This window comes from Pongo abelii, chromosome 16 (assembly GCF_028885655.2).
Source record: "Pongo abelii isolate AG06213 chromosome 16, NHGRI_mPonAbe1-v2.0_pri, whole genome shotgun sequence".
NCBI lineage: Eukaryota > Metazoa > Chordata > Mammalia > Primates > Hominidae > Pongo > Pongo abelii.
Window position 1 is genome coordinate 101,661,423 of NC_072001.2, and position 576,716 is coordinate 102,238,138.

Sequence of the window (576,716 nt, forward strand, 5' to 3'; positions counted from 1 at the left end):
CATGATATAGGAAAAGGAATTGGAACCTCAGAGCCAGACAGGGCCCAAATTCTGGCATCTCCAGTTACTAGTTGCATGACCTAAACCCATCCCCTCCCCAGCTTTGATTCACCCTCTTGTCAAACGGAGATCACATCCTCTTCTATTGTTATAAAGCAAGGTAGGCGAAAGAGTTCACCTCACCAAACCGCTTTTCCTTAGGTGTCTGAAGCATTCCAGTAATTTCTAGAAAGTTCCTCCACCTGCTTCAAACATTGCTCTGGGATTACAATGAAGTATGAAAAGGCTGTGTAATATTTTCATTGTCAACAAGACAATGGAAAGTGTTCTGTAACACTCCGTTTCTCCCTGGGAGATCCCCGTCCAAACCATCTTTCTGCTCTGGTTTGCACAGAAATGTCTGTCTTTCACAGCTTGAGATGTGCCCATCCAGTGAGTATTTACTTTTCACACCACATTTCCTCATGACCATCCCCTTTTCTATCAGGCAGTTAAGCTGACCACAGCTTTCCTCGCTCTGCCCTCCCAACATAGTGGGCACGCATCAGTGCCGGATTCAGACACATAACAGGACCTCTGACAAGATTTTTTAAACTTTGTGTCTTGCCTAAGACTTCTTAAAGAAGCCAAACCTTTTTATCTGATTTTTTAAATCTATAAGTAAGCAAAACAATCCTTTTGAAAAAGTTAGCATGACTTTTTCACAGTACAGGACAGAGAGACCTGGTCGTCACCTGTTACCTTGGATGGATGGGCTGTGGCAACTAAGAGTGAGTGGTGCCTTCAGAAGGATTTTGAGGCCGCAGCCAAATTCAGCAAGGAGGAATCTACTTAAGGAATTAAACTATATACCCTGGCTTAAGAAACTTACAATTTAAAGGAAGACACAGAATCGAGTCAAATCAGACCCAGGCTGTGTGGTATGATGTAGTAGGAACGTCCGGCAGGGACTGGTGGAGCGCGAAGTTGAGCTTGCAGTCCCTCTCCACCTGCCTCAGCACAGAGATCAGCAGGAGGTACCAAAGCAGTGCACAGATCCTCCAGAGGTCACAAGTCTGTGGCACGTGTTGCTTATCCAACCCACATGTAGAGCAGCTATAATGTGCAAAAGACATATTACATCCAATCAAGGAATCAAACCAGACCCTGGCTTAAGAAACTTACAGTTTAGAGGAAGACACAGAATAGAGTCAAATGAGACCCAGGCTATGTGCTGTGGGAGGGCCAGAAGGGAGAAGAAGGTCATTTGGACTGAGGGATGAGACAGTCTCCAATGGCAACTGACCTAACCAGGTGGGAAGAATGAGTCAGGCCAAAGTAAGGGGAGAAGGCCATGCCAGGTGAGGGAGGTGACAGAGATGTAGAGATGTGACAGGCAAGGACAGGAACTGCAGCATGCCAGAGCCACCAGCATTCAGAGTGGTGAGAAGGCAGGAGGAGGCCCGTCAGGAAGGCTATGAGGGCCAAACTCTGGACAGCTACTATGCTTCAGAAAAGGATAGGAACATGATCCAGTTACTGCTTTAAAATAATAACACTGACCACCACAGCACTCATCAAGCACCTGGTGCAATGCCAAGGGCACACGCAGTATCTCATTTTTTTTGCCTTTATTATTTTTAATTGACACTTTATAATTGCACATATTTATGGGGTACATGCAATATTTTGATACATATACACAACATGTAATGATCAAATCAGGGTAATTAACATACTTATCACCTCAAACATTTATTCCTTCTTTGTGTTGGAGACATTCAAAATCCATTCTTCTAGCTATTTGAAAACATAGAATAAATTGTTGCTAACTGGAGTCACCCTGCAGTGCTATGGAACCCTAGAACGTTATTTTTCCTATTGACCTGCACTTTGCATCCATTCGCTAGGCCCTCCCTTTCATCCCCCAACAGCCTTCCCTGCATGTAGTAACCACTATTCTACTCGCTACTTGTATGAGCTCAACTACTTTAGCTTCTACATATGAGTGAGAACATGTGGTACTTATCCTTCTGTTTTGGCTTTTTTCACATTTCGACATAATGTCCTCCAAGCTCATCTATGTTGCTGCAAATTACAGAATTTTGTTCTTTTTTATGTCTAAATAGTATTCCATTGCATATACATTGTCTTTATCCATTCATCTGCTGATAGACACTTAAGTCGATTCCATATCTTAGCCATTGTGAATGCTACAGTAAATATGGGAGTGCAGATATTTCTTCAACATACTGATTTTATTTCCTTTGGATATATACCCAGAAGTGGGATTGCTGGACCATATAGTAGTTCTATTTTTAGATTTTTGAAGAGCCCCCATACTGTTCTCCATAATGGCTGTACTACTTTACATTCTCATCAACAGCATACAAACATTCCCCTTTCTCCACAACCTCATAGCATATGTTATTTTTTGTCTTTTTCATAATAACCATTCTTACTGGGGTGAGGTGATAGCTCACTGTGGCTTTGATTTGCATTTCACTGATGCTTTGTCGTGTTGAGCATTTTTTCGTATATCTATTGGCCATTTGTATGTCTTCTTTTAAGAGATTTGTATTCAGCTCATTTGCCCATTTTTTAATTGGATTATTTGGTTTTTTTGCTGTTGAATTATTTGAGCCCCTTGTATATTCTGGATGTTAATCTCTTGTCAGATGAATAGTTTCCAAATATTTTATTTGATTCTGCAAGTTGTCTCTTCATTCTGTTGTTTATTTTTCTGTGCAGAAGATTTTTAGTTCAATATAATCTCACTTGCCTTATTTTGATTGTTTCCTGTGCTTTTGAGATCTTCTCCATAAAATATCTGCTCAGAGCAATGTCCTGAAGCATTTCCTCTATGCTGTCTTCTACTATTAATAGTTTCATAGTTCCAGGTCTTACATTTAAGTTTTTAATCTATTTTGAGTTGAATTTTGTATATGGTGACAAATAGGGGGACTAGTTTCATTCTTCCGCATATAAATATCCAGTTGTCCGAGCACCATTTACTAAAGAGACTGTCCTTTCCCCCAATGAATGTTCTTGGTACATTTTTCAAAAATTAACTGTCTGTAAGTATATCAGTTTATTTCTGGGTTCTCTATTCTGTTCCATTGGTCTACATGTCTGCTTTTATGCCAGTACCACGTTGTTTGGGTTACTACACCTTTGTAGTATATATTGAAGTCCAGTAGTTTGATGCCTCCAGCTTTGTTCTTTTTGCTCAGTATTGCTTTGGCTATTCGAAGTCATTAGTAGTTCCAAATTAATTTTAGAATTTTTTTCTATTTCTGTGAAGAATGCCATTGGTATTTTGATAAGAAGTACACTGAATCTATAGATTGCTTTTGGTAGTATGGTCATTTTCACAATATTAATTTATCCAACTTGTGCACAGAGAATGTCTATTTTTTGTGTATCCTCTTCAATTTTTTCATCAGTATTTTATATTTTCCCTTGTGGAGCTCTTTGACCTCCTTGGTTAAATTTATTCCTAGTTTGTGTGTGTGTCTGTATGTGTGTGTGTGTCTGTTGTAAATGGATTTCCTTTCTTGATTTCTTTTTCCACTAGTTTGTCGTGGATGTATTGAAATACTACTGATTTTTTATGTTGATTTTTGTATCCTGCAACTTTACTGAATTGGTTTATCAGTTCTAAGGGCTTTTTTGGTGAAGCTTTCATGGTTTTCTATATATAAGATCATGCCATCTGCAAACAGGCACAATTTGACTTCCTCCTTTCCAACTTAGATGACCTTTCTTTCTTTCTTTTGAATAGTTGCTATAGCTAGGTCTTCTAGTACCATGTTGAATAAAAGTGTTAAAAGAGGGCATCTTTATCTTACTCCAGATCTTAGAGGTAAAGCTTTCAAATTTTCCACGTTCAGTATGACGTTGGTTAGGGGTTTGTCATATATGGGCTTTATTGTGTTGAGGTAGGTTCCTATTATACCTAACTTGAGAGCTTTATCATGACACAATGTTGAATTTTGTCCAATACTTCTTCTGTGTCTATTGAGGTGCTAATATGGTTTTTATCCTTGATTCCACTGATGTGTCACATTTATTGATTTGCATATGTTGAACCGTCTTTGCATCCGGGAGATAAATCCTACTTGATCATGGTGAACAACAATTTAATGCATTGTTGAATTGGTTTGCTAATATTTTGTTGAGAACATGTGCAATTATGTTCATCAAGGATATTGGCCTATAGTTTCCCTTTTTTGTTGTTGTGTCTTTGACTAGTTATGATATCAGGGTAATTCTGATCTCATAGAATGAGTTTGGAAAAATTTCCTCCTCTTTAATTTTCTGAAAGAGCTTGAGAAGAATTTGTATTAGTTATTCCTTAAATGTTTGGTAGAATTCAGCAGTGAAGCCATCAGGTCCTGGGCTCTTCTTTGGTGACAGACTTTTTATTACTGATTCAATCTCATTACTCACCTATCAATAATAACTTTGATAGGTCTCTTTAAGTTTTCTCTTTCTTATTTGGTTCAATCTTGGTAGATTCTATGTGTCCAGAAATATATATATATTGCTGCTAGCTTTTCAAATTTGTTGTAAAGTTGTTTGTAATATTCTCTAATGATCTTGTGTATTTCTGTGGTATCAATTGTAATTGTCTCTTTTCATTTCTGATTTTATTTATTTGGATATTTTTTTCTTGGTCTTTTATTTTTTTATTTTTTTATTTTTTTATTTTTTGAGATGGAGTCTCGCTCTGTCGCCCAGGCTGGAGTGCAGTGGCGCGATCTCGGCTCACTGCAAGCTCCGCCTCCCAGGTTCACGCCATTCTCCTGCCTCAGCCTCCCGAGTAGCTGGGACCACAGGTGCCCGCCACCACGCCCGGCTAATTTTTTTGTATTTTTAGTAGACATGGGGTTTCACTGTGTTATCCAGGATGGTCTCAATCTCCTAACCTCGTGATCCGCCCGTCTTGGCCTCCCAAAGTGCTGAGATTACAGGCGTGAGCCACCGCGCCTGGCCTTTTTGTCTTGTTTATCTGTTAAAAAAAAAAAAAAAAAAAATTAACTTATTTGTTGATCTTTTATATTTTACTTAGTCTCAATTTATTTTATTTCTGCTCTACTCTTTATTATTTCTTTTCTCCTACTTATTTTGAGTTTGTTTTGTTCTTGCTTTTCTAGTTCCTTGAGATGCATTGTTAGGTTATTTGAAATATTTTTACTTTTTTGATGTAGGTGTTTATTGCTATAAACTTCCCTCTTAGAATTGCTTTTGCTATCTCCCAAAGGTTTTGGTATGTTGTGTTTCTATTTTCATTTGTTTCAATAAACTTTAAAATTTCCTTCATAGTTTCTTCATTGACTCCTTGGTCATTTGAGAGCATGATGCTTAATTTCCATGTATTTATACTATTTCTAATGTACCTCTTGCTATTAATTTCCAGTTTTATTCCACTGCGGTCAGAAAAGATACTTGATATGATTTCAATTCTTTTAAATTTGTTTAGACTTTTTTTGTGGCCTAACGTGTGGTCTATCCTGGAGAATGTTCCATGTGCTGATGAAAAGAATGTGTATTCTGCAGCTGTTGGATGAAATATTCTATAAATGTCTGCTAAGTCTATTTGGTCTAAAGTGCAATTTAAATCTAATGTTTCTTTGTTGATTTTCCGTCTAAATGATCTGTCCAGTGCTGACAGTTTGGTGTTGAAGCACCCACCTATTATTGTATTATAGCATATATCTCCCTTTAGATCTAACAATATTTGCTTCATATATCTGGGTGTTCTGGTGTTGGATGAATATAGATTTATTATTTTTATATCCTATTGCTGAAGTAACCAATTTATCATTATATTATGACTTTCTTAATATCTTTTTACCATTTTTAAAAGTCTATTTAATCTTCGCATAGCTATTCCTGCTTGCTTTTGGTTTCTGTTTGCATGAAATATCTTTTTTCATCTCTTCAGTTTCAGTCTATATGTGTCTTTACAGGTAAAGTGAGTTTCTTGTGGGTACCATATAGTGGAGTCATGTTTTTTATCCATTAAGCCAGTCTATATCTTTTACATGGAGAATTTAATCTGCTTACATTCAAGATTATTATGGATAGGTGAGGACTTATTCCTGTCATTTTGTTAATTGTTTCCTGGTTGTTTTGTATGTAATTTGTTCCTTTCTTCCTCTCTTACTGTTTATAATTGTAGTTTGATGGTTTCCCATAGTGATAAGATTTTATTCTTTTGCCTTTCTCTTTTGTGAATCTGTTCTCCCAGTGAGTTTTATATTTTTGTGTGTTTTCATGATAGTGATTATCATCTTTTTGCCTCCAGATATAGGACTCCTTGGGCCTTTTTTGTAATGTCAATCTAGTGGTGACATTGCAAAGTTTTTCTTGTCTGGGAAAGACTCACTTTTTGCTTGTCCAGAAAAGACTTTATTTCTCCCTTATTTCTGAAGCATTCTTGATGACAATTTTTTTTTCTTGCAGCATTTTGAATACATTATTCCATTCTCTCCTGGCCTATAAGGTTTCTGTGGAGAAATCTGCTGTTAGCCTAATGAGAATTCCATCACATATGACTTGACACTTTTCTCTTGCTGTTTTTGGAATTATCTCTTTGTCTTTGACTTTTGATAATCTGACTATAATATGCCTCAGGGAGGGACTTTTGTGGCTGAATCTATCTGAGGATCTTTGTGCTTTCTAAATCTGGATGTTCATATCTCTCCCCAGACTTGGGAACTTTAGGTTTTCTATGCCTTTTCCCTTCTCTTTTCCCAGAATTCTCATAATATGAATATTTGCTCTCTTACTTATGTGTCATAAGTCTTGTAGGATTTCATCACTCTTTTTCATTCTTATATCCTTTTTTTCCTCTGACTGAATAATTTCAAATGACTTATCTTCAAGTTCAGAGATTTCTTCTTCTGCTTGATCAAGGCTGCTGTTGACGCTCTCTGTCATATTTTTTATTTCATTCACTAAATTCTTCAGTGGTAATATTTATGTTTGGTCCTTTTTAATGATTCCTATCTCTGTTGAATTTCTCATTCATATTGTGAATTGTTTTCCTTATTTTGTTGAATTATATTGTATTTTATTTTATCTTTTTTAGTTTCCTTAAGATCATTATTTTGAATTCCCTTTCTGGTAACTCATTAATTTCCCTTTCACTGGTTTCTGTTACTATAGAGTTATTGTGTTCCTTTGGTGATATCAAATTTCCTTGCTTTTCCACATGTCTTATGTTCCTATGTCAATGTCTATGCATCTGATGGAAGAATCACCTCTTTCAAGCTTTCTAGAGTAGATTTTGTAGACAAAGTCTTTCACTTGCAGTTGCATTTTAATGCACCAGTTGGGAAGGGTGTCGTGACTCTTCCCAGATAGGCACAATATTATAGTCTCCATGCAGGTTCTTTATTTGTGCACAACATCAGGAATAACTGTGGGTGCCACAGTGGCCTAGGCTATAGAAGTTTGTGACAGCAGCAGCAGAGGTGTAGGTTGCTAATGTCCTCAGTGTCAAGGGATTTGGGGGTCCTCCTAGGCTCATCTTCCCTACAGTGTGGAGACTCAGCCAAGGGGATCCCTCCTGATGTCAGGTCTGACATGACCTACAAGTAGCTGCAGTGGTGCTAGGTTCCAGATTCAGGTGTTTAAAGCAACTGTGGAGCCAACATCCTAGGCTCAGGGTCTCACGAACCTATTTTGGTACTCGGGTCTTGGGATACAGGTTCACTTTCTGTGGCAGAGTTGGTTGAAGGTTGCCCACAAAGCCAGGATCTGTGAGTCTGAGGCATCTTCTAGCAGCTCTGGCCCACAAGGTTGCATTGTAGCTGTGATTCCTACCCACAGGAGTTAGGGCACAGAACTGGCCCAACTCCAGGGAAGAAGAGATGCTCTAAGGTTTGGGCCTGGGGAGCAAGGTACAGCTGCAATTTGGGAACCTCAGCCAACAGAGTTCAGAGGCAACTTGGGTCCCACAGGATAAGGCACCATGCAGTAGTGACTCTAGACACTGGGATGGTGAGCCTCACCAGTATTCCAGACTTTATGAGACCAGGTGCAGAAGCAACAAGTACCCCAGGAGGCAGCAAAGCTGTAACTCCACTCCCCAAGGAGAAGGCTGTCTCAGCAGCTCAGACTCTAGGAATCTAGTTCAGCTTCAGGAAAGCAGGATACTAGAGTTATTTGGCCAGTAAAAAAGGGTGTCTGAGCTCAGTCACTGCTCTGTTTCCCTGGGACATGGGATACTACATCAGCTCAGCCCTGGGATGTGTAGCTGCTCAGCTCAGCAAATGCTCTAATTCCCCACAGGGCAATGTACCACTTCAGCTTAGGTCTGGGGGGTGTGACTGTTCTGGGTGCCCAGGCACTGTTTCCCTGGGATGCAGGGCATCATCTCAGCTTAGGTATAGGATGTGTGACCACTCTGGATAACAAAGATATCATTTCCTGATGTAGGGTGCTGCTTCAAATTAGGCACTTGTAGGCATGGCTGCTCTGGGCAGCCAAGGTACTATTTTCCCAGGAAGCAGGATACTGCTTAAGCTCCAGCCCAAGGAGGTGGAGCTGGTGGTAGGTGGAGCCACTTCACCTCTACTTGGCCCCATGGGGATGGGTGTAACAGCTGCTGGCAACTTCGCTTGGGGATGTCAGGCCATCAGGCTGGGGTGGTTCTGTGGCAGCTTAACCTCAGAGATGAAGGGAAGCTGTGGCTACTCAACCCCAGAGCCAGACATACCCAAGCCATCTTTCCAATTCCAAAATAAGAGAACGCAGTAGCCATGCAAGGCATAGGGGCAGGGCACAATAGTGGCTCCTACCCTGCGGGGAGCATAGCTGTGTAGACTCCAGGCAGACCTTTCAGCTGGGCTTAGTGCCTGTGAGGGCTGCGGGAGATCCCAGCAGTGATGTCTGTAGGTGTGATGGGGTGAGGTCCAAGGTGGTAATGGGGTTTTCTAGGATCCTCTTGCTTACTTCCTTACCGTAGGAAAAAGCTCCTCCTGGTTCCCAGATTATCCCAGTTGGGAAACGAAGTGGTGGAAGCCCATCATTCCATTCTCTATGTGGCCATCCCGAGTTTCTGTGCTCACCAGGGTTTCTCTTAAACCTCTGATACACTTTGGCACTCTCTCTCTCAGTTATTTTCATTAACAGGTAGTTGTTTATTTGTTGTTCTGGTTGTCTTTGTAGGGGGTCAAGCACTAGGGGCTTTTAGTCAGCTATCTTGCTGAATTCACACCAAGTTCTCCAGTATCTCATTTACTGGTTACTATAGCTAATTCCATTTTTCAGGTGAGGCTCGGAGGGTTAAGAAACCTGCTCAAGGGCTGGGCATGGTGGCTCACGCCTGTAATCCCAGCACTCTGGGAGGCCAAGGCAGGCAGATCACTTGAGGTCGGGAGTTTGAAACCAGCCTAACCAACATGGTGAAAGCCCGTCTCTACTAACAATACACAAATTAGCCAGGCATGGTGGCGGGTGCCTGAAATTCCAGCTACTCGGGTGGCTGAGGCATGAGAATCACTTGAACCCGGGAGGTGGAGGTTACAGTGAGCCGAGATCGTGCCACTGCACTCCAGCCTGGGTAACAGAGCAAGACTCCACCTCAAAAAAAAAAAAGAAAAAAAGAAAAAGAAACCTGTTCAAGGTTGTGTGCCTAGAAATAGCAGCTCTGGAATTGGATGTGAACCTGGGTGGGTCTCACTGGCTCCAAAGCCCCTGTTCTAAGCAGTATGCCCCAAATGAAGAATGGACAAAAGACAAGAGGGCAGAGCTGCGCCAGACCTAGGCAGAGGCCAGCAGAAAGAGAAAGGAAAGGGATAGACGAGGAGAGGACAAACCAAGGCACTGTGCTGAGAAAGGAGAGGCCAGCCAGGGAAGACCTTAGCAGGGTGAATGCCTCTTGCCTGTGTAATACTATAATGGTGGATACATGTCATTATTCATTTGCCCAAACCTGTAGAATGTACAACACCAAGAGTGAACTCTAATGTAAACGATGGGCTCTGGGTGATAATGATGTGGCAATGTAGGTTCATCAGTTGCAACAAATGTCCCAGTCTGGTGGGAGATGCTGACCACACAGGAGGCTCTGCATGTGTTGGGGAAGGGGGCGTATAGGAAATCTCTGTACCTTCCTCAGCCTGAAACTGTGAAACCTAAAGCTGTGACCCTGAAACTGGTCTAAAAAGATAAAGTCTTAAAAGGGAAAAAAAAAAAAGAAGTTTCACACTGACTGAGGGTGGAGACTGGATTAGGATGGGGGCGAGGCTGGAGGAAGAGAAAACAATGGGAAGCCATAGAGATGCAGCCAGGAGGTGAGGAGAGATGGGCTGCAGCAATCATGCCGACTGGGACGGAGGTGCTGGGGAAGACATATGGGCTGGGAGTGGACTCGTCTGCAGCAGAAGGAAGGGGGTAGCAGCCGGGCACGGTGGCTCACGCCTGTAATGCCAGCACTTTGGGAGGCAGGGGCAGGTGGATCACCTGAGGTCAGGAGTTCAAGACCAGCCTGGTCAACATGGAGAAACCCTGTCTCTACTAAAAATACAAAATTAGCCAGGCGTGGTGGCACATGCCTGTAATCCCAGCTACTTGGGAAGGCTGAGGCAGGAGAATCGCTTGAACCCAGGAGGCAGAGGTTGTGGTGAGCCGAGATCGCATGACTGCACTCCAGCCTGGGCAACAAGAGCAAAACTCTATCTCAAAAAAAAAAAAAAGAAGGAGGTAGCAGTGAGGGCAGCCAGCCCTCAAGCTTCAGCAGAAGGTTGCAGGTGCCTTAACTAGGAGGAAGCAAAGAGGAGGAAGAGGAGGAAAGTGCGGGCTGCAGTTTCCAAATGCCTGATAGAGATGGCAAAGCGAGCCTGGCCAGCAGGCAGCTGGATACATAGCCGGGAGCTGAGAAGAGAGAGAAGAAGGATCCATGTCCCATGACATCACAGACACCAAGGAGGGACCCATTCCACTCACACACATTTTATCTCCTCAAACTACCTGCAAATTGTTCATGTCTGACCCCTGGTCTGGAAGGGGCTTCAAGTGCCCCTTCCTGCCCCTTTTTGCTCCCTCATCCATTGCTCTCCTGGAGTCTAAGTCGCCACTGCCCCGTTACAAATCCAAGAAATATGTAGTTCCACAAAAAAAGAACACAGTTAAACCAAAGTGACAGGCCATCTTCTCAAAAGCAAAACACACGTAGGAAAAAAAAATGCTGAAAAGTTCTGGCAGAGGACAGCACATAAACACATTCCAAGGCATTGCACGACTTTTATGCAACATTGAACTGGCCAATAGTATAAGAGGAGGGGAAAATACGCAAGTCGACATAGCAACTGTCACATCGCATTACTCAGGCTACCACTTCCATACAGATGTCTTCCTTAAAGACAAACACTTCCCCAGATGCCCCATGAACTTCAGCGCCTCTTTGCCACAGAGAAGGAAACATCTGGTTTGCAGTAGATTTGCATCAGCCTCCCTGTGTTTCTCAGGCCTTTCTTGCCTTAAGCAATTTTGTTTTCATGAGTCTAGATTCTAACCAGAGGAAGATGGAGCAAGGTGGGGTGCCTGGATCCAGAGGTATAGCTGAACTGCAAGGTTTTGGGGACAAAAAGAAACCCACGCTAAAGCTGTACATCTAGGAAAGGAGTCTTAAAATCACCGGCTGGACCAAGGCAGGTTTGGCACATTTCTCGGGTTTGGGGGAAGCAAAGAGAGATGCAGACAGCCCCCCAAATGTGGTGGTAAAACCTTCAGTGTGTCTCCGAGAAGCAACCCACCCCCACCACACCAAGCCCAAGGCTCCGTCCTTGACACTCGAAATATTTTCCATGGAGCGTCCCTGTTTTCCAAATACCATTAGTCCCTTGGTAAGAAAGTGGGATGCTGTTTTCCCCTATATTTAAATCCAACTCACAGTAAGTGCCATCAAGAGGGAAATCCCAAACTCTAGCCAACATGCGCTTCCAAAACATTTTGCTGCCCTTGTGAATAGCCAGCCCTTCAATTGGCACCTTTTAGGGCCCAACGAAAACAAATCTCTCTGTTCCTAGCACGGGGCTCCTTTAGGTTGTATGAGAAGTGGCTTGGGTCACTACTCAACCTGGGGGCCACCTAACGCCGGCCAAACATCCATGGCCACATGGGCACCTTAGCTGCCCAGAGATGCAGGTATTTAAATAGAGCCTGAGTTTCTGGCCAGAGCTCTTTTCCCTCAAACTGTCAAACCTACTTCTGCGGGGCTCTGCCAATGTGGAGGGTGGGATTTGACCTGCCTCAGACTGACGTTTCCCTTTGCATGATCCAGAAAGAAAGCACAGACTAAAATATAAAGATGCTATGTCCACACGCTCATGGCAGGCATGTTTACAGGGTGCCTGCTAACCATGTGGTCCCTGAAGCAGGCTCCGGGAAGTCTCCACTCTGCATCCTTTGTGTTCATGAGTCTGCGGGGCCATCACACTTCAAAGCCAGAAAAATTGCAATTACAGCTCCATACGCCAAAACCCAGACTTCACTGGGTCAGCAAGCCTCTCCCTATCTCCCACCACCCCAGTTGTTTTTCATTTTTTTCACTAGATATACACAAACTGCCCTTATCCTGCTAGTCAGCGCTGCACTGAACCCATCCATCCCCCCAGAGTGCCCAGCCCCTCTCTTCAAGGCCCACCAGCAGGGAGCGGGAGCTGCTCTAGCTGGGCCCCCTTCTGGGAGTCTCAAATTCACAACCCCCACCCACTTCCAGCCCTCAATCCCTGACCCATCCCCGAAATCCGGGCAGCCCGCACAGCAGAGAGGAGCAGCCCAGACAGGACCTCCTGGACCCAAAGAAGTTCCCTGAGGTTCCCTCCCGACCACCACCTGCCCCCGGCACAGCCCAGAGAGGGTCTGGCCACAGCCCCACCATGTCGCAATCTCCCGGCCCAGGACAGCCATTCGGAAGGCAGGCTACACCAAGGCTCTGGTTTCAGCTGAATGTTTGCCTTGGCCCCTGCTGTCCCTGTAGGCTATAACGGGCATGCTTTTCCAGGAAAAAATCATCATTTTTTGATTCTCTGCTTGTTTTTCTCCGGGTGCACATGCTGTGCAATCACCAAAAACTGTAAATCAATTAGCAGCCATTTGAAGGGTTAGTGCTATGCTTGGTCACAAAACGTCCTGGGAGTTGGCTGGAGGGATAGATGTTCTAATCAGAGAAGTCAACAACTGCAAACACTATTGCTTCAGCCTTCCTTCTCCCTCAGTGTCTTGATTTCTGTTTCTTAGCCCAGCTGCCTCCCCATCCCACATCTCCCCCATGCAGAGACCTAACTAATATTTAGCAAACACCCTCTGGGGATGCTGGCCACCCAACAGAGCCCAGATCTAAGTGGCAGGACCGCTCCCTTCAGAAAGGTTATAATCTACCAAAGAAGGTCAACCACAGGCAATGACCGGGGTGAGGAATAGCAACAGGTGATAACTGCAAGGTGCTACGCCCCACAACGTAGACACGCCTAGAGCACAGGTTCCCACCCAGGTGGAGGATCCAGGCCCAGACTCCTCCTCTAGCTGCCAAATCTTACTTCCCCCTGCTTTTGCTGTTCCCCAGACCCTTCAGATGGGAGCTCAGGTTGACCTTGCCCTGTGCTTTTTCTCCTAGATAACTGAGCATGGCTGGTACCACCACCTACCCACACTGAAACCTTCCTCACCATTGCTTTCAATCCACTCCATGTGTCTCCAACCTGTGCCCCCTGCCAGGCAAGCCCCCAGCGTCTCTACCCAGGTTGCCAGCAGCCTCCCCAAGATTCACTTGGGTGTCCTTCCTTCCAATCATGGGTAGGGCATTTTGCCAAGGGCTGAAGATACAGAGCCAGGATCCCCATCCCCACCCCATCCTCCAAAACATCACTAGGCTTCTTTGGAAATCTGCGCTTCCTTTCAGTGCTCCTTCAGCATGCCCCCCATGCAGCCGAGGGCTGACAGCAAGCAGGGAGGGCCTGCTGCTGCAGGTCCACAGCCCCTAGTGCTGGGGACAGAGCCAGCCTCTGTGAGAGCCAAGCGCGGGCACCACCACTGAGTCTGGACGCCAGGAGGCAGAGCCAGAGGTCCTGAGGAAATGGGCAGTGGGCGGTGGACAACTTATCTGGCTTCACACCCCCATACCAGCCAGACTGCCACTTCCCTGCCAAGAACCAGGGAGGGCTCCCAACTGCTTCCAGCAATACCCAAGAGCCTCCTTACTCCAAAACCTTCTGTAGCACTGTGGCATCATATCTTTGTCATTTTACTCAATTATAATTTTTTTTCCTTTTTCTAAAACATTTGATTACAAAAGTTTTCAAACATTTGTTACAGTGGACACCCACACACTCACTACCTAAATTCTACCGTGAATATTTTATCATCCTTACCTGTCTGCCTATCTATCTATACCTCTCCTATCATAGGTTTAATTTTAATTTTGGGGTCTTTACTCTTTAGTCTGTACATGCTGAAGCTAATCTGTTGTGAATTCCTTTTGCCGCAGAGGTTTCCAGAAACTTAAATCATGAGTAGAAAGAAATTTTATATTCATTTTTATATTATGGGTGTGGATTTTAATTTTATCTCATTTGGTTTTTTTACATGTAATTCCTCAATCCGTTTGGAGTTTATTTGGGTTGTTGTATAAGGCAAGGGTCTTGCCTTTGTTTGTTTCCCAAACAGCTGCATTTGACTGCATATCAATTACAGTTTGCCATTTTTAATCAGCCTCTGGAACATTCTTTGCCTTGCCCTCTGATCATCTGACCTCTGGGCTTCATATGAAAAAAAATATATAAAATAAAAGTTGTCAGAAAGAGAGCTGATAAGAGGAAATCTTACAAGACAAATCAGCAAGTTTCCTGACAAGGACAACAGGAAGACTCCATCTATAACTAAAGGTGTGGCCCAGAAGCTTGCAGAAAAGAGGCCCATTCAGAAAGGGTCAGATGTTACGAAGGTGTTACAGTGGGGGATGGACAAAGGTGCCTGTAACTGAGTACAGAGCCCCAGGCCTGGCACAATCCTTAAAGAATAAGGTGGGGAAGACCAGAGCGCTGAGTAAGCTCAGGCAGGCTGGGAAACTGCTCGCGAAAACAGGGTGAGGGGCCTGGGTAGGCTGGCTAGACACGGAGAGAAGCTTGAGGAAGAACACACGTTGGCCAGATGCTCTAATGGTCACAGAGGACCATCTTCACTGGAAAGCCAACTGGTCCCCAAATTAGGAATGGCTTAGAAACTGGAAATAGTGGATTGGAGTATAAGGCAAGGGTCTTGCCTTTGTTTTTCTTTTGTTGTTGTTTGTTTGTTTTTGTTTTTGTTTTTTTATTATTATTATACTTTAAGTTCTAGGGTACATGTGCACAACGTGCAGGTTTGTTACATAGGTATACATGTGCCATGTTGGTGTGCTGCACCCATTAACTCGTCATTTACATTAGGTATATCTCCTAATGCTACCCCTCCCCCCTCCCCCCACCCCACAACAGGCCCCGGTGTGTGATGTTCCCCACCCTGTGTCCAAGTGTTCTCATTGTTCAATTCCCACCTGTGAGTGAGAACATGCGGTATCTGGTCTTCTGTCCTTGTGATAGTTTGCTCAGAATGATGGTTTCCAGCTTCATCCATATCCCTACAAAGGACATGAACTCATCCTTTTTTATGTCTTGTCTTTATTTCCCAAACAGCTGCATTTGACTTCATATCAATTACAATTTGCCATTTTTAATCAGCCTCTGGGACATTCTTTTAGAGATTTGCTCCTTTTAGAGATGCTCAAGTCTCTAGACCCAGTGAATTCACATCCCAAGGAGCAGAACCTATGAATGTGATGCTGAAGTTGAAATCCGCTCTCCATAATTATACAATGACAGGAACGGCCAAAAAGACCAAACATGAACCAATGCTGCCCCAGTGCGTAGGGGGATAACATCAGCCTTAGTATTAATGCCTGGTTCTCCCAGCATCCCCTCCTGACAAAGGTCTAGAGTGAATTGTGAAAGATGGTCTATAAGGACCAAGAAAAGAAAGACTAGACTTAAAATCAGTGTGAATTCCCCAAAACCAGATGACACAAAACTGGCCTCACCTCCTTTTCTCAGAGTGTTCCCAGACTAGTGTTAGGAGAACAACTAAACATAAGCCATCTCAGTTTCAGCACCCAGGTTTCCCTCCACTCTAAATTTCAAGCATTCATTTCATAAAGTCTCTTGAAATCTTTTTGTGGATGAGCCAGCAATGTGTGCTAAACAATGGGTTGAGTGTGTTTTTAAAGGTATAATAATTGCATGAATAATGATCAGCATTTTTTTAGGCACTTGGATTACAAATAAAGAAAGCACACCATCAGGGCTGGGCATGGTGGTTCATGCCTATAGTCCTGGCACTTTGAGAGGCCAAAGTGGGAGGATCATTTGAGGCCAGGAGTTCAAGATCAACCTGGGCAATATAGGGAGACCTTGTCTCTACAAAAAAAAAAAAAAAAAAAAAAAAATTCAATTAGCCAGGCGTGATAGTGTACACATGTATCGTCCCAGTTACTCAGAAGGCTAAAGCTAGAGGATTGCTTGAGCTTAGGAGTTCAAGGTTACAGTAAGCTATGAGCTCCATAGCCTGGACAACAGAGTGAGATCTGATTAAAAAAAAAAAAAAATGAATGCATGCCTTCAACGGACACAAGCTATACAGTCAGAAGAAAGACCTAATATAACTGGATGGAAGGACCCACTCTTTAAACACAATGAAATAATAGACCCAAGTAAAACATAATCAGAAAACACAGGCATAAATCTTCATGACCTTGGATTAAGTAATGGTTTCTTAGATATGACACCAAAAGCAAACACAACAACAAAAAAATAGATAAAGTGGACATCATAAAAATTAAAAACATTTATGTGGCACATATACACCAGGGAATACTATGCAGCCATAAAAAGGGATGAGTTCATGTCCTTTGTAGGGACATGGATGAAGCTGGAAACCATCATTCTGAGCAAACTATCACAAGGACAGAAAACCAAACACCGCATGCTCCCACTTATAGGTGGGAATTGGACAATGAGAACACTGGGACACAGTGTGGGGAACACCACACACCAGGGCCTGTCGTGGGGTTGGGGAAGGGGGGAGGGATAGCATTAGGAGATATACCTAAAGTAAATGATGAGTTAACGGGTGCAGCACACCAACATGGCACATGTATACATATGTAACAAACCTGCACATTGTGCACATGTACCCTAGAACTTAAAGTATAATTTAAAAAAAATTAAAAATGTTTGTGCTTCAAATGATACCACCAACAAAGTGAAAAGACAACCCACAGAATGGGAGAAAAATTTTGCAAATCATATAGCTGATAAAGAATTTGTACCCAGAATATATAAAGACTAGATTTTAAATCTCACAACTCAATACTAAAAAGACAAATAACCCGATTTTAAAATAGCAAAAAATAGGAATAGACAGTTCCTTAAAGAAGATATACAAATGGCCAATAAACACATGAAAAGATATTCATATCATTAATCATTGGGGAAATGCAAATCAAACCCACACCCAGAGACACCACGTCACACCCACTAGAATGGCTATTGATTTATTGCCAATAATAAGTGTTGGCAAGGATATAGAAAAATCAGAATCCTCAAACATTGTTGAAGGAAACATAAAATGTTGCAGTGGCTTTGGAAAACAGTACAGATCCTCAAAAGGTTAAACATAATTACAATATGATTCAGCAATTAATCCCACGCCTGGGCTCCCAAGAAAAATGAGAACATATCCCCAACGCAAAAACTTGTACACAAATTTTCACAGTGGCATTATTCATAGCCCAAAAATGGAAATAATAGAAGTGTCCATCAACTGATGAATGGGTAAACAAATGTGATGTATCTGCATAGTAGAATATTGTTCAGCCCTAAAAATGAAGGAAGTACTGAAACATGCTCTAACATGGATGATTCTTGAACACATTATGCTATGTGAAAGAAGTCAGGCACAAAAGGGCATATATTGTATGATTCCATTCATAAGAAATGTCCAGAATAGGCAAATCCATAGAGAAAGTAGATTAGTGGCTGCCTGGGGCTGGGGAGGGTAGAAGGATCGTGATAGATAAAGGGAGTGGGGTTTGTTTTAGGGGTAAGGAAAATGTTCTGAAACTGATTGTGATAATGGATGCACAACTCTGTGTATGCTAAAAAACATGAACTATGAACCTTAAATAGAGGAATTATATGGTATGTGAATTGTATCTCAATAAAGCTGTTATTTATATATAGTGGAATAAAGATAAGTTCCTATCTTTAGGTTTGAAACATCAACTACACAAACTTTGAAAGAGAGTCATGTCTTAATAACAAGTTCATGTGAAAAGCCCAGGGCCAGGCACGCAGGTGGTGAGTGAATTGTCAGGTAAAGGTGAGTCAAACTTGGGCAGGAAATGCCCAGGTAAACTGAGGCTAACTTTGTGGAAGCAAAATGTCCGTCCAAGAAGAGTGAACACTTCACCATCCACCACTCTAGTCTCACGGTTCTCTAGACAAGCACTTCGCAGCCCCTGCAGTGTGCCTGCAAATCACCTGGGGATCTTGTTAAAGCCCAAGTTCTGACTCTAGGTCTGGGGTGGGGCTCGAGATCCTGCATTTATTTATTTCTTTCTTTTTTTTTTTTTTTTTTTTTTTTTTGAGACAGAGTCTTTCTCTTGTTGCCCAGGCTGGAGTTCTTGGCTCACTGCAACTTCTGCCTCCTGGGTTCAAACGATTCTCCTGTCTCAGCCTCCCGAGTAGCTGGGATTACAGGCACCCGCTACCACGCCTGGCTAATTTTTGTATTTTTTTAGTAGAGTCGGGGTTTCACCATGTTGGTCAGGCTGGACTTGAACTCCTGACCTCAGGTGATCCACCCACCTCGGCCTCCCAAAGTGCTGGGATTATAGGCGTGAGCCTCGGCACCCAGCTGAGATCCTGTATTTCTAACCAGCTCCCTGGTGATGCCTTGCTGCTGGGCACAGGCCACACTACCAAGTCGCAAGGCAGGAAAATAAGGCTCAGAGACACTCAGGAACTTCACCAGGACCACCCACTCCTAAGGGTCAGAGCCAGGATCTGAACCCAGGACTAACTTACTACAAAACCCAGGTGCTTCCCACAATGGCACCCATGACACAAGTTCTGATGTCGTGCTAAAAGAAGCCTAGGCCCGAAAGAGGGACCCAGGATGTGACAAGCTCTGTAGACTGTATCCCAGGAGAAGCAATTGGAGACTGAGAGATGTGTGATCTGGTGGAGGGGAGGACTTTGAAAATACGGCACACCTGAGTGGAGAAGCCACACCCACCTACCTGTATGACCCCACGCGAGGCACAAGGCCAATGGAGAGGCATATGGCCCTATCAGTTTGGGCTCCTCATGAAGAATGTTCTAACAATCAGAGCTATCCCAGAATAGAACAGGCTCCTGGGGGTGCAGAGGCCCAGACCACAGGCCAGTGCCTCCCAGAAAACACCTTCGTGATTTTGACACATCTGGACACCACCTGTCCTCTTATTAGCCCTGCCATAAATGAGGCATCATTTGCTATAATTATAAAAATACCTTACAAAGAAAAAACATAGCATTCCAGCTAAGGGTACTCAGCTAGGAGGCCTACGGTCTTTTTTCAAAAATAAAAATAAAAAAGGAGATTAAAAAGTGTTAGTCAAGCACTAAAGGCATATTGGCAGGAGGCAAAAATGTTTTCCTCAAAATATTGAAAATTAAAACCCAAAAGATCATCCTTTTTCTCCGTCTGAAATTCAGCCGCACCTCCTCAAAATCATCTTGGAAAACACTGGAGCTAATGACCTCAACACCCTTTCAAACCATGAGTTTCCAGACCCCTGCATTCCTTCTCGAAAGTGAAATAGCCCTAGTTTCCTCAAGCGTTGCTCAAAAGGTTTCAAGTCCTCTCATCCATCATCCCCATTACTCTCCATGGATAAGTGCTGTTTGCTTCAGTCACAGCCTGAGCAGCACCAAAGAAAACTAAGCTATAACTGAGCTGGACCTATCATTCCATTAGTGCCACATCGCACCTGCCTTAAGGCTTACCTGATGAGAGCCACTGTCTCTTAACCCAGGGGGCATCGAGACACATCCGCTCCAGCCCATCCCTGATCAGTTGGGGCTTTTGGATGGACTGCATGACATTTGTACAAGGAGGCAGTTTGGATCAGTATAAGGAACAACTTTCTGACAATTAATAAGAATCCAAGAAGAGGCTGGGCGCAGTGGCTTAGGCCTGTAATCCCAGTACTTTGGGAGGCTGAGGTGAGTGGATCACTTGAGGTCAGAAGTTTGAGACCAGCCTGGCCAACACGGTGAAACCCCATCTGTACTAAAAATTAGCTGGGTGTGGTGGCACACGCCTGTAATCCCAGGTACTTGGGAGGCTGAGGCAGGAGAATAGCTTGAACCTGGGAGGCAGAGGTTGCAGTGAGCCGAGATTGTGCCACTGCACTCCAGCCTGGGTAACAGAGCAAAACTCCATCTCAAAAAAAATAATAATAATAATAATCCAAGAATAGTAGCTCAAAAACAGACTATGATTGTCCCTGGGGAAGTCCCCAAGCAAAATCTGCCAGGGTGGTGATTCCAACTGCCAAACTTTCACCAGAAGCTAACAAACAGGCCCCCCACTCTGAAATCCAAACTTCTCTAGCACAACACACAAAGACAGAGGAGGAACAAGCCAGGGAGCACTTCCCGGAGGAGCCCGGGAGTCCTGCAGATTTCATGCCTAGGCTCTGCCCTGGGATGGTCCAATGCATCAGATTTCCTGCCATAAATAATTTCGTTCTCACAACTGTCTTGTGAAGTAGGCAAGCTGTTTCCATTTTGCAAACGATGAAACTGATGCTCAAAGAGGTTAAATAACTTATCCCTTCTGCCAGTCAGCTGGCAGAGCCAGGATTCCAAGTCAGCTCCATCTGACGTCAAAGTCCATGTTCATCCTATTATGCTGCACAGGACACAGGAAGAAACGAGAAAAGCTGAAGGTCATCATCTGATGTCAGTCTTGAAGAGTAGGATGAGTGGTTTTGATTTTACACGGAAGATCAGAAAAAGGCCCCAACTTTTTTGATGAGAGAAGTTTTTTTAATATTTGTAAACGTTTGAGATCCACTAATAATTAACAAATGAGAATAACAAAACAAGCGGAAATAAATGAAGTAACAAATAAGGAGACATAAGTGAAAGCTGAAGTCCTTACAAAGGCACAGGAGCAACCTAGGAAAGGAGGTTCCTGGCAGACTTCAGCCATGTCCCCTCAAAGAATATAAACCAGCCTCTGTCCAGAGAAGCATCCAGAAAGAGCCCGCCAGGAGCCACAGGAACAAGGGCACCTGCTCTCACCCCTGCTCTATGGAAAGTGCAGTCACAGTTTCTTAAAGGGGAAAGGTGGAAAGCTTCATTACTTACATCGTAACAGCAGACTGCCACCACGAAGGATAACCACTTGCCACAGGGGAATTCACAATTCCAGGATGTTTTTCATTTGCTTGTGGAGTTATCGGAAGTGACTGTGATGGATTCAGCCACCTTATCAATAATTAACTCATACCCAGGGCTTATCATACAGCTTCTGATTCCTTTAGCTTCCATTTAAACACACAAACACACAAACATGCACGGCCTTCACAAATAGAACTTCTCCAAGAAAGTGACAAAGGAACTAGTGATAGCATTCTCCACGGTCACAGCTAAGCATAGAGGGGAGGTGACACATTTGTCAAAGCTGTGAAGAGGGTCCCTGATACCATCGGCTGCTGCACAGTCCACATGCTTCAAGCCACAAGACATGCTCTGGAAATGTGCGATGTGTTTGGGAAAGAACTCGTGTCTGCTTCCAAATACCGGATTAAAGAGCGAGAACGTGGGGCTCCAGGAACACCTGAGTGCTTTTTTTGAAAGCATGCAAAATCACAGCCAACACAATTGAGCCCACAGCAGTAGGAAAACATTTCGAAACGTTATTTAAAGTGTTATTATATATAACGAATGGTCCATAGTGAGATGTCTTGGAGCTTATGAATATTTATTATAGTACATTCTTGAAAACAACAAAAAAATTAAGTCCAATACAAATGAGAAACAGATTTATAAGAGTCAGTCATATGTTTACATTATGCAAATTGTAGTTAAAGACCTATAACCAGAATATTGTTAAATGCCTAAAAGGGGGTGGTGGGGCAGCTGATATGTGAGCATTTTCTTAAAATGGGCAAACAATATTCTTAGAGTTTTTGACAATCTGTGCACTGAAGGGTTCATGTGGGTACATCTTGGTACTTTCAGCGACTTGGTGGTAGAGTCACAAATCCAAGGCAATATCAAAGGCCTGAGGTTCTCATAGGCCCTCTGTTCACAACAGCCAAGGCTCCACCAGACGGAGGTAGGAAGCACCCTGAACCTTGACAGAGAGCTCTCACACACATCTCAGCCACCTCCAGCCCTGAAGCAATGAGGCGGCTTTGCCAGCATGCTGAAAACTCCCACACAGCTAGCTAAGCACACTTGAGTTTCACGTTTAGCAAAGACAGAGGCCTTGAGGACGTGCAGAATAGCCTGCCCCAAAGATGTCACCTTGGGCTTTGTGACACACACCATGCGGGGCATCCTCTGAGTACAGGTGCCAGACGGACATGCAGGTGACAGGCAAAGGTCTATGTCTAAGGAAGCTGGAAGCTGAAGGAGGCCCCCATTTGCAGAAATAGTAAAAGATCCATAACCCCAAACTTTCACCAGATACCACATCATCGAAGGAGGGCTGACCAATAGTATTAGTCCGTTTTCATGCTGCTGATAAAGACATACCCGAGACTGAGTAATTTATAAAGAAAAAGAGGTTTAATGGACTCACAGTTCCACATGGTTTGGGAGGCCTCACAATCACGGTAAAAGGCAAAAGGCCTGTCTTACACGGCTGCAGGCAAGAGAGCTTGAGAGCCAACCGAAAGCAGAAACCCCTTACAAAACCATCAGATCAGCCAGGCACGGTGGCTCACGCCTGTAATCCCAGCACTTTGGGAGACCGAGGCGGACAGATAACCTAAGGTCAGGAATTCGAGACCAGCCTAGCCAGCACGGTGAAACCCCGTTTCTACTAAAAATACAAAAATTAGCTGGGCGTGGTGCTACACACCTGTAGTCCCAGCTACTCAAGACGCTGAGGCAGGAGAACCACTTGACCCGGGAGGTGGAAGTTGCAGTGAGCCGAGATTGTGCCACTGCACTCCAGCCTGGGCAACAAGAGCAAAACTCCATCCCCCACAAAAAATAAAAAAAATAAAAAAATAAAACCATCAGATCTTGTGAGACCTATTCACTACCACAAGAACAGTATGGGGGAAACTGCCCTCATGATTCAATTATCTTCTGCCAGGTCCCTCCCACAACACCTGGGAATTATGGGAGCTACAATTCAAGATGAGATTTGGGCAGGGACACAGCCAAACCATGTCACCAATTAAGATGTATTATTATTATTTCTTATTAGGAAAGCAATACTCAGCCATTGTAAGAGATCTGCAAAACACAAGATAAAACATAGGTATAATAGAGGAGAAAATTCCTGCATAGGATTAAAATTAAATTGAGAGCCCTCACTGAAACGAGTTCCTTCACTTCTTCTCAGGGAGGACAGACGGGCTGCACCCCTTCTCTGCTCCCCACCTCACACTGCCCACTGCCATGGCCCCCAGGCCCCTGCCCCAGATGCCATGGAGCCTGGTGGTGCCTCTTCTCCAGAGGACTCACTCCGAGGATCTGAAATCCAGCCACGAATGGTCTCTCCATAACACAGAGGAAGAATGAATGAGTTACAGATTACCTCAACTTCACCACCAGACACAAAACCCCACCCAGTCATCACCTTGCAAAAAAAGTCCCTACCATGCCCTAACTGTGTGGTCTTAGGCCAGTTACTCCACCACTCAGAGGCCGCATGTCCTTGTCTCAATGTAGGAGATGAGAATGGTCCCCTGCCTGCACAGGACTGTGGCAACACTCCAACAAAAGGACCTGACTCAGAACTTGCAATTCTGTGCACTGTTGTTAACAAGAACGGCAACCTCGAAAGCAGCTCTGCAGCCTGCTGCTGTGGGCAACAGGCAGTTCTAGTGTCTTTAACACAAAAACAAATATAGAGGCCGGGCGTGGTGGCTCACACCTGTAATCCTAGCACTTTGGGAGGCCAAGGTGGTCAGGATCATTTGAGCTCAGGAGTTCAAGACCAGCCTAACCAACATGATGAAACCCCATCTCTACTAAAAATACAAAAAAATTAGCCAGGCGTGGTGGCACACCCATAGTCCCAGCTACTCAGGAGGCTGAGGCAGGAGAATCGCTTGGGCCTGGGAGGCAGAGGTTGCAACGAGCCAAGATTGCACCATTGCACTCCAGCCTGGGCAACAGAGCAAGATTATGTCAAAAAACAAAACAAAAAGGCTGGGCACGGTGGCTTACGCCTGTAATCCCAGCACTTTAGGAGGCCAAGGCGGGCAGATCACAGGGTCAGGAGATCAAGACCATCCTGGCTAACACAGTGAAACTCCGTCTCTACTAAAAATACAAAAAATTAGCCGGGCGTGGTAGCAGGTGCCTGTAGTCCCAGCTACTCAGGAGGCTGAGGCAGGAGAATCGCTTGAACCCAGGAGGCGGAGGTTGTAGTGAGCCAAGATCGCACCACTGCACTCCAGCCTAGGTGACACAGCGAGACTCCATCTCAAAAAAAAAACAACAACAAAAAAAAAAAACCCAACAACAATATATATGTCAATAAACAGAAATATGAATGCACTGCTGGATCCCTAAAAGCTGAAAATAAATCAGTTCTGTTTTCATGTCCTTCTAAGTTCAGCCTATGAGCACAACCATCATCTCCTAGGGGTTTGATTCCATCCATTGTATATGATGAAGTCAAGATGCCTGTTTTTTGAAATCCATTAATAACCACCAACCTGTCTTTGTGTCTTGGGGATTAACCAAAACCAGTATCTTATGTTGAGGTTCATCACGGTGCACCGTGCAAAAGCAGACATATGAAGCTTCACGTTTCACCTGAAAAAATAATAAAATAACCGTTTTGTTATTTCATCATAATACAGGCATGGGAATTTACTTAACATTAATTAGCATGGTATGCATTGAAAGAACACTGTTGCACGGAACACAGGCTTAATTTGACAGAACACAGACATCACAAAAAATGGAAACCTTCCCCATGCTGAGCTAAACACAAGGGGAATTTCAAAAACTTCTTCTCCCATCTCCCACCCAGCACACCTTTTCTTCCCCATGTCCACACGTCCATCTATCCATGTGTCAACTAGACACCTACTTGTCGGCCAATCACCATTCGGCTCTCCCTTCCAAATGCTTCCTACCGCAGCAGCTTTCTGGATCCCAATCTGCCCACCGGCCCATCTCTTCTCCCAGGTGGCCACTGTATGGACACAGCCTGGGACGTGCCCGCCTCCACCCGGGATGCCACTCAGGCTGCCTGCTGCCCTGGCTCAGTCCAGCAAGCAGTCTCAAGAAATGCACACCTTTGGCCAGGCGCAGTGGCTCATGCCTGTAATCCCAGGACTTTGGGAGTCAAGGCAGTTGGATCATTTGAGGTCACGAGTTCAAGACCAGGCTGGTCAACATAGTGAAACCCCATCTCTACTACAAATACAAAAATTAGCCGGGCGGTTGTGCCACATGCCTGTAATCCTAGCTACTTGGGAGGCTGAGGCAGGAGAATCGCTTGAGACTGGAAGGCGGAGGTTACGGTGAGCCGAGGTCGTGCCACTGCACTCAAGTCTGGGCAACAGGGTGAGACCCTATCTCAAAAAAAAAAAAAAGAAAGAAAGGAAAAGAAATGTACACATTCTCTGGGCCCTACAGGCCCAGTCTAGGCTCCCTGTCAGCCCTGGGACAGAGAAGCTCAACTCTGGGCACTTGTTTGTTATATGAGACGGAAACCAGTGTCTCTAATACTGAGATTGTCCCAGAGGCTTCTCCCAAGTGCCCACATCCAAAGCCCTCTTTGTGGTCATCAAATGAAAAAGGTCAATGTGCTCTGGCACCAAGTCTGTTTTAAAAACCAAGAACGGTATAAGAAAATTACAAAAGAACACATTGGCTGAGCTAGGCAGGCAGGTTGCTTGTTAAAAGTTGATAGCGGCCAGGCGCGGTGGCTCATGTCTGTAATCCCAACACTTTGGGAGGCCGAGGCGGGCGGATCACCTGAGATCGGCAGTTCAAGACCAGCCTGCCCAATATGGCAAAGTCCCGTCTGTACTGAAAATACAAAAAAAAAATCAGCCGGGCATGGTGGCCAGCGCCTGTAATCCCAGCTGCTCGAGAGGCTGAGGCAGAGGAATCGCTTGAACCTGGGAGGTGGAGGTTGCAGTGAGCCGAGATAGTGCCACTGAACTCCAGCCTGGGTGACAAGAGCAAAACTTTGTTTCAAATAAGTTGACAGCAGGCCTCCACAGTTTCAGAGAACTATTTCTTAACAAATCTAGCAACCTATAAATGTCTTGGTCTTCGGCGACACTTTAATGAAGAGTCCCCAAGCTGGCCCTCCCAAAAGGTTGTGTGCAACATGGTTCATCCACAAGTCAGCTGTTACAGGCCATTAAACCCAACGTTTACAAAGCATTGGATCAACACAGAAAAACAGCTGAGTGCAATGGCTCATGCCTGTAATCCCAGCACTTTGGGAGGCCTCAGTGATCACTTGAGCCCAAGACTTTGAAAGCAACTGGGGCAACATAGTGAGACCCCATCTTTACAGAAAATAAAATATTAGCTGGGCATGGTGGCACATGCCTGTAGTACCAGCTACTCGGGAGGCTGAGGTGGGAGGATCGCTTGAGCCTGAGAGGTGGAGGCTGCAGTGAGCTGTGATCACACCACTTTACTCCAGGCTGGGCAACAGACAGAGACCCTGCCTCAAAAAAAAAAAAAAAAGAAAGAAAGAAAAAAGAAAAAGAAAGGGTGCTTGTTATAAACCACATTGTATTCAAAGAGTAATCTCACCTATGTTTTAAGAAATGCAAAAATACAAAAGTCAAAAGCAAACGCATCAAAATGCTCACAGCAGTTAACTATGGAAGATTTTACTTTCTCCATCCTTTGTAACAGTTCCTAAATATTAAACGACAAGCATGTACTGTTTTATAATCAGAAAAATCGATAACTATTAATATTATTGTATCTTAAATGTGATAGGACAATTTCAAGACTGGAAAAAGAGTTAATTATCAAAAGCAAATATTTTTAGGAGGACCAAAGTGAAATGACATGATGTACGTTCAAACTACTTCCTTATCTTTCTCTTTATTTTGAAAAACTTCTCTGCATTCAAAAAGAAAAGTTAAACCTTCGAAAAGCAATGAGGAGGTCCAATACTATTCCAAATTAGACTATTTCAACATCCTAAATGGCAGGAGATGGCTCCCATTTCTTTCTTTCTTTCTTTCTTTTTTTTTTTTTTTTTTTTTTTTTTGAGATGGTGTCTCCGTCTGTTGCCCAGGCTGGAGCACAGTGGCGCGATTTCAGCTCATTGCAATCTCCACCTTCCATATTCAAGCGATTCCCCTGCCTCAGCCTCCTGAGTAGCTGGGATTACAGGCACGTGCCACCACACCCAGGTAATGTTTTGTATTTTTAGTAGAGCCGAGGTTTCACCATGTTGGCCAGGATCGTCTGGATCTCCTGACCTCGTGATCTGCCCACCTCAGCCTCCCAAACTGCTGGGATTACAGGTGTGAGCCACCGCGCCCGGCCTCCCATTTGTTATTAACTACAAAAATAGTAAAAGAGTAGGAAATCAAATGATTGTTTTCATGAAACTTTCTTTCTTTTTTTTTTTTTGAGACAGAGTCACTCTTGTTGCCCAGGCTGGAGTGCAGTGGTGTGATCTCGGCTCACTGCAGCCTCCACCTCCTGAGTTCCAGTGATTCTCCTGCCTCAGCCTCCCAAGTAGCTGGCATTACAGGCGCCCACCACCACACCTGGCTAAATTTTTTTTAAAATTATTTTTAGTAAAGATGGGGTTTCACCATGTTGGCCAGGCTGGTCTCGAACTCCTGGCCTCAGGTGATCCGCCCACCTCTGCCTCCCAAAATGCTAGGATTACAGGTGTTGAGCCACTGCACCCAGCCAAAATTTCCTTTTTTTAGAAAGGGAAACAGGAAATAGGTGTAAAGTCATTTCACATTTCTATCACATTAAAACAACTTAATTTTAGTAGCTGTCTTTATGTTGTCACTAATAACGCTAAAATTCTTCACTCACTGAGCGTACTACATATTGGGGTGGGGTGAAAGTAATGTAATCCATAAATAAGTGTGAAATAAATGCAGATGATTGAAACTCCATCCTAAAGTACTTCAGGGCTAACTCTTGTAATTCTCCCCACTTCCGAGATGACCTAGCACCCCCACACTCCATGCAACTCTGCCCCTCACCACACTGGCTCACTAAGACAGCCCCTAGCCTTGACCGAGCTTTTGCCTTTTTGGCTTAATAGCCACTAGGGGGCGCTAGAAGCGTGTGAGGAAAGCGACCTCCGTCTGCAGATCAAAAACGTGGAGGCTTTTGATCACCGATGAGCGCTGGATTCTTCAGGGAATGACTGAGAGCTAGCATCTCCAAAATCTCAAGGAAGCCACACAATAAACTGTGCAAGCCATTGTTTTCATTAACTCAGGAACAACTTCAGTGCAAATAAAACCCTGTCTTTCTCAACCAACTTTGCCCGCCAGATAACAATACCTGGTATGAGTGAAACTGTATCCGTATAAAACAAGAAAACTTTGTCTCTTTCAACAGATCAGCCTCAAATCTGAAAGAAAGGTAGCTGACATAGGTATTGACTAAAATTTACATATTCTTTTTACTTACTGCGGGGAGGGAAATAAAGATCTTAAAAGTAACACAATTTTAATATTTCACCCACAATCCTACTGTCCTAACAAATGGTTTTCATTTCTCTCTGTTGCTTTTCAGTCCCTACTCAAAATGCATAGAATTGTATCAGTGCTAAAAATCAAAACTGATATAACTTCATTCCAAATCACAAAGTTTTAGAACTGAATCAAACCTTGGAGACTGAAGACCAACCAATCCCCTCATTTACAAATGGGGAAACCGAGGTAGCTGGGCATAGCACACAGTATCTCACTTAATTCTCATAACCACACTATAAGGTATGTGCTGTTATTGTCCCCAGTCTACAGATGACAATACCAAGACCAGAGAGGTTAAGACACTTGCTCAAGGTCACACAGCTAGTAAGTCAGTGGTAGACATTCACACAGGCTGTCTGGCTCACTGCCTGGCAACTCTGGACTCCAGAATCCCAACGCAGGATTCATTCTGTTTCTGAGGGTGCGCTTATTCTAATACTCACTCCAGAATGTTTTTTTTTTTTTTTAATCTATTATATTCTTTCAATAACATTCTACTCTGTGAATTAGATTTTACAGAGCTCTTCACCAAGGAAGATCACACATACCTTCTCCCCAGTGGGAAGACAGAAAACCTCAGACGGGGCCCCAGCCCCTTCCCTAAGTGAGGCATAGTAAGCCAGAGCTGCTTCCTGATGTGCGTCAGGATCATCTTCCAAAACATCTACTGGATACACGCCTGCTGGGGTGAAAGAGGCAAGAAAGGACATTAGTTTTACTCTTTCGTGAAAGGAAAGTCACTTATTCCTTGAGGAGTTTTTTAAAAAGTGAACACTTGGGCCGGGCACGGTGGCTCATGCCTGTAATCCCAGCACTTTGGGAGGCGGGGGCGGGAGGATCACAAGGTCAGGAGATCGAGACCATCCTGGCTAACACGGTGAAACCCTGTCTCTACTAAAAAAAATACAAAAAAATTAGCCAGGTTTGGTGGCGGGCGCCTGTAGTCCCAGCTACTCAGGAGGCTGAGGCAGGAGAATGGCGTGAACCCAGGAGGCGGAGCTTGCAGTGATAAGAGATCGTGCCACTGCACTCTAGACTGGACAACAGAGCGAGACTTTGTCCCAAAAAAAAAAAAAAAAAGTGAACACTTGCTCTAAAAATTATATTCACCTATTTTTTTAATTTTTTCTTTTTTTTTTTTTTTTTTAGAGACAGGGTCTGGTTATGTTGCCCAGGCTGGACTTGAACTCCTGGGCTCAAGTCATCCTCTCAAGTAGCTGGGACTATAGTCACATTGCACCTTGCCTGGCTCACCTATTTTTTAAAAAAATTAAAACAAACCAAAAAAAAGCAGCCCAGCAGAGGGTACCAAAGAAAATAGAAAGCATTCCTGACGGCAGGGTTGGCCCCAACCCCAAGGAGATGAAGCGTGAGCCCTCTTAGATGGCTGTAGAGTCAGCCTAGAGACCATGCAGACATGCTGGCACCCTGAGCATGAGACTAACAGGATAGAACTTGATAACTTGGTCAAAATCCAGCTTGAGTTATTATTTTGCTAGCTTACATTGGCCGTGCAGGTTCATAAGATTATGCCAATTCTTCTGCTTTAATTGGGCTACTCTTTGTAAGACTCTGTAAGAAGACTGCTAGTATGAATTACAAAACTACATGTCCACACGCAGACGGGCTATCATACATATTAATGTGTTGGTTATTCATCAACTCTTCCTCTGCATCTCTTTCCTCTCACCTTACTTTTGGAGGTAAATTATATCCTTGAATACTCAGATGATGGTTTTGTGTGTGTGACAGGTCTCGTTCTGTTGCCCAGGCTGGAGTACAGTGGTGCGATCTTGGCTCACTGCAACCTCAGCCTCCGGGTTTCAAGCAATTCTCGTCCCGTAGCCTCCCAAGTAGCTGGGACGACAGGCACGCACCACCATGCCTGGCTAGTTTTTGTATTTTTAGTAGAGCCAGGGTTTCACCATGTTGGCCAGGCTGGTCTTGAACTCCTGACCTCAAGTGATCCACCTGCCTCAGCCTCCCAAAGTGCTGGGATTACAGGCGTGAGCCACCACACCTGGCCAGCTAAAACAAATAGATAGCATCCAACTTCAGCTGAGAAGCAGCAGTCGGTTTCCAACTCTGCAGTGACCAAATATTCTGGCTGGCATGTCCCCAAGTGGGGAGGGGGCTGTATCCCCAATCTGTGGACCCCACCTCAGCCTCCAATTCACCTCTGAGCATCCCATAGGAGAAGGAGGCTGCCACAGCAACTGCCGCCTCCTCCTCCGCCTCCTCCTCCTCGTCCTCCCCCTCCTCCTCCTTCTCCTCCCCCTCCTCCTCCTTCTCCTCCCCCTCCTCCTCCTCGTCCTCCCCCTCCTCCTCCTTCTCCTCCCCCTCCTCCTCCCCCTCCCCCTCCTTCTCCTCCTCGTCCTCCCCCTCCTCCTCCTTCTCCTCCCCCTCCTCCTCCACCTCGTCCTCCTCCTCCTCCCCGTCCTCCTCCTCCTCCCCCTCCTCCTCCTCCTCGTCCTCCCCCTCCTCCTCCTTCTCCTCCCCCTCCTCCTCCACCTCGTCCTCCTCCTCCTCCCCGTCCTCCTCCTCCTCCCCCTCCTCCTCTCCCTCCTCCTCCTCCCCCTCCTCCTCCTCCCCCTCCTCCTCCTTCTCCTCCTCCTCCCCCTCCTCCTCCTCCTCCTCCCCCTCCTCCTCTTCCCCCTCCTCCTCCTCCTCCTCGTCCTCCCCCTCCTCCTCCTTCTCCTCCCCCTCCTCCTCTTCCCCCTCCTCCTCCTCCTCGTCCTCCCCCTCCTCCTCCTCGTCATCCCCGTCCTCCCCCTCCTCCCCCTCCTCCTCCCCCTCCTCCTCCTTCTCCTCCTCCTCATCCTCCCCCTCCTCCTCCTCCTCTCCTTCCTCCTCCTCCTCCCCGTCCTCCCCCTCCTCCCCCTCCTCCTCCCCCTCCTCCTCCTTCTCCTCCTCCTCATCCTCCCCCTCCTCCTCCTTCTCCTCCCCCTCCTCCTCCTCCCCTCTTCCTCCTGCCCCTCCCCCTCCTCCCCCTCCTCTTCCTCCCCCTCCTCCTCCCCCTCCTCCTTCTCCCCTCCTCCCCCAAGAAAAGTCTGGACGTAAACACTTGGTGCCCCTTGTGGAACGGCAGCTTCCCCTGCTTGGTTCGGAAGCACCGTTCCCCCTGCCAATCACAATTCTGGAATCAAAGACTGCAATAAGTGGCAAAAGCATGAAGTCTTCAGTCCACCAAGTTTGCCTAGGAAGAATTTCACCGCTGGGAATAGTTCCTGGAGGGAAAGGCTCCTAACTTTGGAGGATGTCAACAGCTTCAGTGGACCAGGAATCAGCCTCTGCAGAAGCCTAACCTCCTTGTCCTCCACTTTCCAGGGTGAGACTGTCATGGGCAAACAGAGTGGTAAATAAACAGCTGAGTAAACACATTCTTCCAGCCCCCTGGCCTGAACCTACAAGACTTCCCTACTCCTTACTGGGCCCTCCAGGTGCACAGCTTAGGAGCCAAATGGATCCGCGATGGCACTCCAGTTCCTTACTCAGGGACCACTCAGATCTGCCATAAAGACCAAACTGAGCCTATACCACCTCTCTCCCATTGTCCTGACATTCATCCCTTAGCTCAGGGCCTCAGCATCTTTTCTTTTTCTTCACACAGGGTCTCACTCTGTCACCCAGGCTGGAGTGCAGTGGTACAATTTCAGCTCACCATAGCCTCAACCTCTCAGGCTCAAGGTCTCCTCCCACCTCAGTCCCCCAGGTAGCTGGGGCCACAGGTGCAAGCCACTATGCCTGGATAATATTTGTTGGTGGTGGTTTGCTTGTTTTTTGTTTTGTTTTTTTTTTTTAGAGATGGGGTTTTGCCATGTTGGCCAGGCTGGTCTCAAACTCTTGGACTCAAGCATTCCACCCACTTCAGCCTCCCAAAATGCTGGGATTAAGAGCTTGAGCCACTGGGCCAGGCCCTCAGCATCTTGTAATAACTATCTGCTCCATCCATCCATCCGCCCTCCCTCCACCACCAATTAAAATAACAACAGCAGCTGATGTCTTTTGGGCTCCAGTTGCCAACAAGATGCTGAGCACTCCACACCCGTGATCTCACTGAATCCTGCTTAACTCATTTACAGAAGAGGAAACTGAGGCCTCTAGAGGATAACGCTTGGCCAGTAAGGGGCAGCACTGGGGCATCAGCCCAGGTCTATCTGATTTCAAAACCTGTGTAAAACATTCAGATGGTGCTACTGACCGGATCAAAACAGCCCCCTTTACCAAGCTCAAATGCCATTTAAAAGTTCCAGGTCAGGACAGGTGTAGTGACTCACGCCTGTAATCACAGCACTTTGGGAGGCCGAGGTGGGTGGATCACCTGAGGTCTGGAGTTCGAGACCAGCCTGACCAACATGGTGAAACCTCATCTCTACTAAAAATACAAAAAGTAGCTGGGCGTGGTGCCAGGTGCCTATAGTCCCAGCTACTCAGGAAGCTGAGGCAGGAGAATCGCTTGAGCCCGGGAGGCAGAGGGTGCAGTGAGTTGAGATCGCCCCACTGCACTCTAGCCTGGGCAACAAGAGTGAAACTGTCTCAAAAAAAAAAAAAAAAAAAAATCCCAGGTCCCTCCCCTGCCGTACCCAGGGTGCCCTATGCCCTCCGCTGCAGAGGTCTCTCTGCCTGTCCATCCTCAAGGCCCACCTCAAATGCAGCCAGCTCTCTCCTGGAGCCCTAAAACACAAGGGCAAGGACTCTGGGGGACACTGAGTCCTGTGTTCAGCCTAGGATAGTATGAGCACATGTGGGCCACACCCTCTGTCTTGCAGGACTCCCTAACTCACACCTCAACTCTGTCTCAGAGCAGTCACTCCCCAACTCACAACAACGAGAGGAGCTGGGGCATGCCGAGTACACACAGCTTCCCTCCCCTCCCCAGCCCACCACGAAGACCCCTTCCTATGCTTTTCCCATACAAAGCATTTAGTCCATTTGGGTGGTTGTTCAACTAAGCTCTCTGTTGAAACTGCTATTCATTTCAACTCACTGGGCAAGTGGCTTCCCACAAGTCTGAAAAAAGATTCACTGAACGTTCAAAGAAATTAAGAAAAACAAACTGGAGAGAGGGCTGCTTCCACCCTGGGGCCTGCATGCATGCTGCATGCTCCTCCCATGGAAACCAACTTCAATAGCTACCTTTCTCAAAACACACCCAGGAACTCCAGCGTTAAGGGGCAAGGAGAGAGCTGACCTTGATTTTTACTGTCTGTCGCTGGCCCCGTGTTCTGGGAAAGATGTTTGTCAGATCTGGACCACCCGTCTCCTACAGCAAGGTTGCAAGTTCAACCGAAGAGCATGATTGACCAGCCCCAAAAAGATGCTGACCTTGGCCCTTTGTGAATTGACCTCCTGCCAGGGGAGTGCTAAGACACTGTGGTCATTTGGATTTGCAGGGAGGGGGGCACCTCACCCAAGGCCATCAGGTCTGAGGCCTGGGTGCTCAGGGTCCTGCCTGATTCTCGCAGGAAGCCTAGGCTTGCTTGGCATCATTTCTGGTCACATGTGATCAGGAGAAATGCAGTGAATGTTTTGCTCCTTCCACACCATGAAATCGTTTCCCCTGCAGGTTATGCTGCAGGGGCTGTCAAACTCCCTCAAAGAACTCAGTGGACTCTGTCCCAGGACACCACTGCCCCAGAGCTCTATCCAGTGCCTGGCCACCCAAGAGGCCACAGGGACAGGTCCCTGGGGGAGTGTTCTCAGCACTGAAGCCGCCAGGATCAGCAGACACAGCCCAGCTCAATGATCCTGAGAGTGGGGGCAGCATCAGGCCCATCTCCGGAGAGCAGGGTCCCGGAGGCCACATAAATTAACCCTCCCAGACCACAGCAAACTGGGGGAGAGCTTAATGCTCATAAAGTAACGTGGCACCCAGAGGCTTGGTTCTCTTTTAAAGATTGAAAGCAGGACGCAGTCCCCTGTGTCCCCAGGAAGAAGAGCCACAGAGCAGGCACCAGGGCCACCTCTCCCAGGCTGTCCCTCAACCCAGCCTGGGTGACTGGTGACAAGGGGCGCCAGACTGAGGCCTGCAGCTCCAACCCACACCAAGGCCGCAGGCTGCCCAGCGTTTTTTGTTCAAATTTGTTCTCTTCCCTGAGGGATACTTCCCTCTCACACGGAGAATGTTTGGGTTGGCTTTCTGGAAAACTGGGCGGGAGTGAAAAATAGCTGCTTAAGACATGAGGGGAGGGGGGATGCAACACTCACTAGGAAGAAAGATTCCCCTCCCCACCCCCGGGAGAAAGAAACCCCCCTCATTACCCAAGAGGAAGACCCCTCCATCTCCATCCCAGGAAGAATGAACACACACACACACACACACACACACAAAACCCTGCCCTGGGAGCAAGGAAGCGCCTCTCCCCCGCTCAGAACCCCCTCACTCCCCGAAAACCCGCAAGGCTGAGCTTTGGGAAGTAAACAAGTCCCGGCGCTTTACGCAGGCGCTGGGGGCCCAGCCAGGCCGCCACACTCGCTTCGCTGGTGACGGGAGGCACAGGCTTCCAGATGTGAAATGCTAACAGGCTGTAATGGCTTGAACTGAACAGGAAATATTTTTCCAAAGCCAAAAGAATGTAATCTTTTCAGTACAATGTAAAATGCTTTTATGAAAAAGGCACACAGTTAAAACGATAATTCACTGCAGACTGTAAAGAAACTGAAACCCCCAGCAAACCCCAAATTTAAGAATTCCCTTTAAGCATATGTTGACGTGGTTACCTTATAAACAAAAATAATGGTACGTCTTAAGGTGTTCTTTAGGGAAAATACTTAAATCATTCAGAATCTTCGTATCAAAGCTTGGGTTCCCAGGGCTGCAGCAATAGAGCGATTCACTCCCTCGGCCACTGCCTGTCGCATCAGCCACGACCACGGCTGGGTCAGCCACTGCTGATCAGTCCAGCAAGGCCTAATGTCCAAGGCCCTTCCTAGCACCTTTTGGTCCTTCCTATGTAAACTGCAAGGCCAACTAATGAAGACCTTGAACGGGATCAAGGTTCTGCAATTAATCATTGATTTAGTATCACTAGCAAAATATTCTCTTCAAAGACTACCTTACCATAAAGGTTAGCAAAATCTTTTCAGTTTAACAAATGTAATTTGTATCATATGGGCCCATTATTTTAAGAAACATTACCGAAGATATTTTACATTTTACTAGCCCCACTCTTAGAAACTTGGACTTTGCCGAAAGCCACTACCTGGCAGTAACTATGAGGCAATGTGTCATGGGAAAAGCTGGCTGAAATCACTTGATTTTTTTTAGTAACGTGGGCTGTCATTCTTCAACTACAGTAAGAACAATTCTTGCTCCAGATAATGTGAACACATTTTTAAGGACACAAAATTATGAAGTAGTATTCAAGTCTTTTTGTTTGTTTGCTTTTTTGAGGCAAGGTCTCACTCTGTTGTCCAGGCCAGAGTGCAGTGGTGCAATCGCAGCTCATTGCAGCCTCCTCCACCTCCCAGGCTCAAACAATCCTCCTGCCTCATTTTTAAATTTTTTTTGTGGAGACAAGGTCTCACTACAGGCTGGTCTCAAACTCCTGGGCTCAAGCGATCCTCCTACCTTGACCTCCCAAAGTGCTGGCTGGGCTTACAGGTGTGTGAGCCATTGCACCTGACCATCAAGTATACACACATATATACATATATATGTAGGCTGGGCTTACAGGTGTGTGAGCCATTGCACCTGACCATCAAGTATACACACATATATACATATATACGTAGGCTGGGCTTACAGGTGTGTGAGCCATTGCACCTGACCATCAAGTATACACACATATATACATATATACGTAGGCTGGGCTTACAGGTGTGTGAGCCATTGCACCTGACCATCAGGTATACACACACATATATACACATATATATACATATATACGTAGGCTGGGCTTACAGGTGTGTGAGCCATTGCACCTGACCATCAGGTATACACATATATATACATATATACGTAGGCTGGGCTTACAGGTGTGAGCCATTGCACCTGACCATCAGGTATACACATATATATATAGACGTACATATATATACACACACATATATACACATATATATACATATATACGTAGGCTGGGCTTACAGGTGTGAGCCATTGCACCTGACCATCAGGTATACACATATATATATAGACGTACATATATATACACACACATATATACACATATATATACATATATACGTAGGCTGGGCTTACAGGTGTGAGACATTGCACCTGACCATCAAGTATACACACACATATATACACATATATATACATATATACGTAGGCTGGGCTTACAGGTGTGAGCCATTGCACCTGACCATCAGGTATACACATATATATAGACGTACATATATATATACACACACATATATACACATATATATACATATATACGTAGGCTGGGCTTACAGGTGTGTGAGCCATTGCACCTGACCATCAGGTATACACATATATATATAGACGTACATATATATACACACACGCATATATACACATATATATACATATATATGTAGGCTGGGCTTACAGGTGTGAGCCATTGCACCTGACCATCAAGTATACACACACATATATACACATATATATACATATATATGTAGGCTGGGCTTACAGGTGTGAGCCATTGCACCTGACCATCAGGTATACACATATATATATAGACGTACATATATATATACACACACATATATACACATATATACATATATACGTAGCCTGGGCTTACAGGTGTGTGAGCCATTGCACCTGACCATCAGGTATACACATATATATACATGTATACATAGACTGGGCTTACAGGTGTGTGAGCCATTGCACCTGACCATCAGGTATACACATATATATATACATGTACATATATATACACACATATATATACACATATATACATATATACGCATATATATATACACACACATATATACACATATATATACATATATACGTAGGCTGGGCTTACAGGTGTGAGCCATTGCACCTGACCATCAAGTATACACATATATATATACGTATATATATATACACACACACACACATATATATACGTATATATACATATATACGTATATATATACACACATATATATACGTATATACATATATACGTATATATATACATGTATATATACACACATATATACGTGTATATATACATGTATATATACACACGTATATACGTGTGTATATATACATGTATATATACACACGTATATACGTATATATATACGTATATATGTATATATATACGTATATTATATATATATTTTTTTGAGACAGAGTTTCACTCTTGTCACCCAGGCTGGAGTGCAGTGGTGCAATCTCAGCTCACTGCAACCTCTGCCTCCCCGGTTCAAGCGATTCTCCTGCCTCAGCCTCCTGAGTAACTGGGATTACAGGTGCCCGCCACCATGCCCAGCTGATTTTTTTGTATTTTTAGTAGAGACAGGATTTCGCCATGTTGGGCAGGCTGGTCTGGAACTCCTGACCTCAACTGATCCACCCACCTCGGCCTCCCAAGGTGCTGGGATTACAGGCATGAGCCACTGCGCCCAGCCTCAAGCCCTATTTTTAAATAATAGTTAAGAATAGATACTGCTTATACAAAACCTTTTTTTATTTTTGTTTTTCTTTATTTTGTCACATAGGTGGTCTGTTTCTTTCTTCACAAATCAATTTTCTTATAAAAGGAATTTATTATAGAAGAAATCCTTATTAAATAAGAAATCTGCCAGAAGTAGGGGGGTTAAATGACTAATTTTGGGCTTAGCAGAGAGCATGAAAACTAGCTTCTAATCAGAAAGAGGACAACATCAGAAAATACAGGAAGCTTGTGGCAAGAGCTCTGCAGGGGTCTGAACCCAGGTGTTCTGCACACCCATGGTAGTGGCGTAGCATCTAAAGAAGAGTTCTAAATGCCACCTCAGTAGCTCAGAATCCAGAACCAGAAATGTAGCAGGGGTCCTGATTTCTAGGAAGGTGTGTGCTTCACAGCACAGTCCAGTCCCCAGAGCTGCGTGTTCTTAAGCTGTATGCTTTAAGAAAACTCAATACTCACAAATGCAAACTTCATTCTGAGCCTCCAAACCTCACCACATGATACTTTAAAACTCAGAGCTACTTTTAACTTAAAGTATGCTTATGTTTAATTTTTTTTTAAGGAGGGCTGTTGGATTCAGTAAGGAATGCCCACAGTTGTGCAAGGCAGTGCCTGGCATTTATTTAATATCAAAGAATCTGAGGTTTTGTGCAGTTATCACTACAACCTCCCTGGTATCACGCTGGCCTTTTCCCAAGCGCATCTTCGGAATGCTAGCTGCACAAGCTATGCTTCAGATATGCTCATGAAAGGGGGTTTCTGAAGTCAGCAAGATTAGAAAAGGGTGGCATGCTGCGCCTATCAGAAATCAAGGACTTTTGGAAATCCTGCAACAACAGAGTTTGCTTAACTCAGCATTTATTTCCCAAACGTATTTAACTAGAGACCCTTTGTCCCAGAACGTTGACAGGTAACAAAACCACCTTGGAGAAGAGTGCTTTGGAATGAAGTCACAGTGGGAGGACCCATCACTGTCAGACAGAAGGCAAACAGGCAAGCACCCGGAGTTCAAGGTCAGAGCATAAGAACTCATGGCCATTTGAGTCATGGTGACAGCAGCGCATCCTTCTACACAGAGGAGGAGAGAACAGAAGGTAAGGCAAATAAACACTTGGATATTTTTGTTGTTTTTTGAAGAGCATCTGATTGCCAAAATATTCTTAGCAAAGAATTTTTTTTTAAGTTGGAAGACAGAATGTAGAATATGTTAGAATTTCTTGAGCAGATGAGCAAAATTGTCAGGGAACGGGGAGGCGCTGCTGGAGGTCTGCAGGTGGTGGCGGTGAAGGTTCTATTACCCAGTAATTGACAGGCAGCCTGTTGCTCTGTTATCACATATTTAGTATTGGACAACTTGCAACTTGTCATTGCCTTGACTGAGAATAAACCACTTTTCCCAAATCTAAGAAGGTAAAATATGCAGATGCCTTTCTGTGCCACCCACACAAAGGTTTATATAATCCTAATTGCTTTTAATAAGAAGGTCTTGTAATCTGAGCATTGGTACCTCTTACTTTTAGGCACTTTTACAAGAAAAAAACTATTTTTTCCCTTTGAATCAATCAAAAGGAGATGAGGTGGGACTAAAACATACTGTTCCTTTTGCATTCAAAGAGGTGTCACGTCTGGGGACCAATGGGTCTCTACATTTGGGACAGACAGGAGGATATAACGCCTCAAATATCTGCTTCCTTTTGAATGGTAACCAAAGACGGGTCCCTGACCTTGACACCGTGCAGGAAGCTCAGGCTTCCCTCGCCGCTGACCATGAGCCACCCCATCCCTGTGGTCATCATGATGTTGCTCTATTTGTCTAACCTTTTCCAGGAAGGAAGAGGGCTTTGGCATATGCACAGGAAAACACGGAAAGCCCGACTCTTCGTATCCTGAATTTAATTGACCAAGAACTTGTAAAAATACCAAATCCCAGTGTCAGTAATAGCACAACACCATGCGGTGGCCTCAAAGCTGGTGGGAAAATGCTGTGGTGGAACAACTGTCCAGCATGGATCCGAAGCCCTAAACCACACAGCACACATGAGAAGAAAAATAACCCCTCGTCACCATAATCCGTTTACCCATTAGTCACAGAATAACATTTCTCAGAACTTACCCCCAAATTGTGTCTATTAATGGGCTTTATAAACTGTCATCCAAAGATCACATCCTTACATGTTCATCTATTACATTTCAAACAATAAAACCTCTGAAAAGGAAAAAAAAAATGTTTTTGTATTTGGCATGCCTAGTTCTGTGCAAGCGATGAGGAGACTTGAAAGCACATTGGTCCTCGTCTGCACAGCCTAGTTCTGGATTAAGTTGGTGCACACTGTCTAAGTACTTAGACTTCAGATATGCTGCACTCGAAAAACATATGGTGTTGAACGTGTTCATCTTGAACTTAGACAATGATTTACTCAGGGAAAATGCAGTCACTTCCAAATAATTGAAAATGCATTAAGATGACTATATTTTTACAAGGGCACTGAACTCATTTGTGTAAAACTGAAAAGTAAATGAGGAAATACATGCAGAATACTAATATTTGTATCAAGGTTGCAATATTGGTACCAATTCAGTTTTAAATTGAAGAAATGGTAAAGGAATATAACATTCTGCCTTCTGCAAATAAACAATATTTCCGAAGTACTTACTGGGAGAAAATGTATGGTATTACAAAATATGGTGATAGGCTATATTAAAATGTACTCTTTTATGCCTGTAATCTCAGCACTTTGGGAGGCCGAGGCAGGCAGATCATGAGGTCAGGAGATCAAGACCATCCTGGCCAACATGGTGAAACGCCGTCTCTAATAAATATACAAAAATTAGCCGGGCATGGTGGCAGGCGCCTATAGTCCCAGCTACTAGGGAGGCTGAGTTAGGAGAATCACTTGAACCTGGGAGGCAGAGGTTGCAGTGAGCTAAGATCACAGAGTGAGACTCTGTCTCCCAAAAAAAAAAAAAAAAAAAGAAAAAAGTGCTCTTTTAAACCTGACATTTGCATAGAGTTTTCTAGTTTACCAAGGGTTTTCACATTTCCTCTCTTGTTTGAAACTTACATCAACCCTATGAAGGCAATGAAGAACGAAGCCCTAACCCCATTTTTCAGGTGTGGAAACAGAAGTTCAAAAACAAGAAGTTATTAGTAATGAGGCTGGGGCTTAAACCCAGGTCTTGAGATTTCTAGCAGAGCCTTCACTGACTCACCTACTTACTAATTTCTATTGTCCTACCCACACACTGTGCAAACGGCACCCAGGGCTCAGCATCGCACTGTTGAAAATACCACTGAACTAACTTTCACACCCACGTTCATAGCAGCATTATTCACCATAGCCCAAAGATAGAAGCAACTCAAGTGTCCATTGATGGGTGAGTGGATAAACAGAATATGGTATACACATACAATGGAATATTATTCAGACTTAAAAAGGAAGGAAATTCTGACGCATGTTACAATATGGATGAACTTTGAGGACATTATGCTAAGTGAAATAAGCCAGTTACGAAAGGACACGTGCTGAATGATTCCACTTATATGAGGTACCTAAAATAGGCAAATTCATAGAAGCAGCAAACAGAAGTTATCAGGGGTTTCGGGGAAGGAAGAGTGGGGAGCTTTTAATGTTTAATGTTTGCAGAGTTTCTGTTTGGGATGATTAAAAAAATCCTGGAGATAGATGGTGATGAAGCTTGCACAACAATGTGAATTTACTTAATGCCAGTTAAAAATGGCTAAGATGGTAAATTTTATGTTATGTATATTTTAACACAATAAGTAAATGTTGGCCGGGCACGGTGGCTTATGACTGTAATCCCAGCACTTTGGGAGGCCAAGGCGGGTGGATCACCTGAGGTCAGGAGTTCGAGACCAGCCTGGCCAACATGGTGAAATCCTGTCTCAACTAAAAATACAAATAATTAGCTGGGCATGGTAGCGAGTGCCTCTAATCCCAGCTACTTGGGAGGCTGAGGCAGGAGAATCACTTGAACCCAGGAGGCAGTGGTTGCAGTGAGCCGAGATCGCGTCATTGCACCCCAGCCTGGGCAACAGGAGCAAAACTCCATCTCAAAATATAAAATAAAATAAAATAGGCCAGGCGCGGTGGTCATGCCTGTAATCCCAGCACTTTGGGAGGCCAAGGTGGGTGGATCACAAGGTCAGGAGATCGAGACCATCCTGGCTAACATGATGAAACCCCATCTCTACTGAAAATACAAAAAATTAGCCAGGTGTGGTGGCACGTGCCTGTAGTCCCAGCTATTCGGGAGGGTAAGGCAGGAGAATTGCTTGAACCTGGGAGGTGGAGGTTGCAGTGAGCCAAGATCACACCACCACACTCCAGCCTGGCAACAGAGTGAGACTCCGTCTCAAAAAAAAAAAAAAAGAACTAACTAAATAAATAAAAAATAAAATGTTAAAAACACTGAATATCTGGCCCCTTCCTTCAAACATTTTGTTTTATATGGAAAAGCGTGACACATTATTATTTTAGATTGTTTTCACGGACGTAAAATACATATAACATGAAGTTTCTCATTTAAACATTTTCAAGTATACAGTTTTGTGGCATTATGTATATTCACACTGTTGTGCAATTATCATCACCACCTAGTTCCAGACCTTCTCATTTTACCAACTGAACTCTGTACTCCCTGTACAGAAGTGATTAACCCTCCCTGGCAACAGCCATCTCACTTTCTAACTCTATCAATATCACTACTCTAGGTACTTCAGATAAGTGGACTCTTACAATATTTGTCTTTTTGCAACTGGTTAGTTTCATGTACCATAATGTCTTCAAGTTTCATCCATGTTGTAGCACATGTCAGAATTTTCTTCCTTTTTAAAGCTGAATAATATTTTTTTCAGATTATTAGGTTTATTGAAACCATCCTCTTTTTATTATATGTATAGACCACGTTTTGTTTATCCATTCGTCTAGCAATGGACACTTGGGTTGTTTCCACCTCCTGGCTATTGTGAAGAAGGCTGCTGTGAACACAGGTGTACAAATATCTGTTCAAGTCCCTGCTTTCAATTATTTTGGCTATATATCCAGAAGCAGGATTGCTGGATCATACAGTAATTCTATGTTTCCTTCTTTGAGGAACTTCTACACTGTTTTCTGCAGCAGTGACACCATTTTACATTTCCATCATCAATGCACAAGGATTCCAATTTCTCCACATCCTCAGCAACACCTGTCATTTTTCATGTTTTTGTTTGGTTATTGTTGTTGTTTTGTTTGTTTATTCTGAGATGGAGTCTTGGTCTGTTGCCCAGGCTGAAGTGCCATGGAGCGATCTTGGGTCACTGCAACCTCCACCTCCTGGGTTCAAGTGATTCTCCTGCCTCAGCCTCCCAAGTAGCTGGAATTACAGGTGCTCACCATGACACCTGGCTAATTTTTTGTATTTTTAGTACAGACGGGGTTTCACCATGTTGGCAGGCTGGTTTCAAACTGCTGACCTCAGGTGATCCTCCCACCTCAGCCTCCCAAAGTGCTGGGATTACAGGCGTGAGCCACCATGCCCAGCCAGTTCTCATGCTTTGTGACTTGCATTTCTCTAATGATTAGTTATGTTGAGCATCTTTTCATAAGCCTATTGGCCATGTGTATATCTTCTTTGAAGACATGTCTATTCAAGGCTGGGCATGGTGGCTCACGCTTGTAATCCCAGAACTTTGGGAGGCCGAGGCAGGCGGTTCACTTGAGGTCAGGAGTTCAAGACCAGCCTGGCCAACATGACGAAACATGGGAGGCAGAGGTTGCAGTGAGCTGAGATCGTGCCACTGCACTCCAGCCTGGACAACAGAACAGGACCTCGAAAGAAAGAAAGAAAGAGAGAGAGAGAGAAAGAAAGAGAAAGAAAGAAAGAAAGAAAGAAAGAGAAAGAAAGAAAGAAAGAAAGAAAGAAAGAAAGAAAGAAAGAAAGAAAGAAAGAAAGAGAAAGAGAAAGAAAGAAAGAACGAAAGGAGGGAGGGGGGGAGAGGGAGGGAGGAGGGAGGGAAAGAAGAAAGAAAAGAAGGAAAGAAGGAAAAGAAAGAAGAAAGATATCTGTTCAAATCCTTTGCCCATGCATTCATAATTTTTAACATCAACTTTGAAAAACTTGCAAGAGGGAGAAAGATATTCATTCAGTAGGGTGTGTGTGTGTGTGCGTGTGTGTGTGTGTGTGTGCTGCTTCCTCTAGAATATATGCAATAGGAAACCAAATCAGAGAATCAGAGTGCCAAGAGTTCAGGCAAGATACAATGACAACTTAGTCTAGTGATGGCATTGAAGATGGCATTGAAGAGAGAGATGGGAGACTTGAGCCAGATTTTGGCAATGGACATGGCAGAACTTGCTGCTAAGCTGCAGATGCAGGGTGAGGGCCAAGCTGACCTTCTCCTTTAACTCTTCCCCTCAATAAAATTCAACTGGCAGCTTCCAAACTGTGACAGACTTAGACTGTTTCCAATGTTACTTTATAAACCTATTAAGATCCTAGCCTTCCCAAAGGGTTAAACTGATGAACACACCAACAGAAGAATGAGATGCACATTACTCTAAAACAACAAATATTTTTAAGGTATTTAAAACTGAGCAAGTATGAAAAGGCAAATGAAATGCCCACAAGAGGATGGCTTTAATATATTAGATTGAAACCTGGAGAAACTCAAAGAATGATACCATGACTCTCCTCAACATTAGGCCACGCAGATGTTTGGACACGAGGGCAAGGGCACCCGCTTCGAGGTCATTCAGACTTGATTTCAAAAATCCCTGAGCATATGATTAAAGAAATTGCCAGGGAAGAATCAGCATAAACTACAGAATTGGACCCATCAAGACCACAGATATTAAAACTATTCCATATAGAAGATAATGATATTAAATAAGTTTCAAGAAATTTAAATAAAGAATTTAAAGGGCCAAGATTTTTCAAATTGCCCAATAAGATTCCAGGGGGAAAGAACTTCTAGAAAGGAATGTCTTTAATAGCCAATAAACTGGAAAATGTGTCTGAAGAAATTACCCAGAATGCAGCACAGATGAACACACAGGTGGAAAACTTGAAAGGCGGGTTAAAAGAAAGGAAGAATAGAATGATAAAGCCCGGCAACTATCTAATTGAGGTTCCAGATGGAGAAATTAGAATGAGGAAGAGTCAAGATTTGAAAAAATAATGCTTGAAATTTTTCCAGAATTAATGAAAAACATCTACCCTAACATTCTGGAATTCCAACCAATCCCCAAAGCAGGGAAAATAAGAGAAAAGTCCCCACTTAAACACACTGTAGTCAAACTGCAAAACAATAAACACAAAAAGATGACTATAAAAAGAGCCAGAAGGGCTGGGTGTGGTGGCTTACGCCTGTAATCCCAACACTTTGGGAGGCTGAGGCGGGTGGATCACCTGAGGTCAGAAGTTCAAGACCAGCCTGACCAATATGGTAAAACCCCATCTCTACTAAAATAACAAAAATTAGCTGGGCATGGTGGCATGCACCTGTAGTCCCAGCTACTCAGGAAGCTGAGGCATGAGAATCGCTTGAACCCAGGAGGCAGAGGTTGCAGTGAGCAGAGATCGTGCCACTGCACTCCAGCCTGGGTGACAGAGAGAGACTCTGTTTAAAAAAAAAAAAAAAAAGCCAGAAGGAAAAGACAGATCCTTTCAAGAGAACGGCAATTAGGGCCAGGCGCCATGGCTCACGCCCGTAATCCCAACACTCTGGGAGGCTGAGGCGGGCAGATCACCTGAGGTCGGCAGTTTGAGACCAGCATTGCCAACATGGTGAAACCCCCCTCTCTACTAAAACTACAAAAATTAGCTGGACATGGTAGCACGTGCCTGTAGTCCCAGCTACCTGGGAGGCTGAGGTGGGAGAATCACTCGAACCCAGGAGGCAAATGTTGCAATGAGCCAAGATCACACCACTGCACTCCAGCCTGGGCGACAGAGCAACACACCGCCTCAAAAAAAAAAAAAAAGAGAGAATGACAATTAGATTGACAGCTGCCTTCTTAAGAGCAACTGTGGAAACCAGGAGACAATGGAGTACTATTTTTTAAAGTGCTAGAAGAAAAATAACTTTCATTCTCCATCTAGCAAAAGTAACTTCCAAGTATGAGGCAAAATAAAGCAATATTTAGAAAAATAAGACCCAAGGGAATTTGCTACCAGAATATCCCCCTAACATCATTTCTAAAGGACGCACATCAGGGAATAGAAAAACGGGCCAGGTGCGGTGGCTCATGCCTATAATCCCAGCACTTTGAGAGGCCAAGGCGGGCAGATCATGAGGTCAGGAGATCGAGACCATCCTGGCTAACACGGTGAAACCCCGTCTCTACTAAAAAATACAAAAAATTAGCCGGGCATGGTGGGCACCTGTAGTCCCAGCTACTCGGGAGGCTGAGGCAGGAGAATGGCTTGAACTCGGGAGGCGGAGCTTGCAGTGAGCCGAGATCGTGCCACTGCACTCCAGCCTGGGCTACAGAGCGAGACTGCGTCTCAAAAAGAAAAACGACTCCCGAAGAAGAGGTGATGGTTGCCATGCACGCATGAGGGCAGACCCCACTGCCACCACCCAGTGAAGCCCTTTGGCAGGCACCCCCCACTGCAGTGTTGTGGCCGGTGGACAATGTCACACATTGGCCCCTGCAGCACAGCAGGTGCTTAACCTTGAGAGGCCAGAGAACAAAGCCATAAGCCTGGTCCCCAAGCCCCCCAGGGTTAGAGCACACAGCCCAGGAGGGCTGATCTGTGCCTTTGGCCCCTGAAATCTTCCAGAAACCAAGCCAGTTGAACTGAACCCAACTTATACCACAGTCAAACCCTTAAGGGCATCAAAGAAGATAAAAGCAAAAAATCCATTGAAAGGACAGCAACTTCAAAGATTAAAGGAAAATCAACCGACACAGAAGAGAGAGAACCAGCAAAAGAACTCTGTAAACTCAAAAAGCCAGTGTCTTCTCACTCCAAATGATCACACTAGTTCACTCTAAACGGTTCTTAACCAGACTGAAATGACAGTCTGATAGGAATGAATCTGGATAGGAATGAAGACCATCAAGATTCAGCAGAAAGTTGAAACCCAATTCAACGAATCTAAGGAATCCAATAAAACAATACAAGAGCCAAAAGATGAAACAGCCATTTTAAGAAATAACCAAGCAGGGCGCGGTGGCTCAGGCCTGTAATCCCAGCACTTTGGGAGGCTGAAGCTGGTGGATCGCTTGAACTCAGGAGTTCGAGACCAGCCTGGGCAACATGGTGAAACCCCATCTCTACAAAAAATACAAAAATTATCTGGGCCTGGTGGTGTGCACCGGCAGTCCCAGCTACTTGGAAGGCTGAAGTAGGAGGATCTCTTCAGCTGGGGAGGCAGAGGTTGCAGTGAGCCAAGATCATGCCACTGCAGTCCAGCCTGGGCAACAGAGCCAGAACTTGTCTCAAAAAAAGAAAGAAGGAAAGAAGGAAGGCAAGGGAAAGGAAAGGGAAGGGAAAGGCAAGGAGAAGGGAAGGGGAAGGGAAGGGAAAGGGAAAGAGAAAGGGAAAGGGAAGGGAAGGGAACGGAAGAGAAGGGAAGGGAAGGGAAGGGAAGGGAAGGGATAGGGAAGGGAGAAAAGAACGAAAAGAAAGATCAGGCTGCTCCCATGAGAGGACAAGAGAACGTGGTCCCTTTAGCGCTGGCCACAGTGGAAGACCAGGCCCCAGCCTCACTTCAGAGGCAGGGACAGCAAGGAGCATGGGACAGGGGGATCCAGTCTATGTTGCATCAAAGTTTTGTTTTGTGTTTTGTTTTTAATTTTCAGATGAATAATTCAGTGGCTATGCCAAGGTTGAAATATTTTTCTGTTTTCAGTAAGATGTGAGAAAAGGAAATGAATTTTAATGAAATGTTTTGGTTTACTTTATCTGAGGCTTCCAGTGTAATGGGATTCCCATGCCCTAAACAGATGTCAGCTGTTTCATCCTCTTGCCTGAAAAAGGCAACAGAGAGCTGGGGGGCTCCCCTGCTCAGCCCTCTTGCACCCGCCTCCCCCATTTCCCAGATGGGCAGGACTACCTGTGAGCGCAGCACTGGGAGAACTTTGAATGTCCCAGACATTCAGAAAACTAAAAGTGCAAGTGATGATTATGATGTCTTCCCAGATGCAGACCAACAGGTCTCCATAGGTGAGAGCAAAGCACCTGTTCCAGGTTCCTGGGGCCTGTGCATCCCTGCCCCGCCAGGAGGCTCAGACTTTGGCAGATGGCCCACGCTCTCTGAGCCAAAGACTCCCAGGAAGAACTTGAGTGTCATAAAATTCTGAAAACAAGATTTAAGGAGAGGTGGAGAAATGTGGCAAGATCTCTAAGGAGAATGCAGAGCTGTCAGGTGGAGGTGATGTCACAGACGTCTGAAAATCTGCCAGAGCATGAGCTAACTTATAGCTGCGGGCTCAGGACATGTTTTTGAGCAGAAGTTTCTGAACTAAGTTGGCAACTAACAGACCACATAAATTCCCTTAAATGGGATTACTGATAGAATTCCTTCTGATTCAGTAAAACACCTGCCCAAAATGAGCTGTCATCAATGGATCCATCAAAGGAACGATGCACTGAGCCCTTCCCAAGTGTTCGTGCAATCGGGGATGAAGAGGCAAAGATAACCAGACCCTGCCTGCAAGGGCTTATGAGAATATGCCTGTTGAGGCAGCGACCCTGCATGACAAACCAAAGAAAACCCAAAGAATGTCTGTAACCGAGTGCTCATTGCCTAGATTCTCAGCTGCCACCATCCCTGGGGTGTCGCCTTGTCTAGAGACCCGAATGAATATCTGAAAAGAAAAAAAGAAGAGTAGTTGTTGAAAGAACACAGCTATAAAAGATTTATGTGGCCACTGGGGTCTCATAATAATTCTCTTTTCATATCCTTTGCCAGTTAAGATTTTCAAATCACATTCTATATCATTGTTCCCCTGGTATGAAAAGGGTGAAGGTCTTTGTCCTGGTTTTACTGGTGATTTAGAGCACTGGGATACCCAATCCCAGCTTCCCAGCAGCAACTATGCTTGGCTTTCCTGTATTGTGAGTGGGTTGTCCAGTGGGCAGAAAACCCAAACAGTGGAGGACTCTAACGAAAGCCACACCAGAGCCTCCCTTGCTCCTTCTAGTTCTCCAACAGGGGAAATGTCCCAAGCCTTCCAAGTGGAATGTGACTGTGTCACCCACCTTCCCAAAGGTGGCCAGCAAAAAGAGAAATGCTATTAGTCAACTTTCAGGGTCCTCTCTGCCCAGCGCTTTGTTTCCAACAGCCTGTAAATTCTGTTTCTACCCTGGATTAGTCCTTCAACCCCACTGCACACGCTGTCTGCTGTGTTCAATATCATCAACCCTCATTACCTAGAGGCCAAGCAGACACCATCGTCCTCCCTTGCGGGTGAGAGGGTGATGGAGGGATCCTCAGGAGCCCAGCAGGAACGATGTCTGTCTCCGCAGGCTTTGCAGAGATCCTGGAATATGCTAATATGGCGGGCAGAGGCAGGTGGGAGAGGCATGTGTAGATCGGGCTCGAAGGAATGGGTCTGGTTAGGAAAAAAGGGATCAACAGAGCAAACGAAGCACCCCAGTGTGTAGACAGCTGCAACTAAGGGATGAATGAATCAATAAAAACCTGTAGGAATGTAACATAATCCAGAAAAACATACCTACCCCTTTCTCTGCCATTAGACAAGCTGATTCTCATTTCCATGAGAGCAACAAACAAGAAAGACTGGACAGAAAAGCTGTGAAAAAATACAATGAGAAGGAAAACTTCCCTGCAAATAGAACAGACTACAAAGCCTTCATAATTAAAACAGTGAGGAAGTGGCCAAGTGTCCTCCAAAAATCCAGAAAGAGATCCAGAGACATACAGAAATGTATCTGGTGTCTCATTTCAGAGGAGGTAAATGTTAACATTTTAAATACATGGTGCTAGGACAAACGGATAACCATCAAAAAGACAGAGCTGGATCCATACCTCACACTGTACATGAGGATAAATTCCAAATGGATTGAAATTTAAACATGACAAATTAAATTTTAACAGTGTAGGAAGAAAACATGAACAAATTTATTTGGAACTTTTGTGTAGAAAGGCCTGTCTATGATTTTAAAGATCCAGAAGCCATATACAAAAAAAAAATTGATTATATAAAAATAAAAAGCTTCTAGGAGGGAAAAATACCATAGCAAAGCCAAAAGATATGTAAATGAGAAAAAAACATTTTCAACTCATACCTTCTTAATATATCAAGACTTCCTAGAAATTGAGAATATGAAAAACCTATAGCCCAAAAGAAAAGAGGCAAAAGATTGGAATAGAGAATTCACAAAAAAGAAATACAAATGGCTCTTTTTTTTTTTTTTTTTGAGACAGTCTCACTAAGGTTGGAGTGCCGTGGCACAATCTCAGCTCACTGCAACCTCCACCTCCTGGGTTCAAGCAATTCTCCCATCTCAACCTCTCGAGTAGCTGGGATTACAGGCGCCCACCACGACACCCAGCTAATTTTTTGTATTTTTAGTAAAGACAGCGTTTCACCATGTTGGCCAGGCTGGTCTCAAACTCCCAGCCTCAGGTGATTCGCCCACCTCAGCCTCCCAAAGTGCTGGGATTACAGGCATGAGCCACTGCACCCGGCCATTTTTTTTTTTTTTTTTTTTGAGAGGGTCTTGCTTTCATGCCCAGGCTGGAGTGCAGTGGCTCCATCATAGCTCACTGTAACCTTGAACTCCTGCGCTCAAGCAATCTTCCTGCCTCAGCCTCCTGAGTAGATAGGACTACAGGTATGCACCACCACACCCAGCTAATTTTTAAAATTGTTTTGTAAAGACAGGGTCTCGTTATGTTGGCCACGCTGGGCTCTTAAATTTATAAAAGATGTTTGATGAAGAAAATGCACATTTAAACTACACAAAGATACCATCTTTTATACAACAGCTTGGAAAAATCCAAAAGTTTCAGAACACCCTACAGGTGTCTGTGGACAAACGTAGCTCATGGAAAGACAAAATGGTTCCATTCTTGTGGAGGGCAATCTGGTACTTAAACGTCTATCAGAATGGCTAATGTACTACTGTTGCCCAGTGATCCCACCTCTGGGAATTCAGTCACAGCTGCACATGGACAAAATTATGCATGAACAAGATCCATCATTGTAACATTATCACAAGGAGGAATATTGGAAACATCTCAAGTGTCCATCAATGGGCCAGCGGTTAAATAAACCTTGTAACATCATGCAACTGTCAGAAAAAATGAATGAGGGGTGTTCTGTATCCTAATAGGGAAAATTCTCCATAGTATAGTCAGGGGGGAAAGCAAGTCTTAGAATAGTATGCTATGTTTTCTGAAAGAAAAGGGAGAGATAAGATTGCATATGCATGTTGGCATGTATTTGCATAAACAACACAAGAATAATACACAGGAAACTAATAAAAGTGGTTGTGGGGACGTGGGATGGAACAGAGTAGCCAGGGGTGGGGCAAGGACTGAGACTTTTGGTCTGCATCTGGTCCTGAAGGGGAATCCAAAGTCTTCCCAGAGGAACCAAGTGGATGAATTAAATTTCAAATTAAAAAAAAAAACAGGGTTGGGCACGGTGGCAGCGGCTCACACCTGTAATCCTAGCACTTTGGGAGGCTGTGGCAGGAGGATCATTTGAGACCAGGAGTTCAACACCAGCCTGGCCTCAAATATCAAATAGTGAGACCTCCGTCTCTACAAAAATAAAGAAATTAACCTGGCGAGGTGGTGAACCTGTAGTCCCAGGTACTTGAGAGGCTGAGAGGGGAGGATCACCTGGGCCCAGGAGTCAGAGGCTGTAGTGAGTTGTAATCACACCACTGCACTCCAGCCTGGGTGACAGAGCAAGACCTTGTCTCTAAAAACAAACAAACAAACAAAACAACAAAAACAACCAAACAAGCAATCAAATTTAAAAAAGAAAAAGTCAATAGGAAGAAATTCAAATGAGAAAGAACTTGCTCTGAATGTCTGCTCCATCCTCCAGATCTTTAGTCTGAGTTCCATCCCTCATTCTGTGAAAACTGAACAAGGAGTTCCAAGTTTGGAGTTGGTGTTTCCTGAGAAGATCAGTTACAGCTGATTTGCAGGTTTAGCATGGCTATTTGTGCAGTCTAAACGTCCAAGCCAGATTTCTACAAGACAGTAAGATTACATCACGACGGCGGGAGCACACATATATGTCTCTCCTATTTCTGATGTTATGTTGTAAATATTTAAAATAAAGCAATCCAGCCGGGCGCGATGTCTCATGCCTGTAATCCCAGCCATTTGGGAGGCCGAGACGAGTGGATCACTTGAGGTCAGGAATTCAAGACCAGCCTGGCCAACATGATGAAATCCCGTCTCTATTAAAAATACAAAAATTAGTCAGACGTGGTGGAGTGCACCCTGTGGTCCCAGCTACTCAGGAGGCTTGCTTGAGAATTGCTTGAGCCCAGGAGGTGGAGGTTGCAGTGAGCAGAGATTGTGCCACTGCACTCCAGCCTAGGCAACAGAGAGAGACTCTGTCTCAAAAAAACAGAAATAAAAATAAATAAATAAATAAATATATAAAAAATAAAAATAAAATAAAGCAATCCTTTATGATGTTTTAAAAGACTGTGAAAAGTGTATTTACAGGGTAGTTCCCGCCATGTTTTCTGAGCGTGTATTGCAGGGAAGGCTCTGCGTCAGACCTCGGGGCCCCCTTGCTCCTGGGAGAACCAGCAAAGTCCCTGTGGGCTGGGTCTTCCCCGGCATGCTGTGCTGTAGCTCAAGCCACTCACCTTCATATTCTGTGCCCTGGCCACGCAGGTCTGTTAATTTCTTGCCTTCACCTCTGCTCTGCTAGATAGTGTTGACGCTGCTGTCTACCTTCCCTCACTATCTGAGAAGGTGACTTCTATTCACACCTCAGGTCTCAGCTGAAGAGCCTCTCTTCACACAAAGCACACCTGTGGTTGCCAGGGGCTGGGGTGGGGGTCCTGGAAAATGACTGCTCAGCGGGACAGAATTTCTTTCTGGGTTGATAAAAATGTTCTGAAATTAGATAGCACTGATGGTTATAAAACTCTGTGAAAATGCTAAAAACCACTGAACTGCAAAACTTTAAGAGGTGAATTTTATGGTATGTAAATAATATTAAATCATTCTTTAAAAATCCCTTCTTAACCGGATGTAATGGCTCACACCTGTGGTCTTAGTTACTTAGGAGGCCGTGGTCGGAGGATTGCTTGAGGCCAGGAGTTCAAGATCAGCCTGGGCAACATAGTAAGATCTCCCATTTCCACCAAAAAAAAAAAAAAAAAAATTAAATTAGCTGGGCATTAGTGGCATGCACCTATAGTCCCAGCTACTCAGGAGGCTGAAGTGGGAGGATCACCTGAGCCCAGGAGTTTGAGGCTGCAGTGAGCTATGATTGCACCACTGCACTCCAGCCTAGGTGACAGAGCCCTGTTTAAAAAAAAAAAAAAAAATCCCTTCTTCAAGGAAGTCCTCCTAGGTACACCTGGACCCTCTACCTCAGAGGACTCTGTGACATCCATTACAGCAGACACCACAATTATAAAGAGTAATGGTGTTACTGGTTACTAAATGCAGTAGGATACTGGGAGTGTGGTAGGAGGGGTACACTGTCAATAACTTAAAAACAAGAATAAAACCAACTAAAAATTGATCTTCTCTTTACCATGCCATGCCCTGGCAGTTCTAAATAACATCAGTGATAAAAGTCACCTCCCCTCCTCAAATATTTTTTGGTTTAAGTTCTAAATAATTGCAGGGACTACTGTTGAGTTTGAGTCATATGCATGTAAGCTTCAAATTAACACATTCTAATTACTTATCCTTTAATAAGCATTATCATTCTACATGTAACTTAATTCAGAAAATTCCTAATTACAGCCAGTCCTCCACAGCTGAACTCAAGCAATAGGGTTTGTTTGTTTGTTTTTGAGATGTTTGTTACTATAACAATGTGGAGTGGCTCAGCTAGCATTTCCAGCCCTGTGATACTATTTATGCCTGCCTTTAAAGTGTAGAATCAAAGTAAACCACTGATAGCACACTGATAATGGAGAAAGAAAACAGAACTTGATGTAGCTCAATTCTCTCACTCTATGTAACTGCATGAGTTTTGTGTTTTAAAATTTGAAACGGTGAAACAGTGAGAAGTACAAGGTGTAATATTTTTGTTTGATGAATGCAAATTTTAGTCCATGCATAAAATATTTGACTAAATTTGACACTTAAGTTTATTCTTTTCTTCTAATTGTTGTTTGTTTTAAACTAAAGGACAAGGCCAGGCACAGTGGCTCACGCCTGTAATCCCAGCACTTTGGGAGGCCAAGGCGGGCGGATCACGAGGTCAGGAGATCAAGACCACCCTGGCTAACATGGTGAAACCCCATCTCTATTAAAAAATACAAAAAATCAGCCGGATGTGGTGGCAGGCGCCTGTAATCCCAGCTACTTAGGAGGCTGAGGCAGTAGAATGGTGTGAACCTGGGAGGCGAAGCTTGCAGTGAGCAGAGATAGTGCCACTGCACTCCAGCCTGGATGACAGAGTGAGACTCTGTCTCAAAAAAAAAAAAAAACTAAAGGACAAATTTAAAAAAATTGTTACAACATTAGTAATTGACTAAACTCTACCTTTTACACAGTTTGGTTTTATTAAAATTCACTTACTAGTTACTGAACAATTATTTACATAAAATAATATTACATGAGACTATAACCAAAATATCAATGTTTAATCTTTAGTAAATATAAAACTGATTAACCGGATTGAGTTTTTCCTTTTTGCAGGATAACTTATTTTTATTTATTTTATTGACAAGATTATGTAAAGATTCAATATAAGGAAATTTCCAGTGTTTGCATTTATTTTCTATTTTTGTTATTAATTTTGTGTTATGATTATTGCTAAAAAATAATTTAAGCACATAGAGATTATTTTCTAACACTCTTTATTAAACTGTAATATTCATGAAGAATATATTAATGAGCTACACACGTGCTTTACTATATTTCTAAATACTCTTAATGTATATCAAACACATAATTAGTATGTATATTTTGAAGAATATTCATATTCATTTAAAATATCTAAAAAATTGTTTAATGCAAGGCTTTGGTAAATTGCTAAGTTTGGTGAATTAATTGTTTGGTGATTTAGCCATTCAGTGATTTGTTTTTTACCCCGTGAGACAGATAGTTTTATCATTACTTCCAAGGGAAAACTGAGGTATAAGGTATGTAAATTATTTGTCCATGGTCAGAAAAACCAGTAAGAAGAGCTATGATCTCAATCAAGATCTTCTAATTCTAGCCATTATGCTATATTGCTTCCTCACATACCTCCCATTAAAACTAAAGTTGACCATGAAATACCATCCAGCTATAACTTCACCAGAAATGCTGCCTCAGTGAGAATGAATAGCCACATGGGACTACAGACCCCCCTCTACACACCTATGAGTCCAGCTAGCACTTCAGCCTAGTCATCAACAATTAGAGATCATAGGGAGGCAACCCATCAAATGCCCATCAAGTGTCCAAAGTGGTTCACTAGGTCCATGTTCTGAGCCAGGTTTTTGATCATGTTAGGTTCATTCCTGCCTCAGGGCCTTTGCACACACTGTTTTGTTGTTGTTGTTGTTTTGGTTGTTTTTGTTTTTCAGATGGAATCTTGCTCTGTCACCCAGGCTGGAGAGCAGTGGCATGATCTCGGCTCACTGCAACCTCCGCCTCCTGGGTTCAACTGATTCTCCTGCCTCAGCCTCCCGAGTAGCTGGGACTACAGGAACACGCCACCATGCCTGGCTAATTTTTGTATTTTTAGTAGAGACAGGGTTTCACCTTATTGGCCAGGCTGGTCTGAAACTCCTGAGCTTGTGATCTGCCCACCTGGGCCTCCCAAAGTGCTGGGATTATAGGTGTGAACCACCGCGCCGGGCCTGTTTTGTTGTTTTGTTTGGGCCTGGCTTTCCCCTCTGGCTTTTGAAATAACTCCTCTTCGTATTACCTCCTCAGAGAGGCTTTCCTTGACTACCATATCTAAAGTTACTCCTCCCAACCACTAACCATTATCCTAGTGCTTTGTATTATTTCTATGCACCATTCATCCATCTATATTTCTTTCTCTCCTTTCCTCTATGTCATATCAGTGACTTGCATAGAATAGATTCCTAATAAGTATTTATTAAGTTATTAAATGAATGAGGCCAGGCACAGTGGCTCATGCCTGTAATCCCAGCACTTTGGGAGGCTGAGGCAGGCAGATCTCTTGATCAGGAGTTGGGATATCAGCCTGGACAACGTGGCGAAAACCTGTCTCTACCAAAAAATACACAAATTAGCTGGATGTGATGGTGTGCACCTGTAGTCCAGCTACTAGGGAGGCTGAGGTGGGAGAATCACTTGAGCTCAGGAGGCGGAGGTTGCAGTGAGCTACAGTGGTGCCACTGTACTCCAGCCTGGATGACAGAGAGAGACCGTGTCTAAAAAAAGAAAAAAAGAAAGAAAAAAAAGCATGAAGAGATTAATCACGGTGCTAAGGATTCTTCTGAGGTCACATCCAGGCTCAGTGGGGCAGAGCACTGAGAAATGAGCCTGTGCTGTCATACGTAGGATGTGGGGAGGGCTGGCGCACCAGCACCTGAGAACCCTGACTTCCATATTATCCATAACAGGGGGACAGGCTAGGGCTTTCCCTCATCAGCACCCAGCAACACACTAGCATCTGTCCATTCACAGGTGGGAGTCTTCAGGAGGGGAAGCAGGTAAGGCACAGGCAGGGCCCTGCCCAGGTGGAGACTGGTTTTGTGTCTGGAGTTTATTCCTTCTGGTGGGTTCCTGGTCTCGCTGACTTCAAAAATGGAGCCTTACGTGGTGAGTGTCACAGCCCTTACAGATGGCACAGACCCAAACAGTGAGCAGCAGCAAGACTTAACGTGAAGAGCAAAAGAACAGATATTCCACAGCGTGCAAGGGGACCCAAGCAGGTTGCCTCTGCTGGCTGGGGGGTAGGGGGAGGGTGGCCAGCTTTTATTCCCTTATCTGTCCCCGCCCATGTCCTGCTGATTGGTCCATTTTACAGAGTGCTGATCTGTCCATTTTACAAACCTCTAGCTACAGAGCTACTATTGGTGTGTTTTTACAGAGCACTGATTGGTGCATTTTATAAACCTCTAGCTAGCTACAGAGCGCCTGTTGGTGCGTTTTACAATCCTCTTGTAGGACATAAAAGTTCTCCAAGTTGCCACCCGACCCAGAAGTCCAGCTGGCTTCACCTCTCAGTTTCGTGTTCTACTCCAATACCATCTGTACACCTTCATGCGGGAATTAGGGATTTGACAGGTGAACAGGTTACTCAATAGCATTCAGAGTTCATAAACTCCAATACCATCTGTACACCTTCATGCGGGAATTAGGGATTTGACAGGTGAACAGGTTACTCAATAGCATTCAGAGTTCATAAACCAAGACTCTACCTGCTTCCCACAGCCTGCGTTCATGGGAAAGAGGCAAGAGAATAAAACCAGCCTCAGCTATATCGGATTCTTTCCTTCCCCTCCCAAGTCATTAACAAAGACTGACACTGTAGTATTTATCAAAAAATCTTGTTCCCTAAGTGGTGATACAGAATAATTATCTCAGCATGCAATCAGCTCAGCGATCTTCTTCAAAGTAATTTGTGGCAAGGATACGCATTTTTAAATAGATTAAATTTTCAAGAGCTTGCCTCTGAAACCTGGTCAGAATGTATTTACAACTCACCTGGTGAGATGATGCATATCTTGAAGCTGGAACTCTCTTTCGTTAGGTCTTGCTTAATTGAATCAAGCAAAGTCATTTTGGGATCGTCCCAAAAGAAAACCTTTTATCTCAAGGCAAATGTGTTTTAACAAGGCCCTAAGGTAAATAAAAGCCAGATTTCCACTCACCGGGGCTCTCTGCTCCTCCTTTCAAAAGCCTACCACTCTACTTCATTTGTTTTTCTTTTAAGTGAGGAAGTTGCTTATGGAGTTAACTGTTGCCAGTGAAAGCAACAAGTTGCCTCTCCCCTCCTCCTCGCCTTTACTGTTAAGAAACACCTTGTTTCCCTCCCTCTTTTCCTTCCTTCTTTTAAAATAAATAAGTTATGCATAGCTGGAGCGTGCATGCAATGCTCAGGCGTGGTCCTGGTATAGCCAATATCGTCATATTCAGCCCTGTTTAATTCCCACTGTCTTGAGCCTAGAATTTACGCTTTTGAAAAATCTTTATTGAATTAATGAAAGCTCAAAGACCACGATTCCGCATTCCCCCAAATCCTAGAGTGCAGTAGGAGCCCATGCAGGGCTTGGGACGGGCTCCTTGCCTCAGCAGCCAGGACAGCCTCTGCATCCGTGACCACCTCCCCGCCCCGCCATCCCCCCATCCCCTGGTGATATCCTTCCAGCGCAGGCTCGGGCTCTGGAGGCGGGGTGGGGCCGGGATTCTGCAGCTGTAACCAACTCCCCCGCTGGGGGCATGGGGCTGGTCCCCGGGGCGCACTCCAGCCTTAGAGAAGTTGTGACAGATAATTGACGTGATCGGGAGGGGCGTCCAGGCAGACCTCATGTGACTTCTAACCAACCCACAAATCTGAAGTGTGGCTTGCGTGGTGAGCCCCCTGCCCGGCACCCGGTGAACAGTTTCTCCCGGACTCTCTGCATCTAGCCCCAAAGAATCTAAGATTCTTTGTCTAGAAAAGTGCCCTTGTCTTCCCTGGCACCCTTCGCGGTGGGTTTCCTTGACTCCGCATAAACTCCCGTTCCAGCCCAAATCAGAGGCGGTCGCAGCAGCCGTTCCTCGTCTCCATCAGCATCTGCGTTGCCATTTCCCCGTCTTGAGCTGTTGCTCATATCAAATGTCACTCGGGGATGACTAAGAGCCGATGTTGATTAGGAGCCTTCAGCGTTACGGTAAAGGAGCTCGTGCAAACTTAGACCCCAGTCATCTGACGGTCACGTGGGCGGGCGTCGCGGCCCAGGCCCCCGCCTCCTCCATCCTCCGTGATTCCGGCATGACACGGTCCTCCGCGAAGGGCAGGCGTTACATAAACCCGGCGAGCTCACACCGTGCGGCGGGGAGCAGCGCGAACGCTCGACCCGGACACCTACCTTTCAGCTCCCGGCCTCTGGGCGGGGCCGCTCCGGAGGCACAAGGAGGCCTGCGCGGCGCCCGAGGTGTCTGGATCCCAAAACAGGACCCCAGGAGTTTCTCACACCCAGGATTGGCCCCTAGTTGTCAATCCAGAAAAGGCATCCTCCGTCCTAGATCCAGCCTGTATTTCACAGAAAGCGTTTCCTCCCCCATCCCCTAAAGCCGGCAGGGGTGGGGCGGAGAGGGGAGGCCTGGGGAGACTGACTCTATTATATAAACTTGTAATTGGCTCCGGCTCCTGCGGCTCGGGCACGGCAGGACGTTTCCAACCAGATGGGTTGTGAGGCCTGGCGGCTTCCTCCTCCTCCTCCCTCCCCCTCCGCGCCCACCCCCTGGCCAGCCAAGCCCCACCCTTCTGCCTTCCCAAGACTACCAGAATTTCCCTGTCTTTCCAGTCCTCCCCTGCACAGGAGATGGCACCCAAAACAGAAATGCATGATGATTTGAAAATGGTATTCCATTGTTAAACGAATGTATTCCCAGTCGGCTAGTCCTGGCTCCAGCTGATTCTTAGAATCAATCACCTCAGTAACTCAAGTGTTCCAAGCTGGGAATCAGTCATCTCAGACCGGCATTCTCAAATGAGCTGGGGGTAGGGGGGTTGTCAAAACTCAGAGCGCTGAGCCCGACGCCCAGAGTTATGTTCGATCGCTCTAGTTTGGGCCCCAGAAATGTGTATTTCTTTCTTTCTTTTTAGAGGCAGGGTCTCCTGTCGCCCAGGCTGGAGTACAGTGGTGGAGTCATGGCTCACTGCAGCCTCCACCTCCTGGGCTCAAGCCATCCTCCTGCCTCGGCCTCCCTCATTATAGACATGAGCCACAACACCCAGCGAGGAAGGTGCATTTCTACAAGTTATCAAGTGATGCTGATACTGTGGAACCACTAGTATACACAAGGGCAGGGTGGTGGTTTATATATTTTTCCTCCCATTAAAAAGGTTTGCAAAACAAATTAATAGTATGAACAGAATGTCAGGAAGACCAGCCTCCTCTCAGGGATTCTCTGGCAGTTTAGAAGTGAGAGGTGACAGTGTGCTGGCAGCCCTCACAGCCATTGCTCGCTCTCGGCGCCTCCTCGGCCTTGGCCCCTACTCTGGCCGCGCTTGAGGAGCCCTTCAGCCCCCTGCTGCACTGTGGGAGCCCCTTTCTGGGCTGGTCAAGGCCGGAGCCGGCTCCCTCAGCTCGCGGGGAGGTTTGGAGCGAAAGGCACAGGCGGGAACCGGGGCTGCGCGCGGTGCTTGCGGGCCAGTGTGAGTTCCGGGTGGGAGTGGAGTCGGCGGGCCGCACGCGGAGAGGCCGGCCAGCCCCGGGCAGCGAGGGGCTTGGCACCTGGGCCAGCAGCTACTGTGCTCAACTTCTCGCCGGGCCTTAGCTGCCTCCCCGCAGGGTAGGGCTCGGGACTTGCAGCCCGCCATGCCTGAGACGCCCCCCGCCTGCCATGGGCTCCTGTGCTGCACGAGCCTCCCTGATGAACACCGCCCCCTGCTCCACGGCGCCCAGTCCCATCGACCACCCAACGGCTGAGGAGTGAGGGCGCACGGCACAGGACTGGCAGGCGGCTCCACCTGTGGCCTCAGTGCAGGATCTACTGGGTGAAGCCAGCTAGGCTCCTGAGTCTGGTGGGGATGGAGAACCTTTATGTCTAGCTAAAGGATTGAAAATACACCAATCGGCACTCTGTATCTAGCTCAAGGTTTGTAAACACACCAATCAGCACCCTGTGTCTAGCCCAGAGTTTGTGAATGCACCAATTGACACTCTGTATCTAGCTACTCTGGTGGGGACTTGGAGAACCTCTGTGTCCACACTCTGTATCTAGCTAACCTACTGGGGACATGGAGAACTTTTGTGTCTAGTTCGGGGATTGTAAATGCACCAATCAGCACCCTGTCAAAATGGACCAATCGGCTCTCCGTCAAAATGGACCAATCAGCGCTCTGTAAAATGGACCAATCGGCTCTCTGTAAAATGGACCAATCAGCAGGATGTGGGTGGGGCCAGATAAGAGAATAAAAGCAGGCGGCCCTAGCCCGCAGTAGCAACCGTTGGCGTGCTTTTCTGTAGTATTGAGAGCGTTTGGTCTTTCGGCCTTTGAAGTAAGCGTCGTTGTTGCTCACTGTTTAGGCCCATGCTGGTTTTATGAGCTGTAACACTCACTGTGAAGATTTGCAGCCTCACTCCTGAAGCCAGTGAGACCACAAACTCACCGGGAGGAACGAGCAACTCGGGACGCGCCGCCTTAAGAGCTGTAACACTCATAGGGAAGGTCTGCAGCTTCACTCCTGATTCAGCAAGATCACGACCCCACCAGAAGAAAGAAACTCGGAACACATCCGAATGTCTGAAGGAACAAACTCCGAATATGCCGCCTATTCTAACACTCAGCGCGAGGGTCCGTGGCTTCGTGCTTGAAGTTAGTAATATGAAGAACCCACCAATTCCAGACACAGAAACACACATTTACAAACAACAAACATGTTCATTATAAATTGTAACGTCTGTCCCTGTGCATGATGAAACAACTCTGCAGGAGCACCTCCAATTAGTAACCAAGGTTAAGACCCTCCAGCAACTTGAAATTGAGCATTTTTATAGCAGCAGGTGACTTCAGAGGCTGGCCAAGCAAAAACTTCATCTAATAGGTGAGAAACAAATGAAGGGCAGCAAGGTCGGTGGGTTTGTGTGGTGAACTGGGAAGGCTGACATTCAGGTAAGCAGGTGTAATCTCTGGATAGGGTCAGACCCCAGCCTCCACCACTAGCTAGCTCTGTAACCACCTTTTCTCCATTTCCTAAGCTGTGAAATGGGATCGAAGTCTATCTCGCTGCAATGTTGTGAAAATTACACGGGATGTATAAAAGAACCACGTCATCAGATCAGGCTTCTGTGTGTGAGATAGTATTGCTATTAAGGATTAAAGCCACTGTGTCCATTAGCAGGACTTCTGATTTCTCATCCGGATTGATTTTTTTTTTTCACTGCTCTAATGAGTAGGGAATGTTTCTTTAAAAGTATATACCTATGGCACTTATGGCTCAAGCTTCTCCAGTGAGAAGCATTTGCTCCTAATTAGTCCAAATAGATGCAGTGTGTTGGACTTCGTGGTGGTTTATGAGGCTGTCGGAAGTAACAATCACAGCCCAAGAACCAGGAGGATTCAAGATGCCACTTTAGAGTTTTTGTGAAATGCGTACCCTGAATGGTGTGACTCAGTCTCTCCTGGTATTTATGTATTAGACGGAGTCCTGCTCTGTCGCCCAGGCTGGAGTGCAGTGGTGCGATCTTGGCTCACTGCAACCTCTGCCTTCTGGATTCAAAGCAGTTCTCCCTGCTTCAGCCTCCCAGGTGGCTGGGATTACAGGCACCCACCACCACGCCCGGCTACTTTTTGTAGTTTTAGTAGAGACAGGGTTTCACCCTGTTGGCCGGGCTGGTCTTGAACTACTGACCTCAGGTAATCCGCCTGCCTCGGCCTCCCAAAGTGCTGGGATGACAGACATGAGCCACCGCGCCTGGCCTCTCCTGGTTTCCAAAACTGGTGTTTTCAAATGTCACAGGCCAGGGACAGATGTTGTATACATTATTACTGCTGCCCCTGAGGGCAAATACCCTGAAAACTAAAGAATCTTTGAAACTTCAGTCTAGAGTTTAATATTGCTCGTTCTGAGGTCTTAAACAGGCGATATTAGTGCTGAAACTGCTTCCTCTGTATTTTCAGGATACAGGCTGTTATTTATACCTTTGCGACCTCTCTTATCAACCCCCTGAGAGACCCCTGCTGCTGGGAAAGTCCCAGGAGTGAAAGAGATGGGGGAGGAAAGGAAAGCAATGGAAGGATCCGGGTGGGTAAACTGGAAATACAGAACCTCCTGGTGTGGCACTGAGCACCATTGTAGGTGCTTGAGTACATAGGTACGTGGCATTCACATTCCCCACAAGAAATGAGATGCTAAATTGCTAATGGCCTCCCAGGGGTTTAGTTCCCTGCTGCTATGCCTTCCATGATTTCATCAGAGTTTAGGCGCATTAAAATATCACAATTTAGGCCCACATGTGAGGCATTCACTCATGCTCCTGACATTGATGCTGAAATCCTGTAAGGAAGAAAAACCTCTTTTCCTTGTAATCCGACTGCAATTGTCAGTGTCAACGGACAATACCAAGTGGGGATCCCTCTTACTCTAAGAAGCAGTGATATCTGTGGCTTTTAAGTTGTTGTAGTGATACACAGAACAAGTTTGGCCTGTTGCTTTTAATTCTCAGGATTTGTGTCTTTTCCACATTTTGTTTTCCATCTCTCCAACCTGACTAATTCAGCCTTCAGTTTTATTTCATAATTGCTCATAATATTTTTAATCTCCACCCCCCCCATCTTTGGTCGAAATGGTCTTTAAGATTTTGAATTTCTACTGTGATTCCCATAACTCTTTGGATTATGAAACCACAGGCATGGTTTTTAAATCCAATCAAGCATACTGAGATGTGCGTGTCTAATGTGTCTTCAAGTAGGTGGCGTCTGTAACTAGGTAGAAATCTATTTTAAATCAATATACTTACTAGTCTGCACATTTATTCTGGGTTTTTTCAAGTTGTCATAGAGCAGTCACTTATTTTGTCTTTTCATCTTCTTGATATTTTCTTTCTGGGTCGGTAAATTTTTAGCATGTCCTTAGGTACCGTAAGAGAAAGATTTTGATTTATCCAACCTTTTACAAATTCAAGAGCATGGCTCGTGCTTCTTGAGATTGCAAGTGAGATTTTGATTGTTTTTCTGACAATTATTGATGTATGTAATATATCCAGACCTGTCGTTTACAGATCTCTCCTAGGAGGCGGAGTTGATATAAAATTGAAATAATTGCTCACTTGGTGCCCTTTCAAAGTTTCAGTGTGATTGTTCCTCCTGGGTTAACGCTTGGGTGTTAAACACCTTCCCTTATCCAGCAAACACACTGAGAACCCATTGTGCCAGCCCCAATTCCTGGTACTGGGCATACAGAGGGAAGTCAGAGAAGGGCCTTTTCTGTGGGAATCTGGTGATGGTGGCAAAATATGGACAGATTTTATCCTTAACGGAGCATGATAGGAAGAAGGGTCAGGGGCTATGGAAGCCAGAAGAGGGACATCTGAACTGCCTCTGGAAGGCCAGAATGGCTTCCCAGTGCAAGCAACACCTGAGCATTACAGAAAAACAAAGAGGCAGACGGAATAGGCCAATCAGTTTAAATGGTGCTTGAGGCCAGGTGTAGTGGCGCATGCCTGTAATCCCAGCACTTTGGGAGACTGAAGCAGGCAGATCACTTGAGGCCAGGAGTTCAAGACCAGCCTGGCCAACAGAGTGAAACCCTTGTCTCTTAAACACACACACACACACACAAATACAAAAATTAGCTGGGTGTGGTGGTGCATGCCTGTAATCCTAGCTGTTCAGGAGGCTGAGGCATGAGAATCACTTGAACCTGGGAGGTGGAAGTTGCAGTGAGCCAAGATTGCACCACCGTACTCCAGTCTGGGCAACAGAGCAAGACTCCATCTCAAAAAAAAAAAAAGCTTGAAAGTACTCTTTAGGTAAGTTAAGATCTTGCTTGTTTACAAATAGCCAAGATCTAAATGAATAATTGCTGAAACAAGGTAGAAGCTAATTTCTTTCACATATAAAGACCAGACGTGATGTTGAGGCTTTCTGGCGTCAGCACATAAGGTCCTGCTATCTTGTTGCACTGCCATGTGTGGCTCCATCTCCACGTCACCTCTTGGTCTAAGATAGTTGCAGGAGCTCCAACTGCAACAGCCTCATTCCAGGCAGCATGAACACAGAAGGGAAGGAAGAGAAGCCCTCGCCTTTTAAGGAGGCCTTTTGATGTGCCATACTTTCCTCATTGACCAAAACACATCACATTGTTGTACATAGCTGCGAGGAAGGCTAGGGTACGAGGTCTTTGACTGCATGGCAAGGTGTCCAGGTATTATAGAAGTCAGCGTCTAGTCAGCGTCTTTACTAAAGAAGAAAGGGAACTACTGGGAAGCGACCAACTGTCTCTGCCCTAGTGATTGAGTGTGGGGAGAAGGCTGCCTGAGCAAGGGAGAGAAGAAAAGCTTATCTTGTTTCACAGAATAGATAAGTAAGTCAATTTGGTTTAGAGTTTGGTTTGCCAAGCGATAAGGCTGGGAAAATAAACAGATGCTGGGTTGTGGGAGGTCCTGTAAAAACTGTGCCCTGCTGGGGAGCTGGAGTTCTATCCTGAGGACCATGGCGAGTGATTGAAGGAGTTTATCATTGAGGTGGAGGGAAAGGCACTGGGAGGTGAGAACAGGCCCATCATTAGGAGGCACTCACAGCCTTTCAAAAGAAACTATGACAGCTTGAACTAGGTGGTGGAATCAGGGATGGGGAGACGTGAGCAGATTCCAGAGATATTAGAGAGGCAGAACTGGTCAGAAGTAGGTGAGATGTAGGTGACACACGTAGGTGTAGAGAGATTAATGATGGCAGACACCCAGGCATCTGGGTGGATGTGACACCATCCATTGCGATAACAGGGATTCTGGAGAAGGTGGGTGGAGAAAGTGAGCGTGGTTTGGCATAGTATCTACACATACAGATTGGGTTGATCCATTTTTTTAGTAGCTTTGATGGGGTATAATTTACTTACCATAAAATACACCCTTTTTAAGTGTACAGTTGGACAACTTTTAGTAACATACAGTTGTGCAACCCTCACCATTACCCAGTGATGGAAGACTTCCACTGTCCCAGAAAGCTCCACTGTGCCTGCCCATTTACAGCCAAGTTCCTCCCACCCTGAGCTCCAAGGAATCACTGATTTGATTTCTGTCAGATCCACCTTTTAAAGTGTAAATTCAATAAAACGATGAGTGTAGTGATTCTTTGACAGGCAAGGTGTGGGGGGTTGTGGAGAGTCATGATCCCCCAGGACAGTGTACAAGAGTCATCCAGGAGGCTTTTTCAGACTGCATATCTGTCCCACGCCCCCTCAAGAGTTGAGTTCCCTTCATCTCCCCCACCCCGCAGAGTAAGCCATTGTTGGATAAGAAGTATTCAAGTTTGCTGGCCTGGCACAGTGGCTCACACCTGTAATCTCAGCACTTCGGGAGGCCGGGGCAGGTGGATCACTTGAGGTCAGGAGTTTAGACCAGCCTGGCTAACATGGTGAAACCCCATCTCTACTAAAAATAGAAAAATTAGCCGAGTATGGTGGCAGGCGCCTGTAATCTCAGCTACTCAGGAGGCTGAGGCAGGAGAATTGCTTGAACCTGGGAGGCAGAGGGTGTAGTGAGCCAAGATCACGCCACTGCACTCCAGCCTGGGTGACAGAGTGAGACTCTGAGGGGGAAAAAAAAAAAAAAAAAAGGTATTCTTTCAAGTTTGTTGGGGCAGACAATGATAGAGAACCTATAAATGTGTTTTTTTGTTTTTTTGTTTTTTTGAGACGGAGTCTCGCTCTTGTTGCCCAGGTTGCAGTGTAATGGCGCGATCTTGACTCACCACAACTTCCGCCACCCAGGTTCAAGCGATTCTCCTGCCTCAACCTCCTGAGTAGCTGGGATTACAGGCATGTGTTATCATGCCCGGCTAATTTTTATAATTTTTTTTTTTTTTTTTTTTTTTTTTTTAGTAGAGACGGGGTTTCTCCATGTTGGTCAGGCTGGTCTCAAACTCCTGACCTCAGGTAATCCGCCTGCCTCGGCCTCCCAAAGTGCTGGGATTACAGTCTTAAGCCACCATGCCCAGCCATGTGTTGGTTTTTAATAACTAGCTTGATAGATACTTCGTTTTACTCTGTTGTTTTCAACTAGACATTGACACTCCTAGAATAGAGCTCAGATTTCTGTTATGTCCCAAATACCAGATGAGATGGTGCTCAAAAGCACACACTATGTAACATGCCACTTTTTGAGGAAGTCTCCTTGATTCCCCCCAGAAAGTATCTCCATATTACCAATTGCACTCCTTGAATGAAGTTTTTCAAATGCAATTCAGCAATTTACAAATCCAAAGGGTGCCCCAGCCTCACTTGATACTATAACCATCTTTTTTGGCTGTGAATAATTCCACATGTAAACACAGATGGAGGATTCTTTTTTAGTGGCAATGCAACTCTGTTGAGTGGTTTGAGGACATACTGGTTTGAATGTCCCTGGTTTTCTCCAGGAAGACTGTTCCATCAGGGACACCTTTTCTTAGTACTTGACTTTGAACTAATAACAGATATCTGAAGTCTCTCAGACTCCTTCTCAATTATCTCTATCTTTAGTAATATCAAGATTTCTTAATTAGTTGCTAAAACCATCAATACTATGAAGCTTAAGATTGCTGTTTTATAGACGAGTATTACATAGGCACTTTTTCCTCTGCTCTCTTGTCTCAAAGCATGAAGGATTCAAAGTGGCTTTTGGGTGGAGACTAGTTCTAACAGGTTTCCATTCTCCAAAAGGACTTTTCTACTGTCTCAGCCTCCCTTGCATAGGTAGGCAAAATGAAAATATTAAGCACCATACAACCCAAAGCTTTAAAAATCATCTTATCAAATACTCCTCAAATTCAACTTTCTTTCTAGCTGGCAGTACTGGTATTGTAAGTCTTTGAAATCAATGCACAACTTCTCCAGGAAAAAAATGGCAAAGAGAGGTTACCAGGCATTTCTTCATCCCACACATATTGAGCATCTACTATGTGCTAGGCCCTGTTCTAAGCACATGGGATACAGCACTGAACAAGACAAGAAAGGTCTCTGCTTCCTGTGGTGGGCATTCTGGTGGGACAAGAAACAATAAGTAGAATGATGTCAAAGTAGTAAAGTAAAGCAGGCAGTGCTGATCAGTGATGTGAGGAGAGTCATCAGAGGCCTTTAGAGGAGGTGGAATTTACACTGCATCCCAGATAAGGGAGTAGCTGAGGTCGGGAGACCATTCCAGACAGAGGGCCTGGTGGAGGAGAGGGCTTGGCATGCTCAAGGCGTTTCCAGGAGGCTGGGGGTCTGCAGAAGAATTATTAGGGTGGGAGGAGACTGGTGTGTAATGGGGGGACCACAGGGCACCATTCAGATAAGCTGGCCTGTAGCCCACAGCAAGACATTTGGATTCTATGGTAAGGGCCATGGAAAGTCACTGGAGGGAGGGGCCTTAAGCAGGCTAGAAGCATGGCGCACTTGGCTGGGTAGGAAGATCACTCTGACTGTGGAGTAAAGGCTGGACTGTAGGTGAGGCAAGAGGAGGCAGGGAGACAGGTTAGGAAGCCATTATATAATGGAGGTGAGAGATGACTATGGCTCTGAATTGGATAATGGTGTGGCAGGCGGAGGGAAGGGGTGGGATTGGGGGCATATTTTGGAGTTGGAGCACTAGGCTGAGATGACATGGTAGGTAAGGAAAGAGAGGAGTCAAACATGGTGACAAGGCTATTGGCTAGACGACAAGACGGCAGGGGTGTTGTTTACCAGGGTGGGGAGGAAAGCGTGGGGGTATGGAGAGTTCTGTTTTGAACATGTGAAGTCTGAGATGTCTAGTTATTCATTCATTCAACTCTCCTAGAATGTACATTCTGTTTCAAACACCAAGCACTCTCACTGGAATCATAAACACAAACAACCCAGAGCCCCTGCCTTTTAGGCGTTCCTAGACTACTAGAGGATGTGGACCTGCAGGAAGAGGGCTGCGATGGTCATAACGGAGGGGTGTCAATGGACCAGACATGCCCACCTGAAGCAGGGCTTAGGGATACTTAGGAGACAGGAGCTTTCTGAGCTGGGTCTTGGGGGATGAGGCCAGTAGCCAAGTTTTCCCATAAGGGAGATTTCCTTTGGGCACTGGAGATGGTGGCTGTTGGGCCATAATCATCCAGCCCCAGAAGGGAGGAACTTACAGAGCAGCAATCAAACCACAGTGACTGTGGACCAAATTGAAATAGTTACACATACCAGATAGCATTGATTAAAAAAAAAAGTACAAATATACTATACTATATTGGCCAAAAATAATAATTTTGAAAAGGAAAACGTATATTCTTTCATTTTTTTTAATTTTTAGACAGGGTCTTACTCTGTCACCCAGGCTGGAGTGTAGTGGTGCTATCATAGCTCACTGCAAACTTGGTCTCCTGGGCTCAAGCGATCCTCCTGCCTCAGTCTCCTGAGTAGCTGAGACTACAGGTGCATGCCACCATGGCCAGCTAATTTTTTTTTTAATTTTTGTAGAGACAGGGTTTCTTTATGTTGCCCAGGCTGGTCTCGAACTTCTGAGCTCAAGCGATCCTTCCGCCTTGGCCTGCCAAAGTGCTGGGATTATAGGCATGAGCCACCGCGTCCAGCCAGAAAAGGTATTTTTCTATGTCTGGAGGTGTCCGTCCATGTAGGGAGATGTAGAGAAGTTAAGGAACTTGCCCAAGGTCACTCAGGTAATAAGTGCCCAGCCAGAATTTTATCCCAGTAGGTCTGGCTCCAATGCCCAGTCTTGCCCCTGCCCCTGTATGTGCAATCATGGGATGATTAGCTGGTGAAAATTAGGACATTTAAGAGCAGTGCGTTCAGCATGATCATGATCCTTTTTATGTTTTTGGGGGGGCACTTCATCACAAACATATTTCACATATATATTCTGTGCATAGAATTTTTCTTTTTTTTTTTTTTTTTTTTTTTTTTGAGACGGAGTCTCCCTCTGTTGCCCAGGCTGGAATACAGTGGCGCGATCTCGGCTCACTGCAAGCTCCACCTCCCGGGTTCATGCCATTCTCCTGCCTCAGCCTCTGGAGTAGCTGGGACTACAGGCGCCCGCCACCACGTCCGGCTAATTTTTTGTATTTTTAGTAGTGATGGGGTTTCACCGTGGTCTCGATCTCCTGACCTTGTGATCTGCCCACCTCGGCTTCCCCAAGTGCTGGATTACAGGCATGAGCCATTGCGCCCGGCCAGAATTTTTCTATTAGGATTTTTTTTTTTTTTTAACTTAAAGGTTACATTTGGGGAGTAGGAATGAGGTTAGAGGAAAAGGAAACTTTAAATGTTATATGTTTCTACTGCTTGGATTTTTTTTAAGTGAGAATGTGTTAATTTGTCATTAAAATCGTAAATTCAGGTCATCCAGGCAGGGCCAGGCCAGCATCCATGTTCCACCTGGCTGACCACCCGTTCCACCTTTGTGGAGTTCTTAGGATCCTGGGTCATTTTCCATCTGGCTGCTGCCCAAGACCACTTCGGGGCATACTTGGGTAGCAAGGACCCTCACTTTGGAGGCTTATCTCTTGTACATTTAGTTCCTGAACCTTCTTACTTTCACCTCACACCAATCTGTTGCCCTCACCTTGGAGCCTGAGGTCTGCAGAGAGGTCATGGAAATCTTTCACTGTTGCCCTGGGAGGAACATTCTCTATTGTCTTGCCCTGAGGGATTGCAGTACAAGCCAGCAATCTTTTAGGAATCGGAAGCCTAGATACTGGACAACCTGGAGTAACTAGAGGGTACAGATAGCCCAAGCGGGGTACCTCCAGGCAGCAATAAAGGGGAAAAGGGGTGATTGGGGTTCAGACATTTCTATATTATTCACCTGACACCATCTCAGTGTGATAAATACCTTAACCATAGATGTGGCAAATAGGTTTTTACCATGAGTGCCAAATATGTTCAATGATTGTTGGCTGCCAGGAGCACTAAATTGAGAAAACTTCTGAGACAGAGTCTGAGCTCTGCAGAGAAAAATGAATTAGTAATTGATTAGTGATAACTGCCATTGGCAAGACCATTGCCATTGCCATAGATGCCTCAAGTATGTGTGCTAGGTAGTTCTCGTCCCAACTTGAGTTCAATCCTGCCTTTGGCTTTTTCCTCAAATGAGATGAGTAATTCAGTCTCCCAGCTGATATGTCTTTCTTCCCCTACACTCATAGCACTTTGTTCATGCTTCTGGAACCACACTTGCCACAGCCTGCCTCGTGCCTGAATTAGTCACACGTGTGTCTGTTTCTCTGGCGCTCACTGTTTCAGAGGGAAGGAATGGTGGACAGGTTTTGCTAGAGGTGACGAAGAATGGGGAGAGAGGTGACAAAGAAGAATGGGGAGAGAGGGGACTGTCTTGAGGATGAGGAAAGGCTTCTGCTGGTCCTCTTGTTTCCAACCCCACTCCCCTCCATGGCATTTTATGGGGAATGGCACACAGGGAATGCTTGTGGGATTGAACTGTGTGGAACTGAATGTTCGTGGGGTCCCTGAGACATGGGCAAAATGGAGAGTCTGGAGGAAGCACAGGAAGAGAAGGGAGAAGCTGTGAAGCGGAAGTGGCCAATGTGTATGAAATATTCATTTCATTTAGTATTATTTACTTATTTATTTTTTGGTTTTGAGACAGGGTCTCTCTCTGTTGCCCAGGCTGGAGTACGGTGATGCAATCAGGACTCACTGCAGCCCCAACCCTCCAGCAATCCTCCCACCTCAGCCTCCCGAGTAGCTGGGACCACAAGTGTGTGCTACTGTGTCTACATTTTTTATTGCTTGTAGAGACCGGGGTCTCCCTATGTTACCCAGGCTGGTCTTGAATTCCTGGGCTCAAGAGATCCTCCAGCCTTAGCCTCCCAAAGTGTTGAGATTACAGGTGTGAGCCACGGTGACTGGCCTCAATTGATTTCCATGGCTGCTGTAACAAGTCACCATAAACTTAGTGGTTTAAAACTCAGATTTCTTATCTTATAATTGTTACAAGATAAGAAATACAACACCCCGGAGCTGTGTTCCATTTGAAAGCTCTAAGAGAGGATCTGTATCTGCCTTCTCCAGCTTCCAGAAGCTACCCACATCCTTTCCATCTTCAGAGCCAATAACAGAGCATCTTCAGATCTCTAGATCTCTAGATTCTCTTCTTTCAACCACTTCTCCCACAGTTAGGGCCCCTTGTGTTTACATTGAGCCCACCAGGATGACCCCAGAGAGTCTCCCTGAATTTCCTTTGCCAGGTAAGGTGGTATATTCGTAGGTACCAGGGATTTGGAATGGACATCTCTGAAGGAGCCACAATTCTGCCTACCACATCTTCAAATAAGCCTACAGATGACTCTGAAGCTGCAGCCGGCGCAGTTGAGGGATGTTTCACGTGACTCAGAATCAGAGCTCCCTCCTGTTGTTTCACAAAGACCAGAGAGGCCCACAGGGCCCCAGGGGCATGACACTACCTTCCTGTCCATCATAGCAGCATTATGGTGGCATAAGTCAAGCTTTGAGGTTTCTATGGGATGCCTTTCAGCTTTTTTTTTTTTAAGCTGGAGTCTCGCTCTTGTTGCCCAGGCTGGAGTGCAATGGCGCCATCTCAGCTCACTGCAACCTCCACCTCCTGGGTTGAAGCGATTTTCCTGCCTCAGCCTCCCTAATAGCTGGGATTACAGGTGTCTGCCACTATGCCCGGCTAATTTTTGTATTTCTAGTAGAGACGTGGTTTTGCCACGTTGGCCAGGCTGGTCTCGAACTCCTGCCTTTCAGCTTCTGCAGCATTATCCAGTCTGGGAACTTCAGCAGGGGCATCCAGCTTCCTTGAGTACCAGCAGGGGCCTTTCTGTGGCCTGAAGACAGTCCCCTCTCTCAGCTCTTCTTTGGGACCTCCGGCAAAATCTGTCCAACAAGCTGAGAGGTTTTCAAGACAGGATCCTCTTCTTCCAGACACACACCCTTACTTTAAGCTTTTAGTGAGGCAAAATTCCCTGAGGTAAATAATGACAAAAGGCCCAATGAGATGCTTGTAAATAGGGTGGAGGAGAGAAAAACACAGAGAAGGAAATATACATTAATACCTCAGAAATGTCTCAGGCCGCACCTTTTGCCCAGTTTTGCCTGGGGCCTGTCTCAGCTCCGTAAATGCCTCATAACAACTCTGCCTGGGGTGTGCTTCCCATGTGGGCCCGGGCCATGGGAACTGATCCTCTCTAAGCCCTGGGCAGGAGGCAGCCCCCCTGGCCACTAGCTGCGATGCTTATAAATGCCCAGGCCAGGATGGGCACGTCAGAGCATCCCTGGGAGCTGGCGCATGTCTACACAGCTGGCAAGGAGGCCTGCCTCGGCGTGAGAAGAGGCCTGTTTATAGTAGAACGCCCAGAAGAATTTATGGAGGGCCGGCTGCTGAAATAGAGTAGTCATTAAGGAGAGGTGGGCAGCCTTTGGAAGCGGGAATATTTAGTAATGACGTGGGCACAAACATTGGTCAGGGAGGGCCTTCCTAGAATGTGCTGTTTTCTGTTTGCTTTGTGGGGGAGGAGGGTCTGCTGCCTTTTTTGGAAAACAGGGATAAAAAGGTGTGGATTTAATGCTTGTGAGAGGCAGAGGAGAGCCTTGAAAACGAAAATCCTTAACTCAGCCCCAGAGGCACAGGTGGGCCCTGGCTGTGACCCTGGGGCTTGCTGTGGGGCTGAGACCTGGGGGAGAAGCCCCCTGAGTGGACAGGCCCTGGAGACCTACCCAAGCAAATCATGCCACCCCAGAGCTAGCTGGGAAAGACTTCTGGGTTTTCCATCTTGTCTGTGCTTCATTTTATCTGCAAAGATAAGCAAGACAAGCTTTTACTCTTTCCCCTTTGTGATTCTTTTTAAAATTCCTAACGCTTTTGAAAGAACATTACCTTAGAATCTAAGGCTTAGATGGATATGTGTTTGTTTTTGTTTGTTTTTTGAGAAAGAGTCTCACTGTTGCCCAGGCTGGGGTGCCATAGCGCGATCTTGGCTCACTGCAACCTCCGCCTCCCAGGTTCAAGCGATTCTTCTGCCTCAGCCTCCTGAGTAGCTGGGACTACAGACATGCGCCACCACGCCCAGCTAATTTTTATATTTTTAGTAGAGACGAGGTTTCACCATATTGACCAGGCTGGTCTCAAACGCCTGACCTCGTGATCCACCCGCCTCCGCCTCCCAAAGTGCTGGGATTACAGGCGTGAGCCACTGCGCCCAGCCCACAAATACATTTTTTTAATGTAAAGATATTTTGTAAATTCAAATGAGCACTTAAAATAATACTGTTTTCCCAGTTTCTCTCTTTTGTTCATAATGGCTCATTTCTTCATTTTGCTGTTTTTGTACCCAACCCATGTGTACATCTTCACTGTTCCTGTGACATTGAGAGAGCAGAGGGCCTGTTCTTGTCCCCACCTGCATCAGCAGGACCTTGCCCCAGGTCTTTTGGCCAGCCTGTACAGCTGAGGGGCCACCCTGTTGCTGACAGCGAAGTACCTGTCATGAGAACAGAAGTCTACGCCGTGGAGATTGTGCGCCAGGGCTCCCAGAGCTGCCTGAGAATGGTGCAAAGAAGGAATGTTAGTCATTGGGAGGCAGCATGGCGTAGTGGTTTATGGCATGGTTTCAGGAGCCAGAATAATCAGTTCCATTCCGGAGCTACCACATATCAGCTGCATAAGGTTGGGACCTGCTCCCTAAGCTTTCTGTTCCCAATGGCCTTATCTACTAAATGGACCTGATAATAACATCTAACCCACAGGGCTGGACTGAGGAGTCAGCGAGTTATTGTTACTAATTGGACCCCAGATCCCAGAAGCAGGACTGGTTAGGCCCAGAGTCTCACAAAATTTTTCATGAAACCCCAGGTTAGTATTTCCCAGTTATGTAACTTCCACGAGTCACTTACTGTCTCTAAGCCCAGTTTTCCTACTTGAGAAAAGAGGATAATAACAGCGTCCTTATGGGAATGAGCGAGGACTGGATAAAATAGCACTTGCCAAATGCTTGGTACGTCGTAGCTACTCGGGACACACCCACTGTCATGGGGACAATCAAAAAAGCTCTTTCCCAACAGATTAGAATGGGCCCACCTAGCTGTCTTTGCAAGCAGCAAACCTCTCCCAAGTGTGAGGTGTGGCAAGAGGCAATCAGCCTGAGCTGGGGCATCAGGGATTCTGCTTCTAGTACATTCTCCAACTGTTTGCATACATGCTCACAAATATGCATGTGAGCACACACACATGAGTGGGGACACCTTGTGCCAGGAAGTCTCAGCCTTTTCTTGGACAATAGGCAATTGCTCTGCAAATTGGTTTCAATATTTTCTATGTGCCAATTACCCATTTTAATTCAAATGGAATCTCCTTGGGCTGCATCACACAATACTGTCCTCTCCAATTTCCCAGGTGAGGAAATGCATTTCCTGGCCAGGCACAGTGGCTCACACCTGTAATCCCAGCACTTTGGGAGGCCAAGGCAGGCAGATCACTTGAGCTCAGGAGTTCAAGACCAGCCTGGCCAACGTGGTGAAACCCCGCCTTTACTTTATTAAAAAAAAAAAAAAAAAAAAAAGCTGGGTGCGGTGACAGGTGCCTGTAATCCTAGCTACTCAGGAGGCTGAGGCAAGAGAATTGCTTGAACCAGGGAGGTGGAGGTTGTAGTAAGCCGAGATTGTGCCACTGCACTCCATCCAGCCTGGGTGACAGAGCAAGACTCTGTCTCAAAAAAAAAAATAAATAAATAAAAAAAAGCATTTCCATGAAACTTTGTTCTTCCTTCAAAAGGTATTTATTTTAAAGGGTTTGGTTTTCTTATTGTGCAGCAATAAGTTGATAAAAAATTTATTTTAATGTAACTGGCTTTTAAGTCATCAAATTTTACCTTTAGCAAACTGTGTTTTTGGTCTGTTACTAACTTGATAATTTAGACATTGTCTGGTTTTAAATGTACTGTCACTATACTAGGATGGATGATTGGCATGGTATATTTTATTCTCTCCAGAGAAATACTGATGCTCTGGAAACAAAAAATTGTTGAACTTTTATGTTTTTTAAAAAGAAAACCGATAGGCTTTTTGGTCACTTGAAAGCTAAAAACAAATTATATTGATATATTTAAACATGCCTGTGAACCATTATTTTCAAGAATGAAAAGTATGAAGAACTGGTATTTCTAAATCATCTTAGTTGAGAGGATAGGAAATCCCAGTCTAAACATAGCCTTGCAAAAGAACGGAGAGAGATGTCAGTGGAGGAGGAGGAAGGCATTCTGCTTGCAGGACACAGTGCCCGCTGTGGCTCCCCTGGGCACAGAGGAACCCTTTCCAGGTCTGGCCTCAAACTTGATGGGCAGGCGGACCCGCGAGTGAATGAAAGTTCCATTCATATGGCTCTTTTCATCCCAGAATCAAAAAAGACTGCTGAGCGCCCAGGTCAATGAGCCGCGGTGTAACCGCAGACGGGCAGCCACCTCTGAGACGAAACACAAACCTAGGTTCTTGCCAGACTATTCCACCAAGGGGATGGGCAGCCACCACACATACCTCCAAGGAGCCATGTGCCACACTCTGTTTCCCTAGATGTGACAAATGTTTTGGCCTGTTAGCATTCAGCTTAGCATTTTTTCCTATCTGCCTGTGTTTGTCTCTAGTCCCACTCGCATTTCCCCAGCCTGCTTGGGGCATTATAACTAGCCCAGCTCAGGTTTTGTTTGTCTGTTGTTTTTTTTTTTTTTTTTTTTAAGAGACGGAGTCTCATTCTGTCGCCCAGGCTGGAGTGCTATGGTGCAATCTCAGCTCACTGCAACCTCTGCCTCCCTGGTTCAAGTGATTCTCCTGCCTCAGCCTCCCGAGTAGCTGGGATTACAGGCCCGTGCCACCATGACTGGCTAATTTTTATATTTTTAATAGAGACAGGGTTTTCACATCATTGGTCAGGCTGGTCTCGAACTCTTGATCGCAGGTGATCCACCTGCCTTGGCCTCCCAAAGTGGTGAGATTACAGGCATGAGCCACCGTGCCTGGCCCTGCTTAGTTCTTAAAACCAAACAGACCGGCTGGGTGCAGTGGCTCACGCCTGTAATCCCAGCACTTTGGGAGGCCGAGGAAGGCAGATCACGAGGTCAGGAGTTCGAGACCAGCCTGGCCAACATGGTGAAACCGTCTCTACTAAAAATACAAAAATTAGCTGGGCGTGGTGGCGCATTCGTGCAATTCCACCTACTCAGGAGGTTGAGGCAGGAGAATTGCTTGAACCCGGGAGACGGAGGTTGCAGTGGGCCAAGATTGTGCCACTGCACTCCAGCCGGGGATACAGAGCGAGACTCCGTCTCAAAAAACAAAAAACAGACCAGGCTCTGAATCCCAGCTGAGTGTCTTAACCAAGAATAATTTAACATATTTATTATCTATGCATTGGAAAGTTTTAATTCTAACATCCCTTCTGGGCCTCAGTTTCCTCATTGGTAAAATCACAGTAGTGCCTGCCATATAGGTTTGTTGTGAGGATTAAATGTGATAACCTGGAGGAGGCACTCAGCACAGAGGTTGGCACCTAGTACATTCTTAATACATACTAGCTATTATTATTTGTATTCTTCTTATCACTGGAATATGTGGGTAGCCTTCCAAGGTTTTAAATGTCTTGCTTTGAAGAACAGCTGTCACTCAATGACAGGCTTCTTGTATAATGTTAAAAAATAAGTTCCACATCATCACAATCCCACAACTTCAGGAGATGATACCTTCTATAAATTTGAACACGATTGGGGTAAAGCGATTTAAAATGTGGAAATGAAATAAATATCAGCTCAATGATCCTACCCAGCCACATGAAAAAGTGGGGAGAGATGGCCTATGTATGGGAGGTTCTATTTAAAATAAATTTTAGTCCTTTTGATCTCCTGCAATTTTTATTTCTCTTTTTAAAGTTTAATTTAAAGTTCCAGGATGCATGTGCAGGTTTGTTACGTGGGCAAATGTGTGCCATGGTGATTTGCTCACCTATCAACCTGTCACCTAAGTATTAAGCCCAGCATGCATTAGCTATTTATCCTGATGCTCTCCCTCCCCTCAGCCCCCAGAACAAGCCCCAGTGTGTGTTGTTCCCCCCCGCATGTCCTTGTGTTCTCACCGTTCATCCCTCACTTATAAATGAGGACATGTGGTGTTTGGTTTAGATTTATATTTCTTTCCTGCTCATTGGAATTCCATCACAGGTGGACAGGTTGGTGCACTGCTTGGTTTTTCTCTCTGCAAGCCTTCAGTTTCCCAGACGCTGACCCCGCATCTGTGTGCTGACTCTTAAGCCACCGACAAACCTAAATCACTTTAAGTCACAAATTAAAAGCATCCAGGCTAAGACATCAGTCAACATTTTAACTGTCACTCAAAGCTCAGACTTCTCCCCTTCAGGCAGCTAAGAACTGGGTGCTCATTTTCTATTCCACGTTTTCTTGTGCACATAGAAAAGGGAAACCATAGCTGTTAATGTGCTGGCTCCACTGGAAGCAGAAGAGTTTTGCATATGGTCAAGTCATGCCTGATTTATATCAGTGACATCAGGTTCTTCAAACTCAAAAACAGTGAACTCTAATAATGTAATGGTTTTCATCTAGTTCATGGTATCAAAGTCAGGTTTTTGGAGGCTCACTCTGTCAACACTGAAACGGCTGATATCAGGGTTTGCCTAGAACAACCCCAGTTTACGTCTGTTGCCCTGACATCCTGTCCTTGTTGGTATCTGTCCTGGGTTTTCCAGTTTTCATGAAGTATTATTAATAATAGTTGCATTAAAACAAGCTAGGATGGGTTTGGGGACCTCCACTTGGTACTTCCAGCTCTTCCCGGTTCTCTACTAGAAGCAAAAAGCATGCACAATAAAGAGGCTCATGCACAATTAACTCCAATGTGAAAACGGAAAGATGAATGAACTCCCTAGTTCTTGCCAGACCCAAAGTAACTCACACCTTCATTTCAGGGATGGCATGTCGGGTGATGGCTAACAGAACAGTTTGCCCACACACAAGCATCTGGGGACAGCTGGCTCCTTTCAGTCTCAAACAGTGGTGAGAGAATAATTGGCGCCGCTGGGCTGACCAGCCGCGTGGTGTACCGGCCAGGCATACCATGGTCTGTGCTGAGTCACAAAGCTGCCAGGCTTCACTCGGCAGAGTTAGGATAATACGGGAAATCATAGGTTAGATGTGAGTGAAATATGTGCAGAAAATAGAAGCTGCAATCCTGCTAACAGGCATTTAGAGAGTCATCTGAAAATCTTTGCTCTGGTGCTGTTGTTACTTATTATATGATATAAATCCACAACTAATTTAATTGGTAATGATTTTTATTTTGTAATAGACCTGCAGCAGCAATGACCCATAAAACAATGTAGGTGCATGTTTAATGAAATATATTAAGTACTACATTTCCATTTCTTAAAAAATTTGATGAAGAATACATAATTTGCACAAGATGTCTGTCAACATTTCTCCCATCAGGGCAGCTGTGACAATTTTACTGACCACATAAAAAACAGAAAACGCACTAACATCTATTACATATAATGCTTGCAATTGCAGACGGGGTTTTATATATTACTCTGGGAAGCATGACTTTTCATTTAGATCAAATGTCTTTCTTCAAATTGAATTTTGCTCATTTTCTATTCCGTGTTTTCTTGTGCACATAGAAAAGGGAAACCATAGCTGTTAATGTGCTGGCTCCACTGGAAGCAGAAGAGTTTTGCATATGGTCAAGTCATGCCTGATTTATATCAGTGACGTCAGGTTCTTCAAACTCAAAAACAGTGAACTCTAATAATGTAATGGTTTTCATCTAGTTCCTGGTATCAAAGTCAGGTTTTTGGAGGCTCACTCTGTCAACACTGAAACAGCTGATATATGGATAATTTTGTAAATCCAGGTAAGAAGTTCTACATTACAGATAAAATTGTTTTTATAGTGATAACAGAATTACCAACTTTAGTGGAGTGCATAATATTGTAGTTAAAACATTGTTAATGCTAAATTAAGAAACTTATGGAGCAGAAATCGATTTAGAAGTGGTTGTGGTACACAGATAATTTATAAATTTTCTTTTTAAAATGGAAGCAGTGGTTATCTGTTTATCTACCTTTTTACGTACCTATTAGTAACTGAACTACAAATTTTTTGCAGCTGAGATGATGGTGAGCACAAAAACATACTTTGGCATGGCAGTATGTCATGTCCTTGGGCTTTTTTTTTCCCCATCTTAGTCATGAATAAGATTATAAACATATTGGAGCCTTTAAAGAAATATTTTATAAACCAACCAAAATATCCTGTAATGGAATTAAACATTTCTGAAAATGAGTCATCCACATGTTGGTTGCATTTTGGTTACATTTTGTTCCAAACAAATTGGTTGGAAATGTTCAATCAAATATTCAAAGAATGAAGCAACCAAAAAAAAAATCAGTTTTTAAGGCTTTTTAGAGAATGGCAATTGCTGAAAACAAAGCTTGAAGTGGGAAAATTATTAAATTTTTTTCTCCACACAAGGAAGGGGAAGGCACAATGAAATACCATTTTCATGCCCACTAAGATGGCTATAATAACAATTAAATAGGAAATAAGGCCAATGTGTGGCTCACGCCTGTAATCCCAACACTTTGGGAGGCCAAGGGAGGTGGATCACTTGAGGCCAGGAGTTTGAGACCAGCCTGGCCAACATGGTGAAACCCTGTCTGTACTAAAAATACAAAAATTAGTGAGGCGTGTAGTCCCAGCTACTCAGGAAACTGAGGCAAGAAAATCGCTTGAATCTGGGAAGCGAAGGTTGCAGTGAGCCAAAATCATGACACTGCACTTCAGCCTGGGTGACAGTGCAAGACTCCATCTCAAAAAAAGAAAGAAAATAAGTGTTGGTGAAGATGTGGGGAAATTGGAATCCTTGTACACTGCTATGAAATAGCAGTGGAATAGAAAATGGTGCAGCTGCTATGGAAAACAGTTCAGCAGTTCCTCAAAAAATTAAAACTAGGATGACCATATGACTTAGCAATTCCACTCCTAAGTAAATAACCCAAATAATTGAAAACAGATCTTCAAATACTGGTACAGGACTATTCATGGCAGCACTATTCACATTAGCCAAAGAGTGTAAATAATTCAAATGTCCATCACTGGATGAATGAATAAACAAAATGTAGTATATCCACGCAATGGAATAGTATTCAACCATGAAAAGGAATAGAGTACTGATATATACCACAGCATGGATAACCTTGAAAACATGTTAAATGAAGGAATCCAGAAACGAGGATCACATATTGTATGATTCCATTTATATGAAGCATCCACAACAGGTAATTTCATAAAGACAGCAGAATAATGGCTGGGCATGGTGACTCACACCTGTAATCCCAGCACTTTGGGAAGCTGAGGCAGGTGGACAACTTGAGGTCACGAGTTCAAGAACAGCCTGACCAACATAAAACCCCATCTCTACTAAAAATACAAAATTAGTTGGGCATGGTGGCACATGCCTGTAATCCCAGTTACTTGGGAGGCTGAGGCAAGAGAATCACTTCAATCCAGGAGGCGGAGGTTGCAGCGAGCCGAGATTGTGCCATTGCACTCCAGCCTGGGCAACAAGAGCGAAACTCCATCTTAAAACAAAGCAGAATAGTGATTGCCAGGAGCTGGGGCTGAGGGTTGGAGAACGGAATCAGGAACGGCTGATCTGCTAAATGGATATAAGGTTTTCTTTTGAGGTAATGAAAATGTTCTAGAACTAGAGAAGATGGTTGTACAACATCGTGAATATAGTAAGTACAACTGAACTGTGTGCTTTACAATGATGAATTTTATTTCAATTTTTAAAAAAGCAAGAGAGGAACTGAACATATTCAACTAAATCATCTGCAAGATTTAAAATTTGGAAATTCTGTAATCATGCTTTGAAATACGTTGATTTATGGAAGGAATATTTGGGTGGGGCTTCTTTTTTTTATTAGATGTTTAGTATTATGTTCAGTCGCAGAATAGAATGTAATTGAAATGCCTAAAATGTGGTGAAACATTTTTTAAAAAACAGGGAAAACATTTAATTAATTGTGTCTTGCACAAATACTTGTCAAGGAAAGGGTATCTGAATGAATCCAAAATGACAATACCTGTGAAAATATGTTGACTAAAATATTTGCACATTTCAAAGACTGAAAAAATAGAATACTCCGTTCAACAGAATTTGCTCTCTGGTTACCATGTACCTCACTCTGCACCTATCAAGAGAGGTTTTTTCTGTTGTTTTGTTTTTAAGAGACGGTCTCTTTCTGTTGCACAGGCTGGAGTAGAGTGGCACCATCGCGGCTCACTGCAGCAAGAGTATATTGTTAAAGTTATTATGGTCTACAGAGAAAACTCAGTTGAAGATGTTACCAATTTCGATTTAATATTCATAATAAATGCATAATAAAATGCATCTTTGAGGGTGGCTACAGCCAATTTTTTAAAAAAAAAAGCTGACTGCATTTTTGCAAAATGTTAGAACAAATAAGGCTAAGAAACTGATAAAAAGTATGTGAATATGCACAAGATTTGTATTCTGCTTATGTATGTTTTTTGTTGTTGTTGTTTTGAGATAGAGTCTCACTCTCACTCAGGCTGGAGTGCAGTGGCACAATCTCGGCTCACTGCAACCTCTGCCTCCCGGGTGTTCAAACAATTCTCCTGCCTCAGCCTCCCAAGTAGCTGGGACTACAGGCATCCACCACCACGCCCAGCTATGCTTATGTTTTTTAATGTTCAGATTAATCACCATAAAGGCATTTCATTTTTCTCTTTAATGTACAGAGATATTTTTATTTTTAAAGAAATGTATTTCAAACATTATTTTTGAATAGGACTATTTTTACAATATAATACAACAGGCTGGGCGCAGTGGCTAACGCCTGTAATCCCAACACTTTGGGAGGCCGAGGCAGGTGGATCATTTGAGGTCAGGAGTTGGAGACCAGCCTGACCAAAATGGTGAAACCCTATCTCTACTGGGGAAAAAAAAAAAAAAAAAAAAAAGTTAGCTGGGTGTGGTGGCGCATCCTTGTAATCCCAGCTGCTTGGGAGGCTGAGGCAGGAAAATTGCTTGAACCTGGGACACGAAGGTTGCAGTGAGCTGAGATTGCACCACTGCACTCCAGCCTGTGCAACAGAGTGAAACTCCGTCTCAAAAAAAAAAAAAATATATATATATATATATATATATATAAAACAAATGATTGTGTAATGTATGTTTTAAAATAACATTTTATTTATGTTTAGTGCCAACTTTCACCCTCAAAAGTATCTAGTTTGGATAATTAATCATATGACTGCCCCAGGGGAGTTGTGGAAGGCAGGGAAGCGGACGTGCCCCACGCCTACCGCTTCTCTTTCCATCCTGTCCTCCCACAATGGCTAAAGAAGGTGAAGGGAGAAGTAAGGGTATTGGAAAGTCCAAACCTGACTGGATGTTTTCAGCTCTCAGGGTCTGGAAGATACTTGAAAATGACTGTCTCGTGGGCACCTTCACAGGCTCTACAAAGATTGTCTTCATTGGGAACCTCCACCGAAGATCCCAGTAAGTTGGCAATGCATAATCTTTGGGGACCACTCCCCACCCGGCTCCCACCACCACCATTCATTTGCTCCGATTCCGGCTGCTGGAGTCATGCCATTCTCCAGGAGTTCTGTGGATCGAGAAGCAGAACTTAACATTAGCCTGGAAATCTCACACCAGAGAGTAAAGAAATGCTCAAAGACCATGTAGTCATGTCAAACAGACACGAGACTTCTCGAGTTCCTGCTGGCCACATTTGGACAATCTGTGCATCAAACTAATAATGAATATGATTGATGAGAACATATTGACTGTTTTTGCTTGTTTGAGACAGAGTCTCTCTCTGTTGCCAAGGCTGGAGTACAGTGGAGCGATTTTGGCTCACTGCAACCTCCACCTCCCGGATTCAAGTGATTCTCCTGTGTCAGCCTCCGGAGTAGCTGGACTACAGACATGCACCACCACGCCTGGCTAATTTTTTGTATTTTTAGTAGAGACAGCGTTTTGCCATGTTGGCCAGGATGGTCTCGAACTCCTGATCTCAAGTGATCCATGCCTCAGCCTCCCAAAGTGGTGGGATGACAGGTGTGAGCCACCGTGCCTGGCCCTGATTAGAACATATCGAATGAATGAATATTCATTAATGAATAAATAGAAAACACTGAGAATGCAGGGGGAAAAAAAGTAGCCCTTCTTTACTGAAAAATGTCATCTGATGAATATACAGGTGTAGAATTAGAAAATTACCATTTTGAACCTTCAGTGTATCAACTGATTCAGGTAAGGGTCTTCTATAGGTGATAAAACCATTAGATGAAAAATTATTGGGGGACTGGATATCTGTATGATGGCAAAGCACTACTCTTTTAAAAAAGATATCTTTGACCAGGTACAGAAGCTCATGCCTGTAATCCCAGAAGCTTGGGTGGCTGATGTGGAAGGATTATATTTGTAATTTTGTACGCTAAAAAAGCAGTTGCTGCTTTTTTTTTTTTTTTTTTTTTTTGAGACCAAGTCTTGCTCTGTTGCCCAGGCTGGAGTGCCATGGTGTGATCTCGGCTCACTGCAACCTCTGCCTCCTGGGTTCAAGCGATTCTGCTGCCTCAGCCTCCCCAGTAGCTGGGATTACAGGCACGCATCACCACGTCCAGCTAATTTTTGTATTTTCAGTAGAGACAAGGTTTCACCATGTTGGCAAGGGTGGCTTCAAACTCCTGATCTCAAGTGATCCACTGGCCTCCGCCTCCCAAAGTGCTGGGATTACAGGCATGAGCCACTGTGCAGCCTAAAAAAGCTTATACAGCTTCAGACCCTACAAAATCTGGGTCCCTTCAGGGATGTCTTACCTGAACCCCAAGATTATTGAGATTATCCTGTGAATGCCCTAAAGGCACCTCCTACTTTTGCTTGGTGGTTGTGACCGTGGCTTATAGTTATACACTCATCATGGCATCTGCTTCCCCTCACACCTTAGCTTCTGAGAGGGCAAGGACCACATCAGGTATTGTTCCCAGTTATATTCCCAGTGCTCAGCACAGTGCCTGGCACATAGTAAATGCTCAATAAATGTTTGTTGAATGAATGCATGAACAAATGAATGAATATATAAACATGCCTTCTCTCTTTATCAGCCTTAAGTAACCTGATACTCTATCGGTCTGATTCTCTGATTGTGTAGTGATTTCTCAATGTCAATAGGTGGCCTAAATTGTGAAGGTGGTAAGGTATTGCCTTGATGTGTTTTCTAGGTATTAGCTTTTTCTATGTATTTATTTTTCAACAGACAGTTGATCATAAACCTTTATTTTATATCTGTAAAGTATTGTGCTGCAGAAGTTTTCCTACTTTGTTACTTAAAAAGAAATAATGTTCTTTTTTGGTCTTCTCAAAATAGTGTGTATTTTCTCCCTCATGTACTAAACTTTCTATGCTTGTATAACTTTTGCTATTAATGTCCATGAAATGCTATCTTCCTATATGAAAATTAGGTACCTTGGAGGAATTCATTCAGAAACCCGAAGGACTCTTAGTGGGTGTGGAGTACCAGGAGCCAGGGTAGTCCCAGCAGTGTCAGGTTAACCAGGAAACCACTCACTAAAATGGGGAGAGAAACTCTTCTCAGGGCAGTTCTGAGGATGGCAGGGAGATGTGTTTGAAAAGTCCTTCCCAGACCATAACGTATGTTGCATTATTATTATTATTTTTTTTTTGAGACAGAGTCTTGCTCTGTTGCCCAGGCTGGAGTGCGATGGTGCTATCTGGGCTCACTGCAACCTCTGCCTCGGGAGTTCGAGTGATTCTCCCACCTCAGTCTCCTGAGTAGCTGGGATTACAGGTGCATGCCACCATGCCTGGCTAATTTTGTATTTTTAGTAGAGATAGGGTTTCGCTATATTGGCCAGGTTGGTCTCGAACTCCTGACCTCAAGTGATCCTCCTGCCTCAGCCTCCCAAAGAGCTAGGATTACAAGCATGAGCCACTGCACCCAGCCCATATGTTGCAAATATTAAGCTGCCCCTTTCTCTCCTCCTCCTCCCTCTCCTCTTTATCACAGTGTTTTACCACGGTTTCAACATTATTAAATAAATAACTTTATACCAATTCAAGGTATTCACAGAAAAAAATCTTGGGGAAAAAACATAATTCTATATATTTATTACTTCTGCAATATTTTAATGAAATCGTATTTTTGTTTAAATGAAATGTTTTCTTCTCTAAAACAAGGCTATGATAATTTTGTATGTACTATAGCCCAGTTTTAAAAATTTTTAAATGGAAAGTTCTTAAGAATGATTTTCCAGAAACAACAGTCCTCTTATTTCAATTCACAGAATCCATTGCCAGTTTATTCTTCAGTAATTTTACATGAAGGGGAGGCTAGGTTTCTTCCAATATCAGTTCATCTTTTGATACCTATTACCATCTTGTGAGCTAAAATATAGAACTATTTTCTCAATGAAAAAGCATCCTTTCATTGAGAATGCTCACAATGGAATATGAATTTCAGCCTTGTCTCAGTGCAAATAACAATAGGGGAGAAATGGGCTGAGTTCGGTGGCTCAAACCTGTAATCCCGGTGCTTTGGGAGACCAAAGCGGGTGGATCACTTGAGGTCAGGACTTAGAGACCAATCTGGCCAACATAGTAAAACCTCATCTCTACTAAAAATACAAAAAATTAGCCGGGTGTGGTGGTGCAGGCCTGTAGTCCCAGCTACTCAGGAGGCTGAGGCATGAGAATCACCTGAACCCTGGAGGCGGAGGTTGCAGTGGGCAGAGATCACACCACTGCCCTCCAGGCTGGGTGGCAGAGCAAGACTCCATCTCAAAAAAAAAAAAAAAAACACAAACCCCATAGGGGAGCAATGTACATATGAATGCATGGAAACAAGGAAGCTTGTTATTAACCCCCTTAATCCTATGTCAACCAGAAAGGGTTTTTCATGTGTTTCTTTCTAAAATTAAAAATAGACTGACTCATCCCTGTAATCCTAGCACTTTGGGAAGCCAAGGTGGAAGGATCAGTTGAGCCTAGGACTTCAAAACCAGCCTGCTCAACATAGAGAGACCCTCATCTCTACAAAAAGAAAAAAATATATGTTTTTTAATTAACTGGGCGTGGTGGCACATGACTAGGTTGCAGCTACCCAGGAGGCTGAGGCAGGAGGATCACTTGAGTCTGGAAGGTCGAGGCTGCAGTGACCTATGATTATACTGCTGTACTCCAGCCTGGGCAACAGAGCAAGATTCTGTCTCAAAAAATAAATAAAATTTGTTTTATTATTATTTTTGAGATGGAGTCTTGCCCTGTTGCCCAGGCTAGAGTGCAGTGGTGCTGTCTTGGCTCACTGCAACCTCTGTCTCCTAGGTTCAAGTGATTCTCCTGCCTCAGCCTCCCGAGTAGCTGAAGATGACAGGCATGCATCACCACGCCCGGCTAATTTTTATATTTTTAGTAGAGATGGAATTTCACCATGTTGGTGAGGCTGGTCTCAAACTCCTGACCTCAGGTGATCTGCCTGCCTCGGCCTCCCAAAGTGCTAGGATTACAGGTGTAAGCCACTGTGCCTGGCCAAAATAAATAAAATTTAAAATTAATATAATAACATGAATTTGACCCAAGATACTTCTGTTCAGCTCCGAGCTTGCTTATGCATTGTTACTCATAAAACCTACCCAGAACTGGGGCCATTGACAGACATCCACTCATACCTAAGATTCCATCACCCTTACTGAAAGCTATCACAGGAATACAAAGGTTCACAGGTACTCTATTTTTATCTGAAACAAGACAAGTAGAGGCTGAGCTGATGCTTCTGCCGATTTACCAGTGACCTCTGTCACCTCACCCTCAGGTTGATCACAGTCAGCTCCAGCAGGAATGTGTATCAGCAGATGGTTCACTACCACAAAGGTCAAGTGTGTTCACTGAAGAAAATTTAGAGAAAACAGAAATGTACAAATCATATAATAAAAATTACTATAACCCTACCCCTGAGAAATAGCCTACTATGAACATTTGTGTGGAAGTTCTTTCAGTATGTTTTCTGAGCATATATGATTTTTTTCATGATTGTCATCAATATGATTTGTAACTTCTCTCATGTAGTATATCATGAGTGGTATTTCATATCATTGGATATATCCTTTCCTTTTCCCTTTCCTTTCCGTTTTTTTTTTTTTTTAAGACAGAGTTTCGCTCTTGTTACCTAGGCTGGAGTGCAATGGCATGATCTCAGCTCACTGCAACCTCCACCTCCTGGGTTCAAGCAGTTCTCCTGCCTCAGCCTCCCGAGTTGCTGGGATCACAGGCATACACCACTACTCCCAGCTAATTTTGTATTTTGAGTAGAGACAGGGTTTCTCCATGTTGGTCAGGCTGGTCTCGAACTCTCAACCTCAGGCAATCCACCCGCCTCGGCCTCCCAAAGTGCTGTGATTACAGGTGCAACTTTTTTTTTTTTTTTTAAACCTGAGAATGAGTCTTGCTGTGTTACCCAGGCTGGAGGCTGGAGCCTGGAGTGCAGCCTTGACCTCCTGGGCTCAAGTGATCCGCCCACCTCAGCCTCTGAAAATGTTGGGATTACAGGCATGTGTCACCAAGCCTAGCCAAAGATATTTTAAAATCATTTTTAGAATATATCTTATGAGGCCGGGCATGGTGGCTCACGCCTGTAATCCCAGCACTTTGGGACGACAAGGTGGCTGGATTGCTTTGAGTTCAGGAGTTTGAAACCAGCCTGGACAACATGGCAAAACTCCATCTCTACAAAAAATACAAAAAAGTAGCCAGGCGTGGTGCTGCGTGCCTGTGGTCCTAGCTACTCAGGAGGCTGAGGTGAGCTGATCGCTTGAGCCTAGGGGGTAATGGCTGCAATGAACTATGATTCTGCCACTGCACTCCAGCCTGGGTGACAGAGCAAGACCCTGTCTCGAATGAATAAGTATCTTCATGGTAGCCATTCTAATGCTTATGCCATAACATACTTGATTCAGTATTTAGTGACATTTGTATACAATTTTGAGGATACCCTTTCCTGTACTCAGAATGCATTCTAAAAGTAGAACTTCTGGGGCAAAGGATAGTCATGTTTTTAAAAGCTTTTGATAAATATCTTTAAACTGCTTTTTAGAGGGCTTCCAATAAGTTGAACCTCAGATGTCCTTGCCAAACTTTGATATTATCATCAAAGCAACAATACGCTTAAAAAAACAATTGGCTGGGCACAGTGGCTTACACCTGTAATCCCAACATTTTGGGAGGCCAAGGCGGATGGATTGTTTGAGCCCAGGAATTCGAGACCAGCCTGGGTAACATAGTGAGACCCCATCTGATATGGTTTGGCTGTGTTCCCACCCAAATCTCATTTTGAATTGTAATCCCCATAATCCCCACATTAGTCTAGGAAGAGACCTGATGGGAGGTGATTGGATCATGGGGTGGTTTCCCCCATGCTGTTCTTGTGATAGTGAGTTCTCACGAGATCTGATGGTTTGCAAGGGGCTCTCCCCCCTTCACTCCTCATTCTTCTCTCTCCAGCCAGTTTGTGAAGAAGGTCCTTGCTTCTCCTTCACCTTCTGTCATGATTGTAAGTTTCCTGAGGCCTCTCCAGCCATGAGGAACAGTGAGTCAGTTAAACCTCTTTCCTTTATAAATTACTCAGTCTGGGGAAGTTATTTATAGCAGTGTGAGAACGGACTAATACACCATCTCTTAAAAAAATAGGTGTGGTGGTATGTGCCTGTAGTCCCAGCCTCTTGGGAGGCTGAGGTGGGAGGATCTCTGAAGCCCAAGAAGTCAAGGCTGCAGTGAGCTGTGATCACACTACTGCACTCCAGTTTAGGTGAGAGAGTGACAAAGTGAGACCCTGTCTCAAAAAAATAATATAACATTAATTATATGTAATTATATGTTTATATTCATCGTTTGCATAGATTTTTTGGCGAGGGAGTTGGGGAGAGGAAGAATCACTTCTCCATGTCTACTAGGGCGAGGAGTTGTCTTTTTGTCTTTCTTATTGAATTGTATGAATAAGCCTAGTTTTTACAAATGACAAATTTCCAGGAAACCAGAATAAGTTACTTGATGATGGTCAGATTATGTTATATTGCACTAATATCATACTCATCTTTTGGATAAAACACTCAACAGGCACAAAAAATATTTTATAATGCCGATCTGCAGCTAAAGTGCCAATCTACTATAAACCTACCCTTGGCATTTCAAATTGGGGGTCCTTGGAGTGGGGTCCAGCCCCCATGCCCTCCTGGAGAGATGCCTTCTGAAGGCCACGCCACCTCCACCTCCAAGGGCACAGCTCCAGTGTGCTACCATATTTCTGTGAGGGCCGCTTCTCTGTGATGGTCTTGGGGAGGGGGCGGGTGTCCTTTTCTGTGTATGGGGCCATGGAGCACATGGTGTCAGGTGGCTGGCCCCGGACACACCTGCTCTCAGGGCAGCCTCGGTCGTCATTTGTGAGAAAAAAGACCTGTAGCCAGGCGCAGTGGCTCACGCATGTAATCCCAGCACTTTGGAAGGCCAAGGCGGGCAGATCACGAGGTCAGGGAATCTAGACCATCCTGGCTAACACGGTGAAACCTTGTCTCTCCTAAAAATACAAAAAATTAGCCGGGCATGGTGGCAGGCGTCTGTAGTCCCAGCTACTCGGGAGGCTGAGGCAGGAGAATGGCGTGAACCCGGGAGGCGGAGCTTGCAGTGAGCCGAGATTGCGCCACTGCACTCCAGCCTGGGTGACAGAGCAAGACTCCATGTCAAAAAAAAAGAAAAAAGATTGGTGGTAGCATCTCACTCATCCGATTGTGGCGAGACACAAATGAGCTAAGATCACTAAAGCACTTTGTGTAACACACATATCTTATCAATTTATAAGGAAAACCAGGAGGAGGTTGCAGTGAGTTGAGATCGCACCACTGCACTCCAGCCTGGGTGACAGAGCAAGACTCCATCTAAAAAAAAAAAAAAATTCTATATATGGAAAACCTTGTGTTTTAGAAACAGCAACCAAAACTAACTTTTCAGGATGACTTAACTAGCTGGTTGCTTTCTGATGACTCAGTTGTGGATTCACATGCACATAATCTCATAGTCGTTTCTTGAATAAAACGTTCACTGAGCACTCAAAGTGATATTATTTCTAATATTTTTCTACAAGCCTGGCAGGAACAGGAGAGCAAGAGAGAAGAGAGGAAAGAGGAAAGTGGGCTAAGATCTGGGCACCACGGAGCACCATTTTGGCACCGTTTGAGTTGGGTAATAGCCCCACCAACCCACCCCAGACAACCCCTGCCACCTCCTCAGAGCAGGATAGTCCTCATGAGCCTGGTCACTAAGTACACACTTTACTCTCTCCTCCTGAAAAGCAGGTATCGTACGGGCGCAAGCCTCTCTTGAGTTCTATCCAATGTTGAGTCTTACCCAACGTGGCAGAGCGGAAGCCACAAGGACAACGTAAATGGAGCCCACATCCCCCGCCAAAATGCTCGCTGCAGCCAGACAGCTGGCCAGGACACTGTTGTCAGTGGAGGGTGTGCGTGTCGCTGAGGATTCCAAGGAATTTGGCTTGTTCTGTGCTCTTCCTCTCCAGCTAAATGAGTTCCACTTGTACCCCGCATTACGGGCTCTGTCGATTAGGCAAAGGGGTGGTATCCCTTCCCGGCACAATTGACAACACTAATAAAAATAGATAACGTATTTTTAAAACCTACAGCAGATTGTCATGGTAATAAATAATTGTATCATGTTGCTGTCATAGCAACGAAGTCTGTGTAACAGACAAATCAAGCCTATATGGAATTTTTCTAAATTTAGGTGTTTGAAAAGAGTTAAAATAGTCTATAGTCATCGGGAGGTGCATTAAGAGAAAACTCCTTAAGCTTCATTGGAGAACATATTTTAGTCATTTTTTAAAAATTTGAATTACTTGTTTTAATATTTCTCCATTCTCTTCAAATGATAAAACTCAACTTTCCTTTTTGTCATATATATGTTTATATATCCGTAAGACCTTTCATAAACAGAAGACTAGAGCTCTCTCTCCCCCTCTGTCTCTCTGTGTATCTCTGTATCTGTCTCACTCTCTCTTTCACTTTCTCATCTTTAAAGTAATTTACAAGGCAGCATATCATAACTCTTGTACTTTCCCTTGGCAGCTAATGACACAATATTAATGGAATAACAAGTTACATTAGCTAAACCACGCCATATCAAATTAATAGCTAGTTTCCATACTCTTTGCTCCATTTTTTGAAAAAGCATTCATTACTGCATGATATCCAATGTGTCATGAAGCACCGTAGACTACCAGAGCAAACTCTGATGATTCTCTGACGCGGTAAACTTTCCTTCCTGATTTCAACTAATGCTATTGAAATGACAAATAAGTGACATTGCCCAAAAAGGAGGGAAGGATTTTTTCACAGATATGTAATTATTGTGCCATTACAAGAAATCTCCGAGTCCAAAATAATTGCATGAAAAAATTCTGCAGTTTCCCGCATGACAAAACAAGACCTATGTCCCTTGATTTTTTTTCTTACATTTGGTTTTGATGAAATAAAAATGTCTCTGTTTTCCTCTGTAAAGATTTCTTCTGAGTCCCCACCAGGAGCTGTTGTACCATAGAAATAGGGTTTAAATCGGAGTTTAGCTACCTATATCAAGGTAACTTGCAGCACGGATGGGCAGTATTTAATTCTTTAAACTACATATAAGTATTATTTAGAAAAAAATTAAAATTGGATTATAAATTTTTAAAGATGGAATAATTAGGTGGGGTGTGGTGGCTCACGCCTGTAATCCCAGCACTTTGGGAGGCTGAGGTGGGTAGATCACCTGAGGTCAGAAGTTTGAGATCAGCCTGGCAAACACGGTGAAACCCCATCTCTACTAAAAATACCAAAAATTTGCCAGGCATAGTGGCGCACACTTTTAACCCCAGCTACTTGGGAGGCTGAGGCAGGAGAATCGCTTGAACCTGGGAGATGGAGGTTGTAGTGAGCCGAGATCGTGCCACTGCACTCCAGCCTGGGTGACAGAGGGAGATTCAGTCTCAAAAAAATAATAATTAAATGTAATAATGTGCAAAGTTAGCTGCTGCTTTCAATTCAAGCCAAGCATTGAATTATATTCAACTTTAATAAGAAAGTAAAATGATGAGATCTTTAAACATCTTCTAGGATGTAAACATCTATGACGTAAAAAATGTAAGCATCAAAGTGAAATGTAAATCAGCGCCTCTAATGTTATTAATTTTTTAATGTGTCCCTTTATAATTTTCATGACTTATTTTTGCGTGATGCACTGTATTAAAAGGTGACTGTCAAAGAGTGAACAGACACTGGCCTTAGGCAGAGAGGGAAGATGATATCACACGTGACAGTATTACTCTATTGGGGGCCACCACTTTTGCTGCCTGGCACCCTGAGCAAGTGGGACTTCGTGGAAAGGGAGACAAACCTTATGTTTCTGTGCCACCCCACAGCCCCTAGCTCTGATCCAAAAACTTGATGGCTGAGTATTAATGCCTGCAGAAGAAACCTGGGAAGGCGTTATAGAGATTACAACTTGCCAAAAAACTAGAACTGAATATATTAATAAGAATAAAGTACGCAGCAAGCCCAGGAAAGGAGGTCCCATCTTGCGGATTCTTCCCCCAGAGCAGATGCCTGCCTGACCGTGGCTGCAGATGTGACCTTTTCTCTTGTCAGCTATATGCAGGCACAAGAGAGAACTCAATGTCTTTGCAGAGAGAAAACTTACTTTGGGGTGGTGCTGAGTTCTTCTCTTCTACTTTTAGAGGATTCCTTTTTCCCCTTACTCTCTGAGGTTTTGTTTGACTTATTTCGTTTTGTTTCGTTTTTAAAAACATTCAAACTTTTGGATAATATTTTACAAGCAAGTCATGTCTTTCAAAGTTGTACACTCATAAAAACTTATCACAAGTGCAAAAAATCCTTCACCAAACACAGAAAGATGCGTGGCTTTGCCATTTTCCTTACTGCAAAAATTGATTTCACAGAATTACAAACCCAGGTATATAGAATGTGAATTTTAATATACACTTCTAAAGACAGAAGAAAAAAGAATAAAATTGTGACCTGAAGAGTAAAATTAATTTGTTGTTTCTAGATGATGTTACTATGGATGATTTTTATTTTCCTCTCTTACATTTTACCCCATTTCTACAACTAACATTTTTATCTGAAAAAAAAAAAAACCTATAAGGGAAATAAAATTCATCTTCATGTGTATCAATTGCCCTAGCAGTTCTGTGATCCCTTCAGCTTTTACAACCTGTGGGTTCAGTTTCCACAATTCCCCATGCCAACTGACAAGAGGTGACAAAGTCATCCTATTTTTTAATTGTTATATTTATTGTTTTAGAACTATCATTAATATGCATTGCATTGCATATGAATTTTTTAAACAGTTTCAAATTGTTTTCACATTAGTTATTTTCTTTTGAGACTACGACATAACTTTACCCGTTTTACAAAAAAGAAGATTGAATCACCTCATACCCAGTTTTTCAGAAGCAGTTTTTATATTGTCTCTTTCTAGGAAATACAAAAGCCACTTAGAGTTGACATTGATTTATAAGTGGTATATGACTATGTGTGTATGTGTGTAAGAGAGAGAGAGAGAGAGAGGTGGCAGCAAATTCATCTTCCTAATTATGTTTTGCTTAGGCAAACATAAAAGTCAGCTTGCATTCTCTGAGCATTCGCCAGCTGGGAAGTGGAGAGTGTTTTGTGATGGTGGAAGTTGCCTTGAGATTCAAACTTGGCCATATTTAAAAACAAACAGGGAAAAATATTTATAGCATGTGACCAAGCACGTGTAGAATGTGTACATGGGTAGCAAGAATTAATATCTTTATTATGTAATGAGCTTAGGCAAATTGATAACAGCAACACTAAGATCTAACAAATAAAACGGGCAATAATTTCTGTTTCTAATATTTTCCATGACTAGGAAAAGAAATATTTCTAGTTGAAAATATAGAAATGTTTGCTCAAACATTGCATTTTTGTTCAACTCTCTAGTAACCAAAGAAATTAAATTTAGACCAAATTGGGGTGAGACACGTTCTAAAATAAGCATTTACAATGTGAAATCAATACACTAATTTTGAAAATTATCCTTTTCAAACACAAATCTGTCAATACTGATCAATATGTATTAAGAGCCATCAAAATGTCCAGAAATTTTATAGTTTTAAGGCAACAGTTATATATATATGTGTGTGTGTGTGTGTGAAAAATGCAAGATGTTTGTGATATATAAGAGAACTATGTAGCAATGTGAAAAAAATATTCCTGATAAAATGTACACTGGAAAAAGGAACACAAAATTGCATGTACCCTATGGTTATAATGACTTAAAAATAACGATGGGCAAACAATAGAAAAGAAAGACATCTGGAAAACAGTGATTGTGAAGGTTATTCTTGTTATTTTCTTTCTTTTCTCAAATAGCGATTGTTGGGATTTTTTTCTCTTTTATTTCTTATTATTTTTTTCTTTTTTTTTTTTTTTTTGAGACGGAGTGTTGCTCTGTAGCCCAGGCTGGAGTGCAATGGCACGATCTCAGCTCACTGCAACCTTCGCCTCCCGGGTTCAAGTGATTCTACTGCCTCAGACTCCGGAGGGAGGAGCTGGGATTATAGGCGCGTGCCACCACGCCCGGCTAATTTTTTTTTTTTTTTTTTTTTTTTTTTTGAGACAAGAGTCTTGCTCTGTCGCCCAGGCTGGATTGCAGTGATGTGACCTCAGCTCACTGCAAGCTCCGCCTCCTGGGTTCATGCCATTCTCCTGCCTCAGCCTCTGGAGTAGCTGGAATTACAGGCACCCGCCACCACGCCCGGCTAATTTTTTGTATTTTTAGTAGAGACGGGGTTTCACTGTGTTAGCCAGGATGGTCTCGATCTCCTGACTTCATGATCCACCCACCTCGGCCTCACAAAGTGTTGGGATGATAGACGTGAGCCACCGCGCCCGGCCATTTCTTATTATCTCTATTCGTCTCTCAATTCTTTGTGTGTTTTGTTGTTGTTGTTTGTTTAGTTTAGTTTTGTTTTTTTTGTTGTCTATCGCCCGGGTTGGAGTGCAGTGGCACCATCTTGGCTCTCTGCAAGCTCCGCCTCCCAGGTTCAAGCAATTCGTGTGCCTCAGCCTCCTGAGTAGCTGGGATTACAGGAGTGCACCACCATGCCCAGCTAATTTTTGTATTTTTAGTAGAGACGGGTTTTCGCCATGCTAGCCAGGGTGGTCTTGAACTCCTGAGCTCAAGTGATCCAACCCACCTCAGTCTCCCAAAATGCTGAGACTACAGGTATGAGCCACCGCGCCTGGCCCCTTTCTCAATTCTTTAATGAAAAAATACAGCCATGGACCATACATACCTGGAAAGCTGGGGGTGGGTCCACGACACCAGCAAAGTGATGGAAAGCAGACCAGTGTCTCCCTCGAGGTCTAAGAATATATAAATGTCATCCTATAAACCAATAGGAACTTGAAATGGTTTTATATGGAATGATGTCTTTTTGTACATGTTTTTATCATCAGGACTACAGAATCTCAGAAATGCCTTTACTCAGTTACTATTTAAGGCCTTTTCTAAAGGGTGATTGTGAGAATAATCTATTTGAACAGAATTTTTCCCTCTTGTGAAACCATACTTCAGAATGGTATTCTCTGAACCACTCCCTCACTCTCTTAACAAGGACCTATGTCATAAATTCCTGCTTGGTTGAGTTCTAGGAAAAGTGTTTTTGTTTTTTGTTTTGTTTTGTTTTGTTTTTTCCAGAGTGGATTAATTTGGAAGCTCTCTTCTTTAAAACAAAAACAAAAACTCTCTTTAGCCTCATCGCCTGGATGAGAACTCTTTTCTGTTACTCTGGGGTTGCCAGGGAGCCACGAGCCAGAGTCTTTGCCTTTTTCACTGTAATCACAGCTTTGCCTATTTGACTGTAATCAATCACGCCACATGTTTCTAGCCTTGGTTTCCTTCAGGTTGTCTGTGTTCTGTGGTTTTGATGCTTTGATGTTTTATCTTGAAGTTCTCTCAGAAGTAGATAGGCACAGAAATTGAAAATAAACAAATGAAGAAAAGAATTTTGTTATAAAAACAGAACATACTGATTGTTTTTATTTGAAGATGCAAACCATCTAAACAAATAGAAAATCAAAGTTTGCCTCTACCCAATCCTGTGCCGGGAAGTAACTCAGTTTGAAGTGTATCTTTTCATATGTGTAATTAGACAAACTTATTTTTTTCTAAGAAAACAAAGACACGTGGAAACGTGTTTTTAACAATGGGTTTAATGTTTTGAACATTTAAACTTTTTCAAAAGTGTATGCTTTTTTGAAACATAGACTGCGACATCCAGGTCGGGCAATTGCTCACAATTCCACGTATGTGAGGCATGCTGAGATTCAGGTGTGTTTTCCAAAAATAGAAGAATTGTGTTTTATGTGGCAGAAGGACTGCAATTTTACATATAGATTAAGAAATCACTTATAAATCCAAATAGTTAATCAAACACCTCTCTGAAGAATCTGAGCCACTTAGCTTTGCAAATTCAGGTGAAAGCTCTGCAGAAACACAAGCGGGGAAGCCCTCGGTTGTTGTTTCTGGGTTTGATTGTTGGGTGTATTGTTTTGATTTTGTCTTTTCCTCTGGTAGGAATGGAACTTTTGTTCTGATAGTTCAGACGTGTGATCAAAAGCAGTGCTTTCCAAAGGCTGCTTCGGATAAGTGTCACCATGGACCCTCTTTTCTGAACAGGAAGCTCTAGGACACCTGGAAAAGATTGGCCAGGCATGGTCTCACGCCTATAATCCCAGCACTTTAGGAGGCTGAGGTGGGCGGATCACCTGAGGTCAGGAGTTTGAGACCAGTCTGGCCAACTTGTGAAACCCTGTCTCTACTAAAAATACAAAAATTAGCCAAGCGTGGTGGTGCATGCCTGTTTTCCCAGCTGCTTGGGGGGCCGAGGCAGGAGAATCGCTTGAACCCAGGAGGCAGAGGTTGCAATGAGCCGAGATCACACCACTGCACTCCAGCCTGGGTGACAAAGCAAGACTCCATCTCAAAAAAAAAAAAAAAAAAAACTTAACTATTTTAGTTGTTGTAGAAGATATAAAGACAGCTGAGACCAGGCGCGGTGGCTCATGCTTGTAATCTCAGCACTTTGGGAGGCCAAGGTGGGCGGATCACTTGAGGACAGAAGTTCAAGACCAGCCTGGCCAACATGGTGAAACCCCGTCTCTACTAAAAATGCAAAACAATTAGCCAGGCGTGGTGGCAGGCGCCTGTAATCCCAGCTACTCAGGAGGCTGAGGCAGGAGAATTGCTTGAGCCCAGGAGGTGGAGGTTGCAGTGAGCTGAGATCACACCATTGCAATCCAGCCTGGGCAACAAGAGCGAAACTCCGTCTCAAAAAAAAAAAAAAGACAGCTGGGATGTGAGATATAATGTCATATCTCACATTATAAAAATTGGAGGCTGGGAGCCACAGCTCATACCTGTAATCTCAGCACTTTGGGAAGCCAGGGCAGGAGGATTGCTCGAGCTCAGGAGTTTGAGACCAGCCTGCGCAGCATAGGGCAATCCTGTTTCTACAAAAAAAAAATTAAAAGTTAGCCAAGTGACATGGCACATGCCAGTAGTCCCACCTACTCAGGAGGCTGAAGTGGGAGAATCGCTTGAGCCCAGGAGGTTGAGGCTGCAGTGAGCCATGATTATGCCACTGCACTCCAGCATGGGCAATGGAATGAGACTCGGTTTAAAAAGAAAACAAAATTGGAGTCAAGTTAAAAAGTATAAAGAAAAAAATTTAAAATTAATATCATAAACATAAAATACCATCAGCAATGAAATGTTTATATAAATATTAGCATACAAAATAGCCTGATTAAAAAAAAGCCTGATTAGAAAAATAGTCTGATTAAAAATATATTTTAGCCTGATTAAAAAAAGTATTAAAGAGAATTTAAAATCAGAATTATTTGTTATTTGCATGGCTTTCTTTTAGATCTAGTATTTATTGGCAGAGACTATGCTTGCAATTTCCCAAAAATGGATAACTATGTCATTACAAATTAATGAAAGTAGAAACAATTGAGATGGAGTTACATTATTTAAATGACTATTGATCCTTTAAAATTATTTTTAATGAAAAGAGACAGTGTAATTCCTGTTAAAATAAGAAATTATACTTAATAGTTAATTTATTCTATCTACAAGCAAGCCGAAAAGTCTACATTACTTACAAAAGACATGTTTCATTTACTTAAAAGGCTACATTTTTTTAAGATGGTTATTAAACATAATAACTTAAAATTTTGTTGGAAGTCTGGCTGGGCATATTGCAGAGGATGACTAAGGAATAGGGTTAGAATACCCTATTTCTTTTTACTGACAGGAAATACACATCCCAAATCAAGAATATTTGTATAAGAAAAAGCAAAAATATTCACTGGAAATATTCATGTGAACACTACACAATTCCCATGTGACAAAGACAATCTCTGTGATGTACCATGTTCGTTTTAGGTGGTGATCAGAAATAGTACCACCCTGCCATGATTTAGAGAAACTTCCTCCAAACCACAAAATCTGAGGGGAAAAGAACTACACAGACACACAGACACACACACACACACACACACACACACATTCTCTCTCTCTCACACACATTCTCTCTCTCTCACACACACACACCCCTTAAAAGCAAAGTTTTCTTTTACGTTCAACTTTAAAAATTTGGCAATTGGTCAGGCACCGTGGCTCATGCCTGTAATCCCAGCACTTTGGGAGGCTGAGGCAGGTGGATCACTTAAGGCCAAGTGTTCAAGACCAGCCTGGCCAACATGGCAAGACCCCCTGTCTCTACTACAAATACAAAAAAATGAGCCAGGGATGACAGTGCACGCCTGTAATCTCAGTCACTCGGGAGGCTGGGGCAGGAGGATCGCTTGAACCCAGGAGGCAGAGGTTGCACTGAGCTGAGATTGTGCCACTGCACTCCAGCTTGTGTGACAGAGAGAAACTCTGTCTCAAAAGAAAAAGAAGTCATGAGGAGATTTCAAAAATATGTTTGATTTTTTAAATTCAGCATATTTTACCTTAAAAGTTGTATTATTTTAGAGTGAATGGTTAAGCAAACAATGGTATATTCACACCTTGGAATAATATTTAGCAATAAAGAGGAAGGAAGTAATGATACCTGCAATGACTTGGATGAATCTCAAGGAAATTATGCTGAGTGAAAACGCCAATCCCAAAAGGTCATATTCTATAGGATTCTATTTCCATATCATTCTTGAAATGACAAAATTATAGAAATGGAGAACAGATTGATGATTGCCAGAAGTAAAGGAGGAAGGGAAGGGTGGGAGAGAAGTCGGGGAGGCTGTAAAAGAACAGTGATGGATGATGGAGCTGAGGTGCTAGAATCTTGAACCTACACATGTGATCAAACTGTAGAGAGCTAAATACACACACAAGTGAGTACAAGTAACAAGGGGGAAATCTGAACAATATCTTGGATTGCATCAATGTTAATAATTTCATTGTGATATTTTATTACAATTTTGCAAGAGGTTACCACTGGAGAAAAGAGTAAAGTGTACACAGGGTTTCTTGGTATTAGTTCTTACAATTGCATATGAATCTACAATTTTTTCAAAACAAAAAGTTTAAATTTTAAAAAGTCACATTGTTTTAGGGTTGTACCTTCTAACTTGAGTTAAAACAACATCTTACCTCTCAGAAGATGAATATAAGATATATATGGCTGGGAAAAAGCAAAAAATGCTCACTTAAAATATTCAAGTGGGCTGGACGTGGTGGCTCATGCCTGTAATCCCAGCAATTTGGGAGGTCGAGGTGGGTAGATCACTTGAGGTCAGGAGTTTGAGACCAGCCTGGCCAACATGGTGAAACAGTCTCCACTAAAAATACAAAAATCAGCCGAACATGGTGACAGGCACCTATAACCCCAGCTAATTGGGAGGCTGAGGCAGGAGAATCGCTTGAACCCAGGAGGGTTCTCCCAGGAGGGAGAAGTTGTAGTGAGCCGAGATCATGCCATTGCACTCTAGCCTGGGTGACAGAGCAAGAGTCCATCTCAAATAAATAAAAAAGTAAAATATTCAAGTGAATATCATCCCCACTGGTCCTGTATCTTTCAGGGATCCTAATGACATATTTAATGGAGCTGAAGGGGCCTTTCACCCTTGGAACAACCCAAATGCTTCTGAACACTTGGAAGCTCCAGGTATGGCCCTGCTTCTCCTGGTCTCAGTAGATGTTCAGAGAAGCTCTTTCAGATTCTCTAGACAAAATTCTGATCTTGTTACCACATATAAAAGCATCAAGCTTCAAAAAGCACATGTTGTCTAAAACATTTTTCTCCTTCTGTATAGACTTCCCTCTTTCCTCAGCTGGTATGTTTAGACTTTTTTTTTCCCCCCCTGAGACAGGGTCTTACCCTGTGGCCCAGGCTGGAGTGCAGTGGTGTGACCAGTAGCTCACCACAGCCTCAAACTCCCTGGCTCAAGTGATCCTCCTCTCTCGGCCTCATGAGGAGCTGGGACTACAGGCGTGTGCCCCCACACTGATTAATTGTCTAATTTTTTTGTAGAAACAGAGTGTTGCTATGTTGCTGTGTTTCCTAGGCTGATCTTGAACTCCTGGCCTCAAGAGATCCTCTCACCTCTGCCTCCCAAATTGCTGGGATTACAGTCAGGAACCACCACACCCAGCCACTGTGTTTACATAGAACCAGAAGAAAAGCTCCCCCCTTCCAAGTGTGTATTTTCCCAATCTTTGGGGTTTTATATGTATAGGAAGCTTGCATTCTAGCTTCATGTCCTCATTCATTGTGGCCACCAGGGGCTGTGTGCCTCCACATCCACCTTGGGTTTCTCTTGCTTCTTCCTTTTTTCCGAAGCCATGGAATAGGTCCAAGAAAACCATTGTCTGGAAAAGCTCAGAGCTGCCCCCTGTTGCGGAGCCCTCAGATCCTCCTTGCTAAGCTTTACAACTACGTTGTGATTCTCCAAACCAGTGGGTCTTTCTGGAGAAGCTGTTAACAACTGCTCTAGAAGGAAATAACTCTTACTGTTTCTAAAGTCAAGTATTTTAGCCATTAACACACGGAATAGTTCTCCTAATTCATCCCTTTCTGTCTCAGAACCTGTCCAACTCTTGGCCCTGGTTTGGTTTTTGCTGTCACTTACCCCTGTTCTTTTCTGCTTTCTCCTGTGTTTGTGTCCCAGATAGCACGCCTGTATCTTTTCCCATTCAAGTCTGTCTAGCCCACATATCTCCTGAGCCACGAACCCAACAGGTCCCTCTGGGAGGATGCCACCTTCTCTCGTCATAGTTGAAGCCCAGGAAACAGGACTGCCTTTTGCTGTTGTTGTATTGGGTGGACCCCTGAAGGAAAGAATTGCCACGATCCTTGTGGAGGAGTTGACACAGGAAATGTTAACGTTCTTACCTGTTTGGAGGAGGCACTGTGTACTCCTTGATAGCAATGCTTAATAGATTGTCTCCCAATAAAGCCAGGGTGAAATAGGATTTACTAATTTACTAATTTCAGGGGGACCATGGTATACGTTATGTAAAATAGTTTTGAAACACTCCCTCCTTTGGTTTGCCTGCAATGATAGTCTTGAAACATTTAAAGAAAATGAATGAGAAACCTCCTTGATGCTAAATACAATGAGGTGGGGAAGGCTCCTGCTCCGCTCTCCAGGAGGTTCCCACGCAGCCCTGTCTGGAGGGAAGGTGTGAAGATGCTCACGGCTCTCTCGGCTCTGTCACCTGCCTGCACATTTGCAGGTCGCATGGTTCCCTCAGAAAGATGACAGTCAACATGAGCCACCCGGAAGTGACAGACACACCATAGTAGGGAACAGGTTAGGCCACCCCCCTCAATTTGGTTCAAAAGACTTCCTTCTCTCCCTGTGTCCCACCCCCCATTGGCCCACCTCGTGGCAAGCTAGCGAGGCAGATGTAGAGAGCCCCAGGTGAGACGAGCGAGGCAGCGGAGGAGCTGCCGCAAGAGCCAGCTGATGCCAGCATCCCCGCTCTACCAGGGCACTAGCTCAAGTCTGCAAGGCCAGTCCCGCTCACCTGACCTACCGCGGCCTGCTCCGCCTCCACAAGCCCCTCCTTAAAGGCTCTCTGACTTCGTTACTCCATTTCCCCACCTCCACTCTCCCTGCCAGCCCCTTGAGCTTCATGAGAAACGGTTGGACAATTGAAAGTTCTATTTGATTTCCCAACTCTGTTTTTAGCTTTTCTGTGCCCACATTATAGAAGAAACAACAGGCCTGGGTGCAGTGGTTCACGCCGGTAATCCCAGCACTTTGGGAGGCTGAGGCGGGTGGATCACGAGGTCAGGAGTTTGAGACCTGCCTGGCCAACATGGTGAAACTGCGTCTCTACTAAAAATACAAAAATTAGCCAGGTGTGGTGGCGGGTGCCTGTAATCCCAGCTACGTGGGAGGCTGAGGCAGGAGAATTGCTTGAACCTGGGAGGCAGGCGTTGCAGTGAGCTGAGATCCCGCCACTGCACTCCAGACTGGGTGATGGAGTGAGACTCCTCTCGGGGAAAACAAAACCAAAACCAAAGGAAGTTAGCCAGGCTCAATCGCTCCTGCACCTGGATCCCTGGCTGCTGGTGGGGTGGAGGTGGGAAAATTGCTTGAGCCCAGGAGTTTGAGTCCAGCCTGGACAACATAGCAAAACCTTGTCTCTAAATAAATGAATAAGTAAATAATAGCGAATTCCTATAAGATTTTGCGCATTTTGTGATGTGAGAGGCACAAACATTGGTCATCCGGGGTTTCGCAGACCTAATTAAAACAATCCGTGTGAAACAAAACATTGGCTTCTAGTCCTGTCAGACCAGTAGCCTCAGTAAAGTCACTCTGCTTTTCTAGATCTCAGTTTCTCCTTTTGGAATACAGGGAAATTGAGACACATTATTTCTGATGTTAGTTTCAAAGCTAACATCATATGGTTCTAGGAAATATATATATGAATTCTTTTGAAGGAGGTTCCTAAAAAATGCAGTGCCATTTTAATAGAATTAGCAAATTTAGGCTGAGTGCAGTGGCTCACGCCTGTAATTCCAGCACTTTGGGAGGTCAAGGCAGATGGATCACCTGAGATCAGGAGTTCAAGACCAGCCTGGCCAACATGGCAAAACCCCGTCTCTACTAAAAAATACAAAAATTAGCTGCACGTGGTGGTGCATGCCTGTAATTCCAGTTATTGGGGAGGCTGAGGCAGGAGAATTGCTTGAACTCGGGAGGTGGAGGTTGCAGTGAGCTAAGATGGAGCCACTGCACTCCAGCCTGGGCAACAGAGCCAGACTCTGTCTCAAAATAATAATAATAAAAAAAGGAATTAGCAAATTTGTATATTTTTTAAAAACTCAAATTAGATTTAAATATTAAGGGTCCTTCTATCAGTATTTATATTCAAGAACTAACAGTTACGAGGTCACATAGGTCAAAGTGACCACAACATGGAATATTGACTGACAAACTGATCTTTTTTTTTTTTTTTTTCTTATTGGAAATGAAGTCTTGCTCTGTCATCCAGGCTGGAGTACAGTGGCGCGATCTTGGATCACTGCAACCTTCACCTCCTGGGTTCAAGCTATCCTCCTGCCCTCTGCCTCCCAAGTAGCTAGGATTACAGGCATGCACCATCATGCCTGGCCAGTTTTTATATGTTAAGTAGAGACAGGGTTTCACCATGTTGGCCAGGCTAGTCTTGAACTCCTAACTCAACCGATTCACCTGCCTTGGCTTCCCAAAGTGCTGGGATTACAGGCGTGAGCCACCACATCCGGTCCAGATCACTTTTAATATTTATTCTCAATTAACTAGGCTTCCAGGTATAAGAGTAACACCCACCCACACCTATCACATCACTATTGTTTCTTTGTTATCGTTTGTTTTTTGAGACAGGGTCTCACACTGTCACCCAGGCTAGAGTACAATGGTGCAATCATAGATCACTGCAGCCTCAAACTCATGGGCTCAGGTGATCCTCCTGCCTCAGCTGCTCAATTAGCTGGGATTATAGGCACATGTCACTGTGCCCGGCTAAATTTTTAGTTTATTTGTTTGTAGAGACAGGGTCTCATTTTTGTTGCTCAGGGCTTCAAGTGACCCTCCCACTGTGGGCTCCTGAAGTGCTGGGATTATAGGCATGAGCCATTAAATCTGGTCTCACATAAATATGATTTTAGGTCTGCCTCTTTGTGATGATGATGACTCTCTAAATATCTAACAATACAAGGCAAAGAAAAACCAAACTGGCCGCAAAATGAGAGTATGAATTGTCAAAAAAAAAAAAAGCTACAAAGGTCAGGCCTGATGAAAAAAATCGCATTATTTTATCACTCTGGAACTGTTTTGGCAAAACCCTCCTACCAAAGACAATAGCTGAGTCACCCTTTGTTCTTACTTAAATTGGTACATGGTTTTCGTTATGGCCTAGATAATTTTGGTTAAATTTTATCTTATGTTTTTGGTATTAAGCTCCAGTTACACTGTTTTTCCCATCATTTGCTATACAATTTGGTTCCTGCTTTCAATGTTTTGTTTGTTTGCGAGAGAATCGCTTGAACCCTGAAGGCAGAGGTTGCAGTGAGCCAAGATCGTGCCACTGCACTCCAGTCTGGGTGACAGAGTAAGACTCTGTCTTCAAAAAAAAAAAAAAAAAGAAATAGCGGCCGATATACTCAAGTAAATTGCCAAGTATAATGGGTCACCAAAAACTTGCTCCATAGTGTCAATACTGAAGGGACTTGGGACTGAGTGAGAAGAGGGCTGTGGGGCACTTGTTGCAAATCCTGTTTGGATAATAATAGGTATTGTTTATTGAGGGCTTACTATACTTCAAAGTTTATACATACCATCTCTTTTAAACTTCACAATAATCTTATGAGATAACGACTATTATTTCTCTGATTCTATAGACCAAGAAGCAACCATAGAGCTGTGCCAAATGGATACATCTACTAAGAGACTAAGGAAGACACAGACCTAGTCAGTCTGGCTCCAAAGCCCAGGCTCATATATATCAATAGTTCTTAAACTACATGGGGTCTCTAGAGGAGGGCCAGGGACCTGGGTCCTTTTGAAAGTTTCTCAGATATGGCTGAGTGTGGTGGCTCACACCTGTAATCCCAACACTTTGGGAGGCCGAGGCAGGCAGCTCATTTGAACCCAGGATTTCCAGTCCAGCCTGGGCAGCATGGAGAAACTGGGCAGCAGTTGCTGGCCAGCATCTCTACCAAAAAAAAATATATATATACAAAAAATTAGCTGGGTGTGGTGGTGCACGACTGTAGTCCCAGCTACTCAGGAGGCTGAGGTGGGAGGGTCACTTCAGTCCAGGGAGTCGAGGCTGCAGTGAGCCATGATCGCACCACTGCAGTCCAGCCTGGGTGACAGAGTAAGACCCCATCTTAAAATAATAGTAATGACAATGATAATAATAATTCCCAGATGCTCCACTGTGCAGCGAGAAAGGAGACCATTGGCTTAGAGGAGCACTTCTTTGACTCCAACGTGCACATGAATTCCTGGGGAATCTTGCTAAAATGCTGACTCTGGCCCGGAAGTGCTGCAAGTTCTGTGATTCTATGGTTCTAATAAACCCTTAGGAGAAGCTCGTGTGGATCCATGGCTATCGTCTGAGGAGCAACTAAGAAATTCTTCCTCTTTAGGGGTTGGGGGGTCATTTTGAAAAAAGTTCTGGGAGTGGTAACCCCCTGCCTCATCTGCAAGCCACCCCTTGGTGGCATCACTTCAAGGGACCCTTGAAAACTCACCGTCAACCAATTTTCCACAAGCAGGTGGTCTCCCTTGCTTCAGGGGGAGGGGAAGTAAAGGAAAGATTAATCTTTCATACTCTGAGCCACAGCAATGCCAACTTGACATGGGTAGAAGTGAAACGAGTGTCACCTTCAGACACCCTCTCTAGCCCCTTCCATCTTCGATGGCTTTAACATCAGCCTGGGCAGCTGCTCACTAGTACCCAGGACTGAAGCAACTCCCTCTGTTCTGGCACTTCAAGGACAAACCTGTACTTTGCAAAGGGACCCTGAGGCCATTCTGGTTTCTTCTGGAGCACCACGATCAGTGCCAGTGGAGGGGGAATAGACGTGCTCCACCCTGGTGCCTGGGAGAAACGGAAAGCTTTTTTCTGAGAAGTGTTGCAACCCTCCTGCTTCTAGCTCCCGCTGCCCTCCAATCGTCCTGTCTCCCAGGGACACACATTGCTGATATCAAATAACTTTTATTGTTTAAAGGTAACTGAATACATTGTGTACAGAAAGATACGGTCATTACCAGATGGACCTAAAATCTACATGTTACACACGGGCACTAAAAGACACATAGAGAAAGTGAGGGTGCCAGAGAATTACATAAGGCTAGGGTAGACGGGGAGTCACGAGGATGGCGAGATGTTTATTGTCATCACGGTATGTGTGTAAAAAAGGAGCTGTGCCGTTTAACTTCAAAGTGGATGTGAAGAGCAGTGTATACATTTGAGAGCTGCTGAGACAAAGCTCAAATGCCAGGAAACTCCAAGCATTTGGCTTCTGCCACTTCCAAAGAGATGTGCGTGTGTGTGTGTGTGTGTGTGTGTGTGTGTGTGTGTGTATTTAAAAGGGAGTGATGAAGAGGGAGCTATTTAAAGGTAATCAGGATGATACAATATTTCCTTTCATTATGTTGCATTGTATCTGGAACGGGATCACATGGTTTCCACATCTTGGCCATGATGCTTGGGCTTTTTCACTTACCAAGAGCAACCATTGAAGTCCCCGGCGAATATGTCCCAGAGGGACCCCAGGAAAGAATGGCACTGCACACTACTCCCACTCTGAAAACTTCTCCAGGTCTTTAAAATGTCCAAACCTGGGTGGGAAGGAGTCTTCTCTCTCCAGAAGTTAAATCTCCAAAACAAATGATTGGTTTGTTTTGTTCTTTGTTTTTGCTGTTGTGTGTTGTGTGAGTTGGAAGGCTCCTGAGCCAGACATGGGAGGGGAACATGCAGCTTGCCACCTCCGTCATTGTTGACACCCAACTGGTTCCTGTCCCACATCTACCACCTCACCAAACCATCATGCATCCCTTGCACATGCAACCCCTCCTTTCTAAAAGCAAACAGCCTGTGTCCACAGCTGCCTTGCTTTGTGGAAGGGCCCGTCAGCCACACCCGGTTTGATCAGTTTTGCTTTCTTAGCACTCCCCACTCCCAAAGAGTGTCTTGGAGCAGAATCTATGACTCACTGGTTTACCAGGAGTTCACAGCCCCGAGTCATTTAAGATCAGAACATCAAGAACAAAGAAAAGCCCCGGGATGCCTTCTAGGAATCTTATGGCATCCAAAAGGAAAAGTGAGGGTTCTCTGGACTCTCTAATAGCCTCATGAAACACCAAACATACATTTTAAAAAACCAGAACATCTTCCATCCACTGCTACATCATGAATCCTCATTAAGATGACACTTTGCTCTGAAAATATTACAGTTGGCATTTTAAGATTTTTTTTAAACTACTTAAATATCTGATGTGTGAAAAACATTGAATTTTACCATTTGTAATTGGAACCAACATTAAGCAGAGTTTGTCAACAAGGTTTGTGTAGAAATGTATATATACAGACTTTTCATGTACATATATAGCATATGTTGGATGAAGAGATTTATGAAAATACACAACATATAATTCCGTAAAGCAATAATTCGTTAGGCAAAAGAAAAAAAAATACATTTCAGGGTAAATTTTAGAAAATTTTTTTAAAAACTTTACATGAGAGTTGACTATGAGAAAGCATTCCCCTCTGGTAGGTCTGATTGTATCATTGGTGTCTTTCCCACTAGACTGTGAGCTCCACAGTCTGCAGAATGGGAATGTGCAATCTGTGTTTTCACTACCAAATCTCTAGCACACTCAGCACAGCACTTGGCACCACAGTAGGATTCTACAAGCATTTGTTGAATTAACTAAGTTATATTTGAATGCTAGGAAAGCCCACTCTTGCATTGAAAGAAAGAAAGAGAGAGAGAGGAAGGAAAGGAAGGAAGGCAGGGAGGGAGGGAGGGAAGGAAGGAAGGAAAGAGGCTTATTACTTTCAAATTGATTTATTTAATTCAACACCTGGGAAAGCAATCTTGTAGCTTGGTATTCCAGCTCTGGTTGTATATGCAAGTCTTAGTCATAGTGGCTGATATTGACGGCTTATCACACATAATAGGTCATCTTACCAGATCCTAACAACACTTTTTTTTTTTTTTTTTTTGAGACTGAGTCTTGCTGTATTGCCCAGGCTGGAGTGCAGTGGAGCAATCTCGGCTCACTGTAACCGCCACCTCCCAGGTTCAAGCAATTCTCCTGCCTCAGTCTCCTGAGTAGCTGGGATTACAGGTGCCTACCACCACGCCTGGCTAATTTTTGTATTTTCAGTAGAGACGGGGTTTCATCATGTTGGCCAGGATGGTCTTGAGCTCCCGACCAAGTAATCCACCCACCTCAGCCTCCCAAAATGCTGGGATTACAGGCATGAACCATTGCGCCCAGCCACAACACCTTTTTAAGTAGATAGAATTACCATCATCACTATGCCCATGTTACAGATGAGGACAGTGACGTTAAATTGTTGCCCAAGGTCACAGAGCCAGCAAGGGGTAGAGAGCCAGGATTCAAACCCAGGTCATCTGGCTCCGTGCCCCAGGCTGAATTGCTGTAGATGCAGTTCTGCAAACCCATTCCTGAGAAAGAATACTTTGTTTATAGGTGATAAAGACAAGCCATCTACTTCTCCAAAATCTTACATTTTAAATTTAAAATTCAAAGCTAGCAAAGCTCCAAATCAGAACCTACTGAACTCAAATCCAAGCTCAGAAGATGTGACTTCCAGCAAATTACTTAACGTCATTGAAGGTTGAAAAAATACCTGTCTCCAAGAGACGATGTGCGGAAATTCTCTGGCTCCTGGTAGGCATGGAACTAATGATCGCTAAGTGCATTTAATGTCCTTGCTAGAGTAAAGAAAGCACTGGGCAAAGCTCATGGCTTCTAGTAGGTCCTCCATGTCTGTTTTCTCCTTCTCCCTTCTTCCATCTTTCGTACACATTGGGAGAAGAGTGTGGATATTATGTCCACATCATTGAGATAAGAGATATTTATCAACAAACAATTGCAGTTGCAACGGGAAAGCAAGACAAGAGCATGGGATGCATGGTTTGTGTGAATGCAGATAGCAGGGATGTGATAGCATACATGCTGGCAAATATTACGTGCCTAAAAGCTGGAGAGCTGCAAAACAAACCATTCCTATTTATAGCTGAGAATAGACAGCCCGCAGGCTGCGCCACCACGTGTTCCTCTTGCTGCTCAGGATGAATGGGGGCTTCAGACCAAGTCCCAAGTTTTTAGTTAACAATCCACACCAAGTTTTAGGTTTAACATTTCCAGGGCCCCTATGTCATGAACTAAATATGTGAAGTTCAAAAAACTGGAATGGAATTTAATTTGCAGTGGGATCAGGACCTTTTGCGAGTAGCTGATTACCTAGGGTGGATACAACGCATACACATGTGCAGGAGAGAGCTTTAAGCATGAGGGCAGAGCTGAGGCCTTCTTAAAAAAAATGGTAAATACAATTCCAAGAACAATCAGGCCTCTATATTTCTTGAGCTGGAGAGAATTGGGCATAGAGGTATGTTTACAAAGACTGAGCTTGCGGAAGAGGTTTTAAAAGACCAAAAAAAAGTTTCAATGGGAAAAGATACCTTCTGCCCTGCCTCCCCCACCTCCTGGTGCTGCTCCTCTCTCAGCTCATGCGCATGTACACACACACACACACACACACAAACACACACATGCTGCTCCTCTCTCAGCTCATGCGCATGTACACACACACACACACACACAAACACACACATGCTGCTCCTCTCTCAGCTCATGCGCATGTACACACACACACACACACACACACACACACACACTGCACTGGCAAGGATTCCATCCCCAAGGTTCCTCGCTCCGGAGGGTGGTCACTCCCCAAAGAATGTGCTCTTTGGGGTTCCCCTGCTAGGGAGCCTCCAGCCCTCTCTCCTGACCCTGCCTGCTCTTTGTCGCTCGCTTTCACTCTCACTTTCTCTTCCTGGAAGCCCTTTCCTGATTTACACTGATAGCCTGAAATCCTATGAATTCAAAGCTGCCACACTGTGCTCATAGCAAACATGTATTACTTAGTTCGTTTTCAATTACAAAGATATTTCCTTGAAAACAATCATTCACAGGAACTTGGCCATGTTTTAAATACGGGAAATAACAAAGTGGCCAAGGAAAGCCTCAGTAAACACGCAGGGAGAGCACGCCAATCAGTCTTCTTATAGACATTTTTGTTTCCTTACAAAAACTTGAACCTTCATAACTTTTCACAGTAGAACACTGAAAGCCAAGAGACACAAATCATTCTAAAATAGTGAGTTAGCCGTACAGAAATTACAGAAAAGTCTAGATAAGTTGAACCGTTGGTTTCACTTTTTCATTTAAAAACACCTTATTGTTAAGAAAGTAAGGCCAAAAAAAAGGAAGAAAGTTAAAAAGCCAAATTGGAAAACAATGGGAAAAAATATTTCAAGAAACTTTTTTTTTTTTTTTTTTTTGAGATGCAGTTTCTCTCTGTCCACCAGGCTAGAGTGCAGTGGTGCAATCTCGGCTCACTGCAACCTCTGCTTCCCAGATTCAAGCAGTTCTCCTGCCTCAGCCTCCCAAGTAGCTGGGACCACAGGTGTACACCACCATGCCTGGGTAATTTTTTTTTTATTTTTACTAGAGACGGGCTTTCACCATGTTGGCCAGGCTGGTCTCGAACTCCTGACCTCAAGTGATCCACCCACCTTGGCCTCCCAAAGTATTGGGATTACAGGCGTGAGCCACCATGCCTAGCCAGATTCTACGTTTGATAAGGGACTAACATCCAGAATACATAAAGAATTCTTTCTGTTTTGTTTGTTTTGTTTTGTTTTTCCCCCAAGGCAGAGTCTTGCTCTGTCTCCCAGGCTGGAGTGCAGTGGCACAGTCATGACTCACCGCAGCCTGGACCTCCTGGGCTCAAGTGATCCTTCGACTTCAGCCTCTCAAGTAACTGGGACTACAGGCATGTGCCACCAAGCCTGCCTAATTTTTATATTGTTTGTAGAGACAAGGTTTCACCATGTTGCCCAGGCTGGTCTCAAACTCCTGGGCTCAAGAGATCCCCCTGCCTTGGCCTCTCAAAGTGCTGGGATTACAGATATAAGCCACTACACCCAGCAGGAATTCATATAGCTCAATAACAAAAAAAAAGACAACCCAATTGTAAAATAAGCAAAAGATTTGATTAGCTATTTCCCCAAAGAAGGTATACAATGACCAATAAGCACAAGAAAAGATGCTTTGCATCAGGAGTCTGCAACCCCTGAGCAGCGGACTGGTACCAGTCCATGTGGCCTGTTAGGAACCCAGCTGCGCAGCAGGAGGTAAGAGGCCAGTGAGCATTACTGCCTGAGCTCTGCCTCCTGTCAGATGAGCTGCAGCGTTAGATTCTCGTAAGAGCATGAACCCTATTGTGAACTGACATGCGAGGGATCTAGGTTGCACACTTCTTATGAGAATCTAGCTAATGCCTGATGATCTGAGATGGAACAATTTCATCCCGAAGCCATGCCACTCCCTCCGTCCCATGTCTGCGGAAAAACTGTCTTCCATGAAACTGGTCCCTGGTGGCAAAAAGGTTGGGGACCACTGCTCTACATCATTAGCCATCAGGGAAATGCAAGTCAAAACCACAGTGAGATACCACGTCACATCCTCTAAGATGGCAATAACAAAAATGACAGATGAAAGCAAGTAGTAGTAAGAATGTGGGAAACTTGGAACCCTCATATGCTGCTGGCGGAAATGTAAAATAGTGCAGCCACTGTGGAAAACAGTGTCACAGTTTCTCAGAATGTTAGACACAGAGCAGCCTTATGACCTGGCACTTCCACCTAAGAGAAATGAAATCTGGCCAGGCGCGGTGGCTCACGCCTATAATCCCAGCACTTTGGGAAGCCAAGGTGGGCAGATCACCTGAGGTCAGGAGTTTGAGACCAGGCTGGCCAACATGGTGAGACCCTCTCTCTACTAAAAATACAAAAATTAGCTGGGTGTAGTGGCACATGCCTGTAATCCCAGCTACTTGGGAGGCTGAGGCAGAAGAATTGTTTGAACCCAGGAGGTGGAGGTTGCGGGGAGCCAAGATGGTGGCATTGCACTCCAGACTGGGCAACAGAGTGAGACTCCATCTCAAAAAAAAAAAAAAAAAAAAAAAAAAAGAGAAATGAAATCTACATCCACAAAAGCTTATACATAAATGTTCATAGCAGCGTTATTTATAATAGTAAAAAAGTGGAAACAAGTGTTTATCAACTATGAATAGATAAAATGTGGTATATCCATATAATGTAATATTATTCTGCCATAAAAAGGAATGAAGTACTGATATATACTACAATGTGGATAAATCTGGAGAACAGTATGCTAAGAGAAAAAAATCATGAATAAAATAGCACATATTATATGATTCTGTTTATATAAAATGTCTAGAATAGGCACATCTATAAAGATAGAAAGTAGATTAATGTTTCTCTAAGGCTAGGGGTGGTGAAGAGTAGGGAACGACTGCTAAAAGGTTTGGGGTTTATTTCTGGGGTGATGAAAATGTTCTAAAATTAGGCTGGGTGCAGTGGTTCACACCTATAATCCTAGCACTTTGGGAGGCTGAGGCGGGTGGATCGCTTGAGGCCAGGAGTTCCAAACCAGCTTTGGCAACATAGTGAGATCCTATCTCTACAAAAAAAAAAAAAAAAAAAAAAAAAAAAAAAACCATAAAAATTAGCTGGCCATGGTAGCACGTACCTGTAGTCCTAGCTGCTCTGGAGGCTGAGGCAGGAGGATCGCTTGAGCCCAGGAGTTCAAAGCCATCGTGAGCTAGGATCAAGCCACTGCACTCCAGCCTGGGTGACAGAGCAAGACCTTGTCTCTAAAAAAAAAGAAAGAAAAGAAAAAACTATGCTTTAAAATTAGATCATGGCGGATGATTGCATAACTCTATGAATATAGAACACCACTGAATTTAACACTTTAAATGGGTGAATTTTATGGTATGTGAATTATATCTTCAGTAAATATATTTAAAATATAAAATTAGTACATAGTTAACATCTCTGTAACTGTGCTAAACACCTTAATTTATCATTTTGTTCATAACACACCATAGCACACCTGTTAGACTATTTCTATCCCTAATGGTAAAAAAAAAAAAAGTTTTGACATTAAATTGGAAAGAAATGACAATGGTTAGGAGTTAAACTTTCCACTTTTGTCAATATAAGCACTAGAACATGTCATCACGCAAAGAACATAATTCATTTACTTCATAGAACAACAAAGGATGTACTTTTCAAAGCCTTTCCTACTGAAGAATGCTAAGCACTTAAAAAAAAAAGTAATTCTTTTGAGAATTAGAAACACCACCTAAGTATTTTTTTCAAAACTTTCAAATAAGCACACCCTAACAATTATTTTATTTTCTCAGGCACTATCTAAATATTTCAAGTGGGGGCTTTTTTGGTGGTATTTCCCACTCCCCAAGCCCTTGTGTGCAGGCAGTGCCTCATAAGTGTTTGTTAAGAAAGTCTGTGCACAAAGTAAATGACATCTGCCTACAGGATAGTGGTCCTGCTGTTTACAGTATTTCCACTGGATACACGAAGAAAATTTGGAATGATTTTCACACATTTTCTCTGAGTGTTAGGCCATGTATTCTCCTGCTCCTTCTGGAGATTCTAGTTCAATACGTGCTCACCCACGAAGCATCTGGGACACACAGGGCATGTGACAAGTGCTTCCCAGGGAACAAAGGTGAGGAAGGTGGCTCCCATCCTTGTGGCACCTTCCATCCACGTGGAGATGAGAAGATCAGCCAACCATGAGCATCACAGAGCAGGGCCTGCCATCAGAGTGGGTGAGCTTCTTGGGGAGCCTGGGTTTGATACAGACCTGGGAGAAGGAGAGAAGGCAGCAGGAGGGAGGAGTGCAGGGAGCAGGAGGGGGTCTTTCCAGACAAGAGGAACATCATGAATAAAACCTGGACCCTGAGAAGAAAAGGACCAACCTGGGAGAAGAGTTTGGGGGAAGGTGGAGATGACTCACGGAAGATGACTCAGGGAAACAACAAAGCCCATTTTCTTTTGTTTCTTTTCTTTTGACAGGGTCTTGCTCTGTCACCAGGCTGGAGTGCAGTGGCGGGATCTCAGCTCACTGCAACCTCCACCTCCTGGGTCAGCCTCCCGAGTAGCTGGGATTACAAGCATGCGCCACCACACCCAGCTAATTTTTGTAGTTTTAGTAGTTTTAGTAGTTTTGTAGTTTTAGTAGTTTTGTAGTTTTTGTAGTTTTGTAGTTTTAGTAGAGACGGGATTTCACCATGTTGGCCAGGATGGTCTCAATCTCCTGACCTCATGATCTGCCTGCCTCGGCCTCCCAAAGTGCTGGGGTTACAGGCGTGAGCACCTGGCCTCAAAGCCCATTTTCAATGCCACTGGATGAGCAGCTCTGCTGGGAAAAAGTGAAGGAGAGGAAGCCAGGAGCACCTGTGGAATACGGATTTGGCAAAATGCCACCCAGGGAAATGAGGACATTGGCTGCTGATTCCAAGGGACTCTCCTCTTCACATGTGTGCTTAGCAGGGTAGATGCAGAAGGCCCTGTGTTAGGGAAGGAGCTCCTGTGTCAGCTGACTCACTTCTTCAGTGATGGTTGGTTCTGCCGTGGGCTGGGACGACCTAGCAACAGTAGCAAAGTCTGAAGTGTTGCACGTATGCTTGCTGTTTTCATGTTGGGTCTCAACAGACTAATAATTTATGGAACTATTTCATCATGGTCCAAAACAGAAGCAGCAACTTCCAAACAGTATTTGTTTGGAAGTTTGGGAAGGACCTGAGAACACAGAAATGGCAGTTAAAACTCAACATAAACCCAGCAGCAGAGGCTTAGAGGCTGCAGGCAGCGGGAATTCCATTTTCTAACAATCCCAGGAAGGACAAGAGTTAGTGGGGAAAATAAAGTTATTGAACAGTGGCCGGGAGCGGTGGTTCATGCCTGTAATTCCAGCATTTCGGGAGGCTGAGGCGGGAGGATCAGAAAGTCAGGAGTTCGAGACCAGCCTGGCCAACATAGTAAAACCCCGTCTCTACTAAAAATATAAAAATTAGCCAGGCATGGTGACGTGTGCCTGTAGTCCCAGCTATTTGGGAGACTGAGGCAGGTGAATTGCTTGAAGCTGGGAAGGGAAGTTGCAGTGAGCCAAGATGGCAACATTGCACTCCAGCCTGGGTGACAGAGCGAGACTCCATCTAAAAAAAAAAAAAAATCGAACAGCTTCTGTTTCTCCTATCTGTTGGCTAGGGCCCCTCCCATGTGGCAGATGGGTAGTTTCTTGTATGTACCTTGACTGCCAGGTGAGCTAGTTGGGGCAGGAAACAACACTGAGGTTCAAATGGTCTCAGGAGGAGATTCCTTCCTCCTCATTCATTTATTCCTGGAGGGAAATCATTTCATCCTCTTGTACTTCAGGGAACTGTCTACAGCTTTTCACAGAGTAGTGGACTAAGGATTTTCTCATCACCAGTGAGAGCAAGCTGAATGAGAAAGTTGAAGATGGGTTGGGAGATGAAAACACACGGGCATATTGCATGGAAGATGCCTGCTCTTCACTCTTAAGATGCATCAGCCTCTCAGTCTACCAGGTAACCCCGACCCTCTCTGCAAGGCCATGTGTTATCTTCTGCTCTTCTAGAGCCTTCCTTGGCACCCTCTCCCACGGCCACCAAGATGGCAGCAGTTCTCTGTGGCACCATGGAATCTCACCCATCCTCCCTCCTACCCTCACTGAGCTCGTTCTGAATCACCAGTCTCTCTCTCTTGGACAGAAGGAGGAGGCTGACCCAGGCATTGTCTGTGTGTCTGTAGCTTCTAGAACTATACCAGCACACGGTAACCCCAGTACATGTTTGCTGAGTGAAAAACCAATGGTCTCTTTGGTATCTGATGGTAAATACAGATGGAAAAGGTCACCACTGACGTCTTTTCTTCTTGCTTTGCCCTCAGTGGAGTCTACCTGGCCAGGGACCTGATCTCTTGACCTTTGAAATGGAGCCAAAAATAAAAACGTTCAGGACTTAGGGATGCCCAAAGATCACCTGATCTAAACTCCTACTTTTATGGATGAGAAAACAGGACTTTCCAGTGCTAACCTCAATTTAACCCGTCCCCGGAGTGCCCAGAACTTGCTGTGAGATCCTGTTATAAATGGGAACAGACAGGGCATTGGATAGGAACAACTCCTACAACTGCAGGAAGTGACATACAGATGATTGGCTCTAGAAGTGGGGGACCTTAGCTCAGGTCCCAGCCCCTCTGTCCTTTGGGCAAATCCAGCAAATTTTCAGCCTCAGTCTCCTCATCTAGAAAATGGACAAGAATCGTTGTTACTATACGGTTTTCATCACAGGACTTTTGTGAAACATTTGATCTGAAGGCTCTTGGAACTCTGTAAACACCTTCTACATGTTAGCTATTTGTTGTTATTCTCCATAAACCCAAGGCTATTTAAGAAGGGAGAAGACATATTGCAGTGTGGCAGTGAATTTTATAAATGCTGAGAGATTCTAAAGATGGGACACCTGAGGATGCCCAAGGTTATTTTATTTTATTTTATTTTATTGAGATGAAGTCTCATTCTGTCACCCAGGCTGGAGTGCAGTGGTGCAATCTCAGCTCACTGCAGCCTCCGCCTCCCAGGTTCAAGCAATCCTCCTGCCTCAGCCTCCCAAGTAGCTAAAATTACAAGCATGTGCCACCATGCCCAGCTGATTTTTGTATTTTTAGTAGAGATGGGGTTTCATCATGTTGGCCAGGCTGGTCTCGAACTCCCGACCTCAAGTGATCCGCCTGCCTTGGCCTCCCGAAGTGCTGGGATTACAGGTGTGAGCCACCATGCCTGGCTTTTTTTTTTTTTTTGGCAGGGTCTCACTGTGCTGCCCAGGCTGACGTACAGTGGTGCAATTTTGGTTCACTGCAGCCTTGGCCTCCCGGGCTCAAGTGATGCTCCCACCTCAGCCTCCTGAGTAGCTGGGACCACAGGCATGCACCATCACACCCCACTAATTTTTGTTTTTTTGTAGAGTCAGGGTTTCTCCATGTTGCCCAGGCTGGTCTCAAACTCCTGGGCTCACGCAATCCACCTGCTTCTGCCTCCCAAACTTCTGGGATTTCAGGTGCATGACACCACACCCAGCCGGGTTAATTTTCAATCGATCCAGCCTGTCCCTCCAGGACAGACGTAGTCCAAGTCAACTGTATGGGGCCAAGTCCTGAAGTCTCTTGTTTACCTTCCTTGGCTGGCATTTTCTGCCCTGCTGTAAAGAGATAGCAAGGCCCCCTTCTGTCATTGTCTTGGGTGATAAATAGGTGAGGAAACGGGTGGTTGTGTGGTCAAAGCCCCAGGACACTAAGGAGACCCTCCACTCCTGTCTTCTTCCCTATTTGGAGAATACACAAAAGCATAGGACCCCAGTCCTGCCACTTGGCACCTGATTCTATATTTTCCCTCATGAATAAACTGCACATCATTTTCACACACACATCATTTATAAATTAGTAGGTTCAATGGCTGAGATGTCTGATGATTTTCCTGGGTTTATTTATATAAGAAGAGAACACTTCTTGATTGATATATATCTATATCTATATATATCTGTATCTATCTATATATATATCTGTTTAGAATGGATTCCTCCCAAATACAAAAGCAATGCATGCTCAATTCATACATTTACTCATTTATCCTCAGATTTATTTGTTATCCTTTGTGTATTAAGAGCTGTCCTAGACACTAGAGAAAGAGTAGTGAGCTAAAGAGACAGAAATCCCTGCCCTCGCTAAGCTTAGGCCTAGTGAACTCTAGATGCAAAAAAATAAAAATTGAGGAAAAACGCAAAACATCCTCTTAATTTCAATTCCTAATGGTTTAGAAATGCCCACTCATTGCTTCTTTTACTTATCTCTTCATTCTGAGATCTTAATCATTTTTAAATAATAAATAATATAGTCCATTCTCGCTACTTCTCTGTATATTTGAAATTTTTGATAAGAAATTTGTTGTTGTTTTTTGAGACAGAGTCCTACTCTGTTGCCCAGGCTGGAGTGCAATGGCATGATCTCAGTTCACTGCAACCTCCACCTCCTGGGTTCAAGCGATTCTCCTGCCTTAGCCTCCTGAGTAACTGGGACTCCAGGCACCTGCCACCACGCCCAGCTAATTTTTGTATTTGTAGTAGAGATGGGTTTTCTCCATGTTGGCCAGGCTTGTCTTGAACTCCTGACCTCAAGTAATCCGCCCACCTCAGCTTCCCAAAGTGCTGGGATTGCAGGTGTGAACCACCACGCCTGGCTTTGATAATAAAAATTTTAAATCTGGGCAATCCAGGCACTTGAGCCCTCTCCACCTGTGTCACCTTTCTAGAGGGAAACAGGTTGCCCTCTCAGTCTCCTGCCTGTTTTTCCAGAATTATTCTGTGGATGTTCAGGCACATTTCTGTGCCAGCTTGGATTCCTATCTGTGAATCCCAAGAGGCTGTGCTCCCTGGACAAGCCCAGCCCACTCAGCCTCACCCCCAGATGAGGAGCCCATGACGGTGGAACACTTCCTCGGGCTTGGGCTGCCTCTGTTCCATCCATTGGCCTGTACCCATGACCTGGGCCAAGGCTGAAAAGGCCTGGGCTCTAGGCAGGATGTGCACCTCCCAGCAACGCTGTGCAGTCCAGGCACAGAACCACGACCTCCTGAGCCCCAGCGTTCACACTGACAAGAGTGGATGATGGTCTCTATCTGGCCTCACAGTGGTCTCTGTGGGGTCAAGTCAGTTGGGACAGCACCTCACAGTCCTACTTGCAGTGCATTCGTATAGTGAAAAACAACCTCAGAGCAGAGGTGCTCCCCTTGGTAGCACATTAGGATCCCCTGGGGAGATAAGAGATACATCTACACAAATGCCAGGTCCCACCTGGACCAGTTAAGTCAGCCACACTGGAGGTGGGGTCAGGCACCACCAGTTTTAAAGCTCCCCAGCTGGCTCCAGCAGGCAGCCAGGCTGTGGACCAGGATTCAGGAGCACGTTGACTCCTGGTAAAGTTTTGCGGAATGAGTCATACAGACAGGAATGCCAATTAAGTTGTGGTATGTGGGCTGTTTTTGCAGTTCTGATTTTGGGAGAGCATGGTCGTTACCAGATTTGTTTTTAAGAGCACAGGTGTTTCATAAAAGTCTGAGAGGACATCCACCAAAGCGTTCCCAGAGGTGATAAATAAGTTAGTGTTCGTGGTTGGGGGGTATGTATTCATGGAGGGGGCACCCTGTGGGTGCTGGCTCTACAGTGGTTTTCAATTTGCTGTACACAGGAGTGTGTATCCAGTGGCACACAGATGATTTGTGCACTTTGCTGCAAGTGTGCTACGCTCTGTTACAGCTTTATTTTATTTTGTTTTTGAGACAGTGTCTTGCTCTGTCACCCAGGCTAGAGTGCAGTGGTGCGATATCAGCTCACTGCAACATCCGCCTCCGGATTCAAGTGATTCTCCCACCTCAGCCTCCCAAGTAGCTGGGAAGATAGGCGTGCAAGCCACCATGCCCGGTTAATTTTTGTATTTTTAGTAGAGATGGGGTTTCACCATGTTGGCCAGGCTGGTCTTGAACTCCTGACTTTAGGTGATCTGCCCACCTTGGCCTCCCAAAGTGCTGGGATTACAGGCATGAGCCACTACGCCCAGCCTGTTGTTAAAGCCTTAAAAGTCACACACACACACACACACACACACACACACACACACACACACACACGCACATTCTGCCACAAAAAGGTTAACAGTAGTTACCCTTCAGGTGATTAGAATTCAAGCAATTTAGGCTTTTTTCCTTTGTACTTTTCAACATTTTCTGAATATTTTTCTGTGAGCAGGTATCATTTCACAAAAATAAAGCATTTATCTAAAAGAAAGTCAATGGAGAAGAGAGAGAGGGCAAAGGAAGAGAAAGGGAGAAGGGGGAGACTTTTTTGTTTTTGAGACAGTTTCGCTGTTGTTGCCCAAGCTGGAGTACAATGGCATGATCTCAGCTCACTGCAATCTCTACCTCCCGGGTTCAAGCAATTCTCCTGCCTCAGCCTCCCAGGTAGCTGGGACTACAGGCATGCGCCACCACGCCCTGCTAATTTTTTGTATTTTTAGTAGAAATGGGGTTTCACCGTGTTAGCCAGGCTGGTCTTGAACTCCTGACCTCAGGTGGCCTCCCAAAGTGCTGGGATTACAGGTGTGAGCCACCACGCTCAGCCTGCGGAGACATTTTATTGCTTATCAGGATAGTTCTGTTCGTGTCTCTTACTTCAGTAAAGCAAATAGTCATGACGTGACTGCTTCCTATTTGAGATCTCTTCCCTAGCAAGTAGTCTATCTACCTTGGTAATGGCTTTTGACCCTCTTCTTGAGCTACCCTCCCAAGTCCAGAGCCCATCTTCAGCTCCCAGCATCCCAGAAATATTGGCTACCTGGGCCCTCTCTGACCTTGGGCAAGGCCTTTGTTGAAGGTTAAGCAAGAACCAGGCATGCTCACCCCAGACACCTACCCAGGGGATGTCGAAAGGGGCTGGGGAACTCCAGGTACAAGCTCCAGCAAGAGAAGTCTATTATGTGTGGACAGACTAACTCCACTGGGTGTCTGCATGAATGCCCCAAAATTCATCCAGCTAGACTAACTGAAAATTCATTTTCCCTCTTGGACTTTATGCTTCTCTCAAAATTTCCCTGCTGGATAGAGAGGGGAAGGAGCAAATGTTATCAGTCCACTAGTGTGATCTGAGAGCATGATAAACACCAACTATCACCCAGTTGTAAAGTTATTCATCCCCTAAATAATTTTATTGGACTCTTATTGGTGACTGTTTTTATTGGACTCTAATTGATGACCTTTTTTTTTGAGACAGGGTCTCACTTTGTCACCCTAGGCTGGAGTGCAATGGTGCCAACACAGCCGACTGCATCCTTGATTTCCTGGGCTCCAGTGATCCTCCTACCTCAACCTCTGGAGTAGCTGGGACTACAGGTGCACCACCAGACTTGGCTGATTATTATTATTATTATTATTATTATTGTTATTTTGGTAGAGACAGGGTTTTTCCATGTTGCCCAGCCTGGTCTCAAACTCCTGACCTCGAGCAATCCACCTGTCTGGGCCTCCCAAAGTGCTGGGATTATAGGCGTGAGCCACCGTGCCCCACCTGTGACCCTTTTATTATTGCTTAGTCAATGGAAGAGGAAGAAAGTGTTATTATCTGCCAATATATCTTGTAAATTCAAAAATAGTATTTAAGTACACTATTGACCATTGCCCTGTAAACAATGAACAGGTCTCTATTTCAAGGAGAATTGTCCACAGCTGTGTCAACAAAGGTTTCATGCTCCCTGTCCACCAGTGGGAGTGCACATGATATTTTGAAAAACAGGTGTAAAATCCCCATTGCTCAGTCTAAGAGTGGTTGTGGATTTCTCCTGCCTCCTTCAGAGCTGGAATCATATCAGGTGGAAATGATCCTGGCTGACATCTCACCAAGCCCCTACTCCGAAGGATGTGATGAGGTGGGCAGAGGAGTGGAACCTGCAGAATGGGAATTTTCTTTTTTTTCCTTTTTTTCTTTTTTCTTTTTGAGACAGAGTCTTGCTCTTGTTGCCCAGGCTGGAGTGCAGTGGCATGATCTCGGCTCACTGCAACCTCTGCCTCCTGGGTTAAAGCGATTCTCCTGCCTCAGCCTCCCAAGTAGCTGGGATTACAGGCATGCGCAACCATGCCCAGCTAATTTTTGTATTTTTAGTAGAAATGGGGTTTCACCATGTTGGCCAAGCTGGTCTCGAACCCCTGACCTCAAGTGATCCTCCCACCTCAGCCTCCCAAAGTGCTGGGATTACAGGTGTGAACCACTGCACCTGGCCAGAATGAGAATTTTCAACTCCCCTTCCCAGCAAAACACATTCTGAGAAATGGAATTCTATGTAGAAGCAGCTTTCTTTTGGAGCATGCCCTGGGTTCCTGGGACTGGAAATAATCATCTCACGGGGCTCTGTCTCCTCCCTTTTGAGTGAGTTCAATGGGAACGATATCAAATGAAGGAAGGACCTGAGTTCAAGTGCAGGCTGTGTGTAACCTTGAGCAAGCTTGAGCCTTGAGACCTTACCTCTGAAATGGATGATAACACACGGGATGATGGTTTTCTCTCAGGGTTCTTGGGAGGCTTCCATGAACTGGGACAAGTGAAAGTACTTTGCAGCCAGTCAGCCACCATGCAGCAAGAGACAGCTTTGCTGCAACCACACTTCACTTCCTGTTTTCACTCTATCTTCCGTTCTCCTTGGAGTCCTGGTCACCAGTTGCATGGCACTCCCCATTGAGGGGGGGCCCAGGGTGAGGATTTACTTTACCAGGCTTGGAGGATAAAGGAGAAGGTGCCAAATCATTTGCTTATTTACATGCTTATTATTTGTGTTGTGACATTACAATGCCAGTTCCTTGAAGACTGTCTGCTGGGTCCATTGCAGTATCATGGCAGCCAGCAATGCCTGGACCTCTTTACCAATATATCAGTTATCAATCTTATATTAACATTATCATTGATATTTATCATCAACTTATTATTATTATTGTTTTGAGATAGAGTCTTACTCTGTTTCCCAGGCTGGAGTGCAGTGGCATGATCTCGGCTCACTGCAACCTCTTCCTCTCTCGTTCAGGCGATTCTCCTGTTTCAACTTCCTGAGTAGCTGGGATTACAGACACCCACCACCACACCCAACTAATTTTTTTCTTTTTCTTTTTTTTTTAGTAGAGAAGGGGTTTCGCCACGTTGGCCAGGCTGCTCTCAAACTCCTGACCTCAGGTGATTCATCTACCTCAGCCTCCCAAAGTGCTGGGATTGCAGGCGTAGGCCACCATGCCCGGCCTCATCAACATATTATTAATTGTATATTATATATTACTTCCATTGTATAATATTATCAATTATATAATAATATACCATCAATATTTTAAATTATAAACTCCCCATCAAGGGGGAGCCCCTGGGAGACAATGGCATAGATGATCCCATGCAAGAAAGAACTTGATGTCAGCTCTGTTGAAAGGGTCACAGCAGGCTGGGCGTGGTGGCTCACGCCTGTAATCCCAGCACTTTGGGAGGCCAAGGTGGGCAGATCACCTGAGGTCAGAAGTTTGAGACCAGCCTAGCCAACGTGAGGACCCCATCTCTACTAAAAAAATACAAAAATTAGCTGGGCGTGGTGGTGGGCACCTGTAATCGCAGCTACTCGGAAGGCTGAGGCAGGAGAACTGCTTGAACTCAGGAGGCGGAGGTTACAGTGAGCCGAGATCATGCCACTGCACTCCAGCCTGGGTGACAGAGCGAGACTCCATCTCAAAAGAAAAAAAAAGAAAGGGTCACAGCACTTTTGAGAAGCGCCACCGGAACATTCAGACTTCAGGCCTTAGTGCTTTACAGTGCCTCAGTGATGTGCCAGCTCAAGCCCTATCAGCCACTGGGGTTGCCCTCCCCCTGGCCATCTGACTAAGCTAGAATACCATGATTTACACATGTCCTCACCAGAACCTAGAAGCTTCCATGACACCTCCAGGAGACTTTCCTTCTTGCTTAATATTTCTTTTTTATGAACTCCAGAGAAACTTTCCATTCTGCATGAAATGTTCAAAGCCTTATTAAAAAAAAAAAAGTATACTGTTCTCAATCCCATGTTGCACAGTTGGATGCATTTCCCCTGAAGGGGAAGCTTCTGAGGGCTGAAAGTTCCATAAGCTCCTTTAGTTGAGGCCCCATTCATAGAGAAAAGAAAGGGTTGACTAGGTGCAGTGGCTCACGCTTGTAATTCCAACACTTTGGGTGGCCGAGGCAGGTGGATCACTTGAGGTCAGGAGTTCAAGACTAGCCTGGCGAACATGATGAAACCCCGTCTCTACTAAAAATACAAAAATTCGGTGGGTGTGGTGGCATGTGCCTGTAATCTCAGCTACTCGGGAGGCTGAGGCAGGAGAATTGCTTGAACCCAGGAGGCTGAGGTTACAGTGAGCCGAGGTTGTGCCACTGCACTCCAGATGGAGCGAGACTCCATCTCAAAAAAAAAAAAAAAAAAGAAAAAAAAGAAACAATTATCTCAGGAAGGTCTGGGAGCCAGGTACATTGTCCAGGCATGCAACTGGGAAGGCATTTTACAGGCCTGGCATGCAGTGAGTGCCCCTCACATTTTAGTTGGATGACTAAACACAGAACATTTGATTTGTTCTTTCCAGAACCTAGAACTCGATAGGAGGCTTATGGAGAGAATCAGAACAAAATAGGAAAAATGGAGTTGAGGTTTGGCCTTGAATATGAGTAGCAGGGAGGCTACCTGCTGGAAAATCAAGGGACAGCAGACCCAGGCCAGAGGCAGAATAAAAAAAAGTGCTGGGCCGGGCGCGGTGGCTCACGCCTGTAATCCCAGCACTTTGGGAGGCCGAGGCGGGCGGATCGCGAGGTCAGGAGATCAAGACCATCCTGGCTAACATGGTGAAACCAAGTCTCTACTAAAAATACAAAAAATTAGCCAGGTGTGGTGGTGGGCACCTGTAGTCCCAGCTACTCGGGAGGCTGAGGCAGGGGAATGGTGTAAACCCAGGAGGTGGAGCTTTCAGTGAGCCGAGATCGTGCCACTGCACTCCAGCCTGGGTGACAGAGCGAGACTCTGTTTCAAAAAAAAAGTGCTGCCAAACTAGAATCTAGGCATCAACTAACCAGGGACTTTGTAACCTGCACTTTGTGAACTCACTCTTTTCTTTCCTTTTTTTTTTTGAGACAGAGTCTCTCTGTCACCCAGGCTGGAGCACGGTGGCATGATCTCAGCTTACTGCAACCTTTGCCTCCTGGGTTCAAGCAATTCTCCTGCCTCAGCCTCCCGAGTAGCTGGGACTGCAGGAACCCACCACCACACTCGGCTAATTTTTTATACTTTTTAGTAGAGACAGGATTTCACCATGTTGGTCAGGCTGGTCTCGAACTCCTGACCTCAAGTGATCCACCCTCCTCAGCTTCCCAAAGTGCTGGAACACACTACAGGCATGAGCCATCGCACCTGGCCTGAGCTCACTCTTTATTTCCATCATCTGTGTCCTTTTTATTTTCTTAATTTTTAAGACAGTCCCTTGTGAAAAAGCCTCCATCCTGTTCCAGCACTTCCAAGGGAAGACAGGGAGAGGTCTGCGCTCAGTGTCTGCAGCCAGATAGACAAAGGAGGCAAAGAAGGGACCCTGGCTTGGGAAGGGCTGTGACCATCCAACCTGTATTTGTGCAGCTTCTCCAGACCCAGGAAGCTCTGTTCTCTCTGTTTTATCCTTACAACTGTGACATAATCAAGGTTGCTGGAGAGAATTTACATAGAACCCCACTGGGATGGAAAAAACTTGAGAGGAGCCAACTAGGACGGCTTTCCCCTCCTGTTAATGCAGACAGCCCCTCGACCAGAACTTTCCAGAGTGGATTTTTGGGGCCAGGGTTCTCTGGGTAGTGGCAGGCGTTTCTCAAAGAGAAGGTTTCAAGGTCAAAGCAGAAAAGCAGTCATTACCACAAGACATTCAGAGCTGCATCCACTTGTAGTCGGATGAATAATAATGATGATCTCTAAAGAGATCAGGCCCTAATCTTTGGAACCACATATGGTAAAGTGGTCTTTGTGCGTGTGATTAAATTAGGGATTGAGAAGAGAGATCATCCTGGATTGTCCAGGCAGACCCTAAATTGCAAGATACTTTATGAGTGGCAGGCTGAGGGAGATTTGGTACGGAGGGGAGGGGAGGAGGCGGAGATGAGCGTGATATGGCCACAAGTCAGGAAATACTGGCAGCCACCAGAGGCTGGAGAAGGCAAAGAAGGGACTCTCCTGGCACCTGGGAGGGGGCGTGGCCCTGTGGACCCTGGCTTTTGGCCTGGCCTGTGTGCTTCAGACTTCTGGCCTCCGGAGCTGTGAGAGAACAAATTTCTGTTGTTTTAAGCCATCGGGTTTGTGGTCTTTTGTTACAGTCCACACAGGAAACAGATATGTTCATTTAAAACTGTAAATTGGCTGGATGTGGTGGCTCATGCCTCTAATCCCAGCACTTTGGGAGGCTGGGGTGGGCAGATCACTTGAGCCCAGGAGTTTGAGACCAGCCCGGGCAACATGACAAAACCCCATCTCTACAAAAATACAAAAATTAGCTGGGTGTGGTGGCGTGTGCCTGTAATCCCAGTTACTCAAGAGTCTGAAGCAGGAGGATTGTTTGAGCCCTGGAGGTCGAGGCTGCAGTGAGCTGTGATGGCGCCTCTGCACTCCAGCCTGGGCAACAGAACAAGACCCTGTCTCAAACAACAACAAAAACCTTGTAAATTTCCTGAAGGTTTGGGACTCTGTCTGATTTGTTTCCTGTTTCATCCTGAGCCCCTAAATAAGACTCGGCTTTGGTAAATGCTCAGTACATATTTATGGAATAAATGTTGGGTGTTCATGGGTCTCCAAGAGGAGGGTAATAATTTGTGGTGCTTCCCAAACTTATTTACCAAAAGAACCCTTTTCCAAAAAACATCTTTTGGTTCAAGGGTTTCTCACTCTGGGAAATAACTGATTTTTGTTGTTGTTGATGCTGCTGCTGAATCTTAGGAAAAATGTAGCGGGAGTTGTTTAAATGGTATATTCTACAGTGCTGGCTTTTTGCCCTTTTTTTTTTTTTTTTTACCCTAGTAACCTGGTTTTTACCCTTGGAATGCTCAGCACTTTACAGTGTCCCATTTTTCTTGGGTGATGGGACATGCTTGTGGCTGCTGATGCTCAGATTGTGAGGCAAAGTATTTATGGGAATGAATGGCTCTGATCACACATTTGTATTAACAAAAATGTGATGCTTTGAAATGTTTAAATGCCACACAGTCATTATTTATATATTGTCCATTTAAAAGGAGAGGCAGTCAGAAATGTCATGCCTGCCCAGCTTCACAGTAATAACACTATTTATTGCAGAGATACAAATTGTCACACTAGCAATATTTAGCAGTGGCATCCAGCTTCCCATCTTCAGCCTGTGCTAGCACTGTGTTTTGTATGTCAACTGCAAATGATCAATTACAGTTCTTCTGAAGGGGGCCACCTTCTTTTCTTCTCCAAGGTGATTGGCGGTGTCTACAAGAATGAGAGAAGCCCTTACTCTCATTGCCTTTGCTAGTGTGTTTATTTTAGGTTTATAAAAGAAAAGTGCACACAGGTATTACTCAGATGTGTAAGATTCTGGAGCCAGAGGGTAGGTGGATGCAATCCTTTTTTTTATTTTTATTTTTGAGATGCAGTCTCTCTCTGTCGCCCAGGCTGGAGTGCAGTGGCACGATCTCGGCTCACTGCAACCTCCGCCTCCCGGGTTCACGCCATTCTCCTGCCTCAGCCTCCCAAGTAGCTGAGACTACAGGCGCCTGCTACCACGCCTGGCTAATTTTTTGTATTTTTAGTAGAGACAGGGTTTCACCGTGTTAGCCAGAATGGTCTTGATCTCCTGACCTCGTGATCTGCCCACCTCCGCCCCCGAAAGTGCTGGGATTACAGGCGTGAGCCACTGCGCCCGGCCGGTGGAATTCTTTCACAGCACACAATAACACATAGCAGTGGGTCCTGCTGAGCCCTGTGCACGTGGTATTTTGAATTTACTCACAAGATGCACTCCTGAGAAGGAGGTCGAGAAACACAGGAACAAGCTGGTGAAAGGTCCGGGCGAAAGGCAGGTAATAGTGGTGGCTGTGTTGAAACAATTTCCAGTCTGTTTTTGTTTTGTTTTGTTTTTTTTAATGGGGTCTGGCTCTGTCGCCCAGGCTGGAGTGCAGTGGCACCATCTCGGCTCACTGCAAACTCCGCTTCCTGAGTTCAAATAATTCTCCTTCCTCAGCCTCCCGAGTAGCTGGGATGACAGGCGTGCACCAACATGCCCGGCTAATTTTTCTATTTTTAGTAGAGACAGGGTTTCACCATGTTGGCCAGGCTGGTCTCCAACTCCTGACCTCAGGTGATCCGCCCGCCTCGGCCTCCCCAAGTGCTGGGAATACAGGCCTGAGCCCCCGTGCCCAGCCTCCAGTCTGTTTAAGAAATATTTTATTGCTTCCCCCCCACCCCGCCCCCCCAAGAAAAGATAACTATATTATAAATTCTAAAAAGTTCTGGAAGAGAGGGTATTACATACCCAGGCAGCAGAAGGTTGCTGAGAAGCAGAAGTATATGTAAATGATTAGTAATGGGAGATCAAACTTCAGAAATCAAAAGATCCCTAAGAGAAGAGAGTTTTTAAAATCTAAGATCATAGGATTCAAAGGATGAAGTAAGTTCTCAAGTATGTCTCCCTTTCTAGAAGTCAAGAAGATTTAGTTCTGTTTTGTTATCAAGGTCAATTACAGTAATGGATACTATCTGTTGTTTCTCAAGATAAATTTGCATTTTCTGCAGGTTCTTTTGGAAAAGTCAGGTCACTTGGAAATAACAATGTTCTGGGTAGATGACTGAGCAAGAATGATAATTCTCTGTTAATACCATCAAGATATCAATTTAAAAAAACAGAAATCTAGAGACTATTTGGTGAATATGTTAATATTGGGAGAGAAAGAAATTAGCCCTTCTTAGGAGTTAGGTTAAAAAAAAAAGAAGAAAGGTAAACACTTTAAAAATAAGTGAAACCTTTATTCAGTACACACCATTAATAGCAGGAAAACCATTAAAGCTCCTGTCCCTTCTAAAAATAACAGCTACAAGAATCACAATGAGAATATAGATGACCTTCATTCTCAAATACAGAGGAATGGGACAGAACAACCACTGAATCTGTTGGAGTTTTAAAACCAAAAAATGTAGTGATCACTTTAAACAGAACCATTTAGAACATTCTAGAAGCAGTAATAAAAGAGAGAGAGAGAGAATACTCCAGAATATTGAATTACTAAAATAAAGAATAACCTGGAAAATCAAGTGTATGATAAAGAAGGATTAACCCTTCCATAGATAACATAAAAGCAAAACCATACAGCCTGGTTTTCCAACCTGGCAGCCAGGGGTAAGAGGCCAATAAATGTTAGCCACTGTTGAAACTATTCTTCCTAAGAAACAATTAAATTATGGCCCCAGCCCATAATTTAAACCATAAGCCAATAAAATTTCCAGAACTGATTAAAGAGGTTAGATTGGAAACTGAAACAGACAGTGGTGAATATATACATTTGATTTTATAGGCATTTAAAGTATTCCACATCTCATTCCAAAAAAGAATCTCAGCTCTATGGGGCAGTTACATAATAGACAAGCTATAAATAAAGAATGAGATCAATCGATATATAAATAAATGAACTCAGCGATAATGAAATCGTCACCAGAGGCTTGGTCCCTTTGACCACTCTCAGCAACTCTCCAGGAGTATCTCAGTGTTTAGGAAAAGATACTGCAGTCAGTGGCAGAGCTAAAACTCTAAACTCCATGCTCCTCCCAGCAAGGGCCCATAAAGTCTGATAACCACGCAACAGCAGCCAGATAGTAATGCTCAAGTTTCCCAGTGGAGAACAGAGAATGCAACCATGTTTTCTAAGTGTTCAGTGTGAAATGAATACAAGTGACTGGCATGATTTTACCTGTTCTATTCATGTTCTTATTTAAAATGTAATCAAGATGGGTGGTTTTCTGCTTTTAAAAAGTGCTTTACTGTAGCAGTTGAGACTGTAAGCTTCCTAAAAGCAATGGAAAACTATATATAGTCTTCCTAAAAAGGACAAAAAAAAAAAGAGATTCTCACAGATTATCTACCAGATTTGATCTCAGAAAATGCTGCAGATACTCCCTGACCATACACTTCCCCACTAAATAGCATTTCCAGAGTCATAGCAATGAATAATCAGCATCAGTTACAGAAAAGTGTAAGAATTATTTAAAACTATTTTACAAGTTATGAGGAATGAAAAAGGAAAAGAGAGGGCAGGTGTAAAGTTAAACATGCAAAATTCTAAATGTCAGATTTTTATGAGAAGTCATTATTATGTATTTAAAAAATACCAATATTTGTTTTGTATTTCTTTTTAGAATTAAGTGAAGTAAAAGAAGCTTAAATATGACCCTTTCCCAAGTGAAGAAACAAAAAAGAAAAATAACAGAAAACAAAATAAAATATGGTTACAATGGTTTAGATACAAAATTACAAGAGCACGCCAATAGATTAAATTTCAATATTTTTTTAAAAAGAGTTTCAGGTTGAATTCGAGAAAAAAATCCAAGAGTATTTTATTTAAAAGAGAAAGAAGATGAGATGTGGAAAGAAAAAAAATAATTGGTTAGGTAAGAAAATATCAATTAAATATATTATGATATCAAAGCAGTATATAAAGCAAAAAGGGTTATGTGTGAGTTTGTGTGACAACAAAAGGCAAAATAATCACTAAAAACAAAAAGTATTAAATTTATATGAACTACAACACATGCAACAAAGTACACAAACAACTTGACCTGCAAGATGAAATTGAGAGAAACAAAATATTAGCAGAAATCCTTATCCCACCATAAAAATTAGACGGATGAATTGGGAAAAAAAAGAAATAAGACTTTGTAAAACTGAAAATCCTTATCCCACCATAAAAATTAGACGGATGAATTGGGAAAAAAAAGAAATAAGACTCTGTAAAACTGAAAATCCTTATCCCACCATAAAAATTAGACGGATGAATTGGGAAAAAAAAGAAATAAGACTTTGTAAAACTGAAAATCCTTATCCCACCATAAAAATTAGACGGATGAATTGGGAAAAAAAAGAAATAAGACTTTGTAAAACTGAAAATCCTTATCCCACCATAAAAATTAGACGGATGAATTGGGAAAAAAAAGAAATAAGACTTTGTAAAACTGAAAATCCTTATCCCACCTTAAAAATTAGACGGATGAATTGGGAAAAAAAAGAAATAAGACTTTGTAAAACTGAAAATCCTTATCCCACCATAAAAATTAGACGGATGAATTAGGGAAAAAAAAGAAATAAGACTTTGTAAAACTGAAAACTACAAGAAAGAAGGCCGAATGAGCAATTTTATGGTGAGAATTTAAAGAGAAAATGCAGAATATATAAAACTTTCAGAGAAAAGAAATGAATGGAACTTTTCAATAAAGGAAAAACACCAATAATTGTATGCACTGTATTATGTGACCTTGCTGCAAAAATGTTAATAGTTTATTTTAAATAAACGAAAAATAACTAAATATCAATGAAACAAAAATTCTATCACCTGGTCAAAGAAATTTAAAATATAACAACAAATCATTTTAAAATATGAAAAATGAAGCTACTATTCAATAAATATTTGAACTTCAAGAAAAGATATATTTAAAGAAAATGTATTGTTTTACATGTTTTATTAATAAAGTAAAATTTAAAAAACTAGAAATACACTTCTAGATACAGGACCAAGCAAAACCCTCAAGACAAAAACACCTACAGCAGTAAACAAATTGATTCTGTGAAATTGTCACAAAACATTCTGCGAAATGCTAAAACAGAGAGCTCTCTTACTTTGAAAAGACAAAAAAATCAAATTCGCTATCAAAATTAATGAGATTAAAAACTCTAGAAAGTTTTGAAAATCAATGAAAAGAGACAAAATCATTAGAGATTATGGTGTCCATTTACAATGGTGATGCACTTAGAAATTTAAATAAGATGGATGATTTTACAAAAGTGAGAGAACATAAAATGGTATCATGAGAGACAGAAATGTGAAAAGGCCGGTTGCTAAGGAAGAACTTAAGAAGGGTAGCCAAGAGGCTGCTTTCCTTGCCACAAGGAATTAGCTGGAAATTTTTTCAAAATTTCAAATAAAAGTTAATTACACCTAATAAAAATTTTTCTTAAGTTAAATAGTTCCCAGTTTATTCTAGCAGGCAAAAATGATTCAGTTCTTAAAAAGTGTAATACTACAAAAGAAATCTGTCTCTAATGAAAATGCTTGTAAGTGTGAAAATATGTGCAAGTAGAATGTGATCCTATTTTTAAAGATTTGTTTACCATATCTTTATGATAGGGTTCATCACTGTAATATGTTTAGTTTAAAAATATAAAGTAATGAATAAAGTACACAAATAAATTCAAGAATAAAATGTTTATGATCTTCCTGATACGATAGTTAAATATTTGATAAAAATTTAATGCTCCTTCCTGTTATAAATTTAAAGACAGAAATAGGAAAATATTTCTTTAACATGATGTAACTTATCAGTCTGTAACAGAGAAACTTTTGAAGGACTCCACTTAAAAACAAGCAAAACAAAGATTTTTTTTTCTTAAAATTATTTAGCATATCATTGGAGATTCTTGTCATCCTAACAGTGCTTCAAAAATGTGCTAGAGAATCAATATTATAAAATAGAAAACAGAATCATTAAGTTGAACCCAAAGAAACTAAGAATTCCCACTAAAATATTAGAAATAAAAGGAGAAGTCAGGAAAGTGTCCAGATAAAAGTGAAATCCACAAAACCCTAAAGCATTTCTACTAAAAACCAGCAAGTAACTGGTAATTGGTTTGGGGCAGTCTCATTCACAGTGCTGACAGAAAATATGTAATAGTTGAGAATGTTCCTGATATGAAATATGCAAACAAAACTAGAAAATGCTAAACTTTAAAAGGAGATGTAAAGAAAGATGAACAAATGCTTTATATTAGGTGATTAAATATAAACAAGAATTTATTTTATCTCAAGGTAATTTTTAGATCTGATTTATTTTTAATCAAATTATAAAAATACTTATAAAATCTAATAGCAAAAGCTATTCCAAATTTATGTCTGAAAAATAAATAGGCATGAATGGCAAATGCAATTTTTAGAGATTTTTCCTTATTATGAAATACCAAAAAGAAAATAAAATGCATGCTCATTGAAAAATTTTAGAAAACACAGAATAGTGTAAATGTGAAAATTAAAATCACCATGGGCTTGGTTTAAATGCAGAAACAAATTAAAGCACAGTAGAAAATGCAGAAGTAGATTGTGGTATGTGAGAAACTGGTGAATCATAAATATTAACAAAGCAAATGGAAAAGTAATAATTACTTAATAAATGCTCTGGGGATACTTAGAAATCAGAATGAAGAAAAAATTAACCTGACCTAGACCTCAAACCCATTACCATAATAAATAGCGGGTAGATTAAATGGTAAACTAATAATAATAGTAATGACAGTAACAATAGAAAAACTAGGAGAAGAATAGAACTATGTATGAAAATAATTTTGATTATTCAAGCAACGGAAAAAGTAGACTGATATAATTAGATTTCTAAAAAATCATATAAGATAATGAAAAATATTTGAAATAAATTATAGGCAACTGTTTAATATCTAAAATTGATTAAGGATTTATACAAATTGATTAGAAGAGAAGCAAATACCAGTGCTCAAGAGACAAATGTTAAAAGCAAAGGGATGGTTTAAACAAAACAAAACACAAATAGGAAACCAACATCTGACAAACCAAACACCTTTTCTAAAATTTAAAGAAATTCAAGTGGAATCACTGTGTTTTCATTTCACACCCATGAAATTAAATGAAAGGAAAGAAAATGATAAAACTCACTGATCGCTGGACTTCGGGGAAAAAGAGGACTCCTATTTTGTTGATGGCAATAAAAATGGGTTCATCTCTTCTGGAAGGAAATGTGATGATCCGTGTCACACACACACATAAAAATTCCACCCAGAAACATTCACCTCTCAGAGTTTATCCTAATGAAATTAGTTTTTTAAAAAAATTATATACAGAGATGCTTATAATGGCATTGTTTAAAATTTCAAACCCTGAAAGCAGTTTAATAGCAATTTAAATATTACAAGAATAGTTGTAAATGTTAAAATCAACTTCCAAAATGGTTATGCAGGGCAGGGAGGGCAACCACCACACTATGGATGATTTTGTTTGATCAAAGAATTATTCTGCTAAAGAAAGTTTAAAATTAACTCCTTTCCAGGACAAAAAGAATTTAAAGATAATTGCAGATACATTGAAAAACACGCAATAAAAAAGTGGAAAAGCAGAACATAAAAGTGCAGGAAAATGTGTAAAATTATGGATAATGGTGGTGTAAAATCCAGTAATATAGGGATAAAAATCAGAAGAAAGGCTTAAAGTAATAGAAATAAACAATTTAATTAAAGAAGGTGAATATTGCTTTTAAATTGGTTCACTAAAAAATGAAATTAAAATCTTAGGCTTAAGAGTAGAAAAAGAAAGGATGAATCCTTAAATTCCAACTAGTGTACGAATAAAGTGCTTTTGGGTATGCATTTTTCAAATCTCAGCAAGACCCCCTACTGGAGTAAGTGGTGGGGGGGCAAAGCAGAAGAAAATTATTTCAGATCTGGGATCTTTACCATTGCCTGGGGATCATTTTCCTTCAGCAGAAAATGCTCAAAGAATTGTGAGTTATTTAAGCAACTTAAAGATAAATCTATTGACTTATTGGTGTTTATAATGTACCCGTGTATGTACTGTTTTTTCTGGTATCAATTAATATAATATTGGGTAAATATCTTTATGATATTTTGTTTAAAAAGTAAAACAAACATATTTCCACCAAAAACAGCACCATTCTTCCACTTATTGATGTTAAGTGTGTGTGTGTGCACGTGTGTGTGTGTGTGTGTGTGTGTGCATGATTCTAGGAACACATGGAGGAGGACAGAGGTCTTTGGGGCCAGTGATTCCTGCTGGCTCAGCCAAAGGAGTTTTTGAGGACAAGGACCATGTGAGTTTCATCTCTATATGACCATAACATAGCCTAATCCAATTTTGCTGCTATATAGATCATTGTTGATAAAAATAACCAAACCTAACAAAAATACTAAAATAATTAGAAAGGAATATAATAAATTAGAATGATGGACTAGACAACAGTAAATTAATCAATAAATATAAGTGAAGTATATGTGTCCTTTAAGAGAATTTATCCTAAACCATTTGCTGTTAAAATGTGTTCTAAGCCTCTTATTATTAAGATGCCATTCAAATTTTCATCCTTAGAGCTTCCACAACATCAGCATACAGTATCTTTATGCATTTTTAATCCCTTACTTCCAAAAGGGCACACAAACCCTTCCTTATATTTTCAGAAAAATTGTTTGAATGAAAGCCCTTTAGTTCTCTCTCAACTATGCACCTTGACCTGATGTCTTAACATCAGAAAAGTTGCAAATCTGACAAAGAGTGGCCACCTTTTTGGAAAATCAGCTTGGGCTATCATGGAGAGCTCTCTGGACATGGGGACAGAAGTCTTTGGTGTGAGCTCCTGCTTTGTCCAGACCTCAGAGTCCTCACATATAAAATGGGGTAATAGGCCGGGCGTGGTGGCTCACGCCTCTAATCCCAGCACTTTGGGAGGCCGAGGCGGGTGGATCGCTTGAGAACAGGAGTTGGAGACCAGGCTGGCTAACATGGCGAAACCCCGTCTCTACTGAAAAAACTAGCCGGGCGTGGTGCCACGTGCCTGTAATCCCAGCTACTCCGGAGGCTGAGACACGAGAATCGCTTGAACCCGGGAGGCAGAGGTTGCAGTGAGCCGAGATTGTGCCGCTGCAGCTGCACTGCAGCCTGGGCGACAGAGCAAGACCGGGTCTCTAAATAAATAAATACATAAAAATAAAATAGAGGTAATAATCGTGCAGTGTATGCACTACCAAGTTTACACATTAGTTCTTAAAAATTTTTTAAAACTAGATAACATATGTAAATGTTAAGGTATTACACAAACACGTTATTCTTTCATAATACCTGAAGACTATATTTCTTATATTTGAGAATCTGAGCACTCTTCAAGAATTGCTCACTCAGTATAAAAGGTACCGTGTTCCAGGCGGTGGGGTTGTCTGTCCATCCCACCCTGCCTCCCTGTCCCCACTCCCAAGCCTGGCCCGCCTACTCATATAAGGCACAGAATTCCAATCTGGTGCATCAGCTGCCCCCACTCCCCATTCACTCCCAGCTTGCCTCCTCCCAGGTCCCAGCATCCTCACCCCTGGCTTCCCGCTTGTTTCAAATGATTTTGTGTCTTTGGCAATCCCCAGGCTCTCCTCAAAGCCTGTTTTAGAAGGAGCTCACCACTCCTGTCCATTTGTGGGTTAAATTTGCACCTATGATGTTCTCCCTCATGGCCCCAGGCTGCTCACCTCTGGCCCACAGCGTTTAATTAGATGGATATTGAGGACTGAATGGGTCTGTACTTGAGGAAGTGCAGAAGTATTTCATGGCAAAGAAATGACAGTAGCAAAAACTAAGAGGCTGGAAAGAGCCGTGCACGCTTCTGCATGGGACTTGGGGAAGGCTTGGATGGCTAAGGATGGCAAATGTAACTTCCTGGGCAAGGTAAATTCTAAGGGCATCTCGGTACAGATAATAGTGTTAGAGAATGGCTCATAATTTGAATGTGACAAATTGCTATTGATTTCTTCCATCCATTTTTAATTTATAAAAGTTCATCTTTTTTCCTTTCTGTACCATCATTGGTCCAATGTCATATTTCTATGGAATTTATTCTGATCAATTTCAGGAACTTTTATAAGATGTAATACTCAGTGAGGATGCAATAAAATCTCATATTTGGCTGCTGAAGTATAAATAACAAAACTTCCTGTGGTACAAATTAATAGTACATATGCATGAAGAGATTTTTTAAAATTCATATTCTTTGATCCAGCAATTTTACTTTAATTTATCCTCAGTAAATTATCAAATACTCATAAAATTTTTGTACAAGGATGGTCACTACAAAATTATTCAAAATTCAGAAAAAATGGAAAACATTTTACATATCCAACAATAGTTGATAGGTTTGAATAAATTAAGGCTCACGGATAAGACTGAATTCTACTGACTGTCACAACGAGTAACAATACAGTGAGAAACGCAGGCTCTGTGTAAACCTGTGTGTGTGTGTGTGTGTGTGTATGTGTATGTGTGTATCTGCATACATCTATACTGATCAGAAGAGGAAACTGCACCACACATTAATCACATGCTATCACTACTTGGTGGAAGAACAGGTGGCTTTAATTTCATTTTACTTTTCAAAGTTTTCCTAGCTTTCTTCAAGGAGTATTTGTTGCTTTATTGGAGGAGGAGTTTGAAGAAATCTCGTTTAAAATTTTTTTGTGGTAAAAGACACATAATATAAATTTTGCCATTTTAGCTATTTTTTAAGTATACAATTCAGTGGCATTAATTATATTCATAATGTTGTTCAACCATCACCACTACTTATTTCTAAACTTTTTCATTTTCCCCCAACAGAAACTCTGGACCCATAAAACAATAACTCCTAATTTCCTCCACCCCCCTACAGTCCTTGATTACCTCTAACCTACCTCTGTCACTATGAATTTGCTTGTTCTAGATATTTTATGTAAGTGTAATCATGCAACAATTTTTCTTTTGTGTCTGGTTTATTACACTTATAAAGTTTTCTACGTTCATCCATGTTATAGCATGTATCAAAATTTTATTTTAAAGGGTGAATCATATTCCATGGTATGAATATACCATATTTTGTTTATCTGTTCATCTGTTGAGGTGCACGTGGGTTTTTTCTACCTTTCAGCTACTGAATAATGCTATGATGAGCATTGATGTATAGGTATCTGAGTTCCTGCTTTTAATTCTTTTGGGCGTATACCTAGGAGTGGAGTTTCTGCATCATATGATAATTCTACAATTAACTTTTTGAGGAAACTGCTGCTTTTCATGAGAAAAATACATATTTTAAATTTCATTGTCATTCAGCTTTCAAGAATATAGTGTAGAAGGGGGCAGGTTGATGTCAGCATCTATCAGTTGTAAAACTGAATGCCTCAAAATGTTCTGTGTTTTACACATGTCCTCACCAGCTAGAAACTTAGGCCAACTTTTAGAAAATGTCAATATAAATTTAATTTATCCAAATATCCGTAAGAGCTATATGTATGCCAAGCATTTCAGGGCTAGAAGCTAAAAGAAACTTTGTGATCAGTAACTCTTTTTGGAATGTTTCAAGTTGCAAAATCACCCCTGAGAAAACCACATCATTTACTTTATTGCAATCTTTTGCCAACACTTAGATCTTTTCCTCACATTTCCACATGCTAAATTTTCAGTTCCAGGCAAACTACAAGTATTTTCATTTAAGAATTGCTTTTTCTCTTTATAATCAGAATGTCACTTTAAAAATTTAGTCTGAAATTCAATACTGTTTAGTTCAAAGAAAATTTTCTTAGGTAACTTGTCAGAAAAGGATGATTGATTGTGTATGGGTTGAATATTTTAAAAATGAGAATTATGGAATTTAATAAAGTATATTGTTTTCTCTTGGGCTTAAGACATCTACAAAGGATCCAATTCAAATATGAAGTTTAAGCTTCCCTAATTTTTTCCAAAAAAATCTTTTTCTTATTAATCTGACAAAAGATGTCTGGCCAACAGTTGTCAGGACAGGGGATATCCTTTTTTTGTCTATTTAAAAATCTCTTGTCTATAAACAGAAGTCTCTATAAATAGGAGAATGGGTCAAATATCCTTAGAGAAACAAGAATCTCTATAAACATCTGAGTTTCAAACTTTTCTAGTTATACCATCTATTTGTATAATCTAAAACCACAGGTACTTAGGCTATATTTAAAAAAAAAAAAAAAAAAAAGGTGACCCAGTGTGTTTTACAGCAGAGTAGACATATTTTTCTAAATGAGCTTATATGGCAAGTGGGGACATATGAGGAGAACATAAAAGTAGAAATTTAATAGGCAAAGGATTCATATCTAGAATGCATAAAGAATTCCTATAAGTCAATAAGAAAAAGACAAACAATTCGGCTTAAAAAAAGACAAAGGGTTGAACTGGTAATACCCAGAAGAGAAAGCTGGCATGGCCAATAAGCATATAAAAATACACTCAGCTTCACTAGCAACTGGGGGAAAGAAAATTAAAACAACCATGAGAAGGCATTTTATATCCATGATATCAGTCAAAATAAAAAGATCTAATGACATCAGGTATTAGTGTGAAAGCAGGGAAATAAGGGCTCTCATCTCTTGGTGGGAGTGTAAATGGTAAAACCACTTAGAAGAGTAATTTGAAAAAAAAAAAAAAAACACTAGAACAGTTGAAAACATGCATCCCCTGTGACCCAGCTATTCCACTGCTTGGCAAACACCCTAGAGAAACTCTTACACGTGTGCTTAAGGAAACAAGTGCAATATCCTTCACTAAAATTGGCAAGTGTATGGGGGAGATACAGTTGGGGCATGCTGCTCAAAACCTATAGAACTTTGTCACCCCAGCACTAACAAAAGCTACAATGTTTTAAAAATTATGACACAAACAGAGTTGGTCCCATGCTGGCATTGTTCCCAGCATCCCAGGTGCCTGTCCTTTGCAGCCTTTAACCCGAGGCTTCTCCTTCCGGGACAGGTAGGTAGAGAACGTTTTCATCAAAATTAAAAATATGGCCCCGGACTGTATTTTTTAAGGTCTGCAGTTTTAATACAAGGAGAAATGCTTCCAATTTCTTTTTTTGTTTGTTTTTGAGACAAGGTCTCGCTCTGTCGCTCAGGCTGGAGTGCAGTGGCGAGATCTCAGCTCACCACAACCTCCACCTACCAGGTTCAAGCAATTCTTCTGCCTCAGTCTCCTGCGTAGCTGGGATTACAGGCGCCCGCCGCCACGGCCAGCTAATTTTTGTATTTTTAGTAGAGACGGGGTTTCACCATCTTAGCCAGACTGGTCTTGAACTCCTGACCTCAAGTGATCCACCTGCCTTAGCCTCCCAAAGTGCTGGGATTACAGGTGTGAGCCACCACGCCTGGCTGAAATGCTTCCAATTTCTTAACGTTATTCTTCTGCACCCACAGCAACACCATATAGCTTAATAGCTCTATGGAAAACATAGTGCTCCTTGAAGTCACTAACCCTGTAACTATTCGCTCTGAAGGAAGACATTTTAGTAGATTTTCAGCTCCAGGTCTTTATTCATTGCTACAACTGTTTTTTTTGTTGTTGTTGTTGTTTGTTTTCTTTTTCTTTTTATTGAGATGGAGTCTCCTCTGTTGCCCAGGCTGGAATGCAGTGGTGCGATCTTGGCTCACTAAAACCTCTGCCTCCCGGGTTTAAGCGATTCTCCTGCCTCAGCCTCTGGAGTAGCTGGAATTACAGGCATCCGCCACCGCGCCCCGCGACTTTTTGTAGTAGAGACGGGGTTTCACCATGTTGGCCGGGATGGTCTCGATCTCCTGATTTCGTGATCCACCCGCCTCGGCCTCCCAAAGTACTGAGATTACAGGCATGAGCAACTGCGCCCGGCCGACTTGCTCTTTTAATTGCTTTAAAACAGTAACATGTTGTGGAAAATCATGTGTAAGCTAACATGACTTCCGTGTTCTAACATCCTCCCCTTATTTACCAATTGTGGGTTAGGTAATTTGTACAAGCAGTAACCCGAGTTGTAATAAAGATGTACATTTCAGCATTGTTTGTTATAGCAAAGAGCTTGGTAGGGAAACTCTGGAAGTCTCTCACTTGGCAGTGGTAAGTAAAACCTGGTATATTCACATCATGGGATAGTATACGATAACTAAGGCAAATAAAACCTGCTGTATTCACATCATGGGATAGTATACGATAACTAAGGCAAATAAAACCTGCTATATTCACATCATGGGATAGTATACGATAACTAAGGCAAATAAAACCTGCTATATTCACATCATGGGATAGTATACGATAACTAAGGCAAATAAAACCTGCTATATTCACATCATGGGATAGTATACGATAACTAAGGCAAATAAAACCTGGTATATTCACATCATGGGATAGTATACGATAACTAAGGCAAATAAAACCTGCTATATTCACATCATGGGATAGTATACGATAACTAAGGCAAATTAAACCTGCTATATTCACATCATGGGATAGTATACGATAACTAAGGCAAATAAAACCTGCTATATTCACATCATGGGATAGTATACGATAACTAAGGCAAATAAAACCTGCTATATTCACATCATGGGATAGTATACGATAACTAAGGCAAATTAAACCTGCTATATTCACATCATGGGATAGTATACGATAACTAAGGCAAATTAAACCTGCTATATTCACATCATGGGATAGTATACGATAACTAAGGCAAATTAAACCTGCTATATTCACATCATGGGATAGTATACGATAACTAAGGCAAATTAAACCTGCTATATTCACATCATGGGATAGTATACGATAACTAAGGCAAATTAAACCTGCTATATTCACATCATGGGATAGTATACGATAACTAAGGCAAATTAAACCTGCTATATTCACATCATGGGATAGTATACGATAACTAAGGCAAATTAAACCTGCTATATTCACATCATGGGATAGTATACGATAACTAAGGCAAATAAAACCTGCTATATTCACATCATGGGATAGTATATGATAACTAAGGCAAATAAGCTAGATCTATGTCTATCAATATAGATTGGTCTTGAAAACATAATATTAAGTTTAAAAAGCAAGGTGCAGAACATGTAAAGTTAAAAAAATATGAAACAATAGTAAGGATTATATGCAGCAAAAATATAAAATGCAAATCAGAAAAATACATACCAAAATGATGATCATAGTTTTCTCTGTAGTGGGCAAGAGGAGGATAAAATCATGGAAAGGAACTTCTATTTTATCTCTAAATTTTATTTCTTTTTTGAGATGGAGTCTCACTCTGTTGCCAGGCTGGACTGCAGTGATCTTGGCTCGCTGCAACCTCCGCCTCCCGGGTTCAAGAGATTCTCCTGCCTCAGCCTCCCGAGTAGTTGGGATTACTGGCGCCCGCCACCATGCCTGGCTAATTTTTTTTTTTTCCTTTGAGAAGGAGTCTCGCTCTGTCGGCAGGCTGGGTGCAGTGGTGCGACCTCGGCTCACGGCAACCTCCGCCTCCTGGGTTCAAGCGATTCTCCCGCCTCAGCCTCCGGAGCAGCTAGGACCACAGGTGCGCGCCACCATGCCCAGCTAATTTTTGTATTTTTAGTACAGACGGGGTTTCACCGTGTTGGCCAGGCTGGTCTCAATCTCTTGACCTCATGATCCGCCTGCCTTGGCCTCCCAAAGTGCTGGGATTACAGGGATGAACCACTGCGCCCGGCCTCTAAATTTTATTTCTTTTAAACCAACAAAATTCAAGGCAAAAATGAGAAAAATGTTTTCATTTGCTAAATCTGGCTCATGGGTAAAGTGTCTCTTCAATACTTTTCTCCTTAATTTTCTGTGTCAAAATTTTTTCCCAATTAAAAAAATAGGAATTTAACTCAGTTTAGTAGACATTTACTGAGTGCCTAGTATGCGCAATCACACCCCTAAGTAACACTGGTGAAAGAAATGACACAAAGTCTGCCTACACATCACTTACAAGGAGTGGAGATAGTAAAGAGGGGTGTGAGAATAGGAAGAAGGAAAAGCTAATTCAACCTCTGGGGAACCAGGGCTGCTCCTCCCTGAAAGACACCAGGCTTTGTAGAGTGAGTGAGTGAACAGCGTTCAGGAAGGAGTTTTTTCTTTGAGGGATGACATGTAGATATAGAAAGGTTTCTTTCTGTTTCTTTCTAATGGAAAATCCAAGAAAATGAAACAAAAGAACCCAGTGATTTCATCATAAATGGCACAAGAAACCCAAATTCCGCTTTTTTTTTTTTTTTTTTTTTTTTGAGGTGGAACTTTGCGCTTATCGCCCAGGCTGGAGTGCAGGGGTGCAATCTCGGCTCACTGCAACCTCCACCTCCTAGGCTCAAGCGATTCTCCCACCTCAGCCTCCTGAGTAGCTGCGACCACAGGCACACACCACAATGCTCAACTAATTTTTGTATCTTTTGTAGAGATGGGGTTTCGTCATATTGCCCAGGCTGGTCTTGAGCTCCTGAGCTCAGGCGATCCACCCGTCTCAGCCTCTCCAAGTGCTGGGATTACAGGTGTGAGCCACCACGCCTGGCCTGAAATGTAATTTAAATAAGACGGAATTTGAGTTCCCCACCCATGGAAAGAAGTTAACTCCACTTTGCTCAATAAATTCATTTTGTAAAACGTATTTTAAAAATGATCACTATGTCTGTGTTTAAGGCAGATTTTTTAACACTGTAATACTGTAAGTTGCATATTTAACACTATAATACTGTAAGTTGCATAAGTTCTTGGGAATTTATGCTCTCCGTTGACTTCAGTTTCCCCATCTATAAAAATGGGTATGAAAATAACGACTATTTCTGTTTGTTAAGGAAATGGAAGTGGTGCGTCGTGCGCAATGTCTGGTTAAGAGCTGGTACTCAACAAAGTTACTTTCCTCTTCTTCTGTAAGAACCTGTTTATAGATAGAGCGAGACTCCGTCTCAAAAAAAAAAAACAAAACCTGTTTATACGAGCAATGTCTACACTGCACTAGTTAGAACAAATATTTCTTATCCATTCATTAATGTACATTCTCTTTTATCACAATTTTTAATTTTAATAATTATTTGTATAATTTTGAAAATAATGAAAGCTACAATCTGTTTAAAGGATTCTGCAGTATAAATCCTTCCCTATTTCTCAGAGTTTTCTTGTAACACAGAGGCAGTGAACACTGGTGTTCAAAGTACATCTGCAAAAGGCCTTAGAGGTCTCTGAACCCTAGAAAGTGTTTGCAAAATTGTGTGTATGAATAGAGACAGATTTTTCCAGGGAGAGGACCCATGACTTTTATTAGATTACACCCACCTTACTCCAACTGCTGCTATAACCTTATATTGTGTGTCTTTTACAATAACTCAGCTTTGCAACTATACAGGAAATTGAAAACCACTTACCCACCTATATGTTAATAAAAAAATTAAGGAGGGGAATTAGAATGGGGTATGAGGAGAAAAGAGAATACATTAACTTAGAAAAGAAAAAGAAAGGAGCATGCTACAGACCAATAACAAGGAAGATGAGGCAGGGCATAGTGGTGCATGCTTGTAATCCCAACGTGGAGGTTACTCAGGAGGCTGGGGTGGGAGGATCACTTGAGCCCCGGAGGTGGAGGCTGCAGTGAGCCATGATCATGCCACTGCACCCCACCCTGAGCAACAGAGTGGGTACCATGGCTCACGCCTCTAACCCCCAAATTTTGGGAGGCTGAGGAGGGAGGATCACTTGAGCCCAGTAGTTTGAGAATAGCCTGGGTAACATGGCAAGATCCTGCATCTGCAGAAAATTAAAAAATTAGCTGGGCATGGTGGTGTGAGCCTATAGTCCCAGCTACTCGGGAGGCTGAGGCAGGAAGATCACTTAAGTTCAGGAGTTCAAGGCTGCAGTGAGCTATGGTCGCGGCACTGCACTCCAGCCTGGGAGACAAAGCAAGACTCCATCTCTAAATGAAAATAAAAGACAAGAAGTGAAAAGAAAATAGAAGTAAACAGCAGCCCAGCGGTGGCATCTAATAAAGTCTTCTTCTCCTCTCTTTTTTCCTACTATCCTAGTTGTAGACCAAGAGGAAATATTCAATGAAAATTCAATGCCTTTATTGTAAATATCAAAATTTGGAGAGTGAGGAAAGTTTTTTTCTTTTCTTCCTCTTCCTCTTCCTCCTCCCCCTCCCCTCCCCCCTCCCCCCCCCCCTTCTTCTTCTTCCTTCTTCTTTTTTTTTTGAGATGGAGTCTTGCTCTGTTGCCCAGGCTGGAGTGCAGTGGCGTGATCTCGGCTCACTGCAAGCTCTGCCTCTTGGGTTCATTCTTCTGCCTCAGCCTCCCGAGTAGCTGGGACTACAGGTGCCCACCACCACACCTGGCTAATTTTTTGTATTTTTAGTAGAGATGGGGTTTCACCGTGTTAGCCAGGATGGTCTTGATCTCCTGACCCCGTGATCCGCCTGCCTCGCCTTGGCCTCCCAAAGTGCTGGGATTACAGGGGTGAGCCACCGTGCCTGGCTTCTTCTTCTTTCTTCTTCTCCTTCTCCTTCTTCTTTTTCTGTAGAGACAAGAGCCTTCCTGTGTTGCTTAGGCTGGTCTTGAACTCCTGGCCTGAAGCAGTCCTCCTGCCTAGGCCTCCCAAAGTGCTGGGATTACAGGCGTGGGCCACCGTGCCACCTGCACATTTCTATCTTTGTGCTCTGAGTGCTGCAGATTTGGGGGAAGCTCTAGCTCTGATGGGAAATGTCCAGACCCCTTTAATTTTCTTCACCCTGTTCCACAGGTCGGCGTCTTTATGCCTTCATACGCCCTTCTCTCTTTGGTCTCTCAAGAGTAACTTGTGCTTTCTACTCTGTGGTCTTTGGAGTTCTGCTTATTCCTCTTCCTGGGGCCAGGAGACTGTTGGCTGTCCTAGTGATCTGATGGAATCAACACCCACTTTTTCTTCTTGGAAGTGGCCGTGGTCACTTTTCCCATGGGCAGGGAAGAGCAGCTTCTGAGGTTACACGGAGCACAAAGGCCACGGAAGTTTCCCCCTAGTCTAGAGGTGGGATCTTAGTGCCTACCAGTAGGTTTTAGCTCCAGAAGGAGAGCCGTGAGTACTCTGCCTGTAGGGAGCCCTAAAACCCCATCCACAGCATGGCAGGACAAGCCAGTCCCCAGCCTCCACTGTCCTGAGGCGTCCCCTCCTCTGCCCTCGCTCTCTGCCTCACTCGTCCCCACCCCACCACATGGTCTCCTCTTAGGGCATCACATAATAGGCAGTGGTTTTCAAACTTTTTAGAAAAAGTGGTGGAATCATTCATTTCAAATTAATTTTTCATCCAAAATCTAATGTATAAAACAGCTTGAAGCCAGGCAGAGCTTGGATGGTGGGATTGGTCATTTCTTTACCTCCTTAACTTCCTTTGACTCCTCCCCAACCCCTTCTTTTGACAACCCCCAGGAGGGGCTATGTAGCACCCCTCAGATTCCAAGGACACCACTGAGGAGCCATTGATGGAAGGAAGCAAAGCAGTCACTGCTGGCTGGGCACGGTGGCTCATGCCTGTAATCCCAGCACTTTGGAAGGCTGAGGCAGGTGGATCACTTGAAGTTAGGGAGTTCAAGACCAGCCTGGCCAACATGGTGAAATCCTGTCTCTACTAAAAACACAAAAATTAGCACACCTGTAGTCCCAGCTACTCGAGACGCTGACGCAGGAGAATCGCTTGAACCCGGGAGGTGGAGGTTACAGTGAGCCAAGACCGCACCATTGCACTCCAGCCTGGACAACACAGTGAGACTCCATCTCAAACAAAACAAAACAAAACAAAAACAGTCACTAGTCACGATTCCTGTCAAAGTTCTTGTTCACAAACAGCAACATCCAACTGTAGGCCCTTGATCAGTACAGGAATTTATTGGAAGACTACACTACTGGATAGCTGAGAATTATAAGGAAGGCTGGGAGAACCAGGCTCAAAAAAAGGGGAAAGGACCATGGGGGACTAGATCAGCTGAGCTCTGGCCATGCAGTTTATGTTCTGTGCTGTTCCAGAGCATCAGTCACTATACTTGTGCAGTGCACAATCTGCACAGCCACCCATGTAAGTTCTGAGCAGGGCCCTTGTGACCCCCTTCAGAGGTACGTGGTGTTCGGATGCTGGGCAGCCCAGAAGGACAGTGTCCTTCCTCCTCCTTTGTGCCAGCTCCTTTATTTATTTCAGCTCCTTTCATCCTCTCCAGAGCCCATCCTAAAATCACTGGGGGACCTCGTTAAAATGCAGATTTGTAGGCTCTCTCCCACACCACCACCTACCTCCCCACCCCCAGGATCCTGTCTGATAAAAAAGTTCTGGGTGGCAGCCTGGGAAGTTCCATTTAACAAGCACCTCAGCTGATTCTGATGTGGGTGGCACAGGAAACACATTCAGAGAAACACTGCCCTGCATGCTAAGCTTTATGATTGCTATTTTATAAAGGGGTAAAGTTTCACTCACCCAAGATCGCATAGCTGGCAATTGAATTCAGACCCTTCTGGCTCCAAAGTGTATGCACTTTTCACCATAGTCAAGACATCTCTATTCATACCGGTTTCTGAAACTTCAGTTTTTTTCCTGTTCCAAATGTCACTTCATATGTTTCTTTAAATTGATTTTATTAAAAATAAAACTGGCCAGGCATGGTGGTTCATGCCTGTAATCTCAGCGTCTTGGGATACTGAGGTGGGTGGATCACTTGAGCCTAGAAGTTCGAGACCAACCTGGGCAAAAGCAAGACCCTGTCTCTTAAAAAAAAAAAAAAATCAGCTGGGCATGGTGATGCATGTCTGTGATCCTAACTACTTGAAAGGCTGAAGTAGGAGGATCGCCTGAGCTGGAGTTTGAGGCTGCAGTGAGCTATGATCGTGCCACTGCACTCCAGCTTGAGCAACAGAGCAAGACACCATCTCAAATAAAAAATAAATAAAAATTGGCCGGGTGCAGTGGCTCATGCCTGTAATCCCAGCACTTTGGGTGGCCGAGGCGGGCGAATCACGAGGTCAGGAGATTGAGGCCATCTTGGCTAACACGGTGAAACCCTGTCTCTACTAAAAATACAAAAAATTAGCCAGGCGTGGTGGTGGGTGGGTGCCTGTAGTCCCAGCTACTCGGGAGGCTGAGGCAGGAGAATGGCGTGAACCCGGGAGACAGAGGTTGCAGTGAGCCAAGATTGTGTCACTGCACTCCAGCCTGGGCAACAGAGCGAGACTCCATCTCAAAAATAAAATAAAATAAATTTTAAAAACCTAGATTTATTTTTTTTAATTTTATTATTTTCATAAATAGAAAACCATTATTACTTGCTATTGGCTATAAATAGGAGGTAACCATAAAAGCAAACTGGCAAACAGTGCAGTGGCTCTTGCCTGTAGTCCGAGCTACTCAGGAGGCTGAGGCAGGAGGATCAGTTGAGGCAAGGAGTTTCAGACCAGTTGCCCAGGCAACTGGTCTTTTTTTTTTTTTTTTAATCTTTTAAAATTAGCCAGGCACAGTGGTGTGCCTGTAGTCCCAGTTACTTGGGAGGCTGAGGTGGGATGATTCCTTGAACCTAGGAGTTCGAGGCTACAGTGAGCTATTTTATTTTTAAAATACAGGGTCTCACTCTGTCACCCAGGCAGTGGTACCATCATAGCTCATTTTAGCCTTGAACTCCTGGGCTCAAGCCGTCCTCCCACCTCAGCCTCCTGAGTAGCTAGGAGTATAGGCCTGAGCCACTTTGTCTGGTTTATTTATTTAGTTTTTTGTTAAGATGGGGTCTTGGTATGTTGCCTAGGCTGGTCTTGAACTCCTGGCCTCACATGATCTTCCTACTTCAGCCTCCCACAATGCTGGGATTACGGGCATGAGCAACAGTGCCTGGCTTGCAGTGTGCTATGATTGTGCCACTGCACTCCAGCCTAGGCGACAGAGCAAGACCTGTTTCTTTTTTTTGAGATGGAGTCTTGCTGTTTCCCAGGCTGGAGCGTAGTGATGCGATCTTGGCTCACTGCAACCTCCACCTCCCGGGTTCAAGAGATTCTCCTGCCTCAGCCTCCTGAGTAGCTGGGATTACAGGTGTGTGCCACCATGCCCAGCTAATTTTTGGATTTTTATTAGAGATGGGGTTTCACTATGTTGGTAAGGCTGGTCTCGAACTCCTGACCTTGTGATCCACCTGCCTCAGCCTCCCAAAGTGCTAGGATTAGAGGCGTGAGCCACCGCGCCCAGCGACCTTATTTCTAAACAAACAAAAAAACAAAGTGAACTGTTAGTGACAGATCCTGACCATTCTGAAAAGAACAGGGCTGAAGTAGTGTAGCCTTCAGACTTGGTTACCCCTAGTCCTACTCCAAACACACACACACACACACACACACACACACACACGGCATTCATGCAGTATACATGAAGCTTTCTTAACCTGAGGCCCAAGTATGGGCTCAGAGGAGGGAACAGTGTTTGTGCTGTTTGATCTATTGGAATGTTTTCCTGAGCTGAGCATCCATTGCCCACATTCGAGTCTCAACGAGGCTCACTACTGAAAAAGGAGAAAAATTGCTGTTTGAAGTGAACGTTTCCAATCTCGCTTTTCTCTTTAGCTTATGTTATGTGATTCTTCCTCCCAGCTAATTTTCTTCAAGGATCCCCTCCAGCTGTGTCCTGGACTTGGTGCTCTTTATCCCTCACAACTGGATTTCAGAGACCTGTTCTGAAGGGACATTTGGCCTGTGTTTCCATGAATGCCACCTGGAAGGGCACAAGACAAGCATGTCCTGGCCCCATAGAGAGGTCTGTGCTGGGAATGGATCATGACATGAAACTTCTTCTCCCTGCAAATGTCTGCTTTGTAAATAGTCTGCACCTTTGGTCTGGATGCTGTAATAAGTTGAAGCATTTCTTAGCAGCATTTATTTTTCTTCTTAAAAAATTATAAATTGAGGCTGGGCACGGTGGCTCACACCTGTAATCCCAGCACTTTGGGAGGCTGAGGCAGAAGGAACACCTGAGGTCAGGAGTTCGAGACCAGCCTGGCCAACATGGTGAAATTCCATCTCTCCCAAAAATACAAAAATCAGCTGGGCGTGGTGCCAGGTGCCTGTAATCCCAGTTTCTTAGGAGGCTGAGACAGGAGAATTGCTTGAACCCGGGAGGCAGAGGTTGTAGTGAGCCGAGATCACACCACTGTACTCCAGCCTGGGCAACAGAGTGAGACTCGATCTCAAAAATAAAAAATACAAATTATAAATTGAACAATGAGTAAATGGATGGCAGATGCTGAGAACCAGGGTTCTCACTAATGGATGAGAGCAAGGGCAAGGGGAAGGAGGCTAGGATGATCCATGTGCTAATGGAGCAGTTGGAAACTTCAGTAGGAACTTCGTTTGGCTTCACAGAGATACAGATGGTTACATATTGAAATATTTTCAGATATGTGTAAATACACAAGTTAGTATGCACAGATGTGTTTCCTTATTTCGTCAGCTGAGAGGACCTAGAAGCAATGACACCCCAGTAGCAACAAGCACACCTGGCAGCTGGCTTTTGGTTTCTGAAAGCATTCTCCAGTTTCCACTGGAACCAGGGCTCCTTGGAGAAGTAACTGATTCTAGGACTGAGGCAGGAGATATATGAGATCAGCCTGGAGTATCTTGTGGTGCCGGAAAGTAAAATTGCTAAAACCAAAACAAAACCCACAATGATGGGGGTATGTCAAGTGGACCCAAGAGGCAACTGAAATTACTCCCAATAGCCAAACCTGGAACAATCTGAGCAACATAATAAATAAAGTATTACTGGGTTAAAACCCAAAATATGAAATAAATATCCACAAGCCTGTACTGATATAAATAAAAAGTTATTATATAAATAAAGGAGGAGAATAGACAAACCTGCTGTGCAGAAGAATTCTAGATAACTTACACAGATACGTTTCCCTTACAGAGGTGGAGCGTAAGTGTGGGATAGGCAGTGACTTTCTTTCAAAGAGTACAACATATAAAGAGAGAGAAAAATAGAGATAACTTTACAGTAGAAAACTTGATGAACTTCACCTCAGGCAGGTGATCAATGTTAACATCATGTTGATAGCATGTACCCTTGTTATGATGTGATGAGAACAGCACTGTACCTCTGGAGTCTTTCTCCCAGAAACACATTATCCAACATGGTGAAACCCTATTTCTACTAAAAATAGAAAAAAAACAATTAGCCAGGCTTGGTGGTGTGTGCCTGTAGTCCCAGCTACTCAGGAGGCTGAGGCAGAAGAATCGCTTGAACCCAGGAGGCGGAGATTGCAGTGAGCCAAGATTGCACCACTGCACTCCAGCCTGGGCAACAGAGTGAGACTGTGTCTCTGAAAACAAAAAAAAACATCATAATAACGATGTCTTAATATTGGTTCATTAGTTGTGACAAATGTCGCATAGCAGTATAAGACGTTAAGAATATGGGGAACTGGGTGTGATTATATGAGACTCTCTGTACTGCGTTTGCAACAGTTCTGTAAATCCAAAACTATTCTCTACTAAAAAGTTTATTTTAAAAAAGACAAAGGAAAAATTTATAAAACAGTTCAAGCCTACAAAAAATACACAAAATAACTTACAGACACACATGTACCCGCCATCTAGGTTTAACAGATATTAATATTTTGGATCATTTGCTTCAGTATCTTTTGTCTTTTAAACAAATAAAAGGTTGTCAATATAGTTAAAACTATTCTCTATTTTTTATCTCTTCCTTCATCCTGAGAGATAATGTCTGACTGACGTTATTATCTCTTCCATGAATATTTTATACTTTTGATACATATGTATGTATCCACTAACAATAATGCTATTGTTTTTGTATTGATAGTTACATAAACAGTAGCATATCATTATTTAACCTTTGCAAATTGCTCTTTCACACCATATTGGCTGTTAAATCTATCTATGTTGATTCACTTAGATCTAGTTCATTCATTTTAACCTCTGTATAGTACTGTATCTATTCTACCGTACAAGTAAAGTACCATTATTCATCCTTCCACTGAGGGACACTTAGATTGTGTCTAGTATTTTACTATTGAAAACAATGTTCCAATTAACATTCTTGTTTGTGTCTCCTGGTGCATATATCAAGAGCTTTTGGGCTATCCTCCTTATGAATGGAGTTGCTGGGTTGTGGAGTGGGTGTATCTTTTAACCTTATGGATATTGCCAAGCTGCTCTCCAAAGTGTATGTACTAATTTATTTTCCCAGGAGCAGTGAATGAGAATGCAATTCTCCCCATTCATCCTTGTGAACAGTTGGTACTGTCTAATTCTTAATTTTGCCAACCAGGTTGCTGAGTACATTTTCATGCTTATTGGACGTTCTGGCTTCTTTTGTGAATTTTATGTTTATAGCTATTGCTATTTTTGTACTGGTTTGCTTATAATGTTCATATGAAGACATATTTAATTTGTTACAAAGGCAACACAAGGTTTTCAGCTATCTTAGCCCAGTGATGTATCAGAGCAGGCTCACACTGTCTTACAAGAGACAACTGTGCACAACTTTTCAGACTTCTGTATCCAGTGACCTTACACTGGTAGCTTAAATTGGCCATGGTGGGAATATTTCTACGAGGGAAATTGGGAAACTACAGATCTTGGCTTTCCCCACCCCATAGTCCATGTTCAGCATCTACCAGCGTACCACTATCTTAACCTCCACCTTGCCCCAAGCATCTCCCACAATATGACTGACTTGAAAATAAATTTTGATCTAAGTTGGCTTTTCAGTCTGTTGGAGCTGGGCCTTGGACCTCTTTCAGGAGCGATTTCATCAGGGTTTCTGTAATATATGATAAATTCAATATCCTTTTGAACTAATGCATCTTCTACTCTGAAGTGGATCACTATTCATTTAAAGCAAAGTGAGGGTCCTTCGGCAGCTCATCAGTCACAGTAATCCAAGCACAGAGTAGAATCCAAGTATCTAGTGATCCTGGAACTGGAAGGGATGGCAAATGTCACCCCCCCACACACCCCCTACCATCTTCTCAATCTTGTTTCTTTGGACAATTTCCACAGCAGGTATCAGTTCAGTCTCTGCATGGACATTCTGATGACAGAGGGATTTCTCCCACATTACAAAACTCTCCAAGCAGAGATTGCAAAATAATACTGACTTTTTGTTTCAATTGGAAAAGAAGAAAAATTCTTTAAAATAAATGAAATCTGTTTTCCTTCCCATTAGTCTAGTTCTGCCCATTGGCATTACCTGGATCAAGTCGAATGACCAATGGGCAGAGCTAGACTAATGGGAAGGAAAACAGATTTGAAAAGTCTAAAGATTTCTTCAGGTATTTGAAACCAGAAATCATATACGACCTCTCTTAATGTCTATATGTCTTAATAATTCCTCGTGGATGTAGGAACCAGCCTTTTCCAGGTTCAGGTCCCTGTGGTCCCTGTTGAGTTCTCTGGTTGATCAATGGTACTCCAAGAACAAATATAAACAACTTGATTCTGCAGCTGATTCTCCAAATTGCAGAGCTGCAGATATCTGCATAACTTAAAAATCACCTTATTTTGTATCCTGTTCATGAGGCCAGAAATAGAGTTTACTGCTAGTAAGGAGCCTGACACAATGATGTTGCGTTTAAAAATGTACTGAAGAAATGTGCAAATATATTCTACAGAATAAGGTTCCACTAGAACTTAATATCCCAAAGAGAATGTTTTGCAGGAACATTCTCAAGTATCAATTGAAGGATCCCTTTTGTGGGTTACCTGTGACCACTTCCCCCTGCCTTGCTGATGTTTCTGTTTGTCTTTCCATACTCACATTCTTAGGAGAAAATATATTGAAATTCAAAACTGCTAAAAAATATTTTATGCTATATTTTAAGAAACGCTGGCTGGGCATGGTGGCTCATGTCTGTTATGTCAGCACTTTGGGATGCCAAGGTGGGTGGATCGCTTGAGCCCAGGAGTTTCAGACCCACCGGGGCAACATAGTGAGACCTTGTCTCTATTAAAAACAAACAAACAAACAAACAAACAGCTGGGTGTGATGGCACACTCCTGTAGTTCCAGCTACTCAGGAGGCTGAGGTGGGAGCCAAGATTGCACCACTGCACTCCAGCACTCCAGCCTGGGTGACAGAGCGAGATCGTCTCAAAAAAAAAGGAAAAGAAAAAAAAACTCTAATGTGTGAAAAATCTGTATTAATAAAACAAATTAGGAAGCGTTTGTTCCCTGAGCCTGGCTGCTGTTGCCTGTGTGTTAGTTTATAGATTTATTAACTACTTCACAGAGAAGGCGAAAGTACAAAATGTACAACTAAAGTATGAGATATCAAGGTACCACTGTCAATTAAAAATCAAAAAAAGAAGTCATATTTTAGAGCGGAAAGGTCAACGTCAACATGATCATTTCATAGAGGAGAAAACAGAGAGGTGAAGCCACTTGCACAGAGTCACACAGCTTTGCAGAGTAGGGCGGGGTAGGGCAGAGGAGTAGCTTGTCTCTTCCTGGCATGCTGCTGATACAACATCTCAGAGCTGATGGCATTAATCAGAGGGAACAGAAATTTTGATTTAACCCCACTTTTCGTGTACATCTATGATGCATTTCAACAACGAAGAAGCATCTTTTGTACTGTCTGCCAGACAGGGATCCTTACTATTGATATGTTTGAAAGTTAATTACATGGAGGAGTGAAGATGGCACACCCATCTCAGAGACTAACCACCGCAAATGACAAGTGAAAAAGACAGAGCCGTTACAGCGATCCTGGTCGGGTTTATTTTCCCAGACTACCATGTGGGGAGTTGAACATACTCACCCTCAGGTCAGGGACAGGCTCGTGACGATGCTCAGGGTAGTGGTGGAGCCCCAGAAGCCTCCACTTTCCATTTTGGACCCACGGAGATCTCCAGGGTGCCTATCACTCTTGGCCCAGGCCTGGGCTTTCCAGGAACTTCCCTGATTGATGTTTTACTGAACGTGGTGCCGCAAGTTAGTCACAGGAAGACATTATCTCAGCTGTCTCTGCGCAAATGCTCTCTGAAACCTCCACATTGCTTTTAAAGCATCATGGAGAAATGTAGCATTTATGCCTTGGGAGCCAGCTATCTATGCAGAGCTAAAATAGAAAATCTTCTCAAGTTGAGTGTAAACAGATCCTCAACAAGACTGAGACTCTTGTTGCTTGTGGCTGTGTGGGGACTGGAATCAGCTACAGCATCACTTGTATTTTTCCTGCCCTTGGGGTGCACTGTGGAGACCATGTGATGCCTTCCAGAGCTAATGCCCCTAAGGAAAGACCTTAGGCAGATACACACTGAAAGTATACACATCTGTAGACAGCTGTGGGCAAGGATGTTGGAGTTTAGCATCTCTACTAACTCACCTAATAGTAAAAATGGGAAGCATTGTGCTAACATTTTTTTTTTTAGAACAGCTGCAACTATCTAAATTATAATACAATCTTAACAATTTAACATTCAGATACAATTATGCAGAATGAAGTGCACCCATCTTAAGTGTACAGTTTGATGTGTTTTTGATAAATGCATATACTAGCATAGCCAACACCCCATCAAGATATAGAGCATTGCCATCACCCAAAAAAGTTCTTTATGCCTCTCTCTAGTCATTTGAAACTTTCCCTCTCTACCCACCCAGGGCAGCCATGATTCTGATTTCTAGCTCTAGATCAATCTTGCCTGTTTTTGAGCTTTACATAAATGAGCTAATACAGTATGTACTCTTTTGGCTTATACATTATGCTTTGGAAACTCATTTATGTTTTTGCATGGATTAGTAGTCCACTCCTTTTTACTGCTAAGCAGATTGCATTGAATGGATATATCATGATTTGTTTATTCATTCTCCTTTTGATTTACATTTGGGTTGTTTTAGTTTTTGCTATTATGAACAAAGCACCTATTGACATTCCCATAGAGGTATTTTTGTGGAATTTTCATTTCTTTTGGGTAAATAACTAGGGGTAGACTTGCTGGATCGTAAGTTAGTTGTATGTTTTACCTTATAAGAAACTGTCAGTTTACATAATGCACTCTTAATGAAGCTTATTACCTGTGAAGTGAGGTCTTTTAAATTTTTTGTTTTTTGATTTTTGTCTTAAATTGCATCGACATTAGATGTGTGGACATTCTTCTGAAATATCTCAAGGATCAGACCTTGATTAACTGTGTTATTTTAGTAGATCTGTAATGCTTCTGAGTTATTTATACAAACAGCTCAAAATCTGAATGACTCCCATTGGAAAACCAGAATGATCTCTTTCATGGATCTCTCCCATATTTTTATTTATCTTCTTTAATGTTTTATACATACAAAAATATGTAGAACATGTGTTAGTTATTAAGCATAATTATAAAATGGAAATTTGTAAATCCGTCACTCAATCCAAGAGTGAACACATTTCCAAATGACAATGGAAACCCATGTGCCTATGGGCTTCTCATCCTCTCCAAAGTAATTCACATCCTTCATTAATTCTTTTGCTAAAACAAAAGCAAAACAAAGGAAAAATATTTATTCTTTTATTATTTAAAGCAAGGGATTTCTATAAAAAAATTTCTATAACTTTTAAAGTTTTCCTTGCTTTTAAGAGCTTTATCAAAATGGTGTTATGCTGTGTGCGTTTTTGATATTTGTATATTTTTACTCAGTGTGTTTCAAAGATCTGCCCATGTTGTGTGGGGCTGTAGTTTATTCACTTTTGCTGCTAATATTCCTTTCTGCGAATATATCACAATATATTGTATTACTTGATACTTGTCAATTGTTAGTTGTGCTGTTTCTCACGTTTGCACTTGATGTATATGATATACATTTTTGGGGGAGTCTGGTACATTTAGCAGAATAATTTGAGATGAAACTGTTATCAACTAAACGGCGTTTTTAAGAAATGAAAACAAGCCATCAGTTTCTGCTCCAAAAGAGGGCGAATCTATAAGATACCTGGGTAAAATGGTATAAAATAAAAAGTGTGGTGCATTGTCAATGTGGGTGTAAAGCAAAGACGCCAATTAATTTTTGTCTACATGATTTTATTTCAAGGTTGAAAAAATAAGTTTGACTTGTGTATGTAGAATATAATCATTGAAGAAATACAAATCACCTCCTTTGTCCATGTGGTCAAGTTAGAGCGTAAAGACAACCTAAATTTTTGTTCCTTTTTTTCCCCTAAATATTAAGCTATATAATGATACATCTCCCACTTCACTGTTTAAAATAACTTAATACGATTGATTTCCTACTACTTCAGGAAAACACAAACATTTAAAAAATTCACAAATAAAAATCATTTTAGTAAAAAAAACACATAAAAACAAATAAATCCTACAACCCCTACAACAACCTGTATGCATTTAAAAATTCTATATACTTCTTTATGTTCTTGGGGACAAATAAACAGGCATATTTATTACTAATACTAAAAATACATTGGGTAGTATTTGAAGATTTTATATTAGCACTAGCCTTTTAAAAATCAGCTCTAAATTTTTGTCTTACAAGCATATATTAACAATTCTGAAATCAAGTATAACGAAATTATATATCAATATTCCTTTCCATTTAACTCCAGAGTGGATCTGCAGGAATCAAGACCAACCTCATGCAGAGAACTTCCTTAAGAAATATTTAAAAATTAGTAGACTGGACTTTAATTCTTCATGTGTAGTGCCTAATTTTTAAATAATACATTTTAAGTTTAAGATTCTAATAAATTTCTTTCACGGTTAAATCTGGGAACATCCAAAACTGAAACTCTTTATTTAAAAATCAAGCTGAATTTCAGTTAAACAAAACCATCTCATCATATGATAACTTTCTTAGGTGAAACAAGGTTTATTTTCTTTCTATACAACTGACTCTGAATTGAGCTAGAAATTTCCAAGGAGGAAAATGATCTAGGAAACAACTTTAGAAAAAAAGGGCTAAGTTTCCGTTATGATAGCTTTTGACTTGTTTTCAGCTCTTAATTTAAAAAATTATTTACGAACGATGGATACACGTTCTAATGCATAAGTATTTTAGAATTAGAGAGTAATAAAAGAAACCTACTACCTTCCTTTCTTACCATCCTACCCGTTTGAGACAACCACTTCTTATCTCGACAATTCACAACTCTTTCATTAGCTATCTTAAACAAATTTATTATTGACATCAATTAGCCTGAGTCATGAAACCGGACCACATTAAGGGCGACACATGGTCCAATCACTGTTTGTAAAAGTCCACGTATTTCAAACTTCTCTCTCCTGCCAATGCTGGGCTGTTTCCCTCTTTGAGGACCTGGTCTCCGCAGCATTTATTCATTAGATGGCAGTCCTAGGGAAGTCTCGCTTTGGGGAAACCTCTCCTCCTGCACATTCAAGAAAACCACCGCGGAGACTTAGGGTCGGTACTGGTTTCCAGTCACTTACGTAGCAAACGAAGCAAGAGGAACGTGCCTGGGAGGACCCAAGACAGGTGCGGGTGGGTTTCCGCAGTAGCCGCTGATCCCGAGGGCATGCGGCGTGTTCCCGGGTCACGACCGCAGCCAAGTGAGGCTTCCCGGCCCCAGCCTCCACCCCCTCCTCGGGGCCCCGGGACCCGGACACGCCCCCCCAGCTTCGGAGCTCCGCAGCGTGCACGCGCCCCGGCCGCTCCCCGCAGCCGCCCACGTGGTGGAGCCCTGAGCCGCGCGAGGCAGCGGAGAGCGCTCAGGGCGGGCCGCGGGTCCGGGAGGCCACGCCAGCGCGACCCAGCCGAGTCGGCCCCCAGCCCGGGCCCCCACATTTCCTCCCCCGGAGGGAGGGAGGTGACTCTCCGCGGGCTGCCCTCCCCGGCGCCCGCCGCGCCCCCTGGCGGCCGCCGCGGGGACGCGCCCGGGGCACGCGGGGCTGCTTGTCTGGGCCCCCCTACCGGGGCGCGGGGCGCGGGGCGCGGGGCCCGCGAGGGGCGGCGGGGTCCTCTCCCCTCGCGCCACTCCGGGCCGAGCCACACGGGCCGCGCCCTTCCCCCTCCGCTCCCCCCGAGCCCCCAAACTCCGGGCTCCACGGTCGCAACGCCGCGGGCACCCCAGCCTGGCGTGAAAGTGCCCGGCGTAGTAGCCTGGGGGGGTGTCCCCTTTCTCCCAGGTGCGCCCCGTCCGCCACGTTCGGGCTTTCCAGTACGCAGCGAAAAAAATGCCGCATGCACGCACTTATTTATTTTGCAACAGCTGCAAGAAACAATGAAGCTTTTCAAGAACCAGGGAAACGCGCTTTCCAGCCGCGCTGTTGTTGTTTTCAATGAACCTCTCCCAGCCCCGCACTCCCCGCCCACCCCTCCCCTGCCCAGCCTTTCCCTGCCTACCCACCCCTGCCCCGCCGAGACCCGGCCGGCGGCGGGGGCATTGTTTTTGGAGTCGGGCGGGAGGGGAGGGCGCGTGCGGGGTGGCCGGCGCAGTGCGGTGGGGGCGGGATCGGGTGGGCACGCGCGCGTGTCTCTGTGTGCGCGCGGGAGGCGGCGGGGCGGGAGATGGGGGCGGTGCCTCGCAGTCTCGCGCCCCACGCCCGGGCTCCGCTCCGGACGTCTTGGGGATCCCGGGCTCCGGTTTTTGGCGCGCGCCCGCCTGGGCCGGGCCCTCGGCGCGCCGCTGCTGCGGCGGTGGCCGCTCGAGTGTGCGAGCGGGCGCGTGTGCGCGGTCCCGGGCGCGCGTGCGCGCGCGAGCCCCCAGTGTGTGGCAGCAGCGGCGGCGGCGCGGCGAGGCTGGGGCTCTTGTTTACCAGCATTAACTCCGCTGAGCGGAAAAAAAAAGGGAAAAAACCCGAGGAGGAGCGAGCGCACCAGGCGAACTCGAGAGAGGCGGGAGAGCGAGAGGGACGCCGCCAGCGAGCCTGCCCGCGGCCGGCGCTCGCAGACCCTCGGCCCCGCTCCCCGGACCCCCCCCCCCGCGCCCTCCACGCCCCTCCCGCGCGGGGGCAGCTCCACGGCGCGCCTCGCCTCAGCTGTGACCTTCAGCGAGCCGGAGCCCCCGCGCAGAGCCGGCGGCGGCGGGCGGGGGCCGGGCGGGGGCCGGCGCGGGGCGGGCGGCGGCGCAGAGCCGGGCGGCGCGGCGGGAGTGCTGAGCGCGGCGCGGCCGGCCCGCCGCTTTGTGTGTGTCCTGGATTTGGGAAGGAGCTCGCCGCGGCGGCGGCGGCGGCGGCGGCGCTGAGGGAGGAGGCGGCGGCGAGCGGAGCCAGGAGGAGGAGGAGGAGGAGGAGGAGGGGGAGCCGCTCATTCATTTTGACTCCGCGTTTCTGCCCCTCGCCGGCCTCGCCTGCGACCCGGACTTCGGGGCGATCTTGCGAACTGCGTCGCGCCCTCCCGCGGCGGAGGCTCGGGCGTCCGGCCGCCTCCCGCGCGGCCAGGGCCGGGCTTGTTTTTCCTCGCCGAGGCAGATTTGGGCTTTGCCCCCTTTCTTTGCAGTTTTCCCCCCCTTCCTGCCTCTCCGGGTTTGAAAATGGAGGCCGACGACGCCGACAGCCCGCCCCGGCGCGCCTCGGGTTCCCGACTCCGCCGAGCCCTGGGCCGCTGCTGCCGGCGCTGAGGGGCCGCCCCGCGCCGCCCGCCCCGTCCGCGCACCCGGAGGGCCCCGGCGGCGCCGCCTTCGGAGTATTGTTTCCTTCGCCCTTGTTTTTGGAGGGGGAGCGAAGACTGAGTTTGAGACTTGTTTCCTTTCATTTCCTTTTTTTCTTTTCTTTTTCTTTTTTTTTTTTTGAGAAAGGGGAATTTCGTCCCAAATAAAAGGAATGAAGTCTGGCTCCGGAGGAGGGTCCCCGACCTCGCTGTGGGGGCTCCTGTTTCTCTCCGCCGCGCTCTCGCTCTGGCCGACGAGTGGAGAAAGTGAGTATGTGCCCGCCGCCCGCGGCCACTGCGGGAACTTTTCCTCCGAGGGGCTGCGCCCTGTTTGCGAAACCCGAGTTGCCACCGTCGCAGCTGTCGGGCCCCCGGGCTCGGGAGCGGCGGGGCGGGGCGCGGGGCGGCTCTGCCGGGAGGGAGGCTGCAGCGGACCCGGGACCCGGGCTCGTTCGTCTGGAGCCCCGCGGGCCCTGGCTCCGCGCATCCCCGCGCGGGAAGGGCCTGAGGGGCTTTCTCTCTCTCCCTCCTGACAGCCGTGTCCCCCGGCTAGGCTCGAGAACTCGGTAGGGAAGTTGGTGCCGGGGCGGGCTCCGCGGTTCCCGGGCCCCATGACCCGCACCTCGCCCCTTCCGGGCGCACGAGCCTCTCCACACACAGCGCTGATCCCCTGCGGTGCGCAGGCAGCAGCGACAGCACCCTGGGCCGCACCGCGTCTCCGCTGCTGGGGCTGACCCGGCAGTGGGGAGCGGGCAGCCGCCCGGCCCGCGGGGTGCGAGTTGCCCTCGAGGGGGGAGGTGCCCTGCGGAGAGGCCCCGAAGCCCCAGGACACGTCTCCAAGCGCTCGGCGCTGCCTCCCGTCGCCCAACGTGCTTTTGCCCCTCGGGCTCCTCGGGTTTCTGGCCTTGCCCGTCACTTTGGCCCGCTCCTCGTTGGGTTACCTGCCCCCGGCGTCCCGGGGCTGGGCGGTGGGGTGAGGGGAAGCGCTCTCTGGGCAGCGCCCCGGGAAGTGCGAGGCCGGGAGTCTTCCTCAGCTTGTCTCTTCCGGGGAGCGCCAGTGGGTCCCCAGTTCAGAGGGCTCTGGGATGGTCTCCCAGTTTCTCCCGGGCCGGGGGGTGGAGGGGTACTAGGGCCGCATCCGAGTGTGCGTTGGTGGGTGTGTGGTCGGAGCCGACGTGCATTCCGACACACGTGCTCGCAGCGCGGGGTGTAGTCGCCGCCTCGCGGGGACACCTAGACGCCCGTCCGTGGCGAGAGGTGTCGTATGCTGTGGTTTCAGCGCCAGGGTCTGCGGCGGCGGGGGGAGGGTGTTGTGTTTTGCGAGCGCGGAGCCCTGGCCTTGGTTTTGTTGTGGTCGGCGTCGTGTCGCCCTCTCTTCTGCCGCCCCGCACTTCCTTTGTACGTAGTTAATAAGCAGTATCGCTCCACATTCGCTATCTTTTGCAATCTGATGGCTTTTGTTTTGGTGGTGTCGGGTGGGGGGACGTAGGGAAGCGCGGGGATGCAGGGAGTGAGAACTCCCCCCGGTGTCTACGGTCGGAGGAGGTGGGGGTTTTATTCTTCTCAAAAAATTGAAAGTGTGGCTTACTGGTACATTCAAGATGGTAGGGTAATTTGAACACGATTAAAAGTTTAAATGTCGCAGAACTGGGACTGGGAACGGTGAGGGCGTGTTGGTGAGTAATGGTTGCCGAGGGTATGCAGGTGGTGCCGATTAACTTTGAAAAAATCACGACTGAGCCTTCAAGAGTGAGGGGGAGAAGTAGGAGGCAGCGGAGGTTGTCTGGCCCCATCACTGGGGCAATTCAGAAAGGCTGTTTCTATAAACAAATCCTTAAACGTCTCGTAAGAAATGAGTCCGCGACGGAACGAGAGCAGATCGTGGTTCGCGTGTTTACTGCCTAGTGGGACGCGGACTGGGGCCGGACCTTCCACAGATCTGGGCTCTCCTGCTCTTTGTTTTCTAAACTTTCAGCGGACTCGATTGGGCGAAAGCCTTCCGGCTCCCTTTACTAAGTCGTTTAGGTGGTGTTTGGGGGGACAAAGGAGAGTTTTTATCTTTAAAAGATAAGTACGGTTTAGAAGACACGGGAGAAATAATCCATTTTATTATGATATGCAGTTGAACTGTATAGCTTCTCTAGTTTTGTGTTTTTAATGTCTGAAATTCAAAATAGCAGGGATGGCCTTCTCCGACGCAGGAGTCGGGCATTTTAAAATAGATTGTTTTTCTTCTGGAGCGTTCTTCTTGAAGGATATTCTTTGTGCAAGACGGCGATTTTTGAGAACACAGGCAGGAGGGGAGGGGGTGTTTTGATGTATGTTTTTACTCCATGATACCAAAGCTTCCCCCAAGGATGCCTTTACAGTGGTTAGTTCCTTGAAACCTGATGGGTGGTCAGAAGGCACCCCAAATCTCGATTATGGTTTGCTGAAGTCTTGACTGACTCAGTACCTGCCCCTCCCTCCATCTCTGAAATGTGGAGGATTAAAAGCTATGCCTGTGAACGGGCGTTCAGTTTTTAGCCAGGAAGGTGCTAGACCACTTAACTCTGATAGAAATAAGCTGCTGAGCCCTATCAGGGAGGGCATTCTTTCAGCTGTTGTCTGGTATAGAAATAAAGACAGGGTGTCGGTTCAGTTGCAGGTATTTTGCTGGCGTATTGAGAGATTAGAGTTTCCTCTTTGAGTGTGATGGCAGTAGAAAGAGTGTTGTTTATCTTAGAAAACTTAGTTTCTGAAGCAGAGGCAGTCATATGGATGTGTTTGTTTTGTATCATCATAATGTGAACAGAGCATCTGAATGAAGGAGGTTCAGAGGTTCTGAGTGATAGCCAGATAATCTGATGGCTATGTTGTTTTTAAAAAGTCAGCATGCACTTTAAATTTATTGTACCCATCTCCTTAAAAGGATTCAGTCATCTTTCTACCCCAGGCATCCTGTTGTCAGAGAAAGGTAGGTATGTGAAATGTTGGTGTTTAAAGAAGTTAGTGTTTTATTATCAGAAGGAGAACCCAGAAAAAGAACTTTTGAAAGAACCTAAACAGCAAATTATAGTTTACATCCTCTAGAGAGACATAGCAAGCAAATGGTGTTTTGTGGAAGGGTGGGGTTTGTGTCAGGATTTGAAACGTAAAAGGTCATAATGTTTGATGTGTCGAAAAGATTAGAAAAGTTCAACTCTAAGAAATATGCTAAGGTTGAATAGATGAAGCTTAAAAATATCACAAAAAGTGAAAGAAGTCAGTCACAAAAGACCATATATCGTATGATCGGGTTTATGTGAAATGTCTAGAATAAGCAAATCCATAGAGGCAGAAAGTAGATGAGTGGTTGCCAGGGGCTGGGGGGTCGATGGAATGGGGAGTGACTGCTAGTGGGCACAGGGTTTCTTTTTGGGGTGATGAAAATTGTTCTAAAATTAGTTTGTGGCGATGGCTGCATAGCTTTGAATATACTTAAAACCATGGGATTATATACTTTAAATCGGGGACTTCAGTGGTATGTGAATTATATCTCAATAAACCCGTTTTTTTTTTTTTTTAAAGAAATGTGCTCAGTTTGAAAATAACTTGTTATGCTACCTTAAATTACATTAAAATTATTACATATATTTGACAGGCTGATGTCTCTCTCTCATTTATGAGTTTTTCAGATCCGTGAGTTGCAGCAATACAACAAACTGATAATTGAAGCTTAGCAGCAGGGATTCAATCCTGTAGTAGAAATGGGCAAGCAGGAAAAAAAAAATCTTGGTTCTATGTAGCTTCAGTTAGGGATTGAGGAGCTGGATTTAAAAAACACAAATGCTGGTGGAAGGCAGATTTTTGACAATAGAAACCTCAGCTGAATCTGAAATGATGGTTTTTTTTTCAAGATAGAGTTTAGGAGCTGAGTCTGAAGGGCTGTTTGTATTTCCAGTTTTATTATGTTTTCCAACAAAGAAAGAAATTGCTGTTTTTAGATGTTTTAAACACTCATTTTTTGATATGCCATATTGACCACAAGTGGTAGTGAGGACTGAGGATGAACAGAACAGTTCATTTTAATGCAGTATTGTTTCTTTTCTTTGCAGTTTTATTTTATTTCTTACATAGTTCCAGGGTCTGAGCAGGAGAAAGAATCTTTAGGATGCAGTAGTTTTAGGATACACTGTTTCAAGTATACAGTGATTTTTATAAAATTAAAATTCCTTACAGAACAAAGGATTTTAAAATGTGGCAAAGGCATTTTTGTTTTGAAACTGTGTGCATTTATCCAGATTTACCTTGGCCTTTCAATAGGAAAAGACCTAGAGAATAATTGTTGTTTACATTTGCTCTTGGTCTTTGTCTAAGGCTTAGTTTACTAATAAAAATGTTTCGTGCTCTTCCTGTTGTTGCAAGATCAGGGCAGTAATGAAAATCAACTGTATCGTTTTCACTTGTTGCCTTAAGAGTTTTTGCCAAGAGGAACCCTCAAGGGACGGTGGTTTCCTTTTGAATCTGGTTTCATTTGTTTTGTGAGAATGTGCTGTAAGAAGCAACTGAATCCAGCCAGCACTTATTGTGCACCTACTGTATGAAAGCTGACCTTGTGCTACTCAGTGCATGAACCTGCAAAGTCTTGCATGAAACCAACTTTCTTGAAATTCAGTTTTTTTTTTCAGACTCAGTATAGGATGCAGTTTTCAAGTAGACAGTAGGCAGCATTTTAAAGGTTCTTTTAAAAATATTTCTGTAGACTTAAGACTCTAGTGTTGTTCATCAGAAGCCTTTACCATATACCGTTTTTGCCTCATTGGTGCTTTCCGTTACATTGGGATGTCACTGTAGACCGTGACATATAGGCGATGTTAACCTATCTTGACTGGTGGCACTGCCTTCTTTATAACATTGGATATGGCAATTGTGATTTAAAAACTGCAGTGTTGTAGTTGCCTTTTTCCAAAAATTAGGAGTCACAGGTGTGTACATGAACGTTGCATGGCATGTTTTGAGTTGTAAGAAAGATGGAACTTATTTCAGAAGTTTTCTGGATTACGTATTGCTTAGTTAGCTTTCTAGAAATCAGGAAGCATTCATAATTTCAGGGCATTTTATAATTTATAAATAACTTGGTGTTTTTAAAAGCGTGAGGGAGTAAGAGTGAGGAGACAAATCCTGAAAGTTTTTGTTTTTTAATTGTAAAGCATACAAGATATATTTCTTTCTAGGTTGTGATTTTCTCCAATTTGTTTTCAAAACTCATTTAAAAATCAGACCTAGTTCATGGAAGAGGTATTTGCGCCTGTGGGCGAACTTGCTTTGAACTGCTTTTCTTAGCCAACTTATGACAGGTGCTGAGTCCAGGAGATGAGCTCTTCTCAATTGTACTAAATATATAATAGTTGCACACATGCTAGGGATATGGTTTCTTGATTTCCAGTCTGAGATGTTCTGAAGGAAAATTCTGAACACTTTAGAGACAACAAAGTGCCTAATGAGTGATGCACTCTGATCCCTCCTGGAAAATGGTATTTGGCATCAGCTTAGCAAAAATAAGTTTTCCAGTTACTTGTAAAGATGTGATGTGGTTTTAAGTGGGGACGGGGGAGGGCAGCAGTCCCAGTGTTTGTGGACATTGAGACCTGTTGACATTTGGGAAGCATAACTGACTTCCACTATTTGAAAAGATTAAAACTTTGATATATGTACACATGCCCTCATGCCTGCACCCCCATCCCCGAGGGTCTGGAAAAGAGTTGATTTGTTCTGAGGAAGGAACATACATTTGGTATATAAAATGGTTAGTAAACAAAGGATCTTTAAAACAAGTTAGATTGTTATCTCAAGAGAAGCATACTTCCTCAGCATGATGTTTTCTTTTGTTAAATTGCTTTGGTTTTATTTGACTCAAAGTATTAACAATACCTTTGATTTTGAGACTTTTGGGCTTTTGAAGACTAAGTTTTTAAATGGTCAGTTTTACTTGTTTGAAAGTCCTAGATACCATTTTTGAAGATTTCTCTCCCTTTTTTTCCACCGATGCCGGCTTTACTTATGTTTTATTAATTTTCAAATCTTAAGGAAAAATTGATATTTCCTTACTTGAACTGAGAAATAGTCGTTTTCCCTCCATCTTTTCTTCCGCAGTAAATACATGTTGAGTACTTACTGGATGCAGTTCTTTAGGTTTAGAAATTATTTGATGCTGTAAAATGTCTTATCATAAGTTTTTAAAGATACCAGTCAAACTATAGATGTTACTGCCATGTTTATTTAAAAAAAAATAAAACGAAACAAACTAGTAAGCAAGCTTAAAATTTTTCTTTTTCCTGCCCTGGACTACAGATTTTTTTCTTTTTTTTTTTTGAGACAGGGTCTCTGGTCACCTGGACTGGAATGCAGTGGTGTGATCACGGCTTGATTCTGCCTTGACCTCCCAGGGTCTAGTGATTCTCCCAAGTAGCTGGGACTACAGGCACACACCACCATGCCTGGTTAATTTTTTGTATTTTTAGTACAGACGAGGTTTTGCTATGTTGCTCAGGTTGGACTCAAGCGACCCACTCACCTCGGCCTCCCGGAGGGCTGGGATCACAGGTGTGAGCCACCGCACCCAGCCTACAAGAATTTGTAAACTCATAGATTGCTCTTCTGTTTTCACTGGACCACAACAGAAAGTTTCTTTTATGGTGAGGAATGGACACCTATGATTGCAATATAAGTTTTTGGGCCTTGTGTCCGTGGAGCTCACTTGGTGGTTGGTGGTCTTGAAGCACTCACATTCTTTGGAGTAGTGGGGCGGCTGGCTAGTCACATGGGGAAGATGTGCACACCTGTGGATGGGGCCATCATACACTGCAGCGATAGCTGGGCCTACCTTACTGCTCACCTGGCTGGGTGCAGCGGCTCACGCCTGTAACCCCAGCACTTTGGGAGGCCAAGGTGGGCAGATCACTTGAGGTCAGGAGTTCAAGACCAGCCTGGCCAACATGGTGAAAATACCAGAATTAACTGGGCGTGGTGGCCCGTGCCTATAATCCCAGCTATGTGGGAGGCTGAGGCAGGAGAATTGCTGAAACCCAGAAGGCAGAGGTTACAGTGAGCCAAGATGATGCCACTGCACTCCGGCCTGGGTGACAGAGCAAGACTCCATCACACACTAAAAGTAAATTGCTCACCTGGTAATAGTCTGGAAAACTTTTTTTTTTTTTTTTTGCATATTTTAAAGACTTTAGAAAGTAGTCTTGCTAATCCAGAAAGTTCTTGCGGGGAGGAGTTTGAAACTTTTGAAACTTTGTTTTATCTCACTCCTCAGTCTTAGCCCACTTAATACCACAGGTCTCTACTTCAGTAAGAGTTACATAATACGAATGCCATTTGTTCAGAATTGTGTATCTCCATCCATCCATCCATCCATCCAAATTCTGCGAGTTTGAAATACATTGTTGTTGCTGTTTTGTATACTTTTGTTCAGCCATTTTCTTTTTAAGATGGCGCTAGCTTTCTCAAACTGGCTTTGGAATTATTTGTCAGTTTAAAAATCAATACCACTTTAAAAATTACTCTTGACATGGGAGACCAAATATATTTTGATAGTTGTTAGAGCATAAATATTTTATAGAGCATAACTTGAAATTTTTTCTGATACATTTTGAATGCTCTCAGCTTGTCCTCTGCTGTAAAAAATATAGTCATGGTTAGTCTCTATAAAGTTGGTTATTGGGAATATATGCTTGATTATGTAAATGAGACATCACCAATTTAAGTCAGCCAAAGTTTAGTCAATAGAACTTTAAAGAACAGAAGTCTAATGGTAATTAGGGAGAGATGAATTTATTTATAGGAGTTTCCCCCAAATTCAAAGTGTCTTAGTGACCTTTGATAACTTCCTGGAAAAAGTAGGAAGCATGGAGAGAAATTCCAGGTAGGAGCCCATGATCCAATTGACTGCATCAGCTTACAAAGTGTTTTCTAAGTCATTAGCTATTAATTCTGTCTAGATTGTAAAATCCCTCTCAGTTGTGTCCACATTTATCTGTGTTGTCCTGTATTTATTCTCTTTACCTAATTTCCCTGAGTGTCATTGTAGTGGGATAATACACAAGCTTACAGACTCAGGACTTTAAAGAGAAGCACAGATTGCCACGAAAACAAATGAACACAGAGACCAGTAGCAGCAGAGGGAGATCTGCTGTTAGGCTTCCCTTAGTTCTGTTGTCTGATTTCTGTGAATAATAACTGCATATGTTAGGTCACAACATGATATCGTGTAGTCATAGGAACTTTTGTTACGGTAGCCTTTCTTGGTCAGGTGATACAATTGGGATTTTCTTTCTCACATGCACTTCAGTAAAATTTTCAGCAACAGAGATTGGCTCAGGATGGAATTTGTTCAATTTCAGTTCTGCAGCCTGTCCTTTTCTGGGGAGACTCGTTAATTGAATGTTCCCTTTCGATCTCACTGAGTCACTTGAAATCGCTCAGATTCACCCCTATTCCTGGCTCTAGCCTGGTCCAGTGCAGACCTGCATTGACTCTACCTGCATGCTGACTTGGCCTCTGAACCAGTTCCTGTACCGTTCCCTTAGTTTGATGGACTTGCCAGCTCCAAATACTCAGAATGTGCCTCTTGTGGTCCTAGAATCAAGTCCAAGGTCCTTAGAATCAAGTAATGAAACAGGTCCTTAGTAATCCTTTGCTGTAGGGATCCACTGTTAGTTCCTGGTACTCCCCAGCGTCTGTGCATTAGCTTGATGGAAAGGAAGCCGTGCTATGCCTGTCTCCAAGTTTTTGCTTCTGCTGTTTCCATAGCTGAGAATGTTTTTCCTCTTCACTATTCTGCTACTTCTCCTTCCATCCTCAATACTGAATAGCAGAAAGTGCCACTTAAGAGCACAGGAAGGTCACCATAGCTTTAGTTTCTCCTTAGCTGCCAATTAGTTCTTTGGTCCTAAAGTTATTAACTTTTCTGAGTCTCAATAGAAATGTGGAGACTTAAAAATATTTGGGGGAGACATTTCTCCTTTTCTCACTAAACAACAGAATGAAAACATTTTCTAACATGGTTAGAAAACCAAAGTCAGAAAAATTGTGAGGAAATAGAATAGGTTTTTAAAATTGAAATAATTTCCAAGTTTCAGGTGGATCTGTAAAACAAGGACAAGATCATAACTTTCAAAAGGCAGCACACTTAAGTCAGGTGATTCCTTTCTCCCATATACCTTTTCTGTGGTTTGAGTAGGTCAGAGATACCATCTTTACATTTCCAAGTCAAATTCCTCCTTCTTGAAGGTTTTTGGGATCCCTAACTTGTATAGATCTACTTCCCCATTACTCCTTTTGAGTTCGTAACCCACGGTTTTGCTGGTTGACAGTGATTTGTCTTGTTGGTTGCTTGTAATTTTATTAGGACCGTGGCGCCAAAGTGGCTGGTTTGAATCTCAGCTCTTCAGTAGCTAAGCTCTCAGGCAAATAATTTAATCTTCTTGTGCCTCAGTTTCCTCAGCTGTGAAATTATAATTTTAATAGAATCTACTTTAAACATTCATAAAAAACAAATTCGTACACATGTCAAGTGCCCAGAATAGAACCTGGCACCTGGTATTAAGCCCTCGGACTTCACCTGCTACTGTTCTTAGGGATGTGACATCCTTGAACAGGATGTTCTTTGGATAGAAATATAAGGCTTACTTGATGTTTGATTGCCCTTGCCATTTAAATATGGTATAGAACCTGGCACATAGGTGCTCAATAAATGTATAATAAAACTTTATTTTGCTAAGGTGCTTATTAACAAGATGGCATGTTGCTTATTAAACAGTTGTGATTTTTTTTTTCAGTAAACGATGGTCATCCCCTGCAGTTTGCCTTCCATTTCAGAGATATGTTTATTACACTTTCTCCCTTAATGTTGTCATTTGTCAATTTCCGCTCACACCTGAGAGGTGTTCAGTGTGCACTTTGCCCATCTCGCCAATGCATAGGCTCCATCTAGTGGCCAGAAGGGAAATTCAGCCTATTCGGTGACTGAATTAATAGTGCCCCAAGGAGGAAGATAGCGTTCCCAACCCACTCTCTGGCTTGCTTCCTGGGGACTGATTACAAGAAAATGTGGATACTACAGGCTTCTGTAGAAATCACTGGGCTACAGTTTTGGATTAAGGTTACTCTACTGTGTCACTGCGAGCTGTCCTGAGAGAATTAGGGTCTTCCTAAATGATGCAGACAAGCGTACTGCAACTCCATGGCAGAGCTGTTACACCTAGTGTGTCTTTTACAGTTAGAGTTTTAAGATAATTTTACAGGACTTTAATAAGTTTAAAGCTCCAAAATATTTATTTTGAGATTAGAGATTTAAAAAAACTACTGATTTCATTTGGAAAAATACAGCAAGATTTACCTTCCATCGCTCTATTTAAATAGGTAGTAACACTTTCATTATTCTCTTATCTCTCCCCTTTGGCTATTCTATGTGGTTAAGATGCTCGCCAGCCAGAAATACTCACAGGGAATAAGAATAAATACATCCAGGGTTGGTGTTAGGTCCCACACCATCTATTTCGTTAGCTAATTTTATGTATTTTGTTTCATGTTTTATTGACATGTCAAAAGCCTTAAACCTGTTTCCCCATGATTGCCTTTTATTATTTTTAATTCGGAAATCTTTGTTTGGCTATCTGAGAGAGAACTTCAGCCTCCCTTCCTCCCAGACATTTTGAACAACTCAGGCTATACTCATTCCTGTCTCTTTGTCTTGGCAGGTGGAAGCCCCTCTGCTTGGAATAGCAAACAATACTACCAGCTTGCCCTCTGGCAAGCTCCTTTAAGAGTTAGCTGTAATTTCATCCTCTCTCTGGCCTTGATTCTGCATGCAGAATGATTGCACTGACTTGAGCTCCTGTGGTCTCTTGCTATACCTCCTATTTGGGCATCTCCCCCATATTGCTTTCCCCCACTATTGGGGAGGGGAATGGTACCTTGGTTATCTTTGAATTCCCAGGAGGTGGCCCAGTGCCTGGTGCATAGGAGGAGCTGAAGAAACAGAAGACTTCTTAAAGGGATATTCCCCGTTCACTTTGAAGCACTTTTTTGTACAGCACATTTATTTTCATCTAATCATTGCACCTCTGCTAGCCAAAACATTTTATCACACCAGTTACTGCTGCATGGAACTTGAAAGTAATAAAATTATCTTTAAAATCATTGTTTCATTAGGCTTTTTTCACATTGAGGTGAATTTAAAAAATTAGAACTCCTGGAAGGGTAATTTGAGTCTGGCCTTGTGTCAAGATCACCTCATCCCTGTGGATGGAGACTTTGTTCCATAAGTTCCCTATAGATGTAATGAATAATTCGTTGGCACCGATTTATGTCTGTAGTGTGCTTTTAAACCCTTGTGGAGCTGGGCGCCTGAGGAGGAAGCATCTGCAGGCTGGACTCGGCTGCCCGGTGGTCTCTGGAGTGGCCTGGTGCAGAGGGCCAGGGTGGCATCTCAGAAAGTTGGGTGGGTACTTACACACCTGCTGACCTTGAGTGATAGGGTGGACCTAGGTCATTTCACAGGCCCTTCCAGCCTTCAGATCTCAAGATACTAGGCAGAGAGAGAGATGGAGATTTGAGGGAGATGTGGTTGGAACCAGCAGAATCCCCACGTATGGAAGTTGGCTTCTATTTTTTGCATTGTTTTCTTGGTGAGGCCAGTAAACTTTTGCCTCACTCCTGGGACAGTAGCAAGGTCTTAAAGGTCTCTCTATCATTTAAGCACCCTCCCCAACCCTGCCGGTTTTGGTTGCTGATGAAGGCCTTTGACAGTCTCCTGGTAGGGCGACGGTGAGGCCAGCTCCCTACCTCTGGACAGAAGAAAGTTTACTTGTCTAGGTTGGTGTAAAGGGGACTCCTGAACTTAATGAACACCTTAGAAATTATCCTTAAAGTCTCCTCTTCGAGGAGTGGGGTGGGATATTTCTTGCAGAAAATGTAAACATAATCATTTGAAGCTGGAATGTTAATTTTCAGGAGTAGCTTGTAAAAAAGCATCTTGTGAAATTGTCATGTGAATGCTGAACTGGGTGGATGTGAACTTACCTGGACAGCCTGGCCTGCCTTTGCTCTGCTCTTCTCCATGGGGTTTGCATATGTGCAGAGCTTCCTTTGAAGCCTCGTCCCCTCAAACAATTCACTGTCTCCCTCTCTCCCACGCATGGAGGCATGTTGGAAAGGGAGCTCCAGGCCTCAGTGTCTCTGCCTGTGATTGGAATAACACTGCTCTAGCAGGGATGCCAGTGAGAATTAGCAATAGATAATGTATCCAAGCTGCCCAGCAAACCTGGCAAATAGAAAGCATCCAATAGATGGATGCTTTTCTCTTTTTTTCTCCTCCTCATGGTAGATGGCCCTGGTGGGCTCTCTCTGGGGCCTCCAGTCCTCCTTCCCCACAACAGCGGGGCTTTGCTGCCAGTTGAATAGGGCCTTTTTTTTTTTTTTTTTTTTTTTTTTGAGACAGAGTCTTGCTCTGTTGCCCAGGCTGGAGTGCAGTGGTGCAATCTCCGCTCACTGCAACCTCTGCCTTACTACAACCTCTTCCTCCCAGGTTCAAACAATTCTTGTGGATCAGCTTCCCAAGAAGCTGGGATTACAGGTGTGTGCCACCACGCCTGGCTAATTTTTTTTTTTCTAGTAGAGACGGGGTTTAGGCATGTTGGTCAGGCTGGTCTCAAACTCCTGGCCTCAAGCAATCCAGCTACCTTGGCCTCCCATAGTGCTGGGATTACAGATGTGAGCCACTGCGTCAGGCCAAGGAGGGTCTTTTTTTGCACATCTACAGTGAAAGGTTTGAACCCGGAAGTCTGAGTCTCAGGTCAGTCGTTGAAACCACTAAGTAACCACCTTGCTTCTCTGTGCCTGAAGAGAATGGGTTTTTAGGTTAACCAGGCCTACTGGTTCAAGGTCATGTCCCTATCTGTGGAGGGGGAGTGGGAGTGGAAGGTGACAGAGTATGGAACTCTGTTTCTGATAGCTAGATTATTTGAGGGCCTCCAGTGGTCTCTGCTCCATGGAAAGCATATGAAAGAATATGATTTTTTTTTTTTTTTCTCAAGGAGCTTGTTGTCTAGTTTGGAAAACTCAACTACTAGTGGAGAGTAACAGACGCTATGAGTTTAGTGCTAAGTTATGGGATGCTGACCGGAGAGAAGTGTGTGGGCTGAAGGCAGTGGGGTCACGGAACTGCAGAATGGCTTGAGAAGCTTTAAGGAGGATGTCTGACTTTAGTGTGCCCTAAATATTTGACTCTCAAGATCCAAGGAGGCAGCTCCCCAGGAGAGGAAGGGACCATGTGTGGTGTGGGTGGCAGTGTGCACTGATGGAGTGGAGAGGGTGTCAGAAATCCGGTGTTTGTGTAGTGGGAAGGAATTGACTGCTGGCTAGAGAATGAGGAGCGCTGAAACCTTTGCACCATTGCAATGGACCTGCTGAGAAGGGTGTTCTGGGGAGGCTGCTCTGGCCTCTTAATGGAGTCAGGATTAGGGGACAGATAGACACCCCGGTGTGAGCCAGTGATGGTATAGATGAGGGAGGGAGGCAGTGAGGACAGGCTCAGGGAGGGAAGTGTTGTCTCTAGACCTGAGACCAGGAAGCAGGAATGGACTGGACAGGTTGTCCCAGCTGAGGGAGGTGACTGGTGAGACGGGGTCCTCGGTGTCAGGGGCTGGGTTGCCAGAGGAGCTGTGGGCTGGGGTCGTTTGTTGAAAGAGCGGTCCCAGTTGATGGAGAGGCAGGACCCGCAAAACAGGTTGGCTGCAGGACTGGGGGCAGTAGCACAGAGCAGCTCCCGAGGAGACACCTGGCACTTTTAAGGCATGGAATGGAGAGAGCTAGGGGAGCACACCTGCAGTGAGGCAATTCACATAGCAGAGTTCTCCGGAAACTGCAGTGTTCAACTTTTTAAAAAAATAGCTGGATGTTAGAAAAGTGGAGGAACTCTCACCTTTATTAGGGTCATCATGGATACCTGGTAGCATCAAGGGCTAGAGTTAAAACCCATGGAGTAATATGCCGTCCTATTGTGTTCCTCTCCTCTAAAAATAAAGGTGAAACTGTTTCAGGTGAGCGTTCTTGTTGTTCATTTGCTGGGGCACTGCTTCCTGACTTTTAAAGGAGTCCAGGCTGGAGACTGACCCCTGCCTTTTTCTGAGTTGGGCCGGCTGGGCCCGAGGCTGGTTCTGGTCTGGGCCAGGCTGATGCAGTGGCCTTGGGCGTCCTGAGGCTGGGAGAGGGCGGTGGCCCCCGCTACCCTGAAGAGCTGGCCAACGTGGCAGGGCTCTTTCCAGTCCTTACCATGCAAGTGAAGAGGAACAGTTTGTTTAAAGAGGGGTGCCAGCTTCACATCCAGGCCTGGGTTTTGCTACTGGTGCTTTTGAACTTGTATTGATTTATGTTTGTAAATTGACTGGACACATTGTGGTTCTTGATGAAAAGCAATTCCCCATCTTTAGCCCACGATTAGTGCCACTCTCTGGGTGCTGCCTGTTCTGCCACTGTAACTGTTTGTTTTCGCTTGACAAATAACATTAAAAAACACAGTAATGCAAGAGACTTTCTGGGAGGGTGATATCATTTGGCCTGTGGGCTTTTGTAATACTTTCCTGCTATTAGGAGAGTGAATTCTGAATTTTCAATCATGTTCACCTGTTGGAACAAGTAGATTTTCAGACGGTCTCTGCTTTTCTCGACTAGAAAGCAGGCCTTCTCCCTTTTCCCCCAATCTTGTTGCATGACACCATTCCCTTCTGAGATGAAGGTTGGAGAATTAGAAGTCTACTGATGGGTTGTACTGGGGGCACGTTATCTACCCTCTCTGCTCTCCTTTCTTCATCTGTCAAATGGAAGATAATGCCACCCATCAGGCCGAGTGTGGTGGCTCATGCCTGTAATCCCAGCACTTTGGGAGGCCGAGGCGAGCGGATCACCTGAACTCAGGAGTTTGAGACCAGCCTGGCTAACATGGTGAAACCCTGTCTCTACTAAAAATATAAAAATTAGCCAGGCATAGTGGCATGCACCTGTAATCCCAGCTACTCAGGAGGCTGAGGCAGGAGAATCACTTGAACCTGGGAGGTGGAGGTTGGAGGTTGGAGGTTGCGGTGAGCCAAGATTGCGCCACTGCACTCCAGCCTGGGCGACAGTGAGACTCCATCTCAAAAAAAAAAAAGTCACCCATCTTGGAGGATCGTTACCAATACTTCATGAGTGAATACATACACATTTCTTAGAACCTAGGGCTTATAAACACTAGGAGTTAGCTGATATTCTTGTTGCTAAGGATAGAGGAAATACACATTAGAAGTTATTTACTTTCCTTAAAAAAAAAAAAAGTACCCTTTGGGTGTGTATTGATTCTGATGTTTTGCTCCTAGCTACGTTTGCCGTTTTTTTTTTTTTATTGCAGAATTAGGAATCAGCTGCTTTTTTTTTTTTTTTTTTTTGGATGGAGTCTCGCTCTGTCACCCAGGCTGGAGTGTGGTGGCACGATCTCGGCTCACTGCAAGCTCCGCCTCCCGGGTTCATGCCATTCTCCTGCCTCAGCCTCCCCAGCAGCTGAGACTACAGGCACCCGCTGCCACACTAATTTTTGTATTTTTAGTAGAGACGGGGTTTCACCGTGTTAGCCAGGATGGTCTTGATCTCCTGACTTTGTGATCTGCCCACCTCGGCCTCCCAGAATGCTGGGATTAAAGGCGTGAGCCACCGAGCCCGGCAGGAACCCAGTTTCATTTTCTGTAAAGAGAGTTTGACAAGCGCTCCATTGGGGATAAGCAGCAGAGCTCCCTCCTTTTCTGTCCCTGTCTCCGTCCTGACTGCATCTGCCTCCGTTGGAAGCATCCTCCTCCAGTAAATGGGTCATTTGGGTTCCAAGGCCCTATTGAGAAGGCTATGGTCATGGATCATTCGCGTTATCAGTGTGAACTGTGGATGTCCCTTCGCCCTTCAGTCTCTTCCTTCTTCAAGGAGAGGGAGGTAATTGGGGGTCACGTGGCCTGGGGAAGAGCCTGGTCACGAGCATGAGGGATGTGAGTGGGACTATGTTTCCAGCCAAAATTTAGGGCACGGGATCTGAAAAACACTTAGATTAAGTATCTGCAACACAAATTACGGTATTTTAAATTGAATGTGGAGAACCCTGAGAACCTGTGCCGTTTGTGCGTGGATGGCTGCTTGCGAGGATGAGCATCCCCAGCTGGAGCGGCCCACAGCTGCCAGAGCAGGAGAAGGCTTCAGTCAGGTGGGAAGCCAGCTGCAGTATGTTGCCTGATGCAGGATGGTGTGAGAAGGAGCTGCTCTCTTGCTCTGCTCCCTGGATCGCACAAAGTCTTCCTAAGACCAGAATTCAAGGTTAGTCCTGTTTAGGCAATTTGGTAGATGGACTTGAATGGTCTTGCTAAGAGAATATTGCCTATGGTGGTATTTGCAAGGAAAACAAAAGTGTTTTGAGCCCAGACTAACCAATTTTAACAATGCTAGTAAGTAAGGATACTGTTTGCTTTTTGTGATGAGAGGTCTCTTAGGAGGAGGGGTCAATTCTTTTGATTGAAAACTTATTACTTGAGGCGAATAGGCACATGAAAAGATGCTGAAAGTCACTAGTCATTGGTGAAATGTAAGTCAAACCCACAATTGGTACTTCATACACATTAGTGTGGCTATTACCAAAAACACCAGATGATAGCAAGCGTAGGCCGGGATATGGAGACGTTGGAACCTTTGTGCCTTACTGGTGAGACTGTAAAATGGCACAGCCATTGTGGAAGATGATCTAGTACTTCCTCAATAAATTCATCATAGAATTGCCATATGATCCAGCAATTCCACTTTGGGGTATATGCCCAAAAGAAGTGAAAGCAGGGGCTCAAACAGATATTTGTGCACCCATGTTCATGGCAGCAAATAATTCAAAATAGCCAAAAAGTGAAAGCAACTCAAGGGTCCATCCATAGATGGGTAGATAAACAAACTGTGGTCTATCCATACAATGGAATATAATTCAGCCTTGAAAAGGAAGGAAATTCTATGACGTGCTACAGTGTCCGTGAACCTTGAAGACACTATGCGAAGTGAAAGAAGCCGGTCACAAAAGGACAAACGGTGCATGATTCTTACCCTTACATGAGATATGTAGAGTAGTCGCATTCATAGAGACAGAAAGTAGAATGGCGAGGGGTGGTGAATAGAGGCTGGGGGGAGGGAGCAATGAGGAATTGATGTTTAATGGGTACAGAGTTTCAGTTTGGGAACATGTAAAAGTTCTAGAGGTGGATGGTTAAGGTGGTTGAGCAACATTGTGAATCAGTGTCAGTGAACTGTACACTTAAGGGTTAAAATGTTAAATTCTTTGTTGTGTATATTTTACCACAATTTTAAAAAGCTTATTTCTCAATTGTTTATGCGAGTATATGTGTGGAATAGTTGGGGAGACAAATTCAAGGAGGACCAGTCCTTGTCCATGGCGGTCCTAGGCACCACGGGATCACTGCGGGGGAACTGTGAGGTCAGGAGAGGCCTTGAAAAAAAACGCAGGATTGAGCTGAGTCAGATGGAATGGGTCTGTTTTCTATATCGAGAGACAGTATTGCAGATAATTTTTTTCTTTCAAGGAAAGCAAGTCAGGAGTCAAACTCTCATGCCACTGTAGTCACAAATGAAATTTATTGCTAATCAGCCATGTGACGTGTAATTGCTTTTTCATTTTCTTATTTTTCCAGAAGAGAGATTTGTTCAGATGTTTGATTCCCTCACTGATTATGATTATACTGGAAGTTTTTCATTTGTTTTCACAGCTCATTTTTTTTTTTTAATTGTAAATGGACTCCCTCATTACGGGGGGGGGAGCCCTTGAAAGAAAGGGATTGACCTCTGCAGGCAAGAATCTGAGCGTCCTAAAAGTAGAAAAGGGCTAGAGGCTTCGCCTTACAGGTGAGGAACCTTGGAGGGACGCGCTACTTGAGACCATGGCACGCATGCTGCATGTCGAAGGCCAGGTCCTCCTGTCCGCCTCTCCAGCAGATACTCTCTGGGGCTGTTTTTTTCTGCTTGGTTGTCATCCTTTGGTTTAACCAGGCGCCAGGGCTCAGGCCTGGACCTGCTGGATTCCAAACAAGACTTCGAGGTGGCCGAGCTTGTCTGGCTTCCAGAGGAGCTTTCTCTGTCCCGCCCAGAGGAGTGGCTCCCCTTGGTCTGGGACCAATGGGAGGAAGCCTGCTGCGGGCAGCTGGTCTGTGCCTGGAAGTTGGACTTGCGTTTTCTCTGGACCTCCAAAGCAAACCCGAATGACCACTCTCATCCTCCCCTTTTGCTTCTTTGTGTATGTGCTTGTTTTGCCTGGTCGTCAGGCAGGAGGTGGTGTCAGATGATGAGAGGTGTTGCTCTTCCCTGCGTTGGTTCTCTTACGGGGCTGTATGGATGTCTTAGCTCAGACTGCTGTGACAAGTTACTATAGACTGAGGGCTAAAACCACAGACTTATGTTTCTCACAGTTCTGGAGGCTGGAAGTCTGAGATCAAGATGCCGACCAAATTTGGTTTCTGTTGAGGGTCCGTTTCTTGGCTTACAGATGACAAATATCTTGTCATGTGACAAATATCTTGTCATGTGTCCTCACAGGATGGAGAGGGCAAGGGGCTCTGGTCTCTTCCTCTTTATGTAAGGGCATTGTTGCCATTATGGGGGCTCTACCCTCAGGACCTCATCTAAACCTGATTACCTCCCTAAGGCCCCACCTTCAGATACCACTGAAGGTATTTGGGGGTTGAGGCTTGAGTATATGAATTTGAGGGGACACAGTCATGCAGTTCATAACAGTGGAGCAGTGTGCCATAGTGAAGGGATCTCAAGACCAGGACTCTCTATGGAAGTTCTTGGCCAGGTCCGAGAGTTGGTTACAGATCATTAAAATGTACATGGAATCCAGTACTTGAAAGTACATGTCTTCAGGATGGCACTGAGCACATTCGCCTCCTTAACCAAATGCCTGAAATGTTTAGTGCACCTTCTGAGCACCCCATTGCTTTCCTTGAAGTGAATGCAGTTTGAGAGGAACTCAATTATTGAGAAATTTTATATGACACCATTTCTCTCATTTTAGGACAAATAAGTTGCTTATTTTAAACTCTGTAGGAGCTACATAGAGGAAGTTGTACTCCAGGAGAGCTTAAATTTCAGTCTTGGAAAACTCTGTTCCATGTAAGTACATTCCTCCTCTCTCCCCTCCTCAGTGAGCACGCACCCATCAGATGTGTGGAATTCAATTAAAAGCAGCTCCTCTTGACCCTCCCCAGGGTCTGTTTTGTAAAGCTGACACCAGCATCAGTGAGTTGGAAGGGGCTGCCACAGAAGACAGACTTACTGCTGCAGCCCACTTCAGAGCCCTCAGTAGTACTTTTTCCTCTTCCAGCAAATCCAGGAGGCTGGGAAGGTGATTGTTAATTGTTTATAAGCATTAACTGTTTACCAGTCATACTTACTTTTTTAAATCTGACCCTGCTATTATGTTGTTTTGTTTCTGTTCACAGCTGAGCTTTAAGCTGGGTAGAATTTCGTGATGAGTCACTCCCATGACTGTAAAATCAGTATCGATCAAGCCTTCCTGTTAATCCTGTGAGCAGTTTAGAGACAGATGAGACAGGCTTATGGTTTCCACCGGCTTGGCTCCCTGTGTGTGCGGGTTGGGCTTCCTGAGAGCCTGGTTAGCCCCTTTTATCTGCTGCTCTGAAACCTGCACAGGGGTATTTAGCATGTACCTTGAAACCTCTGCTGCCTAAAGACAGTGTGCTTAAATGAAGGGTGTATAAACCCATGTGAGGTTTTCTCTTCCCTTTTGTTCCGTGAACTCCACCCCAATTACCTGTTTGAATTTTGCATGCCTGTTATTTTCAGGGAACTAGTGACCCTTTTCTTGCCACCCTGGGCTTTGAATTTAAGGCCAGTGTGCCACCTTTTCTTTGGCTTTGTTAGAACGTTGCCCTCAGGGTCATATGTGCTGGCTGCTATGAATTCTTACTGCTTGATGGACAGAGAAAGGTGAGGGTTAGATATCTGGACAGAGCATGACAGGGCGGGACATTGAGTAGGAACATTGGGACCTTTTGCTTCCAGGCTTGGGCAGTGGGTGAGAAACACTGTCTTCCCATTAGGGCAATGGGTGAAACACTGACTTCCCTCAGTCCTGTGGGCAGCCTTGTCAGGTGGGTGTGGAAGCTGAGGTGTGTCTGCCCCAGGCTGTGCAGTCAGCCCCATGTTCTAGCTTCCTGTGCTGAACCTGGCCCCAGAGGCCGTCTGCCTGGCAAGGGGGCTGCACAAAGCTCGGAGGGGCATTTCTGGAGCTTGGTAGATGCCAGGCCTGCCCCCAGTGCATAAGAGCATGGGCTGAGAGTGCCGCTTGGATTCGGCTACAGTGGGCAGCAGAGTAGGGGTGACTGGTGTTGCTTTTACTCTAGAGCAGAGGAGGCAGATGAGGTAGATCGGGGCCCCAGGGATGCTGAGCTGAGCTGGGTAGAGAGAATTTTGTTTTGTAGGATTTGGAGACAGAGACAAATTTGGAGTGTTTGGATGTTCGGGGACATGCAGGAGGTATGTGAGGTGTGTAAAATGCAGCCCTTGTTTTAAAAAGAGCTTACGTTGTCTCTTGAGAAGATAAGGTGTGCACAGCTGTGGAATGGAACCAGATGCTTTTATGAGTGAGGATAGAGAGAGCACACAGGGAAAGAGCCCTGGAATTGGAGGAAGAGATCATTTTGCCCAGAGGGATCTTGGAGGTCTCCTGGAGGAGGGTGCTTAGATGATCAGAAGGATTATACTAGACTTGATGGGGTGGTCTGGGGATCAGAACTTTAAAAATGTATTTTGGGGCTGGAAGCAAGGCTGGAGAGGAAGGTTTGTTTAAGTTGTAGTGGGGGATGAGGCTGGGGGCAAATCGGGGATGGTTTTCCAGGTCTGTAAAGGCCGGGGTAAGAGGAATGGTTGGTTCTTAAGAGCAAAAAAAATCCCTTACATATTGGTTCTCTTATTTGTGCTAAGTTAAATACATGGGAGGCTACTGGTGTTTATGAAATAACCCTGAGCCTTTTTGGGGAGGTAGTAGTGGATGTCTGTTGGAAGAGATAGAAGACTGGTCCCAGGGGTTCCGGGTGGCACCTTCCTCTCAGGTCATCACTGTGCTTTTGCACATTGCGGTTATATTTGACTACATTTGATTATGGCAGATTCACTTAGAAGGACACTGGAAAAAAGCCTCCCAAATTACAACTGACACAGGAAATGACTTTATTTTCTTCTATTTTTTTCTTTTCTTTTCTCCCCCAATCAACATACATTTTTAAACCTGTCATCTCACATGACCTGCCAATAGAATTGATATGTTTAATTTCTGTAGAAAATAACTGGAAATATTTCACAAGCTCCAGTAGCTTCCTGTTGTAGGGACCCTTAGGACTTTGGAATGAGAAGTTTTCTATTGAGTTGTCATATTTGGAAGGATAAAGGTGCCCTCTTTTCCCTCGATCCACATAGTAGACTCCTGTGTGCGGGCATTTGTTTGGTGTCTCACGTTGATGCAAATGCAGCCATTGCAGAGTGAGCCCTGCTCTGTTACTGGATCTCCATTTGCTCAAAAGAGAGTAGTGTCCTCCTCCAGATCTGCATGTCTGAAAGCATTCATGCAGGTTCATTGCATGGGTCTTTGCATTTTACTTAGACTTAGGAAAAATCAGGTATAGTCTTTCCTGAAAACAAAAGTGACCATTGTTTTTAATCAACTGTAGGGTGTTTGGAGTTGTGAAATATTTAGGGTCCCGAGTCCATTCCAGATTCAACATTGGGAAAGAATGAGAACGCTGAAGCCTGGGGCAGGCTCTGTCTGCAGAAACCATGGGCTGTCACCCCCCTCTCCTTAGCAGCATTGTAAACAAAACCCCATTTGTAAGGAGCGTGTCCCAACTGAGCTTGTAATTATAGGGGCAAGATTTGTGTGGTGGTGGGGGCATGGAGCTGGAGACTGGGGGCTTCCTTATTGGTTCATTTATCCTGGCCCTTCTCTTTTCTCTCAAGTCTCAGCTCTTTTAAGATTCAGAAAATAATGCAAAATGCCTAAGATTTCTGAAATTCCTGGCTTCAGAGACTTGACTACATAAAAGAGCCAGGATTTTCAGGCTGGCCATTTCAGGATCAGCCATTTCCCACTTCCTGATTCATAGCTTCCAGGATTTGTAATGCCTGTAGACTTTTTTCTCTCTTGCTTAAAAGCGGCCATTGAAAGAAAAAATAAATAGCAAAATCCCCATCCCAGAAGTTCTACTTCCTGTTGTTGTACTATTGAGCTCTGAAAAACAGCTTTGTAAGTTTAGGCTCTTGTTTGGGCTGTTTCAATGGAATTCTTGAGATCTTTTTGTTTGGACAGGCAAGTATGAAGGCGATAAGTTGAAAGAACTGCAGCTTAATCAGCACAGAAATGCAGAGGCTAAAATTTAAGTTCTTCCTTAGCTTTATGGTGTGTATATTAATATAATCCAAGCAATAGTGAGTTGCTTAGCCAGAGTACACAGACATTTTCCACAATGCCAGTTGTTTCCCTCATAATGTTTAATGTTTATTTTTAAAGGACGTATTTGGGCACACGTTTCATTTTTGCCTGTAAAAGAATTGGGAATATTTATGATTCTTGCAACAAAGGAGAAGGATCCAAAGTAACCAAGAAAATGATGGACTGGCAGGCTTCACATTTTCCCACAACTCTTTTCATGAAATAAAATGTAGATAAGGCTGGGTGCCATGGCTCACGCTTGTAATCCCGGCACTTTGGGAGGCCGAGGCGGGCGGATCACCTGTGGTCGGGAGTTTGAGACCAGCCTGGCGAGCATGGCGAAACCCCGTCTCTACTAAAAATACAAAAATTAGCCGCGTGTGGTGGTGTGCGCCTGTAGTCCCAGCTACTCGGGAGGCTGAGGTGGGAGAATCACTTGAACCTGGGAGGCAGAGGTTGCAGTGAGACAAGATGGCGCCATTGCACTCTAGCCTGAGTGATAGAGCAAGACTCCATCTCAGGGGGAAAAAAAAAAAAAGCGTAGGTTAGCAAAAGTGCCTACAGTTCAAATGCTTCCATGCTAAACATTGTATTTCTTCTGGTCTCATTGTGATGAGAGTCATAAAATTTTGAGAAATATAAAAACCTTTTCAGCTTTATAGGATGATAATATCTTGTCCACTCAAGTAGTTCTGATTGGGTTAACTAATTTTGGTCCAATAATCATTTCATTTGGGGTGAATGGATTTTCCCCCCTAAATACAGGTTCCTAGAAAGTTGAAGCAGTATATCTGTGATACTTAATCAGTGATTTCATAAGGGTTAACACAAATGTTTCTGGGTGGGATTCCTAATGTCCAGCTTCCTCTGTGTAGCTCAGTAAGTCTTCTTTGGAGACACTAACCTGCATTGTAAGACTGTCACGTGGGAGCATCTTTTCATTTTATTTTACTTTTTTAAAAAAATGAGGTCTTGCTTTATTATCGTGGCTGGAGTGTAGCGGTGTGATCATGGCTCACTGCAGCCTTGAAGTCCTGGGCTCAAGTGATCCTCTTGCCTCAGCCTCCCGAGTAGTTGGGCTGATAGACATGAGCTACTGTGCCACCTAGCATTCTTGGGGATTATTGTAGGGTCCTTTTGGACCACACATGGTTTTATGCTCTGTAGCTGATTGATGTACTGGCATGTCAGTGACATTGTGTGTATCATTACACTATTTGGTTAATTGATGTACTGGTGGAATAGCCATCTTCTGGAGGCTCTTGTTTGCGTACTTCTCTTAGTGGCGGACTAGCGGTTGTACAGTAAATAGATGATCATTCTCGCTCTGTTTTACGTTTCCTCAGCTGCTCTTCTAGTAGGAAAATAACAGCTCTCTTAGCTGTAGTCTTCTGGAGGCTCTCTCAGTAATAGAAATGGAAAGAAAAGACTCAAATCCCTGGGCAGTGACTTTTTAGTTGTTTCATTTGTTTTTAAAGCAGAAAGACCTTTAACTCTTAGTAGCCTTACAGATCATCTTTGAAAACACCTGTGCTTGCATTGAATGGTGCGGTGACCACTGGATTCCCCCATGCTGGGTACATGTTCTGCAGTCACAGACACTCCTGGCCTCACCTTTGGTGGTGAAGGAATCTTTCCAATTTCTGCTGATGGTGTAGTGCTCTTGGGAGCTGGGTGCTCTGAATGAGCAGATGGGCAACTGCTTTTTTAAGCCTGCTGTTCATTCTGCAAAATAGTTATTGTGCAAATACCTGATAAGCACCAGGTCTGTGCCAGGCGCTGTATTTTGTATTTTGCATGTCTGAGGCCAGCATCTTTTTCCCTGTTCCTTTTTCTCCTCATCCAGTGAACTTCCCACGGTGGTTGTAGTTTGTCTGAAAAAGATTTGGAAAAAATGTACAGCCATGTTTCTCTTTTCTAGAGAAATTGTCTTAAGGACTTAGACAAGTTTCATTGGCAGAGTGAATGAGTGGTGGCCTCTGAATAGTTGAAATGTTAATGCTATCTATAGGTTCTAGAGAATCTGTGTCTTTAAAAGTCATAGCGATAAAGTCTCAGCTTTTTGAGAGAGTGGGTTTCAGACATATTTTAAAATATTACTATACAGGAAATCTGATTGTTGCATTGAAACAGGATTTGTTATCACATCACGGTTAGACATACGCAAAAGACAAAACTACAGTGGTCAGGATTGCTTTACATAAAATGTTGGAGGAGAAACTGTTAGCTCCATGAAAGCAAGAACTGTGTTCACTCTTGAATGCCTGCTACCTGCACACGGTGGATGTTCTATAAATGTATAGTAAAGAAATGGAGGTCCTTAGAGTTCCAAGATCACCGTCAATATCATAACCGTAGGCTTCCTCGTCCTTCCAGTTACTTCTCTTCCAGAAGAGCCCGTTGCCTCCTTTATATGAGGTTTACAGAGTGCATTCAGAGGGGTGTTATCATTGATTCAACAATCACGTGTACACATAGCACTAGAATGACTTCACATATTTGACCTGTTTAAAAATAACGTGCAGCTATGACGAACAATGAACCTTTGATTAGGGACACATTTGCCTGCCACCAGACACTACAAGTATTATGTGTATTGCTTTTTTCAAATTATAATAGTAATAGATGATTATGAGGAGAAAATTAGAAAGTAAGTTTTCTGTCTCTCTATGAAAGGAAAATAAAAATTATCCTTAATCTCAAGGTAACCATTGTTAATATTTTGTTGTATTTTCCTGAGATTTGTCCCCCTGAACTTATATGTGTATCTATATATTTTAAAAAATGAAATTAGTAGTATACTACATACACACATATTGTGAGTTTCTGCCCATAACATTACATCTTTATCACCTGGAATGTGGTCTTTAATGAAATTATTAAAATTAAAATTATTCTATAAATGCTAAATTTAGGTATTTTACAATTTTTTTTTTTGGAGACAAAGTCTTGCTCTGTTGCCCAGGCTGGAGTGGAGTGCAGTGGTGTGATCTCAGCGCACTTCAATCTCTGCCTCCCAGGTTAAAGCAATTCTCCTGCCTCAGCCTCCCGAGTATTTGGGACTACAAGTGCATGCCGCTATGCCTGGCAAATTTTTGTATTTTTAGTAGAGACGGGATTTCACCATGTTGGCCAGGCTGGTCTCAAACTCCTGACCTCAAATGATCTGCCCACCTTGGTCTCCCAGAGTGCTGAGATTACAGGTGTGAGCCACTGTGCCTGGCCCATTTTATAATTTTGATCATTAAAAAATGATGTGATAAAATTATTGTGTATTGTTGTTGATATGCTACTCTGATTAATTCTTTGGGCTAGATTCCTAAAAGTGGAAAGTAAGGAATAAGAATTGTATAAGTGTGCATGATCCTAGATAAATATTGCCAAAATATTTTGCAGAAAATTCTTAGTTTCAGCTTCCAGAAGCAGTGTCTGTCATCCATACTCCACCAGACTTGAACACTAAATCGAGCCTTGCAATTTTAGCATTTAAAAAGTTGTATCATTTAATATAGAACAGCAGTCTCTTCATTATGATCTTTAATTCCCTTGCTTAGTAAGTTTATACTCGTCAAAATCGGTTAATCATGCATATTGATTCCTTGTTTATCTTTTTCTTTTAATTCTTTAATACTTCTAGAATGTATTTGTACTTAAGTGAAGTAAGATACCTCCTCCTGTTGACAATTTAGTTTCCCCACATTGTGCTGTTTTTTTCTTCACTGGATTATCTAACAATATCTTTTCTTTCTTTTTTTTTTTTTTTGAGACAGAGTCTCGCTCTGTTGCCCAGGCTGGAGTGCAGAGGTGTGATCTCTGTTCAAAGCAGCCTCCGCCTCCCCGGTCCAAGTGATTCTACTGCCTCAGCCTCTTAAGTAGCTGGGATTACAGGTGTGTGTCACCATGCCTGGCTATTTTTTTATTGTATTTTTAGTAGAGATGGGGTTTCCACATGTTGGCCTGGCTGGTGTTGAACTCCCGGCCTCAGGTGATCCGCCCACCTCACCTTCCCAAAGTGTTGGGATTACAGATGTGAGCCACTGTGCCCAGCGTAGAGGCTCTATTTTATTTTATTATTACTGTTTTTTGTAGACAAAGTCTTACTCTGTTGCCCAAGCTGGAGTGCAGTGGTGCCACCTCGGCTCACTGCAACCTCCACCTCCCAGATTCAAGCAGTTCTGCGTCAACCTCCTGAGTAGCTGGGACTACAGGCATGTGCCACCATGCCTGGCTAATTTTTGTATTTTTAGTAGAAATGGGGTTTCACTATGTTGGCCAGGCTGGTCTTGAAATCCTGATCTTGCGATCTGCCTGCCTCGACCTCCCACAGTGCTAGGATTACAGGCGTGAGCCACCGCTCCTGGCCGAGACTCTATTTTAAAGCTATCTTCTCCCACTGATTTGCCTTTTGTTTGTGGTAAAATCATTTTGTCTTAAACATTGTAGCTTCATTATACACGTTAACATCTTCTAGGAAGAATCTCCACTCAGGTTAAAAAAAAAAATTTGAAGCACCATAATTTCAGGTGAACTTTGTGTGTGTGTATGTTGTTTTGTTTTTGCAATTCTTCTCCGCTACTCTTCCAGAAAAGAAAGCACAAATTCATTAGATTTTGATTGTTAATAAATCAGTTTGGGAGAAAACATTTCCAGATATTTGAATTACTCATTCAAGGACATTTCGTGTTTCTCCATTTACTCAACTATTATCTATCTATAAAAAAATCACAGAAGGTCATAGCGGTTGTATACTTTTCCTTTTGGGTTATTTCTGGTTAATGAACACTTTTTGTTGCTAATGTAGAAGGAGTCTTTATTCCCCATTGTTTATTTTATATTTTTAAATTTTTTTCAATTAAAAAAAATTTTTTTTTTCATTTCTGAGACAGGGTCTCGCTCTGTTACCCAGGCTGGAGTACAGTGGTGCAGTCGTGATTCACTGCCGCCTTGAGCTCCTAGGCTCAAGTGATCCTCCACCTCAGCCTCCTGAGTAGCTGGGACTACTGGTATGCGCCACCATGCCTGGCTGAATTTTTTCTTTTTCTTTTAGAGGCAGGGTCTTGCTGTGTTGCCCAGGCCGGTCTCAAACTCATGACCTCAAGTGATCCTCCCACCTTCATCTCCCAAAGTGCTGGCATTGCAGGCATGAGCCACCATGCCTGACCTCCCTTGTTTCTTTTAGGTGATTATTGGTTGTGTGTGAGGAAAGCTCTGGTATTTTCTGTACTTATCTTGTATCTACCCAATTTGTTGATTGCTCTTATTCGTTATAATAGTCTTTCAGTTGACTCTTCCTAATTTTTTTGTGCCGAGAATCATTGATGACAAATAAGGATAATTTGGTCTCCATTTTTCTGGTACATAATACAGCTTTACTTACTATCAGGTGTGTGTCATTTAGGAATATAAATGGCTGAAAATAACTGAAAGCCTGCCTAATAAGGGAGTAGGCCGACAGGGGCTGACTTTTCTCAAGTTCAGGCAGTCTGGAGGGAAGGAGTCTGTGGCTGCTGTGAGGTGCTCAAAGAGGGTGTGAGGACCAGGCTCCTGGCTTCTGTTTGTTCATCCTTAGCCTGTGGCTTTTGTCCTCATGAACACAAGATGACCTCCAGGAATTATGTCTGTGTTTCAGGCAGGAAGAAGTTGGGAAGGAATGAAGACAAAAGGCAAAAAAGGCAGAATGACAGGTCAGCAAGTGCTGCTCAGCCAGTAGGCCCTGCTTCTCCTTGGCCAGAACTGAGTTGCATGCAGCTGGCTAGAAGGTGGGAGATGAATGTGGGTATGGTTAGTGGGTTGGGCATGGGGGTTGGGCCAACCAAGCACAGTTGGTCATAGGGTCTTGCTGCATTAGCCTGCACATCCAGAATTGTTACATGTTGATTACAGACATATTTGTCCTTTTTTGTCTATATTAATGATAATGCCTCTGTTTCTCAATATGTAAGGCATCTTTTGGTTTAAGAGGTTTTCATCATGTTGAAGAATTGCCTGTCTTGTTTTCTTGGGTGATTTATTAAGGATGGGTGTTGAATGTCATCAAATATCATTTTGGCATTCATTTAGATTCAGATGTGGTTGTTACACCTAATAATTGATGTAGGAATAGATTACCTAGTAGTAATCCCTCCTCAAATTCCTGTGTTAAACTATTTTTGGTTGCGGTGGGTGGCTGTTTAAATTCCTAATTAAATTTGGTTTGCTAACATATTCAGATTTTTAAATCTCTTATTTTAAATGAGATAGCTTTACAGTTCTCTTTAGATGCATTCTTTTCCAGATTTTGCTGTCAGGCCTAGGCTAGTTTTGTAAAATGAATTAATGACTTTTCCTTTTTACCTTCTTCTCTGTAACAGTTTTTATAGTATGGCAATAAACTGTCCTTTGAAGGTTTGGGACAACTCACTTGTTAAATGCCTGGAGGCTGACACTTAAAAAAAAAAAAAAGAATAGTTTTTGTTGTGTTTTTCTGTTTGTTTGTTTTTTGTTTTAGGCTTCAGTGCAGTGGCATAATCTTGGCCCACTTCAGCCTTGACTTCCCAGGCTCAAGCAATCCTCCCACCTCAGCAGCCTCCCTGGTAGCCGGGAGCACAGGTGCTTACCACCACTCCCGGCTGAGCTTTTTTTTTTTTTTTTTTTTTTTTGTAGTTTTTGTAGAGATGGGGTTTTGCCTAGTTGCCCAGGCTGGTCTGGAATTACTGGGCTCAAGTGGTCCACCTGCCTTCGCCTCCCAAAGTGATCGGATTAACAGGTGTGAGCCACCATGCCTGGCGTAAAAAAAAAAGGTTAGTTTTTGTGACAGCTTTAAAAAAGTCTTCCATGGTTATTGGTCTGTTCCAGGTTTTTGGTTCTTTCCTCTGATGCTCTTTTTTTTTTTTTGAGACAGGATCTCGCTTTGTTGTCCAGTACGGTGTACAGTGGTGCTGTCATGGCTCACTGTAGCCCCAGCCCACTGGGCTCAAGCAGGCCTCCCACCTCAGCCTCTGGAGTAGGCTGGGACCCATACCTGGCTAATTTTAAATATTTTGTAGAGACACAGTCTCGCAATGTTTCCTATGCTGGTTTTGAACTCCTGGGATCAAGCGACCCTCCTCCCTTGGCCTCCCAAAGTGTTGGGATTACAGGCATGAGCCACCATGCTGGCCTTTTCTGTTTTTTTTTAAAAATCAATTTTAGTAATTTAATAATTTCCAGCAAGTCAATTAAAAATTATAGCTCAGTTGTATGTAGTATTTTTTGTGTGGTGTTATTCCTTCTGTATCTGTTTTCTCAGATGTTTTAGTTGCTTTTCTTTCTTAATCTTTATTAGACCTGCCAGAGCTGTGCTTATTTTGTGTCCCCATCCAAATCCAGAATTAATTGTCATACTCCACATAATGTTTTGGTCAATGGTGGACCTCATCTATAACAATAGTCCCATAAGATTATAATGGAGCTGAAAACAGTGCTGTCCTCTAGGGATATCGTGTCTGTTGTAGTGCAAGGCACTACTCACATGTTTGTGGTGATGTTGGTGTAAGCCTACTGTGCTTCCAGTCAGATGAAAGTGTAGCGCATACAATTGTGTGCGGTACCTAATACTTGATAATAAACAACCATGTTACTGGTGTATGTATTTACTATGCTGTACTTTTTATTATTTTAGAGTGTACTTCTTATACTTTTTAAACACAAAATTAATTGTAAAATAGCCTCAGGCAGGTCCTTCAGGAGGTATCCAGAAGAAGGCATTGTGATCGTAGGAGCTGATGGCTCCGCCTGGGTTACTGCCCCTGTAGACTTCCAGCGGGACAGGATATGGAGGTGGAAGACAGTGACATGGATGATCCTGACCCTTTGTAGGTCTAGGCTAACGTGTGTGTTTGTATCTTAGTTTTTAACAAAAAAGTTTAAAAAGTTAAAAAAAAAAGTTAAAAATAGAAAAAAGCTTATAGAATAAGAATATAAAGAAAATATATACAAGAAGCAAAATTTAAGAAAAATAAAGTTTGTAAAAGTAAAAAAGTTGTGGTTAAGCTAAGTTTAATTTATTATTGAAGAAATTTTTAAATAAATTTAGTGAGGCCTAGGTATACAGTGTTTATAAAGTCTACAGTAGTGTACAGTGATGTCCTCAGCTTTCACGTTCACTCACCACTCACTGACTCACCCGAGGGAGGAACTTCCAGTCCTGCAAGCTTTATTCGTGGTGGTACTCCCATATACGTATATATACTTTTTTTTTGTTTTTTTTTTTTTGAGACAGAGTCTCGCTCTGTCGCCCAGGCTGGAGTGCAGTGGTGCAGTCTCAGCTCACTGCAACCTCCACTTCCCAGGTTCACGCCATTCTCCTGCCTCAGCCTCCTGAGTAGCTGGGACTACAGGCGCCTGCCACCACGCCTGGCTAATTTTTTGTATTTTTAGTAGAGACAGCGTTTCACCATGTTAGCCAGGATGGTCTCAATCTCCTGACCTCGTGATCCGCCCGCCTCGGCCTCCCAAAGTGCTGGGATTACAGGCGTGAGCCACCGCACCTGGCCTTTTGTTTCGTTTTTAAGAGACAGGGTCTAGCTCTGTCACCCAAGCTGGAGTGCAGTGGCGTGATTATAGCTCATTGCAGCCTTGAGCTCCTGGGCTCAAGTGATTCTGTTGTGTCAGCCTCCCCAAGTAGCTAGAACTACAGGCTCCTGCCACCACACTTGGCTAATTTTTGTTTTTTAATTTTTTGTAGAAATGGGATCTCACTATATTGCCTAGGCTGGTCTTGAACTCTTGGTGTCAAGCAAGTGCTTGGCCTCTGAAGTGCTGAGATTATAGGTGTGAGCCTGGCCATATGTACTTTTTTTTTTTTTTTAATCCTTCTTACTATATTTTTATTGTACCTTTTCTATGTTTAGGTATGTTTAAATACACACATACTTACCATTGTGTTACAACTGCCTGCAGTATTCAGTGCAGTAACACACTGCAGGTTTGCAGGTCGGTAGCCTAGGAGTAGTAGGCTATACCATTGAGGTGTAAGTATACTCTAATCACACAATGATGAAATCACCTAACTGTGCATTTCTTAGAATGCATCCCTGTCATTAAGTGATAACGTAACTCTGCTTCTTTAAGCCTCTGTAGCACTTTGGTTATGTTAGGATTCTGTCTCTTTACAAGTCTGCTTTGCTGATCGATTGTGACATCTTGAGGGCAGCTGCTCTACTTTCTGCCTGCACCTTGTTTCGCATGTCTGCCTGGCTCATGACATACACCTCGTTGTTTAGTTCTTGCTTCTCTGCTTGTGTCTTTGCATTCACCACCAGCTATTCTGATAGTTATCAGGGGGTTTTCATTGATTGCAGTCTCATGCAATGGGTGTAGGTAATAGGTAGCCTTATGGAGGAGAAAATGCTTACCTATTTGGGTTCATTCCAAAGAGTAGTTCAAGGATAAACCTCTAAATTTAGGGAGTGCTGTAATTTGCTGGATATGTGAGTCATAGAAGACAGGTTGGATGGCATCTGATGCTTCCTGGCTGCAGGGATGGAGGCAGCAGACCCTCCTGCCTGGGGTGGTTGGGTGCCATCCCTTTTGGGGGCTCATGCTCCAACCTCAGGGCTATTCTTGGGGGAGCTATGACATGGCTTTCATAAAAACTCAGTGGAATTTTACCCTGTGTATTAGTAAAGGTGAGTCTGGTTCAGTTGGTTTGATTCAAAAATTCTGTTCATATCTCTGCTTTAGATCAGGCTAATACTCGAATTTAGGGTCTGTCCCTGGTGTCATCTGAATTATTGTTTGCTATGTGTGACCAAGGAGATGGTCACTCTTCAGGATGGATGGGTGGAGGGGAGAAATGCTGTGATTTCTGTTGGGTCATGTGAAATCAATTTGGAATGTGGATGGGGCCCTTATACTTTTTCTTTTGAGCTTAGTGATTTTCTGTGTAGGGTGGAGAGCGATTAGGAAGGAATTCACCACCCTTAGGTCCTCAGGCATAGGGTCTTCTAGGGGCAGGACTGATGAATGAACAGCAGGGTGGATGGAGCAGAACCGTTGAAACCTTCAGGGCCTGCCACTGTTATTTGGTCACAGGAAGCGTTCAGTGGTGAACTTGTTTGAAATGATTTTGAGTAACTTCCGTCTCCTAAATCGTATTAGGACTCTTTGGTCTCCTATGGTTATCTGAGTTGTTTTCCAGGAGGAGCTGGGAAGATACCAGGAGAAAGATGACTGTCCCTCTCACGTTTGCTGAGGGTGTTCCTGTAAGGTGAGCTAGTGTTCCTTTTAGGGCCCATGGAGACTGACCTTCACATTGAAGAAGCGTATCTGTGCTCCGAGGTGTTTTCATGGGGAGAAGTGTCAGATGTAATTATAAAAGGAGTCTTCTCTTTAAATACTGTAGTTGATTTAGAAATATTGGAGGTTTAATTGAAGAACTTGTCTACATTTTTACATTTTCCTTAGGCATACAGAAACTAATATCTTTCTCTGGGTTGCCTTTTTTTTTTGGAGACAGAATCTTACTCTGTCATCCAGGCTGGAGTGCCGTGGCGTGATCTCGGCTCACTGCAGCCTCTGCCTTCCGAGTTCCAGCGATTCTCCTGCCTCAGCCTTCCAGGTAGCTGTGATTACAGGCACATGCCACCATGCCTGGCTAATTTTTGTATTTTTTAGTAGAGATGAGGTTTCACCATGTTGGCCAGGCTGGTCTGGAACTCCTGATTAGGTGATCCACCCACCTCGGCCTCTCAAAGTGCTGGGATTACAGGCGTGAGCCACCACACCCGGCCTAGGTTGCTTTTTAAATTCATACCTACTGTCTTATTTGGGTCTCAAATGTGATCAGTGGTTATACTTTTCTTGCTATGCATTTAAGTTGGAGCAGGCTCCGGGGTACCACTTCTCTCCCCAGAGTTGATTAACCCCTCATATCAGTGACCTCCCTGTGTCACAGTGTATCTCGTGTGCACTGCTAGATATTCTGATCACACAGTGCTGAGATTACTGGTTTCTCTCCCTTTCTTTTTCTATGGTTATAGGGATTCTTTAAGGGCAGGAAACATGTTCTTTGTTTCCATAGGATCTGATGAAGTGCATGGCATAAGTAGGTGTTCATCAAAAGAGGTGGAATAGGGTTGATATCAAGGGTTTTAAGAGAGATCTGACTAGTTTGGGTGTGTGACTTAAAAAGCAGATATAGTGCCTTTTCACGGATACACCTCCGTGATTCCTCAAGTGGTCTGGCTGTGTTTATTTTAGGATTCTAAAAGTAAAGTGTGCTGTTCTGAGCCTTTCACAATTTGATGTTCTCCTGTTCTGTGAAGTCTCCTCCTTTAGTCCCATCATTCGGGCTGTTTCTGCTCGGAAGACCAGGAAGTTGCTGGGAAGTCTGCTGGGCTTTGCGAAGGGACTTTTGCTTGTGTGGGCATTGCCCAGTTGTGTTACAACTTGTTTACAGCCGCTGGTTTTTAAGGGATGAGGTAGTCTTAGCTCAGCTTCGTGTAATACACAACAGTTTTGTTTATTGAGAAAATCATTGTCTGTTGAAGTTTTTCAGATGTTAGAGATGTTATGAATTGCAATCAAGTGGGTATCCTCTTACATAAGTGCATCTGACAAGCCCATTTCACAACTACATCTCATCAGTCACAGTTGGATGGCAAGGTTTATTGTTTAAAGTTTTCGTTTTTTCTTTTTTAAGTTGGGAAAGGAAGACAGATGGTTTCAGAAGCCAAGAAAGGGCACAAAGGCATGGATATTTGGAAATCTGGACATAATTCACCATTCTTCGTAATTTTTTCTGATCTCTAAGACACTGAGACAGCTGTTAATTGAATTGCTTGTTCACAGTATTTGAGATGTAATGAAATGTGAGTGTCCTAATCACCTGGCGGGCGTAGATCTTTGGGATCCTCCTGGAGGTTTAGTAGGGCTGCCCTGAGCAGTATTGTCTTCTCCAGCTGGGCCTCTGAGCTGTACCATGTGCCCATGCTCAGCCTCAGTCCATCCCTCAGCCAGTTGTTAAATCACTTTGGACGTGTGACAGCCTCAACATGTCACAGCTTTAAAAGTTCAAATTTTAAAAAGGTAAGGAAATGATCTCCTAGTGAGACAACTTCTGCCTAAAAAATAAAAGCTTCTAAGACATAAATTCTGTGTTATGAACAACTTGCAATTTTCATAGTTTTCAGTTTTAGCTCTGGCAGCCTCTATGATAGATCTTAAATATGTTTATCACAGCTGGAAAAATGTTTTATTGTCATCTTTGTTTATCATAATATGCCACCTACTCTGGTTGTGTCTTACAACTATAGTTCTGTGGGGGTTTTTTTGTTTGTTTTATGCTTGCTAATGGGGGAGGTGGGGGGTGGGGGCTGATGAATATAAATGATACCTAGAAATTGAAATAGGGCAAAAAAATGTATTCAGCCAGTACTCTTTCCAGGTTATAGCTAAACGTCAGTTGGCAACCTCCATGCTGTGGTTTATTGAGTAACACTTAATACTTAGCACAGCCCTCAGTGAAGATCTTTTATGGCCTTTTCTGAATGTTATACAAACATAACTAAAGCTTATCCAGATGAGGACAGGGACCTTTCTTTCCTTCCTTTTTAAATGGAGCAAAATTTGGCCACTGGGTTGCTGCAGATGAGAGAGTAGAAGGAGAAAGGCAGTCAGTGGGAGCCCCTCTGTGTGCTGAGAGAACGCATGTGGGATTTGGCTTCAGGAAGTCTGGACTTGCATTCTATCCAGTGCTAATATTTAGTGAGTGTGATTTGGGGCAAATTATTTAGTCTCCCCGAGCTTCAGGATGTTTGAAACTTTGTGAGGAGTCTGACCCCACACTGTAGGCTCCCTCCATGTATACACTACTTCTTCCTTTTCCCTGTTTTTTTTTTTTTTTTTTAATTTTTGAGATAGGGTCTCGCTCTGTAACCCCAGTTGGAATGCAGTGGCATGGTCACGGCTTACTGCAGCCTCAACCTCCCAGGCTCAAGGGGTCCTCCTGCCTCAGCCTCCTGAGTAGCTGGGGTCACAGGTGTGTGCTGTCACACCTGGCTAATTTTTAACATTTTTTGTAGAGATGGGATCTCACTGTGTTGCCCAGGCCGCACTCAAACTCCTGGACTTAAGCAGTCCTCTCCCTCCAGCCTCCCAAAGTTCTGGGATTATAGGCATGAGCCACCATGCCCAGCTGGAACTGTTGGCTTTTAAGAAGAATGATGCTGTGTTTGCGTTTACAGTCATGTCACCATACTTCCTGGAAAGTGGATAGACACGTTGGATGGTAGGTGTTGAGTTCTTTAGATGCCTAGGTGCTTAGATGCTTTGTGTGGGTTCTTACTGGGGCTGTAACTTACTAGAGGACAGACCCCAACTTCTGCTTACTTAGTCTGGGGAGGTTAATAATAATCTAGGGCACCAGCTTCCCAGTGGGTTTCCATCCTCAGTCTCCTCCAGCCCACTCTACTCTCTGTTACCCAGCTGGGCACCTCTTCCTCTGTGTCCCTTTGGTATCTTCCCAGTGGCTCTTTCCACGACTGGCTCAGACCATGTGTATATCTGCCCATTGTCTGTCTAGGGTCCCTCCAAAGATGCCTCTGTGGGCTGGGCCCCTGGTGGTGCTTCCTCCAGATGATGGTTGAAGATGGAACAAGAGTGTGCAAGAACACCAGCATGCTTCCAGTATTCAGGTCTAGCAGCAGGTCCCAGGCATCAGCGGCTTGCCACTCCACCCCAGGTAGCCTGATTACCCAGCCTTGGAGATGCAGCCTCCTTGGATGGTGTGGCAGCTGTCAGTGTCTGAAACCATTTTGGACTTTAAAGGGTGGTGTCAGACAGCAGCTATTGATGCTACTTAAAAGAATTTTTTTAAATGTATGAGTTCAGTGGCATTAAGTACATTCACATTGTTGTGCAACCATCACCACCATCCATCTCCAGAACTTGTTCATCTTCCCAAACTGAAGCTCCATATCCATCAAACAATTCCCCATTGCCTTTTCCCCTAGTCTCTGGCAACCGCCATTCCACTTTCTGTCTGTAAATTTGACTATCTAGATACCTCATGTAAGTGGAATCCTACACTATTTGTCTTTTTGTGACTGGACCATTTTATAAGCATAATGTCCTCAAGGTTCATTCAGGTCGTAGCATGTGTCCAGAATCTCCTTCCTTTTTAAGGCCCAATAATATTTAATAATATATGTATGTGTGATAACACATTTATATAATGTCCATTACCATGTGGTGTATATGCTTATCCATTTGTCTGCCGATGGACACTTGAGTTGCTCCCCCGCTTTGGCTACTGTGAATAATATGGCTGTGATCATGGATATACAAAAATCTTTCAGTTCTTTTGGGTATATACCCAGAAGTGGAATTGCTGGATCATATGGCAGTTCTATTTTTAATTTTTTGAGGAACCACTGTACTGTTTTCCTTGTAGACTGCATAAGAATTCCAATGTTTCCACATCCTTGCCAACATTTATTTTCTGTTTTTTTTTTAATTTTTTTTATTTTTTATAGTAGCTATCCCTTCTAATGGATATGAGGTGGTATCTCATTATGGTTTTGATGGGACTTTTGAGTTTTAGCAAATATCAATGAAGTATTTAATTTTTCTTTTTTTTGTTTCTTAGAGACAGGATCTCACATTGTTGTCCAGGCTAGAGTGCAGTGATGTGATCATAGTTGACTGCAGCCTCAACCTCCTAGGCTCATGCGATGCTCCCACCTAAGCCTCCTGAATAGATGGGACTATGTTCCTGCGCCATCAGTCCTGGCGAATTTTTAAATTTTTGTAGAGATGTGGTCTTGGTATATTTTTCTAGGCTGGTCTGGAAGTCCTGGCCTCAAGCAGTTCTTCCACCTGAACCTCCCAAAGTGCTGGGATTATAGGCGTGAGCCACCGCGCCTGGCTTATTTAAATTTTTTATGGGTATGAATTCACTTAAAAGCTGAAGGTTTTGAGAGGAGAGGGAGCATGTGAAAAAACCTAAAGGTTTTGGGAGGAGGAGGAGAAGGAAGAGAGGGAGCATGTGAACAAGAGCAACTGATTACTTCCTTGTCATTCATTTGCCCAGTGTTTACTAAGCACCTGCTGTTTCTCAGACCTGTGCTGGTTTGGCCCTTGTGAAGGACAGTAAATACAGTGCAGCTCCAGCTGCTCGTGGGATCACAGTCCAGTAGGTAAGTGAGTGCCTAAACTTAAGAGAAATGCGTGAGGTCGGGGTCCTGTGGCAGTGAAGGGGCGAGTCTGCACCCAGGCGAGTGTTAAAGGCCTGGCCTAGAGAAGATGGGTGTTTTGATGGAAGGAGCTGCTGGGAAGCATGTGTACTCAGTGTCCTGGAGTTTAGAAACCTCAGTTGGCTCCATGTCTTGTCCTTGGTAAAGGAATATCGGGAGCTGAGACGATGTATTGACACAGGTCAAATCACAGAGTCTTAGGCCATTTCAAGGAGGTTGGATTTTTCTCTGGAAGGCACAGGGAGGTTTTAAAGGACTTAATGCAGAAGAATGGGCACTGTCAGGTTTGTGGTTTGGAAAGTCCACCTTGGTAGTAGGGTGGAGGGTGCATTATGGAGGGCTAGACCAGGGCCCAGCCCCCAGCGAGATGCTGCGTGGTTACCAGGGGAGAGAGAGGTGGTGGTGTTAGAAGCCACGACTTGGCATAGAAACCAAAGCATCCCCAGATTGTCATTGTGTAATTAATGGTTAAGTTGGGGCAAGAAGTAAAGCTCTTAAAAGTGTCCAGCTGTAGAGCTCTCTGCCTCTTTTTATCTTCAGATTTTTGTCTTTGCCATCTCTGGCCTCCAGTGGAAGGCCGAAGTTATCTCCTTGCTGGAAGCAGGGCTCCTCATGATTGCCAGCCCCTGTTTGGTAGTGGTCCTGGAGTGCCTGTGGAAATGGGATAGTTGGTGCCACTTACCTTGGGGCTTTGCTCCTGAACTGCAGCAGTGTCTTGTGCTCTGTGGTTTGTAGCATGGAACAGAGGCTGATGGGTGGGGAGTTTGAGTCCCAGTGATTGAGGCCCCCTGCCTGCCTGCACCTTACTGAAGGAAGGACATGGTGGCTTCTCAGTGTGCTCTCTGGTGATCTGAACCTAGATTCTTGTTTCACGGGTAGGGGCCAGGGTTTTGGATTAAGCCCTGGCCAGCCCTGGCCCAAGTTCATAGTGTCGGTAGTATAGTTCTCCCACCACCCCCTTCTCTCCCCCTCCCCTTCTCCCCTACTCTTCCTTCTTCTCCCACTCTCCCTCCTCTCTCTGCCTTTCACTTCCCCCCACACACTCTCTCTCCCCCGCTCCCAACTTTCTCTCTTCGACTCACCACACAACACACACCTGTGTGTGTGTGTGTGTGTGTGTGTGTGTGTGTGTGATGGCACTGTTATTTCACGTGTATACCTTTGCATAGTGTTGGCATAGATGGGAATGCTATTATAATGCTTTTGCTGGGGGTCTGTGCTAACCACTGCTGAGTGTGCTGCATGTTTTCTAGAAGTATCCTGCTTAGCAGCATGAGACCAGAGCACTCCACCTTGCCATTAACTGGTGGGAGAATTTTGAGAAAGTCACCCAATCGCTCTAAGTCCTCTTTTTTTTTTTTTAATCTGTAAAATAGTATCACAGATGCTTATAGCTCAAGACTAGTTGATGAGGGTCTGTGACTCAAAAGGCCCTATAGATGGGGTTCAGAGGACCTTTGGAAATGGCGTGCAAACTCTTTGTAAGTGTATTTTTTTTTGGAGAAAGGGCCCAGCTTTTTATCAGACATCCTGAGAGATTCAGGACCTAAAAAATAAACCCTGATTAATCTTGGAAGCCTCTTTTTATGCAGTACGCTTTGATTCATCAGTATATGCATGTGGACGGGCTCTCAGATGGCCTGATGTTTCTCCTCCTTCCTCTGTGTGGTGGGCGACGACTTTGGCTGCCCAGATGTTAACATCAAGTAAGCAGAAGCTCAGTCAGTGTTAGCAAAATTAAATCACTCTGCAAAAATCAATGTTAGTGAAATTAAATCACTTGATCTTAAAAGCAGCATGAAATAGCAGTTTTTCATCTTCATTGTGCTGTTTTCCCACTCTAGATATCTTGCAGATTTTTTTTGGTTGCTTGGTTGGTTTTTGGCGTCCTTTTCAAGGACAAGCAGCTTTGGACAGTTGCACTACTTTTTTTTTTGACAGAGTCTTGCTCTGTCACCCAGGCTGGAGTGCAGTGGCGTGATCTCAGCTCACTGCAACCTCTGCCTCCCAGGTTCAAGCAATTCTCCTGCCTCAGCCTCCCAAGTAGCTGGGATTACAGGTGCCCGCCACCACACTCAGCTAATTTTTATATTTTTAGTAGGGACAAAGTTTCATCATGTTACTCGAACTCCTGACCTCAAGCCACCTGCCCACCTTGGCCTCCCAAAGTGCTGGCATTACAGGCGTGAGTCACTGTGCCCAGCCAGTTGCACTACGTTTTTTTAGATGCCATTGTTGAGGATCCAGGGGTTTGTCATAGATTAATCAGAAAGTGTTAATCTAAAGTATTAGAATATATTGATTGCAGGCAGAGACCTTGCATCGTTTAAAGATGACTCAGAAGGCACATTAGGTTCTTGCCACACTTTGCTGCCATCACAGATGGATGTGAGTTGCCCCCTTATATAGGTCTTTCAGGATGCCCCAGTGGAGAACAGCATTGATGTTGAACAGATCCTGTCCGATGGAGAGATACCAGCGTTTCAGCCAGCGGTGTGAGTGAGGGCAGGGGCCGCCTCTGAGGGTGCTTGCTCCCTCACACTGTACTCACACTGCCCTCAAGCTGTGGGCAAAGGAGGGGACCCTGTACCATCACAGCCCGAGAAGCAGAATTCTAAAATGCGGGCTCCTTTGGGTGTGGTTTGGGGGTCAAGGAGATAGAGCAAGTAAGGAATGAACTTTGAGGGTTTATGATCATTTTCATGATGATAATGACTTAAAAACATGCTTGGCTGGGCGTGGTGGCTCATGCCTGTAATTCCAGCACTTTGGGAGACTAACACAGGAGGATTTCTTGAGTCCAGGAGTTCAAGACCAGCCTGGACAACATAGTGACACCCCATCTCTACAAAGAAATTAAAAAATTAGCCAAGCATGGTGGTGTGCACCTGTAGTCCCAGCTACTCAGGAGGCTGAGGCAGGAGGATCCCTTGAGCCTAAGAGGTCAAGGCTACAGTGAGCCATGTCTGTGCCACTGTACTCCAACTTGAGTGACAGAGCAAGACCCTGTCCCAAAACAAAAACAAAAACAAAAACACATGCTTCTGGTAGGAAATTAAAACAGGAGGTAAGGAGTAAACATGCCAGGACCCTCCTCCTCTCCTCTGACTCTTCTTTCCACCCTGCTTCCCAGGGGTAAGCTTTGCACACACTCCCTATGCAAGCAAAAATGCTATTCTTAGCCGTCGTTTAAACACAGATTTGCAATTTGTGGTTTTTCATTTCAATAAATTTTGGCTCTCTTCCTATAGCAGAATGATCTTTGTTTTTAAAATGATTTTAAATATACAATTAATACGTGAATGTATGTTTCTTATGGAAATTAGAACAATAGACAGTTACAGAGTAGAAGGTGATAGGTGATATAGCTCACCCTCTCCTCTTCCTGCTACTCTGAGTCTGCTTCACTCCCCAGAAGGAACTACTGGCCCATCAGCATGTCTCCTTCCAGGCATTTTTTCCATGTGTTTATGTCCACCTGCATAAGAAACTGGGGGCGGCAGGGTGGGGCGGTGTTGGCGGGTCAGGCAGAAGCAAGCCACAGAGCAGTAAGGGTACTTTTTTAAAAAACATTTAAATAGATCCCTGTTGTCCTGTGGCTTACATGCTCATGCATACTTACTGTTTCTTTAAATAAACTTTTTCTTTTAGAATAGTTTTAGATTTACAGAAAAGTTGCCGTGAGAGTCTAGAGAGTTCGCATGTACGTACCTCTTAACAGCTTCCCCTCTGTTAACATTCTGTGTTACCATGGTAATTTGCCACAGCTAAGGAACCAGCATTAGTCCATGACTGTCAGTGAACTAAACTCAAGACTTTCTTTGGATTTTACCAGTTTTGCCCAGTGTTCCTTTCCTGGTGTAGGATCCTATGCAGAAGAGCACATCACAGCACATTACATTTAGCTGTCTCCTTCACCTCTTCTGCTCTGTGACAGGGTCTCAGACTTTCCTTGTCCTTGGTGACTTTGACAGTTTTGAGGGACACTGGCCAGGTTTTGTGCATACTGCCCCTTAATTTGGAGTTGTCTCATGGTTTTCTTCTTCTTCTTTTTTTTTTTTTTTTGAGACAGAGTCTCACTCTTGTCTCCCAAGCTGAAGTGCAATGGTGCAACCTCGGCTCACTGCAACTTCTGCCTTCCAGGTTCAAGCAGTTCTCCTGCTTCAGCCTCCCGAGTAGCTGGGATTACAGGTGCCCGCTACCACACCCAACTAATTTTTGTATTTTTAGTAAAGATGGAGTTTCACCAGGTTGGGCAGGCTGGTCTCGAACTCCTGACCTCAGGTGATTGCCCACCTTGGCCTCCCAAAGTGCTGAGATTACAGGTGTGAGCCACCATGCCGGGCCCGTGGTTTTCTTATGGTTAGTCTGGGACCATGGGTTTTTGGGAGCAAGATCACAGAGCTGAAATGCCCTCCCTTCAGTCATTTGTCAGCATGAGTTATCACCATTGTTGTTAACCTTGACCACCTGGATGAGGCAGTGTATGTGTGGGGACATATATCTATTTGCCCCACTGACATGAGGGTTGGATCTCTAGAAGAGGAGTCACTGTTCAGAGGTTATAGGCATTTGTATTTTTTGGTAGATGTTGTCCTCCAAAATGGCTGTACACATATGCTCCTCCCAAAAGTAGGAGAGTGCCTGTTGCCCCATGTCCTCACTCAAGCTTGATGTTATTAGATTGGTAATTTTTGTGTGTGTGAATCTGTTAAGTTAAAAATATTTCTTTAAAAATATTTCTTTGGCCGGGCACAGAGTGACTCATGCCTGTAATCCCAGCACTTTGGGAGTCCGAGGCGGGCAGATCACTGGAGCTCAGGAGTTCAAGATCAGCATGGGCAACATGGCGAAACCCCATCTCTACCAAAAATACAACAAACTTAGCTGGGCATGGTGGTGCTTGCTTTTGGTCCCAGCTACTTGGGAGGCTGATGTGGGAGGATCACTTGAGCCCAGGAAGTTGAGGCTACAGTGAGCCGAGATCGTGCCACTGCCCTCTAGCCTGGGTGACAGCGTGAGACCCTGGCTCCAAAGAAAAAAAGGTTGATTGAGATAGGGTCTTGCTCTGTTGTTCAGGCTGGAATGCAGTGGTGTCATCATCATAGTTTACTGTAGCCTTGAACTCTTGGGCTCAAGCAGTCCTGCTCCTTCGGCCTCCCAAAGTGCTAGGGTTATAGGCATGAGCCACTATGCCCAGCCAAGCTAAAAATATCTTAGTTTGCATTTCTCTAATTGTCAGAAGTGTATTTACCATACCCTGGAAACCTTATGTAAGATGATGGTGACTTTGGACTTCCCAGTAACATTTGGAAACTGTTTATAAAGTACCAAGCTCTGGTTAACAATATAAACAAAATAGGGGTCTACCCTCAAGGAATCAAAGCCATTATCTAAAAGCTCTTTCCCGCAACACCTACCTGAGATACTGTCCTTGGTCATATGCCCCAGCATTTAAAAATGGAGTTAGTGAGAGTCTGTTGTTTACCACCTGATACATTGGTAAGAGCTGCTTGATGGTATGGGGACATCAGTAAGGAGGATATAGATGTAGCCACCCCCGCCCTAGATACTAGGGGCCTCAGGGTGGGGTACGCCTGGGTGGGAGGTATGAGTGGTGGAGAAGTGGGAGACCCTGGATCCTTAGTCTCCAGCGTGATTGCATTTTGCCAAGGCTTTGTCCCATGTCCCTTTGTCCCGTGTTCCATTTGCCTGTGGTGTTGCCTAGAGAGCATGGAGGGGCTGGTGGAGCATGCTCTGTGGTTCCCTAACCCAGGGCTGTGTGGGGAGAGCTTGCAGCACCCCCCTGACCCCATATGAACGTCCTTGCTATTTCCTGCTCTGCCATCCAGCAACTATAGGCTGCTGTGCTGTGGCTGGGAGACCTGTTTGGTCTTGGAAGCTGGGTCCTGGATGAGCAGAATGAGGCAGGCATAGAGGTGATGTTGGCTACGGGCAGGGGAGCATTTGCTTTGCCTTGGAGTAGTGCCGCTTCCATGTAGAGGGGCAGGATTTACCACCCTGTTGTGGGGATTTGAGACTTTGGGTTTTGTTTTCCTTTACACCTTGAGCTTTGTGCTACAGCAGGTCCCTGGGAAGACTGGTCCACAAAGCTGCTGAATGGGGCTGCTGTCCAGCAGCCCTGCCTCCTGCTGCAGAATGCAGAGGACGCTGTAGACTTGCTTGGTGGGTGCCTGGGGCTGTCTGCCTCCCTGGGGCACTGGGCACAGCGGCTTGCCTGCCTTTTGGGTCATCTCCACCTCCCAGGGATGTTTTTGTTCCCTGATCGAATGACCTTCTGTTTTGTTTGTTTTTTGAGATGGAGTCTTGCTCTGTCACCCAGGCTGGAGTGCAATGGCATGATCTCGGCCAACTGCAACCTCCGCCTCCCGGGTTCAAGTGATTCTCGTGCTTGAGCCTTCTGCGTAGCTGGGACTTCAGGTGTATGCCACCATGCCACGCTCATTTTTGCATTTTTAGTAGAGATGGGGTTTTACCATGTTGGTCAGGCTGGTCTCGAACTCCTGGCCTCAAGCAGTGTGCCTGCGTCGGCCTCCCAAAGTGCTGGGATTACAGGCGTGAGCCACCGTGCCCGGCCTGACCTCCTGTCTTCTGTTTTTGCCCACTGTTAAGGGTGGACTTCTTCAAGGCTGCACTTGTGCTATCAAGAGGAGTAATGGGAGACATTTCTGACTTTGTCAGCATGCTGCTTGGCAGCACCTGCCTCGTTTCTGGTGACCATTTGGAAATGTGTCCTTTATCTGGTAGCAAGGAGCATTTATGTTGATCTCTTTGCACTTAATTGGCGTACTTTTATTCCTCTGGATTTTTTTTTAAAGCATAATTGTTCTTGTCTACATGATGTAACATGCTGCTGACCTTAAGCAAATTAACAGAGTTCGTGCTGAAGCGCAAGGGTGCAGGGAAACAAAATGGGAGGGTTATTAAAGGGGTGAGGCGACTCCTCAAAGATGTCACTGCACCATTCATTCATGTGTTCCTGGCCCATGGCAGGCTCATTAATCCTCCACAACAATCCATTAGCATGCCTGTCAGCCCTTCAGAGAAGATGAGCCATAGGAAGGCTTAGGGACCCCCACTTGAACTGCTGTGTGGGTCTGTGAACATCCCCACCTGCCTGGAGTGATGTGGTTGTGGCAGCCTGACTTTCCCCATTTTTTTTTTTTTGGACCTCAGCCTCCAGTGCTCCTGGGCCAGACTCAGGGTAGGGGGATGCAGGTACTAGTGACTGACACTTGGCCCCTCACACTTCACTGCCTGATTTGCTCATGCTTGTCTGAGCTCTCCATCTGTTTGAGAATTATATTGTTCTCAACTGGAACTTGAAAAAGAAAAAAACGTACTTCTCAATTTCCATCGAAGAATGTATAGATTTTCTGGTGGGGTGGAAACTTTCTTAGCGTGAAGGGATCTTTGTGTGATCTGAGCATCAGCACTGAATAAAGAATGGGTGCGCCGAAGTTGGGGAGGCCGACTTTCCTGTGGCTTGCTGGGGAAAGTTTGAACTGTGTGTAAGCAGTGCGTGGAAGGAAAGCTAAGTGTGGAGATAACGAAGGGAATGGGATTTAATAGAAACAGGGTGTGATGAGTGGCAGTTGCCTGATGAAGTGGAAATCTTGTGTTCCAAATTTGTGAGATCCATTTCTGTCCTCTAAGGAAAATGTTGTATGTGCAGGAGGAGTTCATGTAGTTGGGTTAGATTGTGTTTTCTGTCTTTATTTTTTTTCCTCCCTCTATGGGTTGTGAACAAAAACAAGAATTTGATATTCCGCAGTATAGTTAACTCGTGCAAACAGTGTATGCTTTTCAGTGGAATGTAAGGTCTGAAATAATAGCATTTTCCCTAGTAAGTCAGTTTTATTCCTTTACATACGGGTTATGAGATACAAAGTGAAGCTCTGTAAAGCTTTTTACGAGCTCCCTATGTTGCCCTCCTTTGACAGGTCAAGGCATTGGGGTTGACAGAGGTTTCTACTCTCAGAGGCTTTAAAGAGGTGCCCACTCTGGTGAGATGGCTGTCAGCATGCACGATGTGTGTGAGAGAGCACCTCTTCAATCATATGCACCTGGCTGTAGCATCCTTGTCAGCCTTAAGAGATACCTCCAAAGAGGAATTTTCTACCCCTAGAATCATGTGAGGTCATCTCAATTTAAGCCCCAGCTCTGCTCCCTAAATTAACTGAGTGATCCCAGGTAGGTCATTTGCTCATTGTTAACCATCAGTTTCCTTAGCTGCAAAACAGAGCAAATAACACCCCAAAAGAGTTATCATAGTAAATCACATCAGGCTTATACAATCTCAGAAATGTGCAGCTCCACAGAAATCTTCATTACCTCTTTAGGCAGTCCAGTCTGTTTTCAAATGAATCCTACTGTCTGTTCTTATATGGAACCACAATCCCTCACCCTGTGTTGATCTAAGTTCTCTGTTTCTCTCCCCCAGCAGGGTCATAAAGAGCCTGACCAGTCCCCCTCCCTGGAGACCTTTGTGTGCTGGGTTTCTGCAGCCCTTCTCCATGAGAAGGGACTTCTGGTCCCTGCTCTCACTTGGATGTTCTTCCACTGACTTATCTCTCTTAATGTGTGGAGGCAGAAACCAAGTTTTCAGGGTCTCTCCCCCGGCCCCTTACTAAGTCTCCCTTAGGTACAGTCTAAGACTGCCTGACTTTTTTTTTTTGGCAGCCACAACATCACATCGTCACATACAGAAATTATATCCAATTAAATCTCCTAAGTCTTTTTCACACCTCCTACATTTGTGCATTTCTTTTTTTGCACCCAAGTGTCCAAATAGCATTTATTTCCTCTCTATTGCAATTCCAATCTGTTGATCTTTTTAGCTCTTGACTCTGTCATCCAGTGTATTTGCCATTGCTCCTGGAAACTTGTCATCTTTGAATTAGATAAACATTTTATCTGTGCCATCGTTCAAGTAATTGATAAAAATGTTGAAATATACAGTACTCAGAAAGAGACCTGTGGCCTTCCTTGGTCTGTTCATTAATCAGCACTTTGGAGGGGAAATTGAACATTTACTCAGCTATTCAGATGTAGTTCATATTTCTTCACCTTGTCAACAAAGAGATTTTAGCAAGGCATTGTAGGCAAAGTATATGTTCCTGGAATATACCTATTAAGAAAAAATCCTTATGCCAAGAAAATGGGCACATCCCCAAAACCCAGGTTATTGTGGTTTATGACTTCTGACCCAGGGCTTCACTTCGTAGCGGTGTTTTTCTTCTGTTTTTGCCTTTGGCTGATACCACTGCTGGAGTGCAGATAAGAGAATGTTACTACCAGGGGGCTTGAGTGTCGGGCTATGATTGGCTGTCATCTGGAGCAGAGTGGGATTGAGCTGCTCAGGAGAAAGGTCTTCAGGTGATTTTTTTTGGGAAGCTAAGAGCACTGGTTTTAGACATCCTCTCCTGGCCGATGATGGGATTGGCCTCCATGGGGCTGCTGTCTGGCTGGGCTGGTGGGCAGAGGTTCCTGTGGGTGTGGATGGAGAAGTCCTAAATGCCGAGGGTACCTGGTCTTAGTAGAAATTGTAGGATGCCTCAGTGAAGAAGTCAGGGATGTGGATTGTCCTCCGGATGCTCGGATGAGCATGCAGTGGAAAAAGTACTCCTTTGGGGGAAGAGGTGAATCTGGAGGTGTTAGAGCAGAAGAGTAAATGCAGAAGTTGTAGCAGATACAAAGGCTTTGGCAAGAGTGGGAGTGATCACTGAAGGGAAGGCAGGGGCTTGCTGGGACAGGCTGGAGCCGTGATCGACCCTCATAGTAACCCTGCTGCATTTTACAAAGGAAGAACTGTGTTGGGGTACAGATGTGCCAAACACTCAAAGTTAGAAAATCAGTGCAATCGGTTGTAGCTTCTGCCCTTGAAACATATCAGATAGTGAGAACCTGCCACTGTTCAGTTTGCAGAGTGGTTGGTTGCATACAGTGTTTTAGCTCTTGCCCACTCAATACAGAGGTTGCATGCGGGCGTCCACCTGCTCTGCCACCTCTGCCTGCTTGTGGCTGTGTGCCCAGAGCCCATTTCCCTGGGGAGTCAGTGCAGCACTCCTGGGGGACCCTTCTATTTGTGTCCTGATGAATCTGACTGTGCTGGATGCAGGCCTACAGCCACACCTGGTATGGGTGGCATCTTTAAATGCCTGGCCTATGTGTGGTGTATCTGCAGCAGAGCTGTGGCCAAACCTGCTTTCCTTCCATCTGGGTTCCCCTTGGTTCTCGGTGGTGGACGGGCTGTGTGGTCTGCCCTCAGCTGTCCACTTGGCACTTGTGTTAAAATGCGGCAGAACTTTCCCTCTATACTCAAATTGTGGTGAAATACATGTGACATAAAACTTACCATCTTAACTTTTTTTTATTGAGACAGGTTCTCATTCTGTCACCCAGGCTGGAGTGCAATGGCGCGACAGGATCTCATTTTGTCACCCAGGCTGGAGTGCAGTGGCGCGATCTCAGCTCACTGCAACCTCTGCCTCCTGGGTTCAGGGGATTCTCATGCCTCAGCCACCTGAGTAGCTGGAATTACAGGCGCCCGCCACCATGCCTGGCTAACTTTTGTATTGTTAGTAGAGATGGGGTTTTGCCATGTTGGCCAGGCTGGTCTTGAATTCCTGGCCTCAAGTGATCCCCCTGCTTCGGCTTCCCAAAGTGCTGAGATTACAGGTGTGAGCCACCGCACCCGGCCTCCCTTCTTTTTTTTTTTTTTTTTAAGAGATGGAATCTTGCTCTGTCACCCAGGCTGGAGTGCCATGGTGCGATCTTGGCTCACTGCAACCTCTGCCTCCCAGGTTGAAGTGATTCTCCTGCCTCAGCCTCCCGAGTATCTGGGATTACAGGTGTCAGACACCATGCCTGGCTAATTTTTGTATTTTTAGTGGAGATGGGGTTTCACCATGTTGGCCAGGCTGGTCTTGAACTCCTGACCTCATGATCCGCCTGCCTCGGCCTCCCAAAGTGCTAGGATTACAGGCGTGAGCCACCACGCCCACCACCCTCCCATCTTAACATTTGAAAGTGTACAGTTTAAGTACCTTTACACTGCTGTCCAATCAATCTCTAGAACACTTTTCATCTTGAAAAACGGAAACTCTGTACCCATCAGTAACTCCCATTCTCTCCTACCACAGCCACGGGCAACCACTTTCTGCTGTCTCCGTGAGTCTGACTACTTTGAGTACCTATGAGCAGAATCGGCAGGATTTCTGCTTTTGTGACTGCCTTATTTCACTTAGCATAAGGTCCTCAAGCTTCATCCAGGTTGTTGCATGTGAGAGGATTTCCTTCCTGTGCATGAACTAGAGTGATGCAGGGATTGACCTCTGGCCGTGTGGTGGGTGGTTAGTGATGGAACCAAGAGGTAGCTGGTCTCTGAATAGTAGCCCAGTCCTTTTCCTCTCTAGGAAAGTCCCCAGATCAGATAGAAAGCCTCAGTATTTCAAGAAACTTCTGTTTTGACACCGCATCCATGAAGAATCACACCGCAGGGTAGGGGAACAGATGAGTGGGATTTCTGCACTGTTATCAGCTAGACTTAGATAACTGGCTGATGGAAAGAGTGCAGGTCACTTAAGCAAACTGGTGCATTGTAGGGCAAGGTAAAATGCTTTTGAAATGAGGATGTGAACTGGAACTGGAATGATGTAATGTGTTCTACAAAATGAAGCCAGTGAGAGGACAGGGGACACAGGGCCGACTTTTATTTAGGACATTTGCCTGGTTCTGAGCAGAAAGTTGAAAGACGAGAGAGAGGGAAAGGAAGGCAGAAGGAGCTTGGTTTTTGCAGGTGCCTGCTCAGCATGGGCCTTGCCCCAGCTTGGCTGCACCTCACAGCACCATCCGCTGGCTGTACAGTCTGTCCTTCGGAGGTTTAGGGTGCTGTCTCCTGCACGGTGGGTGCTAGGTGGTAGTGAGGACAGGGTGTGGGACTAGGCAGGTGCTGCCCTTCGGAAGGCCTCATGGTGAGGCGAAGAGCTCTCGCTGTGAGGGACTCTAGCTCCTGGTGTCCTGCTTCATCGAGAAGCCAGCCACCCATGGGAACTGTGGATAATTAGAAAGGATTAGAGGCTCTTATAAGGGTGTTTTTTGAAATATGGAGACTTAGAATATTGGGCTTTGGGATATTTTAAGACGAGAAAGGCATTCGGAGTAACTGTCAGAGCAGATGAAGTTGTTTTTATGAAGATCCAGGAAAACAGTTGTTACAAATGCAGCTCTGCACCAATCTGTTTGGCTACAGGTGCTCTAAGTGGAGGGGACACTGGGGCTTGTGTTCCCTTTAGTCTTTGAATTCCCGTTAAAGTTTCCATGTCTTAATTGGCATGGCAGGATAGAAACATCTCACCCATCTTTGTAAGTTCTTTGCTGTATGTAGCACTCTGGTTTTAACGTTCTGAGCCTTCAGGACTGCCCTTTATGTGTGCATTTATTTTGTTTATATGCATGATGTAGGTGGCTGTTGTGGCAGTAAAAATGTTCACATTCAAATTACACTTAGTTTTTAATTTCTGTTCTCAGAGTTACCTCTGTAATGGAAATCTCTTACATTCTTATCATTGCCTTCAGTTATTGAATGTGTTAGGTGGCCAGGATTGCTGTCTGTGTGAAATGGGAATGTACATATACAATGTAAACATGTTCTGATTGACACATGAAGATAAAGGGCTTAACATGAATTGTGTCGGTTTACACTTACACAGAAAATTCTACTGTAATAAACTGAAGCGTCAGTAGTGTTTGTTATCATAACATTGTCTTTTCCCCCCTTTCCTGATCTCTGATTTTTCAGTTAGGATTGAGGCCTAAAGAAACCCATGCTCTCTCTTCTCTGAGCACAAGGAGGGTGTGCTCAGACCTTGAAGGACACAGCATGGGAAGATCATGTACTAGGGAGAGTCTGTCTCCACCCCATTTTTCTTCTGCTTTGCTTTGTTTCGTAGTTTCTACGGGCTTCTTGGGGGTTTTCTGAGAGAGAGAATGTCAATTTGAGAAGTAACAGGTGCACAGGCTTAACCTGCACCACACTGCAGATAAGGTGGGTAGGGAGGGTAGTGACAGGTGGTGGGGTGGGTTATTCAATTATTTCCTAGGGCAGTGGGTCTCACAGGGTGGTGCTTAGGCCAGCAGCTTCAGCATCACCTGGGTGCATATTGGAAACAAATTTTGGGGCCTCACCTCTTGCGTTTTAACAGTTCCTTCAAGTGGTCCTGATGCATGTTGAGGGCTTTGAACACTGTCCTACATGCAAAGTGAAGTTGACCTCCCACACACTTGTCTCAGTCTGCTTTCTAGCATCTGTCCCATTGCCTTTGTTGTTCTCCCTGCCACACGGGCTGCACCCCCTGGGATTCCCCCAGCTGCCACCAGGCATCAGCTCCAGCTGCCTCCCACGGTGTGCTCCTGCCTCTGTTTGGAGTACCCTGCCCACCACCCTTCCTGGCAAGACCCTGCTCATCTTTCAGGGTCCTCTCCGCTGAGAAGTCTTCCTGACCTCCTCGGAGATAGGGAGTCGTGGGGCCTTGTCTTTGTGTTCCCAGCGTTCTGTCTATTGCACTATTAAAACTTTTCTTTCATTTGCCACTTTCTAGAGAGATGGTTGTTCTGTCTTCCTTGTGCAAAATTCAGTGATACACTAATCCTCTCCTAACCTCTTAAATCATTTTGACTTTCACAGAGTGATAGTGTCTAGAGAGGGTTTTTGTTGTACTATGTTATTGGTTCCAAAGAATTCATTTTAAGAGGAGTAAAGAACTATTATAGTATATCGCTTACTGAGACAAAATCAACTTCTCACATAAGCCCAAAGGTTTTGTTACGTTGGATTTTACCATCAGAGTTAAAGATGATGATTGGTTCACTAATGTGCTTTACATTCACAGTGTGCCTGTAGACCTGTAGTAAAAGAAGGCTAATTATGTTTCCTGATGTCTTTTATTTCCAACTGTAAGCTAAGCCTATCCCCCTTTTTTTTTTTTTTTTGAGATGGAGTCTTGCTCTGTTGCCCAGGCTGGAGTGCAGTGGCGCGATCTCGGCTCACTGCAAGCTCCGCCTCCCGGGTTCACGCCATTATCTTGTCTCAGCCTCCCGAGTAGCTGGGACTACAGGTGCCTGCCACCACGCCTGGCCAATTTGTTTTTGTATTTTTAGTAGAGATGGGGTTTCACAGTGTTAGCCAGGATGGTCTTGATCTTCTGACCTCGTGATCCTACCACCTCGGCCTCCCAAAGTGCTGGTATTACAGGCGTGAGCCGCTGCACCCGGCCAACCTATCCCATATTTTTAAAGAAGAGTTGATCAAGTAGTTACCCATTTTAACTAAATGGATAACTATAACATTCTTTAATAGAATTGTTGACAGAAGGATAATCAGTGATTTTGCTAATTCATGCCACCCTCCTTTGTTGTATGTTAGTAATATTTACATTGGGGCAACAAAATAGATCAGTATTTCCATTAATGTTTACTTAATAACAGCTGCTAAAAGTTATTACTGTTTGCAGTAACACAAAAGCACTTACCTGATTCTTATGCCAGCTTCTGTAGGGTAGGTAGTGACAGCCCATTTTGCAGGTGAGGAAGATGAGGTTTAGAGGTGAGGTGTGTCTGCCTGAGAGCAGGAGCTGGTAAATGGCACTCTGGGCTCATGGGAGTCATGCTGTTTTTTTTTTTTTTTCTAGGACCTCAAGGTTGTGTCTAAGACATAATTTACCGTTCTCGTGTAGCTCTTCCAAATACTTAGATACACAGCTTTTGGGAGTTTTCTCAGCCAAATGCTTTGCTTTAGCCCTTCTCATATTAACATTTAGTTCTTAGGGATTTATTTTCAAAATATGTATAGCTTGTATATGCCATTCACCTAAGTTCTTAGAGCAGACATTCTGCCTCTTGATCTTTAGAAAGTATCTAAGAGTATTTTGTTAACAGTACTCATTTCAACTGAAAGGCTTTATTTTAAAATTTAATTTAATTTTATTATTGTTTTTTGAGACAGAATCTTGCTCTGTGTCTCCCGAGCTGGAGTGCAGTGGTGTGATCTTGACTCGTTGCAACGTCTGCCTCCTGGGTTCAAGCGATTCTTGTGCCTCAGCCACCCAAGTAGCTGGGATTACAGGCGTGCGCCACCACGCCTGGCTAATTTTTGTATTTTTAGTAGAGATAGGGTTTCAAACTCTTGGCCTCAAGCAATCTACCTGCCTTGGGCTGCCAAAGAGCTGGGACTACAGGTGTGAACCACTGTGCCTGACTTCTAAGGCTTTCTTTAAAATGGCAACTTTTGGCCAGGTGTGGTGGTAATCCCAGCACTTCTGGAGGCTGAGGCTGGAGGATTGCTTGAGCCCAGGAATTGGAGACCAGCCTGGGCAACACAGGGAGACCCTCTCTCTGCCAAAAAATTAAAAAACAAAACCAAACCTAGGTGTTATGGTGTACCCCTGTGGTCCCAGCTACTTGGGAGCTGAGGTAGAAGGATCGCTTGAGCCCAGGAGGTCGAGGCTCCATTGAGCCATGATTGTGCTGTAGCACTCTAGCCTGGGTGACAGAGTGAGACCATGTCTCAAAAAATAAATAAAATGACATCTTTGGAGAAGTGAATTCTACCCAGGTACCAAGCCCCTGCCTGCCCCTCCCAACTCCCTTCCCTGACTCCCAGCACCCCCATCTGTTTTGGTTCTGCTGTTGCCATTCTCTGGCTTTGGGGCCTTTGCTGAGGCCCCACTGTTCCCATCTTCCAGCTGTACCCTTTCTCTCTGCTTCCTTGCTTGTCTTATTCTTTACAGGGCTGCCTGGGATCTCACATTCCATAAATTTTTGGGTTTGTTGTTGGATCATGCCAATATTGGTTGCTTTGAGAAGGGAGAAGGGGTATTTTGCATTTTCCTTTTAATCATCAGTGAGTAGCCACAAAGGGTGTGTCTCTCCCTCCTGTGCTGTGTTTACTGTTTACTCCCTCGGTGCATGAATTATTTCATGGCACCAGTGGAGCATGTTTTATTCTCTTTCCTGTTTGTGGCTTGCGCCTCCTCAACGCTGCTATCATTCATGGTCCAGCTTGGTTTTCTTTTTCACTGTTTCTATCACAAAACCTCCTGAAGACCAATGGTGTCAGTCATAGGCTCCAAAACAGCTGGTTCCTGGGTGCTGCCTCGTGCTCTGTGGTTTGGGCTTGTCTTTTCTTCCAGAGTAAGTGGGTAGCTTCTTCCTACTTTTTTTCTCTTTTCTTCTGTAAATGGGAGGAAAAGTGTCAAGTATGGAGACCACTCTTTCATTTGAAGGAAATTCACAGTTCCAGCTCTGTAGCGTGGCCTCTGTTAACTAGTGGTCAACACTGACTGTGGAAGAGGGGCCAGATGGCAAAGTGAAGCAGATTCTTTCCTCTTGTCTGCATTTTGATTGCAGTATGAAGTTCAACTTGCTTCGGTCTGTGTCTTCATGTTGTTTCACTAGGTACTGAATTTTGTGATCTGTTGGAAATAACAAGTAAATAGATGCCTAACGCTTTATACAGGTTGAGCATCTCTAATCCAAAAATCCAAAATGCTTCAAAAGTTTCAGCTTTTGGAGCACTGACATGACACCACAAGTGGAAAATTCCACACCTGACCTCATGTGACAGGTCACTTTTCAAAACTCAGGCACACAACACACAGTTAAGTTAGTGTCCCCAAGGGAAAAAAAACCCTCCCGGTCCCCTTCAGCTGTGATGTGTCTTTTCCACACATGCCCAGATTCCCTCAAACACCTCCACAAAGGGTAATAAAATGGTTCGTTGTACACAAACTTTGTTTCATGCACAAGATTATTAAAAATATTATATAAAATGACTTTAGAGAAGCGAGAAGAGAAATGAGAGGTAGGGGAGGGAGAGAGGAGTTGGGGGACAGTTGGGGGAATAGTTGAAGCTAAGGTGTTTAGGCAAAGCTCTGAGGAGGTGACGTTTGAGTGGAGACCCACGTGGCTAGAGAATGGGGCAACCTCCTGAAGGAGCAGAAGCACTTGTGGGCAGCAGGGTATGAGCAGAGGAGGAGCTCGGTGTGTTGGAGGTTGGTGACTCCTGTGGAGTCTTGTCAGATGGTGTTGGGACAGAGACGGACCGTGAGGAGGCTGGATCATGGGGAATGTGTTGCTTTAGGCCAAGCTGGAGATGATAGTGGCTCAGATCAGAGCTAAAGTAGTGGAGACACACAGACATTGAAAGGATGATGAAATTCACTCATTCCGCATGTGTCCCATGTGATGTGTCCGCTGCACACCAAGTACTGTTTTAGGCACTGGTGATATAATTGTGAACCAACTGGAGCTGCGATGAGAGAGACCATGAAAAGAGGCCAGAGCCACGTCCTGCAGAGGGTGGTGTGCCTTGGGAGGGAAGTGTGTAGGGTTGTTGAGGAACAGTGTGCTGCACAGGGAGGAATGAGGTGGGACAGCATTGTGGGAAGAGCAGCCAAGATTCTCATAGGCTTGGGAGCTGGAGCCCTGAGGTCTGTTGCTGGACTAGATATGTGAGGTGTGAGAGGAGAGAAGAATCAGGAATGACTCTTTGATTTTTAACATGAGCAACTCAGAGAATGAGAGTGCTACAGTTTACAAGCATGGAAGGTGGATTATGTGGGGGAATGAGTGAGTTGTTTGACACCTCAATGGATATACTCAGATGGATGTATACATTAGAGCTCAGAAGAGTCTGGGCCAGTGACATGAATTTGATCATATCTAGAGTATGAGTGGCACAGGAAGCCACTTGTCTGGATGAGGTGACAGAGGAAAAGGTTGAGGATAGCAACCAACATTTAGAGGCAAGATAGAAGGCAGAGCAGTGTGGAATCAGGGAAGCCAAGAGGAGGAGGCAATGCCAGATGACTGGAAGGTCAAGTGACACTTTGACAGTGTCACTGGGGGTTCTGCTAGGAGCTATTCGGTGTCATAATGGGGACAAAAGCTCAGTCGGAGTGGGTTAAAGGTAACCAGGAGGTGAGGGTGCTGAGAGGTGGGACTATTGACAAGCCTTGTGTCAAGTTTTGCTATGTAGGGGCTGAAATTTAACATATGTGACTGTGTATAAGTGATTTGACTTCCCCAAATCTATTTCCTCACCTTTAAAATGGGTGTTTGCCAAGTGCTGGTTTCTGCCATTCTCTTCTCTGTCTTAGGGGTGTCATTTTCTCTTTGGTGAAACAAAAGAATTAGACCAAATGAGGTTTCACATTCTAAGTTCTCAAGCTTTGCCCACTCCTCAGCCCTTGGGTCCCTCTACTTCCTCTTCTCTTTGCTATCTCTGCTCAGTTTCTGTCTTTGATTGTAATGTAATGCCCAGTGGGACTTTTCTTCTCTCCCTCGTCTATTCCACTTATTCCGTCCTGCACTGGGCCACCAGATTAATCCTACAAAAGGCCTCACATGGGCTTCTCTCCCACTCAGGAGCCTTGTGGGGGCTTTATTCCTCTGAGATGAAAGTTCTTATCCCCACATGTGATCTTTTATGACTTGGGTGCTATCAAATTCATTTCCTCACCTGCTCACCTCTTCACCCTAACCATCAGATCTACTGGCACATGGGCATACCTTGTTCTGCATTGTCTCTGACCTGTGGGATGTTTACTGAGCTTTAAATCCTAGGCACCCTTTGGGAGCCAACCTGTGTGCAGAGCTTCCCTTATCACAGTGGCATAAAGCTTGAACACCACCTCTTGTCTGTCCTGCTTAACTCCATTCACATCTAGAGTGGACTCGCTGTGTGCACACCACTGACCACCTGCCTCGTGTGACAATTGTTCCTCATGGGTCTTAGCTCTTTGCCTTCACCATGAGCCTCCTCAGAGGGCAGGGCACTGCCTGTTGGCTCTCAGAGGGCAGGGCACTGCCTGTTGGCATTTCTCATGGTGTCATACACGTTGGGTGCTTCCCAAACTAATTACATCAATCAGAAAACTTCACTCTATCTGAGAAGCTTTAATAGTGTACTTGGGATTATTAAATCCTAAAAAAGGTTATAACAAAGAGTTTTCTTGGTGCGTGTCTGTGCTTAGAATTTAGAAAATAAGTCATCCAGTATTGAGGCCATTTTATGAAAAGCCTTTAAAATCTGCAAATGCATTGGCCCAGCAATTCCACTTCTAGGGATTTATCCTAAGAAAATAGTCTTGGGTATCTGCCAATAATGTTCACTGGAGTGTTGCTTATAATGTGCAAAACAGGAGCTAACCTAAATGTCCAACAATAAGGGGTTGGTTAAAAAAAAAAAAAAAACCCTCATGGTGTGTATTCATACTCTGGAATTACTGTCCCCTTAAAATGGTGATGTACAAGGACATGTATTGACTTAGTAAAATATTAAGTGAAGGAAGTGTGTTTACAAATGTCATTTTTGTCTGATTTCACTTACCTTCACTTATAGAGAGTGGATAATTGGCATAGATAGTGTTAACATTGTTTATCTTGGAATGTTGAGATCGTTGATGATTTTTACTGGTTTTTTTTTTTTTCGGTTATTACCTCTAAACTCTGTAGGAAGCATACTTTCTTGATCAATAAAGCTGTTAAAGTTGGAGTTTATGCTGCTTTTATTCATAAAAAAATCATGTTTTTAATCTTCTGTTATGTTATCCTTTATGTCTGTATGAATGCGTATATGGAGAGAACACTGTCTACCCTGCTCATGTCAGATAGTAGTGGGAAGCACAGAAGCATGCGGTTTTTAGTCCCCACTTTACAGGTCACAGTGACGGTTCTCCAGTGTAGAGTGGACTGATTGCCCTGTGTCCTTCAGGCAGGGTGCAGTAGTAAGTTATTGATACTTGGCTGCTGAGCTGTTGTTCAGGCCTTGGCAACTGACGCTCTGCAGAACGGACCAGGAGTGTGCAGTGGTGGAGTCCGGTTGGCCTGGGTTGCAGATTTAACTTTCGCCTCTGCCTCTGTGTGCCTCTGGGCCGTAAGCTTTAGTTTACACTGTTAACGGGGATGGCCTCTCCCATAGTCGGTTGGTGTGTGTTGCACAGTGTCTGGCCCAGTGTTGGCGCTGTATAAATGCCAGCTAACTGGTTAGCCACCTAGACTGTCAGTCTGCAACCCACAGCTCTGCAGTGAACAATTGAACCTTATTTCTCTAATAATAATACAGGATTCCTGAAAACCAACTGTATTATTGTTTGGAAAATAGTTTAAAAATTGTTTCCTTCTAACTGAGACGTTTACCCTCTTGTCTCCCTTCAGTCTGTGGGCCAGGCATCGACATCCGCAACGACTATCAGCAGCTGAAGCGCCTGGAGAACTGCACGGTGATCGAGGGCTACCTCCACATCCTGCTCATCTCCAAGGCCGAGGACTACCGCAGCTACCGCTTCCCCAAGCTCACGGTCATTACCGAGTACTTGCTGCTGTTCCGAGTGGCTGGCCTCGAGAGCCTCGGAGACCTCTTCCCCAACCTCACGGTCATCCGCGGCTGGAAACTCTTCTACAACTACGCCCTGGTCATCTTCGAGATGACCAATCTCAAGGATATTGGGCTTTACAACCTGAGGAACATTACTCGGGGGGCCATCAGGATTGAGAAAAATGCTGACCTCTGTTACCTCTCCACTGTGGACTGGTCCCTGATCCTGGATGCAGTGTCCAATAACTACATTGTGGGGAATAAGCCCCCAAAGGAATGTGGGGACCTGTGTCCAGGGACCATGGAGGAGAAGCCGATGTGTGAGAAGACCACCATCAACAATGAGTACAACTACCGCTGCTGGACCACAAACCGCTGCCAGAAAAGTAAGAATGATGCTGACTGCTGCTTTCTCTCTGCCTCTCTCTCCTCTCCTCCTCCTTCACCTCCCTTCTCTTCTGAATGCACGAGTTCCACTGGGCAGGGTGCAGTCGTGTTGCATTTAGGACGTGGCACGCCTGCTGAGCGAAAGTGGTTCCCAGCGGGGGTCTTGGTTGGCTTTCCTTTGCATCTGGGACTCTTGGATTGCGGGACTGTGGCATGGCTGGAGGCCATCATGGCTGCTGTCAAGACTGTTCAAATCACATGTTAGAAATAATCCACCACACTCCTGGGCTAGAAACTTGCTGACCTTCAGCTTTGAATTCCTGATGAGAAAGGTGACCTGGTGTGCTTGGAAGTCCCTGAGCCTTGGCAGCTGGGGGCTGCTTATGTGTCAGCTCTTTCATCCTTTGTGCAAAGTGATATTTTTTGTTCTGCGGGACTTCCTTAGTTTGAATGGACTTGGAATATGGTTAAATAAAGGGAAAGTAAAGCACGAACTCATATCCTGTGAAAGTGGTCTTTGGGTCCTAGTGATGATGTTATGATGCTCAGGTGTCCTGGTTATGACAGAGCACCTGGCCCAGGTGGGAGACCTCTGGACCCATTTCTGCAAGTCCCAGGTTCAAGCTGTACTTGCAGGTAGCTGTGTAGCAGGGTGCATTTTTAAACCTCTGGGATTCTGTTTTCGTTCTTTTATACCTGTTTACTGAACAGTTGTGAAAATCTTAAGGTTTCACGAGTGAAGGAACTTTGGAAAATATTTACTGTTCTGGAGGTCAGATGGTGGTATTTTGAAGTTTCTTGTATATTTATCTGCAATAGGCTTATTTTCCCTTCCGAGTAACTGAGCTCTTGCCTTCATGTGATCAATTCCTTGAGAACTAGGCTGTTTGGTATTAAAATGTGACTCTGAGCCTTCACCTTATTGCATTCAGCAATAGTTACGTATATTGGCTAGGAAGCTTTTCCTCACTGGTTGGAAGTCAATGTGTTAGCTATAAATAGCTATTATTTAAGTGTTGGCCCAGTTAAAGATGCAAGGAACCCATGTTCTGTAGTTATGAAGAACCAAGAACCCCCGAATTGTTAGACTTGCCTAAAATAAATAAAAGGCGAGACCCCACAGGGGTGAAGTGTGTAAAATAAATAAAGGCCAGACCTTACAGGTAGCCCTTACTTCAGTTCCCCTTCAGCCAGGCCTGAGGCAGGGAAAGGATCTGTGTACCCTGATCTGCCACACACTTTCATATTCTGCAGAATTGGATCAGTGCGTATGTGAACATCGATTAGTAAGGGCAGGGGTCCCACTGGCTGCAGCCAGTACCTTGTAGAGCTCTGAGAATGCAGTCAGGCCACTTTAAGGTTGGCTGGAGTTGGAGGGAGATCTTATGCTAAAGTCACTTGTGTGGTTGATTAAAACTGCCCTATCATTAAGTTACCCACTGGTTTGAGAAAACAACAAAATATATTTTTTAAATAACCTTGACATTTAAAAATTTTATCTGAAAGGTAAAAGGTGTTATCAAGGGAGGCAGCATGGAGTAGAAAAGAGATGTTGAATGTGGTGATGAGGGCCAGGAATGACCTTGGATGGGCCAGCCCCTCTGGGCTGTAGTTGGGCTTTTTTAGTATATTTCTAGGGCAGTCCAGTACATCCCTTAGTGGTGATCATATATGGGCATGAGGATGTTTTGAAAGCTCATAAGCTCTTTACAGAAGGGAGGTGCTGTATGAAACATCATTAAGTGGAGAGTTGTTCAGGCACTAGGTAGGTAGTTACTTTGGTCTTGCCATGGGTTTTTGGCTGTTTCTGATGAGCTACTGATTGAAGACCCCTGGGGTAGGGGTGAGGCCTGCATTCTGGGTCCAAGTCTAAGAGTGGCGACTAGAAATGAGCAAGTTATTTAAATTGCCTGGGCCTTGGTTTCTTCATATGTGGAATGGGGTAAAGCCTGCCTTCCTTATAGGGCTGTTGGAAGATGGAGGAAGGAAAAGCACCATGAAAATGTAACAATGGTTAGAAGGTGGGCTCTGCTGGTGACAGACAGAGCCTTGATAACACCTGTTGGTTGGTCACCTGCTTCCCCAAGGCCACGCCCTGCAGCCTTCTCCTTGACCATCCCAGCCCTGCTGATGTTCATTGTGATTTCACAATGGAGTACTTACATAAAATTGATAACTGCTTTCAGGGAAATTGACTTCCCTTCCCCTTGTCCTGAAAACTCAGGCATGGGCGTATTTCTTGGACATTTTCTAGTTGAATCAGAACTTCCTCTTGGTTTGCGTAGATTCCATTTAGACCTGCATTGTCCAGTGTGGTAGCCGCTTATTGAGTAAGCCACATGGCTTATTGAGTACTTGAACTGTGGCTTGTCTAAATTGGGACTGCTTTAGGTGTAAAATATACACTAGATTTCCAAGACATAGTATAGGAAAAACTCTGTACACCATTTCATTAATAATTTCTATGTTGATTACATGTTGAAATATAACATTTTGGATATATTAGATTAAGTAAAATTTCACCTGCCTGTTTCCTTTTAATTTTTTTTTTTTTTTTGAGGCGGAGTTTCGCTCTTATCACCCAGGCTGGAGTGCAGTGGCGCGATCTCGGCTCACTGCAACCTCCGCCTCCTGTGTTCAAGCGATTCTCCTGCCTCAGCCTCCCGAGTAGCTGGAATTACAAGCATGTGCCACCATGCCTGTCTAATTTTTGTATTTTTACTGGAGATGGGGTTTCACCACCATGTTGGCCAGGCTGGTCTCAAACTCCTGACCTGAGATGATCCGCCCACCTCAGCCTCCCAAAGTGTTGGGATTACAGGTGTGAGCCACCATGCCTGACTCTTTTTAATTCTTAATGTGGTTACTTGAAAATTTGAAATTACAGATGTGGCTTGCATTCTGTGTCGGTAAGCTGCTTTAGAGCATTTCTTTTAACACCAGGAATTCTTCCCCTCATCATCTTTTTGGCTGAGTGGTCACTGCAGCGCTCATAGCCCCGCATGCACCTCTCCAGCCAGAACCCTTAGGAATCATTTGGGGAGCTCCGTGAAGGGCATTGAGTCCAGGCAGAATGGCTACCTTGAGTTCAGCATAAGCATTAAGATGGCCATTCGAAAAGATTAAGCACAGAAGAATCCCATTCAGGTAGTCTTCCGTTGGCTGGCTGTAGAACTAAGGAGAACATCTGGAGAAACATGTCAAGGGTGTGTATGAAATCGTTGAGCCTACTCGATTTTGTCGTGCTGATGCGCGGTTTTCACTTGGCACTGTCCTTTAAACTCCTTCTGTGCCATGACTCTGCAGCGTAGTAGACTCCACTCCCTCTGTGGTCATGATCCCTCTGTGGGTTCTCTGCACACTTCTGTATTTCTCAGTTCTTTTTGGATTTGGGAGTGGATTTTATACATTTTTGAGTCATTCCTAAAGAGCAATTGACCCTTAAAGAACTGTGTACAGTGGTTTCCTTTCAGTAAGAACATAGTTGTGTGGCACCGCCTGACATGTGGTGTGGTTGGTTGATTCTTCTTCCCTTGTCTTCCGACGCCACCCTCTTATGAGTCTCCTCCTGCCCCCACAGGTGCCGCTTCTCTGCTCCCTTCCCTCACTCTGGCTTTTAATGGTGGTCTCCTGACATAGTCCATTCAGGCTGCTGTAACAAAATACCATACCCTGAGTGGCTTACACACAACAGAAATACTGCTCACAGTTCTGGAGGCTGGAAATCCAAGTTCAAGGTGCTCACCAGATTAACTGTCTGGGGAGGGCCCACACTCTGGTTCACAGAAGCACCTTTTCACTGTCTTCACATGTTGGAAGGGGCGAGGTTTTTTTTTTTCTGGCCTCTTTTTTATAAGGGCACTAATCCCATTTGTGAGGGCCCCACCCTCATGACCTAATCACCTCCCAGAGCCATCACACTGGGGATTAGGTTTCAACATAAGAATTTTGAGAGGACGTAAACATTCAGATCATAGCATGGCTGGAGTTCTATCCTGGGCTCTCTTTTCACTTTCCTTGTTCTCATCTCATCCACTAACTGCATTGCCTCCTGTCTCCACCTAAACTTCCAAATATCTCCAGCCCAGAACCCTTTTGAGTCCAGGACCTGTCATTCATATCCATCCCAGAACCCTTTTGAACCCAGGACCTGTCATTCATATCCAGCGCAGAGCCCTTTTGAGCCGAGGACCTGTCATTCATATCAGACCACCACGAGCATTTCACTGCAGCATCTGATGGTCTTCCCTGTTTCCTCATTTTTGCCTATTTTTTTTCTTTTCTATTCCCTCTTAAGTGGGCCATACTCTTGTTCCCCTGGTTCTTATGTCAGGAATGTGGGTGTCCTTTGGACACTTCCTTCTCCAGTTGTACACCAGGCCCTTTCCCTCCTGAAAGGAATGGAAATGCTGCTTCAGCTGCCCTCCTCTGCTCTTCCCCCTTACAGCAGTGACATAGCCTCTCTCCTGCTATTGTGCCCTGTGGCTCCACCAAGCACTGGGAAGCTTTCCAGTAGGCACTTTTTTTTTTTTTTTTTTTTTGGAGAAAGAGTCTCACTCTGTCACCCAGGCTGGAGTGCAGTGGTGCGATCTTGGCTCATTGCAACCTCCGGGCTCCCGGGTTCGAGTGATTCTACTGCCTCAGCCTCCTGAGTAGCTGGGATTACAGGCCCGTGCCACCACACCCAGCTAATTTTTGTATTTTTAGTAGAGACGGGGTTTTACCATGTTAACCAGGCTGGTCTCGAACTCCTGACCTCAGGCGATCCACCAGTCTTGGCCTCCCAATGTGCTGGGATTACAGGCATGAGCCACTGCGCCCGGCCATCTAGTGTGCACTTTGGACTGATGTGCTCCCCTACCTAAAATCCTGTAGCAAGCCCCTATAGGATAGGCAGGTGGTACAGTGTGAAGCTCCTGAGTGGTCAACAGCTACCCCATGACAACATGCCACACTCCATGTGCCACTCCCTCCCGCCTGCCTGCCCTGTCCTTGGCCCCAGTGGTGCTCTCTGGTGCTGACCAGCTGGCATGGCTCACTCGCCCGAAGTCTAGCCTTGCCTTTTCCTCTCAAGGATGTAAAGGCTCTGCAGATTTCAGGAGGCCTGTCTCCCAGCACCTGATGGGACACTTTTTGCCCCACTGTAAATTCTGGGTATATCTTCCACTGTATGCTGTCACCCCAAGGGCAAGTACTTCATCTGCTTAGTGAAGGATTTATTGTTAGGAAGATACATTTTCCCCTTGAGCAGAGAGTAGCATATCCTGGAAGTCTTCAGTCAGCCAGTTGTGCCAGGATTATGAAATGCAGATGTTTACTGTGTCATTGTTGCTGTCATTGCTGCTGAGGAGTACTGACCAAAATCATCTGCAACTCTTAGTTGGCAGAGAGGACCACTATGGTGGGTAGCTCTTTTCTTTCCTGCCATTGTCGGGGTGATTCCAGGCCAAAGATGATGGAAAAGTATGGAAATCATCTGAAAGGTTGAAGCTTGGCACGTGAAGCCATTCATGACTTTGTAAGGCAGTTTTGCTGAAGGCCAGTTCTGCGCTGGGAGGGACAGAGGTGAATCCTCCTGAGTGCCTGTTTGCCTGCCGTGCAGGCTTTCGGGTATTTCATTTCAGGTGCAGATGCCTTCACTTTCCCACAGAAAAGCCCCAACAAAACCTAAGACCTTACTGCAACTAAGTCTCCAAGTACTTTTTAACCCATTGGGATGAACAGCCTGTGGTCTACTCAGATCACCCTGAGTGCCTGTGAGAAGGCCTGGGCTTTGCCAGGAAATCCAGGAAGGCAGGGCCGGGCTGTGTTGGAAGCTGGCTTAGCTGGTGGGGCAGCCTTATTTCAATTAAAAGGGCATTGACTGGGAGCAGCAGTCCTGGAGTTTGTTGCATTTCCTGTTGTCCTCAAAATGAGAAACCAGGAAAATAGCAGATTGGAGCCTTTGAGAAGGCAGTAAATGGCTGTTTTTATTGACAAAAGGAAAACATTTTACTGCCATCTCACTGATGGCATCTCACTGACTTAAAATGAAGGCAGGTTATAGTAAAAAAAAGTCTGCATTTTTTCCCCCGCCATGTTCTTATATTCTTGTTTATCAGCCACTGCTCACAAGGGCAGTGTTGTCTTGTGGAGTAGAGGCGCTCTCCTTCCCTCCTTTTCCTATGTAGGTTGGTGTGGCTGACCTGCTAGATCAAAGTGGAGGGCCTGTTTAAGAATGTGTAAATTTAAGGCTGGGCGCAGTGGCTCACACCTGTAATCCTAGCATTTTGGGAGGCTGAGGCAGGAGGATTGCTTGAGCCCAGGAGTTCAAGACTGGCCTGGGCAACATCGTGAGACCTTGTTCATATAAAAAAAATTTAAATAATTAGCTGGTTGTGGAGGCATGTGCCTATAGTCCCAGCACTTTGGGAGGCTGAGATGGGAGGATCCGCCTGAGCCTGGGGAGATGGAGGTTGCAGTGAGCCGTGGTTGTGCCACTGCACTTCAGCCTGGGCGACATAATGAAATCCTGTCTGAGGAAAAAGAAAAAAGAATTTGTAACTTTAAGTTTTATTGCTAGCTTTGAGAAAGGAAAATAATAAAAAAGAATGTGTAAGTCACCTGCTGGATGGGGGGAAGAGAGGCACATTGTCTTTGTAGTGAGACTTCACTATGTGATGTGCAGTATTTCACCTTAACTTTTTTTTTTTTTTTTTAAAACTTAAGCTGCTTGTGAAAAGCTGAGATGTTTCTGTTAAGCGCTGTGTGGTCTGCTGCTGGTCTCCTGCAGGCCGTTGTTCCCCAGACTGCTAAGACGATCATGACACAGGCCTGTGTTTTCAGGTGGACCCTTGGGAGGGGCTTGTGGACCCTGGAGGAGAACGCAGCTAGGAGAGGGGCATCTGGCTTTGTGTTGTTGGTAGGAACTTGTCTTGGTTGCCCTGGAGGGCCTCTGCTCTGGTCAGCTGCTCCCAGTGTGGGGGTGATCTTTATTTAGAAGGGGGTCACATGCCCCCAGGCCTCATTGCTATGCCTTTTATAGTCAGCCGTGGAGCTCACATTCTGTTCTACCTGATTGCCGACCCTTGTTGCTGAGATGGTGAAGCAGTTTGTGTGCAGGTTCCCTGGGACCTGGCTTAGCCCACCTCATTTCTTGGGGCGTGTGCCTTGTGCCTCAAAGACTTTGCTTTTGGCTAATTGTCATGTAATGATGGTGTCGCTATCCTGGGCCCCCTTCAGAAGTTTTTAATAGGGATCTTGTCTAAGAGACCAAAAAGCTTTCAGAATGACTGACTTTCAGAATGACTGACTGACTTGGGGTGATTTTTGCATGCCAAGTATTTGGAAAATATCTGGAGCCCCTTCAGCTCTCACCAGTTAAACCTATTTGTACAATTGTCCTAGTTTCTTCCTGTGCTTGAAAAGCCTCTTTCTTTGTTGCGTTAATACCTCTGTCTTGCTTTCCTCATGTGTATGCCAGTGTGACATTCTCGGCAGAGTGGGGATGACGTGGAGCGTGTGGGCCCGTGGTTAATCTTGTCCTGAATTGCCTTGCTCAACTTGCGTGTATAGGGTGGTTCAAAAGTTAAGTTTGGCTGGTGGTGAAGTTGGAAGCATCACTTAGAAACACGTCTCCTTTGGGCATATGGTGTGAATCAGGGACTCTGGCTATAAAAGGTGGGGTCTCTGAGCACCATTCTAGTTGGAATGTTCCCCTGACTTGGAGGTAGCAAGAGACAGCCAAGGTGTTTGTTCCAGGGAGGCTGGTGGGTGGGAGATGGGATTTTTCTGTCTGTGGCACAGGCAGTATTAAGTAGAGCAGGCTGTTTAAATCACATTTTAAGTAAAAACCAAAGTGCACAGACGATCGGCAGAACTTCTGGGGGATAAGAAGCTGCTTTCCTCGAAGAAGTTCACCTCCAAACCAGCGCGCATGGCTCAGCAGCCAGCATGGCAGCCCCAGGGGTGCATGGGACTTGGGCATGTGAGGCTGGTGAGGGACAGGGACAGCTGGGTCCAGCAGTGCCTTTCCCAGGGACGGTTGCCACGTCACCTGTCTGCCCTGTCCTTCCATTTCCTTTCTTTGAACTCGGGGGGCTTGCATCGGACTACCTGTGCCATTTCCTCAAACTCTAAAATTGAGTAAGTTACTGAGGGTTTCCGTGGTCTGCTCTGAGAAGATTTCTTGCTTCCTGATCTGCCTGTGTGTTCGTGTTGCTTGGTCTCTCTCTCTTTGTCTTTCTCTCTCTCGCCTCTTTGATCCTAGTATATACAGGCAAGGTATGCAGCATTTAAAATGTTCATAACTCATCAAATGGCACACTGATCATCATGTATAACTTGGGAATCAGGGTTTAAGAAATTTAGAGATCATTTATATGGAAGAAGGAACCCCAAGTAGAAACCCAAAATCTAGACCATTCTGGGTTCTGGTCTGTACCTGCCACTGGCTAACATATGGCTTTAAGCTGGATGTTATAATGAGAGCTGGAGTTTCGTCTGATTGCACATAGCCTTGCTTTTCTGTCTTTGGAAAAGTAGCTCACTGCAGAGCCCTGGTAAACGTTTGAACTGCATTGCGGGAGTAGGCAGAAGAACAGAACAGTCCTTGGAGCTTGGTAGGAGGTGTGAGGGCTTATGGGGGACAGTTGTCTTTTCAAGTCAAGGAGGAATAAGGGCTTCTGGGGCTGGTGGAAAGGGTGAGTCTTAGGCAGGGAAGGGTGACCATCCAGGTTAGATCACTTCTTCTGCGGGATCAGCTTGGCTGCTGTTAGGTTTTCAGGGTGTCATGGGGCTGGCCAGGCCCCCACCCCTGATATCCCTGAGCGTCTGTTCCTCACAATATTGTGGAGTCCGTGGGGGCAGAAGCTACCATCCTGTGCCTGCTCTCACTCTCAGTGTGACTGGTCTTCAGGATGTTTAGGTGGCCGCACACGTGGATGTACAGCTTTCCCCTGTTTGTTTTCCCCACGGCATATTAACAGTGAGATCTGAAAGAATACATAATTTTGTACAGAATGGGATGTATTTCTTTTAAACCACGTTCCTGTGTGGACAAGTGGTATCATATGCAAAGGTTTAAGAACCGTTGATGCCTTGAGATAGTGCCATCTGTTTGCCTCAGGTATTTGGTGCTAGGACAAAGCTGCCAGACCTCACCTTCCTTCAGTGAGACAGGAATAGGACAGTATTTGGAAAGCATCTGACGTGTTTCCAAGCACATAGGTTTTTGGTAAATGGTGGCAGCTGCTGCTGTTTTTTTTTTTGTTTTGTTTTGTTTTGTTAAACTATCTAAGAGTTGCATTCTGAGACCATCTAAAATTCTGAGTCTTTAGCTGTGTTGACTGTGTATGTTCACTACCATATCTTAAATGGTCCTTCTGTATTGCTTTTCTAAATTGTAGAATTTCAGTTATTGTAAATAGCGGGCCATACTGTAGGTGTGGTTCTTGCTAATTTGATTCGTACTGTTCACATTCTTATGTCTGTCCAGATAAACTGTATCTTTAAAGAACATTCAGTGAGGTACACATGTCTGTATCGGGGTGCCAGTGGAGTCCCCCTAGTTATATGTAAACTCTATTTATTTGGTTCTCAAACTGAATTTATTTTGTTTGCAAGTTTGGTATTTGGGAGCATTTAAGAAATATCCATAGATTCTTATATGATACTGACATTAAATCATTAAATACTATCTTTTTGAAATGCCTCTGTCTGTGTGCATGGAGAACATTAAAGTGGTTAGAGTGGGCACAGTTATTGGTAAAGATTACAAAGATGTGCATTTTTATGACAACTTTAGTTCTCACATAGGTAGCCAACCATCTGCTCCAGGATGAAGCATGTGCCTGTTTATTCTCTTCTTTGGTAACGCTAGCAGTATATGTGTGCACACGTGCACGTGTGCGTGTGTGTTTGTGTATGTGCATACCACTTTATTCTCCCACCCAGCCTCTTCTCCTGTTTTGTTTAGTTGCATTTTCCTCCTCTCACCCCCATTGCAGGAAACAAACACTGGCTGTCTGTCCTCCCTTAGATCTTCCTTCCGTTCAAGGGGATCAGGTGGGTGGGAAAATGTTGTGCAGGAATGCCAGGCCTCTGCCCGAAGCCGGGCTTCTGTTTCATCTCATCGAACAGAAGTCGCTTTTTGTTTCTTTGCCTTGGTCACAAACAAGCACCCAGTCCTCTCTTCTTTCTTCCTGCCATTTTTCCCAGAATCCATGTGGGATGGGAACAGAGGCAGCGTATTTAGGGACTGTCGGTTGCTTGATACCCATGGCCTTGTTTAGAGAAGCTGTACACACTGCCCCAACATGTAGCTGCATCTAATTTGTTTTTGCAAGTCCTAATGAAGGGACCTGGGTGAAGTTAGTGAGGTTGCCGTTCTGGGGTTAATGCAGAGTGGCCCGTGGAGCTTAGCCACCCTTCATGCAGAACGTGGGGCTGAGGGCAGCCAGTGTGACTGAGGCTGGCTGGCCTACCCTGAGCTGCTTGTGTCCATGGGGCCCCTGGGGAGGAGGGCCCAGCTGCAGTGTGCATACATCTGCCCTTGGCAGCAGATCTGTGAACCCAGGCTGCCATTCTGGATTTCCGGATAGATGCAAAGTGCTTGGACGTGTTTTAGCAGCTGCTGAGACCAGGAGTTGGGCTTAGTAGTAAAAAGGGGGAACAAAATAAAAGAAGATCAGGAGACAAAGAGCCTACAGTACAAAAAAGGAAAGACGAAGGTTGATATTATTAGAAATACTTCCTGGGCAGCCTTAGTGTTTGAATTAGGATCACCCCCACCCCCACCTCCCAGAGGTATTAGTTGTAATGCAGAGACAAATGGAAACTAGTCAGATCCTTGGGTCCTAGAAAAGACCAGCTTTGTTCCTGGGTGGTAACCTAGTACAACGCTTCCGTTCCTATATCTTGACCTCTGAATGGCCCCTTCTGCTTTGCTAAGTAGATGATATTATTAGGTGCTTAGACTATTCTTCAGATAGGATGTAAGGATATATTTTTGTTCTCTTCTTCAGTGAACTTGAAATGATTGGATTATTTTGTAATACGTCGATACTACTTTTAGAAGCTTTTGAATAACTGTGTCAAAGAAGCTTTAGAACAGGTTTTAAGCAGGATTGCAGAGAATGTACTGAGTGTGTTTTTCCACTCACAAGGAAAGACAGCAGCTGAATGCAGAAGTGTGTATCTGGTTCTAAATCTTTAGCACTTCAGGGACTGTCCAGGCAGCACCATCCATTGGATCTCCTGCCCTTCCTCTTCCAACCCCCGCCTTATCCCTGGCCATTCTTTTGTGACCAGTGGTCGCTTATGAATGGAATTCTGAGAATGTATAATTTTCTCAGAAGAATGCTTCTTTAGCTCACCAAATATTTCTTGTTTGCTGAGGGGGAAAAAAATCCTCCTTGGAAAAGTCATTGGATGGCAAAGGTGGGTGATTAGGAGGGATGAACTTCTGGGTGTGCCTAGCAAAGCCGTTTCTGTTGATAGGCAATTAATAAAACAGCCAAACTTGACCTAACAGACTGCCATTTTTAGAGGAATTTGTTTTGCAGGATTAATTGGCTTCGAGGTGTATTGGTGGCCGTGCAGTGATGACGGCTGTCGTGCCTCCTGTGTCTTCTGCTCATTGTGATGTAGGGCAAGTGCTTAGGCCTCAGACACAGGCTCCCTGAACTTCATGTTCAGTGCTTTAGGGTGGGGGGACTTGAGACCCTTGACTTGGTCCCACTGGAAAGTTTCTGTTGCTTATTTGGCTAACCCCAACTCTATCTTACTGGGCAGTAGTGTTATCCTAATTCTTGGAAACACTCAGTGTAGAATAAAGAGCTGATGAAAATGTGTAAGAAGGGAGTAAGTGGTCATTAGAGAGAAATGGTAATTGGGATGATGCTCTGACCCCTTCAGCAAAAAATAAAAGGTGAATGGTTTATTATGAGCTAGTTCAGATTCTGTTTTTGGAAACGAGCTTGGTTATACATAGTGCATTTGAAAAGCGTGAAGCATGGACTTTCAGATGCCAGCTCTTCAGCCTCCTGTAACTCCAGTTGCAAAATCCCTCCAGTGTATCTAAATAAATGCAAACTCATCAGTGCCTTACCATTATAAAGCTGGGCTGGAGAGGCAGGTAGCCTGGATAATCAAATGGCAAGAAGTACAGGGAGCAGCCCAGCTTCATGATCGGGGGAATTTGCATGAAAATTGTGTACACTTAAGCACCATTGTCTATTGCAGAAAGCACGATCTGGCCTCTTCTACTGACTTTCCTTTCAGCTCTGAGATTCAGTGTTGAAGACAAGGTTGTTGGGGACCTCGGATAGATCTTTTGGCCCTGGCTTTCAGTAAACACTACTAGAGACTGAGGACATGTTCTAGACTTGGAATGGTATGAAGCAGTCGAACTCTTTAGGATGGGCCCTACCCTTAGGGACTGCCTACAAAACTAGATCTAGAAGAGGAGGCTGTGGACATTAGGAGGTGGCTGCAATTGGAAAGTTCCAGAGAGCTTACTGAGGGGTAACGGATGTAGGACAGGAGGCTAGCAAAGCACCTCAGTGATAGGGCAGAAAGAAAGAAAGTGGTTAGGGAAGGAGTTGAGAGCAGGAAAATTCAGGTAGGATTGATGTTAAGTCTGAGATCTTTGAAGTGACTTTCTCTGGTCTGGCTTTTGTTGTTACCAAAGTGAATTATTCATAAGTGCATATGAGAAATGCTGATGTAACTCGATTATGTGGAATGAATTTAAATTCATTTAAGTCATTCTTTTCAACTAAAGTAAGCTTTCCCTCATCCAGAATCTGAGCAGCCCGATAGCCAAGCAAGAGTTTCCTTGTGCCATGGCTAGTGATTGATGTGTTCTTCTATGATGCTGCTGAAATGCTGGGGACTCTGAAGCGCTATTGGAGTGATCAAAGCAAAATTAAAATACTTTCTCAGTGGTTTGGGAGTTGGGCGCATTCTGCTGTATTTTTTGGTTTTCGGCATCTGGGTTTGGTGTGCATGCATGGTGAGCTCCAGCTGGAGCAGACGTTACCTGCTGAGGCCACGCTCTTCGTGGTTTCTCCTTAACCGTCACCCACTTGATCTTCCATGAAGCCCCCCAAATCTCCCTTACTGAGGACTCTTGCTTCCAAGTTGCTTTTGTGTTCATCCATTGCTGGGTTATTTGGTCAGTGATGATGGTTTCTCTATACTTTTTATCAGTAGGTTCAGAGGACATTGTTTACTCCTCGTTCATCTCTCTCCCCAAACAGTTGAGAAACCACTTGTGGGTTAGGACTCATGCTTTGTTTATAATGTTTGATTCTCCAACCTCACAGCTAATCGGAGGCCCATGGAGGAGATACTCTGTAAATATCCATCTCCCATGTGGGCTTGACCCCAGTTAGTGTCTGAGTGGTTTGGTCCTCATAGTTCTCTTGGGGGAGGAGGAAGGGAAGGAGGAGAAGGCGGCGATGGCAGTGGCAGTGGCAGCAGTGGTGGCATTTTGGACCGGAGTGAGAAATCTTGGACCAGAGACCAGAGACAAAAGAGGTCTTCTCTCAGGGTAGTGCACCATGAGAGGGAGCACCTGTTTACATTTTGTATCCTGGACACCAGTCTTGCCTTGCTCTAATGCTGGCCCTGAGAGGTGCAGGAATTTTATAAAGAGATTTATAAAACATTTTTGGATGACCAAATTGGTCCCTGGTTCTAGCTGGAATGAATAAACCAACTAAATAACAGTAGAGTTTGAGAGTAAGTGTGTGTGCTAGAGAATGTGTGCACGTGTATGGCCTAGAGGAGTTCTTCACTTTGCTGACTTGTAAATTATTTGGGGTCCTGTGCTCCTCCCCACCATTCTTATTCATGTCAGTCCACCATCATTAAGGAAGTGGAAGCGAACACATTGTGTACATATCACTTCCACAGAGAGGCAGACTGGAGAAGAGGTTTGAGTTATAAGTCACACCTAGGTTAGGTCTGGATGTGTCTTTGCAGGTTTCCTTGCTAGTTCCTTGGCCAGAGTGTCCATCGTGTCCCTCAGCTACACAATTAAGGTTCCCCCGATTTGTGCAAGTCTCATGCTAGGCAGTATGAGATGACACAAACTAGGATTCTGTTGTGAGATAAGATAAAAACACTTGACATTTAAAAAAGAGAGAGACAACTTATGCTGTGTGACGAGGCACTCTATGACTTTTGCCAGAAGAGAGAGAGAGGCAACAAGTGCTAGGAGCTCAGAGGAGGGTGAGTTCCATATTTGGAACTTTGGATGAAAAGAATATTTGGGTCTGGTGAAATTGAGGCCTTTCATGAGGAATGTCCACACTTGCTCAGTACTGTTTGCCGAGCACTGTATGCAAGGCCCTCGACTCGTGAATGAGTTGTACTGCAAAACTTTGCCAGGCATTTGGAATGTGGAGTATATTATTTTGTAAAGATGAGGTCTGAATGGTGGTTTAGGTCCCAGGCCAGTGTCCTTCTGCCCCCCACCTCCATATGTGCCCTCAAGCCGGTTTGGCTTAGACATTATTTATCTCTGACTACTGTGTATAGCCTTAGTTCCATGGGGAGGAAAAGGCTTGATGAACCCTACCCTGGAAGGCTGGTGGCTCTGTTTTCTGATGGATGAGGTAGGAGTGGTGGAAAGCTGGTAGTTTCTACTTTATACCTGTTTAAAAGCCCCCTCTGAGGCCTTAGCACTTACCAGATGTTCAGGATTGGGGGAGCAAAGGAGCTGCCTTTGCAGAGGTCTGTGGGCATGCAGTGGGTGAGAGAGCAGGCACTGAGTGCCCCGAGTTTCCTGCCTGTGTGGGCAGGAGGATTCTAAGTGGAATCAGGAGCATCTCCGCCTGGTGCTGGAGGAGGTGTGGAGTTGAAGGTGGGATTCTTCCTCTTGAAGGACTTGAATGAGTTTCTGTGTGGCTGAACAGAAACTGGTTCATCACTCATGTCGTGATTTTTGTGAGGCGAGGACTTGGGGTCCAAGTCTAGGTTTTAGGTTCCCTGCTGTAACCTGTGGCCACCGAGAGAGAGTTTTATGATAAAAGGTCAGCAAAGTGTCTGACAACGTCTCACACTAGAATGGGTTTCGTACATGTTTAGTTTCCTCTCTTTTTATTCCACGCCCCCCACCCCAACTTTAAATCAGAAATGTGAGGGTGCTGATTGAAGTTTTTTATAACTTATTGAGAATTGTTCTCTGGAGTTGTCTCCAAGAACAAAGGAATTCCAGACGTTCTCCTCCTTCTCTCCTTGTCCCTTCTGTCCTCCAGTCAAAGAAAAACTCTGCGTATGATCTTCGGCCTGGAGAAATATTAAATCTATGTTAAGTATGCAGACATGAATGGGCAAATGAAGGATTTGTGGCAAAGAAGATCTGTCGAAACAAATAAGTCATGTAAATGGGCAGAGGGAAATATTAAATTGATTGCATCTTTCTGCTCTTGGTACTTAATGCAAAGATAAAGTAGTAGGAAAAGGTTGGCATTTGAAATAATGGAAAGATGAGGGAGTTTTGAAGCTAGCTGGGATTTTTCTGCCTGTTAATAGAGTGACTTGGATTACAGACTATAAAAATAAAGAGTAGGGCAGTTCCATTTAGTATGGATCATGATACTGATTGCTCTCTGAGCAACCTCTGTACTAAGGGAGGAGAAGCTAACATCCCTGGGCCTGGAAGATGTTGGATACCAGCTCATTAAACTCTTGTGAGAAGCCTTCATTAGCATTATGGAAAGACTTGCTATATCTATATTATGAAGCCATTTAGATTTTTTAAAAAATGCGTGTTCTTAACATTTTTTGTTTATTAAGTGGGGCAGTAGATTAGGACTGAATGGATTTCATTCTCTCATCCTACATAGTATGCCCAGAAGCCAGAAGATTTCCCAGAATTTGTATTATGGCAGTGAGGGCAAATTTAATTAGCAGATAGGAAAAGCTTTGGAGCAGTTTAGGCCAATCCATTTAATTGTATCAGCAATTAATATTTTGAGAAAATGGAAAGAATTAAATTTACATTTCTTCTAGGACTTTATTTTGTTATCCTTTAAGGTTATTGTAAATGAGGAGACTTTTGAACTCACAGACTAAAGCAAACTACAGCAGATAATCATTAACTTTTTCTATTGTGTGCCACCCTTCCCAACCAGATTATTCCATTAGTATCACTTATGAACCAAGAACCTGTGAGCTTGCAAGATGCATTTTTAAGGAGACTCAACTTTTTTGATTGTGTTAAAGTTTAGGTGTGGGTCCCAGAAATGAGTTTCATGGAGGGGAGAGGTTGTCTCTCTGGATGGGTAATATAGGGGCCACTGGGGGCTCACTGTGGCTTTCTGGCACTGACAGTTACGAAGCAGGGGTTACTAAAGTGGGAGGAAGCAGCCAGTTCTCCAGCAGCCCCAGTGAGAGCTCTCATGGATCTGCCTATTTCACTGGGGTAGGAGCCATCACCATCAGCTTTTCTCTGGCCCGCAGTGCCATTTTCTGATTAAGCTGAGACCTCTGTAATAGACATGTTGTCATTTTTTCTTGTATCTAAAAGTTTGCTTGACTGCAGTGGGTCTCCAGCTCAGAGCAGGTCTGGCTAGAGAAAACAGGAGGTGATGACTGGAGCACTTTGCCCTTATAGAACATGCTGTGATGTAGAAAGCAAGAGGATTTTCCTTGCAGTCACTGAAGGTACCTTGTGTACACAGAAAGAAGACAGAGGGAGTCTCGGATGCCTCCATATCCCTCAGAGCCGGATCCTTCAGACCTGTGCAGTATCTGTGGATTTGGTTATTTGATGATGCGCTGCCATTAAAACAAAGGCATCGGCCCTGGAATAGAGACGTTCAGTGAGAACCTCTGTACTCCATGAGCATTTTCTGGGAAATAACTTCACCTGCCCTGTGTAATTCTCTGGAAGAATCACAGTGAGTTGGAAGGAAACTTAAGACTTGGAAAAGGATTGGAGAGGTTAGCCCAGACCACACCAGGGCTCTGAAGGCCAAGCCGGGGTTAGAACCTGGGACACCCTCCAGCCCACTGTCTCCTGTTCCCTAGCCATTTACTGCCCCACTCCCCTTTCCACTCTCAGGGGCCCTGGATCTAATGAGGGGATTCGTGCAGTTTGCTGCACTAATACATTGCAAATGGTGCCAACCTAAAGGTATTCTGATGGTGGAATCAGAGCTGTAGCATCTTATTAGGTCAGAATCTGTGTCTCTTCTTCCAAGATTTTTACATGATTTAGTGTTTTCTGAATGGGGGAAACAAACAAACAAAAAAAACACAAAAAAACCATGTCTAAATCCTAGCATTTCATCCCATGTTGATGAAAGGGCATCTTTTTTTTTTCCCTAATCTGTGGTTAGAACTCTTCAGAAACTTTTAGAAGATCCCTCCTATGTTTTGGAGTTTTGCGGATTTGAACCCCAGTTCCTCCCACAGTGCTTCTCCAACTCCTGGAATGAGGTAAACCTCCAGGCAGCCTGTTGACCCAACCCATGCATGCCGGTCTTTGGGACTTCTAGATGTGGACCCTGGAGTGTATAGGGATCAGGTGGGAAATGAGTTCTTTTGATAAAAATCTTTGTACCAGTGAACTGACCCCACTCCCCGTCTGGATTCCTGTGGTGATTACCCTCTGTGTTAGTCCGTTTTCATGCTGCTGATAAAGACATACCCAAGACAGTGAAGAAAAAGAGGTTTTAATTGGACTTACAGTTCCACATGGCTGGGGAGGCCTCAGAATCATGGCAGGAGGCAAAAGGTACTTCTTACATGGTGGCAGCAAGAGAAAACGTGGAAGAAGCAAAAGTGGAAACCCCTGATAAACCCATCAGATCTCATGAGACTTATTCACTATCACGAGAATAGCACGGGAAAGACCGGCCCCCATGATTCAATTACCTCACCTGGGTCCTTACCATAACACATGAAAATTCTGGGAGATACAATTCAAGCTGAGATTTGGGTGGGGACAGCCAAATCATATCACTCTCTTAGCAAGGACTGTGTTCATGATCATGACTGGCATTCATTGAACAATGACTAGGTGCCAGGCACCTCGCCAGTATTCTTTAATCTTTGCACAATCTGTAGGGTGGATATGGATACTACTGTTCCATTTTTTGTGGAAGAGGAAATGGAGGCAAGAGACCTGGTTATAACTTGTGCAAGGTGCCATGCAGCTAAGCAGCCAGCCCAAATCCAGACCTGCTTTCCTATGATTTTCCTGCCCATTACTTTCCCATCGTAGCTCACCTAATACTTCCCAGTGGACTCCTGCTGAACACACACCCAGGGATGACTTAGTGGCTTGTCTTGCTCTGAAGAAGGCTAGGTACCATGTTGGATGAGTTCTTGAAGATGTCTTGCTCTAGTCAAGAGACTTTTAGATCTTTGGAGTTTTTGCCCACATCTGTCTAGTGCTTAGTAAACATGATGTGGGTTCTATTAGCATGGCGCCCTCCCTCCCTACCACCTTTATATGAGCGGAGAACATCTATGACTCTTATGATAAAGGAAAGATGAAAATCAAAGAGTGACATAGTATAGTTAAGTTACAGATGCTTAATTATAAAACAGCTTGTTTCTGAATTTTAATACCTTGCTTTTCTCTGACTTTTTAAATTCCCCCCCTTAGGCAGAATTCATTTTTACATTGATGATTTTTTTGAGATAGAGTCTTGTTCTTGTCACCCCGGCTGGAGTGCAATGGTGTGATCTTGGCTCACTGCAACTTCCGCCTCCCGGGTTCAGGCAATTCTCCTGCCTCAGCGTCCTGAGTAGCTGGGATTACAGGCACCTGCCACCACGCCCGGCTAATTTTTTGTATTTTTAGTAGAGATAGGGTTTCACCATGTTGGCCAGGCAGGTCTCGAACTCCTGACCTCAGGTGATCCACCCGCCTTGGCCTCCCAAAGTGCTGGGATTATAGGTGTGAGCTGCCACACCTGGCCTGATAAATTATTTTCATGTGTGGAACAAAACTTTGATGTTGATCAGTGATTAGGTACCTTTGTTTGGTTCATTTTTAACTAGGGAGATTTCTTTCTTTTTAAAACCATTCTTTAATCTTGTAAAAATATCTTTTAATGGGTGGATGTTTTAGCTGTGATGAATGACAGGTTGTCGTAAAGGAAGAAAGGTATGTGGTTTCCAGTAAACTTTTAATTCTTTTACAAAATAAAAATAACAGTCATACAGAGAGTAAAATTTATGAAGAGTCAGGAAGTGATTTATCAAAGTCAGATCTTGGACTGCTGATTTTACCATGAATTAGGCTCTTGGAAAGTGATTGGGCCAGTGTAGCTTTACATTTTTTTTTTCTTGTTTTATTTGTCAAAGCAAACTTGTGGTTGCCTGCCCGTAGTTTAATTCTGCCTCCTTTGGGCAAACAACCGACTTTTACTGGGAGTCTTTCTCAGGGAGATAAAGGTGCACCCTGAAACTCTGCTCTCTGATTCCTCAGCAAAGTCAGTCCTGAGTATGGGGCCTGGGTGTCTCTGCAAGGCCTTGCAAGTGAGATGGGCTGTCACCTGAGCTCAGGTGGGGCTGCTCCTGCCTTCGACAGCCTCCCCAACTTCTCCTGCAGTATACCCAGGGGCTGGAGGGCAGAGAGCAGGTTTTCTTCCGCTGGTTGGGGCAGCCACAGGCTTTCCTCTCGGCCTGCTTGTCCTCCGGGTGGGTCCAGCACCCGCTGGGATTCCTGTGGGCTTAGTCACTGTGTGGCGGCGGCAGAAGGACTAGGGGAACCGCCGGCCGGCCCTGGTGCTCTGTCACCCTGAAGGAATGCGGGCCAGGCCGGGGCTGCTAGGCCTGGAAAGTTCTCCAGTCCCTGTTGCAGATCCGGCCTGCCAACTCAAAGTAAATCTCCCTTCCCCTTTATTTCCCATCAAATAAAAAAGGAACACGAGGTAGCCACTGTACTCACTGAAGATGCATTTTTTTAATTTATTTTTTATTTTTATTTTTTTTATCGAGCAGCAGCAAGATTTATTGTGAAGAGTGAAAGAACAAAGCTTCCACAACATGGAAAGGGACCCGAGCGGGTTGCCCTGAAGATGCATTTTTTAACTTGCTTTTTAACTAAGTATTTTTGTTCTGAGCTTTCCTGGATCTGTAAACACACCCCCAGCTATTCAAGATGGGCTTCTCAGTGAAAAGTGATGTGACCTAGGAGAAATCACACCTGTTGTTGCCACTGGCCATCACAGATCCGGGTACCTGTCTGTGAAAGACTGGCTGGGCTGGGTGGGGATGAGAATGGTCAGGTTGTCTAGACTCAGCCTGGACTGTCTTTGACTGGAGGGACCTGCGCTCCTCCTCCACTGCTCAAGACCCTGGTTAAGGGGACAGCAGAGCAGGGATGAGAAGTGGCCCTCTTCACATCACCTCCCAGCGAGAGGGCCTGACTTAGTGCTGCCACCATTGCCAGCCCCAGTTTCAGGGTCCCACTCAGTTGCATTTGAATAGGTCTCATACATGTGCTTGAAGAGCGGCTATTAGCAGACCTTCAGGAGGCTGAGCTCAAGCAGGTGAGCGTGTTCTGAGCCATTGTAAACCCAGTGAGGTGCCTATGCTGATGCCCAGGGCCGCCTGGGCGGGGGGTCAGGCCCCCATCGCTTCTTCATCCTAGCTCTGGGAGCACATTCTGCACTCTCTCCCAAGGCCAGCTGGTGGCCACTGGTGTCACCGTCTCTGTAAGTTTTTAAGTGGCTTCCTTTCCTCTGGTGGAGAAGCCAGCACCTTTATCCTGTGACAAGCAAGCTCTTTGTAGTAGGGGGTAGTAGAATCAGACAGATCTGGCTTAACATCTTGGCCGTGCTACCTCTTGGCTCTCCACGTTGGTCAAGAGAATTTACCTTCCTAAGGCCTCTCAGCTACACGACTCTGGACACTCAGCTTCCTTCTAAGGTCGTTGTGAGAGGTAAAGAAAAGGGGTTAGCCCAGGGCCAGACATGGCACAATGCCTCAATGAAATATTAGCTGATACTATTGTAATTTTTAAATTCCTATAGGACTCATTGTTAAAGGATTACAAAGCAGGCACAAAAAATACTGCATTTTGAATTTGTGTCTGATTTATACATTTCCAAAGAGTGGAATTCTCACTACAACAGCTGTTCTTTGAAAGGTTAGATCTTTGTTCTGAGATAAATTAAGTGGAAAAAGGTGCAGAGCATTATATGTACTGTGATTCTTCAGGGCTTAATTTAAAAAGAGCATGTATGCTGGTGAATGCTTGTTCAATCATTAAGAAGTTTTTGAGAAGGAATCCCAGAAAGTAATAAGCACTTATTTTTCATGGAAAGGAACCGAAAGTGCTGGGTGACCTCCACAGGTAATCCTGTATTATTTTTGCACTGTTTGGAGTTTTTTAACCATGTGCTTTTATTTCTTTTCAAAGGTCAGTAGGTGTTATCTGGACAATAGGGTTCTGGTCTGTTTTCTGTTTTCTTCATTGTACTGTGCATTAAGAAAAACCCTAATGTGCTTTTTCTTTTAAGTAGACCTTTCCACATCTGATTGTCCTTCAGTGAGAGCAGGCTGTGTGTGTGGTCTTGGTGAACTGTCCTGTTCCCTGGAGACAGTATCTGGGGGCCTCCCTGCCCTTCCCAGTGAGAGTTGGGCCTTCACAGGAGTAGAGGCCTAGGATTCGCCTTCATCCCCTTGAAGAGCACTAACAGTAGGTCCTGGCTGGGGTCTGGCATAGAATGCCCTTGGCACAACGTGTGTGAGTGTGTCTTTCCTTAGTAAATGGCCTTGAAAATGCCATGTGCTTCTGGCAGGCCTGGATAAGGTTTGCCCTGCATAACCCTTGGAAAGCACAGTTCTCACTTGTAACACCCTGTCTGCAGGTCCATGATATTGTAATTAAAAAGTTATGGGATCACAAGGCCCTATTTAAAGGGCATCTGGTCTAAAGGCACAGTTAAAAGCAGAATTTGTGTCAGTAGCTCCCTTAGTTTCTCAAATATGCTTCTGTTTCTAAATTCATCCCACTGGATGTCTGTGTTGAGTTTTCTGTTGATGAAAGAATGTCTAAAAATGAGGCGGACCCAAATTCTAATGTCTGAGTGTACCACTGCTTAATTACTTTGGGCAGTTCACCTCACCTCTCTTGGAAAGAAAGGTGATATACTACATCTGTGATTTTCAATTTTTTTTTTTTTTTTAACTAGACCTACAGTAAAACATAGATATACACCATGATCCCAGGACAGAATAAGTATATAACTAAAGTAAGTGTTTCCAAATCACTTCTTGTCTGACACAGCACTCACCCTTTCTACTCATGTAGTACCACAATATTTTCTTCTATTCTAATGCTGGTAAGAGATGCCTTAAGCTGATTTTGAGAACTACCAATGGGTAGCAGCTAGCAGCATAAAAAGCACATTATTAAGGTCCTTTTCACCTCTGAGTTTGAGTCTGTTGGCTCTCAGTTGAGTGCCCCGTACTTAGTGCACATGGAGTTGGCCTCTGAGGTCAGCCTCCTGTTTTCCTATGAAAATGAGGATGGAAGAGTCACTTGTTTCCCTCCTTCATGGTTACCCCCTGAGGACTGGGAAGAATGTAAGAATTTGAGTATATGTTCCCAATGGCATGGTGTGTTTGACTGTTCGTTCATCTGTAAGCATTTTTAAATATTGGTAATTTTTATCAACTTTCTATTTGTAAAATAATTTCAAGTCAGTTATTAAAGTAACAAAAATAATGGCAAACTTGATACCTTCCCGTATTTTTTTTTCATATTTTTCCTTGAATGCTTACAAAAATATTAAAGAATATTATCACATCATTGTAGTCAGCGATGAATTATTTTCTGGTGGCTTATGATTAGAAAAGCTTGATTCGGAGTGAAAACAGATAACATTTGAGTGCTCTTTCTGTTAACTCATACTTGTAAATAACCCCATTAGCTAACTTCTAGCAAGGCTTTGTTAGGAATGTGGAATCAATTAGATGAATTTTGAAAATAACTTGGTCTGTTCTAAAAGGCCCTATGAGATCCAAACTGTTGTGGCCTGGTGCCTGGTAACTTTGATGGCCATTTTGAAATGTTACCATAGTGATAATTCTTCTGGAATCTCAAGTCATTAAAAGTGATATGGCTAACTCTGGGCCCTGTGCTATAAAAATAGATGTCATGGGATGTGTGAATCCTTTCTTCAGTGTTATAGTTAATAGCAGCTGAAGGAACGTTTTGGTCAAATCCCGAATACTTATTAGGGGCTCACTGCTTGGCTGCATTTTTCTCCTCTGCGTAAATCATCTATCCATGTAATTATTAACCCCTAAGAATGAATAACATTTTTAAAAGGGTTCCATTTTCTGCTCATTTGACTTTGGTTTATTCTACTCCTTGTTTCTGTCTCTCAGTGAACTTTTCAAAAGATGGGTTATGACGAAAGATTAATCATCGTTGATAACTGCTCTTACATATCTGTGTATTGAAACTGCATATAGTGTTCTTCAGCTCTGTGGCTGGATTTAGTGCCTCTTCTAGGGAGGAGTGGGTGTTGGCACAAAGTGTATCCCATTTCCCTGAAGGTCGTGTGGACACGTGAGAGGACAGTGCACCCTTTGGGCTTCGTGCTGCCCCCTTCACGCTACTGAACCCTGGGGTAATAATTAAAAGCTGTGTTAGCTCTTCTCTGGTTAGAGGCGTACAGGTTAGAGGCTTGTAAATAGCCATGAGCCATTTGTTGTAGGCCAGGAAGCAAACCATTGGAAAATGTGGTTAGCACTGACAGTTGACAGCATGTTTGCCTGCAGTGGTGGTGGTTGGTTCTGCTTGTTGACTGGAGTTGCTTGCATTGGGAGAGCCTGACTTGACTTGGCCAAGTGTGTAGCTTGAGACCAGCTGGATTCCTTTCACAGATACAGTCTTCACCTGCAAGCTCTGCGTGTTGGGCGTGCAGCATTCGTATTCAGCAAACATTTGCTGATTTCTGCCTCTCAAACTACCCAGCTCAGCTTTGGGGATCTGAAGATGAATAGACACAGCCACACTTCTGGGGAAATCTCCCTGTGGGGAGGCTGACATGGAAACCAACCAAATTGGGAGTGTGGTGCATATCTTATTAGGGCTTTGTGCAAAGTGCCAGAGGAGGCTGGAGAAGGGGTAGATTGGTGTGGAGGGGGCAGGGGAAGACTTGCCTAGGAGCAGGGCCTCACAGGATGCACAGGAGTTTGCCAAGTACCAGAGATTGTGGGGTAGGTGAATAAAGGCTGAGTATAAGGATAAGTCAGTTCGGGCAGATGTCCTCTAAGAATGAAGGTGAGAATGCTGGCAGAAACCAGTTGTGGCCCTGTCTGCCTTCCCTAGGAGACTGGACCTGACTTTACAGGCAGTGACGGTGAAGCAGGGCAGTGCCACGAGCAGATCTGTGTTTCCTGAAGGGTCTCTGGCAGTTGTCTGGGGAAGGAGGGAAGCTGGCAGAGCCGTGGGTGGAGGCAGATGCCATTGCTGTGGAGTGAGCATGGGGAAGGGGGTTGGAGGCCTTTTGGAGATAGATACAGCCAGACTTGGTGAAGGATGAAGTTGGGGCAGGTAGAGGAAAAGCAATGAGCTTACGGATTACTGGAGACCGACTGGAGAAAATGACCACCCTTGCCATTAACTAGGATAGGAAAAAACAAAGGGTAGGAATTTGACAGGGGAGAATGTTTGTGCTGTTGAGATGTTGAGTTTAGATGCTTGTGGCGTGAGCAAGGGGAGTGAGCTGGTGTAGGAGGTTTTTGGAAACACTGACCTGGCTGCAGAGAGGGAGAGCCTGGGACACCTGTTTTGGGAGTCATCCCAGTGGGGAAGGATCACTGGGAAGGGGGCCATCTCTTTGGGAGGGGTCAGTGGGATGACTCCCAAGGGAAGAGGTTGGTTGTAGGGAGTTAAAAGAAAGGAGCACCCCTCACGCTAGCCCATTTTTCAAGGATACATGTTTGTCTTTTAGATCCTATAAGGAGTAGCTGCTACACAGAAAGATATCTGTGTGTGGGTGAGCACCTGGCGTATCCCATGCAGGGAAGCTTCAGCAGAGCTTGGTGGCGATGGAACCACCGCACTGATCCAAGGATTGGGTCTGAAGGCTCCTCCGAGTCTCCAGTAAAAGGGGTTGTTTTGAAGGGCTCAGGTTCTTCCTGGGCTTTTTTGAGACAGGCTTGCTCTGTTGCCCAGGCTGGAGTGCAGTAGAGTCAATCATGGCTTATTGCAGCCTCAGCCTCCTGCCTCTGGGCTCAAGTGATCCTCCTGCCTCAGCCTCCTGAGTAGTTGGGACTATAGGTGCATACCACCATACCTAGCTAATTTTTAATTATTTTTTGTAGAGACGGGGTCTTGTGCTCAAGTTATCCTCCCACCTCAGTCTCCCAGAGCACTGGGATTACAGACATGAGCCACTGCGCCTGGCTGAGAAGGTTTTTTTTTTTTTTCCCCCTTCCAAACCCCCATGTGGTCCAGAGGAGGCCAGAGGATCTCAGGAGAATTCCCTCTCTGAGGAGCCTCCACTGCTATTGCATGGCCCCCAGCATAGTCATTTGAGCGAAGAGCCCTCCAAAATCATTAAGCTGATTTGTAGAATCAGTTTGCTGTCTGACTACCTGATAAAGATGAGAATTTGTAGACCTCCCCCTACCGTAAGGTCTTAACAAGATCTAGGTGGAACATGGGACTGTTTGCAAGCTCCTTCTGTTTCTGAAATCACATGCTTGGGATCCCAAGTAATCTACTGAAAGGTGTCTTTGGGAGGCAAAGCCTAGGGATTTGTTTTGTTTGCCCCTAATCATCTCTTCCATCCCCTTTCTCAAAAGTCTTATGTCTAGATAATTTAGTACATTTGATCTACTAACAGCCAGGGCCATAACAGGAGCTGATATTACATACCCCGGAAGTCCTTTGCAAACACACTGTAGTGGCGATTGATTAGTGTTCCGAGCCATAAGTAACATTAGCCTGCCTCGTAGGACCCTCAGGTGCTGACCGTATCTGCTGCAATTCTTAGATGTAAAAGAGTGCGCATCATATAAATCAAAACTAGATGATTATTTTCATTTGAAATTGTTGTTGTACTGTAATTTCTTGGGGTTTTGTATTTTCCAACAGTAGTGTCACTTAATGGGAAGATCGCTCAGGCTTTGTAACTGGGCATGATACCAGGTATTCTCGTTTAGGCATTCTGCTCGGTAGTATTAACCTGAAGCCATAGGACATGCCAATGTTTTATTCCGTGTTTTTTAAAAAAATTGAAATGGTCGGCTACAAATGCATCCTTTTGTACTTCAGAGTAAGTCAGCCTTGGTTAAGTCTTAATATTTCTCATGCCTGTTTTTTTTTCTTCAAATGAAAACATACGGAGAAAAAATAGCATGTTTATGCCTTTTGGTTGTACCCAGCACTGCCCAGAATGGCTTACAGAGTTTATACCCATGGAGGCTTCGTAAAGGTGACATTAACTTCGCAGTAAAGTCACTGACCCCAAACCTGTGTCACTTCAGGCTTAGCCAAATGCTAACAGAGCAACTTAAAGCTTAAGCAGAGGTATGTGCTTGCTAAGTAAGTGTGTGTTTTGGACTAATTGGTGACTACCATTCTGAACATTAACTGCCCTTTGTGTTTTAATGTTGCCAGGAGGCCGATTGTGTAACCTTTGAAGGCTTCCCTGAGTTTGGAGAACTGAATTTATGTGGTGACTTCCTATTTATAATGTCTTTGGGGGAGCTATGAAATAACTTTTCTTCTAAGTGTGATTTTTGCTTTTTTAAAAGTTTTTATGTTGTTGTCAATTGGGTATTTCCCTTCTATGCCAAGACAAATTGTAGGTTCAGGTTTCTATGCAGCCTGTATGTAAACATTGGTCCTAAAGAAGGACTCTATCACTCTACTTGCAGTTTCTTGCATTAAAACAAGTATGAGTAGCGGTATCCTTCTTATTTCTGCTTCCTGGTGATGTGTGAGACCCTGAAAGGTCCTAATGGCAGTGCTGATTAGATTGTGGCCGGGTTTCACCCACAAGTTCCGAAGTTGGGGAATGTGGAAGTGCTGTTAACTGACTTGTCCCATGTCTGGGGTTTTGCAGCATGGGCAGAGGTGACCACCCCTCGTTTCAGTCCAGGTGGGGTTTTGTGTCCCTGTCAAAAATGTGTTGTGTGAAGTACCTTGACTTTCATTTCCCAGGGAAGAAAGCCCGTTTCATTTGGCTCATGCAGAAAAGAGCACTGTGGGTCCACTTAATGGAAGAGTCTAAGAGTGGCTTCAGAAAGTCTACTGGGGGCTCCCCGTGACTGCCCACCTGCATATTGTCTTCATTCTAAGCATCCATGTGGTAGCAAAAGGGTTGTTACAGCTTTAACCCTGCATCCCCACCTTCAGGTTCAGTGCCCAAGGGCAAGCAATCTGTTCCAATGGCACAGACCTGTTTCAAGAGGTCTGTAGCTGTGATAGTGCTAGGCCACCGCCCTCCACCAGTGTGTCCCAGAGAAAGATGCTCTGATATGCCAGTGCAGGCCATGAGGTTCCCGGCCTCAGTAAGGAAGAAGGAGGACAAGGGTGGTCCCTTAGGAGAAAATGTGGATATTCAAGAAAGAGGGTCGCAAAATAGCAAACACCCACTATGGCTGGGCAGTACAGGGTTGCAGAAGTACATTTTCATGTGTGAGTGCATTGGAGCTACTTCAAAGGGCAAACACACCACTTTGATTTATTTCTGTTAGTGATACGGTATTTAGAGAGGGAGATACTTGTTATCTTCATGGGATACTTAACAGTGGCGCTCTGGAAGCCCTGTACTGCTTCTGGCTTCTCCTTCCTTTCTTCCAAGGCTTCTCCTGCCTCCTGACAAAGCTCCGTGCCCTGAAAGAGCCTTGTGCCATTGCTCGGTTGTCAAAATTGTATTAAGCAGACACATCAGATTAAAACTTTTGGGATCACTCACCAATATGGTTTCCTGTACGGTACTGCCCTGAGGGGGGATTACAAGTAGTTATGCATCCATTTCACTGATATATCATTTTTATTAAAAAGAAAAAAAATCCAACCAAGAGAGGAAGTGTAGCCAGCTGCCTAAAGAGTGGCGATGATGGGAGATGATATTTTGATTACATTAATCCATATCCTGTTAGTTCGCTTTGCTTCTGTCGCTGCTGCTGGTGAAGTTACTAAGTGAACTAATTACATTTGCTCTGAAAAGCCAGAATTTTTAATGCATCTCAGCAAGAAAGGTTAATATTATCAATTTAACAGCATGAATGAAACATTGTGTGTATTAAACTTGAACTGTCCTAAAAGCTTGGATAATAAAAACCCAGTGGCTTCTTTTATAACTTACTGTGGATAAACAGTTATTGGTGAGACATGGATAAGGCTTTCTTCTCTTTCAGTTTTATGGGGGGTGGTAGGCAGTCAGCATTAGATGCTGTCTGTTTACAGGGTGATATCGTAACTTCGTGAAATTGGAGGCCACATTTAAAAAGGCACTCCTTCCTTTTAAAAGCTTTGCAAGGGGGCTGCATATATTTTCCTAATTAGTGAGAATATTTTCTTTTTTCTTTTTTTTTTCTTTGAGACAGAGTTTCACTTTATTGTCCAGGCTGGAGTGGAGTGGCACGATCTCGGCTTACTGCAACCTCTGCCTCCCGGGTTCAAGCAATTCTCATGCCTCGGCCTCCTGATTAGCTGGGATTACAGGCATCCGCCACCTCGCCCGGCTGATTTTTTGTATTTTAGTAGAGACGGGGTTTCACCATGTTGCCAAGGCTGGTCTTGAACTCTTAAGCTCAGGCAATCCGCCCATCTTGGGCTCCCAAAGTGCTAGGATTACAGACGTGAGCTGCCGAGCCTGGCCGGTGGGAGTATTTTCAAAGAGAAAAACAATTCGCCACACCCCAACATGGTAACAGTCTTTTTGTTTTAGAAGCATCTATGAATTGCCAAGACTCGTAGAACTAAGATGTGTTAAAAGTCAGTCGATTTTCTGGAAACGACCCAGCCCCTGAAGATAGTTTTCTGGGGAGTTGAGTGTTTTGAGAGGGACACCCCCTCTACAGGGACTTAAATGGAATGGCTTTTTGTGTGTGCACATGGTACCTGCAGTGATTTCTTGTGTTTAATTACTTCCTGCACTCGTCTGACTTACACAGTGGTAAACAATGAGGATGGGAACAGGCGGCAGCTGCTCTGTGCCATCCACCGTCTTGGGAACCCCAGTGTGGCATTCTCTCTGGGGCAGCATGTTGAAGTGTTTGGCTGGTGACATTTTGGTGACCAGTTGGTTCCTCATTGTCTTTCAATGTGGAGATTAGGAACCGAGCGAGGATTTGGAACCCTTGTGTTTGTTCTGCCAAGAACATGACTTGCCTCTGGCCTGAGAGCAGTGGAGTAAGCTGATAGGAGCTAGAAATACTGTTTTGGGTAGGACTTACCCAAAAGAGTGGGCTGAGTCACAGAACTCCCAAGTTTGAGACCTGTCAAATAAATTCTGAATTGTTCTCAGGTATGTTTCTCAATTGGAAATTTTTTAAAAATGTAATTTAAAAAGGACTTTGAAAAGTTACCTTGTTCTTATTTTTCTTCTCCCTCTTTGCCCCCTCCCCGCAATATCTCAGGGTGAAGAAAAGCAGGTTTGAGAAAAGCTTTTTTTCATCATGTATTTGTAATAGCCGGAGCCTGCTGAGATCATGAGGTGGAGTGGAGGGAGGAAGAGACCTTGAGGAGGTGTGGAGGGGGAAGGGGTGGAAAGTTCTGTTGTCTTCTGTGCCTCTCTCTCTCTCTCTCTCGCTTAGGGTCTCCAGTCAGCCCTCTGGGTTTGTGCCCTTCGTGCTGCACTGACAGGTCAAAGCCGACTCAGGCCTTTGATGTCTGCTCTAGGAGCAAAAGTGATTCCTGGTCCCGCAGCCATTCCCGCTGCCTTGTGTATGAAGGTCTGCTGCTCTGAGGTGGATGGTGGCTCTAGGCAGGCTGTTTCTGCTGGCTGCGTTGTTGCTGCAGGTTTTTCTATATAGCTTGGTCATGCTCTTGTATCTAGATTAAAATCCTATGACAGATGGGCCTGCTTATATCTAAACTTACTCAGAGAGCCTTATGATAGGCAACAGGTTACCCTTTACCTGGGTAAAACATGGTTTATTCTACAGTGTGGTCCCGTTGTAAGGCCAGGAGATAGAGTCTCACTAGTTTGCCCAGGCCGAACTCGAACTGTTGCACTCAAGGGATCCTTCCGACTCAGCCTCCCAATTAGCAGGGACTGTAGGTGTCAGGCACACACCACCTTGCCTAGCTTGAAGATCTTTCTTCTAAATGAGTGGGCTTTAAAGTGAGCAGTGGGACCTAGGCAGGTTGGCTCATGCCTATAATCCAAGTGCTTTGAGAGACCGAGACAGGAACATCACTTGAGCCCAGGAGTTCGAGGCTGTAGTGAGCTGTGAGCACACCAGTGCACCCCAGCCTGGGCAACAGTGAGACTCTGCCCCAAAACAAGATAAAATTATCCCACAGGATTTTAGTCCTGACTTGTGTATTACTAGGCAGTTGTGTCTGTCTGAGGCTCAGATTCCCCCCATTTAGGATTTGTGTGGCTAAATCTCAGATCTCATTTTCAGGTGAATTTCTCTATTAAGGTTATAAAAGACCAAAATAACTGGAAATTCAACTCTGTACTTGAATACTTGGTAATGCCCAGCATTCTCTTGACTATCCCATTTCACAGTTTGCTGGTCATTTCCCCAGTGTACTCACTGGATTCTTCCCGCAGCCATGAAAGGCAGGTATAATTAACTCCAGTTTACATTCAGGATGATAGAATGTTTGTCAAAATGCCTTTGCAGATGTTTTTTCTCACCCTGAGTGGCTACACTTGTACTGTCATACCCTCCAAACTCTAAGATGTATACTCTTACATACCAAAACACAAAGAAACAACAGGAAGTAAGAACTAAACTCAAGAGGTCTAAGTGACATTTTGCTTCACAACTTCAGAGTTTGCATTGCTTTAAAAACATCGGTTATAAGTGAGTGTGGGAATGGTGTGTTCACTATTTTTATGCCGTGGCTGTGCTGTGCAGTAGCTGGGCTTTTCGTGCATTTTAGACAGAATTGACCTTGGTTAATGCTTGACTCGGGAACTATGCAGAAACATCCAGGAAGTGGTGGTGGCTGATCCTGACCGTCCTCAGTTTTGTGAAGCAACAGCCCCTGTGCCTCTTTCTCTGCGTGCTCTGTTGACAGTCTAGTCTTGAGAGAGAACCTGCTGCTGTCCCGTCTGTCATTGCCTTCCTGGCAACTCTTAGGCCTGCGTGCAGTGTTTTCATGATCTCCCCCAAAGTGGCACTTTGATGTTTTTTCAGAGTCAGAGTGTCACTGTGGATATTTATCCCAAACAAAATTGCAAACTGATCAAATGTTATGTCTTTTGATACCAAATCAAGAACGATTCTTGGTGGCTGATCAGGTCGTCTCCTAAAAATTTGCCTTTTGAACCTATACTGCCTTTATGAGATTATTATGAAAGTAGAAAATAACCTGTGAAAAATGGTACCTTTGCTAAAAAGAAAAAAAAGTTTTTTTTTTTGAAACTAAGAGTCTCACTCTGTTGTCCAGGCCGGAGTGCAGTGGCACTATCTTGGCTCACTGCAACCTCTGCCTCCCAGGTTCAAGTGGTTCTCTTGCCTCAGCCTCCCGAGTAGCTGGAACTGCAGGTGCACACCACCACACGTGGCTAATTTTCATATTTTTAGTAGAGATGGGGTTTCACCATGTTGCCCAGGCTGTTCTCGAATTCCTGAGCTCAAGCAATCTTCCCACCTTGGCTTCCGAAAGGGCTGGGATTACAGGCCTGAGCCACCGCACCTGGCCTGCTATAAGAAAATATTAAACTTAGGATGGGAAACGTGATCTGAACAGGATTCCTGTGAATGTGCCCAGCGTAGGTCTTAGTCTCCTCTGCAGTGTACATTTATGAGGGGCAAGATTTCACCATTCTGTGAAGAACTCTGGGTGTTGAAGACTGCTCACGCCTAGGGAATAAATTTGAGAGCATGGTAGACAGGTGCCATTTTCTACTTAAAATAGTATAATCCATTATTTACTTTGGAAAATAAAAGCATTAAGGCTGAAAGTTTTGGGTTAGTAATCTTGATGTTTTAAAATGCCTTAGCATTCCTTCATTTGTTTTGCTTGCCACGTGGTTTTGCTCTAATTTACACACCTCTGTGCATGGTTAATCCACTGTGTCACTCTCGTGGCTTTATTAACTCTTCTCTGCCCGTTTTCCCCTTAGAGAATATCATGGGCATTCTCTAAGATGATAAATGGGACTAAGAGTAAATGCAGGCTGAGAAAGCATTTAACGGGTCAAGGATCTGAAGCTTTTAAGAAGGCAAAACAATAAACAAGAAACCCAGAGTCCTGAAGCACACCCATCGAAACCCAAGTTTCAGAAGTCGCTGTAGCCTTGCTGCCAAATCACAGGAAAAGCTGAAAAGGCTTTTGTGGTTAGTTACGTGTGATACAAGAATCGATGTGTCTGAGAGAATGAGGGGGGAAAAGTACAACAAGGGGAAATGTTTTATTAACAATAAATATGCGGCTTACCATATCTGTAGGACACAGATTTGGTTAGTAGTATTTTGAAGGCAGGATAAAGGAAGACCCTAAAATCTCTGTGCTGTGTAGCTTCCATTCGAGCTGCACATGTTAAAAACATTCTAGAATCCACACAGTTTAAACAAGGTGGCTGGTTTAGGAAATACTTCTCCCCATTCCTTGGCATTCCCCACAACCCTATTCCCCTACTTTCTGTTATGTATCTGGACTGGCTTTTAAAAGAGATTTAGTGAAATTTAATTTTCTAGGGAAACTCCACTTTGTCAAAAGTGTAGTATTCCTCAAGGACAGCTTTGCTGGTCGGCAAATCTCAGTTGAGTATATTTGTGGTTTAAAAAAAAAAATTCTTTCTGAATAGAAATACAAAGAGTGATAATGTTTAACATTTTATTTTTTAAAAAGCTTTACGCTGTGTAAATTGTGGGTTGACTTCATGTTTCTAAACTTCCTCTTTTAGAATGACTCTCTTGGGTAAATTATTAGCAGACACACTCGTGTTGACATGTCCATTTTCCTTTCCATTAAGCTGTCTCCATTGCACTTCTGTTGATACGGCTTTATATAGTTTTCCTGAGCTTTTTTTTTTTTTTTTTTTTTTTTTTGGTAACAAGATACCTGTGCAAGCTGAAAAACTCTTGGCTTTTTAGTTTGTATCACTTCCAGAAACTTTTAGATGCTACGTATAGAAGTGGCTTTCTTTTAGAGTTAGGTAAGATACTTCCTTTTTTGGAAATAGTTTTGCCGTTTGGTCTCGCTGCTTGATTTGTGCTTTTTCTTCCTCAGCAGGTAGTGGGAGGCTGTATATTGTATTGCCTTTTACCAGACACCCAGAGGGGTCATGTTGGAAAATAGCATCCTCTTAGCAAAAACACAACCCCCTCTCTGAGAATAAATTGCCAAGTGCTTCCAGGTCATTGATGGACTCTCAGGTGCTGTATTTCTGCACGTCGGGGAACAAGGGTGAAGAACAGCGCCAGTCCAGCACTGCTCCCTCGTCCCGCATTTCTTCTTCTGTAGAGTCCTTTGTAAACTAGAGAGTCTTACAGAGTTGGTGGGTTTTCCGAGGAGATACTGTATGCAAAGAATTGTCATGAAGACAGAAAATCAAGTCTTGGTGTAAAACTGTTTTAATAAATTTAAAGGCATGTCTGTTTTTCTCCTCCTACACGAGGATTTTCATGTGGTTAGTAATAAAACCGTAGGCAGTTGTATGTCTAGATTTTTGTCATTTGTTCATGTTCATATATGCAACCTGTATACATGTGCATATGTGTTCAAGACAGACCTCCAGTATGCTTGAAAGGATTGAGGTGCCTAGTTTATGGTAGTATCTGAACAGAGTGGGAGGTCAAAGTTAAGTCAGTGTGAGGCAAGGGAACTTGACTTAGCCCTTTAAGAATTGGTCTGTCCCTGCTAAGCCAAGACTATTAGTGCTTTCTTCCCTAGCTGTGTTCTGAAATGGTCCACCTGACATTCAGCTGGGTTGGGTGAGAACCTCTTTATACATCAGATCTTATTCCAGTGGAGTGTATCCAGCCTTCTCACAAGCATATCCTGTTAAATATCTGTTCAAGGTTAGCCTAGGCCTGGAGTATGGACAGCATGAAACCAGATCTAAAACAGATCAGTTCACAGATAAATGAGGAATTTAATAAAATTTGAAAATAAACCCCACATAACTAGTGCTGCTGTTGATCATTCGTATAGCCAGCAGGAGTGGTGAGAGGCTTGGTCTGCCTGAGGTGTGGAGATGCTTGTGGTAGGGGGCAAGGTGGACGAGGGCTGGGGCTGCTCCTGCAGCATCTTTACGTGGGTGGAGGAGCTCTGACACAGTGGCAGTGTTTGTAACACTTTCCAAAGGGATTAAAATAATTCTGTAGAGTTAACCCTAGGCTAGTGTGGCTTGATCTGAAACAGTCCCAGCCAGAAGGTAAGAACTGCTGTGTTACGCTGTTAGCATACAATTTGCTGAAGTTCAAATTTTAAATTTTATATTTAAAAATCAAAAAGTAGTACTGATCATTTTGGATTGTTTCAAAGTAATATTGTTTTTACTTGTTACAAACATTGGCTTGCCTGCATCTAATTGCACTCACAATGGGCCGGGCATGGTGGCTTACACCTGTAATCCTAGCACTTTAGGAGGCCGAGGTGGGTGGATAACCTGAGGTCAGAAGTTTGACACCAACATGGCGAAACCCCGTCTCTACTAAAAATACAAGAATTAGCCGGGCTTGGTGGCGGGTGCCTGTAATCCCAGCTACTCGGGAGGCTGAGACAGGAGAATCACTTGAACCCGGGAGGAGGAGATTGCAGTGAGCCGAGATTGTGTCATTGCACTCCAGCGAGTGCAGTGTGAATCCCTTAAGGAAACAGTGTGCTGTGGTAATCATGATATCATAGTAAATAGGTTTTGTTAGTTTTTTTTTCTCTTTTACTTTCTTTTCTACCAGTGACTATCGCTAATGTGTTCTAACTTTTGAAAATAAAGTACAAATTACATGGATTTAAACATAAGGGAAGTAAGATGGAAATTCATTACTTTTAAAAAACAATTTGTTGTGGATAAGATTTAGAAATCGAAACACAATAAACTACGTTTCCATGACACAGGTATACTACCAAGTTCTTACAATGTACCTTTGAGGCAACGAATTTTCATGTCATTTGGAGTAGGGCTGGGCCAGTGAGTCACTCATCTCCTTGTTCATTCATTACGTGAATACCTAGTAAATGCCCACTAGGCACCCTGGAGTCATTTGTGTAGAGTGGCATCTCTATACAGCTGTTCGACTAACTGTCGGAGACACCCTAATCACCCCAGCCACAAACAAATAGAACATTGTATGTGTGCTGAATCCCACAAAGGCCAGACATGATGCCATGAGACCAAGAAGGAAAAGAATAATGTGGAAAGGGCTTGGGGTGGAAAGGTGGGGAACCTGGAGGCGGGCCACATGGGGCCCCAGAAGTGATGTTGAGGGTTTTGTCTTCACCAAAGGATCAGTGGGAGATTAGTGTAGAACATTAAACAGAGGTGGGGTGTGTGTCATATTTCCATTAAAAAATCCACCCTGGCCACAGTGTGAAGAATAGATTACGGAGGAAGCCAATCAGGAAGCAGTTGGAGTAGGCAATGCAAAAGGCAAAGTGAACTTGGACTAGTGGTGGAGATAAGTTGACTGCAGAGAGAGCAGGAAGTAAAATTGGCCAGGCCTGTGTTGGGGGTGGGCTTGTGAGCAGGATGTCAAAGATAATGTCCAGGATTCTGGCTTGGATGACAACTATGGCAATGCCCATTACTGCGCTAGGAGATGCTGGAGGAAGATCAGGTGGGGACTGTGAGCATGAGTTTGATTTTTGCAGATACTGGGTTTGAGACACTTCTGAGTCAAGCAGGCATTTGGAAATGTGGACTGGTGCTGAGAAGGAATTCCCAGCAGTGACTTGGTTTAGGTGGTCCTGGAAAGTAGAAACACCCATGAGATCATTCTGGGGATGGAGTTCAAAGGGATGTCAGCGTTCAAGGGCCAGGTAGAGGATCATGAGCTGTAAAGGGGACCCAGGTGGTTCCAGCACAGCGAGGAAAGCATGGGAGTGTGATGGCCAGGCTTCCAGGGAGAGAGGAGGGTTTTAAGGAGAACAATGTGCCGAAAGCCACTAAGAAGCCAAGCAGAGTGAGAAATGAAGACCTCCACTGGGTCTTGCAAGAGGGAGGCGTTTGAGGACCTCATCTGAGAGCCGATGAATGAAGTGATGGCTGGAAGCAGCTCTGGAGAGGGAGGAAGACTGTGGGAGGGGGGGAACTGAAGAAGTAGAGAAGCATGGCTGTGCACAGGGGAGGTGGGATGGCAGCCAGAAAGGAGCAGGGGTGGAGTGTGGATCTTGTTTTCCCGAACAGAGATAGAGGGGGGCTAAAAGTCCATGGAAGGGACTCTGCTGAGAGGGAAGGGTGGATCCGTGAGACAGAAGGGGAGAGCTCCAGTAAGGACCCAGAGGCCTGAGGACGGGCCAAAGCACAGATGGAGGGAGGGATTAGCTTTGGATGGTGAGAGGAAGGACAGATGGCCCCTTAAAGATGACGGTAATGCAAACTGCTCTGCTTTTTTTTTTTCTTTTGGCGTTCGTGATGAACTTTGTATATGCTTTCCTTGTTTGATCCTTATCAAACCCTATGAGAAGAAACTACCATTCTCCTCATTTGATGGGTGAGGACCCTAAGCCCTGGAGAGGCCAGGAAGCATTCCCAGAGTCCCTCAGGAGGAGGACTAGTGCTGGGCTCCTTTCCTCCTGTTCTGCTGCCTCTCAGAGGAGCCAGGATTGAATCGTAGCCTTGTCCTCTGACCTGGAGGTCTGGGAGTAACTCTCTCGTGACTTTTTTAGCCTAGTAAAATTGAACATGAACTGCACGTTTTAAGGGATGGTTGCATTTGTTTTAATGGTCACTTCTTTTTCTGTTAGTATTAACTAATATAGGGAGAAGGAAGTCAAATGCTTCTCGAGTAAAGCAGCAGTATCTGTGTATCCATTTACTTGATTGAGCTTTCTACTGAATTACAGGAGTTAAATTGTACTTTGTTACACTCTTGGTATTACAAAATGATGGCCATGCCTTTATTATAAAATGACACCGGTTACTCTTTCCTGGAGGATGTGCCTTGTGTCACTAGCTGCACTAAGCACTTCCCCACTAGTGGCCCCATGTGGTTGTGTGTCATCGCTGACTATGTGTTACAGGTGAGGAAGCTGGGCGGTGCAGAGACAGAAAGCCGGTGGCCCAGTCAGGAGCTCCTAAGTGGCAGAGCCCTGTCTCCTGGGTTCCTTCTCCTGTCTTTCTTGCCTCTCACTTGAAATAAGAGAGGACATCAGAACTGGCCTGAATGGGGCCCTGGTAGGGCAGGAACAGGACACCTCTGTGGTTTTGTTATGGTGTCCTGAGGATAAAGGAGTGAAAAAAAATCTTTGAGGAATTGAAGATTTCTTTATGAAAGATGGCTGAAACTCCCGACAGCTTTTCAAATTCATCTTTGGAGAAACTTCTGTTTTCTCTTTCCTGTTCCGAGGCTTAAAGCTGCCCTGAAATCTACACATTTGTCAACAGTCTCTTGTCAAGACGCCGGGGAGACAAGAACTCTTACACATTGCTGTTGAGAGTGTAAAACGGTACAACCTTTATGGAAGGCAAATTGGCATTATAAATGCATGTTACCTTTGACCCAGAAATTCTACTTCTAGGAATTTATCTTACCAGTACACCTGCCCACATACAAATTGCAGCATTGTTTTTGATAGTAATACGTTAGAAATAACCCACGTGTTCTTCAGTGGGAGACTGGTTAATACAGTAAGATATATGCACAAAATGGAGTGCTCTGCAGCTGAGAGAAACCTCAAGTATGCCTTGTGCCCTGTGTGAATAGATCTCCAGTATATTAGGTGGAAAAGGCAAGGCAGGCTTCTTTTTTGTAAAGTTAAGGAGGATAAATAAGACTGCATGTTTGCATCTGCTTGTATTTGTGCAGACTGACACTAGAAGGGAAACCAAGTAACTGAAAAACGTGATGATTCACCGGGGTAGGTGGGGAAACATCTAGGTCGAGACAGGTATGGGAGTGACACACCTCAATGTACATCTTTGTATCATTTTTAAAAGTCTGTGCTTGCATTATGTATCAAAACTTAGTGCAGGGGTCTCTGGAACTCTCTCTAGGTTGGTCTCAGATGGCATTCTTGCAGGAAAACCAAACCAAAGGTGTGAGTGCATGCCTCTTGGATAGATGTCCTTTTTGTGTAACTTAGCACACCTTGTATACTGTTAGGGCACCTCTCAGATAAGTCATCCCGGCAACCCCTGCTCCATGAGTATCTTCCCCACAATCCTGAGTGCTTCTAAAATCATCTACACGAGTGGAGGCAAAACTAGATGTTTTCTTAGTTTGCAGAAAGGAATATTTCCAGACAACATGAACTTGTTCTCTTTTGCTCTCCTTTTCCTTGTCATTGTTCAAGTCACAAGGTCTGCTGATTAAATTTCCCCTTGGGTTTCAAAAGAGCTTGCTTTTTTGGTTGTTGTGTTTTGCCTTTTGAGAGTTGAGGCCCCCAGGTGCATGTGGTAAAGAATTCAAAGGGCTAAATGGGTGTGTGTTGTTAGTTATTTCTTTGAACCTCTTGGCACTTGAATGGTGTCAGTAATTTCACTAATTATGGTTGGCGAAGAAACTGTGACACATGGATTTGGAGCTGTGTTCTTACATCGTATCTCTTGAGTTGAACCTATGCTGTCTCGATGGATGAACTCGTAATTCACCAGGTGCGTGGATCGCTATGATTAATTTTTTCAAGCTATCAGTTATTTAACTCTCTAGTGCCAAATGTTCAGGAGAGAATGTAAGTGCAGTGTAATGTAAAATCAAGCTGGCAACCCCAGCAATTTACTCTTCAAACTATAGCTCTATCAGTTCCCATTCATTTATACACTTCCACTACTCAATTTGTCGTTGTTTTTGTTGTTGTTGTTGTTGTTTTTGAGATGGAGTTTCACTCTTGTCACCTAGGCTGGGGTGCAATGGCACGGTCTTGGCTCACTGCAACCTTCACCTCCCGGGTTCAAGCGATTCTTCTGCCTCAGCCTCCTGAGTAGCTGGAATTACAGGCGCCCACCACCACGCCCAGCTAATTTTCTGTATTTTTAGTAGAAACAGGGTTTTTCACTATGTTGGCCTGGCTGGTCTCAAACTCCTGACCTGATGATCCGCCCGCCTCAGCCTCCCAAAGTGCTGGGATTACAGCCACTGCACCAGGACATACTACTTAATTTGTAATAAATCGGGGTAAGTTATTTTTGGTACCAAGTTGATTAATTGAATATAGGTTATTTTGCATCTTAGAGTCCCTCTGACGACTAAATCTTATAAGCAGAGGTATGTGAGCCTGAGAACTGTGTTGGATGGTCCTAAAGAGATTCGTGGATTAGAAGGAGATTTGGAGATTTTTAAAAAAGCCTCTGGACAGTGAGTTAAATGGTGGGTTGACACTTTCTAGTCAGGACTTTTTGGAGAGTCTATAAAGTTCTGCTGTATTTCTCAAGAGCTAGAGAGAGATGATACTATGACCAAATTTGGTTTGAATGTATTATAATGTACTGAGTATCACTAATTTGTTGGGAAATGACTGTTAAAAATACTGACTCTTAAAAATATCACCTATAGCACTAGTTTAAGTAGGCAACTGATTTACATATATTTCATGTGTGTGTTGGGGGAGGGGTGTGGGTTAGTTAGGCCAAAGATTTCTGTAATATATTTGGAAGAGATAAATGAAGATAAAGAGATAAATTACCTTTTGAATAATTCCAAATCTAAAAATGCTTCCCTTAATTTTTATTTCTGATTTGCTTATTTCTATTAGAGAAATGTTCCTCATATGACAAATATAATGCTTTCATATTTACTTCTGCATGCACAACTTTTCTTTTAATTAAGTATTAATTAATTTTTTAGAGACAGGATCTTGCTTTGTCATCCACGTTGAAGTGCAGTGGTGTAGTCATAGCTCACTGGCGCCTCGAACACCTGGGTTCAAGGGATCCTCCTTTTTCAGCCTCCTGAGTAGCTGGAACTACAGGCATAAGCCACCATGCCCAGCTAATATATTATTATTTTTTTTTTTTGTAGAGATGGGGTTCTTGCTGTTTTGCCCAGGCTGGTCTCAAACGATCCTTCTTCCCCAGCCTCCCAAAGTGCTGGGATTACAGGTGTGAGCCACCACCTGCAGTCCGTGTACACTTTCACACCTTTTAATTTCTTTACTCATTAGGTGCATTCTTTAGCAATTATGTGTAAAGTGGAAATGAGTGTGCAAATTGTCGTTTTCTATTGACTTGCACTCTAGAATTGGAAAACTGTAGGAAACTGGAAAATTGGAAAACTGTAGGATCTAAAACAAATCTCTTCTGTGACTTATAATATTCACTTGTAGAACTCAATGGCCCTTGTCAGCTTTCAGAGTATGTGAACACTTTTTGCCATGTAAGTAGTCAGTCCATTGGCAATGGATATATATAAATTGGTATCTTCACTGCAAACATTTAGTTAATTGCATTTATTCTTGAGCCATTCTTGCTCTACCCTTAGGACTTGATTTTCAGTAGCTACAGTGGTTATTCCAGAAGTTGTTAGAATTAAGAGCCAGGAGGAGGTACTATGTAAGCTACATTTAGACCCCACTGGACACTTACATACTGCATGTGGAATATCTTAAAGGGGTTGTGTGCTGTGGTCAGGTTGGGAATTATCTCTTTTCTTTCCATCAGACCTCCACTGTGCATTATTTAAGGGCCTGTCAATCGCCCATTATTCAAGTTTTGTTGTTCTTGGAGGACACTATTGCCTATTTCTTTCCTTGTTAGTTTAAAAAATTTCATTTAGGTAGGCTTAGCATAGTTGCAGTAGAATTTAATCTTTTTTTTTTTTTTTTTTTTTAGCAGAATAAATCCTTTTATTACATAAATACCCTTTAATTTGCCTGTTTTTAAAATTCTTGTTTCTGCGCTTACCTTGTTGTTAGACAGCCAAGGGGATACGCTGTTCTTTTTAGTGCCAAGGTAAAAGGTAAAGCTGGATCTTAAATATTTGTATTTCTCTTTGGTCTTGGTGACCCAAAGTGATTTGGGTCATTCTGACATTTAATGAAGTTTAAACAACATGGCTCTTAGAAGTATGTTTACCAGGTAATCTGAGGACTGGTTACCTGGTAACGCAATTGAGAAATTTCATCAAGATTAATTGATTAATTTATTAAGCACTTCTTGTCCAGTTTGCCTTTAATTTTCATTTTTCTAAGTTTCCATTAGCTATCATGGCCTCACTTGTTATTTAATAATGAATGGTTACAAATCGTTCGTGTGTTTTTGTAATTAGAATGTAATAGCAATCGTCTACCAGATGAGCTGACACTGTAATGACATGAAGTCAGTAACAATTATGCCTTACAGGAAAATGAATTCTGTAATCCTATCATCCCATATTTTGCTTAAGAGATTCGATTTGGCTGCTGCTAGGCTGCTTAGGCAGGTGACAGCATGGTGGGACACTTCTCATTTTTCTGGTTAGACTACTTAACCATAACGTTTATGGTGCCACCTGAAAAAATCATTTTATCGTTTTAGACTTTTAAAATATTTTTAGGCTTTTTTTTTTTTTTTGCTTAAAAAAAGAATCTGTTCTACTTGAGTATTTTGTTCTCCTTATTTCTTAGTGAACAAAGATATTTGCTCAACTTCTATCCCAGAAGGACCATCCTTTCTTCTTCCTTTTCCTTACCTCTAAGGGACATGAAGCTGTGAGAAGGAATTGCATATAGCACTACCATTTTGATTCCAGTGTAAGTTCTTACCTTTCTCTTTTGTCATTCTCAACCTCTTACCTGAGGAGTCCATTCCCTCAGTATATAGAGCATCTGGAAGTCTAAGGTGCAGGCAGGACTGAAATTGCTGAGAAAGGCCTCACATCAGGTGACACTGGGGCACCTGGCTGTGCTCCCTTGTTGGGGGGTCCCTTGGCCTGGGCAGTTTTGCGCTTCTCCCTGTTTCCCTGTGCCTTGAGACTTTGTGGGTCACAGGCAAGGGGACTGGCCTCCCTGATCAGGTGCCCTTTGCCTAGGAGGGACCCTGGATTTATCTAGTCCAGCTTCTCATCATCCAGGTGCAAAACTGATGCTCTGAGATGTTTAGGGATTTGTCCAAGGGCAGAGTTGGAGCCACAGTCCAAATCTTCTGAGCCTAGTATGGTATTCTGTCATACCTTGGTTTCATTTTGTTCTGTTCATAAAAATTGCCCAAAACTGCTGGGCAAAGTGGCCTGTAATCCAGCTCCTCAGGAGGCTGTGGAGGGAGGGTTGCTTGAGGCCAGGAGTTCAAGCCTAGCCTGGGCAACACTGGGAGACCCTGTCTCTTAAAGAAAATAATTGCCTAAAACTATTCAGGGATAAAAATTTGTCTCTAAGCTTAAGAATTTGGAAAAACTCAGAAAAGTAGCCACCTATAACTCCAGCATTCTGAGAACAGTTAAGTGTATTTTCTTCTAGTTTTTTGTTTGTTTTTGAGACGGGGTCTTACTGTCACCCAGGTTGGAGTGCAATGGCATGATCACTACTCACTGCAGCCTCTACCTACTCAGGCTCAGGTGATCCTCTTCACCTTAGCCTCCCGATTAGCTGGGACTACAGGTGTACACCACCATGGCCAGCTAATTTTTGTGTTTTTTTGTAGAGACAGGGTTTCATCATGTTGCCCAGTCTGATCTCAAACTCCTGGCCTCAAGTGATCCACCCACCTCGGCCTCCCAAAGTGTTGGGATTACAGGCATGAGCCATCATGCCCGGCCTTCTTCTAGATGTTTAAAACAAACACATTTTAGTGTAGTTGAGCCTCTGATAGTTATATGTTTATTTCCTAGCATTTAAAAGCCTTTCAGCGACATATACTCCTTATTAGCTTAATTTTTTCTTTTAAGAGCTATGTTCTTGCTCTGTCACCCAGGCTGGGATGCAGTGGCACCATCATAACTCACTGAAGCCCTGAGCTCCTGACTTAAGTGCTCCTCCCACCTTAACCTTCTGATTAACTAGGATTACAGGTGTGCATCACCACGCCCAGCTAATTTCTAAAAAAAAAAGTTTTTTGTAGAAGTGATGCCTCGCCATGTTGCCCAGGTGTCTGTCTTGAATGCCTGGCTTCAAGCGATCCTCTCCCCTCAACTCTCGAAAGGCTGTAGCCCTGATTTTAATGTAAAGTGACATGGGATGAAGGAACCATAACGTTCTTAAAGTTACCCCAATGTTGGGCATTTGCATTGGTCCCAGTTTTTCATAATTAGACGTAAAGAAGGCTGCAGCAAACTCTGTTGTACCTTAATCTTTGTCCTTTATTTCAAATTATCTCCTTACAATACATCCCTTGCAATAGGATTTCTGTGGAAAGGTATCAGTTTAAAGCTCTTGACCCATATGGCCAAGTTGCTTTCCAAACAACTTACCTGGTTTAGACTGGGACCCATGCTTCTAAAGCCTGTGTGTGAAATGTTCACATTGTCTTTGGGAGAAATTCCCCATGAATAAGAAAAATAAGGGAAGAGCAAATAACATAATTGTTTGGATATATACTGTGGTTTGTGTGGACGTCTCCCACCCTTTCCCTTCCCCAGCCCAAGTCAGTCTTCTGTATAAACAACTTACATAATACAGACTCTTCACTGTTTGTATTATACATGTATTTTGTGAGTCTGTGTCAGTATTTGTTTACACGGGAATTAGGGCATCAGGCTGTCTTCCTAGGGTTTCTCTGTGCAGACTTGTAGACAATATTGGTTCTTTGCGTGCCGAGTTGAGGTGGCCCCAAACCTTTTAGACAGTTGCTCAGATACCTGGCAGTTGCTCATTTACCCTTCCAGACCTTCCTGCCTCTATATTAGCCAATGACAAGCACATGCTTTCCACAAAACATTTGTGTGTGAACTGTTGACATTTATGACTATTTTCTGAGCCCGCACCAGGTCATTTTTCTATAAAATCAGAACTGTGAGAACTTAGGGCATGTGGCCATCCTGGATAATGGGTCCTGCTGTCTGTGGAGTCGTTTTCATCAAAATTCACTTTTAAAGAATAGAGTGTTTATTAATGAAAATATGTGAGCCTTGGCTGGGCACTGTGGCTCACACCTGTAATCCGAGCACTTTGGGAGGCCGAGGCGGGTGGATCACAAGGCCAGGAGATTGAGACCGTCCGACACGGTGAAACCCCGTCTCTATTAAAAATACAATTAGCTGGGCGTGGTGGTGGGCACCTGTAATCCCAGCTACTCTGGAGGCTGAGGCAGGAGAATGGCATGAACCCAGGAGGCGGGGCTTGCAGTGAGCCGAGATCGCTCCACTTGCACTCCAGCCTGGGTGACAGAGCAAGACTCTGTCTCAAAGAAAAAAAAATATGTGATCCTTATCCCCCAAATGTACCTGACATGTGAATAATATAGCTCAAACTAATGATGTGTATAATATTAAATTGACTTTATTATTATAAGTGATACATAATTCAATTTTAGTTAAAATGCATTATTTCAGTCAATATCAAATATTGCAGAAGGAAAACATAAAATAGTAGCCAAAGTTACTCAGATGAGATAAGGAATATGTTTAGGGCTGGAAAATCATACTTTTTTTTTTTTTTTGAGGCGGAGTCTTGCTCTGTTGCCCAGGCTGGAGTGCAGTGGCATGATCTTGGCTCACTGCAGCCTCCGCTTCCAGGGTTCAAGCGATTCTCCTGCCTCAGCCTCCCAAGTAGCTAGGACTACAGGCACGTGCCACCACACCTAATTTTTTTGTGTATTTAGTAGAGACGGGGTTTCACCATGTTAGCCAGGATGGTCTCGATCTCCTGACCTCGTGATCACCTGCCTTGGCCTCCCAAAGGGCTGGGATTACAGGTGTGAACCACTGCGTCCAGACTTTTTTTTTTTTTTTTTTTTAAAAAAAAAAGAGGGTCTCACTCTGTCACTCAGGATGGAGTGCAGTGGCATGATCTCGGCTCACTGCAGCCTTCACCTCCTCAGCTCAAGCGATCCTCCCGCCTGAGCTCCCCAGGTAGCTGGGACCACAAGTATGCACCACCATACCTGGCTTATTTATTTATTTATTTATTTATTATTATTTTTTTAATTTTTTGTAGAGACGGGGTCGTTCTGTGTTGCCCAGGCTTGTCTCGAACTCCTGGCCTCAAGCGATCCACCTGCCTTGGCTTCTCAAAGTTTTAGGATTACAGATGTGAGCCACTATGCCTGGCCGATAATTATATAAATTTTGATATAGATTCCTCCTCTTAAAGGAGATGTGGGGTTTTTTTTCCTCCTGAGAGTATATTTATAAAGTTAATTGGATTTTACACAAAAGCTTTTGACTCATTTCATTTAGCTTTTAACTTTATCATCTGGGAGGAGATGGTGAAGAATTCTGTTAGCCAAACCGTGGCGAATTAATGTTTCTTACAGATGGTTTTATTACTTTTTATGATATTATTTGGATCATGAAACAAGTATCTTGAAAAATGTGAGATACAAAGATTTGAGTTGGGAGGTCTCTCTTGTATGTGAGTTCCTTCTGTAATAGAGAAAGGATACTTTCAGTTTAAGCTGAGATGCTTTTTCCTTTTCACTCTTGAAAAGTCTTTGTTGCAGGAATTGTCTGTGCCCTCCCTCTTCTGGGACGGATCTGCTTCTTGATACTGCAGGGCTCCAGCCTTCCTTCCAGCCAGCCCATTTCTCAGGGAAGCCTTGTTTTCCTTTTTCAGAAAATTTAAGTGTATATTTAACGCACGATTTAACTCCCTTTCCTGTTGATAATTTTTTTCTTCTTCATATTTTGTTATTAATAATAGCTTACAGAATGGGATCAGTATCAGGATCGGGAGGTAACCAGGTCTCCAAGTTTTCCCTTTCGTTTTTCTTTTCTGCTTTTAATGACCCTTAATTAATCCAGGGAGCTAGGCTGCAGTAGCTGTGGCTCTCCCTGATGTTTTCTTTCTGCGTTTCTGTCTTGGAGGGGAACCTGAGGATTTGGAAGTAGAGGGCTCTACTAGTGCTTCCTTTGTCCTTTTCTCATTGTCCAAAAGAGTCTTAAGCGATCTCCAGGAAATCCCCTGCTTCTGCCAGGAATCTGCCTGTGAGTATTTGAGTGAGTTGCTGCTTTTTAAGTACCAGTTGAGAAGCTGAAGGTTGGTGTTGTGGTTGTGATAAACTCCCAGCATGAAAACTGAGGACCACCAGCGTTTTCAGCTCACCTTTGACTCACGCTGGCAGCTACAGTAACACTGAGCAGGAGTCCCCACTGAACCTTTGCTGTGTTCCGAAGCAGCATAGCCATGGTTAGGTACTGCCAGGCAGCTCTTGGAAACCACAGGGAGGGAAGTTTGGTTCCTTCTTTCTGTCTTTGTTTTTGAGAGGAATGAGCTTAGAATAAAAGAACGCTAGTAATGACTGATTTGCAGGTTAGGTGTAAACATTTAATCCTCATAACAGGCTAATGAGAGGTGGGAGAAATTATCCCCATTTTACAAACGAAGGAACAGAGGCTCCTAGAGCCTAAAGAACTTGCTACTAAATGAGGTCAGGATTCACACCTAGGTTGACCTGAGGATAGCTGCTGCAGTGCTCACCCTTCCTACCTTCCCAAGAAATAATACGCAGAGAATTTCTTTTCTAAATGTTGTGTGCCTAGAAGGTGCTTTGTGTCTTCGAAACAGATATATATGTATTTATCTGGTCTCTTTAAAATTCTCTTTAATAAAAAACAAAAAGTGATGCAAGTGTAAAATAAAAGATATATATAGAAAATTTTGTGTCCACGTTAATCTGCTTTCTTTAGGAAAAATATACGCATATATGCAGTATAGTTTTAGGTTTTTATAAAAATGAGATCATGCTATTAGTATAATGAATAGCCTCTTTATAGTATTCTGTAACATTTTTACTTTTTCTCGGTGTATGGATATCAATTTAGGTCAGTTGCTGTGGAGTTTGAAATCAGAGTTAAAATTTCAGCAGTTCACAAAATGGATGATTCATAGTTTAGTCGAGCCATCATATGTTGATGGACAGTCATGTTGTTTCATGTTTTTTCTTTCTCTATGTTTCACTAATGAAACAGGATTCCAGTAAATTCACTTGTGTATGTGTATACATCCATCTTTGCTGGTACCATAGAAAAGTGTATTGCTGGCTGGGCATGGTGGCTCATGCCTGTAATCCCAGCAATTTGGGAGGCTGAAGTGGGTGGATCACCTGAGGTGAGGAGTTTGAGACCAGCCTGACCAACATGGCAAAACCCCGTCTCTACTAAAAATACAAAAATTAGCTGGGCGTGGTGGTAGTTGCCTGTAATCCCAGCTACTCGGGAGGCTGAGGCAGGAGAATTGCTTGAACCCGGGAGGCAGAGGTTGCAGTGAGCGTGCCACTGCCCTGCAGCCTGAATGACAGAGCAAAACTCCATCGCAAAAAAAAAAAAAAAAAAAAAAAAAAGGCATTACTGCCTTGTTCCTGATTTAAATAAAAATGTGTTTTAACAAGGAATATGTTAAGTTTTGGTAAATATAGTTTATCATATTTAAGTTGTGTATACTCATTCATGTTTTAATTTTTATCGGAAGAGGCTGATGAATTTTATGAAATGCCTTTTTGGCATGATATAATTGTGAGCTTTTGCTTTTATTTGGTGGTGTAATAAATTACGTTGATTAGATTTCCCAATATTGAATCATCTTTGCATTCCTGGAATAAGCCCTAATTTGTTATGGTGTGGTATTCTTTGGACATGTTGCTATTTGATTTGCTAATTTTTTTTAAAATTGTGACTGTAGCCTACAAACCCCTACAGATAGGGGTCTTTAGTTTTCTGCCTTGTTTGCATTCTATCAGGTATTGATATTAGGATTCTGTTTTTTAAATAATTTAAGAAGAATTTCACCCTTTCCCAGCGTCTAGAAGCATTTACATAATATAGGAAAAACCTGTTTTTTTTTTTTTTTTTTAAATTAAAGTAAAATTAACTGGGAAACTTCATAGGCATTCCCTATAGTCCCATCCCAAAACATTTTAAAACAAATTTTTTAGTTTTTCAGAATATGTTATAGTTGTTCTGTTCAGCTTTTAAACCTTTTCTCTGGATTTTGATATTTTCTACTTGCTGGGAAAGAATTTATCTAAAATTTGAGTTTATTGCACAGAGTTATTTGTAATATTGTTATAATTTCTCTGGTAATCATAATAAACCCTTTCTCATTACTAACACATATTTTTGCTCTTTTCTTGCTTTTTTTCCCTTAATCAAGTTTCTTAGAAGTTTATATATTTTATTGTCTTCAAAAAACTAGGTATATTAATTTTATGTTTATCCTGTTTTTAATTTCATCTCAGTATTTAATTTTTATTCACTTTTTTATTCCTTTAAGTTTATGAAGTTGAATGACTGTCTCATTTGCTTTTTAGTCTTCTTAAAATAATGGCATTTAAGGCTATAAACTTTCTTTGAAAATTGCTTTTGTTATGTATTTTTAATTTTAGACAGTTGATCTCCTTTTTGTTTTCTAGATGGTTTGTAATTAAAATATTTATTTGATCTTTGATTCTGACATTACTTAGAAGTATGTCTGTCCTTGAATTTTTCTTTTGCTTACCTTTTGATATTGTTTATATGATTTATGAATGCAGCTCTGAGGTATCTGAGGGGATTTATTAACGTTTACTTGTGCCCAAGTACATGATTAAATTTTAATTGCTTTGTGGACATTAAAAAATTATGCCCTTAGTAAAATGCAAAGGTTTTATTTTCTATATTTAGTAAATCAAACTTACTGATTGCATTATAGTCAGATCTTCCAAATTCATGTATGTTTTCAGTTGTCAAATTGACAATTAATGATATACCTTTTATAATTTTTTTTTTGAGATGGAGTTTCACTCTGTCACCCGGGCTGTAGTGCAGTGGCGCGATCTTGGCTCACTGCAGCCTCTGTCTCCTGGATTCAAGTGGTTCTCCTGCCTCAGCCTCCTGAGTAGCTGGGATTATAGGCGCATGCCACTACACCTGGCTAATTTTCATATTTTTAGTAGAGATGAGGTCTCACTATATTGGCCAGGCTGGTCTCAAACTCGTGACCTCAAATGATCTGCCTGCCTCGGCCTCCCAAAGTGCTGGGATTACAGGCGTGAGCCACCACACCCGGCCCCTTTTATAATTTTTAAGCTTTCATATTTCTAAGAGAAATGCTTAGTGTATTTATCTGCCGTTTTGCTTGATGCATCAATATGTGTAATTTTTTTATTTTTCAGGGATTACATATTTATCACATGTAATATCCCTCTCTGTCCAGTTTAATGCTTAATGGCCTTGAGTTCTTGGTTTGATTTTACCATTGCCAACTTTGCTTTCTTTTTACTTGAGTTTGCTTGGTATACTCTTATTCAACTGTTTGTTTTTAAATAGAGCTGGACTTTTAAAACCCAGTGAGACATTTTTGTTCTCTAATAGGGACATTCTGCCTTGTCTTTCTTTCCTGTGATAATGCATAAATTTTGCTTTATTGCTTTCATCTTATTCAGTGGTTGCCATTTATTTTACTTTCTGTTATTCTCAATTCTCATGTTAATTGAACAAGTCCTTTGCTAATTTGAAAAGTGTGTTATTTTCAAACCTACCGGTGCCTCACAATTTGAAAATAGATCTTTATTTTTCTCCTGAAATAGGTACCAGCATTAAATCACTAATTCTTCCACCAAGGTTTGCATTTCCACAATTTCTGCCATTCCCGTGACTTTCTCTGTCTCCTGGATGCATCTTCTGTCTTTTCACTCATGGATTGTAGTAGATTCTTATTCCTTGCTCTTGGGTGCTTGCGTTTCTTCTTCTTAATCCTCCAGAATCTGATACTCTAGAGCAACAGATCTTTTGTTTAATTTAAAATTTTAAAGTGTTTTTTTTTTTTTAATTCCTGAAAGTTTTTATACTCCAATTGTGTCTTCACGTATGCTCTTATACTCCTTTTCCCATCTAGTTCTCCTTTCTTGGTTCGATTAGTTCTGTTTCAGCTGGTGCCACCTGTTGCAGCTGAGCTTGGTCACCCTCCCTCAGGCTCGTGCGTCGTCCTCAGTGGGTCATGGTTTTTCTTTGCTTGCCGATGGCTGCCCTCACCTGTCACACAAGTCTTGGGTTAGTGTCACTCAAGGAATGGCAGACCAGCAGATGGTAGATGATAAGCCAGGAAACAGATACTGTGCCACTAAGTTGCTCTGTTCCCAGTCTCTTCTGACTACATAAGGCTTGGGAACAGTTCCACCTTCCATGGAAGCCCCCCCTTCCCTCTGGTTTCAGCTGGGACAGCAGGATGACCAGGGTGCAGGGCCTTCTTCCCTGTGGATGGACTCTCAGGTACACTGACCATGGAGAACTGTACCTGCTCTCTGTTTTGGAGATTTGGGAGATCTTGAGGGCCTCAGAAGGCCCTCACTCTCATCCCATGCACTCCCTGTAAGCTCATTACTGTCCTTGTTACTTTAGTGAGTGGCCTGTGAGGGAGGCAGGATCAAGTATGTTTATTCAGGCCACTGTCTTCCCCATAAAGACTGTATTTGTGTACATTTTTCTTTCCTGTATTGTGAGATGGAGGTAGAAAAAAGATGTGCATGTCTGCATTTGGAAACAGTTCTGAGAGTGGTGCTGCATCACCGGGGCTGGATTGCCCTCAACTATAAGAAAGTAGGATACTTATATAAAGGAAGCATAATACAGCATGTTTCTTTTACAGAAAGGACTGTTTCTTAGAGTCCTCATCCTCTGTCTCCATCACTCAGTATAGCAAATCATACATTCCATCAATGTTAATGACATCAATTGTATGCCTGTAAGTATGTACACACGCACAGGGGCAGGGGGCACTTCTTCACTCCACAGCTGGAAAACTTGGGACAAAATGCCTAGCCAGCTCGGCCCAAATTTGAGGGTATTGCCATCTGTATCTCAATGCCGGTGTTTCTGTCTGATGTTCACAGTCTGTTTATCCAAAGTGCCCCAGAAAGGACAGTAGTGTTAGGTTAAACCTATGTATGTCTGTTCTTAATTTTAATAACAGTCCTGTCTTTGGAATTATTTAGTGTGTTCTCTCATTTCTCAGGAAGTCAGGATGTTAGTGCCGAAGCACTTCTCTGACTTGGTCCGACATGGGAAGTACCTTCCCCCACATTACAGAAGAAGGGCCCCCCAGGGGGTCTGTTTGATGAACACGTGTATTATTGCAGTGAGATACTCTAGAAATAGCTTCATGTCCTTGCAAAATTGCCAGCACAAGTAAGGACCTGGAAATTGTTGCTATGCATGTATGTCAGAAGATTTCTTAACCACTTCTGTACTGAATAAAAGAAGATTTATTTTCAAGTTTTGTAGGGACCGGGGGCAATATGTCAGATAGAGTTGAATATTTTCAAGGCATTTTTAGTTCATGGGGTACATAGTTTGTTTGAGATATCTGTGTGTATCAGGACTGAAAGGTAAAGTGCCTGAGCCTGCTAATGAAAGAGGTGTCTGTGCTGGCCATCTGAGGTTCAGCCACAATGCGTCTTGCAGAATTACTTTATTTTGCTAGTTTTTAATTTCTCAAACAGTTCAGCTGCCTGTCCCATGGTACTGTGAGACTTCTAATTCAAGATGACCGGGATTTGCAGACAGAGCCACTGCCTTTGCTGCTAAATTTTGCTTGGTTTATTGTGTGAGAACACCATTTTTCTCTTTTTAAATGAATCGTTTTTCTCTTTTTAAATTGAGCATCTGGCTGGGCGCGGTGGCTCACGCCTGTAATCCCAGCACTTTGGGAGGCTAAGGTGAGTGGATCACCTCTCAGGTGATCCACAGGAGTTTGAGACCAGCCTGGCCAACATGGTGAAACTCCCGTCTCTACTAAAAAAAAAAAAAAAAAAAAAAAAAAAAATGCAAAAACTAGCTGGGCATGGTGGTGCACATCTGTAATCCCAGCCACTTGGGAGGCTGAGGGCAGGAGAATAGCTTGAACCTGGGATGCAGAGGTCGTAGTGAGCCAAGACTGCCATTGCACTCCAGCCTGGGCAACAGAGAGAGACTCTGCCTCAAAAAAAAAAAAAAAAAAAAAATCCGTTTACATAGTGATAAATAAAGTAATTACTATAGTGGTGGCATTCTGCCTAAGTCATCTTCAAAACTGAATGCAAAATCTTTTTAATAGCTCCATAATGGTCTCTTGAAATGTTACAGATTTTTATAACGATAGCTGTAATACAAGTGCCTTTATTTACTGTAAGACTTGAACATTTTGACCATTTACATGAGTACTTGTGTGTCTCCAGCTGAGCTGAGTGCATGTCGCTGCGGCATTGCAGGCGTGTGTGCATGTTGGCTTTTGCAACAGGGCGTCTGCCAGGGGTTGTCTCGGGCAGGAGAAGGAGGCCAGACTGGCACCACTTGTAGTGATTGGAATGTGTCTAGTCCAGCTCTTCAGTTCCATGTAGGAGGTTTTAGGATGGAGATTGTGTTTTGGGAACTCCAAGTCACTGTCCAGTTTGAAGAGTATTATGTAAGAAGGCTTATTTCTTATGTTCTCTGATTACCCATCCTTCGATACAGACCAAATAACACCCCAGTGATAAAAATGGGAAAGGAGCTGTCGCTCAACTCTTCTTGGCCGTGTTGTTTGCTTTTCGATGTCTAATTTATGAAAGCATTTCAAAGTGACATATATACTGAACAGCTTCGTCTTGCCAAATGTAAAATAAACTGGAGATGAGTTTAGCACAGAGCTTTGTAGATTGTTATCCTCTTGGTAGAGTCGGGGCCTAAACACTATCTGGCCTCTGTGCCAGTGGACAGGTGACCTGCCTGCCCTACTGCTGGTCTCTGCAGCTCTCTGTCTTAGGCAGCCCTGGCTCTGAGTTCCAGAGTGTTCTCCAGTAGGAGAGTCTGCAGGGGCACTGTGGAGCACCTGGGTATGTGCACATCTGTTGTTGGCTGGCATTGTCTCTGATGGCTTGGGGTGTCACAGAGACATGACAGTGCTGTCACTGCATACCTCTCAAGCTTTTGCTGAGTCCTACGTGAGTTGCAGGGGCAGAGAGGGAGGGAGAAAACAATGCCTAGACACACTGGGAAAGGGGGAAGTGCTACAGCGTCCTGGAAGGAAGTGAGGATGGACACGGACGGGGAAGCATTCAAACCAGGCAGGAAAAGTGACTTCATGGACCAGTTACAGAGGACAGGGCCAGGGATCAAACCTTCGTAATTTGCCTCCACAGTTTGTCTGAGACTTGCTACCTGGTTGAGTCTGCCAGAGCCCTGTGTGCAGGTACTACTACTCACTGTCACCTCCCAGGCAGGAGAGGCCATGTGAATGCATGCATCTTTGCAGGAACTTGCCCCATTCTGCTGAGGTTTGAGGCAGACTCTCCAATCACATTTCCATCCAGTGGCTTAGTGGTCTTACCCGTGAGCTTGAACTGTTGTCCCTGCCAGAACAGTCTTTGCCTCTCCATCCTTTCAGGTCCCATTCAGTCCCTAGCTCCTCCATGATGGAATATTGGTTGATGCACTTACTCCACAAACATTTGTTGGCTACCTTTCAAGTAACAGACAACCCTTCTGGGTATGGAGGGGTACAGTGATGAGCAAACCACTGTTTCTGGCTGCAGAGGGCTCACTGTTTAGTGGGAGAAACAGACAAATCATACATCTTAACTACACAGCCCTTGATTGCTCTTTACCTGTTATATCAGTCGGTCTTGCCTGCCTAGCATGTGTTCCCTGTTTGGGGGCCTGTATGATGTTCGTTTGGATACCGCAGGGTACATTTTCCCATCTTTGTGATGATGTAGCTTACTTGGTCTGAATGATATGTAATCCTGCACATGTAGAGTGACCATTATATTTGCATAAAAAGCACTGGAAGAATATATAAGAAATGAATAAAAGTTGTTATATCATTTGATTTTTCTTTCTTTTTTTTTTTTTTTGAGATGGAGTCTGGCTCTGTTGCCCAGGCTGGAGTGCACTGGCACGAGCATAGCCCATCGCAGTCTCAGACTTCTGGGCTCAAGTGATCTCCTGCCTCAGACTTCGTTTTGATTTGTGAACCTTGTGATTCTATTACTTATTCTACAAAAAATTTTAAATGAAAAAATATTTCAAAAATACATATATTCCGGCCAGGCATAGTAGCTCATGCCTCTAATCCTAGCACTTTGGGAGGCCGAGGCAGAGATCACCTGAGGTCAGGAGTTTCAGACCAGCCTGGCCGACATGGTGAAACCCCGTCTCTACTGAAAATACAAAAATTAGCTGGGAGTGGTGGCATGCGCCTATAATCCCAATTACTCGGGAGGCTGAGGCAGGAGAATTGCTTGAACCCAGGAGGCGAAGGTTGCAGTGAGCCGAGATTGCATCATTATGCTCCAGCCTGGGCAATGAGAGTAGAACTCTGTCTCAAAACAAAACAAAACAAAACAAAAACAAAACAGGCCAGGCACGGTGGCTCATGTCTGTAATCCCAGCACTTTAGGAGGCTGAGGTGGGCCGATCACAAGGTCAGGAGATCAAGACCATCCTGGCCAGCATGGTGAAACCCCATCTCTACTAAAAATACAAAAATTAGCTGGGTGTGGTGTCATGTGCCTGTAGTCCCAGCTACTCAGGAGGCTGAGGCAGGAGAATCGCTTGAAGCTGGGAGGCGGAAGTTGCGGTGAACTGAGGTCGCACCACTGCACTCCAGCCTGGGAACAGAGCAAGGCTCCATCTCAAAAAAAAAAAAAAAAAAAATCCTCCACAACATACATTCCAATGTTTAGTTTTTCTGTTACAGAGATCACATGTACTCTAACTTGTCAACTAAATTTAAAAGGAAAAGAAAACTTTGAGAGAAAATTAAAACCAATGCAGTGTGTGTAAATGCCATTTTGATAAGCTCTTATTTCATATTGACATGTTCTGTGGTGCTCGTCTTACATAGCCTAGTTAGGGAAATGTTTTTTTCCAGTCTAGCTTTGTTTTTCTTCATGTGTTTAGGTCCTTCCACTTTCCTTTTGTTAATTTTTGGTGTTGTACTTCAGGGTATGAATTGAGGGTTGCAAATGACCTGGAGGGCCTTAGTTTGTTTGCTTGTTTGATTTTAGGAGCAGTCACCGTGGTACAACTGATGTGGCTGGGACTCCTGATTTTTTTTTTTTTTTTTTAAGAACAAAGAATGTGTCCTTGTCTTGGCATGGACTGGGTTAGCGTTGTCCACCTCCCCACCCATCTCTCCTTGTTGGTGAGGCATTGTAAACCATGTTAACAGGTAGCATCCACAGAACCCTGGAAAGGTTGTGAAGTCCCTTTGGAAGCCTAAGGGTTTTGATCTCATCCAGGTTGTAATCTTAAATTCTGGTACAAATTCCCTTGTTACAACTGGGTTAAGTGGTTTTAACCTCTTTTGTGCCTTCATTTTGAATGCTTAGACTGGAAAGTCGTTTAGAGACTCCTGACCAAATAAAGCCTACTTCCAAATGAGTGGGTTGTCCAGGTGTGCTTGTAGATGTCACATACTTCTACTTCCAAATGAGTGGGTTGTCCAGGTGTGCTTGTAGATGCCACATACTTCTACTTCCAAATGAGTGGGTTGTCCAGGTGTGCTTGTAGATGTCACATACTTCTACTTCCAAATGAGTGGGTTGTCCAGGTGTGCTTGTAGATGTCACATACTTCTACTTCCAAATGAGTGGGTTGTCCAGGTGTGCTTGTAGATGCCACATACTTCTACTTCCAAATGAGTGGGTTGTCCAGGTGTGCTTGTAGATGCCACATACTTCTACTTCCAAATGAGTGGGTTGTCCAGGTGTGCTTGTAGATGTCACATACTTCTACTTCCAAATGAGTGGGTTGTCCAGGTGTGCTTGTAGATGCCACATACTTCTACTTCCAAATGAGTGGGTTGTCCAGGTGTGCTTGTAGATGTCACATACTTCTACTTCCAAATGAGTGGGTTGTCCAGGTGTGCTTGTAGATGCCACATACTTCTACTTCCAAATGAGTGGGTTGTCCAGGTGTGCTTGTAGATGCCACATACTTCTACTTCCAAATGAGTGGGTTGTCCAGGTGTGCTTGTAGATGCCACATACTTCCAATAGGGCTCTGCAGCTGCGGTGTCACCTTGCCCAGCGTGACCTCATTAGCATGTATGTGGCTTTCAGTGGCCATGTACTGTGCTTCTAGAGCTTTCTTTCCCATCCTGGATGCTTAGGAGGGGGCCGTGCTTTGTGTGTGGCCAGGCAGAAGTGCATGTTTTAGCTTTTCAGTTCTCCTGAATAAAACAAATGTTGATAAGAACACTTGGCATGGCATCTGATTTGTTCTTGTGAGGGCTGTATTAGCAATAAATAGACATTTAGTTTGCATATTTAACACCCCATCTTCTTTCAGCCCACACCTCTTCACTACAGGATTAGCTTTTCATTACTTAGTAGAGCTTTTAATTACCTGAAGCTTTCGTGTCTTTACTGGGATATAACTTTTCTCCTCATTAACCAGAAAAAGTCACAGAAAATCTTGTAATTTATAATGGAATGGAGTAATATTCACAAACAGGCTTTAGCAGGATTTTTTTTGTTATTGTATTTTTTTGTTGTTGTTACACTACTTTTATCACAAGACAAGAAAGAGGGGAACTTTTAGAAGTAAAAATTATGTGCTAAAATAATTAACCTTCATGAGTAACACACACAGAATGTTGGTATAGTGTTTGCACCAGAGGAATTACATATGGAAGAATGCTGGGATCTTTTACCAAATAAGGGAAAGTAGAGTTCGTTACAAATAGAGACTTCTAGCACAGAAAAGAGGACATTTTATAAATACTGTGAAGCATTTTCAGAGATAATTAAATAATAGAAAATATTAAACCAATTTAAACAATTTGTAGTTTTTTTCTAATAACCAGTAAGTTGTTCGTCTTCGGATAATTCTTTTATACCCGTTCTATTTCCAGCTCCACTGAGTGCCCATGTGTTTTCAGAGAAAACAGGAGTCTGTTTTAGACTTCCTCTTTGGTATATATGGTGGAAAATTTGTTTAAAATTTTTTTTTATAGAGGTAAAATTCATATAACATAAAATTGTCCATTTAAAGGTGAACAACTCAGTGACATTTAGTATATTCATACTGTTGTGCAATTGCCATCTCTATTTAGTTCCAAAATATGTTTGTCACGCCGTAAGGAAAGCCTGTGCCCCTTAAGCAGTTAATCCCCATTCCCCTTTCCGCTCGGCTCCTGGCAACACCAGTCTGCATTCTGTTCCTGTGGACTCACCTGCTTTGCATGTGCACATAAATGCAGTTATATAATATGTGACCTTCTGTGTCTGGCTTCTTTCACTTAGCATAATATTTTTCAGGTTCATCCACGTTGTAATGTATCAGTACTTCATTCTTTTTTATGGGTGAATAATAGTCCATTGTATCCAGTTGTATCCAGAAGATTTGCTTTTCATTGCCTAACTTCAGGGCTTCAGACACCTCAATCTTTGTTCTGAGATGGATGTAAAGTTAATGTATATCTCTCTCACCCAGTGATCATGCCAACACCTTTTTTTTTTATTTTTTATTTTTTTTTATTTAGACAGTCTCGCTGTGTTGCCCAGGCTGGGGTGCAATCTTGGTTCACTGCAACCTCTGCCTCCGAGGTTCAAGTGATTGTTGTGCCTCAACCTCCCAAGTAGCTGGGGCCACAGGTGTGAGCCACCACACCTGGCTTTTTTTTCTTTTCTCTTTTTTGTTTTTGTAGAGATGGAGTGTTGCCATGTTGGCCAGGCTCGTCTCGAACTCCATGTTGGCCAGGCTCGTCTTGAACTCCTGGCATCAAGTGATCTGCTCACCTCAGCCTCCCAAAGTGCTGGGATTACAGACATGAGCCACCTTGCCTGGCCATGCCAACAATAATTATTTAGAAGTATGTTGAGAATACATCCCAATAATAGAAGTGAAAGCTCTTTAAAAAGAAAAATATTCTAAACTTACCAGCTGATCTTATGTTTCATTTAGAATGGCTACATTCTTTGCAGTACCCTAGGATTGTAGAAATTCTCCCCCATGATTGCACAACCCACTCCTTCTCAGCCAGTGTGCACCTGGAGTCAGCTGTGTTTGGCCTTAAGGTGTCCATGTCCAGCAGGGAGAGGGCAGATGGGTCAGTGTTGTCCTGCTAGTGATGAGTATCCCATGGTGGGCATGCTGATGCCATGCAAGGGAGAGGGTGTCTGGTTCTGTGCAGTGGCAGTGGTGCAACCCTTTACCAAGGTACTGTGGGAACCTGGGTTAGGGCAGGAGGAGGAAGGTGTTGTCTACAGACTGCAGGGCTTGGAGGCAGCCTGTCATGGGGAAGGGCATGGGTGAAGGGTAAGCCGGGACCCCAGGCAGGTATGGAGCAGTTCAAGGCCATCAAGTGTGCTTCATTCTTCAGTCGTTAGGGTAGCTCTGAAAGGTTTTTCATTGAATCAGAATTCCCCTAATTCATGAATTCTAAAGCTTAAGTAAACTCAGTAATAATAAACTGTCGATTATCCAAGTGATGAATATAAATCCATAAGGTTTTCCAAATCCCCAGAAATCCCTTTCCTCTCCCACCTGGTTTTGCTGAGCACCTGTCTCTTTTGTCTCTTTTCTGATTCCCACCTTTCACTTTTCCTCCATTTTTCTGCTTAATGGATTTATACTTTAAAGTAGGTATTCTGAAAATTCCAATTTTATGAATGGTGTGACAATGAGAACTTTGATCCATTGAAAGATAAAAATAATCATTACATTTTATACTTCAAGGGTCATCCTTAATATTCTTCGTATTTTTAATATAGCTGCATGATTTGGGTAGTTGAGTTGGGGATTGGATAATGTATCTATCGATTGATTAACTCTGTGCGTCCATACATACCCCTCTTTATATCCCTGTGGTACCTTTTTAGTCCTCTTGTAAAAACTTGATAATGTTAACCTCTGCCAAAGTTGATGCAGTTGTTGTGAGTGGTGGGACGCAAGCGTGTTGATTTATTCTTGGAGATAGCAGAAACAGCACCACCTTCAACTGTTTTGTCATGATCATCTTGTAACTATAATTCTGTGCTAAGTCAGAATTAATGTTATTTTGTTAATTCAGGTTATTGTGAAAATCTCCACAGGAGGTTATTTAAGCAAGTAACAAATTTATGATTCTGTTTGTAGAAAAACTCCAGCTCATCTAGCCAGCTACATTATTCCAGGGCTGCGTGGTGTCAGCGTAGGGACCAGGCTCAGTGTAGAGACCAAGGGTGCCTTTCCCCTTCCTTTCCGCCCATTAATTGCCTACCTGCCCAGTGGTACCTTCTGAACTTTTATAAATCCAGATAGGATTTCCACATGGTTCATTAGAATTCATTTATTTTTTTCATCTGTATTTCTTTTTGTTGTACTCTTTAGATCATCATTTTTAGTTACTTTTTACATGCATTGGTTAGGTTTTTCATGTAATCTCTCAGTAGGCATACTGGGGGGTTAGTGACCTCAGTATTTAAATTTTTCACAGGCAGGATGAAATGTCTTTTCTGAGTGTGAGTATTTCTGCTCCATTCTTCTTTTCCGGGCAGGCTCTTATTCCATGCCGCGGCTTGGATTCAGGGAGCACTGACACTTCGGGCAGGGTCACTACTGCTGTGAAGGATGGAGGGCATTTTGATACATGCGGCATAACTGTAATTAGCCGGTGGGGCTTGGTTTGTGCTGTTTTCCACCTCTTCATCATATTTTGGAAAACTGAGGCCAAAAGCAAAGTTCATTTTCCCCTTTAAAAGCTTCTTTAAAAAAATGATGAAAGAGCTTTATCACTGTTTTGAATAACCCAGAAAATATTTCTTATTGTCAATAATCTGCAATTTGCAAGTGCAGTGACTCTTGTAGGTAGATTTACCTTGAGTTTTTTGAAACAGTAGAATTAATATATTAAAACATATGGTTTTTAGTTAAAATAGGATGTTAAAGGAATAGAGCGCACGAACAAAAAACTTTCCACTTGAACCCATTTTGTTTCATCTGGCAGTGGGTATGGTGTCCCTGGCAGGATAGGGCTTCCACCTCCCGCTGGTGCCGGTAGGACAGGGAAGAGGTGGGGAACACTGTGTCTCCACCTCCCAAGCGTCTTACCTCCCAAGTCAGATCCCTGGCATTGTTTGAATACTTGCGTGTTTGTGTGTGGGGTGATGTTTTCCTGAGAATGTGGTAAAATAATAGAAGGTCCCAGGGTTCCTCAATCTGCAGACCACAGCTGAGTGGTGTGTGCCTCTAGCCATGAGGTGAAGCATAGGTGAAATTCAGATCCATAGGAAGACAGACAGACTTTGCAAGTTAGTAAGCTAACTTGCTAGAGGAAACGGTAGACTCCTGTGCTGGTTGCCAAATAAAAAGCCTTTCTCCACAGTTGTGTTCTCATGTACACCTTCAGGACCTTGGATGAACTTGTGTGTTCAGGAAATTGGGCACCGAGATTTTTTTTGTATTTTTGATTTTAGTTGATATGTAGTCCTTCCAAGGAAAGTATTGGTTGGATGCCCTTTCTACACTGTGGCGTTGTGCAAGAGGCATCAAATTTTAAAGCAAAAGTGTACAACCCAGCCGGGCGCGGTGGCTTACGCCTATAATCCCAGTACTTTGGGAGGCTGAGGCGGGTGGATCACGCTGTCAGGAGATTGAGACCGTCCTGGCCAACATGGTGAAACCCCATCTTTACTGAAAATACAAAAACTAGCTGGGCGTGGTGGTGCGTGCCTATAATTTCAGCTACTTGGGAGGCTGAGGCAGGAGAATCTCTTTAACTAGAGAGTTGGAGGTTGCAGGGAGCCGAGATCGCGCCACTGCATTCCAGCCTGGGTGACAGAGCGAGACTCCGTCTCAAAAAAAAAAAAGCTCACAATCCGGCATGGTGGCTCATGCCTGTAATCCCAGCACTTTGGGAGGCAGAGGTGGGCAGATCACGAGGTCAGGAGATCGAGACCATCCTGGCTAACACGGTGAAACCCCGTCTCTACTAAAAATACAAAAAAAAAAAAAAAAAAAAAAAAGCCGGGCGTGGTGCCGGGTGCCTGTAGTCCCAGCTACTCAGGAGGCTGGGGCAGGAGAATGGCGTGAGCCCAGGAGGCGAGGTTGCAGTGAGCGGAGATTGCACCACTGCACTCCAGCCTGGGTGACAGAGCGAGATTCCATCTCAAAAAAAAAACACACACAACAGCAAAAAAACCTCACAACCCTGGTCTCCCAGAGCTTCCATATTAATACATCTAGACAATGTGAAATGCAAATCCACTTAATAATTGATGCAAAAATAATTTATTTGACCTATTATTTTAACTCTTTGACATAAAATCTCTAAGTCAAAATAATCAGCAACAGTTTTAAGTGTATAAATATGTATTTCTTTCAGTTCTGTGAACATTTTTAGACAGGAAGATTCTTGATCTTCTTTGTAAGCAAATAGCAGCAAAGAGTAACATTTCTGCGCCTTTGTGGTGTGTACCTTGTGACTAATTTGTCCATGAAGGGATAGGCATTGTGTTTTGTTGCTTAAGTCGCTTAAGGCCTTTAAAGCATTTCCAGACTCACCTATTTTTGCTGTAAGGGGTATAAGGTGTTAAAAAATGAATGGAAGTTAACTCATTCTCACCTTGTCTGCTAACTTCCTTTTGTTCTTTTTCTGTAAGAACTCATAAAGCTGTATGCATCAGCTGCTCCCAGGGGCCTTCTAAGGCCTCAGTCCAACAACAGTGCTACAGGTGAGGAAGGAAAAGAAGACACTATGTCATCATGTCATTCTTTTAGACTTGGTAAGAAGTATATTCAAGCAGATCAGATGCTCTCAGAATCACAGCGTGTTGTACTGCTAGTAATTAAAACTGAAGTCCACATTGAATAAGAAATAATTTTTTATTGATTGCTGGCGTTTGTGTAAAAGGTTTAATTAGACCAGGATATGGAGGGGACTTATCGACAGTTCCATTATACATTGTTGACATGGTTATTTTCTGTATCTCATTTTGCCTGGGAATTTGTCATTCTCTTCTATTTTCTTATCAGTAGCACTGCTTTTACACTTACTAGATAGCTGTTTGTCTTGCTTATTTCAACTTGTACATGGCACATGCTCAAAGGTTTTTCCAGGCAAAATTTCTTTAAAGCAGGATTTGAGATTTTCCATCCGCTTCCGTCTGGTGGATTATTCTGGTGAGTGTTAATTTCCTGTCTTTGTCTTAGCCTCTCTGTGGTCTTTGGTTGCCTCCTTGTTCTCTGTAGATCTCCTGAGTTGGCCATTAGCTGTCAACAGTCAGCACTTGCTGCCTCTCAAGCCTCTTCCCCTCCTGGCTCTGCCCCGGTTTTGCTCTCTTGACAGGGATCTAAGTTGGGATTCTTTCCAATGTGGAATCCTGGGTGTCCACCGTGTCATTCTGACTTCCAGCTGTTAATGAGTGTGACCATGGGCTGAATGAATGTCTCTCTGCTGGGATTAAAAGTTAGGGGAAGGCAAAGATAGGTATTGCGTGTTCTCACGTATACGTGGGAGCAAAAAAAGTTGATCTGTTGGAGGTAGAGAGTAGAGTGATGGTTACCAGAGACTGGAAAAGGGGGTGGTGAAGAGGGGTAGAGAATGAGTACAAACATTCAGTTAGATAGAGGGAATACATTCTAATAGGGTGACTATCGTTAACAGTAATTTACTGTATATTTCCAAATAGCTAGAAGGTTAGAAATGTTCCCAACACATAGAAATGATAAATGTTTGAAATGATGGATATCCTAATTATTCTGATCATTATACATTGCATACATGTTTCAAAATATCATATTAACCCCATAAATATGTACAAATATTACACATCAATAAAAAATAAAGGGGAAGACATAGGTGTAGGCATAGATTTTTATCCTGAGAACCTTTTGACAGGGAAGACCAGGGATGGTTTTAGGGTGTGGGGAATCTTGTGTAAGTTGGCCATTAGCTGTCAACAGGCAGCAATCACTGTCTCTCAGGTCCCTCCCGCTCCCGGCCCTGTCCTGGTTCTACTTGCCGGCAGGGATCTAAGTTGGAATTCCTTTCCAACATGGAATCCTGAGTGTCCACCACGTCAAAATTGCGTCAAAATTTGTCTGTATGCATTTTTCTTGGTAGAAGGGTCCCCAGAAGTCACCACATTCTCAGAGACTTCTGATCCCTAAAACTTTGGATCAACAGTCAATAAAAAGGTCCCAGTTGTGTCTTCTTAGTCCCCATAGCGGTACTTTTGAACATTTAAGGGTGGAGAATCGCTACTGAGGACTTTCTTCTGTGGATGAAACTTTGAATGAGGATTGTTGGTGAGAGTTGGATTGTTGTATGAGGAAGTGCACCTTGGAACCTAATGGCGTCTTCACGGAGGGGAGTCAGTTGTGGCACTGTTTGTCTGTGTATTCCATTCATCATTCATCCCTCCATCCAAGCGCCCACATGGAGCTCAGAAAGATGACTAACACATACTCCTTGCTGCTCCTGTTTTTCTAATGTGTGCTGGGACCATTTACATTTAGTTCTTTGGAGAACACAACTACTTAGGATTTTTGTTGTTGTTGTCGTTTTCCTGTACATTGTCTTCCTATTTCCCTTCTGGGTACCCACCCTACCCTCTCTCCCCTTCCTCACTGCTGTTTCGTAGGGGTTCCCAGATTCCTGTGAATAAAGCAAACTGATGTGCAGATGTGTGTGCTTACATATGTGAACGTATTTGAGGAGGTAAGAGGGACCTGCACAAGGCTTTAGTGAGTAAGCTGAGAAGTTATTTATATATAGTGAGACCCAGTAAATGGCGATGTTGCAGGTGAGGCAGTTGATCTGGTCAGAATATGCCTCCAGAGACATCACTGGTGAGGCCTGCATGCAGGTTGAAAAGAGTGTATCTTACTTCTAGGCTTGGGTTTCCCCCTGCAGCTCACTTATGAATAAGAGCGTATGCAAGAGATTTGAACATTTTCATGTTCAAATGAAACATGAAAAGGGAAAAAAATTTAAGGTTATGGTTAAGTTTGGATTGTTTGCTTATTGGTTTGGTTATTGGCAATTGCTACAAAGTCCAGGGTGTTCTTTGTTTATCAGCAGCATGCTTATCAAGTTACTGACATTCTAGCTGAGTTTCCTTCCCTCCCTCCTTCCTTCTTCTCCACTGACATTTTTTTTTAAATAGGTAGGGAGGCATTTAATCTTGTAGCAGCATGAGAATAGCTTAAATGTCCCTCCTCTAGCAGTATGTTTATAGCAGCGTAGGTAAGGAAAGCCCAGCTTGCACAGCTGAGCTCTAAAGCGCATACATCCCTTAAGTTCTCATGCACACACTGGCCAGTGAGACCCCCAAACTGCGAACAGAGAATTCTAATTGAAGTAAAAGCACGAAGTTTTTCTTTATTGACCATGTAGCAACTGTGGAATCATTTGAAAATTTCTGAAAACACGAAACAGGTGTTTATAAGGAATTTTCTGACTTAACAAAATTTGTGAAATACCAACTTTACTAAAAACTACTAATTTGTAATTTTTTGATTAATAATTTCTAGTCTGGGAAAGAGGAATTTTTTTAAAATCACTGATATTTTTGATATACTGTTGTTTTCAAATTGAGTCCTCATAGTGTAGTCAGCTCTGTTCTATGGAATTAATATTGAACAAGCTGTTCTGAACCTAAGAAAGGTTTGTAAAAAATAAACATGAAGGAAGACTTCATTCAAGAGGTGACTTAAAAAATATTATTGTTATTATTATTATTATTATTATCATTATTATTATTTTAAGAATTAGGTCTCTGTTGGCCAGGCTGGAGCACAGTGGCGCAATCATAGCTCACTGAAGCCTCGAACTCCTGGGCTCAAACGGTCCTCCTCCCTCAGCCTCTCTAGTAGCTAGAACTATGTATGTGCACCACCACACCCAGCTAATTTTTTTTTTTTTAAACTTTTTTTTACTTTTGAAGAGGTGAGATTATAGGCACTAGCCACTGTGCCCAGCCAAAAGGTCACTTTTTTTTTTTTTTTTTTTCTTGTTGGGGAGGAATCAATAACAGGAACACCAGTCATGATTTGGTGTTTTTTCCAGGGCAGACAAATAAAGATCGTATTATGATGTTTGTTATCACAGAATGTGTTTGCTTTTGATAGGGGTTGGGTGCTGAAGGGTAAGTGGTTAGAATCATTCTTTTTCTAAGGGTACAGTCATTAATACTCCTTGATTCAAATCACTATTTAAGTTATAAATACGTGGATTTATTTTCTAACCAAAATTATAGCATCTTACCACATATTTGCATGCCTCTCTTGAGCTAACTACTGGTGATGATTCTTAGCTCATCTGTGGCCAAGTATAGATAAGAGAATTAGAAAGTTGTTTCCAGTGTGTGAACTTTTATGATTTTCTTCCTTGGTTACAGTACTCAGTTCTTTTTTGTTTTGTTGCTATACAAGATGAGTAGCTGGTGGCTCAGATGACCCCCATGCTGCATGTACAGTCCCATCCAGAGAGTGTTGGGGGCTGTGTAAACCTTGAGGCTCAGCGTGGCTGCCATTTTCCTAAAAGAGAAGTATGGCTGCTGTTGGCTTCAATGTTCAGCTTTACAAAAATTCACATAATTAACGAAGATCAAGGCATCTGCAAACATTAATGTGAACACAAGGGACAAGTCAATTCCCTGAGAGGGGAAAAAGTTAAAATGCTAGATTGCTTACTACTCCAAACAAGGCGTTCTGAAGAAGTATGTGCAATTTTGGCACAAGGATTAACATGGAGCATTACTTAGGCCATGGGATGCCTTGGGGGACATGGATCAGCAACCATTTCCTTTTGCTCACAGCACCCAGATTTTGTTCTGGGGACCACTCTTACCTGCACTGCATAGCAGCCACACATTTTGGGTGAAATTAACCCCAGCTAGCATTAGAGCATCCTCCCCTCCCCAAAAGATGGACTATACCCCACACTGTAGTCAGCAGGGAGGCATTTCCTGGCCACAGTTCAGGTTGATCCCTTAGAACGCTGCTCAGAACTGTGGTTTGGTGGTTCTGGGAAGCAGTGCTCTCTCTGAATGTGAATAAGGATCCACATAGCTCCAGTAGGTGTCTGAGGCCATCTTGTGATCCGGGGGGAGGCCAACCTAAGGACAAAGCCATTGCGGGGTGAAAGACAGGGTTGGAAGAATCACTGAAAACCGCAGTAGTAGCCCAGAATAAACTGTGCCTGAAACCTACCCTATTTTTATATTTTTTCCAGTTTTAAGGAAATAAATCCCCTTTATTGTATAATAAGTTTGAATCAATTATTTTTCTCTCTTTGGGATTGGTTTTTGGTTAATCTCAGCAATTCAGAAATAGCTGAAGAACTATGCTATGGGTTTAGACATCATGCTGTGACAAAAAGAAGAGGATCTTAGAAGCGGGGAACATTCACTGAAGTTTTATGAGCCTTTCCTGAATCCCTTCAAATCAGATCAAGTTCTCTCTCTTCTGTGCTTAGAAATGCTGCCTGTTAAGTCACGTTGGCTACAGCACCCATCTTGGATCCCTTGTGATTGCAATTGTAAAGTAGATTCTAATGGTCTGAATTTGAGGCCAAAATACAAGACAGATCAAAAATGGAGAACATATTGCAAATTTCCCCACAAAAGATTGAAGGATGCATTTACCATTGATTGCACAAGAACTGCAGTGTCTGTGCTTTTAGGCATGGAAAATGCAGGGTTTGACTATAGAGTTTAGATTTTAAAGTTGAGAATTGTTTTTTTAAGAAGAAATATAGAATGTTATTCAGTCCTAAAAAGGAAGGACATTCTGACACATGCAACAGCATGAATGAACCTTGAGGACATTATGCTGAGTGAAATCAGCCAGTCACAAAAGGACAAATACTCTATGTGATTTCATTTAGATGAGGTTCCCTGGAGTAGTCGCATTCAGAGACAGAAAACAGAATGATGGTTGCGGTGGGGGGGTGGTTGGGTGGTTCGGGGAAGGGAGCGGAGTGATGGTTTCACTTTTGCAAGATGGAAGAAGTTCTGGAGGTGGCTGGTGGTGATGTTGTACAACAGTGTGAACGTACTTAACACTGCTGCACTCTATACTTAAAAATGGTTAAAACGGTAAATTTTGTTATGGATATTTTCCTACAATTTAAAAGGAAGATGAGTAGTACTCAGCTCATTATTGGATATTGCATCAGAGAACTGGAGGTAGGGTCTCACTTACTAGTTTTGTAGCTCAGGAACCTGGAACCAGACTCCTTCTCCAGCTGGGCAGTCCCAGGTTTGAGTCCTGGCTCCACTGGAGGTTCTCTGACTTGGAGGTTAATAATAACCTGCCTTAGTCCCAGAGTCCTTAGAGGGAAAATAGGTTGTAATACCTGAGTCCATGTGCATCAAGCCCTTGCTGGTTCCACGCCCCTGGAGCACTCAGAAATGGATGACCCCCAGCTGGGTCAGGCCAAGTCCTCCCTGCTGTAGCAAGCAGGACCATTGCCTCACTCCCCTCCACCTCCACATGGAAGGTGCCTTTTGTGTCCTGCCCCATCTCTGTTTTAACAGTCACAAGACGATAGGCAGATCTAAACTTGTTTGCACATTATTATCACCTGGGGAGCTTTTAAAATTCCAAAGCCAGGCTGCCACCCCCACCTCTAGACCAACTGAATCACCATTTCTAGGGGTGGGACTGGGCATCCGTGTTTTCGAGGCTTCTGGGTGAGTACCTTGTGCAAACAAGTTCAGGGACCGTTGCCCTAGACATTGTTCTTCTTCCCCTCATGTCTCAACCTGGGCCTCCTACCACTGCCACCACCACAGCTATGCCACCTGGGAAGTGTCCCAAGCCCCCACTTCTGGGGGAAGCAGCTGGGGAGGGGTCTTTGGCCACCTCTGCAGCTATAAGGATCAGAGCAACACCTAGCTTCTGTGCCTGTGGCCCCTGCTGGTGCTGGGTCCCTGGTCCGCACTGAAGGATCTAGGCAGAGTACAGTGGGTCTCCCAGGTCAGAATCCCTTGGGCTGCTTGTTAAAGCTCACAGGGCTGGGCCCCACCCCAGGGTTTCTGATTCAGCAGGTCTCGGGCTGGTTGGATGATGAAAATTTGCATTTCTGTCAAGTTCCTATGTGATCCTGTTTGGGGTCTGGGACCACACTTTGAGAACCACTGGTCTATTAAACAAATCTTTGCAAATTAGGGAGGTGTGTTGTGGGAGGAAGAGACTGATAGTTGAAAGAATATTTGCCTAAATACAGTGCCTAGTATTTGCCAAGTACGCAGCCTTCTTTCTGGCTTTAATCATACAGACTTTCTCAATCACATGTAATTGCACATCCTTTAAGCAGCTTTTGACTGACTTTGGTTTTCTCTTTTGTGGCGATTTTCCTTAAACTCCCGAAGGGAGGGTGGATGGGGCAAGAGAAATTTTTGTTTATTTTAATTTAATTATTTTTTATTATTTATTTTTATTTATTTATTTTTTTTGAGACGGAGTCTCACTCTGTTGCCCAGGCTGGAGTGCAGTGGTGTGATCTCAGGTCACTGCAACCGCCACCTCCTGGGTTCCAGCAATTCTCCTGCCTCAGCCTGCTGAGTAACTGGGTCTGTGGGCATGTGCCACCATGTCGGGCTAATTTTTTGTATTGGTAGTAGAGATGAGGTTTTGCCATGTTGGCCAGGCTGGCCTCGAACTCCTGACGTCAGATGATCCACCCGCCTTGGCCTCCCAAAGTGCTGGGATTACAGGTGTGAGCCACTGCGCCCAGCCGAATTTTATTTCTTTAAAAAAGAAACTTACTAGTTATCAGGACAGTTGTGTTCCTGGTACTTGATTTTTGTCAACATTATTTTTAAGAGCCTCTTCCCTCCTTCCCCCTACCTCCCTGTTGAGCCCAGGCTCTGAAATAGCATAGGTGCACGTGAAGTTCCCCTACCTGCCATTACCAGACATTGGTGCTGGGCAGCCCTCACCTCCACCTCCTCTCACCTGAGGCCACAGCGGTGTGCAAGGATGTGGTCTGTCTTGAGTGTGTTTTCAAAGCAGCTGTTTGGTCTGTGCCTTGGATGTTTTTCCACAGATAAGCCCTAAAGAGAACCACATCTTAAAACGCCCCGTGACCTTGAATGGTCTTTCCGGAGGGGCGGCTGGATTTATGCTCTCATCGTCTCAGGTATGTGTCAAGCCACTGTTGTTTCAGAGCTGGACACAGGTGCTTAGGAAAATTCCTCACTGAAGGGTTTTCAGGATTTACAAGTTCTTGCTGTTTTTGTGACCTTGTGTGGTTTCTGGTTTCACGGAAGGCTTTGTTTCTTGGTTCTTGTTGCTGCTTTCAGCCTTGGCCTGTAATCACTGGGCGCCAGGGAGGGCTGTGGTCTGTTTCCCGGGGTGTGCTCAGGGGTGTGCTCAGATACCGTGTCAGTTCACATGTGTTGCTACAGCAGCAGGGGGCCAGGCAGGAGGGGCGGGTGTCCTGAAGCACACTCAATTTGCTGATCAGGGCCTTCACTTGGATTTTGCACTTGCCGCAGTGGAGACATTCCTCGTAGCTACTCAGTGTGGTTTGTTTTAAGTGGGCCATCCCTTAATTCATGTGACCTGGAACTTGGTTAATGTACTTGCCAAGGTTAAAGTTGAGACGCTGTTTGTTAAACCTTTCAAAGAGGGAAGAAGGTTGCCTTGAATTCAGTTCCAGGGTTTGGGAGTCTGAGAGGGAGGTGGTGAGGGGCCCGGGGAGGCCCTGAGAAACAAAGTGCTGGTTAAGGACACAGTCTGCTCACCGACCTCGGAAGTCTCTAGACTTCTAAAGAAGTCCAAGCAAGGAATGATGACCAAAGAGGAACCTCAAAGGTGCAGGTGGCTCTGGGATCTCCGGTAGCACATCTCAGTGATGGAACGAGCTGCTGAGGAATGACCCCCTCTGGGGGCTGTCCAAAGTCAGAGCAGACACAAACGTAGCTCTCCAGGCCCCATACCATGGTGGGCAAGAGGGCGGCAGGTGCATCCTCACAGTTGATGGGGAGAGCAGCATTTCAGCCTACGGAAAAGAGAGCCACACAGATGCAAGATGAGGTCTGCACTCACTTGCCTGGTCATGCAGAGACGGAGCTGGGAGCAGCTGCATGACTTTTCAGAGAAGTAGCACACGTTTACTGTAAGGGTCCCAAATGTAGACCACTGCAGATGGTAAGGTCTAGATGGGAGGGACCAATAGTAGGGAAGTAGGGGAGAAGAAAGTAAAAGCTTACAGTATAAAGACCCGTAGATGCTCTTTTGTTTTTGATGTGTGTACGGGGGGGTTAGGTATTTATTGAGCACCTACTGCATGACAGAGTATTCAGCAATGACAATGCAGAACTTAATAAGAACAGGTTCTAGACTAATCTTTTAGGGGGTGGGGATAGAACAGAAATAGGTAATTATGTCCTGAGAACATGAGAGAGTGTTGGTGGACAGAACGGTGATGTATCCCCAAGGGCAACTGAAGCCTTCACAGGAGATGCAAAGCCTGTACGTGGTCCTCGGAGTCATGCTACATGGTGACTAGTTATCTTAGTCATAGGAAAACGGAGAAGCTGTGAGCCATGTTCTATCTGTCTTTGTGGGCATCATCTTCATTATTTGAACAATTCAGAGTGCTTGATGCCTTTTGCTTCGTTCTCACAATTCTTTGACACTAAGTTGTGGGCTTGGGTTATAGTCATTCATTCTGTTATTCATGTCATCTTGTCCTACCCCTCCACTTCACAGATGAGAAGACTGAGACCCAGAGAGGGTCATGGTTTTCAGCTAGCCAAATGGTGCAGAAACCCAGTGGTCACAGTGGCCCTCTAGCTCTTTCTCACCCACAGGGCCCTTGACAAGAGCACAGTCTTTCTCCAGGGGAGCAGGGTGGAGGAGTGGAGGCAGCCCTGGCCTGGGTGGCCATATCCCGATTTCCTCTCCCTTGGCCCGTAGCTCTGTATCTTGGGTGAGGTGACAAAGTAAGGCTGCTCCTTGACTGTGGTCCCTTTTGTGTCTGTCCTGCACTGGGCCACCTTCCCAGGGGCCTTGCATCAGCCTGGTAGTGGTGTTAGTGGCCTTGAAGTGAGAGTGGGTGGATCACACATGGCAGATCTCTGGCAGTGACCTTTACTGTGGATTTCCAGTGACTGATGATAGCCTCTTTGGAAGTCAGCATATTCGTAGCTCTCTGTCTTTTGAAAACAATGGAAAAACCCACCACCAGCCCCAAAACCAGCTGTCTTTCTTCTTATGAATAGATATCCATGAAAAGCAGAAGAGTAGTTTCTTGTAAGTACTCTGGGAGTGCATAATACATTTTAAATAAGATTAAAAATTATGTTTTATTCTTACTAGCATCACTGTCAGATAATTGAGCATGAGAGCATTCAGTGCTGTGTGCTTGGTACGAAGTAGTAACATCAATTCAGTGTTCAGTACATCCGCTTTGTTCAAGAACAATGTATTCAAGGTCAGTGTATTTTGGCTGTGCTACAGAGTTCTGGAAATTCCCAAGAGAATAAGTTTTCACCTGTTATATAATCCAGCACAAATGACTGTGTAGCAGCAACCTCATGTTTTAGTGATGACTTTAAAATGCGATTGATTCTAAAATTTAGCTTTTAAAAATTTTGACTTAAGATTTTCTCTTAAGGTTTAAGGTAGGCTTCTCCTTTATTAATTTTTTCAAGAAATAAGAACACTGCTCTGTGCTATGTAGCATTCTAAGCACTTTACAGATACTAATTCATTTAATCCTCAGCCTTGTTAGGTAAGTACTGCTATTCCCACTGTACGGATAAGGAAACAGTGTCAGAGAAGTTAAAACAAGTTGCTCAGGGCACACAGTCAGCGGTTTGGACTACTTCAGTTTCAGATAATCACTGTGAAATTTTACTGTTTTGAGCTACACATTTCAAAATCTTTTCTGATGCGGAACTGTCATTAAATCATATAATCCACTTCTCTGGAGTCAAAGGTTGACAACACATTAGCACTTGACTCGAGCCTCTCCCTGGAGGAGGACATTCCATCTGCAGGGAGCCGAGTTGGAGGCTGGAGCAACTCTGGAACCACAGCCCTCCAGTAGAGGGAACACGAGAGCAGTCTATCTGTGGAGATACCCTGTTGGCACAGAGGTGAAGATGGACAGAGGCGAACCCAAGCAAAGAAAGTTAATTAGCAGAGTTTTCTCTCCAGGCTCAGTGGGCAAGTCAGCCTGGGGATCTGGAGTTAGTTCCCTTTTCAGCCGTGACCATTGAAGACATTCACCACGTTCTCTGGCTCCGGGATGTCAGCTGTGGTAGTGACTTGCATGGGACGTTATCTGACATACCTCACACACTTTAACTCTACCTCTTCAGAGTTTGTGGCCAAGAATGGAGCCAGGTGGCTATTTTTTTTTTTTTAATTTATGTAATAACAAACATTCGCATTTATTGAAAACTTATTCCTGTGTCAGGTACTTTTCTAAGTGCTTTGCAATGTATTGTCTCATTTAATAGTTGTTTAAATTAAGAGAGTAGGCCGGGTACGGTGGCTCACGCCTGTAATCCAAGCACTTTGGGAGGCCGAGGCGGGTGGATCATCTGAGGTTGGGAGTTCAAGACCAGCCTGACCAACATGGAGAAACCTCGTCTCTACTAAAAATACAAAATTACCCGGGGTGGTGGCGCATGCCTGTAATCCCAGCTACTCAGGAGGCTGAGGCAGGAGAATCGCTTGAACCCGGGAGGTGGAGGTTGCGGAGAGCCGAGATTGCATCACTGCACTCCAGCCTGGGCAAAAAGAGTGAAACTCTGTCTCAAAAAAAAAAAAAAAAAGAGAGAGTAAATAAAATTGTAAGGTGAATATGTAATCTACTTGATGGAATTTTTTAAACTACCTTGAAAAGTTTTATAATTTCCTATTTACAGATGAAATTAACATACTAATTATAAATCATGCCTCACTATTCACTTTAGGCAGTCTATCTCCTTAAGGATCTCCTTACGGTTTAGATAGATAAGTGAATTGCTTAATGTTTTTGGAAGTAATAGAACTGCATTTCTTTTTAATTGAACAATCCAGATAACAAGAAGTAATTCTAATAGGAAACTTGCAGGATGTATTTACAGAAAATCTACACAATCTTACTGAACAATGTAGAAAAGAAGATTTACCAGCCTGGGCAACATGGCAAGCTTTGTCTCTTAAAAAACAAAACAAAACAAAAATTGGCCGGGAGTCGTGGCATACACTTGTCATGTCCACTTCTCAGGAGGCTGAGGTGGGAGGACTACTTGAGCCCAGGAGGTCAAGACTACAGTGAGCCACGTTTGTGCCACTGTACTCAAGCCTGGATGACAGAGCGAGACCGTGTTTCAAAATAAAAATAGATTTAAATGAAGCGAAATGCCATTTTCTCTAGGTGAGAAACTGGAATATTATCAATGTCACTTCTTCCCAAATTGATTTATAATTTAAAAACAATGTCAGTACTTCTGCAGCTTGTTTGGAGCTTGATAAAATGACTGTAAAGTTTTTCTTGAAGCTTTAATAGTGAGGCAGGTTTAAAATTGGGGGCAAAAAAGAAATGGGTTAGGGTGTAGAAGGGACTTGCCTGATCACTTTTGCTAGAAATAAATGTCCCTCCAAATTAAATTACTAATGTTGCACATCAGATCGTATTTAAACCCATTAGAAGATTTTACTGTTCCATTAGAACTACCCATAACTGGTGAAGACTCTGCTTATAGTGGAACCTAGTTTCTCAGTTTTCCATTTATATTTATTTACCTGAGCTTTTTGTAAAGTAGCAAGTACTTGGCTGAATTTCTACTATTTATCAAATGCTTTTTGAGTAGAAATAATGAGTTAATAACATTTAGCCTTTTTTAGTAAATAGTATAAACAAGATAGGGCAAATATGTAAACTACTTAGAACTTTATATACCTTGTATATTTTGTACCTCTTATTTGCATATGCATGTCACATGCTCCTTATGTACCATGTGCTGTTACTGTGCCGGGGTACTGAAGCTACATCGAGTCTATTTCCTGTCTTTGTAGACTTGATGGATAATTTGGACAACATTGTGATATTCCAGGTTTAAGAGTCTTAAGGTTTAAGACTACATTAAATGTTAATGTAGTCCAACATTTCTCGAACTCTGAAATCCTCTGAGCATCTTTTCATGCACTGGCCTAAAATGTTTTCATAGCCCAGCAAAAGGCTGATTACCTTATTTCCCTCCTGTTGATTTTTTTTTTGAGATGGGGTCTTGCTGTGTTGCCCTGTCTGCTTGTGAACTCCTGATGCAGGTGATCCTCCTGCCTTGGTCTCCTGTTTATGTTTTAAATAGCATTTCTCAAACCTATTTGAGCAAATAATTTTCCTGTTAATATGTAGTATTCCTTGAAATAATTGAATTTGTGGGTCCCTAATCTAGGCACTTTTAAAAAAGAAACAAAACTCAGTAACACATTTGGATAAAAACCTGAATATGTCCATTTTGGGATGAAAGGAAGCAGCTTTGTTTACCATGTTGAATTAAGTGGAAAACATCTTATTTTAATCATGATTGATAGAAATCTAAATTTGTAAATCCTGATTTTTTTGTTTTTTTACAATGAAAATACATTTTACACGTCACCATCCCCTTCCCCATGAAGTCTTCATTACAACTAATTTTGAAAATACTCTCTCATTTATTTATATTATATATGCATATGTTCTACTGTGTAATTTTTAATACTTAAATGGGGTTATCTTTTTGCATTGTTCTGTGTTCTGTATCTTTTTTCAGCTTAATAATTTACCGTGCTTATAATTATTGTCAGTGCATGCGGACCTGCTCTTTATGCATTTTAAACCATTGCATAAAGCTGGAATGATGGACATGATTTCTTTAATCACTCCAAATTAGGCATTTAGTTGTTTCCAGTTTTTTAGTATTACAAGTAACTCTGCAGTAAACATGTCTTGGGTATGCATTCTTTTAGTTTAAAATAGTCTTGTTCCTTCAGGAAGTTGCTCAATAATAGACTTAGAAATTGTTTTGTGCTAATTACTGTAATTGCTTATTTTAAGATCTCCTTTTAGTTTATTGTTTTCATAGTATATAATCCTGAACTGTTACAACTGAAATAGTCCTCGAGATAAGAAAGCTATGTAGCTTAAAGATAGGATTTCTAAATAGAGACTTAAAAATTAACCTTTTTGGAGCTGCGACTTCCTGATGAAGTGGCAGCACACAGGCTGAATATGTTCTACATCTGGATGGCCCAACATCACGATGCTGTGATTTGCAAGAAGCTGTCTGCCTGCCTAGGCTGCTGGAGGATGGCAAGTTAACTTATTTGTTGTTGGGAGACCTCCCCCCGCCCCCATTAAAAAAATTATTTTGAGATACTTGTAGATTCACATGCAGTTTCAAGAAATAATAAGGAGTAATTCCATGCACCATTTTCGTCCAGTAGTAACATTTTGTGAAACTAGTACAGTATCACAGCCAGGATATTGACATTAATATAGTAAGGATATATTTCGTCACCACAAAGGTACACCTACTTCCCTTCTCTCTCTCTTCTCTCCTTCATGCCTGGTTACAAACTAACCTGTTCTCTCTCTATAAAATTTTACTATTTAAGAATGTTCTATAAATGGACTCATATAGTATGTACTCTTTTGGAACTGAAGTTTTTCCATCAGCATAATTCCTTGTAGATTCATTCAGGTTGCTGTGTTTATCAATAGTTTGTTTCTTTTTATTGCTGAATGGTATTCTGTGGGGTAAATGTACTACATTCCATGAGCATGGCATGTCCCTCTGTTCATTTAGTTTTTCTTTGATTTACTTCATTAGCATTTTGTAGTTTTTGTAGTCCTGTGTATGTTTTGGTAGAGTTATACCCTAAGTATTTAATTTCTTTGCTCATTGCCAGTATATAGAGATACAACTTATTGAACTCACTTTTTAGTTTATGCTAGTTTATTACTAGTTATTAATATATGCTCAATATATGTAAACTCCTTTTATTTTTATTAGGTGTCACTTGCTAAATTTTGTGGAGAATACTGATGCTATTGCTAGAAAGTGCCGCTGTCACAAAGTGGGTTTATATATAGTACCACGCTATCCTTCTTCCTAGGCTGGCTTAGAAGTTATTTATGTGCTATATGCACATAGAGTTTTTGATTGGTCTATTGCAAATACTATGGCATCTGAAAATTTTTTTTTTTTTTTTTTTTTTTTTTTGAGATGGAGTCTCCCTCTGTTGCCCAGGCTAGAGTGCAATGGCACAGTCTCAGCTCACTGCAGCCTCAGCCTCCCGGGTTCAAGCGATTCTCCTGCCTCAGCCTCCCAAGTAGCTGGGATTGCAGGCACCCGCAACCATACCCGGGTAATTTTTGTATTTCTAGTGGAGACAGGGTTTCACCATGTTGACCAGGCTGGTCTCAAAGTGCTGGGATTACAGGCGTGAACCACTGTGCCTGGCCCCTGAATCCTATTTTTAAATATAAAAAGTCTTTTTTCAGCTCTGGATTATGGTGCCGAAAGCTGGTATTCTTCTCATGGCAGTAAACAGAGAAGTCCTAGGGGTAATCTTACCCCTCTGGGGAGTCCAGGATATCTGAGCATCTCCCTTTTCTTTTTACTGCTAGAAAGAATTTCTGCTAGTAGAATTTTTATTTTGGCCAACTCTGACCCCTTAGGTTGATATCAGAATGAGGTGTACCAACCTAGGTGGTCAGAGTTGGCCAAAATACACATTTTCCTGCTGAGCAATTTAGTCTGGGTTAAGTCATACTTGACCATATGCCCTTGTTTAGTGTCCAGTTTGTGAGCATTCTTTACCTGAGTTATTGTAATTCTAATCTCTTATGTAAAACTGCAGGTAGTCAACCCTTTGTCTCCTTCAGTTCTACATCTGTGGATTCCTCCAACTACAGATTAAGAATATTTGGGGGGAAAAACAGTAAAAAAAATTAAAATACAACTATAAAGATAACAAATTTAAAAACTAGTATGACAACTTTTTACACAGCAGTTTTATTGAATATTGTAAGTAATCTAGAGATGGTTTAAAGTCTGTGAGAGGATGTGCATAGGTTATATGCAAGCACTGCCATTTTGTTGCAGAGACTTGAGCATCCAAGGATTTTGTATCCGTGGGAGTCCTGGAACCAATCCCCCTTGGATAGTGAGGGATGACTGTATTTACAACATGTCTAGATTTTCAACAACTTGAATTAAACCAGAAAGAATATGAACACGCAGAAGTTCATGTGTATATATATGTGTGTGTGTTTAGAAGGGAGCAAGCTGTTAAACATGGGAAATAGTTGCTAGTAGTTTGTAATTTTATGATTACAATTTTAAAATTCAATTTTGCAACTGGAATTCGACTTGATTGGTTAGTGCCTTACAGTAATTAACCTCCAAATCATCAGAATGTCATCTTGTTATTTAGGGAGTTGAATCGAATTTTCTTGTATACAGAATGCTTTTTAGAAACAATACGCCGTATATCGAGTCTGTACCGAGAACTGGTTGTACACAGTCAGATACTTGCAGTTCTTTTGGACTTGAGTTTCTTTATCCTATCAGATGTCACAATTCCCCCTTCCCTTTGTAGCATATGAAAGTAGTTGTGTGTGTGCACTGTATTTGGGAATATCAAGTAATAGAATCTCTAGAAAACATTCACGATTTCAGTCCCAGGTAATCCAGAGTTAAAAATAATATCCATAAGGAAGGGTAGCAAAATTTAGATTTTAATACTTATTATAGGAGGCGTGTTCATTGGCCCCAGGGGCACAGGCTTTAGCATCCAGAGGACTTTAGCCCCAAAGGTTTTGTGGAACTTTTCCAGAGTCCTTACCAGTACATTGGGAATAAATGGAATGCCTTTGGAAGTATTTTGAAGATTGAATTCGATAGTGTAGGTGAAGCAGTCTAGCCTGCCATGATTGTGCTATTGATGCAAATATTCTCTAACCTGTATTATTTTTCCTTGGAGCTCGGGAAGTGATCCCCACCCACCTCAAGCAGTAAAGGAAAGAGAGGCAGGAGGGTCTGCCCATGTGAGGTGCCCCAATAAAGGATCTGTATTGTAAATCAGGAATGTAGGTATTGGGTTTCCTTAAAACAAAGCACACCTACATGACCACTAGCTGGAGCACAATGTGGGCTCGGTCTGCTGAAAGAGTCAGTTGGTTACGGCTGTCTAATCCAATTATGGATGGTCCCAGCGCTCAGCCTTTCAGCTGCTGCCCCTCCCCTGCAGACTCTGTCTCTCTCACCCTCCCTTTTAGGGCTTGGTCTGTGGCTACCCCAGAAATCATGTGCACTCCTGGGCTTCAGCGAGTACAGCCTTGTTAATCCCAGACATGGAAAGCAAGTTGCCTAGGTCTACAGATGAGTATTCAGTTTCCCCACCAGTTGACCTCAATGCAGGTTTTGTTGGTTCCAGTCATTTGGGGTCAGCACCTGTTTGAAGCCAGGACACTTAGAACAAGGTGGAGGAAAACCTGAAGGTACGTACAGTGTGGTTTCCTTGGCTCATCTAACGGAGAGTCAGAATAATTAGCCACATTGCAAATTGTCTTTACTCTGTGGTTTAATTGTTAACCAGGGAGTTATTTATTAATTTATTTATTTTAAACAAAGAAGAAAACACCTCTAGATCTTTCTGGGACAGATTGCCCCATTGAAAGAAGGCCACGTGCTGCAGCGAATGGCCAGGCCTCGGGTGTGGCCACGTGCCTTCCAGCTCAGTGGTTGCTTTGTGCTGCTTTGCGTATTTGAAGACGTGGATGAATCAAAATCTATAAGCCTATTTCAGTCAAGTATTCTAAGGAACCTGGAAATGGGATTTCTCTGTTGCCTGTAATACAGTGAAAAACCACTGTCTTTTTTGTTGTTGCATTGGGGAAAGAAAGTCCAGGTGTGCATGTACATTTTCACTCATAGGATTTTTTTAGAATAGTTTGGGGAGGACATTGTGCTCTGGCCAATGACTGGGCCAGTGTCTGGTCACAAGATGATCAAACAGGTGCCTGCATGACTGTAGGACAGAGAACTGGGCAGCTGGAGAGCCTGTCTGAAATGTGAAGCCTTTCCCCACTTTGCTGCCATCCTAACCTTTTCTCAAGTCATGGAGAATTGATCCTTAGACATTCCTTACCTCTCTCACCCACTTGAGGATTGCTCAGAGCCCAGGTTTCGGATTGAAATAGCACTATTTCTGGTTGGTGATGACATTCTGTAAGCCAGCAATGTAGTTTAAATATCCACAAGAGCGCCCCGGTTCCGTCAGCACCCCTTAGTAATTGGTCATGAGACTGGAACCTCCTTCGGGGCTGGGACTCGGGCAAGGGAGTTAAGTAGAGCTTCTCTTCCTGGGCTCCTGGGAAGGATTCATGGCATAAAAGTGGGACTTCAGCATTCTCCGGGCGCACCTGTCTCTGTTTTTGTCTTCTCCTGAATCTTTCTGGCCTGCAGAACAGAATAAAGTCACCCTGTGCCAACCTGACTTTTGTTCATGACTATATTAGGGGCACGGATAGAAAGTGCCCCCATAGCACTCTCAGATAAAACACCTTCAAACAAACCCAGAAACCCATGCTCACAAAACCACCCACCTTAAATTATGAAACTTTCAGGCTGACTAAATCCTGAAGGCGTTGGAGCCTGAGCAAAGGGAAAATGGTTACACAGAGCTTTGCCCTTCCTAATCCAAACAAAAAGCTCTGTAACCCTCCCCCCACCTTTGCTATCAGTAAATCTTGGACCTTTGGGAAGTAGATGTAGAGTATTGATCCTTAAAACAGAGACCTCTTACCCTAGGTAGATTTCTAACTGAAGTGGGTTCCACATTGGAAGTACTTTGCAGAAACTTCTATTACCGCAATTACTTTTGCACCAACAAATAGTATCCTCAGCTCAGAAGGAAAGAATTGGAACACTCAGCTCGAGGTGTCTGGTAGGGACATGTGTCTACTTTTTGAATCAGTTGTATATGTTTTTGTTCCTGTGCCTGGAGGCCCTTTGTGGTGTGAGAACATTGAATTTGGAGAGGGAAAGGGAGACAAAAGAGAAATGGGGTTGATGCTTAAGGGAAAGGAGGGTTTTTAGTTTGTTCACCACGCTTGATGACAGATTTGCCTCTGGATCCTCAGGCCATGTTCCTATGGTGGATAGGGATCTCTCTCTCTCTCTCTCTCTCTCTCTCTCTCTGTGTGTGTGTAAATAGTGATTTCTATAAGTTAATAAAGAATGTGGGGTGACCTCCTACACATGCCCATATGATATTGTGTAGGAACAAATGCATGGTGTGAATGGATAGACTCTAATCTGAAAGCATCAAGTTGTGTGCATCTTCTGCAATTAGGAATCTGCTCACCAGCATGAGTGCTGTGGTTTCTGTAGTTCTGGGATTCAGAGGAGCATTTTAGAGATGTAGGATGTTAGAGGAGGAGGTGCAGGGATCTCCCCTTGGGTAAAGAGTGGAGACAGTCTCTGAGTCATGATCTGGGACCAGTGAAAGGTCAAAGGGAAGAACTGTCCTGTTGTCTGCTAAGTCACAGGCTTCCTTCCTGTTCTCTGAGCCCTGTCACTTACCCAAGGTACAGCGACATTAGTGTCTGTTTACACATAACAGACATCTCTTTCATAAAATAATTTTTAAGGCATTTGTTTGGTAGAAGCTTCCCTATTTGGGGCAGTCTTTTCCCTGACTGCATGTAAATAACTTCACAGTTTGCGCAAGTTTGCAAACAGTCTATACTGCTCAGCCTTGATTCGGCTACCCAAGGATGCGCCTGTCCTGCTGAGCTCTGACAGCTCTGGGAGGCCAGTGAGGCCTGTCCTAATCCCTGTTCTGGCCGGTGATTCAGCTCCAGGTGGAGGCTGTGCAGAAACAGCCCCGGTCATCTTTGTGTGAAATACATTTGTCGTCTGCTGATATCTTCATGGTTTTCAGCAAAACTGTGTACATTTTTTCTTTACCATTTCTCCGTAGTTATTTCTAGCATTTTTTTTTCAGCTGATGAAAGCAAATAAAGGATTTTTATGCTCCATAGTCAGTCAGACATTGATTTCTCTGACTTTTAACTTAGTCATTTTGCAGTGGCTTGCGTGTGTGTGTGTTTGAAGTCAGACTGTGCTTCCACAAAAAAGCACACGTAGGCTTATGGCTCAGTTTACTTGTTCCAGCTCACTTTCCTGTTCATTTACCTTCTTGTAAAATGGAAAGACAAACAAACAGACCTTAAACTTAACTCAGATCGTGATTGCCAACTTTTTTCTCTGTGTGTAAGTAGTTGTATTATTCCTAGGTTATGGCATCTTGATTTGTCTTTGAAAGAAAAAAACCCTCACTGAGTTGACAAGGACACATTGTTCTAGGCTTGTACAATTGTGCCGATGACGCTTTTTCCCATTGGAATGACAGGGATGATAAGGTCGGCCGGCTAGCCTTTTTTTAAAATGTAAAAACCCACAACTTTAATTTATAGCATCATCATTTTCCTTATGTATGTAGTATGTTTCTAGAAGAATCCAATGTCAGATTCTTGCTTCTGTGATCACGATCTTGTTTTTGCCCTTTCTCTGCTCACCACCTCCCTGCCCCTGAGTCCGAGTCCTCTCCTTTGAGGAGGTGGTCAGCTTATATTGCAACATTGAAAATGTTATACCTTACAAAGAAGGTGATATGCCATTTCTTAATTATAATGATGTGCAACAGTGACTTCTGAAGTAGACCTTTAACATTGGGCCGCGCAGCTTTTTCTTTGGAGGAGGGGCATTTCAAACTGGATGATGCTCTTATAGTTTAATAAAGAAACAAGCAAACAAAATAGGCTATACAGGGCATGTGTTCTTAAACTCTGTGACAGTGGAGGTGAACCCAGGGCCCTTTCGTGGCCTTGGGAGGGTCCTCAGCTTTGGGGGCGAGGTATCTGGGTGGAAAAGCACCATTGGAGTAAGAAGTCAGAGAGGTGGGGTTGCTGGAGCTCAGAGAGTAAAAGCAAGTCTCCGCCCTGAAAATGGCCGATTTGCTTCAGATGTACTCCGTCTGCCAACATTTAGTGTCTGTGACTTAGCCAAAGGAAATGTACATTAACTGTTCAGTTTCTATGTAGTTTGTGCTCTGGGACTTTGCCTCCGGAGAATTTCTGTGAAGGAAGCTCTGTTCAAGTGGCTCTGTTCCACTTGGGTTTGGAAAGAGGCCGGGACAGGTGATTTCAAAGGAAGGATGCATGGGCAATGGAGGAGATGGGCTTGTCATTGCAGTGTGTGAGGTGGCCCAGCTTACCTGGCATTTTGGGGTACTATATGTGCCATATGAGGTTGGTATGGGTGTTTGAAGGGAAAGGGGGTGGCCTGGGCAACTTGTTTCCTTGCCTAGAAAGATCGTCACTCTTTTTATTTAAAAGAAACACGTGAAAAAGCCATCAGGGATAGTTTTATCCTCCCTCTTATTACAGGTGATCATTCCTTTAATAGGGCAGTGCCAGACCCTGCTTGTGAGCACAGAAAACGCCTTAAGTTCCTCATGAAAGCATGTGTGGGGAAGCTTATCTCAAATGCAGTTTGCACTTGCAAAGGTCCTGTGGTATAGCGGGGGAACAGGGGAGATGGAGTCTGGGAGCAGTGAAGGCTGGGCCACTAGCTGGCTCTGTAGCCTCTGGGCCTGTTGTTTTTATCCTCAGAGCGGCCACTGCACCTGCTCCGTGGTCTCCTCCCACTGCAGACCCTTCTGTCTCTGTGCCTCGAGGGGCTATGTAGAAAGCAGAGAAGGACTCAACCAGAGTCTTCCCTTAAGGAAATCGGAAGGAAAACAAAATTAACGGCATTAGAACTAAGTATGTATTAAAACTTCTACTGTCTTATAAAATTTAGTTTTCTTTCTTATTTTTCTTTCCATGTTGACTCAGTAGGTAAATGGACTAAACACACATTCATTTAGGGCAGGAAGAACTTCTTCATTTGATTACCTTTAGTTCATTTACCTTATAATGCCTAAAACAAAAGCAGAAAGTGACATTGGTTAATCAAAAAGATCACTTTCTTTTTTGTGTTCTTTTGTGCTATTGTGAGATGCCTCTTCTCCAGCAAGCTGTAGTTGTTCACAAAGTAAAGCTGTTCCTAAGCCTTCATTAGACTGAAGCTTGTCCCAGACTTTCTTTAAAGAAGTTTCCATAGCTTAGTTCATGCTCAGATGATTCAGTGATGATGATGGGTTCTTGGTTAGAAATTACTTAACAATGCCTAATACATTATTGACTGATAAATGTTAAGGCATATTCTTTAAGTGTCTAAATCCTATTCTTGTGGAGCTGCAAAGATCTTGGGGGTGTGGTTGCCCTTGTCTGTTGCATCATCTTTCAAATGCAACAACTGTAATGATATTCTGTATCTTGAAAAACTTAAAAAAGCAACAACTAACTTATTTGTATCTTTTCCTCTAATATTTAGTTTTTACTTCACTTGTAACTTATTACATGTATTAAGGAGTTTATTTTTATATTACATTTTACTCATAAAAGGATGAAACCAGGATTGGTGATCTGTTCAAATAGATTAAAATCCTGTTTGTGACCACTTAAGTGTGTAATGTGTGACTTGTGGACTGTGTCAGAGGAAGATTTTCCAACCACAAGTACCCATTGGTATCACAGATGAAAAGTCCTTATACCATCTGAAAAAAAGTAGAAGGTGGGGGAGAAGCTTGAAAACCTAAGAAGGCCAATAGGAAAGGCCATATATTTTCTGATTCCATTTAAAATTGTAAGTTGGTGAAAATGCTGTGTGATCGAAGGATGAACATATTTTAGTAAATAGAGTTATAGTGCTACAATGAGATAACTTTCACAGGTAAATGTGACGTAGGTAATGCATAATCATTATTCTTTGTGTTGCATGGCAATTCTGTACAAATAGAAGGTAGCATGTTTAACGTTCCTATTATTTCACATAAATACAAACTGAGAGTTTCAGTGGTCTGGTTTGAGAGGGAAGAAATAGAAGACGGAAGGAGAGAAGTTGGCAGAGGAGCAATCTGCTCTAATATCCTCCAGTACACAATCTAGATATAGGTCCTAACCTGGCAGGGTTTGAGGATCAGAATGGTGGCTCAGGTTTAGACAATTCTCCCTGTTTGTGGGGCCCAGCAGCTAGTTAAGAGAAAAATCTTTTTTCCTTTCCTATTACCCTAAAAAGTCCCCAAATTCATTGTATGTAGAATACTTGAGTCAGATTAACCGTCCTAACACTTAGGTTTCAGGTTTGTTAGGTATGGCTGACAGCTCTCTTATCAACTCCCATTTATTTGCTAATCTAAATGAAAGTTTGATGGTAGAGTATAGTAAATGTAGGAAAGGTGAAGTGTTCACCTTCAGATGGTAGCTATTTATCTCAGCAAGAAGAGCAGATGACTAACACCCAAATACATACCCATTATTATATGACTTAGCATTTATAAGGCATTTCTATGCATCCTGAGAGACTAGAGCACTCTCAAACGAGGTTTCAGAGTAAGATTCATCTTTGCAAATGAAGACAAATTAGCAAAATCTTCCTATTTTTAAAATATGCCTTTTGATTTGTTACCTATTTATTTGTTTGGAAAGAAGCTTTTAAAATCAAAACCATGAATCTGTGGTTATCTTCAAAGGATAAATTATGGTAGGTAGTTGTTACCCAGGTTACCATTTTAAGATGATTATGGCTGGCCCAAATTGGGATCTTTTCATATTTGTATCATATATTTTAACTTCAGTCTTTTAAAAATGAATATTCCTAGGTGGCATAGGAGGGTGGGAAGGTCAAAACCCCAAAGCCCAAACTCCTCTTACTTATTGGCTGCTTCCTTGAACTTAGTGTTTTTCTTTTGGAAAAGTGAGCTTTTGTTTTTGGATATTTTGTACTGTTATTTTATGCCTACACAGATTTTGTTTTGGTTCAATAAGAGTTGATATTTTGCCAGGGGTTGCCTCCCATGAGATTCCAAATACAGATATAAGTTTAACAGGCTTCTGAACTGGATGTATCTATGCGCTGAAACTCTGTAAACGCGTGTAGCTTTGTCTACCATTGTATATTGCTGTATTGATTTGTTGGGTTGTTTTTTTTTCTTCCTCCTGAAAAGCTCTGGCCTGTCTGTTCTCTCCTGATACAAAGACTGGTCCATTCCCCAGGGTCACTGCAAGAGAACCTTCAGGGCCTGGCCACTGTTAGATATTACTAGTCTGTGAAGTTGCTCCAAATTCTCTTGCCCCTGGTCATAAAGTTCCATTGAGTTCAATTTTATATGAAGGTTCTTTGTCAAAAGGAATAAATGTTCATTCAACAGATCCAGTTGTTGTCAGCATTGACAGATGTGAAAATTAGCAAATAGCAAGAAGTCTCCCCTTTAGAAAAGGAAAACAAGTACTTAAAAAAAATCTTGTATTGTCAATAAACAAGTCCATTTTAAAAGCATCTTTGAACATGTGTAATGAAAATGGAGGCCTTAGGATGTTTCAGGGTTTATGAAGAGCCAGCTTATATGTAATCAGATGCTCCTGTTACTGTTATCACTGTAGTACTAGGGCTTAGTTCTGCCTTTTAAGTTACAGACTCAAGTTACTCCTGATTTTACCAGCAGTTAGAATACATTTTTCTTTAAAAAGAAAAGAGACGATATCCCAGTGCTTCTCTATACTAAAACAGGAAGAGAAGCTTCCTTGTTGAAGTGACAGTTTAGATGTTGTTATTTTGACAGAAATATTAGTAAATATGTCACATTATCCCTTGCCAAATATTTATAGCATAGAACATATACTCTGATGCATAACATTTTATGAAAGAAATATCTTTTGCCTCAAATCCCTTTCACTGTTTTGACATGAATCTATAATTTATACCCAGAGGTCTGCAGGAATACCCTTTTATTTCAGCCAAGATAAAACTCCATCCTAAGAGGGAACACCCTGAAATCTTTGAGACCCTGAGGTGGAGTATTCTGAAATACCTGTGTTTGTTCCTTTGCTAGAATTTAGATAGCTTCACTTTTGCAAAAAGGCACAAAATGAGGGCAATTTTTGGTGTAAAATTTTAGTTTTTGAGATGAAGCAGTTTTGAGATGAAGCAGTGGCGAAGTGCCCTATCTTAGCACTTAGATAGCAGCCGTAACAAGTGTCCCGGGTATTCCTCCCTAGAAAGGAAATGTTGGTCACAAATGGCAGTGTCCTCTGCATTCAGTTTAGCTATGTGACTGAAAGACACTGTTCTTCAGCAGCTGTGAGTTTAGAAGATGTCGCACATTGAGTATTTTTCTCTAGCTTATTTAGAAACGCCAGTCTAGACTTCCTCAGTTTTGGATTCGTGGCCATAGTTTTGGCCTTTATTAGATGGCTCTCAAAGGTACTTTTCAGGTGGACATTGATTTCATGCCAGCTGTCAGATGATTTTCCCTAGAAATGGCTGGGTATGTGGAGACATTCTATATTAGAATGGATGTATACACCCATCTCTTCTGTATTAGAGAGCAGGTGTTGCCCCCCGTAGTGCTCAGATTGCTTAGTGTGAGAAGGAAAAGACGAGTGATAAGAGGAGGAAAACTGCGCCTTCCATGTAGCTCAGTTAACAGCATCATGATTCTCCAGGATGGCCCCATTTCTGTTTTTATTTACAAAATGGACTTGAGAATTAATTAGCAAACCATCTCCATTAGGTAAGTGGCATTCTGATTTGTCTGTGTAAAGTTCCATTTCCCAAGTAATGTGTTCCAAAGCATTTTTATGTACAACTACTAGAAACTGCTGTATAAATGTTTGCTGTTATTTGGTTGTAACAAAATCAGTAATGAGTTTCAAAATGGAATAATTTCAGAGCCCTTCATTTACAGTAGTTTGGGAAACACTTGAAATACCAAGTGATCTGAATTCACTGCAAGCTCTCTAACTGGAAAATGTGCCTAGTGTCGTCTTCAAGCAAGTGTCGTCACCTTCCCCTTAACCACTGCTGCTTTGGACTTGAGTCTTCAACCTTGTTTTGTAGACTTTAGCATTCGTATTGTGTAATTTTTGACATCTCCCCAACCCCAGCCTTCCAAGCTTTGATTGCTTACCTTAGCAATGCTCTCAGCTTGGACCAGAAGGCACGGATGTTTCCCTGACCTTAACCTCACTGTGTATCAGCTCAAGGAAGAAGCTGGATTTGCTGATGTTGTAAGCACTAAATTATGTTCATAACATTTAACCCTCACATCCATAAGCAAGCTAAGTGGGAAAATAAAGATTGTTGTAGCAGTCATCGATTGTTTAGGAAACAGCAAAAAGGCAAATTTTTCTTTAAAGTTCAAAAAAGTGGGGCGAAAAAGGGTGGGAAAGGAAAAGTTTATTAAGAAAATTGTATACTACATTAATTTGACTTTGCCGTCTAGACTTAAATTAAATCCATGTATTTTTTTGGTCTTAACACATTCACATGTATCAGTAAGTTAAAAACTTAAAAATACACAAATGGTTAGATTAGCATTATTATTTCTTTCCTTTTTTTTTTTTTTTTTTTTTTTTTGGATATGGAGTCTCTCTCTGTCGCCCAGGCTGGAGTGCAGTGGCACAATCTCGGCTCACTGCAAGCTCCACTTCCCGGGTTTACGCCATTCTCCTGCCTCAGCCTCCCGAGTAGCTGGGACTACAGGCGCCTACCACCACGCCCGGCTAATTTTTCTGTATTTTTAGTAGAGACGGGGTTTCACTGTGTTAGCCAGGATGGTCTCGATTCCTGACCTCATGATCCGCCTGTCTCGGCCTCCCAAAGTGCTGGGATTACAGGCATGAGCCATTGCCCCTGGCCTATTATGTGTTTCTTATAGAAAATATCTCTAATTTTTTAATAAGCATGTTTTTACAAATGCTGTTTCCTGAGAACTGTCGCTCCTAGATGGAACATGCCAGATATTTGTGGGTGATCCCTTCATGTCACCTGTGCCTTCTTACCTAGTAATTTGAAACACCCGTGTAAATTACCTTTGGCAAATAGGATAGCTAAATCACCGCTAAGATTTGTAATTTACTTTCTGGATATCTGAAACATCAACAATATAGCCATCCATGGCATGTTCCTCTGGAGTGTGGTTCGTGCCGTCTCTGCCTGCTCCATCTGGCTGATCCCAGGCAGGCAGCTCAGCGCTCAGCGCTCAGCAGACACAGATCCCCAGCACATATGAACGTGAAAGAGGCTTCTCCGTGGGAGCAAAGTGGCCAGCAGGTGTCACAGGCTGTGTGGGCCCAGCATCGTGTGGGCACTGTGCTGGGGGAATCCCATCACAGCATGTGCTGGCTTTAGTAGTAGACTGTGTGTGTCTCAGAGGGTCCAGAAAGTAATACAGTAAAGGCGCCTGGGGGTGTGTGGGGGTGGTTGGTTGGGGTTTGCTTGTTAGTTTGTTGTAAAAGCCCAGCTTTTCATTCTTGGAAAGATTTCAGCCAACTCGAGAGGGTTACCTGCCAGGAATGCTACAGAAGCAAGAACTCAGTGGGTGAGCACTTCCATTTCTTCAACAAATGCTTCTGAGTCCCTGACCTGTGCCAGGTGCTCTTCTTGAGCTGAGAATCCTGCAGGGAAAAAAGAGATAAAGACCCCATAGTCCTGTGGTTTACCTTCTAATGAGCACACTTTAGTTGATCAAACAGGGTGGCCTCTCTGGTGTCTCTGCACACTACCTGTATGATCTTTCCGTAGCTGATGGGGTCTCATGACTAGTGATTGGTGATTTTAATCTGGATTTTGCCACAGCACTTATTTTCTAACATATGACTTAATTTACTTAATAATTGTGTCTATTGTATGTATTCTTATACAGACACACAGGCATGCACACATGGACACGAATATAAGCTTTACAAGGACAGAAACCTTATCTTTCATTTATTTCTTACTTGTGTGTCCTGAGCACTGAGAATAGCCTGGCACAAAGCAGGGCTCAGGAAATGTTTGCTGAATGCATGTTCACACTGGATGTGTTCGAAGGCTCTCACTCGCGAATCCTGTTGGCGTGTGGAGAGTGCATCTAGCTGTAAAAGCCATGGTGCTTGGGTGTCTTGGGGTGCTGAGCTTGTTCCCCCCTCATTTGTGGGTGTGGTGCTCTGCTGGTGTTTGGGTCCATGCCCCGCGTTTCTGGTGGCTCTCCCATCTGCCCTGTGTGGGGTGGCAGAGTTCTGTGTACACAGAGTTACATTTCGTTGTTCCTGGTTTCTCTATGGATGACAGCAGCACTGATAAATGCCGCATCTGCTTTCTCAGCAGTCTTGCGGGGTGATTTTTCCTCTTAAGGAAGTCACCTGATGTCTGTGCTGAGTAGGAAATGCATCCAAAGCTTTGGGAGCTCAGTGTTGGCCCCTGGGCTGCAGCCAGAGCCCCGTTTTAGAGCTGTGTCTCCCAGGCAGCTGTGATGACTGCTTGAAAGCCCACTCAGGGGGAAGGTAAACCTGATGCTCAGGTGTTTGGACAGTGAGCATGGCGAGTGGACCATTACCTGTGCATAGAGTTGTTCATATGTGGTGACAGATGTTGGGCTGTTATTTAGTAACTTCAAATTGTTTTTCTTTGCATTGGAACCATGTCTAGGTTCTGAGTGCTTCTCCCAGGTCAGATGGGAGAGCTCTTCATTTGGGGGTGGGGGGATGGGGTGGCGTTTTCAGGTGCCCAAGGCATTCCATGCACGTGCACCTGCAGGGTATGTGTCATCTGGGGTAAGACAGAGCCCTCCCGGTTCCTCTTCTGGATCTGTGCTTTTAGTTTTTAAAGAATGTCAGTATATACATTGCCATTTATTCAACAAATACGGAATGAGCATTCTGTTGTACTGATGTGGCTACTTGGGGTTACAGAGATAAAGCCAACTCCATGCTCCAAATGGAAAACAAATGGAAACTTTCTAGTGGTAGAAACAGACAACAAACAAGTAGACAGAAAATAATGTCAGACAGCGGTAAGTGCTGTGAAAAAAATACAGACTCACTGATTGTGATGGAGACTTTAAGTTGGATTCTCGTAGAAGGCCTTTCTGAAGAGGGGACATTTGCCCTGACACTATGAATCAGCCATGAGAATACATGGAGAGGAACATGAGGTGATAGGCCCCAGCAAGGGAAAGATCTCTGTGATGGCATCGATTATTCACTCCACAAGTATTATTGAGCACCTGCTGTGTGCCAGGCACTGTTCCTGGTGTCAGGGTTATAGCAGTGGACAAAATAAGGCCTCTGCCTCTATGGAGCTTTTATTGAAGCAGGGAAGGGGATGGGAGGGCTGGGTCACGCGTTGGGTGTGGGGTACAGGGTACGGGGTGCCGGGCAGGTATCTGGGTGCCTTTTTATGTAGGGTATTCAGAGAAGGTCTCTAGAGAGGTGACATTTGGACGAAGATGTAAAGGAAAGGGAGGAGGAAGGCGAGGAGCTTGGAGAGCTTGGTGCATCTTGGTGGGAGATAGGGTAAACTGAGTCAGTTATGTAGGGCCCTGGACGCCATGGTCAGGGCTTCGGCTTTGACTCTGAAAGGAGATGGCAAAGTTTGGAGCTGCTTTGTACGTTAACAGGACCATGCTGGCAGCTGCGTTGAGAGAGACTGTAAGGGCAAGGACAGAAGTAGAGAGACCAGTAGGAGTAGGCTGTTGCCCCATTGTAGGGCAGAGAAGATGAACCTTAGACCAGGGTGGTGGAGACGGTCAGTGGAGAGAAGTAGTCAGAGTCTGGAAGCACCAGCAAGACTGTCTGGCGCGCACAGGATGCACGTGGGATGTCCAATGAGGAGGACAAGATGAGGTTGGGTGGCTGGGGCCTGGTGAGTGAGAGGCAGATCACATGGGCCCTGGAGCCATGGTGAAGAATTTGGATTTTGTTCTCTGTGTTGGAAAGTTAGCAGAGAGCTTATACGGGGGGTGAGATGACATAGGGACAATGTTAATAACAGCAATGAATATTTATTGAGCACTTACTGTATACCAGCTGTTGCAACAGTCTCTCAAGGGTTGGTTCTGCTGTTAGAGCTATGTTATAAATGAAGAAACTGAGGCACAGAGAGGTTAGCTCACTTGTCCAAGATCACACAGTTAGGGACAAACTTGACAGAAGTATGTATGTCCTGGTATGTATTTCAGTTTTCTTTAGGGAAGGTACCACAATTTTGGGTAACTAAGGGACCACAACTTTGGGTAACTATGCCCCTACCCCAGGATTTAAGATGTTTTGATGGTTGAAGGGCGATGTTTAAGAGTGGGACCAGAGAATATTGAGGTATTAAAATCTCACTAAATCTGTATTCATGATATAATTCATGTGCCTCCCCCTTTCGTGAGCCCCTCAAACATGATCATGGGTATGTTTTCTCCACCCGTAAAGTACGTTCATATTCATAGAAAACCCACAGAGAACTGCAGACCTGAAGGTTTCTTTGTAAGAGCTTTCATTGGATAGCTAGAAGGGCTGCAGTAAGTTTAAAAAAAAAAAAAAAAAAATACCCAAACCACCCTGGATTCCAGGCTGCACAGCCTCTAGGAGGTGTGGGTAATCCCTTTATAAAGCTTGGCATAATTTCTGTTAAGACTTGCTTATTTTGCTCTCAGCTTGCTATCTTGATATGTTTGCCTTTGAAGAGGTTAGAGTTATTGTGATTTAATCACAGGCCATATATTTCACAAGATTCATTTGGTATCTCCAACTTGTTTTCTTGTTTCCTTGGCTGTCAGTCCACAGGCAGAGGTGGGAGGAGGCCGGCCTGGGGGACAGAGTGTGGTAGAAAGGAGCGTTTACTTAGCAGAGGAGAGTGCTGAGGGCTGCTGTTACCTTCCCAGAATGGCTGATCCCCAGCAGTGATGAGCAGGCTGGGATCATTGTGTTAAATTTGGTATTTTCTAGAAATATATAGCAGGCTTTCCCCTCCACCTGCCCGCCTTCAAGGTTTCGAAGCCTTGTGTTTTGCAAGAGTTGAGAGGGGAACAGTTAATAGCTTGGATTATCTTGTCTCTGGAGAGAATTTATGTATCAATTCACCGGAAGACTGCTCTGGTATTAGGGCAACAAGAATGGTTTTATTTCTCCCTTCCTTTCCTGCACTCTGTTCTTATGTAATTCTTGTATTAAAACCATTCCTGGTAAATTAGAACATGCTCTTGTGTTTGGGCCTTGCTTTGACGAAGGGTGCTGAGTCTAAAAAGTTTGGTAGCCTCTCGTTTCTCATGGTGATTTCTGAGATTTCTAGGGACTTTCTGTTTTACAGAGCTTGTTGTGTTGCACAAACCAGCCTCCTTGGCCCTTCTAGGTGATAAAAGATGCTGGGCCGGGAGGGCAGCCGTGGAAAAGGGTGTGGGTGAGGGAGACAGTGCTTCATCCTGCCTGGGTGAAGCATGTTGGTTGTTGGTTTATTCATAAATTAGAAAAATATATTAAGAATTGAAGTTGTTCCTTATCTCATAAGATTTCTAGCTGGCTGCATAAAGTCTGTAGATGGTAATATCCATTTAAAAGTGGGCAATGAAAAAATTATCTCTTTGGGAGTTGTGTTGCTATCTCTACCCAAATTTGGCAATCTTTAATTAACTTGGCAACCCCCATTTACCAACAAAGAACAACCTTTGATTAAAAAAAATAAAATGTCAGGGAGTGAAAGATACGGAGTGTGACTCAGCAGATGGGAATTCCTTTAATAACACGCTGGGTGTTAGCATTGGAACCGCCACTGAACAGCTCTGCAAGATGCCCTCCCAGCCCTCCCTCCGCCTATTTGGATAAGACCAGGAGACTGCAGCAAACTTGGTGTTGGTATCTGAGCGATTGTCTGTTTCAGTTGTTCCCCTCTGTCTTGGAAAACACGGACACAAAACACAAATCCAGTCCCGGTTCCTGCAGCTGCTGGGGCAAAGCAGGCTTTTTATGAATGAGGCCCAGAAGGGGGAGGAGAGGGCTTGTGTTACAGCAGCAGTTGGGTAATACATTTCATTCACTTGCAGCCATCTAGCCCAGGCTTCATTTTAAAGGATATTGTTCATTTTTGGCAATTCAGATTAGACTTTTTTTCTTCCTTGTGCAACTGTTGGTAAGTTAGAACACTAAGCGTGTATGCATTCTTTTTGCTTGCTTTTTTGAGTGTTTGCTCCTTTAGTTGGGATAAATGGTAGGAGAGGTAGGAAGGCTTTGTCATCCCCGGGGGCCATGGTTACTTCTCCCTCCCAGCACCACTTAAGAGAAGAAGAGGTGGCCTCCCTCTCCCCAACCTCAGAGCCCTCAAAGCCCTTGATAGTGAGCCTGAGCACTTGTTAGGAGGTGACTTCTACCTGGGGTCTGCTGGGGTCCACATGTGCCAGTCTCCCTGCCCTGCTCCCCGTGGGCGGCTCTTTATTTGTGGCCCTTGAGGCCCCATTGTTGTGGCCACCAAAACCTGAATTGGAAGCTGTGTGACAATGCTGGTCCCCCTCCCTGGACTGCTTCCTGCTGGGGGCAGAACAAAGAGAGCAGGCATTGTCTCTGGCATAAATGAACCTCTATCAAAACAAACATCCAGAGAGAGGGGCGGCCTGGTTACAGCTGCCTGTGTGAGCCTCGACAGTGGGCCTCATTCCTCACAAAGGGAGCTTTGAGGCCCGGAAGAGGCCTTTCCTTGATGATCGAGCTGTGCACAGGGAACAAACCCCAAGCCGACTGCTTGTCCGTGCCACCTTCAAACAATGATTTCCCCAAACTGGACAGCCCGGGTTTGTATCCTTGAGCACGTTTTTGGGAAGAGCATTCCCCTGAGGCATTGTAGCTATGTGTATGGAGTATAAGTCTGTTTTCAGGTTGCTCTGCCGCAGAGGTTAAGAACTCCCTCTTCCAAGGTAGACGTTGAGAACAGAGACGACGACACTGGGTTTTCACTCCAGCTTTTAAACAGGATGACTCCCAGCCCCCACCCCCGTGGCTAGCATCAAGCAGGAACTCTGAAACACTGCAAGCCAGTGGACTGAACATCTTACTTTTGCTGTCTGTGTTTTGGTGTTTTGTAAACACATCTGGTAATGACCCTGATGCCCCATGTCCCAGCAAGGGCATAGGTACCTGCCATTGTGTACCGAAGTCTCTTTCCTCATGGCCCTGGCTTTTCTCCTGCATGGGGTCATGTGTGTCCCGTTACCAAGTTGTGGCCCCTTTTCAACCTTGAGTGCCACATCTGGGCTGTTGTAGGCATGGGTAGTACAAGCTGGGTTTGTTACTCTAACAATGAAAGGGAGGATCAGTTGTTAATACCTTCCTGTAGGTACGAGAGGGAATGACTTGAGGATTCGATCACTGTTTATAGCCAGTCTTGGATCCTGATTGTGAAGTCACTCTTTCTGGATAATAACTACTATATCCAGCATCTTGAGAGTATAAATTAAAGGCACATATTGTACATCAACTCTGGGATGTAGCAATGGCTTGGACTTTGGAGGCTGATTAGAGAAAACTGATGGTGAGCTGGAGCAGGGTGTGGCTGGTGGATTCTAAAGGTGCTAGCCCTAGTTTTACAGCTGACCAGGGAAGGTCATTGAACCCCACAGTCTAGGCCCTGAGAGAACCTTGGAGGACTTAAGGATGGGGAAAGGTGACAGAAGAGATGCAAGCCAACAGCAATTTTGTGGAACAAAGTGTGTACAGGATTTGAACTTAACTCTGCGAAAGACAAGGGTTGCTTGTATGCACGAATTCACATCTGAAGAATGCATCTGATTGTGGCTGTAATTTCTGTGGATGTGCAAACATCTACCTGTGCATTTTATTTGTCTAGCATCATTGAAAGAGTTTTTTGCTTGAGTTGATTTCCCAGGTAATTGAAGCTTACCTCTCAAAGCACAAGATATTTTTTCTCATATATTAGCGGTCTTAAGTGAGTGAGACCCCTAAGAATTTTGAATTCCTTTATCTTACTTTTCCTACAGGAAACTTCTTATGTTTTTCTAGATAGGAATTGTGCTACCAAAAATGAAAAGTAAATGTAATATGTAATGTTCTACTGGTAATTGTTTCCATTTTAGGTTGACACCGAACTAATGATTTTTAAATTGTAGCTGACTTGAAACAATGAAAAAATGGTTTCCTGCTGTTTTTTTAAAGCTGGATTCAGTAACATGAAGGTAATTAAAAATGTACAGATCTCAGTAATAGACAATCATATGTTGCTTAATGACAGGGATATGTTCTGAGAAATGCATTGTTTAGGTAATTGGATTTTATCATTATGCCAGCATCATAGAGCTGGCAAACTTAGTTGATACAGCCTACTACACACCTAGGGTCCATGGTATAGCCTATTGCTCGCAGGCTGCAAACCTGTGGAGCATGTTGCTGTACTGAACACTGTAGGCAATGGTAACACAATGGTAAGTATTTCTGTATCTAAGCATAGATAAGGTACAGTAAAAAATATAGTGTAAAAGATTAAAAAATGGTACACTGGTATAGGGCACTTACTAGGAGTCAGGCTTGCAGGACCAGAAGTTGCTCTGGGTGAGTCAGTGAGTGAGTGCTGAGTAAATGTGAAGGCCTGGATAAATACTGTACACTCAGGCTACACTTAGTGAATATTATATTATATTTATTTATTTATTAGATGGGATCTTGCTCTGTCCCCCAGGCTGGAGTGCAGTGGTGCAGTCATAGCTCACTGCAGCCTTGACCGCCCAGGCTCAAGCCATCCTCTTACCTCAGCCTCCTGAGTAGCCAGGACTAGATGCACACACCACCATGCCTGATTAATTTTTGTATTTTTAGTAGAGATGAGGTTTCACCATGTTGCCCAGGCTGGTCTCAAACTCCTGACCTTAAGAGATCCACCTCGGCCTCCCAAAGCGCTGGGATTATAGGCATGAGCCACGGTGCCTGGCCACAGTTAACTTTTTTAATAAGTAGAAGGTGTACACTCTTAAATAACTATAAAAAGTATAGTAAATACATAAACCAATAACATAGTCAGTTATTATCACATATTATGTACTGTGCACTGTTGTACATGCTGTACTTTATACAACTGGCAGCACAGGTTTGTTTGCACCAGCATCCCCACAAACACATGAGGAATGTGTACATCTTATGATGGCTGCAATGTCACTAGGCAATAGGAATTTTCTAGCTATAGTCTATCCTTACAGGACCACTATCGTATATGCACTTCATCTTTGAAACGTTGTTAGCTGCCTCATGACTGTATTTCTATTCCGCAGTCATGGGCTCACCATGCAGTATACATGTGTGGTCACTGGATGGAATGGAAGAACACTGAGGAAATGCATAGCCTGTTTCATATATTTATTACACTATTATTTATTTAGAGGAATGTTAAGAAATCTTGCTTTTTTTGTAGTTTTAGAATGCCATGAAATATCTAGTTGGGGCATTATCATACCATTTTGCAAGGTAATCTTCTATTTCTGAATAATGTTACAAGTAGCCCGCATTTGGAGGACCGATTTGGGACTAAGGCAAGGAATTTAGGGGGCACAAGTAGAGGGGAAGAAATAAACACATGACTTTTTTTTTGTTTTTTTGTTTTTGTTTTTTGAAAGAAGGACAGTGGTTTGCTTGTTGATTCTGCTTTGAGAGGATGGGGATGCACTCCAGAGAAAGTGAAATGGGGCTATGGGAGGAAAAGAGCAGCACACACAGTACCTGCATTTGATTGTGAATGTGATTGTGACTCCTTAGGCAGGAAGGAGAGTACTAAGACCGTCATCATGGACACTCAGAAAATACCTGCTAATCCGTTTACTGGAAGATACAGGGAGCTGCAGATAATTATTGTTTTTGAAGATGGAATTTCGCTGGAGTGCAATTGTGCGATCTCAGCTCACTGCAACCTCCACATCCCCAGTTCAAGCAATTCTTCTGCCTCAGCCTCCCGAGTAGCTGGAACTGCAGGCGTGCGCCACCATGCCTGGCTAATTTTTTGAATTTTTAGTGGAGACGGGGTTTCACCATGTTGGCTGGGCTGGTCTCGAAGTCCTGACCTCAGGTGATCCTCCTGCCTTGGCCTCCCAAAGCGCTGGGATTACAGGCGTGAGCCACCACACCCGGCCACTGCAGAGAATTTTTTAAATAAATGATAGATTCTCACAGATAAGAAGTACAGGATAATTATTTGCCAAAGTTTGAAATTGCCATTATATTCAAAGGCATTCTCTTTTGGGAGTGGTTTTATATTTAAGGTTTGAATTTAGATGACCTCAATCTTGAGATGTTATCGGAGCCTCATAGACATGCGGGTGCAATTTAATTTGAAGATACTTCCATTTAAACTTCATGCTGCCAGAGTTGGCCAGCTAAGCAAAAAGAATTCCGATAGGTCTTATTCTCCTCCCCATCCCACACGCTGATTTTTTTTTTTTTTTTTTAATGTTTGGCCGAAACATTTTACATATCTCATTTTTCACAGAGCTAATGTTTCTCTAGGATTGTTTTCCCTGAAGTGTGTACCCTGTGTTTGGGTAGAGCAGCAAGACCAGACTTCCAAACGGCATGCTGCATTTTAATGTGCTTTCATAATTGTCTGTTCTAAAAGGATGCCTGTGTGTGTATGGGGGGTGTGTGTGTGATTCAGGGCACCTGAGAACACATTGCCTGTTGTCCCCTCCAGCCCGTCTGAAATGCAGGCCACCCTTTCTGTTTCAGTTGCCCCTTGGGTAGCAATCTGTGATAACTCAAGGTCAGGAGGAAGCATCTGTTTTGGTTGTCTTGTTTAACTAATTAAATCTTTAATCTTGGTCCTTAAAAGAAACTAAAATAAAATTGTAAAGTAGTTCTGATAAGTCCTTGCCATAAATTATTGCCTTTGTAAACACACATAAAGGACTCTGAACTGTTGCTACTGATAACATTTCTGACGCCAAATGTGTGGGGTTTTTCCATACCAACAACCAGTTCTCTAACTCTCCAGACACCAACTGGGTGCCTTACAATTCAGTGCAGTTCTGACTCACCACCTGGAGTTAGCACAGACTCCACAGGGTTGAGGGTTCAGTCCCACGAGTCTGCCCTCGCTGCAGATGCCAGTAGCAGGTATGGGGTGCCCACACTTCTGTCTGACTTGCCTGCGAGGTTGAGAGTTTGTAGCCAGGCCCCTTGGTTTCAGGTCTGATAACTTGCTAGGTTATCAAACCTGAAACTTGATAATTTCTGTAGGTGTTGAAATTAGAACGGCCTCACTCACCTGGGCTCACAAAATTCCAGAAAATAGTTGACTTCCTGTTACTGGTTTAATGTGAAGGCTGTATGTCCAGAGTGGACAGGACAAGTGGAAGAGTGGCACAGGGCAAGGTGTGGGGGGTGGCGTGGAGCTCCTTTTCAGGAGTCTCTAAGAAGGTGGAACTCCAGCGGCAATATCTTGTCCATGTGCTAAGCCAGCTGAGGGCGCGCTAAGTGCTGTGTGGTGTCCAAGCTGACTTGGGAGGGACCAGTTTGGGGCCAGCCCCCCAGCCTCACTTGTCATGTCCCACGTCTTCTGGCATCTGTGGGCTTATAGTGCCTTCACTCCCATCCTTTTCAACTATTTCTTGATTAAAAAAAAAAAAAAAAAAAAAAAACTTGAATGGTAGGAGCCTCTCTCTATAATTGGTATTTGTGGGAATAAATATTAAATAAACACTTTCTAATAGGTGTTACCAGGACACCTATGGAAATTATCTCACAGAGTTTTCAACACTGTGAAAAGAGAAGCTGACTGCCAGGGAGATCCCTTTTTCCTAGTCCTTGTGAATATGTGCTGGACAGCCAGGAGTGGCACTGTGGCAAGAAACACCTGTTCTCTGGCATTAGTAAGAGGGATATAGCCAAGGGTATCTGTATACCAGTATTAGGCCCATACATCCACAAAATACTGATGTGAGAGCTTTAGGGCACAGCTGACCCTAAGCCTAACGTGATCATTAATGTCATGAAAATTGGAGAATTGGCCAGGCACGGTGGCTCACATCTGTAATCCCAGCACTTTGGGAGGCCGAGGCGGGTAGATCACTTGAGGTCAGGAGTTCAAGACCAACCTGGGCAACATGGTGAAACCCTGTCTCAAAAGAAAAAAAAAGAAAAGAAAATTGGAGAATTTATAACGTCTGATGTGACCTGTTCTTTAGGTGTTGAAATTAGAACGGCCTCACTCACCTGGGACATTCTTCAGCTCACGCCCTGTGCCTGGCTTACAGTTGCTCAATGAAATGCTTTCTTAATTGTAGCATGGTGGGATTTTTATAAATCCAAATGACTTAGAGGTAGGTGTCACGTTTTTAGCAGCTAAAATCATACTAATCGTAAAGCTCAGATTCCTGTAAGTAGGGCGCTGAGCACAGGCTGCATCCTGGATATATGAATAGATGAACCAGATCGTGTACACGTGGGACACATTCTTTGTCCTTTGGGACTTTCTTTTGCTTGGATGTTGGTAGTAACCACGTAAGTTTGGGCAGCTTTCTAGAAACTTTCCTTGTTGTGCAACATTATGCGATAAATGCACTGCTTTGTGATATCTGAGACATTTTGGTTTTCTTCAGCTTGTTTGAGTTAAATTTAGACTCCTGGCATAGTTTTAGGTTTGAATGCATTCTCTGAGATAGGATAAGGACCAAACATTCACTCAGCAGCCAGATGGGGTTTTATCCTGGTGCTGCCATTTTTGAGACCCATGCCTCTGTTTCCCTCTCTGTAAGATGGCATTAATAGTGAGGGATTGTTGTGCTGTGAGGCTTAAATGAACTGATCCCTGTGAGGAGTTTACAGCAGGGTCTGGGCCATAGTGAAGCACTATTTGTGTATGTGGAAGCCACTTCACTTTTGTCATACCTTTGTTGTCATTAATGTATACCCTGTCTCCTTGCCTTTTTTGGGTCCTTCTTTCAAGCAGTCGGATTTTCTGTCTGGCATAGTATAAGTTTAGAGGAAACAGTAGCAGCTGTAAGATAATAGTAATTTTCCTTCTGAAATCATTTTGGTGAATTTAGTCAGAATATCTGATTCATAAACTCTCATTATAAAATATTGCCTTATGATTGGAACAGTTCCAATGAACATGATTTTTTGGTGGTGAGGTACTATTTCTGTGCAGTAATGAAGTTGTGAGGACACACAGATACCAAATCCATGTTGTTTGGGAAAGGTACTTGGGATAGCCTGGCATGGGGAAGAATGATGTTAGGGTATTCTCCTTGAGGAGCTCAGAATAGCCAAAGGTAAAGCATTTGGTGGTATAAGATATATTAATCTTAAAAATAAATTGAAAATAATAAGATACTGGGATATGTTAGCCACCGAAGTAAATAACTACAATGAAATAGCTCTTTATTAATTTTGAAACCTGAAGTTGAAACAGTTCCTTATTATTTGTCAGTATCTTTATCCTCTTCAAAAAGATTTCCAGCTTTGGGATAAATTGTGAATAATGGTTTCACTTTGTTTTTTAATATTGGCTATGCAGTAATTTTGCATTGAACTGTGATACAAGAATGATCATCAGCCCCTTGAGATTACTGTGTGGACCTGTCACCAGTGGCATATAGGGGCTTAAAATCAATTAAGTTTAATATGTACATTCATTGAGAACACACTGTAGACTGTTAGGATTTTTGGTACTAGAGCCATAATGATGAATATGACAAGGCCCTCACCCTTGAGGTGCCTATAGTCATGTGGAACCTAGGTCCATGCAGGGACTCTAGGGCAGGTATGTTCTTGAAAGATTTTTTTTTTTTTTCTTTTTTAAGAGACAGGGTCTTGCCTTATTGCCTACGCTGGAGTGCAGTGCTGCAGTCATAGCCCACTGCAAGCTCAAAGTCCTGGGCTCAAGAAATCCTCCTGTCTCAGCCTCCTGAGTAGCTAGGACTACAGGTGTGCACCACCATGTCTGGCTAATTTTTATTTGTATTTTATTTTTATAGAGACAGAGTCTTATTCTATTGCCCAGGCTGATCTTGAACTCCTATCTCAAGTGATCCTCCTGCCTCAGCCTCCCAAAGTGCTGGGATTACAGGCATGAGCCACTGTGCCCTATGTAAAAGATTCTTATCAACAGTTAAAATAAGAAGCCGCTCAAGACATTTACCTATCCTGAACGTCCCAGGCCCTCAAGGTGCCAGGTAGCTGCAATATTGTTCTCGTGTAGATAAGAAAACCCTGACGAGGTCTGTATACTCCAGGACTCTGTCTGAGGCCCTTTGACACTCTGGGGGCCCCCCACCCCCCACCCTGACCCTGACTCTTTCCTGCATGTGCTGAGGATGGGGGCAGCCTATGGGTGGCACAGAGATTTGCTGCCTGGCTAGCAGTACTTCAGGGTACTGGGTGGCTTGAGGACCTCCTGTTAGAAGCTTGGATTCACTTTTCCCAGGGCACCCAGGATTGGATTCTATTAGTTCTGGGTCTGGAGAGCCTGCAAGGGCTTGCTTCTGCGAAAGTGAGTCTGGGAGAGACGCCATGGAGTCAGTGTGAGTTCTGCAGCCTCCCAAGCTCCGCTGGCGTGAGAGGCTTACCTGGTGCCAGGGCTCTGGGCATTGGGAACATTGCCTGGTCTACCGGGCAAGAAACGTGAACCACCGCAGTGAACTGGCAGCGCGTTGGCATTTTTCCCTCCATGTTTTTATAAAACCGCTGAGTAGACACCAGATTATAAATCCTGTGTAAATAGTCTTGAAGAGTTTCTGGGTTCAGCCCCAGAGAAGACTGGTTTGGGTTTTGAGGAATACTTCAAGAAAATGTTTGTTGGTTCTGTTTTCCAACGTAAAGTGCTGCACAAGGACTGTGCTGTGAGATCCAGGAGTGTCTTTTCAGCCCTCAGTGAATGCCTGCAGGGGACACAGCTGCTTTGGAGGAACGTGGTTCCGGAGGGTTTCCCACTCTCCATCCTAGTTGCTAAAATCACGTTCCACCTATTGTGTTCTGATGATATAATGAAAGCACATTCCCCGCACCCTGGGGTCTAGGTGGGGAAAGGAGAGGTGTACATGGGATAGCCACAGGGTTTGGCATGAGCTCAGTGGAGACTGCAAACTGACCCAGGCAGACTCCCACTTTAGGGAATCTGGGATGAACTAAGTGAAGGTGGGTCCTGGGAGCAATGCTGAACCACTTTGGTGGTTACAGTGAAGGCTGCTACGTACCCAGCTTTGGGAGGTGGGGCCTAGGGTGTCCAGCTTTGTAGAAAGGCATGGTGTGGGGGTGGCTGGTGTGGGGGGCGGGTGGTGGGTAGTTTTCCTCTTGCATCTGTGAGAAACTTGACTAGTGTACTGCTCTCTGTTTTCCTAAGGGGTCTGTAGCTGTGTTGGTGGTTTGCTTGGCATCTGTATTACATCCACTCTGTGCTTGAGCCTGTTTGTCCAGTTACTGTGTCTAGTGAAGCTAGCATTCACATATTTTAGATTAAATTCCACACTCCACCCCCAAATTAAAACCCTGCTATTTAAGGTAAAAATAATTTAAAAATGTTTTATTTTGGTCTCTTTGGATAAATTAATCTTGAGGAAAGCAATACTTACTGAATGTTGATGTGTGTATATGGCTTTCTCTTTATACCATACTTATAGGCAAGTCACTCTCTTGTAAAATCAGATTCTAAATGATTTTTTCTTTTTTTGTTCTTTTTTTTTTTTTTTTTTGAGACGGAGTCTCTGTAGCCCATGCTAGAGTGCAGTGGCACGATCTCTGCTCACTGCAAGCCCCACCTCCCGGGTTCACGCCATTCTCTTGCCTCAGCCTCCCGAGTAGCTGGGACTACAGGCGCCCGCCACCACGCCCAGCTTGTTTTTTGTATTTTTAGTAGAGACGGGGTTTCACCGTGTTAGCCAGGATGATCTCGATCTCCTGACCTCGTGATCCGCCTGCCTCGGCCTCCCAAAGTGTGGGGATTACAGGCATGAGCCACCGCGCCCGGCCTCTAAATGATTTTCTTAAGTGTAATTCAAGAGTTGGCAAACTACAGCCCATGCTGCCACATCTGGCCTGCCATACCTGTTGTTGCACATAAAGTTTTATTGAGTCACAGTCATACTCATTTGCTTTCATATTGTCTGTAGACAGCTTAGAATGTTAGAAAATTCTTTCTCTGGCTGGACGCGGTGGCTCACTCCTGTAATCCCAGCACTTTGAGAGGCTGAGGCGGCCGGATCACCTGAGGTCGGGAGTTCGAAACCAGCCTGACCAACATGGAGAAACCCCGTCTATACTAAAAATACAAAAATTAACCAGATGTGGTGGCACATGCCTATAATACCAGCTATTCGAGAGGCTGAGGCAGGAGAATCACTTGAACCCAGGAGCTGGAGGTTGCGGTGAGCCGTGGCTCACGCCTGTAATCTTCACACTTTGGGGGGCCGAGGCGGGCAGATCACGAGGTTAGGAGATCGAGACCATCCTGGCTAACACAGTGAAACCCCGTCTCCACTAAAAATACAAAAAATTCTCCAGGCGTGTTGGTGGGCGCCTGTAGTCCCAGCTACTCCGTAGGCTGAGGCAAGAGAATGGCATGAGCCCGGGAGGCAGAGCTTGCAGTGAGCCGAGATTGCGCCACTGCGCTCCAGCCTGGGCGACAGAGCCAGACTCTGTCTTAAAAAAAAAGAAATAAGTTAACTATCTCAAGATAATTACCCTTTTGAATACTTGAAGACATCTTTTCTGTACCCTCTGAATGTTTCCTTCTCCAGATAAAATATTTCTAGTTCTTTTACCTGTTCTTTGTTTCAGAGTTTGAAGTCTCCATTTGATAAAGTATAGTTTAATAGCCTTTGAAACCACATCATTGAGATTTAAAAAGCCCTCCTTGAGGGCCATGACCAGTAGAAATCATACCAGGACCATTTAGCACCCTTACTCTGGGAGCCATGGCTCTTGGGATGCAACTGAAGATTGTATTATCGTCCTGGAAGCCCTCTTGGACAGCTGACTCAATGACTGGAGCCAGGAAAGTTCCTTGAACTCTTGTGCCCTTCCAGCTGTGAGCTGTGTCACCATTTTATTATTTTTACATTGTTGTTGTTCTTGAAAAAGGTTGTTTTTTGTTTTTTTTTTTGTTTTTTTAGGCAGAGTCTTACTCTGTCGCCCAGGCTAGAGTACAGTGGTCCGATCTCAGTTCACTGCAATCTCCACCTCCTGGTTTCAAGTATTTGTCCTGTCTCAGCCTCCCCAGTAGCTGGGATTACAGACGTCTGCCACCATGCCCAGTTAATTTTTTTATTTTTAGTAGAGATGGGGTTTTGCCATATTGGCCAGGCTGGTCTCGAACTCCTGACCTCAGGTGATCTCCCCACCTCAGCCTCCCAAAGTGCTGGGATTACAGGCGTGAACCACCGTGCCCAGCTGAAAAAGCTTTTAAAAACTTTGTTGTATAATATTATGGCCATCCTTCCAAATGTGACCTTTTTATGTCGTATTTTATCTAACTAATTTGCCCTTGCCCCCAACTTTTATCTTGGAATTTCTTACGTATTAATATACTGTCAGGGTCCCTGATTGGGGCATTGTCCTTGGGCTTGTCATTAGATAACTCCAAGTTGGCTTGACTCCACAGGAGCTGCCTTCAGATGTGCCGTGAAATGTACTGTTGTTGACCATAGACCATCGTTATCATTAAGTCCATAAACCCGCTTCCTGTCTCTTAGGCTGTTCCAGTCTTCTATCGAAAAACAGTGGTTTAAGTGGCTTCTCCAATAGTGCTGGTGAATTGGAAGCTTCTCGTCATACCCCTTGGCTGGGGCGAGGCTTACTTCCTGGAGCCTTGGCAGTTTTGATCTAATTGACTTATGTTACCTTTCTGTATTAATCAAGCCTTTTTATTTTCCATGCTTCTGATGCTTTGACATCTTGGGGCCTTGCGAGACCAGCCCCACTAGGGTTAGCCAGTTCCTAGATAGTGAATGAGCACAATGCTCATATGCAAAATAACCAATCCAAAGGCCACACCCCTCACCACCTTTATTGGGATTTCATACTCAAGGCCAATATTCCCCTACCTTAATCACCCTAGGGCCAGATACCAGACAAGAGACAGCCCCTACACCCCAGAGCCTGTCAAAATTACTCCAGCCAGCTAGTCCTAAACCTGCTTACCTTGTGTGATTTATTCCTTCCCAAGGAAACCACAATAAAGGCTCTCCTCCATGTTTTCCTACCATTCCCTCTGCCTCAGGACCAACCTTGGTTCTTCTCCATGTGGCCGCTTGGCATGGTGCACTCCCTCTTCTTGGGGACTATGAGTAACAGACCTTTTCAGTGGCAATTGTCTTTTAACTGTTGGCCTCACCATACCTGAATAGCAATAAACCCTACATCTTAAAATACTTTGAGATTGTCACATACAGTACCCAGAATAGGTGAGGATGAGGGCAATTTACTGGATACAGAGCGGCCCCAGTCCATTCCTTATGTCCAAATGCTGAGACTTGAGAAAGGTGGAGAGGAGTCTGACTATCAAGAGTTGCCTTGGATGAAGTGGGCTGAAGACACACGAACCCCTTCCATTAATACATCTACTTATTTTCTACGATTGTAATTGTATTAATAATTGGAGAAAATAACAATGACTCAGCAACAATAGCTTAATCCAGTAGAGATGAGGTCCGGAATAGGTTCTGGCCTACCTTAGTTCATGTTTTTTACTTTCAATGCTGAAGCACAAGCAAATGCAAAAGCTTCTCTTGAATGTTTTGTAAATTGTGGGATAATTGAGGTATGCGACATGGTTAATAATCTCGTGTCTCCTCATTGAGCACTGGGTTATTAACCATATATAGCAAATGGAGCACATCGTCGTGGGTTGCTTGCATCACTAGATCCTGTCGCAAAACCAAGATTCAACTTTAAAATACATTTTAATTTAAGTTACTCTTTCTGGCATGAATGATACATCACTTTGGAGCAACACTTACCAGGCAGTGAAAGCTTTTTTTAATGCCCTGTGTAGCACTGCTTTCTGTGCCCTTATATGATTTGGATGGATGGATGGATGGATGGATGGATGGATGGATGGATGGATGGATAGATAGATGGATATAGCCACAGGGTCTTGCTCTGTTGCCCAGGCTGGAGTGCAGTGGCACCATCATAGCTCACTGCAACCTCAAACTCCTGGGCTCAAGCGATCCTCAACCTCCTGAGTAGCTGGGACTACTACAGGTATGTGCCACTATGCCCAGCTAATTTTTAAATTTTTTGTAGAGATGGAGGTCTCACCGTGTTGCCGGGGTTAGTCTCAGACTTCTGGCCTCAAGTGATCCTACCACCTTGGCCTTCCAAAGTGCTGGGATTACAGGTGTGAGCCACTGTGCCCAGCCTGTTTATATGGTTTTAAAAACAAAAATGTATATGCTCTCAAGATGGCTTTCAGAGAGCTTATTAGTGTCTTGGCCATTTGGAATTCCATTTCACTTAAATTAGAAGAGTGAAAGAGAAGTGAATGGGAGGAAGACCAAAAATGGGGAGAAGAAACCTCTTTGGATCTGATATAAGCGTGGCTCTACCTGGGAGAATGGCCATTCTGAATTATTGGAAACAGGAAGAATTGCTACGATGCTTCCTTATATCTGTGGGGGAAAATCAAACTTACGTTCTGAAAGGAAACTTAATACTTCATATTTTTAAACACAAAAGGATATGTTTTTCAGAGTAGCAGTTATAAAATTGTGAGTTTAATCTTTTAGTTCAGCTTTTTTTCTTACCAGAAAAATAATTAGTAGTACAAAAATTTATGTATTTGTTTGAGCTCTATTCTGATACTGTTATGAAGATACATGACATAAAAACAGGAACATTTTCAGAGTCAGTGATTACAATTTAAAATCATATTCGAAATTTAATAAAAAGTTTAAAAGAAATCACCAGCATAAGATGATGTCATTTGGGTCTTGGAGCAAACCGTCTCTCTTCTGGTGAAAGAACTTTCTGGATAAGGTCAAAAGGCAACAGAAAACCTGGGGAACAATGGCTGTCTTTTTAATGGGAGTTGCTCCTATTCCTGGTGGTAACAACCCCTTCCTGTTGCTCCTTTCCGAATGGAATTGCCTTAGTGAAGTTGTTGAAGAAGTGAGGAGGGCGAAATATGCCCATCCTTCTACAGTGGGGAGAGGCCTGGCGCATGAAAGCAGGCCTTTGTGTATGCCGGGCTGGGCCCATGCAAACAGGGCACAATCAGGCTATTGTTTGTTTGGGAAAAGCTATGGCATCCTATTACAATTATTTATGGAAGAAAATATTTGATGTTTTTGGAAGAGGTTGGGTGTGGGGGGTGATGAGGGCGGGAGGAAAGAGACTGGGCTTACCTCTTGTCCCATTCACTCCAAATCTCTCAGTGTGTAGGATAGGGCCCATCTGGTCCAAAGGAGAGTTTTGTGTGACTCTGTGTGTTGGAATGTTTTCGAAATGCAGAGAAATTCAGAGCTTCTCTAGCTTTGGCTAGAAAAGGAACAATGGAAGTGAGTCTTATTCTACCTAAGGTTGGTGTGGGGCAGCCTGTTCTGTAGTTGCTTTCCAAGCCCTTCTTCTTTCTGATGCTTTCTTGGTACCATTGCCCACATGCTGCCTCCACCCTGGATGAGGTCTAGACCTGTTACATTGATTCTCAACTAATTAAAAGTCAGTATGGTGAAATATTTGCAGCATTCCCTCTCCCTCCCTGTGTTCATTTCTGAAGCTCAACAGTCTTCCATACTGAAGCTGTGGGGAGGTCCCTTTCTTCTTTGACACCAGCCATTTCATGATCTGCCCTTTCTGACCACCCCAGCCACCCTACTTTCCCAATCTTGCCTCTGCCTACTTCACCTCTTCTTTTCAACCTCAGAAGCTTCTGGAGTCTTCACAGTGGCCCTAATCATGGGTCTCATCCTTGTTTTCCTGTCTCTTTGAGGTTCCAGCAGCCAGCCTTGCCTCATCAGGCCTTTCTCTGAAATTCCCATCAATAACTCCAAGAGCTGCCCAGCACCTTGTGCATATCAGGTCTCAGGAAATTGTGAGTTTCTTGTTTCATTAAACATTTTTCTTTCCAGGAATCATCATTCATCACATTGCCATATGTGTCCAGATCCCCATTTTCAGGGAGCCAATCATTCGAAAGCACCTGCCTGTGTTGCATATGGTGGAAAGAACAAATGTCAACCCTAGCCGGCCATCACTCCCCATCGGCCCACCCCAATCTCTTGTGCCAGTAGGACTTTCCTGTGTTTTCTTTGGGCAGTTCAAAGTTGGGCTCTTGAGAAGTTGCCTGTAAATTCAATTGAAGTGACCAGATCTCATCCTTACCCACCCCGTAGCTGCAGATAATAAGCACTGGGGACTTCCCTTGTGCCTGTGTTTTAATGTAACCTTAAGACTTGATGCTCCCTGGAGTGTAAGAATATGAATAACTACTCACTGTGGATATTGCAGTTAATTACTCCTTCCTGTCCCATGTGGTCCCCAGAGGAATATGAGATTGCTACAAACATGGCAGCTTTCTTTGGGGAGGTGGGAGAGGGAGATGAATCTTGGGGCAAGGCACATTCTCATAACCATGTGGCTCCAGAAAGCTGCCTGACTCAGAGAATGGCTATAAATGCCCAGTTGTATGGATCTGAGATCCTCAAAGGCAGGTTCATTCACTTATTTATTAATTTAACAAACATTAGGCACCTGTGGTGCTCTGTCTGCTCCAGCAGTGATCAAGACAGAAAAGATTTCTTCAGTGCTGCGTGTGGCGGCTCACGCCTGTAATCCCAGCACTTTGGGAGACCAAGACAGGCGGATCACCTGAGGTCAGGAGTTCAAGAACAGCCTGGCCAACATGGTGAAACCCCATCTCTACTAAAAATACAAAATTAGCTGGGTGTGGTGGCCCATGCTTGTAATCCCAGCTACTCGGCAGGCTGAAGCAGGAGAATCGCTTGAACCCGGGAGGCAGAGGTTGCAATGAGCGGAGATCATGCCACTGCACTCCAGACTGGGCAGCAGAGTAAGAATCTGTCTCAAAAAAAAAAAAATACTGGGGTGGGGATGGTAGGATGCACAGTAAAGAGAGAATAATAAGCTAGTGATGAGTATCTAAGAAGAAAACACAAAACAGTACTGTCATCACAATACAGGAGTGCTAGGTTGGGGGCCAGGTGTGGTTGAGGGGTGCTGTATTAGGCTGGGTAGTCATTGAGGCCTCTGTGAAAAGGTGGCATTTAGACTAAGGGAGATTGGAAGGTCCAGCCATGGGAAGTTCAGGAGAAAGAATAAGAAGAAACAGCTGTCACATGGGCACAGACTGATGACTAGCAAGGCTGGAACTTGGAAGATGAGGGAAACTGAGAGTGTCAGTCAGCTCAGGCTGCTATGACAAATTACCATAGCCTGGGTGGCTTAAACAGTAGACATTGCAGCATTCCCTCTCCCTCTCTGTGTTAATTTCTGAAGTTGAATAGTCTTCCATACTCAAGCTGTGGGGAGATCCCTTTCTCCTTTCACACCAGCCATTTCATGATTTGCCCTTTCTGACCACCCCAGCCCTACTTTCCCAGTCTTGCCTCTGCCTACTTCACCTCTTCTCTCCAGCCTCGTGGTTGGAGAAGCATATTCTCATGGTTCTGGATGCTGGAAGTCCAAGCTCAGGTGTGAGCAAGGCCTGGTTCTAGTGAGGGCTCTCTTCCTGGTTTGCAAACAGCCGCCTTCTCACTGAATCCTCACATGGTGGCGGGAGAGAGCAAGCTGTGGTGTCTCTTCACTGATTAAGGACATTAATCCATTTGTATCAGGGTCTCACCCTTATGACCTCATTTGACCTCAATTGTCTCCTTAACGGCCTTACCTTCAACAGAGTCACATGAGGGGTTAGTGTTCCAACATATGAATTGGCAGGGTGGAGGTGGGAGGTGGCCAGGGGTGGGACACAATTCGTTTCATAGCGTCGAGTTATAAGATGGGTCACAGTATTAGATGGGACCAGAGCAGAGGGGCCCTGTAGACCATGACAAGAGTGAGAATTTACTCAGTACACAGTGGAAGTTGGGGATGAGTGAGAAGCACAAGAGTGGCGCACTGATTTCTACAACAGTCACTCTAGCTGCTGGGTGGAAAAGGGGAGAGGGAGGAATAGTGGAAAAAGCAGGGAGACCGCTTAGGAAGCTGCTGGGACAGTGCATATGAGAGATGTTGGTGGCTTGAACCAGTGCTGGGTTTCTCAGTATTGGCAGTATTGACATTTTGGGTGAGATAATTAGTTGGGGAGTTGGTAGTGGGTGGGGGGGTGGGCAATCCTGAACCAGTGCCAGGTTTCTCAGCATTGGCACTGTTGGCATTTTGGGTGAGATAATTAGTTGTGGGGGGCTGTCCTGTGTATTGCAGAATGTTCAGCAGCATCCCTAGTCTCTACCTGCTAGATGCCAGAAGCCCACCCACCCCGCCCCCTAGTCATGACAATCAAAAATGTATCTAGACATTGACAGATGTTAACCTGGGATTAGGGGGTGGGGAGACCAAAACTGTACCCTGTTGAGAACCACTGGACCAGAGTGATAGCAATTTGTAGTGGATAGATTTAGGAATATTTGAGGACTTGTAAAATATAGCCTGAAGGGAATGGAGACTGGGAGAGTGAAGGATACCTCTGAGACATTTTGGCTTGGACAGAACAGGGGGTGGAGGCTCCCATTCCTGAGCTGCAAAGGAGTGGGGAGGGAGGAGCAGCCGTAGTTTGGGAAAAGTGTGTGGTGGAGAAGGCAGATGGGGCAGGAGCTCTGTCTTGCATCTCTCAGGTCAGAAATGCCTCTTAGACATCCGGGGGGCAAGCTAAGATGGAGTTGAACCACAGCAGTGTAGGGCTCAGGGGACAGGCCAGGAATAGAGAGAAACATTTGGCACTCATCTACTTGTAGCTTCCCTGTTGAGAAAAATGAAATCATCCAGGGGTTTTCAAATTCAGTGGTCTCTGGACCCCTTCACACTGTTAAAAATGGAAAACCCTGCCACAGTCTACATGTTTATGTTGCCCCAGTAATCTATACGTTGAAACCTAATCACCATGTGATGATATTAGGAGCTGGGGCCTTTAGGAAGGGATTAAATCGTGAGGGTGGGGGACCTTTATGAATGGGATTGTGCCTTTATATAAGAGAGCTGCTTTGCCCCTTCTTCTAGAAGGTGCCCTCCGTGAACCAGAAAGTGAAGCCCTCACAAGACACTGAATCTGCCAGTGCCTTGATCTTGGACTTCCCAGACTCTAGAACTGTGAGGAATAAGTTTCTGTTGTTTAAAAGCTACCCTAGTTTAAGGTGTTTTGTTATAGGTGCCCAGACAGGCTAGGACAAATGCCAACAAGCTTTCGTTTATGTGGGTTGTATCCATTGATACTTACTGTATGAAAAATTAAAATTAATAACTTTAAAAAGATTTATTGATTCAGAAACCGTAACAAAACTTAATATGTGTTAACATACTTTTTTGTTGGATAAAAACTATATCCCACCCCAGTATATGAATAGAGTGGCATTGTTTTATGTGTTTAATCTCTGGCTTAATAGAAGGCAATTGGATGATCATATCTGCTTCTATGTTCATTCTGCTGCCAATATCACGCAGCTTCTGGAAACTTCCACTGCACACATTCATGAGACAATAAGAGTTAAAAAGGTAAACAGTATCTTAGTAGTGTGAAAATAGTTTAATCTCATAGACCCCCTGAAAAAGCTGCAGAATCCTTAGGGGTCCACAAACCACACTTTGAGAACTAAAGATCAAGGGGTACAGTTTTCTCATTTTTATGCTGTTCAGAGTGTGGTTGAAGTTCAGCCATCACTAGTCCTTCACGGATAGTTCCATACCCCAAGTTGATGGCGTTGTGGAATTGCTGACGCTATTTTCATATATGTGTAATTCTAGCCTTTTTCTCTGGTCTTATAAGAGTCACATACGTAGGTAATTTCATATCATACAAATATGTTCTAAACAGCAGAATATTCCAGGAAACCTTAAGTGATAACTGAGTTGAAAGAGTCATATTTTTTAAGCAATACAATTTAAATAATTTTTAAAGGAAACATTTCTAAAGGACATTTTACATTGCTTGCATTAAAAAGAATATAATGAACATAATCCAACTTTTTCTCAATACTCAGGGTCATCACTGTGAAAGTAACTTCATTCTATGATAAGATAATGATGCTCCCAGGTGGGCAAGGCAGTTTTTCATCTAAGGTAATTGAGACACCTTTTAAAAGCGAAAGATAAATTCACAGACCCTCAGTGTCATTATAAATTACTTGGTATAAAGATACTTAAATACCTACAGCCTTATAAAGCCTAGGTGTCAATTTTTTACACTTGCAGATATTTTACAACTATAAGTTAAATGATTTTACACATTAAGTGCATATAAAACAAAAAGATTCAAACCCAAATATTAATTTAATTACGTGGGTAATATTTTTCTAAAACTAAACCACTGCTCAGAATGTGCATAAACTGACCTCGAAGGCATGAGTACGTTTGAATTACGGAACATCTCTCTTTGACATCACAACTGAATTTTTTCTTTAAGTATCGCAAGGCCGCAGTTCACAGAAGTACCACAACATAAATTGGTCTTCACTTGGTATGTAAACATATATTTATATGTTAAATGTGTCTTTTCTTTTTGGTGTACAACAGCTAGAGTAATGCAGTTTGCTTGCAATGTGTTTTTTATGTAAATGCTGATGCTGAAACCACTTGGCAGCACGGAGATATAAGAAGGTTAAGTAGAGGAACTAGAAGATTGATAAACGAAGATAGATAAAGTGAAGAAAAACAAAAATCAAGGAGAACTCAAGCGTCCAAGAGTGTGTAAACAACTTCTGGTGTGAGAAGCGGTACATTGCGCTAAATGGCCTATGCGCTTCGGGTTTTTCCCTTCCTCTGTTGACTTTTTATAGTTGTCTTTTATTTTAAACACGCCCCCCCCCCCCACTTTTTTTTAAAACTGATTTTACCATCACTCTCTCTAGCCCTGCCTCCCTAGAATTAGCTGCTGCTTATCTCCCTTGGATCTGGAACTTAAATGTTAATGTGTATATAAGTTAATAGTAAGTAGACCGTGAATTTAGAAGAGTAAAACAGAATCATGAATACGTAGTCACTGTGGCCCCTTTTTTGCTGGATTTCAGGTTCGTAAGCATTTTTGGAAGAGAGTGGAAGGGGAAGGGGTGGCTTTGCCAGTCAGTTGAGTTATGCGTAAGGGAGGCGTTAAATGTGCATGATGCGCTAAAATGCATGTTTCTAGATCCAGTATGACTGCTCTTCCATAGATGATGAAACCAAGGCAGAGAAATAAGATGTAACTTTCTCACCTTGATTAGTGATGAGAATGGGACAGCTTTATTCATGAAACCCTGTGAAACCACTAGCCCATTCCTGGGATGATTGATATCTGCAAGGATCTTCAGGAATAGTGTACCTGGGGCTCAGGAGCCAAGACTTGAAGTGTTGAAAGGTGAGCAGGAATTAGCTGCTGGCCTGAGACGTGGAGAGACACACGTGTGTATGTGTGCATGCGCACACACACACACAGGCACATGTATATTCATGATGGCTTCTTCATTCCAACTCCAGGCCAACTCATCTCCCTTTCCCTTCCACAGGTACTTATACCATGAAAAGGTATATGAAGTGCTAAAATACTTGTAGAGTATGTTGTCAATATGAGCTACTCTGTAAATGATAAATAATAATTGACTGGTGAGTCTAGGCAAGGCAAGTCAGTGAGATTACAAGAAAAGAGATGTTAGGCCTTCAGGAAGATGGAAGATTCTCTTTGTCCCTGCAGGGACTGTTGCAGAGCATTAGAGCCACCCTCAAATAGTTACCCAGTGAGTCTCCTCAAAGCAAGTGGCACTGAGATACAACCTTCCTACAGGTTTTCAAGTCATCTCGTGTGGTGCACAGTCCTGGCCCTACCTCAAAGGCCCTGGGCGGAGTTTTCCTGAGTGTGTATACTCATCTCTTTGTGTTGTCTCTGGCAGGGAGCAAGTGAGTACAGGATTGGAGTAATAGGCATTTTTAGGCTTGAGATGGCTTTGCGTGTTTGGTTAATGTCACTACATTTCCTAGGGGATAATAAAAGTCTAGCATGGTAAAAGATCTTGTCTTACAAGGTCCCGATGTAAAGTATGGAGCCTAACTCAGAATTTAAAATAAAATACATTTTGACCCATTGTATTGAGAGCTGGTATAATTTAATATAGTGAGCCCCTTGGCTTCTGGTTGGTTGGGTTATAAAGCCTGTTATTCATTCGCTCATCCATTCATGCATTCTCCTGTGAGGAAGCTTTTTCCTTTGAGCTGAACACACAAAATTAATCGTGCTCGAACTCTCCAAATTCTGTGACTTCCCTGGTAACTGACTGTATGGAAGACAGAAATAAAAATCAGAATAAACTTTTATTTTCTGAATCAGAAAGCAGTTGCTCCAGCTTCTGGTGGTCACATTGCTAAGATGTAAAAAATAGAAGTTAGGTGAAATAAATTAAGAATAATTATTTTGGAGAAAGAGAGGGTAGTGTTTGACTAAATTAGAAACATTCTCTGAGTCTTAGAAGCGTGAATGATTTAAATGAGGTTCCAGTATAGTATTGCATGTGGTTTCTATTTTAGAGTTTTCCCACTTGAAAACAAACTTTGAGGATTTTTACTGAAGTCCATCAGTTTTAACTTACTCAAAGCTTAGCAGCCACCTTTTGCTTTTCTTCCCGTTCCCCCCGTCATGCTGTGAAGAAAGTCATACACCATTGTGGTATTGATTGAAACCTTTATTTCTCCAGGTCTCCTCTCATAAACTGGGCTAAGAAACACAAAGGACATTTGACACTTCATGACTACATAAGATGTGCTCTTCCTCTCTCTTTCTCTTTGAAAGTGACTTGGCAGGGTGAGGTCGAGAAGCCCCTGGAAAGGAGGAAGCCGAAATGCAAACAAAGTTGAATCATGAAGTGATGTCACTCTGAACCAATTGGAGCAGCGGTGTCATGTGCCTGGCAGCTACTTCAAATGCCCACAAAACAGGAGTAATGGTTTAAGCTGTTTCCCTCTTCCCCTCCCACCACCAATCAGCAGCAGACTGCTAGAGAACAGATGCAAAACAGTTATTAGACCAGGCTTAGTTACACATGGAGGATGCATCTTAACAAGTTAGTACGTTTTTGCAAAGCATGAAGACTAACTCAAAGTCTGTTTTCTGGTTTTGCTCTACCAGTATGGCCAAAACCATTTCTTTTTAAGTGAGAAGTGGGGATATGGTCAGGTTTGATTCCAGTTGAAGTTGTGAGCTGCGCAGGGCTGGTCTGAGCCCAGTGGCATCTTTCCAGGTGTCAGAGGCATGATTTTAAGCTACTGTTACATTCACAGTGCTTAATAACCATAACTTATTGGTTTCATGATCACGGGGGTTTTTGCATAGCTGCCACCCCCATTTTCTGTTTGTGATCCAGTAGTTAAAACTCTCCCAGAAAATATTTCTCACCCTGGTTTAAATAAACAAAACAACCACCACAAAAACAAACAAAAACTTGGCTAACCACTATTTTCAGGCATATTCTGAGAGAGAAAGGGGGAAAAAAAGACTAGACATCCTAAAATTAAGCAACATTATTTTTGGAATTGTGTTGTTTCTTATACTCAGTCATTTGTGAATGATGTGGTTCAAACAAAACTGAAACAAAAATAGTTTTTCTCATTAAAAATATGTTTGTCGCATAGCCAGCACTCGGAACTAGGGAGGGTCACATGGAAGTATTGTCATTCTCGGGGCTGACTGGTTGACTGCAGCCTATACAGGAGTGGAGAATATTGACAGGGCTGCCCATTCTCGCCAGGTGGAAGAGAGCAAATGCACATCCCTGTGTGCACCCCCACCTGGTTCCTCTCCTCACTTGCTGGTGAATATTGAACGGCTCACATAATTAGGCAGGACTCAGGAACTTTCCTCCCTATCTCTTTCACTCTTCTGCAGTGCCCTTTATGTTTTCCTCTGCTCTTTCAGTCCCAATGCCTTTTCCCTGGTGCAGCCTCGTGGTTCGGTCTCACCTTCAGCTTTTCCTTCCCTCCAATACGTCCTGTAAATTATTGTCAGACTTTTTTTAATCTAAATAATTGGTTCAGGTAAGGTACTCATATGTTCAAAATACCGTAGTGGCTCCCTGTTCTCTGTGATGTGAAGTCCTAACCATCAGACTCAGCTTTCCCCCTGGACACCTTGGCTTATCTTCTTGCTGCTTTCCAGAGGCATGGGCCATTAGACTGGTTTTCTGAAGGTTCTGCCAAAAGGCTGGGCCCTTGTCTCCCACCCCACCGCTGTTACTCATGCGTTCTCCCACTTGCTCAGCATTCTTTCCCATGCTTTTTCCTTGATCATCACTCCCTAGCTAACATCTATTTTTTCCTAAACACTCTGTTGCAGTTGTAGTCTGCAGTCACTCTCCTAAGACTTGATCATGTATTACGCTGTTTTGTTCTTTATTTTTTAACTTTTTTTATTCTTTTTTTCTGAAATGGATTCTTGCTCTGTCACCCATGCTGGAGTGTACTGGCACAATCTCGGCTCACTGCAACCTCTGCCTCCCGGGTTCAAGCGATTCTCCTGCCTCAGCCTCCGTAGTAGCTGGGATTACAGGCATGCGCCATCACACCTGGCTAATTTTTATATTTTTAGTAGAATCGGAGTTTCACCATGTTGGCCAGGAGGTCAGGTCGAACTCCTGACCTCAAGTGATCCACCTGCCTTGACCTCCCAAAGTGCTGGGATTACAGGCATGAGCCACCATGCCCGGCTGTTTTGTTCTTTAATTTTACAAACTTGGCATAGCTTAGAAGACTTCACAGTGGCCCCATATACAGTTTTCCCTGAGAAAACTGGTACCCCCCAACAGATACCAAAATCTGGGACCCCCCCAACAGATACCAAAATCCACAGATGCTCAAGTCCCTTTTATAAAATGGCGTGGTATTTGTGTATAGCCCATGCCCATCCTTCCATGTACTTTAAACCAGGGATCTCCAACCCCTGGGCCGTGGACCAGTCCCGGTCCGTAGCCTGTTAGGAACCAGGCTGCACAGCAGGAGGTGAGTGGCAGGCCAGCTAGCATTAACTGCATGAGCTCCGCCTCCTGTCAGATCAGCAGAGGTATTAGATTCTCATAGGAGTGAGAACCCTATTGTGAACTGGACACGCAGGGAATCTCAGTAATGCCTGATGATCTGAGATGGAACAGTTTCATCCCAAAACCATCCCTCTCCTCCACCCATCTATGGAAAAATTGTCTTCTACGAAACCGATCCCTGGTGCCAAAAAGGTTGGGGACCACTACGTTGGACCATCTGTAGATTACTTATAACACCTAATACAATGTAAATAGTTGTTATCATGTATTATTAGGGAATAATGACAAGGAGAAAAATCCATACGTGTTTAATACACAAGCATCCTATTTTTTTTCCTGAGTATTTTTGATCTGCAGTTGGTTGAATCCATGGGTGTGGAGCCCTCAGATATGGAGGGCATGCTGTACTGATCACCCCTGTGGGTGTGAATGTTGGGCAGATCCTCCAGTGTCACCAGCCATGTGGCCTTGGTGACCTTTCCATACTTTTCAATCAGAATGATGATCTCCACCTCTCAGGAAAGTTGTGGGGATTAAACGGTATAGTCTGTGTGTGTAGAGTTCTTAGGGTGGGGCCTGCCATGATAAATGCCCATGAAGCAGGTAATTATGGTAGTAGTGGTTGATATCTTGAAATCAGGGAGATTCCCAAATTTCTACCCCAAATCTGAATAACTGTATGTTGCAGAAGTTCAGTAAATATTTGTTGCACTAATACTTATGTGCATACGCTGAAATAATCTAAATATTTGATAACTAACGGTAGCACTTTCTTCAGGGATTTAACTTTTGCTGTAGAAGACTGAATGATAGAATATATAAGCTATATTTTTCTTGTGATTCTATACATTGTCCATGTTGCAACTTAAATATTTTTGGAATGCAATGTAAAAATGATTTACTGTTCTATAACTGTTTTCCTGAAAGCAAAATGATATTTAAGTAAACTGCAATGAAAAATGCAATGACTGTAATTTATCGTTGAAGAGCATTTTCAAAGTGTATAGAATGACTAAAGCTTAAGTATATTAAGTATTCTAGAGGAAGACATATTTAGGCTATAAATCTAGACTTCCTTTGGAATTTGTTTCCTTTTTCTCTGCCAGGTATATGAAGATTTTAAGTTCTTAGGCCTCAGTGGGAAGATTTAAGGTTCCAAGAGTACATTTGTATCTCTTTTAAATTTTCTATTGTTTACCAATGACATATGTAAATGGTTTAGGAGCTGTTTACTGTAACATTACCTACTTTAGCTCTGTGCAGTTGTCTGGCAACCAATGTGATAAAGACAGAAGGAAGCGCTGTATTTTGTTGCCCACAAGTATATCTTAAAAGTGCGGGTGCACCTGAATAGGCAATAAAGTATTAAGAGCTGCTCCTGGAGCAGTTTGCTCTCTGTGACGTGTGAAAGTCTACGGGGTTTATAATTGGTCTGGCCATACGGCTGCCTAGGATTAGACTCTTTTCATATCCCACTAAACACTCTCCTTAGAAGCAAGCACAAGGAGATAGTTTATTTTAAAATGTAATTGCTATGTTACTAAGATTTGAATTTGAGTACCGAGAATAAACCATATTTCTGTTTAGAGGCTGGTTGGCTAAAAATTGTGTCTAATCTTTCCCCTGCCCCCCCAACCCCGAATCAGAGAATGAATAACAAATAAACATGATAATGAAGTCTCATGCTGTTGTTTTCATATTTGTATTTAAGAGTTTCAGAGCAAATGACTTGGAAAACAGGCAGCTCCGCTGACATGGGCATTTTTAGCCACCCTAGAATCCGTGGAGGGATTCTGCACTATGCCCTGTAACCTCGTTCACATGCCGTTTGAATGTATACCATGAAGACCCCCTTAGTTCAGGGAGCTTTGCTCTATTTAAGTAATGTTTACATTCTTAATGAACCAAAGAGGAAGTGGTTATGGGAAAAGAGCCAGGACTAGATTTCATTCTAATGCTTATAAGGAGAGTTCTAGGAAACCCTCAGACTTGGTAAACCAAGGCATTTGGAGATACTATGAATTGGTTTAAAAAGCCATTTACCACTTCTTTTGTAATTGGCCTTTTAAACCAACTCTCACTTAGCTGATTAAATGTGGTCGTTTAAGCTGCTAGTTAATAATCGGAAGTGCGGTGGCGCAATCTCCGCTCACTGTAACCTCCGCCTTCCGGGTTCCAGCGGTGGTGCGATCTCGGCTCACTGCAGCCTCCGCCTTCCGGGTCCAAGCGATTCTCCTGCCTCAGCCTCCTGAGTAGCTGGGATTACAGGTGCACGCCACCACACCCGGCTAATTTTTGTATTTTTAGTAGAGATGGGGTTTCACCATGTTGGTCAGGCTGGTCTCAAATTCCTGACGTCGTGATCCACCTGCCTCGGCCTCCCAAAGTGCTGGGGTTACAGGCATGAGACACCGCGCCCGGCCTAGGATTTCTTATTGTGATATTCTGCAGTGGAGAATGGGGGTTGAAAAGAAATGTTTTCTCCCACACCTGTCCCGCTCCTGTCTACTGAAAGCTGATTAATCAAGTCAAATGAGTCTCTATTGGTAGTAAGCCTCCAAAATTTGGAAGAGGGGAGGTGGCGTGATGTGAAAAAGCAAGGCTTCAGGGGAGAGATTCCCGCTGGGGGCATTCACCCTCTCGTCCAGCGTGCCTGTTACGGTGATCACTCCATAGTGGTTTTGCATGAACAAGACTGCCCAGTTTGCTTAGGAAGAAAACAAAGGACATAAGTTAGTTCTCATGTCTTCCCAGCACCCTAAATACTCGGGCTAAACTTCCATAGTCAGACCGTCAGCTTCAGGAAGGGCTGCTGTTGGGAACTTTTTTTTAGTTTGCAGTTAGTTCAGCTCCAGCCAAAAACCTACAAAAAGCCACTGCAAGCCCTCTGCCTGCTCGTGTAAGACACCTTGGTTGGGCCCTTGTGACTGTCCATCCATAGGATGGTTGGCCATCGGCCACACAGAGTGGCAGGGCAAGATAAAATGACATTTGTGGATCTGACTTCTTGTACTTCTGTTTGAATTCAAACAGAGGAAGATAGAGTAGTGGCCTTGGGAAACCGTGGAGAGAGAAAAGGCATAGTCAGAATGTTTTCAAACGAGCACAGACTTTTCAAAACCCCTCTAATCACATTCCTACTGATCTTCAGTTCCAGTGCTCTGGCCACTTGGTCTCTGCACCCCAACTTCTTTGCCAAGAAATTAATGATCTGTGAAGACACACAGCCATGAATAGGACTTACTATTTAAAGGAATCCTGAAACGAATATTTTTCTGATACATATTTATCCTAATATATTTGCTTAGCATATTTTTTTTTTTCCTATTTTGGAGTTTTTGGGTTTTTTAAACCTAGGGAATGCCTAGTATGTACTGTGGAGTGCATTAGTTCATTTATATCCCAGTGCATTGTAAAGTCGAGCAATTCAGTGCCTTAGAATTCTTTATGTGAACTTGATGCTACATGAACTACTTGAGAACAACTACTTTCAAGCCCTCCGAAGCGCTTAGTTACAACTGTTGGTCTAATTGCACATTATTCTAATTCATTAAAAAAGTCCCCAAGGGCTTCTTAGGATACTGCTCTGTGTTATTAGAAGTCCTTCCAAATAGAAAAACTTTATTAATTTAAAAATAACCGCCAATTCAGACTTTCATTCAAACAAGGCATTTTACCAAGTCCGGCTGAAAGAGCTTCTTACCACATCTGGCATGTAGAATGGCAGAAGACTATTTTTGCTAGATTCCTTGTTGCTGCAGCCGTTTCTGATGTCCTTTTCCCCTTCACACCTTTCGTGTTACACGTGTCTGAGATGACATTAAAGTACTGATGCGATAGAATTGCTCTGATGTTTTTTTCCAGAGTGAAAGCTGCTATTACTTTTTTTAAAAAAAACTTGAGGTTTGGTTTCTTTCCCCCTTTATCCAGGTGTTATACAAATATGTAATTAAGATGTTTGGGGGTTCAGATGACAAACAAGGAGTCTACTTCTAAGAATGCATTTGCAAGCCAAAAGAGTGGTGAACCACTTCAGAGTGTGGGTCTGTGGGGGATGATGTCTGCTTTGCTTCGTTTTGTGGAATAATTTTTAACATTTCTATTTAGCATTCATGATACTCTAAATAGAAGCAGGATAACACTGTGGCTCTTGGATCCAGGAAAGGCAGGCCACGAGGGCTCCTCCTGCTTGGGGACAGTCTGTTACTCTAAATCTTTTTATATGCAGCAATGATGACCTTAAAAATGGGTGGCTCTAATACTGGCATTCATTGCCTAAAAATAATTTTAACGTGCAAATGCCAGAGACCAGGTCATCTCAGAAATGGACTAGAATTGACCACTGCTGTGTTTTGGTGAAACCTGATAATCTTGCTTTTCTTCATGTACCTTGTTTTTTATTGTAAAACTATTTAATTATGAAAATAAGAATGTGAAAGGCAAACTATAATTGAATTTAGGGGGCAGTTCCATATAGTTGTAACAAACTGATTATCAAATGTCCGCCATTAGTATGTTAAATACGGTTTTCTAATACTGAGACAACAGGGATGGAGCAGCCTATCTCACTGAAGTCTTGTTTGTCCCTGCTGTGTCCCAACCTGGAATCTCTTTCTTCTTCCTTCAGCAGACCCTTCGAGCTCAGCTCAGGCTTCACTGCCTCAGAGAAACTTTTCTGTCTACCTGGACTCTTTTCCAGATTTCTAGAGCAGTGTTCCTGCCCTTCTCCTCTCTAGATGGGGTGGGAGTTCTCAGAGAACTCATCTCCTTTATGGCTTTATCCATCACAGCCACGCAGGTAGGTTCTGTCTGGACCACCTTTTTCCCTGAGCTTTTTTCTTCTTTGCCATATGTTTTCATTTCTACCAGACACTTGCATTGGGGAAGCCTCCCATCATCTCAGACTCAGAGTGTGAAAAACAAAATGTACTTTGAAAAACAAACCTGCTTTCTGGACTCCACAGTTCGTGTACTAGCCTAAGCTGAAAATCTTGAAATCTGTCATCAGTGACTATTGTAGGCCATAGGAATACCCAAGACTGGGTAATGTATAAAGAAAAGAGGGTTAGCTTGTTTTTTTCGGCTCATGGTTCTTCAAGCTGTTCAAGCATGGTTCCAACATCTGATCATCATCATTTTTTTTTTAGACGGAGTCTCATTCTGTCACCCAGGCTGGAGTACAGTGGCGCCGTCTTGGCTCACTGCAACCTCCCACTTCTGGGTTCAAGCAATTCTCCAGCATCAGCCTCCCAAGTAGCTGGGATTACAGGTGTGTGCCACCACACTCAGCTAATTTTTGTATTTTTAGTAAAGATGGGGTTTTGCCATGTTGGCCAGGCTGATCTTGAACTCCTGACCTCAGGTGATCCCCCCACCCTGGCTTCCCAAAGTTCTGGGATTACAGGCGTGAACCACCACGCCCGGCCAGGATCTGATCATCTTCTAGGAGGCCTCAGCAAGCTTTTGCTCATGGCGGAAGGTGAAGGGGGAGCAGGTGTGTCACGGCAAGAAGAGAAAGAGAGATGCCAGCCTCTTTTGAACAATCAGATCTCCTGGTAGATAACTAACAGAGTGAGAACTCACTCTTTACTGTGGGGAGGGCACCAAGCCCTTCATAAGGGATCCACCCCATGACCCAAACACCTCCTACCAGGCCCCACCTCCAACAATGGGAATCACATTTCATCATGAGGTTTGGAGGGAACAAACATTCAAACTATATCTATGACCAAATTTTTCTAATTCCTTTCTACTTAAATGCTTTCTTTTCCATTTATTTCACCCACATCTGACCCCAGGATTTCAACGTGTTCTAAAATGAATTTCTTGCACCCATTTTCACTTTCTCTCTACCAGAATCCATCTTACCACCCACCTGCCAGTTGATAGTCCCTGCTCTAGCATGAATATAGCCCACTGTTATCTGTTGTAGAACCTCACACCCAGCTTCCCACCCTGTGTGAAATCTTCACCCTCTTGGCCTGGCTTGTGCCATCCACATTCCGATCTTGATGACTCTGGTTCTCTTCTCTTTGACAGTGTAGGGTTGATCCCTTCCTTCCCCGTGATCATAAAGGGTCATGCCAACACTCCTAAAACAAAAGATAGATTAATAAGAGAAAAACCTAACAAATTTATTATATGTGTGCATGGGAGTCATACAAAATATGAAAACTCAAGAAAATGGCCAGATGGTTGATCCTTAAGTGCATTATTTATTGGTGAGAAGGTATTGGGGGTGTAGGAGTAAATGATTTTCAGGGAAAATGAATATTTCCCTGAGACAGAAATTTACTTGTAAATTATGCTCTTTAGAATTTGAACAAGCTCCAGAGGCAGAAATTATCTTGTGAAAAAGTCTGTCTGGGTATGGTCGCATTCCTCAGTCTTGAGTGGGGGATGGCGGGGTGCAGTGGCAGGCCGTTGTGTTCCTCTTTGGGGATCTGGTTTCTGGGTGGATAAGGGAACTTCAGAGAACAGCCTTATCCTGTGCTTTGCGAGAGAGAAAGGATGAGGAAGGAGGGTCAGGGACCTTGAGGCTGCTTCAGCATGTCCAAGTGCCATGTTTGGGACACTCCAACACTGGAAATAGCCTTTATTCCTCTGCTCCTTGTGTCTGGATCCTTTTCTTTAGACTCCAAGAAATTCTTCGTTTCGCCCCAAACTCACATTGTTTTTGTCTTCTGTCCCTCTATTTCTATTTAATTCTATTATTATGCACAGATTCTGTGTGCCCAAGGAGACTGTAAACTCCAGGAGGGCAGGGATTATGTCTTAAAACACTAGAGGTTAAACAGTTAAGAGGTGTCTTAAAACGTTCCTGTAGCCCCAGCTACACTCTCGGGTGCAGGAATCAGAAGTGCCTTATTCCCCACAGGGTCGCCAGCATATTCCAGGAGCTCATTATGTTTTTAAATGAATGACCTACTGAAGGCAAGAGACCAGGAAGGAAAGTTTGTAAAAGTTTACATTATTAGATTACCCCTGAGATGTGTAACCTTCTCACAAGTTAGATTTCTTGAGCCACTGCCTGGGTATTTTATTCCTACTCTAGGAGCTTGAAAGATTAATGATAATCCTTTTACAGATATATTCACAAGTTTCTGTGAATGTGAATTAAGTATGTAGATCTTGATTGCCTTTCTTGAGTGCATGGTTTTTTTCTAGAAAAACAAATTTAAGTTAGGTGGGACACCTAATGAAGCTCTAGGCTCCTTTCTTTTCCTCTTTTAAGACACAGTTAATTACCTTATGCTAAGTTGGAATATAGGAATTATCTTCCAAAACTGTGTTTACTTGCTGTGTTTACATAAAAATTGATACAAGGTATGCCATGGTTTATACAATTTCTGGCACATTTACCTGGTCTCTGTTACAGGTTTGTGAAACCAGTTTTTTATTGTAAATAGTACTGTTACCAGCTTAATTGCTTTAGAACCTAGACAGTCTGTGTCTGTGCTAGTAATTACATTCTTTCATGACTTTGTTTGGTAACCTGAATGTTGAACTAGCTCTACAGATTGAGATCATGTCTGATGCTAGCCATTACTAGGAAAAAGTGGTGAGGACTACATTATGGGCGCTTCCCCCTAGACTTAAAACTGTGAAGAAGTCATTTTGGGTTGAGGTAATCCCCTGGTACCCTCTCCTGAACTTCAATAGAATAACATGATGTGGTGAACCATATTAGAAAAACCAGCCAGTCAGCCAAGATTCTTATATTGACTCATTTGATCTCCCTCTACGTCTCCTTTCCCCATCTGCCAAACAAAGGGTTTGGAACAGTTAAATTCTAAAGTGTATAAATGATGGTTCTTAGTGTTCTGTAGGCTTTCCTGGTTGATTCAGTGCTTGTGATTGACCTGGTCCCCCTGGGTTGGTCCAGCCTTAGAGCGGGTTTGCAGGTAGACACCTTCCTAATGTTTGTTCCACGTAAGCCCCCAGAGTACAGTATTTCCATCAGCTATTTTGTGGAAGTAAGCAATTCTCTTTTGGTTGTAAACCTTCACTATTTCATGTGGGTGACTTGACAATGGCTCCATTTTTGAATGGCCCATTGATAGTTGTAGTCTAAAAATTTCCAGAGATTACACAAGGGTTTATTTAAAGGGAATGGGAATAGGGAGAAGGTATAACCTTTCCAAAACAATCTTTAAGGCAATTATAAGCTGTTAGGAAATATCATGTAATAATAACACAGATACCCAAGCTTATATCACATAAATCATTCATTTTGCTTGCTTTTGACAGGGAGATTTATTTTCCAGGTTAAAGAAAAAAAAAAGAAAAAGCTTAAAAGCTTAAGCTTTTTTGTTTGCTTTTATTAAAAAGTAATTTGGAGCCAGTAACTTAACCTGTTTTTCATAACATGCTATCTAGAGGCAGCCAAAAAAATATTCATGCTTGCATAGTCAGGGTCCTCAAATGAACTTATGTGTTGGATCATGATAACTCTGGTAATTACTCCAATTACCCTTGTTGAGTAATAGTATGGACCCTGAATACAAGGTTTTGATTTATGTGGCCAGCCCTGTGCTGCTGGGTTTATGAGGACTTGCCAGATGTCATCTCCTAATTAAAATCCTTCTTTACCCTTAATATCCTCTCCTCTGTCCCCAAGAAATTAATCCATTCTGTTGCTGGAGCATGTAACAGTTTATGTTGAAGTTACAAGTTTACAGCTTGAACTTTGTCTAGACTGTACCTTTTTTGGGAAAGAGTTTGCAAAGCTTTTAAGCCTGACTCTTGTCTTTAGATCGCCAGCATCACCATGGTGCCTGGCATCAATGGAGCCTCAGCAAGTGTTTATGGTGGAAACCTCAGAAGCTGTCACTTCCTCTGGCTGTAACAGTTGTCATCTTTGTTTACGGGGAAAATGCTCTTGAGAATAATGGAGGCCATTAAACACTCCAGCTTCAGCAATATCATCAGAGCTTTCCATCATGTGAGTTATCTCACAGAAGGGTCAGATTCTGGTGAAAACTCTTGCCTTCACACTTACTTCTGTTTTATTTTGCCTTATTTAACACTTCACTCCACCAGAATTGATCCATAGGTTCAATAAGGCTCCATTCTGTTGGGACAAATCAAGCTAGAAAGACACTGAACTCTGGGGGTTACCAGAAATATCTGAAAGCAAAGCAGTGACTGTGAGGTGGGAATCTCCCTGAGAATCCTTTGCAGAACCACGTAACAGCTCCTGCATTGCTAGACGAGCCAAGCAAAGTGGTCCTGGATGGTTTAGTAGGCTCAAGCATTGAGGATCCAGAGCATCCTTTGCCCCTGGACATGGAAGGGTTTTAATTGGGAGATGGCATTTAGAGCATCCTTATAAACTAGCAGGCATAAGCCTAGCAATAAAAACCAAACCTCTGCCTTCAGAGTTATATACTATTACTTATGCTTGAACTGTTGTCAGAGTTAACAGTTTTGGTTAGGGATTTTTGTGGGGCCAGGGCACGCCCAGATACCCAGATGCTTGTCTGTGTTTGTAAGATGGCGAGTGTTGAGATGTCTTATAGGCTTATATTGAGTGAAAAGGAATAGGATCCTTTGTCAGTAGTAACTTAGGCTTCTTAGGTGGCCAGGGCAAGAGAACACCCCGCTACACACACACACACACACACCCCTTCACACACACACACACACCCCTTCACACATAGACCTACACCCACACACCAGGATTTCAAGGCTCTGCTAAGAGGCTACAACAACTATAGGATACAACTAGCACAATTGTTGCTCTTATGTGTAGGTGACTAGATGGAAAGAGTGCAGGTAGGACTGCCTACCATTCACCCCTGCCAGCGAAGTGGAAGCACTCATCTTCTTCCCTTCTTACCCTTTGAAAGCAAGTTGTTGGGGGATGAAGAGGAGAGTGACTTTAATCGTGGCTTTAAGTAGAGATTTTCTTTAGGAATAATTGTTTCTCTCGACAGAGTGGATAGGCTTCCATAGTTGTCTTAATACCTTTTGTCCACCCCAAAGATTGACCCAGGCAAGGAGGATGAACCCTCTTCAATTTGGGAAAGTTAAATTTTAGGCACAACAGGTCAAAGAGTAGGGAAGAGCTGCAGTTCTTGGAACCAAGTGACGTTGATTTAGTCTGGAAAGGAGTCACAGAGGAATCAAAAGCCAGACCCTCCTGGCAGCTTTAGATGCGGTTGGGGTCTGGGAAGAATGCTGGTCCCAAAATCACCTCTGGAACTAACTCCTGTAAAATGAAGCCGCTGCATCCTTCAGTAACTTGCTTAAAATTTTGTTAGGGCTGCATTTTCTTCAAAGCCAAGTTCTGAATAAGAAATACTTGTTTTGGGCTCTAGCCAGATTACTGAAGTATTGTTGAGGGAGATTTGCCATGGAAGGGGTCGGGGGTACAGGGATTGTGAAGATTTATTTAACATTTTAAAAATTTTCAGTAAATTCTCTTTCCCCAATGTCAGCATGACGACTTCATTCATGTTCTTCCATCACTCTCCATTCAGTTAGAATCTCAATTGTGTAATATCAGTGGTAGCGAAAATTATGAAATTCATCTAGTGAGGAAAATCCGCAGAGCTAGAGCCCAAACCAGCAACTTTGTAGTGAGGATGACCCCACTGGCCGGGGAGAAACTGAACTGATTGTTTTTTTCTCTCTCTCTCTCAACTTTTTATTTTGAAATAATTTTAGACTTGCAAAAAAGTTGAAAAAGCATCCAGGCATGGTGGCTTATACCTGTAATCCCAGTGCTCTGGGAAACCAAGACAAATCACTTAAAGCCAGGAGTTTGAGACCAAGCTGTGGGACTATCTCTACAAAAAAAAAAAAAAAAAAAAAATTAAGTAGCCAGCAGTGGTGGCACGTGCCTGTAGTCTCAGCTGCTTGGGAGGCTGAGGTGGGAGGATCGCATGAGCCAGGAGTTCCGGGCTGCAGTGAACTATGATCATGCCACTGCACAACCGTCTTGGACACAGACAGATTAAGACCCTGTCTCTTTAAAAAAAAAAAAAAAAAAAGAGTTTGCAAAATATCACCCAGTTTTTCCTAAAGTTAGCATTTTACATAATCTGTATACCAATTCCACAGCCAAGAAATTAACAGTGACACAATACTGTTAACTATGGACTATTTGAATTTCACCAGTTTTCCCACTAATACCCTTTTTCAGTTTTTTTCAGTCCCAACATCCTTCATTGTGTTTACTTACTATATCTAGTCTTCTCCAGTCTGTAAAAATGTGTCTATCTTTCCTTGTTTTTCATGACCTTGATACTTTTGAAGAGTATGGATAGGTTGTTGCATAGAATGCTCCAAATTGGTTCTAATGTTTCTCATCATTAAACTCATTTTTACACATTTTGGGGAAGACTACTACAAGATTGACATTGCATCTCAGTGCATCACATCCGTGTGATGTCAGCATCTTATCACGGATGATCTCTTAGCCTTGAACACTTGATTGAGATGGTGCCTGCCAGGTTTCTCCAGTGTAAATTTTCTGCTTTTCCTGTTGTTACTAATATCGTAGGGGCTGATACTCAGAGTATGCAGATGTCTTGTTTGTCCTTTTTTCATGTTTCTTTAATTTTTTTTGAGACAGAGTCTTGCTCTGTTGCCCAGGCAGGAGTGCAGCCTGAAACTTCTGGGTTTGAGCAATCCTCCCATCTCAGTTTCCCAAGTAGCTAGTGTGCACCACCACTAATTAGCGTCTCACTAATTTTTTTTGGGGGGGGGTGGAATCTTGCTCTGTCGCCAGGCTGGAGTGCAATGGTGCAATCTCGGCTCACTGCAACCTCCAACTGCCTGGTTCAAGCAGTTCTCTTGCCTCAGCCTCCTCCCAAGTAGCTGGGATTACAGGCACATACCACCACACCCAGCTAATTTTTGTATTTTTAGTAGAGACAGGGTTTCACATGTTGGCCAGGATGGTCTTGATCTCCTAACCTCCTGATCCGCCCACCTCAGCCTCCCAAAGTGCTGGGATTACAGGCATGAGCTACCATGCCTGGCCTTCACCAATTTTTAAATTTTTTGTAGAGACTCACTATGTTGCCTGGTCTGGTCTCGAACTCCTGGCCTCCCACCTCAGCCTCCCAACCACAACTGGCTGAGGTCCTGTTTCTCATCACATTGTCACTCACTGATCTTGTCATGCTTTGGTGGAGCTTATCTACAATAATTATTACTGCCATGCTTTAATGGCAATTTTCTATCTCATTGTCATTTATTCATTGGAATTTTTACATAAGAAAGACCTGCTCCTTCTCAAACTCTAAACAGTTTCATTCACCATACTTTTCTCCAGGTAACTGTCTGGGTGGCTGAAAGTGACTTTCAAAGAATGGAGATATCTTTTCAATGTTGAAAGAATGGCAGTCTGCTGGTTCCCAGGATGCCTTCTTCACCTAGCATTGAGACTCTGCAGAATGCCTTGACCACAGTTGGGATTTGGATCTGTTGGCTTGCAAAGCCCGTTTGAGAATTTACAAAATCATTTTCATGGCCTGAGAGTCTTTTAGGTACTGATTTTTTTCATCCCTTCTTTACTAACAGACTTTATTTAGTGGAGTATTATTGGACAGGTTTGGGGTTCACCTTTATGAGAAAAAACTTAGATTTTCTAATTTCAGCTTTTTTATTTTCTTCCACCAGTGAGACAAAGTTGACATCGTTGGCTAAAAGGAATTTCTGTGATTATCTGTATATTTCAATTAACCATGTTCTTTGGACTCATTATGGTATTCAGCAGGGATGGTGGCCAAACTAACTATGTTTAGAAAGATAAAAATTAAAATGACATCTGCATCCTGCATGTAAACCAATAAAAAATAGCACGTGACCTTGAAAATCCTCTGCCTCTCATTCCAGGCTTTACAATTGAAAATACTATCTGGGATGTTAAAAACTAAAACTATTCTAGGACTTACTGGAATACTGATAGTTAGGGAATGCTGTTCACTTTCTTGAATTTTAAACCTGCTATTTAGAAGGTAGATGTCGCCTGTTTACCCCGGGAAGGCTCCTGTTTGAAGACAGTGCCCCTGAAGCACATGGCCTTCTCATGCCCTTGCCTGTCAAGACTTTTCCAGTACTCTAAGGTCAAAGGGCGTTGGGCCAGGCTGATCTAATCATGGTATTAACCTTGCCTCACTCATCTTGATTTATTCCTAGATCCCAGTTCCCAGAGCATCCCTTTAGAGCCTCAGAAATGGAACAAAAGACAGCTGAAATAAGCCCGTGGCCAAAAGGCACTCTGAGCATGAGGGAAGTATGCAGGCTTCCCTGTCATTGCTGAGGCTCTGTCATCCTGCCCCAGCTGTCCTCTTGTGATCACTCAGCAGACCCGGGAAAAATTCAAGAATTTGTTTTTTAGTGTCAATGGGAGACGTGGGGATCCTGCTTTTGCTGGGAGAGTTTCAGGTGTCTGAGTCCCCACTCAACCCCAGGCTCCTGCCAAGGCCACCAAGGGCAGGAGCACTGGAAGGCTGACTATGGAGTGAAGAGGCCACTGGGTTTCACAAACAGCACTGTCAGCCAAAGCTGTAGCTTGTTAGCCATCCAAAAGAATCTTGCACCTGCTGCCAGTGAGCTTACACCTAGATGACAGCTGGAGTTGATACTCATTCAACCGTTACTGTATGCCAGGTACTATTCTAAACACTTGCCATATACTCAGTTGTCCCATAGATACAACTGTTTATCCCCACTTTAGAGACAAAAAATTGAGGCACAGAAAGGTTAAGTAATTTGGCCAAGGAAGTGCAGCTAGTAAATGGCAGACCTGGGATTTGAACCGAAATCAGTGTGACTCTAGAGTACCTACTCTTAGACCCTGCTCTCTCCTGCCTCTCATTAGAGGTCTCCCCCACCTCCCTACCACCACCATCACCACCCACCCTCCCAGCCACATATATGCTCACACTAGGTGGTTCAGATGGCTAGAAGTGGCAGCTCAACCTTGTGTGCCTCCGACACGAAAATATTAGGTTCAGACACCACTCAGACTTCACATTTTCATTAGTTTTGGGTAGAGGAATGAGAATAAATGTTCAGCGAGACAGCCTTTTCTAATTTTAAGATTGCATTCCTCTTCTTTCTAGATGTAGTGGCAAGAACAGTACCCTGGATGGTAGAGCTGGTAGTGGTAGATGAGATAGAGCAGTCCCCTGATTCTGCTTTGTCCCCATTAATGACAGATCTGAGGGCATCCAGAAGGAATCTCCACAAGCCCAGCCTCCACGGTGGCCGCTTGCTCTACATGGTAGAGTGGTGCTCACCTCCACTCCTCCATAGATGCCAAGTCATCTGTGGTATAGATGTGGATGTCTTTGTTCAAATGGTCTTTGAGTCTTTGCTCAGATGATTCTTGGTTCTTCATTTCACCTGGGAAAGAAAATAATTTGCCTGTTGGCATTTTATCTGTAATATTAAGAAAACTTAATGGCGCAATCTAAGCTTTATACCATGTTATTTATCATGGGATTACTTTTTTCCAGTTCCTTCTGAACATTCAGTTGTCCCACCAAACTTTGACACTGCCCTTGTGATTAATTTTTGCCTACATTAATCACTCTCCCTTGTTTTAATTGCATGTTACATTCTTTTCTGTCCTTCCTGGACGTTTTTGCACAGTGAGTGCAGAGAGGACTGTCACGGACTCTCTCCCCACTTGAATGGGGGCATTCCAGCAGAGTGTGTTACATGAGCCCAGAGCACATGATGTGAGAGCCTTGTGATGAAAGATACTGCAAAAACAGTGTGCACTGTTATCAAACCTGACTGCCTTCACATCTTGCTTTCTGTGGTAGCAAAATAAGGTTTTTATAGTGTCCTGTTTCTTCTGTTACCATCTAAACCAATGGGGAACGGTGAGTAAGTAGTAATCTTTAGAAAAAAAGAAAAGACAGGGAGGAGAAAGTGTACTGGAGGCCTGCTTTACCACTGAGTTGTTAAGATGGAGTCTCACTCTGTCACCCAGGCTGGAGTGCAGTAGTGCAGTCGTAGCTCACTGCAACCTCCAACTCCTGGGTTCATGCAGTCCTCCTGCCTCAGCCTCCCAAGTGGCTGGGGACTACAGGTGTATGCCACCACAACTGGCTAATTATTTGTAGAGATGGGGTCTCATTTTGTTGTCCAGGCGGGGTTTTTTTTTTGTTTTTTTTTTTTTTTGAGGTGGAGTCTTGCTCTGTCACCGAGGCTGGAGTGCAGTGGCGCGATTTCAGCTCACTGCAGCCTCTGCCTCCCGGGTTCCAGCAATTCTCCTGCCTCAACCTCCCGAGTAGACTACCTGGGATTACAGCTGCGTGCCACCACGCCTGGCTAACTTTTGTAGTTTTAGTAGAGACGGGGTTTCACCATGTTGGCCAGGCTGGTCTCAAGCTCCTGACCTCAGGTGATCCGCCCACCTCAGCCTCCCAAAGTGCTGGGATTACAGGCGTGAGTCACTGCGCCTGGCCATCCAGGCTGGTCTTGACTTCCTCCCGCTTATAGCCTCCCAAAGTGCTGGGATTACAGGCGTGAGCCACCACATCTGGCCTCTAAGTTGTTTTTGAAAGTGTATGTGTACGTGTTGAAAAACAATCTTACTGGCATCATAATGAAGTTACCTAGTGCATTTCTTCTTCAGGCTACGAAGAAAAAAGAAAAGTGTGTCCTGTGGTTGATAGAAATCCATAAAGTGGAGCCCTGTACGAGGAAGTGCTAGTGAGACTCCAACTAACTCCATTGAGATGAGCTACAAAAAAAATACTGATTGGGTTCAAATCCTAGGCCTGTCGTTTACCGGCTGTGCTTCCTTGGTCAAATTACTTAACCTCTTTATGCCTCAATGTTCTCATCTCTAAAGTATGGAAAATAATTGTTATCTATGTGAAAACTGAGTTACTATATGTAAAGTTTTTAGAATAGTACCTGACATACAGTAAGTGCTGAATAAGTATCAGCTAGAGAGAGAGAGAGAGTTTCCAGCAGCCTGTTTGTTTGGGGTCACATGTGATCTCTGTCCACCTGGCTTTGCAGGCCTCTCTTACCTGTTCCCTGTTTATCCTTGCCTGTACCAGGGAGGAGTTTGAGTTGGTACATCCCGACTGGGTGCTCTGCCTGTGGTTAGCAAATACTCTGCATGTTGAGTGCTTTCAAAATATAGAAACAAACAACTTGCGGAGGCATTGGAAAAGTGTGTTTGAGAAACAAGCAGCCTCACCGTCAATGGGAGTTTGTTTCCCTTTCTCGTCTTTCTGGTCATCTGCTGCATGGGCAGGAGGAGCTGTGGGTTGCTTTTCTTCCTTGGAACATGGAGCACTGCTCTCCCCTGTGCTCATACACTTATAAAGAAGTTCATCTACTCCTTGGAAAGTTCTGGAAAAGGGGCTTCTACACTGTTGGCCTCTCGAGGAGAACGGTTTTTGTTGATGTCTTCCTGGAAAAGAGGTGACTCCTGGCATCATCTTTCTAGATAAACTCCTTGCTATGATGTCAGTAGAAGCAGTGTTCTTTGTGTTTTGCTTTTGTTTTTCCCTGTGGACAGGAATAACATTTTGACTAGAAACTTCCCTGATGTAATAACTAAGATGGCCTCCTTAGAAACTTCCAGAACAGACCCCTTCACCTCTGTCCCTAGAGAGAAGCAGAAGTAGGTGATGCGCTTTCCTGGCAAGCCACATAACTACCATTTCTCTACAATTGAAGCTCAAAAATCTGTGCTTATATACATTCATTTTTTGTTTTTACTTCTTTACTTCCTTTGATAAGACAGAAACTTCTGTATTAAAACTGATTTAACTCTGAGGGGCTAAGTGAACAACAATCTGTTGTCCTATAGAGGTCAAGGCAATGCTCACAACAGGATCATTGTCCTGCTGTAGTTCAGTTTAGGGGACAGGGGGAATGTTTATAAAAACAAAGTTTTGAAATGAGGACAGGGAAAGGCTTTGTTTACCTGGGGCTCTAGACTTAAGGTACTCATTTTGCCTGCAGAATAATGAAATGCAGAGTTGTAATTAGAAAAGGTTGATGTAATTGATGTGTTAACAATTTTTGAGGTTTTTCTCTTTCCACTTTAGGACAGTCATGCAATTATTTTTCTGAACCAAAATCAGAACCATCAGTCGAAGGCTAAAACAGGCCTCGGGAAACACTGTCTTTTGGCAAAGAAAGACAAAGATCCTTGTTCTCTAGGCCAGTGTGCATATGTGTGTAATGCTTTAAATAACAATTTTGACAAGAACTCTTAGGATGCAACTTGTAGAGTGATTTTTAAGGAGATGCAGTAGGATTTGTGCAAGTGTTCTGCTATGAGCCTAAGATTTTCAACATGGAAATCTAGCCATGCAGTGACTCGTTCACTTTGGCAGTGTCTGTCTTAGTCTGGGGGTGAGCGTTTGTAGAAAATATTTAGAGACTCAAATACACTCATTTGAATTTTTGCTGTTAGCAAATAAATGGCAATATGTGTAACGTGGTGAATGGGATGTAAAGCTGTCTTTATATTACCACGGTTAGGATTTAATTTTGAAAGTTGCAAGTTAAACTACTTCCTCTTGCGTCGTTAAGTTGTGCCTCTTGTTTGCTCACTGGCATGTGTGTCCTTGTGTCATTTTCGTTGCTGTGAAATTGCTCTTATCATTCTTTCATCCTTCAACCTGCTGTGCTACAATCCTAACATGCTATTTTTGTTGAAAATTCATTCACTTTTTTTGGCATCTTTTTTCCCCAGAAAGTTAGAATATTGGGAATTCATTGGTATTAGTGAAATTCCCACCTAATGCAGCAGTTTTTTTCTCTTACCTTCATAATAGACGCAGAACAAATGAACTCTAAATGGATTAGAGCTGTCAACTGACAGATACTGTGCAAGATACTGAGGAAGCCTCAGAGATGATACAAATAAACAGGACAGGGCCTTTTGGTCGTGTTTCTACTTCTCTCTTATTGGTTTGTCTTAGCAATTTTGAATTGCACTGAAAATGAAATTTCATAGGTACACAATACAGTAGTTAGTTTTAAAAGTTTTTAAAATATTAAAAAATTGAAAGTATTTAAAAATATTTTAAAATCTGCTGTGTGAGATAGGAGACCTAGCTTTTCTTCCTTGTTGCCTTGATCCATAGAGAAAGCAACCCTGAAAGAAGAAAAACTCACCTATTTGAGCTTTCTTTTGTTCCCACTGAGCAATACGGAAGAAGTTCACTGCTGGTTGTAGGTCTTCAGTGCTTTTTTCAGAGTGGGATTGTTTTTTATTTCACCATAAGTAATAGTCTATTAAATTAACAGTTGCTAGAGAAGAAGCTACATCTATATATGAAATTCTCTTCTCGTCAAGCAGTACATTTTCACGATAGCAATGAAAAAATTCTATCCTCACCAGCCGCTGAAACATACTAATACTGCAGAAATTCCTGTGAACTATGTGTTTGCTGCTTCCTTTTGTTTGTTTGTTTTCAGAGCAGATGGGCTTGTTTGCTTCTTGCTTAAACATTAATCAAAAATCAATTTATGGCTATGTAAGTGGCATTAGATAATTCTCATTTTGACTACAGTAAATAATATCTATTTGTTCATGTTAGATAAGTTTGGGCAGCAGTGGAATGTAAAGTAGAATTGCATGAGCTATGACATATGGCTATGTGTTTTATAAATTAATGCTTTCATGCACGTGGGAGGAGAAGTAATTTAGCTTACTGACAAAAAGAAAAGCAAAGGAAATTCCAGAGAAAGAACAGGATACCAAGTCTAAATAAATTTGGAAGACAAAGAGAATATCATAATTTAGTTCAATCTTTTAAACGAATTGTCACAATTTATATGTTGGGATAAGAGAACCATGAGAAAAGGAATATTCTAAGTCCTGAACATCTTTCTATACCCCGAAGATGCTTTTATAGCTCTTCTGCTGACTCCCTGCCAAAGAAAGTATTTAGGGTTTGGGGTAGGGGGCATGTCATGCCATACAGCTAAATACACTTTTTTCCTAATCTAGCAGGCATGTCTGCTTACAAATTAATTGCTTAAACTAGTTATGCTTGTGTAAATGTAACTGACATTTCCTTGAGATTAGAAAAAGTTTTGCTGATTAACTATATTTGTGTGTGTGTGTATTTAGAGAGAAGGAGGGACTTTATAATTATTACAATTTGATTTGAAACATCTAGAGAAAGTGAGAGATTATGAAAATTACCATAAATGCTCCCTTTTTCATAGATTTAGATCTGTTAATTGCAAGAAATCTGTTTTTAAGTGAATCAATGGGAACTTTTTATTTCTTCCCTAAGATTCATTTAGCCTTGAAAAGGCCAAAAGTTTAATGAAGCTTCTAAATGCCAATCTTTCCCTCCTTCTGTTGAAGAGTATGCTTCAACTATAATTACATTTGCATTGTTTAAAATATTAGTAATTCTACAGCCAGACCTCTGAGATAGCTGAGAAACCAGAAAGTGAAGTTCAAAGACATCATCAGGCACCCTCTCCACACACATTACCAGGCCCACCAAGGAGTTCACATGAGTGTTTCTGCCTTGTTAGCCATGGAACGACCTGGGCAGTACCCAAAACTTAGCAAACTCTTCTTGTACCTTGTATTCAGTAGACGGTCAGTAGCACCGAGAGTAGGGAGAAGAATAAATATGTTTCTAATACTTTATTCAATGTATGTTATTAACAGTGTAGACACTCTGACTTTCCTTGTGAATTGTGCCTCAGAATTTATTTTTCATTTACCCTGGATCAGACAGGGCATGATAACCTTTGAGGGGCTTTGTGCATATGTAATTTGGAATCTCAGTCGGGCTCTCTCTCTCCCTACTTCCCCTCTCATATTCTCTCTCCTCCTCCTCCTCCCCTCCCTCCTCCCCCTCCTCCCCTCCCTCCCTCCCCCTCCTCCCCTCCCTCCCTCCTCCTCCTCCCCTCCCTCCCCCTCCTCCTCCCCTCCCTCCCCCTCCTCCTCCTCCTCCCCTCCCTCCCCCTCCTCCTCCTCCTCCTCCTCTTCCTCCTCCTCCTCCTCCTCCTCCTCCCCCTCCTCCCCTCCCTCCCCCTCCTCCCCTCCCTCCCCCTCCTCCTCCTCCTCCCTCCTCCTCCTCCTCCTCCCTCCTCCTCCTCCTCCTCCCTCCTCCTCCTCCTCCTCCCTCCTCCTCCTCCTCCCTCCTCCTCCTCCTCCCTCCTCCTCCCTCCTCCTCCCTCCTCCTCCTCCCTTCTCCTCCCTTCTCCTCCTCCTTCCTCCCCCTCCTCCTTCCTGTCTCCTCCTTTCTCCTCTCTTCTCCTCTCTCTTCTTTCTCTCTTCTCTCTCTACCATTGCTGTCAGTTGAGATGAGCCTGTGCAGCACTTTGTTTGCAGTTGATTGGCAGTCTTCTGTTCTACTACTGCATCTGAATCATCACTTGCTTCTGCCAGTTCTCTGAATGTCTTACCTAGTGATCCTGGTGGGGAAATTACAGTGATTAGTGTTCCAGTTCTTGTTTGCCCATAAGTGTTTCAAAGTAGTATTTTTAAAAACTCTTCTAAGACATTCTCTCTTCTCATAGTAGATGCAGTGAATCTTAAAGGTGCCCTAACTAAAATTTTTGTACTATAAAATTGGCAGCTTTACAAAATAAAAGGTTCGAGATATGAGCCTGATTAAGGCTCCACATTTGTAACAATATCCTTGGTTTGCCTGGCCCTGTTGTATTTTGCTGTTGTGATACGACTCCTGCCAGTGCTATTTTCATTTAACCTTTGTTTTTCTAAAAGGCAGTAATAATTTTTCATTTCTAGGGAGTCTCTGACATCAGCCAAAGGAAAGACACTTTTCTTTGACTATATATACATTTCTCCCCATTTCATTAATATCAAAGTTGCTCTTTCAAATGGCTTATAAAATTTTAAAATTACACCAGTTGCATAAGCCTGCATAAAAAGCAGACTCCTACGTAAGCTGACAATGCATTTGTACTGTGGTGTTGAGCAGTTTTAACATCCTCCATTCCTCTGTGCTTCTGCTAGCTACTGCTCTGATAAAGTTATCAAGGTATCATTGGATGCGTTGACCAGGATGAAGACACAACAATATGGCCTTATTAAATTTGGAAATAATAAATAGATGAGTAGAGAATTTAGGAGCAACAAAGGCAAGCATAATAGATCTTTACTTTGGGGCCTGTAACTCCAACTACAGATGGAAGAATTTAAGTACAGGAAAAGTTAAGCTCTATTCCCAGTAGTTCTGCTGACAAGTTGGGTGACTTTGGGATGGTTACCTCTTCCTTTCATGATACCACATAGTGATGGTAACAGAGGCACTGTCCAGTCGCTGGTTCATGCACACTGGTCTTCTCAGGGGTCCCTGTATAGGTGACACAGTGGAGAACAGGGCAGTACTGCCGGACTCAGGACCCAGTTCATTGAGAGGGGTGGTGTTTCTCTTATGCTGCCTTAAAGGCATTGGATGCCTTTTGGAAAGCCAGTGGACAACTCCTGCATCCACCCAAGATTAATGTTAACATCTTAAAGAATCATTGCAATCAAGGGAAATTTTGCAACACTTTGTTGGGATATTTTTAAATAGATGTGTGAACACCTTGTTTTAGGCTTGCTGAAAATAACCCAGGAATTCCTTGACCCGGGAATATAGTATATGGCTGCCAATTATTATATTCCTTCATAAGACAGGCGGAACAGTTCACTCTTTTTTTTTGGACACAGATTCTCACTCCCTCACCCACGTCAGAGTGCAGTAGCGTGATCTTGGCTCACTGCAACCTCTGCCTCCTGGGTTCAAGTGATTCTTATGCCTCAGTTTCCCAAGTAGCTGGGATTTCAGGCGCGTACCACCATGCCTGGCTATTGAATTTTTAGTAAAGACAGGGTTTTACCATGTTGGGTAGGCTGGTCTCGAACTCCTGACCTCAAGTGATCCTCCTGCCTTGGCCTCCCAAAGTGCTGGGATTAAGGCATAAGTCACCTTACCCGGCTACCGGACAGTCCACTCTTTACAGGGAGGTGTCTTGGTATAAGTATGGAAACCTCCATAGGTGCCATGTCAGTCCATATGCTCACCAGCTTCTTGACCCTGTGCCGATAAACTAAGAGATGTGGGCAGTGTACCATCAGGAAAGGAAAAGGCTTTGGAGCCAGATAGGCCTGCCTGCATTTGAATCTGCTTTCTACCACTTACTTACATCAGGTTTTCCTTGTCTATAAAATGGAAGTGCTTGTACCCACCCCCTAGAATGGAAGTGAGGATTAATCCAGACCAACGATGAAGAGTCCAGCATGCAGGAAATGCTCGTTTATAACCATGGAAAGTTCGAGGACTTTTGAAATTCGATGACATTAACCTTTGAGGTGTATTTTAGTTGGCTTGTGTGATGAGGCCTTTCTGCTTCTAGTCCCAGAATCATCTGGATCTACATTATGTGGGAATGTTTATCCCCTCCTTTACTCTCCCAAAATTTGCTAAACATTTTCATTGCTATTTGAGTTTTTTAGGAGACAGACTGAGATGAAGTTAGGGATGTGAAAAGTTTACTGAGGATAACACCAATGAAAGGAAGAGAGGAGGAAGATGATGGGTGTGGGGAGCGGTTTGACCAGGACTCTGATAGGACAGACACTCTGCCAGCCCTCGGGGAGCTCATTTGCGGAGCCCCCTGTTAGATGGATGTAACTGGGCCCTGGGACCATTGCTGGGCTCAGTTACTGGCCAGGAGCCTAGGCACACTCTGCCTAGGAAGAGTGTGACCTAGGCCAAAAGTTGAAGTGGACCCTAGAAGAGCTAGCAGCTGGAGGCCACCTGCTAGTGACACTCTGGAGCTGGACAGCAAGTCCTTTCTGAAAGAGGATCTGAGCTGGGTATCCCTGTGGTCCAGTATTTCAAGTTGGAACCTCTAGGTTTGAAAAATACATGTTTTGGGTGAGAGTTTGATTATTCTTAAAGGGACATATCTTTCAAACATGTGGCTGTGGAAGAGGAAACTTGTTTTTGACTTGTAAAATACCAGCAGAGCCTTGCAGTGATCACAACTTATGTGAAATATAGCCCATCACCCACAGTTTACATGTTCACACTAAAATGCGAGTCTCTCTATGGGTTTTAGAGCTGATTTAGATACATGCATTGCTAATACAGGCAGCCCAGCCAAGATAGTGCCATCCTCCGCAAGCATCCACTAAGGCATGGAGTCAGCTTCCCGTCATTGTTAGATCAGTCCTTGTTTCTTTCCCTTGCTTATTTTCCCTAACCTCTCTGAACCAGCTGTGTTGGAAGCTTAAGGAACATCATCCTCTGTTTGGCAGAATCCTTCCTTGGCCACCCCAGCATTGTGCCCCACACCATCTGACTTACTCATTTGTGAATGCCAACTCAGAATGGATTGCTTTGATTCTTGATTAGGATCTCAACCTCTGTTTATTGTTAAGACTATCACCCTTTGATTCCCACCCCCATCCCATTGTGTCCTTCTAAAGGCACAGAATAGAACATCTTCTGCCAGAGATAACACAAATTTATCATCCTACAACTGTACAATATGCAAATAACTTGCTAGATGATATTACTGAAGATTCTACATCCAATGAAAATAAAAAGAGAAAACACCTTAAGATAACCATACTATTAAAAGATACGGAAGACAACTGGAATAAATGGAAAGACATACCATATTTATTAGACAGGAATATCATTATTAGCAAGATGGCAAGATGTCAGTTCTCCCTAAGTTTTTCAATTTAATATAAATCCAAATACAACAGATTTTTTTTCTTTTAGTTAGATTCTGAGGTTATCATTAAAACAAAAACAAAAAAACTGAGCAAGAGCAAGGAGTCCTTACCAGGTATTAAAAACTTCCATGGTGCCTAAATAATTAAAATAGTGAGATACCAATAGATGAAGAGACAGACCAATGGAACAGAACAGAAAGTCCAAATGTAGATGCAAGTACCTGTGGAAATTTAGTTATTCGATAAAGGTAGCTTCACAAATCATTGGGACTAAGATAAACTCTTGATTTACTGGATTGGGGCATGTAAATTATGGCCCAATCATGCCATGTTTCTTTTCTCTGGAAAAGAAAGTAAGTTAGGTTCATACATTATACCATGCACCAGGCTAGACTCCAAGTGAATCCAAGGTAAAAATGTAAACAAAACTATGTAAGTCCTGGAAGAACATATAGCGAGTTCCTTTTTATAACCTTGGAGCAGAGAAAGCCTTTCTAGTTTCAACTCAAAATCCAGAAGCCAGAAAAGAAAACATTCATAAAAATTGAATTTAAATTACAAAAAAACTTTCTGCATGGCCAAAAACCATAAGCAAAGACAGATGCCAAACTGAGAAAAATATTTGAAACTTCTATCACAAAGAGCTAATCTCTCTTGTTTAAAAAACAAAGTAAAACAGAGCTCCTAGAAATTGTTAAGGAAGAGGCTAACAGTTCAATAGGATTTGGGACGAAGTATTGAACAGATAGCTCACAGAAGAAGAAACACAAATAGCAAAGCATAGAAAAAAAGTTTGATTTCACTCATACGAGAAATGCAAATTAAAACTACACCAAGATACCATTTTTTCACTTCTCATATTGGAAAAAATCCAAAATATTTGATAACACACTCTTTGGAAAACAGCCCCACATGGCTGGGAGGACTGCAGAATAGCACATCTATAGAGGAGAATTTGGCAATATCTCTCAGGTTATAAACACGTATTCTTTGACTCACCAATTTTGGAGGGGGCATTTACCCCATAGATACACTTGCACACATGTGAAATGACAGTTGTGCAAAGTTGTTCATTGTAGTGTTTCAAATGGCAAAAGATGAAAATGCCTCCAAAATTCCATCACTGAGGGAATAAGTAAGTTAGGGTGATAGCTCCCAAGCTTATTTTCTCTTTAGAATCACCTCATGAAGAAAATTCAAGTCTGTGTGATAGTAGCTGGCAGGTGGGTATGGTGGTGGGGATGATGTTTGAGCGGAGACCTGAATGAAGGTTGAGAAGGAGCCAGCCACTCACAGACACAGAGGAGGCCTTCAGGCTGAGAGAGCAGAGAAGGACCCTGTGGCAGAGACAAGCTGGAAACAGCACTGTTTCCATGGTCTGGAGACTGGAATATGTGGGTTCTGCAGACACCTGGGGGGGCACCACCTGGTAAATCTGCCTTTCAGCTCTTGGTTCTTCCAGCAAACGACGCCAGCTGTGGCTCTGTAGCCATGTCCTCGTAAGATGGCAGAGATTGCAATGAGGCCTCTCTGAGGTGCTCTGGGAGCACAGAGGAGTCGGGTGGAACTTGTGGCAGGTTGCCAAGGGAAGAAGTGATTTTTTAGACAGAATAGGAATTTGCCAAGTAGAGAAGTCAGAAAAGCATAACTGGCAGAGGAAGCAGCATACGTTACAAGTAACTGCATGTGTACAGGGAACCACTGAGTGATGGGCAAGGGCTTGGCACTTGGGGGGGTACCATGTTAACATGTTAGCAAGAAACTAGGTAGGGGTACTTGACTCGGGGGCAGCAGAAGCAGGTGTGAGTGTTAGAGAAGACGAGAACTGAGTGCTGCAAATGTTTGGCAAGAATTGAGTGAGTGCTTATTGTCGACCTTTGTCTCCACTGGAGACACAAATTAGAATATAACACCTTGCCCTGGTATGCTCAGGGTCTACTGAGGTGGAGAAGCCTGCAAGTAGAGTCGGATACAGTGTTGAAAACACCATCTGCAACCTTAACACAGTGCTACCGAAACCGATTTCGGAGCACTTCTGCAGGAAGTGGGACGGCCAGGGCAAGGGAAGCCGTGGAGAACAGTGGCCTCTCCCGGGCAGGCAGGGTAAGGCCTAGAAAGAATAAGCTGAGTGAAGGTTTGTGTGTCGCCCATCCAGGGACCTGCGACAGGAACACAGCGGCCGAGGAAGGGATGCTTGGAGAGGAGGGGGTGTTTTACATGCCAGGCGGGCAGGGCCGGGGTGGGGCCAGATGCTGGAGGAGAGGGCTGGCCAAGGGGTGGCAGAGAGGCCCCCCAGGTGGCAAGTTTGCACTCTGTTGCTTCCTGCAAGGAGCTTTTGTTTACGTTTTAAGCTTGGACAGTCTGGCTGTCTGGCCAAGAGTGACAACGTGACTTACCATCAGAGCGAAGCACCAAGGAGCACATAAATGAAGTGGAGATCCCTCCTGTGTCCAGCCTCCCCCTCCCCGTTGCCTTCTCCTACCTTCCCAGTCCTCCACCAGTACCCGGGGCCTTGCCAGAATCTCAGAAAGAATCTCTGGAATCTGGCTCAGTACCTCTGAGGTGATTATGCATCTAGAGGCAGCCCCAGGTGCTGCCTAATTTGGGGAAGCAGCACTTCCCGCTGGAAGCTGGGCAGTTTCCCCTGGCTGGGGGTCCTGTGAGGATGGAGAGGCCAGAATGAGGAATGGGTTGTGAGTCAAGACCAACCAGAAGGGCACTTAGCAATGTCAGATGATAGACTGGGTGAACTACATCCTGTGTGGAAAAGGCAAGGTGTAACTGCTTATGTCTTGTCAAGTGAGCCTAATATCATCATGTTTCTTTTTATACATGCTCCCAAACTCAGCCCCTCCGAGTGAGATCACAGCTCCAGGAACTTGCAAGGAAAGGGACTAACGGGGCATCTGATTCAGCCGTGTGCCTTTAATGGCGTATTGTGTGAATAAAGCAACAATTTTTAGTACAGGGATTTAAAACAACTTCTGCAAAGACAGAACTAAAAATTAATCTTAAAAGGTGGAGGGCAGGAAGGAGGAGAAACTAAATTGCCATTCTCTTTGGAGACTTTCTAAAACCTAAGACGAAGAAGAGGAGCCGAATTATGGAAACAAAACCTTTGCGGTTTTCCACAGAACAAAAATGATGTGAAGCTGCAAGTCAGCAGTTCTGGCACAGGGGCTCCGGGGGACGCCCGCTCGCCGGCTATGGTGTGCGCCCTTCCTGCTCTCCCCTCCGAGGGGCTGAGGCTCCTTTTGCCTGGCGCGCGCCCCACCCCGCCCCGGGCGAGGGAAGAGGGAGCGGGCACCCCGCGCCGCCGCCGTGGACCAAGGTTGTTTACTACTTTCCACTCCGAATAACACGCCAATCACCAGGGCCCACCCTCCCTGCTGGCCAATCGCTGCGTTGGGAAATTCCACCTTTCCGCGGGGCCCGGGCAGCGACTGGTTGGAGTGTCTGTCAGTCAAGTGGGCATCCCGCAAGGATGCAGCAGGAGTATTAGGGACGCGATCACCAGAGCAGAGGAGGAGTAACCTTCCCCATAAACAAAATGTGTTCCCCCCACTAAGAAAGCGGGTGGAGGGTGGAGGAGCCAAAGCACATCCCAGCCCCGGGGCCCCACCGGAGCAAAGCGGGCCGAGCGCAGAGTTGGGGAATCCCTCCCGCCGCCGCTGCAGTTGTAAACACGTTTCCCTCCATGTCTGTTTTCCCTTCTCTCTCACCGTGGCCATTACGGGCTGCTGTTTACAAAAATCCTGCAGGCCTTTGACACCCCGTCCTCCCTTCCCCCGGCATCCCTGCCCTTATTCTGGCTTTTTTCTCTTCCATCTCCTGGTGAGCACAGCATACTGTTCTCAGGCTTGTTTTCCTTTTATTGCTGTCCATGTGGGACAGGTCATGCTTTATCAACATGTACCATTTTCTACAAATGCCGCCCTTCCTCTTTAAATTGCTTGGATGGGCAGATCGATTTTGATTAGCAACACGGCAACAGAAACAAGGTGCATCTCTGGAAGGACTGGGTGGTTTTCTCGTTATTGTTGCTGGTTTGGGTCACATCGGATGCTATTTTAAATTCTGTGTTTTATTTCACGATGGGTCTTCAATCCTTTCCCCATTCCTAGGTTTGAAATATGTTTCCTCCCTTTCAAAAAAAAAGGGGGGGGGGCGCAGTATTGTGTTGAACCAAATGTTTTTCTACCTTCTCCTGTGATCTGAATCAGGTTTCCCATTTCCAGCAGTACAATGTGGTTGTATTCAGTGTGATAGGGGCGTAGTGGACATGAATTATTTGCGACAGGGCTGCCTGGAAGATGCGGAGCGGAGTTTGCGTGGCCGGAGCAGCTCCAGTGTCTGAGGCTTCTCTGTCACAGGCTGCAAGCAGGAAGCGCAGGCAAAATGGCAAAATACAGCATGTGGCATTCAGTTCAAAAATGCCCTTTTTTAGAAGTCGGTATTCTAAATGACATCCAGTCTTGCTTAGTTTTTTAAAAGAAAGGAAAAATAATCTATGAAGATGGTTTGGAATAGAAAAGCCTTTTCACAAAAAGAAAAGAAGATCTTGAGGGTCTGGTTTGCGGAGTGGAGGATAAACCTCCCTCCTGCGATTCTGAATTGCTTTTTGGTTTGTAGGAATTTCAGGAACACGTTGCAAAGCCGCGGCCGCTTGGAAGGGTCAGTGCCGTGGGCCCCGTCTCACCCCCTGCGGCCTCTGCACTTTTTCAGTGATGGGGCACTTGGGGAGAAATGCGGGGAGTGGAGGAGGAGGGGAAGGTATATTGTAAATAGAAATGTAAGGTGTGGCCTGGGTGGCCAGGATGTGCCAGAGCAGCCTCCAGACCTACTTAAATCCCAGGAAAAGTCCTGCTTCAAGTTAGGCACAACATCTGACTTGGATTTCTCTCTGTTTTTTCTCTTCCAGTTGTCTGTCTGTGCGCCCTCTCCCACAAGGAATAGTTTTCCAGACTGATGGAATTGATGGAATTAATGCATATCGTGGTATTATTGGTGGAATATGTTTAACCTTTGTTTCGTGATTTGAGAGGAATGGTTCTTGTGTATCGTGTGGTGACAGCAGGTTAAGGAGAGTGTCAGAGCTGGTGCAGAGTTCTGCCTCGGGGCCACGAAGTTCTGGGCATCATGACACTCTTATGAAGTTACAAAACTGGGCAAGTGATTGAAGGCAGAAAGACACTATAATAAAGTGTGCTCTGGCTTCTCTCCCTTACTCATCTGGGCCAGGTGCTTTCGCCACAGTGAGCCTGGGTGTCCCCTGCCTGAGATGAGAAGAGTGATGTCTATGCGAGGTTGTAGGACTCAATGAAGTGCCTTAGGGATTTTGCCTGGCACTCTCCTGGGCTCATGAGGTGCCTAGGGCTGAGACTTTCCCTTCTCTGTCTGGTGAATCATCTCTCCTGTTCTTTGTTCTGTGGCCCTTCATGTGAGCTTTGTAATTTACTCAGGGTGGCAGGTGAACTCATCTTTTGCTGGGTTTCTGCATCACCTGCTCCTTTCTGGCCAGGTCAGCCTGTTCATTTTTTCCATGCCAATAGCCTCTAAGTGCCAGTAAGTCGCGTCTGAACAACCAAAGCATGTTTCCCTGCGGGAGAATGCCAGGGCAGGTGGGTCTGGGAGCCAAGTGGATTTCTCCTGTTCAGATAAGTCGGGGGAATAGAAGAGCCCTGTGACTTGAGACAAGCTTTGAGTGACACCCAGTGAATCTCTCATCACTACTTTAATCCCCACCCCAGTGTTCTGGTTCCCCCTTTTCTGCATGAGGCAGTACAAGTACCCTGGCCTGGCTTTGGGTTCTACTCGATCTGACTTTAGCCTGCCTTGGCCTTTGTTCCCCTCTCACTCCCTCCACCCCTGCCCACCACCCCCCAAACACATGTGGAGTACCTTACCCTGCCTTCCTAGTTCTGGAATGTCTGCCCCTGTGCCAGACCACCCCATTTTCTAGAACCACCTTCATACAGCCCCTGCACATCCCACTGTACTATTTCCTTGTTTGTTTTTCCTGTCAATCTTGCCTTCCCTGCTAATGGGACACTGATGCTGTATGGTGATGTGTTCTCCCACAGTCATCTTTTCCTCCTGTGGTTGGGGTGGGGAGCTTTCTCTGTGTCCCCCCATGAGAGTGAGGACAGTCTCATTTAATGGCACCATGGTCTGCGGAGCCAGGCAGGCCTGTGTTGTCTGACTCCACTTCGGCACTCTCAGCACAGCGTGGGCACCTCGGACCCAGACAGACGCCCCGAGCCTGTCTTTCTGGAGAAGGAAGTAGTAATACCTTTTCCCTGAGGGAGTTGTGAGGATTAACTGTGCCTGGCCCTGAATTTGTGCCTTGCAGGTACTTAGGAAGTGAGTTATTACAAGCAATGCTTTTTATCATCCATAGGTGGAGATGTTATCTACGCTATAGGACTGCAGAAAGAATTACAGAGAATTATGCAGAATCTCTAGGGACTTGATTAATATTTGTTTCCCTTTCCCCCACATGGATAGATGCCCTTTATTATACTTTTGTACCCCCACTTGGCAAGCCCTCAACAAATATTGATTCAACAAAAAATTAGCTCTTTATATATATACATTTAGAACCTGTTGCTTTGTCAGTAGTGGTTTTTATGAAAATGAACGCTTATAGGTCAGACTTCTGGAAACCCTAATCTGAGGGAATTGGGCCAAATAGGAAAGTGAGCCCCTTAAAGGCAGTTGTCTGACCAGTACTTGGAGCACAACAGGTTCTTGCTAAATCACTGTGTGTTTCTAAAATAGTGGCGTTATTAGGTTGAAATTCTGAATAGCAAGAAAAATAATAATTGAAGTGCTGCCAGCTCCGTGATGCTGGTGCAGCTGGTCAGTTTGCAGAAGGAGGCCAGTTACTAGAGCAGAGGCTGTAGAGGCTACAGCATGGTGGCCAAAGCATGAAGCTGCTGTGTAGTGGCAAGGTCACAGTGATTTCCCCACGGCCTCTGTTTAGAGGGAGATGGGGTGTGCTGAGCTGTGCCTGCTTCTGTAGAAGGGGCCTTCTCCAAGTCTGAGTAGCCTTAAGCCATTAGGACTGCTGAGTCTTTCTCCACAAAAATATGTGGGAGGCCTGCAGGGCAGGTGCTCAACTAAGCTCTGGGGCTACAAAGATCCAGAGCCATGCCCCTCCTTGGAGGCAGGTCATTGTAGACGAGGACGATCGTAGCCTTCCTGATTAAAGCAGGAATTGTCCAGTCAGGCTATATGACAGGCATGGTCCATAGTCTTCACCAGGGGAGCTTTTCTGACTATACATCTCTAGCCCTGTGGCTCGAGCCAGTCACTTAATTTCCCCTAAGCTTTGATTTCCTCCTCCTGGTAGCAGAGAGACTATCAGAGTGAGGGGCAGATGCAATAGCATATGTAAAACACTTAGTGTTGGGCCTGGTGTTTAACTGCAATAAATGTTAGCTCATATTTTACTATGACATAGATGCTGTATGCCTTTTGCTGAGTATTAAAGATACTGAGCTGTAGCATGCATACTTGCATGAAATAGTCTGCTAAGTTATTTTAAGTTTGCATTTGAAAATAAAGGGTGGATTGCTATCCAAATATAAAGAATTGGAACCAGGCTCTAAAAGGATGTTTGCTGTTCTTTAGCAAAATACCATTCTTCTTAAGTTTCATTCAATCATTCCACAAAAATTTAAGCATCTGTCTTGTCCCAGGCAGGCACTGTGCTTGTAATGGGTGTGCAATAGCAAACAGAACACTTGCTTTCAGCTCACACAGAGCTGACTGTTGGGCAGAGAATTTCGACAGTAAAGAAATACAAGGGTGATGAAGGAGAAACCCTTTGGTACTACCTGCTATATGTTTTAATATTTAAATGTTGACTTTAATGAGGTCTTTCCATCTAAAAATAATGATTTGCCCTTTCTCCTGCAAATAATCCCTTTCTCTGTAGGCAACAGGAACCCTCTTTAAGTTTTGGGTGAGAGATTTTTTTTTAAGGAAGAAAGATATTTTACAATCGAATGTACAACTGAGATAATGCTTAGGAGAGAGAATGTATATTGGGTTTGTGCCTTGGAAGTTGCTTAGGGGAAACAGTTGTGTGCAATTGGAAAGGTGATGCTGATCCCATAATTAAACTGTTTTGTGTGCATCTTCATTTTTTAATTTTTTTTTTTTTTTTATTGAGATAGAGTCTCACTCTTTCGCCCAAGCTGGAGTGCAGTGGTGCGATCTCGGCTCATTGCAACCTCCACCTCCCAGGTTCAAGTAATTCTTCTGCCTCAGCTTCCTGAGTAGCTGAGATTACAGGTGTGCGCCACCACACCCGGCTAATTTTTGTATTTTTAGTAGAGACGGGGTTTTGACATGTTGGCCAGGCTGGTCTTGAACTCCTGACCTCAAGTGATCCACCCACCTCGGCTTCCCAAAGTGCTGGGATTACAGGCGTGAGCCACCACGCCCAGCCTACGTCTTTAAAAATAAATGTAAATACCCAAAGCTCACAGTTCCGTTCTTCCATCTAGTCCAGCACTGTCCAGTGGAAGTTTCCACCATGATGGACTGTTCTATGGATGCCCTGTCCAATACAGGAGCCGCTAGCCACATGTGGCTATGGAGCACTTGAAATGTGGCTAGTGCTACCGAGGAACTGGATTTGGGATTTTTTAAAAGTTTTAATTTAAATTTGAATAGCTACATGTGGCTAATGGCTACTGGACATCACAGATCTAAACACAGGATTAACTGACAAAATTCTTACCTCTTAAAAATATGTGTTTATTTTGATAAGGATAACTGAGACCTGTACATTTCATTTTTCCTGTCATATTTAGGGCTTATAAAGGGGGTGGTATGCACATTTTAAAAAATGCAACACAACCATTTAAACCAGCTGTCTAATTGTACACATTTCCTGGAGCTGTTGGTGTTGATTATTAGCAAATGCTAAGTACTTGTAATGACCTAAGAACTATAAGACAAGCAAGTCGTCTTCTGTAACTGAGTATCAGTGGATTCAAATGTTAAGGAAAATGATTGAGAGAAAACAACCAAGAAAGTCTTAATGGTTCTGTCAATCAAGTGGCTATCGATTCATGGCTATGCAAAAGCTTTTGTGGCTATGAAAATAAACTAGATTGAAAAAATTCTAAAACAAAATTGAAGCACTCATTTGAGTTTAAAATTTTAGTTGAGTTGATTTTTATTTCTTCTTTTGGTTCATTTGTAGTTTCCCCCCGCTTCGTTGTTTCCTCAGATTTGGAGAATAAAGTCTGGCTGGTCAGTTTCAGTTTTATTTAAATTCATTTTGTCTTCATTCCTTTTAATCTAGCACAGTCCTGTGATGTATTGGGATCACAGTGCTCTGGGGAAACATTGAAATACAAAAACATTTTCCTGAAAACATTTCCAGTTATATTTAATTTTCCTTCTTGAATAGAAAAATATTTCCAACTTAATCCTCCCTCTCCCCTCTTGAAATGAATTGCATGCTTTAGAAATAACATCAATCCACCCAAGTACACAAGGACAATCTCAGCCATTTAATCGAGATATAAAGACTCAGAGAACTCTGGGCTTCGGAGGCAGAGACTCCACCTTTCAGGATGCTAATAAACGTGGACGAGGTCTCGCCTGGGCTTCCTCCTCCATTCTGCATCACAGCAAACCAGCACAGCACTCCGTGGCCAGGGTTTGCCAGGAGAAATCTCTCACTCTGTTTTAATAGCATCATCTTCCTTATCAGCACCCCACTTTTATTTTTGAACAGCCAAACTTCGTCTGACATCTGGGACCAGCTATGCTTGAAGGAGTCTGAACATGCCACAGAGTGGCTCATGCTTTTAAGGGAGGAAGGCCAGTAAGCCTTCCTCAATGGCAGAATTCCACTTTCAGTCTACCGTTTGATTCTGTTGTGGTTGTTCCTTAGAACTTTATTCTGCTCATTAGGAAGCCCAGCCTCCGGGGAGGGTTTAGCCTCTCATCTAAGCAAGAAATAAAATGTCATAATGGAGAAAAAAAAAAAAAAGTCCAACATAGAAACACATCCAGTTTGAGCTCCACTGGGCTATCATTCCAGTTACAAAGCGCATGTATATTGAGATCAGTGTAAAAATTCAGCATGTCCACCTGCGTAATAATGAGCAGTGTATTGAAAGCACATTTCATTTAGTTTTGCAACAGCTTATGAGGTAGATTCTACCAACATTATTTTACAGAAGAACAAATGGAAGCCTGGAAAAATAAATTGTCTACCTCACGCACTTCGCAGGTGGTAAATACAGGATTTGAACTAAGACATACTTGATTTTTAAAGTGTTTGCTTTTCCTTTGCACTACTGCATCTGCGATCTTTGCACTCAGACATTCTAGAATATTTGGTGTTGCATGTTTTTGCCCCAAGAAAGAACCCATTAAAATGAAACTTTCCAGTTTGTAAGCTTTGCCCTCAAGAAGGGAAAGAACTTCTTGCAAGGTTTCCAACACAAAAAGAAAATGAAAAGTAACTTTACTGTATGTGGGTTTTCTGATTAAATTACGGTTTTTGCAAGCTTGTGGATTTCTCAGTGTCCAGATAGCCAGGATTTTTCCTTTTAATAAATGTCACTTTAAAAAACAAACACACACATTCTTAAATGCATGATTAACTGTATAGATTGATTTTGTTTTAAGATGTCCTAACCTAAACAAACATCACATTCTTAAATGCATGATTAAGTGTATAGATTGATTTAGTTATAAGATGTCCTAGCCTAAATATAAGAAGGTATATGTGTTAGAATTAATTTCTTCAATAAAGAGAAAGAAATTCAGGAATTGTGGTTCTGTTGGTCGTCTTTGCTGTATATTTTTGTGCAGCCAAAGCAGCATGCCTTGGTTCTTGGTTTCATGACCACATGGGTAGTCTCTTGAAGTTTTTTCTTTTGAGATGGAGTCTCACTCTGTCACCCAGGCTGGAGTGCAGTGACGCGATCTCGGCTCACTGCAACCTTCACCTTCCGGGTTCAAGCGATTCTCCTGCCTCAGCCTCCCGAGTAGCTGGAATTACAGGCATGCACCACCATACCCGGGTAATTTTTGTATTTTTAGTAGAGACGGGGTTTCACCGTGTTGGCCAGGCTGGAGTTTCTTGAAGTATTGACTGATACTTGACTCTGACCTGTATGATCAAAGGCGTTTGAAATGGCGCACCATTTCTTGACACTGAGGCCAATTTCAGTTGCTCATATCCAAAAACAAGTCATGATTCTCGGACTCAGTGCACAGCACTTAGTACAAAAATCCAAACCCTTGTACAGACCATCCTAGTAGAAATTTGGATCTTGAGTATCTCAGATTCTTAGTAGATTTTGAACTCCGTGAGAGCAGGAGCCAGGCCTCTCACAGCAAGTCTGTCCAATATGCTCAATAAATATTTGTCAAATCGAGCAATGACCAGATGATGAAATACATTAAAGCCTTAGGGAGAACTGAGACTACTGCACCAGTTTTTGTGCACTATCATGCTGGAAATCTTTCCAACATGTATGCTGTACTTCTTTGCTTCTTACTCCAGTGAATATAATTTAATCATTTCTGGCCAACTTGAGGACATCAACGAGCATAAATTGTTGTATTATGCATAATACAGTGATACCCTCAAGGCTGAGTGGGAGGCAGTTTGCCCTCTGCTGAAGGTTTCTTGTGCTTATTGTGTTCTTATGGTTTGGTTTTATCATTTTTATGTCTCCGTTTCTGTGTAATAGACTTAAGAAGAGAAAGCCGTCTCCATCAGCACTTCTGTAGGTGATTATTTGCTGCTTCCTTTTTGCTTTGAGTGTTTTGAAAACAGATTTCTAAGCTTGTTAGAATTATGTGTTAAGAGTAAATAGGCAGTAAGTGAAACCAAGCTTCTTCCTGTTGCTTGACTACCCCAGAAATGTTTATTTGCTGAATAGTTGAGTTCTGGAAAGGTGAGGTATCAATGTGTGATAAATTTATTCCTTTGCATGATCGTTTTTTTTTTCTTTTTCTTCCCTCCCTCCCTCCCTCCCTCCCTCCATCTATGTCTCTTTCTCTGAACATCTCTCCGTCTCAGTCTGTCTCTCTTATGATAGTTGCTGGAATAATTTAAATGAATGTAACTCATTTACCCACATCGAAGCCCAACTCAGTAGTGAAAAAACAAATCTTCCAAATGAATGCACTTTCCCCTTGATGTGCTATATACAAGACCTTGGCACACCTAGTTCAATGACATAGTATTTTAGAAGGGCCTCCTTATACCTTCCTCTCAGATAAATATACATGCAGGGAAATTCTGAAGAAGTTTGTTATGGGTCTTCTCTCCTCCTGCGATTAGCTCCGCCCTCCTAGTCCTTCTTTTTCTCCATGCTGACCTGCGTAGGGAGGACCCTTACACCCTCTGCATGCAGTGCTTGTGCTCCTTAGTGTTCATAACCCCAACCTCCGTGGGCCTCTCTTGCAGTTCTCAGGTTAGGCCCTGCTTCTAGGGGACATTAGCTTTCCACCCTCCACTACATACTTCCTAGTTGTTGCAGCCTTTGCAAGCAAAACTTGTATTGATTTGGGAGACAGCATGGTCTGATAGAGCCTAGATCCTGGGGTGAAGACATTCTGAGTTTGTATCCCATCTTTACCACCTCTGAGCCTCTGATGCTGGACAAGTCAGCAAGTCTTTGCACCTTAGTCTCCTTTCTGTAAAAAGGAGCTTATGGGGATGTAATCAGAGAAGCCTAGCATGGCTCCTGGTACAAGGCATGGACCAAATCCATGGTATACTCACTCCTTTCCTTTCAGTAATACTGCCTAAATAGGGCACATGTACCTAAAAGGATTTTGTACATTCCTTGACAGCAGAATTCTCATCTTCTATTGCATATCCCATAATGCTGGGAACACCAAAATAAAAATGGTAGCTTTTCACATTCACTTTTAGCCTCAATTTTTTGTTATTCCCCAATGAGGATCATTTCATTTGGGGCTGGTCTCTGGAAAAAAAGTAGATCAAGCTTTTCAGATGAGATTTGGGTGAAACCCTGACAAACTCTTTTTATTGCTTTCACTACCACATAGTGGTGCATCAGGAAACTGTAGGGCTTGTGATGCTGGGAAATTGCTGCTAATGCAATAGAGATTTCTGCTGTTGAAAGAATTTGATCTGCTTTATGTAGAACATGCAGAGAGCAGAGCATATAGTACCTGTAGCAGATGATAGAGCAGGGTATATAGGCAAGTTAGAAAAACACAGTTCTCACTACATTTGAAGAAAAAGGACAAGGAGTTGTCACAAGGATCCAGGAGAGTCGCACATAATTTTCTGTTGTGCATTTTGTTGACTATTCCTCTTTGCATCCTTCAACCATCTTAACTTCCCACTTTGACCCCGCTGGAAGACAAATCTAAGATAAATTAAATGCTAGGCAATATGTCAGAATGGAAAGGGCCCCTCAACTTGGGATGCCCAGTTCTCTACCAGCCTGAATAAACTCCAGCAACAGTATTTCTCTAGGAATCATCTGTAAAAAGTAGAGGTTTGTCATATCTCTAAACTAGGGATTCACCTTATTTATTAAGCTATCAGTGACATCACCTTGAGGTGTACGACTTTTAGTAACTCTGGTTCAAGTGCAAGGAATGCAAAGTTAAGTGTATCATTGGAGGTGGGATTTTTGAGTTTGTCAGTCATTTATTGATTTGCATGTATCCTTATAGTTCAAAGGTCTTTTTCTCAATGTAGTTGATGATCATGCTGTAAGTTGTTTTCTTTTGCTTTATCAACTTTTAAAAACGTTTATTAACTTTTAAATTTGAAATAATTTCAGACTTGCATAAAAGGTTACAAAGAGTACCAGGAGTTCTGGAACACCCTCCACCCAGCTTCCACAGATGTTAACATCTTACAAAACCATAATAACAGTTATCAAAACAGTGTTCACTCCATACTTCAGTGCTGTTAATCTCCAGACTGAATTCGGATTTCACCATTTTCCCACTGCTGTCCCTTTTTTTTGTTCCAGATCCAAGAGACGATCCTACCTGGCATTTATTGTATTCAGTTTTTCTAATTCTGGGACGTTTTCCTGGGTTTTCTTTAGTCATTCACCAAGTTCGCACTTTTGGAGAACATGGGGCCAGTTATTTTGTAGAATATCTTTCTGTTAGAGTTTGTGGACGTTTCCTCCTGATTAAATTTGGGGGGTACGTTTTTAACTTGGAGCTCACAGAGGTGCTGCTGTTTGTGTCTTTGTGCATCCTGTCAGGAGATATGTGATGTTTCCTTCCCTGGTGCTGTTAGCTTTGATCCCTTACTTAAGGGGGTCTCTGTGGCTTCCTCCATTATCATTACTATTTTTCCCTTTGTAATTAGGAAGAATCTTTTGGAGGTAGATACTTGAGACTATCTAAACAAACATTCTGTTCCTCATTATTCTTTCACCCACTAATTTTAACATCCATTACTGTGATGTTTGCCAAATGGTGATTTTCTATTTCTGTTTTCTACACTTAGTAATTGGATTCTACTCAGGATTTTATGTATTTTTTAACAATGAGGGACATAAACTTTTTAACTAGCAGTGGCAAGTCCACTTTTATTTGGGAGGACAATTACTAATCACATGAAGAAGAAAAAATATGCAGAAGCTTAAGAAATCCCAAATATGAATGTTATTTGAAATGTTCTTGCCCTTTTTCCCTACAAAGGAGGTGAAGAAGATGACAGGAGATGTTAATTGCCAAAATAGTCTCATAGTTTTGGTCCTGGCTGCAAATCTCTTGTTTTTGATACTCAAGAGAATGCAATTGGGGAACTGACTCTGAAGCACAGACCAGATGCTTTAGATGGGTTGGGAAGGTTTACATCAACACCATGCATTTAATTTATCATGTGACATTTTATTTCTGAGTTTTTAAAGCTGTAATTAAAAGAAGTGTTCAAAGTGTTGCTTTCCTCTTTTAGAATAAACGTGGCTGGGTGTGGTGGCTCATGCCTGTTATCCCAGCACTTTGGGAGGCCATAGGCAAGAGGATTGCTTGAGCCAGGAGTTTGGGACCAGCTTGGGCAACATAGGGAAACCACATCACTACAAAAAAAAAAAAAAATTAGCCTGTCATGGTAGCATGCACCTGTGGTCCCACTTACTTGGGAGGCTGAGGTGGGAGGATCACCTGAGTTCAGGAGGTCAAAGCTGCAGTGAGGTGTGATTGTGCCCCTGCCCTCCAGGCTGGACAACAGAGCAAGACACTGTCTCAAATAAATAGGCAAGCATTACCAACATGGCAAACAAGTTGGAGGAGGCCCTCTATTTAATTAAATTTCAGCAGTCCCAAATCTAATTGGTGTGAAGAAATCATTATTCAGAATTTTCCATCACTGAAATACTAAAATCACTTGTTGTTTGAGACATCTTGGCCTGTCACCCAGGCTGGAGTGCAGTGTTGCTCTCATAGCTCGCTGGAGCTGGAGCCTCAACCTCCCAGGTTTAAGTTAATGCTCCCACCTCAGCCTCCTGAGTAACTGCCACTACAGGCGTATGCCACCATGCCCAGCTAATTTTTTAAGTTTTCATAGAGATGGGGTCTGTGTTGCCCAGGTACCTCTTGAACTCCTGGCCTCAAGCTGTCCTCTCCAGTCGGCCTCCCAAAGTGCTATGATTACAGGCGGGAGCCACAGCGCTCAGCCTAAAAATAACTCTTTATCCAAAAGAAAGTTTTAAAAAATTGTCTATTGTATTCTTTGATTTTACTCTATCTATGTGGACTTTTCAATTATTTTTAAAATTAAAAGATTTATACTCCTCAAGTGTAACATTTTATCAAATCTCATGCTTCTGTTTGATGAAACCGAATGGCTAAATTTTTAAAATATCCTTCAGTCCATCCCAGTTTGTAATTTTATTATGGCCCTCAGACAAGAGCATGCAAGCTATACTAAGCTTCCTATGGCCCTCGTTTTTCCTCACTGATATTTGTAACTCATTCCAAATTAAATTTTAGGAGTCTGAAATGTAGCTGTTGTATTTGGGAGATGTGAAGAAAAGAATCGTAGGAATCTCAGTAGGCTAGGTATCAGATCACACATGCTTGCTGGACCAAAGAGGACTCCTTACAGTAGGATACATGATTCTGAGTTAGTTTGTGTACTAAGTATATACTATATAGCTTTTGAAGGTGAGACTGGCACAGAATTCACAATATCATGCACTAAGAGTTATTTTGTATTTGCAATTTCCAGATGAATGTTTTAAAGTTGGCTGCAGAATACAGCGAGATAGGCAAAATCTATTTGAGTATTACTTGTAGACCCCAAAGGATATGTTGGACTAATTCCTAAAATATCCTGTAAGTCATTGCAGGTACAGGCGTGGATCTGGGTTTGGAAACACCGCCTGGATCGCTGGCTGGGCTCCTGCAGCCGCCAAGGAGGGGCTGGCTGGAGACGGGGCTCAGCGTGCGTGGCGGCCACGTGACTATGCCCCGGCCACGCCCACCGTCCCTCACGTGGTCCCAGGCCACGCTGGGCTTCGGGATGTGCTAAAGTGGATGGAAAAGGGAGTGGGGCCCGGGCGTGGCTTTGTGGTTTGGGAAGATATGAACTCCTTGGGGTTTTTTTTTCCTTTTAATTCTTTAGTTTTGATATCTGGAAATGCATAAAGGGTTTTTCATTTCTCCTTGACCACGTGGTCCAAACCTAAATTTCCCTAGCAGAACGCGGTTTCGATCACTGATGGATCCGTCTCACAACACCAGTCATGCTGCCTCGCTGGGAAGGGGAGGGCTCAGGATTCCCGTGGTTCACGATCCATTTTATGTTGGAAGGAAATCATTTTGAACTATCTCAGTACACACCCTAGTGTATCTTTAAACATAATTGAGTGTTGATGGAAAATCTGCGGTCCGAGAACCGTTAAGAAAAGGGCGCTCCCACCTCCCGCTCTGGGATCTCCACTTGCCTCGCAGGCAGGAGGAGACTCTCAGAGTAGATAAAACTTGCCCGTCACCCGGATGGGTTGGTAGTGCACATATGCACGGGGCGCAGTTTAAAGTGAAAGTAAAAGATGCAAATGTGTTTGCAAAAGAAAAATTAACATAGGATATGTGCCGGCGTTCTCAGTTGAACTCGGTCTTACTGTTCCACGCGACCACCCCATGACTCAGAGCCCAAATCTCAGCGGAACAGCCCAGGACGCTCCTGCTGTCCACAGGAAGACGCCTCTGTCTCTGTCCCCCGCCGCCACCACTTAGATGCACGTACTCTCTTCACTTCCGTGTACCCAGTAAATGCAGATCCTGATTTAAATCTGCAGCACGCTGCTTTCTTCCCATTGCGTGTGGGAAGCTTCAGGTTCTCTTCGGTTTATTTTCTCATCACCTTTATTAAAATGCAGTAAAGCAAGGAGTATATTAATGCGGGCCCCTGCAAATAGAGGGAATTTATTGAAAAGCAGAATGGCTTGAAAGATTCAACTTCATCTTAAAAATCAGAAACAGACTCTTATTTAGCTTTAGAAACGAAAAATCTAACTTCTGATAAATTATTTCAGAGAAGTGGTTCAAACGTGTAGTAGATAGCTCTGCCTGGTCATCAATTACAGTGATGTCCTTGCATCAGCTCCAGAAAATCAGAATATTCATGAGCTTTCCAGTTGGACTCAGACCTTCAGGAGCCATGAAATTTTCCTGTTGGGATGAGAGGAAGCGCTGGCGGTCGTTTCGGCAGCTTAATGAAACCAGAAATAGATAAGCACGAGTGAGGGGTGATGTCCACTTGTTCGCTCCCATCATGTTGTTTTTAATGTGTGAAAGTGAAAGTTTTAAAAATCATACTAAATGTGTGATCCTTTTTAGAATTCACTGGGTACGGGTACGCGGAGGAAGTGTTTTTGTTTTTGTGAATTTGTTTAAACAAATGACTGAGGCTTTGTTTTCCACTCTGTCTGGCCAAGCACCATTGCTACACTTTTTTAAATTCATGACATTCTGAGCAGTGAAGCTGTTCTTCAGCCCGCCCCTCCATTTGTGACTGGAAGACAAGGAGGCAGACACTAATGGCGCCTCTCACAATGGAGGTTTATTTTTTTTAATCTAATGGAGGGATTGTAGATGGTGTAAAACTTCCTTGTGCCAGGAGAGAAAGAGGGGGAGAGAAAGAGAGAGAGAGAGAGAGAGAAATAACCCATTCTAAACAACTTTAGGAATAGATGATCTGTAGGCATCAACTTTGTGCAGCAACAAAAGCCACTTTCTGGACCTCGTTCTGTGAAGTTTTAAAACAAATTGGGTTTGTTTAATTAAAATATTTCTTAAAGGCAAAAAGCACTGAGCTGATTTTTAAGAATTTTGTTATATATTAATATGAGTAGTGATTTATAATTTTCTGTTGAAATAGTAAATTCGAGAAGCCCCACCCCTACCACTTGCCAGTCCTGAGTCCCCACGGCTCCTTTGCCTAGTTTTAAAGTCACTGCTTGCACACTCCTGCCTTGCACATGCCTTGTCATTGTGTGGGCCTCTTGGCTGGAAGTGTTCTTGTTCTCCTGTTAGGTATCTTTTATGACATGAATCCTTACCTCGAATTATTATCTGTGTGTACATCTCATCACCTGTATCTGACTGTGCGCCTTGTGTATGTCTCTTAGCCCTCACGATTGCCTGCCATGGCTTACAAACGGGCAGACCAAGTGTTAAATGAACAAATATTTAATAAGAACTTAAAAGAAAAGCTTTTTGACTTTATATATTTTTAAAGCCATTGTGATTAAACACTATGTTTGATGTGGTGCTAATTCTGTGCTTTATCAACTGTGTGAATTGTAGCGTTTTTAAAGTAGGAATAATTGAGAAATATTTTGAAGTTAGGTTAAGCATAGCAGTAAAGTTTCCACTTTTTAAAATAGCCAAATCCAGGCCAGGCGCAGTGTCTCATGTCTCTAATGTCAGCACTTTGGGAGGCCAAGGCGGGCAGATCACTTGAGGTCGGGAGTTCGAGACTAGCCTGGCCAATGTGGCGAAACCCCGTCTCTGCTAAAAATACAAAAATTAGCTGGTTGTGGTGGTGCATGCCTGTAATCCCAGCTACTCAAGAGAAGTGTTTGAACCCGGGAGATGGGGGTTGCAGTGAGTTGAGATTGCACCACTGCATTCCAGCCGGGGCAAAAGAATGAGTGAAACTCTGTCTTAAAAAAAAAAAAAAAAAAAAAAAAAAAGCAGAGCGTGGTGGTACACACCTGTAGTCCCAGCTACTTGGGAGGCTGAGATGGAGGTCAAGGCTTCAGTGAGCCATGATGGCACCACTGCACTCCAGCTGGGGCAAAAGAATGAGTGAAACTCTGTCTCCAAAAAAAAAAAAAAAAAAAGCCAAATCTGTTGGGGTTTGTTTGTTTGTTTGTTTGTTTGTTTTGGTCCTTTAAAATGGCCCTGACAGATCTTTAAGGCATGGAAATGAGCCTTATGCAAGCTGCTGGCAATCAGTACATGAGCTCTGTCTTCTTGGCAAGATACAGCCTCTTAGACCCTTAGTCTGGGGAAATAATGCTGATTTCTCCTACGAGTTACGAGAATTACTCTAGAAAACTCTGTGGCGCATACAGGTGCCCTGTAGCCTGTTGGTTAGAAGCATTGACCCTGGAGTCAGGTTGCCCAGGTTGGAATTCCAGCTCTGCCTTCTTCAAGCTGTGTGACTCTGGGAAGCCACACACACTCTCTCTTTGTGCCTCAGGCTCTGGTTCTGAAGATGGGAACAGCAGGCCCTCCCTCTTTGGCTTGTTGCACAGATTAAATCTGACAGTGTATGCCAAGCGCTTAGCACATATAGCAATGAGTGCCCCATAAATGTTAGGTACCTTCCTACTACTACTAAACATTCATTGTTCCCTTCCCTGCTAGTACCTTCAGCTCCTACTCATCTCACACCCTTGAGAGAGAACTATTTTCATTAAAAAGTTTTTGGTCTGCCCAGAAGCAAGTGTTACCTCTAAGAGAGCTGGGCTTATGCATAGGTTAAATTATTTCTTTGGGTTATTCCTGGGGAAACCTGCAAAGAAATGCAGCCAGAGGACTCTGGTTCATTTTACTGCTCATCTCCTAAAAGTAGTTTCTCAGATTTTTATCCTTTTTTTTTCTTTTTCAAGGAAGGGGCAAGGAAATATTTTTTCATATTATTCTTGTCATCATCTGTTTATTTAATAACAATTGACTATTGAAACATAGGAAAATACTTATCCGCCAGGAAACTCCCTTCTATTATTGGACTTACTTGCTTTCCATTTATATGTTGTCTAATTCCAAAGAGATTTCGAGACAGCTTTCAATTAAAAAAAAAAACACACACAACAACAACAAAAAAACAGTACATGCCACATGGGTAACACAGGACCTGTATGGTCAAATTGGCAACGACCATACCACATGAGAAGGAAGATTATTCTTCCTGGAATCTGGCTCCCTTGAGATTCTTTTTTTTTTTTTTTTTTTTTTTTGAGACGGAGTTTCGCCCTTGTTGCCCAGGCTGGAGTGCAATGGCGCGATCTCCGGCTCACCGCAACCTCCACCTCTTGGGTTCAAGCAATTCTCCTGCCTCAGCCTCCCGAGTAGCTGGGATTACAGGCATGTGCCACCACACCCGGCTAATTTTGTATTTTTAGTAGAGATGGGGTTTCTCCATGTTGGTCAGGGTGGTCTCAAACTCCCATCCTCAGGTGATGCGTGCGCCTCAGCCTCCCAAAGTGCTGGGATTACAGGCATGAGCCACCGCACTCCCTTGAGATTCTTATAAGCCAAGGCAAAAGATGAGACATCTTAAAGTCTGTATGTGCACACCTGCCTCCCCCCATTTTATATACAGTTCAAGGGCTTTGCTTTCGGAAAGTTTGCCTATGTAGTCGTCCAGGGCTAAGTTAACACCTGTCTCTAACTGTGTGTAAGGCTCTCTGGGAGGAGCTGTGAGGCAAATAAAAATAAGGAATCGTGTCCCGCAAGGAGCTTACAATGTGTGCATTACAAGTATATGCTGAGCGTGGCCCTGGGAACACAGTGAAAAAACAGGATTCCTGCCCTAGTACAGTGTACGCTAGTGGAAGAGAGAGAGGCAGTAAACCTAAAAATAAGTCTTTTAAAAACTGTGTAAAATGCACATAACATAAAATTTACCATCTAACCATTTTTATGTGTACGGTTCAGTGGCAGTAAGAACATTCACATTGTTTTGCAGCCATCACCATCATTTATCCTCAGAACTCTTTTCATCTCGCGCAACTGAAGCTGTACCTATTAAACAGTAACTCCTCATTCTCCCTTCCACCTAACCCCTGGCCAAAAACAAAAATCAGTCTTTGATTGTCAACATGATCAGTGCTTTGAAGGAGATGGGAAGGATGTTATCAGAAAATGATGGGGCTGCAGGAATGGCATCTACCCAGAGAGGGCGGTCAGGAGAGACCTCTTGGGACTGATGACATCCAGCAGGCAGGTCATTAAGTCATCTCTAGTCAGGTCCAGAGTGCAAGGAGGCATAAGCCAGGCAGATGGAGCAGCGTGTTTGAAGGCCCAGAGTCAGGAAATGGTCTGCTTCCTTCCAAGGAAAAGAAGACAGGCAGTGTGGTTGGAACAGGGGCTAGGAGAGAAAGATGTGCATGTGCATGTGTGTTTGTGTATCCCCATCATGCTTTAGTACTGTCAGCGCTACTGTGTACTGAACCTGGAGTGCAGACAGACACAGCTGCATCCCAGAAGCTCAAGAGTGCCCGTACCAGGAAATTACAGAAATCTTTGCCGAATGGATGAATGAATGCAACTTCCTTGATACAGGGTCAGAGAGGGGAAATCTGAGAAAAGCAGGTGGACAGTGTACTCCCGACATACTCCCTTCCATCGCAATGGCGTTGAGTGATGGAGCAAGGGTGAAGGAATGTTCCCATGGCACTGGCACCAGGATGATTTTTTGTGAAGCAAGAGCAGTTGGTCTTAGATAGTGGAGGTGCAGGAGGCATGAGAACTGGGCAGTCTGACGGCTGCACCAGCCAGTTGGCTGTCCTTGCCACCTCCATGCCCAGGAGCTGGCCCAGGGCACCCATGCACAAAGCCAGTGCTCTTTTCAATCAGAAAACAGCCTGCATATGTTCTTGCTTGCAACTCAGATATCCAGCCCACTGATCCAGGAAGAGATTCCTTTGACCTGGGAAGTCATAATGGCAGATATTTAGACCGAGCTCTCAAGCAAGCCTCCAAGTTGTTCCGGTGAACCCCTGACTTTGAGTAACCTCTGATTGAACCGGAGAGCAGGAACTAGTTGCAGAACCTGTTGAATAGAATTATTTAGCATCGTCCATTTATTTGAGCATTTCAGGATGCCTATCCTAAAATTTGGTATCATAATGGTATTTACTCCTCACTCACCTCCATCTCAGCCCAGTAGTTAATAACAAGGGACTTGCTTCTTCACCTGTTTATTGGTTGTAGGAAGTCTTTTCCTTACCACAGAGGAAGGAGCTTCTGGATCCCTTTGCTACGTCCAGAGAGTTTCCATCTAATCTGTATTAGTCCATTTTCACACTGCTGATAAAGACATACTCAAGACTGGGCAATTTGCAAAAGAAAGAAGTTTATTGGACTCACAGTTCCATGTGACTTGGAGAGGCCTCACAATCATGGCGGAAAGTGAAAGGTACATCTCACATGGCAGCAGCCAAGAGAAGAGCTTGTGCAGGGAAACTTCCATTTTTAAAACCGTCAGATCTTGTGAGACATATTAACTAACAACAGCAAGGGAAAAACCCACCCCATGGTTCAGTTAGCTCCCAGCGGGTCCCTCCCACAACACATGGGAATTATAGGAGCTACAAGATGAGATTTGGATGGGGACACAGAGCCAAACCGTGTCACTGTGTAAAAGTTGAATAAAGTTATTTAGGAGCACATTGTATTGGGAGTTTGTTTGTTTTTTGAAGAGCGAAGTAAAGTCATTGGAAGCATGGGAAACTTTTTTCCCTGTCTAAAAGGAACTCCTTCCTAGTGGAAGTTGAAAGCTTTCTTGGCAGCCTCAGCCCCCACCCAACCTCCACCACCCCAGTGGGTATCTGCATCCTGAAGACCCTTCAAAATAGCATCTGAACTATACGGGGCCTTCAAATGATGTCTTGGGCAAACCCATGTCCAACCTGCACTAAGTGAAGATTATTTTCGAGTGAATGGATTGAAGAACAGTGCTGAAAAACTAGAATTTGTAATATTTTCTTTTGAGCAGAGGTGAAATTTGAAATATTTTAGAATCTTGTCTTATGATATTTTTTTCTTTCTTTGCCACATAGCCCTGCCCTAGAAATTAAATCTGTGGATCCCTAGTATATGAACTGATCAGAGACATGGCTTGGGGTCTCCCCCTTTACCCACTTCCCAGCGCATTATAATCCACTGGACACCTCCAAGGATGAGAGACCAGTGGGTCATAATGCGAGACTGGACATCTCTCCTACACCATGTACACTTCGGCTGAGCAGGCAGAATTAGCAGAGTCAGGACTAGAAGTTCAGTCTAGGGATCAAATAATAATAGTAGCTAATGTTTAAAGAGTACCTAAGATCCGCCAGGAGACATACTCAATATAGTTCCATGGTTTGCCACATTTCATCTTATACCAGTAGCACAGGTGAAATTTGTCTTATGTGTATACTGAGGAAAACGAGTCCCTCTGATACACAGCAGCCAATAAATGACAAAGCTGGGATGGAGACTTACTTCACCCTTACCCGAGAGTCCATGTTCTTGCATGGGCACAGCCTGCCCTCCCCATGCTCTGCCTCCCCAACAGAGGATGAACTTAAGCATCTTAAAATTTTAAACACTGACTTTCCCTAAAACCAATTAAAAACAAAAACAAAACAGACAGACAGACAGACATGACTTGGGCCCTTAAAAATGCAGCCAGGCTGGCATATAAATGGGCGTAGGCTGTTTCTAAATTTTTTGCTTTAAATTTTGCCAGCATAGCTTCTGGACTGGTAGTTTTGTTTGCTTTTTAATATATTTTTGACACTGTTTGTGTACAGAGGAATGCTACCTCACGTCGTCATGTCCTCCTCCCTGAAGGCAAGCCAAGGATGTCAAGGGGCCACTTCAGGGGATGTGCTCCCTGAAGGTAAAGCTGCTCCAGTGGGAGGGGTTGGGGTAAATGACAGTGTTAGCAACTGGTAAATTTTTTTACATGGGATATCTCACAAGACTTACTGATGCATGTTATATGTAATAACCTGAGACACATCAACATTTTCCACTTTTTCCTATTCTTTCTGTATTTTCACTGATAACTTTTTTTCAAAAAAATCTCTCCAATAAGTTTAGGATCAGCTTCAAGATTTCTCTTTAGGTAAATAGATTTGTATTTTTGATGGCCATCTTAGTCTAGTGTAAAGATACAGACAAGAAACCCCACATAAAGGAAGCAAGATCGCTGGCTGCTTTCTCTAGGTAGCTTGAGTTGTATACTAATTCATAGATTATTTCTCTTCATCGAAAAAGCAAAACATTCTGTGGAGGGCAGTCATGTGTCCACTGGGCCTCTGCTCCCATGTGCACCATAAAACTTGAAAGTGAGCCAGAATTTGAAAATACTGGATTGGGATGTGATTTCTTTAAGCCTCTGGCTAATTTAATATAAAGTGTTTACACTTCATTTTTCTGGCAGTGGATTTTCTATGTAGGTGGTGGAAGATTTCCTGTAAGTTTTGCAAGTTCCAGGGCAAAGAGAGTTGCAATATGCAATATCTTTCTGTGGTCACAGCAACAGAAAGGGCAATTTCTTCACCTGCTGCAGTTACCATGTGTGTAGGTGGATGCTGGATATGACAGATGGTATCCTTTCAACCCTCAAAATTGCTGCAAGTTCACAGGTACGTTAATGAAAATGAATAAGTGGCATTTTTAGGAATTCCAAATACTGGGTCTTGGAAGTAGATAATCTTTTCCCTAAATGTATGCTCCGGTCAGAACTGCTGCCTACCATACCTCGTGGGTGAAACAGATATTTCGAGCATGACTGAGCTTATTAAGAGCCCTGCAGCGCTTCCTTTGCCAGGGGTTTAGAAATTTCAAAGGATGGGGGTTGAGGGAGGAAGGAGTTATGGGCATGTGATGTGGACAGGGCGGGCAGGAGGATGCAAGTAACAGGTTCAAAATGTATCTTTGGTGGCCCGGCAGAGCTCTTGCATGGGGTGAGAATGGTAATTTATGAAGAGCAAGTCTTCCCATCTGTGAAGCAGAAGAAAAAAGTGGACTTAAGGAGAAGTTTGGGTGCTGTTTATTTAGATAGGAGTAAGGAGAGTGCAGTTGGGGGAAAGCATTTCAGAGGCTTTACTTAGACTAGCAGAAGTCTCTTTGGCAGGGTGGGAAACAGGTGCAGTTGGGAGAAAAATGTTTTCAATAGGCAGTTTCAGAATTGGAAATTGGAGGAGGGCAGTCCATTTCAACATTTCCAACAGTATTAAAGAAAATTTGCGGGTTTGTCAAAAGGGGTCATATGCTTTAAAGATTGAGAGATCTTTTCGGTGAAGTAGGGGAGCTGGGGACATGGTGGTGTGACAAGAGCCGTGGGCTCAGAGGCTGGGGACCTGGGTGTTTAGCCCAACTCTTGTGAGTGGTGTGGCTTTCATAGCTTTGGTTCTCTGGTCTTCACTTTATCTGCCAAATGAAGACATTTGACTGGATGTCATGATCTTGAGTTGCTTTCAGCTCCAGAATTCGACAACCCCTTCCATTGGGCATTCATCTAATTTCAAAGATGCTCCCTGGCTCTGGCTCTGCAGTGAAGCAGAACAAAGTGATATAGCCTAGCTTGGGGGTGGGGAGTCGGCCCTCCTTTTCCCCTCCCTTCCCAGGTCTTCTGGGTGAATGGGGGAAACTGAGAACCCGTTATCTTCTTCAGAGCACTCCATTTAACAAGCATTGCAGAGCCTGGCTCCTGCTGCAGTGAACAAATGCTGACTTCAGCCTTTACCCTGGGTTTCGGGTCACACTGATTGTTTGCAAAACATGTTCTTTTTTTGTCACTTGCCAGTACTTGTTCTCTGTGAGTAAAACACAAACACATCCTCAGGGATGCTGCACGCCAGTTTTCAGCACTGCAGCTTCTGCACTCTGGCCTCCCCAGGCCCTCGGCTCCAGGATGAGGATGCTCCGGGATTTTGGGAGACAGCAGTTGTTTTGACATGAATCTCGAAGTTCCTACAAAGCTTATTTCTTTGAAGAAGGCCAAAAAAAAAAATTAAACATTTTCAGATCTTTGTTTTCAGATTATTCAAGTCCAGAATGTTGAATAAGATTTTTGAAGAAGAGATTTATGCTTGAGATTCCTTTTGGTTTCTTTCTTTCTTTTTCTTCTTTTTTTTTTTTTAGGTGACTTGGCCAGTTTGGGTTTTTACAGTGTTCAGGGAAAGGGTTAAGAGGTTAATTTGGGAAGTACAGTCATGTGTTGTACAAGTTGCTGTCTACTGATCCCTTCATTGGGCAAGTGAACTTTACACATTCTCGTGGTCCGCAAAGCATGTGGATGCATGGGCAGTTATGTGTATGAACTTTTTTTTTTTGCGAATGGCTTTAGTGTTCAGACCAAGGATGGAATGAAAGATCATGTGTGCTTTCCACTGTAGAGCTGCCCTGCTTGTTTTGATTTTATAGTTATTCTAAGTGTGAAGTTCCTTCATCTTTCAAAGCAAATTCCTTTGATCCCTGAAAATCAGCTAAAGTTTGGGAGGCAATTAAAAGATGAGGCTGTGGGGTGGGGTGAAGGCTTCCCCAGCAGGAAGAGAGGAGAAGCCCACTGGATCTGGCAGCACGGTGCTAGGACTCTCTAAGCGTGACCTCCTTCAGTTCGGCCCAGAGTGGTCAGATAGTTTGCCGGGGCATAGGATGGATGACAGGCCTCATACGCATCACATCTGAAGGGAAAGCCCTTGAATTTTCCACGCTACTTTTTAGTAACAGTAGGCTTTGCCATAATTAGCTTCATGTTCCAGCTTTCCTAAAACTGTAAGTGATGTTGGGTGGGCCAGCAGCAAAATAATTCACTTTATAATTTGCATGATAGTCTGGAATGAACTGAATACCTAAAACCAGGAAATAATAGTAGATATTTAATGGTTTGGGGATCAAATAAGAATTTACTCTCAGATGTTTCCTAATTAATTGGAAAAATCAGAAGGTTGCTGGAAGGCCATCTCCATTGGGCATTTACAGATGAAATTCACTCTTTCAACTAGGATTTTACTCATGGGATGCCTATGTTCTTCATTTGAACCCAATTTTACCTCTCATCTACAAAAAAAGAAAACTATTAAGAGTTAAAAAAAAAAAAAAAAGAGAGAGAGTCTTGAACTTTGAAATCCTTCATCCACGTTTTATAAAGTATGGGGTCAGATTTTTTCCCTAGTTGAAATTGAGGAAATGAGAGTTGCCAATATGATTGGATTTGTACTGCCAAGATGGGATTTGAGCACTTCTAATACATTCTGGCAAGGTTGGTATATTTTTATCAAGTGCACAGCCCCACTGCCACCATCTCTACCACCCACAAAAAATACAAACTAAGCAAAATAAAATATGAGCCAACAGAATTCTGTGGGAATGGCAAGGTTTTGTTTTTGTTTTTAGTAGTAATCTTTGCGAGAACATTCCAAAGATGATAGTTTTACATTTGTATGTTTTTTCCTGAGGCACTTTTGAATCATCAGATAGATTAAATATAAGTTCCATATATTTTTGAAGGTGGGAGTGTTCTTTGGTACAGTTCCCCCAAAAAACTGGTTCTCATGAGGCTTATGTGGTAATTCTGTTAACCAGAATGTATGATTATCTGGGATACTCTGTTCTGCTCTCCATCCTGGATAAGAGTTTACTTTGAAAGTCTAGTTGATCTTTTGTGATTTCTGCACAATGTAAAAGGTACTTTAACTTCAGGAGATAGGGCCAGCAATCAGATCTGATGATGGAAAAGAGTAGTGTAGCATTTAAGCGTAATGTATACTCTATAATAAATGTTTACAAGTCCAAAAGTGTGCCATCAGGAAGTAACCAGATCAAAGGAGAGGTGACCAGAGAAGCTGGAAAGATAAGAAATAAACAAGTTTCAAGGTTACTGATCTGTAGCTGTTGCTGTCCGTGCTTCTTGGCAGATTTAATTATGACGGGGAGAGGGACCCAGAGGGAGAGAGAGAGAGAGACTGACTTACACATAAAGGCATTTTATCACCAAGCCATCTAAAACAGAAGTGTTAAAGGCACAATGCTGTGTTTAAAAAGCATGTACTTCTTTAAGAGCTCAAATTTAAATATATAATACAAACTTAAGATCCAAGGAAGAAAATGGACCCAGGACGTGAAGAGAAGTTAATGCCAGAGGTAATGCAGATGGCCAAGAGATGTGTGAAAAAGATAATCCAGCCTCACCAACAGCCACAGAATTGAAATGAGATACCTGTTTCTGCTTCTGACATTAGGAAAGAAAGAAAAATGGCACTAGCAGCCTTTCCCACCCCCCCCAAAAATTTGCTACTCTTGAGGTTCTGTCAAAGAATGTGCTGTGGCCTCTAGAAGCATTTTTAAAAAGAGACTTTCACAAGTGATTGTGCAAAATTGTGAGGTCACTGAATAGGTGTGTATCCTCCTAAGGAGGTAGCGTTGGAGGAGCTGTTCTTGTTCAATTTACTCAGCACCTGTGAAGAGGCTTCACTGTGATTTGCCTATACAGGTGTGCAGGTAAAAATCTAAGTTACACAGGTAGTGCAAAAAAATCTACCTCCCCAGGTACCTCGTACATCTATCACAGTTTCCTGGTAAATAGTTCTGCTCTTGTTGACAAAATTTTATCAGAAACATTGCATACTCTTCTCTAAATAGTAGTTTCCCTACAAGTGGCTGTCTTCAGTTTAGTCGTTTAAGTTATGTTGACATAAATGATTATGTGTGTGGCAGGGGCTTTTGCGTAGGTTGTTGAAACATTGCACCTTTTGGACTAACGGTTTCTACCAAAATAGGCAGAAGTGACATTTGCAGCTACAGCTGTGTAGCATTGAGCGTCTAAGGGTGTGTGTAATGGGCAGTGTATCGGTAACATCGATACCTTGGTCAACACCAGTAAGCCATGTAATTGCCCAGAAGTGGGCTCTAACACTAGTTTTAGGAGATGCAGCCAAAACGACAAAGCTGGAGGCCTCTCCCTCTGAGCTTGGCCTCCACTTGGTCAAAACAGTCCCCAGTTTGTCCCTACGGGACACAGGCCTGCCTTGTTAGGAAATCAGCAACATTTAGGAGCCCACAATACCTCACATAACTCTGTGTACAGTAACAGAGAATGGAAATAGGGCTGTAAGCACGAACAACCAGTCAAGTTATAAATATAGAATACTCTCTCAATTCCACTTTAGTTAGTCATGGAGGGACAGTGTGAGTTTTATAAACTTATAAGGAATATACAAACAGTTCCAAATTTAAAATAACTTGAAGTAACTTTTAAGTGTGTGAAAAGAATATGTTTTCCACCCTGTCCATTTAAGCATCTGTGACAGGCAGTATTAAGTGATGGGTGTCTTTATGTACACATGCCTGTTGCTCACAGCACTGGGGAAGAGTTGCAAAATAGTCACCCATTCTGCAGTGATTTCTCTCTTCTTATTTGTGAAAGACTCAAAAATAAAAATAAAAAGGCCAGGCACGGTGGCTCAGACCTATAATCCCAGCACCTTGGGAGGCCAAGTCAGGTGGATCACAAGGTCAGGAGAGTGAGACCATCCTGGCTAACACGGTGAAACCAACCCCGTCTTTACTAAAAATAGAAAAAATTAGCCGGGCATGGTGGTGGGCGCCTATAATCCCAGCTACTCGGGAGGCTGAGGCAGGAGAATTGCTTGAACCCAGGAGGTGGAGGTTGCAGTGAGCCGAGATTGTGCCATTGCACTCCAGCCTGGGCGCCAGAGCAAGACTGTCTCAAAAAACAAACAAAAAAAGGTAGGGGGGATGTGGGTTGTGAGAGAGACACTGTATTCCATGCGTGAAGAAACCCAGCCCATGATGACCTCGCCCCAGAACGCCGGAGCAGGGCCGGTCCAGCCTGGACTCCACAGTGTTCTTCATTGCCTTTGTCCTTGATTTTTTTTTGTTGTTGTTACCATTATAGCTTATCTCTCTTTCCCAAATTTATAAGTAGGCTTTGAATATGAGTTTAAAAGAAAGAATTTGGGGATGATTTCAGAGTACACTAGAATATTTTTAAAAAGAATATTTTATAAAAATACAGTGATAGTAAAAGAAGTAGAAGGTCAAATTCCACCCCCAGCCCCTTCTTAATAATGGACTTTATTCCTTTGCTTTTTTCCCTTGCTGCCATCTAAGGAGGCTTTCTGTGCTACAGCATCCAGTTCCTCTGCCAGGCATTTCTGTAAAGATGAGGCTCATTCCATTGTTTTATTCTCCATCATTAGAGCACATGTCCTGCTGACTCGGAGCAGAGGGGAGGCACACAGGGGTGAACATTCCTTGACAGATTGGATGTCTCTAACTCTTTTTTCCTGGTATCAAAGAATGGCACAATTTAATCAATTTGATAGTGTTACCAAATCCTTTTTCCTTTAGAATGAATCTAGAATGCAGATAGATTCTGAGGTCCAGGTGGGCCTCTCTCCACCAACCTGTGACCAGTGTAGCTGTGATTTTATCACTGCACATTCATAGAAAGGTTACAGGGCTAATCTTCCCATGATGTGAATCATGGAAGTCAAAATTTATGAATGAAAATAAAAAGGAATGAAGTACTGATATATGCCACACCAGAGATAAATATTGAAAACATTCCCTATGCTAAGTAAAAGAAGCCAGTCACAAAAGACACTACCTATTGTCTGATTCCATTCATGTAAAATATCCAGAATAGGCAAATCTATAGAGACGGAAAGTGTAATAGTGATTGCCTAGGGAAAGGGGGGTGGGAAGCATGGCTAATGGGTATTGGGTTTTTCTTTGGGGTGATGAAAATATTGTTAAGATTAATTGTGGTGGTGTTTGTACAACTCTCTAAATATACTAAAAGCCACCAAATTGTACACTTTAAATGGGTGAGTTATAGGGTATGTGAATTAGATCTCAGTAAAGCTGTTGTAAAAAATGTGTGAAGGAAGGGGAAACATCATATAACCTATACCATCCCAACAGCCTAGCTAGAGGACGATTCCTGAGCCTCCTTCTCAGCCTTTGTGTTAATGCTTTGCATTGATGGCTTCTCTCTCTTTACCCTTACTAATTAGCTCTCAAAACCTCTATTTAATAATGATGCTATTTATAACTTTCCTCCTTCTGGTTTGTTGCTTGCCCTTTTTGTGGTGTTTGTTTGTTTTTCTTTTTTCTCAATACTCTGCCCAGCATTTGCGTGTTGGTTCCGGAGACTTAAATGATCCAGTGGGCACTGTCAGGCGATTATTTCTTTTGCTCATTAATTAAGTGTTCACAGATACATTCAGCAGCCAAACCTTGTGGCATGCCTTCTGTCCCAGACAGTGAGAATCTACTTGGAACTTGGATATTTCTGTGAGCCTTGATTATATGCACCACCAAGGGGATGGCATAGAACTAAGTTTTTTCTCCTTCTCCACAACAGACTTTGTTCTTTAATTTCACAAGCTTGACATAGCCTATAAGACATCATAGTGGTACCATAGACAGTTTTCTCTTGATGCCCATGGGGGATTCGTTCTGGGACCTCTCACAGATACCAAAATCCACAGGTTTATCAGCAAGGGTCACTGCTCAATTGCAGCAACTGAAGCAGAAGCTCCTCTCATCAGAGGCAGTTACTGCAGCATGTTCTGTAGGGCAAATATAACCATATATAAGTGACTGTGCTCTTGGGAGACAGAACAACAAGACCCAGAAAGTCTCAATGACCCACAGAGCCAGTTCCACCCAAACAAGTCTTACTAATGAGATTAGATAATGAGAGTTTATTTTCTTCATCAATTCATGTAGCTCAGCAAGACTGGAAACTCTGCTTGCACACTTCTGCAGAGAAAAAAAAAGTTCCATTTGCTGGAACTCAATAAATAAAGAAGGCCTTAGTGGGTATGTGTTATCTCTTTAGCATCACCTGGATGCCTGACCCTTTTCCGGAGTGTCATGTTTCCTGGGTTCTGTCCTTCAGTCTAAGTGATACACCTCTTAGTGTGGCGGAGAAAAGGGTGCTGTATTTCTTCCTGATGGATACATGCTCAAATGGAAAAGTAGCATGAGATGAACTCCCGTAGCCCCTTCCTTTTATTATTTTTTAAATATCTATTTATTTATTTATTTTTGAGATGGAGTCTCACTCTGTTGCCCAGGCTGGAGTGCAGTGGCGTAATCTCAGCTCACTGCAACCTCCGCCTCCCAGGTTCAAGCAATTCTCCTGCCTCTGCCTCCCGAGTAGCTAGGACTACAGGTGCGCCCACCACCACACCTAGCTAATTTTTGTATTTTTAGTAGAGATGGGCTTTCACCGTGTTGACCAGGCTGGTCTTGAACTCTTGACCTCAGGTGATCCACCCGTCTCGGCCTCCCAAAGTGCTGGGATTACAGGCGTGAGCCACTGTGCCTGGCCGGCACTTCCTTTTAGACAATAGTGACATGCTGCAACCACATACCACCATAAACACGGTGGGGGAAGAGGCTGCAATCAACAATCAGGAGGATCTGGGTTCCAAGCCCAGGTTTGCAGTGTAACAGCTGTGTGCTCTTGGTGTGACCATTTGGTCATCTACAAATGAGGTTAATGATACTGCCCCCTTGTGATCATTAGGGGGATTAAATTAAATGCAGAAATGTATGTGAGATGCTTAATGTGTTGCAAGGCACATGGAATATACTTAGTGAATATTAACTGTATATTAATACAAAGTCCTGTATTCAGAATCTCCCATATAAATTACATTTATATAGTAGAGATATGAATAGTTTTTGTGAACAAGAAGACATGGAACTTCAGGTGACTAGAAGCTCAGAGTGAGCCAGCTATGTTTGATGATAGTTATTCTTAAGATCACACAGAGAAACTGCAAGCAAGCTGCTTTCGGCAAAAAAGAGCATTTCTACACTGTTCAGACTGCCTCTGTACTGTTAGAATAGGTCTAGGGCGTGTTGCGTGAGTGGTGACTGAGTAAGATGTTCAGAGGGAAGCCGTGACCGTCATCTTGAAGTATTGTTTGAAAGTCTGACCTGTGCAAAGCAGCACTCACTTCCCCTGCGTGTCACACACCTGTATGAGGGCTGGGGAGGGTCCAGTACAGGAAAGTGCATTTTTAATATGTGTATGGAGGAAGTTGGTGAAGATGGGTGCCATCTGGCAGTGGAGTAGCACTTCCTGGAAAGTAATGAGTTCCCTTGGACTTTGTTTGAAGGGCCACCAAGGTTTTTGTAGAGAAGTGTTTTAGATCAGTATGCGATGGATGACTGTAAATTTCTCTTCAAATCTAAGAGTCTGTGATTGGATGAAAGGGGAGAAAAGACTGCATCAGTGCTTGCTGCTTGTAAACTGGGCCAGGTGGATGTCATGGCCCTAGGAGCTTCTTGCCTGCCTTTGCATGCCGTAAAGCAGTCCTGCAACCCAGTGTCACCTCAGAGGGACTGGAATGTAGGAGAAGAGAGTGAATAGGGACAGTGTTGAGGGGTGAAAATATGTAACTCCTTGCCCCTTCTGTATACCCTAGTACTTTAGGAAGTTCACCCTTCCTGTTAGGAAGACAGCAGACTCAAAATGGAGTCTCAACCCCTTTCAAAGACTGCAAGGTCTCCTTGTACACACTGGACTTGGGAGAAAATGAGAGCTTTCAGGCCTGCTGTCTTAACAGGTTCAGAAAGATGTGGGCCAGCCCTGTGACTAACCAGCCCTGCTGTGCACACTGAGAGTTCTGCTCGGGTGTACCTTTCTGTGTGCTCCTGGGTGCACCCCCAAAGCGCTGGTTCTCTTGAAAACCTTTCTATTTAGGTTCAGACAGACAAACTGTGGTATCTTCCATTCTGACCATGAAGTGTTTCTTCTGGGTCTAACTACTATAGTGGGATATTTTCTCTAGAAAAAGAGGTGGTTTCTTTTTGGCACTGAGAAGAGAAATGTTGCCGATGTGATTTTCTTTTGTGAACGTTTAAGACACAGAGCTTGCCACTTGAACTTTCTTTTGCCATGCATAGCTGATTCCGCATAATGGCTGCGGCTCCAGGCAGAAACCTGTTTGGAAGTTGTTTTAAACTCTTCCTGGAATCTCTAGGCAGTGGCTCAGTGGGGTTTTTCTTCAACCATTCCTTAGGATGACCAGAAGCTTGACAGAATCCTCTTGTCTTCATTTTGAGAAAATATTTCTTTACTGTATGTATGTGCAGCATTTGGTTTTACCTCATGGGTTTAAGCGTTTTCAACTAAGCTTCCTTTTCCAACCTAGCAGACTTGTTTAAAGAACTTCAAACTAATACGCCAAGGTGTAATACAGTGGCTCTCTGAGCCTGAGAAGCCTGTGCTCACCATCACTGTCTTTTCACTGGGGTGATAGGGTTGGGGAGTAGTGTGTGTGAGAGGACAGAAGCGAGGATTGATTGAAGATTATTTTACGAGGCGAGAGCATGGTGGCACACCTGTTAGCTAAGTGGACTCAGTGCCTGCCCCAGCTAGGTTGTCCTCCTCCTGTGCCAGCCATGGGCTCCCTGAGCCCCTCTGCAGTCATTCGTGGGTGCTGGAAATAAAGATACCCTTTCTGTCGAAAGTGTTTGCGGGGCTGCCTCTGCTTCCCTGGAAAAGCAGCAGGGCACACAGCCTTCCTAAGCAGCCCCTGAGGGAGGGGCTCTTTTTATCGTCACTCTGGTTAGCTTGAAGACCAGACAGAAGGCAGCAAGAACCAACCCTTGGTTGAAAACTCTTTGCCTTTAGGCCCTTGGTACCATGTTCATGAGGCTCCAGATAATTCTACAAATACATTATTATTGTTACTTAGACTTGGGGACAGAGAAGGGTGAAACATGGGTCTGGGAGTTCACAGATGAATATACTGTAATCCCCTCGAGCACATTTCTTTTGAAGGAATGGGGTATTCTAAAGGAGTGAAGACTCCACTGGGGGGCTGCTAGGCCCCTGTGAACGGTGGTAGCCTTGGCCACGGTGTGTGCTGGGATCTCTCCTGGGTCCCCCAGGCATCCTCAGACCTCCCCCACACCCCACCCACAGTCCCCTCTCCATCCATCTGCTGACCACACCCCAGGACATTTCCAGCTCAGATCACGCCTGCTTGCGTCCATACAAACTGCACGCCAGGCATTTCCGTTTGGATGTGTACACAAAAACAACACATCCCAGACTGAGCTGATCTTTCTGTACCCCTCAAAAGAAAAGTTCTGTACCCGGCCAGGCATGGTGGCTCACACCTGTAATCCCAGCACTTTGGGAGGCCAAGGCAGGAGGATCACGAGGTCAGGAGATTGAGACCATCCTGGCTAACACGGTGAAACCCCGTCTCTACTAAAAATACAAAAAATTAGCCAGGCATGGTGGTGGGTGCCTGTAGTCCCAGCTACAGGAGAATGGCAAGAATCCGGGAGGCGGAGCTGGAGCTTGCAGTGAGCTGAGATTGCGCCACTGCACTCCAGCCTGGGTGACAGAGCGAGACTCCGTCTCAAAAAAAAAAAAAAAAAAAGAAATTCTGTGCCTTTCCAGATGGTCCTGGACATATCTTGAATCTACCCAGCTTTTCCTCATCTGCACTGCTGTCCTCTTGATCTGGGCCACTGTGGCTAGAATGCACATCTGATCATGTGCCTCCTGCTTAAAATAGTGTTTTTCCTCTTAAGAGTAGTCCAAACTCCTACTGCTGGATTAAAAGGCTGTTCCAGGCTCTCCCTACCTCAGGGCACACCATCTTCCCTCCCAGTCTCCCCTCCCCTCTGTCTCCAGTGCTTCCATCCTTCAGTCGTGCTGAGGTTGTCTTTGTTACCTTTGCTTCTCTTGGCCCGCACTCTGTCGGCTCTGCCAACATCCCCATGCACCTGCTAGCTCCTACTTACTTGTCCAGCTTTGGCCTGGAAGTCCCTTCCGCTGGCAAGCAGCCGTAATGTACCCTTTGCTTGCTACTGGCTCATATTCCCACTGCTTGTCCTCAGGCTGTGAGCCCTGGGAGGGCTGGGCCGAGTCCCTGAACCTGCCACGTCTATAGGGTGTAACCTACCTGAGGCCTGACTGCTAAAATCAAAAGAAGCCTTTCTCATTCGCTCAGCTGAGCTAAGTCCTTTCTGGAGAAGAATGCCCATGTCCTGGGTGGACTTCTATTCAGGCTGGGGCAGGACGCTGCATGTCAGTTCACCTAGAGCCCCTCGCTTGCCCTCCCCACTCTCCCTTTCCTTCTCCTCCCCGTGTTGTCTCATGGTCAGTTCCTCTCCTGGCAAGGCAAGAGAATCATAAAATCTCTTTGGACCATGTATCTCTCTGATGCGCTTTGGAGGTTGAAGCTCACTTTCATGAAGTTAGGAGTAGTTAATCCTCCTGCGTAAGGATGCATACCTGCTAGGGAAAGCCTCCCTGCGTTTATATGGAACAGTGGTGTGTCCCTTAGGGCAACCCAGAAACAGCTGAGATGGCCCTAAACTCTTCTTATTTTGATTCAGAAGCTTTACCTTATTTGAACATCTACAGAATAAGTTCTTTCCTTTAGAAATGATTGGGGATAAAATTGTTTGCATTGTAAAATATTGTATGGCCAGGTGGCCCCTCTTTCATGTTTTGTTCCTTGTGAAGAGGTTGAGTCTCCTATTTTTTTTTTTGGAGATGGAGTTTTGCTCTTGTCCCTCAGGCTGGAGTAAAATGGTGCAATCTTGGCTTACTGCAACCTCCGCTTCCTGGGTTCAAACGATTCTCCTGCCTCAGCCTCCCAAGTAGGTGGGATTACAGGCATGTGCCACCACATCTGGCTAATTTTTGTATTTTTAGTAAGAGATGGGGTTTTGCCATGTTGGGCAGGCTGGTCTTGAACTCCTGACCTCAGTTGATATGCCCGCCTCAGCCTCCCAAAGTGCTGAGATCACAGGCATGAGCCACCATGCCCAGCCTATGGTGTGCTTTTAAAAATGGTTTCTCCGAACTAATGATTATTAAAAAAAAAAAATTAAAAAAAAATTAAAAAAAAAAAAAACTCTGGCAAGAACAAAAACAAATGGTTTTTAAAAAACTCTAGAAATAATTTGATACATTCAAGGACTCTGGAGAAGGAGAGAGTTAAAGGCTGTTGTGTGTGACTCTTTTTCCTCTCCCCCCAAGGAAAAAAAAATGAAGAGAACGAGCTTTTAAGTGCAGTGCCTCGTTTTTATGTGATTGCAAACCTGAACCAGTCCTTTTAGTGGTGGATGTGGGACATGTTAGCTTTTCCAACAATTTAGATGGGCCTTTGTTTTTATTGTTGGTCACTGTAAGAATTCCAAGGAATAGAAGGATCTCATGGGCAAAATCAGTTTGCTTTTTTCTCTGTATATTTGTTAGTTTATAGCAGCTTCTATTTTCCTCCTATTTTTAAAAGCTGAAATGCCTTTAATCGCACTCAGTGTGTTTATTCATGGAAGCCAGAGAAGAGGGTCCCTTCCTTTCCCCCATAGCGCTGTAATTGGAAATTTGGTACTAGATGAAATTCTCAGTTTTGGCGCTCACATGGAACAGCCATCCATCTGCTGGCGAGACACACTGCCTGGGGCTTTTCAAGAAATTCCCTTAATGGTCCTCAACACTAATAATATTTATATACATTGAGATGAGACAAAATTTACAGCGGGCTTCTGGGGCTGGCTCCAGGACTTTCTAATCCCACACTTGCTCGCATTCTCTTGCTTGCCTCCTAGAATACTTTCAGGTTGTGCTTCAGTGAGGAGAGCATGGTGTCCGTCTCTGGAGCAATGCTTATTTATGCAGTTCGTCCTCTAACAAACAGATCACCTTTCCTTTTGACCTTCCCCTCTTCTCCCCATCACATTCCATTGCTACTCCCCCATAGAGCATGTGTTTATGCATAGTTTGCATCATTTAACACGAAGGAACCCCTTGATTTGTGATCCCTTTAAGAAGTTGCTCTGTATATAAAGAAAATGATTTTTCCTGGTTGGTTTTACTGAAGTTCCTTCAGAAATAGCTCCCACCACCGAAACAAACCCGACTTCCCCAGCCTGTGTATCAGTTGTGGCATGAACTGACTGACTGGATGGTATAATTTCACTCACTCCTTTGGGAGGTTTCGGGGGACCACTGCTCAGATGTGTGGGAAATGCGGAATATATCTACAAGTACTTTGTCAAGTTTTTTTTTCTTTCTTTCTCATCCTGGAAAATCCCAGCATCTATATTTAGGTATAACTATTCGCAAGCAAGTGCTGAGAGACATTTTTCTGTTCTTTTCAACGGTCTTGAGTTATTACTACTGCATTAATAGCTACTTGATCTTAATGTCTATTACACATCATTTTATATAATGTTTTCTTTAAATTGTCAGAGAAAGGGATTCTGCAAGTAGATGTTGGTCCCCTCAGTTAGTGTCTGATGGTGATGGTAAGATTCTCAGAGTTTCCTTCCTCTAATGACAAAGCACGGTGATGGTGATGTCTGAAGAGCAGCCTCCAGGGACTTCAGTGCTCCGAGATGGGTGTATGCTTAATACTGCCGGCACACGCCTGATGGGCAGGAATGTGAGCGTTGTTTCTGTAGCCAGTTTTATTGAACCTCACAGATCTACTATACAACATGAATTTTGTGGGAATAACATAGGCTGAGAGTCTGCTCTCTTCCAGCCTGGTCCCTCTCTCCTTTCAGCCCTACCCTCTCTGATCATCATGTCCCTTGCACTGCGGCCAGCTAACCTTTCTGATACGAAGATCTGGCCATGTTGTTCCCTTGCCTAAACCCTTCCATGGCTTCATATTATCCACAGTTGGGCTAAACCCTCTTGGAAGGCCTTCGGTGCCTCCCCAAGCTGTGGTCCCTGGCCTTCTTCATTAACACCCAGCCCTTGCACCCATAGTGACCTCGTTGCTTTTACAAGCATTTACATGTGATTGCATTTACATGCTGTGTTCTCTATTCCTCCCTTGCTTATCTTTCCACTTTCAACTCCACAAAACCTTCCCCGGCACCCAGAAGCCCAGGAAATACCAGGCAGCTCCACTCACTCCTGTACTTGCTATGTCATCCATTCCTTGGGGACAGGATTGTCGCTGATCCTGTGTGCATCTGTCTGGCACACAGGTGCAGCACACATTAAATAGTTGCTAAATGAATAAATGAAGAATAGATGGAATTATATTCTGTTGTTACCAGTTTAAAAACATGAAATTGGATTACCCAATTTCAGTGTTTCTTTAGATCTTGGACCTTGAAGTGACCTCTGTAATGGATATATTTGAAATTATTAACTGTCTTCAAGTGGGGGTTTGATGATAGAGAGAGAGAGGGAAAGAGAGAGAGAGAGAGAGAGTGTGTGTGTGTGTGTGTGTGTGTGTTTACAGCAAATATGCTAGGTTTGTACATTCAAATTTCTGTTATCCTCTTCAAGAAAGTCACCTTGGTAGACAGCATATATATCCCAACATTTTAGGAACTCATAAAATGCATACTTTTTTGGTGTGATCAGAGATGGGTAACTCCTTATTACTTGTGGGTTAGATTAGTGTTTGGAAATAGCCTGGAGTCATTGAGAGACAGTCCTTATCAACAAAATGGCATAAATGGACAGGAATGGGTTTCTTCTTCACTTTATAGATAGCTCTGAAGACATGTCTGAGTTGGGATTAGTTCAGTTGCATATATGAATAGCAGTCATTTAAACAAGATAAAAGTGTATTTCTCTCACATCTAAAGAAGTCTGGAGTAAGCAGTCCAGGGTTAGCCTAGCGGCCCCACTCTCATAAGGGACTAAGTTCCTTTTATCTTGCTTCACCATTCTTGATGTTTCACCTTATGGTCCAAGGTTGGTACTTGAGCTGCAAGCGTTACTACTGCATTCCAGCTAGCAAGGAGGAGGATGGCCATGCCCTCTTTGTTCCCACGAGTCTTCCAGGAAGTTCCAGTCACAACGTTTGTTTATGTCTCACTGGCCAGAACTTAAGTCATATGGCCACCTCTAGCTACAAGGAAGGCTGGGAGATGGAGTCTGTAACTGGATGGCTATATTCTCAACTAAAAATTACTGAAAACGACAAGAAGAATAAATAATGGAAGGCAACCTGTTGTTTCTGTCAAAGGATGACTTCAAAAGAGAAAGTTGCAAAAGTATTTTAATCTTGACAGTATCATGACAGTTTTCTTCAGAGATAACACTATTCATTTGCGTGTCCAAGTTCTGATATCTGTTTTCAAGTTCACCTATTTGCAGCAAAATAGGAACTCTTGGAGGCAACTAGTGGGTGTGTAAACCAGCACTAACTTTCTAGAGGACAGTTTAACCCAACAAGATTAATTCTGGAAATTGATCATAATGAAATGTTAAGGGTGCTCATGAAGATTGCTTTGCTGATTACAGTAATAAAAAGTAAAGGAAATACCTTATAATTGGGGGACAGGTGTAACTTATGATACATTCCACAATGGATTGTAGTACTGCTGTTAAATGCTTGTGGAATTCACAATCTTTTATGCCAAAAAAAGCTTTCAGAATGGCTCGTCCTTTTTATAGATACTTGTATTTATATGTCCATGCACATACGTAAGAAAGGACCAGGGAAGGTCTGCATGAAGATACTAATAAAGGGGTCACTTGTGGGTAGGTGGACTTACTTGTTCTCTGTATTCTCTTTACTTGTTTGTGATCTCTGATTTTTTTAATCATGTATTTTTATTACAAGAAAAAACAAATTCTAGAATCTCCACTCCACATTGCATGTCAGAGTCAAAAAGATACACATTTAAATAATTTTGTATTGTTTTCCAATTTGAGGATAAAGTAGGAAATGTATAATGCAAACCAGGTTTCATATTTTGATTTATACTTAATTTACAAGTAAGATTAACAGCCCACAGAGTGTGATCACGACAGCATTGTTAGGGAAATAAATGCCAGCTCATCCATTTGGGATACACCATGGTTCTGTGGTTATTAGATACTGATTTAACTTGAGCACACGAAGAGGCTTAGAGGAGATGGCCTCTAATATCCTATGGTTCTGTGGGCTCAGAGATACTACTCACCCACTTGTCAGAGGCATTGAAACCAGAGCAACTGCATCTTGAATAGGAGCTAGGTAAAATGAGGCCGAATTCCCAGACAGTTAAGGCATTCTAAGTCACAGGATGAGGTTAAAGGTCAGCACAAAATACAGGTCCTAAAGACCTTGCTGATCTAGCAGTTGCAGTAAAGAAGCCGGCGCAAACCCACCAAAACCAAGATGGTGACGAGAGTGACCTGTGGTCGTCCTCACTGCTGCACTCCCACCAGCGCCGTGAGTGTTTAGATGCCATGGCAACATCAGGAAGTTACCCTATATGGTCTAAAATGGGGAGGTAGGAATAATCCACACCTTGTTCAGCGTATCATAAAAATGGGCAACCAGCAGCCTTCCAGGCTGCTCTGTCTGTGGAGTAGCCATTCTTCTGTTCCTTTACTTTCCTAATCAACTTGCTTTCAGTTTACAGACTCACCCTGAATTATTCTTGCATAAGATCTAAGAGCCCTCTCTTGGGGTCTGGATCAGGACCCCTTTCCTGTAACACACCCATATTCTTGGACTTGAGAATGACCCTCAGACATGGTGACTTCTTGGTCATCTAACAGCTTTGGCTTATTTGAAGTAAAACCTTTGATACCATCTAAGCCAACAGAAATTGTCCTGAAGTCATTTTGAATGGCATCGTCTTTACTACAGTGTAGTTTAATCATTTTCAAAATAAGCATTTCTGCACACTGAGGCTTTAAAAGAGTTTTCAGTAAGGAACATATTTGAAACACAAAGTGAGCAGAGCCCAATGCCTTTTAAATTACTAATAAACCATAGAGTTCCTGTAGGGCTTCCACTGGCTGACCCACACCTGAGGCAACCTTCAGATGCGGGTATTACCCCTCATTTTACAGATGGGGAGAGAGAGGAAGGATCAAGATCACGGAAGCTAATGGTTTGTCCCAGACCAAACAAGGAGTTCCTAGGAGAGGCTGAACTTTAAACATACCGACTCTCTGCAGGTCTAAGTGGGATGAAAGGACAGTGGGGGGAGAGGATTTCGTAGTGCGTATGAAAGGACGGTGGGGGGAGAGGATTTCGTAGTGCGTATGAAAGGACAGTGGGGGGGGAGAGGATTTCGTAGTGCGTATGAAAGGACAGTGAGGGGAGAGGATTTTGTAGTGTGTATGAAAGGACAGTGGGGGGAGAGGATTTCGTAGTGCGTATGAAAGGACAGTGGAGGGGAGAGGATTTTGTAGTGCCTGTGGGGGGAGAGGATTTCGTAGTGCGGATGAAAGGACGGTGGGGGGAGAGGATTTCGTAGTGCGGATGAAAGGACGGTGGGGGGAGAGGATTTCGTAGTGTGGATGAAAGGATGGTGGGGGGAGAGGATTTCGTAGTGCGGATGAAAGGACAGTGTGGGGAGAGGATTTCGTAGTGCGTATGAAAGGACAGTGAGGGGAGAGGATTTTGTAGTGTGTATGAAAGGACAGTGTGGGGAGAGGATTTCGTAGGGTGTATGAAAGGACAGTGGTGGGGGGAGAGGATTTTGTAGTGTGTTTTTGCGTTGTCTCCTCAATGAGTGATCTGGTGCTGGTGGTAGCAGTAAATGACCCAGAAGGATGCTGGCCAGGCCCAGAGAGGGCGGTGTCCCCCCTGCCCGGTCTCATCTCTGTCTCTCCTCTCTCTCCACAGTGTGCCCGAGCGCATGTGGGAAGCGAGCGTGCACCGAGAACAACGAGTGCTGTCACCCCGAGTGCCTGGGCAGCTGCAGCGCGCCTGACAACGACACGGCCTGCGTAGCTTGCCGCCACTACTACTACGCCGGTGTCTGCGTGCCTGCCTGCCCGCCCAACACCTACAGGTTTGAGGGCTGGCGCTGTGTGGACCGTGACTTCTGCGCCAACATCCTCAGCGCCGAGAGCAGCGACTCCGAGGGGTTTGTGATCCACGACGGCGAGTGCATGCAGGAGTGCCCCTCGGGCTTCATCCGCAACGGCAGCCAGAGGTCAGTCGTGGCCACACGTGTGGTCACTACCCGCCCCACCTCACCCCCTACCCTAGCACACAAAGGTAGACTTTGTCGGTTGTTTCATCCGGGTGCAGCCCTCAGGAAGTTCACTGAGGTGGGTCAGTTTGAGAGAGCTGGCTTACCTTAAATGTTTGGTGAGATTCTAGGAACAATTGGCATGGCTTACCGCCCCGCTCACCAGTTTGTTTTATATTTTAAGTGCACACTGCCTGGCCATTTGAAATTAAGTACTCGCTTGCTGGTTTCGATACCCAGAGTTCATGGTCTCTCTGGATACTTGCCAAGCTGCCATCTAGGAGACAGGGGACTGTAGTTTTAGATTTTCCTAGTCTGGGTGCTGCTAGCCAGGTGAGGCTTTGGAAGTGCAAAAGAAAAGACACGCCAAGCCCCCACCACCATCCTTGAGACCAGCAAGCAGACCTAAACATCTTAGTGCAAGAGCTCAGAGTAAGCAGTAGCTTCAAATAAGCGACATTTTTCCATCAACACTTCTTCCTCTCATCACCCTCTACCTTGACCCTCCCTCAGTGCTCATCATGTCCTTCATTTTCCTTCCTGAACTTTGAGACTTCACTTGGGAAGCAAAGAAGTTCCTTGTGGCCAGGCACGTGGCTCACACCTGTAATCCCAACACTTTGGGAGGCTGAGGTGCATGGATCACTTGAGGTCGCAGTTTGAGACCAGCCTGGCCAACGTGATGAAACCCTGTCTCTATTAAAAATACAAAAATTAGCACCTGTAGTCCTAGCTACTTGGGAGGCCAAGGCAGGAGAATTGCTTGAACCTGGGAGGCAGAGGTTGCAGTGAGCCAAGATCACACCACTTCGTTCCATCCTGGGCAACAGAGCGAGACTCTGTCTCCCAAAAAAAAAAAAAAAGTTCATTATAACAAATGCCATATGCCCTTTTGTACATGTCAACTGGACCTCTATAAATTTGTCATTGGTTTATGCTTTTGAAAATAAGATGTTAGCATTGTTTAAAAATGTGGTAACTATAACTTTGAAAGCAAAAGAAGATTGGAGATTTGGGGTTGCTGTTCCCTTTCCTGGAGCAGAGTAAAGAACTTTTAGGGGCTCACGCCTGTAATCCCAACACTTGGGGAGGCCAAGGTGGGCAGATCCCTTGAGTCCATGGATTCAAGACCAGCCTGGGCAACATGCAAACCCCATCTGTACAAAAGATAGAAAAAATTAGTTCGGCGTGGTGGCACACACCTGTAGTCTCAGCTCCTTGGGAGTTGGAAGTGGGAGGATCACCTGAGCCCTTGAGGTCAAGGCCGAAATAAGCCAAAATCACCTCACTGCACTCCAGCACAGGCAACAGAGACCCTGTCTCAAAAAAAAAAGAACTTTTAGGAAAGTTCTGTTTTAGTGGACTAAATGCCTCCTTCATGATTAGCACCAGGGGGCCTGTCTTTCTGAGTCTGTCAAAATCTATTCTACAAATATAAAAATATCGTTAGAAAAGTAGGTGTTAATTTGAAATATAATTTGTGCTGCAGTTTATAAAGTACATTGAGCAAGTGTTTATAAAGGGGCTTCTTTTTCTAGTGTATCATTTGGAGACGCAGCTTCTACTGTAGGCTTACCTTCAAATCAAAGATAATACATTCTTTCATAGTATTAGATGTAGAGCAACTTTTCTGCCTCTTATAATTTGTTATAACCATTAGGATAATAACAAGAAGAAGAAAATTACTCTGAATACTTTAAAATGATAAATAGGCCAAGGACTTCAATGAGCTGTAGAGGCTACATATTACATCCAAAATCAGTCTACCACACTGTACTCACATTTTGTTGGCAGCCTTCGAGTGTAAAAGGGCTTTTACTGGTGCACACCTCGGGCCCAGGGGCAGTGCGTGGAACCAAGTTGAGGCTTAGACACTATTCAGACATCACCTTCCTCCTTGGGGTGGGGTTAGGGGAGTGGTAGCTTGTCCATGAACTCAGTGTGCTATCATCTTTGTTTTGTGGATACATTTTCTTAATGACATTTGGAGGCCTTCAGTCATTCTGCAGCCACCAGAGTTGTGGCAAAGTGGGAATGCTGTGCATTTGACAGTGATGTTTCTTCCGCTCTAGTGCACTCTTCAGAGAATTGAGCCATTATTTCCCCTATTCATTCTTACAGTCCGTTAAAAACTATACATCTACCTTTTTGTTTAAAAATAAAACACCATAAAGAATAATAAATTCCCTTCTCTCAGCCTTTGAGGCTTATTTGACAATTACTTTGAAATATTTTTTTTTCATCTTGTTTATACCTTCTCTATACCATAATGGATTTGAGGAAGCTTAATCTATAAACATGTTATCAAAATACTTCCTTAGAAAAACATTTTTTAAGTGCTTGATGACTCCTAGATTTTTTACCAAAGATGATTGGCTCCATTTTTTTTTTTTTTTCTTTTCTTTTCTCTTTGATAGACTCTGGCTGTGTCACCCAGGCTGGAGTGCAGTGGCACAATCATAGCTCACTGCAGCCTCAAACTCCTGGGCTCAAGTGATCCTCCTGCCTCAGCCTCCCAAAGTGCTGGGATTACAGATGTGAGCCACTGTACCCAGCTTCAGATTTTTCTATTTGAGTGAAAGATGGAGAGAAACTAAACATACACTTATGTTACAACCCAGCAGTTGTAACCCTGGATATTTATCACAGAGAAATGAAATTTATGTCAACACAAAAACATGTACACCATCGTCCATAGCAGCTTTATTTGTAATAACCCCAAACTGGAAATTACTTAGATATCCTATGATAGGTAATTAGTTAAACAAACTGTGGGACATCCACACCATGGAATGTTATTACTCAGCAATAAAAAGGAACAAACCATTGAAGTACACTATTTGGATGGATCTCAAGGACATTATGCTCTGAGAAAAAGCCTACCTCAAAAGATCACATACTGTATAATTCCATTTATGCAACATCCTCAAAATGACAGATTATAGCCAGGCACGGTGGCTCACACCTGTGATCCCAGCACTTTGGGAGGCTAAGGTGGGTGGATCACCTGAGGTCAGGAGTTTCAGACCAGCCTGGCCAACATGGTGAAACCGTGTCTCTACTAAAATTACAAAGTTTGGCCAGACACAGTGGCTCATACCTATCTCAGAACCTTGGGAGGCTGAGGCGGGCAGATTGCTTGAGGTCAGGAGGCCAGCATGGTGAAACCCCATCTCTACTAAAAATACAAAAATTAGCCGGGCATGGTGATGGGTGCCTGTAATTCCAGCTACTCAGGAGGCTGAGGCAGAAGAATCACTTGAACCCAGAAGTGAACCAAGATTGCACCACTGCACTCCACCCTGAGTGACAAAGCGAGATTCTTGTCTCAAAAAAAATAAAAAAATTAGCCAGGCATGGTGGGGCGAACCTGTAGTTCCAGCTACTCCAGAGGCTGAGACAGGAGAATCACTTGAACCCAGGAGGTGGAGGTTGCAGTGAGCTGAGATCATGCCGCTGCACTGTAGCCTGGGCGACAGAGTGAGACCCTGTCTCAAAAAAAAAAAAAAAAAAAAGACAGATTGTAGACAGGAAAACAGATTAGTGGTTGCCAGGTGTTAGGGACATTGGGGACTAGGTTGGGCAGGGCAGTGAGTATGAACAGGTAGCATCAGGGAGAGCTGTGTGGTGATGGAACAGTTCTGTATCTTGATTGTAGTTGTGATTACACAAATCTACACAAGTGATCAGTGACACAGCACCACATACACACACACACGCAGAGTTAATTTCCAGGTTTGATACTTACATCATGTAAGATGTAGTAACCATTGGAGGAAGTTGGGTGAAGGCTATGTGGGATCTCTCTGTAATTTTGTTGTAAATCTTTGCAGCTTTTTGTGACTCTATAATTATTTTAAAATAAAATTTTTTTTTAATGGAGAATTTATAGGGTATGTAGATAAATTAGAAACAACAGAAGGCCAAGTAAAAAAGTGCTGAAGGAAGCCTCTACCCAGGCTAGAAATGAGAATGTTGAGTGCAATGGTAGAGGAAGTACTCTCCCCATCTGTGGGTGGGTCCAGTTCCTGCAGGACCCTTGGGGAAGCCATGACCCCCGTTCTCCCAAAGACACAATAGGAAAATACCAGAGAAGGTTTGTTTACCTGTTAGCTTTTCAAACAGAACCCTGCATCTTTGTCTTGGATACAGAATAACCTTCATGGGTAGGGGAAGGGACATTAATAAAAAGATCTGTAATTTACACTGTTTTTCTTGAATGTTTTTACTTATCTTCATGAAATTTGAGAGATGATTTAAGAACAATAATGTACATATAATGGCTCCCCAACTTACCATCCTATTACACACACATCGCATAAGGTCGTATCATTTGTCTTGTTTGGAAATCAATCCAACTTTCTGACCCTTGTTCTATATATAACTATAGATCCCAAACGTTCAGCTGCTGAGTTAGCATTTTGTCTGCTATTTCCTACATAATGGTAGGTAAGCAGGAAAAGTGCCAGTCTTACTTGTCCCTGACTCTTGGTGGTTCGTGGCATGTTCAGGATAGTATTTGAAACAAGAGCTCATTACAAAGTAATGGAAACCCCTTGCTTTTATTGTGTATGCAGCGAAAACAACATTTGGATCAATTTACAAGTTTCTGCAAAACACTGTCAAGAAATAATTTCAGTTGTGCTTTAGCAAGAAAATAATGGATCTGTGCTATACCACGTGCCTTTTGGCATCCCTCACTGGGCTTTGCCAAAACACTGACTGCAGGAGCTAGACTACTGTTAGGCAGAGACACTGCAGTCCCTTTGCTGTCCCTGTCTTCTCTCCTAGCTACTCCTCCAGGTACACAGGCCAGGGTCACTATCAGAAAGCAGCTCTGTTTTCCTCCAGAACCCCCAGAGCTTCCTTTCTGCAACACTATCTCTCCCACATGGAACCAGCTGGCTCACCAGTCAACAGCCTATGATACACAAATGCCTTGAGGATGCATCATGTATTTTGTCTGGAAGCAAGCAACACGCTCTTCCTTTGTAGGCTGTTTCTCCTTTTGGTTGCAATGTGAGTGGCTTATCTTGAGTGGGCTTGGGGATGAGATACCATGTGAACACATGAACACTTCAAAACAGTTGCTTTTTCTAATGCATGCTGTAATAACAATAAAAAGCGTATCCTTGTGGTTTTTTTTAATGCAAGAAGACAGACTCAATTAACTGTGGTTTTGATTTTTTTTTCTTCTTCAACAGCATGTACTGCATCCCATGTGAAGGTCCTTGCCCCAAGGTCTGTGAGGAAGAAAAGAAAACAAAGACCATTGATTCTGTTACTTCTGCTCAGATGCTCCAAGGATGCACCATCTTCAAGGGCAATTTGCTCATTAACATCCGACGGGGGAGTAAGTATTCCATCCCACTGGAAAAATGGCTGGATCTCATGGTTTTCTTTTGTTGATGCTTTTCATGCTCCCATCCCTGAGTCACCACTAAAAAATGGGCTTAGATAAACAACATGGTGTGTAAGCCTCATGCATGACGTCTCTTCTTTGAGTTTCCCTGAAAGATAAAAAACAGATTGAAAGGCAATCTGTTTTTTAGCCATTGGCACATCATTTATTCCTGTAAAGAGGGTCATCGCTCATCTTTTTGTTAGTCACATCTTGCATAGGAGAAGCAAGCCCTGACACATACAAACCCCAGAAGAGACCATTGGATCAGACGTGTGACTCAGCAGACTCCAGCTGTAGCCAAATCCACACATCTTTCAAGTCTAAAGAGTTTTGGTTACTTGAATTTACTGAGAAGACTGAGCAAAGGGAGGTTTAGTGATATCATGTTAAAATTTTATGAAGTCCAAAAGAATGCTAGATTTCCAAATTTACTTGTGAGAGACAAAAGAATACAAGTGTGTGTCATTGTGTATAGAAAGTTTCGGTCTCACCCCTGTACAATGACCTTTATTTGCAGTAGATGGCATTCCTGGTAAGTTGCTTCTAATTTGGGTTTGTGCAAAGGATTTCCCACTGACTTAGCCTATGATCTCTTCGCTTCTTTGGTTTTTTGTGTGTTTGTTTTTTGGTTTTGTTTTGAGACAGGGTCTCACTGTATCACCCAGGCTGGAGTGCAGTGGCATAATCATAGCTCACTGTAACCTGGAACTCCTGGTCTCAAACAATCCTTCTGCTCAGCCTCCCACGTTGCTAGGACTACAGGCACACACTACCATGCCTGGATAATTTTAAAAATCTTTTCACTTCTGATTTTTCATTGCCAAGGGCTTCTAGTAATGGTGCCTTAAATTCTCTGCCACTGGGACCACTTGGTCAAGGTACTGATAGTTTTATAAGCTAGAATAAATATCGTAAGAAGGCTTTGAAGTTGAAAGGAATTTTGGGGGGAAATCCTTTTATGAAGTTTTTTTTTTTTTTTTTTTTTTACAGTTTGAGAGGAAAAATAATGTATTTTGAGAATGTGCTTTTCCTTAATATTTGTTAAATGAGTAAACTGTATTCTTAAGGTTTAGAAAGGACAGAAACAAGTTTTTGCTTAGTTCTTCTGAATTTGTTGATATCCCTTGTTGTTGTTCACAATACACCCACTCCCAGCCCTCCATGATGGAGATAACTTTGTTCCCACAACTAGGGCTTCCTACTCTCATGGTATTTCTGAAGTTTAATTCTTTTGGCTGTGTCTGCACTTCTTCATTTACTTTTAATTTGCTTATCCCTAGAACATACCTTTTGAGTGCCTAAACTTTTTTATCTTCCTGTCCTGAAGATGAAATTTTAATCTGTGAATTAAATCTATGGAGAAGTGTCATTTATGAAGGAATTGGTACATATTTATGCATGATGATGAAATGTGTCTTCCGGTTTATGTCCATTGCAGGAAATAGATTGGATTTAGGATGATGGGACATCTCATTAGAGGGTAAATTTCCTGATCTTGACTAAGGCATGCTTCCTGCCCCACGTTTAAAATTCAGGATCTCTTCCTTAAAACATCAATTGCACGCAACCTCTTATGTTTCCGACTTGAATTTCCCTTTAATTTTTCTTGAAAAGCTATTAAATTAAATTAGATGTAGGGCTTTGTCCTTTAGTACCCTTATTATTTTATTTGTATCAACTCAAAGCAAAATAGAGCCTTTTATTAAATATGTCTTCATAAATTATACACAGTAAAATCCCATTAATTGAACCACACTCAGTTCATTATAGTCTTTATTATAATTTCAGCATTAGTTGAACTGAAAATTGGTTTTTGTTTACTGTGAGAAAAAGGTAGACTAAACAAGATGAAACCTGTTGTTTGCATATTATGTTTGTACATCTTTATTAGCAACTTTTTCCAACTATTTTCTAGTTATAAAAGCAATACATAAATATTATAGAAAACTTAGCAATGCGGAAATGAATTTTTAAAAATCCCTCATAGATAGCCATTGTTAACATTTTGGTATATTTTCTTCTAGTCTTAGTAAAATGGAACCTTTAAATATAGATCCCTGTATCTTAGGAATTAGGAAGGCAGCAAAGGCAGTTCCTAATGAGATGGAGAAAATGTTGATTTAGTCATGCCCTTGTACTGTGGAGGCCATACTGTCTGTTGACAGAGCATATTAAAAGACGTTCCCTACGTTCGTCAGCCTTAGCTAATTGGCAGTCTGCTATTTATGATTTTATATTTTGTTAATCAGCTTGGGAGCTGCAGTACCCCCTAGCCTCCTAGAAACTTGGCTTCCGCTGCCTGGGAGGCCTCGTTCCAGGAGTCGTTGTTGAGAGTCAAGCCAGGGAAGTGTGTTTTTGTCAGGGAGTGGCCAGTCCTGTGCTGGGAGCATGAGCATCTCAGGGGGCACCTGCTGTTGAATTGTTCTCACTTGTGTTTGTAAGAATCCGACTATGTCACCCGTACACCAAGTGAGCACACAGTTTGACACAATCCCCTTTCAATGTAGATAACATTGCTTCAGAACTGGAGAACTTCATGGGGCTCATCGAGGTGGTGACGGGCTACGTGAAGATCCGCCATTCTCATGCCTTGGTCTCCTTGTCCTTCCTAAAAAACCTTCGCCTCATCTTAGGAGAGGAGCAGCTAGAAGGGTAAGTGCCCCAAATTTCATGAGCTGATGTTCTCCTATTACAGAATAAGCAGCGTGCTTATAAAACTGTGTTGCTGAGGTAAGAGCCCTCTCTGCCTTGTTAAATAGAAGAAAGTAGGAAGCCGCAGTATTGCCTGTGCTGCTCTAGTAGGTCTTGAGTAGAGTCATGATTCTCCATTCTTAGGAGGTTGCTGTTTTGGAAAACAGAGATGTTTTCACCCTTACTGGATTTTTGCCTCATCAGTCAAGGGTTGCGTGTCTGACTGTGACCAGTGAGATGGCAGACGGGGTGCACTTAGGGCTTTTCTGCCAAGAGTGACAGCAGTTGGTCTGGAGTGCTCACCTCCCTGTGAAATCATTGTTTGTGCGACCCTCATCTGCCTCAGGATGCTGTACTCTACTACACACAACTACTCCATCTTTTAAGATATTGGAAGTGAGAGCATTGGAGGAGCATGGGCGGTTCATTTTGTTAGAAAGAAACCCGGATTCATGAGATTGTTTTTATTGATTAGTTTACAGGATTTGCGCTATTGATAGAGTTTTTGCCTTGGCACAGGCTTGCTTTGTGATAGGGGTTTTAAAATAACCGTGGGCTTTTCACTGGAGAATAAAAGCCAGTGGTTATTGCGTGCACAATTGCTTTCCAGCCGTCAGCCTGTGTGTACCTTTGCATATGTACTTTTCTCTTTAAACTCTCCCTTTTAAATACGACTCTTGCCCGGCTTTAAGTGAATGCTTCAAAATAAAAGGAGTTATCAATTAAGCAGTGAATTCCTTCTAAAGAGAATTTGGGAAAATAATTTAGGAAAAAAAGGAGGCGAGAAGGTCATGGGAAAGGTTGTCTTTGCTGATTTATCTGCCCCAACTGGGTAAAGTTACTGCATAAGGGTTTCTTTACAGCCTCCCTGTTTTTCTCAGACTAACTCTTGGTCAGTCTTAAATTCTTAAAATTCCATCATCTGATAGAGCTAACGAGAGCGGGCAGCTCTTCATTCCATCCTTGAAAAGCACAGTGTCCTCCCCACTGGGAAAACCAATCCTTAAAAAACTTCTTTCTCATTGCAAATCGAAGGAGGCTGCCACTGCGCCCAGCCCCAGACTCCTCAGTCACTTACCTGGCAAGCTGAGGCCCTACCAATTTAAGGTGATGATTATTGTTTGTTGTATTAAATTTTAAAATGAATTTTTTCTCTGTTTTTTTTTTTCTAAGTAGGTTTGTGTTTCTGGAATCTCGGGTGTCTGTGAGCTCTTCTTCTTTAGCAGATTAGTAGCTGTCAAATTTTCTTGTTGCTTAATGATATACCTTTTATTTTTTCTAGACTAAGCAAATGATAGACATAGAGGTGAATGCTGAGAGGAGAGTTTAATTAATTTCTATTAGGAATTATTATGTGATTACCTTTTCATGGAGTGTTACCCAAGTATTGTGCACTTAAGTGTAGTTAGAAATTAAAGCCTGATTTTTATTTGCAAGAATATTTATGATGTCTTTCTCATTATCTGAAACTTGCATAAAACCTGAAGCATCAGCAAAATCTTTTTAAGGATGCGTGCTCAGGTGTTTGGGAGGCTTTCCAGGTAAGCCTGGGCCCCTGGCCTGCTCTTACCATTTTAGATGCAGAGGAGGGCAAGTGGGCCTTGGGTTTTCCCTGCTGCTCCCCAGTAATCCTGCAGCTCCAAGGATGCTGGTTCCAGCCTTTCATTCCCGCGTGCTGCTTCTAAGAGGCTTTCTCTTGAGCTTGGGCTCTTAAGAATCTTTCACCTCCCGATGGGAAGTTTTCTCTCACCCTGTCATCCTGGCCCATGACCACAAAGGTATAGCCCATCCTCACAATGATGAGCTCCCCAAGAGCTCTATTTGCTTCAGGTGTTGAGACCGCTAGCAACACCTCAACTGTTCATTTCTCCTTAGACTCAGGGACAGAGTTAGGTCTGGCCCCTTCACTAGCTGCCCTCACTTATTCTGCAAGAAGGGAAGAGTCAGAGTGAGAAGGAGAAGGACAGGATACGATAGTCAGATAAACATCAGCAGTGCAAAGCAGAACTCGCACCGTGATACAAGGGAAAGAAAGAAATGTGCCCTAGGCATGGAGAAGAGCCAGATACCTGAGATCAGACAGGCTTCTGACAAGAGGTGGCATTTGAGATGGGCCTTGAAGGCTTTCGGGAAAAACTTGGGGAGAGCAGAGGATTGAAGTGAAGAAAGGCAATTCAAGGTAGGGTGGCAGGAGCAAAGGCAACGAGTTGGGGCATCCTGGGGCCTGTTGAGCAACTAACACTGGAGAGGTGGGTGGTACTAGAGTTACGTAAGATGTTTTGCACCCAGGTATAAAGGGTTATAATTTAGGTAGACCATGGAACGTATTCAAGGCTTTTGAATAGAGGAGTGTTAGCAGAGCTGTCTGAAATTTTTATTTCGGTATGCTTTTGGTTTAAGCCAAGATAGCTTTTATCCCAGTGTTCCTCAAACTTTGCTACACATATGGAATCATTGGGGGTGGGGGCAGGGGTGGAGTTGAGAAATCCTGATGTCCAAGTTGCACCTCCACCCCAATTCAATAGGAGCGTTTGGGGTTAGGATCCAGGAATCAGTGCTTGTCTAAAGATCCCTAGGCACTTCAGCAGGCAGCAAAGATTGGAAACCACTGCTTTATCCCTTCATTTCTTCTCATGTGCATATCACAAAGCACTTTGACGGTTTTTTTTCCCAAGTATTTTCCCCTCACACTGCTGCCTAATATTTTAGAGGTTCACCCATGTTGTTACACATGTCACACTATTTTCTGGAACTTTTTTTTTGAGATGGAATCTTGCTGTGTTGCCCAGGCTGGAGTATAGTGGCGCTGTCTCGGCTCACTGCAACCTCTGCCTCCTGGGTTCAAGCAATTCTCCTGCCTCAGCCTCCTGAATAGCTGGGATTACTGGCACGCACCACCACGCCCGGCTTATTTTTGTACTTTTAGTAGAGACGGGCTTTCACCATGTTGGTCAGCCTGCTTGAACTCCTGACCTTGAGATCCGCCCGCCTCAGCCTCCCAAAGTGCTGGGATTACAGGCTTGAGCCACCACGCCCGGCCTTCTTGAACTTCTTTTATAGTCAGTGATAACATAAATGTTTCCATTTGGTTCAATAGGATGAAAGTTCTGTTCTGTAGCCTTTTGTTTTTGATGGAGAACAGAACAATTCAAGGTACAGAGATCCTTCAACTCTGACAACCTTGGCTTTCCAAAATGTCACTGAGATCCCTCTCAAAAAGTCTCCTGAGCCATCCAGAACAGAAAATTCAAGCATTTTACCTAGAGTAGAGCTCTTATTCCTCACTCAGAGCCTGTTGACTTTTATATCGCACTCAGTGTGAGCTGATTTTGTAACCCAGTTACAAAAGCCATAGCCATGGTTTCCTCAAGGACACCACTAGGGTGTATTTCTAGAGTAATGACCTTAGACATTAAGAAAATCAAGGCTGCTCTGCTGTTTACAAAGGAAACAGGTTTTGTAATCCACATGTACATGATTTTTATAAAATAGCTTATTTTTAAGCTCTTGAGTAAGAGAATGTTTTCACTATCTGGAAAATCCCCTTGTTTGGACAACGTTGTTTCCTGATGGCATCAGATAACTAAGGAGTTAAAATTTCACATTCTTTGGTGCTACTAAGGATTGTTGCCTTGAAAAGAAGAAGGAAAAGGTAGATGGAGGGTGGTGAGTTAAAAGAATTGAAATTCGCGGATAGGCATTTCTATGCTTTGGTTCCTACCACTTGACTTTGCAACACACAGTGCTTTGTAATACCTTCTTGGAGCTCTAAGGTTAGGCTGAAACATGGCCGCTTTTTCACATTTCCCTGGGACTTTTGGAAAATATACACTCAACCCTGTGACCCAGCAATTCCAGGATCCGCCCAAGAGAAATGAAAACATGCCCACACAAGACTTTGTATGAATGTTGGTAGCAGTATTACTCATAATAGCCTCCCGGGACTCCCCCGACCCCCAGGCCAAAAGAAAGACCCACTGGAAACCATTCAGATGTTCATCAACAGATGAGTGGATAGAAAGATAAATGGATAAATGAAATGTGGCACAAAGGACACTGACTACTCAACAATAAAAAGACCTGAAGTATGACACGTGTTACAACATGGGTGACCCTCTAAAACATTAGGCTAAGTGAAAAGAAAAAATCCAGACACAAAAGACTACATATTGTATGACTCATTCGTATGTAATTTGCAGAAAAGGCAAAACTATAGAGACAAAGCAGACCAGGGATGGCTGCAAGGAAGAGGTGGAGATTGACCACCAATGGGAATGAGGGAACTCTTGGATAATGGAAATGTTCTGAAACTGAGTAATGGTGATGATTGGACAGTTGTGTAAATTTACGGAAGCTCATGGAATGATGGGTGAATTTTTTTTTTTTTTTTTTGAGATGGAGTCTCGCTCTGTCACCCAGGCTGGAGTGCAGTGGCGCGATCTCGGCTCACTGCAAGCTCCGCCTCCGGGTTCACACCATTCACCTGCTTCAGCCTCCCAAGTAGCTGGGACTACAGGCACTCACCACAACGCCCGGCTAATTTTTTCTGTTTTTAGTAGAGACGGGGTTTCACCGTGTTAGCCAGGATGGTCTCAATCTTCTGACCTCAGGTAATCTACCCGCCTCGGCCTCCCAAAGTGCTAGGATTACAGGCGTGAGCCACCGCGCCCAGCCTGATGGGTGAATATTTGATAGGCAGATTATACTTCAGAAGTAAAGCTATTTTTAAGAAACACCTAACAAAACAAAGAGGAAACATTTTCTGAATATCTGTATAGTGCCTGGTTCCACCTAGATAGACATATCCACGCTTGCTGAACCCCTAAGGTTGATGTAAATATTGGATTTGGGGGAGAGTGGACATGATATAAACCAGCCCGTTTGCAGATGGATTGGTGGGAGCATCTGCAGAAAGGCAAAAAAGGCCAAATACTCTTATCAGTTGCAGCTGGCTCTGTTGCTGATGACAGCCTGTGTCCTGGGTTCTGATGCCCCCTAGAGACAGCCGTGAAGAGGCAATTTTCTCCTTGAAGAAAGGAACTGGAATGATTGGTTGTATAATTGCAGAATTGTTTTCAATATGTCAGCAAGCACTGAAAATGGGGAAACTGTCCCTTCCTACCTCTGTAGGCTGAAGACCTCGGGTTCAGCTCCATTTATCAGGGCACAGGACCTTCCTGTTCTGAGACTTTGTTCCAGGGGACTTTGACACCTTAGAGAGTAGCACAGGTTATCCTGCACTTTTGTGGGGTGATTAAAAGCTCACAGTATCATTTTATGTTTAGCCCATCCAATTCTTTCAACTGGCCTCAGGGCCAGAAAAGCAAGGAAGACACCCCCAGTTTGCAGCTGAGAGACTCCAGCCTGGGAGAGCTGAATAAATCTTTTGCCCAGAGGTATTCCTCAGTAAATGCTGGAGATGAGGCTCAGACCTGACCTTTGGATTCCCAGATGGAGTGCTCTGAACCCTGTACCTGGGGCTGTCTTCACCACTCAAATATCGATAGAGATAACATAGAGATGTCCTCAGGAAGATAACCAACTGTTCCCATCCTGTGTGGTCTACAGATTGGGAGATAGGGCCTACCCAATTGTAGAAACAAACATTTTTTACAACATAGAGAAGGCGGAGAACCAGGATACCAATATCAATAAAATCTGGATATCATAGAGCATATGGAAGCTAAAGAAAAATAAGTAACTGGTCAGGTGCGGTGGCTCACACCTGTAATCCCAGCACTTTGGAAGACCATGGCCAAGGATTGCTTGAGCCCAGGAGTTTGAGACCAGCCAGGGCAACGTAGTGAGATACCAGCTCTTTAAAAAAAAGAAAGAAAGAAAGAAAAATTAACCAAGCGTGGTGGGGCATACCTATGGTCGCAGCTACTTGGGAGGCTGAGGTAGGAGGGTAGCTTGAGCCTGGGAAGTTGAGGCTGCAGTGATCTGTCATTGTGCCACTGCACTCCAACCTGGATTACAGAGTGAGACCCTGTCTCAAGAAAAAAAAAAAAAAAAAACCTAATTTTTAAAAGCATTCTTTGAATGTAAAGGCTGTAAGCTTAGAAACAATTAGGAAATCGCATTTCCTGAGTAATTTACTTAAGTAGTCTTTTTCTTCAGGAAACAATGATAACTTTAGTGTATGCATATTTTAAAGATGTGCAGACAGGTCTCTGCCTTTTACCTTCTCTTAATTCTCACCTAATCATGGAAGGAATTTAGCGGGGAGCCTTGCCCCAAGCTGTGGCTGGAAAAACAAGCATGGTATTGACAGGCAGCTCATGAATGGCTTGATTATTATTTTGACAAGGGTTTTATTTTTATTTTTCTTTAGCTTCCACAGGCTCCATAATGCCTGGGTTTTATTGATATTGGTATCCTGGCTCCCAGCCTCTTCAATGATTGTAAAAAAAGTTTGTGTTTACTGTAAAAAGATAATCTTGCTTTTCAAAGTGATTAATCAAATATACAGAATTTCAGTGTGCCTGCCATTCATTTGTCAAATTCCTGATTTATAATTCATGCTTCCTCCTGTGGGGGAGAAGAATGTTTTGTTCAGAAGGTATTTTTGGTGTGGTTCTGTTCTCTGCTAGTGAAATTAGTTTACTAATAGAGGCCTGGTTCTGGGTGTAGATGGACGTTTGGCCTGATTAATTGGTCCTTACCGGCAGCCCAGAGGTTTCTTCATCAACAAGGAGATTTTGTCCTGTAACTAACTCAGGTACCTGGAAGCAGCCCGACATTTGGGGGTGCGTCGCTGCAGAGTCTCCTTTGGAGCTGGAGAAATCCATGAGCAAGAATGGACTTATGATAGGACACATCCATTTCCACTCCATCCCTCCTTCAGTTGTATGACTGCAGGGAGCCCTTCTGACCTCCAGCAGTGTCACTTGCAGCCTGGTAGTGAGAAACAGCAGGTGTGGATGGGGCCTACCTCCAGCAACAGTAGCGCCAGCTGGGCCATATCCTAGCACCGCTCCCCAGGAAACACGCCTTGTGTTGCATTGACCAGATCTGGAATCATTTGGACAATGTCTTATGCTGCTTTTCCAGGAAAGCTGTGTGTTCAGGAGTGAGCCCTTACTGAAAGGAAGGAATTGTTGACTCGCAAGTTTTTGCTACCGGTTTGGTGGCCACTAATGTGTCCAGAGGCCTAAAGATGGGCTTGTGAGGAGCCTGACTTAGCTTCAGAGGCTCTGTCTTTCGACTCACTTGTGTGTTCACTGCACCCCTGTGCTGGCAGGACTCCCACCTCCACCCCCAGCACTTGTGTGGACAGAGCCCAGTGCTCAGGAAAGGGTTGGGCTTCAGGCTTGTGGGGCGGATTCCGTGGTGGCTCTGTGACTCCTTCTGGGCATTCTTAAAGTAGACAGGGAGCTTAGATGTCACCTGTGCATTCCCCTTGTTGTCCTACGAGTGAGTAAACAGGGCTACAAATAGCACTAAGGGATCTGCACGTGGCTGTGCAGCTCATTAATGGCATTTCTGGTTCTGGGTCCCAGTCTCTGAACTCCCTCCTGGTCTGACCTCCCTTTGTGAATGTTCGGGAAAATGTTACAGGGCTGCTTGGCAGTATTGTAACCATAACTTGTGCTTTACTGTAAATGAGAATCAGGCTGAGGATTGACCAGCTGGTTAGAGGTCCTGGTTTGGGTGTAAATGAAGACCTCACCAGATGCAGAGAGATCCCCAATGAACATAGCCTCCAAGGCAGAGGAAGCCTTAGGGGTTCTGTTTTGTCCTGGCTATGCTGGCTCCGCAGGGAGGGCTGGGGTCCTTTTTCCTTTGTGTGTTTATACATTAGATCTGTGAGTGGATCTTAGAAATCACTCAAAGTACTGCACTGATTCCTAAACTTAGTAAGAAGCAGAGCAGGAAGAGGAGAGGAAGGATTCACGGTCCATGGGGATCAGGCCCATCAGCACAGAGGACTCAGATTGTCAGCCCTGGCATTGCCTGCTGCCTTCCTGGGGAAGCCAGAGAGAAAGGCTCACTGCAGGGATCTTTGTCTAGACCCAAGCCGTAGCTGTCTGCTTTCTTGCCTCTCCAGGGATGGACTTGTCCTGCCACCTGGTAGCCAGATAGAATGGCTTCCTGTGCTGGTTGGATCCGCACCCTCTGGGGCAGAAGCCATGTCTGGTTTGGTGGGCTTTGGTCCTCCACCACCTCACTGGAACTCAGCCTCTCCTAGATTGCTGGTTCTCCATGTGTGGTCCAGGGACCACAGCAGGGGTCAGCACCACCTGGCATTTGTGATAAATGCAGATTCTTTGCCCACCCCAGCTGAATCAGAAGCTCTGGGGGTGGGGCCCAGCACTTTGCAAACAAGCTTTGTGCACACTGAACTTGGAGAACCACGGTGTTGGACTCCGAGTCCTCTTGCCTAGATGAGACGCCCGAGGGCACTGCCTGTTAGCAGCTCTTCCTCCTCCCCGACACCTCCAGGGACTGGAGCTGGGGCTTCTCAGAATGAAAGATGAATGAGGGAGGGAGAAGGCCCAGGGTTGACCCCCCACAAGCTTGTCTCCCTGTCTCATGCTGTCTCCTATCCCATCATGCTGCTGATTGGGCAGGATTTACTTCCATGGATAATGGGAGACTTTAGAGCAAAGTGTATGCTGTTCCGATTGGGTAGCAGAGCATGTCTGTTCTCTCATGGACTGCTTTCAAGCACCTTGTACATACTTGGCTGAGAAAAATAACCAAAGGCATTTCTTGGGCATGATTCTAGTAACATCCTCTGGTATAAGAAGTATTATTTGATGGTAATAGAGGTCATAAAATTAATTAGCATCTTACCGATTTTGATATGTTATCCTTGAATCATCTTGTTGCCATTGTTAATAGCAACTATCTGTTCTCCTGTAGTGTTAATAACTAAATCTCTTATTGGCAAAGGAAATGTATTGTGGAGCAGGTGGCAAAGAGGACCTGTGTTACGTGGCCAGCAGGCTAGAGGGGACTGTGGCCAAGGGCAGGTGCGCTAACAGCGATTTCTGTGCTTCTAGGAATTACTCCTTCTACGTCCTCGACAACCAGAACTTGCAGCAACTATGGGACTGGGACCACCGCAACCTGACCATCAAAGCAGGGAAAATGTACTTTGCTTTCAATCCCAAATTATGTGTTTCTGAAATTTACCGCATGGAGGAAGTGACGGGGACTAAAGGACGCCAAAGCAAAGGGGACATAAACACCAGGAACAACGGGGAGAGAGCCTCCTGTGAGTGACAGCGTCCAAAACACCATGGGCCCGACCATCATGATGACAGCAGACCCTTCTCCTATGTGTGATGGCAGCTTTCCTCTGCAGCCCCTCCTCGTTTCACATGGGGGACCACTAGACCATCTTAACTAGCACTTTGCTCCTACTTATATGTCATCACAATCAGTAGTGGGCAGATACGTGATGTATTCATATTTATAAATTCTGTGCATCTCTGTGAGTATGTGAAACACTTATAAGTAGGTTCTCAAACTTTAAAGTGCTCCTTACAGAATGCACAGTTAAATGTCCTTTTATACACAGGTGCACAGATTATTTCTCTTTTTTCTTTTTTCTTTTTTTTTTTTTTTTTTTTTTTTTTTTTTTTTTTTTTGAGATGGAGTCTCACTCTGTCACCCAGGCTGGAGTGCAGTGGCATGATCTTGGCTCACTGTAACCTCCACCTCCTCGGTTCAAGCAATTCTCATGCCTCAGCCTCCCGAGTAGCTGAGATTGCAGACACCCGCCACCACGCCCAGCTAATTTTTGGATTTTTAGTAGAGACGGGATTTCATCCTGTTGGCCAGGCTGGTCTCAAACTCCTGACCTCAAATGATCCACCTGCCTCAGCCTCCCAAAGTGCTGGGATTACAGGCGTGAGCCACCATGCCCTGTCCGATTATTTTTCAGGGAAGAGCCAGTGTGCTCCAGCCCTGTGAGCTCTACCCTCCTGCTCCCACAGAAGGGAAGCACAGGCCTGTGGGGTGGAGGGGGCTCTGCCCTAAGCACAGCCCCTGTGGGCCACGGGTTTCCTGTCCCTTACACTCGGCCTCCTTGTTTCTCCCACCCCAACATGAAAAAGATGGAGTGAACCTGCATCCCTGAATTGATACTGCTTTTTAAATTGAGAACAATATAATTACAGCCTTGTACTGGTTATAAAACTTTAAGGTCTCATATCAGAGATACAGCAGTGCCTTTCTCATCTAACCCTGTGTAGAATACGGCTGCTGAGAATGGTGTGGCTCTCTTTGGCTGGATAGGGTTATAAAAGTAAATCATCTTTTCACCTTTGGCTTTTAATAAGGGAAGGGTATTAGAAAAAAAGTAATTTGATGAAGAGTGATTTGTGCGTGTGTGCACACAGACACACTTATAGATGTAAGTGTAAATCAGAACTGATGCGTGTTTGGCTTTGGCTTGTTTTGCTGGTGTCTGGATTTACCTGGCGACACTTGTTGCTCTGGGGGATCTTAGAGGGAAGCATGCTGACTGACCTAGGGCTGAACAGCAGGCTGACGACCAGCGCCGCCTGCCGCCCCCTGCCCCCTCTGTCCCTGCAAAGCCCCTGCCTTGCTCCCCGTTCAGATCATAGTAAAATCGGATGCATCAGAGTATTTCAGAGTGCTTGTCTCCTTAGAGTCAGCCAGCCTGACCTGTCAGATGATAATACATAGTAGCCATTTATTTTCTTTTGAAAGCAAAATCATGATTTCCTCTCTAAATAACACTTCAGCAGGAACTGTGACATTTCCCGATCCCAGTTGCGCACATTTTGTCCCGAAGACTTCTTAGCTCTTTTACTGTCTTCAGTCCCGCTGCTTCACCTCTTGAGTGTGTAGTGGGATTCAGGCAGATAAGGGGGCGAAAGGACAACTCGTCAGAGAGCTCTGGGTCTCCATGAGGGTGGGCAGTCATCAGTCTTTCCTTGGTCCTTATCGTAGTTTGAATTTGGTCCAAGGAATAAGAGAGACACTTGGCACAGCTTCCCTGCCATACCCGCCAGCCAGGCCTACTTCCCATAGAGCACGTTAGGCTTGGCCAAGTGAGATCTTCTTGTCAGTGCGTAATCCAGCCTCCTGTTGTTTGTCAGCCCTAGCTGGAGGCCTCACAGGAGTTCCTGTGTCCTTCTAGTTTGATACCAAGTTTAGACCAAGAAAAGTTCCTTTCTGTGGCACATCTGTGTTCTCTTACCTGTCTTTGGTGGTTGTACAGGAACAGGCAGATATCCACAACTGCAGAACAAGTGTCATCGTCTCTCTAAGAAGTTTCAGGGCAGCCTAAAGGGTCACCTTCACCCTACCAGGCCCCCTTTCATAGCCAGGATCTTAGGGATGGAGAAGAAAGATACGTTCACCTCGTTCACTGACGTCGCCCCTTGTTGTCAGGTTAGGAAACCCAGGTTCATGTCCAAGTCCCTGGGCAAGTAGCCAGCGTAACTGATTGACCTAAAACAGAGGATGGAACCCTTGGAGCTCTGCATAGTGAAATGTATGATTTCTTAGTGGAAAACGAGAAAGCCACTGAGGAAGCCCAGAAGGGAACTTAGCATATACAACCAGCTTTGGGGAAGGGGGAAGCAGTGCCGAGCAAGACAGGTGCTTTTCAGAGACACATGAATCTCTGTCACTCACAGATGTACTCTTTGCCCCAGGTGAAAGTGATGTCCTGCATTTCACCTCCACCACCACGTCGAAGAATCGCATCATCATAACCTGGCACCGGTACCGGCCCCCTGACTACAGGGATCTCATCAGCTTCACCGTTTACTACAAGGAAGCGTGAGTTTTTGCTTTGGGTGATGCCATTCTGTTGACAGGGTTACGAATGGGAGAGGCCAGTCTTTTGATCCTTGAATGGGTTGGCTGAATACAGGGGGTCAGCAGAGTCCCCAGGGAGAGCCACACCGAGCATCCCTACTTCATCCTCATGCACCCTCTCGGGCTGTCCCTGTGATGTCAGTCACAGCCAGTGACAGCCATGAATGGGAAAGTGTTAGCTCGAGGCCTGTCATTCTTTAGTGAGTGATTAGAGATGTTTGAATAAAATAAACCCAAAGTGGGGAAAGCATGTTTTTTCCAGAAGTAGGTCAGTCCAGACTCATAAACGATGATGGGGAACTTCACTGAAATATCGTTTCAGCCTCCTTACCCACTAGGCCTACTCCAGGAACACCCTGCAGGCATGTGGCTCTCTTGTATCATCTTATTCCTGTCTCTCTCTGTGTGCCTCTCCCAAGCTGTGGCCCTCTGCTCTAGGTCATGAGCCTTCCAAACAAGCGAAGAAAAGTGGAGAGAGAACGGCCTTCATGTCTTGAGCCTTTTGTGACTTCTTCCAGACTCTGTTGGGAGCTTTTCTTGTGCAATCACATGACATTCACCCATCTAAGCAGCCGAGGCTTATTCCTCCCGACTGCAGCCCTCTTTGGTCTCCCTCTTCCTTCCTCGGCCTCCTATATCCAGGTGGCTACCCCGGTCTATTTAGCCATCCCCTTACCCAGGTCCCATCTTAATCCCATAGTTCTCTTTCCCAGATGTGTGGCTTCCAAAGAGCAGGAACCAGAGGCACCTTATGACAGCATCTTGTACTCTTTCCTCCTGCCAGAGCTGGGGTCCTATGAATGAGAAATTGGGTACTTAGGATTACTAGGCTTTCAGAGTTGATACACAGGGGAGCCCCTCATGATCTCCTATCTCATGACAGCAGACAGTGTTTTGTTAATGTTTGTTTCAGAAGCCAGCGGCCAGCAGCTGTCCAGCCCTTTTAGCTGATAAATGTAAAATATCTACCCAACCATGCATCTGTGCAAAGTACTATATTCTCTTTGATAGTCACACCAGTGCTTTGGCAATGTCAGCTGGTAATTTCACTGAGGACTTGATGCTAGTTTCTAAGGCAATCTGGAAACTAAATATTTGAATATTATGAGATGCTTAAGCATCAGAATTGTTTATGAGCAATTTGAATTTTAGAAGCTACTTCTGTTTGTCTGTAGGAAAGTCATTTTTCTCCAACAGTTACCTTCTTTCAATATCTGATATTTGCATTAACTGACTATGCTTGTTTTTTTCTTAATGATGAAAAAATGCTGCAATCAGAAGAGAGAAAAATAGTATTTGCATATGTTCTTAAGGAGTAGTGACTATTGAATCCCAGTAACCGTTGAATTGGCTCTTCCTGAGGCAGACCATTGAATTCTGTAGTGCCCGACTGGGGAAGCCCAGAGTCCAGTCACTTCATTTCTTCTTCTATAAAAGTCTAATTGATTATTTGTTTATTTAGACCTCCCATTATAGAAAGTGTGACATGCTGGGCCTCTGGGGAAGATTTTGAGGGTTTTGATGTCAGAGCCCCGAACTTTCTCTGAACTTAATTGTCTTTCAGACCCTTTAAGAATGTCACGGAGTATGATGGGCAGGACGCCTGCGGCTCCAACAGCTGGAACATGGTGGACGTGGACCTCCCACCCAACAAGGACGTGGAGCCCGGCATCTTACTGCATGGGCTGAAGCCCTGGACTCAGTACGCCGTTTACGTCAAGGCTGTGACCCTCACCATGGTGGAGAACGACCATATCCGTGGAGCCAAGAGTGAGATCTTGTACATTCGCACCAATGCTTCAGGTATCCATGCCTAGACAAGCCCCCAGCATCCACGCTTCTCCACAAGCTCACTGGCCTTGCTTGTACCAGGTGTCATTGTAGGGTTAGCAGTGAGCTATGCCTGTTGTCTTTCTTGTCAATAGGTAACACTGTGTCATATTCTTTCCCCACTGCTAACACATTAGGCTCTTCTGTGCCATTTTCTGGCCTCGGTACTATCTTCCATCATCTCCTGCTTTGTGCCTATGAGCCCGGGTCCTCCAGGGTGCTGGGCTGGTTTCATTGGAAGGCCCAGCCTGGAAACATTCATCTTCGGCTGCCCTTCTTTCTTGCTTATTTTGTTGTTCAATCCTCCAGGAACTGAAACCATGCTGATCTGTGTTCCACTTAATTCATGTAACTCACTGGTATTCCATCTTCATTCTGGAGCCTATAGAGTTCCAAAGAGGTCAACAAAAGTTGAAAGACTGCAGATGTAGTGTGTTGTGGATATTCAAAGTATTCACTGATGATGATGTTCCTCCTTCCTTTATCTTTAGGTTCTAAACCACCTCATTTCTCAACTCCAGATCTGGAAACAGTAAAAGCAAACATTAATAGTTTCCAGTATATAAAAACTAGTTTAGAAATAGGAAAATCCACTTCCGTTTTAAAGACACTGATTGTTTTAGTCTATTGGAGATTCTGTCACAAAAAAACAGTGTAGCCTGGGTGGCTTATAAGCAATAGAAAAGTATTTCTCACAGTTCCAGAAGCCACAAAGTGCAAGATCAAGATGCTGGCAGATTTGGTGTCTGGTGAGGGCCCACTCCCTGGCTTATAGATGGCTGTCTTTTCATTGTGTCCTGGCATGGTGGCAGGGATGCGGGAGCACTCTCCAGGACCTCTCATAGAAGGGCCCGGATTCCATTCATGAGGGCTTCACCGCCATGACCCAATCACCTCCCAAAGGCCACACCTCCTAATTCCATCCCCTTAGGGGTTAGGATTTTGACATGTGAATTTTGGTGGAGGACACAGACATTCAGTCTGTAGCACTGATAAACATTCTTTGATAATAGCCATTATTTTAATGGGTAAGGTGTTTCTAAATACCCATAAGTGAGCACAAAATGAGTTTAAATGGCAGAGAGGAGGGTGAGAAGAAAATGCTGGTGGGGAGAACCTTTTGCTGTGCACGCCTGCTTCTTCCTCCCCTCCTAGCCCATTTCCATGACCTTGTAAGTGGCCACAGTCATGTCACTGGGTAAAGTGCTTATTCAAACAAAATTGGCACAGGCTTCTGATCCTGGGTGTGGGTTGGTGTAGCAGAGGTTCAATGCAACAGAATAAGTGTTTCATCTTAAAATTTGGAAGTAACCCCTGCCCAGCAATTCACTGTAGCGTTTGGGAAACATAGGAGTATCTGCTTATTGTGACAGATTCTCAAGAAACCTGTTTCCTTTCCGCAAAGATGGAAACCAGGTACTGTACAAATGAGTCAGTTTACTACGTTTTGTCCTCTGTCCTTACAGGCAGCAGAGACAGACAAGAACTTGGTCCTCTGCCTCTGCTGTTTTGTGACACCTATCATAAGAATGTATCTAGGAATGAGCTGTTTGTTTTTGAAGTATTTATTTTTGGAAACCCTAAAGTGGCTGAGCATCAAGTGGTTGTGTTTTCTCTGAAAACGCTAGTATTAGTCATAACCTTTTTCCAAAGTATCATCCCTTGAAGATGTTCAGAACCTTGTGTGTATTGTATAACCTGGAGCACCCTCAAGCTGTCCGCCCTTTTCAAGTTTTAAAAATGGCTTAGGCAAACATGTTGCTTAAGTGATATCCAGTGAAGGTGTCTCCTGCACTTTGGAAAAACCGTCAACATTGATGCTTTTTTGTGACCCAATAAGGACAAGATTTCAGTGGTTCTGGGATGCATTTGATCTTTATGCACACTTCAGCTCTGGGTTTGGGTTCAGGGGTCAGCATAAGTAAAGCTTGATCAGATAACTGTGCTTTGCCTGTAATCGGCATTCATTCTGCTGGTGACAGAGTCCTTTGCTCGAAATGAGGCTTCCATGCATTTGCAGTTCTAAACTGCTTTTCAGAGTCGTGCCTCAGTCATTGTACTGAAAGAGGCCTGTGGAAATGGTGGACTTCTGTGTTCTTTGCATTGCCTCTCCCCCATCCCTCTACACACAGCTGTGACATGGGCACGCACCCTCCTTCACACACACAGACTCTCCAGCCCCCTTTCCACTTCCTCTTTCCATTTGGCTTCATGACATTTTTATCAGAGATTCAAAATCTCAGATGAAATCCAAGTCGGCCTATTTTACCAGTTGTCGAAATTGCTGGAGTTCAGCACTGTGGAGAATGGCAGTTGTAATAAATGAGAAATACCAGGTGTTTGAATTAGCTGTAGATTTTCATATTGTCTCTTCTAACCCTGCTTGTGCCCCCGCAGCCTTTTTCCATTTACAACTCAGTAATGTTTGTTTTCACAGAGATTACCTGAGGAAATAGATTATAAAGGGAAATGTTGGCATTTAAAGTAGTACTATTTCAAAATAAGGTTCACTTTTCACTTTGTATTTCATTGTTCATTGTTATTTTCTTATCCAGGTCAAACTGGCAGTTTCCTGTTGGCTTGCCAGAGTATCTGATAGCCTGAATCTTAAGTTCATTTCATTTTCTAGAATGTTCTTTGTTCCCCTTTCCAGTTCCTTCCATTCCCTTGGACGTTCTTTCAGCATCGAACTCCTCTTCTCAGTTAATCGTGAAGTGGAACCCTCCCTCTCTGCCCAACGGCAACCTGAGTTACTACATTGTGCGCTGGCAGCGGCAGCCTCAGGACGGCTACCTTTACCGGCACAATTACTGCTCCAAAGGTAAGGGTGCAGCAGCAGCCTGGACGGAGGGTGTGACCGTTCATTCCTGTGGTTTTAATGTACCTGAGTCCTAATATTACACATATCAGATAACAGTGTAGTTCTCCATTGGAAACCAGCTATCTTCTTTTCTTTTTTTTGAGACAGAGTCTCACTCTGTTGCCCAGGCTGGAGTGCAGTGGCGCGATCATGGTTCACTGCAATTTCTGCCCCCAGGTTCAGGCATTTCTCATTCCTCAGCCTTCCGAGTAGCTGGGATTACAGGCATGCACCACCATGCCCGGCTAATTTTTTGTATTTTTAGTAGAGACGGGGTTTCACCATGTTGCCCAGGCTGGTCTGAAACTCCTGACCTGAGGTGATTCGCCCGCCTCGGCCTCCCAAAGTGCTGGGATTATAGCCTTGAGCCACCACATCTGGCCGAGACCAGCTATCTTCTTGATTAAAGGTACTGAGAGCTATTATTTTTCCTCACAAGCATGCATAACAGCTTTCATTCCCACTCTTGTTTTGGCTTTTCTTTTCCGAGAAGACAAAATCCCCATCAGGAAGTATGCCGACGGCACCATCGACATTGAGGAAGTCACAGAGAACCCCAAGACTGAGGTGTGTGGTGGTGAGAAAGGGCCTTGCTGCGCCTGCCCCAAAACTGAAGCCGAGAAGCAGGCTGAGAAGGAGGAGGCTGAGTACCGCAAAGTCTTTGAGAATTTCCTGCACAACTCCATCTTCGTGCCCAGGTACCCAGCTCATGTGAAATTTCAGTTGGCAGAACCCACTGCTCAGGGCGGTTCTGTTGCCTTTCTCCCCACCAGGTAGCGTGTAAGTCAGCAGCTAGGGGTACGATACAGTAGCCATCGAAACAGAGCCGCAAAAGATGACAGGTTCGGTGAAGTGAGTCCCTGCGGAAGCCAGTCAGCCCTGAAGGGAACAGGGACCAGGGCTTGGGTTGCTGGGGCCGCCGGTGTGACAGGTACTGCTGTCTCAGCCACAACCCCCCACAGAGAGCAGGTGGGCACCCTGTGGTAGAGGCAGGGAGGGGAAACTCAAAGAGTACTGACAGCTGCTGCCTGGTGAGAGGAAAGGCCAGGATTTGGGTCCATCTCTGCCCTTGCCAATTCTCTCTGCTGCCTCTCTCAGCCTCACAGAGGAGGAGTGAAGCAAGAGGGAAAAAAATCAGAGTCTGTTGATTCTGATTTTGGAATCAGGCCTGATTCCAAACAGGGCCTTTCCAACCAAACACGTTGGAAAGGGCCTGACTTCAGAACATAGCCAGGTGCCACAGCATCCTTTACAAGTAAGTTTGGGAAGCAGTGTAGGGAGACAGCCTGCACTGGCTGTTTATTCCATGGTTACTCTGCCTTTCAAAGCAACACAGCCCCTGCCCCAGGGACTCTGCTCCTCTGCTTGGTCTTGGTTTCTGGGGAGTGGGGACAAAAGCAGAGGAAAGTAAATGTTCATAGCAGGACCGTTCATAGTAGCCAAATCCGGAAACAGCCCAATGTACATCAACAGGTGAGTGGCTCAATAAAATGGGCTCGAACCATGCAGTGGAATATTATTCAGCCATAAGAAGGGAGGAAATTTTGATCCATGTCACAACACAGATGAACCTTGAAGACACCATGCCAAGTGAAACAAGGCCAGACACAAAAGGACAAATAGTGTATGATTTTATGTTGTGTGAAATATATGGAATGGGCAAATGTATGGTGACAGAAAGTAGATTTGAATTTACCAGGGGATGGGGATAGAGTGTGGAGGGGAATGGGAATTATTCCATAATCGATAGGTTTTCTATTTGGAGTGATGAAAATTTTTGGAAATAGATAATGATGATAGCTGTACCATTCTGTGAATGCAATTAATGCCACTGAATTGTACCCTTAAAATGATTAAAATGGCAACTTTTTATCTTATGTATATTTTATTTTGTTTTAAAATTTTATTTTAATAAAAAATGTTAAACAATTTTTTTTTCCTTTCAAAAAAGTAGTGTGTGGGAAAGGAGATGGCAGCACAGTGGTGTTCCCTGGCTCCCTCTTCCTGTAAGATTATAGTGCAGATTTTGGAAACGACCTCATGCCTGAAAACTAGGCCAAGGAGTTGGATTTAAATCAGCATGGTACCCACGAGCTGCCCACCCACAGTCCCCACAGCGCCCCCGCTGCCAGCACCCCACCCAGCACGTTCCCTTCCCCTCACTGCCCCCAACCCTGAGAGGAGCCTGTAGTGGCTGTTTATTCCGCAGTGACTGCTCTTAGAGGCTTTCTTAGGCTGTAACAACAAATGGTTTTTAAAGTGATTTTTTTTTTTTCTGCCAAGTGACCTTTTTGATATTTGCAAAATGGTTGAAATAGCTATCTCACTTCGAGAAATCAGTAAAGTGGGAAATAAAGACTGGTTAGAACTGGAGGCACTATTTCCTTTTGAGAGTGAGCCTCTTCATTGCTTGGTGGCTTTTTTCCCCTCCCCTCCTCTCTCGAAGTTAAAACCACCAGAGCAGCCAGTTGCGGTGGCTCACGCCTGTAATCCCAGCACTTCGGGAGGCTGAGGTGGGCAGATCACAAGGTCAGGCGTTTGAGACCAGCCTGGCATCATGGTGAAACCCCGTCTCTACTAAAGATACAAAAAATTAGCCAAGCGTGGCGGCATGCACCTGTAATCCCAGCTACTTGGGAAGCTGAGGCAGGATAATTGCTTGAACCCGGGAGGTGGAGGTTGCAGTGAGCTAAGATTGCACCATTGCACTCCAGCCTGGGCAACAGGGCAAGACTCCATCTCAAGAAAAAAAAACACCAGAGCTGCGAGAAGGGCCTGCGAGTCCCTCATGGCCTCTCCTAGCCTGCCCCGCTGGGGGAGTCTTCTGCCTGCTGGTAGGTGGCAGGGCTTTGAGTGTGAAGCTTGAGGTTCAGTGCCCAAGGCCATTTTCTTATCCAGGATATCTTTGTATCACTGGTGGTTCCTAGAAAGCAGAAAGTTTGAGGACTGGAAAGATTGCAAAGAGGTTTGGAAACTGGAACTCAATGAGGTTTGGTGACTTCTCCGACATCCTAATTAATTAAGAATCGGTTTGGGACCTGGTCCTTATTCCCACACACCGACTCTCTTTTCCCCCTCTTCTCCTCCATTGCGTTGCTTCTTGTGGTCCTTTCCACCTAGAACAGCAGAGGCTCAGCTCGTGGCAGCTCCTGCTGCCCGCCACACGGAAGGACGGATTTAGAGTGTCCCAAAGCAGGCTGGGCGGGAAGTTTGTTTTTCTCTATCGTGGGCCCTTGGTTACGTTGCTGTCTTGTTCCACCAACCAGCAGGAGGTTCGGGTTGTGAGTCAAGGTTTTGGAAAGATTTTGCTCAAAGGCCCCTTCCTTTCAGTTGTAGTTACAAGGCAAGACCTGTTGTTTTCTCATCAGACGTAGAGCACAAGATTAAGTGATGTGAAGGCAGAGCTGTGATTGACACTGATGTTATTAATGCACAGCATTGGTGGTGTTGGGTTCAAAACAAGTTTCCTCTATTCTGCTTGTGAAGTGTGTTTACCTGTCCCCCGAGTCCTTCCTTTCTCTCTCCTAAGACAAGTCCAACTTGTGATTCTCTCTTTTCATGGATGTATATAAAGACAATATTTTGTCCGTGGTGAAAGGCCATAATTTTTAAGAAGTTAAAATGTTTGTTTTTTGCCTCCTGCTGAGTTCTGGCGGAATTCCAGTAAAGGAGTGTCCAGCAGAAAGAATGACTGAATCACAAAGTCTGGCTTTCTGTTTTGCAAGTGAATTGTCCGAAAATGGATTTGATTTCTTTCATTTCATTCTGAGAACAATTTATTTGTGGGATAAAACCATTTAAGTAAGATTTAGTTCCTTATAAATTGTCCAGAATATCCTGTGTTTTGAAGTAGAGTGGAAGCTAGAGTTTGTAAAACTTACTAGTTTCTGAAGTCAATATTTGCAGTAAATGCCTTTCTTTGACTACTGTCTTTATTTTGTAAATCACATAGTTTGGTTTAACTAGCTAAAATGTTGACATATGTTGGAAAGTAAAAGGTTTTCTGATAGGGCTAGGTTGTATCATGGGGTGGAGTGAGGAAAGTTGGCAGTAATGTTTGCTGTTGGGCACACGATTTGGAAATGTAGTTGTTTACCAAAAAAAGATGTATGGGCCATTGTGCTTCCTCTGTTCCTGCCTTGCAGATAATGTTCTGTGTCACCTCCCTCCCCTTGTCACTGCCTTGATGTCATCAGCATTGAGAGCTGTTTAGTCCCTAAAAGTGTGATGTTGATAAACAAGCAAACTACTGAGTATACTTCATGATATAATCCCAGTTAAGTGGGGGTGGGCTGGGCTGGGAGAGGGGTTTTGACAGAGAATTATTTTGCAGTGCATCAAACCTGAGCGACTTCTGACAGACACAAGTGTATGTTGTGTTGGTTTTGAAGGGACAGCAGGAAATTTGTTGATGATGTGTTGACAAAGATTTCCCTGACAGTAAATGTGGTTTATTGTGTTTTTCCCTTCCGGGAAGCTTGGTTAGCTAGTTGGTTGGTTTGCAGAGTGTGAGGATTGTGGATGATCGGCCTCATGTCCTTACCCTTCCTCCCCCAGTATTGTGAAAGCAAATGTACATGCCCTGACCTTGTGGTTTTCTGCTTGTTGGAATGAGCATATCTGTGTTGGGCAGTTTATGCCTTTGGTGGGACCCCCGTGTGCCACTACACGAAGAAGGACCATGTTTTCCTCAGGGGAATCCATGGGCTGAGAAGACTGGGGAGCCTCAGAGGCCCTTTCCCAAAGCCCCCTGCTCTCCCCTTCCAGGTTCTGGCCTAAGGACCAGCCAGAAGCCTGCCGAGCATCAGCCGAACCTGCAAGTGGCTTCTGGGCTGCTCCGTTCCCTGCGTGAGCTTTCCCTCTCTGCTGCTGCTGCCGCCGGTCTCTCCCCTCCATGGCACTGATGAGCTTCCCATGTTCTGGACTTTCTCATTTCCCTGGACAGATGGAATTCATCCCATTTGCTCCCTGCCTTTTGCCTATTCCTAAGACCAGTGACCTCAGCCCTGTTTTCTCACCACTGGTCCGTGGCTGACCTGAGGGTTGCCCTTTCTCCATCTGGGTGCTCCTCTCGTATTGTTTGTTTTTGTTGGTTCCTGTAAACATTAGGATTCTTGTTTAAAGGTTTCTAGGGGGAGCCACAAAGCCCATTTTTTCATATTTGACCAAAGCAGCAATTAGAGGGTTGTACCCTCATGCCTCAGCTGCCCTTTTCGGTGTGAATGTCCTTTTTGTGATGACTTTATGCACTCCCTTTTGCTTTTCGGTGGTTCCAGTCCCCATTCGAATCCATGACAAGGACTCTGCCCTCTCATGGGCAGGACCTTGGTGAGGCCACAGGTGCTCACTGCTGAGCGGGAGGAAGCCTGGGTGGGCTCCAGGGACCCGCAGAGTGTAGCAAGCACAGATGCTTGGGATTGGGGGTGGGCCCGCAGCAGGAGCCCCCAAGAAGAGCCCTGGGGTCTGTGGAGCTGCTTGCTGCTAGGCTGCAGGCATCTTTATTTCCACAGTCAGAGCAGATCCAAGGAGCCACCACCACAGGCTTTCATATCCCTCTGCCCCAGGTCTCTGGGGCCTCTGCCACACACCTCACCTCTCCCCTCCTGCCCTAATAAATCTTAGCACAGCTGGTAGGTTTGCCACCTTTAATGCTTAACCATAAGGTCTGTGACCAGATGGCCTGAGTGTTCTGATGACACAGCCAGGACTGCCTGGCCAAGAGTGGCAGAGACACTGTTTGCTTCTAGGTAAAATTGAAGAACCACTCTGAGAGCCGGGGGGTGGGGGTGAGAGTTTGTGTGCCCATTCTGACACTTGCAGAGTAGAGAAAGCAAGATAATGAGGAAGGACATCCCTGTGTTATTCATGAGTTCTTATCCAAGGGGGCTCAATAGCTCCTTCTATTCCACAGTTAAGATTCTTCTGTTACTCTTAACTCAAGTCACAGAAAAGATGAAAGAGGTAAAAGTACTTAAAAGCCACATTTCTCTCTTCCTTGCAGACCTGAAAGGAAGCGGAGAGATGTCATGCAAGTGGCCAACACCACCATGTCCAGCCGAAGCAGGAACACCACGGCCGCAGACACGTACAACATCACCGACCCAGAAGAGCTGGAGACAGAGTACCCTTTCTTTGAGAGCAGAGTGGATAACAAGGAGAGAACTGTCATTTCTAACCTTCGGCCTTTCACATTGTACCGCATCGATATCCACAGCTGCAACCATGAGGCTGAGAAGCTGGGCTGCAGCGCCTCCAACTTCGTCTTTGCAAGGACTATGCCCGCAGGTACGGTATGATCCAGCTGGCCCCATTGCCACCTTCCTCACAACCTAGTGGAGAAGATGTGTTTTATGGACACAGGGTCTGACACCCAGGGCCATGACCCTTAGACTCAGGCCTGCCTGCTAAATAACGTGCAGTCATTGGCAGGTGGCGTGTAGACCAGCTGCCCAGGGAATAGAGCCCACGCTCTCCTAGTGACACCACTCCCAGCTTGGTCTCTCCGTAGAACATGCTGGAAGCAGGGAGCTCTCTACAGGGTCCACCCTCCACCTGCTACTTGGTGCACATCGTGCACTCCCGCTGTCCTTTGTCCCTCTTGCGCACAAATCGGGTTGCCCCCTCCTGAGCCCTCACATATCCAGAGATGTCTCCAGTTAGTTGCCTTGATCCAGAGTAACCACTGCCCCTCAAGATAAACTCCTGGAGTAGCCTCCAGTCTTGCTTATTTAGTCTTTGGCTTTCCCTTGTTGTTAGACACTGCCTGTCATTCGGGCATTCATATGTCTTTGAAGGTGGGTGCCTTCAAAGACAGAACAAGAACTGTCCTGTTCTTTAGGAGGCCTCAGGTGGTAGAAAGAGCACAGAGGTGACGGGAGTCTGGGGCGTGGGGTCCTCCTGGGTGCAGTTCTGGCACTGAAGTCCATTGTAGCGTGCCTTGAGGCAGTCGTCAGGCTCCCTGCCTCAGTTTCCTTAGCCCTCCTAGGAGAGACATAGCCAGCTAACCCCTCAAGTGCCTTTTCCAGCTGTAACTTTCCATGACCTTTGCTTATCACCACTTTGTTTACTGCTTCAAGAAGCAAAAGCAAGAAAGGAACCACCGCAAGGTCAATCAGCCACTGAAGGAGTTGATGCCAGCAGGGAGGGCTTGCCCTGCTCTCGGCACCAGCCTCCCAGCAGCTTCCTCACAGGCCGGGCTTGGGGCCATCCTTCATGCCTGCATAAAAATTGCAGTTGCCGCGTGTAGCTGCGTGCCACTGAGGGTCACTGTCACAGCCGGCAGGCCCCGTGTCCTGCTTCTGCTTACTCAGCATCTTTTCAGGGCTGCTTGCGTTTGATGGCTTCACAAAGCTTTCTTTTTTCAAGTGGCAGGCACAGGATAGAAGAAAGTTACTTAGGTTGCCAAGATTTTCCTGCTGTGCTTGGCAGCAGGCTTTTTTTGTTAAGGGACTGGGGAGAAAGGAGTATCTTGTGGCATCTTGAGACATGCAAGTTGTGTGGTTGGTGTATTCTGAACCCTCCGCTGTGTGAGCAGCCCGCTCAGGGGCAGTGTACGTGGCTGATCTCCCTAGTCCTGCCCGTGTGGATGGGGGGATTATTCTCAGGTCAGCCCAATGTTGGCCTCCCTCCTTGGGAACCCAAATCCAACTTTGTCACTTGTTTAAATTGTACAGAAGGAGCAGATGACATTCCTGGGCCAGTGACCTGGGAGCCAAGGCCTGAAAACTCCATCTTTTTAAAGTGGCCAGAACCTGAGAATCCCAATGGATTGATTCTAATGTATGAAATAAAATACGGATCACAAGTTGAGGTAGGACTGGGGCGGTGGCCCGTGCCTGCATGTACTTCCATCCATAGACAGCATATGCTACCTGACTGCACAGGTTACCTCCTGGTTAGCACAGGACGTAATAAAATCCATGCCAAGTTGGTGAGGATTTGGGTCTTTCTACCCACTCCGCACTCTCTAAGGAGTACTGCATAGTGTGCAAAGAGCTAGGCTGCTTTTTGCCCTCAAGAAACAATTTCATTGTGTAAGATAACCTTGTGGCATAGGCCAGATCAGTTCTAATAACTTTTAATCCTTCTGGAGTTCTTGGTTACAAAAATGTTTGGTTAAAGCTTTTGGGTGTGCTTAAAGCTACTTGAGGACGACCTTTTAAGATTTGATTTCTTCGTCTTTACCGACACGCAGGATCATTGTTAGGTGGGAGGTCAGATCAGGCAGCTGGAGTCCCCAGTGTGGTGAGTTTAGTTGGCAGGCCCCAGATTTCTCCTGCATTCATGGGAAATTGACATGTATGTTTTGTTTCCCCAGGATCAGCGAGAATGTGTGTCCAGACAGGAATACAGGAAGTATGGAGGGGCCAAGCTAAACCGGCTAAACCCGGGGAACTACACAGCCCGGATTCAGGCCACATCTCTCTCTGGGAATGGGTCGTGGACAGATCCTGTGTTCTTCTATGTCCAGGCCAAAAGTAAGGCTTGTGGAGGGAGAAGAAACGTAGTAAAACTGAAAGCAGGATGGTCCAGGATTAGGACAGCCTGAGTGTTTATGGCTGTCTTATTTTCTGTTAAAATGGAGTTGGCCAACTTCCAGAAGGGTCATGCTAAGGTGCCGGCACATACTGGCACTGTGTGTGAAAGCTTGAGCAGGGCAGATGCCGAGCTTTGGGCTGCTACCTCATGTGGCAGGAAGGGAGAGGATCTGAGCCTCTCTTTTGAGGTGGTGTAACCACTGGACAGCCAGAGGAGACTGTTGCTTTCAACCTGGCTTATCTTCAAAGACCTTTTTTTTTTTTTTTTTTTTTTTTTTAAAAAAACAAAAGACATTTTATAAAGCATTGAATTGACCATTCCACCTCCTACTTGGTCAGTAAAGCTAGATAGGGCTCAGATTCAGGGCTTGAAATCCTAAGGGGTGTAAGGAACTCCAGAGGTCATCTGGTTCAGCCTGCTACAGGGCAGGAATCTCCACGGTAGCATCGCAGACCCTCCACTGCCCTTTTAAAGCCCCCATATGCGTTGGAAATGTACAGTGCTCACCCTTTGGTACAGAGACTGAGGAATGTGAGTTTATGCTCAAGTCATTAACAAGACAGAATTCTTAGGCTGTCCTGTGTGATGACTTCAGATTTTAAAACAAATTATAAGATGTATAAGCGCAACAAGGGCCCACATACTTGTTGTTTGACCAACAAAACTTAGTATTTTGGTGAAATTATTTCTGTATTGAGTTTCTGTTATTTCTTACTAGAAACCCAGTTTTTAAGATTATTTCATGTTCATGGAATGGGATCAAATTTGGCATAACACATAAAATAGCAATGCAGCCTCGCTTAGCGGTAACACTTTTGGGTCTAGTGGGCTGATATTTCCTGGTGTCCACATTTCTGCTACTCACATCTGGAGTTACGTTAAAACATGCACTCCGCCGGACGCGGTGGCTCATGCCTGTAATCCCAGCACTTTGGGAGGCCAAGGCGGGTGGATCACTTGAGGTCAGGAGTTTGAGACTAGCCTGGCCAACATGGGTGAAACCCCGTCTCTACTAAAAATACAAAAATTAGTTAGGGGTGGTGGTACACGCCTGTAATCCCAGCTACTTGGGAGGCTGAGTCAGGAGAATCTCTTGAACCTGGGAGGCAGAGGTTGCAGTGAGCCAAGATCATGTCACTGCACTCCAGCCTGGGTGACAGAGCAGGACTCCATCTCAAAAAAAAAAGGAAAAAAAAAAAAACCGCACTCAACAGGTCCAGCAATCTCACTTCTAGTGTATTTCTAAAGGCAATGAAATCAGTATGTCAAACAGCTCTCTGCACTCACATGTTCACTGCGGCACTATGAGTGGCCAAGACATGGAATCTGCCTGATGTCCATCACTATGTATATGAATGGATAAAGAAAACCTGGTACATATGCATTATAGAATACTATTCTACCATAAATTAGAAAAGAAAAATGTTGTTTGTGGCAACCTGGATGAACCTGGAGGACATGACATTAAGTTAAATAAGCCAGACACAGAAAAACAAATACCACATGATCTTTCTGATAATGTGGAATCTAAAAAGTTAAGCTCATGGAGAGTAGAATGGAGGTTACCAGGGGCTGAGTGTGAGGGAGCAGATTTGGGGAGATGTTAGTCAAAGGATACAAAATTTCAGTTAGATAGGAGGAATAAGTTCAATAGGTCTGTTGTACAATATGATGACAGTAGTAATGATGTATTCTTAAAAATTGCTGAGACAATAGATTTTAAGTGTTCTCACCACACACAAAAAAATGTGATGTAGTGCATATGTTAATTAGGCTAATTCAGCCGTTCTACAATGTATGCATATTTCAAAATAATGTTATACATGATAAATATATACAACTTTTATTTGTATATTAAAATTAATTAATTAAAAAAAAAAGATCTCCAGTAGTCACCTGGTCAGCACCAGATATTCTAACCTGTTTGTGATATCTGAAAATCCTAATACAGACAGCAAAAGCAGGATGGGGGTGAATAGAACTGCAAATCTTGAGCCAACATTTTATGTGCCTGGCACTGTTCCTGGGTTCAGGTTTTTAGGGGTAAATGGATGTTTAGGCAGATAATTTTGTCAATTAAAATAGTCTGAATTCTCCCATCTAGTCCAGTTAAGCTAGTCTCACCAGTTAGTCTGTGCCACCTTTGCAGCGCCTAGAACCTTCATAATGTTCCTGCAACCTTGTCCAGAGTAGTGTCTTGCTTGCTTTGTCTTTCTCTCCCCAGCCTCCTCCGCTCCTCTTTTTCCTCCCCTCCTCTTTTTCCTCCCCTCCTCTTTTTCCTCCCCTCCATCTCCTAGAAACAGATCCTAGTTTGGGGGTCTGTGATCTGTGAAACAGCAACCTTGGCTTCTGGGGTTGAGTGAACTCAGCTTGTTTTGGTGACATGACATGTTCCTGTCTGCCTTTGCTGCTCCATTTTTAACCTTTTAAGTGCCAGGATGCCGGTGGGAAATCGGGAGTCCTTCTGATGGAATTTTTCCAGCAGATGTTATCACATACTGCAGGGAAATTGGATCTGCGTGCTGGCCTTACTGTTGAGAAATTTTTCCTTATGTCAGACAAGACTCTGTCCTGCTACAGTTTAGTCTCATTTCCTCTTATTTAATCCTCCGAGGAGATGGAAGGTTTGGAAGCTTTCAGGCAACTGCCTTCCTTTTAGGAACTCCTTGTGTGCCTGAATACTATTAAATTACTCCTGAGACTTCTCTTTTCCAGATGAAATAATCTCAGGTCTTTTGGCCTTTTCTTGTAGCCCAATATCATACACCAGTTTCCTAGCCATTTAATCATTTTTGTTATTCTCTGGATGTGTTCCAGTTTCTCCATGTCCCTGTTGAAATGTGAAACTCAAAAAGAACACAGTACAGCCTGACCAGTAGTATAAGTGATATAAACAGCGGGCCTCGGGGGAAGAAAGAAAAATCTGCCAGCTTTCCGTTGGTAATGATCACCTCTGAGTGTTTTTAGGAATTACAAAATGCTGGAGCCTGCATCGATTTTGAGAGATATAATATCAATAAAAATATATTTTTTCTTCGATTAAAATACTTTCCATTTTAAAAATTAAAACAGCTTTAGTAGTCTTTAAAGAGTAACCATGATCACAGTTTTTAATGGCAAAAGAATCATTGATAGGGGATGTATGATTAATGTTTACTTGATCCCCAGTGATTCCAGGCCCATTTCCACATAGACATCTGTATTTGGATGTCTCAGAGAGGTCTCAGATTCCTTGTGCCAAAACCAAAATCACAGTTGTTGCCCTTGAAAGGCCTCTTCTCTCCTTTGCTCCTTAGCTCAGTCAGTGGCCTTGTAATCCATTTGTTACCCAAGCCAGGAACCTCACAGCATCCTTCACCCTTCTTTCTCTCCAGTCACCCCTTTTTCTTTCCAACCCAAGCCTCATGGATTCTGCCTCTTAAATGTCTCTGGAATCCAGCCCTCTATCACCACGAGCACCGCCACAGCTCAGACTCCAGGTCACTCGCCCTGGGGGGATGGTATGAGCTGTCATACTGTATGAGCCTCATCCTGGGGCCGTGACTTACCGAGCCAGATCATCTCTGTGAGTCTGCCTGGTGTAAAGACAAGGATCAGTGACTTCTTTGTAGGTCTGAACTGGGTAATGCAGAGCATGTCCTGGAGACATGGCATGTCCCCCCAATTCTCTAAGACATGACAGTGCCTTCTCTTAACTGCCAGGTCCCTCGGTCTGTCCTCAGCACAGCCGTTTTCCTGGAACTCGAATCTGATCAGTTCACTGCTGGGCCTGAAAGCTTTCGCTGACTCCTTTTAATCTGCAGAATGAGGTTGAAACTGCTTAGCTTGGACAGGGTCCCTTGTGAGCTGGCCCTGACTTCTCTCCAGTATCATCATTTTCTAGGAAAGCCATTTCCCCACAACCCCTAAGGAGAGCATATCATAAAGAAGTTTTCCCTTGGGGAGGATCCCTTGACTCCCTTCTCTCCTCTCCCTTCCTCTCTGAATCCTTGCCGTATGTGAAGTCCGCGTTTCTAGTTGTCATGCTACCTGTTGACACTAATTTCCCATGTCCCACAGAATGTTCCAGGCTGTGGGTCCATGTGCCTGGTGCCCAGCCTAGCATCTGCCATACAAGTGCTGGTTCTGATGACCAGTGGCCTCTGTCGGCTTAGACTTGTAACAGGACTCAAATGTTTACAGCAGCATTGGAAAGGGGTGCCGTCCAGTGTGTGCATGTGTGTGTGTGTTTATTTTAAATTGTCTATGGAACTGTCTCCAAGATTAAGGCCAGCAGGACTTGACCTATACATAGATGTAGACTATACATAGATGTAAGAATTTCTAGTCATTTTATGAAAATGAATTATTAGAAATAGAACGCTTGCTGCTGCAATTAGAAATAGAACGCTTGCTGCTGCAGGCATTTGAGTCCTTTTGCAGGCGTGAGACCACAAAGACTGCTTACCATCAGAACCAACACTTGTATGGCAGATGCTAGGCTGGGTACTGGGGACATGGACCAAACCCTGGAATATTCTGTGGGATGTGGGAAATTAGTGTCAAATGTATGCATTTTCACTAACAGTCATTAAACTGCATACAAAGATTATTTTTCTTCAGTCTATCATTGAAACTACTACGCCAGAATATACTGTACTTTAAAAAATGAGTATATGCCTCAGTCTGCGCATATTTACTCTTTTTTCAAATAATTGTTTGTTTGCCGTGTTCTATTTCTGACACCATTTACCTTCGGGAATTCTTACTGTATGATGGGGAGTAAACGAATATACAGGTTTTTTTCATACTTCTGACTGAGTGTGAAAAAATGAAATGAGCAGATTGTTCACCTGGTGATATTTCATCATTTCCTCCTCTTGCTGTAGCAGGATATGAAAACTTCATCCATCTGATCATCGCTCTGCCCGTCGCTGTCCTGTTGATTGTGGGAGGGTTGGTGATTATGCTGTACGTCTTCCATAGAAAGAGGTCAGTGATGTGCAAAGTTATGACACTTTCTGTGGCTAAGTGGTTTGATGATTTGAATGTGAGTGAAGGTAATATTTTTGAAGAGTTCAAGGAAATATTTTATGGACTGGAAAACCCGATTTTCCCATCAAATGTTCTTCCAGGAAAAGAGAACCTTTTCTAATGATTTTAACAACAGCCAAAATAATTTTTCGATAGTACAGACCTTCCCCTGGCTGGCTTTTCTGGTACACAGATACTGCTGCTGGTGCATACTTTTCCAAACGTGATGCACTAGCCTTCCCAATCAAATAAGCCTTTTTATTTCCAATGAAGTAAAGAAACAGATGTTTCTTAAAAAGCGCTAATCTCAGGCTACTGAGGAAGCCAGAAGATGTGTTAGCAAATGTCTGCTGGCCCACCCAGGCCTGAATTGGGAGTGTAGACAAGAGCTGCTGTAAACAGTAAGCTCTCCCCATTCTCTTCTTCTGATACCATGTGAGAGAGGATAAATGAAACTGTTGTAGCGAAGATGAAAGTATATACAGAAATGTATGGAGGTGGGGTTTTGTTAACGTAAATTTGATCTTTTTGACAGAAATAACAGCAGGCTGGGGAATGGAGTGCTGTATGCCTCTGTGAACCCGGAGTACTTCAGCGCTGCGGATGGTAAGAGTCTGGACCACCAGCACTGCCAGCGTGCAGGGGAGGTAGATCAGGAGCTTTCAGGAGGGTTGCTAATTTGGGAAAGAAAGGAGGTTTGCATTATTTTGAGCTACCTTTGGCCTTGGATCTGTCTTCATTAATATTTCTTTCCTTCTTTTTTTTTTTAATCAAAGTTTTTAGCAGTTCAGTGAATATGTCAAAACTTGTGGGACTGTATGGGGTGCCCCAAGGAAACACAGGCTTTAGAGATGAGTGTGGCCAGTGCAGTAATCAGTTTATTTAATTGCTTGAGATGTTATGCTAGAATGAAAACAGCTTTTTAATTGTTAACATCTAGTCAGAGGATATGCTGCAGCTGACAAAACAGTCCTTTTAAACTAGTTTCAGCTTGAGTATCATCTCATTATAATTGTCTTTGATGAATTACAGCTCTGCTTTTTTTTTATCATGGAATTTTTCTGTCATTCCCTTCCGATTAGGGTCATACGCTCATGGCTCATTCACATACCCCTTGGTAATAACTAATGAGGGCCATTCAGTTAAGCGGCTGGGAAGGTCTGACATGGAAGTTGGGTGATCCTCAATGGTTATTTCCTTTTTTGCTCTTTTCTTTCTAGCATTTTTATATCCAGACCTTTTGAGTGAGTCGAATTAGGGTGAGGGGTTGGTCACTGAGTCCGGTGATACTTAGGACCCTTAACTGGCACTTTGCTAGGGGCTTTTACAAACACCATCCCATTTGTTTCTGAAACCCCTGCAATGTGGGTTTTCTTAATGCCCATCTGCAGGTGAGGAAATGAACTCTGGGAAAAAACTTGCGCAGGCTCACATAGTTAGACAGTTGAGAAGTCAGGAGGAGAATGGAATCACTGTGGAAAGGGCTGTGAGGTCCCCCGGGCACGCAAGGAAATAGCCCGCAGGAGGGGCCGGACCAGATTCATCAAATGAATAAATAAGTGCGTGACGTTGAGTGAGTACGTTTAGAAAAAGTGTTTGCTGTCTTCTTGCCTCGGGAGAAGTGAAAGTAGATGCAGGAGATGTGAAATAAAGAGACATGATTATTCTAATTATTGTGATCAAATGAGAAGACATAAGAAAATACTTTGATAATGTGAAAACACTGTTATACTATGTAGGGTTTTACTGTGGTTTCTTTAATAATTTCTGATTCAGTTTATAGTAAAGTCAATCAAAAGCAGCCTCCTCTGAATGGGAATCACGTGCAGAATAATGACATTATTTCTATCTACATAAAGGTCTCACAAAGTTGGTTTTTTAATAGTAATATATACATACTTCTGTAGTGTGTGTATATAAGGCAGAGAGAACATTCTGGACGGATGCACACCGCACTTAGAAGAGTTGTTACTTGTGGAGAGGATCTTTCCCTTTAAAAAAAAAAAAAAAAAAGCCAGATGTGGTCGAATGCACCTGTAGTCCCAGCTACTCGGGAGACTGAGGTGAAAGGATTACCTGAGCCCAAGAGCTGCAGTGAGCTAGAATCCCACCACTGCACTACAGCCTAGGGAGCAAGACTGGCTCTTAAAATCCAGCAAGAAGATAGATATGCATTGTTTGTATGAATAATAGCTTCTAAAAAGAAAATCAGTAAGGAAGGGAGTCATCCCAGATAATGGAATTGATAGGAACAAGGCAAGACCACTGTCTCCCTCTGTGAGGGTGGACTGTGACTCTACCAGAGAAGCTATTCTGCTTTGAAATGCAGCACTAGAGGTTGGTGTGTGTAGCTTTTGACTGTGAAGTGTCCGGGAAGAGAAAGCATCAGTACAACAAATTCAGATTCTCATGGCTCTCATAGTGACTTGAATTCACGTTTTGTGTCCTTCTACAATGCTTTCATGATATGTCTTGGTACTTCATTACAACAAAAACAAACTTATTGCCACCCAGGTCGACAGGTGGGAACAGTGTCACCTTATTTGAACTTAATTTATTCGACCTTTGACAAGCACCTTATAGCCAGTTTCCTCAAGGGGCAACAAAATGACATTGCAGTTCAAAAGTGCTTTAAAAACTTCTTTTTCCCAAAGCTGTAATCTGCATGTCACCATTCTCCAGAGTACATTGAAAATCCCCTACAGGAAAGTGCTGATAACATTGTGCACAGAAACCACTCCTGGCTGGTGGCGCTGGGGATGGCTGCTTAAAGTCAGAGCTGTTGGGTTGAATTCAGAGAAAAGGATTGAGGATATTGACTTCAGGGACCTCCCAGGGAATGAATGTGATTGGTTTCAACTGCATGTTTTATGGCAGGCTAAATAGTTAATTCTGATTAAAAGCAAGCCTGGATTCTCAGAGATAAATGGCTGGAGACAGTGAACTCTTTATACTTTCTGAGGGGCATTGTGAAGAGCCTTATCTCCTGGGTTGTCTTGCATACTTACTCTCCTCTGACAAGCACCCGCCTCTTCTTCAGGGGTGCAAGCCACGTATGCCAGCTGGAGGGCAGAGTTCCATTCGTGAAACCCTTGAAACATATGTACTATGAAATACAAAAATGTACAGGAAAGAAAACCGAAGATGATTAATAAATTTCATATTGGACACCCCCTCAGAGGTCTACACTGATGGTGCCCCTCCTGGGCCTAATTTAGAATAAACATCTCTCCTTTGAGACATCACTTAAGGGTCGATAGTTGGGATATGGAGATGTTGGGATACAGTTGTCAGCCTCTCACATCCAGCCACAGGCCTAGGGTCAGCATCTGAAACCATGAAAGCAAAAACAGGTACCATCTCCACTTCCTTTCTGAGCCAGGACCACCTCCTTCCCACAGTCAGTGTGTGGTAGAGCCTGGTGGCAAGTCCCATCAGTCAAGGACATTAGCACACAGCATCAGAGGAATTACTGAATTTCATATGGATCTTATGGAATAGGTTGATTTTATTTTCATTTTTACCCTACCCATTTGGAGGTGTACAATTGAGCCTCTGTTTGGTTTTGTTTTCTTTCTTTCCAACCTTTTTCCTTTCTGTTTGTTTTGCCTTCATTCCTGCCTAGAAATATTTATTCATTCATTCATTCATTCATTCATTTTTTTGAGACAGGTTCTCACTCTGTTGCCCAGGCTGGAGTGCAGTGGTGCAGTCTCAGCTCACTGTAGCCTCAACCTCCTGGGCTCAGGCGATTCTCCTGCCTCAGCCCCCTGAGTAGCTGGGATTCCAGGTGTGCGCCATCACACCTGGCTAATTTTTTAATAGAGACAGTGTTTTGCCATGTTGCCCAGGCTGGTCTCAAATTCCTGGGCTCAAGCGATCCTCCCATCTTGGCCTGCGATTGCAGGCGTGAGCCACCGCACACGGCCTATTTATTTTCTTAAACCAGATCGAATCTAAACAGAAGCAGAAACTGGAGGAGAAATCCTATTCAGGCCTGGTATTTACTGTGCGTTCCTCCCAAATCTTTACCCATCGGTCAAGGTCCCTGAGTTCACAGAGCCCTGGAAACGCCTCTGCTCGTCAGCTGCCTAATTGCCTCTCCACACTGGGCACCACCGGGTCTCTCCCTCAGTCTCAGAGCTCAGTTGCTTCTGTACCTCATCAGGGATCCAGCCATCAAAGCCAAGGCTGGGGGACACTTGGACTAGAGTAATCCTACCAGTAATGCAGTTCAGCTTTGTAACCGCAAATTTTCTAGTAGCCGTATTTTTTAAAAGTAAAAAGAAACAGATCAAATGCATTTTAATATTGTTTTTTAGTTCCAATAATACATATCATGTAACCCAGTATATCCAAAATATCCATTTTAACATGGAGTCAGTATTAAAGTTACCTAAATATTTCACTTTTTTTTTTTTTTTTGGTCTAATCTTTGAAATCCCATGTGCATGTCTCAAATTAGACTAGCCACATGGAATGCTCAGGAGTCCCATGTAGGGACCAGCTACCATGTTAGATAGCCCAGGCATAGCATCTGTGTTGAGGACCCTGACACCTCTTTTGGATTCATCCAAGAAGTAGGACCTTACATGCACCATCATCACCTCTCATATGTGACTCTGGCCTTTTTCCCAACCCGGCATAAGAACTCTTCCCTCTCCCTACTACTCTCCTCCTTTTCACATTTGCATTTTAATCTGTTGGTGAAGACGGGTAAAATCCTGCTTGACCATTTCATTCAGTTTCTCTATCCCCTATGGTTAATTTGTTTTTTTCAAAAATGTATTTTTTTGTAATGAAAAGAAATTTTTAAAAAACAACTGCTTTCTTTACTAGACTTCCTTGCTTTGTTTTGGTCCTTCTATCTGTTAGTATCCTCACATTATCTTGAAATCCTCAGAGATCTGAAATACTAGGACTGACTGTACAGTTTTCTTACTCAAATCTGTAGCATGTGGAAAGTTGACAACAAGCTATGCCATCGCCTCCTGGTACTCTCCTCTGTGGGTTTAAGGAAGCAGCATCTTACATTCTTTGGCTTAGAGTTCCCCCAAAGCACGTTCTGTCTGAGGGCTTGTTTCTGTACCTGCTTTAATTACGGTTTCTTCTCCAGTGTACGTTCCTGATGAGTGGGAGGTGGCTCGGGAGAAGATCACCATGAGCCGGGAACTTGGGCAGGGGTCGTTTGGGATGGTCTATGAAGGAGTTGCCAAGGGTGTGGTGAAAGATGAACCTGAAACCAGAGTGGCCATTAAAACAGTGAACGAGGCCGCAAGCATGCGTGAAAGGATCGAGTTTCTCAACGAAGCTTCTGTGATGAAGGAGTTCAATTGTCACCATGTGGTAAGAGAAAGTTCCTGAAAAGCCAAAATGCAGCACAGGGAGAGGGTATCACACAAGCCTCCCAGTATGTTCATGGCTGCATGTACCCATGGGTTTGGTGTCTTGCCTTTGCCTTCTGGATAGTTACCCCATTACCTCACTGTTACCTTCAGACCGCTGTGCTCAGACCAGGCTGCAGCACCACAGAGACACAGGCACCAGCAAGAGCCACCCTGACCCTCTGAGTCTTTCTCTTTTTGATTCCTCCCAGGTGCGATTGCTGGGTGTGGTGTCCCAAGGCCAGCCAACACTGGTCATCATGGAACTGATGACACGGGGCGATCTCAAAAGTTATCTCCGGTCTCTGAGGCCAGAAATGGAGGTCAGTTTTCATTTCCAGCAGTATTGCATGTTGCCTTGTCTGCTGTCTTTCCTTTAGAACCTCCCTGCAAGGAAATGCTGTGTCTTTAAATCAGTTTACTTTCCAGCATCCAGTGTTTCTTACTGCATGCTCGGTTATAGGTCATTTATGCAAAGGATTTCCCCAACTAGAGTCAGACTCTGATCTTCGTGAGGGGAACTTCCTGTTCCTTGGATCCCCTCTGCTAAGCCCCTCTGTGCCTTTGTTCCTGCATTCCCTCTGCCCCCAGTCCCCTCCCCACATCTGTGTCCACCTGCCAAGCCAGGCCAGTGCCACTCCCTCCCCAAAGCTTTCCTGCCCCACTCCAGTAACCATATCCTCTGCGAACTTCTCGATGCGCTTGACTCACATCCTTGTATGCGTTCTCTCTCGTTGTGTTGTGTTGTGTTGTTATTGGAGTGTGTACCCCCTCCACCCCGCTGTGTTTAGCTTTTCATCTCAGTCCAAGTGTGTGGCTCAGGGCCGCATTTGTGACAGGCACTCTGTCAATAAATGTGTGTTACAGTTCAAGGTTAAGCTGCCTGGATTCTTGCCCTTGCATCTGGGAAGTTGCTGGGTGATTTCCCACCCAGCTCTGTGCGCAAGATGTTCACTCATTCATAAACCCCCTCCCCACACACAGTCCCCTTCCCTGGCATTGTTGGCGGTCCTTGTCTTTGCCACTGGGAATCTGGTTTCCTCAGACTCTACGTCCACGTTTCAGGATTGATCCAGAGTCAGTGTCTTGCTTGTGCTTTTGAATGAATGATCCCACCTCAGCTGCAGGATTTCTGCTTAGTTTCCTAAAAATTTCACTTTGGGTTATGAGCTTCAAATTCTAAACCTGCTAAAGTCCTATGCAATTTTTCATTAAAAGTCACCGTGGTGTCACCACCCTCTGTAGTATTAACCCACAGGCCAGGTTTTTAACATACGTGGGCATGACTTTTGAGTAATTAATTCTACAAATAAACTGGGAGATAAATGCTGAGAAATAAAGCCAGCAAGAACTGCGTTTTCATTTGGTTGCCTCCGTGGGTCTGAAGTCCTCCTCCCTTTGACCCTTACTTTGCCACTTACTGGGTAAGCGGTGTGTCTGCTTTTATTCCTTAGAAGCAGTAACTTCCCTTTCTCAGCCCCTTTGGAAATTCTTTTGCCGTTCTTCATTTGGGCTTAATTTTTTTAATGTTCTTTGAATCGGCAACTTAATCATCTCCCAAGTGACAGTTTCTTAATTTTAGTTCCAAGCACCTGTTCACATATCATTTCATTTATTTACAGCACATGGTGTTTGGGGCCAAGTGTGGACTGGGGCTCCAAGCAGGGTGGTTTACAAAATTCCCACCCTCTGTTCTGCCAAGCATTGGTCCCCAGCACCCCTGGGTGTTAGCGCCTCTTCCTGGTTGACTCACTTACTTTCTCTCTCTGTCTCTCTCTCTCTGTCTCTCTCACTCTCTTTCTTTCTTTCGAGATGGAGTTTTGCTCTGTTGCCCGGGCTGGGGTGCAGTGGCATGATCTCAGCTCACTGCAACCTCCACCACCCGTGTTCAAGCGATTCTCCTGCCTCAGTCTCTCAAGTAGCTGGGATTACAGGTGTGCCCCACGATGCCCGCCTAATTTTTGTATTTTTAGTAGGGACGGGATTTCACCATGTTGGCCAGGCTGGTCTTGAACTCCTGACCTCAGGTGATCCACCCACCTCAGCCTCCCAAAGTGCTGGGATTACAGGTGTGAGCCGCTGCGCCTGGCCCTTAGTTCACTTTAATACACAAAACAGCATGAAGGAGAGAAGCTTGATGAAATAGGTGACTGGAGATCTGGCAGAGTATTTCTTGCCAGCATCAACTGAGGCACCTCTGAAAAGTCCGAAACTCGCTCCCTTCCTCCCCAGTTTCAGGCACAGAATAAAAATTCAGAACATGTGGCCTTGGTCCTGGCTCTGCGGCTGGTGGCCTGTGGCCCTCAGACAGCCGCTGCAGGCTCCTGGGCCTCAGTGTCCTCAATATAAAATAAGAGGGTGGGACAAGATGACTGAAGTCCCTTTCAGAACTAAAATTCACCTTTAGATTGGTCAAATTTAAATTTTTTCTTTCTAGCTCATGTCAAGTATTAAAATGTGTGCACTTACCCTGCAGTTTCATTATATTCAACCTGCTCCCCTGACCAAGTTTCACTTACGTGTCTCACTACGAGTAGGTGTGTATGTATACTTGTCTTAAATAGCTCTAACCAAATTAAAGGAAAGAATGGCAGTGTAACACCATGAACTGACAAAATTTCAGCCCTCTGTCTTTCTCCGTGCGTAAAATTGTATGCTTTTGTTGATTCTGTTCACAGCAATTATCAATGACCACTTCATAACACACGTAGGTCATACTGTAATATTTAAGAATTGTGAGCATAAACTTTACATTTCATGTGCATATTTCCTCATGCATCACACATATCTAAAGCCCTAAAAAGTAGTGATTTGGACTTACCCCCAGTGACTTAATGTTGCTTCCTCAGATAACCACGTGATAAGTGTTTTAAGTCACCAAGAGACAGCTTTGACAGCCTGTTCAGAATTCAAAGGTTTGTGTCACTGAATGTAGAGAACCAACCCAGAAGTACCGAGGAGTTGTTATACTGATTCCAAATACTAGCTTTCAGTAGAAACTAGCACCTCACAGGGCAACAGCATCCACTGAGCATTGACTGTGTGCCAGGCACCACTGGGCACTTTCTGTGCATGGCCCCAGGTCATCTTCTCATCAGTGAAACCATTGTGATACCCCATGTGGAAAAGCCTGGGCATGCTCATCTGGTGGCTGGCCTACAGGTGTGGGACCTGTCAGAGCCCTATGGCTTTGCAGTGTTGTATGAGATGCTTTGTGGTCAAGAAAACCAAGGTAGAGTCTGTTGTACTTGTATATGCAAAAGTAAAAGGTAGTATTAAAATTAGGGACTGTGATTGTTTTAGGATGGAGAGACTTGGACATGTGTTTTATATAAAACTTTTTTCTAAATGGATGTATTATTTAGGGGTAATTCTTTTTAATTCCAAAGCCAGCATGTTGCTGTCCTCTGCAAAGAGGAAATGCTTATCCATGTTACTTATTTCTGGTTTCCTCCAAGACAAGCTTCAGCTGGACTTCAGTTGCCAAGGACTTGTCTTCCATGATGCCCACAGAAAATAATAATGCCACATTGTAAGGTGAAAACAGTAATCCTGGTATTTTTGTATTTTAGAAGAAGGTTGAAGGGAAAGAAAAGGATTAAATAATTTATAACGATGCTTTTATGGGAAATAAAATATACCATGTCCATTTGGAAACACATTTGCTTACTTCCACACAGCCTTTGTAACGTGCTCGCCTTCCTCTTATCTGTGCTTTGGTGATGGAAATAAAAGGAACATATAAATAAATAGGAATTTGAGTAACTGAGAATCCTTACTACCAAACATGGCTTGTTTCACTTTAAAAAAATTTTGCCCTACCCAAAATGGAAAATGTTGGTCCTAGAGAGTGCAAATTGGAGTTTCCCTCACCAGCTCTGATGTGGTCAGGGAGCAAGTGCAAATAAGCTTGCGGGGAGCAAGCAGGTGCCATGCTCTCCATGATGGTTTGTTCCTTCCGAGCAAGTCCTGGTTTCTTAGCATAAACAACCCACGGTGCCCAGATTGAACAAAGATGATATGCAAACCTCGAAAGAAATTGGCATGGAAAAAAAAAATCCAAAATTCTCATGTGAATTTTTTTAAATCTCCAACAGAATAATCCAGTCCTAGCACCTCCAAGCCTAAGCAAGATGATTCAGATGGCCGGAGAGATTGCAGACGGCATGGCATACCTCAACGCCAACAAGTTCGTCCACAGAGACCTTGCTGCCCGGAATTGCATGGTAGCCGAAGATTTCACAGTCAAAATCGGAGGTGTGTCCTTAGCTTTCCAGGTCTGGGCAAGAACTAAACTCAGGTGTTTTGAGGACCTTGTTGGCATTAGTCTGCCCCGGAGAGGTTTTCTAGTGTGTCCCTTGAGTGCACAGACTCTTTCTTGGGAATGATGTGATTGTCTCCAGTTGATGGTCACAAACCTGGCACGGTCAGTCCCAATGCTGATAGCTCATGGACATGGTGGTTCAGATACTGGGCACGGTCCTTGAGGCTGGCTCTCCAGACGTTTGAGGCATTTCTTGGTAGAACACTTTTTAGCATTGGTTACAGAAATAATTAAGACAGTGTCTTCAGGAGATTTTGACTGGGGAATAAAACTCACTGTCCAACCTTGCATTCATCCCTCCAATTTTCCTAGCTTATAAGGAGCATTGCTCCCCTTCCAGGGACCCACATTGGTTTCTAAGAGGCAAGCTGCCCTAATGACGAAGGCTCTGCATGGAGCAGGAGCAGTGGCAGGAGCTGGCATGGCAGTCCCTTAGGTGAGGGACGATCACTGCTCACTGGGTTTCATGGCTGGGGCTGGCCAGCCTCCAAGCTCTCGACCACTCTCTCACAACACTTACTGTCCTACTCTTAGCTGACCAGCCTACTGGTTAGATCCCCTTGTTACCACCACCCACTGTCACACCAGAAAAAGGGGTTGGGTTGAATTTCTGAGCAATGGTTAAAACCCACTTCAGCCTTTAGGTTTGTGTTTTTACTTTGGTCTTTTAATCTGCCTAATAAAAACACACATAACATCAGGGCTGCTCAGGAAACCATCTGTTTTTACCAGGATTCTCATCTTCCCACTATGATACGATGATAGTTTAGAAAAATACCAAATATTTATCCTGAGAAACTTCAGGGGAGATTTAACACCCAAAAGAAGCTATTTCAAATGGACCTCTGTGTCTAGTTTTTGAACTGCCTTTTCTGGAAGTGTTCACCTTCCTTTAGTAACATATTTTTTTCCCCTAGTAGTGATTTTTTAATGAAATGTTTTAGCCCCTTTAGTGAACAATGAGAATCTTTTAGAGAACGGTTTCTTTTTTTGAGACGGAGTTTTGCTCTTGTTGCCCAAGCTGGAGTGCAGTGGCACAATCTTGGCTCACCACAACCTCCACCTCCCAGGTTCAAGCGATTCTTCTGCCTCAGCCTCCTGAGTAGTTGGGATTACAGGCACCTGCCACCACGCCCAGCTAATTTTTTGTATTTTTAGTAGAAACGGAGTTTCATCATGTTAGCTAGGCTGGTCTTGAACTCCTGACCTCAGGTGGTCTACCCGCCTCGGCCTCCCAAAGTGCTGGGATTACAGGCATGAGCCACACGCCCGGCTGAGAATGGTTTCTGAAGTAGGGGTGAGTGTCTTTCTTTTTACTCTGTAGGAGCTAGAGGTATTGAAATGGAGCCATATCCCAGAGCCCACATCCCTCCGTCAACAGAGTTCCTCGTTCAGGATCCACCATTGTGTCCCTAGGTTTGGCACATTGAGACATCCTCACGTTTGGTGCCCTGTGAAGCCGGGCAGCCCTCAGAGGCAAAGGAGTCCCAAGAGGCCGTCATGCCTCAGGGCTCCCGGGAAAGAGCCGCCCACGTCCCTGGCTGGGCTTCCTTTGTGCGCCCAGCTCATTTCTCCTTCCCTCTCTGTAGAACTCAGATTGTCCCCATGGAAATGCCAGCCAGCTCCCCTTTCCCAGTGCAGGGGAGAGCACAGGGACTGGGGAGCCAGGTGGACCTGAGGTGGGCCAGTTCTGCCACTGATGGATGAGAGACTTGGGCCAGGTGCCTTACATCCGCGAGCCTCAGTTTCCTCACCTCAGAAATAGGGTGATAATGTGACAGACCCCATGGGGTTATGAGAAGGACTTGGTGCGGGAAAGCAGCAGCACGTGCCTGGCACGGGGCAGGGCCTCTCCAGATGGCAGTTCCTGTCTGCATCTTCTTTCCACCCTCCTGGTACATGGGAGGAACTCAGTTTCTCCCCACTGCACGTCACCCTGGGAGAGGTGTTTTTTGTGCCAATTGCCATTTTAAATCCAAATCAGCAGGGATCATGTTTGCTGTTGAACCATGTGGCATATTTATAGTGATTTTTTTTGTAATCATGGTTTTTCTTTCTAGAATTTCAAGTTTTTCATTTGTGCTGAGGAAGATCGTTTGTGTTTTTTAATAGGATTCCTTCTTTTCCACCTGTGCAAGTAAAGGCAAATCCCCTATTTGCATGTCACTGGATTAATTCACAGATAACACTTTCACACTTCATTCTTATTCTTCACAAGGGTTCAAGATGTTTCCCAATGCCCAGCGTCTCATGGATGACAAATATGACAAGTAATTTTACCAGAGGCAGTTTGAGGGCTCTTAGCATAGCACAAGTAAATTATGTTGGTTCAAGTCCAAGGAACTTTGTTCCCTTTGTGTTTGCTTTTGTAGCCTTACCTCTTTGTGGCATGAGTTAGAGACATACATGAGCATTTTAAAGTGGAGCAGCCCTTTCTCCTGGGAAGGAGAACGGAAGAGTCCACTTAAGAAAAGGTTGTATGATTGAGTGCAAAATCAAAATCTGACAAAGCAGCAATAATTGAGGATTATAAAGCGAGGCTGCCATCAAACATAATTATGTGGCATCTTCTGGAGACATGGAAAATGGAAGAACTTTTCAGAAATGAGTGGGACTATTATGTTGAAAGACAGTATTGAGTAATAGCTTCAGGGGCCTCGTAAATAGCATCTCTTCCTCATCTTACTGGGTACTTTTGTCATCAGGAATTGTTACCCTGAATATTTTCCCCCTTATTAAGCAGTGAAATTATTTACTTTTCTCCAGTGATGGGGCAGTGCTACCAAGTTAAGTAAGCATCTGTACTCTCCTGTTTATTTGGTCAGGTTTTAAAACCATGTGTAAATGACCAGTGGTCTCTGCAGTACTATATATTTTCTTAAATTGTGGGACTCTAATTTTTACACCGCCTCCTTTTTTCTTATTCTTATTTTCAAGACAGGGTCTCACTCTGTCACCCAAGCTGGAGTGCAGTGTTGTGGTCATGGCTCACTGCAGCCTCAACCTCCAGGGCTCAAGTGATTCTTCCACCTTAGCCTCCTAAGTACCTAGGAACACAGGTGCACACCACCACTCACAACTGGCTAATTCTTTATTTTTTTTATACAGACAGGGTCTTGCTATGTTGCCCAGGCTGATCTTGAATTCCTGGGTGCAAGCGATCTTCCTGCTGTGGCCTCCCAAAGTGCTGGGATTACAGGCGCTGAGTCACTGCACTCAGCCTGCCTCTCATTTAAATGCAATAAGGGAATTAACTTCTTAAGGGAATCAAATTGTAAATATATTAAAAGTGGAGATTGCTTGGTATTTGCTCATCATGTGGTTAATCATCCCTTACTGTCTCTACCTTATAAAATTGCAAACCCTAATATTTGGCCGCCTTAAAGTGGGACGTGTCTGTGTCTTGCCTTGTGTCTCTCCACATATAATGAGTGTAGGGTCCTCTGCTGCAACAGTAGTGGTGCTTGCTCCAGCGTGTGACTCTGCGCCCTCTCTTCCCCCTTACAGATTTTGGTATGACGCGAGATATCTATGAGACAGACTATTACCGGAAAGGAGGGAAAGGGCTGCTGCCCGTGCGCTGGATGTCTCCCGAGTCCCTCAAGGATGGAGTCTTCACCACTTACTCGGACGTCTGGTATGAGAGCCTTCACTGCATTGCCAGCCTGGAGCCCCAGCCTCCACACTCCCACCAGCTCAGTCTCCAGGGCTTTATCTTTCTCTGTTCATTGTTACCCGTTTCCAGCTTGAGCTCAGTGTTGTGTGAGCCACACTTTTTCATCACTGAGGTGTTCCTATTGTCAGTGGGCTAACTAAGGGCAGAAGGGCATTTGTGGGACCAACATTCTTTCCGTCTTCAGCAGATACCGATTATGTTTCCAGGAGCTGGGATGTGCCAGAAGCCGTCACCTCTTTTTGTTTCTCCCCTGCCTGCCTTCTTTTTCTTTTCCTCTTTCTCAATAAATAGATACTGTCTGTGTGTCTGCCTCACCTAATCTAACCCTCAGATTGCAGACAGTGCTTTATGTAGACCCAAAGCTTATGAGTCCTGATTGTGTTTTCCTGCTGGTCCCATCTGCTGTCTGTCTTTCAGTGGGCATCCACCGTTGTGGACCCAGGGATGGTTATGGGAAGCAAAACGTCTCCCTTAATCGTAAACAGTGTCTTCCAGTGGAAGCCCATCGGCCGAGGGATCAGAGGCCTCTCGGTAGTATTGTTTATTGCGGTTCCTTGGCAACATTGCAGAGAGGCAGTCAGGTTCTGAAATACAGCTGAGGTTATTGGCAGGCTGAGGCCCTGGCACAGGCACCTTCTAGAATGTCATCTAGTGTCTTGGCTTTCCTCTGGGGGGATCCCATTGCTGTTGTGTTACAGAAATGGTAGTTGTTTACTCCAACAGTCTGGATGACCGCATAGAGGAACTATTTCAATAGTGACTGACATCATTTTTTTTTTTAACCTCGTAAACCTTTCACAGTTCAGGGGCCTTGGATCTTATTTTGAAGACAGGTGCAAATTGGAAATAGCATTTGAATATGACCCGGCAAAGCATGATTGCTTCTTAAGCTCAAGTATGAGATGTGTTTTACAATCAGCTTGTCCAAGATGGTTATCTCTTTACTGTCAAATCAAAGTGCTCTGCATGGTGTTGAGAGATTGGGGTGGTGAGGAGAGGGCAAGCCTGGATATGTGCATGCATCTGTTTATTCTAGGCTTCGTGCCTCCAAGAGCTTGGAGGTCAGCTTGTAGTATAACAAAATAGAAAACTATACAGCCAGGGAGAACAGAAGCAGGATAGAACGATAAAGTGTTGTTCATATCTCTCAGGCAAATTTTACCCAAATTCTGACTAGCAGTCACTGCACAAGCAGCAACAAAGGGACATAGAGTGTGTTCATTGCCAATTTCTGTCCATTTGACTACATAACTACTATGAACCAATACGAAAAGATATGTATAAACGTGAATAGGCGTTTGGTATTCATTCCATGAAATGCTGAGGCATTGACAGTGCTTCAGGTTTTGTTTGTTTTTTAACACAGGCTTTGAGGATAGCACAGGTCAGGGAGGCCAGGGCTTTGGAGTAGGTTTCTCAGCTGTCCAGGCTCTAAACTAAAGCTGTCCCTCTCAAAAGAATGGAAATGATTTTAGGTTGTATTCAACAGCACAAAGCAATGATTCCTAAATAGTTAAAAATCTAGAAAGAAACACAAAGAATTTTATTTGACTTTGTAGAAGAGACCCCAGAATTTTAGGATTTGGGATGTATCCCTGCAGTCAGGCCCAGTCCCCAACGCACCCACAGATCTTTGACAGCTGGTGATTGAGCTTCTGCTAAGAGGTTTCCTTCCAGGGAACTCCATGTTCACTTCCTCACAAAGGCAGGCCAGCCTCATGCTTTAGACATCCTTGTTCTTAGCAGATCTCTTGTGTTCTGCTACGTCAGCCTCTGTGTGACACCCATTGGACCTTCTCTCTGTAGCACAATTGCATACCTTGCTCTGTTCTTGGTAAGATAGGTCTAGGAGTCATCGAAGGAGGTGTGTCTGTTCTAGCCAGAACACCTCCAGGTTTCCCGCTGTCTTCCAGGACTTCATTCCCAGGCCCTTGGGCACTGTGGCTGCTCTCCCCGCAGCTCCCTGTAGCACCACGTCCCTCTGAAATGACAAGGGTGCCCTCTAGGCATGGAGGAAACCAGACAAAGGACTGGGGAGCTGCACCCCACAGCCTAGAGCTGTGCCTTCTTCCCGAGCATCTGGATCACCCAACACATAATCTTTATTTTTTATTAAGAAGCTTTCCAAATAGTCACAAATAGCCAAGGTTATTTGCTTCTTTCATGGCTAATTACCATCTGTGGGGAATGTGGATTTCTCTGTAGGTTTTAATTTGCTGGTGAGTGGGCCATTGCTACCATCCCCTCCTGGTGTGGGGAAGTATAGTTACTGAATGCTGCCTCCAGCCAGCACGGGCATTGCAGGGGGACTCACAGCCTCGGGTCTGCCCCCTGGGGAAACAACGTCAAGGTTCCTAATTAGAAAGGGCTTTACACAGAGACATTTATCTAATGTTTGAAGATTAAATCTGTCCATGAAATGGAAGACTTGATTTTATATGAAGTCATGAATAGCCAACACCACATAGTAAAATACCGGCTTTGAAAAACACAGAGGTGTTGCATATTTCTCAGTGCTTCTGACTGGCTGTGTGGCCTTGGTTAAACCTCAGAGCTTCTCTGGCCTTCGGTTGCTCCATCTGTAAGGCAAGGTCTGTCTAGAGAAGTCTGCGGTACCTGAATAGATGTTTAAATGGCTCCTGTGGCAACTGGTATTGTGTAGAGATGGTTCAGTGTCCACACCTTGCAGTTGTCACATGAAGCTGTGAAGGACGACTGACTCCAGCACTCGGTGGCCCTCAGTGACAGGTGATGTTGACCTCAGACAAGAGTTGCTCAGGAGATAGGCTTTGCAGTTCAACTCCACAAGCATTTGTGGAGAGCTAGGTCTGCTACCTCCTGTATTGTTGCCTGTGTGTGATGGTAAGGCTCTTGGGGGTGTGGAAGATGCGGGGATGATTGATGATGATGATGATGATTGATGATGCGGGGATGATGATGATGATGACGACGATGATGATGGATGATGATGATGATGATGATGATTGATGATGCGGGGATGATGACGATGACGACGATGATGATGGATGATGATGATGATGATGACGATGATGATGGATGATGATGATGATGATGACGACGACAACGACAACGTCGTCGTCATCCTGGTCCTGGAAGGGTAAAGTCTTGTGGAGAAGAGGAAGCAATTCTGACAGTTTGGGGTTGCAGAAGCCTTCACAGAAGAGATGAAGTTGTGTAGGCACCCTAAGTATGGATTGTCACAAAAAGAGCACTAGGAAGCGGGGCGGGGCGGGGGTGGGGGGTTCCTGGCAGTGGGAATGCTGGGCAAGCATGGCAGTAGGGAGCACCTGCTGCAGGTGGGGTTGGTGAGGTTTCCTTGGGGGACTTAGGCTGCAGAGAGATCAAGACAGGCCTCAGCTGTTGTGTTAGGTATCCTGGACTAATTCTTTAAGCCCTGTTAAGGTTTCTGAACCAGAGGGTGATTAGAGCTGTGCTTGAAGAAGTTCTTGTTAGCCGGAGTATACGGCTGCATTGAGCAAGATGCTGTAACCAAAGAAGAGAGGGGTGTGGCGGGCCAGGCAAGGAGGATCCTGCACACTGAGGGAGCTCTGAGGGACGGAAGGAGGGTGCCAGACCTTGGACAGACGTGAGCCTGGGTGGACAGGTCGCAGTGGGACTCCGAGGAGGCCGAGGGCGTGGGTGACAGCAGGCGGACTGCTCGGGTGGAATGGGATCAGCTGCAGGGAAGCTGCGGGAAGAACGGGGCACAAATCAGAGCTCAGTGTGAGACGCAGTGAATTTGTGGGTAGCCCAGTAACCAAGAACTTGGAATGGAGCAGTTGGGCCGGGAGGGCCAGGGCGGGGGCCGTGCCGTGAGAACTGGCTGCCTGCAAGCCACTGACACAGCCAGGAAAGGCACGTGGGGCAAGAGGAGAAGTGGGTCTGGGAGGGAGCCACATCCTCGGGCCGTTTCCCAGACCAGCCTGCAGTCAGCAAAAGCAGAGAGCTAGTCATTTCTTCTTTTTTCTTTTATTTTTAATTTTTTGTTGTTGGAGAGCTGGTCATCTCTTGTACCAAGCTGCATTTCAGATGTGTGGGTCCTACTGCCACTGGCATCTGAGGCGTGCTGCCCGTATGGCTGGGCTGGTTGTGGAAGGCAGAGCTTCCCGCACAAAGCTGCTGGAGAGCCCCTTCTCCCCTGGGCCCAGGCCTCTCTCAGCTGCGCTCTTGGACTCTGGGTCTCTTGTACAACATGAAGACGACAGCATTTCTTGGTCACTTGTAATTAAAAAGGACCTTGGGTTGGTCTGTCCTCTGATTGCTAAGACTCTATTTCTGTCTAACACCTACTTTTAGTATCAATTTGTACAAAAATCTTTGATTCACTGAAAGTAGCTGAAGCAGCGAATAAAACGTTCTCATACAGTCAGGGGCGCTGTAGGCTTGGGCACAAGGTCAAGGTCCCAAGAGCTCTTGGTTGGAAATCTCCTGCCCCAGGTTTTTCCAGGAGGCTTGACCAGCACCTGCAGCCCAGGACAGGTCCAGCTAGAATCCCTGCTCCCCACCCTGCTCCCGCCCCTACTTGCTGATGAGTAGCCTACTTTACTCCACCAAATCGAACCACGTGGAAAGGCAGACAGGCCAGGGAGAATTTGTGAATTACAGAGATTTGCCCTAGGAGGGCACATTTGTTGTGCAGATTCCAGCATTGTCTTTTTTAATGTTCTGTCTGAAAGTCGTGTGTGTGCTCTGTGTTTTGGTTCCAGTGGTTGGATCTTCTAAACTGGCAAAGCTGCACGCATGGCACAATTGCTCACTGCAAAGTTATTCCTCAGCCAACTTGTCTGTTTAAGGATTCTTTGTCCATGATACCCCCTCCCAGCCAGTGCAGCCCACCCTGGTCCCCCACCTGTGACACAGAGGCCCTGCAGGCCAGCAGCTCCCCAGCTCTGTTGTGGGGTGGGGGGGGAGCAGCAGGAGTTCTCTTCTCCCTTGGCCTGACTGGACCTCAAGATCCCTATAGATCTTTTAAACATTCCAGGACCCAGGCCCTCACCCCAGACCAATCAAATCAGAGTTTCTGTTGGGTGCCCAGGCGTCTGTTTAAAAACCTCCCCAGGAGATTCTCCTGTGCGGCCAGCAGTGAGAACCACTTGGGTAGAGGTTTCCAAAATTGTCTGATTGTAAAAATCACCTGAGGAGCTTGGTAAAGCTTGACTGTCCCAGGCCTCATTTGAGGCTACTAAGTCAATGTCCAGGCTGGGGCTTGGACAAGAATGTCATTCTTTTTGGGTTAAAGCCAGGTTAGGTGATACCGCCTTGCCAGGTAAATGGCCGGGACTAGGTAGATGCTGAACCCAGTATGCTCTGTGTTCAAAGCACAGATCAGGGGCTTCCTGACCGTGCAAGGGATGCCGGAAGCGCCCTCACCATCACCTTCCTTAGCTCCACCACTGGGGCTGAATTTAGTCTACGGGGACCATTAGCAGCAACAGAGGGAGGATGATGTCCCACACCTAGCCCAGGGCCTGGCTCGCTGTCTGACGAGCACTGCCACCATAGTAAGGACAGTTGATCTGCTCGGGATGTAAGAAGTGCTGGAAAGGAGGGGGCAGCATTGTTCAGTCCATCCCTTTCCAAGTTCCTCACAGTTTTTTTCTCCCTGTAGGTCCTTCGGGGTCGTCCTCTGGGAGATCGCCACACTGGCTGAGCAGCCCTACCAGGGCTTGTCCAACGAGCAAGTCCTTCGCTTTGTCATGGAGGGCGGCCTTCTGGACAAGCCAGACAACTGTCCTGACATGCTGTATGTACTTCCTGGGCCCTCCGTGCTCTTCTGATTTCTCTTCTCAAATACCTGTTTTCTTGGGTCACAGGAGATGAGGAGATTAAAGCCATTCTCTCTGGTCCTGTGCCTCCCTTGCCAGGCGCAGCTGAGAAGAGGTTTGTCCTCGTGGAAGGAGCTGAGTGTGGTTGGTCGACCTGTGCCTTTCCGTGAGCACCTTAATTCTACCCCATGTTCCTTAATGCTTTCATTCTGATGTGCAGTTCGCACTGTAGTTGCTTAGGCCAAATGTCTCTGTGAGATGTTTGGCCAGAGTAATCCATCCTTACTCATCCTCTCCATGTGAGGTTTTTGTTTCTTTTTAAAGAAAGCAACAACACAACACTTACTACTCTGAAGTCAAATTCAGGAGCCCCCCGCCCCACCTGTGGCAGGCCTGAGGGAGCCCCCGCAGTGAGTGTGCCCAGAGCTGCGTGGCCAGAACTCCAGCATGCACCACGTAGGGTCAGCTTGGTGTCTTCTGAACCCTGCCCCACATGTCTTCTCTGTTAAGTGTTTACAAAAGTCATAAACCATCTAAGTAACGCTCTCCGGAGCTTCATCCACTGACCAGTGTGGACCTGGAGCGTGTGTGAGCTGACATCCCTGCAGACAGAAGGACGCCAGTGCTGGTGAATTTGTCTTCTCACTGCACTTTTTTTTTTTTGAGATGGAGTCTCACTCTGTCGTCCAGGCTGGAGTGCACTGGCGTGATCTTGGCTCACTGCAACCTCTGCCTCCCGGGTTCAAGCAATTCTCCTGCCTCAACCTCCCAGATAGCTAGGATTACAGGCACCCACCACCACTCCCAGCTAATTTTTAGTAGAGATGGGGTTTCACCATATTGGCCAGTCTGGTCTCGAACTCCTGACCTCAGATGATGTGCCCGTCTCAGCCTCCCAAAGTGCTGGGATTACAGGCATGAGCCATCACACCTGGCAACCCCACTTATTTTGAAAAAACACTTTGCAGCTTTTAGTCCTAAGTTTTGTCAGATGACGAGAGAGTTTGTGATGCCTCACAGTGTTTGTGAGGCCTCACTGCTCAGCGCTCCCTGGAGAAGCCCCCCTTTTGGTGGAGGACTTGCTCTGCGTCCATGGACGGTGCTGTTTTGTGGCTCAGTGGAGGTCAGAGCTGCTGGAGCAGGGAGGCCTCGTTGTCTTTCCTGGAACGAGTTTGAGGAGGGGGTGAAGGTGTTCTGGTTCAGTCATCAGGTGCACAACAGGTACAGGTTGGGAGCAATGGCCTTGCTTTTGACATGCACTTTAAGGCAGGCTTCAGAGATTGATCTGGATCTCCATAGCTGATCATGAAGGTAGACTCCCACTAGTATCTCAAGACCAATTCAGGAGATTTCCAGAAATGCTTTTCAGGACAGGTTTGGCTTCACTTTGGAAAGGATCCTGAGGAATTGCTGGACTGTTACGTCTGCATGAAAGCACCCAGCTCCTATCTCTCACCCATCCACCCACCTGGAGCCAGCACAGACTCAGGCTGGGCCCACAGTGGCGGGATGATAGATAGATATGAACCAGATGTGTGTCAGGTGGACAGGAGGGAATGAGGGCTCCAGCAGCCACAAAAGTTTTGCTCATTTGGTCTCGTACAGTGTCTGTGGGCCAGGAATCCAGATGCAGGTGTTCTTGCTCTCAGCTCAGAGTTGCAGGAGGCAGAAATCAAGATGTCAGTGGAGCTGCGGTCTCACCTGAGGCTCAGGGACATCTTCAGGCTCCTTCAGGGTTCTGCAGTTGCAGGACTGAGGTCTCCATATTCTTGGCACCTGTCAGCTGGGGACTGCTTTCAACTCCTGGAGGCCAAGGCCACTCACAGTCCTTGCCATATACACCCTCCATAGGCCCTCACATAACAGCAGCCTATTTCTTCAAGACCGATAAGAGGACAGCTCTCTACTGCTTCTACTGGTTTTTTACCCGATAAAGTCAGATCTACCCAGGATAATCTCTCTCTTTTAAGTGATTCACAGTCAACTGATGAGAAGCCTAATTAGAGGAGTAAAGTATCCTCTCATGTTCATAAGTCCCACCCGTACTCAAGGGATTATATGGGATATTTACACCAGGGGCAACGATCTTGGGGGGCATCTTAGAATTCCATAGTCTCAGAAATTATTGTCCTTAAACAATCAAGGTGCTATTTTTGTTTCAAAGCACTTTGACTGTTGCTACAAATACTGAATCCCTAAGCTCCTTGTAAAATGGCTGGCCAATGGAGGGCATGGGGTGGGGAAGACTGGATACACACCCCTGTGCTTTGGGAGTACGTTGGCTGGACGTCATGCCCATTAGCTGCTGCTTCCGAACATAGGTTCCGCTGAAGTGTATCCCAGGCAATGGACACTTTGTGTAGAATTCAGAAAGGTGGCTGCAGGAAGGATGCCGGGGAAAGCCAGAGTGAAGGCATGACCCTCGCACAGCTAGCACATGTGGGGTTCCCACTGTCCCATCAAAGCAGGGCCAGAACCAGAAAGTTGGCTGGTGCCCTGGGCCCGGGCCAGTGATGGAAGGCTCCTCTTCTCCAAGGGTGGCACCTACAGATGCAGCGGCACTGGGTTTCCTGCAGCCCTCATCAAGGAAAACTTCCCAGCATGGCCTCTTCAGAACTCCACAATCCAAACTTGGAAGAGACTCGAAAGACCACTTAGTACCTTTTCTTGCCCAGTATAGAAATTCTTCTTCTCCCCTTCTGTGTGTTAGTTTTTTATCGCAGCATAACAAACTACCCAAAACCTACTAGTTAAGAGCAACAGTAAACATGTATTATCTCTCAGAGGTTTCTGAAGGTGAGGAACGCAGGAGCGGCATAGCTGGCTGGCTCTGCCTTGGAGCCCTTCTCGCGGTTGCAGCCCAGCTGTCTGCCAGGGCTGCAGTCATCTGAAGGCTTGCCTGGGGCAGGCAGACCCACTTCCAAGGTGTTGCTGCATAGGTAGTATGCCCTGCATGAATCGCCCTCTTCTACGTGGGCCTCTCCGTAGCACTGCCCGAGTGTCTCGGGATGTGTAGCTGGCTTCTCTTAGAGCAGAGTTCAGCACACTCTTTCTCTAAAAGGCCGGCTAAAAAATATTTTTGGCTCTGTGGGCCCATACGACCTTGACTCTGACTACTTGACTCTGCCATTGTGGAGCAAACACAGCTGTAGGCGTCACGTAAGCTAGCGTGGCTGTGTTCCAATACAACTTTATTTTTGCATACTGAAATTTGAATTCCACATCATCTCTGTGTTGTCACAAAATATTCTTATTTTGAATTTATTTTAGCCGTTTACATGAAAACCATTCTTAGCTCATAGACCTTGGAGAACTAGGCAGCAGGCCAGATTTTACCCACAGGTACATAGTTTGCCTGCTGTGCCCTAGAGTAAAAGATGCAGGACCTGAGCAGAAGGCACGACGTCCTTTCTGACCAAACCTTAGAAGTCACACTCTGAGGCTCCCACCTTCTCCTTCAGGTTACACCATGTGGGAGTCAATCACGTGGGGATGTGAGCTCTAGGACACAGGGGAGAGGACCACTGGGGATCCGGGAGCCTGGCTACCCCCCAGTCCCCCACCAACACACACACACACACCCCCCCAGTGCCCCTCACAGGTGACCATCTGCTCCACACTTTGAGCAGCGCAGCCACTGATGACCACTGAATTTGCATAAAGGTACAGTGCCAGAATCTAGGCTAATACTAGAACTGGTGATATTTTAGCAAGCTTAGAAACAGCCCATGAAAGCAGGTGTGAGTTTTGCTCCTGTGGTTTAGGGTGGGTGAGGGAGAGCAGTATTGTTTTGTGCTTTCTCTTTGCCTCGGGTAAACGTTTATCTACAAGAGACTTGTGGGATTGTTACTTGGTCCACCTCCAGGTGACCTGGGGTTTTACTGTTGACGTCAACTGCCTGGGACGCAGCCCCTGCCATGGGGAACACAGGGCATTTCCTGTTCCCAGCATAGAGTGACAAGGAAATTTACTCGGAGCGGTTTCTCTGATATTAAATGCTTAGTTCAGGAGGCATTTCTGCTTTGCCATCAAGAATTTTTCTCCCTTCTAAGAAAATTTTTCTCCCTTCCAAGAAAAGAGTAGAATGAAAGGAGGCAACTTGGTTTCATGGGGAGTATCATGTTGTCCTTCTGAGTTTCCTGATGAGCTTACCTGAGAAAGGAGGGTTCTAGCATGGGAGTTCTGTTGTTACAAGACATGAAAGAATGGCCTCTTTTTATCCCGGAGAGGAGAGTCCCTGAGCTCTTGGGAGTTGCCCTGAAACCTCTGCCGGGTCCCAGGTGAGAAAGTGTGTGAGTTGTGTGGTTCTGAGATCTGAATAGGCACTATCTGGCGACACTGGGGGCTGAAGGAGCTCAGTGGCTGCAGGTGGACTGGAGCTCACCATCAGGAAGTAGCCAGATTCTCACCCTCAGTGTCACCGAGTGTTCCGGCTTTAGAGGAAGGACTCCGTGGTCCCCAAGCCACAAGGTGTTGAGGTCTGAGTCTCAGCGCCATGACTCAATGTGAATTAACTTAGCAAGTACCACAACATCAGATTTGGGTTGTGGTCCCCTGCTGGGTCTGTACTTTAGATTGATGACAAAGCCCGTCCTCAGCCTTATTTCAGCCCAGATCTCGGTATTTATGCCACAGATACCGTTGAGCCCCTCTGGGTGCGTGCTGACCCTGAGGTCACACAGATGAGCCAGGAGTGGCCCTGGCTTTCAGGAAACGTAGTGATGTAAAAGGTCCCGGCTCTAATGCTGCAGGATAAGGGCCAGGGCAGAGGTGTGAACACAGCCATGGAAAACTTGGGCTAGGAAGCCATTTGTTCTGCTGGTAACACTTCCATAGCTCCACGTGTCCAGACTGTTGCCAGAGAAGTCTTTGGTCTGCAGGATTCAGGAGGGAATCTGAACTTTTAGCCTGGAGCATTATCAACTCATAGATGAGTCTGAAACGAACTTAGTGAAATCTGATGTTTTTTGTAGTTTTCCAGTACAGTTTTTCCCATCACTGGAATCCTGGTTTGGTTCTGCGGGAATCGAGTGCTTGAGTGGGATCCAAACAGGCAGGAAGGGCGCTCCTGCTCAGTTAGCCCCAGTAAGCTCACTGAGGCACACAGGCACCCATGTCCACAGCCGCTCCTGGCTGAGGCGTGGTTCCTAAGACGACCCTCACTGTTGAGGGCTGCCAGGAAAGAGACACATTCAGCCCCGCAGGTCCTCTGGGAATCCGGTGAGTGTCGGCACCGGGCTGGGGCCGTGCTGATTCCCGGCAGCATGTGGGAATGTGCGGGTGCCTCGTGGCCTGCTGACATCCCACACAGGTCACAGCCTGTCCAGTTCAGGACATCAGGGCCAAGAGTGAAGTGAGAATACGGAGGCACCTCCGTGTGCTCACCCTGCTGACCGTCACCCAGCCTCCGGGGGGCACAGCTGGCCCCCAGGAAGCTGCTTCCCAGCAGGGCAGGAATTCCATTTGAGTCTTGTCCCTGTTCCAGGAGAAGGGCTGGGTATGTGTCCCCCAAAGGGGAGAACATTTGAGAAGGATGGCTCCAGACTCCCCAGAGCTGACCCGTGTTAAAAAAAAAAAAAAAAAAAAAAAGTGCTTTTTAAAAGATGAGTTTTATCAGCTCACATATCCTTCTAGAGACTAATGGAGATGTTTTTTGTGTGTGGAAATAGTAAACAAGGTCTTGAATCCCACAGAGCAAAAAAGACTTCCTTTTATGGGCAGCACTGGAAGGGTTGTTACTCTGGAATGGTTTAAAAGAGGCATCCCATGGCTTGTTTGTGCTGATGTCACTGCCTCGCTGCTCCTCCAGTGGCACCTCTTCGGTCCCTGGCCGCAGGGCAAGAGCCAAGCACATCTCATGCTCTTGGCCTGGTTACGCTTCTGCCCAGGGGTAAGTCAGCTGGAGAGGAATTCACAGCCCAGGCACAGAGATGCATTTCATGTCGTTATGGCCTATTTTAATTTTTTTAACCCCAATCGTTTTTCTTAGGAAGTGATGGGGAGTATGGAAAGGTAGGCTTATTTGTCATCAAGCTGCCAGTTTTTATCAATGCAAACCACATCCTTGGGACATCTGTGACTGTCCCTTGGACAGTTAGGTGAGGGAGGGTCTCCTGGTGGGCCCAGGGCTACTCTTATTTAGGTTGAGAAAAACTCCTTTTTCCGGGATTGTTGATGATCAAAGTGTAGTCATTCTGTTGCACAGAGAACTCCATCCCAGCTCCACCCTCATGAATTCTGTAATCTTGGACAAATTATTTAATATCTTAGTGCTTCTGTTCCCTCATCTGTAACATGGGGGTATATTACAGTCAGTAGCACCTGCTTCACAAACTCGTGAGGACTTCAGCAGTTCACACACACAACTGCCTCACTGCCTGGCACCTAGTGTGCACTTGGCATTCTACCGTGGGGTAGACTTTTAAAATTCTAGCTACAGAGATACTTTTCCATAAAAGTGGCCACATGGAACCCTCCGTATCTAAGAAGCATACTGTGGGGGCCTTCATATTTTGTCTAATTCCTTTCTCTCCAGAGCCTTCCTTCTGTAAAGGGCCACATGGTAAATAAACATTTTTAGACTTGCAGGCCACAGTCTCTGTCCTAATGTCCTCAGCTGGTAGTTGTAGCTGGAAAGCAGCTGCAGCCCACATGGAAATGAGGGAGCGTGGCCCCATGCCAGTGCAGCTGATGTAGAGGCAGGCAGCCCCGGGTTAGGCCCTGTGGAGACGCAGGCCCCCGGGCTCTAGAACGCTGAATTCTAGTGAATTCTGGATGGCTCTCCCTCACACCCAGGCCCACCCTCCCTCAAGGTTGCACCATCTCCGCCTGTAGGAAGCTGCCGGGTGGCCATAGGAGCCCTTGTCTTGGCAGGCCAGCTTCCAGGCCCAGTGGCTTGTCTTACATCAGGAGCCTCCCCTTGGAATTTTCCCTGAAGGCCAGACATGGGCAGGTAGTCTGTGGTCAAGCAGCCACAGGTGCTTTGAGTTTCCTAGATGTGGAGAGTTCTGTGTGGCCACTTTTATGGAAAAGTATCTCTAGCCAGAATTTTAAAACAAAGGGAGAGCTTTCTGGTGAGAACAGAGGTGGAAAGGCAGGCACTTTGGTTTCACGCTCATGTAAGAGAGGGCTGTTGGCGGTCACTCTTCAGAACTATGGCCAGCCCTGGATGGTAGCCAGCTGCTTTTTGCCCCAAAAGTCTGTGTAGCTGGGTCTCTCTGCATTCTGGAAGCTCGTCAAAGCCCGGGCCTTTCCGGGCCGGGAGCCCCGGCCACAGCCGGCAAGACTCCCTTTGCTCCATGCGATTCTGAGGGTCTCACAGATATTTGCAGCCCAGGTGCTGTCGGATCCCAGCCGATGCGACCGAGACACAGCACAAGCGTCATCCTGTTCTGCCTGTCCCTTGTGTGTGGAGTGGACTCGTGTCCAGGGCTCTCCTTGCTGGCTTGTTGGAATCTGGCTTCAGGTCTACGCTGGGCATCTTGTTTGGTCCAGAATAGCCTGGTTCATCGGCTGGGGCTTGCTTGTGCAGGGCTGGAGCAAGCACGTGCTAGATGGAGACAGCAGACCCGGAGCGTGCATTTCTTCGTGTTGCAAGCCTGGCCTCATGGTGCCTTCTTCCTTTGGTCGTCTGCCAGGGGTAGCCCTGCACCAGGAGGAAGCTTAGAAATAGCACAGGTGGGAACCGGAGAGAGAGCACTGTTGGGGAAGCTGCAGTCACTCATCAGCCTTCTTGGTGAGAAACCGGGGGTTTCCTGCTAATTCTGGAAAGGATGTTTCAGCAGTGCCTGCATGAGATGCCTCAGATAGAAAACTGGTTATTTTTATTTCTTAGCACTGACACCATAGATAACACCTGACATGATGGACAGTGTGGAGCTGGATTAGTCCTTCTTGGGAAAGGAGAGTTTGGGTTCTGTACCGTGGTGGTTCTGGGTTCTGGGGGAAGAGAATGGAGCCGTACGAGGTAGAACAGGAGACTGAAGGCCACTTGGGCCGTCCAGGCAGAAAGCCGGGGACGAAGAGGGGCAGTAGGGCTGGTCTTAGTGCTCCCACCGTGCGCTCGTGTGCGGGAAACCACTGCAGGCGGCCCATGAAGCCTCTTGGCCACGTGCGCCCTCCCAGTGTGGACCCCCCCCCCCCCGCCCCGTGTGTCTTGGCTACAGGTTTGAACTGATGCGCATGTGCTGGCAGTATAACCCCAAGATGAGGCCTGCCTTCCTGGAGATCATCAGCAGCATCAAAGACGAGATGGAGCCTGGCTTCCGGGAGGTCTCCTTCTACTACAGCGAGGAGAACAAGCTGCCCGAGCCGGAGGAACTGGACCTCGAGCCAGAGAACATGGAGAGCGTCCCCCTGGACCCCTCGGCCTCCTCGTCCTCCCTGCCACTGCCCGACAGACACTCAGGACACAAGGCCGAGAACGGCCCCGGCCCTGGAGTGCTGGTCCTCCGCGCCAGCTTCGACGAGAGACAGCCTTACGCACACATGAACGGGGGCCGCAAGAACGAGCGGGCCTTGCCACTGCCCCAGTCTTCGACCTGCTGATCCTTGGATCCTGAATCTGTGCAAACAGTAACGTGTGCGCACGCGCAGCGGGGTGGGGGGAGAGAGAGTTTTAACAATCTATTCACAAGCCTCCTGTACCTCAGTGGATCTTCAGAACTGCCATTGCTGCCCGCGGGAGACAGCTTCTCTGCAGTAAACACATTTGGGATGTTCCTTTTTTCAATATGCAAGCAGCTTTTTATTCCCTACCCAAACCCTTAACTGACATGGGCCTTTAAGAACCTTAATGACAACACTTAATAGCAACAGAGCACTTGAGAACCAGTCTCCTCACTCTGTCCCTGTCCTTCCCTGTTCTCTCTCCCTTTCTCTCTTCTCTCTGCTTCATAATGGAAAAATAATTGCCACGAGTCCAGCTGGGAAGCCCTTTTTATCAGTTTGAGGAAGCGGCTGTCCCTGTGGCCCCATCCAACCACTGTACACACCCACCCGGCACCGTAGGTCATTACAAACAAACACGTGGAGATGGAAATTTTTACCTTTATCTTTCACCTTTCTAGGGACATGAAATTTACAAAGGGCCATCGTTCATCCAAGGCTGTTACCATTTTAACGCTGCCTAATTTTGCCAAAATCCTGAACTTTCTCCCTCGTCGTCCCTGCGCTGATTCCTTGTGTCCGGAGGCTTGGGTGAGCGTGGCATCTGGTTGCTCCATTTGAGAGACACGCTGGCAACAGGCTCCGTCCGTCCGACTGCCCCTGCTGTGCTTCTCAAGGCCACGGGCACACAGGTCTCATTGCTTCTGACTAGGTTATTATTTGGGGGAACTGGACACAATAGGACTTTCTCTCAGTGAAGGTGGGGAGAAGCTGAACCGGCTTCCCTGCCCTGCCTCCCCACCCCACCCCCTGCCCAACCCCCAAGAATCTGGTGGTCATGAGCCCCGAAGCAGCCTGGCGGACAGGCTTGGAGTCAAGGGGCCCCATGCCTGCTTCTCTCCCAGCCCCAGCTCCCCCGCCCGCCCCCGAGGACACAGATGGGAAGGGGTTTCCAGGGACTCAGCCCAACCGTTGATGCAGGTTTGCAAGGAAAGAAATTCAAACACCACAACAGCAGTGAGAAGAAAAGCAGTCAATGGATTCAAGCATTCTAAGCTTTGTTGACATTTTCTCTGTTCCTAGGACTTCTTCATGGGTCTTACAGTTCTATGTTAGACCATGAAACATTTGCATACACATCGTCTTTAATGTCACTTTTATAACTTTTTTACGGTTCAGATATTCATCTATACGTCTGTACAGAAAAAAAAAAAAGCTGCTATTTTTTTTGTTCTTGATCTTTGTGGATTTAATCTATGAAAACCTTCAGGTCCACCCTCTCCCCTTTCTGCTCACTCCAAGAAACTTCTTACGCTTTGTACTAGAGTGCGTGACTTTCTTCCTCTTTTCCCGGTAATTGATACTTCTATCACATAATTTGCCATGAACTGTTGGATGCCTTTTTATAAATCCATCCCCCATCCCTGCTGCCACCTGCCCCTTTAGTTGTTTTCTAACCCGTAGGCTCTGTGGGCACGAGGCTGGTGAGGGCACCCGTCCTGAGAGGGCCACGCTCCTCTCCCCAGCCTGCCCTCACAGCATTGGAGTCTGTTACAGTGCAAGACATGATACAAACTCAGGTCAGAAAAACAAAGGTTAAATATTTCACACGTCTTTGTTCAGTGTTTCCACTCACCGTGGTTGAGAAGCCTCACCCTCTCTTTCCCTTGCCTTTGTTTAGGTTGTGACACACATATATATATTTTTTTAATTCTTGGGTACAACAGCAGTGTTAACTGCAGACGCTAGGCATTTGGATTACTATTTTTTTTAATGGCTATTTAATCCTTCCATCCCACGAAAAACAGCTGCTGAGTCCAAGGGAGCAGCAGAGTGTGGTCCGGCAGGGCCTGCTGTGGCCCTCGCCACCACCCTTACCGGACCGACCGACCTGTCTTTGGAACCAGAACATCCCAAGGGACCCCGGGATCCAGGCTGGCCCAGGGCGGCACCCTCAGGGCTGTGCCGGCTGGAGTGCTAGGTCGAGGCAGCGCAGACGCCACGGTGGCCCAAGAGCCCCTTTGCTTCCTGCCGGGGGACCAGGGCTGTGGTGCTGGCCCACTTTCCCTCGGCCAGGAATCCAGGTCCTCGGGGCCCAGGGGTCTTGTTTTGTTTCGTTTTTAGCACTTCTCACCAGAGAGATGACAGCACAAGAGTTGCTTCTGGGATGGAAATGTTTAGGAGTAAGAACAAAGCTGGGATGCTGGGATACGGTGATTGCTAGTTGTGACTGAAGATTAAACACAAAAAAGAAAGTTTATACTGCTTTTTTGCTGGTCGGCAGTTAGTCCCACTGCTTTCTCTAGTCTCTACCCCATAGCATGTTCCCTTTAAAAAAAAAAAAAAAAAGGTATATGTAGGAGTTTTAATTTATTTTGTGATACCAGTTTCAATCACTGTAGAGAAGCCCCATTATGAATTTAAATTTCAAGGAAAGGGTGTGTGCGTGTGTATGTGTGGGGTGTGTGTGTGAGAGAGTGATGGAACAGTTCTTGATTTTTTGGGTTTTTTTTCCCCCAAACATTTATCTACCTCACTCTTATTTTTTATATGTGTATATAGACAAAAGAATACATCTCACATTTCTCAGCACCTGACAATAGGCCGTTGATACTGGTAACCTCATCCACGCCACAGGCTCCACACCCAGGTGACGCAGGGAGAAGCCAGGCTGTATTCCGGGGTCAAAGCAACACTAACTCACCTCTCTGCTCATTTCAGACAGCTTGCCTTTTTCTGAGAATGTCCCGTTTTGTGTTGCTTTTTTTGTTGTTTTGTTTTCTATCTTGGTTTCCACCAAGGTATTAGATTTCTTCTCCTTCTAGCCAGGTGGCCGTGTGAGGCCAACGAGGGCACCAGAGCACACCTGGGGGAGCCACCAGGCTGTCCCTGGCTGGTTGTCTTTGGAACAAACTGCTTCCATGCAGATGGAATGACCGACACATTTCGTCCTTAAGAGAGCAGTTGTTCCTCAGGTTCTGAGGACAGGAAGGTGTCCAGGCAGCACAATCCCTGTGCGAATCACCCGGGTAAAGGCGCAGGGCATTGGGTTTGCTCCCCTTGCTGCTGCTCCATCCCTGCAGGAGGCTTGTGCTGAGGCAGGGCCGTGCGGCCATGGCTGCTGCATTCATTGAGCACAAAGGTGCAGCTGCAGCAGCAGCTGGAGAGCAAGATCCACCCAGCCTGTGCTCCAGAATGCAGAGGTTCCTGACCTCACAGCCAGTCCCTGATAGAACACGCAGGAGCAGAGTCCCCTCCCCTTCCACGCTGCCCTCTCAACTTCTCCCTCACCACCTCCTCCCCTAGGGGTAGACAGATGTACGAAACCTTCAGGCTGGAAAGCCCAGTGGTCGGCGCCAAGCCTCCGTGGCGTCGCACCCCCCGCCAGGGCTGTACGTCCGTCTGTCCCTGGTCCTGCTGCTCACAGGACAGATGGCTCGCTCCCCTCTTCCAGCAGCTGCTCTTACAGTCACTGATGATTTCGCTGGGAAATGTGGCGGGCAGCTTTCCCCAAGTGTGGATGGCTCCTTTGCAATTCCAGCACTAAGTGAACGTGCTCAGGAGCCTCCTGCCGGAATGCGACCCATCTCTCCCAAGACCCCGGGGATCTTAAGGTCATTGAGAAATACTGTTTGATCAGGGTTTTCTTCTTCCACACTGTAGGTGACCCCTTGGAATAATGGCCTCTCCTCTCTTGTGCACATACCTACCGGTTTCCACAACTGGATTTCTACAGATCATTCAGCTGGTTATAAGGGTTTTGTTTAAACTGTCTGAGTTACTGATGTCATTTTGTTTTTGTTTTATGTAGGTAGCTTTTAAGTAGAAAACACTAACAGTGTAGTGCCCATCATAGCAAATGCTTCAGAAACACTTCAATAAAAGAGAAAACTTGGCTTGTGTGATGGTGCAGTCATTTTACTGGACCAACCCACCCACCCTGACTATACCAAGGCATCATCTATCCACAGTTCTAGCCTAACTTCATGCTGATTTCCCCGCCTCTTGATTTTTCTCTTCTGTGTGTTCCAAATAATCTTAAGCTGAGTTGTGGCATTTTCCATGCAACCTCCTTCTGCCAGCAGCTCACACTGCTTGAAGTCACATGAACCACTGAGGCACATCATGGAACTGATGTGAGCATTAAGACATTCTCCCACACAGCCCTTCCCTGAGGCAGCAGGAGCTGGTGTGTACTGGAGACACTGTTGAACTTGAGTGAGACCAAGACCACCCCGGGTCTCCTTCGTGGGATGTCATGACGTTTGACATACCGTTGGAACAAGCCCCCTCCTTGGAAGATGGAAGACCGTGTTCGTGGCCGACCTGGCCTCTCCTCCTGGCCTGTTTCTTAAGATGCGGAGTCACATTTCAATGGGGGGGAAAAGTGGCTTCATAAAATAGAAGAGCGGCCACTGTGGAACTACCAAATGGCAAGATGCTCGGTGCAAACTGGGGTGCTTTGGGATAAAAGATTTATGAGCCAACTATTCTCTGGCACCAGATGCTAGGCTGGTTTGTTCCACCGAAGCCTTTCCCGCAGCAGAGTCCACCTTTGCAGGCTGGTGGCCGAATGGCCTGCAAGCGGCTCTGTGGCAAGATCACACAGATCAGATGGGTAAGAAGGCTAGGATGCTTGTCCAGTGTCCTCAGCTGTCACGCTGGGTCCTTCCAGGGTGGCCAGACGGTATTGGTGGCCACTCCCTTCTAAAACATAGGCGCCCTCCTGGTGACAGTGACCCGCCATGGTATGCCTTGGCCCATTCCAGCAGTCCCAGTTATGCATTTAAAGTTTGGGGTTTGTTCTTTTCGTTAATGTTACTGTGTGTTGTCAGCGGTCTTCATTTCCTGGGCTAAGCAGCATTGGGAGATGTGGACCAGAGATCCACTCCTTAAGAACCAGTGATGAAAGACACTTTCTTACTTCACTCGGAAGTAGTTGGTGGTACAAATGAGAACTTCAAGAGAGGATGTTATTTAGACTGAACCTCTGTTGCCAGAGATGCTGAAGATACAGACCTTGGACAGGTCAGAGGGTTTCATTTTTGGCCTTCATCTTAGATGACTGGTTGCGTCGTTTGGAGAAGTGAGCGCTCCTTGATGGTGGAATGACCAGGTGGCAGGTACTGAACCGTTGTCACAGGGATCCTGGCACAGAGAAGAGTTACGAGCAGCAGGGTGCAGGGCTTGGAAGAAATGTGGGCAATGTTTTGAACTTGATGGTTTTTCAAGCTATCAGACCACATCAAGGCTCAGCAGTCATCCATGGGCATTTGGTTTCAACAAAGAAACCTAACATCCTACTCTGGAAACTGATCTCGGAGTTAAGGCGAATTGTTCAAGAACACAAACTACATCGCACTCGTCAGTTGTCAGTTCTGGGGCATGACTTTAGGGTTTTGTTTGTTTCTGCAAGAACATAATGATCACTCATTTTTATGTCCCACGTGTGTGTGTCCGCATCTTTCTGGTCAACATTGTTTTAACTAGTCACTCATTAGCGTTTTCAATAGGGCTCTTAAGTCCAGTAGATTACGGGTAGTCAGTTGACGAAGATCTGGTTTACAAGAACTAATTAAATGTTTCATTGCATTTTTGTAAGAACATAGAATAATTTTATAAAATGTTTGTAGTTTATAATTGCCGAAAATAATTTAAAGACACTTTTTTCCCTCTGTGTGTGCAAATGTGTGTTTGTGATCCATTTTTTTTTAGGACACCTGTTTACTAGCTAGCTTTACAATATGCCAAAAAAGGATTTTTCCCTGACCCCAGCCGTGGTTCACCCTCTTTTCCCCCTATGCTTTCTGCCCTAGTTTATAACAGAGGAATGATGATTTAAAAAGTAGTTCTGTATCTTCAGTATCTTGGTCTTCCAGAACCCTCTGGTTGGGAAGGGGATCATTTTTTACTGGTCATTTCCCTTTGGAGTGTAGCTACTTTAACAGATGGAAGGAACCTCATTGGCCATGGAAACGGCAGAGGTGTTGGAGCCCAGCAGTGCATGGCGCCGTTGAGCATCTGGTTTGATTGGCCTGGCTGCCGTCATCGTCAACGCAGTGCCATGGACATGGGAAGACTTGACTGCACAGCCAGTGGTTTTCATGATGATTACAGCATACCCAGTGATCACATAAAAGATGACAGCTCTGAGGCACACAGGCCATTTGCTTACATGCCTCGTATCATGATTAATGCTTTGTTAGAACACAGACCCTATTTAAGGCAGAACCCCGAAGATAAATATTTCTAATACAGAATTTTTAATAGAAACTACAACATACACAAAAATTTGTTTTAAAGTTGACTCCACTTCCTCTAACGCCAGTAGATTGTTGGCCGTGTCTCCCCAACTCCACAATATCTCTACCGTGGGAAACACCTGGGGTTTTTGCGCTACATAGGAGAAAGATCTGGAAACTATTTGGGTTTTGTTTTCAACTTTTCATTTGGATGTTTGGCGTTGCACACACACATCCACAGGTGGAAGAGACGCCCGGTGAAAACACCTGTCTGCTTTCTAAGCCAGTGAGGTTGAGGTGAGAGGTTTGCCAGAGTTTGTCTACCTCTGGGTATCCCTTTGTCTGGGATAAAAAAATCAAACCAGAAGGTGGGATGGAACGGATGCACCGCAAATAATGCATTTTCTGAGTTTTCTTGTTAAAAAAAATTTTAAGTAAAAAAAAAAAAAAGGTAATAACATGGCCAATTTGTTACATAAAATGACTTTGTGTATAAATTATTCCTAAAAAAATCCTGTTTATATAAAAAATCAGTAGATGAAAAAAATTTCAAAATGTTTTTGTATATTCTGTTGTAAGAATTTATTCCTGTTATTGCGATATACTCTGGATTCTTTACATTATGGAAAAAAGAAACTTTGTCTATTTTGAATGGCTGAAGCTAAGGCAACGTTAGTTTCTCTTACTCTGCTTTTTTCTAGTAAAGTACTACATGGTTTAAGTTAAATAAAATAATTCTGTATGCATTTCTGTCTCTGGTTTGGTTTTGTCCCTCCTGGAAGCATCACTACACTTTGGTGGCAGGGAAGCTGAGCTGTGTGGGGCATGTGTGTTCAGGCATGTTGCCTGGGAGCGTTCTCCACAAAAGCATTGCCTCTTCTCTGACAGCTGAGCTTTCTCAGCATGCAAATTGCCAGTGAAGACGACAGGGAAGCTATCTGTTTCTCCCTCCATTAAATCATCTGGAAAGAAATTTGAATACATAAATTAAGAAAATCTGTACTGCAGTTCTGACTGATTTGTGGACTTTTTTCCTATACCTTCCACTAACAGTCAGGCCAAGGCAAGTCTGATCTGCATGACCCCAGGGCAGAGGACTTCAGTTCTTCACATTTCCTATGTGCTTTTTGGTCTTTCACAGCTGACATGCCCGCTTCGGGGGGTGCTGGTGAGAACCCAGCAGGCCACACGCAGAATGTGGCTCACTGGAGGAGCTCCAAAGTTAGTTACTTTCTAGCTGCTGCTTAGTGATTTCTGCCCCTAGGAACACTACAACGTAAATATTATTTTTGTCAGGGGAAATGGCCATGTATGGCAAGGTGTGAATGTTCTAGAATCAGACTAAGGATTGACAGACACATCAGGAGGAGAAGCTGGTCATTTCCCTCAACTTTTATCATGGGAAATTATGCTCCAATAGCAAAATCGGGCCAGTAGAAGAGGAGCTGCCTAGCAATGTGTAGGTAGGAGAAGTAAACCGAAGACCACAGTTACTTCAGACCTGTTGAGCCTCAGAAATGTTTGCACCGAAAAGCAAAGGCCTTTCTGAAAGGGGACTCCCAGCTGGGGTGCGGTGGCTCACGCATGTAATCCCAGCACTTTGGGAGGCTGAGGTGGGTGGATCACATGAGGTGAGGAGTTCAAGACCAGCCTGGCTAACATGATGAAACCCCATCTCTACTAAAAATACAAAAAGTTAGTGGGACGTGGTGGCAGGTGCCTGTAATCCCAGCTACTTGGGAGGCTGAGGCAGGAGAATCGCTTGAACTCGGGAGGCGGAAGCTGCAGTGAGCCAAGATTGTGCCACTGTACTGCAGCCTGGGTGACAGAGTAGGACTTTGTCTCAAAAAAAAAGAGGGTACTCTCAAGTTTGGCATTGCTTCAGGGTTACTGCTCAGTGGTGTCACCGAGTGCCTGGCACTCAGGGGATCTTCATTAGGTGACTGATGACGAGGAGGTCTCAATTCTGAGGCTGCTCAGCCCAATGAGGCCTCCTCCATTCCTGGTCAGGTTGATGCTGCACTTCCAGGTTGCCACAGTGCAGTCTGCAGTTGGCCTGCCCAGCTAGAAGGAGCAGCAATATCTAAGGATGAAGGTGCTGGGTCTTTAGAAGCGTTAGAACCTTTCCCCTCCATGCCATTTCTTAAGACTGCAAGCCCTCAAGAGCTATTTCTGCATTAACCCCCCCCCCCAAGTCCAGGTATGAGTCCTTACTCACTCAAATGTGTGATTTTTGTAGTGTTCTAATGTTACTAGAAGACCTTCACATCCATTCTCTCACCAGATGTTCACAATCACCCTGCAAAGGAAGGATTTTAATTATTCTTACAGATGAGCAAACATACAGGCATGCTCAAGACCCCCCCTCCCACCTCCCCGCCAGCTACCAACCCAGGACTCAGCCTTTTCTGCTGTGGTTCTCAAACTGGCTTCTGCACTGCCAGAACTAAGCAGGCTCTGTGTATACTGACAAGGGATGCTGGGCGAAGTCCACAGCCCAGGATGTGAATGAGACTTCTGGGGTTCTCCCCGGAGAACTTCAGAGGCCACAGTGGTGAAAATGATGGGGAAATTCATGAAGAGGGAGCTCTGGGCCTCCCAACTGGATATCTAAAAATTTTAAAAATGTTATGGCATGCGGCCAAGCAGTCTGAAATATAACACTGGAGCCCAGTCCTGGGGGCCCCTTGCTTGCCGGTGTCCTGGGACAGAACTGTCCATAGCACAGGCAGAGCTCCACATTACCAACCATCAGCCAGACCTGTGCACGCCACCCAGCACCACCTTCCCCATCCCCCAACATGCGGGATTTGATCTGATTTCTAGCAAATGATCCAGGTGTACTTGCAAAGGGAGTCCTCTAAAGGCTACTCCAAATGCAAAAAGTGTGCTGGCGGCCTTGACTGGTTCCTTTTTGTTTGAGACGGAGTTTTGCTCTTTTTGACCAGGCTGGAGTGCAATAGTGCAACCTCCGCCTCCTGGGTTCAAGCGATTCTCCTGCCTCGGCCTCCCGAGTAGCTGGGATTATAGGCACCCACCACCATACCCAGCTAATGTTTTTGTAATTGTAGTAGAGACTGGGTTTCACATGTTGGTCAGGCTGGTCTTGAACTCCCGGCCTCAAGTGATCCGCCCACCTCAGCCTCCCAAAGTGCTGGGATTTATAGGTGTGAGCCACCGCGCCTGGCCTGGTTCCTTTGTTAGGAAGCTGCAAATGCTTTTCTTAATACTGAATGAATCCGAACACTGAGTGATGAATTTTTTAAATGTAGTCAAGTGAAAAATGGTAGTTGTAAGCACACCAGTGTAGCGAGAAATTTCCCAGAGCTTACCTATCTTCACTCACTTCCTCCAAAAAAAAAAAAAAGCAATGTTACCAACGGGACTCCCAAAGGAAATCTGCACCTAGAAAACACTGAACAGGTAGAATCTTGCTGGGAGAAGCTTGGCACAAGACCTGGTGCTATGTCATAAAAGCATAACAAAACATGAAACAGGAGATTCTGTTTTTAAAAAGGGAAGACACCACGGAGAGAAGCTAAGCCTGGCTATTAACCTGTGCCTTCAAACCAAACACACTACCAATGTGACTGTAAAATGGTGCAGCTCCTGTGCAAAACAAAATGGCAGTTCCTTAAAAAATTAAACACAGAATTAGCATTGAATCCAGGAATTCACCTCTGGCTATAGGACTCGGATACATATTTGCACATCAGTGTTTGTAGCAGCATGATTTGCAAGAACCAAAAGGGGCAAGTAACATAAGTGTTCATCTACAGATGAATGGATAAACAAAATGTGGTCCATACATACACTGGAATATTATTCCGCCTTCAACAGAATGAAATCCTGTCCCATGTTACAACATGGATGAACCTGGAGGACATGAGGCTGAAATAAGCCAGATGTAAAAGGACCAGTGCTGCACGACTCCCTCATATGAGCTACCTAGAGTCAGATTCATAGGGATGGAGGGTGGAATGGTGGGCATCAAGGGCTGGGAGGAAGAAGGAATAGGAGTTAATAGGTACGGAGTTTCAGTTTGGGATGAGGAGAAAGTTCTGGAGATGGATGGTGGTGACGGTTGTACAACAAGGAAATGTACTGTATACTACTGAACTGTATGCTCGAAAATTATTAAAATGAGTAAGTAGTAAAAGGGGCAAACAGAGACAGAGAAATCATACAGTAGAGCCTCAGTGGCTTCGAGGCTACCCAGGACCTGGACACACAAGCTCAAAGGCCAGGAATGGGGCCCCTGGAGCAGTGGCTGTCTCTGTGCTTCTGTAAGCCTCTCCAAAACAGGTCTGTGGTCCCCACAGTCTGGGCAGGATCACACAGACTCACTGTGTAGATTTTTGGAAGAAAACAGGTGACTCAGATTTCATTTTATTGTCATGAAAACCATAACTGAAGCTAGTTCATCCCCTGTGAAATGTCGGGAGAAAGAACACTCTGAAAGGTGGACAATAAAATAACCCTTTGTGATTTTGTTGGGCTAATTCAGAGTTTTCCACCCTCTTTGTCTTACAAGCAATTTTTGAAAAAGTTTCTCAATGCACAGTTGAATGCTACACACAGGATTGAAACATTTAATTTTCTCTAAAGGAGCAATGCCCCGGTCAGTTCCCTCTGCCTGGAAGGACCATGGTTGAGTTTTCTTCGAACTGGGCTTTGTGTGTGGGCTTTCCCACCTCTTCCAGCATTTCCTGGATGATGACTTGCAAGGCTCTTCCCAGCAGGCTGGTCGGGAGCCGGCGCGATAGTGGAGGGACATGAATGAGTGCCGCGCAGCCCTTTCCATGATGCAGAGACAGGTAATAGGTATAATCACAGACGTATCTGCAACCACAGGAAATGCCACATTAATTCTCGGGACCAGCCTCTAACCTCAGTGAAACATATGCAGAAGTGGCAATGCAACACCCACAAAGCCTGAGGAGGGAGGACTGCCACCCAAGGGAGACTTAAGTTGTGTTGTTTCACCTCAAAGAACATGGTGCCGGGATGAGCTGGGGAGAGCTGGCTCTTGGCCTCATGGTCTCATGACCAGCAAGTGGCCAAGGCAGAAAGGGGTCAGATACTCCACAAAGCAGAGTCCACAGCACCTGCACCCCAGTGAATCCCTCTCATTCATGTCTTCGTTGAGTCACTCATTCATTCCTTGGGGAAAGGGGAAACCACCTACTGGGGATCAGAGTTTGGAGAAACAAAGGTAAATCAGTCTTTATCTGGGGCTACATCAACATAGTCAACTCACAACTTCAGTCACCCCAAAAATCAAAATTAGAAAACATTCATGAAATGTTAGTGGCTCTTGAAGTCTGCCTTCCCGTCTCTTCTCCTAAATCAACACACCAAAGACCATGTTTCCACAGGGAGGTCTCACAAATGAGACCTCAGGCAAGGTGTGAGCAACTGTGCTGGCCCGCACACAGCAAAGAGGGGCAATCTGGGGGCGGCGCCGCATGGCCAAGTGGCCAGCTGGACGGTACAGGATGGCTTCTTGGAGGTCGGGGGGACGCCGACGGCCATTGCTTCTCTCCTACCTGCTCAGAGTCCTGACACCCACAGAGCATACCTGCCTGCATCTCGGGAAAAGATCACCTCCACACCCTCCACAGCTACGCGCTTGCAGACCGCCTTCATGCAGACCCCTGACTCCAGCACGTCTGGGCCGCCAGGTAGGCACACGCCGCCCTCGGGCCGGAAGCCCCGGATGTCAGCGTCCCGGTAGCCTTGGTTCTTGCCAGACTGTTCCAGAATGATCGCCTTGGCGGCGGTGTGCATGCCCACATGCACGACGAGCTGTGTGAAAGGGTAACAGCAGAGAGAACCCAGGAAAACGAGGCCCACCCCGCTCACCAAATGTGCAGGGGGACCACTCCTTTTGAGAGCTCGGCTCCATGCAAAACATCTCAAACCCCAAATCCACTGGGAAACCCCAGGATCCCCCACCAGTGTCTCCTAATATGGCTGGAAAGAAAAACAGCTGGATTCTTCTAGCTGAATAAAAACTCATGCTGCATTTACATTTAAATACTTTTTACTTCAAATTATTCTTACAGGGTAATGTATTCTCTTTTTGTGGGGGGAAGGTTGGAGGGAGGAGAGGCAAGCTGGTAAGTGGTGAGGCTCCCACAGCAGAGGCTTCATGTTTTGGTGGAATCCTGCATCTTTTTATTTTATATTTTATTTATGTATTTATTTATTTTTATGAGACAGAGTCTGGCTGTATCACCCAGGCTGGAGTGCAATGGCACCATCTCAGCTCACTGCAACCTCCGCCTCCCGGGTTCAAGTGATTCTCCTGCCTCAGCCTCCCGAGTAGCGGGGACTGCAGGTGCACCACACCCAGCTAATTTCTGTATTTGTAGTAGAGACGGGGTTTCACCATGTTGGCCAGGCTGGTCTCAAACTCCTGACCTCAAGTGATCCGCCTGCCTCAGCCTCCCAAAGTGCTGGGATTACAGGTGTGAACCACTGTGCCCGCCTCCTGCATCTTTTTTTAAATGAAACTTTAATAAAGGAAGTTAGTAGCCATCCAATGAAATCTTCTTAGAATTTATTCAAGCTGATTATTTTTCCTTTTTGAAAAATAGCTGCCCAAGTATGTTATCAAAACATCTGGGGCATTGTCTGAATGGCTTGATAGTGTATGTTTTATTAACCTCATCATCTGGTCCTTGTTTGGAGAATTTTTTTTGGGGGGGGGGTGGGGTTGTATCTGTTTTTTATACAGTAATTATGTCCAGATAAAATGGGCTGGGTGCTATGAAGATGGGCCTCCCCTATGCTGGCCATCCTCCCGATCGTTCCCTGGGCACAGAGGTCCTTGCCTCACGTCCATCTTCAAACCTACCTGCCCCTCATGGGTATGGGTGGGGCCCAACCCAAGGGCCTCTCCCTTAGGTGGAAACTATTTTTGAGTCCTGGCTGGGAATAATACTTCCATTTCTTTTCCTCCTCCTTTCTCTCCAGATTTTCTATTAAGATCTAATCCATATTTTGGCTTACACTTTTACAAACAGACCCAGAACCTTACACAATCAGCTGGGACCTTGCATGACTGATGGGGCCTGGGGACGGGGTGCCCCTCAACCATCAACCCTAGAACCAGGGCCCGGGGGGGTTCACAGGCTCCAGCTCTACCACATCGCCAGTCCCATGCCCCACTGCCTCTGGCCATCACTTACTTGCGGCTGATGATCTTCCCAGATCCCGGTGACACTCCGCTTAGCCTCCCTGTAATCTACAGGCAGCTCCAGAGTCCGCAGCTGCACCACTGTTTCATTCCCCAGGCCCAGCTTGGAGAGCTCCTGCGGAAAGCGGCAGGTGGACTTGCCTCAGTTGATGGGGGGGCACCAAGATTCCCTGAAAACCCAATCCTTGGGGTCTACTTCCAGGGGTCTTCCGTGGCCTGGACTTTGCCCTCAAGGAGCTCACAAAGTGGCAAGGGGCCAAGAAGAGAGCCACAGTTCCCACCTGAGAGGCAATTGCACACAGCAGCACCTGTCTGTAATCCCAGCTACTTGGGAGGCTGAGGCAGGAGAATCACTTGAACCTGGGAGGTAGAGGTTGCAGTGAGCTGAAATAGTACCACTGCACTCCAGCCTGGGTGACAGAGCTAGACTCTGTTTCAAAAAAAAAAAAACCCAAAGTGTGAAGGAAAAAAAACCCACCAACAACAATACTGTACCCAGCAAAGCTATCCTTCAAACATGAAGGAGAAATAAAGACTTTCCCAGACGAAAGCTGAGGATATCAATGCCAGACCTGTCTTACAAATCTAGAGAGTTCTTCAACTTGAAAGAAACAGATACTAACACGTAACAAGAAAACTTCTGAAGGTATTAAACTCACTGGCACAAGTAACAAAACATATTCAGAATACTCTAATACTGTAATTGTGTTAAGTGAATCATGTATGTCTTAAGTATGAGACTAAAAGACAAAACTATAAAAAACAATAATTACTACAATTGGTTAAGAGATAGGTAACATAAAAAGATAAAACTGAAACACTAAAAAGTCAAAAATGTGGGTGAAGGTTGGTTTTAAATTGTAGAGTTTGTTTTTCATATTTTTCTTTGCAATCAATGTTCAGTTGTTATCATTTAAAAATAACTTATTATAACTATCAAATTTTTTGTAAGCCTCATGGTAATCACAAAAGAAAAACCTATTAGAGAGACATTAAAAATAAATAGCATGGGCTGGGCATGGTGGTTCACACCTGTAATCCCAGCACTTTGGGAGGCCGAGGCAGGTGGATCACTTGAGGTCAGGAGTTCGACACCAGCCTGACTAACATGGCCAAACCCCATCTCTACTAAAAATACAAAAATTAGCCAGATGTGGTGGCAAATGCCTGTAATCCCAGCTACTTGGGATGCTAAGGCAGGAGAATCACTTGAACCTGGGAGGCAGAGGTTGCAGTGAACTGAGATCGCGCCATTGCACTCCAGCCTGCGCAACAAGAGCAAAACTCCATCTCAAAAATAAATAAATAAATGAATAGCATGGAATAAAAACATTCTACTAGAGAAAATCACTTAACCACAAATAAAGATAGTAAGAGAGGAAAAAGGGAAGAAGGGATCTAACAAAGCAACCAGAAAATAAGTACCAAAATGGCAGTAGTAAACACTTGCCTATCAATAATAACCTTGAGTGGAATGGATTAAATTATCCAATTAAAAGGTGCAGTGGGCCAGGCACAGTGGCTCACGCCTGTAATCCTAGCACTTTGGGAGGCCACGGCAAGTTGATCACAAGGTCAGGAGATCGAGACCATCCTGGCTAACACGGTGAAAACCCATCTCTACTAAAAATACAAAAAATTAGCCAGGCGTGGTGGCAGGCACCTGTAGTCCCAGCTACTCAGGAGGCTGAGGCAGGAGAATGGCATGAACCCAGGAGGCGGAGCTTGCAGTGAGCAGAGACCGTGCACCACTGCACTCCAGCCTGGGAGACAGAGCCAGACTCCACCTCAAAAAAAAAAAAAAAAAAAAAAAAAAAGGTGCAGTGTAGCTGAATGGATTTTGAAAAAATAAAAACAAGATCCAACTATATGTTGTCTACAAGAGACTCACTTTACCTAAAAAGATATGCACAGACTAAAAGTGAAGGGTTGACAAAAGATATTCCATGCAAACAGAAACCAAAAAACAGCAGGAGTAGCTATACTTATATCAGATAAAATGGACTTTAAGTCAAGAATGGTGGAAAAAAAGGACACAGAAGAACATCATCTAATGATAAAGGGATCAATAAATCAAGAGAATATAGCTATTATAAATGTATATGCACCTGACACCAGAGCACCTAAATATATAAAACAAATATTAATAGACCTAAAGGGAGAGATTAACTGCAACCAATAATAGCAGGAAACTTTGATACTCCACTTTCAGCAATGGACAAATCATCCAGACAGAAAATCAACAAAGAAACATTACAGTTAAACTGCACTCTAGACCAAAGGGAAGGAACAAACGTTTACAGAACACTCCATCCAACAGCTGCAGAATACACGTCTTTCTCAACAGCACATGGATCATTCTCCAGAATAGTCCATGTGTTAGGTCGCAAAACAACTAACAAATTTTGAAAAATTAAAATTATATCAAGTATCTTTTCTGACCACAATGGACTAAAACTAGAAATCAATAACAGAAGGAATGTTGGAAACTGCACAGATTCATGGAAATTAAACAGCATGCTCCTGGACAATGAATGAGCCAATGAAGAAATTAAAAAGAAAATTTAAAAATTTCTTGAGACAAATGGCAATGGAAACACAATATATCAAAACCTATGGGATACAGCAAAAACTGTTCTAGGAGGGAAGATTATAGCAATAAATGCTTTCATCAAAAAGATAGAAAGACTTCAAATAAGCAGCCTAATGATGCACCTAAAGGAACTGGCACTAACCAACCAAACCACACATTAGTAGACGGAAAGAAATAATAAAGATCAGAGCAGAAATAAAAATTGAAACTAAAAAAGCAATACAAAAGATTGCTGATATGAATAGGTGGTTTTTGGAACAGATAAACAGAATGAACAAGCCTTTAGCTAGACTAACAAAAAAAAAAAAGAGAAGACCCAAATACGTAAAATTTGATATTAAAAAGGAGAAATTAAAATCGATACCCCAGAAATACAAAGGATCATCAGACATATAATGAACAACTATAAACCAACAAATTGGAAAATACAGAAGAAATAGGCTGGGCGCAGTGGCTCATGGCTGTAATCCCACCACTTTGGGAGGCCAAGGTGGGCAGATCACTTGAACCCAGGAGTTCAAGACCAGGACAACATGGCACAAACCCATCTGTACTAAAAAAATACAAAAATTAGCCAGGCCTGCTGGTGCACGCCTGTAATCCCAGCCACTCGAGAGGCTGTGGTAGGAGGATTGCTTGAGCCCAGAAGGTTGAGACTGCAGTAAGCCAAGATCACGGCACTGCACTCAAGCCTGGGTGACAGTGCAAGACCCTGTCTCAAAAAAAAAAAAAAAAAAAAAAAAAAAGGAGAAGAAGAAGAAATAAATTTCTGGACACATACAACCTACGAAGATTGAACTGTGAAGAAATAAAAAACCTAAACAGATCAATAATGAGCAATAGATTGAATCAGTAATAAAAAGTCTCCCAACAAAGAAAAGCCCAGAACCTGGTAGCTTCACTGCTGAATTCTACCAAACACTTAATGAACTGATACCAATTCTACTCAACTATTCTAAAAAATAATGAGGGGCTGGGCGCAGTGGCTCATGCCTGTAATCCCAGCACTTTGGGAGGCCAAGGCGGGTGGATCACCTAAAGTTGAGAGTTCAAGACCAGCCTGGCCAACATGGTGAAACCCCATCTCCACTAAAAATACAAAAATTAGCTGGCGTCATGGCGCACGTCTGTAGTCCAAGCTACTTGGGAGACTGAGACAGAATTGCTTGAACCCCGGGAGGCGGAGGTTGCAGTGAGCCAAGATCGCACCACGTCACTCCAGCCTGGGCAACAAAAGCAAGACTCCGTCTCAAACAAAAACAACAACAACAACTAAAAAGAGATGTACCATATTATCCAGAAATCTGACTGCTGGGTATATATCAAAATATAGGAAATCAGTGTATCAAAAAGATATCTGCCTTCCCATGTCTTTTGCAGCATTATTCATAATGGCCAGGATATGAAATCAACCTAAGTGCCCATGAATGAATGAATGAAGAAAATATGGTAATCATACACAATGGAATATTGTTCAGCCATAAAAAGAATGGAATCCTGTCATTTGTAGCAACATGGATGGAACTGGAGATCATTATGTTAAGTGAAATAAGCCGGGCTCAGACACACAAACTCTACATATTTTCACTCATATATGAAAGCTGAAAAAGTTGATGTCATGGAGGTAGAGAGTAGAATGGTGATTACCAGAAGGTGGGAAGGGATGAAGGGGAGGGAAGTATGAAAAGAGATTGGTTATTGGATACAAAAATACCATTAGAAGAAGTAAGTTCCAGTGTTCAATAGCATAGTAGGGTGACAATAGTTAACATTAACTTATTGTACATTTCAAAATACCTAGAAGAGATTTAGAATGTCCTCAGCACAAAGAAATAAGTGTTTGAGGTGATGGATATCCTAATTACCCTGATTTAATCATCGCATATTGTGTATGTATGTGTCAATGTATCACTTGCACCCCATAAATATGTACAATTGGCTGGGCATGGTCGCTCAAGCCTGCAATCCCAGCACTTTGGGAGGCCGAGACGGGCGGATCACTTGATGTCAGGAGTTTGAGACCAGCCTGGCCAACGTGGTGAAACTCTGTCTCTACTAAAAATACAAAAATTAGCCAGGCATGGTGGTGCATGCCTGTAATCCCAGCTACTTGGGAGGCTGCGGCAGGAGAATCACTTGAACCCAGGAGGCGGAGGTTGCAGTGAGCCAAGATCACGCCACTGCACTCCAGCCTGGGTGACAGAGACTGTCTCAAAATAAATAAATAAATAAATAAATACGTACAACTATTATGTATTAAGAAAAAATTTGAAAAGAAAAGATGTATGGTGAAATAAGCCAGATGAAAAAAAAAGACAAATGTTGTGTGATTTCACTTATAAATTCTTAGAGAAAGAACATACAGTGACGACCAGACGTTGGGGGAAGGAAGACATGGAGGGTTATTGTTAATGAATACAGCGTGTTAGTGTGGGACGATGTAAAGTTCTAGACACAATAGTAATGATAGCTGTACAACAATGTGAATGTACTTAATGCCACTTACTTGTACACTTAAAAGGGTTAAAATGGTAAATTTAATTTTATATATCAATGTTAGATATATTTTACCACAATTTTAAGAAAATTATGGCTTTCACCATCACCCTCCCCCACCAACATTTTTTAACCTGACTAAAAAGTTTGCTCTGAAGGAAGATTAAATTCATAGTAAATCATTTAGCTCAGGCTAACATCCCTCAGGGATCATAACTAAGTTGGGATTTTAACTAAGCATACTCTTTTCCATATCTGAAAGCCTTCTAGAGTTCTATGGAATCACAATCTAAAAGTCATTTTCTCATATCACAACAATAAAATCTGAAGCCTAACAGCATTTAAGCTGCTGGTTTGCTGAAAATGTCTCAGGACTTGAGGTGTCCTGAAGAGAAGTCATTATGGATGACAATTATTCCCATATAAATGCTGTATTGCAAAAACCCAGATCAAAACATAGATGTTTTCCTAGGAACAGAAGAGGCAAGGACGGGCAGTGGCCACTCCAGAATTTTCTGGTGGCTGAGGCCTGAGCATGGTGAGCTGGCTGGAGGAGGGCATGGTCTTGGTAAGGGAAGCTCATGAGTAGATTGTTTACTTGCTGCATCTCAGAAACATTAGTAAAGATATGAAAATTTTAGTGAAAATAATAAATTCTTACTGATTATTTTATTTCACTGAATTATCATAGCAACCTTTCAAGTTAACAAGAGGAGAAACAAGGAGGTCCTGGTCAACTTGGGCCTCATGCTCCTCACCTGTATAATGGGTACAACAATACTGTATCCACCATCAGGATTATTAGGACCCCAGAGAGGTCAAGTAAAATGGCAAAAAAAAAAAGAAGTCTGTAGTGACTTTGATAAGAGTAGTTTGAGTATGGAACCAGGCCTGGAGGCCAGCCCATGATAAATAAATTTAAAAGTTAATAGGAATGGTCTCTTTCTCTCCTTTTATTTTTTTTCTTGATCAGTCTAAATGAAGGTTTATCAATTTTATTAATTTTCTCAAAATATTAACTTTTGGGTTTTGGTTTTATTTCTATTATATTTCTGCTACTTCGTTGATTTCTGCTTTCATCTTTACTATTACCTTTCTTCTGCTTAGTTTGAGTTTAATTTGTTGTTCTTTTTTTAGTTTAAGATAGAAATCAAAGCCACTGATTTGAGAACTTTCTTCTGCTATAATATTGTTTAGTGCCATAAATTTCCCTCTTAAGTTCTGCTTTAGCAGCATGCCACAAAATTTGATGTTTTAATTTTCGTTCATTTCAAAATGCTTTCTAATTTCCTTTTTATGTCTCCTTTCATCTCTGGCTTATTTGGAAGTATCTTGTTTGGTTTCCAAAATTTAGGAAATTTCCAGATGTCTTTGTTATTGATTTCTAATTAAAATCCACTGTGGCCAGAGAACACACTTTATGTGACCTGAATCCTTTTGAATGTATTCAGACTTGTTTTATGGCCCAGGGTATAGTCTGTCTTGGCAAACGCTCCATATGCACATATGAGAGTGTGTTCCATGCTGGGTGGAGTGTTCTGTAAATGTCAATGAGGTCTGGTAGGTTGGTAGTGTTGTTAAAGTCTGCTGTGTCCTTTTTGGTCTATGTGTTCTGTCCATTATTGAGAGGGGTACTGAAATCGTTGACTATTAACTGTGAATTTATCTATTTTCCTTGCAGTTCTATTAGTTTTTGCTGCACGTATTTTAGGAGCACTGTTATTAGGAGAACATGAATGTTTACATCTATTATGTCTTATTTATTGACCATGGTTCATTCAGTGCTTAATACCTAATTGCTACATGACTTTCTGACTCCACATTGTGGGCTCTAGAACACAGCTACCAAGGGAGGTAAAGGTCAGGAACAGTCTTACAAGTGGGCAAAAAAAAGGGTGAGCCCAGCAGGCTGTTGGCTGAGGGCTGTTGCCCAAAAGGCATCTTGTGGCTCCCCAACCATTTCCCCGTCTCTGGGGGACCCAGTGCCTGAAATTTCACCTCCAGAGGTCTTTTCGGTTCATTAGTCCCTGTCTAGATAGTTTTACAAATGCCTGCAACAGAGGAAACACAGCAGCACACATGCTTCCCTGCTGAGAGAGAAGGTGCCGTGTGTGAGCACTGGGGTCCACAGTGGAACCTGAAACTAGGAGAGTCAGGGGCACTCCTGAGAGGCCCAACTTCCCAAGGCTGGTCTTGGGTATGGAGTAATCATCTGTGATTACAGATGTCAGTGTAGAGTCCAGGGACCTAATTAATGGCACCTCAAACTGGCTCACAGCCTGCAGGCCCAGGCAGGCCTACTGGATTTTGGAATCCCAGGTTTGGCATATGTAATGTAATGCTGACATTTTTCAAGATTTGTACCATGGAAGTGGATGTGAGGATGGAGATGAGAAAAGGTTTGCCCAATAGACTTCCCTTTTTTATGTTTCTTCCCCAAAAAAACTGTTTAGAATGGAAAAGAACTAAGACTTGTCTTCTGAATCCCAGTCCAAATTAGACATTCTGCTGCCCTAAGTAACCTGCCTGATTTCCAGGGCCCCACTTATTTGTGTCTTTTTCTCTGGCATTAGGCTGTGTGTGTTGCAGGAGATATTATATATTATATATATTATATATATCTTATATATAATATATATATTTATATATTTTTATATATTATATATAATATATATTTGATATATAATATATATATTTTATATATAATATATATATTTTATATATAATATATATATTATATATATTATATATAATTTTATATATTATATATATATTATATATATATTATATATAATTTTATATATTATATATATATTATATATATATTATATATAATTTTATATATTATATATATATTATATATATATTATATATAATTTTATATATAATATATATATATTTTTTTTTTTTTGAGGCAGAGCCTTGCTCTGTCGCCAGGCTGGAGTGCAGTGGCACGATCTCGGCTCACTGCAACCTCCGCCTCCTGGGTTCAAGCAATTCTTCTGCCTCAGCCTCCCGAGTAGCTGGGACTACAGGCACGCGCCATCACGCCCAGTTAATTTTTGTACTTTTAGTAGAGACGGGGTTTCACCGTGTTGGCCAGGATGGTCTCGATCTCTTGACCTCGTGATCTGCCCGCCTTGGCCTCCCAAATTGCTGGGATTACAGGTGTGAGCCACCATGCCTGGCTGCAGGATATATATATTTTTTATCACATTTATGGCAGTACAAATATAGCCCTAATGCCCTCAAGATTCTGCTCTGGATTCTGTGAAACAAGATAAACAGGTCAGAATGTTTCCCATGCTGATAGAGTGCGTAACCCAGGAAGGACGTGATGGGTTTACATCAAATCTAAGTCCCAGAGATGGAACACCAAGCATTATTGTAGGAACGAGCAAGACAGTAAAAGTACTGCTCAACTATGACAAAGCATAAGATGCAGCTGACTGTGAGATTCATCTGATTTCAGAATGCCAAAATTAAAACAAAAAAAACAAAAAACACCTGGCTCTTTGCATCAACAAAATATGGTAGGCGATGAGAACAAGAACAGGAGGACATGCACATAGCAACACAGCACAGACTTCTATATATAAGTAGTGTGGTTATTTAATAAGTGCCCAACAATTTGCAATTGCAGAAATGTGAAACCAGCCCAAATTCCCATCAATCAATGAGTGGATAAAGAAACTGTGGTATATAGATAGGATGGAATACTACTCAGCCATAAAAAGAAATGTATTAATGGCATTTGCAGCAACCTGGATGGGATTGGAGACTTTTTTTTTTTTTTTTTTGGGAGACAGAGTCTCGCTCTGTCACCCAGGCTAGAGTGCAGTGCAGTGGCACAATCTTGGCTCACTGCAACTCTGCCTCCTGGGTTCAAGCGATTCTTCTGCCTCAGCCTCCCAAGTAGCTGGGACTACAGGTGAGTGCCACCACACCCGGCTAATTTTTGTATTTTTAGTAGAGACGGGTTTTACCACATTGGCCAGGCTGGTCTCAAACTCCTGACCTTGTGATCTGCCTGCCTCGGAAACTATTATTCTAAGTGAAGTAACTCAGGAATAGAAAACCAAACACCGTATGTCCTCACTTGTAAGTGGGAGCTAAGCTATGAGGATGCAAAGGCATAAGAATGATACAATGGACGCTGGGGACTCGAGGGGAAAGGGTGGGAAGTGGGTGAGGGATGAAAGACTACAAGTTGGGTTCAGTGTATACTGCTTGGGTGATGCTGCACCAAAATCTCACAAATCACCACTAAAGAACTTACTCATGTAACCAAATATCACCTGTTCCCCAAAAACTTATGAAAATAAAGAATAAATAAATGAAAAGTGTCCAACTTAGTCTAACTATCAATACAGCTAAACACACAGCCATAAAAACAAAGTGTGGATTCATGCCATTTCCCTTGGAGCAGAGAAACCTGAATGATCAGGGAGGCATTGTCCCAAGATAGTAAAAGGAGAAGGGAGGAGGAAAAGGTTTCAGGAGGAGATAGACTTTCAAAAGGAAACAAGCCATAGGCCAAAATATGAGAAATAAATATTCATGAGTCCATCCTGGTCTAAAGAAATGACTACATAAATAAGTAAACAAATAAATAAGTGGGTCCAGGAGGAGAAGTCAGCTCTCTCATGCACTGGCACTCCCAGTAACTCACGTAACTCCTCTGCCCTGAAGCGGAGAGGAACTCCCCATTCGAGTTTGGGCTGCGTAGTTACTTCCTTCTAAAGAGGACAGGACAGAAGTGGGGACAAAAAGTAACTGTATGGCGGCCAGGCGCAGTGGCTTATGCCTATAATCCCAGCACTTTGGGAGGCCGAGGCGGACGGATCACCTGAGGTCAGGAGTTTGAGACCAGCCTGACCAACAGAGTGAAACCCCGTTGCTACGAAAAATACAAAAATTAGCCAGGTGTGGTGGCATGTGCCTGTAGTCCCAGCTGTTCAGGAGGCTGAGACAGGAGAATCGCTTGAACCTGGGGGGTGGAGCTTGCACTGAGCCAAGATCACCTCCACTGCACACCAGCCTCAGCGACACAGAGACTCTGTCTGGGGGCGGGGGGGAAGAGTAACTGTATGGTAGAGAGGCCTGACAAACACTCCCTCCACCAAATAAGATCGAGCTCATCATGGACAGTGCTAAGTCATGTTGATACTGTGTGCCCTTGATCCAACAGGATGAAAATGACACTTTACCTCTGTCTTCTTCCCCCTAACTTCAGTCTGATCATGAGAAAAGCAGCAGCAAAGTCCCAATTGAGGAAAAAACTATAAATTCCTGCCTGGCCAGACTCTTCAAAATCATCAACGTCATCAAAAACTAGGAAAGTCTGGCCGGGCGCCGTGGCTCACGCCTGGAATCCCAGCACTTTGGGAGGCCGAGGCGGGTGGATCACGAGGTCAGGAGATCAAGACCATCCTGGCTAACATGGTGAAACCCCATCTCTGCTAAAAATACAAAAAAATTACCCGGGCGTGGTTGCGGGCGCCTGTGGTCCCAGCTACTCGGGAGGGTGAGGCAGGAGAATGGCGTGAACCCGGGAGGCAGAGCTTGCAGTGAGCCCAGATCGCGCCCCTGCACTCCAGCCTGGGCGACAGAGCCAGACTCCGTCTCAAAAAACAACCAAAACTAGGAAAGTCTGAGAAATGGCCACAGCCAAGACAAGCCTACAGAGACTCGAGGACTTATGAATGTGGTGTTCTGGGTGAGATTCTGGGACAGAAAAGAGGCATTAGGGGAAACTGAGGGAACCCGAATCGACTATGGACTTTATGTAATGGTAATATATTCATACTGCTTCCGTCATCGTGACAAATCACCATGCTAACATACAAGGTTAATAACGGGAAGAATTGAGGAATATGTATTCTGTGCTATGTTCACAACTTTCTGTACATATAAACGTATTTTTAAATAAAAAGTTTCTCTAAAAAAATAAAGAGGAAACAAGCTGGAGAGGCTGCTCTGTTTAGCACCCTGGAAAAGGGGGCGGACTCTAGACTTGCTGGGGGACCGTGTAAGAAGTAGGGGGGACACACAGTAACATCCGGGAAAAATGTGGGGGTCATTCTGAAAGATCTATCATCTTGGTCTGGTTTTTCTGGCTTGTCTTCCTGTCAACGAGGGAATGGATTTGGGGTTTAGCTAGAACTAAACATATGACTCACTTGTCTGTGAATAGCAAACTTTTCTCCAAATAAGCAGAATAAATATGTTTCCTTGAGTGTTTCCTAAGAGCATGGTGTTCGTGGGGAGGACTGTGAAGCCATAGCAGACACCCTCCATGCACGTGGACCGTGGGGTCTCCTCCAAGGTGTGGATTCCATCTGCACTCACCTCGATCCTTGGGAGCTCCCTGGAGCGCGGCCCGTTGTGCAGGCAGCTGGGGCTATGAGAGCAAAGCCTTCTGCCCAGAGCACCGGCTCTTTGCCATGGGCTCACACAGTCCCCATATTCTTGTGGATTCTTGTGTCATTTCAAAGTGAGAATGCAAGGACAGTCGTATTTCATGCTGTTCCAAGGCCAGCATGAACTGTGTATCACCACTTGGTTACTTCTCTTCCCACTAAAAAGGTGGGGCTCACACTACAGTCACCAGACTGAAAAAAGGAGGTGTAAGACGTCACGGGAAAGTGCATTTGGGTTATCCAACCATGGAGGCCGATGTTCAGACAACCCATTGAAGCGGGTGCCCAGGACATGGTGCCCAGCTAGGGGCTATCATAGGTGAGGTCTGTGTAAACTAGAGAGACGTCCAAGGTCTCCCTTCCTCCTCACTCTGGTTATTTTTATCTGAGGCTTTCTCTGTCTTTTTTTTTTGGAGACAGAGTCTTGCTCTGTTGCCCAGGCTGGAGTGCGGTGGCATGATCTTGGCTCACTGCAACCTCCGCCTCCCGGGTTTGAGTAATTCTCATCCCTTAGCCTCCTGAGTAGCTGGGATTATAGGCACCCACCACCACGCCCAGCTGATTTTGGTGTTTTTAGTAGAGACAGGGTCTCACCCTGTTGGCCAGGCTGGTCTCAAACTCCTGGCCTCAAGTGATCCACCTGCCTCAGCCTCCCAAAGTGCTGGGATTATAGGCGTGAGCCACCGCACCCAGCCTGAAGCTTCTCATTTTAGTCAAGAAAACAAAACAAACCCACTCTGGACTAATTGGAAAAATGTCTGTCATATATATGTTTGTATTCACCTAGGTTAGAAAAAGGTTTTGTCCTGGGATTTGGTGGGAAGAATAAAGGTTCTCTTAGGGGGGAAAAAAATGAAGAATCAAGAGAAACAATTTTCTTTTACTTGGAAAGGTTTGCAGTTACTTCCCTATCCCTGAACAGGACTCAGCTTTCATCCTAAAGCACTGTTCAGCTTAGAAATTCTTTGACTGTTCTGATTCACTGCTTTTCATTATTATTATTATTATTATTATTATTATTATTATTTAAAGCAACATGTAAGAAAGGTACCAGGCCACCTCATCTTTGGGGCAAAGAGAAATTATTCTGCATATCAAGCTTATCAAATATGAGAAGAGCCCTGACCTCTTGGCTGCCTGGGCTGTGAGTATTTTCAGTGCAGTTACGTAACATCTTGGCCCGACTGACCTGGGGTGTTTTCAAAAACCCTTGTTTTATTTGCTGACTCACCAGGCTGAGGCACTTAAGAGAAGAGCTAAGCATGTAATTTCTTTTGAATGAATATGAGGTGGGAGCGGCTCCAAAATTCGAGTATCCGGAATCCAGGGAATAATGATGAAACCACTGCGTTAGGCCACTATGTAAAACTTGAGACTAAGAAGGGAAGCGTGCCCGTCATAGTCTGGCTCAATGGTAAGTATTTTGGCACATACTGTAAACAGCATTAAGTCGCTGTTCTGGGAGTTTGTAGGAACCGCCTCTTTTCCCTGTGAACTTTCAGCATGTATAATGATCTTTCTGTATTTTTCTTCTTTTCCAAATATCCTTTTCCCATTTATGAGCAAGCACAATAAAAATGCATTTGAGTTGTTTGTTAATAGCTCACCTCTCTTAGAGGCAAAATGCTGCTGGTGTAAAATTGAACTTTTCCTTACTGTCTATAATTCCATGAGTTCCCATTTATAATGCCTGGCGGTGGAGTAAGTAGTCTTTTTTTTTTTTTTCTCGATTTGGAGTCTCACCCTGTCACCCAGGCTGGAGTGCAGTGGCGCAGCTCACTGCAAGATCTGCCTCCCGGGTTCACACCATTCTCCTGCCTCAGCCTCCCGAGTAGCTGGGACTACAGGCGCCCACCACCACACCCAGCTAATTTTTTTGTATTTTAGTAGAGACAGAGTTTCACCGTGTTAGCCAAGATGGTCTCGATCTCCTGACCTTGTGAACCGCCCACTGCAGCCTCCCAAAGTGCTGGGATTACAGGCGTGAGCCACCGTGCTCGGCCTGGAGTAAGTACTCTTTAAACATCGCTTGGTAATGCTCATGATATTGATAAAGTTGACTTTTGCTGGGAGAATGCAGGAGGATAGGAAACTATTCATTCATGTATCCAGTGAACACATAGCCGGGCCCTTGGTGGAGATGGGGATATGTTACACAGGTCCCTAGAGACAGTGAGATGCTTGTATTGACTCAAGATGCCATGTGCCCTTTTGTTCATTATTCGGCCCATCTAAGTCTATTTCTATATCTGTGTAATGGGTCAAATGAATGTACATGAACATTACCTTAATACAGCCACTTAGATGATTATACCTACTATGGACACTTTTGGCCGTATGCTGGCACTTTCAGTGGGTACTGCCAGTGAGGTCCCAAACCAGAATCCCGGTGGAGTCTACAGACATGTTAGTGGAGGACCTGGAGTGACCCAGGATAGCCCAAGGAAGAGACAGTGGTCCTGCAGATTGATAGTGAAGAGAGCTTCTAAAGAGGTTGCAATGGACTCTGCCCAGACGAAAATACCACCAAGAAGGGGAAAATGAAAGCTACAGACTGATATAGCAAGGACGGTGGAGAAGACAAACTCGACTGGCAGAGGGTACCAAAACCCTGGACGTGGGCCTGCCAGCCTAGGAAACTGCTGCTTCCAGATGCCATTCCTGGTAGTGCTCCTTGCGGGTCATCTGCTGTTACTGGGGCTTCTTGTTCTGGTCACCACGCGCACGGCCCCATGGTGAGCAAGAAGACTGAGCAGCCTATAGTGCAGTCTATGTCTAAGGCACTGGAAGCAGAGCTTGAGGAGGGGTAAATATGAACTCATGGCAGAGGGACAGCCATGAAGAGATGGATACAGGGCTGAGGCATTTGGGTGACTATCCTCACTTCTCTCACCCTCAGGTCCTTGGGTTCTTCTATCTCTTGAGTTCTACTAAGTTTTAAACCCACTGGCTGGGCGTGGTGGCTCACACCTGTAATCCTAGCACTTTGGGAGGCCAAGGCAGGAGGATCACCTGAGGTTAGGGGTTTGGGATCAGCCTGGCCAACATGGTGAAACCTCATCTCTACTGAAAATACAAAAATCAGCTGGCATGATGGCAGGTGCTTGTAATCCCAGCTACTCAGGAGGCTGAGGCAAGAGAATTGCTTGAACCTGGGAGGCAGAGGTTGCAGTGAGCCAAGATGGTGCCACCACACTCCAGCCCAGGCAACAGAACAAGACTCCATCTCAAAAACAAAAAAAAACCAACAAAAAAAAAAAAAAAAAAAAAACCCACTCTTGTGCTAGAAGTGATCCTCTTCCTCTGAACTAAATGTTTTCTGGCCCCAGGAGAAGAGTGAAAGTGGGCTGAACCTGGCCCTCCCTCACCAGGAACAACTGAGGTTGGAATTCAGGCACCAGCACTTTGTGGCATGTGCCCTCAGGCTGGATGTGCAACCTCTCTGAGCACCCCTTTCCTCATCTGCAAAGTGGGAACAATTTCAATGCCTGTGGAAGGCAGGAAGAATTCAATGAACTACTCTGCATAAAAAGTCATTTTGAGAATTTATTCCAGCTTTCCAGAAGAAGTTAGCCTTCATTGCTGCTTCTACCAGGCAGCCTTCCCAGCTACCCCTCCCCCTCTAGGGTAGTTTCTTTTCACTTTGCTTTAGCTTCCTCCTTATGTTGCTTTCTTCCATATGTTTTTCAGGATGAAATTAATCTCTTTTCTTCCTCAGATGCCTACAGTGTAGCATGCAGCTCTTCTTAGAATCTGCTTTGTGTTATAATTGTTTATGGACCATGTCCTCTCCCTAAACAGGAACCCCTACAGGGAACTGTGGTATAAGAGAGAGTATACTTAGCCTGTGTCCCTGGTTCCAGGCACAGAGCTTCAAAAACTCTTAGAATTTCATAAGTGATAGAAGTGTCTTTCATGGGAATGAGGTGACTCATGTGGGCCCCTAGGTAGCTTCAGGATGGGATCTGGCCACCAGAAAAAAAACAATCAAGTGATCAGAGAGTTAGACTTTCTGGTACCAGATCTTCAAAAAGGGGAGATGCACTGAAGATTGAGTTTAATCATATGACCATTGATGTAATCAGTCATGTCTACATAATGAATCTCCAATAAAAACTCTGGATACCAAAGCTAAGTAGAGCTTCTTGATGAGTGTCTGGATGTGCCAGGAGGGTAATGTGCCAACTCCATAGTGAGAGGGCATGGATTTGGGATCCTCCCAGACCTCACCCTTCATAATGAAACTGCAATTTAAGTATAGCATGTTCCTGAGTTCTGTAAGTAGTTCTGGTGAATCACTGAACCTGGGGTTGTAAGAACTCCTAAATTAATAGCCATTTGGCCAGAAGTGCAAGTGGATCTGATGACCCCTTGAAGTGTGGCTGGCATCTAAAGTGGAGACAACTTCATGGAGAACTTTGCTCTTAGCCTATGGGGTCTGTGCTAACTCCAGATAATTAGTGTCAAAATTGTAAGCAGTACACCCAGTTGGGGTGGAAATGGAAGAGGAAGAGATTAACATTATAATAGTCTTTGTGCTCCACATCAGGAATGGATAAATATGTGTCAGACTTAAAAGAGCTAATTTAGGCTGGGTGTGGTGGCTCACACCTGTAATCCCAGCACTTTGGGAAGCTGAGGTGAGTGGATCATGAGGTCAGGAGATGGAGACCAGCCTGGCCAATATGATGAAACCTCGTTTCTACTAATAATACAAAAATTAGCTGGGTGTGGTGGCGTGCACCTATAGTCCCAGCTAATTGGGAGGCTGAGACAGAAGAATTGCTTAAACCCGGGAGGCGGAGGTTGCAATGAGCCAAGATTGTGCCACTGCACTCCAGCCTGGGTGACAGAGTGAGACTCCATCTCAAAAAAAAACAAAAACAAAAAACAAAAAAAGAGAGCCAATTTAATTCTTGATATTCATATGGACATTTGTTATTTCTTTGGCCTTCCTCTGTTTGGGGAAACCCCTGATATTGGAGTGTTGGTGGTAGAGTCTGGCTCCCACTACACCTGCTGAAAAGGCCAGTCTCTCCTGCAGCCAGGACAGGGTCACATGACTTAGGCTCAGCCAATATGATGCACTCACCCTCAACATTCCATCAGGAGCAAATGTTTCTGATAGAAGCAACACTACCAAGCTTCCCAGGGCAGAAGTAAAGCCTGAGGCGGGCAGGGGTGGTGGTGGGGTGGTGGTGGGTGCAGTATCCAGTGGCATGGGGACAACTACAGTGCCTAGTGTTCAGCAGGGATGGCAGTGGTACCTTTACCCACCTTGTTCTATGGGGTGATTTTTTGGTCTCTATGACTGAAGCTTTGTTTTCTTATCTGTTTTGTAGTTTTATTGAAACCACATACTCTACTTCTACTCTTTAATAGTTACTCTTGAAGATAGCCAAATAGGAGCAGCTCCAGTCTGCAGCTCCCAGCAAGATCGACCAGAAGGTGGGTGATTTCTGCATTTCCAACTGAGGTACCCAGTTCATCTCATTGGGACTGGCTGGACAGTGGGTGCAGCCCACAGAGGGTGAGCTGAAGCAGGGTGGGGAGTTGCCTCACCTGAGAGGCACAAGGGGTCAAGGGATTCCCCTCTCCCAGTCAAGGGAAGCTGTGAGAGGCTGTACTAGGAGGAACAGTGCACTCCAGCCCAGATACTGTGCTTTTCCCATGGTCTTCGCAACTGGCAGACCAGGAGATTCCCTCTGGCGCCTAGGCTGCCAGGGCCCTGGGTTTCAAGCACAAAACTGGACGGGTGTTTGGGCAGACACCGAGCTAGCTGCAGGAGTTTATTTTTTTTCATACCCCAGTGGCATCTGGAACACCAGCGAGACAGATTTGTTCACTCCCCTGAAAAGAGGGTTGAAGCCAGGGAGTCAAGCAGTCTGGCTCAGCGGGTCCCACCCCCACAGGGGCCAGCAAGCTAAGATCCACTGGCTTGAAATTCTCACTGCAGCACAGCAGTCTGAGGTCGACCTAGGACCCTTGAGCTTGGTGGGGGGAGGGGCATCCACCATTGCTGAGGCTTAAGTAGGTGGTTTTACCCTCACAGTATAAACAAAGCCCACGGGAAGTTCGAACTGGGCGCAGCTCACCACAGCTTAGCAAGGCCACTGCGGCCAGACTGCCTCTCTAGATCCCTCCTTTCTCGGAAGGGCATCTCTGAAAAAAAGGCAGCAGCCCCAGTCAGGGACATATAGCTAAAACCCCCATCTCCCTGGGACAGAGCACCTGGGGGAAGGGGCAGCTGTGGGCGCAGCTTCAGCCAACTTAAATGTCCTTGCCTGACAGCTCTGAAGAGAGCAGTGGATCTCCCAGCACAGCGTCTGATCTCTGATAAGGGACAGACTACCTCCTCAAGTGGGCCCCTGACCCCCATGTATCCTGACTGGAAGACACTTCCCAGTAGGTGCTGACAGACACCCCACATAGGAGAGCTCTGGCTGGCATCTGGCAGGTGCCCCTCTAGGATGAAGCTTCAGGCAGCAATCTTTGCTGTTCTGCAGCCTCTGCCAGTGATACCCTGGCAAACAGGGTCTACAGTGAACCTCTGGCAAACTCCAGCAGACCTGCTGTAGAGGGGCCTGACTGTTAGAAGGAAAACTAACAAACAGAAAGAAATAGCATCAACATCAACAAAAAGGATGTCCAGACACAGAAACCCCATCTGAAGGTCAGCAACGTCAGAGACCAAAGGTAGATAAATCCATGAAGATGGGGAGAAGCCACTGCCAAAAGGCTGAAAATTCCAAAAACTAGAATGTCTCTTCACCTCAAAAGGATCACAGCTCCTTGCCAGCAAGGGAACAAAACTGGATGGAGAATGAGTTTGACGAATTGACAGAAGTAGGCTTCACAAGGTGGATAATAACAAACTCCTCTGAGCTAAAGAAGCATGTTCTAACCCAATGTAAGGAAGCTAAGAACCTTGAAAAAAGGTTAGATGAATTGCTAACTAAAATAACCAGTTTAGAGAAGAACATAATTGACCTGATGGAGCTGAAAACAGAACACAAGAACTTCATGAAGCATACACAAGTATCAATAGCTGAATCGATCAAGTGGAAGAAAGGATATCAGAGATTGAAGATCAACTCAATGAAATAAAGTGAGAAGACAAGATTAGAGAAAAAAGAGTGAAAAACAAAGCCTCCAAGAAATATGGGACTATGTGAAAAGACCAAATCTACGTTTGATTGGTGTACCTGAAAAGTGACAGGGAGAATGGAACCAAGTTGGAAAACACTCTTCAGGGTATTATCCAGCAGAACTTCCCCAACCTAGCAAGGCATGCCAACATTCAAATTCAGAAAATAGACCACCACAAAGATACTCCTTAAGAAGAGCAACCCCAAGACACACGTAATTGTCAGATTCACCAAGGTTGAAATGAAGGAAAAAATGTTAAGCGCAGCCAGAGAGAAAGGTCGGGTTACCCACAAAGGGAACCCTATCAGACTAATAGCGGATCTCTCAGCAGAAACCCTACAAGCCAGAAGAGAGTGGGGGCCAATATCGAACATTCTTAAAGAATTTTCAACCCAGAATTTCATATCCAGCCAAACTAAGCTTCATAAGTGAAGGAGAAATAAAATCCTTTACAGACAAGCAAATGCTGAGAGATTTTGTCACCACCAGGCCTGCCTTACAAGAGCTCCTGAAGGAAGCACCAAATATGGAAAGGAACCACCGGTAACAGCCACTGTGAAACCATATCAAATTGTAAAGACCACTGATGATATGAAGAAACTGCATCAACTAACAGGCAAAATAACCAGCTAGTATCATAATGACAGGATCAAATTCACACATAACAATATTAACCTTAAATGTAAATGGGCTAAATGCCCCAATTAAAATACACAGACTGGCAAATTGGATAAAGAGTCAAGACCCATTGGTGTCTCATGTGCAAAGACACACATAGGCTCCAAATAAAGGGACGGAGGAATATTTACCAAGCAAATGGAATAAAATAAAAAAAAAAACAGCAGTTGCAATCCTAGTCTCTGATAAAACAGACTTTTAATCAACAAAGATCAAAAGAGACAAAGAAGGGCATTACATAATGGTAAAGGGATCAATGCAACAAGAAGAGCTAACCATCCTAAATACATATGCACCCAATATAGGAGAACCCAGATTCATAAAGCAAGTTCTTCGAGACCTACAGAGACTTGGACTCCCACACAATAATACTGGGAGACTTTAACACCCCACTGTCAATATTAAACAGATCAATGAGACATAAAATTAACAAGGATATCTAGGACTTGAATTCAGCTCTGGACCAAGCAGACCTAAGAGACATCTACAGAACTCTCCACCCCAAATAAACAGAATATACATTCTTCTCAGCACCACATCACACTTATTCTAAAATTGACCACATCATTGGAAGTAAAACACTCCTCAGCAAATGCAAAAGAATGGAAATCATAATAAACAGTCTCTCAGACCACAGTGCAATCAAATTAGAACTCAGGATTAAGAAACTCACTCAAAACTGCACAACTACATGGAAACTGAACAACCTGCTCCTGAATGACTACTGGGTAAATAATGAAATTGAGGCAGAAATAAAGATGTTCTTTGAAACCAATGAGAACAAAGATACAATGTACCAGAATCTCTGGGACACATTTAAAGCAGTGTGTAGAGGGAAGTTTATAGCATTAAATGCCTACAAGAGAAAGCAGTAAAGATCTAAAATCAACACCCTAATATCACAATTTAAAAGAACTAGGGAAGCAAGAACAAATTCAAAAGCTAGCAGAAGACAAGAAATAACTAAGATCAGAGTAGAACTGAAGGAGATAGAGGCATGAAAAACCCTTCAAAAAAAAAAAAATCAATGAATCCAGGAGCTGGTTTTTTGAAAAGATCAACAAAAATAGATAATATGCTAGCCAGACAAAGAAGAAAAGAGAGAAGAATCAAACAGACACGATAAAAAATGATAAAGGGGATATCACCACTGATCCCACAGAAATACAAACTACCATCAGAGAATACTATAAACATCTCTACACAAATAAACTAGAAAATCTAGAAGAAATGGATAAATCCCTGGACACATACAGCCTCCCAAGATTAAACCAGGAAGAAGTCAAATCCCTGAATAGACCAATAACAAGTTTTGAAATTGAGGCACTAATTAATAGCCTACCAACTAAAAAAGTCCAGGACCAGACAAATTCATGGCCAAATTCTACCAGAGGTACAAAGAGGAGCTGGTACCATTCCTTCTGAAACTATTCCAAACAATAGATAAAGAGGGAATCCTCCCTAACTCATTTTATGAGGCCAGCATCATCCTGATACCAAAAACCTGGCAGACAAACAACAAAGAAACAGAATTTCAGGCCAATATCCCTGATGAACATTGATGCAAAAATCCTCAATAAAATACTGGCAAACTGAATCCAGCAGCACATCAAAAAGCTTATCTACCACGATCAAGTTAGCTTCATCCCTGGGATGCAAGGCTGGTTCAACATATGCAAATCAATAAATGTAATCCAGCATATAAACAGAACCAAAGACAAAAACCACATGATTATCTCAATAGATGCAGAAAAGGCCTTGGACAAAATTCAACACCCCTCATGCTAAAAACTCTCAATAAACTAGGTACTGATGGAATGTATCTCAAAATAATAAGAGCTATTTATGATAAACCCACAGCCAATATCATACTGAATGGGCAAAAACTGGAAATTCCCTTTGAAAACCAGCACAACACAAGGATGCCCTCTCACCACTCCTATTCAACACAGTATTGGAAGTTCTGGCCAGGGCAGTCAGGCAAGAGAAAGAAATAGAGGGTATTCAAATAGGAAGAGAAGTAGTCAAATTATCTCTGTTTGCAGATGACATGATTGTATATTTAGAAAACTCCATCGTCTCAGCTCAAAATCTCCTTAAGGTGATAAGCAACTTCAGCAAAGTCTCAGGATACAAAATCAATGTGCAAAAATTACAAGCATTCCTATACACCAATAACAGACAAACAGAGAGCCAAATCATGAGTGAACTCCCATTCACAATTGCTACAAAGAGAATAAAATACCTAGGAATACAACTTACAAGGGATGCGAAGGACCTCTTCAAGGAGAACCTCAAACCACTGCTCAAGGAAATAAGAGAGGACACAAACAAATGGAAAATCATTCCATGCTCATGGATAGGAAGAATCAATACTGTGGAAATGGCCATACTGCCCAAAGTAATTTATAGATTCAATGCTATCCCCCATCAAGCTACCATTGACTTTCTTCACAGAACTGGAGAAAACTACTTTAAATTTCATATGGAACCAAAAAAGAGCCCACATAGTCAAGACAATCCTAAGCAAAAAGAACAAAGCTGGAGGCATCACATTACCTGACTTCAAACTATACTACAAGGCTACAGTAACAAAAACAGCATGGTACTGGTACCAAAACAGATATATAAACCAATGGAACAGAACAGAGGCCTCAGAAATAACAGCACACATCTACAACCATCTGATCTTTGACAAACGTGACAAAAACAAGCAATGGGGAAAGGATTCACTATTTAATAAATGGTGTTGGGAAAACTGGCTAGCCATATGCAGAAAGCTGAAACTGGAACCCTTCCTTACACCTTATACAAAAATTAATTCAAGATGGATTAAAGACTTAAACATAAGAAACATAAGACCTAAAACCGTAAGAACCCTAGAAGAAAACCTAGACAATACCATTCAGGACATAGGCATGAGCAAAGATTTCATGACTAAAACACCAAAAGCAATGGCAACAAAAGCCAAAATTGACAAATGGGATCTAATTAAGAGATTCAGCACAGCAAAAGAAACTATCATCAGAGTGAACAAGCAACTTACAGAATGGGAGAACATTTTTGCAATCTACCCACCTGACAAAGGGCTAATATCCAGAATCTGTAAGGAACTTAAATTTACAAGAAAAAAACAACCCCATCAAAAAGTGGGCAAAGGATATGAACAGACACTTCTCAAAAGAAGACATTTATGCGGCCAAGAAACATATGTAAAAAAAGCTCATCATCACTGAGCTTTTGATCATCATTAGAGAAATGCAAATCAAAACCACAATGAGATATCATCTCATGCCAGTTAGAATGGTGATCATAAAAAGTCAGGAAACAACAGATGCTGGAGAGGATGTGGAGAAAGAGGAATACTTTTACACTGTTGGTGGGAGTGTAAACTAGTTCAACAATTGTAGAAGACAGTGTGGCGATTCCTCAAGGATCTAGAACTAGAAATACACAGATACAGAAAATCAAACACTGCATGTTCTCACTCATACTGGGAGTTAAATGAGAACACATGAACACTGGGGGGTGGGTGGGCATCACACACTGGGGCCTGTCAGGGGGTGGGGGGCTGGGGGAGGGATAGCATTAGGAGAAATACCTAATGTAGATGATGCGTTGATGGGTGCAGCAAACCACCATGGCACGTGTATACCTATGTAACAAACCTGCATGTTCTGCACATGTACCCCAGAACTTAAAGTATAATAACACAATTACATGGAAAAAAACCCACAAAATTGAAAAAACAAAACAAAAAGTTACTCTTGAAATTTTGCCATACATATATAATTTAACAAAGTCTAAAGCTGATATGTGGATGCCTGTCCTGTAGAATACAAGGACCTTAAAAAACAAACTTTGGCCTGGCACAGTGACTCACGCCTGTAATCCCAGCACTTTGGGAGGCTGAGGCAGGTGGATCATGAGGTCAGGAGATCGAGACCATCCTGGCCAACATGGTGAAACCCCGTCTCTACTAAAAATATAAAAATGAGCCAGGCGTGGTGGCACACACCTGTAGTCCCAGCTACTTAGGAAGCTGAGGCAGGAGAATAGCTTGAACCTGGGACGTGGAGGTTGCAGTGAGCCAAGATCATGTCACTGCACTCCAGCCTGGGTGACAGAGCAAGACTCTGTCTCAAAAAACAAAAACAAAAAACTTAAACTTTGATCATCCTTCTTGGCTTATAAAAGCTTTCATTGTCTTACATTTTAGTTCAGTTCTCTATTTAAAGCCTAACAAGAAGCTATTGGCCTGGCGTGGTGGCTCACACCTGTAATCCCAGCACTTTGGGAGGCTGAGGTGGGTGGATTGCTTGAGTCCAGGAGTTCAAGATCAGCCTGGGCAACATGGCAAAACCTTGCCTCTACTAAAAAATACAAAAATTAGCCAGGCATGGTGGCACATGCCTGTAGTCACAGCTATACTGCATTCCAGCCTGGGCAATTGGAGTGAGACCCTGTATCAAAAAAGAAAAAAAATGGAGCTATTATTACTATGACCTTATACAAATAATGCTAGTTTAGATTTTGCCTGCGGGCTCACTACCCCTCCTTGCATTTCACACTGTCCTTCTCAGATCATTTTCCTTCCTTCTGAAGGACATCCTTTAGTTGTTCCCTTACCACTGTGTCTTTTGATAGTCAACTCTTGGTGTTTGTTTTTATAAAAATGTCTTTGCTTCATTTTTCATGTTTTTAAAACATAATTTTGCTGGGTACACAATTATAGTGATATTTTTTGGCACTCTGAATATATTACTCTATGTATTCTGGCTTTTACTGTTGCCTTTGAGACATTTACTCTTAGTCTAATTAGATTGTCAATTATTTCCAAGTAATCTGTCTTTTTCTCTCTAGCTAAAGACCTCCTTGTCTTTGGTGTTGTGTAGCTTAACTATAATGTGTATAGGTGTGGATCTTGTTTGTCCTTGCTTGGTCTATTTTGTGCTCATCTCTGTGGATTCATGCCTTTCATCACTTCTGGAATATTCTCAGTCATTATCTCTTTGAATATTGCTTCTGCTCCATTCTCATTGTTCTCTCCTTCTGGAACTCCTACTAAATGTATTTAGAACATCACATTTTATTGTCCATTTATTTTCTGTCTTCTTTCTATATCTCCTTATGCTGCTCTTTTGAGTAATATCTTCAGATCTATCTTCTAGTTCACTAATTTTCTCTTCATTTGTCTCTAAACTTCCATATATTCATATGCATGTATATCTATATGTATATCTAATCTGCCTTTATTGAGATATAATTCACCTCTCATACAATTATCCCATTTAAAGTCTACAATTCAGGCCAGGTGCTGTGGCTGACACCTGTAATCCCAGCACTTTGGGAGGCCAAGGTGGGTGGATCACCTAAGGTCAGGAGTTCGAGACCAGCCTGGCCAACATGGTGAAACCCTATCTCTACTAAAAATATAAAAATTAGCTGGGCATGGTGGCATGCCTGTAATCCCAGCTACTTGGGAGACTGAGGCAGGAGAATCTCTTGAACCCGGGAGGCAGAGGTTGTAGTGAGCCAAGATGGCACCACTGCACTCCAGCCTGGGTGACAGAGCTAGACTCTGTCTCTACATAAACAAATAAATAAATAAATAAATAAACTCTACAATTCAATGGTTTTTAGTAGATGTACAGAGTTATGTAACCATTACTACAATCAATTTTAGAATCTTTCTATCACTCCCAAAAGAAACCCCATATTCATTGTCACTCCCCATTTCCCCACCACCTTCCTCCTCTTCACCTACCCTAGAAAACCATTAATCCTCTTTTCGTCTCAATAGATTTGCCTAATCTGGACAATCATATAAGTGGAATCTTACCATATGTAGTCTTTTGTGACTGGTGCCTTTCATTTACCGTAATTCTCACCTGCCTTTTAAATCATCTGTTAAATTTTTCACCTCAACAACTGTGATTTAAATTCCTGTAAGTTTTATTACTCTCCTTTTCAATTTACCTATCTTTTCAGTCTTTTTGCTTACTTTTGTGATTCTATCTTTAAGTATTTCATATGTAGTTATGCTATTTTCTGATCATTCTTGTAGCTGAAGTCCTTGAGCTTCTAAATCTGCTTCTGCTGATTCCTACTCATGGTAGTTTGCTTCTCTGTATATCTGGTGATCTTTAATTGGAAACTGACATTTAGTTCATCTTAATTTGTGAAAAATCAGAGGTTTTCATTCAAGAGAAATTGCATAAGCTTCTGCAGGAGTCAGGGTGCTTGAGACCACAAGGTCCCTTAAGGGACTGACTTAAAGGTCAGACCACAAGGACCCTCAAGGGTCTGACTTAAAGAGGCTTGGTTTCATCTCCACCCCCGTTGCTGCTCACAATGCTGAACATGAAATTCACCCTCACCTGTGTATGTGTGCTAACTACTCACTCACCTCAGCCTGAAGCTTTTGGTATGTATATATGGGTGTGCGTATGTATAGGTGTATACATGCATGTGTATATAGGGGTGTGTGTGTGCGCATATGTATATGCATGGGTAGGCATGCATGTATGTGTTGTGTGTGCATGTTGTATATGTAAATATGTATGCACGTGTATATGCCTGCATGTATGTGCGTGCATGTTGTATATGTATATATGTATGCACGTGTGTATGCGCCTGTGTGTGCATGTTGCATATTTATGCATGTGTGTATGCATGTGTGGGTATGTGTTTGGTCCTCAGAGCTGCCCTTTACCTTCTGCTTGCCCAGCCATGCACAGAGGCTCTATCTTACCTAGTGATATCTACCTTATCTGTGAATCATCAGAGTCAGATCCTATTTGCCTGCAGCTAAGAACCTTGACTCATGAAATAGTCTTTTAGTAATAGAAGAATTATATCTGTGAGCACTGGCAATATGCCCCACCTGGTTCTAAGGGGTTTACATGTGTTAACTCCCTTAATCATCACACCTTCCCATTTCACAGATGAGAAAACCGAGACACAGAAAAGCTGGGTGACTTGTCTTGGGTCTCACTGCTTGCCACTGTTGGAGCTTGGAGCTAAACCTAGGAGGCCTGGCTCTTTTCCATTCTCATGACTGCAAAAAGAAATGGAAGGGTTCAGGACCATCGAAGATTTGGCAGAAAAGGTCCTGTGTTTTGAGGAACTGCCTGCAGACACACAGGAGCCCATGAAAGCCCCAGGCTGGCCTTTCTGGTATGTTGTGTGCAGCAGTGAGGCTTGGCAGTGGCTCTGGGATTCTCTCAGCTTTTTCCTGGTTGAAAGAAACCTAAATTCTAACTCAAGAGTTGAGAATTTTCCTTGACTGCATCTGTACTGACAGCCTAGAAAACCGATGCTACAGTTGCTGCAAATGCATGGTGCAAGGGGTTTTGCTGCATTTTCAGCTTGACTGAGAAACTCAGAATAAAGACCCCAACCTTGATCCAACGAAGGCATGAAATTGATGGCCAAGTGTGAATAAGCAGTTGGCGGTGTGTCACCTGAGTGACAGCTGTATGGGGACAGAGAGCAGACAAGTGCCCCAAGAAGAGGCAGTTCCCTCCTCAAGGCCTGTCTGAGGTTGTGCTTTCTCCTAGTTGGCTACTTTCTTACAAATAAGCATGTTGTTTATGACAGTAGACATTTATTAAGTGCTTACTCTGTGCCCAGGTGCTAGCTGCTTGTACAAAGTGGCTTTACATTACCTACTTACCTCTTTGGATCCTCAGAACAACCCTGCAACATCTGCTCTATTATTCCCTCATTTCATAAATGAGAAAACTGAGGCTGGGGGAAATGACTTTCCCCCGGGCCCCACAGCCAGAAGGGACGCAGACAATAGAAACCTAGCTCTGGGCCAGCAAACCTGCTCTGGGGACACTCCCCATCCCTCCCAGGGGGTCCCTTTAGGCCCCTTTCTTTACTTCAGAGGCAGGAGGGGCGTGAGGCAGACAAGTCACAACCCAAGTGCCAAAGACAAGCTGTTCTCCCGGGGACCCATTTACTTATTTTTCCTCCTGCCCCTGCGGATCTGGTTACCGAGGGGCCTGCACACTGGAGGTTTCTCAGCAGCCACAGAAGAAACTCACTGGGCACTGAGCTCCCGGGTCTTGAGCTGCAGGGTTTTTACCTTCACTGCTTCCCAGCTGGAATTCACCAAGTGCTGCCGGAAGGGCCCAAAACCTGAAACCAAACGTGCCCAGGTTTGCTCAAGCCAGACCTTGGGACTGGGGCCTCTACTCCTGGCTGCACCTGAGCACCAGGCCCCAACCCCATAAGACTCTCTTCCTGCTCCTCAGACCATCTAGGGCCCTAGGGATCTTTGCACGTCCCCTTCCCCATGGAGGCTGCAACTGTGCCAACCTGGGAGCATTCTCAGAGTCCTCACATGTGAGGCATTGTTGGGGAGCAAAGAAAGAACATGGAGCTGACCCACTGCCAAGCTGGGAGGGCTTAAGAACATGTGTGCACAGATATCTGAATTAAAAGCATGCTTTGTAAAGAACCCTGGAATAGACCCACACGAACATGCCCAATTGTTTGTTGACATAGGTGTAAAAGCAATTTCAATGGAAAAGGGATAGGTTCATCAACAAATGGTGTTAGAACAATTAGACACCAACAGGCAAAAAACTCGGACCCTTCAACCTAAGCCTCACTCCTTACACAAAACTTAACCCAAATGAATAATGGACTTAAATATAAAAAGCAAAAGTAGCCCAGCATGGTGGCTTATGCCTGTAATCCCAGCACTTTGGGAGGCCAAGGTGGGTGGATCACCTGAGGTCAGGAGTTCAAGACCAGCCTGGCCAACATGGTGAAACCCCATCTCTACTAAAAATACAAAAATTAGCTAGACATAGTGATGGGCACATATAATCCCAGCTACTAGGAAGGCTGAGGCCAGAGAATCGCTTGAACCCGGGAGGCAGAGGTTGCAGTGAGCTGAGATTGCACCACTTCACTCCAGCCTGGGCGAAAGAGCAAAACTGTTTCAGAAAACAAAAAACTAAGTTTTTTGGGGGGAAGGAGAAAATCTTAGGCTATAAGGCTAGGCAAAGAGTTCTTAGATTTGAAACCAAAAGCAGGCTGCATAACAGGAATAATTAACAAACTGGATTCCATCAAAATTAAAAACTTTTGCTCTGTGAAAGACCCTGTTAAGAGGAGGAAGAGCTAAGCTACAGATGGAGAAAATAGTTGCGAATCATGTATTTCACCAAGGCTTTGTATATAAAATACATAAAGAACTCTTGAAACTCAAACAGTCCAATTAGCAGATGGGCAAACCACATGAAGAGACATGTCAGTGATGAGGATATACAGGTGGCAAATAAGCACATGAAAAGATGTTCAACATCATTAGCTATCATAGAAATACAAATTAAAATCTGGATGAGATGTCACAACACACTTATCAGAGCGGCTAAAATAGAAAGACTGCTAACACCAAATGTTGGCAAGGATGAAGAGAAACTAGGTCACTCACACATTGCTGGTGGGAATATAAAATGGTACTGTTGCTCTGGGAAATAGTTTGACAATTTTTTTTTTTTAAGTGAAAGTGGATTTACTAGCATTTGCACTCCTGGAGATTTATCTCAGAGAAATGAAAACTTATTTTCATGCAGAAGTGTATACAAAAACGTTCATAGAAGCTTTATTTGTAATAGACCAAAGCTGGAAACTACCCAAATGTTCTTCAGTGGGTTAACAGTCAAACGAATCATGGTTCACCCATCTTAGGGAATACACTCAAGCAGTGGAAAAAAAAGTAGAAACATCAAGATGTCTATCAACTGATGAATGGCAAACAAAATGTGGTATAATCCACACAATGAAATATTATTTGTCAATAAAAAGGAATGAAGTACTGATACACGCTACTGAGAGGTGACAGCATGCTGGCAGTCCTCGCAGCCCTTGCTGGCTCTGGGCGCCTCCTCTGCCTAGGCTCCCACTTTGGCGGCACTTGAGGAGCCCTTCAGCCCGCCACTGCACTGTGGGAGCCCCTTTCTGGGCTGGCCAAGGCCGGAGCTGGCTCTCTCAGCTTGCTTGGAAGCTTGGGAGGCTTGGAAGGAGAGGCGCGGGCGGGAACCGGGGCTCCGCGCGGCGCTTGCGGGCCAGCGCAAATTCCGGGTGGGCATGGGCTCCGCAGGCTCCTCACTAGGAGCTGCTGACCAGCCCCGCCGGCCTGGGCAATGAGGGGCTTAGCATCTGGGCCAGCAGCTGCTGTGCTCAATTTCTCGCAGGGCCTTAGCTGCCTTCCGGCGGGGCAGGGCTCAGGACCTGCAGCCCGCCATACCTGAGCTCCCCCCTCCTCCCTGGGCTCCTGTGCCGCCCAAGCCTCCCCGACAAGCACAGCCCCCTGCTCCACAGTGCCCAGTCTCATTGACCACCCAAGGGCTGAGGAGTGTGGGCGCATGGCGCAGGACTGGCAGGCAGCTCCACCTGCGGCCCTGGTGTAGGATCCACTGGGTGAAGCCAGCTGGGCTCCTGAGTCTAGTGGGGACTTGGAGAACCTTTATGTCTAGCTAAGGGATTGTAAATACACCAATCAGCACACTGTCTCTAGCTCAAGGTTTGTAAACACCCCAATCAGCACCCTGCGTCTAGCTCAGGGTTTGTGAATGCACCAATAGACACTCTGTATCTAGCTACCCTGGTGGGGACTTGGAAAACCTTTACATCTAGCTAAGGGACTGTAAATACACCAATCAGCACTCTGTACCTAGCTCAAGGTTTGTAAACACACCAATCACCACCCTGTGTCTAGCTCAGGGCTTGTGAATGCACCAATCAACACTGTATCTAGCTACTCTAGTGGGGAGTTGGAGAACCTTTGTGTCCACACTCTGTATCTAGCTAATCTAGTGGGGAACTTTTGTGTCTAGCTCAGGGATTGTAAACACACCAATCAGCACCCTGTCAAAACGGACCAATCAGCTCTCTGTAAAATGGACCAATCAGCAGGATGTGGGTGGGGCCAGATAAGAGAATAAAAGCAGGCTGCCCAAGCCAACAGTGGCAACCGGCTCAGGTCCCCTTCCACACTGTGGAAGTTTGTTCTTTCGCTCTTTGCAATCAATCTTGCTGCTGCTCACTCTTTGGGTCCACACTGCCTTTATGAGCTGTAACACTCACCGCGAAGGTCTGCAGCTTCACTCCTGAAGCCAGTGAGACCACGAACCCACTGGGAGGAATGAACAACTCCAGATGCGCCACCTTAAAAGCTGTAACACTCACTACAAAGGTCCGCAGCTTAAATCCTGAGCCAGCGAGACCACGAACCCACCAGAAGGAAGAAACTCCAAACACATCAGAACATCAGAAGGAATAAACTCCGGACACGCTGCCTTTAAGAACTGTGACACTCACCGCGAGGGTCCGTGGCTTCATTCTTGAAGTCAGTGAGACCGAGAACCCACCAATTCTGGACACAGTACCACGTGGCTCAACCTTGAAAACACACTAAGTGAAAGAAGCCAGAGGCAAAGGACCACATGTAAAATGATTCCACTTATGTGAAATGTCAGAAGAGGCACATCTATAGGGACAGAAAGTACATTAGTGGTTGCCAGAAGCTGGGTATGTATGTTGTACGAGGACATGAGTAGTGAAAGCTAAGGGGTATGGGGTTTTTTGGGGGTGCTGAAAATGTTCTAAAATCGACTGTAGTGATGAACATGTAACTCTGACTATACTGAGATACTGAATGTTACTCACTTTAAATGAGTAAATTGTATAGCATGTGGATTATATCTCAAAGTAGTTTAAAAACTTTTTATAATGAAGGGACTATTAACACACACAACTTGGATGAACCTTAAATTACACCAAGTGAAAAAACCAATCTCAAAAGGACATATACTGCACGATTTCATTTATATAATATTTGTGTTTTTTATTTTTGCTTGTTTGCTTTTTGAGACAGAGTCTCACCCTGTCACCTAGGCTGGAGTGCAGTGGTGCGATCTCAGCTCACTGCAACCTCCACCTCCTGGGTTCAAGCAATTCTCCTGCCTCAGCCTCCTGAGTAGCTGGGATTACAGGTGCCCATCACCATGCCCGGCTAATTTTTGTATTTTTAGTAGAGATGGGGTTTCACTAAGTTGGCCAGGCTGGTCACGAACTCCTGCCTTAAGTGATCCACCCCTCTGGGCCTCTCAAAGTGCTGGGATTATAGGCATGAGCCATCGCACCTGGCCCTATTTTTCTTTGTTTTCAGACAGGATCTCACTCTGTCATGCAGGCTGGAGTGTAGTACCACGATCATAGCTTACTGCAGCTTCCACCTCCTGGGCTCGAGTGATCCACCTCAGTCTCCCGAGTAGCTGGGGCCACAGGTGCATGCCACCATGTCTGGTTAATTTTTTGTATTTTTGTCATGTTGCCCAGGCTGCCCTCGAACTCCTGGTCTCAGGTGATCCGCCCATCTCAACCTCCCAAAGTGCTAGGATTATGGGTGTGAGTCATTGTGCCCAGCCTACATAAAATACTTGTAAAATAAAATGATTATACAGGTGGAGAACAGACTAATGGCTGCCAGGTGTTTGAGACGGGAGGAAGGGGGTGGGTGTGGCTGTAAAGAGCTAGCATGAGTGAGCTTTGTGGGGATGGTACTGCTAGGTATCTTGATTGCGGTGGTGGTGGTGGTAGGAAGCTACACGAGCTGAAACTACACACATACACACACACATGCACACACATACAAATTTTGAATTATACCAATGTCGATATCCTCGCTTTTATATTGAAAATGTTAATATGTCAATATCAGGAGCGGCTGGGTAAAAGGTACAGGGAACCTCTGTAAACTTCTTTGCAAATTCCTATGAATATGTATTTCAAAATAAAGTTTTAAAAAACTGTGTTGCCTCCGGTGTGGGAGACTAGCCAGTGCTAGATATGCCTGTGATGGAGTCAGGTGTTCAATTAAGTGGGCTGCAGATACAAGTGGAATTCTGTAACTCAGCTTTATCCTGGAGCACAGCTGAGGTTTTCAGTTCCATCTCCGATTCCTGTGACATATTTCTCAAGTCATTCGAATTCTTTGATGAGGAAAGGGCTGTGACTAAATGTCAGTCTCTGAAAACCCAGCTCCCTGGACCTCAGACCTTTAGAGTAGGAACCAGTTCTGGAGAGAAACTTGAATTATGCCTTTGCAATTCCTGAACATCTGGGTCTGGGACCCACAAACAGTGTTGGCTCATGAGGGAGTAAAAACTTTCTCAGGGAATGAAAAAGTTTTGGAGAGGACGTTCCAAAAAGCCCATGGTGTCCTCTAATTTGACCAAATCCTTCAGAATAAATATGACTAACTGCCCCTGGAAACAGCCAGAAAAAAAAAAAAAAAAAGGGCAGTTATAGAAAATGGTGAGATTAAGAAAAAGCAATCACTGAGAAGCCAGGTACCCCCTGGGATAAAAATGCATCAGCACACAAAAAAATCACATTCTGCTTTAGAATCATATTTATATCAGCAAATATGACATCTCTTATCTGTTTTAAATTAGAAAAATCAACTCTGCAAGTGAAGGTTTGAAGCTCTTGTGTTGCAAGGTCAAACCTCACTTTAAACTTGGTCAGCCCCCCAGTGGAACTTGCAAAAGGAGCTGGAGAAATCTCTTAGAATTCTGAGAGGCCCATGGGAGGGATGCATGTTTTCTCACTCTTGTTATTGTTGGTGCCAGTCTGAACACCTTGATCTTGAAGCAATTTGTCAGAGCCCTGGTTCTCCCACCATCTGTCTACATCCCAATTGTCTTGGCGAGATTTACACACGAAGCAAATCCAATTAAATGAGGAGACTGCCCCTAGCAGCTCTAAGCATTTCTAACACAGGAAGGCCACGCTCTGGAATCCAGCGGGCATTCCCAAATCGTGGCTCATTATCAGGTACTTCAAACAATCTCCAGTTTGCCAGCAAACCACAGGCTGACAAGACAAAGGCAGGGGTCAGCGTGATTCTAAGATGGTGCTTCAATGTTCATATTTCACTCATGACAAGCATTGCATGTATTAGGGGTACAGTTTCCTTAGGAATTCAAGAGTAATTTGAACCATTCAATCTCCAGAACCAAAATAACACAAATAAGAGCAAGGGAGATAAAAGGTTTCCCAAAGAACTTTTTCTCAGAAGGTCGACAGGAGTTTGAATTATAGTCTCAAAAGATTAAGTGACACAACTTTCAATTTCCCATTCATCCAGGAAACTGTCTCTTCATCCAACACAATTCAGAAAACTTGAAGGCTGGGCACGATAGCACATGCCTGTAATCCCTGCATTTTGGGAGGCCAAGGCGGGAGGATCACTTCAGCCCAGGAGTTAGAGACCAGTCTGGGGAATACAGGAAAACTGTTTCTACTAAAAACTAAAATAAAATAAGCTGTGTGGTGTGGTGGTGAGTACCTGTTACCCTAGCTACTCCAGAGGCTGAGGTGGGAGGATTACTTGAGCTCAGGAGTTCGAGGCTGCGGTGAGCAGCCTCTGAGTCACTGCACCCCAGCATGGAAAACAGACGGAGACTGTCGCAGAAAAAATTAAAAATATTAAAAAAATAGGGCCAGACACAGCAGTTCATACCTGTAGTCCCAGCACTTTGGGAGGCTGAGGCTGGCAGATCACACAAAGTCAAGAGATTGAAACCACCCTGGCCAAGATGGTGAAACCCCATCTCTACTAAAAATATAAAAATTAGCTGGGCATGGTGGTACGTGCCTGTAGTCCGAGCTACTCGGGAGGCTGAGGCAGGAGAATCGCTTGAACCCGGGAGGCGGAGGTTGCAGTGAGCTGAGCTCATGCCACTGCACTCCAGCCTAGCGACAGAGCAAGACTGTCTCAAAAAAAAGAATAAAGAGCTTTGTGAAGATAAGGCCCCCAGGGACCAGCTGCGATGCTGACTTGGTGAGGTATGTGTGGGTGGGGGTGACTCTGGATGTGCTGGTGTTTGCAGGAGTGAGCAGCCACCATTCCAAGTTGACCTTCTGGGGCTCAGGGTCTCTAGCTAGTGGCTCTCAGGGGGTGCTTCAGAGCTCCCTGAAAAATGGAAGTTCTTACTCTGGGAGTGGGGACTGTGTGTTCCTTTGCGGGTGGCTGTTGTAGATGGGCTTGCAAGCCTTGTGAGGGCCCTCTGGTTTCTGCGCGTATAGATCCCTTTCTTGCCATGAGCCTGCACCCCCAAGGGATACCTCACGTGCCTCGGGCCCCACTCAGGGAAAGCAGGTACCAGCCTCAGCTTCCTCCCTGCTGGGTTGAAGGGCAAGGTCTGAGCCTAAGCCACCGGTGGCACCTTTGTGCCTGCCACTCAAGAGTTATTTGAAGCGAATGAGCCACCGAAGCAGAAATGCCTGTGTTCCTGATTGTTTATTAATAGGGCACAGCAGCAAGTTCGTTTCCATCTGGAATTATTAGCACCACCAGTTGCCATTCTTTTTTTCCCCTCAGGGAACTATTTAAGACCCAGGATCAGGCCAGCGCGCATTCCAGGAGCAGGCTAAAAGCAGCAACCAATAGGAGAGAAAAAAATTATATAGTCTTACCGGTCACCACCACGCAGCTGGGCTGGGAATCCATGAAGACGAAGTGGGAGCTCGCGCTGCGCTTCCCGGGTCAGTCAGCGGCCCAGTGGCCGGGCTCTGCGCGCTCTGAGCTCGGGGCGCCTCCTCTGCCTGGCCGCGTGCTGGCCGGGGGGCCACTATGGAGCGGGAGCCCAACTCCTTCTGGCCGCTGGGCTTCCGTAGCGTTCTGGGCCCCGAAAGGCCAAGGATCTAGGGGAGGGCGATAAGGCGATGCCCCTTCAAAGCACAACGATCCAGCTCAGGACAGCGGGTCGGAGCACCAGCAGGGACTTTCTGGACATTTGAGTCTGGGTCAGTTTGTTTTTCGGGATGGTTCAAAGGTGAGCTAAGGGTTTGGCTACCAGCTGTCCCGGTTTGCCTGGGATGGAGGGGTGTCTGGGACGGGACACTAGATCGTGCTCAAAGGGGTACCGTCCTGGGAACTGTGGGCTACCCTACAAATCGTTTACTTAGATCTTATTTTTTCCTCTTTAGTAATCCCTGCTCCCTGCCAGAGCCCCTCATTGTGTTTGGCCATTATGATTTGGTAGAATTTGATTGCTCTGGAAACTAATTCCACAAAATATGTGAGATGTGAGCAGAAAAAAAAAAAAAAAAAGAAAGAAAAAGAAAGAGAAAACCATAGATGAATCTTATGGCGCCTGCCTTTAAAATATTGATTGCAAGCACCGCTGCCTAGAAGCTGTGGGTCCTCAGGGAAGTTAACCTCTGTGCTCAGGTTTCCTGTTTTGAGAAACGAGGATCACAGCACCGGAACATGTATGGACTCTTTCTGTGCCCCAGGCACTGTCCCCAGCTTCATCAGCCCTGAGGGACAGAGGCTTGCCACCTAGCTAGTGTCTGTGCAGGCTTGCTAGCTCTGTGCTTACCACCCTGCGTTCTGCCTGCGAAAAGTGTTTGCTTGACACTCTGTGCTGGACTCCCTAAACGTGCCACTGACAGCCACAGCCGTGGCATGCCACCTGGCTCTGCAGACAGTCCTCCTCTTTTTAATTGTGTCAGAATAACTGAAAAAGCTAACATTTGAGGCTATTTCCCCTATTGAAGAAGCTATTTCACAGTATCTTGATCTTTCAGAGAATACTATACTTTCAGAGAAAACCTTTTGGCCAGGTGCACTGGCTCATGCCTTTAATTTCAGCATTTTGAGAGGCCAAGGTAGGAGGATAGCCTGAGGCCAGGAGTTCAAGACCAACCTGGGCAACATGGCAAGACTGCATCAATTAAATTTTTAAAAATGTGGTGTATGCCCATAGTCCTGGCTTCTCAGGGAGGCTGAAGCGGGAGGATCACTTGAGCCCAGTCAGTCATAACTGCACCTCTGCACTCCACCCTGGGTGACAGAGTGAGACCCTGTCTCTAAAAATATTTTTAGACTTTTTTTTAAACCGAAAATACTATTTTTCTAAAGCTGTATAAGAGGAAGAAGAGCCATAATTCTCTGTCCGCATCTAGGTCTGGGGAGTAGAAGCGCCCTTCAGGGAAGCAGGCAGAGCCTCTCAAGTACCGTGCTGCCTCTAGACAGCTCAGTTTGACAGCAGAACCACGTGGCTCCATCTGCTGAATTGTCCTGATATAAAGCACTCCCTTTTAATTGGGATCACCCCCGGGGATTAGACCCCACTTGATGTCTTTCTGGGATTCTGAACCAGGCGCAATTCCCTTTAATTGGCCCCTGGTGTGGGCTGCAGGCCTTCTTTACAACCAAGAACAGGTGGGAAATGCCATTTGCTCCCACTGGTCTCCCACTCCCTGCCCTGAGAAGCTGGGGCCCACCTTGCAATGAATGGGATGCAGAAGGTTTTATACTTTGCCTCATTTCACAGAAGTTGCCCAGTTTTTCATATACCCCAGAGGCACTTGTGGACTTGGTATCTACCTCCTCTGGTGAGCAGCTCTTCTGGCTTCTATCACTTACCTAGTTCCATCATGGTGTGCCCGAAATCGGCGAATTTTTGGTCTCACTGACTTCAAGAATGAAGCCGCGGACCCTCGCGGTGTTACGGTTTTTAAAGGCGGCGTGTCCCGAGTTTGTTCCTTCTGATGCTCGGATGTGTTCGGAGTTTCTTCCTTCTGGTAGATTCGTGGTCTCGCTGACTTCAGGAGTGAAGCTACAGACCTTCGCGGTGAGCCTTACGGCTCTTAAGGTGGTGTGTCTGGAGTTATTCGTTCCTCTTGGTGGGTTTGTGGTCTCGCTAGGTTCAGAAATGAAGCTGTAGACCTTTGCAGTAAGTGTTACAGCTCATAAAGGCAGTGTGGACCCAAACAATGAGCAGCAGCAGCAAGGTGTATTACAAACAAACGAAAGAACAAAACTTCCACAGCTGGAGAAGAACCCCAGCAAGTTACTAGTGCTAGCTCCCGCAGCCTGCTTTTATTCTCTTATCTGGCCCCACCCACATCCTGCTGATTGGTCCACTTTACAGAGACCCGATTGGTCTGTTTTACAGATAGCTGATTGGTCTGTTTTGACAGGGTGCTGATTGGTGCGTTTACAATCCCTGAGCTAGACACAAAGGTTCTCCAAGTCCCCACCAGAGTAGCTAGATACAGAGTGTTGATTGGTGCATTCACAAACCCTGACCTAGACACAGGGTGCTGACTGGTGTGTTTACAAACCTTGAGCTAGATACAGAGTGCCCGTTGGTGTGTTTACAATCCCTTAGTTAGACATAAAGGTTCTCCAAGTCCCCACCAGACTCAGAAGCCCAGCTGGCTTCACCCAGTGGATCCCGCACCAGGGCCGCAGGTGGAGCTGCCTGCCAGTCCTGCGCCCTGGGCCTGCACTGCTCAGCCCTTGGGTGGTTGATGGGACTGGGTGCTGTAGAGCAGGGGGCGGCACTCCTGGGGGAGGCTCAGGCCGTGCGGGAGCCCATGGCGAGGGGGGGCGGGGGCGGAAGGAGTCTCAGGAATGGCCGGCTGCAGGTCCCAAGCCGTGCCCCGCAGGGAGGCAGCTAAGGCCCGGCGAGAAGTCGAGCACAACAGGTGCTGGCCCAGGTGCTAAGCCCCTCACTGCCCGGGGTGGGCGGAGCTCGCGGAGCCCACGCCCACCCGGAACTCGCGCTGGCCCGCAACCGCGGTGCGCAGCCCCGGTTCCCGCCCACGCCTCTCCCTCCACACCTGCCCACAAGCTGAGGGAGCCCGCTCTGGCCTTGGCCAGCCCAGGAAGGGGCTCCCATAGTGCAGCAGGGAGCTGAAGGGCTCCTCAAGTGCCGCTAAAGTGGGAGCCCAGGCAGAGGAGGCGCCGAGAGTGAGTGAGGGCTGCCAACATGCTGTCACCTCTCAAAGGGGGCTTGGCTTCCCCTGCACAGTTAAAGGTAGAGATCGGACCATTAAGAAATGCCCACTTTTTTTTTTTTTTTTTTGAGATGTAGTCTCGCTCTGTCGCCCAGGCTGGAGTGCAGTGGTGCGATCTCGGCTCACTGCAACCTCCGCCTCCCAGGTTCAAGCAGTTCTCTCCCTCAGCCTCCCGAGTAGCTGGGATTACAGGCACCTGCCACCAGCCCTGGCTATTTTTTGTATTTTTAGTAGAGACAGAGCTTGACCATCTTGGCCAGGCTGGCCTTGAACTCCTGACCTCGTGATCCACCTGCCTCGGCCTCCCAAAGTGCTGTGATTACAGGCGTGAGCCACCGCGCCCGTCCAGAAATGCCCACATTTGTAAAGTTGGTTGCTGCTAGGGTCCAACTCTGCTATCAACATTCACGGATGAGGTCTGGGAATGGGAACTTGTGTTTAAGGAGATTCCTTAAGTGCAAAGACTGTCCATCTTTAACCATACTACTTTTCTGATAACAAAGCTGAAATTTTCATCATTTTTTTTTTTGATTTGACATGAGCTATTCTTAACTAAACTGGAATGTGTCCTGGAGTTTTCACTTTCCCATAATTCACTTTTTTTTATGTTCTAAAGTTTTCTCTAATTTTGAAATTAATAGAAAAAAACCGACAAATATAAAATATTTTACTTAGTCACAGTGATATGTCTATTTTTGTATTCATTCACCTCCCCTCTCCCCACACAAGAAACCCCCAGCACATTCCTACTTTCTGGAATGAAAATAGCTCCAAGAAGTATGGATTTTGAGGTTCAACATCTGCACTTTTATTTCTTTTTCCACTGTAAAAACAAATGGTCTCTAATAATTGATGTCAAACACAGTCTTCAGGCCGATGAAATACAGTAAGCCTGAGAACGAATAAAGCAACTAAATGGGGCTGTTTTATTTAACAGAAAGCACAGTGATCTTCCTTACGAGCTGGATTCCCAAGAGGAAAATGTTTGTAATCAGATTTGACTCTAGGATTAAGAGGGCAAGGTGCGACCCTCTTAGTGAACCGGAAAGTAAGCAACAGTACACAAGTGTTCTCACCAGGGACAGCAAATGGGAGTTGCCAAGATTACAAGATCCCAAGACCTAAACTATTTCACGTGCTGAACTAAACTCAAAACTTTGTGGGATTTGTTTTAAATTTCTCATTGGCAAGTGGTGACTTCCTGCTCTAGCAAGAAAAATGATTAAAGGGGTTTGTTTACTGTCTCTGACACAAACAGCTCTTACAACACATTTTGTACACTTGACATAAATGAAATTTAATCAAACTGGTCAAATTCCTTTGGGAGGTGGGGAGAAAATAAATCAATCAGCAAGAAGCACTTGTGATTTCCAAAATAATGATAACATAAGTCTTTCTCCATGTCAAACATCACTATTTCCAGATAAGCGACTTAGCTCTACCATAAAACACAACCCATAGCCAAATTGCTTCTTGTCAAAGCACTAAGGGATCCTCCAATAATGTCACTCTACCAAGACAGATTCAGAACTCACCCTCCTCTATACCTCTGCCTCTGCAGCTTTGTACCCCAGCAGGGGCCAGCCAGCACACGATTTCTGAAAAGGGCCATAAAATAAATTAATAAATGTAGTAGGCTTGTTTTTTTGTTTGTCTGTTGTTGTTGTTGTTGTTTGAGACAGGGTCTCACTCTGTGGCCCAGGCTGGAGTGCAGTGGTGCAATCTCGTTTCACTGCAACCTCTGCCTCCCGGTTCAAGCAATTCTCATGCCTCAGCCTCCTGAGTAGCTGGGATTACAGGTGTGCACCACCACATTGGGCTAATTTTAGTAGCGCCTGTAGTCCCAGCTAATCGGGAGGCTGAGGCAGGAGAATGGTGTGAACCTGGGAGGCAGAGCTTGCAGCGAGCCGAAATCACGCGCTGCACTCCAGCCTGGGTGACAGAGTGAGACTCCGTCTCAAAAAATAAAATAAAATAAATAAAATTCCTGGCAGTTTTCTGTGATATATCACAAGGTGATATTTCTGTTACATTTTGTAGGAGAAGGATTTGTCTTTTTCTTCTGTCTTATATTTTTTCCTTAGACTTTTGCTAAGCCTTGATCACTTTTTTCTTAGGGACTACAGCTCCTTGACTGCAAAGTAACAACTGTTGCAAAAGGAAGTTTTCTACTTGTTAAAATCCAGTAGCTTGTTACCCCTATTGTTTAAATACTGGATTTTTCTTTCAAATTTCACAAATATCTTAGGAATGATTAGAACATTTGTGTTAACACTGAGAAATTCCTTTCTAGACAAATGAGGCCAGATGGAAGGTGCAGCAGAGAGCTTAACATCCTCTTGGAATGGAAGGGGGGCCATACTAAAACAGGCACCAGGCCTTCGAGGGGCCACTATTTTCCGGTATACACATATAAGAGGCATTTTTCTTTTTTTCTTGATTGGGGCCAAGGGTAACTTTTTTGTCAGAAGTGAGTGCTAAGTGGCTGAGTAGGTTTGAGGAAGGCTTAGAGATCCAGCTTATTTATAGACAATCCGATTATAATATTTGTGATTATTGATTTTTAAAGACTACTGGACCTCTTAAAAATGGTTGGGTATGAGACTGGCACATACTGAAGCTAATAGCTTTCTCTTTTTAAAGAGATAGTGTCTCTCTCTGACGACACACAGGCTGGAGTGCAGTGGCACTGTCAGAGCTCACTGCATCCTCAAACTCCTGGGCTCAAGCAATCCTCCCACCTCAGCCTTCTGGGTAGTTGGGACCACAGGTGTGTGCCACCATGCTTGGCTAATTTTTTAATTATTTCTTTTTTGTAGAGATGGAGTCTTGCTATGTTGCTCAGGCTGGTCTTGAACTCTTGGCCTCAAGCAATCCTCCTGCCTTGGCCTCCCAAAGTGTTGGGATTACAGGTGGGAGCCACCTCTTGGGGCCTAATAGTTTTCTTATATATCAGCAATAACTAATTCTAATGTAATTGGAGAAAAGAAAGAGCCCATCCACAATGCCCTTCAAATATCAGAAATCTCTAGGAATAAACCTGGCAAGAAATGTATGAGATCCGTTTGTGGAAAACTGGAACTAGCGGGATGCGGTGACTCACGCTAGTAATCCCAGCCCTTTGGGAGGCCAAGGCAGGTGGATCACCTGAGGTCAGGAGTTCCAGACAAGCCTGGCCAACATGGTGGAACCGTGTTCTCTACTAAAAATACAAAAATTAGCCGGGCGTGGTGGTTCGTGCCTGTAATCCTAGCTACTCAGGAGACTGAGGCAGGAGAATCACTTGAGCCCAGTAGGTGGAGGTTGCAGTGGGCCAAGATTGCACCATTGCACTCCAGCTTGGGCAACAAGAGTGAAACTGTCTCAAAAAAAAAAGAAAACTGTGGGACTTTAGGAAAAAAAACATAGGAGACCCGAATAAACCAAAGGATGCTATGTTCTGTAATGGGAAGATTCAAAACTTTAAAAATGTTAATGCAAACCGATGTTAAAGACTAGATGCAACTGGCTTGCCTTCCCAGATATCCAAATACATGTTAAAAGCTAGGGCAATTAAAATAGTGCAGTATTGTTATAGAAATAGGAAAACTGTCAATCAAACAGCTAGAATGTGGATGAGAATTTAACATATGGTTAAAGAGCTAATTCAAGTTAGTAGCGGAAAGAATACACCATTTAATGGTGTGTGAACCATGAGATGTAGCTAGATCCATTCATTAGGCCATATAGGTCAGTAAACTATGATTGGATTAAAATTCAAATCTGAAAATCAAGACAGTAAAAATACTGGAGGTAAATTTAGAAGAATTGTTTTCTAGTTTTGGAGTAGTTTAAAGTTACGTGAGACGCAAAACTCAAACTAAAAGGAAAGGAGGTATTTGACTGACTTTGGAAATAGGAGTTGAATGAGAAGCAGGGAAATTTTCAGTTCATTTTTCTTTATATATACTGTATGCACACACACACACATACATATTTTAAAGGAACTGTTCAAGCACTATATATGTAATTTTTTTTTTTTTGAGACAGAGTCTTGCTCTGTTGCCCAGGCTGGAGTGCGGTATCGCGATCTCGGCTCACTGCAAGCTCCGCCTCCCGGGTTCACGCCATTCTCCTGCCTCAGCCTCCCGAGTAGCTGGTACTACAGGCGCCCGCTACCATGCCCGGCTAATTTTTTGTATTTTTAGTAGAGACAGGGTTTCACCGTGTTAGCCAGGATGGTCTCGATCTCCTGACCTCATGAACTGCCCGCTTTGGCCTCCCAAAGTGCTGGGATTACAGGCGTGAGCCACCGCTCCTGGCCCTATACATGTAATTTTTTAAAAACAAGAGAACTTTTAAAAATGTAACAAAAACGTACACCAAAAAATGTATACTTCTTCATACCTTGAAGAAATATGTTTTACATTTTTACAGAAGACATTAATGAACCTTTAGTCCTGTGTGCCTGTGGCTGACTGCCACAATTACTACTGGAGACCGTCACTATGACAGTTATTACTGTTACTACTTGAGACCGTCACTACGACAGTTATTGTTACTACTTGAGACCGTCATTACGACAGTTATTGTTACTACTTGAGACCGTCATTACAGGACTGAACGAAGGGACAAACGTACAAATAATTTAAAAAAAAAAAAAGAGAACTGTTTTAAAGGAAGGGGAAACCGGGAAGAAGGGAGCTCCCTGCTTCTAGTGAGTGAAGGCAGCCCCCTGAGCTTCCACAGCCCTTCGCTTTCATTGGGAGAATGAGCAGGGAGGAGGCGATAAGACTGGTCAGCTGTTTGATTGATCACAAGTTCTCATTACTAATAGGCTTCAATTATGTCTAATAATAAGAAACACTTGGGCCTGGGTCGTGACTGCCCTCAGCAGTCCTGGGCGGCAGACAGTTTATCAGTTTGCCAACATCCTGCTCTCATGAGAAACAGTTTGCTGCTTACTCACGTGGCCTCCAGTGGTATACTGAGTTGATCACAACCTCAATCTTTCGGCCTCTAAGAGCCGCAGGGGGATGGGGAGGTGCCAGCCTGCTGAGGCCTTTGGGTTCCTAGGCTGCTGGCATTTTAAAACCACCACTGCATTCCAACTCCCTTTGGATAACACCCCGAAACAGGCCAAGAAGAAATACAGGAGAAAAAATTACCTGCTGTTGAATATTTCTTTTTCAAGTGAATACTAGCTGAACATTTACTAAATGACATTGTTAGGTATCAGCAAAAGCGGGCCTGTAATAGTTGGGAGGATAGGGAAAGACTTTGAAATGGGCGGAAAAGATTACTGGATGTCCTGCAGGTTCAGTGTGCTTTGGCCTCTTTTTCAACTGTGTAAATTTTCACCGCCAAAGCCGCCTCCTCCTCCTCCTCCTCCTCCTCCTCCTGTTCCTCCTCCTCCTAGTAAGCTTACTGGAGTGAAACTTGATCATTTTCAAAAAAGGTTAACGCAAATGATTCTCGTCCAAAGAAATAGAAACAATAGAAGTGTGAAGGGGCGTGGGAGGGGGTTGAGATGTGCCCCGTTCAGGCCCGGGGCACTGGCGAGGGTGTGCCTGTGAGTGGGGGGTGGGGTTTCTTCTCCCCACAAATGAAAGAGAAATAGTAAATTCTCCTGGGGGTGGTGAATCAGGTGGGAAGGTGGAGCCAACGCTCTTTGCAAACTGTCTCGGGAGCCAGGGGTTGGTAGCTGGGAAGACTGTTCGGTGGTGACCCTGGGGGAGGGAAGGGGACGGGGATCGGGGAACCGGGGCAGCCCCGGGGGAGGAATGGGAGAGGGAGGAGGACGCCAGGGCACTGGGACAGCCTCCGGGGCGGGGCGCGGTGCCGTCCGAGCCCTAGGATGAAGCCTGAGGCCGCCCGTGGAGCTGCAGGTAGGGGGAGCCGCTCTGGCCCAGCCCAGGGCCGCCCGCCTCCCTCCCCGTGCGCCGCAGCAGCTCCTCCCCGCGTCTCGGGTTTCAATGGCTCGACCTGCCTGAAAGCCCCGGGCCCCCGCGCCGCAAGTGGATCCCGTAAACAGCGCGCGGCGGCCAGGGAAGCGTTCCCCGGAGCCGGCGCCAGGGTGCCGCGAGCCGCGCACCTGTTGTTGCCCCGGGACTGAACTGCAGCGGCGGACCGGCGGGCGGGGGCCTGGACGTCGAGTGCGGGGCCGGCGGGGCTCCCGCACCCACCCTCGGGAGCGTTTAAGTCCCTCCCGGGAAGAAGGGGGAGGAAATGCTCGGGGGAGCCAGAAGAGGCGCTGCCAGCATCAACTCCACGCGCGCCCCGGCCTCGGTCACGGCTTCTCTCGGAGGTCCCCCGGGGACACCGGGCGCCGGGACTGACCTGGGCTTGCTTCCCAGGCGCGGGAGCGTGGGGAAGTCCCTGCCTTCCCAGGGTCTCCGCTGTGTTGTCTGTGAAATGGGAACCGCACAGTGGGGGAGAATTCTTTACGGCCGCTCGGGTTACTGCCAGCGCCCCTTCCGCCCCCGCCACCCTCGCTGGGCCGGGACGCCTCGGCTGTGGTCGGGGGCGCAGAGGTGGAGCGGGTCGGGGTCGCCGGAGCCCGGGCTTCGTGCCAGTTCTGGCCCTGGAGCGCGCGCGTCCCCGAGCCTGTCGCGTCCCGGGCCCCAGGGGGTGCCATGCTTGGCCCCTACCTCCAGAAAACCAGGCAGAGCGGGAGCACCTTCTGAATCTGAAAGCACGTGAAACAAAACACCCCAAAGCCCACCAGCCCCTGAAGTGCTCGGATAGGAGCAAGAGTAGCGCCCTCGGATGCCGAGAAAGTGCCTCTTTACCTCCCGCCCCTTCCCTTCTCCTTGTGGGGACTTGTGGCAGGGCCGGGTGTGAGAATGAGACCCGTTTCCCGAGGGAAGGAGGGCGCGGTGACCGGCTGTTCCGGCCCCTACACGTCCAGTCCGACCCGTTAGGCGCCCTGGCCGCAGGTGGCCCGCCCTCCCCAGCAGCAGCTCAGCCGCAGACTGGCCACTCGTCTCGGTAAGGCAACAAAAAAATCTCATAAAGGCTCCTCTGCCTTTTCTTGGAAGGCAACTTTAGCGGCGAATTACGCTCTTTTATGACTTGCTCTAAAAGCTGTGACTTACAGTTGCTTTTCTGCTGATTTTAGGTGAGTTAAGGAGGGAAGGTAGCTATTAGCCAATTGTATGGATTAGTTACATTTTTCGTGGACGTTTTAGTTGGCCTAGAGATTGAGAAAGGGTTTTTTGTTTACTTGTGTGTTTGTTTTGAGACAGAGTCTCTGTCACCCAGGCTGGAGTGCAAAGGCGCAATCTCATCTCACTGAAACCTCCGCCCCGCCCCCACACCCTCCCGGGTTGAAGCAATTCTCCTGCCTCAGCCCCTCGAGTAGCTGCTTCTACAGGTGCCCGTCACCATGCCCGGCTAATTTTTGTATTTTTAGTCGAAACGGGGTTTCCCCTTGTTGGCCAGGCTGGTTTCGAACTCCTGACCTCAAGTGATCCGCCCGCCTAGGCCTCGCAAAGTGCTGGGATTATGGGCGTGAGCCACCATGCCCGGCCGAGAAAGGTTTTTTGTCTTTCGTTTTGGAAGGGGAGATACTATTTCTTTTTTGATTGTTTTCTCTGTGCTTCTTTCTAGAAAGTTGGGTTTCACGGTTGTGGATGGCGAGTACTGTTTCCAGTTTACACGTTGGAGAACTGGGACGAGGAAAAAAAGTGATTTGCTCTTTGAATCTCATCTTCCTCATCTACAAAATGGAGGAGATTTTGCCCACTTAGGGGTTTATTGTAGAGCAGTATTACACCGAGGTGCTCCCAGAAGCTCCTCCCTGCCCCTAGGCCTGTGAGTGATTTCATGAGTCAGAGGGTTCCTTCCAAGGATTGCTTTAGAGATCTGTCTTACTCTACTCAGTCTCCTTGCCTTTTAATGGGAAAAGTCATGGTAATTTCATCTTCTGGAAAAGTATAGTTGGCTTAAAACAGTTTAAGGATTTTCCTGTATTTATTTCAACTTTTGCTGTGGCTTTGATGGTTACTGATGGCCAAGATGACACACAGCAGTTGCACATTAATCATTTCAACATGTGCTACATCCTAATGGATTGGAGTTTTACATAGCTGAACCATTGCCTGAACTTTGGTAGCCTCTTTCCAAAAAGAGCTTGAGCAAATCATGTCTACTTGGGAATCTGATTTCCTGTAGCAAGGAAGCAGGAAACTAAGAATTAGGCTTCCAGGTAAGGCTGTATCCCAGGTTCCACTGAGCTCTAGTGCTGAAACACAGCGAGAAGGCACACGACATCCCCCTGGGAGCTGTGCTCTGTCTGCATAAGGCTCCTCACTGTTGGTGTGTCTGGTTTTCAGGAGGCAGGTGTGCTGTCTGAAGAGGCTTTGGAGGTACCCCAAATAATTTGGGTCTTGACCTGCCCCAGGGCCACACACATGCATATGCTCTGTCTATCTGTCTCTCTCTCTCTCTCTCTCTGTCTCTGGATTTCTCAGAGTGTGTGTGTTTTTAATTTCCCCGACGCTGCAGACCTTCTTAGGTTCCACCAGACCATCTGTTGCTGTCATTTCAGCTTGGAGTGCAGTGGAAAGAAAAAATAAAGACACAGCCCGATTCTGTCATGACCCTCATCCTTTACCTTGGCCTTCCAACATCTATAAGAACTTCACCTGCCTTGTGAGGATTAGATGAGACTGTGTGCATAAGAACCCACCGCCAGGCCCGTGGCAAAACTGAGAGTAGATTGTGGAGAAAGCCATTTGTTCCGACCTCCTCCCTTCTGCTTACATACAAAACCGAAGCCTTTGTGAGAATTGTGTATGTTATGATTTTCATTTAGGAAGTCAGTTAAGTGTTTGAATTTGGAAAAGTTGGGTGTTCTGACAATTTGCACTGGTAATAAAGCAGAGAGGGACCAGTGCGGTGGCTCAAGCCTGTAATCCCAGCACTTTGAGAGGCCAAAGTGGATGGATCACCTGACGTTAGGAGCTCAAGACCAGCCTGGACAACATGGCAAAATCCTGTCTCTACTAAAAATACAAAAATTAACCGGGCTTGGTGGCAGGTACCTGTAATCCCAGCTACTTGGGAGGCTGAGGCAGGAGAATCGCTTGAACCTGGGAGGCAGAGATTGCAGTGAGCCGAGATGGCACCACTGCACTCTAGCCTGGGTGACAGAGCAAGACTCTGTCTCAAAAAAACAAAAACAAAAACAAAAACAGGGCTAGTAGACTAGAAAGATACCAGGTGAGGAGGAAAATTGAGGGTGACTCAGAAACTTGGGTTTGGGGGCGGGGAACAGGGACAGTGGTGACACCCATAGAGGAACTGGCTCTCAGCGGGGGAAATGATGCAATAGAGACATAGTGATTTCAGAGTGTTTCAGGACATATACCTCCCATTGCAGATACAAAGAATTGGGCAAAAACTCCAACTCCCGAGCTTAGGGGGAATTTAAGTGCTAATTCTAGAAAAGCCGGTGCCTGCACCTGAGCTCTGAGGGACCCCCTGTTACTTAGTGGAGAGAGAGCAGAGCAGATGGAATCCCGGGAAAGGCTGTCTCATCCTTTGGAGCATGAGAGGAGAAGAGGAGCTGAGGACAGGGGCAGAAAGCTCAGAGAGTGAGAAGTGCTGAAGACCAGATTTTGAGACAAGGCCCCAAAGGAGGAGAGACCAAAAAGGAAAGAGGCCAGGGGCGGGACTGATGCTGAGGGAGACTGAGACATGTGCAGGTTTGGAGAGGCCCAGAAAAAGGGTCAGGGAAGGGAGAGTTGGTATATCTCGGGACATTGAACAGGGTTGGGCACAGCTGCCATTTCCAAAGGGTTTGCGGGGATAAGAAAAAGGAGGAGGCTGAGCTTGAAGTGATGTTAAGCATTAGGGAAGGTGGCTTTTCCTTTGTGTTTTTGGGTGGGGGAGGCTTGAATACATTTTTAGTAAACTAACCTTTAGGAACAGTTTACTATATGCCACGTATGGTGCTAAGCCCTTTCCTACATTACCTTAAATGATTTTAACAATAAATAGTAAACGTGGATCCAAAAGTTCCCCCTTATCCAGGGGGATATGTTCCAAGACCCCTAGTGGGTGCCTGAAACCGAGGACAGGACTGAACCCTATATATACTAGGCACGAATTTCTCTTTCCTTCCTCACAGACAGCTTCATGGATAGAAATTTATTCTTACTGCAGATCTTAGCAAGTTCAGTACAGGATTTTTTCTTTCTTTCTTTCTTTACTTACTAAATTGAGAACTTTCACCTTTTCGCTTAAAGAAAACACTTTACTAGCTGGGCATGGTGGCTCATGCCTGTAATCCCAGCACTTTGGGAGCCCGAGGTGGGCAGATCGCTTGAGCCCAGGAGTTCGAAACCAGCCTGGGCAACATGGCGAAACCCTGTCTCTACAAAAAAATGCAAAAATTGGCCAGGTGTGGTGGCACACAGCTGTAGTCCCAGCTACTTGGGAAGCTGAGGTGGGAGAATCGCCTGAGCCCAGGGAGGTTGAGGCTGCAGTGAACTGTGATGGTGCCATGGCACTCCAGCCTGGATGACAGAGACTTTGTCTCAAAAAAAAAAAAAAATATATATATATATATATATACACGCGTATATGAAGGAAGGAAGGAAAGCAAGCAAGCAGTCACTTCACAGCATCTCTTTGGCATTTCTGAATTGCCAGCATCCCTACTTTTACGCTTTGGGGCAGTGATTAAGTAAAATAAGAATTACTTGAACACAAGCACTGTGACGCCAGGACAGTTAATCTGATCATTGAGATGGCTCCTAACTGACTAATAGACCAGGAGCATTGAAGGCGTGGATCCGTTGGACAAAGGGATGATTCATGCCTCCGGTTGGACAGATCCGGATGCCTCGAGATTTCATCATGCTACTCAGAACAACATGCAATTAAAAACTTTCAAACTGTTCATTTCTAGAATTTTCCATTTAATATTTTCAGACTATGGTGGTCTGCAAATTATTGAAGACTTGGAAAGCAAAACTGAGGATAAGGGGGGACTACTATATTGTTATTATTCTCATTTCACTGGTGAGGAAGCTGAGGCACAGAGATGAAGGAACTTGCCTAAGGTCACCTGGATAGTAAGTGGCAGTGTGGCCATGGGGTTGGTGGCGGTTTGACTCCCAGAGAAAGGAATCTGTCATGAGGGTGAGGTTCAAAGTGGATGTTCCCTCCCCTCCAAAAAGTGGGGGTCCCCTCTAAAAAAGTGGAGGCCCAGAAAGTAAATAATTTATGATTCAGTTTCTAAGGGGACTCCTTCAGAGATGACCTCATGTAGACGAAAAATTTTTAAAAACCAGAGGCGGGTGGATCACTTGAGGCCAAGAGTTCGAGACCAGCCTGGCCAACATGGTGAAACCCCATCTCTACCAAAAAAATACAAAATATAGCCGGGCACGGTGGCTCATACCTGTAATCTCACCTACTTGGGAGGCTGAGGCATGAGAATTGCTTGAACCCGGGAAGTGGAGGTTGTAGTGAGGCAAGATTGCACCACTGCACTCCAGCCTGGGTGACAGAGTGAGACCCCATCTCAAAAAATAACAAAAAAACTCTCCCCAACCAAATAGTATTCAGCCATTTTGGATCTTCTCTAGTCCATGGTGTGTAAGTATCTCTGTAGGGGAACGTGGACCCAGCACATCTGGGATTTCAGTTCTTGGGGAGCAGGGTCTCACTGGGGACCATGGGCAGGGGCTGGGCTGGATATTTGGACTCATGACACTGTCACAGACTATTCCCATTCCTTCATTAGTGTGAAAGGAAAGGATGAGGTGGCCTCTGAAAGTCTACCTGGCCATGGAGGTTGTCAGTTACTTCTCACCCAAGCAGATAGTACAGTCTGTGAGGGCAGTACCTGCACTGATCCTCCAGCCCTAGTGCCCTGCCCGTACCTGGCACACAGTAGGCGCTCCGTGAGCGTGGAATGGAGGAAACATTTCCTGTTAGATGCTGCAAAGACCCTCATAGGTTCTGTGGTTGTAGGAAAGTTTGCTAGGAGGGATTTTTTTGTGATTGGGTGTATCGACGCACTGGCTTGCCACCGCCTGGCCAGGGCTCTGGGCAGCCCATCCCCTAGAATGTCTTTCCAGGGGTCCTGTTCTTCCTGGGAGGGCCAGGTCCACAGTGAGTTCCCCTGATGGCCCAACCATCTGTATTTCCATCTTCTGTTGTGATTCCTTGCCATATAGTGGCATCTACACTAGAGATGGTTCTTATCACCCCCTTTCTACACATCAGGGGCTGTAGGATATCTGTATGAAATGGGATCTCCACAGCATAAGATGGCTGGTGTCCTGACCCCCTCCACATGGGTCCTGCCATGGCCTGGCAGGACAGAGTGAATGACCAGACTTGGATAAGGTGGTGGCAGGGCAGTGGATGCTGAGTGTTGTCGTTTTGACCTTTGAAGCCCTAGTCTGGCGGCCAGCTGACTGGCCTTTGCTGGGCTCCTGACATTGGCTGGCTGCTGGTTCCTCTGATATTCAGATTTACAGCTCAGCCCTGGGAAATTCAGAGGACTGTAGAAAATGGCTGTTTTGTGGTATAGAAAGAAACTTTAGGGAAAAATTTAAATGCTTGGTCAGATGCCCGGGGGGTCACATGACTTTTAAAGTCAGGGTTGCTGGAAGGCTGGAGGAGCAGTTGCAGGTCAGTGACACCTGTTGGACCTGAAGGTCTGGGACTTTGGCACACAACAGTGGCAGTTTAGAAATGCCATGCCTTCTAGTGTGCCCACCTGTGGTTGTTGGTTTGCTTTTCCTAGGCCAGCAGTCAGCAGGCTTGGGCAGACGTGGGGCACACAGGCTGCGTGAATCCAAAGGCCACTGTTGAAATCCAGGCATGTCCCTCCAGCCACCGCTGCTCTTCTCCCTGTCTTTCTTTCCTGTCCTATTCTCCGGTCCACTCTCTGACTTCTCACTTCAAACCCTTTGCATTCCATATCCCCAAGCAATGGCTTCATTTCCCTCCTGAGAGGAACCTGCTCAAACCAATGCCTATTAACTATCAAGGCACAGAAAACTTTCCATGCTTCTTTGCTCTTCCAAAGCGGGGCAGCCACAGAACCACCAGGAACTGCCCTGAGGCTGAGGCCTGGGAGTGCCTGGGGAGGGCAAGAGGGGAACTCCTTGTGGGGGGGGGGGGTGTGTGTGTGTGTGTGTGTGTGTGAGGGGAACTCCTTGTGGGGGGGGGTGTGTGTGTGTGTGTGTGTGTGTGTGTGTGTAGGGGAGGGGAGGGGAGGCTGTGTGTGTGTGTGTGTGTGTGTGTGTGTGTGTGTGTGTGTGTGTGTGTAGGGGAGGGGAGGGGAGGCTCCCATGGCCCAAACCCTCATAGACCACTTGGTTTCCTTTACTTGCAGAAATTAAGATAAATGTGTTTTTTTTGGAAACCGAGTCTGTAACCACGATTGGTAAATTCCATTAACAGAGAGAAAGCTGCATTCATTTCTTCATTGCATTTTGCAATGAAGTTGATTTTGCGGAGTCTTCATTGCATAAAGCTTCTCCCAATACTGCCCCCTGTCCAGCTGTATTCTATTAGATGGGTGCTTAGCAGATTGTTTTTGGTGTGTGCATGTATGTGGCAGAGTTGTATAATATTCAAACAGCGAATTATGGTTGGTTATTCATTTTGACCTTTATGTTTCCCAACAAGTGATTTGTGTGATACATGTATACTGCCCACATTTGACCTGCTGGAACATCTTGAAAAAAAATTTTTTTAAGCTATGAAGGAGGCCTTTATTTTTTCATAATATATGAATACTAAATTAAAATATTATTAAAATATTTAAAAATACTTAGGGTAAAAAAAAATCTCTCCTCCAAAAGAAAAGTCTAGTTATTTGTTGATGAATATCTACTTTTAACACTTAAACCTGGTTATTGGCAGATAAGATCATCTTCTCTTCATTTCTTGCCCTCTTTGATTTGTTTATTTATTTGATGGAGTCTTGCTCTGTCACCCAGGCTGGAGCGCAGTGGTGCGATCTTGGCTCACTGCAACATCCGCCTCCTGGGTTTAAGCGATTCTTGTGCCTCAACCTCCCAAGCAGCTGGGATTACAGGTGCCCACCATGATGCCCAGCTAATATTTGTATTTTTAGTAGGGACAGAGTTTCACCATTTTGGCCAGGCTGGTCTTGAACTCTTGACCTCAAGTGATCCTCCTGCCTTGGCCTCCCAAAATGCTGGGATTACAGGAGTGAGCCATGGTGCCCTGCCTGTTTCTTGCCTTTTAAATGGAGTTGAGATTCCCTTCACCTTTGCCCCAGTCCCATTTTTTTCTCTCTCCTTTGAAATTTAATATCTATGTTTCTATTCTTTTAGAAGCTAACTCAGAAATCTTAATATACATGTTTCACTTTATTTTGAAATCAATGATTTTTAAAGCTTTTTCTGGAAAAATATAAAGTTCTTAGAATGCTTATACTCCAATTACTCCTTCTCACATTGTGTACTATTGTTTGTAGCACCTTAGTTCTATTATGATTTTTTTAGATTAGATTAGATTAGATGCTTGTGTTCTGTATTCTCAGCATTTTAACTTAGATTTATTCACATGTTGATTTTTTTGTTGTTCCCATTTCTTCTTGACTGTCACCTCTTTTTTGTTATTGTTGTTCATTTAAATTCTTTTTTTTCTTTCTAAGATAGAGTCTTGCTCTGTCACCCAGGCTGGAGTACAGTGACGTGATCCCGGCTCACTGCAACCTCCGCCTCCAGGGTTCAAGCAATTGTCTGCCTCAGCCTCCCTAGTAGCTGGGATTACAGGCACGCACCACGATGCCTGGCTAATTTTTGTATTTTTAGTAGAGACAGGGTTTCACCATCTTGGCCAGGCTGGTCTTGAACTCCTGACCTCGTGATCCACCTGCCTCAGCCTCCCAAAGTGCTGAGATTACAGGCATGAGCCACCACACCTGACCTTAAATTCTTTTTTCTTTATTTTTGTCTGACCAAGTTAACCCAAAGAACCCGTCTTTGAGCTCTGAGATTGTTTCCTCAGCTTGGTCTTCTGCTGTTAATACTTCTGAGAGTATTATGAAATTCTTGCAGTTAGCTTTTTTTTTTTTTTTTCTTCAGCTTAATCAGTTTAGTTTGGTTTTCTTTCTTTCTTTCCTTTCTTTCTTCCTTTCTTGACGGAGTCTTACTCTGTCGCCCAGGCTGGAAGGCAGTGGCGCGATCTCAGCTCACTGCAACCTCCACCTCCTGGGTTCAAGCGATTCTCTCGCTTCAGCCCCTGGAGTAGCTGGGACTACAGGCACCCGCCACCACGCCTGGCTAATTTTTTGTATTTTTAGTAGAGACGGGGTTTCATCGTGTTAGCCAGGATGGTCTCTATCTCCTGACCTCATGATCTGCTTACCTCGGCCTCCCAAAGTGCTGGGATCACAGGCATGAGCCACTGCGCCCCCCCACTCCCCTCCCCTCCCCTTCCCTTCCCCTCCTTTCCTTTTTCTTTCTTTTCTTTTCTAGTGTGAGTCCTAGGACCAAAGATCACATGTTGTCATGACTCCTGGAGCTGCAAAACTTGGAGAGGCACCGGGAGCCCAGGTGGGGGCACACCAGGGAGGTACAGGCACCTGCCCAGGAAGAAGGCCTCTCACTGCTCTCTGAAGCCTGGGCCAGCCAGGAGGGGAACCTGTGACCCACCCATAGTTCCATTACCAGGCTACAGCTCCTGGGCTATCCTCCTGTGACTGCTCTGCTCTCTGCCCTCCCTGGAGGTTGGTGCTGAAAGAGGAGGCCAGAGGCCTGGGTACTGATCTCCCTCACTCATGCACACGCCCTCAGCAGAGAGAGTGGGGCCGATAGGGACGATGATGTCCTCTGGATGCCGCCTTCCTGGATTGTTCATTTGGAACTTCTCTTCCATTTCTAGTTTCCCTGTGATGCTCATTTTAACCAGATGGCACTTGCTTAGCAGTTTGGAGGAGAAGACCTGTTCCCCTGCAGGTGTGGGCCTTTGGGATCGTTACCCTCTCCAGATCTGGCAGCTCCATCAGGTGGTGGCTCTTTCTCCAAACGTCCTTGGCGCCTTTAGTGCCCCCCCTTCACTGTACCTGTGCCCTCTGGTGAGCCGGAGTTTTCTGCATCTGTGGTGACCATATTTCTGAACCCAGATGAATCATGGGTATGAGAATTCTCGGGGTGTTCAAGGGAACAAATATTTTATTTATTTATTTATTTATTTATTTATTTATCGCAATAGGGTTGTACTCGGTCTGAACTCACCTAGGAGTTCAGTGGCATGATCATGGCTCAGTGCAGCCTTGACCCCTGGGCTCAAGCTATCCTCCCACCTCAGCCTCCCTAGTAGCTGGGACTATAGGCACGTGCCACTATACCCAGCTAAATTTCTGTACCTTTTTTTTTTTTTTTTAGAGATGGGGTTTCACCACATTGCCCAGGCTGGTCTCAAACACCTGGGCACAAACGATCTGCCTGCCTTGGCCTCCCAGAGTGCTGGGACTGCAGTGGGAGTGGATCTTTGAAATTGTGGCTGCCCTGAGAAGCCAGGGGCACATGGCAGTTGTACCTCTGCTAGGGCATCCTGGGAGCTTTCCAGCGATGGGACTTCCCTTTTGGGTATGGTCAGACTAGTTGCATGCCTTTTTATTTTACTTGTTACCTAGGTTTCTCCCTCATGAAATTCACTTATTTCAGTTTCCAAAAAGTACTTTGTAGATAATGATGGGGGCTTCTTACATTGATGGCCCAGAAATGCTGGAAGATGTAGGTTAACCAGATGGCCCAGGCACAAAAGCTGTATCCACACATTCTAAACAGGGAGAGTGCTGAGAGCCCACACTTTGCTTTGTTTCTGGGAAAAAATATTGCCTCTTTCCCCTAAGAAACTGATCTGACTTTTCATTGTGACCGTCAATGTTCATCTACCCTAAGGATACTCAACTCTATTTCATGTTGTGTAAATGAAGCCTAAGGGTTGGTGAGAGGTTCTGGCTTCCCCTAAAATACTCACTCACTGGTTGTGAACTCTTTTGTGAGAGGTGGATTCTGAAAATGAATGTGTGGCTCTTGAATACTGGGATCAACACCAGCTATGTTGGCAGCAGAACTTGGGGGGTTTCAGGGAAAGAGACCTGGGGCAACAAAGGGAGGGTAGATGGGCAGAGCGGGGGTGAGTGGGGCGGAGCTGGAATGGGGAAGGCCAAGGTAAAGATGGACCAAGAGCTGAGACTAGCTGAGGAGCCCTGGTCTGCATGGCTGGGGCAAGGCTGGCTCAATCTCAGCTCACTGCAACTTCCATCTCCTGGGTTCAAGCAATTCTCCTGCCTCATCCTCCTCAGTAGCTAGAAAATCTTCTGGTTCAAGACAACCTTCCTTTTTTTCTCCTCCTTTTCTTCTCCCCTGTATCCCCAGTCCTCTTCCCATAGCCCTCTATTATTGAGCATTTAATATGAGCCAGGTGTCCTTCTAAGCATTTTATGTCTATCAACTCCTTTGTTTCTCACAGCCCAGTGAAGGAAGTACTCTTATTATCTGTTTTACAGATGACGAGACTAAAGCACACTTGGCACATGCCCTTATTTCTGTTTTGTTTTGTTTGTTTCTCTTTCCTCCATCTCGTGGATGCAAAAATATAAACTGACTCAAGAGATTGATTATTTAGAAAGTAATGCCTTATACCCAGGATTTAGTCAGTGGCTCTTCAGGTTGCCATGTAGAAAGCAGCTTTGCTGGCTGCCACTTCTGATCAAGGGCTAAACTCTGAGGGTGACATGCTGCTAAGGAGCTGAACGGAGCCTGGGTCCTTGTAGCAGAGGCTGGTCTCTAGTCCTGTCTGTTCTTCTTCTTGGGCACACAGCTAGGCTACATTCCCCAGCCTTCCTTGGAGCTTAGAATAATTCCTAGCCAATAGCATTTGAGTAGAATTGAGTGGGCCACCTCCAAATGTGGCCCATTACAAGTCACATTTTCTGCTTTGTGCTCGTCCCTCATCATCTGGCCAAGTACAGAGGATTCTGAGCATGTAGGTAATAGCAGAGCCACAAGTTAAAAGGCATCTGTGTCCCTGATTCCGTGAACACATATCTTTAAGTGGTTTATTTAACAAATACTTACAAGAGCCTACGATGGGCTAGACCTGCGTGGAGGAAAGATGCCCACTGTGGAGGAACACTTATATTGGACTTTTTCTTTTTTTTTTTTTTTTTTTGAGACAGGGTCCCACTCTGTCACCCAGGCTGGAGTGCAGTGGCATGGTTACGACTCACTGCAGTCTCAACCTCCCAGGCTCAACTGATCCTCCCACCTCAGCCTCCCGAGTAACTTGGACCACAGGTGCACACCACCACACCCAGCTAGTTTTGGTATTTTTTGTACAGATGGGGTTTCTCCACGTTCCTCAGGCTGGTCTTAAACTCCTGGGCTCAAGCGATCTGCCCATGTTGGCCTCCCGAAGTGCTGCGATTATAGGTGTGAGCCACCATGCCCAGCTCTGCATTGGACTTTTCTTTGTTTGTTTTGTTTTGTTTTGTTTTTGAGACAGAGTCTCCCTCTGTTGCCCAGGGTGGAGTGCAGTGGTGCGATCTAGGCTCACTGCAAGCTTCGCCTCCTGGGTTCAAGCGATTCTCTCACCTCTGCCTCCCAAGTAGTTGGGACTATAGGCACACACCACCACGCCTGGCTAATTTTTGTATTTTTAGTAGTGACGGGGTTTCACCATGTTGGCCAGGCTGGTCTCAAACTTCTGACCTCAAGTGATCTGCCTGCCTCAGCCTCCCAAAGTGCTGGGATTACAGGTGTGAGCCACCACGCCCAGCCCCCATATTGGACTCTTGAATAACCAGAGGGAACCATCTTCATTGGGTTAAGTTGTTGACATTTGCAGATTTGTCACTGTAGCCAGCATTGATTTAAACTAAAATAATCCTCAAGACCATTGTGGAACAGATTGGCCACACTAACCCTGAACAGGCTGCATAGGGACTTCTATATGAGACAGAAACAAACCATCATGCTTCTTGCTTTCTGTCTGTTATTTCCATGACTTCTGTAATTCTTATTTGCTACTTGGGGTTTTCTGCCATGCACAGATCAAGCTAATCCTAAAAGAGAAAGTGACAAGTGCCTTGGTCCTCTTGGTGCTTCCCTCCCTTGCTTTTTGCCCGTGTTTTGATCCGGTGTGCAACTAACTGGGACCCTGGGGTTTCCCACAAATGTAGCTTTGCCAGTTTTAACCCTCAGAGGCTCCAAAATGCCACTTACTCCAAGAATGCCTTTTGGTGCCTCCAGCCCAGGTTACTTCAGGTAATAATCCTTCTGCCTGGAAAGGTTGGGCACCCTGATATGCAAAAATCTGCATTAATTTCACAGATGACTCAATTAGCAGGTGATGACTTACAGGCAGTGTTCATTACAGTGGCCTTTCTAGTTGTGATCTTCCCAGTTGACATTTTTAAAATTTGATCTCTACAATTTCCAAAAACACTACTTGACACCTGTGGATTTTAAAATGAAATAACCTCAGATATGAAATAACCTTTCCTCAATCCATTCATTGTAGTTGGAAGCTGGTCTTACTAATGGCAGGGCGACCATAACACTTGGTTATGAATCAGGGTATTGCCTCCAACCAAGCCTTAACAATCTCATCCTCCCTTTAGGCTTCCATGATTAGACCTCAACTCGTGAGAACTCTTGCCTTGCTCATAAGTGGGAGTAAATGCTCATAGCTCTAGAAATCTCCCAGGAACCAGACATCACGGAAGCTAGAAAGGCTAAGGGAGTCCAATCTTCCTCTAAATTGGCCAACAGTGGAGTGGTGGAAACAGAACAAGCTGCAAACCAGACAGACCCAAGCTTGAATCTCACCTCTGCTAAGCTACCAGGTATGTGAGTTTTTCCAAGTTATATCACTCCCCTGATACTCAGGCGCCTGGTTTGAAAGATGAAGCCTCTTCCTATCTTACAAGGATGAAGCATATGGAATGGAAAGCCCTCTGTCAATGTGGTTATCTTTGGAAGTGACTGCAGCTCTCTCGCTTCATTCTCGCACACCTCTGGAGCCCTTGATCTCAGTTAGAATCCCAGCCCTGACACTTAATGAGGTGTGTAACTTGCCCAAATAATCTAACTTCTTTGTACTGTTTCCTCATCTTTAAAAAGAGGACAATAATAGCACTACCCACACAGCACTGTTGCAAGGATTTAGTGAGTTAAAGTGTGCGTAGTACATACAGCAGAGTGTGTAGAAGTATCCAGTGAACGATTATTTCATATGAAGAGACTATCTGGTTGATCTCGTCAAGGACAGAAAGCTCCTTGGGGCTTGAAACCTTGCCTGTATACAAGTTACAAACTTACTTTTGCTGTTAAACCCAGTCCTTAGGATGCTCAGTCAAATCCTGTGGACTTACTGGCTGGTCTGCTGACGTGGAAGCAAGGTGGGGTGTGACCCATCTCCGGGTGAGTAAACTTCTGGGCACCTGCACAGTGTCTGGGCCTCGGGTACCACCTCTAAATGGATGGAACCCTGTGTCTGTGCCCATAGCATTGGTCTGGTGTGTCATCAGAAAGGAATTTTGCTGTCAGATGATCACACATCCTCCCATTGTCTATTTTAGTTTAGTTTAGTTTAGTTTTTTAAGACAGGGTCTCGCTCTGTCACCCGGGCTGGAGTGCAATGGCATGATCATGGCTCACGGCAACCTTGGCGTCCCAGGCTCAAGCGATTCTCCCACTTTTGTCTCCTAAGTAGCTGGAACTATAGGCATGCACCACCATGCCTGGCTCATTGAAACATTTTTTGTAGAGAAGGGGTTTACCAGTGTTGCCCAGGCTGGTCTTGAACTCCTGGGCTTAAGCAATCCTCCTGCTTTGGCCTCCCAAATTGTTGGGATTACAGGCGTGAGCCACTGCACCTGGTCCCCCAGAGGCTAAAGGATGGTGCAGCTTCTGTTTTTAAATGTACCTGTTGAGTATATATTAGCTCAAACAGGGTTTACCTGAGATGTGCATCTGGGGTCCACCCTCTTTGGCACTGTCCCTCAGTTTCCTCCTCCAACATTCTCCCAATCTCTCTCTGTTAACCCCAACAACCTGCCACCCCTCCCTAACAAAGGATTCCCAGCTCAAGCCCAGTTGGATCAAGTTTTTCTTCTGCAGAAATTGTGGGGAGGTGGCTTCAGAGGCCCACAAGCAGAACCCCACCCAGACACATAAACCTTTCTTTGGCTGGTACCAACTCCTCTATTGCAGGCTGTGATCCAAGTAGGTTATACAAGTCTCTACCTCTTCTAGCTGAAGCCAGCCTCCCAGGAAAAGGATGAGAGGGGAAAGCCATCCTGCCTGGTGTGTGGATAATACCACCACCAGAGTCTCCTGTAATTTCGACTCGATGACATGCAGCCGCGTGACCTAAGGCACGTATCTCCATTCACAGGGTGTGGTCAGTACTCCGTGAATATCAGGTGTTCTGTCTGCCCCATTTCCTGTCTTCCTGGAGCCTGCCCTTACCCAGTGAGTCCCTGGAGAGAACATTCTGGCATCTGGCTGTGAGCTGTCACAGACATGGGTTTCTTTCGGTTCCCAGAATGATGGGATGCCAGCCGCTGGCTGCCCCCAAGAAGCTTGGGAGCAGGACAGGCTTGGCTGTCCCAGAGGAAGAGCCTGGCATTGGGCCAGGAGGCTCAGGAGGGAAGATGAGCTCGTTCTGTCCAGCTCGGTGTCTCCCATATGCAGACCAGGTCATCACAGGGACCTGCCTCCGCATTTGCATCCTCCACGGCATATTTTCCCAGCACATGCAGCATCGGGAACTTGAACGTCCCTCTGCTTTTCCTTGGTGAGACCCACCAGCCCCACATTAGGAAGGAGCCTGAACATTTGACAGAGCTTTCCTGTCACCTGTGAGCGATGTGCACGCTGCTTCCAAAGAAAGAGACATCCCCCTACTGTTTTCTCACAGTGGGATGATTCAACTTTTTCTTTCTCACAATCCCAGATAATCATATCTTCCCAGGTTTTGTCATCTTCGAGGACTACTTGATATCTAGTTATAAGTCAAATAAAACCCGATTTAACTGATAACTAACCAGCCATCACGTATCCCTAAAGATAAACCTGGTTTATCCTTTTTATACCCTCTGGCAGAGCAAAGGAACAAGGAGTTCGGGGGGAAAAAAAAAAAAGCACTAGAAACAGCACTGACACGTCATTAAATACAAATATGACCAGCCTTGATTACAAGTGTTGTCATCCTCTTTTAACAGGCACCTACCCCGAACTTTCATTAACCCCTGGTAGATGAATAGCAGCTTGTCTAAGCGAGGTGCAGGGATTTTGTCAAAGCCTGCCTTAGTGTAAAAGGCAGGGCCACCTACCATGAACTTCTCTGTGTGACTTCATTCTTTAGCAGTGCTCAAGTGTAAATAAACTTGTTTACCAGGATCAGAATGGCCATGTTAATGAAGTCTTATTTGTGTCACCACAATGACAAGTAATTTGTGCACAGTTGGACTCAGAGAGTGGACAAAACCAGAGAAATTGTATTTCTGTTCTGAAGTTTCCATACGGATGCCTTAGGCCAAAGTTAGTACAGCCAATATTTGCCTATTTCTTTTGATTGTGTGTCCATGCTGGAGAAAAAGCTTGTTACTGTGCCCAGTGTGGTAAACGAAATTATATGTATGCAATGAGAAGAAAAATGAAATAAGAAGCATTGATGAATGTACCCACGGGTGTAACCTTGGTGGCAAATGTGTGGTTTTTATGAAATGAATGCATGAATACGAGGACCCTAATTATTGCTTTCAACTGACAAAGTATGGTGAATATATAGAGAACGTTGCTGTACAACACTGGCTGTGTCTCAAAGCAGCTTTAGAAATAAATATAGAAATCCTTGTGTACATGGTATTGCATAGAAAGTCATTAAGAAAAAAGCAAGACAATTTGTTAAGGCCTTGTTAAGTGGAGCCGGGGGATGATTAATTTTGTTTGTTTGTTTTTGTTGTTCCCTGGTAGAGATCAACAAACTACAGACTATGGGCCAAATCTGACCCACCGCTGCTTTTGTAAATAAAACTTTATTGGAAAAAAGCCACATTTGTGTATGTGTTGTCTGTGGCTGCTTTTGTGCTATCAAGACAGGGTTGAGTAGTCACGACAGAGACGATATGGATCCCCAAGACCTAAATTATTTTATTTATTTATTTATTTAGTATTTATTTATTTATTTTTTTGAGACAGAGTCTCACTCTTGTCACCCAAGCTGGAGTGCAGTGGCATGATCTCGGCCCACTGCAACCTCCGCCTCCCAGATTCAAGAGATTCTCCTACCTCAGCCTCCCGAGGAGCTGGGATTACAGGCTCCCGACATCACGCCCAACTAATTTTTGTATTTTTCTAGTAGAGATGGCTTGTCACCATGTTGGCCAGGCAGGTCTCGAACTCCGGACCTCAGGTGATCCACCTGGCTCAGCCTCGCAAAGTGCTGGGATTGCAGGCGTGAGCTACCACGCCCGGCCCAAGACATAAATTATTTACTATTTGGCCTTTTACGGAAAAAGTTCACCAGCGCCTGTTCTTTTGGAAATAGTTATTTCAGAGAAGGTTCACTCATGTGGAGTTAGTGTGGTGATGGCCAGATGGAATAGAGAAAGAAAAAGTCACAAGATTATGGGAACGAAGGCACAGTATTAGAGCATGTGCAGAGGAAATTGAGGCCTTCAATTAGGAGGTAGGCTCCAAAGTGAACAGCGAGAAGAGAGGGCTACGTGGGTTGTGATTCCATTATCTAATAAGCAGTCTATGTGAGGTAAAAGTCTAAATGGAAATGCTCAGGTACAAAGGGAAATTACCATGTAGGTTTTCATAGAGGTATTAAACATTTTATCAGCTCATGGGATCTCTGACTCACAAATAAATCATGTCGAAGTCAGAACTACAGTAGAGCAAAACATTTCTTTGGAAGCTCAACCGTGGAAGGGAAGGGTCCTGACTTCCTCTTGCAGTTGGGTTCTCTGACTTTTAAAGCTTTGTCTGAAGGCCATCACCCACATTTGCACTGTTGCTGCAAACCGAGAGAAAAGAAGCATGGAGAATTTTTCTCCTGCCACAGGGATCTATTGCTCAACAGAGTTTATGACATTAGGCCTGTGCCTACCTGTTTAATAATTCTGAGTCTGGGTTCAGTAGCCCAGTGGGTTATAAGGAAGGTACTGGCTGTGGATTTTACTGGAGATGGGGATCTTTCAATCCCAAAGGTAGGGCTGTGAGATTGCTCTGAGTAGACACTAAATTATTAGACTATTAATACAATAATAGCTCATTAGCCCAGATAGCCCAATGTCTGGGCCTTTTTTTTTTTTTTTGAGACGGAGTTTTGCTCTTGTCGCCCAGACTATAGTGCAGTGGCACAATCTCGACTCACTGCACCTCCCGGGTTCAAGCGATTCTCCTGCCTCAGCCTCCCAAGCAGCTGGGATTATAGGCGACTGCCACCACGCCCAGCTAGTTTTTTGTATTTTTAGTTGAGATGGGGTTTTGCCATGTTGGGCAGGGTGGTCTCGAACTCCTGACCTCAGGTGATCTGCCCGCCTCAGCCTCCCAAAGTGCTGGGATTACAGGCGTGAGCCACCGCACCTGACCTGTCTCATCCCTTTTAGTCATGCAAAAGGTGACTTCTAGTTCAAAAAGTCCTAGCAGAACTTTTCTTGCTGTCTTTCCTTTCTGCTGTCTTGCTGAGAATAAGGCCTGTGTACACAGCCAGGCAGTGTGGCTCCAGAGTCTATGCTTTAAAAACTTTTTTTTAGTGGACCTCAGGTTCATAGAATTAGATTAATTACAATCTTCTCATGCATGGGCTCTCTTTTACTTAGTGAAGTTACAAATCATTTAATATATACACACACACATACACACACATAATCTTAGTTTAGGCTCCCACAGAAGCAGACTCAGACAGGGATTTGAGTGCAGATGGTTTACTTGGGAGGTGAAGGGAAATCAGCAAGAAAGGGGGGAAGTGAGACACTAAAAAGAAGGCAGCAAATACAGAGTACCTTCCTCAGGAGCAGCCACAGGGGGCAACCAGAACTTAGTCCTGTTGGCAAACTCTGGGAAACACCTGCTTCAGAATTGCCCAGTGCAGCCCAGGGGCAAGGGAGCTGGGGTATTTATACACCAATCCCAGTCTCTTGCTGGTTGACAGATTCTGGGGAATGAAGGGAAAACCTTCATGGACAAAGATACAGATCCCAGTAGTTCGGGATCATCTGGGGTACATGAAAAAGTGGAATCCAAAGTACTCTTTCTTTCTTTTTTTTTTCGAGACAGAGTTTTGCTCTTGTTGCCCAGGCTGGAGTGCAATGGCATGATCTTGGCTCACCACAACCTCCGCCTCCCGGGTTCAAGCGATTCTCCTGCCTCAGCTTCCCAAGTAGCTGGGATTACAGGCATGCACCACTACGCCTGGCTAATTTTGTATTTTTAGTAGAGATGGGGTTTCTCCACATTCGTCAGGCTTGAACTCCCAACCTCAGGTGATCTGCCCGCCTCGGCCTCCCAAAGTACTGGGATTACAGGCGTGATCCACCGTGCCTACCCCAGCCCTATTTCTTGATCTTTTTAATTAAATCATTGCCACCCCTAAGTAGCTTTTTTTTTTTTTTGAGATGGAGTCTCACTCTGTCACCCAGGCTGGAGTGCAGTGGCACTATCTCAGCTCGCTGCAACATCTGCCTCCTGGGTTAAAGCGATTCTCCTGCTTCAGCCTCCCAGGTAGCTGGGATTACAGGCACTATCTACTAAATTCTTTTGTACATTCATTTCATCCTCTATCAGCCCTGGGAGGTCTACATTATTTATTAGCTTCACTTTACACAGAAGGAATTAGCGCTTAAGAGGTCATATGATCACTCCCCCAAAATCTCACAGAGACTTAATTCTGGGCCCAAGTCATTCATCTTTTCATGAATCAAGTAGCAACTGAGTATTAGTAGGTGCCAGGCAGGGTGCTGGTGCCTGTGAATTAAGTGAAGAACAGAACAGACTGGACTTTGCTCTCAAGGAGTTTAGAATCTACTGGAGAGACAGACATTAAAAGAACAATTGTAATGCTTTTTGTTGTTGTTGTTGTTTTCTCTTGAGACGGAGTCTTACTCTGTTGCCCAGGCTGGAGTGCAGAGGCATGATCTTGGCTCACTGCAACCTCCACCTCCCAGATTTTAGGCGATTCTCCTTCCTCAGCCTCCTGAGAAGCTGGGACTACAGCCACACACTATCACGCCTGACTAATTTTTTTATTTTTAGTAGGGACAGGGTTTCACCACGTTGGCCAGGCTGGTCTTGAACTCCTGACCTCAGGTGATCCACCTGCCTCAGCCTCCGAAAGTGATAGGATTACAGGCATGAGCCACCGCACCCAGCCCCTAAGTAGCTTTTTTGAACATTTTCTTTCTAATTGCTTCTCCACTCCCCATGAAATTTTAGTACCACAGATATACTGTAGATCTGTTTATGTACTGTGTCCCTTTGGAGGGATCCAAACCATTAAAATATGCAAATTTTTTTGTCCCCACCATCCCACCCCTGGATCAATTTTTTTTTACCCGTTAGCAGTGTTGCCCCTGTTGAGGAGGTATGGCCCTAGTGCCATGGGCAGGACAGTACCTGATGCATGTGTACAGCAGGCCCCAAACCACCCTGCCCTTATCTCTCTATACCTGTTATTTGGGGCAACTCATTGATGCTGGAGTGGTGAATCCACAGGAACAGAAAGAAAAACACACTGCATCAGTTCATTCTTCTAGTCTATGGAGTCTTGGGAGTAGGAGAGGAGAGAGGTGGGGCAGATGGAAACAAATGGTTATCTTTGATCATCTATCACAGCAGAAATGAAGCTGTGGTTTTCATTATTTTCATGGATTCCTATGCAGTTCTGATTTCCACAAAAGGAGCCCCAGCATAAAGCAATGAGGCCCCGCTTGGTATTTCGCTGCTGTTGAAATCAGATGCTAGAGAGGATGTGAACATCCCTCTCTGCGCCTGAGTCCCACCACAATCTCGCACCAATGTCAAGCTAGCTTCTCATGTTCCCGAGTTGAAAACAGATGGTGGCTGACACCTTTCTCAAGAATCCTGGAAACCCACCAGTCTACCCACTGAGGCACGAAAAAAAAAAAAAAAGGGATCCGAAAATGTGGTGTAGAAAGAAAAATGACTGAAGTAGGATGAGCCCAAGAGAAGCCTGTCCTGCTCAGTGTGATGGAGCAGTGTTCTCTAAGCGTTCTCACAAGCCAGAAATTTGGGAGCAGGGGCAGGTGCCTTGCAACCCCTTACGTGAGATGTTGCTGCAGCCAGGAGTCTAGGACCAAACAGCATTCCGACCCAGCCTGGGCACTGGGAAACTCTTTCACCCAAAGACTCTGGAGATGAGTTAGAGCAATGCATTCCAAATTTTTATGCTTGCCTTAAAGCAACAGAATTTCTTCCAGGTTCTAAATGGAAGCTTAAGTTGTGAAAACTAGATCATAGAAAAAGTGAAGAGAAGAAAAGGAAAATCAATGCAATATGGCACACCTATATTTTCCTCGAGAAAGCAAAGCACACCACAAACCCATGTCCACTCTTAAGCACTGAAGATCAAGCAAGGAAATTTTCCAGGCTTGTTAGGATAAGCAAAAAAGTCTTGTTTCCTTGTTAGGATAATAAAAAAATCTAAGCAAAGAATGTCTTTGAGGGGAAAGGAAAATCTCAGCTTTAATCATGAAGTAACCCCTTGGTAAGATGTATATGCCTGCCTTTATGCTTAATGATTTCAGATTTTTTTAAATAAATACGGCAATAAGTGTAGCATATAATCCAGAACCTATGCCAAATTCCTTCCCTTTTTTATTTAACTTGAGACATAATAGCTATATTACATTTGTCCTGTAACAAACTCATCTTTCAGCCTCAGTAAGAATTTTGTGGCTGACCACCTAAAAATTACTAGACATGAAACAACTGTAGCAGAGTTGCTCTAATTTTTTTTTCTTTTTAGACACAGACTCGCTCTGTCACCAGGCTGGAGTGCAATGGCGCCATCTCGGCTCACTGCAACCTCCAACTCCCTGGTTCAAACAGCTCTCCTTCCTCAGCCTCCTGAGTAGCTGGAAATACAGGCACATGCCACCATGCCCAGCTAATTTTTGTATTTTTAGTAGAGATGAGGTTTCATCACGTTGGCCAGGATGGTCTCGAACTCCAGACTTCAGGTGATCCACCCGCCTTGGCCTCCCAAAGTGCTGGGGTTACAGGCATGAGCCACTGAGCCCAACCCAAAGAAAGGAAGTTTAAATGAGCTGACCAAGACCTCCTGAAGTCAAGGAAAGAGCTGGGATCAGGAATTACTAAACATTTCTGACAGCATATCTGTTTACTGGAGCAGGTTTTAATAGAATCATAGGATCCCTCAGTTAACAGAACCCAATTTCAGAAAGGGACGTGTGAGATGATCTTTTTGGATTTGGAAGAAAATATTACGTTTTTTGTTTTGATTTTAAGCAAAATATGAAGAAGAAATTCATTTTTACTACTGTCTAATATGTAGATAATGTCATTGCTCTCCTTTGGTCAAACATCTCTGGTGTGTAAGGTACCAGGAATGCTGGGGAAGGAGAGGGAGGTCTCATCATAATACATTGCTATCTGAGTGTATGAAATAAAGCAGCTTCACAAATTATAGTATTTAGTTTAAGTCCACTAACTCTAACAAAATGGACAAGTGGAACCTTTGGTGTACAAGTGATGAACTACGTTACTCAGAGTAACTCTCTGCTGAAAACATATAGAAATGCTGGACACAATGTATTTTTTAAACTTTTCTTAAAATATCAAGGAATTGGCAACATAGTTAGGAATTCCTAGATAATTGAAAATTGATGGAAAATTGCGAAGCTTAAGAACTTTTGTTCTCAGGGCACTTGCTGATCTAGGCACATAGAACATTAGATTTTACAGGGTCATAGGGAAAGAGGAATAGAAATCAAAACCATAAGAAGCCATCTCCCAAATAAGCTGGGACCTCAAAGGGATATGCTCTCTAGGTACAGGTGATCCAGAAGTGAACCAATGGGTTGAATGAATTTGAAGCTCAAAGTATCACCTTTTGGGAGCACTAAACCCCTGCTAGCTGTGAACATCATTTGAAAGAAACTCTGACTGTAGTGCTTTGAGATATTCAACAGAAACAAACACAAATCCTCTTGTGAGAGTACTTCCTTCTAGATCTCAAATTATTCCTACAAATAGTTTTTAGTGACAAAAAGCAGCATACACTAAAAATAATCAAGCACATAGGAAAATAGACATTGTGAACGAGAAAATAAACAATACAAAATAGAAACATTTAAAGACTTCATAGTTCAGAACTTCATATTTCAGATCTGTCAAACACAGATCATAAACAAATATGCTTCCTATATTTAAAGATTAAAGACAGCCTTAAAAATGTATATAGGGAATAGGAAACTATAGAGTATGATAGAAGATTTGAAAAAGAACTAAATACAATTTCTACAAATGAAAAGTTCAAGAATTGAAATGAAGAACTCAATGGATGCATGTAAAAACGTTCTAGACATAGCCAAAGAAAGAATTTAATAAGATGGAAGATATGCTGGAAGACATTTTCCAGGATGCAGAACAAAAAGATGAAACATACAGAACAGAAGTTACAAGACACGGAAGATAAACAGAGAAGATCTAACATACATTTAAGCAGAGTCCCTGAAGAGCAAATGGAGAGAATGATACAGAGGCATTATTTTAAAAGATTATGGCTGATAATTCAATAATGAATCATTCCATAATGAATTTAACAATGAATTCAAAGCAAGATAAGTAAATGAAAATCTAGATATAGTGTAGTGAAACATCAGCACACCTAAAACAAATAGAAAGTCATAAAGGAGTCAGAGTAAAAAGATGTACTTCCTTCAGTGGAGTGACAGACTGACAACTAACTTATCAGCTGTAAGAATGGAAGTCATAAGATAGTGGAATGATATCTTCAGTAGAATGAAAAAAATGGCTGCCAACCAAGGATTCTATACTTAGAGACAACATTTTTCAAGTATAAGAGCAAAACAAACAAACAAAAATCTACTTTCAGAAACAAACAAAAACTGTGACTTCACCACTGGTGGACTTTTATTAAAAAAAAAATTCTAAAGGCAGAAAGAAATTTGTCCCAGAAAGAAGATAAAGAAGGAATGAAGAAGCAAGAAAGAATAAATAGCCAATTCTAAATAAACATTGACTGTATAAAATAATCATAGTTTCTTGTGAGGTTAAAAGAAGAGAGAGAGATTAGGGGAGATTGTAGTGGTGACAGCTCTTTTCTTGCACTGAATCTCCACAAATTAGCAAACAACAATTACAAAAAACTGGTGACAAGATATCTTCAAAAACCCTAAAATACAAGTGGATATGTGGACAAACCACCAATAACCTCAAGATCTTTATGATTTTGGAATCTGTGTGGCAAGGGGAAAAAAGAAACAACAGAGTGGCATTTGATATACCTGAGAATAGCAGAACCCCAGCAGGAATTTGCTGGAAAACATTGAGAACCAATTGAGAACAGCAGTTGAATCTGGGAGGGGCAAATACTGGGCAATGATATATATGGACCATGAACCCTAAAAGCTAGCCGTCTAGGGCTTCCTTCTAAGACACAGTCCCAATGAGGAGAAAGTGCTGGAAGTAGAGTTAAAACTGAGCAGGATGAAGACAATATAGATGAAGGAAAGAGAAGGTCTAGTTCAAAATAGGAGAAGGAACCAGAGATGGGAAATCTCAGAAAGTAAGTCATTATATTTTTGATGTACATTGCACAAAAACAACAGAAGAAGACACTTTATGATGTTAGAAATTTTTCCTGAAAACCCCACTTCATTCTAAAGTCAAGAATACGAATTTCACCTAAAACTAAGGTCAAATTCTGTACAAAGTTAGAATTTTTTAAAAAGACAATAAGGGTCAAAAATAATAAAACACACAAAAGGCGTGCCCACAAAATAGACCAAAAATGTAATTTACTATTTCAAAACAACTAAAAACATTAAGAAAATTATAAAAGACATGGAAATACATCAGCATTATAAAAACTTAGAAATGAAGTGAGAGAAATAATTAAGAAGTAAAAGACAAATTCACTTCAGAAATGAAAACTAAACTAGATGGAACATGGGAAAGAATAAACAACAAATAATGCCTTAAGAGGAATATAAGATTTTTGAAAAGTTTTCAAACAAAAAAGAAATGAAGAAAGGGATAAAAAGGATTTAGGAGAAAGTAACAGTTGCAAATGATAGCCAAGGATTATATGCCTTCTCCAAGAAAACCTGAGAAAGCAAACCAAGAGAAGGACCAAAAGAAATATTAATACTAAAGACTATAATTAACCCAAGAAAACTTGCCTAAAATTGTAATTAAAGGATTTGAAATTACATGTTCAGGAGGACACTATGTACTTATGAATATTGACAAAAAGTTATTAACACCTGGAGATATTCTAGTATAATTACTGGACTTTAGAGATGTTATTTGGTTGGGAGGCTGAGGCAGAACAATCACTTGAAGCCAGGAGTTCGAGACCAGCCTGGACAATATAGCAAGACCCAATCTCTAAAATAAATAAATAATAAAAATAAAAGTTATTTGGGCATAAAAAGAGAGAGAGAATGGAACTTGAATAGAAAAGAATAATAGATTGTCATCAGACTTTTTGAAAGCAGTGCTTTATGCCAGAAAAAAAAATAGTCACATATTTAAGAAAAGGTGCATCCAGGATTTTATATTGCAGCAAAATTGAATTTCAAGTACTAAAAACAAACTATTATCAACAAGAAAGATCTAAGGGAATATTGTTTCCATGAGTCTAAGAAGTTTAGTAGAGAACAAAACTTCAGACAACCAAAATGACCCTTACCGATGTGAAGGCAGATGGCGAGGATTAAATTTAACTTGTAGAATTAAGACTGAATAGTGGCTAAAAAGCTGTGTGTATAGACTGTCCTGGCTATATGTTCTGATAATACATAGCACAGCTTTTGAAAAATGGAGAGAGGGCTGGGCGCGGTGGCTCACGCCTGTAATCCCAGCACTTTGAGAGGCCAAGGGGGGCAGATCACAAGGTCAGGAGATCGAGACCATCCCGGCCAACATGGTAAAATTCCATCTCTACTAAAAATACAAAAATTAGCTGGGCATGGTGGTGCATGCCTGTAATCCCAGCTACTTGGGAGGCTGAGGCAGAAGAATTGCTTGAACCAGGGAGTCATAGGCTGCGGTGAGCCAAGATCACGCCACTGCACTCCAGCCTGGCAACAGAACGAGACTCTGTCTCAAAAACAGAAAAAAAAGAAAAAAAATGGAGAGAGAATGGGAGAATATATGCAAAAGATTTATTTTAATGTTTTAAATAATCATATTGATAGTAGATTAGTATTTTAGTATTTTTATTCCATGTCTGTTGTGTGTGTACTGTGGGATTCAAGAAATTATTAATTATGAGAAATTCTAATTATATAATTCCCTGTATTCTTGAGAACCAGAATTTGTGACAGAGAAGAAAGGAGTTACAGGTGTAATACAGAAGAAGTTAAATAAAATTGTGGTAGTTTTGAATTAGAAGTATCAATATTGACTCATGAGCTATTTTATTTTTAAATATATAATTTTGGCCAGGCATAATGGCTCATGCCTGTAATCCCAGCACTTTAGGAGGCTGAGGAGGACAGATCACTTGAGGTCAAGAGTTCAAGACCAGCCTGACCAACATGGTGAAACCCCATCTTCACTAAAAATACAAAAAATTAGCTGGGCGTTGTGGCACGTGTCTGTAGTCTCAGCTCCTTAGGAGGCTGAGGCAGGAGATTCCCTTGAACCCAGGAGGTGAAGGTTGCAGTAAGCAGAGATCATGCCACTACACTCCAGCCTGGGTGACACAGCAAGACTCAGTCTCAAAAAAAATTGTGCATATGTGTACAACATATTTGAATACGTGTTCTAATACATCAGAATTAGAAACACTCAGAAGTGGGCGTGTGTGTGAGTGTGTGTGTGTGTGAGAGAGAGAGAGAGAGAGACAATATTTAGCGCCACAGAAAAGAAACAATGACCAGTCTAGAGAAATGAGCTTTCCTAGTGCTGATACTATGTATTCAAGTTCCACATCACACTACAAAGGACCAATACTTCTTGCAGAAATGACTGAATTCAGGTCTGGTCCTGGAACATCTTGTCATATCAGAAAGCAGCGATGTTAAAGACTTCTAGCATCATGCCCAAAGGACTCAAGAACTAACGTAAAGAGGTTCGCACTGGCCAAAGTCAGAATAATTTGAAGCTACAGTAAAGATAATGTTTAAATTCGTGAGTACATAATAATATTGAAACAATAAAAAAGAACTAGTCACCCTCAGAGGATGACAGGAAACCAATTCATTATCTTGGAAACTGACAAATAAAGGAAGAATCTAGCATCTATCCCTGTTTCTATATGAACTGTACTGCTGGGTAACCAGACAGCAATTGGAGAAGCATCTCCTTAGAACAGTATTACAACCATTAAATAACAAAACAATAAAAAGATAGAATGTCACCATTTTGCATCCCCAGTGAATTATTAGATGTAGGCACTAAGCATCAACAACTGCTAACATCAATAAAAGAGACAACAGGGCTTTATATGCCTCCTATTGTCTTGCCAAACCAAGGGATCAAATCTGAATCTGATCCAGTTTCTGGATCCAGCTGCCCAAATTTTTGGAAATACAGAAGGCAGAGAAATGCAGTGTACTGTGAGGATGTGAGCAGCGAACTCTAAGTTAAAGGAAGCTAAACCACTCAGGGAGAGCCCAGGTTCCCCAAGAGATTATCTCTACGGAAAAGAAAAGGATGAGAGGGAATTTACAGATTAAAAGAGACTTGAAGTGTTAAATTCTTTAACTCGGCAAAGCAATGCTGTAGTTTTATGGATACACCATTTGGTTGATAAAATTATTATTATTATTATTATTATTATTATTATTATTTGAGATGGAGTCTTGCTCTGTTGCCCAGGCTGGAGTGCAGTGGTGCAATCTCAGCTCACTGCAACCTCCGCCTCCTGGGTTCAAGTGATTCTCCTGCCCCAGCCTCCCGAGTAGCTGGGATTACAGGTGCGTGCCACCATACCTGGCTAATTTTTGTATTTTTAGTAGAGACAGGGTTTCACCATGTTGGCCAGGCTAGTCTCAAACTCCTGACCTCAGGTGATCCGCCCTCCTCAGCCTCCCAAAGTGCTGGGATTACAGGTGTGAGCCACCGCACCTGGCCAAATAAAATTATTTTTAAAGGAAATAATAAGTATAGAAACCAGCACAGTGGTTACTTAAGAGGTAAAAGAGGGTTTGTGATTGGAAAGAAGCAGACAGAGGTGCTTCTGGGAAGACTGGCAAAATTTTATTTCTGACTTGAATGATGTTTATCTTAAAATCATTCAGTAAGCCACACATTTGACTCATGTGGGTTTCTGTCTCTGGGCTTTATTTCACACTAAGAAGATTATTTTAAAACATAGATTTGAATACATGGCAATAATGTTACATAAGGTTGGAAGAAAGGCAAGTGGAATTAAAGTGGTCTAAAACCTTTCTATTGTCCTGGGAGAGGGCAAACGTACTGATTACCTTTAAATATACTTCATTGTAATGTGCATATTGTATACATACAAACATATATAATTTCTAGAATAGCAACTAAAAGAATAGAAATAGAATATATAACTCTCAATGCAGTAGAAAGAATCAATGAAATAATAAAACTTATCCCACATTTTTAGGCAAGAAAGGAGAGAAAAAGAGGCATGGAGCAGGTATATTATGGGTTGAATTGTGTTCACCAAAAAGATATGTTGAAATCCATAAGCCCCAGTGTCTGTGAAAGTTACCTTATTTGGAAATAAGGTCTTTGCCAATGTAAAGATGAAGTCATGCTGAATTAAGGCGAGCCCTAACCTAATATGGCTGGTGTCCTTAGAAGAGAAGAGACAGACAAAGGGAAGGAGTCCTTGTGACCACAGGGCCAGTGGAAGTGAAGCAACTGCCCGCCAAGCGCACCAAGGATGGGTGGCCACCAGCAGAAGCTCGGAAGATGCAAGGAAGGACTCTACCCAGAATTACAGAGGGAGCATGGCTCAGCTGACACCTTGATTTGAAACTTGTAGCCTCAAGAAATGTGGATAATGACCTTCTGTCACTTTAAGCCACCCAGTTTGCAACACTTTCTTATGGCAATGTGATGGGTAAGCTTATGTGTCAATGTGGCTGAGCCCCAGGATGCTTAGATACTTGATGAAACGTTATTTCTGAGTGTATCTGGGAAGGCGTTTTTGGAAGAGATTAAATTTGATTTGGTAGACTGAATAAAGCAGATTGCCTTCCTCATAGGAGTGAACCTCATCCAAGTGGTTGAAGGCCTGAATGGAACAAAAAGATGAGTAGGAAAGAATGAGCTGGGACATTGGTTTCTCCTGCCTTCAGACTGGAACTGACATCATCAGCTCTCCTGGGTCTCCAGTTTGCTGGAGTTTGGACTTCTCAGCCTTCATAATCACATGAGCCTATTTCTTATAGCAAATATCTTTATCTGTCTATTATCTATCTATCCATCATCTATCTATCAATCAATCATTTACCTAATTATCCTATTGGCATATGTGTCCTATTGGTTCTGTTTCTCTGGAGACCCCAGGCTAATACAGCCATTCCTGGGAAACTAATACAAGGTAGAACAATTGGAAAGCACAAAATAAAGTGCCAAATGTAACTAAATATAGGTGGTGGCTCATGCCTGTAATCTCTGCACTTTGGGAGGCCAAGGTGGGTGGATCAATTGAGGTCAGGAGTTCGAGACCAGCTTGGCCAACATGGTGAAACCCCGTCTCTACTAAAAATAGAAAAATTAGTCGGGCGTGGTGGTGCACGCCTGTAGTCCCAGCTACTTGGGAGGCTGAGACAGGAGAATTGCTTGAACCAGGAAGGTGGAGGTTTCAGTGAGCTGAGATCGCATCACTGCACTCCAGGCTGGGTGACAGAGCCCCATCTCAAAAACAAAAACAAAACAAAACAAACAAATGTAACCAAATATATAACAAAATGTAAATGGTTAAATGTTCCAGTTAAATGAAAATGACAGGGTGATTTTTCAAAATTTCAACTATATGCTGTTTTCAAGAAAAACGTCTAAAATAAAACGCCACAAAAATTAAAATTAAAAGATTGAAGGAATCACAAAATGAAGCTGATATGGCCACATTAGTATCAAACAACATATGCTTTATGAACAATAGTTTTAGCAGAGATAAGACAGTCACTTCATGATAAACGATTGAATTCAACAGGACTATATAATAATTTAAAATGTATGTATACCTAGTATCATTTCCTCAAAATATATCAAGTAAAAAATGGCAAAATTAGGCCAGGCACGGTGGCTCACGCCTGTAATCCCAGCACTTTGGGAGGCCAAGGCGGGTGGATCACCTGAGGTCAGGAGTTTGAGACCAGACTGGCCAACATGGTGAAACCCTGTCTCTACTAAAAATACAAAAATTAGCTGGGCATGGTGATGCATGTAGCTGTAATCCCAGCTACTCAGGAGGCTCAGGCACGAGAATCACTTGAACCCAGGAGGTGGAGGTTGCAGTGAGCCGAGATTGCACCACACTGCACTCCAGCCTAGGTGACAGAGTGAGAATCAGTCTCAAAAAAATAAAAGACAAAATTATACAGAGAAAGAGACAAACCCTCAATCAATGTGGAGATTTTTAACAAAATCAATGAGTGGCTTAAAAAGATGTGGAATATTATCACATACTAAAAGGTTATACTATATAATATGTATGTTATATCCTATAATAATGCAAATATAAGGAAACCAAACAAATTTGTAGAACTGACCCTTCTCTTACTCCTACTATAAGCTCTTAGCTGCACTGAAAGATAAAAACAATGATGAACTAATGAGATTAGAAGTGAAGTCCAAACAGTGTTATAATTGCCAAGTATAGTCTTTTAAATAAGGGTTCATATTAACTGTCCTTAATGATGAATGTTGCCCTAAGTGTGCATTGCACCTAGAGACACTTGCTGGTAGTAAGACACAGTCATCACGATTGGTTTGACACTTGAAAGCTAACATTCACTTTTCAGGAAGGGATACTGGAACAACTGGATATCCCCATTGTGGGAATTGGGGAGAACTATGTTCCCTACCTAAAAAAATAATGCAAGATGGATACCAAACTTACATGTATTTTTTTTTTTTTTTTTGAGACGGAGTCTCGCTCTGTCGCCCAGGCTGGGGTGCAGTGGCGTGATCTCGGCTCACTGCAAGCTCCGCCTCCCAGGTTCACGCCATTCTCCTGCCTCAGCCTCCCGAGTAGCTGCAACTACAGGTGCCCACCACCACGCCCGGCTAATTTTTTGTATTTTTAGCAGAGACGGGGTTTCACCGTGTTAGCCAGGATGGTCTCGATCTCCTGACCTTGTGATCCACCCGCCTTGGCCTCCCAAAGTGTTGGGATTACAGGCGTGAGCCACTGCGCCCGGCCAATCTCCAATTTTTCTAGCAATCTTGAAAGTAATGAAATATTCAATCCATACCTTAAAACATTTCATTAAATGCAATGGTAAACATTTAGAAACCTCTTCTAAGGTTTTTGGCACGAAAGACCAAGACTCACATATCATTTGTGGATATTTGATCTTTTTTTCATGTAAAAATAGTATAAATAATGTATGGAAAAATAAAGACAAAATTAAAGAGAAAGTGAAATGCATTCATTTGTCCGAAAATACTGCTGAAGATTTGAAAATAAAAGTATAGAAAAATAAGCAATAAGAGATATTTACTGTGTAGTTGTATAAAAGTACAGTGAGTTTTTACATGTATTAGTCTATGGTATTTGCTTGATTTTTTTCAATGATGAAAAACAAATAATTTGATTGTTTGAAGCTACTAAGGAAAAGATGTAGCAGAGAAGATATATTTTCAATAGTATATGACTTTATTAAAGACAATGTTTTGTGGGAAAACAGTGTAGATGTAACTAACCACAGAAGGGATGGCTGGGGTTTTTTGTTTTGTTTTGAGATGGAGTCTCACTCCGTTGCCCCAGGCTGGAGTGCAATGGCATGATCTTGGCTCACTACAACCTCCACCTCCCAGGTTCAAGCGATTCTTGTGCCTCAGCCTCCTGAGTAGCTGGGATTACAGGTGCCCACCACCACGCCCGGCTAATTTTTGTATTTTTAGTAGAGACTGGGTTTCACAAAACATGGTGGCCACGCTGACCTCAAGTGATCCACCCGCCTCAGGCTCCCAAAGTGCTGGGACTATAGGAGTGAGCCACCATGGCCAGCCAGATGACTGTTTTGATTGCAATTTTCTTTTTATAAAAGGTCTGAGGTAGGCCAGGCGTGGTGGCTCACGCCTGTAATCTCAGCACTTTAGGAGGCCAAGGCGGGTGGATCACAAGGTCAGGAGATCGAGACCATCCTGGCTAACACGGTGAAATCCCATCTGTACTAAAAAATACAAAAAAATTAGCTGGGCGTGGTGGCGGCACCTGTAGTCCCAGCTAGTCGGGAGGCTGAGGCAGGAGAATGGCGTGAACCCGGGAGGCGGAGCTTGCAGTGAGCCGAGATCGCGCCACTACACTCCAGCCTGGGCGACAGAGCGAGACTCCGTCTCAAAAAAAAAAAAAAAAGAGGTCTGAGGTCAGATTTCAATCAAGACGATTCACTACATCATTCAGAGGCAAAGTATTGCATGAGAGAACTGGAAGCCAAAAGCACACAAAGTGATGGAAGAAGTCATCAATGTGATTAATTTTATGAAAACAAGGTGTTTAAAATACAGTTAAATCTATATAGACTGTCATAATGCCAGGTGCTTAAACAAATGTCTTCTTTGACCAAAAAAAAAAAAAAAAACAGCAACAACAAAAACAACTGCTCTCGATTTCCTGACCTTTCCTGAGATGACAAGTGTTTCTTTTCTTTTCTTTTCCTTTCTTTGTGTGTGTGTGTGTGTGTGTGTGTGTGTGTGTGTGTGACAGAGTTTTACTCTTGTTACCCAGGCTGGAGTGCAATGGCGGGATCTCGGTTCACCTCAACTTCCACCTCCCGGGTTCAAGTGATTCTCCTGCCTCAGTCTCCTGAGTAGCTGGGATCATAGGCATGCGCCACCATGCCCGGTTAATTTTGTATTTTTAGTAGAGATGGAGTTTCTCCATGTTGGTCAGGTTGGTCTCGAACTCCTGACCTCAGGTGATCTGCCCGCCTCAGCCTTCCAAAGTGCTGGGATTTCAGGCGTGAGCCACTGCACCCGGCCGACAAGTGGCTTTCAATAATACACATATATAGCAGGTAAAATAGAAGGAAGAAACGGGTTTCCTCTCTACCTTCAAGTAAAAGTGCTGCTTTGAATAATAAATTAGAAATGAACTACTTTTTAAAGAAACATGCTACAGAGAGATCATTGTGAAACAGATGTTTTTAGATGTTTCCAATATGTTGTTTTTTATTTTCTTACCAAAAAACAATGTGTGGCCACAATAAACTCTTCTATGTACCTATTTTAAAATTTAGAAACAAATTTTTTATTTTCCAAGTGAAAAAGGAAATATGTACTTGTGGTTTGAACCCAATTATTAAAAGTATAAAACTGCATTGTTGTTTAATGGGTGGAGAGTTTTAGTTTTGCAAGATGAAAAAGTCCTGAAGATTGATTGTACAACAGTGTGAATGTACTTAACACTACTGAAGTGTGCACTTAAAAATGGTTAAGATGGGCTGGGCGCGGTGGCTGACACCTGTAATCCCAGCACTTTGGGAGGCAGAGGCGGGCGGATCATGAGGTCAGGAGATCGAGACCATCCTGGCTAAGATGGTGAAACCCGGTCTCTACTGAAAATACAAAAAATTAGCCGGGCGTGGTGGCGGGCGCCTGTAGTCCCAGCTACTCGGGAGGCTGAGGCAGGAGAAGGGCGTGATCCCGGGAGGCGGAGCTTGCAGTGAGCCGAGATCGTGCCACTGCACTCCATCCTGGGCGGCAAAGCGAGACTCTGTCTCAAAAGAAAAAAAAAAAAGTTAAGATGGTAAATTTTATGTCTACTTTACCAGACTTAAAACAACATAAAACTCTAATGTGTTCCAAATTAGTTTTCAAGAATAACTGATTAACATGAAAGGAAATGGAGAATTACTAACCAATCTCATTTAAAATTTTTTTGATCAGTTGATGGCTGGAACCAAAAAAAAAAAGAAAAAGTCATGATTCACTAACTATGGCCAATGATGCCTGTCTGCCAATTGGAATCAGGCATCTTTGAAAATTATATTATACAGCTCAACAGTTATTAAAACCAAGTATTCAAGGAAACTAAATTTAGAGCCAGCCTTCCACATTACACTATTACAGAATGGTAAATCCATGAAACAATAATAAAATATTTTCAATCATATGGCCCTAAAATACCAATAATTGATCTAATACTTGTGATAAAGAATTTTTAACTGGGTGAGGTGGCTCACGCCTGTAATCCCAGCACTTTGGGAGGCCAAGGTGGGCAGATCACAAGGTCAGGAGTTCGAGACCAGCCTGGCCAATATGGTGAAACCCCGTGTCTACTAAAAATACAAAAATATTAGCCACGGTGGGGGGGTGGGGGGGTGGGCATCCGTAGTCCCAGCTACTAGGGAAGCTGAGGCAGGAGAATCACTTGAACCCAGGTGGCAGAGGTTGCAGTGGGCCGAGATTGCACCACTGCACTCCAGCCTGGGCGACAGAGTGAGATTCCGTCTCAGAAAAAAAAAAAAAAAGAGAATTTTTAGTGTTAATAAATAAAATAAAAATTAACATAGATTTATTTCATTTATTGCTCATTCTTTTAAAAGTCTATTTTGCGATGGTTTTTTATAGGCATATGTATTATTATTATGGTAGAATGTGATATACATTTGCATAAACACACACACACACACACACACACACACACACACACACACACAGGCTGCATCCTCAAAATACTCTCCTGATGGGAGTGCTCAGCGCAAACACTTTGAGCCCATCCCCTGGTTCAACTGCCCACCATGCTTAGCTTGCTTCTTCTGCAGCCCAAGTGCCTGACCAGCTGATGCTCAAATGTATCCTATACCAGAGAATGGCTGCATCCCAGTGGCCTAGGACTCTTAGAAGGAGCTGGGAGTTTCTGCCATGTACGAAATCAAAACCCACCTCCCTGGATGTTCTGCTCATTGCCTCCAGCCCCAGCTCTGCCCTTACAGCCCACACTGGCTCCTGCTTGACCCAACTGCTCTTCAACACACTTGCAGATCATCCAAGTCTCAGACTTACCCTCTTCTAGTGGACTCTCACTCATTTTTTGGTCCTCTAACATCCCACTTCATTTTTAACAATACACTGAATTTCATCTGGGGCATTCCCTGAGAAGCCTTGTCCTGAGAGGGGGCAGCCTGTGCCCAGGGGCTTGGCCTCTGTCCAGGCTCAGCGCCCCTAGGAAACTTGCATGTAATGTCCCAGGACTTTGGATCTTAAGCAAGGGACACAAAGATGTGGGATAGTTGGAGCTTATATTTTCCTCAGGGATCCTTCTAAAGGTCTTGTGTGTCTTAGTGTGACCCCCAAACACAAATAAATCTCCCGATTTCCTAGCCACCCCCATCTCAGTAACTGGCATGTCATTGGGCCAAGAACCTGGGAGTTCTTAAACTTCTCTCTTTCCCTTCATACTTTATCTAATCCACTAGTACGTCTGTTCCACCTCCAAAGAATATCTAGGGTCTGGTTATTTCTTATTCCCTACTGGAACAGCTCCCTCAACCCCTATCACCTGTTGCTGAGACCCCTACCTGGGTGCCTCCTACCTGGGCTCTCTCCTGGGTGCTTCTCCACTTCATGTTCCACACATGGAAGTCAGAGAGATTCTTTCAGCATGCTGGCCGGGTGCAGTGGCTCATGCCTGTAGTCCCAGCACTTTGGGAGGCTGAGGTGGGCAGACTGCTTGAGCCCAGGAATTCAAGTCCAGCCTGGGTGACATGGTGAAACACCATGTCTACAAAAATGCAAAAATTAGCCAGACATGACGGTGTGCACCTGTAGTTCCAGCTACTCGGGAGGCTGAGGTCGGAGGATGGCTTGAGCCCAGGGAGACAGAGATTGCAGTGAGCCATGACTGAGCCACTGCACTCCAGTCTGGGCAACAGAGCCAGACCCTATCTGAAAAAAAAAAAAAAAAAAAAAAAAAAAAGAAGGATTCTTTCAGCATGTAAATCAAATCAGGTTAGGGTTATTCCCCTGTTCAAATCCTTCCAGTGGCTCACCATTTCACTCAAAATCCACAGCCCTCCCTGTGGCCTGCTCAGTCGGCAGTAGCCACATGGGTCTAACTGTTCCCATGACAGACAGAGCTTGTTCTAGCCCCCATTCTTTTGCTGGGGATGCTCACCCCACAGAGATTTGCAAGGCTGCATCTTCTCTGCATTCAGGAATCTCCTCTGATCGCATCACTGGAAAGGACTTCCTGTCCCCTGCATCTGAAATAGAACCCCCCCGCATGCCCTGTGTGGCTCTGGGGCCCTCCTTCACCTTCATACATTCTTATCCCGCCTACTGTTCTGCTACCTGTGGATGTGCTGTTGCTTGGCACCTAGTAGGCACACAGTAAATGTTTGGGGAATGAAAGAACAGGGGATTCCTGCTGCCTGACTATCTGCAGCCATCTTGGTTCCTGTCCATTTCCTAAGCCATCAGGTTTGATGAGTTCTGTTAGCCTCCCAATGAATGCCTTTCTTACGTAAGCTTGCCTGAGTCCATTTTTGACACTACTTTCCCGGAGCTCAAATTGATGCACCTCTTACAAACACACACGCTCCTTTCTTTCAGGTGTTCCTTATATTATCTCATCCTCTTTTGAGATGAGGGATCCGTGGGAGTGGATCCAGCGAGGAGCCACCACACCCTCGACAAAGATATGGCAGGGTATGAGGTAAGGAGACAGAGGGTGGCAATTCCGCTGACTTTAACTCCTGCCCCCACAACTCAGCCACCAGCTCCTTTGGCCCAGCTAGCGTCATCTCTCATCTGGACCCCAGAAAGAACCTCCTACCCAATCTCTTCTCATAATTCGGATCCTCTCTGGATCACTGTCCACACTGCAGCCAGAGGGGTGCTTCTATCCCTCTGTGAGCTGTGAGCCCAATCACAGCAGTTCACAGCAGTTCACGTGGTTCTCAGCATGGTTCAAGTTCCGCCTGGCCCCCTCAGCGCCCCTGCTCCCCCTCCCCCCGGCACACAGAGGAGCATGTCAGCTCCTCTGATCCCTCCTGGTTCTCAGACCCCTGCCCAATTTCTGCACCTTTGCCCCACCCTGGGATAGCGGGGCAGACACTGTCAGTGCCCTGGGACCTTGGTGGACAGCTCCGAGGTCCCAGCTGACAGCTCCGTCCCTCCAACACCTGCCTCTCTCTGCCTGAGAGTCCTCTGTGGCTACAGCGGGACAGCCAGCTGGCTCAGGGTGCAAGTTGGAAGAGCTGTGGGATCAGTGTTCTCCTAAAAGCATCGGAATTTGGAGATAAGCACCTAGCTCCTTGCTTTGTGGGTGGGACGCTCCTTAATGCGTTTCACATGGTCCCTCAGGAGCTCTCCAGCAGGCCTGAGCTTCCATTGCCCATGGCAGAAAGCCTCCCCCTGATATTCCTTTCACTGACTCCCTTCCCTGTCTCCCTTCCCCACCCCCTGTCTGAGTTTACCTCCCAGATGAATTCCTCACACACAAACTCTGTCTCAGGGTAAGCTTTCCAGCAAAAGCTTTTTTTTTTTTTTTGAGACAGGGTCTTGCTCTGTCACCCAGGCTGGAGTGTGGTGGCACGATCACCTCTCACTCTAGCCTTTACCTCCTGGGCTCAAGCGATCCTTCCACCTCAGCCTCCTGAGTAGCTGGGACCACAGGCACGTGCCACCATGCCCTGGCTAATTTTTTGTAGAGACAGGGACTTCCTCCGTTGCCTAGGCTGGTCTTGAACTCCTGGCCTCAAGTGATCCTCCCACCTTAGCCTCCCAAAGTGTTGGGATTACAGGCATCAGCCACAGCACCTGGCCAGCACCTCTCCTTCATAGCATTAAATATACTTTGTAATAATAAGCTTTATAATTTCTTTTCAAATATCTGTCTTTCCAGTAGATTCTAAACTCTCTGAAAACAAAGTCCAGTCTTCCACTCTTCACTAAATTCATAGGCCCCAGCACCCTGCCTGGCACCTACTAACACTCAGTCATTACTTGATTCATGAAAAGATGAATGACTTGAGCCCAGAACTAAGTCTGCTTTTATCTGCTTCCTTTCTGTGAGATTTGCGGTAAGTGATCACACGACCTCTTTAAGCACCAATTCCTTCCGTGTAAAGTGAAGCTAATAAATAATGTTGACCACCCAGGGCTGACACAGGATTAAATGAAATCATATACAAAAGAATTTAGTAGATGGTGAATGCTCGATACAGTCACGTGCTACATAACATGTTAGTCAAGGATGGACTGCCTACAGGACGGTGACCCCATAAGATTATAATACATGCAGGCCAGGCGCGGTGGCTCATGCCTGTAATCCCAACACTTTGGGAGGCCCAGGCGGGCAGATGACTTGAGGTCAGGAGTTCGAGACCAGCCTGGACAATATGGTGAAACCCTGTCTCTACTGAAAATACAAAATTTAGCTGGGCATGGTGGCTGGCGCCTGTAATCCCAGCTAGTCGGGAGGCTGAGGTAGGAGAATCGCTTGAACTTGGGAGGCAGAGGTTGCATAAGCCAAGATCACACCATTGCACTTCAGCCTCTGTGACAAGAGTGCAACTCGGTCTCAAAAAAAAAAAAAAAAAAGATTATAATACATGTTACTATGCACTTGTCAAAACCCACGGAACAATATGACACAAAGAGTGAACCTTAGTGTAAATTCTGGATTATAGTTAATAACAATGTATCAGTGTTGGTTCACTGATTGTAAGAAATGTACCACATGTAAGAATTTCATAGGATAAACCACGGTGGGGAGGGTGAGAGAGCAGTGGATGGGTGTATGAAATTCTATGTCTTTTTGCTCAATTATTCTGTAAATCTAAAACTGTACTATAATAAAGCTTATTAATGGTTTTTAAAAAGATTATAATGCTGTATTTTTACTCTGCCTTTTCTATGTTTGTTTAGATATACAAACACTTACCATTGTATTACAATTACCTACAGCAGTCGGGACAGTAACACGCTGTACGGGTTTGTAGCTTCAGAGCAACGGGCTATATCTTACAGCCTAGGGGTGTACTAGGCTATGTACATTTGTGTAAGTAGAATTTATAATCTTCATACAACAATGAAATCACCTTATGACAAATTTCTCAGAGCGTGTCCCCGTTGGCAATGCATGACTGTAGCTGGTTACTGTCGTTACCATCCTCAGGTCCAAAATAGACCTGCACAGCAGGGCACCCGAGGAGCACGTGGATAATGCCTGGAGGCAGAGAATCAGGAGACAAACGGGAGGAGGGCCGACACATTCCGGAGATGCAGACATCTGTGCAGGGTCAGTTTTTACCTGCCCTCTGTTCATGTGTGGGACATGACATTGAAGTGTTCTTGGACAATGGACACCCTGGATTGACATCAAGCGCAATTGCACCATGACTGCTCTCTGAATGGGGATGCAGAGTCTCTATCCCAGACACTGGGATAGTGCAGGATGGGGCGTGGCATGGAAAAGGCTCAGAGGGGAGACACAAGTGTTGGGAGACTCCCCAGGCAGAAGAAGGGAGGCTTCCCCGCTTTCCAACACCCTCAGTCTTGCAATGTGGAGTGTGCCTCAGTGGCCTCTCCCTCAGCTCAGGGCACATTTAATGGCAGGAAAGCAGCACCTTAGTATCTGTCCAGTGACTGTTCTCAAGCTTAACTGTTAGAGAAGTGACCAAAGGTCCATGACATCTAATAATTTGCCAATTTGCTCAGGCACTGGTTTGAATTGCATCAGATTGGTGTGAGGAACAAATCATCACGCAGCTTGTGACCAAACCTAGTCAACAGCCCGGATCCACCCTCAGTGTGGATTCGTAATGTTTTATTTATAGTTGTGTGTGCACTGACTCTCATTAAGGGTCTACCGGGATCTTTAGTTCAGTAGGTTCAGTAAGACTTTACTGCATTTTTACATTTATTTATTATCATTATATAAAATACCACATATGTACAAATATGTACATTTATACTTATTTGTAATATTTACATTGTTAATGCATTTTGTTACATATTCTGTTTATATTATTATGAATCATATTGTTAAAGCATTCTGCTACACTAGGACATTGAAGATTTCTAAAGTCCTTCACACCCAATCTTTACGTATATCAAGGTTTTTCTCTGTTATTTATTTATTTTTGAGACAGAGTCTCCCTCTGTCACCCAGACTGGAGTACAGTGGCTCCATATCAGCTCACTGCAACCTCCACCTCCCAGGTTCGAGCAATTCTCCTGCCTCAGCCTCCTGAGTAGCTGGGATTACAGATGCCTGCCACCATGCCTGTCTAATTTTTGTATTTTTAGTAGAGATGGAGTTTCAACATGTTGGCCAGGCTGGTCTCGAACTCCTGACTTCAAGTGATCTGCCCACCTCGGCCTCCCAAAGTACTGGGATTACAGGCATGAGGCACCACACCTGGCCTTTCTCTACTATTTAAAATGTGCTAGCCTGACCCAAAAGGGGAGGAGTATGGGTCTCCTGTGTAACCCAAAACGCTTCTAGTTACCCCTCCCCTGCCTGCTTGCTTTGTGAGTGCCGTTAGCAGCAGAATTGATCACTGATATAGTCTGGCTTTGTGTCCCCAGCCAAATCTCATGTCGAATTGTAATCCCCAATGTTGGAGGTGGGAGTCTGGTGGGAGGTGATTGCATTATGGGGGCGGATTTCCCTGTTGGTACTGTCATGGAGATAGTGAGTTCTTGTGAGATCTGGTTGTTGAAAAGCGTGTGGCGCCTCCCCTGCTCCTCTCTTCCTCATACTCTGGCCATGTGAAATGTTGGCTCCGCCTTTGCCTTCCACCAGGATTGTAAGTTCCCTGAGGCCTCCCCAGAATCTGATGCCATGCTTCCTGTATAGCCTGCAGAACTGTGAGCCAATTAAACGCCTTTTCTTTATAAATCACCCAGTCTCAGGTATTTCTTTACGGCAATGAGAGAATGGACTAATACATTCACCATTAAACCATTAAAGTTTTTTCTCTATTATCAGACTTTTTTTTTTTTTTTTTTTTGAGGCAAGTCTCTGTCACCCAGGTTGGAGTACAGTGGTGCAATCTGCAACTTCTGCCTCCTGGGTTCAAGCAGTTCTCCCATCTCAGCCTCCCAAGTAGCTGGGATTACAGCCATGCACCACTATGTTCTGCTAATATTTGTATTTTAGTAGAGATGGGGTTTCACCATGTTGGCCAGGCTGGTCTTGAACTCCTGACCTCAAGTGACCCGCCCACCTAAGCCTCACAAAGTGCTGGGATTACAGGCGTGAGCCACCTGTGCCTGGCGTTTTCTCTACTATCTTTCTGATCCATGGTGTACTTGGTAGGGTGTAGTGGACATCTGTCATATTTACCTGCTCAGCATCCCTGACCTCTTTTAATAAAGGGAACCGTGATTTCTTTTAGAGACCCAAGTCTCTAAGTTTTCTTAGGCCTGGCCAACAAGGGACAAAAAAGGGCCGCTGAAAGAGCCAACCTGAGAATAAAGCCAACAGGGAGGAAAACAGGGCTGAGATATGGAGAAGGCCAGTCCATATAATGTTGTTAATCTCCTGGATCAAGCTATGCCTGAAGCCTGGATCAAGCTATGCCTGAAGCTGGACCTTTCCATTATCAGTTTCATGAGCCAATTAAATTTCTCTTTTGCTTAAATCAATCTGGGTTGGATTTCTGTCTTTTCCAGAAAACAGAGAGAGTCCTGACAAGCCTGGGCTTAAAAGGGCTGCTGTGGATTTAAGAAGACATAGTTAGGAGACCCAAAGGTAGCTGCTGTCCACTGGCATTATATCTACATGTGTAATTAGCCTTCTGTCACTGGCTTCTACATCTGTTTCAAAGACACATGGCTAACTGCCAGTTATTCACACTGAGGAGTCAGTTTTAATTCCTCTCCATGAAGAACCTGCAGCTCACTTTACAGGACGTTTATGATTTATTCTTTCTTCCCAGGTTGCCCATAACTGCAAAGCCACACACTTTGGAGCCAGATGGATCCTGGCCCTGCTGTATACTAACTGTGTGACATTGGGTAATCTACTTAGCCTCATTCTGAGTTCCTTGTATATGCAATAATTTTGTCTACATTCTAGGTTTCCATAAAGATTCAAATGTATATGTAAAGAGCCTTAGTTTGTAGCATATAGCTGACCCATCAAAAGAAGTAGCTGATTATACTACTGGCCACATGACTCAGCCCTCTCTTAAGTGCTAGGCCCTGGGCTAAGGGTTTTTACAGGCATTATTTCATGTAATCCTCTGAACTGCCCTGGGAGGTATGCCCTCCTGTGCTCCTCAGGGGGCAGGTACTGTGTTAAGTCCTTCACATATGAAGATATCATTAAATCCTCACAACAGTGGGAGCACAAAGAGTTTAAGGAGTATGACCAAGGCAGTGCAGCTCTGTTCCCTATGTCCTTGCTCCATTGCTGGGCACCACTGCCCCTCCAAACAGAGCAGTTCCTGAGATGATGGTGGGACAGTGTGACATTCCTTCGGCTCCATCTGCCTCAAGGCATAAACAGAGAGCAGAATCCAGGCAATGGAATGGAACCGTATCTCCATCTAGGAGTAGTTTCATGGGGAGGAGAACCTCAGGAAGAAGTGCAGAGCCAAGGCAGGCGTTAGGGACCCCCGGGCTCCAGCCTGCCAGAGCATCTGGAAGGGAAAAGGCAGCAGCCATGCTGTTACATTCCTGACCCTGCTAAGGACTCTTACTGGCTCCTGGGATGGGGACCTGGGCTCTGGGATGTCAGGGCAAACCAGGATGGGGTTGCCCCCAACTGCAAGTGACTGCTGGTTCTCATGGAAGCTGGTGCCTGGGATCAGCAGAGTCATTGCCAAGGAGAGTGAGCCTGCCTCCTGGCCTGTCAGCTAGGAGTGCCAAGCAAGGGACCAGCAACAAAAGGTGCAGTCCTGAGCAAGACACGAGAGCAGTGGAAAAGGCCTGAGTTTTTCCACTAGGAGATGGGAGGCCTTACTGGATCTGATCGACTTGTTCATACTGTGGCGTTGACTGTAACCAATACAATGCTGGAAAGTAAAGCTACAAGATATTCTCGGTGTCCTTTTCCCACAGAAATATACTATGTATCAAGCTGAGGAAATGTCTGGAAACCTGGAAACCCCCCAAAACTGGTAGAAGCATCTTCTTTTCTTTATTCCTTTTTTTTTAAACTATTTCATACACAAAAAAAGAGCTAGAGAAAAACCATGCTTCTCGGATTTAATTTTGTTCACACAAATTTTCTTTTTTAAAAAAGAATAAACTGGAACCATCTAATCTAAGGTAAGCATGAAACTGTCTCAGTGACTCTTTTAAAAGTTGTCTATAATTGTGTGACTTGGAAAATTAATTTCTTTCCACATGAAGAAACCCGAGGCAGGTCTTATGAGTGAAAATTATTAGTAACCACCTCAGGAAGCAGCTCGAACAATGAGAAGGGGCGGAGGACCGTGTGGGACCTGCAGGCAAACACAAGGGCTGCTTGCAACTTGCCTAAAATAGAAAATAGAAGTTAGCAATAGCTTCCCCGCCTGCCAGGCCCCTCTTTGGAAGGCTCTGTGGGGTAACAAGTACCGCGGCAGGATGCTACCCAAGAGCCTCTCTGGAGATGGACAAGAGCCCCTGGAACAGTTGAGGCGAAACGAATGCCCCCTGGCTTCCTTCCCACCTCTGGGGCGCAGGTTCCCCACTAGACTCACCTCCACCTGCTGACGCCCTTTTGCTTCCTTCTGCTGAAAAAGTCAAACCAGCTACTGTTTTGATTCTTTTTTAAAGGTCTTCGAAGTATGACACATATTACACGAGCTTTATTTGGAGGAGTCATTGGCGAGGTAATGTGCTCTTAACCGTGGAACAAGCCTTGGTGCTGAAGCGTGAAGGACCGGGGTTCGAATCCCAGCTTGGTCACCTTCGCCTTTTTGAGCTGCGCAGGATAAGAAGGTTGGGCAAGGCCCAGCCTGCACGTGGCTAGTGCTTAGAAACATAATCCCAGCACTTTGGGAGGCCAAGGCGGGAGGATCACGAGGTCAAGAGATGGAGACCATCCTAGCCAACATGAGAAACCCCGTCTCTACTAAAAATGCAAAAATTAGCTGGGCGTGTTGGCGCGCGCCTGTAGTCCCAGCAACTCGGGAGGCTGATCAGTTGAACCCGGGAGGCGGAGGTTGCAGTGAGCCGAGATCGCACCACCGCACTCCAGCCTGGGGGTCAGAGCGAGACTTCGCTGCACATCACCAGGCTCACCTGAGAGGCTGGAAAAGCAGGGGTGGAGGGAGGAGTGAGGAAGAGAGGGAAGGGGGTGGGGAGGAAAGTACCCGAGCCGTCACTGATCCCCAAACTGTACCTTTTTAATTATCTTAGTAACTTTCACCCCAACGGCACGGCTTATCTTAACACTGATTACCGCACCCCGCACCCCCCGCTATCTTCCCCTACTCCGCGCACTCCCAAATGCTTCACATGAAACCGACATGGCAAAGTCACACCCTCGAACTGAAACGGTTTTCCAATTTTGGAAGCTTGACTAGCCATAAAAAGGTTTTGTTTTCTTCTTTTCCCTCTTCTTCCCGGCCTGTGACACCGCCCCCTCCCCCGCCCTCCCTCCGCCCCCGCCCCCACCCCCCCCACCCCCACCCCACTCCCACCCCCGCCCCCACCTCCTCCTCCCCACTCTCAACAGCGGGTCCGCGCCGGCCGCGGCGGAACCTACGGGCCTGTTTACCAGCGGCTGCTCCCCGGCGCTGCCCGGCGCCGCCCCCTGCCGGCGGGAGTCGGAGCTGCTCCCGCGTGCGTGCCGGCCGCTGCGGGCTGATGACCCAACGCCGCAGGCATCTGAGGATAACCTTTCCCCTTTCTTTCCAAGACCAAATAAGGGGGCTCTTCCCTCTGCGCGCCAGGCCCGCGGCAGTTAGGCCAAGGGGCGTGGAAAGGAGGATCCGGGAACGAGGCTGACAGTCGGCTACAACCGAGCACATTGTTCCCGCGGCGCCCGGCCTCCCCCTCCTCCCGCGGGCGGGGCCCGTGCCCACGCTGCAGCCCCAGGCGTGGGGAGCCAGGCGGGATCGGCGCGACCCCGGACCCCGTCGGCAGCTCCGCCAAGCCCCGCGGCCCCTCCCCCGAAAAGAAGTGAAGGGCAGGGTGCCCGCGGGCCCTCGCCCCGGTGCAGACCCTCCAGGCTCGCGGGGCAGCAGACCCGGAACCCCGGCGGGGGCCAGGCCCGACTGCCCGGCCTCGGAACCCTGGCATCGCCCCCGAGGGAGGGAGTCACTGGTGGTTGACAGTGTTTGGTAACCACAGAAACCGAGATTTGACCTATATTTTCGAACATGGCCTCAACTCTAGCTTTCCTTCTAGAAATCAAAGTGAGGGAATCTGACTTGCTGCTAATTTTCCTCCTGCTGTGTATTCCAAAATGCCACCCGGAAGGCTAGGCAAGTCAGGAAACCTCGCTGGGGGTGTGGATGGCTGGTGAGGGTCCCCGGTGCTCCAGTTAGGAGGCAGGGACTGTCCCCTCTGCAGCCTCCTGCCGGCCACAGCGTCCTCCTGCCCACCAGCGGCTGGTGCATTTCTGGAAGGCAATTGGATGATATTGATCAAGATTTAAAATAAGTGCATTGTTTGACGATTTCATTCCACTTCTCCGTGTTTATCCGAAGTAGGTGCTGAGAAGGGTGCACAAAGATAGACATTGTAAACACAGAGGATGGCCACAGTCCTGCTTAACAGTAACAGTAGTTGGCCTTAACTGAGCATTTACTAAGTGCTAGAAACTGTTCTAAACATTTTGCAAATAGCTCCTCACAACATCCCTGTGCTGCAGGGACTGTATTTTTTTTATTTTTATTTTTATTTTTATTTTCTGTCGCCCAGGCTGGAGTGCAGTGGTGCGATCTCAGCTCACTGCAACCTCTGCCTCCCGAGTTCAAGCGATTCTCCTGATTCAGCCTCCGGAGTAGCTGGGACTACAGATGTGCGCCACCACGCCCGGTTAATTTTTTGTGTTATTAGTAGAGACAGGGTTTGGGTTTCGCCATATTGGCCAGGCTGGTCTCGAACTCCTGACCTCATGATCCACCCGCCTCGGTCTCCCAAAGGGCTGGGATTACAGGCGTGAGCCACCGTGCCCGGCCGGGGACTGTATTATTAATACAGCCAACCCTCCATATCTGTGGATTCAACCAACCATGCATGGAAAATATTCCGGAAAAAAAAATTCCGCCAAGTTCCAAAAAGCAAAACCCGAATTTGCCACGCGCCAAGTACTACTACATTGAATCCACAAGAATGAAATGAAGTGTTGGCATTGTATGGGGTATTATAAATAATCCAGAGAAGATTTAAAGTGTACAGGAGGATGTGTGCAGGTTATATACAAATATCACACCATTTTATTTAAGGAACTTGAGCATCTGTGGATTTTGGTATGGGGCTCCTGGAACCAATTCCCCATGCATACCGAGGGACAACCGCACCTCCATTTAATACAGGAGGAAACTTCTCAGAGATGCTAGGTTTCTGCTGACCATCACCCAGCTGGGGAGTTGCACAGCCAGGATTGATGCCACGCTCTGAGGCTCCAGAGTCTGTGCCCTTGACCGCAACACTAAATGTTTATCAATGGGGATTTGATTAATTTAGAATACATCCGTATAATGGAGTATTTGCCGGCCGCTTAAACGGTGATGTAGATTGGGAATAATTGGCATGGAAAAATGTCCATGACACATTGTTGAGTGAAAACAGCTGGTTATACAAGAGTGTGCCTAACGGGATCCTGCGGTTGTGCAGACGGGCGCTCACGGCTATGCTAACCATGGTCACCTTTGGGCAATAGAATATCAGGTGGCTAATTTTACAGGTATGTTGTCTGTGTTATTGAACTCTTTTTTTTCATATTGTTAATCACAGTCCAGGCTGTGCTCAAATCCCACTTTCTTCACATAAGCCTTTCCTGATCCCCAAAGTTGGAAGCTACAGCTCCCCATGATTCTGACAAGTGGGAACTTGTGTTGGAAGGTTACTCAGTGGCATGAGCATGTACCTGTGTTGTCAGCTAAACTGTGAACTTGGGAGGGAGGCACAGACTGTTTCATCTTTTTTGGTATGCCCATTTGTACATTGCATGGTACTTTACCCACTGCAGGATTCAAATATCAGTAATTTGGTATAACCCAATGATAATGGAGCAATCCACAGAAAAATTAATTGCATAATTAGTTGTTTGAGAGCTGCTTCCATTAGCTAGGTGGTAAGTTCCTTGGGGACAGAGATGTACCTGTTCCTTTCCTGTCCTGGCACTAGGGCAGTGCCTGCACACAGTAGGTGCTCCATAAATGTTTGCTAAGTGACTAAGCCAAGGCTGCTCTGCCCCAAGCAGCCTTCCTTCTTAAGGAATAAAAATGAGAGCTTCTTTACTTTTCTCGGGGACCTCTGTCTGTCAAATGATTAGTCACCTATATGGACCAGACCCCTCAGCGGGAATTGGCTCTGGTTAACATAGCAGAAAAGGGAAGCTCTTGAAATGGATGGGAAGGCAGGAGAAGAAGGCTTGGAAATTGGACAGGAAATGAAGGAAGGCAGGCAAGAGGAAGACTTGGCCAAAGTCATGTCAGGGAGAGGCAGCTGACTCTGGTACCCTTGGGCACTGCCACCACCTGCACTAGATTCCCCCCTGCACTGCCATGGGCAACTGCCCCTGCAGTACATGGATTCTGTCTTGTTCCTGTGTCTTGGATCACTTGCTTGAAAGTCAAGTCCTCAGAGGGAGGATCAGGTGGCTAAACCCAAGTGCTGTGCTGGGTGTTGGGCTGAGAAACGTTTAACAGCTTGCTCACCAGTGGGAAAAGCCCTGATTTGTAGCATTTTCTGACTTCCATGGTGAAGACATTCCCACCATGACTGATTTTTATTTGCCAATCGTTTACCAACCAGCTCGAAGGATTCCTGAGAATTTAAAAGTTGGTGCCGGTGGGCTGGTGAGCTGTGCTCCAGCATAGTCCTGTGTGTGCCCCATTGTCTGAGATTCCCACAGTAGGGAAAATCCCCTGGAAAGGAAGCAGGAAGGATGCCAGGTAGCCCTGCAACACCAGCACATGTCCATATCTCAAAGCAATCCAGGGTATTGTGGCAGGGGCACTATAACACAAAGTGTGCTAGCCCTTCTACTTGTTAACAGGAGCTTTCAGAGATAATACCCAAAGGAAGGTG

The 576,716-nt window shown here is 44.3% G+C and overlaps 3 protein-coding genes and 2 long non-coding RNA genes across 8 annotated transcripts; 2 read left to right on the top strand and 3 right to left on the bottom strand.

Annotated features, from left to right (window-relative positions):
- Positions 1–24,916: 24,916 nt before the first annotated feature.
- On the bottom strand, positions 24,917–29,668 carry LOC129050221 (uncharacterized). The gene is made up of 3 exons (XR_008513822.1): positions 29,539–29,668; positions 28,797–28,866; positions 24,917–25,085 (listed from the first exon to the last, which is right to left on the bottom strand). It is a non-coding gene; the product is annotated as an uncharacterized LOC129050221 (long non-coding RNA).
- A 132,315-nt stretch (positions 29,669–161,983) lies between these two features.
- IGF1R (insulin like growth factor 1 receptor) lies at positions 161,984–477,526 on the top strand. Of its 3 annotated transcripts, none has more exons than XM_009250188.4 (21): positions 161,984–162,212; positions 219,933–220,478; positions 404,269–404,581; positions 409,825–409,973; positions 412,532–412,676; positions 421,724–421,938; positions 424,355–424,481; positions 426,085–426,323; positions 429,004–429,171; positions 429,704–429,908; positions 435,212–435,495; positions 436,884–437,020; positions 437,528–437,687; positions 442,620–442,719; positions 443,297–443,367; positions 447,878–448,107; positions 448,358–448,468; positions 452,243–452,402; positions 455,977–456,106; positions 461,775–461,909; positions 470,097–477,526. In XM_009250188.4, exons 1-21 carry the CDS (start codon positions 162,119–162,121, stop codon positions 470,476–470,478), a joined length of 4,101 nt encoding a protein of 1,366 aa, XP_009248463.2. In that variant the 5' UTR covers positions 161,984–162,118; the 3' UTR covers positions 470,479–477,526.
- On the bottom strand, positions 201,057–203,434 carry LOC129050222 (uncharacterized). The gene is made up of 3 exons (XR_008513823.1): positions 203,406–203,434; positions 203,068–203,184; positions 201,057–201,441 (listed from the first exon to the last, which is right to left on the bottom strand). It is a non-coding gene; the product is annotated as an uncharacterized LOC129050222 (long non-coding RNA).
- A 1,281-nt stretch (positions 477,527–478,807) lies between the features above and the next one.
- Positions 478,808–484,099, bottom strand: PGPEP1L (pyroglutamyl-peptidase I like). Of its 2 annotated transcripts, none has more exons than XM_054531920.1 (3): positions 482,362–482,808; positions 481,475–481,622; positions 478,808–479,079 (listed from the first exon to the last, which is right to left on the bottom strand). In XM_054531920.1, exons 1-3 carry the CDS (start codon positions 482,568–482,570, stop codon positions 479,044–479,046), a joined length of 393 nt encoding a protein of 130 aa, XP_054387895.1. In that variant the 5' UTR covers positions 482,571–482,808; the 3' UTR covers positions 478,808–479,043. The 2 variants fall into 2 exon arrangements, with proteins under 2 accessions (XP_054387895.1, XP_054387894.1); XM_054531919.1 differs by lacking the exon at positions 478,808–479,079 and adding an exon at positions 483,977–484,099 and having other exon boundaries at positions 481,141–481,622; positions 482,362–482,588.
- Positions 484,100–528,001: 43,902 nt separating this feature from the next.
- Positions 528,002–545,213, top strand: LOC112129078 (uncharacterized). The gene is made up of 4 exons (XM_054531334.2): positions 528,002–528,032; positions 528,267–529,134; positions 541,781–542,582; positions 543,375–545,213. Exons 1-3 carry the CDS (start codon positions 528,002–528,004, stop codon positions 541,788–541,790), a joined length of 909 nt encoding a protein of 302 aa, XP_054387309.1. The 3' UTR covers positions 541,791–542,582; positions 543,375–545,213.
- Positions 545,214–576,716: the final 31,503 nt, after the last annotated feature.

Bases quoted from the DNA above. Each gene is read 5' to 3' on its own strand.
- PGPEP1L (XM_054531919.1), bottom strand. From the start codon at position 482,570: ATGCACACCGCCGCCAAGGCGATCATTCTGGAACAGTCTGGCAAGAAC. The intron at 481,623-482,361 runs GTATGCTCTGTG...CTGTGGTTGCAG, and splicing joins TTTTCCCGAGATGCAGGCAG to ATACGTCTGTGATTATACCT.
- IGF1R (XM_009250187.4), top strand. From the start codon at position 162,119: ATGAAGTCTGGCTCCGGAGGAGGGTCCCCGACCTCGCTGTGGGGGCTC. The intron at 452,403-455,976 runs GTGTGTCCTTAG...TCCCCCTTACAG, and splicing joins TTTCACAGTCAAAATCGGAG to ATTTTGGTATGACGCGAGAT. The intron at 456,107-461,774 runs GTATGAGAGCCT...TTCTCCCTGTAG, and splicing joins ACCACTTACTCGGACGTCTG to GTCCTTCGGGGTCGTCCTCT.
- LOC112129078 (XM_054531334.2), top strand. From the start codon at position 528,002: ATGAAGCCTGAGGCCGCCCGTGGAGCTGCAG. The intron at 528,033-528,266 runs GTAGGGGGAGCC...ACTGAACTGCAG, and splicing joins GGCCGCCCGTGGAGCTGCAG to CGGCGGACCGGCGGGCGGGG.